The 576,716-nt window shown below is 40.7% G+C and overlaps 6 protein-coding genes and 1 non-coding gene across 8 annotated transcripts; 2 read left to right on the forward strand and 5 right to left on the reverse strand.

Annotated features, from left to right (window-relative positions):
- Window positions 1-22,804: 22,804 nt before the first annotated feature.
- On the forward strand, window positions 22,805-312,019 carry TNNI3K (TNNI3 interacting kinase). The gene is given in 26 exon segments (XM_055341198.1): window positions 22,805-22,913; window positions 23,476-23,584; window positions 35,183-35,268; window positions 38,490-38,569; window positions 38,571-38,588; window positions 55,862-55,972; window positions 109,679-109,777; window positions 114,545-114,683; window positions 120,524-120,668; window positions 120,755-120,859; window positions 124,334-124,428; window positions 125,048-125,197; window positions 141,777-141,863; window positions 142,444-142,500; window positions 143,476-143,568; window positions 143,648-143,705; window positions 143,833-144,027; window positions 144,771-144,875; window positions 212,107-212,159; window positions 212,486-212,538; window positions 216,719-216,851; window positions 229,887-229,996; window positions 257,089-257,148; window positions 260,258-260,427; window positions 307,850-307,929; window positions 311,540-312,019. Coding segments are annotated over 26 exon segments (2,508 nt in total). The 5' UTR covers window positions 22,805-22,873; the 3' UTR covers window positions 311,617-312,019.
- Window positions 81,161-81,262, reverse strand: LOC129520397 (U6 spliceosomal RNA). Its single transcript, XR_008666611.1, has one exon. It is a non-coding gene; the product is annotated as a U6 spliceosomal RNA (small nuclear RNA).
- LRRC53 (leucine rich repeat containing 53) lies at window positions 235,174-249,169 on the reverse strand. The gene is given in 6 exon segments (XM_055341196.1): window positions 235,174-235,245; window positions 235,248-235,925; window positions 235,927-237,530; window positions 240,218-240,730; window positions 245,966-246,595; window positions 248,902-249,169. Coding segments are annotated over 6 exon segments (3,765 nt in total).
- A 10,657-nt stretch (window positions 312,020-322,676) lies between the features above and the next one.
- Window positions 322,677-408,232, reverse strand: ERICH3 (glutamate rich 3). Its single transcript, XM_055339752.1, has 17 exons — window positions 408,102-408,232; window positions 407,580-407,673; window positions 404,747-404,872; window positions 399,877-399,948; window positions 397,955-398,083; window positions 393,202-393,360; window positions 388,672-388,890; window positions 376,250-376,430; window positions 368,748-368,934; window positions 364,634-364,932; window positions 359,527-359,763; window positions 349,255-349,707; window positions 339,499-339,621; window positions 335,520-335,881; window positions 334,525-335,404; window positions 332,657-332,873; window positions 322,677-322,860 (listed from the first exon to the last, which is right to left on the reverse strand). Exons 1-17 carry the CDS (start codon window positions 408,230-408,232, stop codon window positions 322,677-322,679), a joined length of 4,053 nt encoding a protein of 1,350 aa, XP_055195727.1.
- A 54,850-nt stretch (window positions 408,233-463,082) lies between these two features.
- Window positions 463,083-490,207, reverse strand: CRYZ (crystallin zeta). Its single transcript, XM_055340236.1, has 9 exons — window positions 490,099-490,207; window positions 483,104-483,220; window positions 481,576-481,728; window positions 477,671-477,834; window positions 472,992-473,043; window positions 468,825-468,974; window positions 465,041-465,142; window positions 464,845-464,940; window positions 463,083-464,213 (listed from the first exon to the last, which is right to left on the reverse strand). The coding sequence occupies exons 2-9, from the start codon at window positions 483,212-483,214 to the stop codon at window positions 464,049-464,051; spliced, it is 993 nt and encodes a 330-aa protein (XP_055196211.1). The 5' UTR covers window positions 483,215-483,220; window positions 490,099-490,207; the 3' UTR covers window positions 463,083-464,048.
- On the reverse strand, window positions 488,027-490,258 carry LOC129519332 (basic proline-rich protein-like). The gene is made up of 2 exons (XM_055339753.1): window positions 490,150-490,258; window positions 488,027-490,065 (listed from the first exon to the last, which is right to left on the reverse strand). Exons 1-2 carry the CDS (start codon window positions 490,256-490,258, stop codon window positions 488,027-488,029), a joined length of 2,148 nt encoding a protein of 715 aa, XP_055195728.1.
- Window positions 490,226-507,064, forward strand: TYW3 (tRNA-yW synthesizing protein 3 homolog). 2 transcript variants are annotated; one of them, XM_055340237.1, is made up of 7 exons: window positions 490,226-490,493; window positions 491,586-491,687; window positions 493,529-493,609; window positions 495,047-495,145; window positions 495,364-495,435; window positions 497,711-497,844; window positions 506,611-507,064. In XM_055340237.1, the coding sequence occupies exons 1-7, from the start codon at window positions 490,257-490,259 to the stop codon at window positions 506,828-506,830; spliced, it is 945 nt and encodes a 314-aa protein (XP_055196212.1). In that variant the 5' UTR covers window positions 490,226-490,256; the 3' UTR covers window positions 506,831-507,064. The 2 variants fall into 2 exon arrangements, with proteins under 2 accessions (XP_055196212.1, XP_055196213.1); XM_055340238.1 differs by lacking the exon at window positions 491,586-491,687.
- Window positions 507,065-576,716: the final 69,652 nt, after the last annotated feature.

Here is a 576,716-nt window from a genome sequence, read left to right on the forward strand (position 1 = left end):
TCGACCAAATTGATAGTCTCATGCATACAAAAGTAAAAAAGTTTAACATTTCCTTTTGACTTATTTTTATTTTACAAAATCACAAGCTTTAAATTTCATATACTCTCAAGGTTTATAAAGGATGGCTGTTATTTATAACTAAATATAGTCCATAAACTTAATGGAGTTAATAATGAACAAAAAGATCAAGGAGGGCATGGGGGGGAAATATCCAACATTTGGAATCAACTTCAGTTATTTTTTTCTACAAACTAAGCAAAACAAAAATAAAGCGTCAGTGTATATGAAGTTGAAGTAAAGCTTCCAATATCCAAATGATATGCTGAAAATCACAAAAATTTGATAGTATTAATCCAGAATTAATTCCCATAACCTGTGATGATAAAAATGCCTGTTCCAGAATGGATGTAGGATTGTCACAGATAGCTAATAACTGGTTTACTATACAAAATCAGGGACCCCGTTTACATACACTGTGATGTCCTTTGGACTTGAGAAACTAGAAAGGCCCAGAGTTTAGGCATTTTGATGTACTCTAGCAGAATTAAGATGGAAAGAAAAAGGTTTAAAAATATTTTTAATTTGCTCAAAACTCTGTAAAGGATTTCAGATGCTTTCTTTGCTTTTTAAATATATAAAACAAGTTTTCAGCTATATCAAAAACTAAATTATTGAAGAAAAGACCTTTTTAAATTTACTTGAAAGATAAATTTTACTTTCCTAAATTCACTTGGTACAAAAGAAAAAATTGAATTAATTTAACTGATTAGTTAAACTTAAATCTTTTGAGTGTCTAAAATTTTGTTTGAACAATGATAATTTTTATTAATTTTGAACACAATTTTTATATGTTTATACTTAGTAAAATTGTATTCTTTCTTGTATTGAACGTTGTTAGAGGTTATTATGTATTATTCTTCCCTCCAATACCAATGAGCAATACACTATATAACATAGTTACATGCTCTTATTTGTTGAAATTTACAGAAATTTCTGACTTTGTTTTTAATGAGGGACAAAACATCAGTCTCATCTCAGAAAGAACCAGTTCCTGCCCTTAGCAGAGCTATCTACATGAGCCATAACAAGCCAAACTTGGCACATCATTCAACCTGCCAGTTGGCTACAGTCAGGTAGGTCAAAATTTTGAGTCAGGTTAAAAACTGAAGTAAAAAAATTGAAAACAGATGCCAGGATGGCTCAGTTGGTTGAACATCTGACTCTTGGTTTCAGCTCAGGTCATGCTCTGAGTCTTGAGATCAAGCCCTTCCTCATGCTCCATGCTCAACACAGAGTCTGCTTGAGATTTTCCCCCACCTCTCTCTCTGCTGCTCCCCTCTGCTTGTGCTCTCTCTCTCACGCTCAATTAATAAAATCCATTAAAAATGGCAAAGAGTCTGAGTAAACATATTTCTTTTCTTCTGGATCTTCAGTCTCAGAGGCAGGCTTCAAGTTTGGTACACATCTAGTGGCCCACCAACCTGCTCTCAAGGAAGTAAAGTATAGATGCCATCTTGACATTCCCTGCCTGCCTTGCTCCACCTCACCAATATCTCACAGAAAAGAGCTTATAAACTTGTCTGGAGTCCCAGTCTTGCAATTCATGCCCAAGGGACACCTCCAGATTTCCTGGCTCTGCTGGCCAGTGGGGTTTATGCTTGAGTCCAATAGGCCTATACATTTGCATACTATTAAGAGCTACAGCCTGACACTCTGGCTTCTAGTCAGCATGAATCCAGGCATTTAGATTCTCCCTTTTGGGACACTGACAGGATAGGCACATCCTTAACTACTAGGAGTTATGGAGTTATTAAAAATATAATAGGCTACTTGGACAAGCACAAAGGGTTGAGAAAAAACCAAGAGTTGAGGCACAGTTGAGAACAGCATGCTTCATATACTACATTAGGCCTCTTTTTTAAGACTAAAAGGTGTTTGTTTCATCTGTGCAAAAATCAACACAGTCAACAAAATGAAGAGATAGATCTGTTCCAAATGAAAGAACAATATAGAATTTTGGGGATGGGAATAATGAAACAGGTGAGTAATTTACTGGATAAAGAGTTCAAAATAATGGTCATAAAGATATCTTGCTCACTGAACTAGAGGGAAGAATGGGTGGACACAGTGGAAAGTTCAAAAAAGAGATGGAAAGTATAAGAAAGTATCAAACGGAAGTCAAAGAATTGAAGAAGAATAACTGAAAAATGCACCAGAAGGGTTCAACAGCAGACTAGATGAAGCAGGAGAAAGCACCAGTTAATGGAAAGACAGTGCAATGGAACACAATCAGAACAACAAAAAGAATAGGGAAAAATGAAGATAGATTAAGGGACTTACAGAACAGTACCAAATGGACTAACATTCACTTTATAGGGCTCTCAGAAGGAGAAGAGTAAGGGAAAGGGGCAGAAATGTTATTTGAAGAAATAATGGCTGAAAATTTTCCTAAGCTGGAGAAAAAACAGACATCCAGATCCAGGAAGCCTAGAGTGTTCCAAATAAGATGAACCAAAAGAGATCCATGCCAAGAGATAATTAAAATGTCAAAAGTTAAAAATAGGAGGAATTTGAAAAGTAGCAGGAAAAAAATAATTTGTTACATACAAGAGAACCCCCATAAGACTATAAGCATATTTTTCAACAGAACCTTTACATGCCAGAAGTCAGTGGCACAGTATATTTAAAGTACTAAAAGAAAAAAAATATCCAACCAAAAATGCCCAGCAAAGTTATCACTCAGAATTGAAGGAGAAAGAGTTTTCTAGATAAACAAAAACTAAAGGAGATCATCACCATTGAATTGGCCTTACAAGAAATGGTGAAGGGACTTCCTTAAACTGAAAAGGTCCTAATTAGTAACAAGAACACATGCAAGAATAAATTTCACTGGGATGGTAAATATATAGTAAAGATAGTGGACTAATCACTTATAAAGCTAGTTCGAAGCTTAATAGACAAAAGCAATAAAAGTAACTATGTAGTACATCATATTATCAAAATGAAGGATAAAAATCCTATGATTATCTCAGGAGCCATAGAAAATGTTTTTGACAAAATTCAGTATCACTTCATAATACAATCTCAGGATTTGTGGACAGTGATTGAGGTAGTGAGGGAATGTACCTTAACACATAATAAAGGCCATTTATGACCATAGCTAACATCATACTCAATGGTAAACAGCTGCAAGCTTTTCCTCTAAAATCAGGAACAGGAAAAGGATGTCCACTCTTGTCACTTTTATTTAACATAGTATTAGAGGTCCTGGACAGAGCAATTTGGAAAAAGAAAGAAGAAGAAGAAAGAAGAAAGAAAAAGAAAAGAGAAAAAGAAAGAAAAAGAAGGAAAGAAAGAAAGAAAAAGAAAAGAAAAAGAAAGAAAGAGAAAGAAAGAAGAAAGAAAGAAAGAAAGAAAGAAAGAAAGAAAGAAAGAAAGAAAGAAAGAAAGAAAGAAAGAAAGAAGAGAAAAGGGCTTACAAATTGGAATGGAAGAAATAAACCTGCCACTATTTGTAGAGGACACAATAATATCTATGGAAAATCCCAAAAGAAAAAAAAATGTTAGAACTAATAAATGAATTCAGTAAAGTTGCAGGATACAAGGTCAATATACAAAAAATCTTTTTAAGTTTCTATACATTGATAACAGATGATCAGAAAGGGTAATTAAGAAAGCAATCCCATTTAAAATTCCATCAAAAAGGATAAAATACCTAGGAATGAATTTAACCAAGGAGGTGAAAGACTTGTGTATTGAAAACTGTAAGACACTGGAAAAAAAAAAAATCTAAGAAGACATAAATAAATGGAAAGCTATCTTTGTGGATAGTAAGAATGAACATTGTTAAATGCCCATACTACCCAAAGCAATCTACATATTCAGTGCAATTCAAAATTCCAATGGCAGTTTTTACAGAAAAATGATAAATAATCCTAAAATTTGTGTAGAACTGCAGAGGACCCTGAATAACTAAAGCAATCTGGAGAAAGTAGAAAGTTGGAGGCATCATGTTCCTGATATCAAACTGTAGTAATCAAAACCATATGATATCGGTATAAGAGCAAACACATAGCCAATGCAACAGAATAGAGAGCCCCGAAATATAATCATGCATATTTGGTCAATTAATTTATGACAAAGGAGCCAAGAAGATACAATGGGGAAAGAATAGTCTCTTCAATAAAAGATGTTGGGAAAACTGGACCACTATCTTACATTAAAATTAACTCAAAATAGATTAAAGAATTGAACCTAAAATCTAAAACCATAAAAATCCTAGAAGAAAACATAGATAATAAATAGTAGTGATTTTTTAATCTGACACCTAAAGGAAAAGCAACAGAATAAAAAGTAGGACTACAATAAAATATAAAGCTTCTGCATAGTAAAGGAAACTCTTGACAACATGAAAAGACAGCCTACTAAATGAGAGAAAATACTTGCCAATCATATATTTAGTAAGACACTTATATACAAAATATATAACTTCCCTTCAGGTTTTTGAAGATTTTTAATTTTTTTAAGTAATCTCTACACCCAATGTGGGGCTCGAATTCACAACCCCAAGATAAAGAGTCACACGATCTACCGATTCAGCCAACCAGGTGCCCTATCCAAAATACATAGAGAACTCATACAAACCCAGAAAAACAATCCAATTTAAAAATGAGCAAAGAGGATTTGAATAGATATTTTTCCAAAGAAGACATGCTATGATCAACACATTCATTTAAAGATGCTCATCAGTAATTATCAATGAAATGCAAATCAAAACCACAAAACCCATTAGAATGGCTGTAATCAAAAAGAAAATAACAAGCATTAGCAAGGATGTAGAGAAAATACAGCCCTTGGCCATTGTTTGTGGAGATGTCAATTAGTGCAACCACATGGAAAACACTATGAAGTTTCCTGAAAAATTTATTAAAAAAAAAACCAAACTTATGATTCAGCAATTCTACTTTTAGGTATTTATCTAAAGAAAATGAAAACACTAACTCAAATATGTGTGTGTGTGTGTGTGTGTGTGTGTGTGTGTGTATGAGAAAGACTAAACTGTGATCTCACTTATGTATGGAATCTTAAAGACAAAACCAAAAAACCCCTCATAGATACAGAGAACAGGAACAAATTGGTAGTTGCCAGAGATGGGGGGTAGAGTGTGAGCCAAATGGATGAAGGGATTCAAAAAGCACAAGCTTCCTATTATAAAATATTTAAGTCATGGGTATGTAATGGGCAGCATGGCAACTCTAGTTAATAGTACTGTATTTGTATTTGAAAATTGGTAAGAGAGTAGATCTTTAAGTTCTCATTACACACAAATTCTGTAACTCTGTATGGTAACAGGTTAACTAGACTTATCATGGTGATATTTTGTAATATATACAAATCTAAAATTATCTTGTTGTATACCTGAAACTAATATGTCAGTGATGCCTCAGTACCAAAAATGCCCCCAAAATGGAGTAAGAGGATAATAAAACTTGCCAATTCCCAACCACACTGATATTTTCAAGAACAGGAGGTGAAGGGGAAAAATGCCTGTAAGTTAGTCACTGTTATCATCCCCCTATAAAGCAGCTTGATTATTGACTTTTGTGTCTAAAGATGTTCATCCCAAGGGCGTTATTGTCCATGCAAGTAAATGATTGATGCTAGCAGACTTAATGTTTCCTTCTGGGCTGGTTGGGTAAAATAGTCCATCTTTTGGAGCCTCTGGCTTGCAGGAACCTAGTAGGCTTCCAAAGTATAAAATTCAACTATTCAAACAGAGCAATTCATCTCTGATCACTGCAGATGGGTATAATCCATCTGCTACTAGCTCTCTGTGCCTAAATAATATTCCTTCAATTGTGCTTAAATGCACTGCTAAAACAATCTAATGTCTATATCTAGGCACTGTTTTATGGTGTGTTACTGATCTGCTTGTTGAATCTCCAACCTCCTTAAAGGCTCTTAAAATCTTTGCTCCAACCAACACTTTGTGGTAATATGAATGATTTTAAAAATCACTTTTTTTCTCACTAGTATCCTTTTCTCTCTCTCTCTCTGCAGAACATTCAGATGGTTCAAGTTAGTTTTCATTTACCACTTCACTGTAGGAGAGTATCACATTGCCCAGAAAAGAATTAAAGCATTTACATCTGGAGGCAAAAATCTTTTAAAACACAGCTCTGGAAATCAAGTAAGTGTTCATTTCATTTGCAGGTTGAGAAATGTTGTAACTACTCAATGAAGTTTTACATGATTGGTTTCTTTCCTATTATTTTTGGCCTTGGGGTTTGAGAAAGTAAATTATATCCACCAATATCCTGTTCTTCAGAAAAGTTTCAAACGTTTTTAATAAAATCTAGAACTGGAAAACTTCTACTATACAAAGAAATAATTATGATATAACAAGTGGTCCAAACGCACATTTCAAATGTGCAGGCACATTGACAAGGTCATAAATTAACGTATAAAATTCACTGCTTATATATATCACTTGAATCAATTTTTAATGAAATTTAATAAGAAAGATCATCACTCATTATAATTGGTTAAAGTTAATAGAGTTTCTAATTAACTATTATCCAGTCAAATCAAAAGCTTTCTACGGAAGCTATCCTATGAGAAGGTGGAAGAAAGTATAGAGTTTTAGAGAAATTCTCTTTTAGTTGTTACAACTGCTGATGTTTAAATACAATAAAAACATTTACCATGAGTTCAGTAGAGATGGAGCAATTTACAGAATTATCTGTGCTGCCTGTATCTGCCATCTATTTCTCTCCATATCTCTAGACTACAAACATATTGTAATTTCCCAAAACATAAATAAATAAGCAACAGCAAAATAAACTTATTTTAGCCATATCATTTTATCGGGATACAGTCTATTTTGTATGTTTGAATTTGTCTCTACTGGCCATGATAATACACCCAACACTGAGTTTTCTAGATTTGTATACATACCTGCCTCCTCCTCTCTTCTCCCTCACTGAAAACAATCCAATAGGCATCTCTGTTTAAAGAGTTGTCTTCCTCTGTCAATCCTGGTGGTCTTTCTGTTTAGATAAACGTTCTAGTCATCCACCAAATTGCTCAAGGCAAAAACCTAGAAGTCATCCATGACTCCTCACATACTTCCCTTCATCCTTTTCGAGTTCTTCATTACGTGAAGTCTACATATTGGAAGCATAACCAAAATGCATCCGCCTCTCCCAGCCCTTCTGCAGACCACCATCTCCTGTTAACCTAGGCTAATGCAGTACAACACCTTTCCATGTGCAATAATCAGAAACTATCATCTGACTTTTATAATTGTACATAAAGGTGAAGTGCAGAGAGACTAAAAAAAAGATTTTAAAAGATAAAGATTGGCATTCAGTTATACTGGGCATCGAGAGGAAAAGGAATACGATGACCATGTCCACGTTGCTTCACTGACATGATCTGTATTTACATCCCACCTTGCTTTCCTGAAGATTGCTGTTTAGGATGGCAAATCATGCTACTTCTTAACATTCTGCATTTCTTTTTCTGTGGAGTTTTGCAGAGTGATGTTCTGCAGGCACTTAACCACACACTTTTTTTTTTTTTACCATTTCCATATTTACTATATGTAATTAAGTATCAGCTGGAATTTCTACCCCATTAGAGATAGGCAACATTAACTCAACCTCCATTCTAAGCCCCATAGAAGTCTAAAAATCTCCCAAATATCTATGAATTCCTGGGGAGCGTATATTTTTCCAATCACTTTTGGCTTTAAGCTTCAACTTCTGGTGATTTAGTTGTTTCGGCTTGCATCTGATTTTCTCACAATTTGATCAGTTAACTGACTGTTTTTCACCATGGGAATCATTGTGAGCCTCAGACTTTTCATCTTTTCCTATACCAACCACTTCATAACACTCCAAGAAAAAAAAATCCCTTCTCACACAAATTTCTCTGAATAATTACAGTAATGGTAGTGAGAGGAAGAAAGATATATATTAAACCAATGAAAAGAACAAATTAAATAATAAGTACTCTTGTTCATAGACGTCCTTTAGCAACCTCATTACCAAGAATTTCTTCACTGGTTATGTTATTGAATCTAGAATTATGTCTGACAACCCTCCCTCCCCTATGTCCCTCACTATGTATATACCTAAGTCTCCTAGATTATCTCATTTTAAGAGCTTGCTCAGTTCTGCTAAATGATGGTGTTTTTTAAAACAAAACATATGCTCATTTGAGGGTAAGCAACTTCAGAAATAACATGGTTTAAAAACACCAGACCATATTTCCAACCCTAGGCTTATGTTTACATAGCCAGACACATCAAGAAACTCCACAGAACCTGAGGGCCTTTTGTAACCAAGATCCACTTTCATTAGACCTTTACAGATATAAATATACACTTCTCCCTGGTGTACAGATGCTTTCTTTAACTTTGAAATTTGGGCATAAAGGAAACTAGTACAACCAAAAGTATCCCTACCATTAGTGACTGGCCACATATCATTACTATAATCCTTTTCTCCGTAAGAGCCTCTGCTGAGTATTACTGGGTGACAATTCCTGTGGTATGGGAGGAGGCTGGACTTAACACTATGAATAGAGTCTGAAGAGTTTTTGTAGAAACTAAGGTGGCTTACTCTTATCAATGAGCTCATTGAAGCAGTTTTACTGCCTACTCATGATGCCAGCACGCTCCTCTGTAAGGCTCTGTAATCTTGTCTCTGTACTTGCTGCAGTACTCCGGGGAAGCTACAACCTTTGAAATGGGTTCTGTGAGTACACTGTGTTATTTCTAAAGTTTCCTACCCTCAGATGAGCATATATTTTGTTTCTAAAAACACCAGCATTTAGTTTAGCAAACCACACTGAAATGTGATGATTTCTTTGTAACCTTTCATTCTTATGAACAGTACACTACTCCAGTAATGATCTCTTCTCTCTCTAGTTTCAACAAGTTTCCTTCTCTTATGGATTATTTTCATCAGCAAACAAATATACTGTTATTTTTCTAATTAAAGATGTCTTTATCAGGATGCCTGGGTGGCTCAGTGGTTGAGCATCTGCCTTTGGCTCAGGTCGTGATCTCGGGGTTCAGGGATCGAGTCCCACATCGGGCTCCCTGCGAGGAGCCTGCCTCTCCCTCTGCCTAGGTCTCTGCCTCTCTGTGTGTCTCTCATGAATAGATGAATAAGACCTTTAAAAAAATTGTTTCTCAACTCTACTTCCTTCAGCTATTCATTTCTTCACTCCCCTATACAATAAAAATGTTACAAAAAAAAGTTACAATAAATTGTCCATTCTCTAATGTCTTTTCTCCCATTCAATCTTCAATTCAGTTCAGTTAGTCTTTATCCCCCTATTCCCACTTCACAGAACTTGTCCTTCTGAGAATTTGCAGTGCTCTCCATTTTTTTTGTTTTGTTTTTTTTTTTTTTTTAGTGCTCTCCATTTTGATAAATCCAGTACACCTCATAGTTCTCATCTTCTTTCCCCTTTAGCAACATTTGTCTCAATTGATCATTCCTTCTTTAAATGCATTCTTTGACTTCCAGGAACCCCACACTACTGTTTATTTTTCCTAACTTATTTGTCACTTTTCTTCAAATCTCCTTATGTCATTCTTTATCATCATTCTTACCTCATACAACTGAAAGGTCACAAGTCTTTGTGTTTAGTTTTCTCCATCCACATATACTCTTTTGGGATATCATCCATTCTTCTATCATCTATGTTCTATCAACTCTCAAATCTATATTTCTAATTATTGAAGTATAATTCCCAAAAATGTAAAAATACAATTCTATAAGTTGTGAACATATATCAGAATGTCATTTAATCTATTAATGATTAAATCAGCAGACTGATTAAGTAGATTTTATATTGTTCTAGATGTTACAGAGAAGAAAATGTTTATACAATGTTAGAAATAACTTTGTCCAATAATACAGTTGGTTGCCTTCTGAGAAAATAAGATGCCTGATACCAGAAGTGTTTAAGGAAAAGTGACTAGAAGACGATTTACCAAGAGTTTTTCCAAAAGTTTTGGTAAGGGTAAGGATAGGATTAAATAATGATAGCTGATCGAGTTTCTTGGAAAGCAGGATCTGAGATGGAATTTAGAGTGCAATATGTGTCTTAAGTGAGTTTGGGGCTAATAATTGTACAAAAACAGAGCACAATTGAGCAGAAGGGAGAAGTGAAGTTGTGATACAGGCTTAGTGACAGTCTTGACAGGCTGATCCCAAGAGGAGTTCTGGTGCTAGAATGACACTTTAGTGCTATCCTAATTTGGCCCTGAGTAGCCACAATTTATACTGCACATCAATCATGATTGGATATGGGCATCTTGGAAAGGAATATCTTGGGCAGGATAGCTCTCTGTGGCTGAGGCAATCTGTGAATGGTGCTGACAGCTGAAAGCTCTCTCCTGACAGCATTCCCAGTAGCTGGGGTAAAAAGCCCTTTATTGGAAAAAAATTTGGGTGTCACATCATAGTGTTCACTACAATAAACTATGAAGTCTAATCCAGTGCCAAGATTTGCTTTTTATATGCAACTATTTTAATAAAACATTTCATGTTCTAATTCAAGTTGAATTATGATGACTTCCAAACTTCCAAGCATGCAATATCATACATAGTTTGAGTGGACTCAATCCATGATGAAAGAAAGAAACTATGCTTTAGTAAATGTGTCAATCATTTATTTATAGAAGCAAATTTTTTTATAATATATGTCACAAATCTACATGATAATCCCAAGTGCCAGATTTTACTTTTGACTAGCTGAGCAAGCTAAAATATTCATAAATTCACATAGAGCCAGATGGCTTCCCACTGAATATGCATTTGAATGATTCCTGTACATTATTTATTCCAGAAGTATACAAAATACACCATCATCAGAGTAGGGATTCCTAATGTTTGTTTCAGAAAGGAATCAAGAAATAACAGGTGTCCAATGCTAACCATATTTTGCATTGAGCTTTGAGTCCATGTGTATTTGAAAATTACTAAGGCAAAATATAGTTCCTTCCCAATAGTCTCCAAAACATCAGGAATACGAAATAAAGAGTTTTAAACAATAATAGCTAGCATTGGTAAATAGGAGAGCTAAGCTTTGTGAATATTTTTTAAAAACTAATTTGCTAGGTCTCTAAAACTTCAAATGTATAGCACTTAACAAAATTGTTAGCCATTTATTATTAGGTTGATCAGTATTTTTCCAGGGTGCTCTTTTTGTTTTTCTATTTTGTTTTTCTTTCCAGGTTGGAGTTCCAGGTGTGAATTAAAAATGAAGACATAATTTAATCCTTGTTTCTTAAAAATATTTTGGGAAAGATGAAACGATAACTTTTTTTTCTTATTTTTCAATTTAGAGTATTCTTTTCATTGAAATCTTCTTTTCCCTTTTTAGAACTTCCTGTTCTCTACAAATATACATTTCATTGTTATCTCTCTCTCATTCTTGCTCCTTTTTTTCCCTTTAAATATGGTAAGTAAGCATGGTTATTTTATAAACTGTATCTGATAATTTTACTACGAGAAATCAGTGGGGATCTGCCTCTGATGCTTGTTTTTCAGCTCATGTTGCCATGCTTTCTTGTATGTCTTATTAACTTTGATTGTTTGCTGGTCATTGTCCTTGGTAAAATACCTGCAGGAGTTCTCCATGGCCTAAAATGAATGGACCTTCCTCCAGGGGCTTTGTTTGCATTTGCTTCTGTTGGGAGACTGGAGAGGCACTACCATTAGAGAACAGTTTTACACTAAGTTCAGCTAAGGTTCTGTAGCCTACCAGGTTTGCATAGGCAGAATGCAAATCTATAGTGAATACATTTATGGCCATAATATCTCAAGGAACTTATTTTACTTTCTTTTTAATTCCTTCTAATTTGCTGAATATCAAAGGAAACTGTTATTATACAATTCCTTTGGTCTGGAAAAAAGGATGACAGATTTACTTCTAGTTGATCCTTAATCTGAAGGAAAGGAATTTTTTGGGGAAGTTCCAGTTTAATATGTCCAAGATCCCCTCTAAGAATCTCCAATCTGTGGGGTCCTTGGGATACCCTCTGATTCTTTGAAACCTAAAAACTAATGTGTATTTTTCCAAATTCCTTAAGACATAAATTTATTCCACATTCCAGTTATATTTCTGAGTTCAAACATTTCCTAAAATGACTATCTGCTCTTTTATTATTTTTATTTCATCAATATTTTAAATATTTTATTTATCACTTAAATATCAATCCCCTAGGGCACCTGGGTGGCTCAGTGGTTGAGCATCTTCTTTTGGCTCATATTATGATCCTGGGGTCCTGGGATCAAGTCCCACATCAGGCTCCCTATAAGGTCCCTCTACCTGTGTCTCTGCCTCTGTCTGTGTCTCTCATGAATAAATAAAATAGTTTAAAAATAAATAAATATCAATGCTCTATTATCATTTATATGATGCATAAATTATAATCTATTCTACTGGCATATTATTAAACATTTTTGCTAGCAATGGTATATTTTTATCAGTAGAGGGCATGGTATGTTAGCAAAGGGGATGATACCAGTAGATGGTATATTTTTGTAATGAATGTCATTGTCATAGAATGCAATGAACACGGAAATGGTAAATTTAGGAAGAGAAAAAAAAATCAGGATAATGTAAACATTTAGACCCTTATCCCTTTTAGTCTGCTTTAAAGAATCCATATAGCAAGTTATATAATACAACACCTAGCATAATGCCCTGCTATAAAGATGAACCATTTGAAATCTGTTCCAGAGGAAGTCAGAGTATGAAGACAAAAGTTTTGCTCAATGTATGTGCTTTCAAATAGGAAATGAGTGTATATAATTTCTTCCAGGATAAGGTTATTGTTTATAAATAAGTAACTTAGACCACTGCTGTGCTCTCCCTGAACTGCAAATTATAAAACATATGTTGAATATTAATTATGTGTCAAGACCTTTTCTAGACAGTGGAGTTATTTTTCATTGCTCTCAGGGTTTTCCAGTCTAGCAAATGATAAGACGTGAAAAAAAAGTAATTGTAGTAACATTCTACGATAAACAAACTGTAAGGTGTCATGAGGAGAAGTCAGCATAAGGGACTAACAAAAGGTACATAATCAGGACAGGCCTTCAGGGGAAGTGAAATTTATACTAAGACCCAAAGGAATAATAAGAACTAACATGTTTATGGGTTTTTTGTTTTTGTTTTTGTTTTTGAGGTGGATAGAGGGAGAGAGAGTGAATAGTGGAAATAGCATTTGTGAAGATTGGTAGGAGAGAGTAGCTAGTACATTGGAGGCTCTAAAAGAATACCTGTCTGAAATGTAGTATGTGTAAGAAAGAGTTGATTGGGGAAATGTCTAAAGTTTAGATTAATTTATAGTCCTTTATAAAAATGTTCATGTACCTTCTTAGAAATTAAATAAGGTCAATTACTTCAGAGAATAGAGAAAGTAGTGTAGTTGTGCGTGTGTGTGTGATGAGGGTAATTGTTCCAGTATTTAGCTAACAAATGACAAAATTGAGTTTTTGACAGTTGGGAATAGGAAAGCAAAGAAAGAATTTTTAAATAAAAGTCCAATGTCTTCCCACAGGTCACTTCCTAGTAAAATACTGTAAATTAAGAGAAAGTGGTGATCCATGTGATAATTTTGCCTAAGCATAAGTAGTGCACATAGAACAACAATATAGAACTGAAACAAGAGAATGGGAAAAACAGAAGCTCACAAGCATATTAACATAGCACAAATATTTCACAGAAACTTATTTACTCTGAACTTGAAAAAAAATGATTTCAAAACTTTAGTATTTAATACTATATTTTGTATTCTCTTTAAACACATATTTCAGGGAAATGTTTTTGTTTAGACATGAATAGCTACCTTTTGTCTTCACAAGACTTTATCATCTGTGCTGAACTAAAAATTCAGTATGCAGGTGGCTTTTTTATTGATATAGAAATGATACCACATACAATATTATTATATCAATCTGATTTAAAGAGCAAAAAGAATGTGTTTATGTAGTTAGCTACACTGCATAAACCTTTTCTTTCATGGCTCTTGGTAGAAAAATAACATCAGTAACAACCAAAATACTTACATAAATGCATATTTTATAGCCCATAATCAGACATTAGCTAAAGCAATGAAATAATCTTCAAAGTTTTCCAGTAAATAAAAAAAGAACATAATTTTCTAGTTTAGCATAAAGCTCAACCAACATAGGGCAAAGTATAAAAATTGGACGATATTTTTTTTTTTTTTTGGTTCCTAGCTCCACTGTTAACTCACCGCAATCTGTACTAAGCCAAAAGTCAAGATACACAAACACTAGAGGCCACTGGTCCATGTGAGTCTGGAATGGTTTGATAAAACTTTACTAGGAAGCCTCTTCAAATCAAAACAAAAACACCTTCTAAATGGGTGAAAATATGCTGCCCGTTTAATTATGATATCTAGGAAAATTTAATGGATTAAAGGAGCACTTAGAAAATATGTTTATAATTACTCCCATTAGCTAGGATAAATATATTTCAGAATTCCTTCAAATCCAAGAAGAGCTTTCTTTATATGATCTTTCTTTTATGATACTATGGGTAGGTGTCCTGCGTTGAACACTACATTTCAAATGTAGTTTCAGTAGACTTACACGCAAAACTTTTATGATCCTCTTTGTAAAATGATGCTTCTATCTAAACCACTCTACTTTCCTCATTGTGCTTCTTGCTATTACATACCATGAACTCATATATAATTTGCATATTCCTCTCACTGATAGAATACTGGCTTATACTACACCCCATGTGCTTCTCTCCTCTGATAATTATGGTTTTAAGTTGTTTTTTTTTTCAAGCAATGTTGCTTTGCCTTTTATTTCCCTTTGAAACTCTTGTTTATCGCGCCTGCTCCTATTTCCCCGTTGCGGCCACTTGATGTAATTTGCTTGTCATTTGGTATTTATGACTTCATCTAACTTAAACTCATCAAATGTTTTTCTCAAAAAAAAAAATCCACGTTGAAGTCTAAATTACTTTGATTTCATCAGTTTTGTTTAATTTGTTTTACTGTGGAGAGCAATAAGAGAAATTTTAATGAACACTGTCTTAATAATTTCTCTAACTCTCTAAAGTGATATAATGATTTAAATTGTGTCCAAGCTCTCAATTTATTGTATGTCGAAGCTTAAAGAGTCATTTCTGCTCTAACATTTTTAAAACTCCTCAAGCAGCAAGACCTATTTCAAGTCATGCTATGCTCAAAAAACTTCTGTAGCCAGCCCAATGTAACCCTTTCCTCTTCTTAAGCTTTATAGTATGTGGAGGGTTTGTTTGCACTGTTCATTGGCTACTTTGTAGAGTAAGTTATATTTGCAAATATAAAATTAGGTTTAAAAAAATTAGGTTTTAAATTCTCTGCTCCACACACATATAGAAAACTGTGTCCAACACTTCAGGAGTTTTATTTTTTTCCTAATTCAAAGGACTAACCTCAGGAGATTCCAATTTAGTTGATCATGAATAGGTCCTGATAACTGAAGTGTTTAAAAACTCCCTGAAAATCTGATTTGTAAATTATTGTGAAAGCATCAAATACCTTGTATAAATGACAAATACTAATAACTCCAAGTAATTAAAAAAAAACTCTTAAGATACAGGTAAATATTTAAAAGGAAGATGATGAGAATAAAGAGACTAAAAATTGTTTGAATTATCCTTGCATAGAATTTCAAAATGATGCATGTTTTGTCTGCAGAATTGGCAATGGCTTCATTCAAATTCACTTTACTCTTTTCCAGACCTCAGCAATATTTCCCTTAATGAAAGGATTGATTCTGCTCAATTCAATTGGTTCATTCCAATTCATTTTGTTTCAATTGAATTCAATTCAATTCAGTCCAAAACAATTAAATTTGGGGCACCTGAGTGGCTCATTCGGTTAACTGTCTGACTTCAGCTCAGGTCATAATCCCAGCATCCTGGGATCGAGCCCCTTATCAGGCACCCCACTCAGAGGGGAGTCTTCTCCCTTTCCCTCTGGCACCCCCTCCCCTTCTCATGCTTATGCACTGGTTCACTCACTCTCTCTGACTCTCAAATGAATAAATCAAAACTCTTTAAAAAAAAACAATTAAATTTATATCTCTCAGACACTGTGCTGTGCTATTGCAAATGCAAAAATGAATAAACTACAATTCTTAAATTGCTTGCAGCCTAACAGGAGAGAGAAAGGCATTAATTCTATCTTCTATAATAAATGTTTTAATACAAGGGTGCCTGAGTGGCTCAGTATGTTAAGCATCTGGCCTTTGGCTCAGGGTCCTGGAATCAAGCCCTGCGGTGGGCTCTCTGCTCAGCAGGGAGTCTGCTTCTGGGCTCTGGGCTCTCTCTCTCTCAAGTAAATAAAATCTTTTAAAAAAAAGTGTTTTAATACAAATAGGTATTGCATTCCTACAAGCTTAACTTAGAGTAAGACTTAAGAGTGTTATCAGTTTGTTTTATTTTCTTGCTGCTTTTGGATTTTATATCTAAATGTGTATATGTACTATAGATATAATGTATATACATATATAGTGTACCTATGTATATAATGTATGCACATTTATATATATACTATTTACACACATAAAACATATATAATTGTGCATACTTGCCAAATAGAAGTATATTTGGCTGTCAGAAAGGAACAGGCATAACAGCCACCCTTAATAACATAAAAGGATGCAGCCCTGATATATCCTCTTCAAATGATTTTGTAAATTATTGCGATTCAATAAAAGAAATGCAAATTATAGAATAGTTCAAAGAGAGTGTGATCTTTAGAGGATCTGTAGATGACTATTGTGATTATTTAACAAATTAGCTATTATGTAGCTAAATGAGATGGATAGTTTTCAACATCATGGGAAATGAAAGTTTCAGAAAGATGATGATAAAATTAATTTGTTAAACCTCAGTTGATGGCATGAATTTATCTCTCATTTTGATATACCTAAGGCCCTCAAAAATTCCAAATGCTTTGTAGCCCTCCCCATGGGCTCCATCTCTCCTCTGGCTGCATATATGAAGTAGTGAAATATGGGGACAATTTTATATTACGATTTGTGTAATCAGATTCAGACCTCCACTTGGGCAACTCTGGGCAGCAGTTAGGAGATGGTATGATATAGTAAACCAGCTTAAACAATTAGACTCAAAATTTGGAATTTCGGTCCACTATATTGTGCCATGACTTAATAAATCTAGGCATCAGAGACACTCAAGTTAGTAGTGTCTGCAACATTTGTTTCAGTTTTCAAAAGGTGGTGATCCTAAATGGTAGAGTTTGTACTGTAGGAAAAACAGGGAATCCTTGGGCAGGATGGAAGTGCTTCTAACAATTTCTACCATTCTGTAATTCCAAACATGCATCTCTAGTATTGGGAACAATTTTAAAGGTTTTTAAACTGACCTAAATCTAATTCACATTTCTCCCATTAGTATAGACCTCAAGTGACCATAATTGTGGGGTCAAGAGGCAAAGCAGAGTGCCAGATACAGTGAGAACAACAAGGAGAAGGTGGTCTAAATAGTTTATGTAATTATAAAGTCTCCTCAGAGGTACTGAACACCTAAATTGAATTCTTAAGTAATAATATGATTTTTCAGGGGATGTATGGGCAAAAATAGTAGAGGCAATCATCCTCCATATTACCAGGCTGGCAAAGTATAATATACACTTATTTTAAATGCAGTGGTAACTTCTAAAAATGACTTTACATGAAAACAAATTATCTTGACATTCACAATTATAGTCTACTCTTGATATTCCATTTTAAGAAGGGGATAAAATTGTAAGGAAAACACTATGTAACTTGTTCACAAATTCTAATTGAAAACATTCTTTACACATTTCTTAAATATATACTCACACATATATGCTTAGATTATTTTTTAAGATTTTATTTAATAATTCATAAGAAACACACACACCCACGCACATACAGAGAGGCAGAGACATAGGCAGAGGGAGAAGCAGGCTCCATACAAAAAGCCTGATGTGTGTGGACTCTGGGATCACGCTCTGAGCCAAAGGCAGACAGATGCTCAACTGCTGAGCCACCCAGGCATCCCTAAATGCTTAGATATTAAACTTGAATATTGAGTGGGAAGGTTATATTATGTGGATACCAGTAAAGTAAGATACAAATCTATTAGGATATATGTTGACTATATAAAATTGGAAACTTGTGTTTATCATCAAAAGTATACTGGCATTAGGATATATTCAAACATTGCTTGCTATAACAAGTCTCATCATTATTATATTCTGAGACAATAGTCCCTACAACAAGAAATCAGAAAGCTGTGTGGTCCTATAAACTGTGACTTTCTGTTGATTCATCCAACCAAATGTACTGATCCATTAAGGGAGCTGTAAGTAAACATTGATCTTTTTGTACCCCCAGCAGTTTCATCGCGCTCCTTTTTAATCATAGCACTCATTTTTAATTTATCTTCAGGACATTCAAGATTATATGTATATGAAATTTCAGCTGTTAGGGGAGCCAGCCTAGTTCTACAGCTATAGTATAAAATGGATAGAAAATGTTGAGTCAGTGTCAGTTCTGATTGGTGGGATGCTGACCTGGGCTATGTGAACAGAAGAGGGATCGTGAACTTCTTTCTGAGTATGTGCCAAGGACTGATGCCATTTCTGGCACCGATATGATATAAGACTATAGGAGGATAGTATGAAAGTATATGGCATTATAACTATTATCACCATTCTTCCACTATGAACAGTAAAAGATGTAATAAGAAATAATGATTACCTATGCTCGGACAGACTACTTACTATGATTGTTTCTGCTTAGAGGGACTAAGCAAAGAAATGGTCATATAGAATCACTCAGCAGGCTCTCTAACAACCACATGTTATATAGATTCACTTTTTGAACCTTTAAGTAATTTGTCCAACCTACATCTCATTAGTTTTCTTTTCATTTTGAGGAATAGCCACAGTAGATAATTGGTAAGTGAAAAGAAATTTAACTCAATGTAAGTAGAACTATATTTGTTTTCCTCCTCCACTTTTTCTTTGATTTTTAAAAAAGATCAGGTGCATTCAGAGTGGTATGGCCATAGACTATTTGTTTGACTTTTAAATAACAAATCTCAGGCATAGAAATGTTATGCCTAAAGATAATAATTACTTATTAATTGAACTGTAATTATAACATAGTGTTATTTCCTTATCAGGACATCTGACTCAGGAAGGGAGAAAGAAGGATAAAAGGAGAGAAGTGGCCTGAGTCATGAAGTTTAAACTATTCTGATGGTTTTAATGCCTCAATAATATTTTTTTCGAAGTGGAATCTAGGCTTTATTATATGTACCTTCTCATTACCAATCATTTGTATCTCTATCATAGGATAAATATTTTATTGCAATTGTCTGTTTACTTATCTCTCCTTGGCCCCCATGAACTCTTTGGAGTGGTTGGTATATAGTACACGCTTATTGAATGAATAAATGGTTCAATCCACCAATAAAGAGCTGGACTGACAGTTGAAAGAAGCTCTATCAATTTGGAAAAGAAAGTTTTAGCCAATGACAGAGATGTGACTCATCATTGTTTAATTTAGATTCTTTAATAAACTTTACTTCATGCTTACCCAGTAACAAAGGAAGGCAAAGGAAAAATTAAGATATTTTCATTTTCAATTGTAGTATATTGGAAACAAAAATAGCAATATACTTTTTTTCTTTCTTTAATATATTCTCACAGTTTGAGATACTGAGAACACCTGTTTAAATTACTGTGTAATTTTTTACCTTTACTTTCATTATTATATATGCTCAAGGCCTATTCATTTTTGAGGATTAATCTAAATATTACCTCAACAATGTTTGTTCAGGTTCATAATGGTAATTTATAGCTCCATCTAACATACTTCATATATTCTAGTGGAAAAGAAAGGAAACTTGTTTGATAACTAAGAATCTCACAAGTTATTCTTCTTTAAATGCAGAAATTTGTGCTTAAAGGGAAATTAATCAAATAATTTTAGATGGGGCAGCCCCGGTGGCTCAGTGGTTTAGCGCCACCTGCAGCCCAGGGTGTGATCCTGGAGACCCGGGATCTAGTCCTACTTCGGGCTCCCTCTGCCTGTGTCTCTGCCTCTCTCTCTCTTTCTGTGTGTCCCTCTTGAATAAATAAATAAAATCTTAAAAAAAAAAATTAGATGAATAGTTTATTCATCTTAGACAATACACAAATTTTCTTTGAGAATTTTTGTTTTAATAAGGGGAATTTAATGTTTATTAAACACAAGGAAAAAACCTAAATATATACCGATTAGTAATTTGGGGTTATTGTGTTTAAAGCAATAATTCTCTTAATTGCTTGTCAACCAGATGTAACACATCAAAAATCTAAACTTCCCTAAAACTTTGGAACATATTAATAAGAACTCATATACAGTGAAAAAACAATTTAGGTTTTAGGTGTAAATTAACTCAGATTCCTAAATTTTATAAGAATTGCTCCAAGTGCATCAGTGTGATCTCCTGGGATACATGTTCTTTATAATTTATCTGTTGGAATCATAAAGGTAGAAGTGTCAAGGTCAATTTTTGTATTTTTCATCTTGAAAGCATCCTTTTAAATATTTATGAAGAGACTAGTATGAAATATAAATAGCAGATGCACAAGTGTAGATTGGGATAAATAAATAATATAAACCCAAAATAAAGGAATTCAGAAAGAATGTAAACAGGCTTATTGAAAGAGTATTAGAACATATCTATGTATGTGCTGAAGTGGTCTAATAAATCACTTGAAAAGTTGGAGACATTAACATTAGACTTAGGCACATCAGTAGAACTTGAAGGTTGATCAAAAAAGGAACAGTAGAAGAACTAAGGTATTTACTAAATCTACCCTGACATTTTGAATGAAAAAAAAAATGTGAAAGAAAAAAAAATACTTACTATGAGTTATATATTCCTTAGAGAGGGCTTTTCCCTATGTTATAAATATTCCTTGAAAGTTCAAATGGTCTTGTTAAGGAATTACAATGTTTGGTCTTATTTATTTTATATTTTTCTTTAGTTTTTAAAAATTAATAGACTTTCCTGTTAAAAGTTTTACATTGACAGAAAAATTGAGCAGAAAGTATAGAGAGTTCTCATAGACTCTTTATCCCCCCCCCATTTCCCCTATTATTAGCATCTTAAGTTATTGTGGTATTTCATTACCATTGATGAACCAAAAAATTGATATGATAATAACCAAAGTCCAGTTCAATAACATTTAATATTTTACCAATTGAGATAACCATTTCCTGAATTTTTATGCTGCTATCCTATCTTTTTTGTGGGGGGAAGGAGTTGGGGGGGTCTTATAAGTGCTAAGAGAAAGCAGGTGCAGCTGGTGATGTCTGGCCTTCAAACAAGGAAAATGCAAAATGCATGGACCAAGTAACCAGAGACACCCACAGAATGGCAGACAACAAAAGCCACATAGCATATACTGATGAGGAGAGATAAGAAGAGTTTAATCTAGGGGAGGACAGAGATGTCCAGGAAGTCAGTTTATCTACTTCTCTAGCTATATCTGATCAGTATGGAAATCCTCCCTCTGCAGCTGAGATTACCTTTGCTGAGAAAATGGTGTGGGGAGTCCTAAATCTGCCTTAGCATTTACTTCAAAAAGACAAAATTGGTTGAACATTCAACTATAATAAATGTGAAATTCATACCTATTACATTAAAACGATATCCTCTGGAAGGTGAATTTCAAGATTGAAATCTGTACCTTCTAGGTACAAAAAAAGAAATACATAGTTAAAAATCAGACACTCTTTCTTTCTATGTTCTCCAATTATTCTACATCCTATCTTGAGTTTATTTATATAAATAGAAATATGCACAAGCCAAGAGAAATATCTCCCATGAAGTAAATGGAAGGTGAAAGAAAGAGTAATTATGGGAGACTTAACAATAGTAATATCTAGTTTGAACTTCAGAAACATATTGACACAGAATTGATTCCAGACTCCTCCATCTACTAGCAAATCTAGATTTTCTTATACATAATATGGGAATAATGTATACCCTGCATAATCCTGCAAGATATGAGGTATCAATGACAAAATGTATATAAAGCACTCTGACTAGTATCTATCACACAGGAAGCATTCAATCTCATTATTCATAGTCTTGTTCTTGCATTATTTTATGAATTGCTGTTTATAAAACTCAGTGTCTTAGATTTTTATCTATGGTTCTTATGGCCAACATAATCAACACATGGTAAAATTTAATCATGGTCTATGTTGAGAATTTCTTTTTATAGTTTCATACGTCCAATATAGACAAAACCTATGTTTATTTCTATTACAGCATGTCATAGAATGTGGGTTCCCATTATTTATATAGAGAGATGAATTCTATCATCAGTCACTCTTTTCCAACTGGCATTACTTTAACTCAGGGAAAAATAATTAGAAAGAAGCTTTAGAGTTTTTAATAGCTGTTTGTGAACCTCAGATGTAACTAAACAATTTTCCAGATTTACCTATTAAAAAATGGCCCATGGATGTATTCGTGGATAGAGAAAATCAATTGATAAAGGTAAATAATCCTATTGAAACATTTACTATTTATTTTGGATACAACTGTTTTAAACAAACTGATTAGTTCCCTTTATGGTTTCATCCTTGAAAGCACAAACCATTTTGTTCTTTGTCATTGTTGCATGACATTCCATTTGACATTTGGCTTATTTTTAGCCAGACTATCAAAGTATTTTCAACTGGACTGTCATTGCACTTGAACTTGGAATCTTGTAACCTGAGGAACTGCACTCGGAAAAAGAAGAAACTTCTAACAAATGGGAAATTATAAATCTAGACCAACCCAAACTTGTACTGGTAATTATTCTTGTATCCTTAAATGTAGCATGGTTGAATAGTAGTTACAGATAATTAACATTTCATTGGACTGTTAATTTTTACATGGAGGATATGACTGTTGAGAAGATTATCTGAACTTAAATTATTTTTCTCTGAGGGATTTTTAGAGAAAATAGAAAATTTCTTACAAAAGCATATTAGTTGTTAGGTATAATGTTCCTAGGAATACTGATGAATAGAAATTTTAGAATTATATCTTAAATATCCGGCATTTGAAATCTAAAAACTTTTGTCTAGAATCTAGAGATTGCTATAATTAAAATGCAATAAAATCAAATGAAATAAGTAAAAAATATTCTGTGTAAATATATTATTCAATATCAAATGGGTTCTTAATTACTACAATTCAATATGATTGCATTTTAGTTATAAGCATCTGCATTTTAAGCTCACAATCAGTAATTTAAATATTGTAGAATTTAGAATAAGAGACTGAGTTTTAATTACTTGTATGTTATGATCTGTGTCTATATTTGTAAAACACAGCTATGACTCTGTCCCATTTGTTTTTCTTTACTAGATGAATGGAAGAAGAAAGTCAGTGAATCTTATGTTATTATAATAGAAAGATTAGAAGATGACCTGCAGATCGAAGAAAAAGAACTTGCAGAACTAAGGCACATATTTAGGTAAAGTTCTCAGAGTTATTATTTTTGGTATGAATATCTTTATTAATTATCTTGTTTTTAAATACATCTATATTTAAAAATGCAACCCATATAATCTCAGATATTTCTAGGCATGTTAAGTCCTAAAATATAAGGTTACCCCTTCTTGACCATTCATATAGCCCATAAAATGCAAATATTTTATCTCCTTAAAAAATGATTTGCATGCTCCCATTGCTAAAGTTAAAAAAATAAAAAAGAGAATCAAATAAGGGCTGACTTTTGAATACAAGCTGTTGCTGGTCTGAATAATCTTCCCTGGAATTAGATCTTTCTTGTAGGCCACGCCAGCAACAAAAAGCAAGGCTTCTCTTCCCAAATGGTGATAGAATATTGCCCATGTTGTTCTTTTTGAACTACTAGGGTAAGTCCAATTTTAACAAACCTTCTGGTCTCTCCACATTTAAAGGCTGCCCATTAATGGAACTGACTATCATTCTGCCCCTGAACAATCATATAACAATGTGTAATACTGGCTTCAAGCTTTCTGTGGGTTTTGTTCATGATATCAAGAGAAAAATAATCTAGCATAGTGTCACAACCTTGGAAGACACAAAATGTTCAGAAAAGAGAGGCAGGACCCTTATATACACAAACAGTGTTCTGGTGAAATGGAATCTGGCATTGAGAAACTAGTTGCATTTTAGAGGGTTGGCTTAAGTTAGCTGCCTGGCCAAGGAGAAGTTCCATGTAGGCCACTTAGCTATGTTGACTTTTACCTGAGTTATTCATCTAATGTAGTCATGACAAAGAACTCCCTCTATTTCACTTGGAAAACAAGTGTGAAGCAGTGGCCAAATGGCATATTTTCCATGAGAAATTTCAGCTACAGTAAATATGCAAAGTTCATGTAACTGGCAATTAAAGTTATTCATGTATAATACAGTTTACATGAAATTGTCAGTGGGTTTCAAGTGATTATAATTTGGGAAATAGTTAATTCCCTGTGTTAATTTGGCCCAAAATGATAAATCACCATTGATACTAGTGATGAGATACCCTGGGCTGACTTTGGCAAGTACTTGAACATGACCAGTTATGGGGAAAACATCTCAAACTCCAGGAAAGATTTGACTGGAACTGGTATAATAGATTTATACATACATATTTATTTTGCTGTAAAAGAGATAAAAATGCAGAACTTAATCATAAGTTGTCTAGCTCTTATTGACTCAGATAAATATGCTGCATGAAATGTGGTTAAACTGAAGATATTTTCTTCAACTTCATGAATTCAAAACTTCATTTATTAATTTATGTTTTTAATTTAAGACATACTGTGCAAGTATGTCAAGGCTAATTTAAATGGACATATCCCTTTTAAGGATTAAGCTTGACAATGGGGTTGAGATGTAAGTTTTTTCTTATACTCCCTCAACAACAGACCATTGTTTTAATAGGTCTTGCTATAGCTGACTTTTCCTACATTTCCACTGTCTCAAGAAATCTGACCTCTTTTTTACTAATTAATATTGGGATGAGAAGCAAGAAATAGTGTCAGGGAGACTATAGTTCAGAATGTATTGTGCCAACTATATTCAAGTTGTTATTCCAGACTCATCATATATAAGACATTGGGTAATTTTCACCGTGACTCTGTCTGGTAAATATGAATCCTGATGGATGATAAATTAAGGACTAAAGACGTTGTATCTTATCAAGATCATATGATCAGTAAGTGCTGGAACTCTGATTTATGGCAAGGTCAGCCTGACTCCATAGAGAGAAGTCTTCCTACACTTCCTACACACTGTTCGTGTTCCAGAAGTTTATAATCCAGTTTAGGGGAAAGACATATATAAATATCTCACAGAGGACAGTCTACAAGTGAGAAATGGAAAGAAAAATAAAATAGTTTCAAATAAAAAAAAGATTTGGAGGGCTTGATTTATTCATCAATTTTAAAAAGCATTCTACATAAAAGGCATACTTAAGTAAAGATATATAGGCAAGAATGGATGAGTACCATGGAAAGTCTGGAGGAGCCAAGAAAAACTAATGTCTTGATCATTTTATCTAAGTTGAGTAAGAAAGTAATACCAGTCAGTATAACGGTTTACAGTGATACAAGCATAGTTTTAAACCCAGTTTCTTTTATTTACAAACTATGTATCCTTGGATATATTATTTAATCTCTCCGAGGCTTGTTTGCATCTGTAAAATGAAATTAATAATAACAACCTCATGGGATATTTGCAAAATGATGTCAATTAAATGCTGACTAGAGGGCCTAACACACAGTAGGCATGGAATAATTGAAAGTTTCTATTATCGTGATTGGATAAATAAGGGCAGTTAGAAAGACTGAAGACTGTTACCTACTGGAAATAACAAATAGTTTATTAAAAATTAGGAAGCAAGAAAGCTAGGATTAAATGTTTTAATATGAACAGGATGTTTTCAAAAGTAAAAATATAAAATGTTAGAACAATTCAGGATGATGCCAAAATCTGAAATATATCTTTTAAAGATTGTGATCAAAAGGGATTTGGCTACAGTACTAGAAGGCTCATCAAAATGGATGTGAAATTCCCTAAGAATAATAGTAGGGCATTTTATGGGGAAGAAGACTGATAGCCTGGCATTGAAGCTGTTAAGGAAGTGACAGAAATGTCCCATTAGCCAAAAGCAATAATAATGAAGCTGAGGAGAGGATTACCGCTAGCCTAGACTCATGTTTCTCCAAGGGCTAGGAACCTTCCACAAGAGAGTAACCAGCAGTGCTTGCTAAAATTTTAGATTCCGTGATTCCAGCCCATATCAAATGAATCAGAATCTCTGGAGATGACTTCCAGAACCTGAATTTATAATAAGCTCCTTAGGTAATACTTTTGCATGCTAAAATGATACTTCTGTTAAAGTTTAAAAACTACTTCTAGAAAGATATTCAAGTTGCAGTGAAAACTCTGCCTCAGGTGATATTGGTAAAGGGATGAGAAACATGAGAACAGAAAGCAGGCAACTAGTATGGCCTACAGAGATTCAAGGAGGTAAGCAAACAAACAAACATAAATAGAGTACTCTGTCTCATTCCATCAAGACAGATTGCATCATTGGGAAAGAAAGTCAGTCATGCCTAGGGCAAAGGTCTGAGGGTTTTTCTTTTCTCTAGAATAAAATGATGGATGACAAGGAAAGAAAAGAATGGGGTGCTGAGAATATAAATTGTCTTACCCGTTGACTCATCAAAATTTTAAGGCATTTGGGAATATTAAACATAATGTTGTATGAGATCACATTTGAGAATCTAGAACATTTTGGATGTTAAATAAATGTTAGAATCTTTTTCTCTCTCATTTTTACCCATGCCTTATATAATGCAAGGAATACTTCCGTGATAAACAACTGTGTTATGCCTCATGACATCAGGCTTTCTCTAAACATGTAGACAAGAGGAAAATGATATAAGATGTCCAAAAAGAAGCATTTGACACCAGAGTCACAGGTGGAGGATCACTGGTATAAACATGGATTTAGCAGATATTTGGAGTTTTTATTTGTTTTTACTTGCCAATAAATTTCTTTTTTTTTAATTTTCTTTTATTTATTTATGATAGTCACAGAGAGAGAGAGAGAGAGAGAGAGAGAGAGAGGCAGAGACACAGGCAGAGGGAGAAGCAGGCTCCATGCACCGGGAGCCCGACATGGGATTCGATCCTGGGTCTCCAGGATTGTGCCCTGGGCCAAAGGCAGGCGCCAAACCGCTGCGCCCCCCAGGGATCCCGCCAATAAATTTCTTTATGGGATTCAAGGTAGATTCTAATTCCATTCATTAAAAGAGATTTTCACACCATTGTGCACGTAGGCTTCTGTTGGCTCACACAGATTATCTCCCAGTATAGGCTTCACCCAAATATGGTATACAGCAAGATAGTAATAAATTTTAAAATGATAAGAAGAACTAAACCATTATGTTTCCTAGGCCAATATATAGCAGCTTTGGGATGAAAGCTTGATAGGTAAAGAAGGAAGATGGAAATGGAGTATTCTCTCATCTTCCACAATAAAGTTGCATTCACTCATAATTTTGGATATGTGTTGAAACAGATGAAACATAGGAAGAGATGAAGAAAAAGAGAAAATGGAAGAAGGAGAACCAGAAGTGCTACATTGGAATGCCATTGTCTGTATTTCCTCCTTTGTGCTTTCCCTAATCTTTGTTTATCAGTATAATAGCTCTTACTATGAGGTGTTATTTAATCCATTTACAGGTCTGTTAAACCACTAGTATATGTGTTCACTAAAGGCAGCTTCTTTGTCTTATTTAGCTTTATTTATATTTGTGTTTATTTGTAATATTTATTTATATAGCACTGGAAAGGAAAACTAACAACTTAGTGTCTACCATATACAGCATACTACTAGGTATTTTAATACACATTAGCTTCTAGAATCCTAACTGTATATGCATAAAGTGCTTTAGCACAGTGATTGGCACATGGTAAACACACACAAAAGATGTTAGTAAAAACTAATCATCATTGTTTATGTTAACAACCTCTGGGGTAGGCATTCATTGCCCTTGCCATTTTATATCTAAAGAAAATGCAGCTAGTCAAATTAGTGAACATGGAACATTTCCCAGGATTGATCATATCCTGGGTCACAAATCAGGACTCAACCAGTACAAAAAGATTGAGATCATACCATGCATATTTTCAGACTACAATGCTATGAAACAAAGTCAACCATAAGAAATTTAGAAGGACCACAAATACATGGAGGTTAAAGAATGTCCTACTAAAGAATGAATGGGTCAACCAGGAAATTAAAGAAGAAGTTTAAAAATACATGGAAGCAAATGAAAATAAAAGCATCAGTTAAAAATCTTTGGGTTGCAGAAAAGGCAGTGCTAAGAAGGAAGTACATAGCAGTAACAGGCCTTCCTCAAGAATCAAGAAAATTCTCAAATACAAAATCTAACTGTACAAATTAAGGAGCTGAAAAAAGAACAAATGAAGACTAAATCTATCAGGAGAAAGGAAATAATAAAGATTAGGGCAGAAATCAATGATATAGAAATCACATAAACAGTAGAACAGATCAATGAATCTAGGAACTGGTTCATTGAAAGAATTAACAAGATTGACAATCCCTACCCAGGCTTACCAAAAGAAAAGAGAAAGGAACCAAATAAATAAAATCATTAATGAAAGAGAAGAGATCACAATCAACGCTGAAGAAATACAAATTATTATAAGAGAAAACTATATGCAAACAAATTAGGCAATCTGGAAGAAATGGATAAATTCCTAGAAACACATATACTACCAAAACAGAAACAGGAAGAAATAGAAAATCTGACCAGACCCACAACCACCAAAGAAATAGAATTGATAATAAAACATCTCCCAAAAAAACAAGAGTCCAGGGCCAGATGCCTTCCCAGAGGAATTCTAGACATTTAAAGAAGAATTAATACCTATTCTTCTGAAACTGTTCCACAGAATAGAAATGGAAATAAAACTTCCAAATTCATTCTATGAGGTCGACATTACCTTGATTCCAAAATCAGAAAAAGACTCTACTAACAAGGAGAATTATAGAACAATATCCCTGATGAACATAGGTGCAAAACTTCTCAACAAGATACTGCTAATTAGACCCAATAGTACATTAAAAGGATTATTCATCATGACCAAGTGGAATTTTTTCCTGGGCTGTGAGGGTGGTTCAACATCCATAAATCAATCAATGTGAAAAAGTACATTAGTAAAATAAAGGATAAGCTGTAAGCATCACAATTCTGGACTTCAGATGTATGACACAGTTATAATCATCAAGACAGCATGGTACTGGCACAAAAACAGGCATAGTGATCAATAGAACAGAAGAGAGAACCCAGAAATGGACCTTCAACTCTATGGTCAACTCATCTTTGACAAAACAGGAAAGAATATCTACTGGAAAAAGGACAGTCTCTTCAGTAAGTGGTGTTTCAGAAAACTGGAGAGCCACATGCAGAAGAATGAAACTGGACCAATCTCTTACACTATACACAAAGATAAATTCAAAATGGACGAAAAGACTTAAAGGTAAGGCAAGAATCCATCAAAATCCTAGAGGAGAACACGGGCAGCAACCTCTTTGACCTTGGCCACAAGAACTTCTTCTAGACACATCTGTGAAGGCAAGGGAAGCAAAAGCAAAAATGAACTATTGGGACTTCATCAAGATAAAAAAGCTTCTGCACAGCAAAGGAAACAATCAACAAAACTAAAAGGCAACCTACAGAATGGGAGAAGACATTTGCAAATGACATATTGGATAGAGGACTAGTATCTAAAATCTATAAAGAACTTTCAAACTTAACACCCAAAAAGTAAAAAATCTAGTCAGGAAATTGGCAGAAGACATGAACAGACATTTTTCCAAAGAAGACATACAAATGCCTAACAGACACATGAAAAAATGCTCAACATCACTTACCATTAGAAAATACAAATCAAAACCACTATAGGATACCACCTCACACATGTCAGAATGGCTAAAATTAACGTGGGAAAAAAAGGATGTTGGCAAGGATGCAGAGAAAGGGAAACCCTCTTCCACTGTTGGTGGGAATGCAAACTGGGCCAACTCTCTGGAAAACAGTATGAAGTTTCCTCAAAAAGTTAAAAATAGAGTTACCCTATGACACAGCAATTGCACTACTAGGTATTTACCCAAAGGATATAAAAATAGTGATTCAAAGGGGCACATGCACCCCAATGTTAATAGCAACACTATCCATAATAGCCAAAATGTGGAAAGAGCCCAGATGTCCACCACTGATGAATATATATTCATGGAATATATATGGAATATATATGGAATGTTGCTCAGCCATAAAAAAGAATAAAAAATTGCCATTTGCAATGATATGGATGGAACCAGAAGGTGTTATCTAAGTGAAATAAGTCAGTCAGAGACAAATGCCAAATGACTTCCCTCATTTGAGGAATTTAAGAAACAAAACAGATGAACATAGGGGAAGAGAAGGTAAATAAACTAAGATAAAAACAGAGAGGAAGACAAACAATAAGAGACTCTTAACTATAGAGAACAAACTGAGGATTGCTAGTGGGGATATAGGAAGGGGGATGGAGTAATTGGGTGATGGGCATTCAGGAGGGCACTTGATGTAATGAAAATGGGGTGTTTTATGCAACTGATGAATCACAAAATTGTACTCCTGAAATTAGTAATACACTATATGTTAACTAATTTGAAGTTCAATAAAACAAACAAAAACGAATTTATAATCAGCCATTTAAAAACCTAAATTATCAGTTTGGAAAAGTAGTTGATCTATAACAAATCCTTTTCTTCTTGCAACCTTCTTGGTCTTTCCCTAAATTTCAGCACAAGAATTAATCTATAAAATGCATCCACCTTTCAGAATATTTTGGACAGTAGTATGTTATTTTTGGCCAAATGTTCAAATGTTACATTTTAATTAGTTTCCAATTGTGATCATGTCAGATACTTTCTTGAAAGGGTGAGGTCATGAGAAAGAAGTTTAATTGGATCACAAAACTGCATACTTTCCTGAATAAAAGGTAAAGGCTAAGAAAAGAGTTCATTATGCTACAAGAAAGAAAGTAACCTTTGGGTACAGAACTACCATTTTTAATGATTAAGGACAGAATTTACTGTTAGAAATATATTCATAATAGTGACTTCATTTTAATTAGGAACTTCATCCATACCCTAGCAAGCACTATGAACTCATTAGGATATGTTAAGTTACAGTATGGCATGGCAGGTGATGAAAAATGTAAGGGAAAATTAAAAAATAAATTGAGCTTAGGGTATTAGAATACATAAGTGATGTTCAATTGACAGCGAATTTGACATACACAGTTCCTTTAGAAGAGGCAAAAGAAGAGAATATGAAATATCTCTCCTAGGAATGATTGCATTAAAACCTTGAATATTTTAATTACATGTTTCAAAACAGAAACATTTGACTAGAAGTTAATGGGAAGTGAGAATTAGGATTCAAATATAGCCCCAGAGTAACTCTCATTAAAAAAATTACATTCCAGTTATTAAAGTTAAGATAAAAATTGTACTATTAAAATTGCACTTGACTGCCAAATATTGTGGGAGCCTATTTTCAGTTGATTCATTTTGTTGGCATTAATAGAAGTTGCATGAGTTCAAGGAGGATATAATTCAAGAGAAGAACAAAAACAACAGGCAATAGTTTAGTTTTGAGCAAGGAGCTCTTTAGGACTCCATACTGAGTTACGTATGGATGGTCAAGTCTACTTTAAGATTCAGTGAGCTAAGAATTGATTATTGAACAGAAAGTCACTAATATAATTCATGCTTTCAATTTTACTTTAGTAAACAATAGGTATTCATTTAGGGTTGTTCTTATTTTAGATAAAGCAATACATTTTAGCACCTTGTATTTTCTGTTTATTCAGCGTTTACTCTCTTTGCAGAGCTGATTGGGGCATTAGAGACCAGGACCAGGACTAATGCTGAGATCAGTTGCAGAATTCTATCTAGCATGCATTTTCCCAGCACTGATGCACTTAAAGGATCCAGGAATAGTGAGTAGTTCATAGGAAGTAGATGTTGAGAACATGATTATTAAGAACAGAGGTGGAGCACACAGTTGGTGTTTAGTAGATGTGGTGCCAGACTGTTTGAACACATCATCAACGTTAGATCATGGAATAAGAAAGCAACTGAATATGTCTTCTCATAAAACTTTTCAGTGTAATTTTTTTGTTCCCGTTTGGATTTTCAAGATCTCCTGTTTTCTTCCTCTTTTTTTGTTTTAGTATCTCCAGTGTTGAAAATAGCCTTACCATTGACATGATGCTCTGGACTTATATTACAAGATTGTGATTCTAGTAGTTGTTCTGAATCACTGAGAGGTGCTAGGTGTCACAACAGCCAACTTGGTAATCATTTTTAAGAGTGTATGAAGACAAGGTCAGACATTTTCTAGGAGCCCGAATGAGAGTCACCATGAGCATTAAATACTTACATCTATAGAATTGTCAAAATCAGGAAATTTTACAGGTTGTCAAATGTGAGAGATTGAAGAAGGTCAAACTTAGTTTGAAAACTGTGCTAAAACTCTCCCAAGATTTAGACTGTGCAGGGGAAGTTGTACATTCAGTGATCTTGTTAATAATATAATAATAATAAAATAACCATTTATTGATAACATATGTGCTAGGTACTACAGGAAGCCCCAAACTCGTGTATTCTTCACAACAATATAATCTCTACGTATTATTTTAATCACTTTATAACTGAAGAAATTACAGCTTGAGGAGGTTTAACAACTTGTCCAAATTGGAGAGGAGGGGGAAAAAAGACTACTTAAAAGGTAGAAGCAGGATAGGATTTCAATCCTGGTGCAAATAGCTGCCAAGGATTACCTACACTGCTGAAATGATTCCACTTTTAAAACATCAAAAGATGGCAGATATTGCTATATAATATTAGAGATACACATTGAAAAACTAATTTTCTCAAGGGTTTTTTGCTACAGAGAAGCCCCCAAGCCTCCTCTTTCAGCGTTTGCCATTAAGTTCATTATAGTTAGCCCAAAAGGTACTTCTTTCCCTCTTCTTTTAGGCTGAAGGTTACATATTTCTTTACATTTAACAGAAGCTTCCCTTTCCTTCCCCATGCAATACTTTGTTTTCTGTCTTTTGATCTTATTGTGTGTTTTCACTGCTGGGTAATGGAAGGACCAAGAAAGAAAAGGCAATGCAGCTCACAGTTTCCAAATCATTGTCAATCAACATTTTCAAGTGCTAGTCACAATTTTCTTTCCTTTTTTTTATATTTTTTATTTATGGACACTGATTTCCTACAAACCTTAAGAGAAAAATCCCATCTGCCGAGCTTTAAAAGCAGAGTTCAGCTCTTCAGAAAACCTGTACTATTTGAAATCATAACCACAGAGAAGACCTCTGTGAATGCACTTGTAAGTCTGAGCTGCTGAGTGCACTTTGTTTAGTACTACCTATTAAGTTTAATTTCTCCAAGACATCTGTAATACAATTGGCTATAAGGGTTTAGAAGCCTGGCTCAGGCCAAGGCCACACATTTCCAAGAACCATGTTATTTTGTGAAGTTAATGCACATACCATAAAATAGGTATACCATTTACAATTAGGTTCATTTTCAATAGACGTTTAAAACAGTAGTATTTTCATCAGAATTTTTGTTTTTTGTTTTGTTTTGTTTTGTTTTTTTACATATTTCATTGAACTAGGGAAAAGTACAGAAAGGAGTGAATTAAACTCTTACCTATTTTTCCCAAATTCCTTGTCTCCTTGCTCTCTTATATTAACATGTGTAAAGATGACTGAGTTATTGTACTTCTACATATAGCATTCCAAAGCAAGTTGAGGTATATTTCTCAATATGAATAAGCATGTCTGTGGACTTTGCCGCTGAAAAGTTGAACAGGGAAAGCAAGAAGGTTATGAGGATAGGGAAGTTCTAGAATGTTCTCTGAAAACAAACCACTGGGCTTGCCCTTGCTACTGAAAGCTTTTCATTGAGATCCTTCAATGTCCCTAGATTTAGAGGTTTTCTCATTTTAGCAGCGCCCTGGCAATAGCACCTTTTCTTTTGTATTTTAAATATTCCAAGAGCTTTTGAAGTGCTTAACTGGGTGCCATGATGATAATGTCCTGAATTTTAGTACCTTTCAAGTGTAAGTACTTTACAAATGATATGGAAGGCTCACTCCCAAAGACTATGATATCTCACTAAAGCTGCTGGAGATTTAAATAGGCAGGAAGCAGCATGAAATTGACCTGGGAGGCCAAGGATATGATCTCATTTCTACTGAAAAATGCCCTGGGAGTACGAAGGACTTGAAGAGGTCAGGAATTTCAGTTTGACATTCCTTTTCCAAGGCTACCTGTGGCTCTCTGGGGCCCTCCTGGGGCAATGGTCTTTGTTCAGACAAAGTCAAGGATTTTACTAATTGAATCACTAACACTCCTCTCCTCCAGGGATTGTATCATAGTACCTGATCAGAGTTTAGACCTTCTTTATCTGTGAAATCTGACCCTGTCAGAGTACAAGGAAACTTTGCTTCAGGCAGAATTTGTAAAACATCGGGATTATATTCCTCTCTTCAATCTCTCATCAAATTCTACGTTTTGTTTTTGGTTTTTGTTTTTTTTCCTTTTTGGAGAGATTTCTTGAATTTCTCCATAAATGTGAGGTGAAATTCTGAATGTGAATGAGTTTACTTTCAAATGTCTGTTTTCTATAATGTTTCTATTATACATAAGTTTTATTTCATAAAGTTGCCTTGGAAAGTTTGAATTATACGTAGAACACAAAACTGCACACCAGTCATTAATTTAAACTTGGTCTCTCAAACTTTCAAATTACTTTCTCTGGACTTAAATTATTCTTCATATGGATACATTTTCAAAATTCTTTTTCTAGGTACATCAAAACCCTAGAAAAGATATATTTCTGAATTTATAATAACATGATTCCCTTTTATAGTTTTTGAAGTGAAAATTAATAAACTAAAAGGTGAAATTTTTGATCACATGAAAAAATTTTTTTCAGCTCTGATGATGCCTTCAGTAAAGTCAACTTAAATTACCGCACAGAAAATGGGCTGTCTCTACTTCATCTATGTTGCATATGTGGAGGTGAGTGCTTGAAACCCAATACTTCATAAACTAGTTATATGTCTATGTGATCAATTATTTTAGTTGCTGAATAGTCCAAAGGACAATTCTATTCATGCTCAATTTTCTTTTTTGCTTTATCCCTAAAACCCTGAAAACCTTCAGTTGAAGCAGTAACTACCAGGCAGATGTTCCAATTGATTTAGCTCTGACTTTAGGTTGCATTGTGTTCCTATGCTGAACCAAGTCACTTAATTTGCTTGGAAAAAAAAAAATCATTTTTCAGTATTGGCCATGCCAGTCAGAGACTAGGTTAAATTCAGAAGCACTTAAAGCATTCCCTAAAATAACACATTGCAATTGCTTTACAATCTGTAGTAAAATATGTGTAAGGTAAGATAAATGCCAAAGATGAAAATCTCAAAGTGAAGATTGATCAAAAGGAAGAGTTTGATTTGGCTCACATTCTGTTTTATTTTGTTCCTTAATGAATCCCAAGTACGGTCATATGGTAGATACTTAATCAATTTATTAAATAACGAATGATTAATATTAACTTTGTTAATACCAACTACTATTCATTGAACTCAGGTTTTTAAAGAAAACCCTAATGCAGAAATACTGACTCTAATCATATTTCTTAACCATTCCTCCCAAACTAAGCAGGATCTGCTTCACAGATCTTCCTCCCAAATTTAAACATGCTTTCTCAACCTTAGTCATTTCTTCCAGATTTCTTTAATCTAAATAAACTCTATTGCTAATAATGTTCTGAGACATCCTGTACAACTAGATTTCTATCTAAGCTTTTTCACTAATAGCTTTTTTTTTTTACTTTTTTAATTTAAATTCAATTTGCTAACATATAATACTCAGTGCTTATCCCATCAAGTACTCCCCAGTGCCCGTCACCCAGTCACCCCATCCTCCAACTCACCTCCCTTTCCACAATCCTTTGCTTGTTTCCCAGAGTTAGGAGTCTCTCATGGTTTATCTCCCTCTCTAATTTTTCCCACTCAGTTTCCCTCCTTTCCCTTATAATCCCTTTCACTATTTCTTATATTCCCCGTATGAATGAAACCATATGATGATTGTCCTTCTCTGATTGACTTACCTCACTCAGCATCATACCCTCCAGTTCCATCCATGTTGAAGCAAATGGTGGGTATTTGTCCTTTCTGATTCTGAGTAATATTCCAGTGCATATATAGACCACATCTTCGTTATCCAGTCATCTGTGGAAGGACATCATGGCTCCTTCCACAGTTTGGCTATTATAGACATTGCTGCTATGAACACTGGGGTGCAGATATCCTGGCGTTTCACTGCATCAATACCTTTGGGAGAAATACCCAGTAGTGCAATTGCTGGGTCATAGGGTATCTCTATTTTTAACTTCTTGAGGAACCCGCACACTGTTCTCCAGAGTGGCTGTATCAGTTCACATTCCCACCAACAGTGCAAGAGGTTCCCCTTTCTCCACATCCTCCCCAACATTTGTTGTTTCCTGTCTCGTTAATTTTCCCCATTCTCACTGATATGAGGTGGGATCTCATTGTGATTTTGATTTGTATTTCCCTGATGGCAAGTGATGTGGAGCATTTGGCCATGTCTATGTTTTCTTTGGAGAAATTTCTGTTCATGTCTCCTGCTCATTTCATGACTGGATTGTTTGTTTCTTGGGTGTTGAGTTTGATAAGTTCTTTATAGATCTTGGAAACTAGCCCTTTATCTGATACGTCATTTGCAATTATCTTCCCCCACTCTGTAGGTTGTCTTTTAGTTTTGTTGATTGTTTCCTTCACTGTGAAGAAGTTTTTATCTTAATGAAGTACCGATAGTTCATTTTTGCTTTTTTTTCTCTTGCCTTCATTGATGTATCTTGCAAGAAGTTGCTGTGGCCAAGTTCAAAGGGGTGTTGCCTGTGTTCTCCGCTAGGATTTTGATGGATTCTTGTCTCACGTTTAGATCTTTCAACCATTTTGAGTTTATCATTGTGCCTGGTGTAAGAGATTGGTCTAGTTTCATTCTTCTGCACATGGCTGTCCAATTTTCCCAGCACCACTTATCAAAGAGACTACCCTGTTTCCAGTGGATATTCTTTCCTTATTTGTCAAAGATGCATTGACCATAGAGTTGAGGGTCCATTTCTGGGTTCTCTCTTCTGTTCCATTGATCTATGTGTCTGTGTTTGTGCTAGTACAACATTGTCTTGATGATCACAGCTTTGTAGTACAGCTTGAAGTCAGTCATTGTGATGTCCCCGGCATTGTTTTTTTTTTTTTTTTTTCAACATTCCTCTAGCTATTTGGGGTCTTTTCTGATTCCACACAAATCTTAAGATGATTTGTTCCAACTCTCTAAAGAAAGTCCATGGTATTTTCATAGGGATTGCACTGAACGTGTAAATTGCCCTTATAGCATAGACATTATAGCATAGACATTTCACAATATTTATTCTTCCCAGGCTGCACGGCTCACCTCCCCATGGTTTCTTGGTTGCCCCACTTGCTGGGGCTCTCCTCCTCCATCTTTGTTCTCCTCTCTAACTCCACAGGAGTGATCACTTTTCTCTCTGTAGCCTTCCAGCCCTTCTCTCTTTACATCTCAGATCGAAGTCTTGGGTGTTGAGGGTGTTCTGAAAGCAATCTAGGTACGTCTGTGGGACCTGGTGAATTGAGGATCCCTGCTCTTCTGCCACCTTGCCTCCTCTCTTCACTAACAGCATATTAAAATGACTCTTTTTATATATTTTAAAATCAACTGATGATGAGAATACTACAGAAAAAATGTAACACAAGTGCATTAAAATAATGCAGCATTGATAGAAAGTTCTATAAGTGAAATAGAAATGTTCACGAACAAGGAAGGCTATCAGTTAATAGAAAACTTTAGAAATGGCCTGCAGACTAGCCGTCTGATATTTTTAAATATTTTATTTATTTGAGAGAGAGAGCATGAGCATGAGCGAGTTGAGGGGGGGCGGTCAGGAGAGGGACATACAGACTCCACCCTGAGCAGAGAGCCCAAGGCAGGCGATCCCAGAACCCTGAGAACATGACCTGAGCCAAAATCAAGAGTCAGACATTGAACCCAACCACTCAACCACCTGAACCAGCCAGTGCCACGGAGCTGACATTTTCATACATCAGTGTGAATTTATCATTAAGTCAAAGAAAGATTTCAAAGTCACTTGGTCTACCCCCACAACCATTCAGCCTTCTTTCACTTTTCTCTTTCAGGCAACAAGTCACATGTTAGAACCCTTATGTTAAAAGGACTTCGCCCATCTCGACTGACAAGAAATGGATTTACAGTCCTGGCACCTGGCAGTCTACAAGGTATGATATTTTTGTTCCCATAATATTGTATTACGACTAAGGATGATGTGTGTCTTTAGACTGCTGCTGCCCTTCTTCTTCTCTTGCTCCTCCTCCTCTTTTCTTTCTTTTCTTTTTTCATGGCAAATTGATAATCATGAAAAACATTCAGAGTGATCAGAGCATTATATTACTGGGTGAAGTCCTTTCTCTATATTGAGTTGGTTTCATCTATAAACCAGACACATGTTCTTTCTAATGCTTTCCATGTTTAACTCATTTAAGTCTCACAAGAAATCGGTAAATGAATATTGTTTTTATCCCTAAGATTACATAGTTAGTCAACAAGTTAGCCAGGATTTAAGACCTGGCCATCTGGTCCCCTTGCCAGAGCTTCTCACCAGGAAACCAAGCTGCCTCTGTAGAGAAGAGGATAACAGTGAAAGAAGGGCATTGAAGCTACATTTCTTTTTCTGCACATTTTTCTTAACTGACAGTCTTTCTAGAGGCACATAGGTGGCTCAATTGGTTAAGTATCTGACTCTTGGTTTTGGCTCAGGTCATAATCCCAGGATCAAGAGATCCAGCCCCATGTGGAACTCTGAACTGGGTGTGAAACCTGCTTAATATTCTCTCTCTCAATCTCTCTCTCTCTCTCTCTCTCTCTCTCTGCCCCTTCTGCCACCACCACCCAGATGTGAGCACTCATGTATCTCTCTCTCTCATAAATAAATAAATAAAATCTTTAAAAAAATCTGTAGAGTTCCCTATAGTATCCTTTTAGTTCTCCTACTTTTGCTTCAGCTTATTTCCTTGCAACAGTTCCTGTTTCCCAACTAATCTCAGTACCTCATCAGAAAGTAAATATAAAAGTGGATTGGAAAAACTGGGATACTCAGTATTGGGATAGATCCCTGAGATTGTCATAAATATAAGTTATAGAATACCATAAAATATAAATTGTTCATGCCCTGAGTATAATAAGTTTTTATTTACTCTGGACTTATTATGAGTTAAGTATTACACTAAATTTTGTATACATTATTTCTCCAACTATTAATGTAACTTGTTGAGATGCATAATAGGGTTTATTTTATAGAAAAGGAAACTGAAGATTAAAGTTAGAATCTAGTAAATGCCAAAATAATTATTGGAATCAAGTACAGTTGGCTCACACTCTCAGACTCTCATTGTTATATTGCACATTTTGTTCTTTCTCAATTTCATGTGAATCTGTAACAGGATTTTCTTTCAGTTTTGAATGTGCAGGTGTTGGAGGGGGCAGCTGTTACTCCTATCAGGATCACTTTGCACTACGTTCCCCCCCCCCACCTTTAGAGTTTATCACTGTGAGAGAAGACAGCCATGTTTTCCCCATGATCCAGCTTCACATATTCCTGTACTTCATTCATAGTGCAAATGCTCTAATACTCATCCTTTTTTGCACCCGTCAATGCCTAGTCAACTTTTTTTTTTTTTTCTGGAAGAAAGTGTCAGTTATGTGCTAAATTGCTTTTAATACCTCCTAATCATCCTGTGAAATTTGAATTGAGGCTGAGTTCAGCATGTGTTCTGATGCTGGCTTTCCTGTTGAATAGTAGGAGGTGAAAGTAGAAGAGCTCTCCAAGGAATAGGAAGCCAGTAATGCATCGTTAAGGCAGTATGCGAAACCATGAATTCTGAGTCTGTCTGGGAGATTCCTTTCTATATTAGTTTGTTTTCCTAACACTTAGTATGACACAACCACAGAAATGCATTCTGAATGATTTAGTGCTACAATCTTTACAGAATTTGTTACACTTCTGTTTATGAAAATTAAATTTCCGTGTTTAGAATTCCCTTTGCTCTATTTCTTCTGTTTTCATATATTTTACAGAAGGATATATGGACTAGCTTTTTTGTAGCAAGTTGAAACAAATTTAGAATCTTAGGACATAAAGTAGGCAAAAATTTTGAAAAGGCCATAATAGACGACATGATTACTTATTCCTTAACAAAGGCAAAAACAGATTAAATTGACAATTTCCTTTAAAACACAGAAACAATATAAAGCAGCCATTTCTACTACCATTGCATTAAATCTAGTTCTAATTATCCATTCCCTGACCTGCTTAAGAAAAAGAAAATTCACTTTACATAGTCACAATACATGATCAAAATCAGAAAATTTAAGACTGATGCAATACTAGTTTCTAAATCTTAGTCCAAATTCAAATTTGATTACTTATCATATTAGTGTCATTTATAAAAATCTGTTCATTTTTTTCTTGTTTAGGATTAATTCCAGGATCATTCATTTTTAGTTTTCTTATTTCTGAATCTCCTTTTATCTGAAAGAAATTTCCTTGCCTTTATTTCCTTTCCTTTCCTTTCCTTTCCTTTCCTTTCCTTTCCTTTCCTTTCCTTTCCTTTCCTTTCCTTTCCATTCCATTCCATTCCATTCCATTCCATTCCATTCCATTTTAATATTTTGGCACACACAGAACAGTTGCTTACATACATTTAGTTGGATTTTTATAAATATTGCAAGTGAAATTTATTTTTTCTTACCACTCACAAAATGAATAATTTGATTTTCACATCTTTTTACTGGTCACATCAGCAGCATTTTGAATGATATACCCTGGCATGCTGGGTCCACCTCAGGGCTGGGTAATTTTTACCAACAGGGCAACTCTGCTTTCATTATTAAATGGAACAGGTGTTTTGTTTTTTTTAATTCCATGTAGAAGATAGCACTCCTCTTATTTGTTTTGTTTGTTTTTGCTTTGTTTTTGTTTAGTTTTTTTTTATATATATAAAGGCTAGATTTATTGAGGTATAATTTAGGCACAGTAAAATTCACAATTTTAAGTGGACAATTTGAAGGCTTTTAAAAACATATACAGTCATGTACTAATCATCAGTCATGGTGTAGTACTTTTCTATCATATAAAAAAGTTCCCCCCGTACCCTTTACAGTCAGTTCCCTCCTCTATCCCCATGGCTTCTGGAAACCACCATGTGTTTTCTATCAGTATAATTTTTCCCTTTCTAGAATTTTACATAAATGCACTCCACTCAATATGTTTCCTTTGGGGTGTTCAGTAATTCATTTCTTTTATTGTAGAGCTGTATTTCTTTCTATGGCTATACTACCACTTGTTTAACAATTGACCTGTTATGGACGTTTTGGTTGTTTCCAGTTTTTGACTATTATAAATTAAGCTATTAACATACATGCAAAGATCTTTGTTTGAACATTTGTTTTTATTTCTCTTGGGCAATGCATAGGAATGGAATTGAAAGGCCATATCATAAAGTGTATATTTTATAAGATAATGCAAAATCCTTTACCAAATTGACTATGTCATCTTCCATTTCCATCAACAATGTCTGAGATTCTAGTGGTTATATTACACTCTTGCCAACACTTGTCAATATTTATTTTTTAGCCTTTCTGTAGGGTGTATATTAATATTTATGATAAATTTACGTTTCACTAGTAACTAATGAAGTTAAATAGATTTTCATGTGCTTATTTGTCACATTTTTCCCCTGTAATGTCTGTTTAAATCTTTATCCCATTTTTAAATTTTATTTATCATTTTCTTGAATTGTAAGAAGAGGAGATCTTTATATATTTTGGATATGGGTCCTTTTTGGATATATATTTTGCAAAATTTTCCCCAGTTTGTGGCTTGCCTTATCATTTTCTTGTAGCAAAAATTGTATGCATTATTTTTTAACTGATTACTCTAGTGATTACACTATAGATCTTCAATAAATGCATGTACTGTCTCTTAATATTGGCCTGCTTCACTTTAAATGTAAGAATCTTCCATAGTATAGTTCCACCATATTCATCCTTTATACTATTGTTGCCAAATACTATATATATATATATATATATATATATATATATATATATACATATATATATACACATATGTTATAAACTCCAATATATTGTTAGGATTTTTGTGATAAACCCTTCATGTCTTTTAAAGAAGATGAGAGAAAATATCTTTAGTTTTTAGCAGATTGGTTATAGCAGTCCCGTGTATGATTTTCTGTGTCAATGCTTTTTAGAGTTCATTGAGCTTAAGTCCATAAGTATATGCTTTCATCAAATTCAGAAATTTTGATCATTATTTTTTCAAATATGTATGTTAGAATGTTTGGTAATCTTCCACAGGTTACTGAGTCTCCATTTTATTTTATCTTCTTTCTCTCTGTTCTTAAAATTTAATTATTTCTAATGACTTGAATTCAAGTTCAAAAACTATTTCTCTGCCATATCCCATCTGATGCTAATCTGCTAAGAATTATTAATTTAAGATACTGTGCTTTTCAGTAAGATTTCCCTTGATGTTAAAATATAATTTCAATTTCTTTTAGAATTACTCATCTGTTCCTTTATTTTTCCATATTTTCCTGTAAATCTTGAAGCCATCATTAGTGACTGCTTCAAATAGCATACCCTCGAATGAGAGATTTTTAGAAATGCAGAACCTCACTCCCTATCCCACCCCTAATAAACCAGAATGTGGTTTTGGTTTTTGTTTTTTATTTTGTTTTGTTTTTAATCCCAGCTGACAGGTTTACAGACTAAAGTTTGAAAACACTCTTCTAGATTACTTCATTCTTTAGGACAAGCATTTTTTATATTCCAGTGTTTTTATTTTTATTATTTCTTCTGCTTAAATATATTTTTATTTATTTTCCTGATAGGAGATTATTACTTATGAAACAAAGATAAATTGATCTTGAGTTTTCTTGGACTCTCAAGCATATTTTATTGTACTCTCTTTTGTGTTTCAATTACAAATTCACATTGTTTTATATTATAGCACTTAGAAGTATTTATTTGGATATTTCAGATGTTGGTCTATGAACCATTAGCACTGAGAGTCTTTTTCTTTAATTCCTCAGTGTATAAGGACCTATAAAAGACCCTTGATAAATATTCTTGGTAAATTAATGAGTATCCAAACAGCACAAACAATATTTGATATTGATAGATATAATGTACCTCAATAAAAATTGTCAGCTTCGAAGCCAGACTATTTGTTTCCATATCTCAGTTCTGAGACTTCGCATCTGTAAACAAATTATTCAGTTTCTGAAATGGAGGAAATAGAATTACCTATTTCTTTGGATGGTTTATAGTTTTAAAAAGGACAAACCATGTGCAGCAGTTAGCTATTAGTAATTACTCAATAAAAGTAAACTATCATATTGAACTTTTATTTCAAACAAACATTTACTGAAGACCTAATGTTCAACCATTTTTTTTAAAAAATAGTATGAATGTTTGTGTGTATGCATGTATTTATTCATTTATTTACTTATTTATTTGAGAGAGAGAGAGAGAGAGTACAAGCATGTACCAGCCCACAAGCAGGGGAAGGGCCCCAGGGAAAGGGACAGGAAGAGAATCAGAATTCCAAGCTGACTCCTACCTGAGCACATATCCCAAAATGGGCTCATCCCACAATCCTAAGATCATGATCTGGGCCAAAACCAAGAGTCGGAAGCTTAACTGACTGAACCATCTAGGTGCTCCTCGTGTTTAGCCGTTTTATACAGAAAAACAGATAAAAAAGATTGTGTCTTCTGGATTATTACATTCTAAAGAAATGAGAATATGTAATCCTAACAACATCAAAGTAGTGAAGTCTCTTTATTCTTAGATTAATGGATTCCAATTTTTTATCATGTCATATAAAATTTGCATCCCAAATACATATATTTGTTCATAAATTATAATTATGAACACAATCATCAATAAATAGGTGTGGGCAAAAATATATTCTGGCAGACAGAGTTAAAATTTATGAGTATAGATCCATATTTCATATATCACTTTTGATAATATCAAAATATTTTAACACAAAATATTTTGATGAGTTTGTTTTCAATTATGATTAGATTGTCATTAATTTTACCTGAAAGGTTGACTTACCAAAAGCTCAGATTACTAGAAAGAAAATTGCCAGCATGACAACTCTGCTATTTTCCTTCTTCTTGTAATAAACATTTCCTCTGTGATTTTTTTTCCACAGGAATCTTTTAAAGATAATCTGGCAATTTTTTAAAGATAAATTCATTTTAAATTAGATATTAAAATCTATAAATCCACTAAGTATAGCTCACATTAGCTATAATGTGTCCTTATGCACTAAACGCTAAAAAAAAAAAGTGAGAAGCAAATCTCAACTTCTCTCCATTTGGAATTACAATATTTATTTGTTATACTTTGGTTATTAAATGTACACATAACTAACATTAACTGAGACCACCACTATAAATTTTCATGTTAAATCTTAGTAAAATTTAATTCTTTTTTAATAAATAAAGATAAATAGAATTTCTGATATTTCTGTTTTGCACCTTAACTAATTTTCTTACAAGACACCTGTCATATTTGCATTCCACTCTGAGGGATACTTCTTTAAATAGTATCTAAATTCTACTCTTAAATTGAAACATAAGACTCTGGGGGGAATATTGAAATTTCCAGGGTTTCAAAAATCTTAAATAAGAATGGTAATGAACAAAAACATATCTGACTGTCTAATTAACCTTACATATACTCTTCCTTCAATACATAAGCAACCACTTGAAAGTTCTCAGTGAATGACAAATAGCATTTGATTAGTTAACTTTTTTTAAGCAATTCATATGATAAAAGCATGTGTTGAATGGTGATTTATTCTATCCTACAGCCTTCTAGCAGGATCTCATTTCAGTCATTCATTCCTTTAAATATTTTTTAAAAAGGGGAAGGGCATGGAAGGCGGTAAAAATTTAATTTAACCTATATATTTTGGCTCAGTAGACCTAGGTTCTTATTACCACATGACCCTGCCTAACAAAAAGCTCTGTATTCTATTTAAGGTGATCCATAGCCTGGAAACTGTTATAGTTTTTTTTTTTTCCTCTGATTTTTTTTTCCTTTCTTAACACATGTATTTGATTGCAAAATTGGTACTTTTTTCAACCAACCTAAAAACCAGGTTACAAAGCATGTGTTTCATAGTTTCTGAATCCTTTTTTTTTTTTTTTTTTTTTTAGTTTCTGAATCCTTTACTTACATAGATTTTCTCTGTCTCAGCACTACTGATATTTTGAATTGGATTACCCCTTATTGTGGGAGCTGTCCTGTGCTTTGTAAAATATTTAGCAGCATTCCTGGCCTCTAGTCTCTAGATGCTGATAGCTACTTCCCCCATCCCCAGTGTGACACCAAAAATGTCTGCAAACATTGCCCCTTGGGGATAAAATCACCCTCCACTGAAAACCATTAATTTAGAGGGCAAAGTTAATTGATATTTTTAAAATCTAAGTTACCTTTTTTATTTGAATAAATAAAGTTTCCTGATTAATGAGAGCATTTTCTCCAAATGGATATTTGTCAAGATAATAATAACAAATGCTTAGAAAAAGAAACAAAATTCACACATGCAAAAAAAGAATCTTATTTTTTGCATACTTAACTAAATCTTCCAGTTAATTGCAACTTTTAAAGACTGCCTAAAGTTTTTAATTCAAGGACCCAGAAAACATTTATACCCACCAATTAGAACAAATATTAAGATTTCTTTTTTATACTTATATTTCTTCTTAGTAACCCAATATTTCATAATCTGTAAATTAACATGTTCTCAGTAAAAAGTTGATAAGATGTGAACTTAAGACACTAACTTATCCTTCAATTTTTATATTAGCACTGGTTTTTGGATAACACTCTCTGACCCCTCCCAAGTCTGGATTAGGTGCCCCTCCAATGTACTGTCATAAATACCTTGTACACTTGATCATACTATGCTTCTCTTTCATTACTTGGTTACTTCTCTACATCTTCCTCTAAATTAAGAATCACAATCCTACATACTTGGGTAGGGTAACAAATGAATCAAGGTGTTAGATAATATGGCAAAGTCAAATGGGAGCTAACACTTGGACTCCGTGTTTTTGAGATATAAGACGTGACGGAGACTGTCTAAAATTAGAGAATTTATGCTCCATGTAAAGGGAGCAGTCAGCATTCAGCTCCAGCTAATTATTGCCAAAAAGGAAGGTAAACCCAGTATTGCCCCAAATTTCAGGGAATCAGAAATTATGTGAAGTTTCCTAATATTTAATTTCTATTAATTCAAATTTTTAGTTGTAAATATTATGCATTCCAAACTATATACATAGTTTCCCCCTTGTGACCTGTTTATAATCTCTGATAGAATTATGACCACCACCAAAGCGGACTGGATCTAAATTGCTTATTATCTTAGTCTACGTACATAGAATAATTCCTGGTCTGTGTTCATGAATAAATACATGTTGCATAAATAAATGAATAAAGTTATAATTCTATGGTGAATAATTCTATTATTCAAAGGAGGAAGAATCATATTGACATTGGACAAAATATGGTTCTATTTTGGTCATTAGATGTGGAAATTAGAAAATTTTGAGATATTTCCTTAAGGGATATTTTAGTGAATTTCTGGGAATAGAAAGTGTAAAAATGGACGTAAAATAAATGGAGTTGGGAAAATGTAGGCAACGACTACTTTCTGCTTCAAAAGGTAAACTGCTGCTTTCAAAAGGTAAAAGTTTAGGTGATATCTTGAGGAGTGACAGGATCACAGAAAGATTTCTACAATAGTGCATTTCTTGATCTTTTTAAAATTTTGCTCCTTTGGATAAACATAAACATTAACTGTCAGTTTACATGTGTTTTTAAAAAATTTAATATAAGTCGAATATAAGTGAAAACACATTAAAGAAATTATAATACTAAATTTGCTTTTTCAAACAGCATGTATCTGCACATTCTCCCAAACTCCCAGAGATTCTGATTAGCTCTTCCCTACTAAATTGACACTATATTTTTGAAAGAGAGAACAAGTGTATTCAAAGACCAGTTGGAAGCAGCCCACAGGATGTTATTATTTAACACTAGGAACCAGAAGAGGAAGGTCAGCAGAGGTGATGAGAAAAAAAAGAGGTCAAAAGCAAATTTAGAGGCATTACCTTGAGTACAGGTACTTATCCTAAGAGTGTGTTCCTTCTCTTTTTTTCTTTTTTCAAAATTTCAAGCAAAGTCAAGTATTCCTGTCACACCAAAACCTTTAATAAGTGATATCTTTTGCGAAGATAAATTCAGAATTATTTCAACAAGAAGCATATAGGTGTGAACTTTGATGAGCAGTTATTTTTATACTGATTAATGGATCCTTTCATTGGAGATGTCTATGATGCATGAGGCAGCTCTAGTCCATTAAACTTTAATGCCTGGAACTAAATATGTTTCATACTAAAGCTCTGTGTAGTCCCTTGCCCTAAAAGAAACCTTAATATTCTTTGAAGAGTACAAAACTGCTTTTTTACTTTTCCTTACTAGCACAAACAGGCAATAATAATTACCAGGCTGGTAGAGAAAAGATACTTAAATAAACACATTATTAAAATGTTTATTTGTATATCCCTGTTTTCACACCCAGAAACCCTGTCTTCTTTCCAAACCACGTTCAGGTCTTTCTTGCAGCTTGATTTGACATTTCAGGGAATATTAGTATATTAGAGTTAGATAGGGTATTACAGAAAACAATTTAGCCCAACTCTGATATCTTGATGGATAAAGAAATTGAAGTAATTTACAATTAAACATATTTGGGGATAGAGTGGACTAAGATGTAAGGTGATATTCCCATAGGTTGATCTTGGAGATGGTACATTTAACATTAATATATGAACTTACGCTTGTAAAAATCTTGAGTTTATAAACATTCACACATACATTATGCGATTTGATCCCGTAACATCTCTATAAGATAGATAGAGTGGGTGTTAGATTACCTTTCTCACAGATGAAGAGCACATGGTTAGAGTTTACATGTGGAAGCCAAAAAACTGAGACTAGATTACTTGAGGGTGGAGGGTAACACATTGTATTGAGAAAAGCATAGGATTTAAAATCAGGAGACCCAAGTTCAAATCCCTTTAAATTTACATTAGAGAAACATACTTTATGATATGGTATGCCAGTTGAGTTATTGAAAAGTAGGGTCTGATAGGGATTTTGGAGCACAAGATATTTATCTGGAAGTGACACCTGTGAAAATCAAAGGAAGGTAGTAGAATTAGCCTGGGGAAGCTATCAGACCACAATACAGACTTACTAAAATTTTAGTCAGCCCAATGGGAGCTCCAGAGCAAAAACTGCCTATTAGAGGAGGAGTATCACTTGAGTCGCAATGACTATCTCCTTTTACCACCAGTTTTCTCAGGCAATGACTGGGGGCCACCATGAAAAGATCTCAGCTCTGTTGCTACAGTGGAATCTGAAAGAGCTAGCTAAGGGAGACTGCCAGCTAACCTCCTTCCCACAACACTCTTCATGAAGGGACATCTGAGTGGCATATCTCTGCATCTGCCACACAAGGGGAAATACTTTCATTTTAAATGAAAAAGGGAGATTATTTGTTTCTATATGTAGTATAGCTCAATTGTGTACATAATTAATGATAAAAATTATATGTCAAGCATTATGCAAAATGCATTAGTTATTTGATTTAATCCTCACAACAGCTCTATGAGATTGATACTATTATGATCTCCATTTTATAGGAAAAAAACCCCTAAAGCCTAAGAAGTTAGAAGACATGTGCCAAATGTAGGAAGTGGCCATTAATATGCAAACAGAAATTTACTTTGCCGTGCTAGTCTGTGCTCTATCTAGTTTCGTGAAGGGCCATACCTGGGAAAAAGAATGGAAGGAAATAAACACGTAAATGATAATAGTGATTATATGGTTATAATGTACAGGTTATAAAGTATTTATTCCTTCACTTTATTTTCTACACTTTCCACTATGACATGTTCTAGTTATCTGTTGAGGCATAATGTTACCCCAAACTTATACTCTACTATAATAATCATTTTATTATTCTTATGGATTCTCAGTTCAGAAATTCAGACAAGACACAGCAAGGATGGCTTGATTCTGCTCCATTATATTTAGGGCCCCAGAGGAGAAGACACAAATGACTGGGGTACTTCATCTAGCAGAGAACTGGAATCCCTTGGAGGCTTCACATATCTGATGTCTAGGCTGGGGTGACTATAGGTCTGGCTTTAGTGGGGTCATTTGAATGGAAAGCTTGTATGTGATATGTAGCTTCTCTTTGTGGTCTGGGATTCCTTAGAGCCTGGCTGTCTCAGGGTAGTCAGCTTTCTTACATGGTAGCTAATAGCTTCAAGAACAAGTTTTCCAGAAAATAGAGGAAGATAATTTGGCTTATTATGACCTAACCTTAGAGGAAATGTGGTTTACTTCTGCCACAGTCTTTTGATCAGAACCCAGCTGGATTCAAGGGGAAGGACCACAAATTTCATATCTGTTTAGGAAGATGACGAATGAATTAGTGCCATATTTTAAAACCTGCAGGGGACATTTCCATAATCAGAAGAAAGTAAATTTAGATATTAAAAATTCCCAGTTTAATTTTTATTCTGAAATAGAAGTAGCAAAAACAAACACCTACAGACGAATGTATGTGTGTGCATGTGTGTGTATTTAACTTATGTGATTTGGTGGTAGAGAAGCTGAGCTCTCTGACACTAATGGTTATTTATCTTGGCTTTATCTATAGTAACAATCACAGAGGTAACAACAGGCATGATATTAGATGCTGTTTTAGAGTTTTATACATAGCACAGAATTGAAGTTGCTAACATTACAAAAAGTTTTTATCCATTTATGTAAATCTTTAGAGGCCTCTATATCCCAAATCCTATTTTTTCAAGTATTTGCTGGACAGATTTTTTTTTTTTTGTTCATTCAAGCCTTACCCTACCACACGAGGATTTTCTTTTGTTTAAAAAAATATACAGCGGCTTCTGGTGGCACAGTTGGTTGAGCATCTGAGTCTTGGTTTTGACTCAGGTCATACCTCAGGGTCATGAGATGGAGCCCTACCTTGAGCTCTGCACTGGGCACAGAGTCTGCTCAAGACTCTTTCCTTCTCCCTCTGCTCCTCCCCCATACTCTCCTTCTCTCTAAATAAATAAATAAATAAATAATCAATCTATCTATCTTTATAATTAATTAATATTGTACACAATATATTACAGAGGCTTATTTACCTCATACTTGAGAACACTTCCGTGTTTCCCGTTGAATGCTTATAATGTAAATTTGGCTAGACGGCACATAATGGATAACCTGTCAGTTCTCCAAAAGACCAATCCCTATCCACATCTTAAGGTCATTCTTTTAAAAACTTTGCCCTTCAATACTTGTTATATATCACAGAGAACAAGCAATTAATATCAACTATATCAGATTTAAACTTCACCTATGTTATTCTTTTAGAGGAATTTTTTTCCCCCTTGGGAGGTGTGTACCATACTGATGACTTTTAAAATTATTCCATTAGAACAGAGCACTTCTGTAGAGGAGGGGAAAAGTATTTGGGACTCACCAGTTAAATGCAACAAAATACACCAAAAGTACATCCTCTTTTTCATATTGGAACTAAGGAAAGATCAGCTAAAGCACCATGAAATGTCAGACATGAAACATGGACTTTGGAATCAAACAGACCCGAATTTGTACCTAGCTCCAGCACTTAGAAACTACTTAAGGTTCTACAGGTAATTTAAATTCTTGGAGTCTGACTGCTATCAGCCATGATAGAGATATTAGTATTTTTCTCATAAGTAAGTTATGAAGCTTGAAGAGATGTCAATAAAACATTTTATATGATGCTTAGACCATAGTAAGCAATTTTTAAATAGCAATGATTGTTTTGTTACATTCTCCTTAGCATAGCTTCAGAAGATAAATGCTCTATCTTTGTAGTAGATCTAAAAAAAACAAATTTAGATCAGAGGTCAACTTGAGAAATCTAACCAAGGTAGGAAACCATGATTTAGTACTTCAAACTGACCTCAACATTTGACCATTCTGAAGAAATCATGACATGCTTTCCCTTACATTCCACAAATTTTGGCTAAGAAAAAAAGTATAAAGATAGTTGAGAAAAGGATGGATGTACATTTACTAGAATATGCCTGATAAATATTTCATATGTTCCATTATTTTACACGTAATTATTTTAATATAACCTAGTATAGTGCTTGTCATAAGGTAGACACTCATTAATAGATATTTGTCAAATTAAGGAGTATCCATCTTTCTACAGATTCGTACAAGTTCTTCATATATTAAATATATAAACCACTTGTCGGTTTTACATATTGTGAATATTTCTCCAATCTGTCATTTATCATATTGTATTTTTTAATACTTTTATTTGCTTAAACTTATCATGTTTCCTCTCTATTTTAAAAAATGATTTTGTGCTTAAAAAGACTTTCTTCATTTCCCTGCACTTAAATGCCCACCCATCTGCAGGGAAAAACCTTTCAAAGTGATGTCTTTTCATTTATCTCAGAGACTACTCATGTCTTTAGCCCTCTCTCACCTTTTAAAAATAAAAGTTACTGATGAGGTTGGAGTTAACTCCTGTGAATTACTTTTTTCTAGAAAAGCAAAACTCATAGACATTTCCTGTTTTCCTTTATTGCTTCAGAGTTTTCCTATATTATATTACTTTGATTAATTCAGTGGGTAACTGAAGCAGAAGAAGTGAAGTTGTGGGGAGGAAGTAAGGGCAAAAGAGAAATAGGAGTTCAATGATGAAGTCAATCATTTTCTTATTGGGAAGCTTTCGTTGAGGGCCAAACTAAGCCCCAGTTCTTCTATGTCCAACAGCAATGAGTTTAGTGAGTATTATTTTGCCAGGTAACTTTCCAGTACTTTAAATGCTTTACCACATTAGTTGTGAATGAACAGTTTGTATGTGTGTTACATCAGGACATACAATCACTGTCCCCTTTATTCATAACCAAGGAACTTAATATTAAGGGTTATATAACTTGTCCCCATTGACGTAGTCCTTAGCAGAACTGAGATTCTAAGAGGTAATTCTAGTACCTATAGCCTTAACCCAATGTATCTTGTGTAAGTATCTCAAACTTAACATATGAAAAATAAAACATTTTCTTTCTACCTCAAAAACTGCTTTTTCTTTGTTATTCTTCCCTAGCTCAGGATCATGTCATTCTCTTTTCAGCTATTGCACTTGGAAAAAATCCAAACATCAAATACCAGAGCCTACAAAGCCTGATAAGATCAGGTGTCTTAGACCTCATCTTGAACATTACTTTTCCTTTCTTCTTTTTTTTTTTTTCCTAACCTTCTACTTAACACTAGCCCTCAAACACACTAAGTTTACTTCCATTTTAGGAAATTACGTATTCCACTCTTAATTGCTCCCTGATTTCCAGTGACCATCCTTGAAATTGTCACTTGGATTTCTTCTTTTTGGTATTTATCATTTATCTCAAAGTGTACCTTCTCAGTGAAGCTTTCCCTGACTACTCAGTTGTAAGTAGCCACTCTATCATTTGTTAGTTTTCCTTCACAGTCGTTAGTACTTTATGATACTGTATGATATTCTCTTATTTGATTGTTTATTGTTTATTTATTTATTTGAAAGAGAGGGAGCATAAGCATGTGAGTAGGAGGAGAGGGGCAAAAGGAGAGGGAGAGAAGAAAAAGAATCTCAAGCAGACTCCCTGCTGAACATGGAACCTGATGCAGGGCCCAATCCTAGGACCCTGAGATCATGACCTGAGCCAAAATGAGCCAGACGCTCAACCAACTGAGCCACTCAGACACCCTGTCTTATTTGTTTATTTTATCTCTCTCTTCTTACATGTATATGGTAAAAATATAAGCTCCATGAAAGCAGAAATTTAACTGTCTTACTCAGTGTCGTGCCCCCTCTGCTCAGAACAGTGTTTCACATACCATATGTGCTTAATAACTATTTGTTAAGTACATGAAAGGTTTATTGAAAAAGGGAATATTGTCATCAAAACTATGCATAAGAATATTTATTGGGTAACAGTATGGAGGCTGGGCTGCAGGGAGAAAAGGCTTGATCATGGAGACTAGTTAGAAGACTGTAAAATGGAGGGTGATGTTAGAAGTAAGAAGAAATGTAGGAAGTACTAGTGAGTTAAAACCAGCAGAACCCTGAAACTGATTGAGTTGAAGGGTTTCAAAATCATTCGGAATAAGAAAATGCCATTAATATTAATAGGAAATACTAGGAGATGAGAGATAACACTGGGAAAATTATGAATGGTATTTAAAAGAGCAATTCTGAATTTTTAATTTGAGATGCCATTGATAGGCAGGATGTATGGATGGACTTGGAGGGATTTGGACTAAAGATAAAGTTATCTGATTGTATTAGAATTGCCAAAGGTGGGATCCCTGGGTGGCGCAGTGGTTTGGCGCCTGCCTTTGGCCCAGGGCGCGATCCTGGAGACCCGGGATCGAATCCCACGTCGGGCTCCCGGTGCATGGAGCCTGCTTCTCCCTCTGCCTGTGTCTCTGCCTCTCTCTCTCTCTCACTGTGTGCCTATCATAAATAAATAAAATTAAAAAAATTAAAAAAAAGAATTGCCAAAGGTGGCATTTGGAATGAAAAAGTGGCTTGGGGCTAAACTCACTTTTTGGAGGCAGATGGAAACAAAGAGGAGGCCAAGAAAAAAAAATCAGAAATATGTGGTTTTAAGACAGCAAAACAGATTAGGATTTCAAGAAGAAAGAGACCATCTGCCTATGAAGAAGAGGAGGATTGACATTGGATTTGGTAAATAAAGTTACTTTCTGAAACTGAGGAGGTGACTTCAGCACAATGGTGATTCCTTCTGTCTCAGGTAGAAGAAACTAGCATGCAATTTCTCTTGATATAAGGCAAGGACAAAGGGAGAAGAGATGATATAAGAAAGAGCAAATTTCAATGTGTAAGGAGCATAGTGAACTCAGTTGGGATTTATATAAGATTTGGGTATACACAGCTAGAAATCACTAAAGAAATGGGATCAGAGCTATCAGCAGTGAGTGTCAATAACTTTTTCCAGAAGCCTGGAAAATGAAGGCAAGGATAGAGATAAGATGTAAGTCTATAGTCTAAACAGAAAGAGCCAGTGGACTAGTAAAGGAACACAAAATCTTTAATTATTTGGTAGAATAGGTATGCAGAGTAGAAAATTTGGAAAGTATAACATTAATTTTGCTATTTAGAATTCTTTACCAGTTTTTTTTTTCATTTTTTATGACTTTTCCTTTTTTATAATCTCCAGTTACGTGTAACAGGATTAAGAAATCAAACTTTTTTTAAACGAGAGGATCTTCTAAACCAACAGTATGTGAAATAATATGTTTATGCATAAATGCAATGGCCTATCCCGTGAAGACTTTCGTGCCACAGAGTGTTTTTGAGATGGTGGGTCAAGTATTATAGAAGTTGTGGTTTGAGCTCTTACTCTGAGAGAGAAGGTTAAACATGAAGACCTTTCTTGCATTCCCTTCCAATGGTGGGGGTTTTATGAATATGACCTTCCATATCACGCTTTCAAATGTTTTGACTCATAAAGTATATAATAGTAATTTTTCATAGGATAATTTAGAAAAATACTGGTTTTTAATTTTTTATGAACCATTTTTGAAGTCTTACCATGTATTAGGTTTAAGTATGTTAATGCATATGAAAGGTTGATTACATAATAAAAATTCAATGAATGTAAGGTACTATTAATATTGTGAAAAGTTCCCTATCTCTCCAAAGACAGAAATGCAGTGCAAATAATAGTATGAAAGTAAGGATCACTTTAGCCATTGCATAAATTATTCTAACTCACAGGCCTAAATACTACTTCAAACATTTTCACTGTTAAAATGAGTCAAGTTAAGAAAGACACTACTGATTAATTATGTATAAGCCCATGACACTATATGTCATTAATTATGCAGAGGAGCCATGACACACATGTAGAGAAGAAGCAATTATGGAATTACCAGGGAATAGTCCACTGCAGTCACTCCAGTCATGCAGTTGCCAGGGAAAGCACATTTATCGGAGTGACCTACACACAAGATTGAGTTGAGTTTGCAAGAGCCTCACCATAGGTAATGTCCTTTCTATCTTTCATGGTCAAGTGGTAGAGGATTGATTGAAACTGAATAGCCCTGTCATTTGCTCCTACATTTCAACCATTTGAGAGTTGCTCTCTGCCGTCTCATGTGCTCTTATGCCAGAAATCACACGTAGGTTTTCTTTGAGCGCCTAAACTGCCTGACAGTCAGGGAATCAATATATCCTGTTGCACAGTGTCCAAACCTGCTATTAGTAGAAAAGTAACACTAAAGATGTGTTTCCTTACAGGACAGTGCGGAATTGATCACTTCTCTGCTTCACAGTGGAGCTGACATACAGCAGGTTGGGTATGGTGGCCTCACTGCCCTGCATATTGCTACAATCGCTGGTCACCTAGAGGTAAGTCTCACCTCATTCACCTGTGAAAGCAAACCTGGCTCTTTTGATTCTTCTTAACTTTTATCAAAGCCTGGCTTTTCAGATTCTAGGAATTGGTTTATTTTTTTAGCTACTGAACACATATATTTATTTTGAGGGTCAAGTTAAGCTATATAAATGTTCTTTTGATAGTGGGTTCAATCTGTTTTGTAACAATGTAATCAAACATCAATTAATATAAAGATGACTGGATACACACAGGCTTTACAGCAGTGATTAACAGCATAGATTTTGGAGTCAGGCTGATGGAGTGATGGAGTCATTTTTCATCTCTTGTTGTGTTTACCTTAAGCAAATTTCTGTACATCATGACCTCTGTTTTCTTAATTTATGAAAGAGAAACAGTAACAGGCCTATTATATTGATTAAACTAGATAATCCATATAAATCACTTTACAGATTGCTTCAAATAGATTAAGGACTCCATGAAAGATCATTCATTCATTCCCTTATGTATTATTTGATTTATTAAGTATCTATTGTGCAGTAGATATTGTTCTAGTTCTGAGGTGAGACTAGCAAAAAAGACAGGCAAAACTCCACTTTCTTCTTCTAATTTAGTTGTAGAGAATGAGAGTCAATAAAAAAAGTATAATGTCAGTAGTGAGTATTAGAAAAATAATAAAACAAGGTAGAATGAAGACAGAATGCCAAAGTGTGCACCATTTAAAATATACTATATAGCGAAACTGTATAGAAAATATATGTGATAGCACATGCAAAGACCCTGTGGCAGGAAAGAATTAGTTGTGTTTGAGGGAAATGCGTAAGCCAAAGTCATTAGTGTGGTATGAGCTAGAGATAGAGTGATGGAGACGAGATCAGGGGGATGTTGACAAAACAGATCACAAAATGTATTTAAAGACCATAGGAAGGACTCTGGATCTTGTCCTAGATGTAACTACTGAAATATTAATTTCATACATATAAAGCACTTTCATTTGTATTATTTGTTTAACTTAAAATTCCTCATGAAATAGTTTTTGGCATCACTGTCAACTGATAGATATAAAATCTTGTATCATCTGGCTTTACTTACTGCAAAGCCATTGAGAAAAAGAGCCACATCTGGAATCCTGGTCCGTTTAGTCAAAATTCCCATGATTTTCACACTGTATTATTTGTGGTAATCACAATATGTTTATTATAAAATTGTTATCTGTTTCTCCCTTTTAGTCATGTTACACGTTAAATTGTACTTTCTTTGCTAACAACTGTGAGCAAGTAGAGCTGCATATAAAATCATACATAAAACCTATAAAATAGATGCGATCCACCTCCCTTAACAGAATCACTTTAAAGGGCTCTTACATTCAATAAATATGGATACATCTCATTGAGAGAAAAATAATGTCCTGCGTGCTGACATTTCCACCCCTCACTATATTTTTTCCTCCCCCCCAAAAAATAAAACATTTTTGGTGAGATTCACTGTAAATATAAGCGAATCTGTTACTTATAAGAAGGGAAATTTCATTAGCATTAGCATCACCTATATATCAGTGTTTTCCAAAAAAGAAACCAACTGAGGCCAGTGATAAAGTATATGGAAGGTAAACATTAGGAAGTCTGGGTAGAGGAACTGATAAAGTAGACATGAAGTTCCAGTGAGATATATTCAACCTAGTAATGCCTGGAAAATGGGAGAATATGTTTTGCAAGACAAAATCCTTCTTGTCTAGTGCTGAGCTGATTACGTTTGTGAGGGATAGAATTACAACAGTTTCAAAAGCAAGATACTTAAGAGAATGGTCTCTTTATCTCCTATTCAAATAGCTATTTTCTTGCTTCATAAATTGTAGTGTAGAAGGAAATGTAGTTCTACCAACCTAGTGCAAACTTTACCAAAATCTTTCCAGGTAGGTCTCTACTCTTGTCTTGCATTGCTTCATGGATTCTCCAACTTCCTCTATTAGCTCTTGTGTAACATTTAATGACTTTTATTGTCAATCATTGCTGGTACATAAAGCAGGTGTATATACATTAACCTTTATTCTCTTCTTATCTAATGGACTAATTAAGTTACAAATCAGATAATAAAAGAAAATGGTATTCAAAAAGCCTACAAGCATCATACTCAAAATGCAAAATTCTTTTTCTTTGAATTATTTTCCAAAGCTATTAATGCAATAAATACTCACTTTTAATATATTTTCTTCCCCTCACATTCATTTATCCATTTAATAAATATTTTAAACCTCTACTTTGTCCATAGCCTAGTGCTAGAATGTGGGAATGATATAAGAGATAAGACATAATTTTTCCTTCTAAAGGCTTTATAGCATAGCTAGACACACAAAATTAATACACAGGAAAGATTATATAAACAATTCAAAACTAAAATAGTAAGGAAGGAAGTAAGGGGAAAGAGTCAAGGACCAAAGTGAGTTTGGTAATTAGGAACAATTAGAAATGTGATAATTACATGGCGTGGAATGACAATACAAAATGTGAAGTGTTAGGAGTTCACTGGGGAGAAAGATCAACTTGGACTGAAAGAGTTGGGGAAGGATTTATGAGAGGGGTTTTGAAGTTAGGCTAAACTTTAAAGAACAGTGAGAATTGGGCAGAGAAAAGAGGAATCATGTCCAGAAGTGGTAAGAAGAATGAGCTGAACACATCCATATTTAAGGGAGAGTGAATTTAATGCTAGATGAATACACTGTAAAGAGTCCCTATAAATCAATTTGGATGTTAGGAATGGATCAGACTAAGGAAACTTAGAATAAAAGTCCAAGGAGTTTAATTCAATTCAATAAGCAATTATTGTAGTGTATGATGTATAACACATATGCCTAAATGGTGCAATAGATAAAGAGACGAATAGAAGACGGAAATTCCTGCTCTTTAAAGACACAGCCAATAGGATTTTTTTCTCAACAGGAAATGACAAGCCATTGAGACTTTTTGAGCAAGGGAATGATTGGAGATTTTATAAATAATGTATTGAAGAAGACTTCTTTGAACAAAGTTTTCAGTATAGATTCCAGAGTGATGCTATGATGATTAAAGAAAGAGACAGGGAAAAAAAAAGAAGAAAGAAAGAAAGAAAGAAAGAAAGAAAGAAAGAAAGAAAGAAAGAAAGAAAGAAAGAAAGAAAGAAAGAAAGAAAGAAAGAAAGAAGAAAGAAAAAGAAACAGAGATAAAAGATTGGGTAAAGAAATCAATTGGGAAGAGAAATCAATTAGCTTCAATATGCTGATCTACTGATGACATCCAAGTTTTCAAGCAGAGATATTCATTAATCATTTAGAAATATACAACTGGCATTCAGTGGAGAAGTTGGGGTTTAGTATAAATTTTTGAAAATTATACATGAAGAGGTGATATTTGAAGCCGGAATAGCTGGAAGTTGTAAAGTGGGTCTAATAGATAGCCAGGGACTGAGCCTCTATTCACAAGGACTTGAGGAATTACTGAATAGCCTCTGAGGAACAAAGAAGGATTGGTCACAGTGTTGTAAGGAAAACAAGGAGATTGTGCTATCACAACAATGAGGAGTATGGAGACTTTCAGTAGATAAAGGATCCTGGCAATCAAATGGTATAGAAAGTACAATGAGTAGAATGGGATAAAATACATAAGGTTTTTACTTATCATACCAAACATTTAGGTGCTTATTTTCACTCCTGTTTTTCACTGTTGGTTAGCAGAGATGGCCGCAGTGAATCAGTGGGAGTTCCCTTTCATTAGTAGTCACTTTCTTTTATTGCCCACCTGTCCCTAGGCAACAATAACTGATGCTAAGTCTGACAGCCGTCTTTGTCTACACGTATCAAATTCAGAACCTCCATTAGTGTCTCAAGTGTGTTTGCTCTCCCATAATTGTGAATCCTATTAAATAATTTTACAATAAAATTTACATTGACTAGGCAGCTGTCTCCTTCAATAATAAAAGAGAACATGTGCTGTGGATTCCTAGACATGCTGATTGCAATTCAAGACTCAGATTTCAGCTTACTGTGCTTTGAAAAGGAGGCAAATAGTGCTTGTCCTGGGTCTCACTACCTCTCCCTGATTTATCCATCTATCAATACATGTGCATATGCTGCTATATACAAGGCCCAAGATCCTGTCAGCAAGCTACAAAAATGCATTAAACCTTCTTCTCCCCTTTGAATCCAGGAGGCTCATGAGTCATATGCTCTGTCAACCATGGAAAGTGAAAAATAGTTGCTAACGTTTGGTGGTGCTTTACTGCTCATGTGCATTTGTCATTTGGCTCCCTCGTTAGTTAGCTACCATTAGACTCAGTGTATCAATGAGGAAACTAAGGATTAGAAAAGTTAAATGTCTTCCATAGGGTCATTCGGGCAGTAAGTAAATGAGATGAGTAGGACTCAAATCTGGTTATCTACTTCAGATCTGTAGTCTTGTAAATAAAAGAGTACTCATTCCCTTTTGACTCTTGTATGTGTTGCTAAAACAGGCTTAGACCCATAAGACACAAAAAATGTATGCAGAAAACAAAACATAAACTGAATATCTTACTATCTAAAGCGAAGCACCATTGCTACATATACAAATTAAGCAACATTAATTGATTCAAGAATAACTTTTTATATGGGTATATGGGCACTGAACTCGTGGACGTATAATGTGTATGTGTGAGCATACAACACACACATCCCCGAAGTGTAAAACACTTTATACTTAGATAATTATTTTAAAAGCTGTTACACTTTGGTGTTTCATGCTGTAGTTTCTAAAGTTATCAGGAAACAAATCATTTATCTGTAGCTGTAGACAACTGTTTGAATAGCAAGCAGAAAAGCATGTCTGAGATGACACAATATGTAATATATAGGGGCTGTGGAGTGTTTTATTTCTCACAGAAAGGCACAGTTTCATATACACTTTGTGCAGGTGAGAGTATTATTTTTATAGTTGAATTTATTCTATCCTACCTTATCCTTTTTTTTTTTTTCAGATTGTAAACACTTATCCAAACACTGCTTCAGAAATGCTTCCCAGTTATTTGGGAATTTATTTCTGATTTCAAGGAAACGCAATTGATGTTGTTCCAGTTCATTCTTAACTAAATCATCTGAATGATTCAGGAGAGAGTTTTGTTTACCATGAAGCTCCTTACTCTAAGTTATTTCTTTTAAAATGCTTTAGTTTTCTCCCCAAAGGCACAAACAAGTGAATGGTTGGAATTATAAAATGTGGTTTCTCTCTCTCTCTCTCTTAAAGAGATAATGTGATAATGTGCTCAGGAGTTTTATAACTTAAGAGTATCGGATCTGCCTCCAGTCTTATGAATAGGCAGTAGTCCCTTATGAACTCCATTCCAAATTAGAGAAAGGAGGACCCCAGGCCATTTCACAGTGTGTGGTACGGTTGCCTTATCTCCGATGTCTCCCAAAATTTTGCAGGCAGAGAAACAAATCCTATCTGAACATCATGGGATACTGCAATTCAGGTACAAAAAGCTTAGCAAGTTGCAAATATGCCAGTTAATGCACATTATTGTCACCAGTTGTTCGAATGTCACTCTAGGGAATGCCATTAATGGTTGATAGGTATTCTAATTACCGTTCTTTGGCATGAACTTTAAACTTGGTCTAAATAGTCATTTGCAGTTCTGTGATGCCAGACTTTATTATACCTTCATGTCAAATGATGAAGTCTGAAACTAAACCTTTATTATGAACATAGTCTTTAAGAACTGAGACCTGATTTAGGAATGAATACCACATCTCCTGTGGCATTCAGAAGTGGTTTTTCTCAGAACTCAAAACCAAGAAGCTCTATATCCTAATTTCTGAATGTGCTTGGTGTTACAGAATCCTGTTTTGTAAGTGCAAGGAGACAGTGTCCTAATGTCTAGGCTTTTTGTCTAGAGAGTGAGACAAGATCATAGATTATACATCATAATCAGGAATTTTATGGTTTCTTTATTTTATTAAAGATTTTTATTTATTTATTCATGAGAGAGACAGAGACAGAGACACAGGCAGAGAGAGAGGCAGGCTCCCTGCAGGGAGCCTGACATGGGACTCGCTCCCAGGACTCCAGGATCATGCCCTGAGCCAAAGGCAGGCGCTTAACCACTGAGCCACCCAGAGATCCCATATGGTTTCAAAAGCGGTACCTTAACTGTGTATCAATTGTAAGATTGATACAAGAGGACATTACCTTGAATGTCACTTTTTTTTTTTTGTACTCAAGTCTTTGCTATAGGTTCTATCAGCTATTATTAAAGATTAAGTATTGCTTTTGGGGTGAGGCAAAAGAGCATAAGCAGGAAAAGCTTTATAGGCTAATAAAAATGTAAATGAAGTGTTCATCAGCTTGCTACTATGGCAAATGATGAAAGAAACATTACCTGAGACATTAGATTCAAAGATTATTGCTAATCAAATCAGCCTGAATGAGAAATCTCTTTGTAACCATTCGTTTGGTGTGAATTTGCCTCTCTATGCTAACACTCCTGTGTACTGAATTTGATTCCAATATCCTAGACACTCCATTCATTTTTTTTAAAAAATGAGATAGATATAAAAAAGAGAGAGAGAGTTAAGGATTCCTGGGTGGCTCAGCGGTTTAGCGCCTGCCTTTGGCCCAGGGGGTGATCCTGGAGTTCCGGGATGGAGTCCCACATCAGGCTCCTGCATGGAGCCTGCTTCTCCCTCTGCCTGTGTTTCTGCCTCTCTCTCTCTCTCTGTCTGTAATGAATAAATAAATAAAATCTGTAAAAAAAAGTGGGGGGATCATTTAAAAAAGATAGATATAGATAAGATATATATATATAAGGTGATTTATATATAAATGTGATATATTTATATATAAATCATGTTATGCCATGTATCAGCTAGGCAGAAATAATTTCTGTGCTAGATATGTGTGACATTTGATAAGAAACAGCTATAGATTTTGATGCATGTGCGCTTAACCTTCTTCTTCAATGCCACATTCCCTACCAGGAATTTGCAGGCTGAGATATGAATCAAAGTTTCTACAGCGTGTTTAAGTCACACCCCCAGAGTTTCAGAATGTCTAAGCCCCCGATGTCCCAGGATGGCCGGAAAATGCTAATCTTGTTCCCCTCGATTAGGAATACATGAGAAGACCGATATTTTCAACATTACTTTAAATACAGTAATAAAGTAGATGGTGAACACTACTTACTTTCTCTCAGGGATGCTCCATTGTGGGATGGTATTTAGGGAGTAGGACCCTTTATGTATTTTATCCTTTCTGAACCTTGCGTGAGCCATTCTCCCTGATGGCTTCCTTTGGTGGATCTCCAAAGAACTTTTAGAAACTTTCCGAGGTCGGGGTAGTGGGAGTGAGAGCCCAGGGCCCACACTAGTGGCTCCCAACAGCTGAGCTCTGTCACAAGCATCTCTTTTCTGAGGCGTCCCTCAAAGGCACTCAGCACCTCTGCTTCTTATCCCTTGTTCTTCCACAACTGAATATCAGACTAATATAGCCATTATAAAGCAGGGAACTGTTAAGGAAGTCACACAAAGGTTTCTAGAGTTACTCTGAAATACAATTCAAGTGTAAGTACTTGAAGTTACCTTTAACCTTCCTTCCTTTAACTTTCCTCTGTGCCCTGAAGCAGGCTACTAGCTCCCTCAGTTCTGGGCTGAGCTGTCTCATAATCACTGCACATTTCCACATCTGAGAAAGACCCTGCCAAGAGTTGAAGAATCATTTTCATAATTCTCTCCTGAAAGGTACACACTGAGCTATCCAGGAGACTTGGGGGGAGATTCCGAATTAAATAAGCCAAAGGGCAAAGGATTCAAATCTTTTGTCTAGAGCCATCAAAAGACCTTACTGGCAGTGGTGGGTATGCTGGTTCATTCACATCATTCATACCGTCAGTACCTTACCCTGTATTCACATCGTCATTATCTTACCGGACTTCCTGCAATAGTATTCTGACTTACAAGGTCTGTCTTCCAATCTTTTACAGGCTACTTAATCCTAAACACTCCTGAAATTTTGCCAGGTTCTCTAACACATGGCTTTGGTAAAGTCAGTCCTCAGACCAAAACACTCGATGACTCCAGAATACACCCAGCAGGGGATGAAGTGGCAGTGATCCAGTTCTCCTACCTTTTCGGCCATGAGTCTGCGTGCTTTCGTTTTACAACCTATGCTCTAAACCAGATTAATTGTCGTGCATTTATAGTCCCTGTGCTTTCTATCATACCATAGTCTCTTAATAGTTAGCCTCTCCCACCCATCCTCACAGTTCAGCTGAGAGGCTGCCTTCATAAAATTGCTGGATTCCTCTAGCTTGAGGTGTTTTCATGTTTCTAACATCCAATCGTACTTTATACCTTTCTTGTAGTATTTAACAATGCTTGTTTTACAAACGTGGTTTCATTTTGTTATTTTACTATATATCTGTCTTGAGCATAGGAATCGCATGTTAAAAATATTTATAGTTCCAGCATTGTGCTTTCACCTATAGTAGGTTTTTAATTAAAAAAACCTACTATATTTCTATGTTGAATGACTAAATTAATGATTTTTTTTAAAGATTTTATTTATTTATTCATGAGAAACACAGAGAGGAGAGAGAGAGGCAGAGACACAGGCAGAGGGAGAAGCAGGCTCCATGCAGGGAGCCCGATGTGGGACTCGATCCCAGGGCTCCAGGATCACGCCCTGGGCTGAAGGTGGCACTAAACCGCTGAGCCACCGGGACTGGCCAAAATTAATGATTATTCAAGTGGTCTTTTACAAATCACACAGAATGAGGAAAATGATTTCTCCTCTCCGTGCATGCACAAGAGATTTAATGATACCTATAAAAAGGAAAGTAGCTTACAAAATCACAAGCAATTTTCATGAATAGCTTAATACAAATTACTCTTATAAAAATCTATAAAATATAGAGTCTATACAAACAAAAATAGTAATTGTTTTTTTTAAACTTTGCCCAGTCAATATATCTTTTTTCAGTTTTAATTTATTTATTACATGTTAATAATATTTTTTTATTATTTTAGGCTAAAACAAATTTTAAAGATAATCAAATACAGTTCCATTTAAGCTAGCACTTTCATTTTCTTCTCCTAACATCTTCCAATTATTTGTGGAATTCTGTATGTCTTTATTTTTTTAAATTTTATTTATATTCCAGTTAATTAACATATAGTCTAACATTAGTTTTAGGTGTACAATTTAGTCATTCAACACTTCCATACAGCACCTGATGCACATCACAATAAGTGAACTCAGATTTAAAATATAAAGGAGGAATTTGGATTGGACTTAATCTAATGAAGTTTGACCCCACCAAAAGAGAGTAACAGAGTTTGAATTTAGTCCACTCCACAAAAAAGAAGTCCAACATACCCATAAGGGAGCACTGTCAGTCTTTCAGATCTGCATCTCTCTCTCTCTATGACGTGGCTGAATTTTCCTAATCTCCATTCTAATCAGTAATGTTGTCTCCAATCTCACATGCGAATTGTGTTCTCTGGCATAAAATCAGTTAGTCACAGTCTTGTGTTATTACGCAGCCTGAGCACTGATAGCTTGTGATCCATTTATGAACTGTCAAGATAAATAAAGATCTTCAGATTATTTATATCTGCTATTTCCCCAGTAAACTTATACTTTGAGAATTACTATATGTCTAATCCCTCTCCAACTTGGTTTTATATCTTTTAGCCTAATTGATTGCCAAACTGAATATACAACTTTCACATTGATGATACAACTTTCACATTGGTGGACATGTATTGTTTCAATAAGTAATGTGAACTGGTTTAGATTTTGGCACTCCCACCAGCAAGCATGATAACGTAAACTGTTGAACATCCAATCGATAAATTGTGGGATTATAGTATTTTATAGTAAAAGCCTTTGAATTTTTTAGTGATGTCTTACTGCTTCTATTAAGTAGCTGCTTCTAGCTTTTCTGGGTATCCCCACGAAAGGGAAAATCAGGCAAATTTAATAATTTTCAGCTAACCAAACACTCTTTAAGTACTCCCACATATGAGTATACTAGTATGGGGTTATAGAGACATATAGGATACATTTTTGAGTATCTTGAGATACTTTGCCATTCTACACTTCCTTCTTCTTGGCAAGAGACCAAGTCTGAGCCCTCACTGGAACTTCTGGAATTGTTGAGATTGTGTCTAATTTAGGTAACCAGATCTTTTAAGTGATAGTTTAAATAAAATTTGTAATTGAACAAATTCAGTATTAATATGTGAATACTTAACTTACCTTTGCTGAGGTGCCTGGGTAACTCAATTGGTTGAACATCCAGCGCTTGATTTCAGCCTCAGGTTATGGGATCAGCACTGTGTTGGGCCCCACGCTGTGGGGAGTCTTTCCCTCTGCCTCTGCTCCTCCCCCAGTGCATGTGCACACACACTCACTCTCTCATTAATTCATTAATTAATTTAGCTTCGGTATACTGCTATCAAAATTATGCTGGAAACTCTGTGTTTTAGACCTTAAAATTTTGCATATGTTATAACCCAGCAAATCAACTTCTAGAAATTTATTTATGGAAATAAGAAATTGGGTTGCAAGAACACTCATGTACAGTAAATAAGGAAAAAATCTAAATGCCCAGAAATAAATATTGATTAAATCAATCTGATACATGGGTACAGCAGGATACTATGCAGTCATTACACACGACATTGCAGAAGTTTACATAGTTGTGTGGAAGGAGGCTCACAAGGACTTATGAAATGCTGACATTATTTAAGCTTCATCTTACATTCAAGGTTCTTTTCTTTTTAGATTATCTTATTAGTAGGGTGAATACATTTTCTTAAAAATATAACTTTACAAAATTGGCTACACAATTAATGGCTATACACTTTACCCCACTCATTGCTACCCAAAGGTAACTGCTATTCACATTCTGATGGATATGCCTCCAGATTTTTCCATATATATTTACACAAAAATATACAAAAATATAATCACACTAAATGCTTCTAAAGACTTTTTCTTATTTAAAACATACTTGGGACAGCTTTCTGACTTAAAATTATTTTTACTGAAAAAATATGCATACAAATGGATATGTGTAAATAAACATATTTGAAATTCCTCATGAAAGCTTCATGTTACCTTTTTTTGTGACTCTCTCTCTCTTTCTCTCTTGATTTATAACTCCTCTCTTGCTCTCCTTGAAATTGTGTATATGTGTGTATATTTTTAACATCATGAATCATATTTTTTTGTTTTTAACATTTTTATGTTCTTGAGTATTATTATATGGAATTACATATTTGTTGTGACATGTTTATTTTGTTCAACGTTATATTTGTAAGATCCATGTTAGCTTGTGTAGCTGTGATCCATTTATTCTTCCACAAGTTATTCATCCAGTTTCTTCTTGATGAACATTTGAGTGGCTTTAAATATTTTGCTATTATTGACAATGTCGTATGATAATTTTTGTATGTATTTCCTGGACTTCACGAAGAACAAGGTCTTCTTTGGGGCATCTAGGATTAGAACTGCTAGGTTATAGAATATGTAAATAAATGTTTAAGGGCTTGAACTAGTTGACAGTCCTTCCCAGTGTATAATTGACTGTATGATTGTTTTCTTGATTCATATCCCCACCAACATTAGTACACTAGGCTTGTTTTTCCCTGAAGCTGGAAGATATGGAATAGTATCACGTTTCGGTTTCAATTTGAATTTTTGGTTTACTTATGAGATTGAACACTTCTCGGAGTTTCCTTTTTTATGAAGTTCCTTTGTGTATCTTTCTGTTGAATGGCTAGTCTATTTTTAATTGGCTCACAGAACTGTTTTCAATGTATTATGAATAATAACTTTTTTCAGAGGGGAGGAGAGAGAGAAAGAGAGGTGGGGAGAGGCAGACGGACAGGGAAAGAGACAATCTTAAGCAGGTTCCATATGTAGTGCAGAGTCCAAAGCAGGGCTCACTCTCACAACCTTGGGATCATGACCTGAGCAGAAATCAAGAGTCAGACACGTAACCAACTGAGCTACCAATGCGCACCATGAATAATAATTTAAAAAAAATTATTATACACTCATAAAAAGCTTATTATGTGCCAGGAATGTTCTGAGCACATTGTACAAATTATCTTTTCAGCTGCGGTATAGACATCATTATTATCTTTGTTTTACAAACTAGGAGACTGAAATACAGAAACATTAAATAACTTGGCAAAGGTTATTTAGTAGATCACAAAAAGTTGATGAGTAAGTGATACTCTATCCTAGGTTGTGTGACTTTACCATTATGATCTTAATCACCATTACTAAACTGTCTCCCCTTTCTCCTTTCTAGTTATATGTACTACAAATATCTGCTAAAATTTATTGTTTAAGAATCCCTGGGATTCTATGTGAACTTATTTTCTCATATTATCAGTTTAAAGTTTGGTGCTTTGTCTTTAATATTCAGTATTTTAACCATCTAAAATTGATTCCAGTTTATGGTGTGAAGTATGGGTCCAACCTAATTTTTTTCTATGTTCACTTGTCTTGGCAACTATTGGTGAAAAGCATATTTTTCCCTATTGATTTATAATACCAACTCTGTCATATATCAAGTACCTATTTCATTGAGAATCTGTTTCTAAATCTTTATTCTGTTCAGTTGATCTACTTGAATATTTATGGAACATTACCACAGTATCTCAATTACCAGCTATAGAAAAAGTCTTAGACACTCTATCTAAATATTCACTTATCACACAAAATTGCTCACAATATCCTCTTAATATTTTTTTAAATTTCCATAGCATCAATTTTGGTATGTTCTTTTCATTCGTGATGCTAGTTATTTTGGTCTCCTTTTACTTGTTAGTCTTATCAGAAGCTTAGTAATTTTATAACTCTTTCCAAGGAATCAACTTCTGGCTTTGTTGATTTTCTGTTTGTTTTCTTTTTCATTGATTTTTGCTCTTACCTTTTCCATTTTTTAATTTATATTTATTGGCACATACTTAACATACAATATCCTATTGGTATGACACTGGCACAGATCACTGTAATAAGAATGTATAAGAACTTACAAAAAAAAAGAACTTAACAATTATATATTTCGGGTGTTAACCCTTTATTGGATGTATAATTTGCATATATCTTCTCCCATTCAGTAGTTTGTCTTTTTATTTTTTGAAGGTTTCCTGCACTGTGCTTTAATAAGTTTTTAGTTTGATATAATTTTGTTTACTTTAGCTTTTATTCCACTTACCTTAGAAGACTGGTTCAAAGAAATATTGCTAAGACCAGTGTCACAGAGCTTATTGCCTATGTTTTCTTCTAGTAGTTTTATGGTTTCATATCTTACATTTAAGTCTAATCAATTTTGAATTTATTTTTATATATTGTGTAAGGCACAGATCCTGTTGTATTATTCTGCATGCAGCTGTCCAGTTTTTCCAGTACCATTCATTGAAGAGACTATCTTTTCCCCATTGTATATTCTTCCCTCCTTTGTCATAGATTAATTGACCATAAATTGGTAGGCTTTTTTCCTGGGTTCTCTATCTTATTCTAGAAATCTATATGTCTATTTTTGTGCCGATATCATACTGTTTTGATTACTTTAGCTTTGTAGGATGTTTTGTATTCAGAGAGCATGATACCTCCAGCTTCGTTCTTCTTTCTCAAGATTGCTTTGCTATTTGGGGTCTTTTGTGGTTCCATACAAATTTTAGAGTTCTTTGTTTCAGTTCTGTGAAAAATGTGGTTGATATTTTGATAAGAATTTCATTCAATCCATAGATCACTTTGGGTAGTATGGACATTTTAATAATATTAATTCTTCTTATCTGTGAACAAGGAATATCTTTTTATTTGTGCCATTTGCAGTTTCTTTCATCAGTGTCGTATAGTTTTCAGAATCCATGTCCTTTATTTCCTTGGTTAAATTTATTCCTAGATGTTTTATTTTTTATTTTTTTGATACAATTGTAAATGGGATTGTTTTCTTAATTTATTTTTTTTTTAAGGTTATCTTTTTAAAGAGAGAGCACATGAACATGCACAGGGAGGGGGGCAGAGGAAGAAGGAGAGAGAGAATCTTAAGCAGGTTTTATACCCTGTGCAGAGCTCATTGGGGGCTTGGTTTCACAATCCTGAAATTATGACCTGAGCCAAAATCAAGATTTGGACACTTAACTGACTGAGCCACCCAGGTGCTCCAATTTCTTTTCCTGATAGCTTGTTATTAGTGTATAGGAAAACAACTGATTTCTGTATGTTAATTTTGTGTATTGTGACTTTACTAAATTTGTTTATAAGTTATAACAGTTTTTTCTGGAGTCTTTACTGTTTTCTATATACAGTATCAAATCATCTGAGAGTAGTGAGTTTTACTTCTTCCTTTCCAGCTGGGATGCCTTTTATATATTTTTCTTGCCTAATTGTTCTGGGTAGGATTTCTTTCTTTCTTTTTTTTTTTTTTTAAATGATTCATGATGCTATCTTAACATTTTTTTTAAATTTTATTTATTTATGATAGTCACAGAGAGAGAGAGAGAGAGGCAGAGACATAGGCAGAGGGAAAAGCAGGCTCCATGCACCGGGAGCCTGACGTCGGATTCGATCCCGGGTCTCCAGGATCACGCCCTGGGCCAAAGGCAGGCGCCAAACCTCTGCGCCACCCAGGGATCCCTCTGGGTAGGATTTCTAATCCTATTTTGAAAAAAAAAAAGAAAGAAAGAAAGAAAGAAAAGTGGCAAAGGTAGGCATTCTTGTCTTGTTTCTGGTCTTAGAGGAAAAGTTTTCAGCTTTTCACCATTGACTAGATGCTAGGTGTGGGTTTGTCACATATGGCCTATATTATGTTGAAATATGTTCCCTGTATACTGCTTTCTTGCAAACTTTTATCATAAGTAGATGTTGAATTTTATCAGATGATTTTTCTGCACCTGTTAAAATGAGCATTTGATTTTTATCCTTCTTTTTGTTGATACAGTATATCACATTGATTGGTTGCAAATGTTGAACCATTTTTGCATTCTGGAATAAAACCCACTTAATTATGATATATTAGCCTTTTAATGTACTGTTGAATTTGGTTTGCTATTTTGTTGAGGATTATCATACCTATGTTCATCAGGGATATTGGTCCATAATTTTGTGGTGTCTCTGTATTGTTTGTTATCAAGATAATACTGACCTCATAAAACATTCCTCCCTCTTTAAGTGGAATAATTTAAGGATAGTTCTAACTGCTCTTATCTATCTTTTCTTATCTTCAAATTTATTTGAGTTACTTTTGTATCTTGGTCTAGTTTCTGAAGATGGATACATGGCTTAGCTCATTAATTTTTTTAGCTCATTAATTTTTACCTTTTTTTCTAATCACTTTTAAGTCTATATACTTCAAAGTTCTATTTTGACTATATTGTTCAAGTTTTTACATGTCATATTTTGTAAATACTCAGTTCAAACAATTTTCTTACTTCTATTCTGAATTATTTTTTGACCCACAAGTTATTTAGAAGTAGGCTTCCAACTTTATAAATTTAGTGTTTTTTATTTACCCTTTCCTTATTGATTTTTAAGTTAATTCACGCTGTTATTAGAAAATGTCATCATTGTTTCCCAGTATTTGAAATGTGTTGAGTGTTGCTATATTGGGCCAATATATTATCAATTTTGTGAAAGTTTTATATGTTCTTGAATTGAATATACATTCTGCTATTGTTAATGTTGCATGTGCCAAGTAGGTCAAGTGTTTGCATCCTTCATATCTTATATATACTTTTATGGGGACTTGGGGGCTTACGTTATCAACTATGTGGTAGAAATCTGTGATGATAGATGTTTCTTGTTTTAATTCTGTATATTTTTTCCTAATATATTTTGATACTGTGTTACTAAATATGAACAAATTTAACATGATTATAGTTTCCTGGGGAAATCTAGCCTTTCATTACAACAAATTAACCTTCTTTATCTCCAATAATGCTTTAGTTCACCCAAGAAGTCTAATTTCTCTCATATAAATACAGCAGTATCAACCTCTCTTGCTTAGAATTTATTGGGCTTATCTTTCTCTATTCTTTTATAAGCCTTTATAAATGTTTTACCCTAGAGATGTCTCTTATAAATAGCATATAATTGAATTTTATTTTATCCTATCCAGAAATTCATCATTTTAAAGATTAATCTATTTGCACTGTATATTTAGAGTTAAATCTACCAACATATTTTGAACTTCTATTTCTTCTATCTTGTTTTATGTCAAAAATTAATTGTCTGAATATGGATGGTCTATTTCTAGACACTTTACCCTATCCTAATGTTCTATTTGTTTGTTGTATGTTAAAAACGCTCCACTTTCATTGTTAAAGCTTTATAATGACTTGATATCAAGGGATATAAATGTGCTAATTTAAAAAAATCATTAAGTTTTTCTCTTTTTTTTTTAAAAGATTTTATTTATTTATTTATTCATGAGAGACACACACACATAGAGACAGGCAGAGGGAGAAGCAGGCTCCATGCAGGGAGCCTGATGTGGGATCGATCCCGGGACTCCAGGATCACGCCCTGGGCCGAAGGCAGGTGCTAAACCACTGAGCCACGTGGGAATCCCCCATCATTAAATTCTTCATTGCCATTTTTGACCTATTACATTCATTATAAACTTTAAAATCAGATTGTCCATTTCTGTGATATTACAAGTATGGGTCCTTTTTTGGTCATTTCCTTACTTTTATCCCGTATTCAAAATACATTTAACTCCAATTTCCCTCCAAAAGCCACATTTTATTCTGACATCATGCTCAAATTGCAGGATCTTATCAAATAAATCAGATTCAAGTGTGGATGAGAATTCTTCAGTCTGATACTTCTGCTATGGGTGATCTCAAATGGATTCCTGTGAAATAAAGAGATAAGTTGTCTGCCTCCTACACATCCAGCATGCAGTGGTGAAGTAGGCATAGATAACTACAATAGATGTACCTATTCAAAAAGTAGAAAATAGACACACACAGCAGACAGCCTCATACTGGTATCACAAAGACTCAAACACCAAAATATGTCAGATAGTACAAATAGTGATGCATGATTGTAAGTGTGTTGTGAGGTCATTTATGCAATTTTGAAAGTAAACATTTCCAAGTAATATGGCCATGTGTTGTATGTTGCATTTAAATATAAATGCACAAATTAAATATAATTTGTAGTTTGATTATTATAATTTTTATCCTATTGTATATTCTAACTTTTTGATCATTCAGCTTTTTTTTAATCATTTAAATTTTTAGAGGTACCACACATCTGGGAATAGATCAAGTCCTAGGTATTTGGCTAAAGCATCCTCAACTGTAGCTTTGTCTCCTTTAAAGTCTTCAAATCATATTATAGTTTTATGCCTATCAAGTTTGGGCTATGAAAACTGAGGCTCTTCTCCTGTACTTTGTATAGGGGACACATAAAGTAATAATACTAAGATCAGCAAAATAATAGACACATCCACATCATGGCTAATAAAATTCTATAAAATATTTTAGATGTTTTAATTTTAATTCTGAAGGTATCAGAAAGTGTCCATTTTGGCTTATAAAAGAACATCAGTATCTCTTCTAAAAGTGCCATAAATAAGACAGCAGCTGGCAGATTTATTGTTGATCTATGTTTAATTTAAACTTGTTTTTGGAATATAGGAAAAGTGGTGAAAGGAAACTGACAGCTTTGAAGAGATATATGATCTAAAACTCTGTACTACATCATTCATTTTAAATTAAGACTTGATATTATTCTTCCTGAAACATATCAGACGTGGAGAGAGACAGAGTGTGGTCCTGTTCTTTAGAGGGGCAAAACACAGACATAAAGAACCTCTTAAATTTTTGATTTTGTGAAACATATCAAATTACTTGTCACCATAAATGTAATAGCTTCTAACCTGAGGTGTGCTGACTAGTGATGACCTTATGTGTTTGGATGCTTACTGGTTTTTACACCTTTATGACAAAACATTGAGGTTTATTTTATGCTTAGATAATTTATCAATATATATGTGTGTAATCCTGTTTATCTTGCTATTTTGTCGGGTTGCTAGTGTGAACCCAATATTTTACAAAGTTATATATCAAATAAGTAGACTTTAGCAACTTCAAAAGACATTTTTTGATACAGTAGATTTCTGTACCAATAGTATGTCATTGGATAAACTCTTAGGAAGTCAAATATAACACAGATTAAGCTCTCTATCTGTGAAAACGTTTGTGGTTTTTTTTGAGTGTTTTTAATACACCAGTCATTTTCTAAGCACTTCACATTGATTATCTCTTTATATTCTCATAATAACCCCACAAAATAGGTGATATTATTATCCTCATTGTATAGATGAGAAACTGAGTCACTTTATTAGATATGGGAACTTTCAAGATGGGAGAAGTAGTTTAAAAAACATCATGATATATGTGTGGAAATACAAGCAATTCTGTCCAAACTTTGAAGTTTAAAATAAAGGGATTTTGAAAGATGCCAGTGGTTCTTTTATGGTGAAATTTATATGTCATGTATGGAGTGAAAATCCAATATTTTTTATATTGTATTAAGTTGAATTATTTACTGGCACCAACATATGTTAAGTTAAATATGTACCAAATGACATTAAAGAAAAATCTAGGGTGCTTGGGTGGCTCAGGGGGTAAGCAAGGCCTGGCTCCATGCTCAGCGGGGAGTCTGCTTCTTCCTCTCCCTCTGCCCTTCCCCCTGGTTCATGTGCATGCTCTCTCTCTCTCTCTCTCTCAAATTAAAAAAAAAAAAACTTCTTAAAGACCTAATTCTTTTTCTTCACACTCAAAAAGTATCCAAACTCTCTAATTTTATAACTTGCAATTCTGTTTCCATTTTGAATTCACTCTATGACTGCAGAACTATCTTCTTTGCCTTATCAATTCTGTGGACCGGATTAAATTGATCTGTCATAATGTACAAGAAACAGAAATCTGAACAACCCTTTGGACATCTAGGGATATGGTAAGAAAGAGAAACATCTCTGAAAAGACTACTTGGCCAGAGATGCATTAAATCTAGACTGTGTACCTAAAGACTTGTTTTTTTGTGTCTGTGAAAAAAATGACTTTTAAAAAACCTAACACATTCACAAAGCCATATATTTTACAGTGTATTTAAATAGCTATATCACATCTCAGCTTTATAAGGGTTTTCTTTAAACATAACTCATACCTGCCCTGCAGCCAATGTTTGTTACTGTTCCTCATAGAAACTCCATGAGTGGAATTACAGAATTATCATTCAGTATTAGAGGTGAAGATTGAAGTACATAAATGATTTGCCAGAGGGCAAAGTGAAAGTCGGGAGAGTGCCTAGAGAAGAATATAGAGCCCTGGAATCTTAAACTGAAAGCTTTGGTGTTCTAGGTTTAGTAAAGATCGTATTTCTACTAAGGTGCTGGAAGAGAATTGAGCATGATAATTCACTACTCGTGTTCCAGTTTCTAGCAGACATCTGTCATGAGCCAGTATACTTATTGATTAAAAGAGTAAGTATGCTCTGGAGTCAAGAAAATGTAGTTTTAAATCTCAATTTTATAAAAAGATTTTACTTATTTATTCATGAGAGACTCACCCTCAGAGAGAGCAGCAGAGACATAGGCAGAGGGAGAACCAGGCTCCATGCAGGGAGCCCGATGTGGGACTTGATCCCAGGACTCCAGGATCCTGCCCTGGGCTGAAGGCAGGCGTCCCGGTTTAAATCTCAATTTTGCTGTTCACTACGTAGTTGGCACTGCGGTGGGGTGGGGTGGCTATCTCTTACCCTAAATTTCTTTCTCTCTAACATAGTCATTATAACAGAATTTACTTTTTATGTTGTTGGGAGGGATAAATGTAGCTGAAGAGCCCAGTACCGAGACTCGTATTGATTTATGCAGGTTCTGTGTCCTTTATTCATCATAAATATGCTGATAATGTGTGATTGTACCTTTCTACAGAAATGTATACAGAATTCTGTTTAAGATAAGACTATCTATAAAATCCATACACGTTCTCTTTGTTTTGTCTTGTGTTTGGTAAGAACCTTTAACATGAAATCTATCCTCCTAACAAATTTTGAAGTATACAAAACTGTACTGTTAGCTATAGGCAGTATATTGTATAGCAGGCTTCTAGAATTTATTCAGCTAGCACAACTGAAACTTTATACCCACTGAACAACTCCCTATTTCCCCCACCTAACAGCCTCCAACAACCACTATTGTATTCCCTACCTAAAAAGGTTTGACTGTTTTAGTTACCTCACATAAAAGGAATCATGCAGTATTTGTCCTTCCGTGACACTTACTTCACATAGCATGATGTCCTCCACGTTCATGAATCCTGTTACAAATGGCAAAATTTTTTTTAAATTTTTTTAAGGCTAAATAAATTTTACCGTATTCATTACCACATTTTCTTTGTCTATTCATTTCTCACTGGACACTTGGGTTGTTTCCATGTGTTGGCTATTGTAAATAATGCTGCAATAAACATGGGAGTGCTAATATCTCTTTGAGATCATGATTTTAATTATTTTGAAATATCCAGAAGTGTTATTGCTGGATCATTTGGTATTTACCTTTTTAATATTTGTTTTGAGGAATGTCCATAATGTTTTGCGTAACTGCTATACCATTTTACATTTTTGCCAGCAGTGTATAGAGGTTCCTATTTTTTTCACAACCTCACCAACACCTTTTAAAATAAATAATAACTTATCCTAACAGGTGTGAGATAATATCTTATGATCTTGATTTGTATTTCCCTGATAATGATATTGTGCATATTTTCATATTCATGTTGGCTGTATATGTCTTCTTTGGAGAAATGTCTGTTCAAGTCCTTTGCCCATTTTTAATATAGATTGCTTGTTTTCTTTGTTGAGTTGGATGAGTTCCTTATATTTTGGAAATTAGTCCCTTATCAGACATATGGTTTGCAAATATTTTCTCCCATTCTATAGATTGTCTTTTCATTTTGTTGATTGTTTCTTTTGCCATGCAGAGACTTTTTAGTTTGATGTATGCCCACTTGTCTCTTTTTGCTATTGCTGCCTGTGCTTCTGGTGTCATATTCAGGAAACTCTGAGAGGTGTTGGATAAGTCCATTACCTTGATCATGGGGATGATATCACGTGTGTTTGCATATGGAACATTAAACATATACAGCTGTTTGTAAATTATAAGAACATAAAAATCAATGGCATCAGTCACATTAAATGTTCATTTACAGAGGGAGTCTAACAAAAGGAGAGTTCAAATTCATAGATCAGTTACAAGTCCCAGAAAAAGACTTGAGTGCAGAAAATTGACCCATCGTGTCCTAGGAGATGAAGCTTCTGGATGACCCTAGTGTGGCAGAGTTGCTCACCCAAATCTATGTACTCTTCTCCTTCCTGTTGCTCAGGAAGACTGCATTTCCCAGTGTTGCTTGCATTTTGGCTTGGCCTCACAACTGAACACTTAATGAAAGTGAGGGACACCATTTTCCAAGTGTGGCCTCCAAAACCCTCCACAGCTCCTCCTTCCTGTACTTTTCTTCTTTCTCATTGACTGAAATGAAGCCATTTCTCAGAGGAATCTTAGAAAACATTTGGTGAGAGTAGCAGAAATTTCTAAATAACTGTGTGGAAGAAGGCTCCATATCAACTTGTTTACTTAATGATGGCTAGTAAATGAGCAAGAAATGAACTTCTCCTGGGTCTGAAACATAAACTTCTGGGCCCATTTATTGCAGCAGTGACTATTACTGTATTATAGCTGTTAATTATAAGGATGTAGTATATTATATGAGATATATATGAGATATAATGAAAATTGTGGTGTATTGAAGTAGGCTATCAGGTATCCCTTTTTGTGTGCCTCCACAAGAGGAGGAGGTATGGAAAGAGGATTGGGAAGTGGGAAAGAGAAAGAAAGCAGGGACCCTATCTCTGAATTTTTTTTTAAGTCAAATCTTCAACTTTGACAATGATTCTCAGGCTGACTGCAAGTGGTTAGATGCTCTTTAAAACCAATTAAAATGGGGCGCCTGGGTGGCTCAGTTGGTTAAGCGTCTGCCTTCAGCTCGGGTCATGACCTCAGGGTTCTGGGATCGAGCCCCATGTTGGGCTCCCTGCTCAGTGGGGAGTCTGCTTCTTCCTCTCCTGCTGCTGCTCCCCCAGCTCCTGCTCTCTGTTGTTATGTCTCTCTCTCTCTCTCAAATAAATAAATTAAATCTTTTAAATAAATAAATAAATAAATAAATAAAACCAATTAAAGTGAAAGCCCTGTAGAAGCCTATTGCAGGACTCACAAGCAGCCGACTCACACTGACGTGAAGGATCAGCATGTTTATTGGACCATGCCTTCCAGATCAACACCAATAGGGAAGGGGAGGAAGCAGGACCCAGCTGGGGAGAAATTGGACTGTGATGTAGTCTCAATAAAAGCTCAGTCAATCCCACAGGGAGCTCCAAAACTGGGATTGACCTTGGAGAGCTTTCCAAGTTGGAATGAGGAGGTTGGGCTTTTATACTGGCAAAATAACTGGTCATTAGATTCTGGTGGCAGGGCCGCTCTTGTTAGCCAAGGGAAACCTCCAGAGAGGCAGATAGCTGAGGGCTGTGCTGTTAGCCTGGCAGTACTCTTGGCAGCTTAGGTAATGCATTGTTCAGACATTAGAAAGCCCTGTTATCTTAAGCAATCAGGACCCAGATTTAATTGGTTAATTGGAAAAACATTGGTAAAAGAGAGAACTCATATGAAAAATACACACCAAGTTGAATATTTTGTTTTAATCTGACATATAAATGCACATTTATTCATCACACTTTGAAAATGAGGCCAAAGTTTTTCTTTAAGTGAAAGTTGCCAGGTTGGCATTCAGAAACCAAGTTCTTGCTTACATAATACTTGTAATGAATCAGATACAACTTATTGCTTTAGTGTCTTTTGAATAAAGTAAGAATTTACAGACACATGCAAAGTAATCTGAATATAGAATATTGATACATTTTTACTACTTTTTTCTACTTTTATTTCATTAGTTTTTATTAACACTCATAAAAATTATTTACATAAAATAACAAGACAACTAACCTTATCAATTTGGGGGTGAAATATGAATGAATTTTGGACAGCATAGCGTTTAAATCGGAAGTGAAGTTCTGAAAAGATGCTTACCAGCTGCAGATGTTTGAGCAATATGTCACCAAGTCTCTGTTTTGCTACTTTGGAAGCAGTCATTTTGCTAGAGGCCAAGTGGGCTCCCACTGCAGGTCCTGCCATGCAGATTTTTTTTTCAGCTTTATTAAGGTATTATTGACAAACAAAAATTGTATATGTTTACATTGCACATGATGTTTTGAATGTACATATGCATTGTTTACATGATTACCACACTCAAGCTAATTAACACATTCATCACCTCACATAGTTAAAATTCTCTTCGTGGTGAAAATTACTTGAGATCTACACTTTTAGCACATTTCAAGTATTTAATACGTTATTTTTAACTATAGTCATCATGCTGCAACATTACGTGTCCAAAACGTATTCATCACCTCGCCAAGCCAAGAGTTTTCACTCGCTGAACAACATCTTCCCATTTCCCCCAATGCCTCAGCCCCGTAACCACCCCTCCACCCTTTGGTACTTTGGGTTCACTTTTTTTTAAGTTCATGTATAAGTGAGATCATGAAATATTTGTCTTTCTGTGCCTGGCCTAATTCACTTAGCAGAGTGTCTTCTAGGTGCACGCATGTTGTCACAAATGGAAGGATTTCCTTTTTTTTTTTTCTTTAAGGCTGAATAATATTTCATTACATATGTAAATATCATATTTCATATATCTGTTGATGAGCACTGTTGTCTCTGTATCTTAGCTACTGTGAATAACACTGCAGTGAACTGGGAGTGCAGATACCAGTTTGAGAGCGACTATTTCCTTTGGCTGGAAACCCATATGTGAGCTTGCTGGATCAACTGATAGTTACATTTTTAATTTTATGGGGAAACTCCATACTGTTTTCTATAATTGCTATTCCAGTTTACATTCTCACCAATAGTGTACAAGAACTCCCCTTTCTCTATATCCTTGCCAACACTTGCTTTTTTGACTTTTGGTAGTAGCCATACTAACAGGCATTAGGTAATATCTCACTGTAATTTTTATTTGAGTTTTTCTTACAATTAGTGATACCAAGCATCTTTTACGCACATGTTGGCTATTTGTGTGTCTTCTTTATAAAATTGTATGTTTAGGTCCTTTGCCTATTTTCGAATTGACTTATTTAAGGGCTCCAGGTAGCTAAGTGGTTGAGCATCTGCTTTTGAGCTCAGGTCCTGATCCTGGGGTCATGGCATTGAGTCCCCATTAGGCTCCCTGCATGGAGCCTGCTTCTCCCTCTGCCTATGTCTCTGCCTCTCTCTCTGTGTCTCTCATGAATAAATAAATAAAATAAAATAAATAATAAAACAGATTGACTTTTTAGATATTTTGCTATTTAGTTGTATGAGTTATGTATTTTAGATATTAATCTTTTATGAGATGTATGTTTTGATGATACTATCTCCCATTCCATAACTGCCTTTACATTTTGTTGTTTCTTTTGTTATGCAAAAACTTTTAAATTTCATATAACCCCCCTCTTTTATTTTTGCTTTTGTTCTTTATTGTTTTGGTGTCAAATCCAAAAAAGAAAAAGAAAAAAAAAATCATTGCCAAGAATATTGTCAAGGTGGTCTTCCCCTATGTTTTCTTCTAGGAATTTTATGGTTTTTAGGTCATATATTTAAGTCTTTAATCCGTTTTCAGTTGATTTTTGTGTGAAATATAAAGTAAATATCCAATTTTTTCCCTAGTTTTCCCAACATCATTTATTGAAGAAGCTATCCTTCTCACATTGTATATTCTTGGCAACTTTGTCAAAGATTAGTTGAATACATATGCATGGGTTTATTTCTGGGCTTTCTTCTGTTCCAATGGTCTAAATATCTGTTTTTAAACTAGTACCATATGTTTTGATTTTTATCACTTTGTAATATAATTTGAAATCAGTACATGTGATGCCTCCAACTTTATTCTTCTTGCTCACGATTACTTTAGGGACTGGGCTCTTTTTTTTATTTTTTTATTTTTTATTCCAGTATAATTAACATATAGTGTGATACTAGTTTCAGGTGTACGACATCGTGATTCAATATTTAAAAATCTGAATGGCTTCACAAATTTGCATGTCATCCTTGCACAGGGGCATGCTAATCTTCTCTGTATCATTCCAATTTTAGTATATTTGCTGCTGAAGTGAGTACTATCTGGGATCTTTTGTAGTTTCCATTTAAGCTGGGCTTTTTTCTATTTCTGTTGCTTGGAATTTTGATAGGGATTATATTGAATTTGTATACTTATTTGGGTAGTATGGACATTTTAAGAACTTCAATTCTTCTAATCCACGAACAGGAGATATCTTTGCATTCATTTGTATCTTCAGATTTTTGTACAACTGACTCCTGCATGTTAATTTTGTATCAAGCATCTCTATTGAATTATTTATTTTTTCTAACAGATTTTAGGATTTTCTAGATAAGATTATGTCATCTACAAGGAGAGACAATTTTACTTCTTTCTCTCTGATTTGGATGCCCTTTTTTAATTTATTTTTCTTGCTAAATTTCTCTGGTGGGACTTCCACTATTACATTGAACAGAAGTGGCCATAGTAGGCATCCTTGTCTTGTTGCTGATCATACATGAAAAACCTGGAGTCCTTCACCATTGAGTATGATGTTAGGTGTAAACGTCATATATGGCCTTTATTATGTTGAGATGCAGTCCCTCACTGTGTAAATACCGAGGGATTTATAAGGAAGGAACACTAGATTTTGTCAGATGTGTTTTCTACATGTACTGATAGGATCATTTGATTTTTGTATTATTTTGTTAATGTGGTGTATCATATTCATGGATTTGTGTATGTTGAACCATTCTTGCATCTAAGCCATAAATCCCACTACGATGATTTTAGCATGCTATTGAATCAGACTTTCAAGTGTTTTGCTGAGGACTTTTGCATGTATATTCATTTGGGATATTGGGCTATAATTTTCTTTTAATGTCCTTATCTGTTTTGGTATCAGGGTAATGTTTGCCTCATAATATTAGTTTATAAATCTTCCCTCTTTTGCTTTTTGGAAGAGTTTGAGAAGGGTTGGTATTAATTCTTTGAATATTCAATAGAAGTTCACCAGTGAAGCAATCTGATCCTGGACTTTCATTTATTGGGAGGCCTTATGATTCCATTCTTTTCATTATTGGTCCATTCTGATTTTCTATTTCTTCAATATTCAGTCTTGATACATTGCATATTCTTAGGAATTTATTTATTTATCCAATTTGTTGATATGATATATGATATGAAGCATCTTTTCATATTTTTTTTACATCTGTATATCTTCTTTGGTGAGGTGCTTATTAAGGTCTTCTGCCCATTTTTTTTCTTCTGCCCATTTTTAATTAATTAATTAAAATTTTGTTTTCCTAAGTTTAAATTCAGTCAGTCAACATATAGTACATAATTAGTTTCAGATGCTGAGTTCAGTTATTCATCAGTTGCGTATGATACCCAGTGCTCATCACATCATGTGCCCTCCTTAATGCCCATCACCCAGTTACCCCATCCACCCACCACCTCCCCTCCAACTGTCTTCAGTGACAGTGGCTGTTGGTTACCCTGGTGGCCAAAGCTGCTAATGTCCTTTGTGGTGCCAGCCACTGAAGTCCACACCAGCAAACACTATGGGGTCCCCCTCTCTGAAAGCCATGGGAGTCTATGGGGCCCTCAGCTTCAAAAGCTGTCGAGATTCTCAGAGCAAAGGCTGCTGGAGCCCTCTGCAGTGCAGAACACTGGAGACCGGATGATCCCAGGGTGGTTCAGTGGTTTAGCGCCTGCCTTAGGCCCAAGCTGTGGTCCTGGAGTCCCGGGATTAAGTACCGCATCGGGCTCCCTGCATGTAGCCTGCTTCTCTCTCTGCCTTTCTCTCTCTCTCTCTCTCTCTCTCTCTCTCTCTCTCTCTCTCTCTGTGTGTGTGTGTGTGTCTCTCATAAATAAATAAATAAAAATCTTAAAAAAAAAAAAAGCACTGGAGACCATGGTGGCATTCTCTGTAGGGCTGATACTGATAGCCTTTAACCTTCTTTGCTTCTAGGTTCTTAACTGAACTCTTGGGCCCTTCCAGGGCTATTTTCCTTCATGGATAGCTCTTTGGGCTTTGTGGGGTTTTCGTTGTTTTTTTTTTTTTTTATTGATTTTATTGATTTTATTAGGGGGGTTGGGGAAGCAGGAAGACAAAACTTGGTATCTCCTACTCTACCATCTTGCTGATACCATTCCCAGATGCTCCTTCCCTAAACTAATTCTGAGTAACTTCTAAGGAGATAGCTGACTCATGTAGCATCATGAAAAATCAACTCTCCTTTCTAGCCCATACATATCTGCCATACCTCCTATTTGAATTTTGTGACGTGATCCATCTTATTCCCTTAGCTTCAGGGATGGGGCATCTTCTTCTAGCTCAGAGAATAAAAGGTAGCCAAGTGTAGAGTCTCTACCACCTTCCTGTACTTTCTATTGTTACTTACAAACAAAACAGGTCTAACTTTTAGGACAACTTTGAATCACTTCATCCCCTGCTAAACATTGTATCTTTTCAGGATAGAGATTTCAAATTGTAGATTAGTTTATTGTTGGCTAAAGTCTTTTGTTTTTTCCTGTAATTAATCTCCAGGTGCAAGATTCATTGTCTTTGAACTATGCTATACAGTAATAAATTTAGAGCTATTTGATATTCAAAAACATAACTTTTAATCATTGTTCTTCTTTCACAAATGTGGAGCAATTTAGGAGTTATACTGAATTATTCTAATAAGTTTTCAGTTCTTATAACTAGATAAATTAATTCAGAAGTTGTAGGCTTCTAGCTGTCAGGAAAAAAAAATCTATCACACACACAGTGAAGGTTTCTTTTTTTTCCCCCTTTTTTAAAATTATTACTTAATTAGTTTCCTTCACAGTAAAAAAAATAAAATAAAAATAAAAAAGTCATTAGTCCAATTATAAGTCCCCTTGGTTCCAGTGAACTAGGAGTAGATATGTTATACTCCTTAGTTTTTCTACGAAAATAGCTAAAAATATATTAACATAGGATATAATACCTAACACATGACAAAAGTAGATGCAAGCCCTTCATTCCATAATAAGCTTCCAGGGGACATTTTATGAAGGTGTCAAGGGCAATAAATTGTTTTTAATATAATTAGGAAAATTCTGTTATCTGGATAAAATTGAGATTTCTTTATCCTATAAATGGGAGTGAGTCTTGCCACGTATGAAAATGAAATTTTGGTCTCTTTGTTTAAGCATCTCCTCTGAATAGTGAAATGTTGTGCACAGAAAATTCCCTGTTTCTTACATTAAGGTCTTTGCTAAATGACAAATGCAATATATATTGTGTAGGTGTGTGTTGTGAAGGAATTTACAAATTTCACAGCATTCTGACCTACTCATGAGTAATTGAAAGATAAACTATGAATCTTTGCCTCTCTAACTTTATAAAATTAACAGCCTTTGACAACCTCTGTGATTTCCATTTCATATTGTATGTATTAAGATTGTATGAGTTTTCTGTTCCCTTGTTCTCTTAAAAGATGAACAGCTTTTCTGGGGATACATGATTATTATACTTATTGTGTTGAGATTTACATATGTTTATTCATTCATTTATTATTATTATTTAATTTATGAAGCATATGGCCATAAAAAAGGAAGTCAGGAGGGAGATGTAAATACAGAGAGAACTTGTGGAACCTCTCTTTTACAGATTATTAAAAATAGGGTAAATTACCATCAATCCCACTTGTTTTGAGTAACCATCTGCCTAAGAGGCCAGAAGCTGGAGGTCCTTCTAGCTTCTCAGTGATCCCCTATCTTAAGATATACATGTCTTACAGTGTATCGCATTGACTGGTTTGGATCTAGGGAGACACGTTTATGTAAGATACAAGGCTGTCACAGAATTGGTTCATGGACTTGCAGTAGAGATGAGCTAAGAACAAATAAAACATAAGGAAAAAGAAACAGGGTGTCTCCTACTGAGGTTATTTATGACTGGTCTTCCTGCCATTGCAGGTTTACTGAAAGATGATGATGAGGTCTTATACATTTTCAATCCAAATAAACATAAGGAATTTAAATTATGTAAGGAGGACAGATTCAAATAACAGATCAATTTCTGAATATTCAAGACTCTTTTCTAATTGGCAGCATTCAAGCTAATCCTTATCAAATGGTCTTATCAGGCCACTTCTGTCTTCATTATCACCTAGATGGGAGGATTAGAAAAAGAAGAGACCAGGATATTTGGCCACTTCACTAGTTACTGATTAAAAATTTCTTTCAAATAGGAAAAATGGGGAATGGATGAATATGAGAGTCGGAGATTATTTATTTCCCAGCTTTGCTACTGTCTCCTCTATTATTGTTCCTATTCTCCTTGCCTGTTTCTTAGCTTCTGCCTTCCTAGCTTATCCCATTGAACCACCTGAGCTCTCTGGAGGAGAAGACTCAGTTCTACTTTAGGACTACCTAATCTGAATCTAAGCAGATAGTATTCAAATAGCCTCAGACACATTTCACCTGGTCTCTTCCTATGAAATTGAGAATTTGGACCCTAGAACCTGGTATTTCTATAGCCTTTATATGTTTGGAACTTTTTTTACGTTCCTCTTAGATAGCTCCTATACAGCCTTCTAAGCAATATTCAATACAGGCATTATCTCTTTGGAAAAGTCATTCCCCCAATTCAGTGCCTCATCTTTGCCCCGTAACACCAGGTTTGTCTCTAGCATGCTCCCTCACTGTGTTGATATCACATACTTATTTGTCTCTCACTTTAGACAACAAATTCATTACATCCAGGACCAGGCATCTGCATTTGTCTCCTAGGCTTGGTACAGAGTGGACATTAGGTACTTGCGGAGGAATAACTGCCTGACTCAGTCTGAAATTGCCCTGAAGTTCCAATTTCCTCCTACCAATTTTCAGGTCTCTCCTTTTTAGGCTCCTCCTTCCCTATCTCCATCTTGACAGACTTCTTTCTAAGCCTTCAATTCGTGCTTCTATAGCGTCATTAAGGTTAACTCTTTCCTTGAGGGATAATAATCTGCCTACTGGATTGTATTAGTGCATTAAGGACTCCCAACTACTGAGCTTTCTCCATAAATTCAGCCCCAATAAAAGAGTTGCCCATTGGAGCCAGACTTGCTTTGCCTTGAAATGTGGCAACAGGCATGATTCGGGTCCCCCGCCATCTCACTGCCCACACTATCTGGTAGGAAACTGCCCTCTCTACCCCACTGATAGAGTTGATGCTCTAACCTGAGAGCCAAGGAAATGAATATTTATGAGGGATTTTCTTTAATCAGGTCTTTTGATTATTTTATTATTATACCATTTACTTTAATGATCACATAACTTTATTGAAGAAACTGAGGCTCAAAGAGATGAGCCAATCTGCACCAAATCACACAGCTATTAAATATCAGAGTCTAAATTCTTACCCAAACTGGCTGACTTCAAAAACTGAGCTCTTAATCAATTTTCTGTATAGCCAGAGAGAGACCTATGGAACGCTTCCTCAGAGAAGCTGACAGAAGAAAGTCCATTGTTTCTCTATATTCTTTAGTATTTCCACTTCTACATTTGGCTTTGTTCTCATTTTTAAGGTTACGCCCAAGATTCCTCATCAATAAGACAATTTTTTTTTGAAATTATACTTTCTACTATCTGTTTTTCATCTGTCCTTGGTGAAAGGCTAGAATACTAAGTATCTATTACAGAAGAACTGGAAAAGCAAGAAAAATATTTTTTTTTAAACTTTTCAAGATAAATGTTTTCTTGATCAATTCTGATTAGGAGTTATTTTCTGTAGCACTGAAAAATTTGTTTTTAACTCAGTAACAAAAAAATTGTTAAAAATACAACAATGAAAGTATCACTTTTTTGTTTTTTGGTCATTTGTTTCTATCTTATTTGTTGCTGTATCATTTGCTTCAGCTACTGTCTTAGGATCTAAAGATTTTCAGTTCCACCTATTGCTTTCTTCCTTGTTCAGAAATTTCTATATTACTGCTTTACTTAAAGGTTGGAGCAGTCAATTTACTTGGACTAGCCATTTATTATATATATTTTTTCTTTTTTTTATGTGCCTTTTTTATTTTTTTAATTTATTTTTAATTGGAGTTCAATTTGCCAACATATAGCATAACACCCAGTGCTCATCCCATCAAGTGCCTCCCTCAGTGCTCGTCACTCAGTCACCCCCACCGCCCACCCACCTCCGTTTCCACCACCCCTTGTTCGTTTCCCAGAGTTAGGAGTCTCTCATGTTCTGTCTCCCTTTCTGATATTTCCCAAGATTGCTAGAATTCATAGAGCAATCTGGCAGTATGGCAGGATACAAAATCAATGCCCCGAAATCAGTGGCATTTCTATACACTAACAATGAGACTGAAGAAAGAGAAATCAAGGAGTCAATCCCATTTACAATTGCACCCAAAAGCATAAAATACCTAGGAATAAACCTAACCAAAGAGGTGAAGGATCTATACCCTAAAAACTACAGAACACTTCTGAAAGAAATTGAGGAAGACACAAAGAGATGGAAAATTATTCCATGCTCATGGATTGGAAGAATTAATATTATGAAAATGTCAGTGCTACCCAGGGTAATTTACACGTTTAATGCAATCCCTATCAAAGTACCATGGACTTTCTTTAGAGAGTTGGAACAAATCATCTTAAGATTTGAGTGGAATCAGAAAAGACCCCGAATAGCCAGGAGAATATTAAAAAATAAAACCATATCTGGGGGCATCACAATGCCAGATTTCAGGCTGTACTACAAAGCCGTGGTCATCAAGACAGTGTGGTCCCGGCACAAAAACAGACACACAGATCAATGGAACAGAATAGAGAATCCAGAAATGGACCCTCAACTTTATGGTCAACTAATATTCAACAAAGGAGGAAAGACTATCCACTGGAAGAAGGACAGTCTCTTCGATAAATGGTGCTGGGAAAATTGGACATCCACATGCAGAAGAATGAAATTGGACCATTCTTTTACACCATTTATTATATAATTTGCAGGTCTCAACAACAATAACAAAATACAGAGCCCTCTTTTTAAAAAAAATAGAGATAACTTCAAGATAGCAACAGTAGAGCATTAAAACAAGCATGGGGCTGTTCTAAGCATGGGATCTTGTGTGCCTGCATAGGTTGCACGTTGTGGTATTTGCCCTAGTTCTCATACAATTTCATAGATATTACTGAAAATATTCTTAGCAGGAAAATTATCAAAATCACAGTTAAATGCAAGATGGAAAGGGAAAAATTCATATATATTCATATATAGTCATATATGAATATTATACATTCATATGTATGTATAATATTTACTGTTTTTTTTTCTAATTTGATTAGAATTGAGGGTGGGGAAAGTGTGTTTAATTAAATGATAATAATGACATTCCACAGCCTCTTAAGCTATAGGTTATATGTTGCTAGAGCTTTGGAAAATTATTTGGGTTGTTCATGGTTTATACTTGAGAAATAGGTTAAAGGAAATGAAAACAATTTGGAATTTGTGTTTTAGGTCTCTACTTCATTGCTTGTCCAGTGATGAAAGAATCACAAAATGCCTTCTACTAAACCTGCACTAATTGTGACCAAAACATGGCATATTGAAGGATATTTCTGGAAAGGAGGCAAAGTCATTGGAATTTCTCTGTTATATGAATGCTGCATGTACTCCATGATTTGCATACAAATTGTTCATGGAAAGAAATTAGGTTCTGTTTTGATTTAGTAATGGGAATTTGACACATAGTGAAAGAGAGCTCATAACAGCAATTTTGCAAGTGAAGGTGTCTTTACAGAAGAAAAAGTAATCAGAGATAGTGAAGACTCCATTATTGGCCCAGTTTAAATACTATTTCTGAGTGTGGTATTTTAAAACATTATATACTTTCAGCCCAGCAAAGAACCACTAGAGAATGAATAATGTATTTATTGTGTATTTAAAATTTATCAAGTATTCCCAAGCAGACATGCAAAAATGTGTCATTATTGCATATTTCAGTCAGCCAATTAATGCTTACATTTATATATTACAGTGTTAGTAAACTGGACTGAGACTTGTGGTAAAGTCTGTAGCTTTGGTTCTCTCGGTATATTTTTGACAATATGACCGAGTTTTAGTTTAGTTTTTTTCTTATTTTAAATTGGATTTATAAGGAAACAAGATAACTTGCCCCATTATTATTGCTTTCCTAGAGGCAATTTTACAACTATGATTATAAATAAACTTCTATTATCAAGTCTTATTTCCCAAAAGACAAGAAAAAAAAAATCCATCGTTGGTTTTCCCTTGTGTGAGTTTCATAGTTTCTGGCAATATGTAAACCTTAAGAGTCCATGTTCCTTCTTTAGACTTTTTAAAGTTTATCTTGACTTTCAGAAGTTTTCTTTTGTTATTCTACAAGTTTTTCTTCAAGAATGTTATAGAAGACATAAGAGTTGACTAGGGAAGAGCAAATCAAGTTGGTAAATATTTATTGAGTACTTGTTGGCTAGTTGTGATAGAAACTGAAAAAGTATAAAATATAGCTTTAAATATCACCTGGAAGCTTGCAATCTGTTAAAGAAATTAAAAGTTGGAACATAATCCTATACGTTCATTCTTTTACTCAACTATTCAACAGTTATTGAGAAATGAATCTGTATTAAGATCTATGTTTGGCACTGGCGATTTAACGGTGAGTAGAATTATATACAGTCCTTAGCCTCACAGTTCATAGTCTAGTGGAAAAGACAGGAAATCAAATAATCATACAAACACACATAAAATTGTCACTGTGATAAGAGCTATGAAGATGGTGCCTTGCCTAAAAGGGGGTAATTTGGTCTTCCTTCTGCGGTTTTCCCCTCAGCCTATTCTAACAAGGCAGCCTGAGTGAATCTTTTAAAATGTGTATCAGATCCTGTCACCCCTCTGATCGGCCCCAAAGGCCTCCCGTATAAATCAGAACAAAAGTAACTCATTCCCTGCCTAACTACAACCCCCCTCTGTTCCTAGTTTCTCTTCATCAGCCTTAAGTTCCTTGAACATACCAGGAATTCTCCTGCCTTGGGACCTTTGCGCCGCTCTTCTCTCTGCTGCACTGCTCTTAGTGAAGCCGGAAGCTAGGTTCTTGTCTCATGGAGTCAAAGAATGAGTCTCGTGGACAAAGGAGAGTGAGTAAAGCAGTAGAAGCTCATTAAACATGGTTACAGGAGTGAGGGGGTCCCGACAGAGCTGCCCCTGGGCGCTTGTAGGGTTGGCCTTTTATTAAAAGCCAACCAAGGAACCCGAATCCTTTTAACACCTCTGTTGATATCACCACTGAGTAAGGACTAGTGCTAATACCTTCAATGGCTTACTTCCTTTTCAGGGTAAGGTAATTCTTTGTGGGTAACAAGTAGCTGTTATAACAAGACCCCACCTCTGGCACCTGGGACCCGATGGTCTGGTTTGCTTCTTTATCTCTGGTTTCCTTTCACCTCCACACTTGGGATTTTTGTGAGCCTGATTCCATTCCCTGGGCCCCTACCTCTCTCTCCCTCTAGCCCTGTGTGTCCCTTACTCATTAGGAACTTAGAGTATCTTACTTTCTCTTCTTCTTAAGATCCTGGTTCAAATGTAATTTTATCGGTAAGTTCTTCCCAGATCATCCTATTTTAAACTGAAACCTCAAATCTCTGGTATTCTAATCTCTTCCCTCCTTTATTTTTCTCTAGTACCGATCACTATATAACAGCCTATTATTTATCTACTGTCCGTCTCCTGTACTAAAATATCAGCTCAAAAAAGATAGATTTTGTTGTTGTTTTCTCTCCATCATCCTCAATTCCTAGCACGGGGCCTACCTGGCCCACAGAAGATACACGATTAATATTTGTTGAATGAATATGTCAATAGTCATGGAGGTCGGGAGAGACTCTGAGGAACTGATGATGTGGACCTAAGTAGATGTTAATCAAGTTAAGGAGCTAAGATGACAGCCAAGTAGGAGGTCCCCAGGCTGGTCTTGTCTGTGGAATACAATGAGAAAACTATTAAATCATCCTAAATACCCCAGAAATCTGCCTGGAGACTGACAACATAAACTCCACAACTAAAGGGAGAAAAGAAGCCTCACTGAACAGGGTAGGAAGGGCAGAGAGGTGGTGCAGGGGAGGAAGCAGCCAGGACTGCTGTGGAGGAGAGGGAACCAGGGTGGCGGGAGCAAGAGAGAGACACTGAGACACCGAGAGACACAGGGGAACCCACAAGGAGAACATTTCCTCAACGCCATCCGCTGGGAAAGAGACAGGCTGACTTTCGTGAGCTCTTGGAGCCAGAAGGGCTTGAAGCCTGGATTCGAAAGGTCAGTGGGCTTGGCTGCCCTGCTCCTGGAGACCCCAGGGGCACACGGCATGGAAACAGCCACCTGAAGAGTGCCTGTATGCAGCACACTGGGGAGAGGGTGTACCCCTCCGAGAGGCAGAGCTGCAGGAGCACACAGGCCTCCTGGTGCCCTGTCGCCCCACCGCTCAGCAGAAACACGGATGCATCAGCAGGAGGCAGCGCTGGACCACAGCAGGCCGCCACCGTGCTTCCAGCGAAGCCCATTCTGGGGAGACTGTCTTTGGAGGTGAAGCTGGCCTCAAGCTCAGCGCGTGAGACCCTCCCCCAGCGGACCGATCAGGCCCCTGCCCACATCATGTCCCTAAAGCCTGGAGGCTGAGAAGTCAGCCAGCTTGGCCGGGACAGACCCGCAGGGCACTGCCCTGCTCCTGGGAAGGAGAGGCCAGCTGGCCGGGGACAGGCGGCCTGGCAATGGCGACCTGGAAGAGGCCTGGGACACACCTGGGAGAGAGGATTTGTTCTTCTCAGAGAAGCAGAGGCTCTGGGAGACCGCTCTCCGGGGCAAAGGCAGTGGCTGGCGCTCTTTCCCCTCCTTGCCCTCAGCATCAGCACAGAGCCACCAGGGGCCGTGCCCCTTTCTCAGTCAGGCCTGCCTCAGTCCCAGTGGGACAAGGCCCTTGCCCGGAAGACCAGCCCAAACCCCAGCACAGACCGTGTCCCCGGACTAGAGAGTTCTGCAGGGCTGCAGCTGTGGTGCCAGGAGCATCAGGTCCCATTGCACAAGTAGGCCCCATCTCACAAGCAGCGTCAGGTCCCATCTAGTCCAAACTCACCACGTTGGGGCCAGGGACCAAAGGCTGTCCACGGCGGGCAGGGGAGCCTCTGCCCATGACCGGCCTGAGGGCTGGAGCAGCCAACCGCAGCAGCAGCAGCGTGCGGGTGGCACACACCAGGGATGCTTGCTCGGGTGCCAGGCCCCCAGCACTACATGCCTTCCTCTTCATAAAGCCATTTCTTGCAAAGTGGGAAACAAACAGACTTTTTTTCCTGCACCCAGAAGAAGGCAGAGACTTAGACAAAATGCCAAGACAGAGGAGCTCGTGCCAAATGAAAGAACAAAATCAAGTCATAGCCAGAGATCTAAGTGAGAGAGAGAGAGAGAAGCAACATGCCCGATGAAGCATTTAAAGCAACAATCCTAAGGATACTCTCTGGGATTAAGAAAAGAATGGAGGACTTCAGGGAAGCGCTTACCACAGAGATAAAAGAGTTAAAAAAAATCAGAAATGAAAAAATACAATAACTGAGATGGGAGATAGGGTTGATGTAATGAACATGAGGATGGAAGAAGCAGATCTCTCCGCAGACACTTGGCAAGCCAGAGGGAGTGCTGGGATCTGCTCAACGTGCTGAATGGGAAGGAAATTCTGATTGCAGGTGGTAAGATTTCATTGTTTTTGATGGTTGAGTAATATTCCATTGTCTGTGTATACCACATCTTCTGCATCCATTCATCTGCTGATGGACATCTGGGCTCTTCCGTGGCTTAGCTGTGGTGGACTTTGCTGCGGTGCAGCTGCCACTTCTGATCACTATGTTTGTATCCTTCGGGTGAACGTCTAGAGGTGCAGTTACTGGCTGGTACCGTAGCTCAATTTTTCACTTTCTGAGGAACCTCCGTACCGTTCTCCAGACCAATGTGGAAATTCAGAAAAAAACAGGACCATGGGGGTAGGGGTGGGGGGAAATAAAATAAGACAAAAACAGATAAGGAGACAAACCACAAGAGACTTCACCATAGGAAACAAACTGAAGGCTGCTGGAAGGGAGGTGGGTGGGCGATGGGATAATTGGCTGATGGGCATTAAAGACGGCACCTGACGGAACGAGCTCTAGGTGTTATATGCAACTGGTGAATCACTAAACTCTCCATCTAATAATAGCTATATGTTAATTAATTGAATTTAAATTAAAGAAAAAAAAATAATGGGAAAAACCTGCAACTCAGAAGACTCTATCCAGGAAGGGCACCATTCAGAATTGAAGGAGAGATCAAGAGTTTTCCAAACAAAGCACTAAAGGAGTCTGTGACTACTAAGCCAGATCTTATTAATTACTGTTGTCAAATGGTGTTCTTATGAGATGTTATTTCCCATTCTGTTCTTTTTTGGATGGTAATTATTACATAGAAGGCCATCTTTTTTTTTTCTGTTATCTAATTAAGTTTTTTTTCTCTATACACACACACACATACAAGTAAAGAGAGGAAGAAGTAATAATAGTAGCTGTGATAGTAATAACAATTACCTTTAGTGCTGTGAATGAAGTGGTTTACATATATTAACTCTGAATCCTTTTTTTTTTTAATTTATTTATGATAGTCACACAGAGAGAGAGAGAGAGGCAGAGACATAGGCAGAGGGAGAAGCAGGCTCCATGCACCGGGAGCCCGACGTGGGATTCGATCCCGGGTCTCCAGGATCGCGCCCTGGGCCAAAGGCAGGAACTAAACCGCTGCGCCACCCAGGGATCCCTAACTCTGAATCCTTAAAATAAACCTCCGAAATATCTAGTTCACGAATGAAAGGTTGAGACAGAGAGTTTTCTAGAGAAAGGAAATTGTATGTGTACAAGCTTCCTGACTATAGGAAATATACTGAGGAGACAGTAAAAGACTGTGTGTCTGGAACTAAGAGAGACCGAGGGGATGTGGTGGAAAAGGAAGAGACCAGAGAAAAAGATTAGGGGCCAGGTAACCAAAGGACTTATTTATCGTGTGACAGCATATTCCTGATGCCTCTGCAAAGTCCTGATCTATACCTGATGGCCTGGTGCAATTAAATGAACTTCTTTTTACTAAAAATTTCCCTAGGTTGGATGGTTAAACTGAGTAAGAAGTTCTGTCTCCTAAGAGTAATGAGAGGCCATTAAGAAGGGCTAATGTGACCCGATGTCCATTATGAGAAAATAACTTTGGTTGAAATGTGAAACAAACTAAAGTAGAAGACTTTATGCAGGGAGCCGTATTAGGAGGTAATAATCCGTAATGACTGCCTGATTGTGGGTGGTATTAGTAAAGATGGAGACGAAAACAGGGCTGCGAAATATTGAGAGAGTAAAATCAAGTGATTTGGATAATGGGTTAGATATGGGGGGGGGGATTTAGGAGGAGACGGTATGAGCAAAAACTTCTACATTTCTGGTGTCGACAACCTTCAGTTCATTATGATGTGGAACAATGGAAGACGATCGTGTGTAGATGCATGCAGAATGGAAAGTGAAAGGTTGAGGATCAATAAATGCCAAGTTTTAAAATGTTCATTTCAAAATAAATAAATAAATAATGAAATGTTTATTTCATGGTAAATTATCAAATACGGTCTTCAGTCCGTGAGTAGTAGTCTGTTTGGATCTGCCACGGTGTTTATCTCTCCACTCACCGATGGACATTGACATTTTTTTTCCAGGTTTTAGTGATTATAAGGAAAACTACAATGACATGATTGGACATATGCTTTCATTTATCTTGGGCAAATATCTAAGAGTTGAACGACCATATCATCTGATAGGTTAATGTATGACTTTTTAAGAAATTTAAAGAAATCTGTTTCAAAGCATTTAAACTTTGACAAACTGTTGAGCTAGTTTACATTCCTATCAGCAGCGTATGAGAGTTCCGATTTCCCCATATCCCCACCGACCCTTAGAATATTCAGTCTTTTTTTTTTTAATTTTAACCATTCTAGTAGGTGTGCAATGGTATTTTATTGTGCTTTTAATTTATATGCCCCTAGTGGCAAGTAAGTTAAGACTGTTTCCACTGCTTATCTGACACTTATTTTGGTGTAGTTTTCTTTTCTCTTATATTAAGGCTTTATTGAGTTTCTTGCATCTCTGGGTTTGTGGTTTTTCATTACCTTTGGAAGATTTTCTGCGATTATTTCTTTTTTTTTTTTCTGTCTCCCCTCCAGTCACATACACATTTAGTATGCTGTTTAGTGCTCTTCATAACCTCAGTGATACTCTTTTCATTTTTCTTACATTCTCTTTTTTCTTTGTATTTCATTTTATGCAGTTTCTATTGTGATATCTTCAAGTCTAGTAATCTTTTTCTCTGTAATGTCTTATATGCTTCTAAGCCCATCTAGTGCATTTTTATCTCACATATTATAATTTTCATCTCTAAGAAATTTAATTTTGGTCATTTTTATATCTTTCATGGCCTCTACTTAGCTTTATATGGAAGTTATATGGAATAGTTTCAATAACTATTTTATTGTTCTTGTTTGAACATTCTAACATTTTATCAATTTGGGGACAGTTTTGATTGATTATTGTTTCTTTTCATTATAAGTCATATTTTCCTGCCTCTTGACATTTCTGTTAATTTCTTTTTTTTAAAGATTTTTTAATTTATTCATTTGACAGAGAAACAAACAGAGAGAGTACAATCAGGGGTAGAGGCAGAGGGAGAAGCAGGATCCCTGATGAGCTGGGACCCTGATGTGGTGCTTAATCCCAGGACCCAATGATCATGACCTGAGCTCAAGAAAGAGGCTTAACCATCTGAGCCACCCAGGCACCCCTCCTGTTAATTTCTGAATGGATTCCAGGTATTATGAATTTTATGTTGTTAGGTGGCAGATATTTTTTTAACTTCTACATATAGTCATTAAGGCAACATTTCCAATTCTACTGGGACACAGTTTGGTTCTTTTAGGCCTCACTTTTAAAATTGTGGGACCAGAACAGTGCTCGATGTAAGGCTAATAACCAACTTCTGAGGGAAGTCTCAGAGTATTTTACCCAGCGTACTATGAATTATGAGGTTTTCTAGTGTGGGTGGTAGGAATAAGCATTATCCCTGGACTTGTGTGAACACAGAATTATTACCACTAATCTTTGTTAGTTCTTTCCTTGGTCAGTAGTAGTTTCCTCACGTGCACATACTGATCAAAGCTCAGCTTAATCCTCAAGGAGGATTCTCTGCATATCTTCGCAGCTCTCTTTGTGTAGCTCTCTTGTTTCAGGTACTCTGTTTTATGAAGTCTGGCCACCTTGGCTTCTCCAGACCAGTCTCTGTTATTCCATATTGGATGTAAGAAGAAGTCTCCAAGTAACTTTTTTTAAATGCAGATTTCTAGTAGCAGCAATTTGGGGGAGATTATCTGTAATAATTTTTTATGAGCCTCAATATGACTCTAAAGCTATCAGGATATTTAATGACTTGTCTTGATAATTAGTTCAATGAGCCTAGAGGTGTAAAGAGATTTCATGAAGCAAGTAAACTTTGATCTAGATTTTAAGAAATAGTAGAATCTGCAAGCATGTGTTCTGTGCTAGGTACTGTTAGATCATCAAATATGTTTGAAAGATGAATGAATGAATGGTTTCATATTCTCTTTTCTGCTTAGCAAACTTCTAGTTCAAGTCCCGAGTCTACATTTCTCCTCTATAACTTTCCCTCTTTCCCAGACTGAGGTTATAACTTGTACCTTCTTTTTTTTTTGTTATGATACCCCACACATTATCTCCACTAAATCCATAATAATCTTATATCATAATTACTTCATTTTGGTTCTTCTACTAACCTTTATATTGCTTTTGAGCAATTAATTCATCTTTGGCCCCCAGAACCCAGCACAGTGCCTAGAACACCTAGATATTTAAAAATATTTGTTGATTTGAACTGTTGCTCTTCTTTTAATACTCACAAGTAAACGGTAATGTAGAAGTCAGTTCTGACCTGGCTGTTTTCACTGATGAACAATTATATTAGCTAACTATCGTTATGCAAAAAGTCCCAGAGCTTTGTGGCTTAACACGATAAACATTTATTATTTTGCAGCTTCTGTTCAGGAATTTCAGGCCCCCTTAGCTGGGTCCCCTGATTTAGAGTCTTTCACAAGGTGTCAAGTGGGACTGTAGTTATCGCAAGGACCAAGGGAGAGAATCCCTCCCTTTCGTGCTCACTCATGTCGATGTTGGCAAGCTTAGATCCTCTCTGGCTGTTGGCCAGAGACATCAGTGTCTTGCCATGTGACCCCGTCCATAAGAAAGCTCGTAGTAAGACATCAATCTGACTGCCACCAGAGAGAGTGATGGAGAAATCTAGAGTAGGCAAATGAAATAAAGTCACAGTCTTTTTGTAACGTAATGTTGGACGTGACATTCCATAACTTTTGCTATAATCTTTTTATGAGAAATGAGTCATTAGGTCAAGCCTACACTCAAGGGAATTACTTAACATCATGTATAGCCAATGCCCCTTATATTTTCTCCAAAGTAATAACAAATATATACAGAAATGGATTCATAGAGGGATTATGTGTTCTGTATGAAAGATATGGATTCTATTAACCCAGGAAATTTGGCATGATGCCAAACTCATGTTCTTTTGCCCAGTTTTCTTCTGGAAGCACAGGATCTAGCAAGTAGATGCGATGGCAATTTTATTCTCCAAAAACTAGCAGCTCTCTTTTGTGGAACAATGACTTCCAGTATGCATTCTCTGGATGTCTAAGGTTACAGTAGTCGTATAGGGAGAGAAGGAAGAGTGCTAGGGTCATGCCCCTTACCACTAGGTGCCATCCAACCCAATTCTATCATGTTACTTATGCTGAATTCTGAGTTCATAAATAAACATTTAAAAAATACTGTTTGAAATGTCTGAAAAATTAATATCCTATAGCAATGGATTCTGGCTATAGCAGTATAGTATACTGTACTGGTTAGGCCTATTGACTCTGGAACCAGCTGCCCTGGGTCTGTTTTATCCAGGTCCTGCCATTAGTTACCCATGTGATGGGTTTTAGAAAAGTCTGGGTGTGAGTCACATCCAGGGTTATTTCTTGGCCCTTTCTGTATCTGAAGCCAAAACTACTTGGGCAAATTTGATACTGTGCTTCTTTTTATTTTCATTGTAGGTATCTATTATTAGCCACCCAGCATTTATCTTAGTTTAATATAACCAATGGAATGGTTGATGCATTTACCATCATTACACCTACTGTTTTTGTCCTGATAATAAGTCTTAGACTAGATGATGTGTGTTCTTTGTTTTAATAAACTCCTTCTCTAGAAGGAAAATTATCTATAATTGATTTCTATACCTGTCAATGCTTGGTGTTTCATAATCAGTTAAGATATTTTTACAACTGTGGGTTTACCTTTTTCATTGTGTCACTTATTCTAAGCTGTTGTAGACCAACATTTTCAATTCTATTGTTAAATAAAGACCCTATAGGTTGCAATTAATTACCCATATCTGCTGTTCTAATATGCATTAAGGTAGTGTCTTACAGTTTTCTAATAGTGAGTTTTCTGGATTAATTAATGAGGAAGCTCACAAAGAGTAGCACTAAATATTTTATGTATTGTGCTCATAACCGGGCTAACCCTTGAGCTTGAGACTTAACTGCTGATGTTGTCCTCTTTCTTTTTTTTTAATATTTTGTTTATTTATTCATCAGAGACACAGAGAGAGAAGCAGAGACACAGACAGAGGGAGAAGCAAGCTCCATGTAGGGGGCCCGACTGGGGACTTGATCCCGGGTCCCCAGGATCACGCCCTGGGCTGAAGGCGGCGCTAAACCACCTAGTCACCCAGGCTGCCCCGGTCCTCTTTGTTTTTAAATTTCAGCTGCTGGAAATTAATCATTGATATAATTTTTTAGGAGGATTCTTATTACTTAATCTTGTCTAAGGGCCAAAATCTTTATGTGTTTCTTCCTATATTCTATTAGTTGGCTACAATTCACCTTCAAAGTGTATTTAAGACATTGATTTTTCAAAGGGCACCTGGGTGGCACAGTTGGTTAAGCACTGGAACTCTTGGTTTAAGCTCATCATGATCTAGGGTCATGATCTCAAAGTTGTGATCTCAGTGTCATGATCTCAGGGTCATGAGATAGAGCCTCACCTCGGGCTCTGGACAGAGTCTGCTTAGAGATTCTCTCTCCCTCTGACCCTCCTCACCCCTCTCTCAAATAAATAAATAAATCTTAAGAAAAAAAAAAAGAAGTTGGTTTTCAAGTGGAGGAAAATCACTTGTTTTCAAAATGCATTGGCAGAGGAGCCAAAGGTGGAGGAATAGGTGACTTGGGCTGGAGAAGAAAAATCATGAGAAAACTGGTTGTCAGGTGCTACTTGCCCTCTGTGGTTCTGATGTCCAGGCTGTGTGCAGTGTGGGGAGGAATGTTAGTGAGAGGAAGCCTAACTGGTACTACAATTTTCAAGTCTCCACAATCAGAATATAGTGAAAAATGTTAGGCCTTTGGCAAGCTCCATAAGTAAATCTCATAAGAAAGAAAAAAAATGTGGCTTTTGAAATGCATGGAACATGATATATTCATAACATAGTAAATGTTGAAAAGCCTGTTTTCTCAGCCAGGGATTTTAAAATAAGACCCTCACATAAGGAAATGTTGCAAAAAAAAAGTATATCTATAAGGAGGAAAATAGCATAGCACAATGATGGTTAGCTGGAAGACTTAGAAAATGTTGTCCCGCTTTTCTTAAAACTATCTCTTCCACGGACTTCCTTAATAAGCATTCCTTTGTTATCTTTTTCTTTCTTAGATGACTTTTTCTTTTGCTGGCTCCCTTTCTTATCACTTTTTAGCAGTAAATATTCCATAAATATCTCCTCTTCTCTTACGGAAATGATGTTATCTCCTGGCTTCAATTATTACTTTCATAAAATGATACACACCACTTGTATCTCCAGCCTTGACCTGCTTTTCATTACTCTTCTTCATTCATCAGCTTTTCTTATGTTCTCATCATTTCCTGAGAAGTGATGCATTTATATAATTGATTAATTCTTTATACATATATAAATATATATGGTAATATATCCTTCAACTCTATTTCTGCAACTTAAGAATATGGAGCTTCCCTTTAATTTCTTTGATAATATTATCTTGTGGAATCATTTTCTAAGTAATTTTCAGACCAAATTTAATTTTAACCTGAGATAATAAGAGAAAGATCACATAAGAGAACCTCATTTCTGTGACAGCCTGAAGAAACTATTTTCCAATAAGTTTTTGTACTCAAATATTTAATTAGAGGTATGTCAGGTAAAAAAAAAAAGTCATTACAAAAATATTCAGTGAATGTTATAAGTGAAAAACTCTGTGACTACATGATAGAGAGTTCTCACCTAACATTTGTAGTGGATGTCAAGAAGTGAGTATATATTTAAAATTAGAAGATTTTACAGAAAATAGAGCATTAAGTCAAAAGAAGTACTTATTAAATCTAAAAAAATGCTACTCTCTGAAATGTTTTCTAAGCAAGACAAGCTTCAATTCAAATGGATAAGCAATTATTGGTATATTTAATTAGCATAGTTTTTGTAGTTGCTTCAAAATTTGAGAATTATGTTCACATATTGATTGAAGGATTGGCCTCAATCAAAACAGCTTGTGGTGTTGGATAAGAGCACAGTGAATTGCCAAGGGGAGTTGGAAGAAACTGGCTATTCCAAGTGATTAATCTGAGAGACAGAAACGGTAGGTAATGTTCTTACTTCCTAACTTCACAAAATAGACAAAAGTTTTATTTTCAAGTTCATCTCCCCTCAGAGGCTTCCTCTTTTAAAGTCATCCTTTTTTAAGAGTTTCCCATCATCTCTCACTGTGCTCAGTCCTCTCAATGCCAAGTTGTATGATTCTATCATCTTAATTATCTCTGAAACCCATTCTTCATTTCCAAGCCACTACTACCACCTCAGCTCATTTTATCCTTAGCTCTCTCTTTTTAAGTTATTGTAGGACCTTGGTAACTGATCACCCTGCTTGCAGTCTTGTTCCTTCTTCTTCTTCTTTTTTTTTTTTTTTTGTTCCTTCTTCAATCCATTTGCTATACTATTACTAGAAGGGTATTTTAAGATGGAAATCAGAATATACTTTACAACTATTTAAAATCTTTGGTGATTTCCTATAACGAAAAAAATTAAGAAAAATTCTAAACTTCCTTCCATAGTATATAACTCTTTAAGAACCCTAACAAACAACTCCTACTTAGAATAAATTTTACTTCATTTGTCTTCCAGTCAACTCCAAACAATTACATAGCCAGGATTATTCTTCCTGGTATACTGGATATATGACTATGTTTGGAAATCTTTGAAGAATAACATCTACTAAGAGCTATATCTTCTGCAAGCCTGTATAAAATGGCAAGGAATTGCTAACTGGCCACAAAAAAATAACACAAATAAGAAGAAAAACAGCATGGGAAAGTATGGTGCTTTGGACTTCCACAGATCTGAATTTAAACTTAGATGCTTTTCTTTACAAGCTGTATAATTAGGATCTCCAGTATTCTTATTTTTAAGATGAGGCTATTAATAAAATTCCATGAGATTGCTATAAAGCAATACCTGAAACAGATATTCTCATTTAGCTCATAGATATCCTCAAAGTACACATTAAAAAAATATTAGTTTCCAGGGCAGCCAGTTCCTGGCTCAGCAGTTTAGTGCCGCCTTCAGCCCAGGGTGTGATCCTAGAGACCTGGGATCGAGTCCCACATTGGGTTCCCAGCATGGACCCTGCTTCTCCTTCTGCCTGTGTCTCTCTGCCTCACTCTCTGTGCCTCTCATGAATAAATAAATGAAATCTTAAAAAAAATATATTAGTTCCCTTTGCTTTCTAATGCTTAATTGACATTAATAAAAATCAAAGTATAAATTTTAAAAAGATCAACGTGGAGGACTCTACCATCCCAGGGAAATAGAATAGAAATACATAACAGGATCAACAGTTGCCGAAGGAGGTAGATCTTGTGTTAGAGGAAGTCTGGGAAAAGCATATGCAACTGGAGAGACGTGGGGGTGTATGTGTGTGTGTGAGAGAGAGAGAGAGACAGAGAGAGAGAGAGAGAGAGAGAGAGAGAGAGAGAGAGAGAAGTAGTAGTAGTAGTAGTAGTTGTTGTAGTAGCAGCAGCAGCAATAGTAGTAGCAGTAGTAGATGGAATAAACCAGAGAATGTATACTACAAAATAGCAGATAGCTGCCATTTATTGAATACTTACTGTTTTGTACCAAGTATTGTGCTAAGTGCTTTGCATGTATTAATTTATTTTTTGCATGTATTAATTTAATACAAAGGAATTAGAGCAGACAAAGGAGATCAAGAAGAAACACAAGGAAATGCCTGTCAGTGAGGAAAAAAGCAACACTTAAGAAGCACTTAAGAGATGAACAGAAAAAAGAAAAAAAGAGAGATGAACAGAAAGAGTCACCTCCAGAGAGGAATAATAATAATAAGTTGGCAGAGAGGTTGGAAGCAAAAACAAAGGCTGCAACGTCAATCAGCCTAAGGGAGGATAGCATCTTAGGGAGCAGATAAATAGTAAAATAAGGAAAAAAACTAAAAAAAAAAAATCTGTTGGGATGGGCAGTCAGGAGGCGTTTGATGTCATTTTCCACAGAGAATTTACTAAAGTGTGGGACCTGAAGCCAGGGTGTAGTGGGCTGAAGAATGAATAAAAGGTGAGGTAATGTAGACAAAAGGTAAACTATTTTAAAGGAAGATTGTCCATCAAGTTTAGGAGAGAGGGCAGTGGTTTAAGGGGACACAATTAAGAACTGGTTTTTGAACGTTAGCAGTGGAAATAACTGGAAAATATCAAATCTAAATTAACTTGCATGTAACATGTTTGGGATCATTTTGAATTCACAAGGCATAAACTTCAACAATATTTTTCTCTATTGTAAAGAATGCTGCTATAAACATAGGGGTTCATGTGTCCTTTTGAATTAGTGTTCTTGCATTTTTGGGTAAATATTCAATAGTGTAATTACTAGATCGTAGGGTAGTTCTATTTTTAACTTTTTGAGGAAACTTCCTACTGTTTTCCACAGTGGCTGTACCAGTTTGCATTCCCACCAACAGTGCAGGACATGGATGGAGCTTGAGTGTTATGTTAAGCAAAATGAATCAGTCAGAGAAAGACAAATACCATATGATTTCTCTCATATGTGGAATTTAAGAAACAAAACAAATGAGCAAAGGGAAAGAGAGAGACAGAGAAACCAAGAAACAGTCTCTTCACTAAAGAGAACAAACTAATGGTTACCAAAGGGGAGGGTGGGTGGCTGGGTTAAGTAGGTGATGGGGATTAAGGAGTGCACTTGTGTGATGAGCACCAAGTAATGTACAGAATAGTGGAATCACTATATTGTACACCTGAAGCTAAGATAACACTGTACGTTAACTGAGATTAAAATAAAAACTTAAAAGCTTTTTAAGTAAGAAGAACCTAAAAATAAAAAATAAATTACTTTCCTCTAAAGTGTCACTACTATGGATTTTCCAATTAACAGAAGTGGGTGTTATCCTAGTCGTCTCAAGGTTCTGCTCTCTGTAAGTCTCAGTAACAAAGAGTAGAGAAAGGCATACTGCAGGGGAAAATTGTGGCTTTAAAGCATTAGTATAAGTAGATATTTGAGGAAGATGAACAAAGTCATAGAAAATGAGGTATCACTTAAAGCAAAGAAAATCTTAATTTAAAAGTGTAGGTATTTATTGAACATCTACTATGTGGAAGACACTATATCTAATTTTGACAATTTCAACTGATATTGATTGCCATTTTATTCCTTTTGGAATTTACTTTATTCTACTTGTCTCCCATGGGACATTTAGTTCCTCTTTATACAGCCTTTTATTTTTTTTCCTTCATTGCTATCAATAACTTTCATAAAACGAAGTATAGAAGGAATGCTAAATGGGACCAGGGCAGATAAGGTAAAGTCATACTGTAGGAGAAGCATTTGGGAAGGAAGAACAATAAGGGCCTTTGCTCTTATAGACACTACTTTTAGAATCTCTGGAATTTTAAATGATAAGTTCTGACTATTTTAATTATGATTAAATTCCAGTGAAAAATTATTTTCCCTGGACTTCGTACACCTCACTGAGACATGTTTAGAACATGAAGGAAAAAAAGTTAAAATTTTATATAACAGTAGTTTTACATAACAGTGATAATCAATGGAAAAATTAAGTTGTGAAAATACATACTGTAAGTATTCAGGGAAAGAAATTATCAATATGGTAAAGTATTTGTAGAAATTTCTTGTGAAGAACATAGGCTTGACCTTGAGACTTGGTTATATGACAGGTGGAGAAAGAAAAGGGACAGTTTCTAAGAAGAGAAGCAGAATATACAAATAAGTATTTAAATTACAACCTGAAAATTGAAGAGGCTCCACTTTGCCCTTTTGTGAGTCAATTGGTAAATAAAAATACCTGTATAGTGTAATATATGATAGTAATTTCTACTATCAAAATAAGGAACTCTGATCCATTTTCTGTGCTTATAAAACAACTACTTGGGAAGTGGGAAGCACTTTTTGGTGCTTATTCTTCAGTCAGTAAGAGGTACCTAGTTACCAGACCATATTTGAACATCATTCCTTCAATCATAATAATACTGACATATATGTCAGTTATATAAATCTAAGTATAATACAGTTTGCTTCCTTAAAAAGCTTAAAGATTATAAAGATATCCTTTCTGTGGTAACACTTTTTTCTACTTAACAATTTCACTAGTAGTTTTGTTATTGTTTTTGAGGAAAAATATAAAAACTATGTATTTCATCAAAAAACCTTATGACAACAGATTTTATGCCCTGCAAAAATCTTAATGAAATTTATATATATATATAAATATATATTTTATATATATATAAAACTCTAATCACAGTTCCTTACAGATGCTGGGGTTGCTAAAGGTTAATATAAAATAAGCAATCAATAAATGTTTGTTGAATTGAATTATTTAAAATTTCTGTCATATAATTGGGTCCTAATTGTTAATGTTTAAATTCCCTTATAACTGATGGTGTGTGTGTAATTTTTACTAGAAATACAGTCCGATTCAATTATCTGGATGCCTATCATATACTAAGCATAGTTTAGGCTGTGACTTTATGGGGCTTCATGTAGTAAAAAGAATGTAAAATTGCTTTACCAACTTTCTCAGGTTCTGGAGAAGGAAAGCATGGATAAAATGATCTGATAGATATATGTTCCAGCCTAAATGTTAATACAAGAGTATTTGTCTTAGCCATATGACCGTCATATTTTTACATTGCAATATGTTATATTCCCATAAGATTACTAAGAGATGGGATCCCTGGGTGGCGCAGCGGTTTGGCGCCTGCCTTTGGCCCAGGGCGCGATCCTGGAGACCCGGGATCGAATCCCACGTCGGGCTCCCGGTGCATGGAGCCTGCTTCTCCCTCTGCCTGTGTCTCTGCCTCTCTCTCTCTCTGTGTGACTATCATAAATAAATAAAAATTAAAAAAAAAAACATTGTTTAAAAAAAAAGATTACTAAGAGATATGCTCTCCATAATCTCTCCAAGTCATAAAAATCAGTAAATGCATTCTACTCATATGACATTATTCAGATAATTCCAACATGCATTGCTCTCAATGGTTAAATATTTCCTTGAATTTTAAAACAAACTAAATAAAGCTTACCATTCGATAATGACTCTGTGTGGTTTCATTAAGACTTACATTTTGACAGTTTCTCAGAAGGCCAACACTTCATAATTAACGAATGTTCATCCAAAAGATTGACCTTCTGAATGACTGGATAAGTGCAAATTTAGGAGGAAAAAGTTTGCTTTGAACCATTTATTGAAGCCTAAGGGCCGTTATCTTTTAGAATGAAAGTAAGTTCTGGAACCATGCCTAAGAAATTGGCTCTATATGTTAACATTTGAGAGTTTCTATTACAATAAAAATGCATGCTGTCTACTTTATTCTATGCTATATTTAAAATAAGAGAAACTGTAAAAAGCTTCATATACTTGATCGTTTGTGACCTTCTATAAAGGTTCCTAAGATTGAACTCCCAGGCATGTGAAGCTGAAGATACCAAGTGCTTTATATAAATGACTCTGGTATTCATGTCCAAGCTGAATCTACAGAGCTTCTACTGAGAGAATGTTTCCTCTTGTCTGCGCTTGAGTCATTTAGTTCATTTACTTAAAGGTTAGTGTTAATGAGATGAAGGTCACACAAGGGCCTAATGGAAAATGTTTGAAGTCAAAGGGATCTAGCTTTGAATTCCAGTTCTACCTTTACTAGCTATAGGACCTCAAAAAAGTTATCTAGACTTCCTGAGGCTCAGTTTCTTCACCTTTAAAATGGAAGAGTAGCACCAATCTTTCTGTGTTTTGGGATGAGACAGGACACTGCAGTTACCATTTATGCAGGGTCTGAGACATAAAATGCCCTCAATAAATGTTAATGGTATTTTTAAATTTTTATTAGGAAAACAGCTCACTGTATACATTATTTATTCTATGGATTGTTAATTAGCAATACCCAAATATCAGCAAAAGTATTGTTCTGGAAGTGTACAGAAGCGCCCCCCTCTCTCTCTCAATATATATATATATATATATATATACATATTATATATATATATAATATGTAAATATATACATACTTGTATATATTTATTTGTATTTATATTTAATATATTTTCTATATATTTTAATATATATATATTTTAAAGATTGATTGATTTGTGAGAAAGGGACAGAGAGCACGCACAGAGGGGAGAGGCAGAAGGAGAAGGACAGAGACGCTCTCAAGGAGACTCCCTGACTGTGGATCCCGACCTAGGGCTTGCTTGATCTCAGAACCCTGAGGTCATCACCTGAGCTGAAATCAAGAGTCAAACGCTTAACAGACTGAACCACCCAGGTGCCCCAACCTCTGTTTATATTTTTGAAACTGCCAGAAATTTTAGATATCCTAACAAGAATTCCTTATCTTTTTCAATCACTAGATTTTACTCCTGAAGCTAATATTACACTATTATGTTAACTAATTTGAATTTAAAGAAATTCTTGGAGAAAAATTTTTAAAAATTAAAAATAATTTTAAAGAACTTAAAAAAATCTAATGTGTATCTTTGACAGAAAGAACATATCCAGCTGCTTTTGATCAACCTGATGAAAATTCACATTCCTTTGATCTTATAAATGACCTTTTTGGGTAGCTAGAAAATGTAATTGAGCAAAGCAGTAGTTATGCCCAAATTAATTGAAAAGTCTATAATATTAAACTCAGTCATTCTGCTATCTATAGAATTAAGTCACTGATTGTATTTTATCTTCTGATTTTTGTTCAGTATTAATCATCAAAACCATCAAAAACATAATCTTGACTATTTTTCCCTGTTGTATGTAGAGTTTCTTTGGTAAGAATTTCAAATATCCTGGAACTATAGATGTTGCTTTGTTAGTAGAAGTTTTTTCTCAAAACCACCAAAACTCAGCTTTATTTTCATTCCAATATCAAAAGTGTCTTTAGCTTTAACTCAGAACTATATTCACAAGCTCTAAACAGCCCCCTATTTTACTTCTGCCCATGGATAATGCAAATATTTATTTAGAACAGTGATTTCATTGGGAAAACAGTAAAGAAAAAAATATGAGTCAAATGACTTTATCCAAAATACTAAAATTTGGTATTTCTTACTAATTTTTGTTTCAAAATGGAAGACATTTTCCTGGTAATACAAATCGTGCTAAAAAATATGAAACAGAAAAATGTGAAGTTCCCTTGAAACCTCATGTCATAAAGCTATTTCCTATTAATGTTTTAGTATATTTCATTCTATCCTTTAAGTCATAACTATACATAATATGTATGTAAGAATACATGTGATTATTTAACTTAAAGGTATTTAATGGACTCCTTTCCAAGTTAATACAAAAGTGATAGTTTTGAGAACTTATTTAATATTATTTCCACAAAGAACATTCCATTTTTTTCTTTACTATAATAATGTTTCAATAAACATTTGTACTTAAGAAAAAAGAAGCCCGTGTCTTTTTTGTCTGACAATCACTTCTAAGTTGATTGAATAAATTGAGAATAAGCATGTGAAACAACACAGTTTTAGCTCATACATACTCAATAAATTGTGTGTTGATGCATGAATAAATGGATGATTGAATGAATAAACTACTTAAAACCATGGAGCACTCAGAAACAAAGCTTGAGGCAAGAGATTAAAGATTCACTTCTGTGCTGACACTGACTTGCTCCAGGACTTTGAGACATTTCCTCTCATTTTCAATTTCTTTGTCTTTAATGGGGGTTTGATTTGTCATGTCTGTCCATGATCCCTCTCCAGTTCTGAAGGGCTATGATTCAAACAGGAAAGGAAACTTGACTGAGGAGGCAGTCTTTTTATTGGAATAGAAGAGGTGTTGGAATGTAAGTCCTTTGAGCTTTTGATCCCATCTTCTTGTTTTCTCTCCAAGCCTAACAGACTTTTGAAAATTTTCCTAAATGTATATTATTTGAGCACATGAAGAATAGACAGCACGTTAAAATCCACAATTAAAATGACCATATCTGAAGGAAATGTCTCCAATCAATTTTCCAGAGAAGTGAGACATATAAATAGGTCATTGGGAGGAGAAGAGATTTGAAGGTTAGCAGATTTGTGACCAATCTATAATTTTCAATGAAGACAGTTGGCCAACAGCTCCTTGTGTCTTTCACTTGCTCGTTCATTCACTCATCCATTCATTCATTCCAAATGCTTCTGGAATGAATACTATTTGCATAGCAACAGGTCAGGGCAGGATCATAAAGATGAACCTGATGTACTTTATCCTTCACGGATTGTGCTCTAGTACGGATGAAAAGGCATGTATATAATTCCTTAAATGTTCTATATGGCATGAAAGGAAGTTGTATGAGATTTAGGAGAAAGACAATTTCAGTAAGTGGGTTGGCCATATAGGGAGGAAAATCAAAGATAATCTTGGAGGAGAAGATATTCAGCTTGGCTGTAAATATCTGTAGATTGGGAAGAACATAATTCCTAGCTGAGGAAATGATGTGAACAAAGACTCAAATGAGCGGGAAATGGAGTGCAGTTTTACCAAATAATGGAGTTTACGAAAGAGAATAACGGAAAATGCATTCAAAAAGGATGCCTTCAAGTCAAGAAGACATTGGAAAGCCACACCAAGGGGTTCAGTCTTCATTTTCGAGACAAAACAAGCCATTAGAGGTTTCAGAGAGGGAGACAGAAGAAAACTTTTGTTTCAGGATGGCGACTTCTGAAGTAGCGCTGTGCATAGCGGGTGTAAAACGAATTTTGATGGGCAGATGCCCTAAGTCAAGGTCTTCACTGAGCTTTCTCCGTCTTTCCAGGCTGCTGATGTCCTGCTGCAACACGGAGCTAATGTCAATGTTCAGGATGCAGTTTTTTTCACTCCGCTGCACATTGCAGCATACTATGGACATGAACAGGTAAGCCTGATGGTAGGATCTCCAAAAGCTGGGGGACAGTTCCAGGCTTGCTGAGCTCTCTGTCCTAGCCTCAAAGACAGAATATTTAAGATACCCTTTGAATTATTTTTGCCATATTCTCATCAGCTCCACCCTTGAGGAATTTATAATTCATAGAAGTACTACATCTGCCAACTTACCCATTTTTACTATCTTAGGACCCAAGAGGGGCAGTAGAGTCACTGTACAATCCCAGGAATCTGTCAGTCTGAATTTTAAAAATTCCCGAATTTTTGACCATGTATAGGTTATATCATCTCCCCGATTTTCAGTTTCTTCATCTGCAAAATAGACAAAACAGTACCTACCTCATAGGGTTGCTGATATGATGAGATATTAATCTAAAAGTGTTTGGCAAATGCTGGATAATATCACTACAGTGATGCTGGCACAGTAACAATAAAACGAATTATAACCGCCATCCCAGCAGGTGAAACAATGTCTTTCAGAAACTTGGTTTCTTCTTTTTTTACTGTCTTGGGATGTAATAGGATGAAGGTATGTTTCATGTTTTATTTTTCGGAACCTGTGTATGCCCTAAAAGAGACTTTGCCGATGTGATCAAGTGAAGGATCTCGAGTTGGAGAGATTATCCTAGAATTATCTGGGGGGACCTGAGGTAATCACAGGGGTCCTTACAATAGGGAGCAGGAAACAGACGTGACAGGAGAGGCAAGAAGTTAAAGTGATACGAGAAGGGGTCATAAGCTAAGGAATGCCGGCAACCTAGGGAAGCTGAAAAAGCAAGGAAATAAAAGCTGCCAACAACCTTGATTTTAGATTTCTGACCTCCAGAACTTGAAGAGAATAGTCTGTGCGGTTTTAATCCAATAATCTTGTGGAAATTTGCAACCGTGGGAAACTAATATATGGACTAACCCAGATAATTAAAAAAAAAAATTATACGTGTTTTAAATATAATTTGCTTTGAATAAATAATTATATAACGGGTCGTTATTTATAAAATTTGACCTTCTGTAATAAGGTAATAATATACAGAGAATGTTTTAAAATCTACAGTGTGCCTTCACTCAATGAATAGTTTCATTTGACCTTCACGACAACCTGAGGAACTTGCCAAGAATTACCATATAAGCGATCTCATACTGTATCCACTTTGTGTGGATTTTTTTTTCCTTTTTTGTAATTTTGCCACAATCTGAAAATTAACTGTTGTCTGGCCTCTTGTTGTATGATCTACACGAGCTCTCTCAGGTCAGGTAACATGCCAGAGTCTCACAGCTGGTGAGAGGAGCCGAAGTATGTATCCAGGTCTGTCAAATCCCAAAGCCCAAGTTCTTCTGTTGTACCTCAGAGCCTCTTCTTCTATCAGAGACACAAATTAGAAAGTCCAGGAAATGTGCCTAAGTGGTGGGGCTCCATTATTCAAGGCCAGGGGCTCTCACTCCAAAGTCCATTGACTTTTTAAATTTGTAACAACTTTATTATTGAGATTTACCTCGTCAATGTAAATCGTACAACTCAGTGGTTTTTAGTATATTCGGAGTTTTGCAAACATCACCACAATTAATGGAAGGAAGTCATTACCCCCAAGAGTAACCCCGCATACATTAGCACTTCCGACTTCTCTCCAAACCTCTCCCTTCCAGCCTGAGGAGAATACTAATATACTTTCTGTTTCTACAGATTCACCTGTTCTGGAGACTCCCTACAAATGGAGTCATACAACATATGGTTTTTTGTGACTGATTCCTTCCACTTAGCACAGGGTTTTTAAGATTCATCAACTCTATAGCATGTATCTGCACCTCCTTGCCTCTTAGTGTGGAATACCACTTTGTTGTATGGATATGTTGGATTTTTTTATTCATTCATCAGTTAGTGGACGCTGGATTTTTATCCCCCCACTCTTTGGCTATTATGAATAATGCTGCTTAGAATATTCACTTTTTACACATTTCTTCTCCAAATGTGTGAGAAATATCAGAAAGGGAGACAGAACATAAAGACTTCTAACTCTGGGAAATGAACTAGGGGTGGTGGAGGGGGATGAGGGAGGGGGGTGGGGGCGAATGGGTGACGGGCACTGAGGGGTACACTTGACTGGATGAGCACTGGGTGTTATTCTGTATGTTGGTAAATTGAACACCAATAAAAATTAATTTATAAAATTAAAAAAAAAGAATATTCACTTTTTAAAAAAATTCAAGTATAGTGAACATACAGTGTTATATTACCTTCAGGTGTATAATGATTCAACAATTCTATACATTACTCACTGCTCATCAAGAGAAGTGTACTCTTAATCCTCTTATCTATTCCACTGATTCCCCACTTCCATTTCATGTACAAGTTTTGACGTAGACATCTGTTTGCATTTCTCTTGGGTACATCTCAGGGTGGAATTGGTGGTTCATGCGGTAACACTACGTTTAACATCTTATGGAATTGTCAAACTTTTCCAAAGAGGTAGATGCCTAATGAGTTAAAAGCCACATTGTCTATAGAAAAGAAAGCCTATATGACATACCTTCCAGGACGCAGTAAGTCTATTGATTTTTAACCTTAAAGTATTGAAAGATAAAATTTTTATTTGCTACTTTCAAACATTGCCATTGAGCTAGCCTTAAGAAGCTAAATGGAACCAAATAAAACAGAAGTACACATGTAATTGGGTAATCAAAGCTTAACTGTTCTTTTGACATCCCATTTTCACTCTCCCTTACTTTATATCTCTAGATCTCTAGGCTTACTCAATCATGGAGTAAAAATACACCTTTTTGCCTTTGCAGAGGTCAGACCACTGTACTGCCTGAGGATTCCAAGTTAAAAATCAAACTTACTTGTGTCTCTGTGCTCTTCTAGTCATTGTGCCTTTATTTCTTTGCTATCTGGCATATGCTTGGACACTCTCAGACCCGTGAAGCGTGACCTATAGCTAGGAAAGATTTCTCATTTCATTTGATGTGCTGCTCAGAGTGCACTGGAGTGTACTGGAGAGCTAGGCACTGAAAATGCTTCAGAAAGTACAGAGTCTAAAAGCCCAGATGATGAAAAAAATTCCATACTTTTCTGACTTTAGGCAGAGGCAGGATGTACACAATGCATGTTATTTGTAGAGTCATCCTCTTTGGTGATTAACCTCCTCACCCACAGAAACATAAAGAGCTTCTATGCAAGTTGGGTGGATAGCTAAATTTGTTTACTTTCCCTGAATATATAGTCACAGTCTTATAAAATTATGCTAAAATGTGGATGGCCTTTTTATGATAAGGGACTCACTTTCTGCGTGCGAAGACAGCAGATAAGTAATTTATGGATGCTATTGTCATTTGCTAAAATATGCTGACAGGAGAATGGTACATTCGATATATAAATGTGCCTAATGTTCCATGTTCTTTGCCATTTGTTTATTTACTTATTTTTAAGTGGAAGAGTAGATGTTTTGGACCAAGAGCAATATTTCCTAGCTATACAATAATAGTGCTTAATAGACAATCGATTTCAAAGATAGTTTAAAGCTGTCCATTTTAAAATCACATAATCAGAATTTATGGAGTCTTTGTAAGTGGAAATATCTGCTTAGGAACACACAGTTCTTGAGACTGACTTTTACTGCTCCAATTTCTTCTGAATTAAGTATTGGTCTGCCCATTAGCCAACAAATGGATAAAATACACATGTTCCACATGGTGCTACCACTTCTGCTAACATTTATTGAGTGGCAGGCACTTTTCTAAGTGCTTTACATGTGATAACTTATTTAATCCTGTAGCAACTCTATGAAGTGGAACGATTGTGATTCTCATCTTAATAATGAAGAAACTGAAGTTTCAAAAGGTCAAATAATTTATTAAAGGTGGTAAAGCCTAACTTCAGAACCCTTGTTCTTTACTCACTACACTCAATAGGAAGTTTCCCCCACATGCCACACTACTAATTTTTTTTTTTTTGCCTAGAATTTCTATCAAATACGTACCATATTCTTGAGAGGTTTCTGCCCAAGACACGTTTATTTGCTGCCGTGTAGAAAGTCAAACTATTTTTAGCATTTGAATTCACTTTTATGCTAACACCTCAGTGGTCAGGTGAGTTGAGATTTCCACCCTTAACTGTTACTTTAATGGCATAGATTCCTTCTAACTTACCTCTTGGGATCATTGTAATGACTTCTGAAATGCCCAGAGGAGACAATGTCAGAGTTAGAGAAATTACTTGGAATGTTCACAACTGGGTAGGTAAATAACTTAAAGAAATCCTATAAATTACCCGAAACAATCCCTGGAAGACTCCTAAGTTGTTTAATACTTCATTCTCTCTCTCCCTTTGGACGTGGATCTCAGCTAATTAAGGAAAATGCTGACAGCTAGTGCAGCTATCAGCATTTACTCACAAATCCAAAAAAAACCCAGAACTCTAGTAGCGAGATGATCACCAGTGACCTATGCATGGTGTTGCCGTGAAAATCGAGCATCAAATAAACACTGCTGGCTCTGGCCAGAAGACGACTTTGGAAAGGACGTTAGGGAGGATTATTTATGTACAATGAAGAACCAACCCTGAAATTGCTCTAGTTTTAGAATTCTTGTTAGGTGATATAATAATAAATTCCTTACTGTTTAGGCCAATCAAGTTAGGATTTTCTGTTATTTTCAGGTAAAAATAATTTAAGAGGAGGCTTTAATTATATGTCTTCTTCCATACTTTTGAAAGCTTTGCATTATTGTTTGACTTTTGATACTAATTTCAAATGAATGGATTCTTTAGGTAACCCGCCTTCTTTTGAAATTTGGTGCTGATGTAAATGTAAGCGGTGAGGTTGGAGATAGGCCTCTCCACCTAGCATCTGCAAAAGGATTCTTTAATATTGCAAAACTCTTGATGGAAGACGGCAGCAAAGCAGATGGTAAGATTATATGTTTAGAAGGCATTTGCTATTTTTTACTTTATCTGTATTTTTTTACTTGCACTTAGCTTATTTATTAGAGAAAAAAATTTGAGGCTGCTTAATTACATATGCAAATTTGTTCCACAAACCATAATTTATTATTTTTAATGTAATAATTAAATCTATATGTTAATCTTTTTGTATACATTTTCATTCAACTCCTAATATATTAGATGCTTCAATAAAACTAAAGAGTTTTCCTGGATAAATTATTCTCATTTTGTTATTTTTCACTAATCTTTTTTTTTTAATTGAGGTAAAATTTGCATATAGTAAAATTCTCAGAATTAAGTAAATGTTGACCTCAGTGAATATTTACTCTCCATGCAAAATGACCCAGATCAAGATGTAAAATATATTCATAGGGAAAGTAGAACTCTTCTCAGTAAATAGCTTTAACCACAAAAGGTAATTAATACTCTGGCTCCTATTGCCATAGGTTTAGTTTTTCTGTTCTTGAACTTCCTACAATTTGGGACTGCCTTCTTTTGATTGACAGTATGATTTTAACTTCTATACATGTTGTTGCATGGATCGTAGTTTGCTCTTTTTTATTGCTGAAGTTGTATGAATATTCCACAATTTGCTTATCCATCGTCCTCCTCAGGGATGCTTGAATGTTTCTAGAGTTTGGCTTTTATGAATGTAGATGCCAGAAACATTCTTATTCAATTCTTTTTTTGTGAACATGTATATTTATCTCCCTTGGGTTATATATATATACGTGTGTGTGTGTGTGTGTGTGTGTGTGTGGAATTGCTATGTATGCATATGTTTAACTTTTTAGGAAATCAGAAACAGTTTCCCTAAGTGTACAGTTTAAACCCCACAACAATATATGAGAGTGTCAGTGGCTGCCCGTATCCTCCTCAATATTTGATATTACTCTTATTTTTAGTGGAAACAGCATTATGGTATGATCAGGCTAGAAGAAATAAGCTTTAGAACATACAGAACGTTTTAGGTTATGGTTAAGGGATAGAATTTCCCACAACTCTTAATTTTCTTAATTATAAGATGAGTTTTAGAAAATTGATTAAAAGTAGAGTGTCGAGGGCAGCCCGGGTGGCTCAATGGTTTAGCTCCGCCTTCAGCCCAGAGTGTGATCCTGGAGTCCCAGGATCAAGTCCCATGTCTGGCTCCCTGCATGGAGCCTGCTTCTGCCTCTGCCTGTGTCTCTGTCTCTACCTCTCTCTCTCCCTGTGTCTCTCATGAGTAAATAAATAAAATCTTAAAAAAAAAAAAAAGTAAAGTGTTGTAAAAAGTTCTTTTTCTTTTTCTCTTCCTTACAAACTTTATTTTTTGACACAAATTCACTCAGAGTTACATCTTGTCATTAAATTCTCTCAGGCATATCCAACATTCTTCCATTGACCCCCAAGAGACCTAATTAAAAGCCCAGCTGTAAGAGCTGCTAGCCTTTGCAGCAGAAACCATGCACATTTACAAAAGGACAAGGTTGTCAGAGCTCTCGAACTGCCAGTGCCTTGGTCCAAAATTGAGATCAATATTCAGTTAATAAAGCTAATCAATGTTTTTACCCGCACATAAGGAAAACATAAAGGCTTCCAGAGAGAAGTATGGGAAGAGGCTAGGGCCGTTCCCAGTTTCTCTGCTGGAAAGAGGGCCATTTTATTTTGTGAAGTTTGAGAAACATAGCTGGTGTCATTTTCTATCAGCCAGGATGCAATAACTGAGGGATTTTTCTATAGGATTATCATAAATAACCTGTGTTGTCCGGATGCAGCAATGCTGTTCCTTAGACCTTTTTTAAGCATTCTCTTTGATTCTGTTGGTTTAGCATAGGCGGAGGTACACCTGTATGAACCTGTCTCACTCCTCCAAAGGGTCAGAAACAGCTCACTTTTTGCTTTTATTATCGATGCCAACCTCAGCTTTTTATTCCTGTGTGCAACTCCAAAGCTCAGTGGTGTCAAAATGAGTATCATTGATCAGCACGTCTCCGGGATCAAAGTTCTCTTCTACAAAAGGCATTGAAATGTATATTGCACCCATATTCCCCCTACATGCCAGCATCATATGATATAAATTTTGGCACTTTCTGATTCACACAAGCACTATATGCTTCCTACTCAATCATTTAAAGTATCAAGAGACAACATGACCCAGATTTTTATGTATTTTAATTTCCTTCTAATACACATTTGATATTTAAGTCCCTTTTGTACTTTAACTAGTCACAAAAAATAAACTAGAAGGTCTGTGGTGCTACTGGACACTGCACTGGTTTTAGTGTCAGCTGGTTCATTTATTCCAAAGTGTAGCTAAGCCTCCAGATAATTTATTTTAGATCTGGCCCTTGGCTGTGGTAAGTGGACATAAGAGCAAGAGTAAATTAATGACCCCAAAAGGGGCACGTTTCAAAATCTGGTATTTACAGTATGTTTCCATGGCAACAGAATGTCACAAATGAAAATAAATTCAGCTTACAAAATTAGCCAAAATGTAATTCTGAAAGCAACCTCTTCAGTTGGGCATGTTTGGGAGGCTGACCTATTCAGTCACATATGTTTCAAGTCTCTAGTCTTCTTTGTACCACTTAAGAAAATGAAAAAGGAGAAATGTAATACTTATTGAATGAGATTGAAAAGGTCAAAATATTACTGGACTCCATAAGAAGAAAGTAGTGATCGAGCCTTCACAACATATCATTTTAATAAGTTAAAAATGGAAAAATTTAAACCCGGAATTTATTAATTTTTTGTCATCTATTAAATGCCACAGTTCCTTTCACATGGAACTGGATATTATATAGAGTCACAAAAAATTTCTAAGGCTTGGCCAGTAAAAGGAAGGATTTTATTTCTAAAACTATATCTCGTCAGAGCTATTACACAGATTTGTTATTGAACGTGTATTTAAGACCCACTTGGGAGTTGTTTTAGAGAGCTAATGGGAAGTGCTTGCATTGCTGGATTACTATGGAAATTTTTACTTTATCTTTAAGATCAATAAGCAGAGATAAGCAAGAAAGAGTATCCATCCACCCACCCAGTCTCCCAATCTTTCTTTCAAAATACATTACTGAACACATGCACTCTTCAAAGTAGAGGACTAGACACTAAATACTTTCCTAATAATGATTTACATCAATTTCTTTGCTTGAAATTCTTTGTTTAACTCTCAATAAAATGTGAAATTAGAGCAAATAGAATACCATTCATGCATTCAGTTTCCCTCACGTAAGATATAATAATATACACCTTTTTTTTTTTTGTCACCACAAACTGATCCAAGACAAAGCTAGGTAGATCACAATGGCTGAAGCAGAAACATAGACGTGTATCTATAAACCCTGTGTCTGATCCAGATCTCTCCTGGCTTGACCCTTCAGTTGGTATTTATATCTTCTTTGCTGAAAAGAACATCTAGGCCACTGCACATAATTCACCAAGTAGTTAATCTACTTTGAAGTTTACTGACTCAACTAGAGAAGAATAATGTTGGGTGGGGTTGGGGATGGCCAAAGGCAAACTATGAATTAATGGAAGATTGTGCCGTATGCTGCTTTACAATGTCCCCTCTGGACCTCAGGGCCTCTTATGTGACCTCCAGTAGCCCTGGACTCCCTACCGTTCTAAAGCATTGACTTATGGTATTGACTTTCCTTGGCTTCCAACAGAATGTAAACAAAGGAGAGGTATCATAAAAAGAAAGATAATCAAAATAACCAGGGACATTCTTCTGAAGTAAGGATGTCCTTCTGAGCCACTCATTAATAAAAAAAGATTCAAAGATTTATTTTTCAATAACGGCCTTGGGAGGAGAAGTTCAGTGACTTTGTTAAAGATTTCCCTTTGGCTTAAGATCTTGCAGGACAATAACATAAGAATCATTGTCTACAAATATAGCAGCCACAGACCTGTGTTCATTAAATTTTAAATGATGATTGTAACAACAGTAGTAATAAGCTACCTGCACACTTTAAAAATTATTATCTTCCCTTCTTCTTCCTATCTATCCTTTATTTTTTTCTTCAATCCTTTTGTTTCTACAGATAATTTTTATTATAGATGCATAAAAGAATGATAATACATGGGTTTGCTAAAGACTGTATTTTCTATTTTGAATAAAACACCTTGTACAGATTAACAAAATAATCAAATACAATAAATGGTTATAGAGCAGATGATTCAGTTATTTTAGTTTTAAAAGTTGTGCTGAAGCGGATCCAGAATTTAGCTGGTGCTCAGTTATTATTTCTTCAGGCCTGAAATTATTGAATATTCAACTAGATTTCAGGTTATTTAAGGCTATAGATTCTATCTATTGGTAGCATATTGGCCTTAGCACTTAGCAGATTTCTAGGAGGGAAATTTATGAAAAAGGAGAATACATACTTTCATTGAAGGTCTAATATGTGGCAGGCATCATGCTAGATACTTTCTGGTAATGATCTTCTTTAATCTTTTCAGCATCCCTGCAACAATACTACTATTATATCCATCGTTATTGATAATAAATCAGTATCTCCAATACTCAGCACAGTGCTTGGCGCGCAGTGATCCTTTTATACTTGTTTGAGGAATGAGTATGTATCAATCAAGAGTTCTTATTTGCAAGCGTTGGAAAGTAACTCTTGCTAATTTAAGCATAAAAGGGATATATTAAAGAATATCAGAGCACAGAATCTTCCCCGGGACGGGTTAGAGGGCCATGTTTCGAACTGTCACAGTGAGGAACAGCATCCACAACCACAGCCCAAGAGTAGTCATTTGAAGACACGTTGCCACTGCTAGGTAGCTTGTGCTTCTGGCACCGACAGTGTAGGGCACTGAGTCCGACTGGAGTCACTACCACCGGAAACTGGGTGGAACTACTCTACTGTTGCTACATTGCCAAGATAGATCAGGTTCTGCTTTTTTTGAGTCATCAGCTCTCATGTCAGAGTCTGACATAGTGTGTTGATTGGAGCAGCCCATAGATAAGTGTCCAAACCAGGGCACTGCTGAGAGTGAAAGGGCCACTATTAAAAACTATGCTAGGATAGAGCCTAAACCAGGACATATGGCCACTCTCTGCTAATCCTGTGCCCTCCCTGCAAAGGAGGCTTGGAAAACATATTTTTAGCTCCTATAATTAAACATGGTCTTGGCCTCTAGTCAGGGAATTTTCCAAATGTCCAAAGGGTGATGAGGTCGGCTGGGCCAAAGAGAGGACAGATGCTCACTACTGAGTGAACAACTGGATTTCAAGAACTGTCTAAGGAAATATAATGAATGAGGTCGGCCTCACTCCAATGCCTGTCTTTGCGTTACACCACACTGTGTGTATGATAGTATGATAATTCTCAGTTAAGGGTACATGAGACCTTCCTACAGAGTGTTGTAAACACACACAGTGCTAGGCCCCACCCTAACCTATTGAACCAAAATCTCTGGCAATGGTGCTTTAGCCAAGATTTTGGTAAAATCTTTAGCATCTTACAAAAAGGGGGAAAAAATCAATTTGGAAGGAGATACTTGTGGAAATAAGACCATGAGGATCTTTTGGATGCTTATTAGTTCCCTGAACTATTCCATTGTGCAAGGTAGATTTGATGAGATGCATTCCATAGAATTTATGGAAGCTAGAAGAAAGCCTGTTTAATGTGGTAATGGGCAATAGAACAGAATTATAACTTTTTAAATTGGTTGCACTTAATTTCCTTTATTATTATCATTAATTGGCAATTTCCAGGAGTCTCTCAGGCACTTAGGAAAGTTCCTGACACCACACATGAGAAGGCTGAGACGCAGAAGATTCCAGATAACATACTTTTCCTTTCTTGATGACAGTGAATGCTCAGGACAATGAAGACCACGTTCCCCTCCATTTCTGCTCCCGCTTTGGACACCATGACATAGTGAAGTACCTGCTCCAGAGCGATAGTGAAGTTCAGCCACATGTTGTTAATATCTACGGAGATACCCCCTTGCACCTGTGAGTAGTACGTAGCATTCCATGTGTCCTCCAGCTATGCTCCATGCACCTTCTTACTATCATCAAAATGTTTTCTTGAACTCTAGGGCATGCTACAATGGCAAATTTGAAGTCGCCAAGGAAATCATCCAAATATCAGGAATAGAAAGTATGACTAAAGAAAACATCTTCAGTGAAACGGCTTTTCACAGGTAAAAGAATGTTTACATTGGACAGCCACTAAGGGTGGCCGACACCCTTCGGCACCTGCAGTTGTCTACCTACAGCAAGCGCGGATAGCGGCAGATGTTGCGATCAGAGAGCAAGAGCAGAGGGTGGGCAGAGGACAAGGAGCCCACGCTAGACACACAGAAGAAAAGGTAGAGGCAGATGCTGCAGTCAGTACAACAGATGGGGCCGGAGCCAGATGCTGCATTCCTGGCAGCGGCCACAAAGACAGGGGCTGATGTTGCCAAGGCAACAGGCATATCAACATCTGTAAGCATATTGCTTCTATTCCACTTCACTCTGCAGAAAGCTGCCAAAAGGGGCAGGGCCCATAATCCTCCTCCGACAAGAATCTCATTACCAGAATTCATCAGCATCAAACGTGACACTTTTTTTCCTCACCACTTAAACCTTATGTGCAAATGTATCTCCCTATCTGAGACACCCATCTGTCAGCCTGCAAAAGCCCAGTCAGGGTGGCCGCGCTGGTACCTAAGAAGGCATTAACTCCTTTCTAGGAATGCATGAGAGTCCTTTACCGTGTGCTCTAGAAGAGGAGGGGAAAGGTGGCTAAAAATTCAGAGCCATGGCTCCCCAAAATATCCCAAAGAAAGGCAAATGTTTTATAAAATTTGAAACCCTCGTATTTAAGGATGAGTTACTCTTTTGTTATAGAAATAAAAACACAGTACTTTCCACTTACTCAGCCTCGAGTATAAGATCATTTACCTACACACTACAGGTTTCTTGGCTGGTTTCCCAACCTCTACAAAATGTATCTGAGACTAATATGTAATTTACATAGTATTTGTGTTTCACTGGTGATTGATAGAAATGGGGAGACTTTTTTTTTTCCATACTGAATTAGTATTGAGCTTGAGCTTCCTGATAAGGCATCAATCTGTCCGATATTGCTTGGATGCCCAGATTTTTCCTATCAAACCAAGAGATCAGCCAAAAGGGAGTTGAAGGAAGCTACCATTTGTGGATTAGTGAATATATGCTAGATGATTTGCATCCATCATCCCATTTAATCCTTATAACCATTTTACGAATGAAGTAGGATTTATTATTCCTCTTTTACAGATGAGAAAATTGAGGCTCAGAGAACCTATATGACTCGGCAAAGAGTCTTAGGACTAGAAAGCCATGGATTAAATGCCTAGATTCCAAATTCTGTGCTTTTTATATATCATTATGTTCCAGTACTAAAATATTTCATCTGTGTTCTACACGTGCTGTAACAGAACAGATGTAAGAACTCTTTAGATCATACTTTCAGTCAAAATGGATCAGTGGAATTTCTCCCCGAAGGGATAATTGGCAGAACCGATATGTATGGTTGCTGGTGCCCTCGTTCCCCATTAGGTCATGCTTGTTAAGGCTGATACCTCAGGCTAGTTTTCAAGTCATTTTGCTACTCTATGTACATAAATTGGAGCCAACTATAATCAAAGGATGATTGTCACCTCCAAAAAAGCCTATGTGACAAGTTTAGTGAAGTGAGTTAAAAGTACGTATCCGATTGTTTTATTTTTTGTAAGCCTGTGGCCACTAGGAATAACATTATTTTTTTTGTAAATTTATTTTTTATAGGTGTTCAATTTGCCAACATATAGAATAACACCCAGTGCTCATCCCAATCAAGTGTCCCCCTCAGTGCCCGTCACCCAGTCACCCACACAGAATAACATTAATATTTTTTATATTAATATTTTTATTCATCTTAAGCATGTATTTATAAAAGGAACCCTCCTTTTACATAAGGAGTTCACTCTGGTTCTGAAATTTTTCTGTGTAAAAATCACAATGCCTTGCACTCAATAGGAAGCACTCAGTACATTTCGGTTATTGTTTTCACATGTATATACACATGTACACACATATGTACACCTGTGTATGTATATATTCAGAACTCATCAATTCCCGTAAAAGGTTACTTCGAAAAGAATCAATGAGGCAGTTCAGATAATGGAACATTATGAGTGTGGTTTTATGGGTCCTACTTCCAACGCAAATAATTAATGGTGATATGATCTATTGCACTGAGTGGTGGCTTTCTATTCACTCAATTATTCAAGAATGACTTATTAAGGATCTGCCTTGTGTTGGCACTGGTAGGAACATTAAGATGACTCCACTCCTTCCCTCCTTAAAGGAGCTCTGTTGTAAGGTCTCAAGGTAATCAGAGGTGTACCTATTACCATAACACAGTAGGATAAGTGTCGTGTAAGACTGAACTGACAAGGAAAGGGTAGAGATATCAACAAACTCAGTCTCTGGTTTATAAGACGTCATAGATGGGCCAGCAGTTCAGGTGGGTGAATAATGTATTTCTTTAAGGAAAATAATGACATTTCATGGAAGAAAAAGTATTGGGCAAGGTCATCCCAGGAAGTGGAAATACTAAGGCCTAGTAAACTGCCTCTCCTAGAACGAAATTTGGAAAGAAAAACACACTTTTTTTCTGTGTGGCTTTACAACATTCAATATTTCACTTCTGAAATAGATGACACCAGTCATGTGTGTTTTTCCCGCACCAAACAATTCTCCAAATTTCCGCAGACACCAAGCATACGTCCTACAATTCAATTCTGTTCCGATACCATCTACCTGGAGTTAGTGTTAGATCCCACAGGCTAAGGGCTCAGTCTCACGAGACCGCCCCCTGCCACTCCCAGATGCCAGTCAAAGTCCGGCTTGTCACCTAAGTCTCTCCGGACCCTTCTGGGTTCCCCATTCAGTTGTCTTGGAGAATACCTAGGTCCTATAGTTAAAACTGCATGAAACTCTTACAATATTTTTCCTTCTTTTATGAAAAAGAATATCATAGGACATATTTAATAATAAGGTTTGAGAAATTTTATATGACTTCTTATCTTGAAAGATTTGTGAATCTCAGGATTTTATTGCTGTATGTGCTTTTTTTTTTCTTTATCACTTCCTTCTCCTCTCTCATTTCCTCCTTCTCCCTTCTTTGCCTCTTTAGCACTCTTGTACACACACTAACATCTGGAATAGACTGGGTGAATCAGAGCTATATTCATTTTTTAGGGTTGACATAACAAAATACAACAGACTGAGTTGCTCTAATGCCAGAAATTTATTTTCTCACAGTTCCGGAGGCTGGAAGTCCAAGATTTTGAGGTCAGCAGATTTGGTTTCCTCTGAAGCCTCTCTCCTGGGCTTGTAGATAGCCACATTTTCCTTGTGTCTTTACATGATTGTCCTTCTGTTCATGTCATCTGTGTACTAAAGTTCTGTTTTTATAAGGACAACAGTCATATTGGATTAGGGCCCACCCTAATGATTCCATTTTGACTTAAATAGCTCCTTAAATTGTATCCCTTTAAATATAGTCAAACTGTGAAGTTATAAAAGGGCTTCAACATATTAATTTGTGGGGCATACAATTTAGCTCATAACAGAAGTCTTTTCCTTATGTTGTATTTTTGCAGTGCTTGTACCTATGGTAAGAGCATTGACCTGGTTAAATTCCTTCTTGATCAAAACGTCATAAGTATCAACCACCAAGGAAGGGATGGGCACACAGGTAAGACTTTGGTGAAACATCACCAGTTTTTGATGCATATGAATGCTCAAGAACAGTGGTGTGATTAACAGGGAAGAGGAAAGAGGAAGTGGTCAGTCTGATGAGGAAGGGTCAACCCTGATGAGGAAGGATGTTTTGTCTGATGACATCATTTAGAATTCATGGTGCATAGTGATAATAAAAAAAAACTGGACTGACTTTTGGTCAGTTTCATTATCATGCAAAATTATCTATGGTTGACACATCTATTATGGCCCATCCAAGGAACAATTGACCACACTGCCTTGCCCTTGGTTTGCTGCTCAAGAAATACATTTATCTGGGGCCTTTGTTCTCGTATAAAGATGCTAATATTTGTTCTTGGTAATTTCAGTGGATGTAGAAATACCAGAAATTGTGCTAAACATAAGGCAATCTATCTAGAAGATCAAGTAAATAGGATACTTATTTTTCTTAAAGTAGGGTGTGCTTGCTCAATAATAGAATTAATTCTTTATCAAAAAAATCCATCTTTGCTTTATATCTCTGGCAACAATGCTGTGATGTGGTAATTACTGTCTTTTGAAAATCGGGGTTCAGTTTTCCTCTTTTCTTCTTTCATACTTTCATTCTATTATAGGATTGCACTCTGCTTGCTACCATGGTCACATTCGCCTGGTTCAATTCTTACTGGATAATGGAGCTGATATGAATCTGGTAGCTTGTGATCCTAGCAGGTCTAGTGGTGAAAAAGATGAGCAGACATGTTTGATGTGGGCTTATGAAAAAGGTATAGTCTTCATCATTGCATCTCTGTAGTGATACCATTGAACTTTGTGCATAGATTATGTCGATGCATTAATAATTCCTTTGCTTGTATTACTTGTACACTCCCATTTCCTCTATAGGTTACATTTGAGTCTTTGGGAACTTGATCAGAGTCCAATAGACCTTCACTAGGGAAGGAGACTCTGGGGCTACAGATGAGCTGAAGGCATTCTTGGTACTGGCACTTTGAAAAGTGAATGAGCTATAACAATCCTAGATATTGGAGAAATAAAATTATGATATGTAATAATAGTTACTTTCCTAGAGTCGACATAGAGCTAGACTTTGTCTCTTATGTAGGGGAGTTTTTACATGGATTCAAATTGTTTTAGTGAAATAATTACAAAGAAAGGGAACATTTGTTACATCTAAACTTACTGACAATGCCTGGACTAGGAAAAAGAGACCAATGATTAGTGCGTACCTATAAACTTAACTTGAGCTTGAAGTGATGAAACTTTGAGCTTTGATGTGAGAACACCTGGGTTTAAATCAAGCTGTATTCTTTGATCTTAGACAAGTCATCTATCCTTGCTGAAATTCAGTTTCTTTTCTTTTTCTTTTTTTTTAAATAACAATGATTTATTGTTTCTAATGGTTCTTTGAGTTGACTGGGTGGTTTCTTTGCCTGTTTTGCCTGGACTTGCTCATGAGCTACATTTAGCAAGAGGGGTGGCTGTGCTGGAACACCCAAAATGGCCTTAGATGTCTAACAGTTGGTGCTGGTTGTTGCCTGGGGTATCCCTCTTCTCCTTTCAACCAGTGTCTTTCAGCAAGTGAGATTGACTTTTCAAGTGACAGTCTTGGTATAGTGTTGGGAGAGAGAACAGAATTTGCAAAGCCTTTTAAGGCTTTGACTTCTAAGTCACTTAATGTCCCTGTTGCCACATTTTATTGGTCAAAGTAAGTCCAAAGGCCAGTCCAGATTCAAGGAGTAAGGAAGTAGATGTTTCTTCATCTAAAAAAAAAAAAAAAACAATGAGAATAATAGCAGTGCCAACTTCACAAGATTGTAAAGATTAAATGAGATAATATGTGCAAATTGATTACTACACTGGCTGGCACATAGGAAGCACTAATAATTGGTAGTTCAGTACTGATAACAGTGGTAATAGTAGTAGTTCAGAAATAGAGTTGATCAATAATGAGCTGTACATTGTAAGGGAAAGGAAACTAGAAACAATCAAAGATGAAATGGCATCTTCATCATTGTTTTAAGATATATTGGACCTCATGAGCAAGCTCGAGATATATGTGTAAGCTGCTATGGAGTTTAAGTGTTCAGGTGAAATGGAACAGTATACATTGTCATTGAAATCAGAGGGTTACAATGAAATACTGTTAAATATAAAATACTGCCTATTTTTTGCTGTCTTATTAGGATGTTGAAAGTACATAAAGAAGTGTTGGATTTAAACGCTCGAATCTTAGAAGTCCGTACTAAAAAATCACAGCTACTACACTGGAAGATTTCTCAGGCTACCAATTTGATCTAAAAGGTTTTCACCCTAAAGTAGGACACGAAATTCTATCAATTAAAAGAGAGATGGAATCTGATAGCTAGGAATGGGGAGTTGTAAGTACATAAAGAGAAAGAAAAATATAGATCCGAAGACTGCCAGTGAAAAAAATGATTATAGGAGTTACTTTAATAGAGACAAGTGAGCAGACATGGTAAAGTAAGGGATGAGCTAGATGTGACCCTGTTATGTTTTATGTTTTTTATTTCAGCATTGGGTAAACACACACATGCGCATACATACGTCTGCACGTTATAGCTCGTTGAATTTTCACAAACTGAACTCACATCCAACATCCAGAATCCAGATGAAGCAACTGAAGATGGCCAACACAAAAGCCCTATTTACATTCTCTTCCAATCATTCCACAGAGAGGGTCCCGCTGCCTCTATGGAGCATAGATTAGCTTTGCCTTTCTCTGCCTTTTAGACAAGTGGAATGTAATGGCATATACATTTTTGAGTCTGGCATCTTTTGACCAAAAATTTGAGAGATTCACTCATGTTATTTCAGGTCATTGTATGTTGTTCATTCTTGTTATAGAGTATAAAGTTTTGTTACTATATCACTATTCATTCTTCTGTTTAGGAGCATTTTGATAATTTTTAATTGGGGGCTATTAAGAATACTTTTGCTATTAGCATTCACATACATGACTTCTGATGAATATTTGGATGCATTTCTGTGGTACAAGGACCTTCTAATTTGTATAAAATAAATTCCAGGGTGGGTGGGTGGCTCAGTCAGTTAAGGGTCTGCCTTTGGCTCAGATCATGATCCCAGGGTCCTGGGATTGAGCCCCAGGTCAGACTCTCTGCTCAGTGAGGAATCTGCTTCTCCAGCTCCCTCGGCCCCTCCCTCCTGCTTGTGCATGTGCATGTGCATTCTCTCTCTCTCTCTTTCTCAAATAAAGAAATACAATATTTAAATAAATAAATAAATTCCAGGTAGTTCTGTATTTGAGTATCAGTTGAAAATCTTACATATTCTGAAGCCTCGGGAGGGCTTGCTAAGTTCTACTTACTCAACACATTGCATTTATTCAAGTGATTCTCAGACAGTGTCTCTCAAGAAACTTGAGTTTCAGGGAAAGCTGTTTACAAAGCATTAGTCTTCTGGAAGACAGCTCAGATATAGCTGCTATAGCTAACTCTTCACAGGGGTTGGCTTTGTTTGTTTTTAGTTGACTGAGAGTGATAGTTGAAAACTGGTTTTAGTTTTATTTTTTTGTGGAATTCCACACTTTAAGAAACAATGAATCATTGTGTAAGTTCCCAAGATTTCCTTGCAAATGACAACAACAAAAATTTTTTAGCTTAGAGGATTTACCCACTGGTCTCTGCAACATATGCTATACTTGTCACCCTTATGTGTTCGACTAATGTGCTAGGCATCAGTGTTGTATTTCGTTATTACTATGAATTTTAACAAATTGAATGTTAGTACTCAAGAGACAGATGGATCTTTTGCATATGTTCTAGAACAGAACGAGTCAAAACCCACAAAATGAAATTGTTGCTATTTTCTCTTGCTAGAAAAATGTTGTATTGTTTTCATATGTTCAGGGGAGATTGACATGGCCTCATTAAAATATCATCACTATACTATACTATTTAGTCTACTCTCTTAATAGAAATCTGGAAGTTTTTCTCAAATACTACCCGTCTCAAAGCTTCTAGGACAAATTTTTCAACTGACACAAATTTTTTTTTAGCTTACCTTCTGCTGTTCTGATACAGCACATTCAGTGCAGGGGTGCTTTAGAGTTTTGTAAGAGTTATCAACTTTCTTTTATTTATTTATTTATTTATTTATTTATTTATTTATTTATTTATTTATTTATTTATGAGAGAGAGAGAGAGGCAGAGACACAGGCAGAGGGAGAAGCAGGCTCCATGCTAGGAGCCCGATGCGGGACTCGATCCCAGGACCCCAGGATCGTGCCCTGGGCCAAAGACAGGTGCCAAACCGCTAAGCCACCCAGGGATCCCCCTCAACTTTCTTTTAGAAACTCAGAAGAGGGATCCCTGGGTGGCGCAGCCTTTTAGCGCCTGCCTTTGGCCCAGGGCGCGATCCTGGAGACCCGGGATCGAATCCCACGTTGGGCTCCCGGTACATGGAGCCTGCTTCTCCCTCTGCCTATGTCTCTGCCTCTCTCTCTCTCTGTCTCTCTCTCTCTCTCTCTGTGACTATCATAAATAAATAAAAAAAATTAAAAAAAAAGAAACTCAGAAGAGAGTTTGCTCACCATGGCTCCCTGCGGGATCAGATATGAAGAACAGTTTCCATTTACATAGCCCTTTTAACCTAAAGATATCAAAATCAATCTTGGAAATGATTTTCCTGGTGACCTTGATTCCACACAGAAGCCTACTGATTAAGTTTCAATATTTTTCTGTGAGGCTACTCAAAGCTCTGATTTTACAATATTTAGAGTGTTTCCCCTCCTCTAGTCAGCTACCGGCACCCCTCCCCGTTGTTGGCTACTCTTCCATCTGAGAGTAGCCATAGCTGTCTCACTCACTTGGATCTGTTATGCCCTTTCCCTAGGGTACAAAGGACTTGTATGAATCAATTTAAATTGGCCAGAAGAAATCGCCAGCAGCCTGCTTATGTTTAAATCCTCTGCCCTAATCACCAGTATGGAAAACTCATTGAAAAGACCTACACATAATCTTACATCCATTGCATTAAAGATGAAACTGCCGAATTGAAAAGATCTCAGCCAATTAGAATTGAATACATAGCTCAATAGTGTGTCTGGCAGTTAGATCTGAAAAGGCTGCTTTTGACAAAGAAAAGCACTTCTTTATGTCAGGCTGTTTAGGGTCAGAAAATAACCCAAACCAGAAACAAAGCTAAAAACTTCTTATTTTGCTTCAGTACTGACACCAGTTAAAGTAATTTACAGAGGCTCCTCTCCCAATATCTAATTACGCAGAATACAATATTTGTAAACATCAGAACGACTGTAATTCACAGTGACAGGGAGCTGCAGTTGGAGAATTAGTGAGTAAGTGAGCAAAAACAATAAAAATCAAGACTCCTGTACCATGATATATACTTTGTTCATTCCTTTTGACAAGTGTAGTATGGTGTGAATTATTTATAGTAAACGTACTATAGTGTATTCTCTAAAAGTAATAAAGTCTTACAGTTGTGAGTTTCTACAGTCTTCAGCCAGTAAAAAATAACTAAAAGATAAGAGTGGGGGAAGAGTTGAAGGAAGAAGAGATGGATTTGTTAATTTTTTTGATAAATCTCCATCAATGGATTGTAAATTCCCAAACTTCTTCTATATTAAATTCTTACCAATTTGGGTTTAGTTACTCAGTTTAGTGAAGCTTAATTTAATATGCTAGAGTGAATTAGGGGTGAAGGAGAAGAAATAAATGAAAGATTTAGATGGTATTTCAAAATCTATGTGCAATTTTGTGTGTACTGGTTATTTTCTACATGATTAGCTACCCTCTTTTAAAAATAAAACAAATAGAATAATACCAACTCTCATTAGAATGTTCAGAACTCATTTTTGTGGGGGGGGTAGCACAATTTACACACAGTAGATATTTCTGAAACATAACTATGTAAAAAGCCACAAACACACTTAATTCTACTACTGAAATCAATATTGCACTGTATGTTAATTAATTTAATGTTAATTTAAGTAAAAATTTGAAAATAAAAAAAACAAAAGCCACATACATTAAAATGGATAGTAGAAGAATTTACATTCATTACATGCCTATTACACATGCATATACATGTATTTATAATTAAATTATCAAGTTAATGCTTTAAATTGCTATTACCTTCCTATTACAGATTAATAAAAGTTTGAGACTTCAATCTGTCAATTCACAATTGCCCAAACCACACAGCTCTTAAGTGAAGAGCTGGTACCAAACAGATTTCTGTCTTATTCCTTATTTCTGTTCAAGCTCTCATCACTCACTTGAGAATCAAATCCAAGTCCAAATTCCATCCTTACTATTTAATGACTTCGGACAAGTCATTTAACCCCTCTAAGACTTCATCTTCAGATTTAAAAGAATAAATTAATAAACACTTTACAGTATTCTAAAGGTTCGGGCTAAGATCTAAATGTCTGGAACATAACAGAGCTCAGTAAAAATAATGATATCTGCTATTATTAGGTGCATAGCAAAGATTCAGTCAAGCTTCACATAAGTCCCAAATCGCAGTCTTTCCTAATTTAAAACATGTTTTAGTGTCCAGTAGGAAATATGACATATTGACTCTCTAATGAAGAGTTTATATCCCTGCCAAACACCACCAGACAAAACTGGAATAAGTAAAACCATGCGTTGTTATGCGGCACCTCGGGGGCTCAGTCAGTTAAGCATCTGACTCTCAGTTTTGGCTCAGGTCCTGGTCTCATGGGTCGTGGCATCAAGCCCTATGTTAGGCCCCGCTCAGTCATCTGCTTAGATATTCTCTCCCTCAGCCCCTTCCCCTAGTCTGTTTCTCTCTCACTCTCTCTTTCAAATAAATAAATCTTTAAAACCAACCAAACAAACAAAAAAAAATGCATTGCGTGTTTTATTTATTTTTCTTATTTATGAATCATGTAACATCATTTATTTTAAAACCTCAGAACTGAAGCAAAATTAAGGAGGTTTTAAAAATCACTGATCAGAATATTTTAAAAAGTAATTTAAAAACCATTATTTTATTTGTATAGTTCGATGCAAACATGTAAAACAATAAAATTTAGCACAGATTTGCAAGTATCTTTACTATAGTAGGGTTTCCCCTTCAGTCGTGGACAAGTGTCAGAATTTGTGGCCATGTTTTCAAACCACCATACCAACTGACACACTGTATCTTTGTACTTGGATATCTGAGGAGTATGTAAAACTCAACAAGCCCAGAATTGAACTTAATATCTTTTTTGTCCTCATCGATCAGTTTCTCCTGCCATATCTCTTACTCATTCTGTCATTTAATGGCGTTACCATCCACTTAGTCGCCGAGTTCAGAAATCTGGATTGATGCTTGGTGACTTTTTCTCCCTCAATCTCTCTTTCCCCACATCCACTCAATCAAAAAGTCTCATCATTTTACTTCACAGGTACATTTTAATCCATCCTTTCTTCTTTATTCTTACTGTCACTGTTTTAGTTCATAACCTTATCATCTTTCTCCTGATCCACTTTAAAAGCTTCATAACTACTTTTTTTTTATTGTCTTCAGCTTCTCTGATTCCATTTTCTCACTGTAGTCTTGAAGAAGTGTAAACAGGGCCATAGCATTTCCCAGCTTAAAATCTTTCACTGACACACTACTAACTATAGAAAAAGTTGCAATGTATTGTCATAGCATCATACCCTGTGCCTTCCTACCTCTCAAACCTCATGTCCAGTCACTCCTGTCACACGAGCGACCCCACACGCCACAATCATCATTACATCCACTGCATCATTAACATTCACCAGGGGTTCACTCTGTGCCAGGCATATTCTAAATACTTCATATGCATTAACTTATCATATGGGCACAATTATCCTGAGACAGTGTCTTATTCACATGACAGTAATACAAAGATACTCGTTCTTCCCCGGGTATACCATGTTATTCCATGTTTCCTAAGCCTTTTCTCATACAATCCTCTCTATCTCTACACGCCCCATTCTCCCTATCCCACTCCACTTTTTCAATTTCTGATTTCTACTGAGCTTTCAAAACTCCATTTACAGATCCTCTCTTCCTGAAAACCTTTGCTGACGTTCCAGGCTAGCATGCATGTCCTTTCCTTATGTTTTATTACACCGTCCGTGCATCTCTGTCTCTGTATTTAGCATTTCACATTGAAGCACCCCTCCTCTTACCAGATTATAAACTTTTTGAGAGCAAACATTTGAGCTATTAATTTTTCTCTTCCAAAAGGCTAATTCAATGACTGATTCCTAATAGATGCTCATATACGTTTGTTGGAGTAAATTAGAGAATGAGCAGATATCTTCGTCAGTTCCACGTCTCGCTCATTAAATGGCATCTAGTTCATCATAATATAGTAGACGTTCTCAAGAATACCACTCACCACTACTCTGGTGTCTCCATAGATATTTCTTTAAATATTGTGGATTTCTTATTAACTGCACAATTCTAATACTTAAATTTTAGTAGGCAGACGATTTTAAAGTATTTTTTTTTAAAAAAGCTCCCCTTTCTATGCATTAGAACCGTGAAATATTCCCTTCTGCTTCTAATGCTATTCTCCTCCCTTTTTGCTTAATCAACTCATATCCATCTTTCAAGTTCAGCTTAAAAGTCCCTTAAGGGACTCTTCCGTGACCCCTCTAGCCTACTGCAAAATAGCACTGTTATGCACATTCATAGCATCCTCTACCTTTTCCTTCCTAAGAACTTGGCTAAATAATATTTGAACATTTATAATTTTTTTTCTTTTATTCTAGAAATTATTCGTTATAAGATTAAGGGCATTTATATCTCAATATTATATCTCTCATACCTGGTTCTATTCATTCAGTCATTAAAAAAAAATACTGCAAACCTAATATATGACAGACCCTGTGCTAGGAACTGAGGTAAAACAGTGAGATAGACAATATTTACCCTGTTCTTTGGAAGTTTGTATTTCTAACAGAAGAGACAGGTCATGGGCAAGAAAACAAATAGAGACTATCAGAAAATAAGTCCTATGACTAAAATAGAAAGGAAATACAACACTGAGTAAAAAGCTTAAGGACACTGTTTTTTTTTTTAAGATTTTATTTATTTATTCATGAGAGACACACAGAGAGAGGCAGAGACATAGGCAGAGAGAGAAGCAGGCTCCATGTAGGGAGCCAGATGTGGGACTTGATCCCAGGACTCCAGGATCAGGCCCTGAGCTGAAGGCAGACACTCAACTGCTGAGCCGCCCCAGGCATCCCAGAGACACTATTTAAAAATCAAGAAGTCACGGAGGCTTCCCTGGGACGATATTACTTGAGCTGATCTCTAGTGGGTGCTCAATAAATATTTGTAGAAGGAAAGAGAAGGGAAAAGAAACGCCAAATGAGAAGGAGAGAAGAGAAGGAAAGAAGAATGCTAAATGAGTTGGTTTGCATAGAGTTCTTGTGGCAAAAGCATTCATGATGGGGATTCTTAAGGTGAAGGACTGGTGGCATTCTTGTTTGGGCCTGGTGATTTGGTGATTAATGGACAACAATATTGGGGAGAAAGGATGTGTGTGTACCCTTTCTTGTGAAAGCATCTTTCAGATTTAAGAGATGAGAAGATGAAGCAAGTCTTGAATTTTTCTTGCCTCTGATAGTGTGTGGACCAGGAGGAAGAACAAACATCAGGAGCCATCCTTGATCCTACTTTTCAATGCTTTTGGAAAAATGAGGTTTTGACTTTATGGAAGGGGAGATAACAAAATATTGACCAAAATCTCATCTAGACCATTGCTGTGAAATTTTCCTCCTTCAGGCATGTACAAAGAAAGGCTGAGACTGCTCCTTAGATCACCTGGGCATTTTGAACATGGGAGGTCAATAGGAATTCCTTGGCTTATGTAATCAAGAACTAATCGCCATGTTCTCTATCTTAGACCCAGGGGGCCTTGGAGTCACAACGTCAAAGAGAAGGTCTTAGTACTTACTAGCATCACTGACCATTAATCTTCAGACCTAGTACTTAAAATGATTTTTATAACAATGTTTCTTCTATGTTATTAAAAATAATTTTTCATAGCAATAAACAGCACTCAGTGTTTCTAAGACAAAATGATAGGGTTGGAGAGACCTTATAGGGATATAGTAAAATGTGTCCTTTTCCTTCTTGAATAATTGTGAACCCTCTGCTGTACACATGGCCATGACATACATACTAAACTGTCTATGTGATAGTCCTCCGGAAGGGCTTATAGCCTTAAACAACAACCTAGCTTATAAAGTAAAGATATGCAGAAAGCCGAAAACAAAGAAGTTTGGGATTGGGAGGAATCACTCCACGTATAAGGAAAGGAACAGAAAAAGAAGACAAATTAAAGGGAAAACATGGAATTTGAGTTAATACAGACAGATTGGAAGAGTGGGATGCAGGAAACGAAAGACACTCCAAGCTGGCAAGAACCCTCATGGGCTCCAATCGGTAATCCTCTGACGGTGCAAAGCATTATTATAACTGCATTAGGCTAATAACATAGCAACCTCCTGTTTTGGGTAAAATACTTGGATGTAGATAGTAAATTCTTAGATATGGGAAAACATTTTATTCAATTAGCGAAAGTTTGATTATCTCTGGACGTGTTCCATTAGCTCGCCTGGGCTGTCTGGGTGCATCCATTATCAGGAGCGCCGTAGCAAGTCGGGTCCGTGAGTTCCACCGAGGCATTTCCCCGCTTAACTCCTTATGGCCAAGTGTCAGGGAGCTGGGCCCCGGCGGTTTCCAGGTTTCTTTGCATCCACTCGGGTAGTGTGTCAGAACAGTGACAGCAGCAGAGAATTTCCCATACATGTGGGCCTCAGCCCACAGTTAGCAGGAGGTGGGAAATCAGGCGGAGATGCCTTCCAGAGCCGAGGGGCCTCTTGGCATTTCCCTGGCAGCCTCATGCTTATCATCAGCCAGAACCCAGGCACTCATTAGGCTCTTGATGAAAAGCATCCCAAAGAAAATGCCAGCAAATTGTGCCACTGTGCTGGCAGGAAATTAAAACTGCTCAGAGCAAGCGGAGCCAAGAGAGCTGTTGAAATGAAAGGTAACATCAAGGGTGTGATCACTGACTCCCACCGGCTCCGGATTCAGGATGCGGCTCTCTGCTTCACGAGGGAAGGCGGGAGGCCTCTCTGCTGTCAGCCCCAGCCGCAGTCGGCCCCACAGAGAGGCTGAGACCGGCAGGGAGGTGGACTTTGTGATCTGAGTAAGCTTTGTTGTGCCTGGGTAAATGCTTGGGGCTCAGGTTGTTTAATTTTTTTTCCCAAAGGAGAAACAGAAATAAGAAAATTTGTTTTGTTTTGTTTTGCCTTTGTCCCAGACGCTTAAAGGCCACATTACGGAAAAGAACCACTGACTAAAAGCCCCACAGGTCCTGTTCAAGTGGGGGCAGACAATGCAGAGGGGAGCAGAGAAACCTCCAACCTGTGAATCTAGCAGCAGGACACACGCGGGGGTATTTCAATTTCAGAGAACTTTTTGTTGGTGGTGCTACTTTCATCCTGAGGCTAAAATGGCCGTCAGCACATGGGGGAGAAAGGGAGGCTCTCAACGGGAGGCAGCGGCAACACGCCAGCAGAGCGCCCCGAAATGTTCCTCACCCTGGGGTGTTAGGCAGAGTAATGCCCCCCCCCCAAAGATGTCCAGGGCCTATTCCCTGCAACTTGTGAGTACTCGGCCTTCCATGGGAACGGGGAATCAAGGCTGCTAATTAGATGACTCTCTGAGAAAGATTATCCTGGATTATCCCAGTAGGTCCAGTGTACTAGCAGGGTTCCTTAAATGTGGAAGAGGGAGGCAGAAGCAGAGGTCAGAGTGATAGGGAGGAAGGAGGACTCGGCCAGCCATTGATAGCTTTGATAACATGAAAAGGGGGGCACAGCCAAGGAATGTCAGTGGCCTTTCAAGGCTGGAAAAGGCAAGGAAACTGATGCTCCCCTGGAGCCTCTAGAAAGGAGCAGAGCCCTGTCCACACCTTGATTTTAGCCCATTGAGAACGACGTCAGACTTCTGACTTCCAGCGCTGCAAGATAATAAAGTTATATTGTTTAAGCCGTGAAGCTTGCAGTAGTTAACCGCAGCAGTGACAGAAATAGAGCATACTGGTGTTTAGAAAAGTTATCTGAAGTTCCATAAGAGAGTTCCCAAGTTCATTTACAATTGTGGGGGCAAAATAGTAAAGCAAGAAAGCAGTAAAAAGATCCGAAAGGCATATTTACATGTTAGGATTGTAGGCACATGTATTATCCCACTTAAATCTCTACAACAGCCTTAGGAGGATTATCATCACGCTAATCTGTGAATAAGGATCTTATAAAAAAGGGAAAAAAACTCATGTCTTCCAACTAATTAAAGTGGTCCCTCATCTCACCTACATTAAAATCCAAACCTCTTCCCTTAAACTCCAAAGCTCCACATCCATAGTATCAGAGAGTGGACTCCTAAATGGCATCACCTAAGGCTTAGGAATCTGTGGTTTAAAACGCACTCCCTCCATGAAACTAGGAGCTGGTACTTTGAAAGAATTAACAAAATTGATAAACCCCTAGCTAGATTTGTCAAAAATAGATACAGAGAGAGAGAGAGAGAGAGAGAGAGAGAGAGAGAGAGAGAAAGGACCCACAGAAATAAAATCAGGAATGAAAAGAGGAGAGATCACAACCAACACAGCAGAAGTACAATTATAAGAGAAAATTATGAGCAATTATATACCAACAAATCAGACAATCTGGAAGAAATGGATAAAGTCCTAGAAACACATAAACTACCAAAACAGAATCAGGAAGAAACAGAAAATCTGAACTGACTGTAACCAGCAAAGAAATTGAATCGGTGATCAAAAATCTCCCAACAAACAGGATTCCAGAGCTAGATGGCTCCCCAGGAGAATTCCATCAGACCTTTAAAGAAGAATTAATGCCTCTTCTTCTGAAACCGTTCAAATAAAAGTAGAAATGGAAGGAGAACTTCTAAATTCATTCTATGAGGCCAGCATTACCTTGATTCCAAAACCAGAAAAAGACTCCACTAAAAAATGAGAATTACAGGCCAATATGCGCCTCAAGGACATGGATGTAAAAATTCACAACAAGATACTAGCTAATAGAATCCAACAGTACAATGAAAGGATTACTTACCACAACCAAGTGGGATTTATTCCTGGGCGGCAGAGGTGATTCAACATCCACAAATCAATCAATGTGATATACACCACATTAATAAAAGAAAGGATAAGAACCATATGATCCTCTCAATAGATGCAGAAAAAACATTTGACAAAATACAGCATCCTTTCTTGATAAAAACCCTCAACAAAGTAGGGACAGAGGGAACATACTTCAACAGCATAAAGGCCATACACAAAAGACCCACAGCTAATATTCTCAAAGGGGGAAAACCTGAGAGCTTTTTCTCTACAGTCAGGAAAACAACAGGGATGTCCATTCTCACCACTGCTGTTCAACATAGTACTGGAAGGCCTGACTTCAGGAATCAGACAGCATAAAGAAATAAAAAGCATACAGATCAGCAAGGAAGAAGTCAAATTTTTACTTTTTGTAGATGACATGAAACTCTATGTAGAAAATCCAAAGACTCCACCCAAAAATGCCTGGAATTGATACAGGAATTCAGCAAAGTAGCAAGATATAAAATCAGCACACAGAAGTCTGTTGCATTTCTATACACCAGTAATAAAGCAGCAGAAAGAGAAGTCAAGGAATTAGTCCCATTTGTGGTTGCACCAAAAACCATAAGATACCTAGGAGTAAACCTAACCAAAAAGGTAAAAGATCTGTTCTCTGAAAACTATAGAATACTTATGAATTTGAGGAAGACACAAAGAAATGGAAAAAACATTCCATGCTCATGGGTTGGGAAAACAAATTTTGTTAAAATGTCCCTATGGCCCAAAACAATCTAGACATTTAATACAATCCCTATCAAGATAACATCAGCATTTTTCACAGAGCTAGAACAAATAATCCTAAAATTTGTATGGAACCAGAAAAGACCCAGAATAGCCAAAGTAATGTTGAAAAAGAAAACCAAAGCTGGAGGCATCACAGTCCCAGATTTCAGGCTGTATTACAAAGCTGTGACCATCAAGACGGTATGGTACTGGCATAAACGACACATAGTTCAGTGGAACAGAATAGAGAACCCAGTAATGCCCATATAACTATATGGTCAACTATCTTTGACAAAGCCAGAAAGAATATCCAATGGGAAAAAAAAAGACAGTGTCTTCAATAAATGGTGTTGGGAAAACTGGACAACCACACGCAGAAGGATGAAACTGGACTACTTGCTTACACCACCCACAAAAAGATAAGTTCCAAGTGGATGAAAGACCCAAGTGTAAGACAGGAATCCACTGAAATCCTGGAGGAGAACGTGGCTGCCTTTGAAGTGGCTGCAGCAGTTTCTCACTAGACACATCTCCGTAGGCAAGGAATCAAAAACAAAAATGAACTATTGGGACCTTATCAGGATAAAAGGCTTCTGTGCAGCAAAGGAAACAACAAAACTAAAAGACAGCCAGCGGAATGGGAGAAGGTATTTGGAAATGACATACATAAATGGTTGGTATCCAAAATCTATAAAAAAAAAAACTTATCAAACTCAATGCCCCCAAAATAAAAAATCCAGTCAAGAAATGGGCAGAAGACATGAACAGACGTTTCTCCAAAGAAGACATAAACGTGGCTAACAGACACATGAGAAAATGCTCAACATCACTCGTCATCAGGGAAATACAAATCAAAACCACAATGAGATACCACCTCACACCGGTCAGAATGGCTAAAACGAACAACTCAGGAAACAAAGGATGTTGATGACGATGAAGCGAAAGGGGAACCCTCCTGCACTGTTGGCGGGAATGCACACTGGTGCAGCCACTCTGGAAAATGGTATGAAGGTTCCTAAAAAAGTTAAAAATAGAGCTACCCTATATGACCCAGCAATTGCACGACTAGATATTTACCCCAAAGGATACAAAAATAGTGTCACAAAATAGTGATGAATGGATAAAGAAGAAGTGGTATACACACAGGTGCACACACACACACATGCACACACACCAGGATGCTACTCAGCTATCAAAAAGAATGAAGTCTTGCCATTTGCGATGATGTGAATGGAACTAGAGGGTATTATGCTGAGTGATGTAAGTCTGAGAAAGATAAATACCGTGATTTCACTTTCTTGTGGAATTTAAGAAATAAAACCGATGAACATAGGGGAAGGGGAAGGAAAAATAAAAGAAAATAAAACCAGAGAGGGAGGCACACCCTAAGACACTCTTAATTATAGGTGATGAACTGAGGGTTGCTGGAGGGGAAGTGGGTGGGGGACGGGGTAACTGGGTGATGGGCATTAAGGAGGGTGCTGGTTATATTGAGCACCGGGTGTTGTATTTAAGTGATAAATCACTAAATTCTACCTCTAAAACTAATACTACACTAAATATTAACTAGAAATTGAATAAAATTTTGAAAGAAAATAAATAAACAACATGTGTTTCAGGTGATTCCTATACACACTAAAAAGTTTGTGAAGCACTACCGCACATGATGTGAGCTCATCTATTTTTCTACCTGAGTCTGGAACCGCTCTCACCCTTGCTTGTGATGCTCCAGCCACACCGGCCTTTCATTTCTGAAGAAATCACATTTCTGCTCCCACCTTGTAACCTTTACATTGTCTGTTCCTTATTAGAGTCTTTGGAAATGTGCCTCTTGGCTAATGCCATTCAGGCCTTGAGGTTTCCCTAATTGTGAGCACAGGAGACTCCAAAGAAAAAGTGCTCATGGGACTGGCTCCTCATTATTTCATCATAACCTACATCTATCATTTGAGAAAATTACGAATCTGCCAGTCATGAATTGAAATCTATGGATAAGAAAATGGGCGCTCATTGTTCACTCTGTAGATTTAAGTTTTGCTACAGATTTTAGCAATTGTTATCACAGTGTGTTTTTTTTGTTGTTGTTTTTTTTCTTGAAGAAGCTGGTGTTGGGATATCACATTTGGAAAAGCTTTTAATGCTAGTTAGTGTCTTAATTACTTCATCTCATGATCTTGCATGCTCTATTAATTTTAATTCTCTTTTTTTGAAGGGGGGATTTGATAACCAAGCATAACTCTCAGCATGTTCTCTCTACATTAATCAGGTGTGTTCTGAACCAGCGTTAACCATGAACCATCCGTGATCGTTAAGCATGTGTGCTTTTTCAATTCCTAAAGTTTGCCATTTTCACAATGAATTCTGTTGCATTTCACAAGTCTCTTGGCAGGGTCTTTAAGGCTGACTTTGTTTTTCTCTTGTATAAATTAGCTTCAGTAGATTATTTTTATAATTGAAACATAAAATAGTATCAAAAAGTTTAGTTCTATTGAAAACCATGGATCTACTCAGAAGAGCATTTCACATTTTTTTCTCTTTCACAATATGTTTCCTACTGCAATTAATAAACCCCCTAATTTTGGTGGGTGTTATATAATAGGCATTTATTTATCAGTTATGTAGAAGTCCAATGTGGGCGTTTCTGGTCCAGTGGATGGCTTTCTCCCATCCCATAGGGCCTCAGAACCTTCTGCAGCCAGCCAGCAGAAGAGAAGTGTAGGAGAAGGCTCACCTTTTTTTTTTTTTTTTTTTTTTTTTAAGCCCAGAGTTGGGAGTGGCATCTCTTTTGCTCATGTTGCCTTGATGAGAATTTGTCACAAGGCCACAACTTGATGCAAGGGCGATAGGGCACTATTGTCCCTGGGTATACAGCTATTCTGAGTGACAAAAATCACTCCATGAATGGGGAGTACAAACACTGATAGGCAGACAGATAACTGCCTCTTGCCACAAAAACCTATGGAATTATCTCAGTGCCATGTTAGACGGCCACTGTCGACCCAAATGTAACATTCAACCAAAGCAAACACATCCCTCTCTCCCGGTTACCATATGTGCTCTTTACCCTTTTAATGGTGCCCTTAGTACTTCATATTTCCTCATTTAGAGATTCTCATTATTATTCAACCTACCTCATTATTATTCAAGCTTCTTATGGACAGGACCATAGTCACCTTGTTCTTTATATCCCTACCACCCAATAAAGTGCTTAACATAGTGCTTCAGATGTAGTAGAATCTCAATGAATCATTCTGAATGAATGAAGGAGTGGGTGAATGAATGAGTGAATGAAAGTACTACATTCCTATTGCGATATACTATCTCTTAAGATATATCCTATGTTTCAAGCTACCTCTAATCACTTTTGGGCTGAATAAATCACACAAAAATTAAGACCCTTTGACCTTTTTTGTCTTTTCACGAAGGACATGATGCAATCGTGACCCTCCTGAAGCATTATAAAAGACCGCAGGATGAATTGCCCTGTAATGAATATTCTCAACCTGGAGGAGGTATCCTTTTCTTACTAAGTTTTTGTCATTAGTATAATATTGTGCCAAAAGGTAAACCTTTATTTCTATTACTACTATTCTGGGGTTAGGGATGAGGGCATGTCAGATTGACTTTATTCTTGGAAAACTTATGTCTGGGTAAGGCTGAAAATAAAGAAGCATTCACTTAGGCTGTTTTCCGACTCACCAGTCTGCAGTTCCTTCAGGTTTAGCGTTCCCTCGACTGGATGTTTATGAGGCTTATGCATGACCGGGAAGGCCCTGGTGAGCTGAGATCAGTCGTTTTCCATTTCAGTAATCTATTAAGGCAGGCCAGAGAATACTCATACCCAGACACAAATTAAATCTGCCGGAGTCTACTAGACCTTGTTTTTTTTTTATTTTTAATCTTTTTATATACTCTCTAAATAAACACTTGCTATACAGTTTCAGTGTCTGGAAAAGGACCTGGGTTAAAGCTATATTCTCACTTGGTTTTCTTAGCAAATTTCTTTTGTCACCTGCTTCTTTGTATAATGTTTACTGTTTATGTAGAAAAAAAAATGCTACTTTAAACTCTGTAATATAATTTGATTTCTAGATGGCTCCTATGTGTCTCTTCCATCCCCCTTGGGGAAGATTAAAAGCATGACAAAAGGTATTTTAACATGGAACAATTGTTATATTTTATTACTAAGGATAACTATTGCCTCAAATGTGATAACCTTCTGTTTTGTTTTACATATTATAAATGATGACTATTTTGCATGCATAAATGATATTATCAACAAAGCATTCTGTCCATAATTAACCTTACCCTCTGTACTATTTTACATGTGCTATCTCGGTTCATGGAGGTACGGCAGTGAAAATATCCTGAGTATTAAAGGAAGATCAAATTCTCATAGACATTTGTATTTTTAATGAAGTCTAAATCACAAATATTAATGTCTTTAAGGAGAATTGGGAATAGGTTTGCCATAGGAAGATCAATTTGAAAAAATAGGTTATTTTCCAAAAGATCCCAAACAAGTAATACCTTGGGAAATTTTTGAGTGTATGCTGCACACAGAAATTAAAGCCATTGAATCAGGAATATTAAAAAATACCTTCATGATTCAACAACAAATTTATAGTTAACCATTTAGAATTTGAAGTTTTTAAAAATTATTTTTGGTTCGAGGTGTTTCTCTGAATGATTCATGGACTTATTTTTTGACATCTAATTGGCATCCCTTTGAGATTTAGCTTATGGGTATTTGGCTAAACCCATCATGACATGTTGAAGGGATCGGCCAGATGAGGCTCCTTGTCATGAGGTGATGTGAACAGTACTCCGGGGTTGCCATGTCATGCAGATGAGCTAGTTATTGATCAGATAAGAAATAAACCCTTAGCCCTGATAACAAAGGTCAGGGGACAGAGACGGGACTACTCACATGTTTTTAATGCAAAGGGACAAGTATCGTTTGTGATAAGGTTTCAGTATCTACAAGTAGTCAATTGTATCTGGAAAATTAAATGTTACCAGGGAACGACATTTTTGGCTAAGTAAGGTATGTACGTGCATCATGTGTACACATCCACGTGTGTGCTTTGTCTTAACAAATAAAATAACATTTCCTGTTTTCAGAAAAGGCAGATGTTCTCCTCCTAAGGGCTGGACTGCCCTCTCATTTCCATCTTCAGCTCTCAGAAATTGAGTTCCATGAAATCATTGGCTCAGGTAACCCAAGAAAATGCCCTTCTGCTTTAGTTTCATGAGCTCAAGACAACACGTGTTTATTCATTTCTCTTAATTTTAGGTTCTTTCGGGAAAGTGTATAAAGGACGATGCAGAAATAAAATAGTGGCTATAAAACGGTAAGAGAGCAGATGAGAAAAGTTAGCACCAGACTGGAATTGTGAACCTTAAGAAGCATATGCACAGCAAGCCCCCTTGTTTTGACCCTTCTGTTGACTGAGGATTTCCTGTTCCTGCCCTTTCCAGTTATCGGGCCAACACCTACTGCTCCAAATCCGATGTGGATATGTTCTGCCGAGAGGTGTCCATTCTCTGCCGCCTCAATCATCCCTGTATAATTCAGTTTGTGGGTGCCTGCTTGAATGACCCCAGCCAGTTTGCCATCGTCACTCAGTACATATCAGGGGGTTCCCTGTTCTCCCTCCTTCATGAGCAGAAGAGGTATGGTTCTCTTGTTCTGACTTCTCACTTCACATGTCCATGGAATTATCCTTGCATTACCTCCGAGGCTTTCCACTTGGATGAGCCTTTACCTTCTAACATCCCTGAGTGCTCGGAAGTGTGGCAGTTTGAAGATGGCTAATAACTTCTGCCCAATAATTATATTTTAGTGAATAGAAATACTTCTGTGCTTTCTTAACAGGAAGTCAGTTGGAGATAACAAATTCAAGGAATTTAAATTAGCAACTGAAGCTTATAATTAGGCCAAATATGCCATACTAATAACTTAGCTATATGTAAGCTGAGAATAAAATAATTACCAGGGGTCACAGTATTTATTTTTTAAAGTTTTAAAAGAGAATGGCCTTGCACAAATCTAATTTGAATTCAGTTCCTAGTACATGCATACAATAATTAGAGTGTGGTTTCACTCAGTTATTAAAGCAGAATCCATTTTCTGTTATCATAAAAAAATTAAGTATAGCATTATAAATATAAAATCAAGTGGAATATTTTGAATATGAGGGTTTGGTACCTGAAATGATTGATAATTAGGCATCATCTGATGTACAGAAGTTCTTTTTCCAGATTTTTTTTTGGATTTTTAGTCTAATCTTCAATAAAGCAAAAAGGGCTGAAAGATGTACAGAATAACAAATCATGTACGCCATTGATGTCTTTTAGAAGGATGTGTTATTGGCATTAACCATTCCATCCTCACTAAATCTATTTTTAAATTCCAGGATTCTTGATTTGCAGTCTAAATTAATTATTGCAGTAGACGTTGCCAAAGGTATGGAGTACCTTCACAACCTGACACAACCAATTATACACCGTGACTTAAACAGGTATTTTTCCCTCTAAATAATGAACATAGAATTGTTCAGGTGACTAGGAGTCTAAAGCAGATTTCAATATATCTAACTTCACTTAAGTATATTGCAAGTCAGGGTTTTCTATTCTGTGGGTTAGGTGACAGGCTACCTTACGGCTAAGGGATAGAAAGTTTTGTCATCGTCTTCTACGCAAATAGAAAGTCATATAACTGTCTCTCGGGGATCTTTCCAGAGAGTGTTATCTGTAAGATTCACCAGCCAGCTAGTTCTCAAGTCAAGAGAGTCAGAACAAGAATTTAGACTAATGACTATTATGGCATGTCAGGTCTCATACAAAGTCAGATATTATAAGAGGTTCTGATTTAAATTACCTGAAACACTATTTTTGTGCTGCCATTTTGGTATTTTTCTAATAAATATTTTTCTAAATAAATTCAGCCAAACCGCAGCAGCTCATTTACCTGTTTTTCACGTGAAAATGTTCTCCTGTGGGTTAGAGACTTGAAACAAACAAGGAATCGTAGTGTTCTAGGGGTGAAACCCCAAAGGATTAAAAAAAAAATTTTTAAACAGTGAAAGCTTTCTCTGAGCAAAGTCTTACAAGAAGGCCAGTATACAAAATGTAGCTCTTTCAGTTGAAGACAGAATGTAGGGTTTAGAAATCTGTTCACTTACCATTTTCTACTCCCAAGGAGGGGGATCCCTAGGCCACCTCTTTGGAATCCCAAAGTTGTTCTGGAGAATAGCTGGACAACCCCTGATCTAGTTTATGAAACAAGTCATATTATTGAACATAACTTTCATTTCACGATGATCAATAACATTCAGATCCCATATATAACCTTTTGTGTAGAGCCCACAAGAGACTACTAAAAAGTAACTACTCCATTCAGCCTTTTGTTCGACAACTATTTGGGTATCTACTATGTTTAAAGCCTTTATACTTGGCACATTAGAGCCTACAAGGTGAAGCTGCCATAGACTCCATTCCCAAGAAGCTTTCTAGTAGAGCTTTCTAGTAGTTCTAGTAGAGGAGGAAAAAAAATACTTTAGGTATAAAATAATAAGCTTTATAAGAGATATTAAAAATTCTACAAAATTTTTAGAAAGAAAAATTACTTCTGAGGAATTTAGAAATAACTTCATGGAAAAGGGGACATTTGAACTTGGCACCAAAGAATAAATAAACCCTGGAAGGGCATCATAGGTTTAGGGAAGACATTAAGAAAATAGAGATTAGAAGGTTAAAGGCATATATAGCAACAATGAATAGTTCCATGTTGGGGGATGAAGTGCATATGAATGTAGCTAGTATTCATAATGTATGAAACAGACAATTGGGAAAGAAATTTAGAAAAATAAATTGGAATAAGAGCACAGAAATCAGCGAACTCTAGATGTAAGGTAGTTTAGGCTTTGTAAGAAAGAAGTAGGCATTGAGGTGGTAGATCTAGGAATCAGAGATTTGGAACCGTGTCTTGGAATGATTCACCCAGTCTCTTCACTCAGTGGAGAAGTCAAGAAACTGGTGAAGAAGTTGTTGCCGTAATCTAAATGAGAAGTAATTTAAAAAAGCAGAACTTCACTCGTGACCTGACCCATGAAAATGAAAGAGAGACAGATAGGAAAGATAGGAGAGGTAAAATAAATTAGATAGGAGAGTGGTTGAGTCTTAGATATTAGAAGAAATATGTGTGGGATTCAATCCATTTAAAATTATTTATTAGTTTTCACACAAAAGCCATTTCTTTGCTGTTACCAGGTTTTTTCTTACCTCTCTTTCAAAAGCATGCATGTTAATAGACTTTTTTTTTTTTTTGCTTTGAGTTTCTGAACAATATTTAGGAAGTAGGTGATAAATTAGCATAACATAAACTGGTGACTTGTGAGTTGGAGGAGGGTTATCTTGTCATCCCAACCATTTTGCATGTAGTATTAAAACAAAATAGTGACCATTAAAAGTTTTGTCTAGTCGTAACTCTCCAATTATGGGACAATTGAGTGTATGTTCCTTTGCTCTGTAAGTGCAAGTTGTTACCACCAGGTTATAAAACAGGACCAAAAATATAAATTTTCATTGAAAGTGGAAATAGAACATTTACTGTATAATAGATATGTTTATATTTGCCATTTTTTCTGTTGCTTTTTTTTAATAATAAATTTATTTTTGGGATCCCTGGGTGGCGCAGCGGTTTGGCGCCTGCCTTTGGCCCAGGGCACGATCCTGGAGACCCGGGATCGAATCCCACGTCGGGCTCCCGGTGCATGGAGCCTGCTTCTCCCTCTGCCTGTGTCTCTGCCTCTCTCTCTCTCTCTCTCTCTGTGACTATCATAAATAAATAAAAATTAAAAATAAATTAAAAATAAATAAATAAATAAATAAATTTATTTTTATTGGTGTTCAATTTGCCAACACACAGATTAACACCCAGTGCTCATCCCGTCAAGTGCCCCCCTCAGTGCCCATCACCCATTCACCTCCACCCCCCACCCTCCTCCCCTTCCACCACCCCTAGTTTGTTTCCCAGAGTTAGGAGTCTTTATGTTCTGTGTCCCTTTCTGATATTTCCCATACATTTCTTCTCCCTTCCCTTATATTCCCTTTCACTATTATTCATATTCCCCAAATGAATGAGAACATACACTGTTTGTCCTTCTCTGATTGACTTACTTCACTCAGCATAATACCCTCCAGTTCCATCCATGTTGAAGCAAATGGTGGGTATTTGTCGTTTCTAATGGCTGAGTAATATTCCATTGTATACATAAACCACATCTTCTTTATCCATTCATCTTTCAATGGACACCGAGGCTCCTTCCACAGTTTGGCTACTGAGGACATTGCTGCTAGAAACATCGGGGTGCAGGTGTCCCGGTGTTTCATTGATTCTGAATCTTTGGGGTAAATCCCCAACAGTGCAATTGCTGGGTCTAGGGCAGGTCTATTTTTAACTCTTTGAGGAACCTCCACACGGTTTTCCAGAGTGGCTGCACCAGTTCACATTCCCACCAACAGTGCAGGAGGGTTCCCTTTTCTCCGCATCGTCTCCAACATTTGTGGTTTCCTGCCTTGTTAATTTTCCCCATTCTCACTGGTGTGAGGTGGTATCTCATTGTGGTTTTGATTTGTATTTCCCTGATGGCCAGTGATGCGGAGCATTTTCTCATGTGCGTGTTGGCCATGTCTATGTCTTCCTCTGTGAGATTTCTGTTCATGTATTTTGCCCCTTTCATGATTGGATTGTTTGTTTCTTTGGTGTTGAGTTTAAGAAGTTCTTTATAGATCTTGGAAACTAGCCCTTTATCTGATAGGTCATTTGCAAATATCTTCTCCCATTCTGTAGGTTGTGTTTGAGTTTTGTTGACTGTATCCTTTGCTGTGCAAAAGCTTCTTATACATTTTTTCTGTTTCTAATGTAACCCAAATTCTTTCAATTGTACCAAAAAGTCATCAAAGTTTACAAAACCTCGTTGCATAGGTGCCTGGAATATAATAGAGTCCCAAACTATTGCATTTATTATTTGTGAACTACTTTTTTACTAATCTTTAATCTGGCAACAATAGAAACATTGAGTTTTTCAGATTAATGGGGATATAGCATTGCACATTGCTCCAAAGAGTGTAAGTCCTTCCGGGTTTACTATGCTGTGGTTGGGTACGTAGAGCATATGCCCAGCAAACAATTTATTCCCCGTATGAGGTAGAAAGTGACTAAGGACCAAAATGATTAGGCAGCAATTTTCAAAGGATTTCATGTCAGTCAAAGATCAAAGTAGAGTGGAAAGCTTCATGGAGGATGTAGAGCTAAAGCTAGAATTTGGAGAACAGGTGCATGTCTTCCCTCTGGGTTCTCACAGCAGACTAACCCTTGCATGTCTACCATGCTGATGGAGCCCCACTGAAAGGGGAAGGGAAAGATGCACATCAGGGTGAGGAACTCAGACGTATTTGCACATTAGCATTGAAATAATCTGTTTACACTTTTCTTTCTCCCACTAATCTGGGCAGCTCAGTGCTCCAAGAACAGAGATCCTTTTCTCTTCATCTAGAGATGTTCACTCAATGCATTTTTAACTGAACCAAATTCCTGGGGGTGTTTCTGTGAATAACATTTCAGGAAGCAATGGCCTAGTTGGTATGAGTATGGCTGCTTTTAGGTAGAGCCTGATCAACTTGCCCAATACTTTTGGTAGTTTAAAGCAAAGGGGCTGTTAGAGCCTATTGATCAGCTTACACATGAGGGGGATGCTTCTATTTTTGGTTCTGTGGTTGTTGATTTATATGAGTGAAAGGAAAGAATTCTACCTTGCCCCTGGCAAGCTTCTTACCTCACAGGTCTGAAAATTAATTTTGATCTTTAAGTATATACTAAGGAGAAGTTGAAGGGCTGAGTAAGGAAGTGGTTCTTTCCAATGATGCTGATGAGAATGATGATAATACCTGCCCTTTATTTACCACTCACACGTGAAAGGCCTGCTAAGCCCTTTTCATGTATGCTCTTATTTCATCTCACATCAATCCTATAACATAGTTATTATTATTTCCATTTCACTGATTGGGAAACTGACTTAGTCTGAGGTCACATCCATAACTTATAGTGTTCTTAACATTGTATTATGCTGTCCCAACAACAACAACAAAACCAAGTCAGAACAGAGAGATAAAGGAGGCTAATGATACTGAATGAGCATCAGCCATTTACCAACTTTGCTCTTTGTGCTTCAGTCCTCAGGCTCAATTCCTGTGATTCAAATCATTTCTCATATCATCTTCTTGTGCTTCAGTGTTCCTGCTCTAGTGCTTCTTTTACAGCCCGTGTTCTGCTAGCGTGGAAAAGAAATTGCATTATGAGGCACACCGATATGTCTCCTTTGTCTATAGTGTTTAAATATTTCTTAAACATTTTTTTCAAAGACTTACTTATTCATTTTAGCAGGGGGAAGGATTCAGAGGGAGAGACAGTATCTCAAGCAGACTCCCCACTGAGCACAGAGCCCAACATAGGGCTCAATCCCAGGACCCTGAGATCATGACCTGAGCCAAAATCAAGAGTTGGCTGCTTAACCAATTGAGCCAATGAGACGACTCTAAATACTTCTTCAATGTATGTAGCTTTCTACAGGAATGCACCTTCCAATTTGTTGTAGACCTCACTACCTACCAACTTACCCTTGGCCCAATTTATACTTTCATTTTGCAGCACTGGAGCTTGCAAAGCATAGTCTACAGCTAAGGGCTTCAAAACTTGTTACTGAATGCAAGCAGCTCTCTGTGTTCCTTTGGAAAAGTACATTTTCCAAATTGTTTGACATTGAAACCAAAACATCACTGCAAACATATGTGGATCAAATGAATGACCTTATCCCCATATAAGGATATAGTATAAGAACACTGTATGCAATGAAATGGTGATACCTCCATCATGGAGTGGCCATTGCACTCCCATGAGATATGTATGAGAAAGCGTTTTCTAGACTGTGAAGCACTATACAAATGACATTTGTTATTACTATTAACCACTCTGTGTTCTCTTATACATCAAGGGTGGAAAAATACAATATTTTCATACATACCAATATTTCTTTTTATATAACTTTATGTGACTTTTTAAGTAATTAATTGGGAGTCTACATCTATATCTGAGAAAGATTACTGTTGGTTTTGAATGTTAGCTTATTTGGGTGACAATAAAGGAAAATAATTAGTGACAATTTAAAAACAGTCAAACTACTGATAACAAATAACAAATACTGTATAAACTGACAAAGTTGGTAAGGGCTAGAAGAATTTTAATTTTGAAGATGACATTTAATTAAATCTGAAGATTTCCAAAAGAGAAAAAATTATTCATAAAAATTTTTAATAATTGTTTTTAAGTTGATGTATGCATTTGTCTTTCAATTGAGTATAAATATAAAAGTCCCGCATTAAAAAAATCAAGTACAAATAAATTACTAAGTTTTTTCTAATTACTAAATTATAGGTACTGCTGTATTTCTCAGTTCTCATAGATTAAAGAGTCTGTTCTCAGCTATGCCTTTCACTTGTGACTTTTCCAATAAGTGGTTTTACAGATAGAGTTTAATATTCACTGGCAAATACCTCATTGCAAAGAATTCTGAATATCTTAATGCAAACCAGTCGATTACAATGCAGTAATTATTATAGGTCTTGAAAGAACCCACTGAAACTCATGAAATCCTTCACAACGCTACTTTTGTAATTCTCTAGTATTAAACTAGTCACACGTGGCATTTTAAGTTTTGTCAAATTTTTCTCATCCATTTCCACTTTAAAAGTAAATGAATTAATGAATTAATATAAATACTTGAGTGCATGATATGACCCAGTGTCTGTGCTATGCCTGGAAATGCAGCTGAGATTGATAGCCCCTAGCAACTTTTCTGGAAGAGCTTGGAGTCTAATGAACTATTTTCCCAAATTTCCCAATCATAAGCATCATCTCATTAAAAAAAATACAAAAACAAATTCAAAGATTCCCCCTTTAAAGGCACAGATTGAGAATGTCCTGAATTGGGCCTAAGAATCTATTCTTTTAAACAAGATTACCAGCTAATTCTTATGATCAAACAAGTATTATTCTAGCACAATTTTCTCAACACTGGCTGCACATTAGAAACTGTGGAAGAACTTAAAAAAAAAAAAAAAAAAACCACCCCGGTGCTACTTACCTCAGAATTTATAGGGGTGGGGCCCAGGTATCATATTTTTAGATAGTACTCCTGGTGATTCCAATATACAGATTGCACTTAGAATGACCTTTAAGTGTAATTTCAATTACTCTAGCCATGTGCCATACAATCTGATCCTTCTTTGCTGCCAGTGAGGAATGGGAATATTGATAAATTAAGTAATAGTATAATTCTAAATGTTTTGAGAATTATTGCCCAAAATTCAGTATAATCATTCATTCATTCACATATTCATTCATTCATCCATTCAATAATGAATGCAAAAGACTGAGATCCATAGGCCCATGATACCTACAGCATAGAGTAGGTCCCAAGGTCTAGTAGTTTCCATGGGAATTGTGCTATGTATACTTAAGGCACTCGGGAACATCTAATTTATAATTCATGATCGATACTATAAAGTTCCCAGGTGTGTAGAATCTTTATAGGCAGCCAAAACAGAAGTGCAAGTTTCAATACTGGGCAATAGCAGTACACACAGGTCATGTGGGTATTCAAGACTACACACTCTGGAAGAATACAGAACTATATATAACAAATCAATACACATATGGAGAAGGATAAAGATTCATATAAATGGTGTATGTGTATTATATAGCAATGCACACAGAAACCTACATATTTCCATTTTTTTTTGATGCTTCCAGCCTTTCTCAACTGGAGTTCTGAAGAAATTAAGTCCTTTTTTTTTTTTTAAGAAATTAAGTCCTATGGAAAATGATTTGAGAAAAGGTTTTCTTAATTCTCCCAAGGATGAGGCATAGCTATATCATTTGGGATGCATAGAAGAGAAGTTTATTTTTTACCTACAATGGATGCCTTAGGACTTGGGGCCTCCAAGTTTAAGGGGTGCTTGTAGTTCTGAAATGTTTTTGTCCAAAACTGTAATGGGAATTCAGATTTCCAAATTAATTTTTTAAAGCAATCTCTGTGAATTTTATCACTGCTTTGAGTAATGGGGTTTGGGGGGAGTTAAGCTGTTTAATTTTCCAAGAAGAAATTTGAATCTGTTAGGATAGGTTATCTGCTACAATAATGGACCCCAAAATAGATAACAGTCCAAAAACAATAGAAGTTTATGTCTTGATTATGTGAATAAACAGGTTGTTGGTGTGGCCCCTATTCATGAAGTCACTCAAGACTCATTTTAAACATGTGGCTTCCAGGGTCTCCTTAGGGGTCATCTCTATTCAAGTGAGCTTAAATGGGAGAAGAATATTATGTAAGATGTGCATGAAATGTTTTACAGAGCAGGTATTAGAGTGTCATGAATCACTTTGAATCCCATCTCATTGGCTAGAGCTCACTCCAATGGCCATGCTTCTTACTACAGCAGGTACTGTGTGATATAGTCTCGCTGTGTGCCCAGAAGATGAAATGGGTTTTCATGGGCAGCCAACAGTCGGCACGACATTCACTCTATTTGCATTAGTGACAACAGTTACTAGGGTTTAGGTAAAGATAACAATCAAGAAGGCTGGTCTACATTTGCATGAATCGACTGCACTAATACAGTGTTAACTGCCCACTAAATACTTTTTATAAATACATGTTCACAATTTATAAACTAATACCACTAATTGGGAAATGTAGTAGAAGCTATTTAATAAAGCGTATTATGTATGAATTAATTTTGAAACAGTTCTTTTCATTTGTGAATGTTGATTAGATTAAAGATACAAGAATAGCTTTGGGAGTGTGGAGACGTAGGAACATGGTTCAAGAGCAAAACATGAAATGAGATACAAGAGTATGACCCAGACTGTAAATCCAAAACAGAAGTCACCGTTCCATGTGCTCTATGTCAATTAAAACCCACATTTCCACACATTTTTCTTTAAGAGTGAAAATAAAAAACACAGAAGGACTGGGATCACTCTAGTCAGAGAACCTTGTTGTACCAATATCCAGCAGAAGGCATTCCTCAACCGTTTAGTTCTACACATTACTCTAATCATATTTACGAGCCTCATTCGGGTATTGGTGTTCAGTCATACTTTCCATTTCCATCTCTAATGTGCTCAGTGTCCATCTTAGGCCTGTCTGTCCTCCACTCCCTAAACTTCCAGATGAAAGCAGAGTGTTTCCTCTGAGTCTCAAGTTCCAACCTATTATTTAAATAGAAATTCACCATCCGGCTCATCCTCATCTTCTCTGAATGTAGCTGCATCCCTGCCTCTCCCCTTATTCTCATAGTTCCCAGAGGCAATGTCCCCAACATTCCCATCATATTTCATTCTGGTTTCGGAGGCTCATCCTGCATTAAACTAGCAGGTCCCCCCCTCCCCCTCCCCCTCTCCACTGCTCGAATGTCCTTTAGCTCTGAGTTGTCCTCTCTGTGTACTCCAGTGAAAATAGCTAAAGTTTCCTCCCAGGGCCACTTAAAATGTTCTTCCTTTCTCAGCTGCCTCCATTAGAACGTCTCATTTAATTTTGGCTGCATCCACGAATTCTAAAAATAGTGCTCTTACTTAACACCCCATTAAGTAAATTCCCTTAGACACATACTCCCTTTAAATTAAAACAGGTATATTTAAGTCAGAGGAAAGCTCATTCATGCTGCTCACACTATCATATTGTTCACGCAAACCTGCTCGAACCTGCCATCCTCACTCTCTTCAGAATCTTTACCTCGAAGGTCTCAGGCGGATAAATCCCCAAATCTCATATTTTAGAGATGGGTTCTAAGCCACCATATGCCACTGGAAACACTACACAAGGTTGTGTATGTGCGTGTAGACAATAAATGTATCTGCGTGTGCAACAGCACAGAATGTTGGGAGTCCATGGAAAACAGGAATTCTGTGATTCCGTAATTCCCTTTGAATCGACGTAAAATACTACTGCTCCGCCCTGGAACGTGGCCTCAGGATTTCTTATCCCAGAGCATTTTGTGATGACATCGTCCATTCCGTTGCCTCTTCCTGTGATACGACACCACCATACCCTGAGAATTCCCAAAACCAGGGAGACAGGTGTGCTTTTCCTTGTAACCATGTCACCTTCTCTCACCCCAGAGCTGAACTTGGAAGAGTAGAAGCGATGCCCCCTCTTGATCCTATGAAACCTTTCTAAAGCTTCCCTGTGACTGGCGATGAACTGACTGGCCTCCAGTTTTCTAGTGTTGCTGGTTCCTTACACTGCCATTTTCCATTCTTCAGGGATGCGGCCTGTATAAAGTCAGCTTTTGAAAATGTCAACAAAGGCTTTGCTCTGTTCAGCCTCGTTTCTTCTCTGCTCTCATTTCTTGGGAGGCACTGTGAGTGCCCTCTTGGCACCTTGTCGATTTTCCGGAGCAGCTAACCTTTCAATAATGATATTAATGCTGCCTCGTGCTTATCTGTGCATTTCTCAGTTCATCATTTTCAACCCTTGCTTGCTGAGATTCATTTACATTGTTGTGTTCTTAAAATCCTGGAATTTAATTGAGTGCAACCTGATGAGGGGCCCAGAGCCAGAATTTCTAGCTAATAAGGGAGAAACAATCTTAATAGGTGGGTATTTCTTTTGCCATTGATTGAATTTCCGATAGCTACACTGGCCTAGAAAAAGAGATACAGATAATTGTGGATATTCTTCTCTTGTGTAACATTTTTTTTATTTCAAAGTTCTCCCTATAACTCTTGGGAGGAAGTAGCTTCTCAGATAAGGTCAGTATTCTCCAGAGAGGGCAACATGGACAGCTCTGGGAGTCTGTGTTGGTGTGGTCTACCGTCCCACTGGAAGGCCGCAGGATGAACCAATTAAGAGCAGAAGGTATGGAGCCAGACCGTGCAAGTGCAAATACCATGTCTGTCCACACCTTACCTGTGTCCTTGGGCAATTTGTTTAAAAACAGGTTTTCCAATATAGAAGATGATTGTAGATGATTATAGTATTACCTAATTTGTTGGGTTTAAATGAGAAAAATACATGAACTATTATTGTCATTTTTCTTCTTTGTTTTGCTGAAAGCACATTTTCAACTACTTAATATTCTTAATGCTGAAGTTTTTTTTTAACTGAATTAAATGTTTCTAAGGGCCTGTCTCTCCTTTTGATTGTATTACTACGAACTTTGTGTATAATATCTCAGATGGCTCGTTTCTTCTTGTCCTAAAGATCTAGGAAATAAGGGGATCATTCACCCGTGTAACTCTCGCTATATATGGCGCAAGGCCAGGGAATTCTAATCATATATCTGCCATCATTGGGACCTCTCTATGACTTCACAATTCTGACTTGCAGCAGGGAATCTGTCTGGCACTTCTACTAGGTAGATACGGATCTGGAACGGAATATGGATAAAACCACAGTTGAGGGTTGGGCAGGGTTATTTAATTATCCAAGATCCTTCTGGTTGATTCTTCTTCCTAGAGCCCATTCACAAAGCTTAAGCATACAATTTAAACACAAGCCATCCAACCACTCAACAATGTATTTGTTGGTGGATATAATGGCAGAGAAGGGGAGGTCTCATCAGAGGCACATCCCAGAAATCATGCCAGACCAAAAAAAAAAAAAAAAAAAAAAAAGTCTAGTAGAGGAAATGCTGGACCTGTAGAGTGTTCATAGAACATCTATATAGTTTGGTAGCTTTTCCTCTCTATGCCCAGTGAGCTCAGTCAGCCACTCAATTCAGCAGTTATCCTTTTTTGCTATTTCACTATATAAAGAACAGGGGAGGATGTTTTCCAAATTGCAGTAAAAACTTGCCCCTGCCCCTCCTTCAATAGAGAAAAGGAAGGATTCATTCCATCACATCCTTTTTGCTTTCTTGATTCAATAAGACAATCATTTTTTCTCATTTCTATTCCTATCCTTTTTGTGACACTGTTGTGATGTCACTTGACTTCTCTCCGCCTCAGGTTTGTGGAGATAATGGTGTCTAACATCTACCCGTTCACAGAGATATCCTTGCTATTAATAGGGGTGTCAGGAGAACACCAGAGGAAGACTTTACAAGGGAAATCCATGTATCATTTTTATTAATCACATGAATATGAGGAGCCAGAAATCTTAGAACACGATTCATTTTGTATCCAGCTGCTGGATCTGTACTCTGTAGGGTGGTCTGGGTTATCTTCTTCCACCTGAAGTTGAGAAGTGTCCAGGTTCCTAAATGGCGTGCAGAACAACATCCCCCTTTTCCAAAAGGCTTGATCTTACCTTGACCAGCAAGAAGAAAAGAGCATGCACAGAATGATTAGAACTTTTTAATCCTGCAGGGACGGTCTTCGTATCAATTATATTTTAAGCCTCGTATGTGATGAACTGTATTCTTAGTCACTAAACCCTCATTTAATGGCTTTAACAACCCACAGAAAGTTAGTGAAAAGCAATGCCTGGTACCATAAATGAAATACTGTTAGAGCATTGATGATGTCTGGCTTCTTTTGTTTGGGGAGGGAAATCCCCTTCTAAATTCTTAAAATAGCAGTTGGCTTTCATTAAGTCTATTCACAGCTAAGGGTCTGAGGATCTTGAGTGACCCTTTCTTTGGAAATGGGGCACATTTTAATAGGCTTTTTCCTGTCTATGGTCCCTGAAAGATTTAGCCGCTGGCAGTCTCCTGAATTGCTGGGATTTGTAAAGGAAAGGATTGATTACATGCTTCTTCTAATTCTCTTTCTTTAATTTTCCCCCCATTTCATAAAAAAGAATGAGAAAGATGTTTTGAATCTTCTTCTATTGAGATATACTTGGCCTTAAGAGCAGATATTTTAGCATTGAACTTTTATTAACTTCTTAGGGGTTTGACAAAATTTCTTCTTCTTCTTCTTCTTCTTCTTCTTCTTCTTCTTCTTCTTCTTCTTCTTCTTCTTCTTCTTCTTCTTCTTCTTCTTTCTTCTCTCCTTCTTTTTGCTTCCTAAATATGAGGCTAAAGAGCTGTTATTTCCCAAACTTGTTCCCTAGCAATGTAAGCAGTAGACAGAAAACTCGGTTTGAACTTTTTTCTATTAATTAATTAATTAATTAATTAATTAATTACTTTTGTCTTTGTCAGTTGAATTGCATCTGTAGTCTCTATCTGAACAGGTAAATTTAATATAGGCCTCAACACATGCTGTTCACTGTGATGGAAACATCCACCCCTGCTTTACCTCCTTCTCTTCTTCCCCTCATTGTTCCTTCTGTCCCTCCTTCCAGTATCACTTTTCTCCTGGCTAATTTCTCTTCCTTCCTCCAGGAGGCCCTCTTATATAGTCCCACAGCGTACCCTTCTCTGGCTTATTTTGGGATTGAAGGCACTCTGTGAAAATTGGTCATGTTATTTGCATGTATTCCCTGCTACACATTAAGCTTAATGAGGACAGGGCCTGGTGGATTTTGTACTATTCCCAAATGCTTAGCACGGTGACCAGATCCTAATAAAAGTTCAATTAATATTTTTCAGATGCATGCATTAATGAATAGCACTTCAAGGAATATAAAAGTATCATTGATGTTTCTTTGTGCCAGGCATTGAGCTCAATGTTTCATAGGCATTAGCTTATTAAATACTCATGACTCTATGTGATGTCTTTTTAAACAGATAACGACAGAAAGGCTCAGATGCAGTTGGTTAGTGACAGACCAAGGATATTACCCCTCCTATATAGTTACCTATATCTATGGTTATCCAAAACATAGAGCTGTATCGTCATTTAGTCCCCTAGACAGGAGCAGCTCTGAATAAATAGCAAAGCAGTATTTGTTAGGTTGCCTTACCAAGGAAGGCAGAGATACAGAGTTCATAGCAGAAATTAAAAGGTAGTTTTCACTTAATATTGAACAATTCAGTGGCATTTAATAATACGGGAGCTATTTCTTTGTTCAATTAAGACTGCTGTTCCACAAACCACTTACCTAGCTGTTTTGTGCTATAATTATTTGTATGCTCATCACTGATGCCTGTCCAAAAACACAGTGAAGACAGTGAGAAAAAAAGATATGATCAGTTGTTTGACTGCTCTGATTTTCTAATTTACTCAGGTGAAAAGTTAGCCAAACAAACTGATTTTGCAATATAGACATAGCCCAAGACTATCTGATGATTCTTTAGAAAAAAAAATATAATCCTCCTGAAATTCTAGTGATTTCTAGTCACTACTGACTATGTAGATTCAAACCAATATCTGTTTTTTCTGAATTGATTGATTTTTTTCCTTCTCACAGGCAACATTTTTATTTTCTAACCTGCAGCATTTCTGTGCCTGACTAGAATATTTTTGCATTTGATTAATGTTTTCATTTGACTTTCAATGAGGTCTCAAAACAGTTTGGCTTGTCACAGTCAAATTATTTAAATATCCTCTGTAAAGAGTATGTGGGAACTAAACTCAGATTCACATGAACCTGAAAAACCAGTGGTGACATTTCCTGAACTTGTTATATTTTTATGTCTAAATTAATCATTTCACAATTTTGCTTTATGTGGATGCTCAGCTTCTTAAATACAGTGATTATTCAATGCCTTAATGGAAAAGTTTTAATTTTTAGCTGACCCAGAGATTACTGTCTGGCAAGGATTTATGTTTCTTCTTTTTTTTATAATATTCTTTGTGGTTTCAACAGCACAAATATATTATCATCTATATATGTATGTATGCATATACATGCATACATATATATATATATATTTAAGTTTCTTTAGTTTCTTCAACACAAATACCTAAGCCATCCTTTCCACTTCTCTGTTATTGTTCTCTCCTAATTGACTGGAATTATTCCAACCATGTTTTCAAATATGGCCAGTATTTTCTGTCTACATTCAGCTTATGCCATGTGAAAGATAGCACACGTAAATGAGTATATACCACAAGATCTCATATACAATTTTAGAAAATGGAGATTAATGTCTAGCAACAAAAAGCAGGTCAGGAGTTTCCTAGGGCTGGGCTAGGAGAGGAATGAACTTCAAGGAGAGTTAAGAATCCCATTGGAGGGATCCCTGGGTGGCGCAGTGGTTTGGCGCCTGCCTTTGGCCCAGGGCGCAATCCTGGAGACCCGGGATCGAATCCCACATCGGGCTTCCGGTGCATGGAGCCTGCTTCTCCCTCTGCCTGTGTCTCTGCCTCTCTCTCTCTCTCTCTCTCTCTCTCTGTGACTATCATAAATAAATAAAAAAAAATAAAAAAAAGAATCCCATTGGAGTGACAGAAATATTTTGTATCTTACTTAAGGCAATGGTTCCACAGGAGTATATGTTTGTTAAAACTCATTGAATTGTCATTTTTAAATAGATTACTTCTCTTCTAATGTGGATGCAAGTTAATTGTCTAATATAAGTGGTGAATATAAAAAGTGAAATCTTTAAAAAGAAATATGTAAAGTAATATGAATTGGCACCTTTCTAATCATAAATGGAAGGTATTATCCTTTTGAAAACCTTAAAAAGGAGAAATAATAATTTGATAATTAACCTCATTGAGGATATCAAAACCAACTCCAGCTAAAGGAGAAGAATCAACATAAGTAAATTGGAAGAAAAAAGGTTTACTCAGATGCCATCACTGAGTATGAATCTATATCATACTAAGGTCAAGTTAGCTCTTTGCAAATGTTAGTGTTTAGTCAAAAGACCCTAGACATTGATGGGAAAGGAGATGAGAAAGCATCTTTGAGACTCTGCACTTACCTTCTATTCACTCTTCCTGGTTCTGGCTCTGGGCTGATGCAAATGGTATTCAGTATTGGAATCTATTCCTCAGCCAAATGTGAAAGTGCATATGTTGAATGGCAAAGAAAAAGCCCAGATTTTTAATATACCATCCAAAAAACATTGGAGACATTAGATACCGAAAATTGCAAACTGGCAAATAACAACATCTAAAACAAAAAAGCTACCCTAATATCACTAAGTCGATTAAAAACAGTGTGCTGCTAGATATGCAGCATGAAACTGTGGATCACAGGATGCAGCTAGAATGGCTTTGTCCATCTTCCAAATGTCATTCACAAGAGATCTATGGAATCTAATGAACATTGATGTCGTGACTCAGAAAAGATACAAAGAATTAATTAATTTGCAATCAAGATCACAGAAGTGAGATAGGATAAACAACATAACTCATGTGCAAAAAATACAAAATTAGATTCCCTCTTCAAAATGAGACGTGTAGAGCATCTCTATATAAGCCTCAACAAATGAAAAAGTATATGTTAAATAACTAGTCTGTGGAAAATGTTCCCATTGCACTCTGATCTATGGTTAGTTTAGCCCAAATTCAGAAAATTGGTTTGGACAATCCAAATTCAGTTGGCAGAAGGAAATGAGCAACATTCAACCTTCAACAATAAACACAATGAAGGTATTTGTGATAAATTGAATTTTTTTTCTTGATGACTATATATGATTCAGAAAGGTATAGTTCAGATGGTTTTCATTTGAGCAGTAGATTATTTTTATAAATTTAGCTCTTTACTAATCATTTCGAATCATTGTCAGGGTGAGGCAGATTTCACCATTTCAGAGAGCCATTTGTTTCCCTGTAAATGTTAAAATTTCTATAGAAAAGCTACACAGTATGTGTCATCTGTATGTATTGTTTTAATTCAGCAGACACATTTAACAAATAGTTTTTGCTATGACAACAAATAAGCCCTGGAGGAAGCTGGACTCTCTGGGTCAATAATCTTACCTCCTTTGTTCAAATGTCTCAATAATTGGAGATTACAAATACTTTATAGATTTTTTTCTATTGTGTCTCTTATTTTTCAGAATAGTTTAAGGAAAAGTATGTTTGTTTGGTAAATAAAACCTACAGTAGTAAGAACTAAGAGTACATTCCAGGTGAAAGAAACAAAAAAAATCAAATTAATTAAATTTAAAATTTCATTTTGGGATGCCTGGGTGGCTCAGAGGTTGAGCGTCTGCCTTCAGCCCAGGGCCTGATCCTGGAGACCCGGGATTGAGTCCCCCATCGGGCTCCCTGCTTGGAGCCTGCTTCTCCCTCTGCCTGTGTCTCTGCCTCTCTCTCTCTCTCTCTCTCTCTCTCTCTCTCTCTCTCTCTGTCTCTCATGAATAAGTAAATAAAAACTTTTAAAAATTTTTCTATTTTGAGCATTTGATCAATGCAGTACTGTCAAAGTCATAGATTGATCAAATGCTTGTATAATCAGCAAAACTTGATTTTGCTTGCAAAACTTTATACACAAGAAATTTCCACTTTGGAGGTGAACCCTCAGAACTCGGATCTGTTACAAAAACAAAACAAAACAGCAAAACAAAACAAAAAAACATTGAGACTTCTAGAACTGAAGTTCTTCTCCCAAAAATTAGGCTCGGTTTGCCCACACTAGTTTTTGGTATCATTTCTTATAAAAAGAAGTTTCTATAGGCTTTGGCCAACAATAGAGCAACTAAGTATTGCTAGAGCAATTTTAAGAGCAGTAGTAGTATCAAAGAGAATACATTCAGGAGTAGCAGAAAGACTGCCTACTTTCAAATCAGAAATGCTAAGGCTTAATCCAAGCTTTGCCACTCCCTAATACTGTAAAGGTTGGCAAGTTATCTCTAAACATCATTTTCTTTATTTTTGAAATCAGGATGGTATCTACCTCATAGCAGTGTCTGGCACACAGTAGACATCGTTAGATAAATTAAAAACAAAACAAGCTCTGGCAATGTGATAGTGACTGAGAACAGGAGCCTTTGCCATAGGTTAGGAGAAAGAGTAGTCCAGGCCAGAAGTAGTAAGGGTGTGAACTGAGACAGTACCAGTGAGAAAGCAACAGAATGTAAGGATTACAGCCTACAAAATTGCCTGGATTTGGTAAGTGGTCCAAACTGAAGGTAAGGTGAAAAAAAAAGGATTGAAAACTATGAAGATTTCAGTCTGGGTGGCAGGGTAAGTGGTGATACACACAGCAAGATGGAAAGATTGAGACTGACATCAACCATTTGTGTTTGAGACACTAGTGAAGTAATCATCTTTACTTTATGGAAAATTGTGAGTAATACGGTATAGGGCATTTGGAAATTGCATGAATGTTACTTTCCTTTATTTATTTTTTATTATTTTATTTTTTAAGATTTTATTTATTTATTTATGAGAGACACAGAGAGAGGCAGAGACATAGGCAGAGGAAGAAGCAGGCTCCCTGCAGGGAGCTTGATATGGGACTCCATCCCAAGACCCCGGGATCACACCCTGAGCCAAAGGCAGACGCTCAACCACTGAGCAACCCAGGTGTCCCTGTTACTTTCCTTTAGATACCTTCTCTAATCCACCTCTCCTCTTAGATCAGGCTGGGTGCTTCCTTTCTGTTCTCTAAAGGCACTATTTCCTTCCTTACAGTTACTTCTCTTTAATTGGAATTGCCTTTTTCATTTTGTCACCTCAGACTGCAGGTTTAGTGAGGGCAGGGATTATGGCCATTCTGCTCAGCTTTGTACCATTAAACTAAGCATAGATCCTAATAAATAATAAATGCTTAAAAGCTGTTTTTTGAATGATAAGTAATGCTTCAGAATCTTTGGAAGTTGTGAAGTTGTAAAGAGGTGATAGCGATGGGTATGGGATTAATTGACTTTATGTAAAGAGTCCAAATAGAAACAGCAGTGGGAATAACAGCTGATGCAGGATGAGAGGATTTAGAGAAGGGAAAAAAGGAAAGTCATTGGGATAGTGGAAAAAGGGAGAAATTTTAGAAATAAGATGTCAGAAATGTTAGGTACCTCAAAAAGCCCATGATATCTAGGGAGAGAACAATGATACCAGAGACCTCTGGAAGGTGGTAGAGGAGAGCATTGGCAGAGCAAAAATACAGGATGTCCATTATTATTTCAAAACTAAAAAGAGCAAGTTTAAGAAGAATAAAGAGGGCATCTCAATGTGTAATCACTGAATTCTTTAATTCAGTGTTTTCCTAAGAGGATAGTTTTCAGAATTCTAGAGCTTCCCACTTATAAAGATGCAGAAAATGCATTAGAAGTTCTGTAATAATTGCTCAATTTCAACAAAGTATTTCACCACCGTCTTTGACAATTTACAACTTACTTATTAACATTCTAAGGGAAAAAATATTCCCCGGAATGCATTTTGAGATATGTCGCTTTGATTGTGTGACTACAAACACATTTATATTCTCTAATTTTAAGGGTATAATAGTGGGTACTGTCACTGTCAGAAATCCTCCCGATTCAGATGACTGTGGAAGTGATGTGTTCTCTGAGTTCCCCTGAAGTGCATCTTGTAAACAGTGATAACACTGTACATCGACATTCCTTTATTCAACTAACACACACGGACGGAATACCTCCTGGGTACCAAGTACTGTGCTCCGTGCTGAAGATACAAGATCAAACAAGATGGCAAAACTTCCCACTCTCATGAAGCATACAGATCAGATGTGGGTGAGGGGTGGGGGTGGGGGAGACAAGACAGTAAACAAGCAGAATAATTCTGGATAATTAAAAATGTGCCATACAGTGTGTAGATGTGATAGAAAGTTGTTAGGAGTGGAGGGACTCATTTTGATTGTTGGTTTTGGAAGACTTCCGTGAGAAAGTTATTCGTGGAGCTAAGATCTGAATACTACAAATGAGCTAGCCTAGTGAAGGTATGAATGGGATGTGATTCTAGAGAAATAGCAAGCGAGCAAGCGAAAAATCCCTAAAGTGGAATGAAGAAGACCAGAGGAGAGACTGAAGCATCCTGGACAGGGGAGTGATAGAAGATAGAAATCTCAGTTTAACAAGAACCAGTTCATATAAGGCACATGGACCATTTGGGAGTTTCACATCTTATTTTGAATGTGATAGTAACCCACTGAGATGTTCAAGCAGGAGAGAAACATCGGATTTCTACCTTCCTTCCTTCTTTCCTTTTCTTTTCTTTTCTTTTCTTTTTTTTCTTTTCTTTCTTTTTTCTTTTCTTTCTTTCCTCAGCAAATATTTATAGAGCATACACTATATGCCAGCTCTTAGGCATTGAGGATACTGCAGTTACCAAAACAGATCCTGCCATTATGAAGATTATGTCTTAGTAAGTTAATGCATTTAATCTAGACTATTCTAAATGTATTGTAGAGAATGGATTAACATGGGGCAAGAGTAGAAGCAGAGAGAGCACTTAGGAGTCTATGATGGGTTCCAGGAGAAGAATGAAAGTGAATCAGGTTAGAATGTCTATAGTGGAGATGGAGAGAAACCCATAGATTTATTTTGGTTTGTTTTTTACAGGTAGAGTCTGCTAGGTTGTTGCTGGGTGCATTCAGGTGGTGAGAGAATAAGAAAATCTTGATAGACACAGATGCCTTTTTTTTTTTTTTTTTTAGATATTTTTTAGGAAACAAATCAAGAGCTCTTTTGTGGCCATTTTAAATGTGAGGAGCCTATTTAAGAAAAGGCCTTAAGAAAAAAAAAAGAAAAGGCCTTAAGAAGTCAGTTGCAAATGTAAATCTAAAGCTCAGGAAGAGATCAGTACAGCTATGAATCAGATGCAGTATTTATTCCATTTTACTGTTTAAGGAAATTGAGGCACAGAGATATCAAATAATTAGCCTCCGAGGTACTGACAGTGCTGGAATTTGAACCCAGGCTGAGCCTAGGCGGACTCCAGCATTGAGTCTTTGTACTTCACTGTGCTACTTTTCTAAAACCTCACGGGGGGGATATGGAAGGCAGGGGAATGGAGATAAATTTTTCAAGAAGTTTTGAAGTGGGAAACCGAGAAATTGGATTGTAACTAGAGGGGTCTGTGGGCCAGGGAGGGTTTTTTACCAGAGCATGTGTGCATGCTGATGGAATAATCTGGTAAGAGGAAAAATTGATGTTGCAGGATAGAAGCATCTAATTGTGTGAACAAAGTCCTTGCACTTGGCTCAGGGCCTGGCAGCCGTCAGGACTCAGTATGAGTCTGCTGAATTACAATAAATTCCTTAAACCTGGCAAGTAACAGAAGTGGGATTTAACCCCAATCTCTGAATCCTCTGTACTTCTCAGGCCACTAGACCGTGCTGTCTCGTCGCCCTTAGTCTAGTCTACTTCTCATCTAAAAAGTCATTTCCCTCTGGTTCTATCACCAGCCCCACTGTTTTAGATGCAGAAGCCCCTGATTCAATTTCTTGCTGGAATGGATTCTCCACAAATAAGGATAATCCTCCATTTCATGTTTACTCACTTGGTTGACTTCCTCTATTCCACACTCTTTCCACAACAGGCTTTGCAGTTTCTGTTTTCTGAGACATTCAAATAAATATGAGTTGGTATTATGACCAAGTACTTCCTGAAATGCATAATTTCCCCCCCCCCCCTGTTTTCTCATTTTTTGAAACAAATGGATAAATTGCAAAGGAGCTACATTAATGAGATGTTTAATTCGAGGTTTTAATTTTGCAAATGTTGAGAAGCATAATTAAGATTCAGGAAGTACATAAGGGTCTTCAGGAATACAAAACTATATTTTGCATCTATAATTTTGTGAACATTTTCTGCTTAAACACAAACCTCTTATAGCTGTGTTCCTTTGTTCCACAAGCATATTCGGAACTGTGAAGAAACAGAACATGTAGTCCTCACAGAGATGGCCAACACATAATCAGCATGGCTGTTATTGTGACAATTAGCAGAAAACAATGTGCTGGGAAGGGGTGGAGGTGAAGGTGAAAGGGAGTGGGCACTGGCTTTATATTTCTTCTGTTCTCTGAATTGCAGGGCAAGTTTCACTTTCATTCCAGATGATATCTCAGATCATTAAAACAGTGAGGAGAAAAAGGAGTAACGAATTAGAAAGGGATACAGGTAGGATGGTAAGGGTTTCTGGAAAAAGGTAAGCAAGGAAAGGATTTGAAAGCTTAAGAAAAAGAATATAAGCATTTCCCTGGATTAGCATATCACATCAGTATTTAAAACACAAACAAAAACAAAAAACAAACCTTACGCAGCCATGGTACATCTGTCAAGAGGGAAGAAGAAAAGAAAGTGAGTTTAGATGTTAGAGAGCACGACTGGTTCTCAAATATCTGAAATGGCTGTTTCAGACCATTTCTAGAAATGGAAATTAATTTCCCAGACAGTTTCTGTCTCTTAGGCTATATCTAAATATGTAAGTCAGTTTGAACAAAAAAGTGAGGTGAGTCAGGGAATCAATACTCATAAAATTACTATTTCTACTTCTGTTGGAATAGTATTGTACAGGGTAAAAATATATGGATGGATTGATTTGTGAGTTCATTTAAATATTAGGTTGAACCATATGAAATTGTCCTCTTTTGGTCAAAACGGTTGCAAATCAACAATATCATGTGATTCAACGTAGTACTTATCATTAAGCTAATGGAGAAAATTTCTCTTATGTTTCAAATAAATCAATATATATTTACCAAACATGGGGTATAGATAGATTCAGGACTGGAGCAGATGCTGGAAATCAGTGATAACAAAGATACTGAATAGGACAGTTTTTTTTAGTAGTATTAAAAGTTAGGCAGACCTCAAGGGATGCTATTGTACCTTTAGAATCCATCAAGTGAGAGAATGCATAACCAAGCTGGCCTAATGTCAATAACGCTTTATGCACAATTTTTATGTATTTTATTATAGTACTATTGCATATATTTGAAAAATAATAGCATATATATATATATATAAATAGTATACAACGCATATATATACCCATACATATATACATACACTTCTATGTGTGGCGGACATATATATTTAATCTCCAGACAAAGCTTAGTGCAAATTTGGATTGTTAAGCTATATTAGGCTTTCTTAAGTTGCAAATGTCAGAAAAACCACTGAAACTGTTCCAAGCAAAACAGAAAATGATTTTCACTTACTTAACTGAAAAGTCCAGCAGATGTGTTTTTGAAACACAGCTAGACCTGGGATTCCAGATGATATCATCAAAACTTGTTCTTTCTCCACCTCTAGGCTTTTTCTCTTATTAATTTTATTATTGTTCACTTGATTTTTATTCTCCACCTGGTGGCCACTGTTGCAGTGTGAGGAGGTCTTCTAGTTCCTCATTACCAAAACATGTCCTAGAATTGTGTATCATGATTCCTGGGCTCATCACTACAGATAGGAGAAAGCGATGTTCTGACTGGCTAGATAATTCATAAACTACTCCCAGAATCAATATACATGAACCTCACGAACTAAAAGTGAGGAGGGGGACTCCACATAGAAAATAAAGAAATATGAATGCATGCTGAATGAACCAGCAAAAATAACAGTTTTCCAGTTGTGTAATCCCCATGAAATAACCATTGCCATCCTAGGGACCATGGCACATGGGTTGGATATCACTGTTGTAAATATTATACAATGAAAAATATGTATCCTTGCCTTGTTCCTACAGCTTATTTTTGGGGTTATTCACTTATTCAGCGAGAATTAAGAGCCTACTGTGCTTAATTTTTTTGTAGTAGAGGATTAAAATTTAACTAAGACGTAGTTAGTTAAATTTGCCCTCTAGGAGCTCAAACCTAGTGGAAAAACAAAATTGCTGAGTGATAAACCAAGTACTATGAAAGTACAGAGGGAAATGTAACCAACAATGTACAAAGAATGCTTAAAAGATCACAGGCACTTAAAAGATCAAGTAATACTTGAATAAGGACTTAAAGGAATAAAATTTTCAGCCAGAATGAAAAATAAAAATAAAAACAGCAATGACTAAAATTCCCAAATAATTACTGCCGTATGAGCTGATAGAAGAAGCTCATGAGGATCCAGAGGAAAAACTCTGAGTACTTACACATGCCACAGATATAAACACCGATGGGGTGAGGAAGGTCAGGACCAGTTGAAAGTATGGGGATTTAGAGAAAAATCCTGTCCAGCCTTTCAAGACACTCTTTGATAGTGCAACTTTTCTCAAGAGCTAGATAAGACAATTCTTAAAAAGCCAAAAATAAAAAAGAAATGTCCACCAGTGAGTGCCTTTTGGTGAGAGAGAGAGGAATGGGAAAAAATTCAGATGATTGTAAGTGATGTCTTTGGGAGCAGGGAACTGAGCCATTTCCATCTGTTGGTTTAGAAGGAAAGAAGACGACGTCAAAAAAGCTTTGTGTGATTCTTAAAATCTGAAAGAGACCTAACCTTAGTAGCACCTGGAAATAGGAGGTCAAGGATATTAAATTAGTTTTAAAGTCTTAAATTCAAGATTCACTTTCTTACTTTTTAGAATTAACAATGAGCCTTGTTCTACAAGGCAGTTTTTAAGTTGCTATTATGTACTGGCAAAGGGAACGAGTGAGCATAACCTCTGTGGGTTTTTTCTTCTATAAAGATAATAGCTTTGATAAAGACATAGATATATTTCTGTCTATAACTCATTCAAATCTATATGTCTACATACATATTGCACAACGAATGTCATATTTGGGTGATTTTCCAGGTCACAGCAATTTTAATACTTTATACGTTTCTTTGTGGTGAGTGAAAGAAAAGGTCTTTTTAATGCATTCACAGCAGGAAGAAAGATTTTTTTAAAAACTTTTTATTTATCAATTTTGGTACTTAACTATATAATTCAGCCCTTTGTTATTCACAAGTGGTATTGAATCTTTAATAACACTATCAATGAAAAGGCATGTACCTGTCTGCATTTTGTAACAAAAAGGAAAATATATAAATAGCTTGCCATTGTTTGTTAAATTCTACTGCTCAGTTATGGGGAAGCTAAATAATCCATAGTCCATGTGAACAAGTTTAGAAAAGAACATTTAATGAGCTACAGAGGGAAGTATTTTCAGAGTACTATACTCATTTTCATAAATGTTGCTGGAGAGGCAATTGCTCAAATATAATTCTCCCATTAGGAGGTTAAAAGAGATAATAACAGCTTAACACAGAAGGAAATAACAAAAGAAATAAGATGTCAAATATGATCAGATCTGTCTTTACCATATAAATTCAAGCATTAAAATTGCTATGTAATTATTTCAAAACTCTGCTTATTTTATTTTTCAATATTAAATTCTTCAAGCAAGGGTCCGCCAGTACATCTGGGCTTTGGATCACCCATAGTATTTGTATCAGGAGGGAAGCTCATTATTTTAAGAGGGAAAAAGGCAATTTCAGATCTATGCCTATTATTGCCATCCTGAATGACATTCATAGAAATGATACAGAGTTTAGCGTTGTGTAGGTGGAACATCAAATGAAAAACTCAAGTTGGAATAGTCTGAGTATTCTCATCTTTCATATTTTTAAAATTTCTTTGTTTCTTAATAGCTAACTTTTGTTCCATCATGAGGTTATCCAAATGTAGATAAATGAAAGTAGCCCTCAGTCAAACGATCTGACTGCTTATATTAACTCTTGACAGTAATTATGTGACTCTTGGAAGTGATGGAATGCTGCAGTAATAAGATGAGATTTCAGCAGGCAGCCCAGGACGCCTAAAGTCTTCCCTTGATGGTGATTATACTGCTCTTCCTTTAGAAGTCCCTGAGGAAAATTAATGCCCAGAGAACTATGACAAAGTAAGGAATTGTAAGGAATTATTGACTCAGAATCTGGCCTCAAAACCCACTGAAAAATTGGTTTTTGTTCTGTACCTTATAGAAAACTCGTTTTTTTTTCCCCTTATTCTAGAGATACACTAGAATCTTGACCGATGGCAGGTAAGATTCAAAGTCAGATCTCTAATCATTACCCCTTTCCTGCTTCTGATGTAGAACATCATGGATTAGCCTTGCCTGTTTTTAAATTTTATATATGTAGATTCATAGACAATGTTATATATCTGGCTTCCTTTTTGTGAATCCGTCTGCTTAAAATACTCTATAGTATTCCATTCAGCAAATATATTTATTTTTCCATTTTACTATTGATGGATATTTGGACTATTTCTATAATAAGAATATCCTTCTCTGAACATTCTTTACATGCCTTTTGGTGGCCAAATACATGCATGTCTATTGTTCATTTATTTAGAAATGGCATAGGAAGATCCCCAAAGGGGGAAATTGACTCCAATTTTGGGCTCATATTGGTGGGTTTTCTTCTCCTCGTGATTTCAGTCCCTTAATTCTGCACTGCTTTTTAGCTGTTTTGTGCCTTAAGATAGATTGTATTTTTTAACATTTTCTATATCTTCTCACAGAATGAGGTTCAACTTGTCATTATCAAAAATGGAACTCTCGAGGCGTATCCTCTTTAACTGATTTTAAGTTTCAGCATCAAGCTTCAGGTTCAATTCCACATAGCAAATAGGATTATATTTTGTTCCCAATTTTATTAGTTCACAAGTAACATTTATTTTTCTCCTCTTCTGTATTACTATCAAACTTTGGATACCATGTTGATAATTTAATTAGGCATCGCTGAACATACAGTGGAATTCAATAAACATTTGATCAATAGATTCAAACCAATGCCAAGCTACCAGAAGGAAGAAAGAACATATTACTGGCTATAGCTACCAAAACACCTACATGGAAAGTGAAAATAAATCAGTGGCTTTGTTTATACAATGCCAAATACTTAGATTTAGGGAGATTCCCAAACCATCTACTAGGTTTTCATTCTTATATGAGTCTTTGGCATCATGTACACAACCACATGGAAATTGTGTTCATTGTTAAAAATTTTTCTACGTAGTTAATGAGAAACATAGATGGAAGACTTGGCTGAAGTCCATGCTAATCACATTACCATGGAAAATGAAGAGCAAGCTGAGTGTTTGTTTTTAAAGTTCTACTTGTGCTTCATTTTGCCCACATCCTGTTCTCATTACCATCATTTGAGCAAGGAACTAAAACTTCTCAGTCTTCTTTATGTGTTATCTGATTAGAAATGCGTATTGGTTAAGAACCTACTCCCCACCCCAATAAACATACTATTTCAGCTGGGTTGGCTGCTTCCTACCTATGTTTAAACCTCAGTTCTAGCTTGAAATCAGAATATTTGGATAAGCATTATAATTAAATAATGCATCTCACTTAGGAACAAGAGGTAATACATATCAAAATCATCTGGAAAGACTTTATTAAATAAGAATTCTTACTCCCATTTCTTTTATCACTCCTAAGGGTGTATCAGAATCTACACCTCCCATTATCCACTAGCCTAGTTAGACTTATCACCTTAGGAAATATTGGTTCAATAGTACAGTCTTATTTGCTTTTGTTTCCTGTAACTACTGCTTTCTCTCTCTATGCCTGTTCAATTCCATCAGGATTCATAGCTTAACTTTTCATATCCAGTGTCTCTTAACTTTGTACCTACCTCCCAGCCGCTTGATCTCTTAGATATTTGACACTGCTTGCTAAAATCCAAGTTCCCCAACTAATTCACTTGGCCTATGCCAGTGGTTCTCAGACTACCATCTGGAGGGCTTAGTAAAGCATTGATTTCTGTACTCCATTTCCAGAGTTTATGATATAATAAGTCTGGGTTATGCTCAAAACTTTGTGTTTCTAACAAGTTCCTAGGTGAGACTGATGCTGCTGGTTTGGGAATCATACAGTGAAAACCACTAGCTGATGTTGATCCCTCAGACCTGGAACTCATTCTACATAAGTTCAAATCCCTATGGTTCATCCCTTATATGAATCTTCAATGTTAGTAGTTCTAATTCTTATCTATACTTATAGCCTACTCTTCCGCTAGTAACTAAATTCCTGATTCTCACTCTGTTTTTTTCAAACCCTGAAGAACAACCAGAGTTTTGTTAACTGATTTGATTGATTGAGTGAATGATTAATTGGTTCATTTATTCATTCCATCATCCATTACATATTTAATGCCTTGTATGTGATAGTCATTGTCTATACAAAGTGAAAAAAGTACATTCTATGTTATCAAGAAGCTCAGAGTTGGGCAGCCCAGGTGGCTCAGCAGTTTAGCGCCACCTTCAGCCCGGGGTGTGATCCTGGAGACCAGGGATCTTGTCCCGCATCAGGCTCCCTGTGTGGAGCCTGCTTCTCCCTCTGCCTGTGTCTCTGCCTCTCTCTCTCTCTTCCTGTGTCTCTCATGAATAAATAAATAAAATCTTAAAAAAAAGAAGCTCAGAGTTTAAGGAGAGATCATGAAGTCGATAATGCCAAGACAATAACACTAAGTTTTGTGATAGTGTTAAGCATTGAGTTCTATAAAAACTCAGATATGAGAGATATATCCCTGACTACATAGGAACAGAGAAGGCTTCAAGAAAGAGAAGGTGCCTAGATTGAGCCTTGAATTACCAGTTGGACTATCCAGCTGATGAATAAAGACCAGGCACTTGGAGAATATGGAACATATGCAAATAGGTATGAAAAACTTGAGAATCTCAGTGTGATTGACCAAAGGTGAAGAGGTACAAGTCTAAAAAGAAATATGAAGCTGAAGAATTAAGAAGGACCAAAATATACAGAATATACAGAATCATTTAGGCCAACCAAATGAGTATGGAGCTATGGGGAAGGATTTTAAGTAAATGATCTTATCCTCTCTATATTTTTAGAATTGGAAAGTGGTGAATAACACTACCCATAAGGAAACAGGCGAGGATCTAAGCTAACGATAATAAGATAATAAATCAATATATTGAAAACATATTGATGCAGAGAACTATAGACATTTTTTACAAACTGTTTATGAAATAGTATTTATACAACTTCACAGTATAGAAAAGTGCCTAGGATTAACTATCTTTTGGCAGATCCAACTGGCACACCAGGAAGAAAAATTGAAGAGGTTAGTTAGACAAAAGAATGAAGGATAAAGAAGAAATTTTCTGGGAATGGAAAGAAAAAAACATGATTTCTTATGATTAAATACTGAGTTCCCTGTAAACATCTTTGAGTAATATTAGAATAAGTCAACTGAGGTAATATTATTCCCTTGTGATTTTCAAAACATCAGATGAGTGTTGACCTGAAATTTTTACATCTGAACATCGACCTTTTACTTATATGAAGATCTTCATAGTTAGTTTTATTTGTATATTAGGTTTTGATAATTAGTTGCTGCTATATAAATTACTACAAAGTTAGCCACTTAAAACAATATAAAATTATTACCTATTCTAAAGATAAAAATTGGGTTGGCTTGACTGGCTTTCTTGGCAAATAACACCCCCTCGCCATACACACGCACCTACAAAATGAGGTGTTGCTCAGCCAGGCTCTTACTGGGAGTCTCTGAGAAGAACCCACATTCAAAGTCAGCAGATCCAGTTTTGTGGTTGTAGGACTGAAGTCCTTATTAACTTGCTGGCTGTCCGTTGGAACCTTCTCTTAGCCCCTACAGATGTCTCTCAAGTCCTTGCATGTTTGTCACTAAATCTCAGAGCCATCAAGTCACACTGAATCCTTCCCATGCTTGGAATCTCTCTGATTTCTTCCACCACATCTCTCCTGTCTCCAGATGAAGAAAGTTCTGTGTTTTTAAGCACTCAGATGATTCTTTGGTCTGTAACCTTAATTACATCTTCAAAGTCCTTCCTGTCACATATAACTAACATATTCACAGTAATGGAGACATCTTGGACTACAGTTCTGTGTACCACAATTCATATTCAGGTTTTCCATTTACTAAGATAAACAAAAATTATAGTCTAGTGTGAATGGCCTCTGCCATTTACCACTGTCATATGCAATGTTTCTGTTTCTCCCCTAATTAGCACAAAGAACCTTCATAAATCACCCACATCAGGTTAACTGCTAAAAGATTTGATCCTTGCTTCTTTCTTTCTCCTTCTCTTCCATCACTCCACTTGTCAAAGTTAGGGTCTCTAGTATGAGTTAAAATACATTTCTGTCAAAGCTATCCACAATTAAACAGGTGTTGATTGGAGCTCTTCTTGAGCTAATGAACGCACAAGATTAGCATGTGTATTTGAAGGCATAATGTACAGGGAACGCCAAAGTTAATAGAAGACTCGGTGAAGATTATTTCACTCACCGTTTTGCCATCCTCTCCCCATTGAAATTCAATATTGCATGAAAAATAATTCAACTATTGATGATGTGGTTAATAATATACACTAGAAAGTCTACCGGGGGGTCCAAATTTACATTAACTGAGAATTCCTTGGAAGATGTAATTGCATAATATCTTTTATTGCAGTTATGTTGCTTTGCCTTCTAATAGAGAGTTCCAATATATAAGATACATGGAAATGTGATTCTGATACCTAATGTGAAAAGGAAATGTGATGGCAGATATCAATAGGAAATTAAATTAGTATTAACTTTTACTAAAACTTTTTACTAAAATGTTCAGAGAACCATTTTTTTTTTAGGTCTTATGATTAAAGATATGCATTTCTGGCATCGTTGTGTTTTGTTGCTTTGTTTTTCTAAAACTACGTATTGGAGTGGAGTTTAGGCCTGGATCCTAATGTTTACTCCTCAAGACTTAACACAAATTCTTCATTTTGAAATACTTGAATTATCATGTGCTATTTTCTTTTAGTGTTATAGAAAAGATGAAAGCACAGCATATTAGAGATTTCAAAGAATTCAACCAGGCAAATAATTATCAGAGTATTTCTCCTATGTTTTTTTGGCCTTTTCCTAGTTCTTTTTGTTTTAATTTCTGGAAAAGAAGAAGAAATTCATTATCTGTAAGCCCAAACCTTGGGGTGTCAGAGACAGAGACATATGTAGGATGTCAAGGGGATGAGAAGTGCTAGACCCAAAATTTTAAAAATAATAATAATAATTTTAAAAATTTTAAAAATTGTGCTTTAAGTATAGAGAATATTACAATCCAAGTGGAGATGATGCCTTCTGATACCAGGCAGCCATCTAGTCTCTAACCTCCCTCCCTTCCTGTATTATGAATCGTACAGGAGGCACAAAATAAAACCTATCTTTAATCACAGCCACAGAAGATATTAGGGCTTTTGCTTCTCTAGATCTGCTATACGCTAATGTAAGGAGACACCATTTATGATGCCTAAACAAAACAAAAAGTAGACCTTAGTATTAAAGTAGGCACCCACTCCTTCTTTAGGCCTTACTAGGTAAGCTAGGCCTTACTAGGTAAGGTAGGTATATTCTCATGTGTTTCTCTCTAGTTTTATCACATCACTTAACCTCATAGATCACCCCTGAATGTGAACTATTTTGCTTTCTGTTTCAGTCAGTGCTTGCTTGTACCACAACTCCCAACTCAACTGCCAATGCAATAACCATTCTTCTCCAAGAAATATCCAGCTTCCTAGAAAACTCTCCTCCACCATTAAGAAGGACAAGATGTTTTTCTCTCAAGCTTACCACATATAGCTAGATTTGAGAAACTTAGACCTCATAACCACCAGTCAACCTTGCTTCCTACCACAAAGTTTTACAGATATAAGAAGTGGGGTTTTCAATGCCAAGTTGATGACAATTTTCAAGTGTGGCTAGTCTTTCTTATGAAGTACTGGCTTTAGAAAGGCTGTTAGTGATCACTGAAACTCATTCACCTCTCCCTCTTAGTACCTCATTGACTAGACCAAGTATTCCATCTTATTCAGTCTCACTTTCTTATTCCATAGAAACTGAAATTAATACTGCCATCTGCTTAGTGTTCCTATAAAAGACAAATGATGGTATGTTTCTAAAATACCCTCCATACTGCCAGGTATGTAGCAGATACACATCAAATATTAGTTTTCTTTCATCAATTCTCCCTCTGTTGTTCTTGTCAGGTTTGCATTCTTATCTTCTCAGTCATCCATTCTCTCTAGGCAATCTACATCCATGTGGCACATTTTATCCTCCCACAAATCAAGGTCAGAAAAGACAGACACCCTAATTTTGAATTCCCTATTAATCAAGTTAACTCAAGTTAGTCACAAGTCAGAGGCCAAGAATGTTAAATCTTTATTTAATGTGTCTTAATAAACAAATCAGAAGCCAGTAATTCAAATCCAAATGCTACATGGTGTTATGTTTTTGAAGTCCTTCAAGACTAAGGTATAGTTCGACATTTGACTTGACAGCTTCATAACCCAAGCCTGTAGAAGACATTTTGCAGTATTGTACTTTTTGTACAAAACTTGTTTCAATTCATCACATATACCCCTTAATTAAAAAATCTCTCTCTTCATCATATATAAATGTAAACGACTTCAAGAAAGATGACATTTACCTAATGCCCCCCTATAGCCAAAAGAACAAACTGTTTTAGTACCAGAATTAGCCACTGCTCCATCAAAGAAAATTACATTGGCATAGCACTTTGCAATTTATAAATACTCTTCCATCCATTACTCGTCTGATCTTCTCAATGGCTTATAAAACAGTCAGGAAAGACACATCTATCACCAACTTGCGTATGAGGAAGTTGAGGCTAAGAGAAGTTACGTTACTTGCCCAAGATCATGTAAGTAACCCAGGAGCCTGTGTTCAAGCCCAAGTCTGACTAAGAACAGAGCCCAAGCTCCTCACCATTATGACCAGGAGACACTGAAATCTCCTTATTCAAATCCAACGTAATTTGCTCTAGTCTGTGTTGCCACATTTTTTGGTCATTATTTTTAAGTATGAGGAAGAGTTCTATATTACTTTGGTTTTACTTGAGGTTCTATGTATAACACTTTGAACTATATATTCTGCAATATGTAAACTATTCCATTTCATGTTTCTGATTTCATTTGTACATGTCTTAAATTTGAATCCACATTCTTTAGGGATTTTGCAAATTTTTTTTTATTATTCGTTTGTTATTGGCACTTAGATAGATTAGTGACTTTATTGTGAAAGGCAGTGGATGAAGCCGTAACAACATTCCAAGTCAGTGATTCCTAGATACTCTAGGAAATGTTGTATGGAAAACCTCAACCCTGACTTCCACTTTAGATGCCTATGCAAAAAGGTAGTTGAGTAGGAGTAATTTGTTTTTATCTATGTTTACTTATTTGTGGTTTATTCCAAGTTTTTATTTAAATTCCAGTTAGTCAGGGACGTCTGAGTGGCTCAGTAGCTTAGGGGTCCGACTCTTGATTTCTGCTCAGGTCATGATGTCAGGGTCCTGAGATCAAGCCCCACATTTATATATATATATATATATATAAATTCCTACTAATTCCACTTTGTCAAAGAGGTTGCTGCCTGTATTCTCCTCTAGGATTTTGATAGTTTCCTGTCTCACATTTAGGTCTTTTATCCATTAAGGATTATTTTTATGTATGGTGTAAGAAAGTGGTCCAGTTTCATTCTCCTGTATGTTGCTGTCCAGTTTTCCCAACACCGTTTGTTGAAGACACTGTCTCTTGTGCATTGCATATTCTTTCTTGCTTTGTTGAAGATTAGTTGTCCGTATAATTGTGGGTCCATGTCTGGGTTTTCTATTCTGTTCCATTGATCTATGTATCTCTTTTTATGCCAGTACCATACTGTGTTGATCACTACAGCTTTGAAATATAACTTGAAGTCTGAAATTGTGATGCTTCCAGCTTTGGTTTTCTCTTTTCAAGATCGCTCTGGCTATTTGGATTCTTTTGTGGCTCCACCCACACTTTAGGATTGTTTGTTCTAGCTGTGTGAAAAAAAAATGCTAGCGTTATTTTGCTAGAGATGCATTAAATGTATAGATTGCTTTGGGTAGGATAGACATTTTAACCATATTTGTTCTTCCAATCCATCAGCATAAGATGTTTTTCCATTTCTTTGTGTCCTCTTCAGTTTCTTTCATAAGTTTTCTATAGTTTTCAGAGTACATATCTTTTACCTGGTTGGTTAGATTTATTCATAGGTATCTTATGGGTTTTGGTGCAATTGTAAATGGGATCAATTCCTTGATTTCTCTTTCTGCCGCTTCATTATTGGTATATTGGTAATTTAAAACTCAAATGAAAGAATTTTGTTTTAAAATAATTATTGATTGATGAAGACACTAATGTGATTTTACATGAATAATTAATTTAGATAAAATATGTTAGAGAACCACATCAATAAAGACTCTCTAATTTTCAGTTGTATATTTCTATTTATAGAAACTTACTTCAAAATATAAAATAAAACTGGCTATTAATTCCAATTTCTTATTTTAAAAATGTAGAAGTAAGACTTCTTTGAGGAAATATTAATTTCCCCCAAATCATATAGCTAGTTAATCGTAAAAGGATATTAGAACTCTGTCTGACTCTTAATCTAGTATTCTTTCCACTATTACCAACTTCCTTAATATTTGAATGTCTAATATTTCATGAGAAAATAAAAGTTGTGCCTCTTAAGTAATAGAAAAGTACATTTAGTTTCTAACAGAATGAGAAATTTGTATTTTTATCTGCATTTTACAATTTACGTCAGATTATACCAAAGTTCTTTCAAGAACCTGGTTTCAGGGATGCCTGGGTGGCTCAGTGGTTGAGAGTCTGCCTTCAGCCCAGGGCATGATCCTGAAGACCCGGGATCGAGTCCCACGTCGGGCTCCCTGCATGAAGCCTGCTTCTCCCTCTGCCTCTCTTTTTTTCTGTGTCTCTCAGAAATAAATAAGTAAAATCTTAAAAAAAAAAAAAAAGATCTTGGTTTCAGACCTTGTCCTGTATTCCTCTTAAGAGCTTACCAGTTATAAAATTAAGCCATGAAAGACCAGAAATAAACTTAACATCTAAGATGAAAATGGGGGGGAAAAAAAAACGCCTAGCATTCCTTCCAAAATACAGTAGTATAATAGCCAAGATGATGAGATAACTGTCAGAATCCAATAGGGATCTTAAATTGAGATTTATTCTTTGAAGGCATGACTATGCTTTTATGGTGCTCTCAAAATTAGTAGTGTCTTATGAGTTATCACAGCCTGAGACTTGCTTTGAATGCTCTCACCAAGACTTTCAAACAGACTGATTTTTTTCAGTGCTCACTCATGTCCTATGGCGATTAAGAGATTGTTGAAAAGAAAAGGTTTCTGTCCCTGACAAATGGTTGGTTATTGTGAAAGGAATTTTTTTTTTGTCTTTATGTAGTCATACCTTAGAGCATACATTGCATGCTAAGTTTCAGGGATGGAAAAGTGCTAATGATCTCCCACATTTCAATTTTATGCCATAAAATTGAAGTTGCTAACAAAATGCATAGCATCACTAACTCTATCAGCTCCTAGGCTTTTATGATATCTATATTCTGTAGGTTTTTATATTTGAAGATTTCTCAATGAAGGATAATAGTGTGACCGTTCCATTAAATAATATGCATGGCTGTAAGGCCCCTGAATAGGTAAGGTTCTATTTAAATGCTAATTATCATCATTATAAACCATTTGGGATGCAACTGAGTGTGGATACCCTGAGATAAAAATCTTTTTATCTAAAACAGAGGATAATAACCGTGGATAAAACTTACTGGTTCTTGTAGGTATCAACCCGCGACAACCCTCAATTAGAAATTCTCATCGTACAAATGCAGCAAAAAGGGGTATAATGAGCAGGTCAAACAGGTACAAACTGTGTGGGATGCACTGAAGAAGGATCTCCCCTCACCTCATCTACACACAGTCACACCTCTTGTCCGGAAATAATGGCTTTAAAGAACTGTGACTACTGCCTGACATTCTGCTGATGCATGAATTCACTAAACCTTTCTAGACTGCCTATTGTGTATCTTGAAGTGAAGAGATGGAAAGATAAGTAAAAAACAACCACTGCTCTCAAGAAGATAGGGTACATAAAAATAGAGATATTCAAAAGGAAGAAGAGAAGAACATAAGAGATACAGATAAAGTAGGGAGATAGTAACATCTAATTGTTGGAGGAGTGGACATGGGGAAAGAAGAATTGGAGAAAATGTATTTGAATCTCCCCTTAAATGATGGACAGTATTTGGACAAACAGAAACATGGAGAACAAGCGTTTCAGGCTCAAGAAATTAGGTAAATTAGAAAGTTGTTTCCTATTAATGTCCAAATACCTCTTGAATGTATACCTATTAATTGATGGCAGGTGACTAAGGTTAATTTACTAGAGTCAACAATAAGATAGGTAGATGAGTCAAGGAGGGCTGGTGCCTTCAGCAGGTATCACAGGTAAGCTTCTGGCAAAAGTTGGAGACACTGAGCTATCTATTTCTTCTTTGATTCTCTATGCTATACTCATCTGTCTGAATTTCTATCTTGATAATCCTGTTGTAATGGTTTTTTCAAGGTGATACCATGACTTGAATTATGATTTCAAATCTTTATCTTTGATACAGACCTCTCTTCTGTACTCTAGACTTAAATATCCAAATACCTATTTGGCTTTCTCACTTGAATAACTAAAGGAGTCTCCCACTCAAAATATCCAGCTCCAAATTTGCAATCATAGCATTGTTCTCATCCAATGTTTCTCTTCTCAGAAGTGGTACCACCATTTACCCAGGTTCACTTCTCAGAAGTGATGCCACCATTTGCCCAGGGTCACATTTTAGAGTCATCCTATGTAATTCCTAATCTCTCACTCTTATTATATCCAGTTATACCAAGTCTTTCTACTGTAACTCATAGATACCTTATTTACCCAATATTCTCTATCCCATTTCTATTATTTTTGTTTGAGCTACCAACTCTCCCTTAAGTTTGGGAATAGACTCTGAACAGGCCTCTCTGAATTTTGTTTTCATCACTTTGAATCAGTTCTCTGCTTTGCTCCTAGAGTAACTGTCCCAGAATATACAATCAATTATGTTACTCTTTTGGTGTATTTTTGTATTAACCTCACCCCACCCCATGAATCATACTTCTTGGGTATCCATAAACCTATGTAGTCTGCTCCTACCCCAGCTTGGGGTTTGACAGGTGACTTGGCCAAAGAAAAATCAACTAACATGACACAAACAGAGGTTTGGAAAGTACTTGTTCATTTAGACTTGCCCTTTAGAACACTGCCATGTGAAGAAGCCGGAGAAAGGAGTAGGGAGGAAGAGATAGATGCAGTCAGTGTATGTTGTTGAGTATTTGGGTTATTCAAGATCCCTACTAAACATTGCTTCACCTTGACTCAATAACAGCAGGCCACATAATTTTGTATTGTTTCTTGGTCATACTCAATCTCAATTCTCTGTTCTTCAAATATAGGTCATGGCTGTTGAGTGGGCCAGATAAGGGAATGTTGGTAATTCAGCAAAAGAAGGCCATTATGGCTAGGAAAACAATTCAATACAAGTACTATAACAGTCATGTGAGATTAATGATGCCACCTTTATTGATTGGCCAACTGATTCATTCATTTATTTGTTTATTCTTTGTTTCACAGAGGAACCATTTATTTAACCATTTATTAAAGGTTTACCGTGTGTCAAGCATTGAAGGAACAGAGCAAGAAATAAGACAGCCTCTTCTAAAGAGTATATAAGTAACAAGTAGATTAATTCCATTCATAATTCAGGAGTAACTTGAGGAATAACAGAGGAAAATCCTAGATCGTAATATAAAATAATCACTAGAAGATGTGATTTATTTAATTTTCCAGCTTTTTCCAAAAAGTAACACAATATATTTCACTATATAAAGTATACATCATACCTCTTCTTAAACGATTCCAAGCCATATTAAGAAAGTTATACTTTCTGAAATAGTGGTAATCAATTATAAGGGAGTGGTCATGGGAAAGCTATGTATTCTTCCTAAATTTCAAGAGTATTATAAAGTCTCATGTATTAATGTTCAAGAAATTAACTGATCTCTGATGAAATGTCTTTAGTGCAAACTACATGTGCCATTACTTTTACTGTAACTAAAAAAAAATAAAATCCAACTTCGACGGAAGTTAATTGCAGGCTCTTTAAGTTCTGTGTGAAGAACGTTGAGAGTTCTGCTTAATTTGAATGCAAGGAAGTACCAAAAAACGTATGTTTATAGTAGGGTACTATTTTACACTTGGGGTTTTAGTGTGTATCCAAATTATTATACATCTTAGTTTTATTTCCTAAAATTACTCAAGATGCCTTTATTTTGAAAAGAATGGGAAAGACATGTAAAATGAGAACAATATATAGGTTTCACTGAAATCAACTGCAGTCAGTTCTTTCAGCTGCGTGATGGTAGGGGATTTAAGGTTGGTATATTTTGCATTTAGGATTCTGTAAGATACAGATTGCGTGTTGGGTGTAACAGTGAGCACGTCCTTTTCAATGGCTATTGGCTGCGTGGTAGTAGTGTAGGAGTATTATAAAAGTGTTGGCTTCATCAAAACTTGCATAAAACATTTTGAATTAATGGACCACTGAGTGCATTGAGAGTAACAGTTTCAGAATTGGGCTGTCATGTTTATTGCTATCCCACTAATAGCATCTGAATTAACCACATATTAAAAAGCACCTTGAAGTTTTTCTTGAAAATGTCCCAGCCATGCATGATAATCTATGCTGGCTATTTTATAACAACTTTGATTATACAGTACCAAATGTATTATGCCGTTTTCCTAAAATTTATATTTTGACATTATGATGTAAGAATCTAGTAGCAGTTCGTTTTACAGAATAAAATATGCATGGAGTTTTGTATGAAAAAATTATAACAGTGAGAGAAATATATGCCCACTTGGTCTAGCGTATTAATCTTAACCTTTCTTCCAGTTGTACTTTAGATTGTTATTCTGCTCGTGGACTTACGTCGAGTAACAGGCAGATAAATTCTGAATGATGTTGAGGGCATTTTACATTATGCTGTGTCTATTACTATTCCACAGTGCCCGTTTTTAAATATCTGTATATAGAAATTAAATTTAGTTTAAAAATATTGATTGCTCGTTATAGCAGATGCTGTGTTAGTACAAAGGACATAAGCTGAATAATACATTTGTTCTGTCATTATGAAATTCTCAGCCTTATAAGGAAGTCAAACAAGCAAATCAACAGCTGCAAAAGGCATCTAACTAATCAGGAAATTCTGTCAACTCTCTCCCGAATATATGTTCAGAATTGGACCATTTCTCACTACACGCCCCACTACCATCCTGATCCCAATTACTCTTATCTCTCACCGGGACCATCACAATACATGTCTAATTCATCTTTCTCTTTCCATTCTTGCTCCCTTTAACCCTTCATTCTATTTTCAACAAAGCAACAAAAGTCATTAAAAAAAAAAAACTGATCGTGTTACTCCTATTCCCAAGTGTTACAGTGGTTCCCCAGGTCAATGCAATAAAAGTCAAAATACAAACACTTAAAGGGCCCTACTTCAGCTGACCCCTGCTAACACGCTGACATGAACTCCTGTTTGTTTTCTGGTTTGCTCCATTCCAGTCACAGTGGCCTCCTTGCTGTTCCTTTAACACTCCAAGGATGCTCCGCCTGAGACCTTTGCCCTCGCTGTTCCACCTGCCTGCAACATCCTTCCCCCACCTCTCCACCTGGCTGTCATCCCAACTCCTTCCATTCTCAAGCATCACCTCCTTAGTGAGGCCTTTCTTGGCCATCTTAGAACAAATAGCAACTCTTGCCTTTGCAGCTTTTCCTGTTTTTCCTGACTCTGCTGTATTTTCTACATTTTCCTTCTCACTCTTTGACAAACCATTTATTTAAATGGAGTTAATGTTAATTGTCTCGTCTTACTCTATGGATATTCATGAGTATATATTGCTTAATACAGTGTTTTGTTTTTTAAATTTTTACTATCCCTTCTTTCACTGTTTTGCTTATTTATTTGGTAAAATTTTCCTCTAAAAATATATATATATATATTTCCAGGGGCCTGGGTGGCTCAGTCAGTTAAGCATTTGCTTTTACTCAGGTCTCGATCCCAGGGTCCTGGCATGGGGCCCTGCGTCAGGCTCCCTGCTCAGTAGGAATCTGCTTCTTCCTCTCCCGCTGCCCCTCCCCCTTTTCATGGTCTCTCTCTCTCTCTCTCTCTCTCTCTCTCTCTCTCTCAAATAACTAAATAAAATCTTTTTTAAAATTTAAAAAATATTTCTGTAAAAATCATTCTTTTAATATTGGTCTTAACTACAGTCACATATGTTATTGTACTTAGGCTTTACTACCTTCTGGTTTCTATACTTCTACTGATTTTTTTTTCTATTCCCTTGTATCTTTTGTATAACAGACTAAACATTCCTTATTTTTCTTTTTTCTTCAGCGATTTGAGCACTATACATTCTATTCTTGATTCGGGGCTATGGTCATCTTTACATTTTTATCAACCATTACTGAACCTTTTTTCTCTGTTTATGATGAGGGAAGCAGGATTCCTAGCTTTGGCCAAGCTGTGACTACTGATGGGTAACCATCTCCAGTTTTCCCTTCAAGAGAAACTATGCTTTAGGTGGCTGACATAAGGACTGCTATGGACAGAGGAGCACAAAAAAATCATCCGTGTGGAAAGGTGAAAACTTTTAGCATAGCCCAGGCCCAGCCTGGCCCCAGACTCCTCCTAGGAGTCCTGAAATCTTTGGCCTAACTGGCTGCCTATTAGAGTCACGGTTTCTCTTTTCACAGCAGCATGTATGGTTCTCAAATGTTCAAAGATGTCACATAACTGGGGAGAGGGGCTTTCTCCTGCTTTAACACAAAGCAAAGCACAATACTGGAATTTAAAGACCAGAGGAAGGACACCCAGGTGGCTCAGCGGTTGAGCACCTACATTCGGCTCAGGGCCTGATCCTGGAGTCCCGGGATCAAGTCCCACATCGGGCTCCCTGCATGGAGCCTGCTTCTCCCTCTGCCTGTGTCTCTGTGTCTCTCATGAGTAAATGAAAATAAAGTATTTTTTAAATACATACATACATACATACGTACATACATACATACCAGAGGAATTCTCAGTTCCTGGACGTGCCATGACCTCTGGTGATCATCCCCTTGGATGTCATGGTGGGAACTACCAAAAGAGACTGTGGTGCGGTGTCTTACAAGGGCTGTGCTACGATGGCGGAGAGTAGTGAGTGGAACTGAGAAAGAGGCTGTTGAGCTGGCATAGAACTGAAAAGAAGCATTTGTTAGCACGCATGATATAGTAGTTGTGAGCATCCTAGAAAGTATTAGAGTGGGTTTTTCCAGGAGATAGAGGCCTTAAATTAGTAGGTATGGTTGTGGAAAGATAACTTATACAGTTAAATCCAAGAACCATATCAAAACTTTGAACTCCCCTGATTGAAAGCAAGGACTTTAATATGCTTTTATTTCCTGCTCCTTAATATTTTCTAATATGATCTGGAATTAGATACATGGATTTTTATTAATACATTTTTCTTTTTCTTATTAAAGATCTTGTCTTTCAAGAATAATTTTCACTCTTGCAATTTAATTTTGCTATATCACCACTCTCATTTGAAAGAAACCTACACATTTTGCTGGTAGCAATGTTCTCTGGAGTTCTATTATACTACAATTTCTTCATTTCTGTCTTTCTATTTTCCATCCATTTCTTCTAGAGTCCATCTTTGTGTAAGACCCCATGATATGTGTATAATTTGAGCCTTTGACTATCTTGATCATTTCCTCTCATCACTTTTAGATATTAATAAAAGTTTAGCTTGGCTGTCTCTAACTTTATTACTCTCCACTGAACTTCAGAGGCTTATAGCTAACTATCTACTGATTATCTCACCTGAATATTTTTTTTTAAGATTTTATTTATCTAGGGTCACCTGGGTGGCTCAGCAGTTGAGCATCTGTCTTTGGCTCAGGGCCTGATCCTGGGGTTCTGGATCAAGTCCTGCTTCGGGCTCCCTATGAGGAGCCTGCTTCTCCCTCTTCCTATATCTCTGCCTCTTTCTGTCTCTCATGAATAAATAAATAAGATATTTTTAAAAAGATTTTATTTATCTTTTTAAGAAAGAAAGAGAGCAAGAGCAGGGAGGAGCAGCAGAGGGAGAGGGAGAATCAGACTCCCCCCTGAGCAGAGATCCCAGGATCATGGCCCGAGCTGAAGGCAGATGCTTCACCGACTGAGCCGCCCAGGTGCCCCTCCACTTGAAGGTTTAAAATATATCCCAGGTTAGATCAGATAATGTAACTGTGTCAGTGTGAAATTTCAGGGCCATAATAATGGCACTTGCAATATGCAGGAGAACATTTTAGTTCTTGGGAGACACATAACTCTAGTCCTCAGGAGATACAAGAAAGACGGAGGGCCATCTTTCCTCTGTGGTATCAGATACAATACTAGACATCGTGGCAGTTCTGAAAATGTGCCCCCCAGATCTGCTGTGAGGAGCATAACTGACTGCTCCAGTTGCTGCTCTTTTTGATCCACCCCCATGTTCAAGACACAAACACATTGCCCGTAGGCTTCTCCCAGCCGTGACTCTGCACAGTCAGGCTATTAATATAAGCCCATTCCTACAAGCCCGTGAACTGGCTCAAGGGCATCCCACTGGTCAGCACTTTCTTTAACTATGTGGCCCTTATGCCTGGGTGGCTCAGTGGTTGAGCGTCCACCTTTGGCTCAGGACGTGATCCCGGAGTCCCTGGATCCAGTCCCACATCAGGCTCCCTGCGTGCAGTCTGCTTCTCCTCCCTCTGCCTACGTCTCTGCCTCTCTCTGTGTGTCTCTTGTAAATAAATAAATAAATAAATAAATAAATAAATAAATAAATAAATAAATCAAATCAAATCTTAAAAAAAAAAACCAACTATGTGGCCCTTTAGGCTCTTCCTCCACAATCCTCCATCCTTCTTCTCCTTTTCCTTCACAGAGACTCAGGCGCACCCTCCCTCCTCTTGCTTCTTGCTTCCTCCACTTTTATCTCTCAAAATTTTCCATTCTGGCTGAACCATGGGCAGTTGCTTTTCAAAGCCCCCCAAGCACACTCCTGCCTTAGAGCTGGGTACCTTGCAGCTCCTTCTCTCTGGGACACTGCCTCAGATTTCATCCTTGCTCACTCTTGGACTTTGTTCGAGCTTCTGCTCAAAGATTGTATTTTCAGAGAGGGCGTCCTGAGCCACTTATGGAAACTAGAGCCCCCGTCTCCATATTCCCTTTTCACTTTACTCTGTTTTGTGTCTTTTCCTGATATTTATCATTATATGATATATAGGTATTTGTTTGTTTGGTGTGTATCTTTTCCCCCCTGAATACAAGGTTTTTTCGGCTTTGCCTGCTGCTATATCCTCAGTGACTCTAACAGCACTTGACATAGAATACACCTCTCAATAAATAATCATTTAGTAAATGAGTGGGAGCACAATGGTTTAGTTAAAATCCTATTCCCCCAAAATGCTATAGACTGTTAGTCTATTGCCTTCTGTCATGCAAAGTCGCTAAGGAAAAATCTGGAGTAAACATGATTTTTATTCCTTTTGTTTAACTTAGTTTCTTTGTTGGATACTTCTAGGATATCTTCAATCATCAATTTTTTTTTTATAATTTCCCGAGGTATGTTTAGATGGGCTGAATGGCCCCATGTTATAAGGAGGTGATATTCATGAAGGAAAATTTTAGGGCCTTCTCCTAGTTCCTCATCGGTTTCTGGTGTTGCTCTCTTTCAGAGTTCAGTGCTTGAGTTAGCAGAGAATTATTTTCCTATCTAGTCCATCTATATCAGATCCTATGGCTGCCATGACAAATGATCGCAAATGTGGTGCCTTCACACAAGAGTTGATTCCCTCACAGTCTGGAGACTAGAAGGTGCCAGCAGAGTTTCATTCTCTCTGGAAGCTCTAGGGGAGATTCGATGCCTGGCTTCTACTTCTGGTGGTTCTCGGCCACATCATTTCAGTTTCTGCCTCTGTCTTTATGTCACCTTCTCCTGTGTATATCTCTGTCTCCTCCTCTTCCATTTCTTATAAAGGCACTTGCCATTGGATTAAGGGCCCACCTAGATCATCCAGAGTGATCTCATATCAAGATTCTTAATCACATCTACAAAACCCTTATTTTCCAAATAAGATAATATCTACAGGGTCTGGAGATTAGAAGATGAACATATCTTTTTGAAGGCATCATTCAAACCACCGTGTTATCCATGCTACAATTAAGATTTCCTTCAAAAGATTAGCAAATCACATACACACATACACACACAAAAATGATTAGTAAATCACTGATTTGTGCTGTTGCATATTGCGTATACCACAGTGCGCCTGTATATTTGTGAGTATATGTATTTGTGATATGTGAATGAACATATGTAGGGTGTCTGGGGGGTTTTGGGTTTTTTTTTTGATATTTCAAAAGGAAGCATAAGAGTACCCAATAACCTGGGTCTACAATTTGGATATTCAGGATTTGTATTAAATGATACAGTCAAGGAGGAGGAGGGGCAAGATGGCGGAAGAGCAGGGTCCCCAAATCACCTGTCCCCAACAAATTACCTAGATAACCTTCAAACCATCCTGAAAATCTACGAATTCGGCCTGAGATTTAAAGAGAGACCAGCTGGAATGCTACAGTGAGAGGAGTTCACGCTTCTATCAAGGTAGGAAGACGGGGAAAAAGAAATAAAGAAACAAAAGGCCTCCGAGGGGGAGGGGCCCCGGAGGAGCCGGGCTGAGGCCGGGGCGAGTGTCCCCAGGACAGGAGAGCCCCGTCCCGTCCCGGAGGAGCAGGAGCTGCACCAACCTTCCCGGGCGGGCGGAAAGGGGCTCGCAGGGAGTTGGAGCAGGACCCAGGAGGGCGGGGATGCCCTCGGGCTCCCGGGGACACTAACAGGCACCTGCAAGCGCAGGAGAGTGCACCGAGCTCCCTAAGGGCTGCAGCACGCACCGGAGCAGTTCGGAGGGGCTCGGGAGCGGCTCCAGGGAGGGAGCTGCGGGGCGGGAGCGCAAATCCAACAACACAGGCCCCGGAGCACAGGGCGCCGGGACACAGCCCAGGATCCGGCCTCCCCCCGGGACAGGCAGAGGCCGGGAGGGCCCAGGACAGCAAGGACGCTCCTGCCCCGAGCTGAGCAGATCAGCGGCCCCGCCCCGGAGCCTCCAGGCCCTGCGGACGGAGAACCCAGAGCCCCGAGCCCCGTAGTTCCTGCGGAGGCTGAATCCAGGCTTCCAGAGTTGCCATAGCAACTGCCGCTGATCCTCCTGGGACCTCACGGGGTAAACAACCCCCGCTGAGCCCTGCAGCAGGCAGGGGCAGAGCAGCTCCCCCAAGTGCTAACACCTGAAAATCAGCACAGCAGGCCCCTCCCCCAGAAGACCAGCTGGACGGACCAGTTCCAGGGGAAGTCAAGGGACTTAAACTCTACAGAAATACTCCCCCGTGTTTTTTTTTTCTTTTCTTTTTTCTTTTCTTTTTGATTTCTGATTGCTTCCCCCACCCTCTTTTTTTTTCACCTTTCTTTCTTTTTCTTTCCCTTTTTCTTCTCTTCTTTCCTTTTTCTTTTCTTTTTCTTTTTTCTTTTTCTCTTTTCTTTCCTTCTCTCTCTTTCTCTCATTCTCCCAATACAACTTGTTTTTGGCCACTCCGCACTGAGCAAAATGACTAGAAGGAAAACCTCACCTCAAAAGAAAGAATCAGAAACAGCCCTCTCTCCCACAGAGCTACAAAATCTGGATTACAATTCAATGTCAGAAAGCCAATTCAGAAGCACTATTATACAGCTACTGGTGGCTCTAGAAAAAAGCATTAAGGACTCACGAGACTTCATGACTGCAGAATTTAGATCCAATCAGGCAGAAATTAAAAATCAACTGAATGAGATGCAATCCAAACTAGAAGTCCTAACGACGAGGGTTAACGAGGTGGAAGAACGAGTGAGTGACATAGAAGACAAGTTAATGGCAAAGAGGGAAACTGAGGAAAAAAGAGATAAACAACTAAAGAACCATGAAGACAGATTAAGGGAAATAAATGACACTCTAAGGAAGAAAAATCTACGTTTAATTGGGGTTCCCGAGGGCGCCGAAAGGGACAGAGGGCCAGAATATGTATTTGAACAAATCCTAGCTGAAAACTTTCCCAATCTGGGAAGGGAAACAGGCATTCAGATCCAGGAAATAGAGAGATCCCCCCCTAAAATCAATAAAAACCGTTCAACACCTCGACATCTAATAGTGAAGCTTGCAAATTCCAAAGATAAAGAGAAGATCCTTAAAGCAGCAAGAGACAAGAAGTCCCTGACTTTCATGGGGAGGAATATTAGGGTAACAGCAGACCTCTCCACAGAGACCTGGCAGGCCAGAAAGGGCTGGCAGGATATATTCAGGGTCCTAAATGAGAAGAACATGCAACCAAGAATACTTTATCCAGCAAGGCTCTCATTCAAAATGGAAGGAGAGATAAAGAGCTTCCAAGACAGGCAGGAACTGAAAGAATATGTGACCTCCAAACCAGCTCTGCAAGAAATTTTAAGGGGGACTCTTAAAATTCCCCTTTAAGAAGAAGTTCAGTGGAACAATCCACAAAAACAAGGACTAAATAGATATCATGATGACACTAAACTCATATCTGTCAATAGTAACTCTGAACGTGAACGGGCTTAATGACCCCATCAAAAGGCGCAGGGTTTCAGACTGGATAAAAAAGCAGGACCCATCTATTTGCTGTCTACAAGAGACTCATTTTAGACAGAAGGACACCTACAACCTGAAAATAAAAGGTTGGAGAACCATTTACCATTCAAATGGTTCTCAAAAGAAAGCAGGGGTAGCCATCCTTATATCAGATAAACTAAAATTCACTCCGAAGACAGTAGTGAGAGACGAAGAGGGACACTATATCATACTTAAAGGATCTATCCAACAAGAGGACTTAACAATCCTCAATATATATGCCCCGAATGTGGGAGCTGCCAAATACTTAAACGAATTATTAACCAAAGTAAAGAAATACTTAGATAATAATACACTTATACTTGGTGACTTCAATCTAGCTCTCTCTACCCTTGATAGGTCTTCTAAACACAACATCTCCAAAGAAACGAGAGCTTTAAATGATACACTGGACCAGATAGATTTCACAGATATCTACAGAACTTTACATCCAAACTCAACTGAATACACATTCTTCTCAAGTGCACATGGAACTTTTTCCAGAATAGACCACATACTGGGTCACAAATCGGGTCTGAACCGATACCAAAAGATTGGGATCGTCCCCTGCATATTCTCAGACCATAACGCCTTGAAATTAGAACTCAATCACAAGAAGAAGTTTGGAAGGACCTCAAACACGTGGAGGTTAAGGACCATCCTGCTAAAAGATAAAAGGGTCAACCAGGAAATTAAGGAAGAATTAAAAAGATTCATGGAAACTAATGAGAATGAAGATACAACTGTTCAAAATCTTTGGGATGCAGCAAAAGCAGTCCTGAGGGGGAAATACATCGCAATACAAGCATCCATTCAAAAACTGGAAAGAACTCAAATACAAAAGCTAACCTTACACATAAAGGAGCTAGAGAAGAAGCAGCAAATCGACCCGACGCCCAGCAGAAGAAGAGAGTTAATTAAAATTCGAGCAGAACTCAACGAAATTGAGACCAGAAGAACTGTGGAACAGATCAATAGAACCAGGAGTTGGTTCTTTGAAAGAATTAATAAGATAGATAAACCATTAGCCAACCTTATTAAAAAGAAGAGAGAGAAGACTCAAATTAATAAAATCATGAATGAGAAAGGAGAGATCACTACCAACACCAAGGAAATACAAACGATTTTAAAAACATATTATGAACAGCTCTACGCCAATAAATTAGGCAATCTAGAAGAAATGGACGCATTCCTGGAAAGCCACAAACTACCAAAACTGGAGCAAGAAGAAATAGAAAACCTGAACAGGCCAATAACCAGGGAGGAAATTGAAGCAGTCATCAAAAACCTCCCAAGACACAAGAGTCCAGGGCCAGATGGCTTCCCAGGGGAATTCTATCAAACGTTTAAAGAAGAAATCATACCTATTCTACTAAAGCTGTTTGGAAAGATAGAAAGAGATGGAGTACTTCCAAACTCATTCTATGAGGCCAGCATCACCTTAATTCCAAAACCAGACAAAGACCCCACCAAAAGGGAGAATTACAGACCAATATCCCTGATGAACATGGATGCAAAAATTCTCAACAAGATACTAGCCAATAGGATCCAACAACACATTAAGAAAATTATTCACCATGACCAAGTAGGATTTATCCCCGGGATGCAAGGCTGGTTCAACACTCGTAAAACAATCAATGTGATTCATCATATCAGCAAGAGAAAAACCAAGAACCATATGATCCTCTCATTAGATGCAGAGAAAGCATTTGACAAAATACAGCATCCATTCCTGATTAAAACTCTTCAGAGTGTAGGGATAGAGGGAACTTTCCTCGATATCTTAAAAGCCATCTACGAAAAGCCCACAGCAAATATCATTCTCAATGGGGAAGCACTGGGAGCCTTTCCCCTAAGATCAGGAACCAGACAGGGATGTCCACTCTCACCACTGCTATTCAACATAGTATTGGAAGTCCTAGCCTCAGCAATCAGACAACAAAAAGACATTAAAGGCATTCAAATTGGCAAAGAAGAAGTCAAACTCTCCCTCTTCGCCGATGACATGATACTCTACATAGAAAACCCAAAAGCCTCCACCCCAAGATTGCTAGAACTCATACAGCAATTTGGTAGCGTGGCAGGATACAAAATCAATGCCCAGAAATCAATGGCATTCCTATACACTAACAATGAGACTGAAGAAAGAGAAATTAAGGAGTCAATCCCATTTACAATTGCACCCAAAAGCATAAGATACCTAGGAATAAACCTAACCAAAGAGGTAAAGGATCTATACCCTAAAAACTATAGAACACTTCTGAAAGAAATTGAGGAAGACACAAAGAGATGGAAAAATATTCCATGCTCATGGATTGGCAGAATTAATATTGTGAAAATGTCAATGCTACCCAGGGCAATTTACACGTTCAATGCAATCCCTATCAAAATACCATGGACTTTTTTCAGAGACTTAGAACAAATTATTTTAAGATTTGTGTGGAATCAGAAAAGACCCCGAATAGCCAGGGGAATTTTAAAAAAGAAAACCATAGCTGGGGGCATCACAATGCCAGATTTCAGGTTGTACTACAAAGCTGTGGTCATCAAGACAGTGTGGTACTGGCACAAAAACAGACACATAGACCAATGGAACAGAATAGAGAATCCAGAAATGGACCCTGAACTTTATGGTCAACTAATATTCGACAAAGGAGGAAAGACGATCCACTGGAAGAAAGACAGTCTCTTCAATAAATGGTGCTGGGAAAATTGGTCATCCACATGCAGAAGAATGAAACTAGACCACTCTCTTGCACCATACACAAAGATAAACTCAAAATGGATGAAAGATCTAAATGTGAGACAAGACTCCATCAAAATCCTAGAGGAGAACACAGGCAACACCCTTTTTGAACTTGGCCACAGTAACTTCTTGCAAGATACATCCACGAAAACAAAAGAAACAAAAGCAAAAATGAACTATTGGGACTTCATCAAGATAAGAAGCTTTTGCACAGCAAAGGATACAGTCAACAAAACTCAAAGACAACCTACAGAATGGGAGAAGATATTTGCAAATAACATATCAGATAAAGGGCTAGTTTCCAAAATCTATAAAGAACTTATTAAACTCAACACCAAAGAAACAAACAATCCAATCATGAAATGGGCAAAAGACATGAAGAGAAATCTCACAGAGGAAGACATAGACATGGCCAACATGCACATGAGAAAATGCTCTGCATCACTTGCCATCAGGGAAATACAAATCAAAACCACAATGAGATACCACCTCACACCAGTGAGAATGGGGAAAATTAACAAGGCAGGAAACAACAAATGTTGGAGAGGATGCGGAGAAAAGGGAACCCTCCTGCACTGTTGGTGGGAATGTGAACTGGTGCAGCCACTCTGGAAAACTGTGTGGAGGTTCCTCAAAGAATTAAAAATAGACCTGCCCTACGACCCAGCAATTGCACTGTTAGGGATTTACCCCGAAGATTCAGATGCAATGAAACGCCGGGACACCTGCACCCCGATGTTTCTAGCAGCCATGTCCACAATAGCCAAACTGTGGAAGGAGCCTCGGTGCCCATCGAAAGATGAATGGATAAAGAAGATGTGGTTTATGTATACAATGGAATATTACTCAGCCATTAGAAACAACAAATACCCACCATTTGCTTCAACGTGGATGGAACTGGAGGGTATTATGCTGAGTGAAGTAAGTCAATCGGAGAAGGACAAACAGTGTATGTTCTCACTTATTTGGGGAATATGAATAATAGTGAAGGGGAATATAAGGGAAGGGAGAAGAAATGTGTGGGAGATATCAGAAAGGGACACAGAACATAAAGACTTCTAACTCTGGGAAATGAACTAGGTGTGGTGGAAGGGGAGGAGGGCGGGGGGTGGGGGTGAATGGGTGACGGGCACGGAGGGGGACACTTGACGGGATGAGCACTGGGTGTTATTCTGTATGTTGGTAAATTGAACACCAATAAAAATTAATTTATAAAAATAAAAAAAAAATGATACAGTCAATTGTTTTTCAGGCAAAACTTCTCCCTAGTTTTCTGCTATCAGCTAGAAAATTTTGATATAGTAATTTTTATACATTTTAACATGCTGTATAAAATATTATCAAAGTTGCATAACAAAGTAGCATAAATGGATGACAAAAACTAAGTATCATTTCATTTATTCATTAAATACACATTTCTGGAATGATTGCTATATGCCAGGCACCATGCTAAGTGTAGAGATAAGTAAGACATACATTGCACTCAAAGATATTAAAATATTTTAGATGGGTATAACATAATGTAAATGGCTATACGTCAAAAGAGAAAATAATAGGTATCCAAAGAGAGAATGAAATCAGGTGGCATATGAGTCAGGAAGAAAGACAAAAGAAAAAAATTTTAGGAGAGATGTGCATTTAATAAAATTAATAGACTATTTTTAAGAGTGGTTTTAGGGTCAGAGGAAAAGATTGAGATGAGAGGAAGCTACAGACATTTCCCATATAACCCCTCTTTGCTGACACACGCTCCCCACCACACACGGATTGTCAACATTCCCCACCAGAGTGGAACATTTATAAAGTTGATGAACCTACTACACTGCACATCGTGCCACCCCCGTCCATAGTTTACATTATGGTTCATTCTTGGCGTTACACATTCTATGGGGTTGAACAAATTTATCATGACATGTGTCTATCAATATAGCATCATACAGAGTAGTTTTACTGCCCTAAAAATTCTCTAAGCTGTATGTATTGCTCCCTCTCTTCTCCCCACTAACCCTGGCAACCACTGATCTTTTTACATTTTCCATAGTTTTGCCTTTTCCAGAATGTCATATAGTTAGACTTATACAGTATGCAGTCTTTTCAGATTGGCTTCTTTCTCTTAGTAATATGCAATCAGTCTCCCCCATGTCTTTTCTCCCCCCATGTCTTTTTATGACTCGATAGCTCATTTCCTTTTGGCACTGAAATTACTCCATTGTCTGGTTGCACCAAAGTTCGTTTATCCATGCAACTACTGAAGACTATCTTGTTTTCTTCCAAGATTGAGAAATTGTGAACAAAGCTTCTTTAACTATCCATGCACAGACTTTTGTGTGGACATAATTTTCAGCTCTCTTGGGTAAATACTAAGGGGAATGATTTTTAGATCTTTTGGTAAGAGTTATGTTTCCTTTTGTAAGAAACTGCCAAACTGTTTTCCAAAGTGGCTGTCGCATTTTGCATTCTCACCAGCAATGAAGGAGACTTCCCATTTCTCCACATTCTTACCAGCATTTGGTGCTGCGATGTTCATTTTGATCCTTTACCACATATGTACGAAACGATTGAATAAGTAGACGTGCATGAATTTTCATGCATGTGTAACTACCAGAGGCAGAAATCTGTGTAAAGTATAGGCCAAAAATTATGTGGAAGAAATCCTAATATTTTTGGAGGAGTGAAACTGCAAATAAATATTTGCTAAGTGCTTCCTGTTTTTAAATTTATACGTTAAAAACTGCTCTTTGAAAAATAAGCATTTCAGATTTCACATTATCCATTCCATGCATCCAATTGCACAAACAAAAAGGAGAAAAGAACAAGAAAGAATTCTAGCAAGACGGCCAGAGGCAGGTGCTGGGATTTGCTTCCATGAAGTGTCTTTCTTGACTTTCACTTTGCTTTTGAGGATAGGCACAGGGCTTGAGAAATAACTTCAAAGAAGTTTTCTGGCCCGCTATGTTTTGCCAAGCTGTCGTAGCTTTCTCAAAGCTTTCAAAATTATCAAATACCAACATACATCTCCCACACTATTACTTTATCAGGAAAGGACACCACAAACAGCATCACAACTTTCAGAATTTTTTATCAGGTCATAAAGCAGCTGCAGTCAAACGGCAATGCCTCCACTCAAGCTGTAACAAGGCAATGTCAGCATTAAGATGCAACGTCCCACAGATGCCAGTTTTAGCAATAGCTGTAATAAGTGTCAGAGGAAACATTATCACATGGTACCTCTTTCAAGTTGGGAATGTGACTTTTATCAATCTTTGAAAGTAATGGTTTGACTTCGAACTTCATGCCACCATAAGAAAAAAAATGGCTTGTTCTTATTTGTACTGTCCTGAATTTTTAATTAGTTTTGCTCTTTTCTTTTGCATGTTTTACCTCCATCCATAGTCATCATCAGTTTTAGCTTCCAGATGGGGAGAAATTGCTGGGATTTTCTTAAGTTCCTATGACATTTAAATGGTCCTCCTGATATTTGACAAGCCCTACAGCACTGCCAGCGTGGATGATATCTATTGACTGTCCAGTATGTAAAACAAACAAACAAACAAACAAACATCAACTTCTAATACCCGAAGATTCAAAAATTTGAAAAGGATGGTTCATGTTTTTAAGGTGCTTGTAGCTACTGGAGGATAAAAGTACACACAAGTGATGAAGAGTTACACCTAATAGTGTTTTGCAAATCACCAAGGTCTTAAGATGTATTGTTTAATCCTTACAATAACCTGACAAGATTCTTTTTGTTTGTTTGTTTGCTTGCTACCTGACAAGATTTTTAAAGGTAAGAGAATTTAAGGTAACATATTAAGAAGTAACTAATTTGAGTGGTTTTCTTTAAAAGACTCTAGGCAAAGCTAGACTAGAGAGTCTAAGTTTTGTTTCTCTAAATCTATTCTTTCTATGACACGGTGGCTCTAAGAGTCTAAACTAGAAAGGAAGACAGTTTTAAAATGAAGAAATTGGTAGACTTCACAAGGAGAGGTGACTTAATCTGGTTGCTAAGGATAAGAGAGCCGACGTAGCCTGGAAAGCTGGCAAGAGCAAGGACATAGGTAGTGTCAAGGCCCTGGGCTTTTATTTTCTGGATCTGGTAAGGCCCACTGGGTAGATTACTACCGCAAGGACATTTTTTTCCGGTAAAAGATTTTATTTATTTATTCATGAGAGAGGCAGAGACACAGGCAGAGGGAGAAGTGGGCTCCCTGCAGGGAGCCCCACGTAGGACTCGATCCCAGGACCCCAGGGTGCGCCCTGAGCCAAGGCAGACGCTCAACCGCTGAGCCACCAGGCGCCCCACTACTGCAAGTACTCGTGATCACAGAACTCTATGGAGCAACCTTCTGAAAGCTTTCAGTTGGGCAAAATCTGAAAAACTAAGAGTAATGTGCCAGTCAGGGAAGAAAACGAAACAAGAGCATTGGATTGCTTTCCTTTTTAATTTTTTTCAGTGTAATGGCTTCTTCTTAGGAACCTACTCCTCCTAAGAAAGGGTTTTTAAATTTGAGGGCTGTCTTAACCATTCTGAGATTTATAATCATTTATACTCTTTGGAAACTAAAGGGTTAGCAAGTCTTCTAGAAGACCTAATGCCTTAAGGTGATTTCTACCAAAGGTTATTTGCTCAATATTTAAAATTATTCACACCTCCCCATATATGTGTCATAAAGTGAAGACATATATGTGTTTTTTTTCTTATTTACTATTATGAGGAATGTATCATTTGTTTGCGTAAGCTGTCATCCTCAATCTTTCTTTTGAGAAACCAACTAATTAATTCTCTGATGCTGGCATTTCCTTTTCTTTATTTATTTCTTTATTGAGAAAACACTCTATGTCAGGCTTATGCTGCATAAATTTTTTTCACAAGCATTATTTCACTTAATCTTTATTTTAAAAACTCAGAATCCTGAATAAAAGGGACTTACAGTTCAGTAAATTATTTTCTTCCCCCAAAGTCACCCAATAGGCCAAATGACAGAATTGATATCTGAACCTAAGCGCTCTGATGCCCAGTCCCTCATTCTTTCCACATTCCACTCACACTCTAACCAGCATTCATCACCTTCTAGAGACCAGACACTCAACCTGATGTTTGCGTTTGTATCTTTGACTGTACAGGGTGTGTGGGTAACATAATCTATGACTCGTTTCCATCGTGATGGAGTTAAATACAAGAACTACACACAAATCAAAACCAAAACAAAAAAAATTAAAAAATTAAAAAAAATTAAAATAAAATAAAGTCACAAAATTTTTTAGGAACAAAATGTTCTGCAGTACGGGGTAAATGCAGAATATAAAGTATTGACAACTTGCTGGAAAGCTTATAGACTGCTTTAGAATACTAATCATCTGTCATTTCCATGCTGCATGCAGTCTGGGTAGCTGTTGGTAAGCTTGAATAAAATCACCCAGTATCTTTTGGCTTTGTTTCAGCTGGTAGATTCCTGAGTAACCCAGTCACATAAAGCCAACATCATGAAATATGCATGTTGTTGAACTATTTAGTCCCATATCACACCTTCAATTAACACATTCTCATTAGATTTTCTAAACACCATGAAGGCAATTCATGCTTCGGCTTAGCCCCTCCTTCAGATCCCATAGATCCCCTCTACCATTGCCCCCACACCCCCACCCTTTCTGTCTCTTTCATTTGGTCCTGTTTTTCTTCCCTCTCTGTTTTTCTTCCCTCTCCTTAGTCATTATTTGTTGTTCTTTGCTGCACTTACTTTAACTTACAGACTTCACTATTTTAACATTTATCCTCTTTGCTTCCATTAAAAACAATATTCACAACAAATGTTCCCAAATTAATGTGACAGATGAGAAATTTAGTCTATACTTTCCAATTTAACTTTCCTTAAACCCCTCTGTGTGGTGACTGTCAAAGCATGTGTGGAGGACAGTAAATGAATTTGGAAGGCAACTGGATGTGGATTTTTTTAAAGATTTTATTTATTTATTCATTAGAGACACACAGAGAGAGAGAGAGAGAGAGAGAGAGGCAGAGACACAGGCAGAGGGAGAAACAGGCTCCTTTCAGGGAGCCCGATGCAGGACTCGATGCCAGAACCCTGGGATCATGACCTGAACCAAAGGCAGATGCTCAACCACTGAGCTACGCAGACACCCCAGATAAATTTTAATCATAATTTTGACTTCTACCAAATGGGTAGCCTTAGGAAAATTATTTTAAGCTTTTCAGTCTCAAAGCTATATAATACTTATACCTACCTCATGAGGCTGTGTGACACTGGTAACCATAAATTGGCTAACATACATTGCTTAGAACCATGCCAAGCACATAGTGATATATAAGTGCTAATTATTATTATTACCTAATTCCTAACACCAAGCCTAGCATTGAAAGAAGACCTATAGGTAGTACTTTTCTACAAATGGGATGGTAACAAACATGTTTTTGGATTACTGACTCGTCAAAAGGTTGGATACGGGCTCAATGCACAGAAAGTATAACTGGGCAGATGTAGAACATATTAGAAAAGCAGAATCAATAGGACATGGTGACTGATTTTATGAGGGGGTTAAAGGGACAGGGAGGAATCGAGAATGGTTCCATGGTTCTTATTTGGGTAACTTGATTCATGGTGATATCCTGCACTGAGAAGAGAAGCAAGCTTTGGTCAGAAAGAAGGAGGGCTTGGAATTAGAGGATTCAAGAACTAAAGAGTCCTTGGCTGGCTCAAGGACCAAAGAGACCATTTGATCAGTGTAGATGTTCGTGTTAGAAAAAAGGCTTATTTCAGTGGAAGGAAATAGATGAGACTAGTGGGATGAAGAGGGTCTGGTCAGTAAAGAAGTAGGTGTAAGAAAATCCTTCAAGAATGTTGACTGTAGGGCAGCCCGGGTGGCTCAGCGGTTTAGCGCCGCCTTCAGCTCAGGGCGTGATCCTGGAGACCCGGGATCGAGTCCCATGTCAGGCTCCCTGCATGGAGCCTGCTTCTCCCTCTGCCTGTGTCTCTGCCTCTCTCTCTCTCTCGCAATCTCTCTCTCTCTCTCTCGCAATCTCTCTCTCTCTCTCTCTCCCTCCCTCTAATAAATAAATAAAATTTTTAAAAAAAGAATGTGACTGTAAAGGGGAGGAGAACAATAGAATGTCCAGAGGATTACTGTGAAAAAATCAGTATGTTGTATCGGTAGCTATAGTGATAATTCATAACCAAATGCTATAATTTGCCAAGTTCTAGAGAGCAAAGGATAAAAAAAATCTGATTTAAGAATAGTTTTCCTCTATCTGGGGAAATAGGAGATATGAAGAAAAATTTAAAAAATATGAGAGTATATACTAAGTGCTAAATGTATGGAATTAAAAATTGTAAAATTGGCGTTCAGTCTCAGATATATTGGTGTGGGCTGGAATATTTGGGTATGATTTCAAAAAGGAGGTAAGATTTCAACTTGTTCTTGAAGCAGGGCCAGGATTTAGACAGTCAGGAAAGGCAAGGGGGAGATGGAGTGACTAGAGCTTCAGACTTCTGCATGGCAGTTGGTGATTAGAGGGGTAGACTGAGAAATGTTTATTCAGCTCATTTCCTTATCTTTACTGGAAAGGTGGATTTGTTCTAAAGCTTTTTCTGTGTCCTGCATAATATCTAGCAGTGTGGTAGATGCCAAATAAATATTAACTAAATATTTGTTGGGTAAATGCTGATTATATAGGTAGCTGACAGATAAGAATTTGCCTGGAGTAAGACTTAAATGGGAAAATTAAGGTATTAAACCCCAGAGAATCTATTCTGAGTCACAAATTTGGGCTTTTGTAGAAAATATGACACAATAATTTGGCCTGAGTAACTACAGAATTCATTCTGTGGACTTTAGGAAGAGTTATAGCTGAATATATTATCCCCATAAAATCCCCCACCCATCATTCCTAGTTTTTCCTGCCCTTTTTTCCTCCAGTATCAAGAAGAAATTTTAATTCAGTAAGAGTTTATTGATCACCAATAATTTCTCTGGTTCATGGGTCTTGGAATTTATAATCTTATTGGAGACAAGCCCCGCAAGAGCCGGGCTAAGACAAAATCACTGGACAGGGTGTGGATAAATGGGATATTTATTTAGAGGAAATTGGACGTGAATTCAAACTTGGAGTAGACAGCATGAACAAAGGGAAGGAGAAAGGGAGGAAGGAGCTGAGGGTATTGTGGGGACAGTCACACGGCGTTGACAAAGGGTTAGAACTAAAATAGCCCTAAACCGTCATGGTTGATGACTTATATTTCTGTGACTAATGCTTCTATCCCATGAGGAGAGACTATCTAGTGTCTTGAAAAAAAAAAAAAAAACCTACAGCTCCTCTTCTCAGCAACTGAAGAGATACTGAATGGTTCAGTGAGTTTTTAAAAAATAGACCCGTTCATTTCTTTTGAATTTTCAAAGTGTCCTTGATGGAAGGCATGTGGGACTAAGTACATTTTTAACCCAGCCTTTTGCACAGATATGGGCATTTAGTCTCCCTGTGCTAAGAAGAGATAGAGATGCCACAGTAAAAGCTGTAGCTTCAGATTAGTTCAGTAGGTAAACGGTTCCTTTTCTGAGTTACCTACAAATCCCTGCCGCCCAAAGGGCCGCAAACAAATTCCCCTGAAGCCGTACTTGTTAAACACTCATGTGTGGCTCAGGTTAGAAGGGGACACTCCTTTAGAGGTCAAGCTCTGCAGGAGCACAGCCTCTGCTGGTGAGAGTTAGAGCCCCCTTGCCTGCTCTCATGGAGTTGCCCAAGTCTGGGGCTGCTCTACTTAATTCAGGAAACCTTTGCTGATAAAGCCCAGCTCTCATCTCAGCTGTTATTTTAACCCTCCTCTGCTCAACACACGCACACCTACTTCAGGGTCTTGAAACAGGAAACTTGGTACACAGAATATCAATGGTGCCTGCCACGCCAGACTCGAAAGATTTTTCTTCTCTTACATGTCCTTATATATTTGTGTTTTCATTCTCTCCTCTCTCTGGCCTTATTTCTTTGTTCCCATTATCTCTGCAAGATAAAATTAAATCCTGGACATTGAGGGTCAAAATAGACCTGTGTGTTTGAGTGTTTATGCTCAGAAGGCATGTTGCCAAAGACCCCATCTGGGATCTGGTTTCTTAAACGTGGGTGGGAAGAGTCCTAGCACATTTTTTGGTACAAGCCGCTGGTGCCCTCCATATATCCACACCTAACAGAGGCTGGAGACATGCTTAGGTCCTCGGAGATCGGGGAAAGGGAAGTAGGAGAAGCAGGAAAAAGAACACTTATTAGTCAGTGGCTGAATCTGGTAACCTTGGCAAAAACAAACACACAAAAAACAAAAACCGAAACAAAAAAAAAAAGCCCTGCAAGTTCTTCCTTTATAGATTTCAGATTTTGCAGGTTGCATACCTAAGATGCCTCATCCTCATAAGATAATATTCCTCATGAAGAGGAATAAGCAAAACTGTAGCCACATCTAGAAACAGAGATTATGCTTGCTTCTTGATTCTAGGACACTAACTCGTAGAAATCTCACGATCAATTGCGTGAGGGTGTGTGTGTCAGTTGATTTATTCAGTTATTATCACTCTTCCACTTGCATTTCATGGTGTTGAGCAAATAGTAAGTGAAGAGTATGGAGGTTATTTTTTTCACATTACTCTCAATAAATGGGTTTAACCACAATACAAATCTTATAATCCACCTCTTCAATCCCGCTGGCAATGGGACAAATCCAGTAGCTTTAGAGGTAAGCCTTCAAATATACTTCTACTGACAGACTGAAGTTTGTTTTAGGAGAAGTCAAGGTTCTGCAATCCTTTGCATTCATTGGAGTGTTCTGTTTCCATGGTTTCCAAGAGTTCACTGAAATTAGGCTTTCAGTGTTTAGAAGTTAATGATATGGGGCTCTGGTAAATTCCTTCCCTCCTTTCTGTATTGTGCTCAAGATCTGTAGACTGCTGCTCCTGAATGTGTTTGAGGGTCTATTTTGTGGGCAACATGGGTGTTCCCCGGCGTGCCTTTTCTAAAGAACCAGTGGTAGATACAAGCTACCTTCAGTCAGTATGTATGAAGCCCAACTAGGGTTGCTTTTGGCAGCGTGAAAAATAAAATCACGGCTCTTATTTTTAGTGAAGAACTACCTTCGGAGAGATTAAGAAGGGGGCACCTAGGCTTGGGATTCTCTGCCCTTTGTCAGGGAGAGGTGCCCTGATGAAATAAAATCCAAAAAAAAATAGAGTTCCAGCGGCCTCATTTTTCTGGCAGAGAGAAACAGCAAAAAAACAATAACAAAATTTTCTGATTATGGTGGGAGCCCTGGAACAGTTTATGTCGGGCCCAGCAGTACAAAGATTTCCAGAATAGAGCTGGAGGCTTTATTAGTTTGTGAAGCAAAGTACATGATTTCTGACGTTACCGTGCAATCTGTTAACCGGGTTTCTGTGTGCATCCCTAATTCTGAGGGAACTTCAAGCGGTTGCTGAGGGTCTAATCACCCCCTAACATACAAAATAAGGAAATACCAACATGGTCTCTGAACCTGAATGTGCTGTCTCTATTGTCTGGGGCTCCCACTCAAAATCCGCAGCCATCACCCCTCATGAAGGTACTGAGTTGTTTTTTTTTTTTTTTGATTGGCTTTTGTTCCCTAATGATGTATGAAGCAGCAAAAGAAAAATGTCAAAGAGAGAGAAAAAGAGAGAGAGAGAGAGAGAGAGAGAGAGAGAGAGAATGCGAGAATACATCTGTGACTGCAAGGAACTGATCCACATGACTTGGAAGATTTTTTTTTTTCCTTAGGCCAGGGAACGAAGCTCCAAAGCGCATAGATGTGAGTTGTACTGCATTTCAGGGATCTAGGAAGCACCTCACCTTGTACTTGAAACAAATTGGAAGCAGCTCAGGGTATGGGGGTTACGTACCGAGAGGCACAGAGCCACATTTAGTTCAGTCGTGGCCACGGTTTGAGAAGGATTTTCAAGAGGAGCTTGATAGGAGGGAACAGTGTAGTTGACTCTGCTGAAAGTCAAGAAGGTGGGACTCCCCGGGGGTGGGAGGGGGGAGGTCTGGAGCAGGAGGAGAGTTCTGGGCCATCAAGTAGTACCACCAGCAAAATGTGGCAGCAGGCAGATCCAGGACTGCTCAGCATCAGGTCTGAATGATTGCTTGTCAGGCAGATGTGTTTGTAAACTAATGACTTTCACAGTGTGATGAGATTCGAAATGAAGCCTAATTGCTTCCACCGATTTAACCCTTGGAATGCTTCCAGGCATGCCGATAGCCATGTGTCTTTAATCATGTAAGCTAATCACCTTCAGGCATTTATCAGAAAACAGTGGCTTAGAGCAAGTCTGGGGAGCATTGCTGTTGCCTTATGAGGTTTACACTTCTGAGGCTGTCATCTCTTCAAATAAGGACACTGAGAGGTTGGCCATGGTGCCCTTAAACTAGTGTTTGTTAGTAGCAACTGACACAGGTAATTACATGGCTCTATAATTCAGAAAAAAATGAATTAATATTTATGGGGGTTTTTTTGTGGTTTATTTTTTTTTTATTTTTTTTTTTTTTTTAGTGACTTTAAAAAAAAACTCTTAATGGTAGCAGAGTGAAAGGAGCAAGTCACCTTGATCCTTCCAAAGCCATCATGAACTTCAGTCTGGCTCTGGAAGAAAGTCAGAATTAGAAAATGGCCTAATAATCAGGCCAGTCTGATTAATAGTGACAATTAGTATTGGACTATAGTGCATAACCAACTGATTATGAATCATTTGAGCACTTTAGGTAAATTTTCAATATAGGCAATTAAAATGAAAAGACTCATGATGCTTACATAATGACTTCATTAAATTAACTCAGTTCTGAGGTTGGAGGGAAAAAAAAATGTCAGAAAGAACCAGCAGAATTTAACTTCCATCCACTTTTGTTTGAGAGAAAACTGGAGAAAATACTTAAAAGATACAAATAAACACACAAACACACACACTGAAAACAGGTCATTCTTCTCGGAAAGTGAACTGTGTTGCTGAAGGTCGGAGAGAGCTTGTATTTGCACTGGACGAAGGAAACGTCGCCTTCGGTTATATTCTTCTGAATTGTGCATTGTTGAGGCTAAAAGAACTTTGTTGTGGAGTCGTCTGGAAGGGACGGACATTTCAAAGAGATAAATACTCAGTTCTGGTCCATAAACAATTGACCCAAATCATTAGCTTCATGATAAAAAGACAAAAGCTGGAAGCACCTCCGAATACTGCGGGGCCGCGGGTCAGGGGGGCCAAGCTGCCTGTAGGTGAAAGGCTCGTCCCCTCGCAGCCTCGACAGTTTTATAGGATCAGACGATGGGAGTGGGGGGACCAGGGTGGCTCTGGGGCAAGGGCGGGCTGAGACATCCCACAGCGAAGTCAGCTTCTCCGGGGGGTCTGGACTCAGAAAGTCACGTTGCTTCCAAGGCTCATCACCTGCTACCTGACAGGTGTGTGGCTTCGTAGTTGACAACAGGCCTTGTTGGGGAGTCGGACAGACCCCCGGGAGCCCGGCCGGCCGCGTGGTGACAATGGCCAGCACCTACTCGGCACCTCGGCATTTGTAAGACTCCGTGGGTGACCCCTTAGCATCCTCCATCCTTCTCACGAGCTTCAAAGATGAGAAAGGAAGACTCCAGGAGACAAAATTTTTATTCGTCCAAATTCACGAGACCGGTCATAGCAAAAACCAGGTGTCCTGGCTCCGGGTCTTTATCCTACATAGGACCTTCTGTTCATCCGTCCCTGTTTCTTAAAGACCTTCTCTTCCACCTTCTCTTCCACTAATGACCTTTTCCCGAAGGAACCCGCACAGTCCCTGTGTTCTTTTCTAGGCGCCGGGCAGTGGAAGCCGCTTTGCAGTCTAGCTTATGCACGACGGTGCTTCTTCCTTTCAGTCCACACTTCACTCGCAGGCAGACTGTGAGCTCCCTGACAGCGGGAACCGTGGTTTCTTCCGCAGAACGAGGCCCTCACAGCAGCAAGGGCAACCTGTGCGGGTGCCCAGGTCGCCGACTGCCCCTCCAGCTTGCCGGGTCCCCTGTAAGGCCCAGCGCCCTCGCCTCCACTCCCTGGAGCCCAATGACACCCCCCTTTTAATTTTTTTTTTTTACTTTATTTAATATGTAGTGATAGCCTCAAAGACGGCAAGGAAGCCTAAAGACAGCAATGAAGCCCTCTGAGCTGACGATGCTGGGAGGTCGACCTGGCACACTCACCAGCTAAGCAACGTACTTGCGAGCTTGAGCCTCGTTTGACACAATGAAATCACAAGTTCACAAACGGTGTGGACTCTTAGAGTCACGCTCATCTAGGTGAAACCAAAATGTTAAATCCAGAAAGGCCAAAAACTACGGTAGGAATGCAGGACTCGTTGACCTTTGTCTCTCACACTTACCTGTAGGGTTTTACCAAACCTGCTGCGATCTGGAGAGCCTTCCCCGGCAGCACGTGACCCTTCAAGGTGTTTCCAGAGAGTTTAGGGGGCAGGTGTGTGTGTGCACTGCTTATGTGTACATGTGTGCTTATTACAACATCCGTTCACCACCGTCCTCCCTCCTTCCAGTGTAACCCAGGTCTTCCCATCTCCTGCCCCTTATTTCTCAGTCCGTTTCCCCCCCCCATGGGTAGGACTTGGGCTAAAGTGCTGGTTCCATCCATTGCGGACAGGCTTGTCCATCTACCAAATCCAGATCAAAAGGGTCCGACTCACAGGGCTGTTTCTACCAGATGTTCTGCTCTGTAAAGCATCATGTTGCAGAAAACTGCCTCCCCTAGAATTTTATATAAAAGCAAACAGATCAAAATGAACCTCCCAGGTGGTCTCTTGGGGAAGAAGAAGTCTTAGAATTCCCATCACTTTGTTTTCTTGCACTCTTCTGATGCTGACGATGTTCTTTGTCTGCCTCGCTTGATTCCCAGGTCCGATGGCAGGTTTCCTGTTCTCAGGGACTGTGCTTCATTCCCCTACATGTGCCATGTTAGCCACACTCTAGAAGGGAAGATGGTTCTTCTTTGCCTGCTACGTCCTGGTGGGTCAGAGGCGTGTTAGGCTGATTTCCACGTAGCTTGTCGACTCCATCCTCACTACTTATAGTCATACATTGAGTGCGGGAATTTTTAGCACTAACCGGTAGGTCTTCCTTCATTCACTCCAGCAGACTTTTCTGGAATTTCTGTCTAGACATCCAACTGGAAGAGTCCTGGCTCCTCGGGGCCTACTTGGGTGACGTGGGAGTCAGCCTCTCCTAAAAAGGGCGAACTCTGGAACCTGAGAATCAAATGCTGCACCCCCCTCCCTTACTAGCTTGGAGACTGGCCATCTCATGCAACCCCTCTGATCCTCGGTTACCCAGCTATGACTAGACACGCTAATGCCAGCCACGGGATGGCTCCATGAGTAATGGAAAGATCACGAAAACACCAGGAGGCTCTCATGCAATATTTACTTCTTTTTTTCTTTACTGCTACCTTCCCTGTTACCGCCCCACAGTTTTTCACTATTTTTTGCTCCCCTCAAAACATGCCATTCAGGACCAATCTCAGTAATAAACTCTTGAAGCTTTCACTAATAATAACCACTTCTATTGCCTTATCTGGCTTCAGCTCTAAGCTCGTCCTCTCCCCTGGGTACCCACAGCTCCAATGCTGATGACTCTCAGACCCGCCACAAGGGCCACCACAAAGCCGTAGTGCTGTCACTGATTAGCACCGATGCTCCCAGCGTCACCCCTGCCTAGATAGGAACTATGGCTCCGCACTAACTAAAAATTGAATGTCTGAGTCTTAGAGGTAGTTCTAAAAGCTAGTTCCCATTGCTACTGAGTGACTAGAGAAGGAATGGACAAACCCAGAAAATGTCATTTTATTCCAGCACTGCCTGAAGTCCCGCAGTGTTATTTTCATAGCGTCCTTTTGACCTTTGGTCCCATGTGCTGCCATGAACTCAGGGAGCCCTGGGTTCCTAAACTGTCACTTCATCCTTTGTTTTGTTTAATTTGCTATTATTTGCTAAGAACCCAAGAGCTTGTGTTCGTTTCCATTTGATAAAAAACAATAGTTGTCTAGTGAGTCCAGTCTTGCCAAGCACAGCATTGACTTCAGTCGAGTTTCTCAGCCTCCCGAGTCAGCCACTACCCTTTCCATGAAAAAACATAGGACTTTTAAAAAGATGATCCTTTCTAATTGGATATATTATTGCTTCGTGCTTCAGAACTCCAAACTAGAAAATTTGAAGGATAGTGAAGGATGATCCTCAGTTTTCGGTTCCCCTTAGTCCTCCATATCTGAGCTATCCCAGCACCTAGGCACTTTTTTTTTTCAGATGTTTTCATGGATTCACGCTATCTTGTTTGTTTCCCACTCTTTTTACATTTGTACTTCTGTACCCAGGACCTATAATTATTCTTGAATACTAATCTCTCTGCTTTCAGAGCATTGCACCCTAGGCATAAAAATGTGCTGTCTCCTGGTATCAGACCTAGAATTCCCTTCCCAGCTTTCATTCCCTGTAATAACCCAACACCACCTCCACTCAATGTCCTTCCATTATTCTGCAGTGTGTACTCTCCAATTTAGTGAGTAAATTCTTCCTATAATTCTTGCTACAAACTATAGGCATCCCCAACTCTTGGCCTTTACTAAGATCATCCCCCAACTTAGACTTCTTTCCTCCTCTCATCTTCTGCCCCATTTCCTCCTCACCACAACATGAACTCATCAACTCATTGCTGTCTTGTCCACCACCACTATATCCCAGTATATAGAAAATTTCTTGCTACATGACCAGCATTCAGCCAATTTATATTTATAGACTTACAGACTTTCCCTCAAGGCCCACTTCAAAAATAATTTCCCTTTTTAAAACCTACACTATTTTCTTTGCATTCTTACATAATCCACATTCGTCTCTATTTTTATCAGCTGATTTTAAGTTCCTTGAAGATGGAATTCATAACTTGCCTCACTTTGCATCCCTCAAGAGTGTCCTGATAATGTGAGGAAAGTAAATGTCATGCTTGGGGGAAAGGTCCCTAACAACACAAGAATGACTCATAAAATGCATTTCTCTCCTACTGTTTGCCAGTCCCTGTTTTAGATCGGAGAGGGTGGCCTACATGAACTGGAGTCTATTTTTTCACTGTTACTGGTTATCCGTATTATCTCCTCATTGATACACTTAGGTTCTCTGAGCTTTAGACTCCTCCTCTAGGAACTAAGAGAGTTAAACTAAGTTCTAATGTCCCTTTCAATTGTAGAATTCTACGAAATCTAAATATTTATCAGTAGATTGATGAGTGATATTCTTTTTTTTTTAATTCATGAGAGACACAGAGAGAGAGGCAGAGACGTAGGCAGAGGCAGAAGCAGGCTTCCCACGTGGAGCCTGATGTGGGATTCAACCCCAGGACCCCAGGATCATGACCTGAGCCAAAGGCAGATGCTCAACCACTGAGTCACCCAGGCATCCCGATGAGTAATATTCAAAAAGTACTCATGACTGTCTGTTTTCAGTTTCTATTCATTTATTTGTTCAACAAATGTTTATTAATGTTCCCATGTAATTGTGTGCACTAAAAACACCAGAGGTACAGCAATGAGCATAACCCATGTGCCCTGAGATACCCTGCTTCTCATACCATGATGCACTGGGTGGCCCAGTAACCAAATTCCCTTAAATTTCTTTGAGAAGAGTAAAATTTTGCTAAACCTTCCACCCCAACTCCAGCTAGCTGGTATAATTATTCTCAATAACATAAAATATTGACTTTGGAAGAAATTGAGGCAAGCAAATAAATAAATATGCCATGCAGATGTAACTTACCTGGGGCTTCTCAAAATCTATGGTTTTAAGCTATTGCCCTGATGACTACTATTATGGAAAAAGTGAAAGTTCAACTAGTGGTTCTGAGAGCCTTTCCCTATATTTAACTAGAGCAGCAGCTCCATTTACAAATGTGTTTTGCATGTTGAAATTATACTGTTGTTTTAAATAACCATTGTTCTAGGGAACTAATTGGAATTAAAATAAAATAATAGGGAGGATGCTATACATATTAATGTGTTATGATTGGGGAATCCATGCTCCGTATGTGTTTTAACGATATCTCTAAAATGTAACACCCATTATCCTTTGATAGACGAAGGGATTGTGGTATTGAAACTTTCATAGATCCTTCAGAGCATCTAGTGGTACAACATTCGATGCATTTTTCTTGTTGTACTTGAACTTCCAGAGAGCTCCTAATGCCATTAAGTTCTTTATCATGACAGTCATCACATCACACATAGCAACTGATAAATTTGTAGTCAAAGAGAGAACATATTGGGTTTGGTTTTTGTTTTTGTTTGGTTTTTGGTTTTTTGTTTTTGTTTTTTTTTTTTTTTTTTTTTTTTTGACATCCATGTACTTCTACACTGGGTTTTTCTAAGCAAAGTGACTTTAAATATATTCTAGATTTTTGGTAGTTGAAAAGAGGATTAAGCCTATATCACAGAAATAAAACCCAGTAATGATACTATGGACGTTCAAAAGTAACTTTCTAATAAAGCTCCAATCGGCACCAAAAAGCATTTATGTAAAGGATTCAATATCTTATTCAGGACTTACTCAGGACTAGATAATAATAGTGCTTTCCTCATATGGATCACAAAGCAAAAACAATTAAGGATAGAGCAAATAAAATAAATATAGTGTAGTCTATGGACACTAAAAGAAATCCAGTGGAGGATCTCCTAATACTGAAATGACTCATTTACAAGCCAAATGCAACATGAGCATAAAGAAAGTCATTGAGCAAGAAGCACCCAGAGACAATCTTCCATCATGATATGCTTGTCCATAAGATATCCCACAACTCATTTCACCAATATGTGGGAGGAATGACCTCTTTTGGGCTTTCCCAGCCTTGATTTACTTTTTCAAAAGAAAGGATGTTCTTAATCTAGCTTGAATTCTGGGTTGAAAAAACTTTGGTGATCTCTATACCTTTTCCTCCCTAAGACCTTAAAAGTGGCTTAGCTGGTATCACACTTAAAAACACTCCTTCTTCCTGGAACTGTAGCTAGAACATATTAGCCAAGACATTTTCCACAAAGGAATGTGGAATGTCTTTCCTTTTACCGTGTTCATGTCAGGCCCTGACTGGAACTGTATGCCGAGGGTTCCAGCAAGCTGGTTCCCTTACTCTGACTCTCATTATGTTCACAGATGCCTTTGGCCTTACCTATTACAATTGTATTAGAAACTGAACCTCAAAGATTTGAAAAACTAATCTTCAGCTAATGGGACTTTTTGATAAGTTTAGAGGATTTATCCAAAGTTGGATACTTTGTATACTTTCAAAGTTAGATTTAAAAAAAATGATTTTGTAAATACACCTTTTGAATTAGCAAAATTAAGAAAATCAGAGTCACTAACCTAAGATTTCTGGTCATCTTTTGTGCTTCTTTAGTCTCTGGGTAAACAAATACCATCCTCTACCTTAAGGTGCCAGATTTAGAAATCGTAAGGTTTACTCAAAGCTGTTTTTTTGTTTTGTTTTGTTATAGTCACAATATTCTTCTCTGTGAGGATGGGCATGCTGTGGTGGCAGATTTTGGAGGTGAGATTTCTATGAATAATACCCCAAATGACATCAGTCCTCTTTCTTCATTCCTAGTTGGCGCCAAATATCGTTATAATGAATCTGAAAATGGATTTCACACTGACAGTTATACTTTTCTAAGTCATTCAAATTTCAGTGATCCTGAATCTTAAAAGTATATTGTTTATTTTCAGTTTTTCCTCTTTGATATTCCCAGATAAAAGAAAGGAAGTGAGCACTTAAATAAGGTGGAGATTTCTTGGGGTTTCAAAATTTTGGCTGTGATTTTGACTGTTTTTAAAGACCTTTCCTTTGACATGAATTCGTTTTTTTCTCTCCCTCAGAATCAAGATTTCTACAGTCTCTGGATGAAGACAACATGACAAAACAACCTGGGGTTTGTTGCTGCTTATGTTTCCCATAATTATGAAACAATTAAAATGTGTAAACTCAGCATGAGACGAAGTGAGATGAGAGCAGCGCTTAGCTAGAACCATTCTCATTGTCCCAGGGGCAGGATAATGTTTTATGTTTTTATTTTCAGTAAACCCTCAAAAGAACTCTTTCAAGGCTCTACCAGAAAAATAGATTAGATATATATTTGGAAAATGAGATGGATAAAATAATACAGAATCTGTTTCAAATTTAACTGAAAAAGTACATGGCAGGCATGGCTAATTGGCTTTCCTTTTTAGATCTTCTGATTAAGTAGTGAAGTTCACATTCACTCAGTAACTAACTGTAGAATTTGTAAATTCTATTAAAAGCATCTATTAACAACTTTTTTCTACTTTAGCATCATAAGGCAATATGTCCTATAACCAAGCATTAATGTTTAAGTAAAATATAAGTTATAACATCTGAAGCAAGCATAATTGTACTCAAAATGTCTGCAATTAAATTCATTACCTGCTGTCTCCTTTGCTCCCCACATACCTCCAGAAAGTAACTTCTTTTTCTAGACTGCCTGTGTTATTTAATTACCCAACTTTGAGGTAATTTTCCATTCCTTCCTTCCTTGCTTCCGCTAACTCTGTTCACTTTTTCTATCTACGTTTGTATGCTTGTTTTAATTTCAACCCAACCTCTTATCGTCCACTTCAGTTCAGGTCTTCATCATCTCTTTTCTGGATTAGAAGTAGGATTCTATGCCCAATACTCCCTTCCAATTCATTCTTGGCAGCATCAGCCAAGTGTTGGGTTCTGACAATTAACCTCCTTCTATAAGCCATCACAGATACCCACTACCAGGGGCACCTGAGTGGCTCAGCTGGTTAAGCATCCAACTCTTGATTTCCGCTCAGGTCATGATCTTGGGGTCCTGGGATCAAGCTCTTCATCAGGCTCTGCTCAGTGGGGAGTCTGCTTGAATTCCTTTTCTCTTTCTTCCTCTACCCTCCCCTCCATGTGCTCACACACACACACACTCTCTCTCTCTCTCAAATAAATAAATATTTAAAAAGAAAGAAAAAAAGGAAAGAAAGAAAGAAAGAAAGAAAGAAAGAAAGAAAGAAAGAAAGAAAGAAAGAAGAAAGAAAGAAAGAAGAAAGGAAAAGACACCTACTACCCATAGGCCAAAATCAAAATTCAGTACCTGACAGCCTCCTGTCCTCCCCAGTCTGGTTTAGGGCCCCTCTGTAATCTCTTCTCTCACAGCTAGTTCTCTCAAGGCCCCTCTACCCCAGCACACAAGCCTCCTAGCCATTCCCCAAACATGCCATTCACCTTCATATCCCTGTGACTCTGCTAGTATGCGTTTCTCTCCCTGGATAGCTCTCCTTTCCCCAACTAGAAGGAGTCTACTCATCTTGCGAGGCCCAGGAAATTTTATCCATTTTAAGTGCCTTCCTTTCCCTAACATGCCCCCCAACACCTGCTGTCTCTTCCCCATTTACTTTTCTGTTTGTGCTTTTGTGCATTTTGCACTGCTAATTTAAACTCTTATTCATTCACTCTACAAACTTTTACTGAAGACCTACCTTGTATCAGGCATTGTTTAAAGGACCAGAAATGCAACATTTGAAGAAAAGCTTAGTCCTTGATCTCAAGGAGCTCATTTTCTAATGGGGAAAACATGGTAATAAGCATATAGATTTAAAGCAGTATGGAAGTTCGGTGGTAAATAAGGTGTGACGAAGAGTCCTGGGAACTCAGGTGGGATGAATGGGAGTAAATTAGGTGTAGAGAAAACGGAAGGGAGTGGCAGATAGAATGAATAACAGTATGAGCAAAGACACAGGGGACAAAGAAATAGCAGACTTCCCAGGGGAACTTCAAATAGGTTGGCCTTGTTGGCATGCACTGTGTGAGGAAGAGAGTAAAAGATAAGCTAGGGAGGAAGGCAAGAGCCACATCATGGACATGTTGTATTGTGATGCATGCTCCCCCCAGTTAGATTTCACTCATTCATCCAACAAATATTTATGGACTACCTACTAGATGCCAGACATTCTTCTAGGCACTGGGAATATTGCAGTGAACAAATTAACTTTCATGTTCCTACGAAGCTAACATTCTATTAGAAGGAGTTAGACACTGAACAATTTAGCAAAATATATATTAGTAGTGATAAGTGCTATAAAGAAAAAACAAAGCACAGCATATGAATGTAGAGTGGCAGAGGTGCCATTTAGACAGAGCAAGAGGGAAAGATAGCATTTGATGAGAGATCTGACCAACAGTCATCCATGTGAGGCAGCGGGGAGGGGGGTGCAATATAGACGGAGGGAGCAGTAAGTGCAAAGGCCCTGAAGCAGGAAGTTCTCTGTGTGTCACGGACAGAATGACTGGAGCGCAGTGAGCAAGAGGAGAATGGTAAGATATGAAGTGTAAGGGAGGTAGGAAGAGGGTCCTCTTTCTGACAGGACACACAGTACCTGGGACATAGAGAGTGGTAAGTCAATGGTTCTCAACCCTGGCTGCACATTGGAACCACGTCAGAAACCTTTGAAAAAGCACGCCACTTACTTCCAACCCCCAGAAATTCTGATTTCATTGGTCTGCGGTTGATCTTGGGTACCTGCATCTTTTAAAAGTTCCCTCAGGTGACTCTAAAATACATCCAGACTGGCTAAATAAACTTTGGTTGAAAGAAAATTGAATCGAATGTCACCAACAGCAAGCATTTATTGTTTCTTTCCTAGCAGTGTAGCCTTTGAGCACAGCCCTACTCTAGATTTATTTTGAAGGCTATTTGGTTTCTTACTAGTCATGTGGCCTTGTGTAAGTTGGCTAATTACTCTATTACCCCCCGTGGGAAAATGGGCATATTGCATGCCCACTCCCACTTACGCGATGTTGCGACACAATGCATAATCTGCTACGTAAGTGGAGGCTACTTGGGATGTGAAAGCGCTTGAGGAAGAATTGCATATAAGCCCCATAATGGGAATATAGATATTCTTGGAATGCTGTAATTATGCATGATTTCAAAATAAGGTAGACCCCTCCAAATAATTATCAGCAGCCAGTCTCCATAGAACTTTGGGGACAGCAATAAAAGAATATCGGTTTCCTTCAGTGGAAGCACAAAGAAAGGAGGTGTTTGGCGAAGTTCACTGAGAAGCTATATAGAGCCACGGGATGTTAGAGCTGGAAGGGCTTGCCTCCTCTGTTTTGCCTTTGAGGAATCTGAGGTCCAGGAAGCACATGAGATTTTTCCAGAGCTGCCCAAGCAGGCAGTAGTAGAGCTAGAACTGGAATTTTCATCTTGTGACTCAAAACTTAGTGCTCTTTCCCCTAAACCACAAATAAACCAAAATTATGCATTTGCATCCCAGAATGGAAGCTTATATTTAAAACCAAAAAAAAAAAGCATAACTGCCAGTGAAAAAAGAATGTAAATAATGCCATCAAAACATGAATATAAAACTTTGTAGGAAGAAAATTATGACATTTTATAGCCTCTCTTCCTGGAATATTGCACACACGGCCTTCAGAAATAACGCAACTGGGCGAACAAAGGAGAATGGCACACATCATTCTGCCAGTAAGAGATCTGCTTCAGAGGAACATTCTGAGCACTCCCCCAAGATCCTTTCTCTCCTCAGTCATGAGGGCGCTATCGATGGGTTTAATTTGGTGACTTTCTGAAATTACAACCTGAAGATCTAAGGGAGGGAAGGTGCCTCCCACAGTGTGTGATTCACCCCCCGCCCCCCAGGGAGGCACAGAGCTCTTGGACGAATCGTGGTTGGCTTCTTGGAAGCTTGTAGGGCTTCTAGGGAAGAGATGCTCAGAAGTAAACAGAAAGTGCTGCTGCTGTGATCATTTTATAAGACGCGGGATTACTTGACGATTAATACTATCCCAGTATTTTTGGAAGAATTATGAACATCACGATCCTCCAGTGATTTTTTTAAAAAGTCTTTTGTAAAAAGGATCAACAATAGTAAACGTGCTATTTATGTATGAACACACCAGTGTGTTGCCCAGTACAGGACAATCTATGTTATTTTACATTTATATCTTTTGAGAACAAGGGGGCAACACTTAAATGCTTACTAAGAGGAAGACCGTTCCACAGTGGACTAAGTAAACACTTGGTAGGTGACTCTTGGATGTTTCCGAACCCGCAGAACCTCCGCTGGATGGCTCCCGAGGTGTTCACACAGTGCACACGCTACACCATCAAAGCTGACGTCTTCAGCTACGCCCTGTGTCTGTGGGAACTTCTCACCGGTGAGATTCCATTTGCTCATCTCAAGCCAGGTAAGACATCCTGCGAAGTGTTTCCGTTTTCCAGGATTCTATGCATTTTCATGACTTCAAGAAACATTTTTTTCTTCCTCAAAATCATCACTCTTGGTGGGTTGGCAAGGTGAGGATAAAGTAAACAACTTCGATTTGTTTTAAAGCATGTGCCAAATCCAGGAAACTTATTGTCCTAACTGTGTGATTCCTAGACCCAGGCACACACAAGCATGGCTATATTTTATTAAAGTGTAAGGCTTTGATTTATCTGTGGTTAATAAAACAAGCAAATGACTATGATCACATGGCAGGTGGTGCAAATAATGTGGACATTGTAATACTTATTTTTTGAGATTAGATTCTAGACGCTTTTCAGTGTGTATATAGGGGTGAGCTGAAAGTAGCAACACATAGCAATAACTTATCAGAACTGCTTTCTGTTTGTCTCACATTATGGAAAAGAGAATTGCTTTTCCTAATAATTTTGCATCCCATAAATGGATACCTTCTAAAAGTGGGACTTAGAGAGTAAGCCTAATTTTTGGTGAGAATATAGATTATCTACTCCGTGCACATGTAGACAGGAGAGGTAGGAAATCCAATCACGTGAAAGATATACAGATACTTGAGATTTAAGGTAAATTTTATCTGCATCTGTCTCTTCATTTTGTTTGAGTTGCCTTTATGTCTTGTTGCTCTATTTACTTACTTAGACTGGAAATTTGCCCCCAGCTATCACTCATCTGATTTATGTCTGTATAGGTTTGCCTTTTTGAGAATATCCTGTAAATGGAATCATGTTGTTGATTTTCAGTAATTCATTCTTTTTTGTTCTGAATAATATTCCATTGTGTGGATATATCACAATTTAATTGTTTGTGCATTGACCACTTGATGATTATTCTGACTTCAGAGCTGCTGTGAATATGATCGCTAAAACCATTCAGGTCTTTGTGTGGATGGTTTCATTAGTCTTGAATAAATATGTAAGAGATGATTACTAGATCTTATGATAAGAACTTTTCTACAGTATTTATATCATTATGGATTCCTACCAGCAGTGTATTAGAATGTCAGTTGCTACACATCCTTGCCAGGATTTTTTTTTTTGTTATCTGTTTAAAATAAAATATTAGCCATTTAGGTAGGTCTGAAATGGCATATCATTGTAGTATCATTTAATATTTCTCTAATAACTAGTGATGTTGATAATCTTTTCACATGTTTATGTGTGTTTGTACCTCTTTCTTTGGTGAAGTGTTTGTTCAGATTGCCTTATTGTTTACTTTGTAAGAGTTCTTAGATTCTAGGTAGAGGTCTTTCATCTGCTATGCATTTGGGAAGTATTTTTCTCTAGTCTGTGGCTTGCCTTTTCATGATTCTTAGTGATGTCTTCAAAGAAGTTTCTATTTTCAATGATGTCTACTTTATCAAACTTTTAAATCACTTTTTTTGTATCCTTTCTAAAATATGATTGCATCACTAAGGCAACAAAGATTTCCTCCTATGTTTTTAATAGAATTCTTAGAGGCTTAGGTTTTACATTTAGAAAAACTATCCATGTTCTTTTTTTCAATAGCACAGGTATGAGCTTTTGTTTTTCTTTTGTTGATTTGTTTTTTAATATGGATGTTTAATTTTCCAGCATGATTTGTTAAAAAAAAAAAACCAAACTTTCCTTTCTCCATTAAATTATTTTTGGTACTTTTATCAAAAATCAATTGACTGTATATATGTGTTTATTTTCGGACTCTGTTCCATCAATATATGTCTACCCTTACACCAATACCATATTATATTGAAAGGTTATAGTTAAGTCTTGAAATCAGGTTGTATGACTCCTCCAACTATGTTCTTCTTTAAAAGAATTACTTTGGCTGTTCTAGGATTTTTGCCTTTTTTTTAATTTTTAGATTTTATTTTATTTATTCATGACAGACACAGAGAAGAGAGGCAGAGACACAGGCAGAGGGAGAAGCAGGTTCCACGCAGGAAGCCCGATGTGGGACTCGATTCTGGTTCTCCAGGATCATAGCCCAGACTGAAGGTGGCGCCAAATCACTGGACCATAGGGGCTGCGCAGGAGTTTTGCTTTTTGATATAAATTTTAGAATTTGTTATCTCTATCAAAAAAAAAAAAAGCCCACTGGAATTTTAGGGATATTGGTAGATTCCATTGAATTTATAGATCAATTTGGGAGGAACAATTTAAGCATACTGAATCTTCTGATCAGTCCACATGGTATAACTCTCCCTTCAGTTAGGTCTTCTTTAGTTTCTGTCATGAGTATATTTGTAGCTTTTAACATACAAACCTCGAATATTTTTTTAGATTTATCTCTATGCATTTTGTGTTTTGATACTATTATAAATGTTATTTTTTTATTTCAATGGGTTCTTTGCTAAAAGGGAAATATAATTAATATTTGAATATCAACCTACTATTCTATAAATTTGCTAAATTTACTTATCCACTCGAGAAGCTTTTGTCTACATTCTTTGGGTTTCTCCACATAGATTATTTTGTACTCTGTAAATAAGGAAAACTTTCTTTCTTTTTAATCTGTATGTCTTTTTGTATCTTTTTCTTGCCTTCTTGCACAAGCAAAGACTGTGGTGAACAACAATGAACAAAAGCAAAAGTGATGAGCTATGTATCTCGAATCTATCCCTTTTCAAAATTTCACCCATCATCATGCTAGTCAAAGCTGCCATCTTTATCACTGTAACTACTGAGATAGTCATTTGACTTATTTCCCTTCATTCTGCTCCACTTCCTCTCCACTCCGTATATATCTACTGGAATAGTATCTTAACATAAAACCAATTATGTCACTATTGCTTAAAATCATCCAAAAGCTTCCTGTGTTCTTAGAATTAAATCTCAAAATTATTAATATGCCCTGAACAATTCTACATGATTCTGTATCTCTGACCTTGCCTAGATCATTTTCTGTCCTGTCCTCCAGCCACTGTAGCCATCTTTTACTTCCTTCCATGTGTCCTATTTTTTCTGGCCCCTTTACAAACTTTTCCCCTGGAAATGCAGTTGATGATGACTCCACAAAGGTTACTGTGAGGATCACATGAAATGATATTTTCAACTGACCTTCATAAACTGAAAACTGTCCGCAACTGTAAGATGAGAGATGAGGGCAAAGTGTAACACAAGGTCAGGACTTCCTAGGATTCTATACTTACGTGGCACTCATTCTGCAGAAAGCCCATATAAAAAGTCCAGTCATCTGTAACTCTTCTTATTCCTCCTTTTCTTCATTCCTCCTGTCCTTCCTCTCTTGTTTTCCTCACTCTTCTCCATATTTTCGGTCCTACTTTCTAAATATCTCCTGAATCTTTCCCCTTATCTCCCTCTCCCACTGCTACTTCCTTATTTTACATGTAGAACTCTGCACAGTATCTTAAATGGTGTCCTCATCTCTAGGTTTTCTTGTCAGATTCTTTTAACCAGTTGTCATACCATAGCTAGGCTTAGCTTTCTAAAAACTCAAGTTAGGTCATCTGGCCTTCCTTATTTAAAATTTCCAAGGTTTTCCCTTTGCTTTTAAGATAAAAACAAAATTTATTGAAATAATTTACAAAGCCTCACACCACTTTCAGTCTCTCATTTATGTTCCAGCCACAAGACACTATTTCTCTTCCCCAACGTGATGTGTTTCCTCTCACTTCTCTGTTTTTGTACACATTGGTCTCTTTGAGACATTCTTGCTCACTTTTCATCGTATGAACCCTAATTAATTTGAAGATCTTAGCTTAAATGTCACTTCTTCCCAAAACATCTTCCTTAATTCTCTAATATTGAGTTAGTGCAGTCTCCTCCATGCCCCAAGTCATCATTTATTATAGTATTTATCATATTTTACTCATACGGTTTTGGAATTTTCTCTACCGCATTATCCTTTGCTAGTTATACAGTGAATATTTCAAAGAGATAAAGATCCCTTCTGTCATGGACCCCCTGGAAATATTTACCCTTTTTAGACAGAGAATATTATATAATAAAACAGTTACAAGTCTTGCCTAAGAATAACTTGATTCCAATATCTCAGATATTAGAATTTACAGTACTTTATTGGAAAGAGAGTTTGTTTATGATAGATGTTGAATTTTTTAAAGTTGGACAGTGACCATGCATCAAGAAATGAGACTGTTTATATCATTGCAGTGGTTAGGCAATCTAGCATATGTTCAGCAATAAATTATGTGAAGCATCAGATTCAATATAAGCTACATATTAGCCATTTACAAAGAGGAACAAATCCATGACTACAATGTGTGACAGCATTATCAATTATGGTAGTAGCAACATTACACATGGCTCATCCTTCTGGATTTAGTAGTTCCCTATCTCCTGCGAGAAATACAAAAGTGGAACACAAATATTGGCATTGACTCCTATGCAAGTGATGGGTTTAAACTGAGAATAACTTGGAGTTAGAGTCTCTTTTGCATAGGGCATGTTCAAATTCACCCTATAATCTCAGGTGTAGAAAGGACCAAAAGCCATCACATCCAACATCCTATAGTCACCTGAGATCAAATGCCCAAAGGACCAGAGGAAATAGGCAAATGCTTGACACAGGACAGTGTAATGGACAGGAAATCACCTGCTCTGATTCAAGGGGAGAGCTGCTACCCAAATCTAGCCAAGCAATAGCATGAAGGAATGTAGGATCACTGCTCACTGTTACCATATACTCTAATTTCTGTGTATTTGTTTAGAAATCTAAATGTTTGGAGTGCTTGGGTGACTCAGTTGGTTAAGACTCTGACTTCTGATTTTGGCTCAGACCATGATCTCAGGGTTGTGAGATTGAGCCCTGTGTTGGGCTCTGCACTGCACACAGAGCCTGCTTAAGATTCTCTCTTTCTCCCTTTCCCTCATGCCTCCATGCTGGCTCTCTCAAAAGAGAAAGAAAGAAAGAAAGAAAGAAAGAAAGAAAGAAAGAAAGAAAGAAAGAAAGAAAGAAAGAAAGAAAGAAAGAAAGAAAGAAAGAAAGAAAGAAAGAAAGAAGAAAGAAAGATCAAAAGGTTTTTAAATGTCAGCAATTATTTCAATTTTTAAGAAAACATTTCTCACACTAACACTATATGGACTAAAGAGAATCAGCATACTGTGTAAGACACAGTAAAACTGTATGCAAGCTACTTAACCTAACTATGCTTCATTTTATTTTTATTTTTATTTTTTTTTAAGATTTATTTATTTATTTATTTATTTATTTATTTATTTATTTATGAGAGAGAGAGAAAGAGGCAGAGACACAGGAGGAGGGAGAAACAGGCTCCATGCCGGGAGCCCAACGTGGGACTCGATCCCGGGACTCCACGATCGTGCCCTGGGCCAAAGACAGGCACCAAACTGCTGAGCCACCCAGAGATCCCCCATATTATTTTTCAAATGAAGATATCAATAAGACTTACCTCAAAAAATGGTCACTGGAGATTGGTAGCACTCAATAAATCTTAGCTATTATTATTATCTTTAAGCTATCATTGAGTGCTCCTCTGACTGGGAACTGGATTTGAGTTAAGAGGAAAACAGAGAAGTATAGGGAATTGCTCAGGCCCTCGTAGTACAGAGCAGAGGTTAAGTGCCAAGCAGAGAGAAGCAGAGGGCTAAGGATGTTCCCTGGAGGAGTCTCCTTCCCAGACTGTGAAAAATGGGAAGATGGTATCAGAGAAGGAATCTGAGAAGAGACGAGAGCTGAACTGCCAAGTGAAAACTAATTAAATAGGTAAATAGTGGGAAAGTAGAGAAGGAGTCGCAACAGAAAGGAGGATGGGCAAGGTACAGAGTCATGAGAGATACACAAATAATTCAATAGGGATGAACCAGAGAACACAAGGGAATCCATCACAAGACACGTGCTGTACATGTGAAACTTAGGCTACATGGTGATGGGCCTTGTGTGTCCACAGTGAAAGTCACTGCAAGAGATTAAGCAGGGCAATAATACGATGCTATTACTATTTTAAAATGTTCCCTCTTGGGATCCCTGGGTGGCGCAGCGGTTTGGCGCCTGCCTTTGGCCCAGGGCGCGATCCTGGAGACCCGGGATCGAATCCCACGTCGGGCTCCCGGTGCATGGAGCCTGCTTCTCCCTCTGCCTCTCTCTCTCTCTCTCTCTCTCTCTCTCTCTCTCTCCCACTCTCTCTGTGTGACTATCATAAATTAAAAAAAAAAAAAATGTTCCCTCTTGCTACAAAGCAAAGTCTGGATTGAAGAGGCTTGAAACCAGGGGCAAGGAGATGAGGTGGTCTAGATAAGAATGTAATAAAAAACCTTAACTAGGGTAGTGGCTTTAGAAGAGAAAGGAGAGGCTGGTTGGGAAATTTGAATGGACTTGCCCATGAATTGAGGTGGGAGCACAAGAGGGAGGGAGGAGTCAGGGATAACTTCCAGGCTTCTGGCCCAGCCAGCAGGAGGATGATGAATCCAGGGAGAAAGCAGATTTGTGAGAGAAGTGACAAGATTAGGGAGAGAAGGAGCCAAGGTGTGAAACCAAGCAGAGAGAGAAGAACCAGGCAAGATGAAAAAGGCGCTGGTATGACCTGGCAAACAAGAGCTGTACTGGATACATTTCAGAGAAAGAAACCAACACCTGCTTCCCAGATTTTATATCTCTCCTGGGTCTGTCTCCTCTGATATATTATGAAAAACTAAAGAAGAAATCTAGGATAAATTAATCCATCGATATGTAGTTCATTCAATCTCATTCCCTCCTAACCAGATACCACATTTTGTGGATCACTTTCAGATTATAGTTTGAGGCCAAAGAAGAAAGCTTCTTGTTTTCCTTTTGTTTTCCTGTGTGATGCCAGCTGGTTCACAAGGAGACTCAACTCTGTCCTGGGATTCCTTCATGCCAAGCTGTATCTAAGTCTCAGATGTGGCAGCAAATTAAGAACATCTGCCAATTTATTCTAGCCAGATTTTGGTGAGACTTCATATTGACGTTTTAACTCAGAGTTGCAAAGTATAATACAGGAGCCAAATATGGCTTGCAAATTTTGGTCTCACATATAATTGTAAAAAAAAAAAAGAATTTAAGTACATTTAGAGACACAGTTGTATCACAGGATCTAATATTTGTAGCCATTTGTGTTTGCTCCCTCTGTTTAAATATTAGATGATTATGTTCTTCTCCACCTATGAGCAGGATCCTAGAGCACCCTAAATATAATAATCACAAAAGCCATAAGCACATTGATGATGTGGACTGTGCTTTGACAAGTGGTGGGAAAATAGGAGTGAGCTAAAGTTCCAAAATCCTGTATTTGCTGTGCTAATCTTTATCAGTTTATCACTGAGAAGACTAGAGCCAGCCAATCACGACACAGATCACTGGAAAGATCGAATCGGTCCAATGGATGGTGGTATTTCTATGAACATAGCTGATATTAACATTCCAATACTTCATTACACTGACAAAGATTGCAATGAGAATAGACACTGGTGCAAATTAATCTATTCTTCTGACAGTCTGTAATGAGAATGGGATGTGGTTTAAAAAATTAAGCCATTCTTAGTGCAATCTCAAGATTGCAATCTCATGGTCTCTCTCAGATGCTATATGCTCTGGTGATACATCATTGAAAAGTGTCAGTTTAACAAAGAATGTGTCTCCGCTCTTGCTGGGAGAGTAGTCCACACTTGCTTTGTTTCACCACAGCCCAACCCATAAAAACAATGAGGTAGAATCAATTGTGGTTTTTTTAGAACACACATACGTACAATCAAAAATGAAAAAAATATAGATATTCTAGCAGTTTTATCTTAGTCAAAGCTTACAAGTAAAATATTGTACTTTATTGCTCTCTTTTTTATATGAATGCCTAGATTTATTTTCATAAAACATAAGAGTGATAGTTTAATTTAGGAATTCAGAACCTAGCACCAATTTATCCATAAGCAATATAGCTAATTCAATTCACCATGAAGAGCTGCATAGTCATCCTCTCCACAGTGGCCATATTACATTATGAGCTGGGGCTGGTGACAGATGAAATGGTTTGTAGCCTTGCAATTTGCAGTAACTCAATGCAATCTTTTACTTTTTATTCATACTCCCAGGAAAAAACCTCAAAAGGAACTGTGATTTCTGATCCAAAGAGAAGAGAAGATATACAATGTCTTTGATATCTAGTTTTCTAGATTCAGGCTAAAAGGGATCAGTGAAACACTCAGCTCTGTAGATGATAATGATTACAGCAACAGCAACAGCTAACACTTTTTGAGAGCCAACAATGTACCAGATGCTCTCTGTATACTATCACCTTTAATTCTAATAACCTATGGTTTTGGTTCTATTAGGATAAGATATATATATATATATATATATATATATATATATATATATATAGTCAGGAACTGTGTCTTTCTGGAATATATATATATTCATTCAATATCACACACTAGTAAGAGGTATAGTCAAGACCTAAATGCATGGCTCCTTGACCCCAAAGCCCATGCTTATCACTATTACACTGTGTCCTCACTTCTTCATCTTACATGTACAAAAATTAATACTCACAGAGGCAAATTAGCTTAGTTAGGATCTCTCATAGAGTTAAAAGCAAGGCCAAACTGGAAATTGGGCCCCACATTTCCTTGTTAAGGGCATTTCTTTTTTTTTTAAATAATAAATTTATTTTTTATTGGTGTTCAATTTGCCAACATACAGAATAACACCCAGTGCTCATCCCGTCAAGTGCCTGGCACCCAGTCACCCCCACCCCCTGCCCTCCTCCCCTTCCACCACCCCTAGTTTGTTTCCCAGAGTTAGGAGTCTTCCATGTTCTGTCTCTCTTTCTGATATTTCCTTTTTTTTTTTCTTTCTGATATTTCCTACCCATTTCTTCTCCCTTCCCCTCTATTCCCTTTCACTATATTTATATTCCCCAAACGAATGAGACCATATAATGTTTGTGTTAAGGGAATTTCTTAATAGTTAAACTGTTTTAGTTTATAGAAGCCCTCACCCTAAATGTTCTGAACAAAAGATAAGATTATGAACTAAATATGCCACCAGATCTCAATAATTTATCTAATTGTGTCACAATGGAATATTAAACTAGACATTATATTCATTCTATAGTGTTTCTTGGTGACTAGGCATTGTGCTCTGTCCTAAAAACATAATAATGAGCAAGATATTAATTGGCATTGATCTAGCATCTTTATTCATTTGTACAACAAATGTTTACTGAATTCTCTGTACCATGACCTGTATTTTTTCCAGTGAAATCATATTTTAAACTCTCTCATTTATTGATTCATTTGAAGCACATCAGCTGATACCTACTAATTACCTGTCATCGTGCTAAACAGAGGAGATACAATGGTAGAAAGACACAGTTCCTGACCTCAAGGAGCTTATGATCTATTTACAGAGGCAAGGAAATAAATTAGCAATTAAGTATAATATAATATATACTATTGTAGTACCAGGCACTGTGGGAGTACATGGGAAGGGCACCCAGAGACACTTCATTAAGCCAAGACCTAAGTGACAGTAGACATAATGTAGGAAAAGAGGGTACGAAAGAACATTTCAGGAAAAAGGATCACTTTTCTGAATTTGTGACTGAGCCATAAAAAGCAATGAAAATCCAGTAAATCATGTCTTTAATAATTATTCATTCATTTGCCAAATATTTTGAGAAGCCCAGTACTTCTTTTTTCTTAGCTTGTTATCACTCACATGGAATGTTCAGTACATTCGGTCACATGAATAAAAGAATGAAGATTATCGCATATTACCCTGAATGCCTTTTGACAAGCTCTAGTCATATATTTTTTGGGTAAAGTATTAATAAACAATAAAGAACTTGAATCCACAAACCAACACCATGGTCATATAAACCTTTGAGGCTGACTCACAAAAATGTATTTAATAAGTCTCATTCAAGATAATGGAAGTGGGAAAAAGCTATGCGCTAGAATTGTGCAGTCCACTGTGGAAGCTAGTAGACACACGTGGCTATTTAAATTTAAATTTATATTAATTGAAACTGAAGTAAAAATTCAGTTATTCAGGCACACCTTTTTAGTGCTTAATAGCCACCTTTTAAGCACTTAATAGCCGTATGCTACCATATTGAACACCACAGGACATTTCCATCATTGTTAAAAGTTCTATTAGACAGTCCTACCCTAGAATCTAGATTACAAGTTTCACTAAATCATTGGTAATTATCACAGTGCTGGAGAAACGGTAGATGCTCAATAAATAGTTATTGATCCTTTTAAATTTAGCCTTATTTTCTTTTAATAGCAAAGTTTCAGTTGGAAAGGTAGAAACCAGCATGTACATAAATCATTTAACATATTTTATGTAGCAATCAAGGTAAAAATTTGATTAATGGGCTAACAGTCTCTTTCCTGAATCTGGAATACCAGAAAATTTCCCAGCTGTTAGTGTAGCATGGCCACTTAGGCAAGACTGACAAAGCAATCTCAAAGGTGACAAATCTCAATTCCACGACCCCTCATGTTGCATTGCCCACTTTCTGGCGGAGGTGCTAATGAGTAGTATCACTGCCAAGAGTGCGCAAAGCAAAAGGGAGAAGGAGATGCCAAGGCCTTGCAGAATCTACTTTGAATAATGAAGAATTAGATATCGTTCATCTTAAACTGATTTTCCAGACACCATGCCAAGAAGCAAACAAGTAACTTTATAGACTTGATATCAGAGTCTAAAAGGTCAGGAGACATTTGGCACCTGCATCTGAGTTTAACTCATTTTATGAATAGTCCCTCCCCGCCCATTAGGATATGTATAATTAGTTTAAATGTGTTCACTACACTGGCTTATGTGCTTATAGCTGCACCAGCTCAACAATATCCGAATGGTCATAAGGTGAAAGAGTAGAGTTTGAAGATCAAAGATCATTAAGCATTAGTTAATCCATTTGCTTATTTATTTACCTCATTCCAAAAAGAATTAAAAATAGTCAAGAATAGCCAATGGAAGAAACCTAACAAACCTAGTTTACTGTGACATGAAAGACACATTTTGTACATCATGTTAAGTTTGCTAAAAATGTTATGACCGGTCTTTTGTTTCTTTGTTTTCTTAGTGTCGGCAACTATAGCTATAGCTGAGGGTGGCTAGAAACGGTTGGCAAATGTGACAATGCAAATAGTCTACAAATGGCATTGAACACAAAAGCAGAAATGGAATTCCTGACTCTGCCCTCAGCCTGGAACCTTTGTACAATTACAACTGCTACGGCAAGGAAATATTAGAATACCAGGCAGCCAAGAAAACGAACTTAAAATTTTAAATACAAATAACCAATAAATATCTGGTAAAATACTAAGCCTCACTGCTCATCAAAGAACAAAATTTAAACAAGAAATGAGCTGATATATTTACCTCTCATGTTAGCAAAATCTTTCATAAGATGAGAAAACTTCAAAATATTGAAGAAATTACACTTTGAAGTATTTATGCCCAAATTTGAACAACCTAAAATTGAGGCATGATTAAGTAAATCATAGTGAATACAGACAGTCATTAGAAATACATTAGCCTGAAGTTTCTATAACTTGGAAAAATGTTGATATTTAGAGGAAAAAAACTTTTACATAATTGTATATTGGATTGGGCATGAGCTCAATGATACAAAAAATATATAAGAGGTACTCAAATATTTTAACAACTGTCCTCTCCGAATAAGATTTTATTCTATTATGTTTCTAAAATTCTAGAGAAAACAGGAATAAATGTTAACATTTGTCAAAATTAGATAGTAATTCTGACGGATCCATAAAGCAAAATGTTGATTAAGTTACATTACATATAATTTCACTAGATTAGTAGATCTATAAACAGAACTGAAGCTTTAGTGGAGGAGAGGTAGTAGTTGTAGGTCATGCCGCAAACGTTATTAAGGTACAGACAGGTGTTGATGACATCACAATCTAAAAGATAGGAGGTCAATGTCCTGGGACGTTAGCCTCCCACTGTTGCAGAGCAATTTTTGTGAGGAATAAAAAGAGCTTCATGTGTTGTTCACAAAGTATTTTCAATGTGAAGTGGTTGGAGAGGGCATGGAATCTGGAACAAGAGGCTACACAAACTACTAATTATTTTTAATTTTTTCACAAATTAAAAACTAGGTCACATACACACATAGAGTCATACCTTCTTTTTTTTTTTTTGAGTCATACCTACATTGCATAATTGTTAGGAGATTTGAAAAACCTTATGTGTGTACCTCCCATGAGGTCTTATACAAAATATGTTCAATGAAAGTAGCTATGAACTTAGTTTCCAGGGGAGTTATAGAAATCCCTGGCTGCAGAACAGGACAATGTGCAACAGTCAGGAATCTATAGTGAGGACCCAAGAATCACAACACTGTAATTTGGAGTTTGAGATGAGCAATATTCAGAAATTCCAGCAGGAAGGTAACTCTAGGGAGTTGAGTCAATAAGGGGTATCGGCTAAAATGATGCATTTGAAGTATCTAAGAAAGGTTAGCAAATAATAACTACTTTACAAATGTTAAATATTAAAATCCCAACATTCTTATAACCAGTAAGGGTAGTTAAGCTTAAAAAAGAATCTATATTGCCCAAGCGATATGGGTGCTTTCAGAATTGCAAAGTCCAGTGGCACCCCACATCTCGCCGCGTACAGTATGAGCTTTTTAGCCCGAGATTTACGACACCGTGCAATCTTTCACTCTTTACTTCCTGTAATGTCACGTATATACCCTATACTCCAGACACACGAAACCGCTTGCTATCGGTATGTTCTTTTGTATGTTTTTTTTTGATCCTGATAAATCCCCTCTGCTCACAATTTGTTGAATAAACAACTGAAAGAATGAACAATGATAAACTTACGGTATCAAATTATCCAACATTTTGTTTAAGCATTAAAAAAATATAGCATAGAGCTAGCTTTGAATCTCTGCTGATGTTTACAGATTGATTTTTGATGACTTTTTTTGTCTGTTCAGATGTTTCTTGAAGTAAATATGTGAATTTCAAAACTGACGTGATCCTTTGGTTTGCAGCGGCTGCTGCAGCAGACATGGCTTACCACCATCTCAGACCTCCCATTGGCTATTCCATTCCCAAGCCCATATCGTCTCTGCTGATGCGAGGGTGGAATGCATGTCCTGAAGTGAGTAATTTTTATTTCCTCTTAGAAAATGTGTTTATGGTCAAAATCTGTCACAAGTAGTGTAACTCCAAAGTCTACTTTCAGTGTGTATTTTAAGACTGTCAAGGCAGGAAGACTGATTTGCCTTCTGCTCTTTAGTCTCTAATTGCTTCAAGAAGTCTGAGTATCTCATATTTCTTTGCTGCTGCTCTCTGATTTCAACATGTTTCTCACAACTGATTAGCAAAAGAGAGACCAGGGGATGACAGATGACTCACAGTCTCATCTCAGCTGCAATTTTATTAACTACTACACTTGAACCACACTTAGTCATTTTCTGAAGAAAGAAGTTTGACACAAGATGGATCTGTGTGGCTTTTCACCAGGAGGCAGACCTTCAGGCAAAGACCCCATGACAAGTGGTCTTTAGTAGCACGGGCTCACACAGGAGGACAGGGGTCCTCCCCTAACTCTCTGAGTGGCTATGTGATAAGGTGGTGAGGAGCACAGATGGAAGAATAGATGCTGTGGAAGGAGTAAATAAAGTAGGATATGTAAACTGAAAAAAAAAAAAAGAAATACGATCATAGATCTAAGACTATTACACGTAGCACTCATATAATCCCAAAATGAAGACCCTCAGACCACGTGTCTACAGGAAGGGACTCTTCTTTAGGGTACCAGGCATTTTAGTGTCTACTTCGTTCTTAGAGAATGACAAAGAAGGAGACTCCACAACTGCTCTCCCGATAACACAGTTTAGTACCACGTCTAAGAATCTCCCTGCCAGCAGGTTTTGTCGTCTGTTGAAATCCTTGTGTTTTGACATCAGCCCGTGTTGATTCTTCTGCTCTGAGCAGAGGGAATTAGTTCACAATAGCTCATAAAAGTGTAGCTGTTGTTAACTCAGGAAGTACCTCACCAAAGGAGAAATAGGATGAGCCCCAGTCCAGATTTTGGAAAGAGAAAAAAAAAAATTAAAAAAACAAACAAACAGATTTTGGAAAGAGAAAGTGAAGTTCCCCAAAGGCAAAAATCAGGCCAAGTTATTACACAACCCTGCAAATGTACGTGGAGACTCTTAAGAAGAAAAATAAAGATTATTATGGCATGTGGGTTGAATAATCTCAAAAGAAATAACCTCTTCTCCTGAACATGCCATTTGACAGATTTTGTATTTATTGGTGTCGAATCTGCTCTTGCTACCAGAAGGCAGGGACTTTTTTGTTTCGTTTTGTTCGTTGCTGTAACCCCAGCACCTAGAACCACACCCAGTAGATGTTCAAAAAATTTTTTTAAGTAAATGAGTGAGTACAACTGTTGCTTATCAAAGCTTCCAATCCCCTCATCTGAATCTCAGTGTCCCAAAACTTTGTCTTGAAAATTATAAGACTTAAAATCGTTTGGGAAAAGCTTTCCTTATTTTTTCAATATGAATGTCAGGCATATTTTCTAGGAGTAAGCATGTCAAAAAAGCTAATTCAGAATTTCCTTCTCTCTTTGGTGTGTATAACGTAAAGTATAACTTAAAAACTAAACAACGAGGACATCCCCTTTTTCTTTTATTAATAGGTTCTTCATGATTATGATTATAAATAAGGGACATATGGAAGTTTTCATTTGGAGATAAAAGCAAGTTATTAGGAACTTCTAAAAGCATTTTAGGGGGGTTAGAATGGATGTCACAAATAACCGGTTAGGAAATAAGAGAACCAGATTAGGGCCAAAGGAGGGTACATTTAAGGTTTAAAAAAAAAAAATACTACAAGGCCAAAAATCAGTGCTTAGCTTACTGCTAAGCTGCAAAACCTATCAGTCTAGGGCCTGGGCTCTGGGAACGCAATTCAGAGAGAAGGATGAGGGAAGCAGTCTCTGACTGGCTATATCTGGGTTTACCAGTCAGGTGGGCCCTGGCTTGGCCGTGGTATCATCTCAGCATTATGAAGCCGAGCTGCTGGAAGTGATGTTCCTGAGAATTCATCACAGTGCCCAGTAAGATCATCACCGTGGGACTAGGCTCAGTGGTGAGGACAAGGAAACAATAGGCTACTTTTCATTCTTTCCTTCAGCAATTACTTATTGAGTCTCTACCATCCACAGCCCCAGGAACGAGCGCTGGGGATTCAATGGAGACGCGCTCTCCGTGGAGCCTAAGTGAGGCCTAGTAGCCAAATAGGGATTAACTGAATGAACACATTGATGATTTTATGATTTTATGGTTATAAGCCAAAATAAGGGAAATCAGATGAGATGAGAATGCACACTAAAGGAACTGACAGGTGAGGGACAAAGAGGTAGTGCTGGTCAGGAAAGGCTTCCTGGAAGGAGTGAGACTTGAGCTGAGACCAGCAGCATAAATAGAAGTTTGCTGAATGAAGAGGGTTGCGGAGAGAGAAAAACGGTCTAAGCAAAGAGAACATGGGCCAGTTCATTGAGAGAAAGGACACGAGGGAGAGACTGATCAGTTAGAACGTTGCAGCCGCTGTTCATCTTTAGCTCTAAGACCCTAACACCACGCTCTCCTGGGCCTTGCTTCTAGCTTACCAACTTCCCCACTCATTCTTTCTTTCATATTTGTCTTTGCCTCACTCCTTGAATTTGAAGCACATTACTATCTCCTATGTGTGTCTTTCTGGTCAAGACCTACAAAGAAGGAAGCGGACAGTGAGAACAGCAGCCTGTAGGGAATGGGAAATGCTGGTTGGAAAACTGTGAGAGGTGGAAAAAAAAAAAGAAAAAAGTCCTATTAGATCAGATATCGGAAAGCTTTGGAAACCAGAATAGGGAATTTGGTTATGAAATCCTAGGCAGTTATGCTCTTGTCTTTAAAGCGTGCAGAGATAGGATAAAACTATATACTTTTTGAAAATTCATCTGAATTTGGTATGACAAGGTTTGATAACTTACTCAAAGAATTTTATTTGGTTCCTATAGTGAGACAGGCACTGATTTATCTTCTAGTGTGATTGGGATATTTGGGCATTGTTTCTTAACGTGGGGGCTGCACATTACATGCTCCAGTTTACCTGGCAGTATTTGTTCAAACGAAGATTCTGGGGCCCTATTCTAAATCTACTGAATCAAAATGTCTGAGATGGAGCCTGGGACTTTGCATTTGACAAGCACCTCAGGCAATTTGTGCCCAGTAAAAGCAGAGAACTAGTGGGCTGAAACGGGAGCAACAGACACTGAAGTCAAAGCGTCCAGCTGGGCTGCTATTGCATTAATCCAGTTGATTACAACACAAAGACTACAATGGTTACCATGGGGATTCAGGAGCAAGGGTAAACTGGAGAACTACTTGAAAGGAAACAACATCCTAAGGAGGTGAAAGACTGGATTTAGGAAATGGAAAAGAGGAAGGGGCCCAGGAAAGCTGTCATCCCTGCCTCCTGAGAATCGGCTAGTGACCAGAGTAATCGTTAGGCCATTAGGTATCAGGATGCTGTTGGCAGTGACAGGAGAACAAAGCTGAGCGCTCTGCAGTAAAGTGAAGGTGCCTAAAATAAAAGAAAGAAAAATCAAAGCAAAGGGGAAAAGAAAGATAGCTACCAAGAGATAAAACAAAACAAAACAAAACAAAAACCCACCTAACCTGGTCTACAAAACTGAGGGAACTGTCAATTAGAATAAAGTTATTGCTCAAGAAGTTGGCAATAGATGCTCTTCTCACCTTAAAGGCGCTTAACCAAATGAAGTGGGATCAGGGGAGGCAGACAGATGGCACAGGAGCTAAGCTCAGGCAGAGAGGCTGAGCAAAAATAGAGGGGAGAGGAGTTGGAGTTAAAAGCAAGGAAATTTTGAATCCAGGGAGAAAACAGAAAGAAGAGAGGGAATAAGGTTAGGGAGTTTCAAAATAAGAAAGTTACATCATTTGCTGGCAATTCTCAACAGGAAAGAAAACAGAGGCTAGGTGGGGCGTGTAAGCAATATTTACGTTGTTCTCTAGCCTTTGAAGCTTGACGATATTGCCGAATGCAGATATAAAGATACTGATGTATAAAAATATATTAGAAACTATGTAAATGTATAGAATATGTAAAAATGGATATAGATAGAGGAAGAGAAAGTACTACCTTTTTTTCCCCTACCGGGAAACGTAAAATACTGTAATATCCTCTACCATGAAAGTATGCTTTCAAGGTGTTACTGGGTTATCAAAAACACAGTTGTGTGGGGTGTCCCTGTATCATTCCAATAAGCGTGGCTTTGAATGAGTGATGCTGGTTCTACTCTTGCTTTTAAATCTCGTATTTATAAGGACGTTTAATTCCTTGTTTAATACACAAGGAGGAGTACTCACACCAAACAATAGTGACAGGCTAAACTCAAGAGATCAAACCTTGAAAGCTAAACACACTAAAAGGTTATCCAGTTTTCAAAATCTTAAGTTAATAACGATTGTCAGTAAAGCTTGTTAAAATTCCCTTTGTTCGGGATCCATTGTGTGGATCTTGAAGCCCCATTTGTTCTTCTAAAATGATTGAAGCCGACATCCCCACCTAGTGGATTTAGAGGATTTAACAGGTTTCACAGAAATTGCCTACCACCCCTGGAAATCCTTAATTTTTTTTTCTCCTAGAGAAATAACAGGTTTAAAAAAAAAAAAAAAACTCTACTTAAGATCTAAGATAATTGTCAACAGAACAGTTGCAAATGGTTGAAATATACCAATATGCATATCAACTAGACGACAGTGAACAAACAAAGCTCAATTTTTATTTTCAAACCATAATTAGGAAAACAGATCAGGCACAAATATGAATATATAATCATCTGTGTAGAAAGCAATATTGTAACACCACTAATTGAGATGTGTGTAGTAATTTCCATAAAATAAACATCAAGTGCAAATCTGTTCAAGTACTTTTTTCTTATTTAATCTTTTATTTGCTTAAGGCTTTTTTTTTTTCCCCCGTTTTCTTTATTGTTTGCTTTCTTTTTCCAAGACCGGGCAAAACTTTACTTTCCTATTTTTTTTTTTCATTCCTTGGAGAAGCAAACTCAATTAATTGTGTCAAACACATCTTGCGGCTCCATCTTTGATTTTCCCATCGCATTCCATCATGCACTTTTATTGCATTGATAACAAAAAGCTACTGAGAAATGTGCCTCCAAAGTAATGCATTTGGGATGCCTGTAAAGACCAGAGGGTGCCCCTGTGTCCTTTCGAAGGAAGCTCCAGTAGAAAACGATTATTAGTTGAGTTCTGTCTCTAAAGGTGGTGGGTTAGCATCATCAGCAGATGGGGGCTACAGCGTAGGTGGGGGGGGGCAGCGTTTTCAGCTTCATCTAGTCTTCTAGGCATTAGAGGCCCCCTATTTTTTGTCACAAAACTAATGTCTTTTAACTCCAGTAAGGAGGAAAGCAGTTCACGCGTCTCCACTGTCCCTGCACCTTCTTTATGCGTACTGCCACTTTTATCTGGTTGCATATTGCGAAATTTGCCCAAAACTTGCATAGTACTGTTAAATCAAAGATCTGTTTCATCACAAGAAGGTCTATGTTCAGCCCCAGGGGAACGCGGGATACCCAAATCCTTAGCTGTAATAGTGGCCTCAGCAGAGCTTGAATCATACAACGTATGCTTTTCCCTTTGTCCATTTTCCCAAGTTTGCTGCATTTCTTTTGTGCTGCCTTTTAAGGTCACCTGTGCAGTTCTCATTACTGTACTAGAATCTGGCTTGTTTTCATCAAGGACTTTCTTCTCTTCTTTCCCTAATATTTTCCTCATACATGGTGTTTCACTGCCACCACCTCTGGGCAACGCATTCGAGCCCTCAGTTTCTTTTTTGCCACTATCGGTTAGATTCCAGATGGCTTGGGTCTTAGGAGAAGTACTCATTTCTTTGGGAATCTCTGTCCTATTTTGGAATGGAACAGCATTTGCCTTCATCAGTGGTAGGTCACGGTTGGCTTGTGCCTCAGAGCAAAGGAGAAGGGAATCGTTAAGTTTCTGCTTGAGGAAGTTTTGTTCCTACGTCATTTCCCTCATCCACGATACAACTCTCTACAATCTGACGTGATATTTTCCGTTTGGTCATTAGCGTTTCCTCCTCATTTCCAGATTGTTCATGCCTAGGATGTTGTTCTACATGTTTGAAGGTTTCGTTTTGATCTAAAGTGTGTTCCTTGTAGGTGTCAGTCTTGTGGCCAACTGCAAGCTGTGTTTGATTCCCCAGGGACAAAGAAAACTGATTTGGATCAATGGTTATTGGTTTGTCCTGCTCCATGGGCTTCATGGGCTTCATGGGCTTCGTGGGCTCTGTGGCCCCTTGGTCAGTAGCCCCCCTGGAACTGCTGGGTGGTAAAACATCACTGCCTCTATTTTCCCAAGTAGCTGGTAAACACCTAGGCACCTCCAATGCAAGGGAAGTTGCACCTTCCATTTGCTCAGTTGAAAACTGAGAGGCCGAATGTCCGTGTTCAGCTATGATGGGTGTGGGCAGAGGCAGTGTCGGTGCACTGCTACCAGGAATGAGGCCAGTCGGGTGACAGTTGCCTTCCCTGGAGCTCTGGTTGACTGCAGGTAAGCCATTAGCACAGAGCAGAGCAATGTTTTTAGTGTTTTCTTGGTAATATGAGGTCTGCTTTGGAGCACATCTGAGAGGCACACTCTTTGAAGTGAGTTTGACAGAGTTACCCTCTGGCCGTTGGGGAAAATCTGCAGAGGACACATGGTTTGTATTGGCTTCTCTCTGAGAAGCTTTAGATAATTTACTAGGCGGTAACAATACTTGTCTGCATTTCTTTTGGAGTCCTGGCAAGGATTTTTCTGGATGGACTTTGACTTTTCTAAAACCGTGTAGATTTAATTTTATCCTTGAATTTTGTTTTTTAATTTTCCCTTGGAGATCACGTTGATTGGTTCTCTTCTTTTTCAGAATCTGGGGATCAGTAAGCCATCTTCCTTCTTTGTCTCCCTCCTGAGGATCGCCACATTTTTTGAGATCCAAATTGGTCAGGTGGCTGCTTTGATTTTCCTGCTGTTTCCAACGGGTTGATGTTCTGGATGACATCACCAAGCTATTTTTTTCTACTAAATCAGGATCACAGAAGCTAACCCTCTTGGGGGAATATGTTCTCTTGATTTTTGTAGATAACCTTGATGGCTCCAAGTTGTCCTCACTCATAGGGAATTTTTCTATTGCACTGTTAATTTGGATTTTCTCTTTCTTGGCCTTTGAATGTTCTTGACGACTTGGCTTCTTTTCTTTCACATAATCTTGAAATTGATCACAGGGCACATATTTACAGATAAGAGAATTGTTTGGCTGAAAATAGCGAGGCCTGCTCCGATTTAACAGTCCACAAGGATCATCATATTTTGATCTATGTTTTTGTAAGATCTTTTGTACACAGCGTTCCTCAGGCTCACAAGGCTTGGATGATGAGCCTGTAATAAAATGTCTCAGGCTGTGAGGTTGTAAGCCATTGTCTTTTTTTTCTATTGGAGGCTGCCATGATTCATTTGTTAAATGCTTTTCAAGACTTTCTCTTGCCAACGCTGAAGCGGATGTTGCATATCTTCTACTAAATGTGTCACCGTTGATATCTGCTGAACAATAAATGTAGAAATTTAGTACTGAGCAGAGTTTTATTACCCAACCAAACAGATGCTTAAAAACCTTATGCAAGGTACAGAAATGAGTCCTCTGATTACGTCAGTTCTTGAGTACTTCCTAATTTTTAACCAAACCACCAAGGACTTGGCGCAGCTTAGTGTGTTTACAAAGCTACTCTTTACGGCCACATTCTAATTAGTTGTGGTGCTGACTTAAAAGTTACAGAATTGGAATTGGAATTAAAAACATTCATAGTTGTACATCTTTACATTAGTTGTTGGTTAGGTTAGCTTTAGATATGAATAATACCTAAACTCTCTTCGAATGGCCATCACAACTTTTTCTGCACGAATTTCCCAGTTGGAACTAAATATTAGGAAGAATATGATACTATATTGGTTAGCGTTTAGGTTTCAAACACAGGATAACCTCAGCAACAAATAAAAATCTCTGTGATACTATAGGCTTCATGAAAGCAGAAACTATACCTGTTTTATTTCCCATCATTTAATATAGTATTAATTAAATATCTGTTGAATGAATGATTATTTTGGAAAATGGCCTGGTCTGTATTGCAGGAATCTCTCTCTCTGTGAATGTTAAATGATACATGTTAATATGATATTAATGATACTTATTAAATAACACTAATAGCAAAAATAATAGTATTTTTTTACCATTAATTAAGCATCTACCAAGAGCCAGGCACTGTGTTAAGTGCTATACCTTCGTTATCTCATTTAATATTTACAAGAGATCTGACCACTGGACAAGGCCTGTTGTCCTATCACTTTTACAGATGAGGAAAGCCACTTAGGGAGGTGAAAAGCTTTCCCCCTATCACATGTCCTCTAATGATACGGGCAGACCTTGACTTGGGTCTTTCTGACTCTAAACCCTATCCTCTTAGGCACAATGCAAATTAGGTTTAAAATTACGTCTTATCAGTGTCCTTTCTCTTGTTTTCTGACACTGTTTGTTTTATCCAGAGGAAGAAATAAGTATTTCTGTTGACAGAAAGGAGTATTTCTGAGACAGAAAGGAAGAGCAAGCTCAGCTTCACACTACCATCTAATGCTAAGATTTGCCTTTAACTTTCTGGGGGACCTTGGAGAAGCTACTTACCCAATGGGTATCAAGAGATAAGACTTAGATGGGAATTTTATGCGGCTATTAAATTATTCTGGGGAAAGAATGTTAGCCTTTCTCAGATTCTAAGAGAGTTCTGTGACTCAAAGATAAATATTCAGAACTATTGAACTAGATTGTCTCTAAAGCCTCCCCTCCTCCTGAAATACTGGGATTCTGCATTTCCATGTTTGAAGACATAACCAGAGTAACAGTGCCTCTTAGTGTTCTAGAGCAGATGTGGCCTTATTGTTTTCTCCTCAAACACCTGTCCTCTTCATCTCCAGGACAAGGCCTGGCATGGAGCACAATTTCAAATCTTTCTGAAAAGTATATATATTGATTTGACAAACAAATGTATTCTCTGTGTGAATATGTAGAGACTGAGTTTTAAATCGTGAAAAGACAACATTCCCTTCAGTGTAAGAGTTTCCCACAGAAAAGTTAAGGCATTGGACAAAGGTAAACATCTGCCTGAGGTGTGGCTCCATTGGAAGGGTAAGTGCTTCTTCCTTTCTCAAATAAAGCCAGTCTGATCTGGTTTCTATGGTAGATTTTTTTATTTTCTTGGCTATTCCTCTCTTGAGTCAAATCATCAGTCCCCAGAAACTAGTAAGAACCAGAGTCTGTGGAATGCAATGGAATATATTCACATCCTGCCTTATGCCACATGTGACATAACACACAGTTTCATTCTTTTCCAATCATCCCCAAATCTATCTTAAGGGCCTTATCCCCATGGTGAGAATCTCTTGGCGTAGCACCTCCACCATCCGTATTCTAGGAGAAAGCTCTGCTTATTGTAAACCAATTTGAATAAATGTCAGGAACCTCTTTACAGAGAAGCTGTCAAAGTTTTCACTGCTGAGCCTGAAAGCATCACCTCACTATTCAGGAAGGAAAAGGAAGACATTTAATTCATTGCCTCCACCTAAATATTGACATTGCCCAGGTACAGTGGGTAGATGTCACGGCCAGATTCACTTGGCTCCCAACATGGGACGATGAATTAAGTCCTGACTTTCCTTGGACTGGGAAGTTATCATCCCTGACAGCTCAGCAAGCAAAGTGTGTGTCTTGACATCATTCCTGAAATGAATCACCAGCACTAGAAGGCCCATTCTTCTAACATGCCATGCTCTGAGAAGGTTGCTTACTGCAGAATTGGCATTAGAGCTCGAAGGATGTTGGAATAGAAGCTGATACTCAGCCTCCCATAAATCTTAACAGCTTAGTGCTATTTAAAAGTCTTCTTTTCAAAAAAAAAAAAAAACACCTGTTAGGCATTGGGTCACAAAGATTCACTTTCCAACAGGCATAAGATATACTTACCCTCAGCTCCTGAGGGTAGGGGGTGAGTCCTCATGGACGCCTTACCCCAAACACACACGCATATGCACACACACACCCGGGTCTAAAGTCCTTAGAAGGATAGACTGGGTGCTACCCAGTGATTTTTATAGCATGCCGCTGTTGGGAAAATTAAAGGAGATTACCTCTTTCAGAGGAATTTACACAGGGTGGGATTTTCTAAAACAAGACAACTCACCTATTGTTCTTGTTACATGCTGTGGCACAGTTGGCTGTTGGACTTCCCCAGGCTCATGATTCCTTAGCTTTTTAACTCTCTCTGGATACCTTGTAAGGAAGCCTGCTTCATTAAAAGCTGCCATATTCCCAGGAGGCTCTGAACGTCCTGACTGCAGCAGTCTGCCACCAAAGCAGAAGAAAGTGCTGTCCGCCCCATGGTCTTTCCCTTTCAGGTTTCTAAATGATCCGTCAAGGGCTGTGGACTCAGAGGCCAGGGCTGCTTGATGGCTGTTTTCCTGTAAGAGTGGCATTTCCTTTCTGGACCCCACAATGGACGTGACCTTTATCTCGTTTTCCTGAGCTAAGTGGCAGTTACAGTATCCCTTAGCGTGGTAATTTCTTGCCTCATGAGCACACAGGGATTCATCGAAGGTTCTGCAACAAAGGTTTTCTGATGTGTGTTCATTTGCTTTGCCTTGTTGGAGTTTCCAGTTAAATACAACTAAACCTAGGCAAGTGAGACCAACAGCTCCTGTGACAAATAGAGAGACCATTAAAAGATAACATCAGAGGAAGAAACCTATAAATCACCAAATGTGAAAACCACAAATATCAAGGTTAATGATTTAAAGGGCATCAGAATGGGTGGGAAGTCTATCACCATGTAGAAAACTTATCCGTCCGTCCAGAGGCTATTTAATCAACATTGTTCTGTTTGTTAATTTGGATCTGCCTTTGTAGCTATGAAAAATTTTAAGAAAAATACCATCTGGAATGCCTTTGGTGGAAAAAAAGGGTTTTTCTTTTTTCTGTTTGTGGACTGAGATTGATTCAAGACAAAATAATTCTTGCATTAAAATCATTGTTCTGCCATGAGAAACCAAATTTCCTCCTTCTTAATCCCATAATGAATAAAAACAGACTACCTTTAATACATGCCCTGAAATTCCCATATACCATAACCTCCTCCTATTGCCATATTTTCATCATCCCTAAAGATCCACCGCCTGTCTCAGAAAAAGTCGTTGACTTCCTATTAGCGTAAGGCCCAAACTCCTGCGCCTCCAAGATTCGGTGCAATCTGGCCCTGACCGCCCTCCTTTCCCTCATTTTTCATTTCTCATTATTTAAACACTGTGCTTCAAACTCTTCAGTTCATTATCCTTAAGTTATTCCTAAGCTTTCGTGCAGCCCCTCGTTATGCGTACGGTGCTTTCTCTAATTTCTGCTTGCTTGGAATTTATCTCTTTTGAAATTTATTTATTGTCTAAAAACTAAGGGCCTCTAAATTTCTTGATACTTTTGCTGTTTTGTTTTTTTTTTCCATCTTGCAAAGGTCGCTCCCTCCTATGAACTGCCACGAAATAATGACTGACACCTAAACTCGGACTGTCTGGTACCGTCCTTTCACGTTCTATGTATACACAGCTCATCCTCCAAATAAAACTATGAAGGGGAGTGTTGCTCAACCCCACACGCAGAGTCTAACCTGTGTCAGCATCACTGTGTCCCATGCTGACGAACGGCATGCTCACCTGCCACGATGCTCAAGCCAATGTCTCTTGAGTTTTACCCCAACTCCCTCTCTGTCACAGAGATTTCCTCTTTTCTTAGGACTTGTAACAGTATAGAATTACTGTGGTCACTTGCTCGCCTGCTTGCTCACTGTCCCCACCTGCTAGAACTAAGCACTGTGAGGAAATGGACCTTTGTGGTCTTGTTCGAAATTCTATCTCCCTCCCGTCCCCTCAGCTCTGGCACAGGCACTCCAGAAATGGTTTACTGCATGTTCTTAAACAGAAGAGATTCTGTTTATGAGTTCTAATAATGAAATGCACTCAGCAGCCGTCAAATCCTACAAATCCCCAAAATGGTGACGGGGAAGTCAGGGCATCAGGATCAACTGAATTAGGAGCCAAGTCTGCTAAGTCCAGCTCTGACCATAAATTGCTGCGTGACCTTAGGCAAGTCAGTTTCCTGACTCCAGAAACAAGGACAGCGAACGAGGAGGATGTCAGCATTTTAGACCTTTTGATGGACTGCTCCATGCCTGCTTCCCTCCTTTGCAGACAACTTTAATGAAAACGTGATATTATTTGAACGTGAAAGAAAAGAGAAAGTGTTCGGGCATGATTGCTGCATTTCTATGTTAGATGAAGACTAACCAAAGTGAATAGCTGTCTCTGGTTAAAAACCTTCAACCTTTGGGTAGTTTAAGAGGTCTCGAGGTCTTAGAATTTATCGACAACATATATTCCTTAGTGTTGTCACGTTTTGAAATAATTTCATCTCTACTAAAGACACAACATTTTTATAAAGTAGTAGCAAAAGTCAGATCCAACATTCAATTGCCTAGAGCTCGGGTAATTCCAAAGAAGACTTTTGGCTTTAAAATGTTAAAAACAGAGGAAAATAGTACAATTTTAGAAACACTCCGTATGTCTCACATGCAGTAGGAAAACTCGGGATTCAAAGCTTTGTTGTGCCACTTTTTGTGGGTATGTTTTCTAACCTCTCTGAGCCTTATTTTTCCTTCCTCGGTCAAACAGGGATGATTAATGCCACTCCGTAATTAAATAATAGATGTGACATATTTGATACAGCACTTTAGTAATAATAGTAAGGTTCAGTGGATCGTGATTATGGTTTATGGTTATGATTGCTGGTGCTGCTGCTGTTTCGGTTCAATATTGCCCTATTTAGGTCCTCGAAGACTCAGCTGTTTTTTTTTTGGGGGGGGGCGGCGGGTTGAAGGAAAAAGTCCAAAAAATAAAATCATTAAGAGAATACTTTGTATGACTGATGCAGTTACTAACCAAAATAATCAAGGAAAAGAATAAAGGAAAACAACGTCTCCAAAATAATAAAGGAAAGAAAGACCCACAGTTTCTTAAACACGTGCATCAGCCATTGAAATGAGAGTAAGCATAATATGATTATAGGGGAAAGTTTCCTAATTGTGTCCAAACGGCAAGGAACCACTCACTCTCCTGCTGTCGATGCCAGAGCTCTGTCTGCATCACATTACCACTCAGGTGTGGTCACTTCCTATTAGTGCAGAGAGCAAAAGGCAGCAAATGAAGCTTGTAGGCAGGCTGAACGTGCTATTAAGAAGACGGTTGAATTTTCGCTGCCATGGGCATTGTTGCTATTTTTAAAAAGTGTTCTAACCATCTTTCCGAGTTGGAAAAAACAACAACAGCAACAACCAAAAGCGAATTTAATGATAAGTCCTCATTGGAAATGTTACGGCGTCGTGAAATCTTTCTCCTTTCATCCATCCACCAATTCACAGAATAGGAGGCTTTAAGATGTCAGCGTCTGATGACAAATAACCACTTATTAGTTTTAAATTCCCTGAATAAGGTTATTTATAGTCCCTGAAATTGTGTGGTGATTCATCTATAGCCAAAGAAGGAAAGAAAATCAGGGGTCAAATTATCGTTCTAAGTCTTTCCCCCACCGTCTACAGGGAGAGATGATTGGCTACACTTCTACTTCAGGGGGGTAGTAGAATCATAATAGAATAAATTGTATAAAATCAGAGTTTTTCAAAGACAAATTCTTCCTAAAAACAGCATCCTTGACAATCACTCGATGAAAGATACATTATGATACTTTCACACATTATAACCTAACGTGTGTATAATCATACTTTTAACTTATCAGGATTTGTCCCCGCACAATAAGCTTCCTATTATCGACAAAACCTTCGAATCTTCCAGAATTTATGCTTATCTCTACACTAATGTAAGTTGGCAGTAATTTTTTTTTCTGAGAATAGATATTAAAAATACCCAGAAGATACTGAAAATTAGTCTATTGTAATATTTCCAAAATGATGCCCTACAAAAACGCAGATTTAACGAAATCCTCTGCGGAAAAAAAAAAAAAAACACAGCTAATGGTTAAATGGATTGGAGAAATGCTCCACATTGTATCTTCCTCGTAAGGATTCATAATGCTCATTAGAAACTGAAAGGCAGAGAGAAAAATGCTGTAGTAAAGAAGCCTATTTTGCTTTGTTCAATCCAGCGTTACCCAGATCTATTTGAACCCTGCAACATGTTGTTTACACGGGCGTCTGCGTGTGTTTCCATTGGACCCACCTATTAATTACTCCCCAGAACTAGTGTTGGAGTTCCCGTACCCCAGCACTTGGGAGGTAAAACTCCCTGCCCTACTGCTTTTGTCTTTGATGGTAAATTATTCCTTAACACATAAAATTCCTAAAACAAACAAACAAACAAAAAAAAAACATTCAATTCCTGACATGGTTACACAGGTTTGTTTTTTTTTGTTTGTTTGTTTTTTGTTTTTTTTAAAAAACAATTCATCTTTCTGGAAGGATTTAGATTCATTTCCAGCTGAATCTGATTACTGCCGGTGGTAGTTCCATTGTTTAGACCTGACGCCACTCTCCATCTATCCTGCTTAAAAGTGTTAAATGTCAGGAGTTAAAAATCTGATGTTCAGGTCTCACTGGAAACCTGCTAGGGAATAATTTCTTATAGCACATATTCAAAATACATCAGTTCAGTCCTGGATGTCATTTGCAAGCCTCTGGTCTTCCAGCTTTGGGGCACCCCCCCCCCACACACACACACACACACACACATACACACCTCTCATCACCATGGTTACCCACAAGCACAAAGGATTTCACCATGCACTGCAAGCATGACGGGAAAAACACACATCCAGGTAGATCACTCAAGAAATCTCTTGTATTTTTGGTCTTGACTAGTGATGCGAAGTGTCGCTCTACACCATTCATCCAGTGAGAGTTAACAATGACTAATGGGTAGTTAGAAATGTGCACACTACCTCAGGAAAACTAAAGACTGGAAGATTATCTTCCTCTTAGTCAGTCTAGGAGGTATGGGATTCAAACCGGGTAACCTGGGATCCCTGGGGGCTCAGCGGTTTAGCGCCTCCCTTTGGCCCAGGGCGTGATCCCAGAGTCCCACATCGGGCTCCTTGCATGGGGCCTGCTTCTCCCTCTGCCTGTGCCTCTGCCTCTCTCTCTCTCTCTGTGTCTCTCATGAGACAACAACAACAAAAAAACCCAACCTGGGTACCTGGTGGCGGGGCTCACGCACCTGACCAGTGTGCGGCACCAGCACCATAGCAGGTGGCCCGGCCTGGTGCGGCCCGCTGGTTCCTGGTGTCCTGCAGAGGGGCACACAGATGTGGGTACCCCGAGGAAGGACCCCAAGTCTTTCCATCACGTTCTAATCCCTATTTCTAGTGTTATGATGAAGGTCCCGGTTCTCCGTGGCGAATGGAGGCTTGGTAAAATGTAGGCAGCAGCCTGCATTCCGGGCAAGGAAACTGGAGACTAGGGCCGCCTGCGGGGCTCGGCGGTTGAACGTCTGCCTGCGGCCCAGGGCGTGATGCTGGGGTCCCGGGATCAAGTCCCGCCTCAGGCTCCCTGCCCCTCTCTCTCTCTCTCTGTGTCCCTTATGAATAAATAAATTAAATCTTAAAAAAAAAAAAAGAAAAAGAAAACTGGGGTCTAAGTAGCAAGGTAACAGAATTAGGAGTAGTGGTCACAGCCAGATAGAGGCCTGGGGTTCCCCCACCCCGCCCCACAGCCCCCCTGCACCAGGAAGCCCCTACCTAGCCCGCTGCTGGGCCAGCCCGTCCGCCCGCTCACACCACAGCCTGACCCCGGCCCTGGTGCTCCCCCAGCCGCCTGCCGGCCGAGGCTGCATCCCTGAATGTCCCACGTCGGAGGGGGCGGCCGCGCCGGGGCCCAGCGTACCTGCCAAGCCCAGGAGTGTCAGCAGGGCCACGTCCTGCCCCGCGACGCGGGGACTCGTGTCCCGCAGCAGCACGGTGAGGTTGGGAAGCGCGGGGTGGCACCTGGCCTGGGCCGGGGACCCGAGCACGGCGGCTGGGGCAGTGGCCAGGGTGGTGGCCAGGGCAGTGGCCTGGGCTGGGGACCTGAGTGGGGCGGCCGGGGCTGTGGCTGGGGTGGTGGCCAGGGTGGTGGCTGGGGTGGTGGCTGGGGTGGTGGCCTGGGTCGGAGACCCAAGTACAGCAGCTGGGGCGCTGACCGGGGTGGTGGCCTGGGCTGGGGACCCAAGCATGGTGGCCGGGGCGGTGGCCGGGATGGTGACCTGGGCCGGGGTGGTGGCCAGGGCAGTGGCCAGAGTGGTGGCTGGGGTGGTGGCCTGGGCCAGGGACCTGAGCATGGTGGCTGGGGCGGTGGCCAGGGCAGTGGCTGGGATGGTGACCTGGGCTGGGGTGGTGGCCAGGGTGGTGGCCAGGGCTGGGGTGGTGGCCAGGGTGGTGGCCAGGATGGTGACCGCCCAGGTCAGGGTGGTGGCCGGGGCGGCGGTGCAGGATGTCCTCCCAGCAGCCTCGGGGTGGGGTCGGGCCAGAGGGGCCGCTCGGTGTCCCCCGGGGAGGACGGGTCGCCGTCAGCGCCGCTCAAGCCCGGTGCTCGCGGGGCCGCTGTGGGGAAGAAAGGCACAGGCTGGAGTGGAGGTTAGGGACGCGGTGGGGGGGGGGCGGCGAGAGGCCCCGGGCACCTGCCGAGAGCAGAAAGCACGGCGGCAACGATGCCGGCGCCTCGGTTTCAGGAGGCCGGCTCTTTATCAGAATGATGGATTTCTGTGTTCTTGGTTTCCGTGACATGTTTATTTGAGAAACATAAACCCATCTGTTCCCTTCCATGTGACAGCGAATCCACGGTGGGGAACGATCGCTGCTGAGGTCTCCTCGCAGGTGGCTTCCCAGGCCTCCCGACCCCCGAGCCCTCTGGGCCAGGGCCAGGACTGACCCCCCCAGTCACCCCCACACCCCCTCCCCCCGGGCCTGTGTGTGAGCCTCCCGGCCAGGCTGCCACCAGCCAAGTCCAGGTACCCCGGGCGTCAGTCACCGCTTCCCTCACCTAGAGGCACGGGCGGGGGCAGTGAGAACGAGGCCCCGCTTCTGCTTCTTGGCTCCAGCCTAAAAGCTGGCGCCTTGGTAGGGACCTATATTCTCTCCAGCCGACCCGGGATCTGTCCAGGGCTCGCTCTGCAGTCCGGGCCGCCTTGGCCTCCCCTCTAGTCCCTGCTCCCTCCAGCGAAGTCCAGCCCCGGTGACAGGTGGCAGTCAGGGCGTCCCACTGTGAAAGCCCTTCGCCGTAATCACCTCGGAGCTATCACCGCTCTGTCATTAGAAATCAAAGCGTTTTAACTCAATAAAGATGTATTATAATCAGGAGTTATTGTAACACATCTTTATCATGCTAAACTTGTTTTGACGGCAAGTGACAGTGTCATGAAGACGGAAGAGTCCACTGTCCCTGGGAGGTCTGCGGCTGATATTAGAGCAATCAGCCTGGGGGGGGGGCGCTAAGCAAATCTCAGTCCCCTTATGAAAGTCAGACTACACCGCTCAAGCAAAGAGATTTTTAAAAATGTAAAAACAAAGGATTTTCACGGTGCCTTCTTCGGGAAGAATTGCCCCCCCCCCCGCCCCCCGACGGCTCGAGCAAGCTTAAGTCATGGTGGGGGTTTCCTGCACAGCATTTATCTCTGATTACTTGAATCCTGTTCATTCAGGCCGGTTGAGCATTTTGTTTCCCTCAATACTGTCTTCTTGATATGGGCTGAGGGAGTGGTGTTTCTAGGGGTCCCCCAGTTCTCCAGGGACCTGCCGGCCCCGAGGGAGCCTATCGATGCCGCCCATCTCGTCTAGGTCGGGACAGATCGTCACTCGCGAGTCATCCATGGGCTTCTCTGTGTGTCTGGATTCACTTCGCGAATGCGGCGTCGTGGAGAGGAGAGGGAGGAGAGGCCCAGCCGTGTGGGTGAGCGGGATTGTTTCTTAGAGACGTCGCTACCTCTGATCAGGAAAAGTAAGAAGGTGGTGAAGTCAGGACATCTAGTTGAGCGAGCCAGGAGGTTAGCGTTTAGGTGTCTTCGGTACTAATTGGAAACCGGGTACGACCAGCGAGCCTCGAAGCTGTCTCTCTCCTGGCGGGGATGACGATCACTCCCATCTCTTAATTTTCATAAAGTCATAGGATGTTAGAAATGAAGAGAATCACCTTCTTTCGCTCCATCTTAACTCCGACTTGTTTCTGAAAATTTTCCACTGGCAGAGCTTATAGCTTGTTTATCTCTCCTTGGATATCGGGATGTAAATCACATTCTCCTCAAATTTGTTAATAAGGTGTCTTATTAAATTGTTGACTTAAGCAAGCAATATGTAATGAATACAGGCAGTGGATCTTGTTAGCATTTCTACAGCTCATTTACCACCAATAAAAAAAGACTAGACTTTCAAAATTAGATGCACTTTGATAATCATCTGTTTTGCTGGTACATCACTTAATCTTACTAATGCTGAACAATTGCAGTTCAGGTTTCAGATTCATTGATATTTTTTTTTTCCAGCAAGTGGTCGGATTCAAAACTGCACAGAACTATGAATAAGAATTATAATGAAAGTGATCTGCTTTTTTTTTCTTTTATTAAAAAGAAACTTATTTTTATTTTATAAAATAAAACTGATTTTTATTAAGAAATTGTGTAGCTGCATAAAATGGTAGTGATCTTTCGTACTAGCAAAATATCTCAGTTGCCTCTGAAGGTCCTGACGTAGTTTTGGTTGAGACCACCATGACCAGGAGAATAAAATAATGGTGAACCAGGAGAATAAAATATCGAGTCGCCGGGAAAGGCTTGCTCTTTGAGAGCAAACCTCTATCAGGCTGAGCCCAGAAAGCACTCAGCACGACGAAAGCCATGGCAGCGAGTTTGCCAGATACACTTAACACTGCTTTTGTAGAGTTGTTGGTTTTATTACCTACTATATAGGTTAGCTGGTGACAGAGGGTTCCATCCCTGGTGCACACCGCGCATGTGGCAGGACAAGCTGAAGCCAAGCGCAGCACGAGGGCAGAGAGCAGGAGCCATCCACCTGAAAGGACAGGGCGAGGCACGTCGTGATGTTGGCATTTATTATCCATGATTTCAGTAGATTTGGCTCATGAGGCATTTGGGTGATGCCTGCTACTTGATGAGCACCTTGGGTTCTCACAGGATGCCAGATAAACAGCTAGAGTTCTTAATTTGTGTATGATTTAATCCAAACTTCCAAAGCACTTGACCATAGATTTAGACAGTGCGCGCATATCCAGCGCACACCCATTAGAATAGTTTATTTAAAAATCAGATTACTTTGTAAAATACTGTACAGCTTGCTGAACTTCTGCACATACATTATCTTATTTAATTCTTTTAATTCTGCCACTTATTTTGAGCCTGAAAGACTGAAGTTCGGAGTGGTTAATAAACCATCTAAAGTCACGTAACTATTTGGTATTTAACCTCCCATCTTTTAACTCTCTGTCCGGTGCTCTTTCTGGTACGCAGAAGTTAATCTCAGGCGCTGAGTTTTACATAAGTATAAGGGAATTATTCTTTCCAGATTTAGATGCCATACCTAGGAGGGAGTTGGAAGGAGCGCTACGATCATAAGGTCTACCTAGCTTTGAATTCAGCTCTGCTGTTTACTGACTATCGTATCTTAGTGTGAATTATTTATTAGGTGAATTATTTTTTCCCTCTTTTTGCCTTTTCGTGTTTAAAATGGAAGTAATAAACAGATGCCTGCGTTACAGAGTATATTATAAAAATTAAGTGGAATGCTCTAAGTGTTTAATAAATGTTAAATTTTACCGTTATTTTTATGATTTTTCAGCCCTCCAATGAAATGCTAACATCATTCGGATAGAAGATTCCAAAAAAGCCCACTTATTTATAATGTATTTATTCCCTGGTTGATTTTAGGGCGTCAGAATTCTTGAAGCACATTATAATAAAATGTTCTACCTATACAATAACAGTTTGAGAACTAAATAAAATGTAAATAAAACAGGGCAGCCCGGGTGGCTCCGTGGTTTAGCACCTGCCTTCAGCCCAGGGCCTGATCCTGGAGACGGGGGATCGAGTCCCACATTGGGCTCCCTGCATGGAGCCTGCTTCTCCCTCCTCCTGTGCTTCTGCCTCTCTCTCTCTCTCTTTCTGTGTGTCTCTCATGAATAAATAAATGAAATCTTTTTTAAAATGTAAATAAAATAAAAAACCATTAATTCTATCATCTGTTCAACAGTATGTACTGACTGCCTGCTATAGGCCGAAACACGGCTAACGGCACTCAACGATAGTGTAGGGACACTGATAAATCCCTGTCCTCATGGGCAACGAATAAATAAATATGGAAATATGTAGTGAGTCATCCGGTAATAAGTGCTACAGAATAAATAAAGCAAGAAAAGGAGCAGATAGCATGAGCTTGGGGGTTCTAAATAGGATGAACAAGGAAAATCTCTATGATAAACTAGCACTTGAACAAAGACCCAGAGAAGCTAAAGCACTGGCCAGTCCAGGTGGAGAGCATGGCAGGTGCAAAAGTCCCTCAGAGCATGATGTGCTTGGTCTGAGGAGGTCAGCGTGACCACGGACACCATAGGAAGGGAGAGTCAGGCAATAGCAAGGCAGGCTATGCGTGCCTTCCAAATGAATGGAAAGGTTTTGCTTTTCATACAAATCAGGTGAGCACAATTGGAGGCTTTTGTGAGTGGCATGACTCCATCTGTAGTATATCTTAAAATGATTATTTTGGGGGCTGCTGGGGGGCTCAGTCAGTTAAGTGTCTGCCTTTGGCTCAGGTCATGATACCAGTGTTCTGGGATTGAGCCCTGCATCAGGCTCCCAACCCCACCTTCACCCCCACCCCACTCCTGTGTTCTCTCTCTCTGTCAAATAAATAAATAAAATCATAAATAAATAAATAAATAAATAAATAAATAATAAATAAATAATAAAATGCTTATTTTGGCTACCATGTTGGTTATTATAATTGTGTAGTATAGTTTGAAATCGGAGAGCATGATGACTCCAGCTTTGTCCTTTTTCAAGATTGCTTTGGCTATTTGAAGTCTCTTGTGATTTCACACAAATTTTAGGATTGTTTTTTCTATTTTTTGTGGAAATACGCCTTTGGGATTTTGGTAGGGATTGCGCTGAGTCTGTGGATTGCTTTAGGTAGTGTGGACATTTTAATAATATTAATTCTTCCAGTCCATGAGCATGGAAAATCTTCCCATTTATTTGTGTATTTTTCAATTTCTTTCATCAACATCTTACAGTTTTCAGTGCACAGATCTTTCACCTGCTGAGTGAAATTTATTCCTAGAATTTTATTCTTTTTGAAGTAATTAAAAATAGTATTGTTTTCTTGATTTCTCTTTCTGATAGTCCACTATTAATCTATAGAAATGTAACAGATTCTCATATATTTGGTTTTATTTTGTGCAACCTCGCTAGATTTGCTTATCAGTTCTAACAGTTTTTGGTGGAGTCTCAAGTGTTTTCTGTGTATAATATCATGCCATCTCCAAAGAGTGACAGTTTTACTTCTTCCTTTCTAATTTGGATGCTTTTTTTTTTTTAATTTGGATGCTTTTTATTTCTTTTTCTTGCCTAATTACTCCAGCAAGGACTTCTAATAAATACTATGTTGAATAAAAGTGGCAAGAGTGGGCATTCTTGTCTTATTCCTGAACTTAGAGGGAAAAACATTGAGCTTTTCACCATAGAGTATATATGTTAGCAGTAGGTTGGCTACCATATTGGGAATACTTTTGATAGGCAAAGAATAGAAGCAGCAAAAGTAGCTAAAAGGCAATTATAATAATATAAAAAAGAGATAATGGTGGCTTAAACAAAAAATTGAGCTAGATTATGGATAATTTTTTTATCATGATGCAATTTATTTTTTTTCGCGATGCAATTTAATATAACAAATTTGAGCTCAAACAAGCTATCCCTTGCAATGAGACCTGCTAGGTATATAGGAGTAAATAAGCCATTGCTTACTCTCAAAGCACTTTCCAGTAGTGGCAAAACTATGTAAATACCTAGTTCTTTTATTTATTTATTTATTTATGATAGTCACAGAGAGAGAGAGAGGGAGAGAGAGAGAGAGGCAGAGACATAGGCAGAGGGAGAAGCAGGCTCCATGTACTGGGAGCCCGATGTGGGATTCGATCCCGGGTCTCCAGGATCGCGCCCTGGGCCAAAGGCAGGCGCCAAACCGCTGCACCACCCAGGAATCCCTAAATACCTAGTTCTAACACAAGGAAGAATGAAGTAAATCTAAACAAAGGTGCAACAAAATTATTTTGTGGAATCACTTAAAACACTTCAAGAAGCACGTATCTTGCGAGTTGGGACTTGAAGAGGGCAGAGGATTTCTACAGGCAGAGAGTAAGAGTTGGTTAATTCCAGTCTGAGAAAACAGTAAGAACAATGCCCCGCATCAGGCAAAAGATCTTATCTCAGTTCACTTCTTTAAACCTCTCTGTTCCCTGCATACGTGGTCCAGAGATCAGCCAGAGATTTAAACAGCGTTTACATGCAGATTCTGAGACTCCTTTCCTCAGACCATTTTCTTCCAGGATCTCACCTCATTTTCTAGTGCCTGTGGATGATAAGCAGGATTCTAGGATGGCCCCAAGATCCCAGTCCCCTGGTATCCATGCCAAGAAGGACCCTCTCCCCTTGAATATGGGCAGAACCTACAAATATGATTAAATATTGCTCCAATAATTATGTTTCCTCACATGGCAAAAGGAAAATTATCAGGATAGGCCTGATCCAACCAGATGAGCTCTTTAACAGCAGAGACTATTTCTCCAGTTGGTCACAGAGGAAGAAGAGAAACATGTCCTTGCTGGCTAGGAAGAAAGCAAATGGCCATGCTGTGAACTACTTAGAGGAACCATGTGGCAAGAAACTGTGGGTGTTCTCCAGAAGCTGAGAGTCATCCCTAAACAACTATTGGCAAGAAAACAGGGACCTGAGTCATACAACCACAAGGAAATGAATTCTTCCAATAACTGGTGGGCTTGGAAGAGAACTTGAGCCTCAGATGAGAATCGCAGTGTGAGCTGACACTTTGATTTTTTAGTCTGGTGAGACCTTGGGCAAAGGACCCAGTTAATTTGCACTCAACTCGTGACCCATGGGAACTGTGAGATAATATGTGGCTGTTGTTTTAAACCATTAAATTTGTGATAATTTGTTATAAAACCATAGTAATATACTCTGATTGCCCTGAATTTTGTCCTCGGGTTCTTTAACCAAGCAATCCTGCAGGCTTTCATAAGAATTCTAATTGTTACCTAAGATCTAGGTGGGGCCTCCCCTTAAGGTAAATTTTGTCTAAATAAATAAATAAGATGAAAAACTTACTCCATGCCCCCCTTTCTTCCAAGTGACTCCCCTCCAGAAGCTTTTGTTCCCTCTCTATTGCCTTTAGGTAGCTGTCTTTTACGTTTTGTCCAGAGCTTACAATTGTCTGCGGGAAGTTTGATCCACTACAAATGCTACCTGTCCATTCAGATTCTGGATACGTTTTGAAGGCATAATGAGTATGATTTGTTGGTGGATTAGAAGCAAGAGTATGACAAAGAGAGAAGTCAGAGATTATCCTTTGGTTTTTGGCCTCTGTAAGTGAAAAGATACAGTTGCCATTTACTGAAACAGGGAAGACTATAAATATAAGAAATTGCATATGTGAGTTTAGAGTTTAAGGGAGTGTTCTGGGCTAGATATAGATATTTAGGAGTTGTTTTTTAAAGCCATGAGACAGAATTAAACCCTCAACAAATTAACTCTAAAGAGAGATGAGAAGAGACCCAAACCCTGAGTCCTGATGCAATCCAGAACTTAAAGATGAAGAGGAAAAATGAAACTAATAGAGGAGACTGAGAAAGAACAAGTGAGAGAGGAGAAAAAACAGTGAGAAGCAGTGACCTCAAATCCAAGAATGTTTCAGGGATGCCTGGGTGGCTCAGCGGATGAGCATCTGCCTTGGCTCAGGACGTGATCCTGGAGTCCCGGGATGGAGTCCCTCGTCGGGCTTCCTGCATGGAGCCTGCTTCTGCCTCTCTCTGTGTGTCTTTGATAAATAAATAAAATCTTAAAAAAAATGTTTCAGGCACAAGTGAATGATTATTTACATTTAATGCAGTGCCAAGGAAGATGAGCTTTGAGATATAAACCTTTGAATTTAGCAATGAGGAGGTAGGCATCTGTATCCTCGAAGAGAGCAGGAGTAGGAGAGTCTTACAGGAGAAAGCCTGATTGGGGTGGAGGATACACGGAAGCAGAAAGTAAGAGACTGCAAATTTAAGCGGTTCTTTAGAGCAATTTTGGTGACTAGATAAAATGCAGCAATACCTTGAGGAAGAAGTGGAGTCGAGAGTTTCATTTTGTTGCTTGTTTTTAAGATGGAAGAATTTATAGCATGATTGTATGTTGACAGCATTAGACAATAGAAAGGGAACTTTGGTGATGCAAAAAGTAGAAGGGAGAATTATTGCTAGAGCAATGCCCTTGAGTACAGTAGCAAGGATAAGAGTTAGAACACTGTGAAGGAAGTGGCCTCAGAAAGAAAGGCAAAATTCATCCATAGAAATGCAGATGAGGGCAATTTTGTGGATTTAGACATTGGTGGGTGGTCAATGTAGTAGTGGGAATTAGACGTTTGAAGAAAGAGGAGAAGCTACAAAATAGGTACCTGGAGTGTGAGAGAGTGAGGGAGCCAGAGATGCGTAATAGGCTCTCTAGGCAGTAGTGAGGGTCCACCTGAGGTTAGAGGACCATGATTTTTAAGTACAGCCAGTCAGGGTGGATTTAATCAAGATTGGTATTTTTTTTTCCCCAATAGGGTATAAAATGCATGATAAGGCAAGGGAGCTGAGGCTGTATTGAATAGAGTGATAATGATTGCCCATGAAATCTGAACTAAGTAAGGGAGGAAACCAAGGTGAGTAAATAGCAGTGAAAAGATAGTAAGATGAACAGGTGAACCTGTTCTGCTTCCATGAGCTTTCTGCTTCCATGTATCCTCCACCCCAATCATCTCCTGAATAAGAGATTCAATTATAGAAGACAAACTGAGGCTTGCTGGAGGAGAGGTGAGTGGGGATGGGCTACGTGGGTGATGGGCATTAAGGAGGGCACGTGACATAATGAGCACTGGGTGTTATATGTAAGTGACGAATCACTAAATTCTACTCCCGAAACCAATTTTACACTATATGTTAACTAAGTAAAATTTAAATAAGAACTTTAAACAAAAGAAAGAAAAGAAAAGAAAGAAAAGAAAAGAAAAGAAAGAAAAGAAGAGAAAAGAAAGAAAAGAAAAGAAAAGAAAAGAAAAGAAAAGAAAAGAAAAGAAAAGAAAAAAAAAGAAAGGAAAAGAAAAGAAAAGAAAGAAAAAAAAGATGGTAAGACGAACAAAAAAATGAGGGATATAGATTAGACGATAGGTAGGTAAGTAGATGCAGACTTATGTACATCAATAGAACAATATTAGCATAAACATGGTTTTTAAGGCAGAGTGATAGATATGTGGAGATTCATTGAATTGTTCTCTAATACTTCAGGGTATATATGAAAATGTTCACAATAAAAAGGTAGCTTTTTTAAAGTGACAAGATGTTTTGTGTGTGACTAAGGGTCATTGGAGTCAGAAGAAGTAAGCTGGAAAGAAAGAAGATAAAGCCTGGATAGTGATCCGATGGAAACTGACAGGATGGAAACATGGAAAGTCTGCAGACCACGTTAGTAACGGGGCCTAGAGTAGGACCCAGGAGCCAAGTGACTACCAGGAAGGTGGAGTGTGGGATCAAGGCAGAAGAGACCAAGGAACCTGGAAGACAGGCCATTATAATGATTAGTTGCATGGATAATAAAAGCACTGAGTAGTGTTAGCATGACAGGGAGCCAAACACTCAGGCCTCCAAAGAATGAGGGACAGTGACTGGTGGGAAACCTTCACAAACTGGTGGTTTTTAGAGAAGCCATTTGGAAGTTGCAACAACAGCAAGGAAGACCCAGAGCTCCCGCTCACCCCATCGCCACCCCCCGCCGACCTAGAGGTACCAGGAATATGCAAGAAAAAACAGATTTCACTTGAGAGGGCTCTGAGGGAAGCAGTGTCCTCAGGGGAGGGCTAGATATTAAGGGAGAAATTGTTCTACTAAGAATCTAAATTAGTTGGTTACTGCACCTGAATGTTAAATTGGGCTCTCCACCTCCTGGCAGTAAAAGTTTCATAAAGGAGAAATGATAGGTTATATAGTCCCTAGGATCTGACAAAAGGGGGCATATAATTTCTTCCAAAGAGAACATTTTCTAAAATTCCCAGCATTTTTTCCATGGATCCGTAATCATCTTTATATCCCTAGCAACTAGAACAGTTTGGAATGTGATCAGAATACAACAAATGTTTGTTTAACCAAACTCATCTGACACACAAGTTCATAATGAACGATATCTTTAATGGCAGCTTTTGAATATAAAAAGCTTATCTTAACCCCTAAAAAAGGGCATAGTCATGAGGTTTCCATTGATCTTAGCTTTAAATCTAAGATGGCATTTTCAAAAATGAAGCTAATTATAAAATTTGCCCTAGCAGTTCTTTTCTACAGACACATTGTACAGTATATTATTATAAGGCACTGAGATAGTTAACAGTTTTTAGTATTCACTTTTATGCTTTCATTTTGAAGAGGAAAACCTGCCATTTAAAAGCATGCAAAGCTAATTAAAGCTTTTCCACTATTTCATTATCTGAATGTAGTTGCAAATTCTGACTTAAAACTCTTATCAGAAGGAGACTCAACATCCCTCCCTGAACAGCAAATGAACATTCAATTAACACTTCAATACAAGTGTATTTTAAATAAAAAATATACTTTATTGTTAATCTCATTCTTTACAAATGCAAATATCCAATTTTAAAATCCAAAGACAGTTGCCTCCCTTTTATTCTTTTGGGGAAAATAAAAGTCTTTTTCTTTATTTACAGGGAAGACCTGAATTTTCTGAAGTTGTTACCAAGTTAGAAGAGTGTCTCTGCAACATTGAGGTAAGAACTTCAGCTTCTGAAATAGGTCCATGAAAAAAAATCTTGAATATCCTAGGGTGTTGGGGAATAGATGAGGTGATTAAAGTAAGTCTGAAGGTCCATAACTTCATTCATTTATTTACCCTGTTCATTAAGTTTCTGGGGTGGACCGACTGAATCGACAGGGGCAAAAGCAAATTCAGCATGAACTCAGACCTCCCAACACATAATCATTAAGCATAGGCAAGCCCAGCTTTAAAAAATTAATATGTAAAAATTTGAAGATACAGTAAATATGTTAGAAAGTAGTTATTTAAATCAACTTTTCTCTATACAAAAGTTCCTACGGTGAGACATAAGTTAAAATATTAAGCCACTGTCTATGTTCAATAAGAAAGGGAAATTATCACTGAAATTAGTACATAAATTAATTGGGATGCATTGCTTTTATACCGCACATATGTTGCATAAGGTGATATATGTTGGTAATCAGCCTAATGGAATTTTCTTCCCTTAATATCAAGGAGTTGTTTGCTTTAATTTTCTCCCTAATTGCCTTAATTTTCTATACACCTGGTCAGGAGATAGCATTTGAAAATAAGCAAGGAACTAACACGGGAGTACTAATTCAAAAATAATAATATATCCCCAAAGCAAATGAGTGCTGCAAGAGATGGGGGTGGACGTCACACATCACAAATACAAGTGCGTATGATGGGAAGGGGCAAAATGGGAAACAGCATCAACCTGAGATTGCATAACTAAATCCCAGAGTGGAACCATCCCATTTTTTCCCTAAAAACAACAACAACAACCACAACAAAAAAATCTCAATTTAGAATCACTAGAACCCAGTTTATTGGGAAAGGGTTCCAGGTCTTCAATTGCAGCCTGCAGCGAATGGCTCTGTCTCATAACTCTTTACTGGAACTTCTAAAAAGGAAGCCTTTTATGTGGGAGGCAGCTTCAGTCTTTGGACATTAAATGTCCATTCACTTCTCTTCAGTCCTGAAACCCATAAAGCAGAGAGAAGTAGTAGTGTATTCAGTGGGGCTTTAGCAGCCCCTAATAACAAAAGCATCCGCCAGAGGCCTTGGATGTTGAGAGACCCTTTTAAGGCTTAAGTTCCAAGTGTCCTCTCACTTTGAACCTTTGTGTTTCTCAGGGCAAAACTTCTCCAAGCCTGGGGATATATCCAACTAGATGAGAGAGTGGATTCCAGAAACAGAGACAATGGTTGGATCTCCTAAACTAGTGTGGCTTCTTACATTGAGCAAGCCTCTTAGCACAGTCTCTCCCAGTAGAGAAGATGAAACACTCAATGCAAAGAGAACTTGCTGGACTGGGCTGCACTCGATAATGGCCCAGAATCAGCTTTAAGGGGCTTGATTTGTGGAATTCCGTACCTTGGAAGATAAAACGAGAGGACGTGTCTAACAAGAATAAATATAACATCACACACTAGAGGCAAAGAAACAATCGCAAAGATGTCAAATGGTGGAGATATGGTTTAGGAGCATCATGCATGTTGGTAGATAATAAGCTCTTTGGAGTTAGAATGTGAAGTAGCTGTCTTGCTACAAAATAAAAAATGAGTATCATTCCTCTCTATCCTGAGATGGCCAAACAAAATAGTTCCCAGGTATGTCCTTTTAAAGGGATAATTATAGGGGCGCCTGGGTGGCCCTGTGGTTGAGCATCTGCCTTTGGCTCAGGTAGGGATCCCAGGGTCCTGGGAATGAGTTCCATATGGGGCTCCCCGCGGAGAGAAGCCTACTTCTCCCTCTGCCTATGTCTCTGCATCTCTCATGAATACATAGATAAAATATTTTTTAAAAAATAAAATAAAGGGATAATTATAACTGAACACATTTTAGGGAAGAGAGACCAGAATGATGAATGGATTGAACATCACATATATGAGAACCAATTAAAGGAACCAGAGTTGCTTGTCCCAGAGAAGAGAAAATTAAGATAAGCCCAAAAGCTGTTTTTTAAACATCTGAAAAATGATCATATGGCAAAGGAATTGGTCTTGTCCTCTAAGGGTCAACAGATGGAAATGAAGTGTAATTATGGTTGTTGTTCTTTGTTTTTTTTTTGTTTTTTTGTTTTTTGTTTTTTGTTTTTTTTGTTGTTGTTGTTGTTGTTGTTTTTTAGGAGAGACAAATTTCTAATTGTCAGAGCTGTCCTAAGATAAATGAACAGGTCTGAAGGCAGTGAGGTCCCCATCCCTGGAGGCTCCCCATCGGCTTGCTTAGCTAACTTGAAAAGGAGGCACAGGAGAGATTCAGTCATGGAAGAGTTTGAAGGTTCATTTTGACACTAACATCACATGATTCTCCGAGCTTTACTTAGTAATGTCTTGGCTACTGTAAGGAGCCTAGAATTTGCATGGATTATACTTTTAAACCAAAATCTACTGTCTACCTGTGTTGTGGAATTATAATGTCAAAGCACTAGTGTTCTCAGTTGGGTTAGGTCAAGTTCGTGAACAGCAAGGTCGTCAGAAATTCAAGAAAACTACTCTCCTATTTTTTTTTCTTCTTTCTCATTTTCTTCCTTCGTACTCTTCTATTTTCTAACTACACTTAACTATTTGCAACTGTTTTTGAAAACTCTCTCCCAACCACTCTCTTTAGTCCTCATGCTTGCCAGACATTAAAGCATCCCTCATTTTGTAAAATGGATATATTCTTGGGAAAATGTGTAAATTCATTTTACAAAAAGGAAATAATTTCATATAATGGGGATAGTTTTAAGCTACAATTTAAAGGAACTCTGCCACGAATCTCATCGCCATAGTGAAAAATGTAATCTTTCAACCATTAAATAATCACCTTCTAAATACCTATTTTATGAATCTGATTTGAGCGCATCGTGTTTTCTGAAAAATGTGTATAAATTGAATGGGCCAGCTCTCGGCGTAGAACTGGGTCAAAAAAGTAAATTAAGCTAGCCATGTATTACCATCCAAGGCCGATAGGAAAAGCCAGAAGCGAGCTGAGATGAATAGAAATTAAAATAAGAGAAATCCTAGAATAGAAAGTTAAAATAAATCCATACTCTAGCCTATGCCTTAAGCCTGTCGGATTTCTGAAAGGACTGAAGCCACCCTTTCTTCCCTCAGCTGATGTCACCTGCATCAAGTAACAGCAGTGGGTCTCTCTCACCTTCCTCTTCTTCTGACTGCCTGGTGAGCCGGGGAGGGCCTGGCCGGAGCCACGTGGCCGCTTTAAGGAGTCGTTTTGAACTGGAATATGCTCTCAATGAGAGGTCCTGTGCCGCCTGGTCCCAAAGGTGAGTGGCAATCTTAGCAACGATCTCTTGGTCCAGTTAAATTCCAAAACCCCACCAAGATATTGGCCTGATTTGGTCAGTATCAGTGGGGGACTTACCACCCCCATGGCAAACTTCAAAGCACAAGTTTTTTGCTCATTTTTCCTTTAATATTATATTAATATTATGGGGCTAAAAAATAGAACTTTTTTATTTAAGATCTCTAAGTTTGAGTAACAGCAATTAACTCTAGCTTAAGTGAACACTGTCTAACCACAGCAACAAAAGGAATTTACTGAAAGTGTTTTGGAGCTATCTTATGGAACCCATGGTAGGATTATATAGAAACCAAGAAACAGCTTTGAGGATCTGAGCACCGAAAATTCAGCACACCGAGGATTACTCTATGACCCCGTAATTCCACTCCTAGGTAGATACCAAAAAAAAAAAAGTTGAAAACAGGTACTCAAACAAATACTTGTACACATATGTTTATGGCGGCCGTATTCGCAATAGCCAAAAGGTGGAACCAACCCAAATATCCATTAACAGATGAGCAGATAAACAAAATGTGGTATGCAGACAATAAAATCTTATCCAGTTGTAAAAAAGGAATGACACCCTGATGCACGCTACAACAGGGATGAACCTGGAGAAAATGCCTTCACTGGACAGAAGCCAGGCACAAAGATCACACGTTAACGGTCCTACTGATATAAATGTCCAGAATAAGTGTGTGGGGCCACTCAGGCGGCCATAACAAGATACCACAGACTGGATGGTTTAGACAGCAGAAATTCGTTTTCTCTCAGCGGAGGCTGAGGATCTGAGATCGGAGGGCCACATGCTCAGGCCCTGGGGGCACTTACAGATGCCATCTCTCTGGCTCACAGATGGCCGCCTTCTCACTGTACTCTCACATGGCAAAGATTCTGCAATCGTTTCACCTTTTTTGTAAAAGCACCAGTCCTGTCAGATCAGGGCTTCACTCTTCTGGCTTCGTTTAACCTTAATTGCCTCCCTAAAGGCCCCTGTCTCCAATACAGTCACATAAGGGCTCAGTGCTTCAACATATGGATTTGGTGGGAGGGGGCCACAACCCAGTCCATAATAGGCAATATGTAAATCCCTCTAAAAAATTTGTTTTTAATTTAAAAGTTAAAGCAGATTGGTAGTTGCCAGAGGCTGGGGAGAGAGAGAAATTAGGAGTAAAGGCTTAATGCATACAGGGTTTTATTTTGGGGTGATGAAAATATGTGGAAATAGGTAGAGGTGGTTGTAAAACACTGTGAATGTACTAAAGGCCACTGAATTGTTGTATGTTTTGTGAACTTTACCTCAAAACAAACAAACAACTTAAGCAGAGGAGTAGTCAGAAAAAGAAAAAAAAAAGTTCAACATTCTTCCATAGTGAGCTCTACCATTTACATGCCCCCGTTCCCAAAAGACAGTCCAAAGAGACAGTCTCTTTGTCTCTCCGCCTAATTCTAGAGTTTCAAGGAGAGATACGTCAGTTATGCGTTGCCATAGTAATTCTCCCTAAAATCCAAAGCAAAATTCAAGGATATGCTGTCATGAATATTTATCCCTTGCTCATGTGTCCGCGCGCTGGTTATAGGCGGCTTGACTGAGCACGGGATTTATCCAGGTCTGTCCCAGATGTCTCTCCCTGTCCTTGGGCTAGCAGCTACCTGAGACCTATTCTTCTCATGGACGAAGGCAAGGAGCTCAAGAGGACAGGCCCCAACTCCACATGCCCATTTAAAGCCTAGGTTCAAGCTGTGCCCCCTGACATTCCATGGCCAAGTCACATAGCTGGGTCCAATATCCAACAGGGAGATAAAATATATATCCTCAACCTCTGATGGAAGGACCACAAAGTTACTTGGCAAAGGGCATGGATACAGAAAGCATAATGAATTCGGAATCCATGCAGTCTGCCACGAGGGAGAATGTGGTTGGCCCTTTTTGGATCGAATGGCCACCACTGGTCTAAGCAAATGTGGGGGTCATGTTTCATTGATATAAACATAGCTGCCAGGTCCCCTACCCAGGATGGGGAACAGAAAAGGCAATCACTTATGAACTGGATGGATACCATAGAAAGTACTTACTGCAACTCATGGTAATCTGGAAGGAAAAAAAACTGGCTTAAAATCTCTATTCTTCCACATGAGCTCCCGAGCGTTTGCATATGAGCTGCTGTACACTCGTACACGCACGTAAATGCCCACACGCTCACTCACACATTCCATCATCACTGTTAAAACTTTTTATCCTGAAAGCAGAGAAAGATTACCTGGAATTAGCGAGATCTTACACCGCACTCAAGTTGCTAGTGTTGCTTTCTTCGTCGTAGTCCTTATATTCTCAGTCTAACAAAAGAGTTGCACCTGCAGCTACGAAGAAGAGATGCGAACCTGAATCATGAAGCCTTTAATCTACAGAATGTCATAAAATTAAGCATCAGCAGGTTTGATTGATAACCAGGCAAACTGGACACAATTCTTTATTGGATTCCAGTCTCTTATATAATTTCCTAAGAGGCCCAAAGGCCAAGGTTAGATGGTACAGTCACAGCATCCTCTCCTAGTTCCACCTGCGTGTCTTCTTCTTTACTTGTGGTTTTTAAAATCAATGCTCTGGCAAGTCAGATTTTGATATTTCCCAAGCACGCTCACCTGAAGTTTGCTTGGAAGCAGAGGTCAAGAGTGTGAGCTGTGGAATCACACCGACCTCAGGTTCAATCTCAGCTTTGCCCTTTACCAGCCCAATGACCTTGGACAAGTTACTTGTGTCTAACACCTAAAATAAAGATAATAATACCAGCTTTTAGGATCACCGTCGAGGGAAGCAGTATCGTCACAGGAGTGAGTGATTGATCAAAAGAGGCCAAGAGACCCCAGCAAAAACCCCAAGTTCCCGTAATGTAGTAGTCACACACCTTACCACGTAATCACAGCTACACTCAAAGCAGGGCCTTCAAGAACCCAGAAAAAGAGAAACCACGGCTCACGAAGCTGCCCGAGTGGGGTGGTCCTTCTGATAGCCTCATGACCCCTCACAACAGTCACGGACACCGCGAAGCCTTTGTCTCTCTACTTGGTTCAGGTTTCTCCCAACCATATAGCACATCCCAAGTGTTTGCCAGTTTGGTAGTCGTACCACCCCTCCAGCAAGTTCAGTCTCTGAGCTGCTTGAAATCAACTCCTATGTTGATCAATGAAGCATGTAGCTGAGCAGTAAGAGGCCCTAAGGGAGGGACCATGCGTGTTTTAGTCCTAACCCTACTCCTAGCATGTAGCAGGGCGGCTGGCATTAAGTCACCGTGTAATAAATATTTGTTTCACAGGCAAAGAATCGGATAAACGGGCTCCATAAATCATAATTATTACTAATTTGGGGCATAAATCGGTGAAAAAGCTTTAGCTGTCTTCGCTGTGCTCTCCATGCATGTGCCTCCGACTAGCGAGGGCCCCCGCGAGCTGGGCGCTATGTCCGACTCCGAGTAGTCAGCGCAGTAAGGCCCAGCAAGCAGGTGTTCCAATTTGTATAGATGAGGAAACCGAGCCTCAGCAGGAAGAAGCAGCTTTCCCAAGCGTGGGGAAGCAGAGCTGGACTTCTCACCCAAGACTCCTCCGTGCTTTCTGAATTTCTCTGGCACAGGAGGTGGCACTTTTCAGAGGCCTGGTATATTGTGCCAATACTTGTATTGGCTGGGCTTCTTCTGGAAGCCAGTCAGGGAAAGAATTCCGCTACTTCTCCTTCCACCTGCCTGTTCAGCTTTTAGATAGGAAAGACGGAGCCAGTGAGGCCAGAGAGCCACAGGTTCTCAAAGTCAGAGGGTCCAAGGATACAGGAACTGATGGAGCGACTGCAGCAGGGCCATGCGTCTCGCAGCCTGGAAGATGGGCTCACAACGTGCGCCGCACGAACTTTTGCGAGTACCAATGCCCAGGGCCGGTTACACCCGAACCCACGGGGGGGGGGGGGCAGCCAGACATCAGAAGCTTTTCAAAGTTTCCCAGATAGCTAGATAGTTAGATAGCTAGATGGCTAGCTAGCTAGCTAGATGATAGATAGATAGATAGATAGATAGATAGATAGATAGATAGATAGATATAGATAGATAGATAGAAATAGAAAGAATAATAGAAATAGAAATAGAAATATAGAAATAGAAATAGAATAGAAATAGAATAGAAATAGAAATAGAAATAGAAATAGAAATAGAAATAGAAATAAATAGAAATAGAGGGATCCCTGGGTGGTGCAGTGGTTTGGCGCCTGCCTTTGGCCCAGGGCGCGATCCTGGAGACCCGGGATCGAATCCCACATCGGGCTCCCGGTGCATGGAGCCTGCTTCTCCCTCTGCCTGTGTCTCTGCCTCTCTCTCTCTCTCTGTGACTATCATAAATAAATTAAAAAAATTAGAAATAGAAATAGAATAGAAATAGAAATAGAAATAGAAATAGAAATAGAAATAAAGTTTCCGGGATGATTCCAACACACCTCCAAGTCCGAGAAGCATGCTAGAAGGGAATGCTCCCGTGCTCACCTGCCCCTCACTTTGGGGGCCTGGGGTGCAACCGATGGCATACACGGAAGAGAAACGTGAGCCCACAGGTGACACAGCAGCTGTGACCAAAGGATACCATCCTGAAGGCTGATGACCTGTGTGGTGTCTCCCAGAAATCCTTAACAACATGCCAATAACTGCTCATCTGAGAGGCATTTGAACTCGTTAAAAAAATCACACAGGGTGTGACTTTTATTTTAGTCTGGCCTCATGCTTTTAAAAAGAAAAAACAGGAACAGGATTTGGCCTGTGCAAATCCTGCCTCATGTATCCTCCCAATTCTGGGCCTCTCAGCCCTCCCAGTGCCTTAAAAACGGTGCATTCATTTTTCAATTTTTGGTCCTGACCTTCGTAGCCTGTAGTCTCACAATGCATTATCTGATGGGGGTTTTGGCTGTTGTTGATTTGCACCTTTGTTCTCACGATTGCTGTTCTCCTTCATAAAGTCAATGTCAAGGTGGGGAGATGTCATGTCACTCTCTCCGCAAAGTGGTAGGGACCCACTAGTTCCTACCGAAACCACAGATTGTTGAAATGTGAGATTGAGGAAGGCGCTCCTGAAGTCTTGCCTCTTTTAAAATATTTTGTGTCTCTAGCTATATTTGGAAAGCTAAGCATGTGGCACTTGCTCCTCCCACCGGGTATGAAATCTCTCCCATCTTGTGCATGGATTACATCATGTAAATTTAGAAATGACAAAGTGATACACAACCTTTCAGATGCGACAACCAATTAGCGTCTGTGTGGGGCTGGGCTCTGAGAATAGAACGCTGTGACCCAGTTAGCTGTCCAGGAGAAGAAACCCAGCGATCCGGTGACTGCAACTGTAAAACAGACACGCTTGGAATTAATTTCTCACATTACGGGAAGGGTCCGTCAAAGGGTTCCTTTAAATAGAAAGCTTGCCTAGCGCATTTGGAACGCGATTCAACTTTTAGAAGTTGAATGTAAGTTAAAAAATTTTCATCTACACACAGTTTTTCCGGAATGCAGCAACTGTGTAAGACGATAGCACCCTGGAAACTGAGGTTCCCAGGAAGAATGGAAGAAGAAAAAAAAAAAAAGGAGAGCAGTTGGGGGGTGAGGATCGTAGCCATTTGCTGTCCTGGAGCAGAATGTTTATCAAGTAGCAGCGAGAGTGTCTCCCTGTCACCCAAGGTCAATACCCCCCGTACCCCCACTCCCAAGTGCTTCTTTGTACTGAAACTCCCTTAAATGTGCCCTTGTCTTGTGCTCCCTTCTTCATCCCCATTTATTTCTCTTGCCAGCTCCCTGCCATCAGCAGCTTCAACCCCGTGCTTGGGACCACTTTAGACTCCCCCTACCTTGCTTCTCTCGTCTTCATGGGTTTTGTTGTGATTTCACACAGCCCCTGGCTCCAGCCTCTCGTTCACACGCACGGCTGATCCCCAGTCCGCACGCCCCACCCTGACCTTGACCCTTGTGCTTCCTCTAATTTCTCCCCCATTCTACCTTCCTAATGGCCTTTATCCGCTTACCCCTCTACTGCCAGCAGATAACCCTCCTTCCGTAGAACTCCAATTCCATCCTTACCCTACTTTAAAACCACCAGTCATTTTCCATTACCTCTAAAATTAAGTGAAGTCATGTCATCCTGGAATCCCAAATGATCAACGGTACATTTTCCAGTTCCACCTCCCCCTGAGCGTCGTGGGTCCCAGCGGTTCTGAGCAGAGAGTGATACGGTCATTTCTTCTCTTCTCAAATGAGTGCTGAACTTCCTACAGGGTTTTGGACAATCCCACAAAATACAGAATCATCCTGCACAAGATGACAACAGCATCCCTGGTCGCTCACACTACAGACGAACTACAAGTTCCTCTCTATCCCATATCTACCTCGTGTTTAACTTACTGTTAACCTCTCCCCATATCCTATTTTTTTAGCCTTGACACCCTGCCCAATCTTGTCAAAATATTAACAAGCCTTCAGTATAGCTCCATCAGCTTAATCACTACATCGTGAGGGACATTTTCTGGGGCCACCCTATCCCCGTCTATACCTTACCAAGAGCCACGGTATTTTGTCCCACTTTATGCACTTATTTTGTCTAATTATTTTTTTAAAGATTTTATTTATTTATTTTTTTCATGAGAGACACAGAGTGAGAGGCCAGAGACACAGGCAGAGGGAGAAGCAGGCTCCATGCAGGGAACCCCATGCGGGGACTCGATCCCAGGACCCTGGGATCCCGCCCTGGACCGAAGGCAGACAGATGCTCAACCACTGAGCCACCCAGGTGTCCCATTATTTATCTTTTTATTTCTCCATTAGCTCAGAAGTGCTTCCAGGACAGAAATTGCCTTCTCTTTTGTATTTATGTAGGTGCCTACACTATCTCGTTTATAATTTAACTGTACGTGGTGAATACTAAAAATATTTATTTATAATAAATCAGAGGAATCATTAGTCGGGCTCTGAACGCTGTGATTTGCCTCTCTGCATTTTAAGTGAGTGAGACTCTGGCACTCAGAGTTTGCGACCCTACATTCCTATCAAGGTCAGATATGTTCTTACCCAAAAATAATGAACCACCAGATAATGTTGCCTCTCTGTCACATGTAGAGCATTAAAAGTCTACCTATTTCTTCTTTTTTTTTAATTGTTTTTAATTTTTTTATTTGTTTATGATAGTCACAGAGAGAGAGAGAGAGAGAGAAAGAGAGGCAGAGACACAGGCAGAGGGAGAAGCAGGCTCCATGCACCGGGAGCCCGATGTGGGATTCGATCCTGGGTCTCCAGGATCACGCCCTGAGCCAAAGGCAGGTGCTCATCCACTGAGACATCCAGGCCTCCACGCAGCTGCATTTTTAAAAAGATTTTATGTAGGTATCTGAGAGGGGGGGAGGGGCAGGGAAGAGTACAGAGGGAGAGTGGGAGGGGGAAGAAGGCTCCTGCCAACCAGGGAACCCCACATGGGGCTCAATCCCAGGACCCTGAAATCATAACCTGAGCCAAAGGCAGACACTTAACCGACTGAGCCCCCCGGGCGCCCCTACAATAGCATTTTCAAAGTCTTGATCTCTAGGAGGTGATGTCTCATCTTGGCTATTCTTGATTTTTCCTGGCTTTCACTCTTCCATATAGCTTTTATGATCAGCTTGCATTTTCTACACACACACGCACAAAGAAGATTTTAGATTACAGATTTTTTCAAGTTTATTTTTTATTTTTTTATAGTCTCTGCAAGCAATGGGAGGTTCAAACTCATAACCCTGAGATCAAGAGTCTCATGCTCTTCTAAATGAGCTAGCCAGGCACCCCAGATTATAGACATTTTAAACTTAAAGATCAATAAAGGAAGATCTGACATCCTTATGATACTGGGTCTCTCCTCTCATGAACTTAGTGCATTTATTTATTTATTTATTTATTTATTTGCATTTATTTAAATATTCTTTAATATCTTCTAGTTGGTTTTTATAATTTCTCTGTAAGGTTCTAATATACCTTTTGTCATATTGATTGCTGAAGTAATTTTAATTCATTGCTACTGTATTGTTTTATTCTCTGTAGATTTTTCTTTTTTTCTCAATGTACCTTTTTATTGTTGTTTTACTTTGGATTTTTTGAATATGCACTGTTTTTCTTTTTTTTATTTCAAAAACTTGAAATTGTTATTTAAATTCAATTTAATTAACATACAGTATTTATTAGTTTCAGAGGTAATTTAGTGATTCATCAGTTGCATACAATACCCAGTGCTCATCATATCAAGTACCCTCCTTAATGCCCATCATCCAGTTACCCCATCCCCCCACCCACCTCCCCTCCAGCAACCCTCAGTACGTTTCCTATAGTTAGGAGTTTCTAAAAAAAATAATAATAATAGGTCTCTCTAGCTAGTCTCCTTCTGTTTTGGTCTTATTTCTCCTTCCCTCCCCCCTTTGTTTATCTGCTTTGTTTCTTAAATTCTACATATGAGTGAAATCGTATGGTATTTGTCTTTCTCTGACTGACTTATTTCACTCAGCATCATACCCTCTGGTTCCACCCACGTCATTGCAAATGGCAAGATTTCATCCTTTCTTGATGGCTGAGTAATATTCCATCGTATATATAGACCACACCTTCTTTATCCGTTCATCTGCCAATGGACATCTGGGCTCCTTCCATAGCTTGGCTCTTGTGGACATTGCTGCTGTAAACATTGGGGTGCCTGTGCCCCTTCAAATTTCTATGTTTTTATCCTTTGGGTAAATACCCAGCAGTGCAATTGCTGGGTCATAGGGTGGCTCTATTTTTAACTTTTTGAGAAACCTCCATACTGTTCTCCAGAGTGGCTGCCCCAGTGAGCATTCCCATCAACAGTGGAAGAGAGTTCCCCTTTCTCCACATCCTCACCAGCATCTGTTTCCTGAGTTAATTCTAGCCTGAATTTACACTGTTTTTCTATTCTTGGTAGGTCCCCTAGAAACTTTAACACATTCAACTTAGCAGACTCTATATTTAATATATTTGTTATTAAAAAAGAATATCTCCCAAACAAAAGGTTTTAGAGCATTTTAGTTGCAAATCATTCTCTCCCAAATTACATGATATTTCTGTCCATTATTTTAGTTTCATTGTGATTTTTTCTAATTCTACACATAGATATTACTTTAATGATTTATCTAGCTATGGTTCATTTAGACTTAGCCAATTAACTGTTCCATTATTAATTGCACTTACATTTCACACCTTCCTCCTAGATCATTTTCCCTTTCTTCAAATACATCTTTAAAAATTCTTTTAACATGACTCTGTTAGAAGTAAGCATGTGAAAACACCCTTATTTTCCCTTTCTTGAAATATACTTTAGTGAATATAGGACTTGAGGTGTGTAATTATTTTTCCCCATACCTTTGAGATGCATTCAACATATTTCTGACTTTTCTTGCTGCTGTTAAGTTTTCATCTGTGGATCTAATTATTTATTTTTAGTTTCAATCTACCCTTTATAACTGCTGTCAGCACTTCTCTTTGTCTTTTGTATCCCACATTTAACTATGTGGTATATAGTTTTAACGGATTTAATTTATCTTACTTGGAATTTGTTGGGGGGGTCCAGCATCTGAGAATTGCCGTCTTTTCATTCTAGATAATCCCTCACCAGTACCTTTTCTAATATTTCTGTACCCCATCCTCTTTATTTTTCCTTTCTGGAATTCTAGAAGTATTTTAGATCTTCTCACTCTATTTTTCATATTCCTCAATCTCTTTATATATATATATATATATATATATATATATATATATATATATATATATAATTTCCCACCATTTACTTTTTCTATGATGCCTTCTGGTAATTTCTTCAAATCTATCTTCCAGTTCCCATATTCTCTTGTTAACTGAATCTAATATGTGGTCCTATTCATTCCATTTCTATTGCAACTTATTTCTAATTTCTATTCCATATCTACTAAATGTGTGTGTGACAGTTTTAAAAGTCTCATGTATCTTCCACTAACTTTTAGTTGATAATTTTTTTCTTCAAACACATTTATTTTATATTCTATACCTGAATGCCTGTTATTTCTAATCTCTGCAGTCTTTATATGTACAATTGTGTAGTTTGTTGTTTCTGCTAATTCATGCTCCTGATTTCATCACATTTAGAGATTTTTGTTTCTATTTTTGAGCTCATTTTTTTTAGCTCATTTTCTTTGGAACTTTATATCCAGCAAGTTTTTTGGCCTTTAATTGGTGTAGGTTACTTCACAGATACTTTGTGTTTGCTCTTGCTAATCATTATAGGTACACTAACTCTACAGGACCACTTCAAAACTTCCACTAGAAGTTTTTTATAAAATAAATGTAGTACTATTTCTATTTTAAAACTTGTATCTTTGTGGACCATGGATAGGAATTCTGAGGGAAAATACTTCATTTTTTTTTTTCATTTTAAACCTGGAACCAAGGACAAATGGACAGTTATCCTCTGCGTCTCTTTATGTAAAGTAGGTTTTATTTTTCCTGGTTCACCCTGGAGTTGTCCTTTGCAGATTTTAGCTTCATACCAGTGTTCCTTATCTGATTTCCCACCTTACTGGAACCAAGGCTGTATTTCCCCCTGTATGGTTCAACAAAATGCAAGGTTTAGACCAACAGGAATCTGTATCTTCACAGCATTTACATTGACCTGGAATTATAATTTTAACCAATCATTTACTTTTTCATTGGTATCTATACTAAGTACCATGAGAGCATAAACTTCTTTTCTTCTTTTTGATGCTGTCTCTCCAATACTTAAAACAATGTCAGGCAAATGGTAGGTGCTAAAAACCTATTTGTAGAATGAATGAGTATCATGATTGACCCTTACAAACATTAATGTTGTTTAATCTTCACAACAGTCTTGTGAGGTAGGCCCTGTGGTTTCCATTTTTCAGGTAAAACAGAGACTCAAATGATTTAATCAATTTGTATGAAACTATATAGTGGGAAAATGGTAGTTAATAGTTGAACCTGGGCCTGCTGGTAGAGCTTCCATTATACCATGCTGTCTCTGGAGAGTAGACTTGAGCAACATGTTTGAACCATCTATAGAAAAAACAGAAACTTGTATCCTCTGGTTTGGGCTTTGAGAATCAGCAGAGAGCTGCCTACTTCTAAAGTTCTAACAGCTCAAATGGAACATAGAGCACTCTCAGTCTACAGCCAATACAACCTTTGATTGCAGGGAAATTGTCCCTTCTCACTCCAGCTACCTCTGATACTAGCCAGTTTACCTCAGTTTATGCCTGCTTATGACAGACCCTTATAATCAGCTGCCTGCACTGATACAGACCTAACCTGAACTCAGCGATCTCCATATCTGCTGCATCATGCACCAGCTTGCCATGGCCTAACCCTGCCCTCTCTACCTTCTTTAACTGTGTCTCTGGAAACCAGCCTGACTCTCTGGCTACATTTCAAAAGCCACAAAAACCAATCAGAACATATAAAAAGATAAACTCTTCCCTTCTAGACACCATGGGACCAGTTTCGAGGATAATTCTACTTTAGTACGATTCCTTTATCGAATTAAATACATTACAAAACTAGGCCTTTTTTTTTCGTTTCTTCATTAAATATACTCTCTAGCACAGTAGTCAATTGCATTCACTATATTTTAAGGAATTTTTAGCTGACATTTTCAAGCAGCAAATAGCCTATCTAATGATGAAGGTTTCAAAATTTTTTTTAACCCAGGAAATGAAACATTCACTCATAAACACAGCCTTCTGGGTGCTTCCACATAGAAAGAATTGTAAGATTTATAAATGTAAGGAGACAATAGAAAGATAGCATCTTCGGCTTCTGAACTGTCTCTTTGCTTACTAAAGATCGTTAATTCAAATATGGCATATAAAGAATTTACAGAAGCCCTTGGTGTATATCAGGGCATCACAGTAGCAGGTGACTGTCACATCAGCAATGCCTTCTGAGCTTGGAGAAAGAGTTGCCTTTTACTAACTCATTTGATAAGTTCTATGGGCCTTGCTCTCATTGTTTGTGTAATGAGAGCAAAACGCCACTTGCCTAATGGAAGGACAAGAAAACTTTTTTCCCCCCCGCAGGATAGTTATCACGTCTAGGATGTGTAATTTTTGTGACATTCACTTGCTGAAGGTCAGTTATCAAGCTCATTAAGGGTCTGCCTTGAAAAAAACCTATAAAAGCCAAAGGAAGGCAGCTAGAACCCAAGCAAGTGTCATAACGCCTGTTGGTTGCCTTTGATCTCTGTCTGTCTAAGCTCAAATCCTTCTGAGGTGCCCATAAATCTTTCTCATTAACAAAAGCAGGTTTCTTAATGCCATAGGGTATGGGGTTGAGAGCGAAAGTATGCAGTTGTTCACGTTGGTAGGAGGGTGTCAAAGTACTTGGTACGCCTCCTCGTGATGTCCCCAGATGTCATCCAATAAGGAGGAAAGAGTAAAGAAAGGGGGAGAGCGGGACCCCTGGGGGGCTCAGCGGTTGAGCACCTGCCTTCAACCCAGGGCATGACCCTGGAGACCCAGGCTCGAGGCCCACACCTGGCTCCCTGCATGGGGCCTGCTTCTCCCTCTGCCTGTGTCTCTGCCTCTCTCTTTCTGTGTGTGTGTGTGTGTGTGTTTCTCATGAATAAATAAATAAAATCTTAAAAAAAGAAAGAAAGAATAGAAAGTGGAGAGGAGTCTTGGAGGAAGTCAAAACTCTCGCAGGAAGGGCCAATCACTAGGCACAGCCATACCTCGCCAGCAGCCCTAGGGCCCCAGAGAGCGCTACAGTGGGATGAGCAAACAGCTCCCATGTGCACACGCACACGCACACACACGCACACCAGCGGCAGGCGGAGTCGACACGGATTGCTCGTGCCCTCCGCCCCTCCGCGGGAGGCATCCTGCAAGTCTCCAGGCCCCCAGGTGGCCTGCGCCCAGGGCGTGCAGCTGGGGGGCCGCGGGGCTGCAGCCGCCCGGCCGCCTGCTCTCTGGCGCCACCTGGCGACCGGCTGGCGGAGCGCGCGGGGCCGCGGGGCCCTAGCGTTAGGGGCCTGCGCGCCCCTGCCCCGCCGCGGTCCCGCCCCGGCTTCCCAGGCCGCGGCTGCTGCAATACGTTTGCAGCAATAAGGGGGGGGGGGGGCGGTGCGGGCTGCTGGGGTCTCTAACAATTCAGAGACCAGAGCACTGATTTCTGAATAGATTCCTGAAGCAGCTCTTACAGTGGCTCTGCACAGCCTCACACACAGTCTAGTTCCTCATAGGTGGGTGGTTTTGGGTTTTTTTTTTTCCTCCTTTTCACTTTTTTTTGCACCTTCCACGCGGGCCAGTTCTAACCCTCACATCCTGCAAATATGGCAACGCACTTCCTTTGCCTTTGCTAGTATTTGAAACAGAAAGTTCCTCGTTAAAGAAGACATTTCCCAGGTTATTGTTTCTCATTTATCGCCTTGGCAACGGTGAGATGGGAGTTTTTCTTGGTGTGGAGGTAAGCCGCTGAAATAAACTGAAAAAAAAAAAAATATCGTGGATCCAGACAAGAGATGATTCCTCTATCAACCGAAGTGGAATGAAAAATCTCTACCGTTAATATTCGTGGTATTAGCTGAGCATTTTCTATTAATGAGCAGATGTTTTAAAGGCCTCAGCTGCAAAGAAGTACAGAAAAAAAAATTACTGATGGATTTGTTTACCTTCCTGAATCCTCTTCCAAAGAAACGGGGGGGGGGGGAGAGGGAAGGAAGGAAGGAAGGAAGGAAGGAAGGAAGGAAGGAAGGAAGGAAGGAAGGAGAAAGAGAAAAAGAAAGGAAAGAAAGAAAGAAAGAGAAAGAAAAGAAAGAAAGAAAAAAGGAAGAAAGAAGAAAGAAAAAGGAAAGAAAGAAAGAAAAAAGAAAGAAAGAAGAAAGAAAGAAAGAAAGAAAGAAAAGAAAGAAAGAAAGAAAGAAAGAAAGAAAGAAAGAAAGAAAGAAAGAAAGAAAGAAAGATGCATTTCTTGGCTTCAGTCAGGCACCACTTTGCCAGCGGGTGTTAAGTGCCCTCCTGCTTCTCCCTGGCTGCTAACACAGCCTGGCCCCTCGGGGAGATAATGACCTACACGAGGCCATGTTCATCGACAGCAATATTAACTTGGTCAAAAAAGGAAAATAGAAGACACATTATGTATTTTGATCACTTACTATGTTCCAGACACTATTGTGCTTTTTTTTTTTTCTCTGCCAGTCGTATCCCTGACTTCTCACAATTCTTCTACGAGGTAGGAATCACTTATCAGCATTCTACAGATGAGAAAACTGGAGACCCGAAAGGGTAGATAGCCTGCCTAAGGCTTTGCAACTAGTAAACAACGGGGCGGACAGTGAGCCTACGCGAGTCTGACCCCAAAGCACCCTGGCTGCACCCTGGCTGCACCCTGGCTGCAGCAGGGTGAAGCGGGGAGCCGCTCTCACACTAACCAGCTGTGTGGCGTGGACACATCCCCTCCTGACCTGGGTTCCAGGGTTCTCCTCTCTCTCAGGCATGTAAACTGGACCCTTGCGACTCCGGGTGTGGCCCACGTCCCAGCAGCAGGAGCTTGTTACAAGTCCAGACTCCCAGGCCCCACCGGGACCTACTGAATCACAATCTGCATTTTAACGCTGGTGAATGTACATTAAAATGTAAGCAGCACAGGACGTACCAATCTCTGCGAACCCTTCTAGCTCTAGTGTATTTAGAAGGCTCTCCCCCTTATCTCTCTGTTTCTAAACCCAACTCCTCAGGGTTGCATCATTTCTCCTTCCAAGCTTTCCCAATCCCATCTTTAGGCTCGATGAGAAGCTGTTTCTCTGTTCTAACCAAAGTCCCATTTACCCTATTACCATTTTCGACTTCGTATCATGTCTATGCTGTGTAAACTCCTCGAGGGACAGAACCACCCATATTAAATAATTTTATACCTGTAATACCAACTGGCCTAGTACATTACGCTAAACAAACATGCTGAAAGAAATGTTAAATAAATCATTATCTGAATTTAATTACGGATACCACAGAGTGCTCTGAGTGTAAGACCCCCATGTTGTCCATTGCGAGTATCTCGAAGCAAGCACACGTCAAGAGTTCTTTAAAAGTGGATCCAGGGGATCCCTGGGTGGCGCAGCGGTTTGGCGCCTGCCTTTGGCCCAGGGCGCGATCCTGGAGACCCGGGATCGAATCCCATGTCGGGCTCCCGGTGCATGGAGCCTGCTTCTCCCTCTGCCTGTGTCTCTGCCTCTCTCTCTCTTTCTCTCTGTGTGACTATCATAAATACATAAATAAAAAAATTTTTTAAAAAATGGATCCAAAGAAGCTTGCAAATTGCACACGTAAGAGCAGTTTTCAAACTTTCTCACCCCATTCCTACCTTTTTAGCACACATACGCATGAAAGATTTCATTAAGACCAAGCTCAACTCCAAAGTTTTCTCTCCCAGGAAGTCTCCCTGGATGTCCTCAGCTGGTTAAATGCCCATCATGTTTGTTGCCCTCTTATCCTGTGCGTACTTCATTAAAGCATACAAACTATTACAATCATTATAATTATGTCGGCCGCCCCCCTACACGCAGACACACATACTGTATACTCCTCAAGGTCAGGAATTGTGTCTTTCATTTTTACCTTCTTAATATTTATCACAATGCTTGACATATAGCAAGTGGTAGGTATTTGTATATTGAATCAATCAGTCAATCAATCAGTGCAAATGTTCTTATTCCAAAGTTTCTTTTTTTTTTTTTTTGCTCCACATGAGGGTTCATTGACCCCAAGAACATGGAGAAGCACTGCCTGTGGTGAGATTTAAGCCATGATGACGTCCCCTAACAGCATGGCACTTTGATTTAGTGTCACATGAGCTAGTCATCTAGGCATATAAGCCCTGAGACTTAGGAACTCAAGTGCCTTTGGGATACCCAAGATTGAAAATTTAATCAGTGTTGATTTCGTCTCTCAGTAAGTTAGTCATCCATTCATTCAATAAGCACAGAGTGCCTGCATTGTGCCAGGGGTTTGCTAGGGATTGGGGATGTCAAGAAGAGTGCACAGTACAATCTTTCCTTTCAGCAGTCTAGTCTTGGAAACAGACCCCAAATATAATAAAATGTGATACATACAGGAATAGGCAGGTGACTCCTGGGTCATGAGAACACAGAAGGAGGTATTACTGAGACTGAGGAGAAATAGGCCATTCATTGGCCTTAGAGGTATGTGCAACAGGTCCTCGCATTTGTCCTTTTCCGGAAAAGACACTGAATTTGGGGAAGAAGAACGCAACCAGGCAATGAATCTGTACTAAGGAAGAGAAACACTGAACACAGAACAGAAGATGAGGAAAGTTGGTGGCGAAGAGACTCACTAGCAGCACGGATATAAATCTAAACAGGGTTTATAGGAGAAAGAGAAATAAACAAGTGCAGATAATCTCTTGAGCTCATGTCATCCCTCAGGATGGTCTACTCTCTAAAAGGACCCTATGCTCTTCCTTTCTCAATATTTAAAAGGAAAACAGAACAGGGGGCATCACATCTGGGTGACTACTTAGTGGCTGATAGAATGGCCAACAGATGTTGGCGAGGATGTGGAGAAAGTGGGACTCTCGTGCACCGTCGGTGGGAATGCAAACTGGTGCATCCGCTGTAGAAGACAGTATGGAAGGTCTCAGAAAGTTAATAATAGAACTACCCTACAGTCCAGCAATCACATTACTGGATATTTACCCAAGGAATACAAAAACACTAATTCAAAGGGATACATGCACCCGATGTTTATAGCCGCATTATCTACAATAGCCACGATGTGGAAACAGTCCAAGTGTCCACTTGAACTGTTGATAGAATGGTACATGAATGGATAAAGAAGATGTAGCATATATACATATGGATAAATAATATAAATTATTGGAATATATATTGGAATATAAGTCATTGGAATATATATATCATTATATACATTTTTATAAAACATGAATAATATTCCATTATTTATGTACATCTATAATGGAATATTATTCGGCCACAAAAAAGACTGAACTCTTGCCATTTGCAGTGACACCAGTGGAGCTAGAGAGTATAATGCTAAGCAAAATAAGTTGGAGAAAGACAAATACCATATGATTGCACTCGTGTGGAATTTAAGAAACAGAACATACGAGCAAAGGGAAAAAGAGAGAGAGATACACCAAGAAACAGACTCTTAATTGTAGAGAACCAACTGACGGTTACCAGAGGCGGGGGGGGGGGGGGGGGCTGAGTGAAGTAAGTGAAGGGGGTTAAGGACGTCACTTACAATGAGCACCAGGTGTTGTATGCAAGTGTTGAATCACTGTATTTTATACCTGGAACTAACGTTGCACTCTATGTTAACTAACTGGAATTTAAATAAAAACTTAGAAAATAGATAAAGCAGGCATAGGGGGCCAGTGTGCACCAGCATGCTTTTCTGCTCTATAGCTTTACAGCAAGAAATCAAAAGCCTTCGGAGAACACCGACAGCGAGTTAAGGGAGAACCGGGCCCAGGACAGGTGTCCTGTAGAAGAGCAGCTCGGGAGAAAGGGGATGATGACCTGTTGCTAAACGGAGTGGAAGTTGGTGTGCTACGCTAGAAAATCGTGTGTACTTTAGGAGCCGAGGATATTTGCGTTCAAATCCCAGTTCTGCCTCCTAGGAGCAGTGCGGACTTGGGCCCGAGTTTGCTAAAGTAGGTATCATGATATTACTTTGGCTAGTTTCTGCAAGGATTTGGAGAACATACATATAAACCAGTTAATATTATCCCAGGGAAGCTTGTGTTGTTTTGTCTTAAACTAGACATAACTGTCTGCTCTTTGATCGTCCTACCCAGAGGTAGGTAAATACCTTTCTGAGGCTGAGAAAGTCTATGTCTGCCTGGAATTCAGAATCCTAATTCAGGCACTCTGTTCTCCTTTTTATCACTTATTCTCTTTGAGAGAGTAGGACATTCCTTTTTCTCATTAAATAGCAGCTTTACCCATAAATTTCTCATAGCTCTTCCCCACCTATCTACACTACTTGTTTGTCGAATTCAATAATGTTGGCCATTCCCTAGTCAAGTTGCCATTTGAATTAAAGTCAGGGTTTCTGGTTGTTGTCTATCTGGCCACTATTTCCATGAAAATGACAGAAATCAGGGGAAATTACTTTCAAGGATTTCAATTTTCCTTTTTTTTTTTTGTAAGCCCTGAGAAGAAAACTATAGGTAATTGTGAATATGCCTGATAAATGCTAGAGTACTACGTGAAAGTGGAAAAGATTTAAAATGCTTCAGAAACAACAAATCGAGATACACTGTTTTTATCCAAATAAACATTTCTGTACTATTAAAAAAAATCATCTTTTGTTGTTCAAGGAAAGATGAGGCTAACATTTCCTTCTATAATATTTTACCAAATCATCCAGAGAAGAAAAATAGAATCATCAAATAAATAAAATAAAAATTGATGACAAAACACCATATTAAGAGGCTGGTTGTTATTTTTGACATATGACATATGGTAAGGAATAGAGTATTTGACTATGAAAAGTACCTATGAACTACTTTCTGATATTAAGTGCTCTGAAGTTCATATTTTTTAAAGATTTTATTTATTTATTCATGAGAGACACAGAGAGAGAGAGGCAGAGACACAGGCAGAGGGAGAAGCAGGCTCCATGCAGGGAGCCCGATGTGGGACTTGATCCCAGGACCCTGGGATCACGACCTGAACCAAAGGCAGACACTCAACCACCGAGCCACCCAGGTGGCCCAGAAGCTCATATTTTTAAAATTAGTTTTCTGCCGCTTGTATATTCTTTGGCTATTTTTCTTTCTTTTTTGAAGCATGAACAATTCTGAGTTTAAAGACTACTTAGAAAAGTTAAACTACATTATTCGCCTGCAGATTTTTCCTGAGTTCTTTAGCACAAAGAACAATAAATTCCCATCCTTTTTCTTATATCTAAATGGAAGGGAGGAAAAAAGAGATAATTGAAATACTATCAAGATTCTTGTATTTTTTTTCAATTACTGCCCATTGAATGAGGCCCTTGCACTATAATTTGTCCCAAAGTACAAAGATCTATGTGCTACATTTATTTAAATAAATTCCTCTTTATCTTAGGGAAACATAGGAAGTTGAGCAGTATACAAAGTTTAATTGACTATGGCTAGAATTGGAAAGTTCATGGAATTAATCACCTCTCTCACAAATATGCATTGAGCTCCTACTGGGTACATAGAACTGTTGTCTAGCCCTATCCAGGGAGCACCCCATATTTGATAGCTAGTCCTCCATATACACTCTGGGCAAACTGAATACACTGCCTTTTGCTCTTTCCTCCCTCTTTATTCCCCACCCCCTTTTTTTTCTTTCCTTAAAAGATTACCAGTATTTTACGTATAGATGAGAAAAGCCTGATGCATGCATCATGCTCCCTCATTCATCTAGTCCTTTCAACTCTCCTATTCCTACTGCTGATTCTCTTGCTCTTTCTTTAGGTTGTTCCACTGGTGATATATTCATCTAACATTTATTAAGCATCTGCTATCTCCCAGATCCTGTAGTCAGTATTGCCAATACAAAGATGGATACCATCTCTTCTTAGCCCTGATAGAATGCAGTCTAGTGAGGAGGTCAGAGGAGCAAACCAGAAGCCGGGAGTAGGGTGCTCTGAAATCTGGGGAAGGTCCAAAGAAGCTTCCTGAAGACAATGCTACCCAACTTGAATCTGGGAGGATTAGCCAAGCAGAGAAGGGAAGGAAAGACATATCAGGGAAAGAAAGCAACAAGAACCAAGGTAAAGAGTTGGGAACCTGAGTGATACATCTGGGGATCAGCAAACAGTCGTGGGGACATAGTAGAAGAGATGAATAGAGATTTACAATGGGCAGAAGTAGAAATAAGAGAAGAGCATGGAGACAAGGGAGGCCCTATTCCTTTTCTTGATGAATAAATTCTTTTTATCCAGTGCACTAAGTGCTCTTAGGAGAGCGAGTCCTTGGAAAGGTGGAGACACAGGCGTACTGCTAGTTGAGAACCTGGTGGTGATCCTTTAGCAGGGTTCCCTCAAGAGGGAAGCTTTGTTCAGTAGACATATCCCTCCTCAATGGCCAAGAAATTTTGGAAGGAAGAGAGAGAAGTGTTTCTTTGTGCAGCTTCCTTTCCAGGCACTAAGACCTCAGACTCTTCATCCAGACAGGGGGCATGTGAGGCTCTCAGTGGGACTGGGTAAAGCAACCAGCAGTCTTTGCTGAAATCACACCGGGGCATGAGTCTAAATTTCCAGCGACTGAATGAACATGATTTCCGCAGCTGTGTTTAGAGCAGGTCATCAAAAAGACTCGAGTGAGAGAGAAGACGTAGTCATACAGATGAGGCATGAGTGACGTAGTCACCGTAGAGGTCCCCCTTGAACCCAGGAACAGCCTCTGGAACTGTGCCAACCAGGCCGCGCTGCAGGGGTGGCTCCTGACACTTAGCGAGTCTTGCACTGATGACACCGTGCGCACAATTACGCTTGTGAGGCTGTCTCTTTAAATGGTGGGGAAAGAGAAATAAAGATGTAAGAATTCGGGTGGAAGGAGAGAAGGGAGGAAGGAAGGAAAGAAGGGAGGGAGGGAGGGAGGGAGGGAGGGAGGGAGGGAGGGAGGGAGGGAGGAGGATGAAGGAAGGAGAGAAGGAAGGAAGGAAAAGGGAGGGAGGAAAGAAGGAAGGGAGGGAAGGAGGAAGGAAGGAAGGAAGGAAGGAAGGAAGGAAGGAAGGAAGGAAGGAAGGAAGGAAGGAAGGAAGGAAGGAGGAAGGAGAGAAGGAAGGAAGGAAGGAAAGAAGGACGGGAAGGAAGGAGGAAGGAGAGAAGGAAAGAAGGAAGGAAAGAAGGGGGAGAAGAGAAAGAAATTACCCAAAGGTTTCACAGCTTGTAGTTTGCTAATCTCTACGGTGAAGGGTGGATGATAAAACTGAGGCCTACTGAGGTGACCGGCCCGCGTCTCAGCCATGTGCCTCCTTCCTCTGTCTACGCGTCCCCCCCCCCCCCGGCACCGCTCCCATCTGCCTTCGTCCTTAGCGCCCAGGATACATCCAGCACATGGTAGTTCCTCATCAAAAGTTCATTGAAGACAGACCAACACCTACCCCTGGCAGGGGGCTATTTACGCTGTTCCGTCTTCCCTGCGGGAGCTTCAGACTATGTTTTTCAAATGAGCGCTGTGCTGCGGTGTGCCTCACCCCACATGGGGCACTTGTCTCCTACCCAGCAAAGGACGGGGCGGACCGTGCCAGCGCTCAAAGGTGGCCTTTCCTGCCTCTCACCTGGGGAAAATGGCTCACCATGGAGAACCCTGCATGACTTTTGCCATCTCATGAGCATTACTCATGATAAGACACCTAAGAAAGAGAACACTCTTGATGGTTTCAAGTTGGCGATGGTTCTGGATTGTCAACAGAGGCAACACGGGTTGCTCAGTAAGTGCTGTTTGGCTGGCCCAAATGTCACAGCAGAAGTGCCGGGGATGAGGAATTAGTTGTGGACAAAGAACTGGCATGAGCCAGAGAGCCATGCACGCTCTTCCAGCCTATTCACTCAGCGACATTTGTTGACCATTGATAGTGGGATTTGCAAATGCACTTGACTGAGCCTCCACCCCTTCCCTTAATGAACAAGTTCTTTTAACCCAGTGCTCTTATCAGAGCGAGTCCTTGGAAAGGTGGAGACACAGGGGTACTGCCAGGAGTTGAGAACCCGGTGCTGACTCCCTTGCAATGTCCCTGCAGAGGGAAGGTTTGCTCAGTTTGCTCATCCCTCTTCAGAAGCCTCCACATCTGCAGAGAATTTTGCACTCTCACTGCGAGAGTAATTCCTTTTCCGTCCTTCCTTCTTTCTTTTTCTTCTCTAAGCCAAACCTAAGCAAGTCTACATTATCCCAAAGCAGCTGGAGCTACAATGTGGGAGTGTTAAATGTTTAACATCTTGTCACTTGCGAAACTGATGGAGTCATCCTTTTTGTTTCAGAGTTCCGTGTTTAGGGGTTGAAAAGCTAGATTGATGAGCATTACCAGAGAGAAATATCTTTTGAGAAGTTAGTGGAGCTGATGACACGTTACTTTACAGTTTAGTGAAATTCAGCAAATCTAATTCTATTATCCTGTCAAAGTTTCACAAAAGGGAGACCTGAAAGCATATTTAAGATGAATCTTTAAAGATTTCAGAAACCACAACCACATCTGCAAAAATCAGATGCATCTGGTGCTGACAGACCTTTGTTTTTTTTATAGACTAAGGGGAGTAAATAATCTTCCAACAACTAATTAAGTTTAAATAAAGTTATCTTGGTGATTCAGTGCCTGCCTTTTCTCCCTTAAAAAGACTGTCAAGCAGTAAACCATAACCACGTTTTTTTAATTCAAAGGCTTCACAGAGTTTACATCGCCAGATTTACCCAGGCACACCAAAATGGAAGCTTCTTTTATGAATCATAGAGCAGAGTACTAAAATAGAGATTTTACAGAGCGTTTAAAGCCAGATCATCTAGGCTCTTGTTTATTTTCTCAATCAAGTATGAGATATGGTCTAATAAATGCATTCTTACCAAAATGGCAGGGGTCATTGTTTTAAAGCATTTACCCACAATTCTGTGTTCTTGTTAGAGGTTCACAGGCTGACGAGCTGAAAGGGCTTTATGATCCTTTCAGCAACTGGTGGGACTGTATGTGCACTTAGACTGAGATGTCCATTGTTGAGTCCGAGGGAAACATTGATGTAAAGGTTTGTTTAATAGAAAGCGCTTTTAAAAAAACTCTCTGCTATTTAATAATCATTCATTAAAGAAGGGAATCCTCGATGTAATTTATTGAGAATTTCCTATGTACCGTACTTGAATTATCTAATTTAATATTCCTGGCTACCTACGAGGTGGATATGTTTATTTTGAGGGTGGCAAAACTGGTCAAAACAGAAATGATGCCCTGAAAAAGTAAGCAGGGAAGCTGGGGTTGACCCCAGCCTGGCCAACCGCAAAGCCCACGTGTGCTCTTTCCAGGACAGCACAAGAAATGGTTTGGAATGCACGATGAGAACAAGGTCAAGGCTGTGGCCTCGGATATGAGGGGATGCCATGGATTGAATTGTGTCCCCCAGAAAGATACGTCAAAGTCCTAACCCCCAGTACTTCAAACCATGACCTTATTTGGAAATAGGGTTGTTACAGATGTAATAAGTGAACACGAGGTCATACTAGAGTAGGGTGGGCCCTTAGTCCATTAGGAGCCGTGTTCTTCTAAGAGGAGGAGAGAGAGAATGCTAAGGGAATACATGGAGGCGGAGGTGATAGCATCCACAAGCCAGGAACACGGAGAATTGCTAGCTGTCACCAGAAGCCAGACACAGGCATGGAATGGGTTCTCCCTCACAGCCTTCAGAAGGAACCAACCTTGATCTTGGACTTCTAGCCTCCAGAACTGGTGAGAAAATAAACTTCCATTGTTCTAAGGTGTCCAGTTGGTGGAGCTTTGTTACAGCAGCTCCAAGAAATGAACGCAGGGGATGAGAGGGATCTACTGAGCCCAGGATGAAAACAAGCCCAAGACTTGATGTTAGGCTGATGCCCTGTGTGAGGAATAGCAGTCACTTGTTATTTTCCCTTCATCATCTGTGGTTGAACAGAAAACCCACACCATCCCCAGACGAGATTTGAAAAAACCACGTTTCGGGGTGCCTTCTCAGAAAGAAACAAATACATGACTAACCAAAGTCATGGTTAAATTCTAATACTTTGTGATACCCACGTGTATCACAAGGACACCGGGAGACAACGTGCTCTCTGAGGTCTCAACTGAGGTCTCTTTGATGGTTGCTGTTGGCAACCAGTTCTACAAGAGGCACAAGCGAAGGCCTAATTAAGGCAGGAGTCAGGAAGAAATTGCAGGTAATTGAGGTCAAACACTACTGAGGTCGAGCAGGTGACTGACATCCGACGTCGTTAAACTAAGGAGATCAAGGTTTGACGCAGGCAGAGACAACAGGTGAGGCCTAAAGACTGATCACGGATGGAAATAATTCAAAGCGGGATCTGACAAGGACATCAAGCTAGGTCAAACAATAAGTGTGATGGAATCTAAGATGAGTCTGAGATTTTCATCTTCAGAAACCTAGTCTTCCTCAATTGGCCTTTACTTTTGGACGGGAGATCTTTAGTTGTTAACAGGACTGTAGTACCATGGGGCACCTGGGTGGCTCAGCTGGTCAAGCATCTGCCTTTGGCTCAGGGTCTTAGGACGGAGCCCCGCATCGGGGTTCCCCACTCAGCGGGGAGCCTGCTTCTCCCTTTCCTTGTCCCTCTGCCTGCCACTCACCCTGCTTGTTCTCACTCTTTCATTCTCTCTGTGTCAAATAAATAAATAAAATCTTTAAGAAAAGGGACTATAGATAGTACCCATGTCTGCCTAATGCCCCCAGAGCCAGTGTACCTCTCTTATTCTCTAAAAAATGCTGGTATCTGACTCAGTCAAGAAGAAGAAACTTGCTTTTTGTGGAGAATGTGAATAGAGAGTAGTATTTACTGTCTTAAGGGCCTCACTGGAGAGGATGGGGAGATCATCCACTTAACTGATGAGGTCTTCCCCTGGGGATCTTTGAGGGGGAACTACGGTGCGAGTGTGAATCTGAAGTGTAAATCGTTCATGTCTATAATTTTGTCGGTCGTAACTTAGGTATTCCAAGATTCTTAAAAACCTGGCCATTTCTTTTTGCTCTGAAACTTCCCATTGGCCAGGAAAACAATGAGCTAATGTTGAAGACTAGTCAATGAATGCGGCTATCCACTCATTTGTTCAAGTACTACTTACTAGAATAGGGACAGGGCTCCAAATTCCCAGATATTTTGCCAAATGCTAAAAATAAAGGAAAAATAAGAAGAGATTCTCGATCGAAGATGATAAAGGTCTAGTCAGGAAGGAATTATCAAATCCATGTGGTACAATGCAGTAACTTTCTGTAATTGAGACAGTGAGTCTCTCCACTGTAGAGCTCACGTGGAGGTACTGTGACCCAGAAATTCACTGGAGGTGGGGCCTACCCGGGTTAGGCAGGGAGCAACAGGTGATGAGGCTGGAGACCATCTGCTGCTAGGGACCTGTGCAATGGGACCTTAGCAGTAGGTGGCATGGTCACCTTTGCTTTATAGGACAGTCATTTCCACAACTTCCTTGTGTCCTGGGGAGGGGAAGGGGCCGCCTAGTGGCAGAGATCAGGCTTTAGTTAGAACCTTGCTAGGTTTAAAAGAGAAGTCACCGGACGTGCTGCAATTTGCAAGGAGTAACCTGTTACCTACTTCATGCATGAAGGTGGCGTTGCTCATCACTACTCAAACATTGTATTTCTGCCCTAGATGTGTTCTCATACATCCACACTTCTCCCAACCCTTATCATGACAGCCTAAGGCAGTTTATTTCTGGGATTTTCCAGTGTTTAAACGTTCCACATAGGTGATAGGCCCCTATTGGCTGTTCACGCAAACGATCTCAGTAATTGCTAACCACACAACAGACGATAATTTCTCTAGCATCCTCTACCCAAAGGTGACAGGAGTCTAAAAGAAATACTTATAGTTCAGGTTCCCATGAGCAGAATTGAGGAAACACTGATAACAATTCAGAATAAAACAGAAACATCCTTGTCCCCCGTCCCCAGACCTGTCGATGGGGATTATTGATAGCTTATCCCCATTTGGGCAAATGGGCTTCGTTACTATGTATCAGAGGAATCAATGTCAACACCTGTGAGAACTTTCTATGTGCAATGTATCTGTAGGGGTAATTCTTTTAAAGGAGGTTAATGACATTAATCCCATTTTACAGATGGGAATACAAGCAACGGGGTTTATCATCTTTTCTCAGGTCAAATAGTAAATCAATGCCTCATTAACATTCATTAGAATTTTCACTGCCTTCAGTTTCAAACTAAGCTCCTTCCCTAAGGCACCTAATTACTATCAAGAATTTTCTGGCATTCGCTCCTCACTGATTCCTACGACTAACAGTTGAGCCCACGTATGTGCCAGTGGTACAAGACCTGCCTGGAATGGTGAGTGGATCAACTGAGCCGGACTGCGGGAAGTAGTTCAGGATCCGTGCAGGGGTCGCCTTTAATGACGATACTCAGCAGCGCTGATGTCTATGGAGGGCTCCGTAGTGTAGACGCCGTGTTATGCATTATATATGAGCTGCTCTTTATAACTCATAGTGGCAATCTCAGGCTCCCATTTTTATTATGATTTTTTTTTTTTTTTACTTTTCCAAAGACCCAGGAAGGACCTGCTGGAATTCTTTTTTTTTTCTTATATTCCTGGAATTTATTGAAGTTCGATTTGCCAACATACAGAGACTCCCATTTTTAAAATGAGGAAACTGAGACCTAGGGAGCGACGTGCGTAAGGACGACAGCTAGTACGTAGAAAGAGGACAGGAGACTGAGCCCCCTGAAGCCAGAGTTCATGGTTCTCAGATTTACTATGTGTCAGAATCACCTGGAAGGCTTCTTAAACGGTAGATGGCTGGGGCCCCTCCCAGAGTTTTTGATTGGGTGGGTGTGGGGCAGGGTTAAAAATGTGCATTTCTAACCAGTTCCCAGGGGATGCTGGGGCTGAGGATGCAGATCCCTCGCCTGGAGAACCACCGCTCTACGCGATGCTGCCCGTGCCCTCCTCTCTGACTCTGCTCAGCACATACGGGGAAGCCATTCAACGCTTCTGAGCAAGTGGTGACCCAGGCAGAGTTCCTCTTGGAAAAGATGCATCTGGTGGCTCCGTGCAGGCTGCTAGAGGACGGGGACAGACCAAGAGCTTCCTAGTGAGAGCAAGGGGAGACAGAGAGACAGGGAGAAGGAGGGGCCGGGAAATATTGCCCTGGGGGAGTGGACACAGGGGGTTTGCTGATTGACTAGGGATGAAGGGGTCATCAGAGCCGACCCTCCACTCTTTGGTCAGGGGGGCTGCAGGAATCATTGAGCCCTCCCCTAAGAATTGAGAGGAAAGGAGGGAATTCCGCTTGTTCTGTACTGGATCTCCTGCTTCCACACAGCATCCTGCTGTTTGTTCCCTTTATTTATTCTTTTTGGTGTATGATAGTTACTTCTTCCTCTTTACCGACAGGACCAGCGTTGCCTAAGGGCAGCTACTGACTCTTGTTCTCCTCTCTTCCGAGAGCCAGTTCTTCCCCCCAGGGGGCCTCTGATTCTCTGGCTCCCGCATCAGCTCCTCCTTGTTAGCTCTGCACCGGGGTCTGAGTGGATTCTACTAGTCACGACTTGGGTTGGGTTTCCGTGTTTTACCAGGAGCCCGGCTGGGGAACTTGCTGTCAGCCATGGAGGCCTCATCACCCATCATAAATGGGGTTCAAAATAATATTGTTTTTTAAGTTCAAAATAATCGTATTGGTTTTCTGGTCTCACATTTTGCTTTTATGTAATTTCTTTTCCGTAAGTAAACGATGCATTTTTAAAACACCATTTACGAATATGCATCCTTGAGAAAGCATTTAGTCTTCAATTTAAGACAAATTGCCTTACCTTAAAAGTAAGAGGGCTCAGATTTAAAGGTCCTCAGATTGATTTTTATAAACTAAAATAATAGGGGAGCTACAGTAATAGAAAACTTCTGAGAGTCTCTTTATTAAGTAAATGGTTTTACAAAACAATCCCCCAGAATATGTGTTTAAAAGCTTCTTCTGTTTCATCCATGGCATTTTCCTAAAGTGAGGACAGGTACCCGTAATGAGGATACATTATGGCTGAGATAAACCAAAGGTTAACATTTATAACGTTCTTCGCCATTCTGTTGTAAAATATTTGTTATCTATGCCTTGATTATGAATGACAGTTCCTTTTTTTTAATTTTTTTTTCAAAAAAATTGAACCAGGTTCAGAATAGGTCTTTAGTATGAAGATGTAAATGCATGTCATTTAAATACACTCAAAAATTTCACGTGACCTTGCCTCCCACTTTTCATAAAGAGTTGAAGCCAGCTGTCATGATTGCCACCAACTTTCCCCTCAGTCCCTCTGAATTTATTTTAGAACTTCATGGATCTTCTGTTTCCCTTCAGATAGAGAAGTAGTGCATCTCCTCTCGGAGTCCAGCCTCTCCCTTGCTCCTAGGTCTTGCTCCATCAGTCCACGTGCAGATCACTTCCTCTGCCTCTGGCTCTTTCTTCCTCGGGCCCTGCTTGTCTCCTGCAACCTTCTCTCCCACTCCTGTCCTCTGGCGCCAAAATTTTTTGTCCTACAACTTAGAAAAGGAACAGCCTTATTGTTCTGCCTCCATTTTTAATATACTGATGGCAACAGAGAGGAAAGAAGGAGGGGAGCCCTGGATCATATTAAGAGGTGGGGTGGGTGGTCTCGGTCCATTTAGGGGTGACAAAGAAAGGAGTCCCCTTCTGAACTGTGACATATCTAAGAGGCTGGACTGGGGGGGGACTTGAAATCAAGCTGACAAAAACCAAGGCAGCCCCTCACTAAACTTACACCTGGAAGTTCCGTGTGGGGTTCATTCCTCCTGGGGGTACGTGTTTGAGGCTTTTTATGTTTATTTATTTACTCATGAGAGACAGACAGAGAGAGGCAGAGGGAGGGAGAAGCAGGTCCCCGCTGAGCAGGGAGGCCAGTGCGGGGCTCCCTCCCAGGACCCTGGGATCACGACCTGAGTGGAAGGCAGATCTTCACTGACTGAGCCCCCCAGGTGCCCCTGCTTGAGGCCTTAATCCGCTCAGTGAAGAGTGGTGACCTGGGAGCAGGGGTACAGAGGAGCTTGAATGGTCAGTCCCATGTTCCCTGCAGCATTGGGGTCCTACCTATGCACACAGATCCACTTTCTCTGGGCTCCGAGGACCCTGAATGGACAGTGTTCTTACAAGTATTTCTCCTTTGGGCAAGAGCTCAACAGCCAGCTTTGACCCCAGAACGTTTTTGGAAACTGTCCCGTCTCGGTCCCCATAGAGGTTTGCAGAGGGGGGATCATGATAGAGACGGGGGCTGTACACCGTAGCGGCGAGGAGCACATTCTCGCAGTCGCCCGGGCTGGGTTCACATCCTGGCAAAGCCATTTCCAAAACATAAGGTTGGCCCAAACTACTCAGCCTCCTTTTATTTGCTTCCTTATCTACAAAGCAAGGAAAATAGTAGTACTGACTTCATGATTATTGCGAAGAGGAAGTGAAACAATGACCGTAAACCGTAAAACAATACCTGGCGCATAGTTACTGCTCATTACACGTTACCTATATGTATGAAATATATATATATTTCATATATATACCTATATATATTGAAATATGAACATATATATTTCATATATATACCTATATATTACACGTTACCTATATATATATGAAATATATACTCCAGCACAATAAGTTGCTCCCTGGTCATCTACATGCACGCACACACATATTCTGTATTAAATGCTACTATTTTCATAAAGCCTTTTTCATGTCTTTCCTTTCTTCCTTCTTTTGTTTAGCGAATAACTGGGAAGGACCCCCTACATCCCAGGCATGGTGATGGGGGATCAACAAGGCGACCCCAAGCCCTGCCCTCCCAGAGTAGTCGAACAGGCCATTTTAGCAAAGCAGTCTAAATTTTATGATAAGAGGGGCATGGGGGCCTAGTATGAATGCATGCATGAGTGAATAAATTGTGGAATGGGTATTTCCAGTTATTTCTACATAAATATTAAGTGTTTTGATCCGGAAAATAAGCAGTGATTTCTTCCGCACCTGTGCTAGTCTACTTGAGGTGCCATTCCCGCTACGAATCATGACTACTCCAAAGCCCAGAATGATCGTGGGTCTGCATCCAACTGTTGCTAATCTTCTAAACAGGTAGCTGGGATCCAGGTAGAGCAAAAAAAAAAAAAAAAAAATCCAGATGAAGACGGTGTATCAATCTCCTTCCAAAGATAGATCACAGGAAGCAGTTACTATCTGCCTTCGTTCCCACCCTCCTCACTTTTCCACCTCTCTCTCGTGCTGAGATTCACTGGCCAGGGATTGTTCTTTTTAAGAATCTAGTTCAGGCTCTATTGGAAGCTTAACATAGCAGGTGAAGCATTCAGGCCCGTGATGAATAAGAGGCAGACACAAATAGAAGGCTGTGGACTCGAGGGCTTCAAAGAGACACATTTAGGGCAGTTCTGTGCCCGGAGCTGCTGCTCGCCCGCGCGGAGAGCCGCAATCCAGAGGAGGCAGCCGCTGCACGGGGCATAAAGGAAGGAAGCGTGTCCCCAGCGTTCCTGTGGGAACCTGGGGCAGCTCGGGTGGATTCCCCGCTCCCCAGACCCGGTCTCCTTTCAGCGGGGCGTCTTATATTGAAAGGGAGACCGAGGGCTCGCTTCCAGAGGGGTGCTTGGGGGACATTTGTCGTGGGCGTTGCATGACTAATTCTCCCAACCCAGCATGGAAGACTCACTCCCAAGGATATATTATATATTTTAAAAACAGCATGAAAAAGAGGCCATCTGACTTTCCTCCACATATTCCAAAAATGTAAAGCAGTTGTTAAGTCTCTAAAGCGTGTGCATGCGTGTGCGTGTGCGTGTGCAGGATCTAAGGCATCAATCCCAGCACAACATCCGCTGGCCCGTTGGCCTATTGATTGTGGACTCAAGTCTGGATTGAAAGTGGTGGGGGTTTTTCTCAGGTTCAAAACCTGTCTTCTTTCTGGGTCAGCCCCTGACGCTAGTGGCCACCTTGCCCGTGTGCCCGCCGGGGCACCAGGATGAGGCCGTGACCCCGTGAGGCTCGGGCTCGCGGGAGGCGCAGCATCCATAGGCCGCCCAGCAGACACCCGGATTCCTACACTAGCCCGGGCGCCCAGGGGCCGCCGAGAAGCCCGTGTGGCCGGGACAGGCCGCGGAGGCCAACCTGGCTGCCAGGCGGTGGCCCGGGGAGCAGGAGCCCGGGAGCCTCAGCATGTGCGCCCTGACCCTTCTCCTCACTCGGCGAAGCCCCCGGCCCTGCTGCTCTTTAGCTTCTTCACAAAAAAATAATAGTGGTGATAATAATAACCCCCATCCCCCACGGCTGCTGGGGAGGTTAAATGAGACTCTAAATGCATGTGTGAAATAGGGGCTCCAACCCTGGTGGTTTTACAAAGTGCCTTTAAATGAGAAACACCAGGGGACCCCTGGGTGGCTCAGCGGTTCGGCACCTGCCTTCAGCCCAGGGCCTGATCCTGGAGTCCTGGGATCGAGTCCCACATCGGGCTCCCGGCATGGGGCCTGCTTCTCCCTCTGCCTGTGTCTCTGCCTCTGTGTGTGTGTGTGTGTGTGTGTGTGTATCATGAATAAATGAATAGAATCTTTAAAAAAAAAATGAGAAACGCCATCCCAATTGATGACTCCTGGGAAACAGCTTCATGAAGTCCTGAATCACAGAGTTGTGAGCGTGACACTTGTGCTTTGCTGTCCCCCTGGGCCATACATCTAGTGAGAGGACGAGGCCATCCTCCGAGGCCGCAGGTCCGAGGGCCGGGGGAGTGTGGAGCCGTCGCTCTCACGGGACAAGGGCTCCTGCAAAACTTTGGCGCTTGGACGCCACCCACCCGCCACCGGCCACAAGCGCAGTTGATGTTTTTTTCTGCTACGATGTCCTCAAAGGACACCTCAAGGGACTCAGAGGCCGCGGTAACCACGCAAGGCCCCTCCAAACCCTTTCCTGTTTACAAGCCCTACAAGAAAGGGCATCAGCAAAAAGTCACATGAATGTCTCCAGAAGGAAACCCATAAATGATTTTCCATTTTTCTCGGCTCTGACAGCTGTGGACAGACTTTCATTCATTCATTCATTTAGCAAATATTTATTCAGAGCTTATCCTTAAAGGGTTCTCACTACAGCAGCAGAAAAAAAAAAAAGACAAATGAAAGAATCCCTTTCCCTCATGGTGCTTTTATTTTATTTTTTTTAAAGATTTACTTATTTATTTATTTATTCATGATAGACATACAGAGAGAAAGAGAGAGGCAGAGGCACAGGCAGAGGGAGAAGTGGGCTCCCTTTGGGGAGCCCAACACGGGACTCGATCTATCCCAGGACTCCAGGACTGTGCCCCGGGCCAAAGGCAGGTGCCAAACAGCTGAGCCACCCAGGGATCCCCTGGTGCTTTTATTCTAGTGGGGGAGGAAAGGGACAGACTTTTTTTAAAGAAAATGTTGGAGTATCTTAAAGCAGGGATGAGGGATATGGAGTGCACGAAGAGATGTGGTTTGCAATTTTGAACAGAAAGATCATGGAATGGGGGATCCCTGGGCCAGGGCGTGGTCCTGGGTTCCTGGGATCGAGTCCCATGTCGGGCTCCTGGCGTGGAGCCTGCTTCTCCCTCTGCCTGTGTCTCTATAAGCTCTGACTCTCTCTCTCTCTATTATGAATATATGAATTTAAAAATCTTAAAAAAAAAAGAAAGAAAGATCAGGGAAGACCTCCTCTCCAGATGATAACAAGCAAAGATGTGAACAGAGTGCATTAGAAAACCATAGGCCTCTAGGGAAGAGCATCCCAGGTTGTAGGAACAGTAAGTGCAAGTCCCCTGAGGTGAGGTCATGTCTGTGAAGTCAAGGGACAGCCCGGAGACCAGAAGGGGCAAAGGATCCTGGGGAAGAGTAATAGGAGACAAAGCAGAGAAGTGACAGGGGCCCAGATCATGAAGCAGGTGCAGGCCGCCGGGAGGACTGGGGCATTTACTGGGATTTGGACACACACCACCGCGGGGATGTGAGCAGAGAGGTCGCGTGATCGGGCTGCTTCTTAGAAGGATCACCCTACGTGAGCCGCTGTGTGGCACCAAGAGGAATGGTGGTCAATCCGTTTGCTCTTTTAAGCCTGCTCTCCTCTCACTCGATTATTTAATGACTATTTTCTTTAGCGCGGGCTGTGGGCGAGGCACCAGGGAGGACAGAGAAGTGAAGAAAAGCAACGATGAGCGATCTGATGAAGAATGCGCCACGGGGCAGCCCCCCAAGTGTCGGGGAGGAGGACGCCAAGAAGAGAAGTGAGGGGTGGGGGTCATGCAGGCCGGTGACCAGCTGCAGTGGGGGTGCGGGGACTGTAGACAGCCCGAGCTCCCGGCCAGCACCCCCCTCCCCCCTCACCGAGTGCTGGGCCAGGAGAACCGAGCTCGGGTCCAGTCCCTCAAGCTCCCTTGTTAAACAGAAGTGTTGAGAGCCTAGATGCCAGGCCCCAGGTGCCAGGGCCACGGAGTAAGCCACAGACCACGGCTCCCGCTCCGGAGGAGTGTGCGGTCTGGGGCACCCCATCTCGAGGGACAAGCACCGACAAATACCACCACGGAACATCCCACGGAGGCCTAGCTGTGGGGCCGGCCACGGAGCACGCCGTACAGAATTCCTCGGTCGTGTTCCTGCCCACACAGAAGGCAGGGGCGGTGGTGGGCTCAGCAGGCCATGCCAAACCCCGGGCTGCCCCAGGATTCAAAGAAGCTCCGCAGCACATCACAGCGGAGTAGGGCAAGAGCCCCCACGTCTCTGGCAGGAGAATAGCTTTGCAGGAAGAACCAGGCACCCTCGCCACATAATACCACTTTGTTATTCAGGGCCTGACAGCCAAGAACACACGGAGGAGGCAGGGAAAGCTTTGGTGTTGTATGATGAGCCAAAAGGTCCCAGAGGTTTAGTATACATTCACTTAAAACAAAACAAAACCCAAAAAAAACCCACAAAAAACACAAAAAATGAAACAAAACAACAATAACAACAACAAAAAAAAAAACCCATGGCTTGTAATTTTGTAACCTCCTTAGGGTGTTTCAAATGGTTTGTGAAGATCAATGTTCTCCATGTTCAAAGAGTTTAGGGAGTTTTCAAATCTTTCCATTCAGACCGGCCTGTCATAAAGAACAAAGGAACATGGAATTTCTTGCAGGGATCTGAATCCGCACAACAGAGCCTGGAGATGTTCAATCAACAAAGATGGCCTTTGAACTCTCCTTGATCCAAAAGGGGAGAGGACTGTGTGCTGCTCCGTGGGCGCCCACCTGGTTGTCGCTTTTATCTTCCATCAATAAAATTGGCTTTGTAATTTTTGCTTATGTAGCCACCCAGGGGCCATCCTTATAAAACAGTGGTTAAAAGCTTGGGCTCAGATGGGCCTGAGTTCAAATTCAAGTCCTACTGTGTATAAGCTGCGTGCCCCGAGGCCGCGTGGGTTGCGCGCTCCACGTCTCGAGTGGCTGAAGATAAGAGTATCATCGCCTTCCTAACGTTGCCGCGAGCTTCAAGTGAGAATGCAGTTTGTACGTGTCTGACGTGTGGTCAACACTGAATAAATGTAACCTGTGTTTCTTTTCTGTTTCGCTGTGAGCTCGTGCAGTTTAGTCTTAATTATTCGTCTTCTAAGAGAAACTACTAAAATGAGAGACGAGCGGAGAGCCCGCTGTCGTTGGGATTGCATTGTTTGGCCCAAAGGTCGAAGACACCTTAGAGAAGCACCACACACAGGGTTGTCTCTTGCTCTAAAGGCGAGGTTGATACACTATTTGCCCCACGGGCCGAGTCTAACACCCTGCCTGGTTTTGTCAAGTTTTTTTTTGTGACCGTGGCCACACTCGTTTACATACTGTCTATGTCTGCTTCTGTGCTGTAACAGCAAAGTTGAATGGTTGCCAACAGAGACCATATAGTCCGCAAATTCTAAAATATTTACTAACTGGCCCTGTATTTACAGGAAACATTTTCTGACCCCTGTTCTAGGAACTTAAAAAAAAAAAAACCTGATTATTTTTCAAGTCACGTAGTTCTGAAACTGCATACGTTGGAAACTTGTCTGCGTATGTTGGAAACTCGTCTCCCCGTGGGGGAAAAAAAAATAAGGCTACCTTCAAGACGTCAACACATTTCCTTCAACTGGCCAATGCCAGGTGCTATGTGAGGCCCCAGGCGACACACGCGTCCCTCTGGATGAAGAATCCACAGTCCGCGGCTGATGAGATGAATATGCAATATGAGGCGAGTTCTGCCGACGGCTAGAGCAAACGCCTAGGGCAGCGCTGAGGCCGCTGTGGCTCCTGCTGCCCTTCCATGTGGCCGTCACCTCTATCCCAGAAGAGCGACTCTACATGCTGTTCCATTTCCCTGTCATATCCATAAGACTGTACCGAAAGCCCCCGAATGGGTGAGGAAGCCCTAACGAAGACCCGTTCACAGCTTTCTCTGGCAACGATGTGCAGGGTGGGGTGGGCTGGGCAGGAAGCAGCAGTGGGGAGGCTTTTGCAGAGGTCACCTGTCAGGGGAATGCAGCTTGTTCTTGGGCAGTGGCTAAAGAAATGGAAGGAGGCTGAGCAACGAATCAGAGGGAGATAAGCAAAGATAAATATGAATGAAGTTGCAAGGGAGGAACCTGCATTCATCCGCTGAACACATCTCTATTGGGTGCATAGTCCAAGGCACTGGGGAGCGAGGCAAACAAGGCCCCGCTGTCAGGAAACTCCCCTTGTAGTCAGAGGAGGCAGGCCATGCTAAGTTGAGTTCCTCCAAAAAAAACAGACCACAAGACAAGGATCTGAGTGAAAATTATTTGGGGGGGGGGGAGGTTGGGGGGATGTGATCTCAAGCACAGGGAAGGAAAGAAAAGTAAATAAAGGGTCACGTTAATGAGTAAGTCACTGCTCTGGGCAACTAAGGCTTAGTGTCACGTTGTGACCTCTGGGGGCATAGACCACGCCTCAGAATTTTCCCAACGAGGAGCCAGGATGCCCGAGTATTTCTGTCCGCCGCCTCTTGTTCGTCACTGATGGAGGCTCGCTCACTGGGGTGGGTGGGAAGGAGGATTAGTTAGCGATCCTTTGAGGTCAGGCGCGGGAAGCCATGAGCGTGACCAGAAAGTTCTAAAGGTGACTTCCCAAGTAGATCGGGGCAGGGTACCGCATCGGGCTACGCAGGCGACAAACAATGAACAAATACCCAAGGAAACGAGCTGGTGGCCAAGTACCGTGCAGGCCGTTAGAACGAGCTGGAGGATGAAGAGTGACTGGGGGGCCAGTTAGGATGGGGCGCTTGCACTGGCGAAAACAAGGGGGGTCCTGAGACACAGCCGTGGGCAGGGTGGGAAAGCACGTGCAGAGTTCGTAGGGCAGGGGACAGAGACGCAGGCGGGCTGTGTGGAGGACTCGGTAAAGAGGCGGGCGAGAGTGCTAGCAGGTGGAGGCCGAACCCCAGAAGCTTTATCAGCCGGAACAGGGCGTTAGAACGTTGTCCTGCAGGTGCAGGACATCCCCGAGGGATTTTGAGCAGAGACGTCATCAGAGATGATCTGATTAACAGTCTGAACAGTTCGTCCTGGTTACTCCCCGTCCCTTCCCTTTTCCTTCTAAATGGTTTGGTCCGAAAGCCATCAGATAGGGCTGAGCAAGGCTGGGCGCTCCCGGGACGTGGAACAGGATGTCTGGGTCCGAGCAGGGCGCAGAGAGTGCCCACGTGGCCGGCACGGGCGGCAGCGCCTGGCCCGCAGTGTCCGAGCTGGGCCAGGCCGAAGGAAGGTGTGCGGCCGCCCAGCCGAGATTCTGGAGCCCGGGCACGGTGAGGAAGGCACCCACGTGGGAGACCCGGCACGAGGTCAGCGTCCAAGCCTGGCAGGGAGGGCATCCGTGAGAGGGGAAGCAGGGGACCCCCCCATGACGTGTCGGAGCCCTTGCGGGGGGGGTGTTCCTGTGGGGAGGTGGTGGTCCCCGCGGTTCCACGTGGGTTGAGAAGGCTACAGGGAGGGGCCTGGTGTGGGGAGGTTGAAGCATCAGGGTGGGGAGGAGGGTCCAAGCGTAGCCAGGCAGCCTGTGCTGGTGCCTGGGACCCGCACGGGGTGGGGAGGCCATCAGGTCGGGCACAGCTCAGCGCCGGAGCCCAAGGTGGGTGAGGAGGCACCTGTTGGGGCAAATGGGTGGGCAGTAGGCCGGGGCGCTGAGTCAGAGCACGAGCGGGTGGGGACAGCAGGGGAGCCCACGTCGGGCACAGGAGGACGTCCACATCCGTGTCGAGGGTCGGGCGTGTGACGGCACCCGGAGAGGGGCACGCTTGGGGGCATGGATCAAACGGGTAAATGTGCCAAGGACGACGGGGAGCAGGTTTCCCAACGTCAGGGAAGAGACGCGGAAAGGGAGACACGTAGAACGGACGCTGCGACGGGGGAATGGACTGGAGAGAGGGCACGGATTCGTGATGTGTGGGTGGAGGGGAGGTCTGAGCGTGCTCACGCGTGCACCTGTATACCTGCCCGCTCATCACCTTTGCCCGCTCCGCCAGAGGGCTGGCCGGGGCAGCGACACTTCCACAAGGAACGCGCCCAGCGCCCCGATCTTGGTTTGCAGGTACTGTCCTCCACCGTTCCGGAGCAGGGCAGGTGTCAAGGGGGGACAAGAAGCGTGCCAGAGAAGCCTGGCAAAGAGAAAAGTAAAGAGACCCCCAAAGAGGAGCACACAGCAGAGGGACAGCTTAAAGGGGCCCCCGCTTGCCAACCACGAGACGATTCCAGCTTCAAAATAATGACAGTAGCGTTATAATCCGTTGAGGAAAATAGTAACTTGAAATCCGTACGGATATAAATAGATGAAGATCTTGAGATTTGGTTGAGATGTGGGGTATTTATACAGTCTCGCAACAACTCCCCACAAAATACTTATTTATTACAAAGAGAGTAGTTCTGTGGTGGAGGGTCCCGCCAGACACCAGCTTGATCAAGTCATGAAAATGAGGAACGCAATTGCGGGGCAGATGACAATGTGATGGGCTACGACGGAGAGAACACGAAGCACAGGACGGGAATCTAGCCAGGGGTAAGCCTCAGGTAGAACCAAACCCAGGGGTATTCTGCAAAATTCCTGGCCTGTGCTCTTCAAAAATGTTCAGGGTCAAAAAAGACCGAGAAACTGTTTGCAATGGAAGGAAATTAAAGAAACAGAACAACTAAATGCAACGTGTGCTTCGGAATCCAACGCTTTTGCTGTAAAGAACGTTATTGAGACAAAGGGCAAAGCTGGAACAGAGTCTGGGAGTAGATGAAACCAAATGATTATATTAGGCTCTAGAGAAGGTCTTTATTTTAGGATTCTGCTAAGATACAAGTCTGCATTTCTGTTTACCCCAAAGGGTAGCGTCCACGTCCATCACACTCGTATCTGGGTTCCTAGCACTTAGCACGGCACCTGGCGTCGTGCTTGATAATCAACCAGGGAGAGAAGGAGAGAGACCAGGTCAGAGGTGTAAGTTTGGAATCTTCCCTAGAGCTAATTCAGTCAAGGAAAACAGCTGATTCGTGTGCTCTCCGGCCTGCGTTTGAATTACAGCCGCGTGATCCTGGACAAGACCCAGACTCCTTTTCCACACGCGTAAAACGGGTTGTTAGACGGAGCGAACGTAATGAGATCTGGGAGGTCTCTAGCAGAGTCCCTGACGCTTAGCAGGTATGCAACAAGTTTTTGTTTCCCTTTTCTCCTTAAAATAAAGAGAGAGAGAGAGAGAGAGAGAGAGAGAGAGAGAGAAATAAAAATTATCAAAGACTAGACTTTTCGACCTCCAGGGTAGCTCCTGGCTTCACTACACAACCTTGGTATATGAACTTGGGTAAGTCGTTTCACTTCACGAGGCCTCGACCTCCTTCTCGGTAAAATGGGAGCTTGAGTAAATGGAGGAGTCGGGGGTGAGCTTTATGACCGTCATGCTCCCAAGATCTCCTAGTTCTAATATTTGAAATACTTTCCCTTTTTTGGGGGGGGGAGGGGGAGGAATGATAGGTAAGTGCAAAAAGTGTAGGATAAGAAAGGTTTTTGGCCGTTAATATTTAAAGGATGTTCCTGAGTTTTAGCAGTCGAGGCGCGCAAAGTGCACCTCCTACCGGATTGCACAATTCCTCACTTACGCCTGCTTAGAGTACAGGTAACCTGAGAGGTGGTGGTATTTGTTAGGTTACTGTTGAGGACATTAAAAATGCATGAGCCATCAAGGAACTTTCAATTCTTGCTGCATTTTTCCTTATTCATAACTCTTTTCCTAATTGCTTTTTCTCTTAAAAATGGGGGAGCCCGAGACCTTGGATGTCTGCCTAATGGCTCCAGCGGAGCCGTGACCCATTGCCAAGTCTTCCGGGCCTTTTATAGCCCGGGGACATTTGCCATTGAAAGAAAGCAGATGGGTTTGATGTTCCTGAAAGGGCTGTTTTGCTCTGACCTCTAGCCCCACTAAATATTTTGGCCATTGCCCATTCACTGTAATGGGAGCAATAAATTTGTTTTAATTTAGGATGTTATCAAGTAGGGAATATCGACAAAGACAAAATGATGTTCTGAAAACAGCCAGGATGAAATCATGAATAAATAAATATGTTGAACTTAGCTGATAAATTAACAAATGCTAATTCCTAAGAGTCCGACTGGACTATTTCAAAGTTAGGCCAAAGGTGATCCCGTTTCTACTAGAAACGTCATCTTTCTCTCTCGGCCAGAGAAAAGGTGGGCTACCCAGACGCTGCAAAGCATAGAAAGGCCTTTATCCCCGGTGACAGATCTGTTTTAAACAGATCTATTTGTTTCCAGCTAAGTGCCAAAAGGAACAGCCAGCTGACTCCAGTAGCCTTTTCTATGGCAAAGCATTTATTTTCCTCGTGTAAACACCTCTATTAGGGATCAAGCAGGCTGTTTCTCTACCTTTTCTTGGTCTTAGTCCCCTAGATTAGTGTCAGAGGACTTAGGTTCTGGTTCGATGTTACCTGTCTGTGTTGCGTTTTGAGTGAAAGAAATGACTTTTAACTCGGATATGTTCCCCTTGAGGAAGGCGATGCAGGTGCATAGGCCATTGATCCCCCTGCTAATATTCTTTCATAAGTAACATCGTTATGACAGATGGCAAAAAAGAGAGAAAGAAAAGAAAAAGAAAGAAATCCTAACAAACCACAAAGCATCTTTGCGAAGCTGTGAGGCCTCGGGATGGTGTGGCCTTTGCAAAGTCCAGGTGGCTAAGCCTTCTAGGTTACCAGGACCCGAGGGCACCTTTAGCTGCGTAAAAGCTAATTGGACCAACTCTCGGATGGAAGAAGGTCTCTAACCACACCAGTAACCTAATGGTCTTCTGTGCAACATGTAGGAAGATGAATCCGTGCGGGCAGCTTAGAGAGCTGCGGCCGTTGGAAGCACCTGGCTTAGGACGCTGAGCATGTTCCGTCTCAGGTTTGGCCATCGCCGCCCGGGGACGCGCAAGCCCTTGGGGGAGAGGGGAAGGTAAGAATTGTCTAGAAGCTCTCACAAACCGAGGCGGGACAAAGCTGGTCCCGTCTGCACGACGGTGAAGGGCATTTCTCCACGAGGAGCGTCGCGACCGTCTTCACAGGCAGGGAACCCCGGCCTGGAGCTCGCGGCCACGTCAGGGAGAGACCAGTGGCTTGCCACGCGCTGCTCTTGAGGGCCGCGAGCCTGGGCAGAGGGAGCAGGGACTGCGAGGCCCCCGGGCCGCCGTCGGGCCTGCTTCCCCCAGCTCCGGAGGTCACGCAGGTCACTTCTCTGGGAGGCCAGATCCGTTCCGGGCCTGCCCCAGCACCTGCGGGCGGGCCTCAGAGGAAGTGTGCGGCGACAGAGCCCCCCACAGGCACGAGAAACCGCCTCCCATCATCGTGGGCCAGCCCCACGGCCTGGGTCTCTCTGATTCTGTCTGGGCACTGGCGAGAACGCTCCAGATGCAAGGCCCCGGTGCTGCAAACCCACCTGGGAGGGGTGAGGGGTGGGGGGTACACATGGTCTCTGTGGGGCTGGGCGCCCACCCGCTGCCTTCTTTGGGCTGTAATCCAGTCAGAAGCATTTGCGGCGCCAGCGGGCGTCCCGGGAAGGCATGAAGGCCCACAGCCGAGGCCCGGACTCGGGGCTGCAACCCCAGCAGGCCCGACGGCTGCAGGCCGGGCCCCGGCGGTGCTGAGGCTCCCCCGGGCCCCTGTGAACTTGTCCCGGGGCCTGGAGACACGGCACCGGCCTCCCTGCAGCCCCTTTGGACAGGACTCGTCCTGCTCCGCCTGGGCCTTGCTTGACGGTGTCCCTGCCTGGATTACGAGCTAAGTGTTGGTTTTTTTTTTTTTTTTTTAAGATTTTATTTATTTTTTCATGAGAGACACAGAAAGAGAGAGAGAGAGAGAGAGGCAGAGACACAGGCAGAGGGAGAAGCAGGCCCCACGCAGGGAGCCCGACAGGGGACTCGATCCCGGGTCTCCAGGACCAGGCCCTGGGCTGAAGGCGGGCGCCAAACCGCTGAGCCACCCGGGCTGCCCGACTGTGTGTTTTCCAGAGAGTTCTTTCTCTACCCCTCAGGCACTATGACAGGAATGTTCTACAAATTTATTATTCTATCAAGACTCCCGTGAAGCGGCCTCGGACTCCCCGGCACCGGCCTTGCACCGGCCTGTCACGCCAGGCCTTAAGCGATGGGCTCGCGTGGCAGGCCCTCGGCCCTGGCCCAACGGCCGACACCACAGAGAAGGAAGGTAAAGTCGGCCGCCTCGGCGAGAAATGTCACCTCCCCGCCTCGCCCACACGTGAAAACCAGCTTCACAGACCCGGGAACACTCCCCAGAGCGCCACCGAGCGTGGGGCATGGAAGGAGCTGGAATGTCCCGTCGCTCAAGTCCCCTACCCCAGGCCTGAGGCCCTCCAGCCATGCCTTGCAAACCTCCAGGGATGGGATGGGACAGTACCGCCTTCTGGAACAGTCCAGCCTATTTTAGGACAATTCTAGCTTCATTTTCTTCTAACCGTTCCCCGTATCTAAGGCTCGGCTCCCCCCTTTGAAGAATGTCACCTACCTGAAGTCTATGTCAGTTCTTCTCTGGTTCAGCCAGTGACAATTCAATCTAACCACGTGTCATTTGACACGAATCTCCTCCTCTTTCTTACGAGCAATCAGGAGAAACTCTGTCCAGGATCTGCGGGAATCCGGGCGTGTGTTCCCCCTGTGGATTTCCCATTTAAATTTATCCTCAACATGAAGAAATAAAGCAAACCTAACATCTTTTAAATTATTTTTTTATTTATTCATGAGACACAGAGAGAGAGAGAGAGAGAGACAGGCAGAGACACAGGCAGAGGGAGAAGCAGGCTCCATGCAGGGAGCCCGACGTGGGACTAGATCCCGGGACCCCGGGGTCATGACCTGAGCCCAAGGCAGACGCTCAACATTTTTTTTTTCTTATTGAACCCATGGTAGCTTCTAGTAATCTGTTCATTTGGTGTCTCTCTCTTTTTTTTTTTTTTTTGAGTGTACAAAAAACTCTGTTTTAATATTCCTTTCTGGAGCTGTGCCTAGAATGTACATGAACCCCCTAATTCAGTGTATAGACAGCCTGACTCCTGCTCTGAAGAACATTTGGGCGTATTCTATGATCTAGCACTTTCCCCACTTGTCACAGCTCTTCTGTAATCCTACATACATATTGATGTACTTCTCTTTGGATGATACTTTTTTGCTTATCGCGCTTGTCATGGGCACCGTTTTCTCTGCATTCCTTTCAGCCAACATAGCCTCCTGGTTTAGAACATTCTTGTCTTTGCTGAGGGTGTGGAAGTCCACTCACAGACCAGGTGACTGTTAACATGCTAACTGGTGCGACAAACCACGGTCTGGATGGCAGGCACACCCAAAAATGCAGACTATATACTTTGGAGTTGAGTATGGACTGACCTAAGTAGCCAACCATCTGCTAGGTAGTCTATACGCAGAGAGCTTGGTTTGAAAAGCAGAAAAAAGGGGAATCCCTGGGTGGCTCAGCGGTTTAGCATCTGCCTTGGGCCCAGGGCCTGATCCTGTAGACCCGGGATTGAGTCCCACGTCAGGCTCCCTGCATGGAGCCTGCTTCTCCCTCTGCCTGTGTCTCTGCCTCTCTCTTTCTCTGTGTCTTTCATGAACAAATAAATAAAATCTTAAAAAAAAAAAAGAAAAGCAGAAAATATGCTTCTAGTTCTGCTCTTGATTTTGGATAAATTATTCACCCACCAGGGCACCTCCGTAAGAGACAATGGCTGATGATTACGTCTGTCTTTATATTTACGCCACGGAGCTAATTTGAACTAGGTAGTCTAAAATGACTGAAGCCCTCTTTTAGTACGAAAATAAAATGTATCGCTACGATGGGGTCGTGTGTAAAAGCGAACATAAAGAGCCTGTTATTCTCTGTAAAGGAGAAAACGTCATTACATCCCCATTAAACAAATACATGATATTACCCGTACATTATCCTATAGCATTCATATATGTGCCTGTATATAATATGCAACACCCTTTTAGCATAAAGAAGGCCTCCTCGTTGACTAGAAATACCGAAACACTGCAAAACTGAGTGCTTTTCTTACCTGCCATTAGTTCACATTTACTTTCATTGAATTCGTGGGGCGGCGGCATCCCCGGAAATGCTTATCTTCACCCACCGCAACTTCAGCAAACGGAGGCCCTGCGGGTGTGTCTCCTGAACTCTGGGCTCCTGTGAAACTCCTGCTGAAGTCTGGACGCACATGGGTTGAGGACAACGAGTCCCATTGATCAGGGTCTGGTTTCTTCTGCTTTGTCTGCCCGGGGCGCGCTTAGCTTCCATCTGTCTGTCATCCTAGAACAGTGTCCGCAGCCGGCCCATGCGGGCTCTCTTGGGCAGGGAGGTTAAGGCCCCTGGCATGAATTGCATTCAGCAACTGAATAAATAAGACAGCTTGGAGACGGGCTTTTATTCATAGGAAACCAGATAGCCTTTTTGATGATAAAATATTTATTCCCTATAGTCTTGTTGCCAAGACTACTGTGTATAGCACATTTCCTAGAAAGCGAGACTGCTAAAGAGGTCTTAGTAGGTAAATTTTAGGGTATTGGAAGGGTAACTTTTATTCTAAAAAAATTACTCGAATGGCATTCTGTTGCCCAGAACTGAGTGTGGTTTGACGCTTAATGGTGGTTGAGATAATACCATGCCCCATGGTAAGTCAATATGTTTACTTCTTTTGAATCCTTGCTTTCCTCTAAGACACAACTTCACTTTATTCCTTAAGAAAGTGAGGCCAGAGGCACCTGAGTGGCTCAGTCAGTTAAGCATCTGCCCTCTGCTCGGGTCATGATCCTGGGGTCCTGGGATCGAGCCCCACCTCGGGCTCCCTGCTCAGCAGAGAGTCTGCTTCTCCATCTCCCTCTGCTGCTCCCCCTGCTTGTGCTCTCTCTCTGTGTCAAATAAATAAAATCTTAAAGAAAAAAAGGGGGGAGGCCAAACATGCATTTTAAGGCAGCTAAGTAAGTTAAGCAGTGTGGATTTATATTAGAATTAAGAAAAATCTGGGGATCCCTGGGTGGCTCAGTGGTTTAGCGTCTGCCTTTGGCCCAGGCCGTGATCCTGGAGTCCCAGGATCGAGTCCCACATCGGGCTCCCTGCATGGAGCCTGCTTCTCCCTCTGCCTATGTCTCTGCCTCTCTTTCTCTTTCTCTCTCTCTCTCTCTCTCTCTCTCTGTGTGTGTGTGTGTGTGTGTCTCTCTTATGAATAAATAAATAAAATATTAAAAAAAGAATTAAGAAAAATCTAACTTCTCCAAATGAACTTTTTGTAATGACTTTATTTTATGCACTTTAATTGTTTTAACTATTTACAAAGTACAGGCTAAGCCCAAAGATGTCAGACAGGGTCTCTGACCTCCAGGAATATTCTGTTTAGTGTGGTTTCCTAGTAAACAGAGACAGATCATGCTACACCAAGGCAGACTCCGATAAACACTGTATTTGAAGTACGGAGTACTAGGGGGTATGAAATTCCGAGTGCAGTTTCCAAGAAGACTCTGAGGAAATATTGCCTTTGAGTTGGACCTTGACTCATAATGAAAGTAGGTAAGATTTACTGAGGGCCAACACTTTTCAAAGTATTTTAAACTTAGTAAATTCTTTAGTTCCCCTGATTCACCTTATAAGCCAAGTTTGGTTATAATTCCTATTTTACAGTTGCATAAACAGAGGCAAAGAACAGTTAATTAATTTAGGCCCGGGGCCATCGCTAGTAAGTAATAGAGTCAGGATTCAAATTCAAGGACTCTGGCACCAGAATGTTCCTTCTTATTGCTTCCCCTCAGGGATAAAGATGTCCCCGAGTGGATTCAAGTAGTGGGAGCAGCTCAGTCACAACTACGGAGGAAGGAAAATTCGAGATATTTTGGAAAATCCAAAGTCTATTAGTGCGGCTTGAACTTGGGGGGAAACGATGCTGAGGAATTGTAGAACATAAGATACACACAGAACACAAGTAGGTGTGGACCCCAGAGAGTTTGGACCCTTGGCCTAAGGAACTGCAGTGGGGAACAGGGGAGTGTCCTGGCAGGATTTTTGTCACCAGAAGACCTTGTGGAGGGGAGAATTGAGTGACTTAAGAGACAGACATTTTTTAAGGACCTGTTAATTAATTAAATTGTTCAAACTATATATATTTTTTGAGCTTCTCCTATGTACCAGGCACCAGTGTTGAGTATATAGCAGGGAGTAAGGGAGATAAGATAGACAAGGTTTCCAACCTCATTGCATGAAGGCATATGTAAGTAAATAGATAAGCAAGGTGATTTTATGTAGTTCCTTTTTTTTTTAATTTTATGTAGTTCTAAAAGAAAGAAGTACATTGTTGTGATGAGCTACACAGTGATAATAAGCCAGGGAATGGTGGTGAGGGAAAGCCTCTCTGAGGAAGTGATGTTATAAGCGAGGTCTGAATGCCAGGGGGATCCAGGCTTGGGTGAAAGCAGGGCCAAGGGCTCAGAGAAACGGGATTCAATTTTATTAAGAAGTTTAGTCCAAGCCGAGTTAACAAATGCAAAAATCTCTGGATTAGGAAAGAGCTCGGAAGGCTCAAGGGACAGAAGGAAGTGCTTAGCAGAAGATGGGGACAGGGTACGAGTTGAGGTTGAGGTAGTCGGACCCAGGGCCTTGGAGGTGAGGGTAGAGCATTAGGGTACATTTTACTGTCGGTGAACTGGGAGGCCATGGGGAGGTTTTAAGTAGGCAAATGGCTAAATCGGCTTTCTACTGTGAAAAGATCTCTCTGGGTAATAGATGGAGAATGGATTATAAGGGGACGGGGGTGAAAGCAGGACGATGGGTGAGGAGGCAAGTCGCAGAGGCCCCAACAAGAAAGAGATTATATGGCCTAGATCTTGAAAGTCAAGAGGGGGTGAGCTGATTAGGGTTACGTTTTGGAGGCAGAGCTAAAGAGATTTGAATTGAGAGAACCAGACACCAAGGGTGACTCTAAAACTGTTGGCCGCAGTGACTAAATGCTGTGGTGCTGGCGACTGGGAAGGAGAGCACTGGCTTGGGACGGGGGAGGTAAGAGTTCTGCTGTGCGCACAGTGAGGCCGGTACCAGGGGTGACTAGGGCAGCCTCCTGGAGGATGCTCAGGTGCGGGTGAGAGACGGGGACATGAGAGAGGCCACACTTACATAATTAACTGACAGATGTGATTTGATATTGGGGTGAGGGTTTAGGTGGCTTCCGGTTTTGAGCCTGAAGAGGTAAAAAAGGAAGCAACCCCACTAACCAGGGTGGTAAAAGACTAGGAGAAGTTGGAAGAAGAGCGGGATTCATGAGGGTCGGGAACCAGGAAGGACTTCCCGCTTGAACGGTGGATAAGCACACTGGGTTTGGAACCTGAAAGCCTTGGGTCTGAACCATAGATGAGCCAACCACCTACGGTTGCATATGGTTTATGCAACTATAAACCTGTGTGACAAGCTACTTAATTGCTCCAGCCCCAGTCTTCTTACCTGTAAAATGACAGACATGATTTGGTAATGGTAACGATTAAGCGAGATGAGAGAGGGCAATGCTTGATACATAGGGATCACACGATAGATACTCTCATCACCATCTCTTCCATGTACCATCATGATAACACAGTGTGATATTAACAGCATCTCTTGGCGTGTGGTTTCTCGGTAGGGATTATTACCGAGATAATAGCGTTCTGGATGTGTTAGTTCCTTTTAAGTAAGGCCTACAATGGTATTAACTCAGGTTTTCGATTCAACGCTCCTTTTTGGTACATCTAATCATCATCAAAACAAACTGGAGATTACTGATGTACTTTACCCATTTTAGAGATGAATAAACTGAGGCTGAGAAAGGGGGCCAGGACTTTTGGAGCCTACCTGGAAGAGCCAGGACTCACACCTGGATCGGACTTACTCCAACTAATTGGGAGCTCTTTCCCAACTAGTCACGCGTAGCATAAAAACACCTTTGTATCACTTTGTCAGTTTTCTGGGACCTCTGCTGAGTGAATAGATGGTGTTTTATGAAAATGTGATTGGCAGACCGCCACTGTGCTTTTCCTAGTGTGAAATCATGTGTGTCGTGGATTTTGCAGCGCCGGACCGTGTTCCTCTCAAGGCCTGTCTTTGGAGGAGATGAAGAGAGGTCTCCAGTCCTCGCCCGTTGACAAATACGGTGAGAATATAGATTCTTCAGGTTGATTAAGGGAACTGCCCCTAGGAAGCTGACATTATGTATCTGATAACAGGGGAGAAAAGGTTTTGTTTCATATAATAACTAGAAATGACAGGTGCTTAAAAACTACTATATTATAAAAGTACGACCTTCGATCTTAAGTCTCACAAAACTCTGCATTTACCATTGAGTTTAATAACGCGTGTGCCTAAGGCTGTGCTCGTACAAGCGTAGCAGAGTGTGTGCACACGTGGAAAAAGGTACAACTCTCCTTCATGCAAACAATCGGCTGCACCTTGTGATGCTCCGAACCCCCTGTCGCCACCTTGCTGAGTTCATCGCAGGTACGTGGGGAGGAGAGAAACAGGAGATGAGTTTCTGCAATGACATCACCTGCCGGGGGGAGCTCTTCCCCTTTAGCCAGCACCCAAGGGTAAAACGTAAACCCAGCCCCCCCCTCAACAAGCTGCAGCAGAGGTGAAGGTACCATGGATGGCGTCCGTTTTGCACAGGACTACTTTAAAAGGAATTAAGAAAGCTCTTGGAAAGAGTTGACACAGTCCTATGCAGGCCCCTGGAAGCCAGAGGATGGGTAATCGCCCTTAGCACCAGCTGCCATATTAATGTGCTCGGCCTGTAATGTCCTTTTTCCAACCTCTAAGCCTGAGAGGCTCTATATTTAATTGGAATTTTAGCACAATGGGCTCATTTATTCATGAGAACTTGCCTTGACAATATGGAGAACTGAAAAAAGAAAAATGTATGTCAGTTGAAGAGATCAGATTTATTACAAGAACCGGGGTTTGGGGAAGAATAAATTGGATGATGGGTTTCCAGGTCTCTGATTCAGCTGGCAATAGACCCTGCAAGCCCTCAGCTTCGGGATCCCCACCAATGCCCCTCATTTTGCCGAGTGTTATTACCTAAGGCATTCGAGAGCCTTCAAGAAATGAAGAAAAAAAAATTGTTCTGGCTAAATGCAGGCAAACTACTTGGGGGACATTAAAGAAGGGAAACTTTGTGCTCTGACTCCCAGGACGTGTCTAGAATGCAGTCGAGAGCCTTTCATCAGCAGCTTAACAACATAATCTATGGCCAGTCCCGCAGCCCGGGTTGGGGGACATGTGCTCTGGGTGTCACAGCATCACATTTTTTTTTATAGAGACAATACCGTTTTTCCAGACCTTTGCAGATGATGCGACCATGTAGCCACGATATACAGGGCATCCTCTGAAACATGTGCTTTGACCAAAAGTCTCTCCTTTCATGGTGGACGGAGCATTGCAAGATGAAGCATTTCATTATCGATCTTGTTTCTTGGAGGACTAAGACCCGGAGCAGAACTCCTCAAGAGGGAGGAGACGGGGGTGATGCAGTGAAGCTGGGTTTCCCTCCGCTTGTACCCCTGGGTCCCAGAGGTGGAAGAGAACACTCGGGTGTTAGGATGCAGGGAGGGCCCGACAGGCAAAGGAGATACAGCTCCATCTCCCCCTAGGAACGTCCCAGGGGTTGGAAAAGACAGAACTTTCCATTGCTCTCCATTTTCATGGCATTAGCCAACTGGGGCAAAACAGCTCCTTGGGGAACTGCCCCCGCCCCCAGAGCAGGGCTAGAGGAGGAAGATGGAACTACATACACCCCGACTTTCTCTTTACCGCAGGCCTCTCACCCTCAAGTAACAAGGCGGGCGCCCATGGCTCAGGCTTTTCTGGAAGCCTGTGGTCCGATTTCTCTTGGGTCCCTCCTAAGTGGGGAGGCCACACAGGTGCCGGCCCTTCTGGCAACGACGCGCCAATAAAAAACATCACCCCCCTATGGGCCAGCCCCGAAGGTCAGCCACCCATGCTGGGGGACAAGGCCTCCCCGTGGGGACCCCCGATGCCCTGGGGACAGGCAGAGGGGCGCCGGGGCCCTGTACTGCCTGCTGCCCTAGCAGGTGGATGAGGAGCCTAAGCGCGGCGCCGAACACTTGCAGCCTGAGACCAGGTGCGGGGTCAGGCTGCAAGCCACGAAACACTGGGCCTGATCCCTAAGACTTCCATGGAAGCTCCCCCAGATTGGGATTCAGCGCTGTGTATCCTGCCACCCCTGGGCTCCCCACCCCCCCCCCGCAGCACCTGCTTCTATGTGCCCTGGGCCCGCCTCCCCTCCCCTCAGCCCCCCCCCGCCCCGCCACAGCACCTGCTCCTATGTGCCCTGGGCCCGCCTCCCCTCCCCTCAGCACCCCCCCCGTGGCACCTGCTCCCATGTGCCCTGGGCCCACCTCCCCTCCCCTCGGCTCCCCCCTCAGCTCCCCCCCCATGGCACCTGCTCCCATGTGCCCTGGGCCCACCTCCCCTCCCCTCGGCTCCCCCCTCAGCTCCCCCCCCCGTGGCACCTGCTCCCATGTGCCCTGGGCCCACCTCCCCTGCCCTCGGCTCCCCCCTCAGCTCCCCCCCCGTGGCACCTGCTCCCATGTGCCCTGGGCCCACCTCCCCTCCCCTCGGCTCCCCCCTCAGCTCCCCGCCCCCGTGGCACCTGCTCCCATGTGCCCTGGGCCCACCTCCCCTCCCCTCAGCACCCCCCCCCGTGGCACCTGCTCCCATGTGACCTGGGCCCACCTCCCCTCCCCTCGGCTCCCCCCTCAGCTCCCCGCCCCCGTGGCACCTGCTCCCATGTGACCTGGGCCCACCTCCCCTCCCCTCGGCTCCCCCCTCAGCTCCCCGCCCCCGTGGCACCTGCTCCCATGTGACCTGGGCCCACCTCCCCTCCTCTCGGCTCCCCCCCACAGCACCTGCTCCTATGTGCCCTGGGCCCGCCTCCCCTCCCCTCGGCGCCCCCCCCCCCGTGGCACCTGCTCCCATGTGACCTGGGCCCGCCTCCCCTCCCCTCGTTCTGAAAACGCAGCCAGCCATCAGAGGAACGGGTGGCGCCCGGCCCGCGGTCTCTAGGACAGCGGCCTGGGCCTGGGCCTGGGCCTCGGGCTGCCTTCTTGGGCTCAGCCGGGGCCGTGGCTTCAATGAGCATCGAATCCCGCTGGTATCGAGGCCTAAGCATGGAGGTGCACTCAAGACCCGGGTGCTCAGGGAGCAAAAACAAAACAAGACCTCACCAGAGGTCACCTGCCATAGAGAGCGGCTCTTTCCCTGTCCTCGATGCCAGCCCCCCTTCTCCGCTTCGCCCCGGCGGTGTCACGCACCCTAGGGATGGTCTGCCGCACGTTCCCAACCTTCTGGATCAGGTATCCTTTTTGTAGATGAAGACACTGAGGCCTAGAAAGGTTAAGTGGACACAAACCACAGAACCAGTAAGTAGAGGAGCCAGGGTTTAAACCCAGGGAAGCCCATGGTTCTCGCCACCGTGACCCACCACCTTCTCCAACCGTCCCCCTGCTATGGCCCAATGGCCCACTGCGGTGCACATCACACCCCCGCCCTCCGCGGTCCTCTGGTCTCAGCTCTCTGGTTTGCATGTTGCATTTTGCCTCCGTTCCACAGCTGCTGCCAGCAAGTCTTCCCAGAGTGTTCCGGGAGCCGGGAGAAGCTCCGTGGGGCACTGGGGGGGGGGGGGACAGAGAGGGGCAGGATGGACACGGGCCGGTAGGTGACAGCGGGCGTCTACTCTGATGCAGGCTACGTGTCCGACCCCATGAGCCCGATGCAGCTTCATTCCTGCCGGAGTAGAGGCCGCTGTGAGGACAGTGGCTGACCGCGTGGGGTGAGGACCTACGGACGCTCTCCCCGGGACCTACGGACGGCTCTCCCCGGGACCTACGGACGGCTCTCCCTCCCAACCGGGCAGGCTCGCGTCCCATTATAATATTTTACCCTCCAAGGTCTCCCCATTATTGTTCATTCTGGTCCTAATTCCCCACCGCAACTCGGGCTTTGGATTCGTGGCTACGGAATGACACGCAAGACCTGGAAGAACCAAGACCTGGAAGGTCCTTAAAGAATTGGTTTGGATTTTGTAACTGAAAGAACAAATCGGTATCGTTGCTTGGGGATGGGGCCCGAGTCCGTGGTGGGCGCTTGCCACGCTGCTCTGTGGACTTGTGTTTGAGAACTGTGGGTTTGATGTGCTTTTTTTTGGGGGGGGGGATATTATTCATTTTCCCATCTTATTATGTCACCTCCAGCACCCAGCTCTGTGATTAAAGGTTCTTTGTTGGTCCACAAAAGGGATCCAGAAGCGCCTGTCATTCCCACAAGCCGTCTTCTGCCTATACCTTCTTTATGACGTGTCGGTGATGACCTTCAGGTCAGGACGCTCGCAAAATGTTGGGCTCAGTCATTCAGCCTCCCTGTACATGACGCCGAGCGCCCTGTGCTTTGTTTAGGGGCCTCGTCGCTGTTAGCACCAAGGTGTCATAAATGCCATCGGTTCACGTAAGGACACGGGCCCACGAGTGCAAACCCGCTGTGCGAACCAGAGTCTGGCGCAGGGCGTGGGGAGGCTGTCCGAGGCACCAGTGGCCTCCGAAAAATGAGCAATCTGGGGGCGCCTGGCTGGCTCAGTCAGCAAATCCTGTGACCCTTGATCTCAGGGCTGTGAGTTCAAGCCGCATGTCGGGGGGGGGGGTAGCATTTACCTGCAGAGAGTTGGGGGGGGCGGGGATCTGCTCTCTACGCTCATTCCAACCAGGAAGACAGGATTACTTCCACCAAACAAAAGTTTTGCCATTGAAATGCAGACTTGGGGAAAAAAAAATAAAGACAGGCAGGAAACCACGAAAAATCAGGGTGATAATTACTGCTTTTCACCTCCTTAAGAGAAAAAAAAAATTAGTAAAGGAAAATGGGGTATGGGGTAGCCTGTAAGTCAGAGTTTCTAGATCTCAGCACTGCCGATGTGCTGGGGGTGGTGACCATCTTCATGGGCGCCGTCCTGGGCTCGGGGGGATGTTTACAGCATCCTGGCTTCTGCGCCCACATGCCAGTCACAGCCCCCCTGGAAAGTCTCCAGACATTTCTAAATGTGCCCGGGGCGGGGGGTGGGGGGGGGACAAAACTGCCCCCAGCTCAAGAACCACTGCTCTAAACCCTGAGAGGACAACTGAGGACTTGAAGAGCAATGATGGAATATTGAACCCGGCGTGGACTGGACTTAGGCAAATCTGCTTTCTCGTCCTGAGTGATACGGGCTCGTATGCAAGGGCAAGGGAATGGGCAAGTGCTGATTGCTCCATTCAGGCCTCTGGTGAGCTACCCCCGTGACCTCCATCCTCCCTTTTCCCCCCTACTGGTTAGAAATTAGGTTTCTTGAGGGCAATTTCTATCAGGACAAGCAGCCTCACTTCTAAAACGCTTCAAAAATATATATAAATAAATAAAAAATAAAAAATAAAAAATAAATAAAACGCTTCCGAGCCTTTTCTTAGGACTTGTGGTTCCAAAGTCGAAGGTCCTGTGATCAGCAGGGGGTAGCCCAGTGCCAGCCCAGCAGACCCAACATATGACACCTCCACTCAGCTTCACTCTTCTTCTCCCCCGGCCTCTCGCTTCCCCACCTCATTATTCTGGCGTCATAGGTGCTCTTTCCCACCTAGCAGGTTGCCAAGGGGCCTTCTAAGAAGCAGAAACAAGGAGCCTGCAGTGGCCGTGCAGGTATAAAGCCTTCTGGCAAGGGGCTGGCCAAAGAGCACCTGTCTCTAGGGCTCTCCCCCTCTCTCTAGGCCTCTGCTGGGGCTGCTTGAGGGAATGAGCCAGCACCCAGCCTGGGGTTCTTCAGGCCTTAATCCTTTTATGAGTTGAAAGGAATACATTAGAAAGTCAAAAAAATAAAAATAAGTGAATATCTACTTTTAACTAAACTAGTCATGGTAGGTAGGCGTGATGCTGATTGCGTGTGTGATCAGGCCCGGGCTGGGGTAAAGCTGGCATCCTCCCAGTTTCCCGTGGACCGGAGATCATATCCGGAGGAAGGACAGTTTCCTTTTGAAACACTCCTCGAGAGGGGGATTTTCTAGAAAAAATACGTGAGGCTCCCTCTCTTTGTTTCCTTTAATTAACGACCTTCGCTCTCCACCATGTATCTCCTTAGGTTACCGCTTCCCTCTGGCTCTTGTCCAGGATCTGCAAATAATGAGACTAATGTGTCTTGATTCCTGAGAAGGGGAACCTTTTCACAGATGCCAACCTGTAGCTCACAAACCCTTGGCGTTACTGCACCTCTAATGGGGCCTAAGGATCATCTTAGAGTTTGTCTTGAGATCAGGAGGTTTTCGTGTGCGCGCCTGTGTGTCTTTTCTCCTTGCTGAAAAATGTCTCGCTAATTGCTTTCTTTTTCTGCTGGTAAAAACGAACTTCTGTGATCATGTTTTTGCATGCTTAGCACATTACATTTTTTTCTGTGCGCGTGCAGCACTGAGCTCACTTCGAAGATGTTCAATTAGCTATAATTGTAAGCCAAATTACAGCAGCACCAGGAGAGAGTTATTCCAACAGAGTGATTATTTGGGTTAAATTATTTCCAAAGCTGACACTTCCCTGGGAAAGAGGGAAAAAAAAATGGGTGCTGGCGGTAGGAGAAAAGGCTAGTGCTAGATAATCCATCTGAAATGAAAGCCTTGACTTCTTTCTTTCCCTCTCTTCGTCCCTAACTTTCCTTCCTTCCTTCCCTCCCTCCTTCCTTCCTTCCTTCCTTCCTTCCTTCCTTCCTTCCTTCCTTCCTCCTTTCCTTCCTCTCTTCCTTCCTTCTTGCCCTAAAACAGTGACCACTGACTTTGGACTCACTCAGACCTCCTACAGGAACTGCGTGACCTTGGGCAAGTCACTTAACCTACCTGAGCTCCAGGTTATTTTCTGTAAGATGGTAGTAATAGCATTTCTCTTGTAGCGTTACTCTAAGAATTACAAATCCTATAAAGTTCATTGTAGAGTTCCTGGCACACAATAGCTGGTATTGTTGTAAATGTTGTTGTTTTGTTTTTGTTTTTTTAATGAGAAAGGTATGCCACTTTTTTTTTTAAGATTTTATTTATTTATTCATGAGAGACACACACACAGAGAGAGAGAGAGAGGCAGAGACACAGGCAGAGGGAGAAGCAGGCTCCATGCAGGGAGCCCGACGTGGGACTCAATCCCAGGACTCCAGGATCGCGCCCTGGACTGAAGGCAGGTGCTAAACCACTGAGCCACCCGGGCTCCCAAATGTTGTTCTTGATCATTACTGTTATATCGCCACGCAGCCAAAGAGCTGTAGTACAAGAGGGGGGCATAAGGAGGGTGGAGACGGTTTTCTCTCATGTGAAAATAACCATCAATGTCCCTAAAACCCCACCTTTGCAAACAGCCGTCTTCTGAGCTGACACTTCTAAGGCAGAGTGAGCCGAGATCCAGCGCCCTTAGGCTTGTCTTCCTTGGTGATGACTTATTTATACCCGAAATCAAATCAGAAGAGAAATCAAATCCTTTAAATCAAATACAAGAACCAAAAAGCATTCCCCCCACAAGAGGGATGCTAAGTAAAAATAGCAAGAAAACGTGTATCGAACACCCATTATGTGGCAGGAACTGTTTTAGGTGAATTTAAATGCAATTATGCCACTGAGTTCTCCAAATAATTCTGGAAAGGGAGAATTTTTTTTTTCTTGCTTGCTCAAGTGGGTAATGAATCTGAGCGAGCATAGAATGGAACCAAGTTTCAAAGCTAGGTTTGCCTCGCACTAGTATCCACGATTTGTTCACTACCCAGTACCTGCCTCCATTGTGTGGAGGAAAAGTAGCAAATGTCCACCAGCTAGGATCGTGGTAAAAGCACACAAATCTGCAGTCCTGCGGTCCTGGAGAAAATCTGGGAATTAGCCTGGGGAAAGTTAGTTTCAGGGGCCAGAAACACAAACCTTTTCTGATTGCTGTGGCTCATTACTGCAAAGTAAAACCAAAAATATAATCATCATCATTTTTTCCCTGTTTTAATTATGGAAAAGAAGGGGCTGGAATAATCTCAAGGCTCCAAAAAAATAAAAAAATAAAAAAAAACACATTGTTATTTTCTAGGCAGACTGAGCCAGAAATGATTGACAGGAGCAAGACTCTCCCCATGATAAGCAGGAACAAAAAAGTTAGGAGGGCAAAGCACGGCAATTAGGGAAGCCAAGGACTTTCACATTTTCCTCTCCTCATTAGCACCCTGGGCAGGGGAGGCAAGGAGAGAGAGCGCCGTCGCCAGCAGGATCTGAATGCCTTCCTCCTTCCTACTTGTGCATCCCGTGTGGTCACTGGAGCTTGCATCCTGGAGAGCTTCCCCTCATCGGTTCCCTTCCATATTTCAAGAGCCACCAGGGCAAAGAGGAGCCAGTGGACACTTGCAATCCCTTCCCCAGGATCCGCCGAACGCTCAGCCGCCGCAATAACAGACTGTGGTCCAGGACCTTCGGCTCAATTAGCACCGGATGCAAAACATGATGGAGAAGCAAAGTTCCTCTCCCTCCTTGGACACCCTACCTTTTATGAGGCTAACTAGAAATAAAAAGAGCAGGGGTTGCACATCTCTCCCCAGGCCAGAGGTCCAAGGCAGCACAGCAGCCGACCCAGTGGCAGGGCGCTAATTAAATTAGGCCTTCTTGAATTAAAACACTGCCACGGGGGCCAAGCCCCGCTGATGAGGACACACGTCTCCAAAGCACTTTCAGCCGAGCTTTATGTTTAATTAGTGAGATAAAAAGAATATTATCTCAAGTATCTGCCTCTTAAGCAATGGGCTCGCATGCAGAAGGAAGGTATCTTCACCACCTTTAAAAAAGGTTTCGAAAAAAAAAAAAAGGTTTCGAAGCTCACTAATTTCCACTAACCTCCATCTCCCCTTTTATCTCAACTAATCAGTAAAGGGTACGATTCCAGCAAGGCCATGAAATGCAATAAAAATAATTTGAATGTTGGTTTGTCCTTCGGTTTTCTACTCAGAATAATTGATGGTCTGCTTAACACCACTTCAAAAAGTAATCCGCAGTGAAGAACATCAGGTTCTTCTTTCAGCGTTTGGGTTTTTTTTTTTTTTTTTCCCTTTCCCGAAACTCAAATTAGTCTAAGGGAAAAAAAAAATCAATGTCAAGATTGAGGATAATTTGAAGTAATCAGAATAAAAATGAATGGGACACTGGATGATGTTTGTTTATCCTACACCAAGTATGAGACTGTAGGGAGCAGAGCAGCATAAAGCAGTTCTTTTTTTATATATAAATTTATGTTTTATTGGTGTTCAATTTGCCAACATATAGAATAACACCCAGTGCTCATCCCATCAAGTGCCCACCTCAGTGCCCGGCACCCAGTCACCCCCGCCCCCGGCCACCTCCCCTTCCACCACCCCTAGTTCGTTTCCCACAGTTAGGAGTCTCTCATGTCCTGTCTCCCTTTCTGATATTTCCCACCCATATTTTCTCCTTTCCCCTCATAAAGCAGTTCTTAAGCATCAGCCTATGTCAGGATTCTCAGAGAGTTTATTAAAATACGCGTCTCCGGGCCTCATCCCAGGTTTTAGAATCGGGAGCAGCAAGTTATCAGGAGGTGCGGGACCACGCGGAGAGGCCCTGGCGTAGTGGCTCAAGGTGTGAGCTCCAGAGCTTTAGGGTCAGACGTGGGTGATGTTCTGTTTCTTCCCCTCATTACGGGACCTTTCGTGGGCAAGTAACTTCATCTCTCTGATCCTCAGATTCCCTACCTGTAAAGCAGTTATAGGGATTCTTACCTCACAGGGAAGATTAAGTAAAATGATGCACAAAAAGCACATATCCCGGTGCCGGGCACAGGATAAATGTTCCGTAACGACCGACCAGGCTTGATAGAACATGACTGAGAGAGGACTCGAGCAAGCACCAGGGGCCGATCATTTATTTCCTGGATACTAAAGAGAGGATCTTAGCTGAGAAAATTTAAGTGTTTGTAAGACAAGCCCTAAGTTATGGTCCTGCGTGCAATTAAGGTTACGTAACAAAAAGAAAGTGAGGACACAAAAGGCACAAGGTGGATAAAACACTATAACCCGATTTGCAAATACAGTTACATTAGACATGAGCAGTGATGAGTGTCTCCAAGGACCAAGTATTAGACACCTTCAGATCTTCTTGGCCTCACCTATGCCATTGGCCAGTGAGTCACCCACCATCACGACAACCAAGTTTTGGGGGGCAACCTGACCACAGCGTGCCTCCTGTGGGGCCGGGAGGCTCCCCACTGCCCTGTACCTCCCAGATCACTGCTATGAAGCTACTTTATTGCTTGAGGAGAGATGCCTCAGGTTCCCCAGGCCTTTGCAAGTCCACCTGGCTATCTATTAACTAGCATCTGTGCACCTGTGAAGGAAACCTTTGGCCAACGGGAGACCAGAGCCAGGATCCAAATTCTCCTTTCTTCACCACAACCCCCTGTCCGGAGGCACAGCCATTCTTAGTGCTTCAGAAGACAGTTGGGTGAGACTGGCAATCAGTCACCCTTGGTACCAAACAGCATCCAGCTCACTACCACATTGTAGGGTTGGCACCTCCTCCTCCCCTCTGCACACCTACACGCCTCGTTCCTACTTCCAGGGATTGCATTCGTGCTGAAGAAGGAAGCAGCCTGTGAGCGTTTGCTCAGGGTCTGCTTTCTGATGAAACCAAACTACAGTAGACCTGTATGCAGATGATCGGGATTTTGACCACTCTTTCCTCCTTAGTGAGGCGTGGATTGTAGAATGAAGGAGTTGGCTGTTGAAGAAGAATGCAATTAGCCTAAGAATGAATCAGCAGATGAATGAGGGGCTCCAGAGCCTGCTGGAGCTCTGGGATCACAATTTCAATTTCTTTCTTTTGCCCCTTTTGAGTATCCTGTTGTCTCTGCTGCTAAAAGATCAAGTGAGGCATATTAAAAATGTTAAGTTTCTTTGAGTGAAAATCTATCCCAGGAGGGCAGCACCAAGCCAGAAGTGGTTAGGCCCCGGTCCACCGACAGGAGATGTAGAGCAAGACTTTTATGGGAGACGCAGGAGCAAAGCAAAGCAATTATTGATTGGCTACAGTTTAAGCAGTTGCCTTATTTGGAAAAGCTCACTTGGCTCTTCGTGACTGGTGGCTTTTAGGTTTTGACTTCCTAACCCTGAGACACTGATAGGCTTAGGCCTCGGTTTGCTTACGTGAGGTCATGAGGCCACGTCAGTCTCCTGGGCTCCTTTTCTAATTAATCTAACACCGTTTTTCACTCTGTTTCAGTTTGTTATGCTGAGCACGACTGGTTTGGTCACGCCCTTTCTAAGTACCCTGACCACCAGCAAAAGTAGTACAGATGCGGGGTTTGCTTTCCTTGCTCTACATTTCAATAGACTGATTTTTACCTCTTCCTTTCTGATTCTTGTTATTTCTCTCATCCCACCAATCTGCTAACTCATTTTCTTACTTATTCCTGTATTCCTATTTAGCCATCGTTGCTGGTCTTTATTTTCCTTGAAACCTTGTGTTCGGTGTGTTTCTGCAACTTGGAAATGACTTTTTGCCTGCCTTTCCAGGAAGGCCCATCATTTCTATAAAAATGACTGGCTTCTCGGCATTGCCAGGAGGGCACTGGCCACTGGACGTCCCACCCCCAACAAACTCCATCTCTGTGGTGCTTCTCATTGTTTTAGGTTAAGCATTCTTCACTCCTAGGGAGGTCTGATAAATCAAGTGCTTTTTTTATTGTTTTTGCCTTTAACTCTTCAATGCTCCTAAAATAGGAGCTTCACTACCTTTGAGTACCAGTCCCCGAAAGCATAAGGGAGCAAATCCCCAAGTTTTGTCATAATAGAGCCCGGCCTACTCCAGTATAACTCCTCCTTAGTTTCAGTAATTGCCTGCTCATCCTTCAAAGTCATGGTTCTTTACAAAGAGAACAAGGAAGCAGAATTAATTAATAGAGGACTGGCTGGATTGGAAAGGCACCAACTTAAAGGTCGAGAGAGGGATGAAAGGCGATAGAGTATTGACACAAGATTGTTAGTCTACTGCTCTGCAGAACCCCAAACCTCTCAAAGTTCTTTTTGGCATCCACATATTCACCAAAAACCTTCCACCTTCTACAGTACAAAGTCAGTGCATTTGGGGCCAAGTTCAACTGGTCAAACCTATGCAAAGCAAGCACATTTTAAAAAAATTCTAATAATTAAAATAATTGGCTAGCTAAGAAAAGACTGTCCCAGTTAATTGGTCTCCGCTGAAGAAACATTAGGCTTTGGGGAAAATACATGTTTAATAGAAGTAATAAGTTATTAATACAAATGGAAATTCTGCAAAATGTAAAATAGTGAGTAGTGGAGAATGTTCAAGTTGCTTGCTAAAGCTAAATTAATTTGTTCCCTTCTCCCTCCCTATCCATTAAGCTGTTAATTGACTTAAAATATTAATACAGCTCAAGAATCACAGAGAGGCACCTCCTTATTTGCAATTTTCCTGTCAAATGTCTTACTACTGTATCAAAAATGATTATTCATAATATAAGCATACATTGCAATTAATCAGAACCACAGCAATGGGAGTGTTTACGAATGTTGTTAGTGTTCTCAGCCTGGTTAAAAACAGATCCTCCTTTACCCCCTTCGAATTTTGAACAATCTCCTTTAAAAGGCATGTTTCCTCTTTTTTTTATGGAATCTATGGAGTTCATTTTTCCCCGTGGTGCTAATTTATGGTGTTTATTTGTAAACATGGTGGCATTAATAACTATCAACATAACATTTGAAGGGAGCCATTAGTCGGGTCTCCAAGGAGATGACTGGTTTCCTACAGTCGCATCCAGGGGCTTGTCCCCCAACATGGTCACTCAGGGATCTCACAGCAGGCAGATGATGTTTGTTAGGCCTAGTTAGGGCTCTGGCCCAGGTGCCTTTGGAGAACTAGGATAAACCATGAGTGTGCCACAGAGTCCCTCTTTCCCACTCTTTTAAGGCCTGGTCAAAGAGAGGCACAACATCTTCCTTCACACACCCTTGCCTCCTAGACCTTAGTCTAGTTTCCAGTCTGCTATATTTTTGTTTAACTTTTTATTTTAGATAACGATCAATTCACAAAAATTTGCAAAAATCGAGTACGGGGAGATCCTGTGCGTGTGGACGTAGCTTCCTCCAGTGGAACATCTTATGCTTCACTATAGGACAATATCAAACCCAGAAGTTGACATTGGCCTACTGCTTTTTTTGTTGTTGTTGTTGGGGCCTGTTACTCACTTTTAATTAGGAAGACGCTCTGAGCCCTTATTCTATCGTCCGCAGTGGACAAGTTACAAGAGAGTGAGAACAATTGAAAAATGAGGCACTCAGAAGATAGAATATGTAAACCCTTTGCTTTTCTAAGGTTTCATACAACCTAGTTGTCTCCATGACCCATAAATGAACTCTTCCTTGGAGATGAAACATGAGAAGAAATAGCACCAACAAGAGCATTACAATTTTAAATGCCACTAAAAAGAGCGCTGCAACGTTATATGCCAATAACAAGAGCACTGCGATTTTAAAATCTCTTCCCAACCATTTCAAGACAATTGTGTTAAACCATCATTTAAGAAGCTATCGTTGTTGAAAAAGCTGAGTCTCAACTGCTGGCATCTGCATAGTCAATCCAAACCTGATTTGGGGGAACTTGTGCCTATGAATATTAGAAAAAAATATATATTCTCTTGCTTTATGATTAAATGATGTAATTATCTTGAAGATTATGTGGAAAAGTGCCTTTTGCAACATAAAGACTCGATATCTCAAGAGTCTTCCCACTACCATACAAGTAGATCCTTTATAAAACTTTTTTTTTTTTCTGAACTTGCAAAGAATAAGGAAACTCTTTTTTAAAGAGTGAGCTAAGGACACCTGGGTGGCTCAGTGGTTAAGTGCCTGCCTTCATCTCAGGTCATGATCCCACAGTCCCAGGATCGAGTCCTGCACTGGGATCCCTGCAGGGAGCCTGCTTCTCCCTCTGCCTGTGTCTCTGCTTCTCTCATGAATAAATAAATAAAACCTTTAAGAAAATAAGAGTGAGCTAAAACCATCAGTGTTTGGGGTAAGCCCCAGGGAAGAACAAGGTTGCCCTGAGAGCAATGAAATATTAGAACAGAAATTGGAGATTGAAAAAAAAAAAAAAGAAATTGGAGATTGAGCCTTGAGCCTACGGAGGGGGGGGGGTGAAGATTTTTTATAAAGACCGATACCTTAAACTGGACCCTGAGAGAATTATTCACACACTAACTCAATATTCACAAACAAATGAGAAACAAACCGCAATGGATGGAACTCGGCAGAAGTAACCATCTATAGATGCAGACTGCTCGGGACGCTAGATGGTAGAAGGATCCCTTTCAGAAGAGAAAATAACTCCTTAGAAAATACTCTAATTTTAAAAACGAAACGATGCAAATTAGGAAGAACTTAGCAAACAGCATGGGATCATCGGAAACGAACAGATAGATTTAGGTTAAAGACCAAACACAACGTTAAGAAATGACAAAACTGTCGAAAGCACAGACTGCGTGGTGCATTAAGCAGAGGATTAGATGGATGGCTACATGAAAGAGAGAATTGGCAAATGGCTCTGAAGAAATGACACAGAATGCCACATGTAGGGACAGAAAGGTTGAAAAATTTCAGAGCCTTTTTACCCATCTGTAAAACATGAATTAAAATACCTGCCCTATTTTGTCCTGTTTGCCACCAGATTCTACTCCATGAGAACAGTGCACGCTCTGGGGGACAAGGACCCATCAGGACAAACGGCCGTCACACACCAACAGGGTACAATCTGGACGCCCTCTGCCCCCTTCAGTCCCTTTCCCTCAGGCGATCCCTTGGCTTGGGTGGCTCCGCTGCACAGCCAGCTCACACTGAGTCTTCGGAGATACCCGGACCAGAGATCGCCCCGGGCCCAGGCCCTCTGGGGTGGGGGAGCACGCCTCACGTGCGATGGCTGGCCAGGGGCCCACCGGGCCACACATCCGCCGGGACCCAGCTGCCCAGATCCTACAGTTTGAAAGTGGAGATTAAGATTTGGAAATGATAGCACGTAACTGAGGGAGAAGCATTCTCCTCTGGAAGAGGCCTCATCTTGGAGCCTAAGGGAGTAGGACTCACATATGGCCTCTCAGGTGACAGAGAAATGATCCCAGCGCTATTCTTGTTTTTTTTTTTTTTCTTTAATTTGTATTCTAATTGCAGTGAGTTAACCTACAGGGTTGCATTAGTTTCAGGGGTACGATCCGGTGATTTGACTCTTCCACACATCCCCCAGGCTCACCCCGACCAGCATTAACCTTGTGACTGTGGTATGCTGTGCTTCGGCAGCTCTCCTCCACGGGGAGGGCAGGATGCAGTGTTGTGCCTAAGACAGCGGGCCTCAAGCAGTGACTCTCTACCCTAGCTGCCCAGGGAGCTTTAAAAAAGGCTGGCGCTGGGTCCTACTCCCCAGAGATTCTCATGGGCTGGGGTACAGCCTGGCATCAGGGTTTTGGAAAGCTTCCCTGTAGATCCTAATGTGCCACTTGAGCTAAGAACCTTTGAGAACAGGGGGCTTCACACATCCGTGGGCATGTGTCACCTGGCAGGCTTTCCAACACAGGAGGAGCTCCACACCCTCAGTCTGGTCTCCAGCCCAGCAACAGCAGCAGCACTGGGGGCCTTGTTAGAAAGGTAAGCTCTTAGGGCTCCTGGAGGGCTCCGTGGGTTGCCGTCTGCCTTCAGCTCAGGTCATGGGTTCAGGGTCCTGGGATCGAGTCCCACATCGGGCTCCTTGCTCGCTTCTCCTCCTGCCTCTGCCTGCTGCTCTCCCTGCTTGTGCTCGCTCCTTCTATTAAGTAAATAACTAGAATCTTAAAAAAAAAAGTAGAAAGAAAAGAAAAGAAAAGAAAAGAAAGAAGAAAGAGAGAGAGAGAAAGAAAGAAAAGAAAAAAAAAGAAAAGAAAAGAGAAGAGAAGAAAAGAAAAGAAAAGAAAAGAAAGAGAAGAGAAGAGAAGAGAAGAGAAGAGAAGAGAAGAGAAGAGAAGAAAAGAAAAGAAAAGAAAAGAAAAGAAAAGAAAAGAAAAGAAAAGAAAAGAAAGAAAAGAAAAGAAAAGGAAAGAAAAGAAAAGCAACGCAAACTTTCAGGTGCCCTGCAACCCTGACGAATGGGAAACTCTAGCAAACTCTAATTTAATCAGCCCTCCAGGAGATTCTAATGCAAGATAAATGTTGAGAACAGTCCTACCACAGATGGACCCATTTTCTTCTGGGTTCAGTCCCCTCGGAGACACTTCCTAGCTCCGTGACCTGAATATGTCACCTCACCATGGGCTTGCGTCTCAGTCTCACCATCTGTGAAATGGGGCTAACGGTACCTTCCTCACAGCCTTGTGAGGCTTAATGAATAAAAGAATAAAGAGTAAAATAGTAAAAGCAAAATATGTTGAGCTGTAGGAAACCTGCCAGACCAGGATTCTGAAGCCACACTGACCATCTACTTTTTCAAAGCAGGGGTTGAAGTCTGTTACAAAACCTTGACTACGCGTATTAATCTCACCTGTGGAGATTTTTTTTTTAAAAGTCCTGATGCCTGACTCTCACCCCCCAGGGATTTAAAAAAAAATTTCCATGTGCAGCTAACATTGAGAACAGAGATTTAGATTCGAGTTTGTTAAGCCAATTTGTATCGGCTCAGATACGTTTATAATTTGTTGACTCCCGCTGCCGAGTTCTGGGCTAAGCAGGCGGCCACTAACCTGATGATTAGTTCAGTGGGGACAGTGTGCATTCTTAGAGATTTGCTTTCCTTTAAATTAATCCACGACGGCGGTGTGAGCGCGCCTGCGCTCCAGTGCACGCATCAAGGTAACTAGCATTTGGGATTTCTGCTGTCTCTGGCTGACACCCTTGGCCCAGCGGCGGAGGCTTGCCAACACCTGCCGGCAAACCCTACAATCCAGACTCGGCAAGCGCCTGTAATCCCGACTGCTGAAATGTCTCACCTACTCTGTCTCCGAAAACCTGCCTTTCAGTGTTTGCAAGGCAAGAATTAAGTTAACGATCCTAAAACCAAGACAAGCAAACAAAGAAACACAACCGACCAACATGTAGAGACTGAATGCAATTAGAAATTGGGGTTTTGCATCTCCAAAAAAGAAAATCTGATGACCACCAGCGCTGTGAAGCGAAACAGGCTCTAGACTAAAGGTGGGAGTTCTCATCCTGTTTTGTTCCCTAACCAATGCCCAGCCCGTTCCTCAGACCGTCCGGGCCCCTGCTTTCCCAACCTGGTATCTAAAAAGGGAAGTGTACAAATTGAACTTCAGTAAAAGATATATTTAAAAAAAAAGGGGGGGGTTGGGGAAGGGTACAGTCCTTGATCTCTAGTGTCCCTATTACCATTAAATGTTATGAAAATATCATTTCCCCTTGCAGTCAACAAATTCAGATGCTTCCTCCATCTTACCAACATCAATTAAATTTGGGCTTAAAAATTTTCAGGACAGCCCATAATAACATTATTTTGACCTGCATTTTAGTTCACGTTCATTTGCCAGGTCTTTATTGAGCATGTGCCACAGGCCAGCCCCGTGTTCTAGGCCCAGGGGATTGAACACGGGCCAGGCCGGAGCATGTTTCTTCTCTCATGGAGCTGCCATTCTACTGCAGAACAAGTCAGCCCGTGTCCCATGAAGTGTGATTGTCAGAACCCTCCAGCTGCTTTTTCCTTCTTTGCAGCAACTCGTGTTTGCACCGTAACAGAGGTACCAGAGAAGACGGGGAAGGAGGGCAAGGACCAACTGAAAACCTGGCTAAGACTTAAGAATAGTCTTTTTTTTTTTTTTTTTGATTTAGAATAGTCTTAAGGGCAGCCCTGGTGGCCCAGCGGTTTAGTGCCACCTTTGGCTGGTGTATGATCTTCGATACCCGGGATCAAGTCCCACGTTGGGCTCCCTGCATGGAGCCTGCTTCTCCCTCTGCCTGTGTCTCTGCCTCTCTCTGTGTCTCTCATGAATAAATAAATACAATCTTATTTAAAAAAAAAGAATAGTCTTAAAAAGAAAGATTCTTTAAAAAATCACCCATTCCACCAAGGGATTAAAGGGCGATTTGTTCTCACAGAGGTTGTTTCCACACTTTAAGGAGTACTTTTGAAAACTAAAATCTCTGTGGCATATGGCAAGTGAGGATTAGTCTGCACGGGTGCAGCACCACTCACCTGATTGCTTTTTCGGCAGGTTGGCAAAATACAGTCCTCAGGCCAAATCCGGCCCTCCATCTTTCTTTTGTAAATAAAGTTTTATTGGAACACAGCCACACTTGTTGAAGTATCATCTATGGCTCCTTTTGCCCTAACATGACAGGACTGATAGTTGTGCCTCTATGTCCCGTAAACCTCAAGTGGGTTTTGAGACGGCCGAGAGAGCTTTGAAAAGCTGTCCATGCCCCCTTACACATTTTCTCATTGACGTCTGCTAGTTTTTCATGTAGGGTTAAATAGTAAGAGATGTAATTTGTAGCACGTTATACAATGGGATGTTCTAAGATGAAACAGTTGACGTCTCTTTTCCTAAATGCGTCCAAAGAAGTCAAAAGGGATGCGATGGGGTGTCCACATGCTGCCCCCTTCGAGGTATTCATTCATTCTGGGGTGGGATCTGCCGCTGGCTCATATCTGAGTCTCTCCACAGGAAGTGCTTCTGAGGGAACGGAGCCACGTAGGCAACGGTTACGCTACCTCCTGAGGACACAGCTACCATCAGTGACTGGCCCTTTGTGGGGACTCAGAGACCTGGTCCCTTCTGCCTCATCCCGCCACCTGCCATGGGATCCGGGGTTCCCCATGCAGGCTGCAGCCTCCGGGGTATTGACATCAAATCCCATTCTGAGTCCCTGACTCTCCCACATTGTTATTCCAAATGCAACATCCCAGGAAACCTGCTGCACACAAACCTCCATCCTAGAGGGTTTCTTGGGGAACCTGACTGAAATACCCATTTTCAAAAGTACATAACTAACCTCTTCTTTAGCATTAGGAGAACTCCTCGTTTTTTCCCTTGCTTTCTGCTTTGCCCACAGATTTTTATCCTACTGTAGTGTATTTGTGTGGTTGAAAGTCCTTTGATTGCCCTCTTGTACTTCCCTGTCACTAAATTATTATATAAAGTAAAATTTAAAGGACATTTTTTAAAATGTTAGGTCCAGGATAACAAACATATTGTGTTCTATTAGTTCCAGGTGTACAATAGAGGGATGCAACAATTCTCTCCATCACTCAGTGCTCATCATGAGTGTACTCTTCGTCTTCATCACCTATTTCACCCATCTCCCATCCCACCTCCCTTCTGGTAACCATTACTGGACTCTCTATAGTGAAGAATCTGGGTGGTTTTTCTTCTTTTTTTTTTTTTTTGTCTCTTTTAAAAATTTTCTTATGGAGCAGCCCCGGTGGCTCAGTGGTTTAGCGCCGCCTTCGGCCCAGGGCGTGATCCCGGAGGCCCAGGATGAAGTCCCACATCAGGCTCCCTGCATGGAGCCTGCTTCTCCCTCTGCCTGTGTCTCTGCACCACCCCCTCTGTGTCTCTATGAATAAATAAGTAAAATCTTTAAAAAAAATTTCTTATGAACGTAGGTTTCCATGTGTTAAATCTCTTCTGGACTGAGCTATCATTGCAATAATGAGTAATACGTATTTGACCCAAACAACATAAACGTATTATAGGTTTGATAACCATTACCCACAAGAAAGTAAGAGTAGGAATGCATCTCTTAAGACGGTGACTTCTATTTTTAGTTTTGTGTATCAATGAACAAATATTATTTACCGCTAACGGAGACTGTTGAACATCAGTTCTATTCCATTTTGTTTTATTGGTCATGATGTACAAATGGGGTATCTGTGAGTGTCCCCCATGTAAATAGGTAGGAATGGAAGTGATGTGGCGTATTGTGCTGCAATGTCTTCTTTGACCTCCTTCGGAGTGATTCACCAAAAACCACCGACTGACGAAATGCCAAAACTTATTTTAATGCCTCATCAGCCGACAACTCAATTAAGACCTTCTTTAGTTTTCTTGAAAACAAAGAATTGAAAACCACTTGACTTGCAGAAGGACTTGTTAACCAGGCATTGAGGTCATTCCCATTATCAACACCTGGACCGTATTTCAAGTTGTTCATCATTTGTGACATCCCAGAGGCAACAGAGAAAGTTTGTGAACGGAGGAGGAGTTGACACCTCTTATGAAGAAAGAACGGGAGGCTGGCAAAAGGGAAGACCTGAGTGCAAGTAGTTTTCAGTTCCATTTCATGACAGAAGTGCATATGGAGGTTGAACACTTGCAAAGTAGCCTTGTCGGTGAATTCCTTGAAAAGCTTCATTTCAAAAAATAAATTAAAAAAAAAAAGAAGAAGAAGAAGAAGAAAAGCTTCATTTCCCCTCAGGGCTGCACCCACACCAGCTTGAAGGTCTCCGTGCCACATTAGTACCAAGCTCCTGAACAAGCAGAGGTTTTCTCCTATAATATTTTCTTTAGTTATAAGTAGATATTTAATAAGGACCAGGAAGGATTTGACAAAGGAGGTGGAGACGTAGTTCTTAAACAGGCTTTGGCACAAGCTTCTCTGGCCCTGAAATCTTCCGTGTACTCTGTTTTCCTTAATGAAAAATGGGGACATTGCATCACCGCAAAGCACTGTAAGGGCTACAGTGTGAGGGACACCTGGGTGGCTTTAGTCAGTTAAGTGCCTTCAGCTCAGGTCATGATCTCAGGGTCCTGAGACTGAGCCCCAGGTCGGGCTCCCTGCTTAGTGAGGAGTCTGCTTCTCCCTCTGCCCCTCTCCCTGCTCCTGCTCTCTCTCTCTCTGTGAAATAAAATCTTTAAAAAAAAAAACAGTCTGAGACTTCTGGAAGGAATCTCAAAAGGAATGTGTATTCTCAAATATCTAGCATTTTATCTGACAGATTTTATATTTTCTGTCATAGGACATGCATGGTATTAGGAGGAAGGAAAAACCAAAGAAAAAAACAAAAGAAGGGTGGGTTCGAGAGTGACTTTGAAAAAAATCTAGCTATATTTATCCCCTGTTCCCTTGTTCCTCTGACCAGGGTGACAGGGAGATTCTTTTAAATGACACAATCAGGTGGGTATAGAAGACAAGAAGGAAATATTGCCCAAGGTCAGAAGTGACCTTTACTGGGCTGTCCTTGAAGCTGTTAGAATATTTCACTTACTGGATGAATCTTTAAGGCTTTCTTTTCTTTTCTCACACATTTTCCAAGGGCAATAACTGTGGCAAAATTATTGACGTAGAAGTATTGAGGGGCTCAACTTTATATTTATAACAAGAATTGATAAAGCCACAGAAAAAGCTTAATTTAAAAAAATGTACATAGTCTAATTCTGCCTACATTTACTTTGGTTGTCTATTTTTCTCCTGAATTACTTAAATAATTTACCATATTCTTTGGTTGGAAATATAAATCCCTTCTTGCTGATACAGTTTATATTCGTGAGATTTGTTATTTCCCCTTCTAAACCACCCAAATGCATCCTGTAAAAGAAGTGCTGTGTCGCCGTGGCCAGCCATAGGAGATGCAAGAAAACAGGGAATAAACACAGCTAGAATTCTCTCGGAGTCACTCTCCAACTCACCCTTCCTTATTTCGTGTTTTCCTTCTACAAGTATCTTATACTTTAGATATTTAGTATCTTGGTATCTATTTGCTATGCCTCTTGCTAGAACAGAGCGTGTGAGAAGAAAAAATATCAAGAGTTTGAGATCAGAAGACCTGAGGCTGCCCATGATTGTGGACAGGCCACTTAACTTTATTGAGCTTTTATCTACTTATTTATGCAAGGGTGATAGTTTTCCTCTCTGGCGTTATCCCATGTATGGGAAAGGCACGTATGAATGCAGACGTGTTTGAGTGTCGACGGGCAACACAAACAGCCCAATGAAACAAACTTTTCCTGCTTTACAGAGTTTAAATTCATAAGAAAAAGACAAAGATGATTTTCAAAGTCTAGTGTTATCTATAAGGAATCATTCACGTCTTACCTGTAAACATGTAGTTTGTTTAGGCTTTTAATAAGGAAACAAGGGAGGGGGAAATCAGTTCGCCGCACATACAACTAGTTGTATCGACATAGTATTTGCAGAGAAAGAAATCCATTTAATCAAAATATCACAGCACTGGATTTCACACTTAAACCCACATGCAGATTGTAGGATTATGTTGCAGAATGTTTTGACGGAAAGTGTTAAATATAAAAATAATTCAATGCAATTTCCATTTAGCACATTTGTTACAAGACTCATTCTTCAATGGAATTAACAAGTTTGCAATCTTTCTCCTAAGGTGCTCTGTGTTCAACGTGCCCTGTAGCATTGAGGTGGAGATCGGGGAACCAACGCTGCAGAGCCCCACAGTGATGCGGCTCAGCAGTAAACGAAATTGGATCAAATGCAGATGAAACCCACTCACAAAACCTAAGACAGACAGTGGAGATCAGCGGTGTGCTGAGTGGTGCTCCTCCTCGGTTGGGGGTGGGGCTGGGACAGGTCATAAACACATCTTGACAGTCATAATGAAAATAAGCTTCACGTTGAATCCATCGCTTCTATAGTGAGTTCCCTTTCCCAGAGAGGGAGAAGAATAGAGACGCAGAGAAAGAAAGAGACAGAGAAGCTTCACAGCGCTTCCGCAACCCATGTTCCAACTGAGACTAGTCCTCAGTACAATCCACCGTCCACAAGAGCAGTTCCAGACTTTCGAGTACATCAGAATGACCCGGAGGGCTTGTTAAAACACCAACTGCGAGGCCCCCGCCACAGTTTCCAATTTAATAGGTGTGACATGAGGGCGGGGCTTTGTATTTGGAACAGTTCCAGGTGATGCGGATGTCCTGTCAAGGGACCACATTTTGAGAACCACGGGTCCATTATATCTTTGACCATTCAAGGGCTCCCTTATTAAAATGAAACATACTTACCACGGTCATACACCTGGTCCCTGGAGGGCACAGGGTATAGGACAGTCAGCATAGATTATATGATGATTTAGGGCAGTGGTCCTCAATTTTAGCTACATAATTTTAAAAACAAACAAAAATAACCCCAAAAACAAAACACTTGATGTCTACACTCATCTAAAGCTAATCAAATCCAAATCTCTGCGGGGGAGGGGGCCCGGGGTCCAGTCATTCATGCCATGCTCCTCCCAAGTCTAATGTGTAGCCCAGTTGGAGAGTCACTGCTTTAGGAAATCTTGTTTCACCTCCTCTTGGGAGAAAAAGATGGCCAAACGTATGCGCCCTCTAGGGTACTGGTCTAGGAACAAAGACATTTTCAAAAAAAAAAAAAAAAAAATCAGAATCCCCGGTGGGCGCACGCTGACGCACAACTACTTCTAATAATATCAACAGGTAATTTAGAAAGGGATTCTGAGTGTTGAGTTACAACGCCCTGCAAGGTTAGTTCACAAGTCTGAAATACCGGAACTTGGGAAGGTGAGCAGCACACTAACTTAATCCAAGCTGCTTTTCCATCAGGTGACATCAACCAAAGAATCCAGAGTCTAGAACGTCGGTGCCTGTGCCCACGTGCAAGGTTTACCTGCTATGATCACTGTGACTCATTTCAGTCAGCTAAGTTATTTACTACTTTGATTTACATTTGAAAGGACCTATAGTAAGGCCCTCAGGGACCAAGTGCCACAGACACTGATGTCCACCTCAGAGAGCAAAACTACAGAAACACAGACGGAGAAAACAAAGGCCATTTTGAAATAAGACTGCCACTTGACTCCTCTGGCATAAATAAGATGAATACATATTTCTAATATTTCTACATGCCATAGAATCCCTTTCTGGAACCATTTACAGGGTTGCAGCAATCTTTAGCATCGAGTGTACACGGAAGGACCTTTAGAACTCACTTTTATAAACCAGGTCATTAAACCCCCAAGCCACAGACTTTAAATAAAAGTCTAAACGTATGAAACCAGGCCTAATATTTGATTATAAATTAAAAAAAGAATTTAAACAAACCCCAGGTGTGAGGGCTGAGCCTCTCGGTGATCTTTGGTAAACGTCAAACGCTTGAAAACTATCAATTTGGTATGAATAGAGACAGGTTGGCTATGTTGACTAGCAACAGCCTCACAGCCCCCCATTGGGAGCCGCTGCCCCCAGAGGGTCCTACAGGTCCAGCCAGTTCACACAAGCACAGTGATAAAAAAAAAAAAAAAAAAAAGAGGAAATCTAAAGTTCTAGTGAGATGCTTGGTGACTCTTTCTCCAGTCTCTAAGTCTTCCAGAAGACATCTTTCAAATATCCTGAAAAATAATTTAAAAGAAAAAAGGATAGAACGATGAGTAAAATCACGCAAGATAGTAGAAATTGGGCACTAAGCCTATGAGGGTATCAGGGAAATGGCAGGAAAACAGGAAATGCTAAAAATAATGTTGGTCTCTAGTTACCCTCTGCAATATTTTACAGATATCTTTTATGTGTATGTATTTTTTTTACTATTTTAACATATTTTATCTCATGTTACGTATGAATATATGAGGCTTCACGGAAACTGCAGAAATGAGGGCAGAGAGCCCACTTCCAGGCAAACAGCCAGCGCCGTCCACTAAAAGGGAAATGACTTGGGCAGAGCCTGGGTGGCCCCTGTGGCCCGTCCTGGCCCGTGTCCCACCTCTGGAGGCCGCGAAGGGGACCTGGACTCCCCCTCTGCAGGGAGGAGCTGGGGGTCGGGGTGGGGGTGGGCAGGGGCAGGGGGCCCTGGAGCCCGGAGCCGGCCACCCACTCACCTGGGGCTCTGAGCCCCGCCCGGCGTCAGGGGCGCGCGCCCGGCTGCCTCGCGTCCTCCCTGCAGCCCGCGGACCTCGCCGCTCCCGGGCCCCGCGCTGCCGCTCTCCGCGGTCCTGACCCGCTCCCCCGGGCCGCCGCCCGGTCCAGGCCTTCGGGCGCGCCCGCCGCCGGCCCCCGGCTGCCCTCGTCGCCCCCGGCCGCTGCGCCCCCGGGGTCCTGCGCGCCCGGCTCCGGGGGGTCCGGGGGGTCCGGCGGGGGGGCCCCGCCCTCTGCGCCCGGAGCCCGCGTCCGCGCCCCCTCCGCCCCAAGGGACCCCCGCGCCCCCCGCCCCCTCCCCCTCCTCCCCGCCCGGCCCCCCCGCCCTCCGCCCCAAGGGGCGCTGCCCCCTCCACCCCTGCCCCCTCCGCCCCAAGGGGCACTGCGCCCTCCGCCCCCTCCCCCTCCTCCCCAAAGGGCGATGCGCCCCCCGCCCCCGCCCCCTTCTCCCCGCCGGGCCCCCCGCCCTCCGCCACGAGGGGCGCTGTCCCCTCCACCCCTGCCCTCTCCTCCCCAAGAGGCGATGCGCCCTCCGTCCCCTCCCCCTCCTCCCCACCGGGCCCCGCGCCCTCCGCCCCAAGGGGCGCTGTCCCCTCCACCCCTGCCCTCTCCTCCCCAAGAGGCGATGCGCCCTCCGCCCCCTCCCCCTCCTCCCCACCGGGCCCCGCGCCCTCCGCCCCAAGGGGCGCTGTCCCCTCCACCCCTGCCCTCCCCTCCTCAAGAGGCGCTACGCCCCCCGCCCCCGCCCCCGCGCCCTCCTCCTCCTCCTCCCCGCCGGGCCTCCCGCCCGCCACCCCAAGGGGTGCTGCCCCCTCCACCCCCGCCCCCTCCGCCCCAAGGGGCGCTGCGCCCTCCACCCCTGTCCCCTCCGCTGCAAGGGGCGCTGCGCCCTTTGCGTCCGGTGCCCGCACCCCCTCCCCCTCCTCCCCGCGGGGCCCCGCGCCCTCCGCCCCTGCCCCCTCCTCAAGGGGCGCTGAGTCCCCCGCCCCCTCCCCCTCCTCCCCGCCGGGTCCCCCGACCTCAGCCCCAAGGGGCGTTGTCCCCTCCACCCCTGCCCTCTCCTCCTCAAGAGGCGCTACGCCCCCCGCCCCCGCGCCCTCCTCCTCCTCCCCGCCGGGCGCCCTGCCCTCCGCCCCAAGGGGCGCTGCGCCCTCCACCCCTGTCCCCTCCGCTGCAAGGGGCGCTGCGCCCTCTGCGTCCGGTGCCCGCACCCCCGCCCCCTCCTCCCCAAGGGGCGCTGCGCCCTCCGCCCCCTCCCCCTCCTCCCCGCCGGGCCCCGCGCCCTCCGCCCCTGCCCCCTCCTCAAGGGGCGCTGCGCCCCCCGCCCCCTCCCCCTCTCCCTCCCCCCCGTCGGGCCCCGCGCCCTCCGTCCCTACTCCCTCCGCCCCAAGGGGCACTGCGCCCTCTGCATCCGGTGCCCGCGCCCCCGCCCCCTCCTCCCCTCCCGGCCCCGCGGCCCCCACCCGCAACTCCTCCTCCCCGTGGGGCTCTGAGCCTTTGGCGTCGGGTGTCCTCACCCCTGCCCCCTCCTCCCCGCGGTGCCCCGCGCTCCCCGCCCGCGCCCCCGCCCCCTCCTCCCCGCCAGGATCTGTGCCCTCCGCCCCTGCCCCCTCCTCCCCAAGGGGCGCTGCGCCCCCCGACCCCTGCCCCTCTTCCCCGCCGCTGGGCTCTGCGCCTTTGGCGTCAGGTGCCCCCGCCCCCGCCCCCTCCTCCCCAAGGGGCGCTGCGCCCTCCTCCGCCCCCCGCTCCCCGCCGGGCCCCTCCCCCTCCTCCCCCGCGCCCTCCGCCCGCCGCCCGGGCCGGTGCTCCCCTCCGTGCCAGGTGTCCGTGCCAGCCGCGCCCGGCGGGGAGGCGCCCTCCTTGGCCCCTGCCTGCCCCTCCGCGGGCCTCAAATCCGCCACCGCCTGCGTCTCGGGTGCGGCCAGGCCTGCCGCCCGCCCTCCGGCCTGGAGTCCTCCCCGGGGGCTCCCGCCGCGCCCCGGGCCCCCCGCGCCCAGCACGGTGTCCGCAGCGCGCCCTGCGTCCTGGCCCGGGGCCCCGGACTGAGCGCCTCCGCTCAGCCCGCCCCCCGCCGTAGGGCCCCCCGCCGAGACGCCCCGTGGGGCCCCCGCGCTGAGCCCCGCTCCTTGCGGCGGGTGCGAGGGGCCCGCCAGGCCTTCGGGCCCCGGGGCCTGTCCCGCTCCCGCCCGAGCTCCTGGCCCGCTCCGGGTCGGGGCGCGCTCCGGGTCGGCGTCCTGCCGCGGGTCGGCCTCGGGCCCCCCCGGGAGCAGCTCTGCTCTGCCTCCGCGCCGCGCGCCCCCGGCTTCGCTGGGCGTCTCCCCTCCGTCCCGCGGCCGCGCCCCTGCAGGCGCCCCTGCGCTCGCGGCCCCCGGCCCCCGCCTCCCCGCGCCGCCTCCCGGGGGCCCCGCGGGGGCTCGGCCCTCGCCGTCCCGCTCCGCGTCCCTCGGGGAGCCTGGCGCCTCTTCCCCAGCCCTCGCTTCCTCCCCGGAGCCCTGCTCCTCCCCGTCAAGCCCCTGCGCTCCCGGGAGGTCGCGGCCCCGGCCCCCGCGGGCAGCTGCCCTGGGGGCGCCTTGCGGGGCGGAGGTGCTGCTGGCCGGTCCCCCGCTCGCCCCCGGAGCCGCTGGCCGCCCAGCTCCCGCGCGCCCCGCCGCCCCCGGTTCCTCGGCGCCCGCGGTCCCAGCCCCCCGGGCCTCAGCCTCCCCCTCCTGCGTCTGCAGCTCCGGGGGCCGCAAGGCCGGCTCTTGGGGAGCCTCCCCTCCCCCCGCACCTCCGCGGGGCGCTTGGGCAGCCCCTTCTCCCCCGGGGCCTAGCTCCTCTGTAGCCGGCCTGGGATCCCCTGGTGCTCGGGCCGCAGGTGCTGGGCCCCGAGGGCTGGCCCTTCCCTCTGCCCGCTGTCCCCCCCGCAGCGGCCGGGGGCTTCTGCGCCCCCCGGGGGGCCTCCCCGACCCCTGCTCCCCCCCGCAGTGCTGCCTCCTCCTCCTCTTCCGTCGCGGTCCCATCAGCATCCCGGTGAGCATCCCGGTGAGCATCCCGGTGAGCATCCCGATGAGCATCCCTGCGCGGCGCCGGCGCCTCTTCCTCGGCCGCTGCTTCCTTCCCCAGTGGGGACGCGTCCCATGCGCCTGCCTCGGACCCCGTGCTTGAGTGCAGCGGCGCCCCGGCCTCCAACCCGAAAGTCCTGTCGGGTGCTACAAAATGAGGTCGGAAAGCGGGGTTACTTAGGCCAAAGCCCGCGGGGAGGGGAGGGGGGATGCTCTGTGTAACCCCCTATGGGGCACGTGCGCTATCAAGCTGCTGATGCTATGCACCCAGCAAGGCCTCGACTGACGCCATCGCCTCCAACAGCACCATGGTCCAATAATGGCCTTCGTGATGAAAAGAGGGGCCCTCAATTTAACGGACGCCTATTAAAGGAAAACTGAACATCAGAACCCTCAGAAACAAAATCTCCACATCTTACTTTCCCCCCCTTTCTCTCTCTCTCTCTCTCTCTCTCTCACACACACACACACACACACACACACTGCCTACTTTCATTTGAAATATTAGGACTTGCAGAAAAAAATTATATAATAAAAAGACCCAGTGTTTCATCTTCTTAGAAATCGCCGCGCCCTATAGCATCACAGTGCGTGCGGCCTCAGCCTGTGCTGCTCGCACCTGTGGGCACAGTCAGCCGCACACCCACAATGCGGTGGGAGCTGATTATTACCCGACCCATTACTCCCACATGGTAAAGCTGCTCTACCTAGATTTAGTCATCAAATAACTTCGTAGCTCAAGGTAAGACTTTTCACTAAAGACACCAATTTGTATCCCAGGTCAGGATACCTCCGGTCTGTGTTCAGAAACCGTTTTTGCCCTTGGCAAAACAGGATCACAGAACAAGACAGGACTTTGTAGTCTGGGACAAATTTCAACATAAATAACCTTCTTGAAGTATTTCCTAAGTTCTCATCTCTAATTCCCTGGCAAATCTGGGTGTCCTAGTCACCGTACTTTAATAAATCTAAGTTCAATATGTTTCTCAAGCCTCAAATGCATTTCTTATTATTTAACAAATACATGCATTTCCGGTGAAGTGACCTGTGCAAAATAAGTAAAAGGATGTCATGTCAAATACCCAAGCATTTAGATTTTCCAACTGGAGAATAATACTTAGGGAGATGGGAACTCCTAAACTGGCCGTCTTAATAATTCCCCTATCAAATGAATCTTTCTCACTTATCGAAGATGCTAGACGTTACCGTACCAGTGTGCCAACCTCCAAATTATGGAAATTTATCCAATAGGCAAATGTGTCTTCCTCGTATTTTTTATTGCCCATCTTTTTGGCCAGCCTCACCCTCTGCCTCATTACCAAGGACCTACCAGAAACCTAAAGCCCCGGTCCTACTCACGTCCCCCCTGTCCTGATACCCCATCCAGGACCGTCTCCTCACTGCATTTCCCCTCCTCCCACAAACCAGAGCTGCCCTTTGTTGCATCCCCTTGGTCTTTGCCAGCTATCACAATAAACCGTTTGTGAAGTAAGGCAGTAATAGCTGATATTCCATTTCCCCTAACAAATATACTTGGAAGGTAACTTTTGATGACTTCTTCCAAAGAGGTAACAGAAATTTCAGGCCTATCAATAAGGTGAGTGTTGACTTTTATATGTGGTCCTCTGCATATCACAGCAGTTATTTACTAAATTGTTCCTACAAGCTGCCAGAGGGAAAGGTAGAGCCAAATGTTCATTCAGGGAACATGTAGCCAATTCACCTGAAAGAATTTTATTTCATTATTCGTATTTCACTTCATCGGTCCACAGTATCTCATTACGGATTATTACTGGGTTTAAAACAAAATTAAATTACAGCAATGTCAAGTCTCTTTAATAGTATATGTGTTGCTATTCAAATTCCTGCATAAAAGTATATTAAAAAGTCAGTTATGAAAAACATTTAAATAAAGTCCTCTGTTTTGCTAAGCTGGCCCTTAAATTTATGGATTAATTAAAGAACATTAAGGAAAATGGAATAAAACTGCCTACCCACCATATAATATATACTGTGCCTAAATTCTAGGAGAGAAGGGGCCAATGGCGTCCAGCTGAGCTATTATAGGAACACACACGCCACGGGGGAGTCAGACGTTCCCGAAGTAAGGGGGAGGAGTAATGGAACCTTTCTCAGAAGTATGAGTATGAAACATGACATGTTTTTTTTTTTATCATAACTATGGGCTTTTGCAGGCAGGAAATGAATCTAAGACAGCAAGCGACGGGTGCCTGGGTGGCTCGGTCAGTTGAGCATCTGCCTTCCCTCAGGTCTTGATCTCAGGGTCGTGGGATCGAGTCCTGCAGCAGGCTCCCTGCTCAGTAGAGTCTGCTTCTCCCTCTCCCTCTGCCCCTACCCCTACTCATGCTCCCTCACTCTCTCTCTCTCTCAAATAAATAAATAAATAAATAAAAATTTAAAAAAGCAGCAAGTGGTATTCACAACTGGAGGCAATTTGGTTGGGTGAAGTGAGTGTGTACTTAGGGGTCAGACGGAGCTGGATGAACTTGGGAAACAACACCTCTCTGAGCCTTCATTCTTTTATCGGTAAAATGGGGACAGAAATGCTTGACTCACACAATCCTTGTGATAGTAAACCACAAAATGCTTCGCACAGTCCCTGGCACATAGAAGGCCCTGGCAAGTCTTTCTTCCATACCTCCCTTCTGCTGTTTACCATAAATGATATGTTCTTGATTGAATCAGATTTCGTCAGTAACAACTACTATGCGGGCATTGCAGAATGTTCGGGAGCTACACTGGAGCTCCTCCGGTGGAACGCTCACCACAGAAGATTTGGATTCCCTAAGCAGTCAGGCTCCCCCTCCCATAACTCGTCTGTCTACTTCACGTTCAAGTGCCACCGGGCCCTCTCCACACTGCCCAGGGGGAGCTCGAGCTCAGGGAGCCGGCCTAAGTACATAGATTCTGGCTCCTATTTGTTGTAACAACAAGTCCTTTTTCTCTGACCCAGGAGTCTTGTGTCTTCTGCTCAGACTATGAAACTGTGGATGGCAACCTTGTTTGCTTGAAAACAAGGTAAAATCTCAAATACCTCACAGCGTTTAATGACTGTCATTAAAAATTAGAGGTAGGGGTAATGCAACCATATGAAGAACAAAATGAATACCCCCCCCATATACACACACATATATTTAAATCAGGGCAGTTTTGAAAATCCCTCTACTAAATATGGGGAAACCTGATTTATAGAACACAGGGTGTTGGACCCGATGTGTATGAGTCATGGTCTGCTGAGTCACTCTAACTGGCAATCTTGCAGCTGGAATACTCATCACCAAGAGCCAGGTCATATGCTGATGGCAGTGAATTCTTCCCTAATTTTAAAAAATAATAATAATGAGTTCAAATAAACCATTGTGAAATATGCCTTGGCTCTCCCTGTCTCCAGGGGGTCAGTTAGGCAGATCCTCCCACATATTCAACTAACTGGGTGACCGCCGATGAGATGAGACTGATCTGAAAATCCCCATCAATATTTCTTTTATACTCTAAAGTCCCTTTTTTGCCTCCAATCTAGGCATTAATATATTCAAAAAAGAATAATAACATTCATATCTGATGTCAGCTTCAAAGCTCCCCATAAGGCCTCTCAAGCACCTCCTGCCATCAAAGTCATTAGCTGAAAAGAAAATAAAGGTGGAAGGAGGAGGAAACAAGGGTGGGAAGATGGAAGATGGAAACGGGGCTGTCTTTTGCAGAGGATTTCTAAAGGTCTTCCCGAGGTAGTGACGTGCCCTTACCTGCACCTGCGTCAATCTCCGGCTTCCCCGAGTGCTTCTCCTCTTCTGTGCTGCTAACACCAGACTCGGTGTCATAGTGGCAGCGGCAGCCAGGTTCCACAGCTCCAGCTGCAATCTGTCCAACTGATTGGAGATCATATAAAATATCAAAAGGCATAAAAACAGGTCATGGGAACATTGCTGAGCTATTTCACATCACGTCAGCAAGCGGGGTTAATTTTAAAGTATTCACATTAAGATGTGACCTTGTTTTTAAAATCGGTTAAGATTAAATCGCTTCCAAGCCGTGATTTCAAAAAGGCAGACACAATGGGAGATCATGAAGTAAAGAGATCCATGCAAAGAAATACTTTTAAAAGACAACAGCCAGAAGCAGTGACAGATTAGCCAAAGCACATGCAATGAAATGCCTGAAAACGAGGCTTAGTTGCCTTTTCCTTTCTAGAAACACGCGTTACAGCTTTCATGACGCCAGTCATCCCATCCCTGCTTTTTGAGATTGTTAAAACCACCAGAGCTGACTATACTATGAGCATTTCATCCATTAGTACATTTTGGTGATTCGAACCCACTACTCACGCCGAGTGGACGGAGGAAAAAAGTGAGTGCGCGGTTCCTATACATTGGACAGTGAAAGCGGTTGTAGAAATTCCTCTTATCTGCAGTTGACAATCAGCCATGGAACTTGAGAAACACAATGACCTAAGTTCAGGTCCCGTACTCCACACTAACTGTGTCACCTTCAGTAAGTTCTTTGACCTAAGCCTAAGCCTCTGTTTACCCATCTCTCTTAAAAAGCTATCTACTCCTTGTTAAAAAAAAAAAAAAAAAGCTATCTACTCAGTGGTTATTGGAAGGATTAAGTAATACGCGTACAACATGGTCATCTTTCACTTATTAGCAGATGCCTACGCACTTGATAAACAATAGCTGTGACGATGATGAGCATGTTGATTAGAAGTAGTATCACCCAGTCTGGTATGACTATAGGCAACACTGTAACATCAATTAAATTTGTCTTTAATTTCTGACATGTCCCGCCTACATCCCTTACCCACTGTCTGATGATCCATGTGCCTCAATCTCTGACACCCACCATTTTTGCCACCTTCTGGTTAATTAAAGCTCATTTGAATAATGTAGACCCAGATCTGCCCTCCCAGATAAGAGTAGCTACAATAAAATACCCTTTCTTTTCTTCCTTCCTTCCCTCTCTCTCTCTTTTTTTTTTTCCTCTTTCCTTTCACATATTCTGATTCAGTTGATCCAAAGACTGTACTTGGAGAGAAGCAGAACCAGAATGTGATCTCTCGCTCACTGTAAGGTGAGTTGCTAAGGGGTAATTAGTTACTTACTGATCCATCTGTGTTTGGAAGCAAATAGTGAAATGTCTGCTTCATGTGGCTTTTGGGGGAAAAAATGGAAATGACTTAACTTTATTAATCTTAAGAGAAAAAAACATGGAAATGAAAAGAGGTACGTCAAATTGTTCAAATGTATACTTTGTGAACATCAATTTTCCTCATTCATCCAATAACCAAATAAAAAAAAAGACTTTTACAATAATATAGTTTAGAGATGACATCAACTCATGATAACTAGATTATCTTTGGGTTTGCTATCAAGTAAGCCTTTATTTTAGGAACTTTATAAACATCGTACATATAAGTTAAATCTCATCTTCCCCGCTGTAATAATGTTGTCAATATATAACTAGTGAGTTTGAATAAGCAGTGTTTTGGGTCCTTGTGTATAAATCTGCTTGGCTGATTGAGCAATAGAAATCCCAAAGACAACAGGACAGGGGGATGGGAGCAAATCTGATTTCACAGCAATTATTTGAAGTTTTGTTTCATCCGAGCCAATGAAACATCTGGGTTTTTTTTTTCTGAGTAGCCCATAGACTATAAGTAAATATGGTTTATTATACAGATATTGAATCATTGTTATACACTTAAAAAAATATCATGTACATCAATTATACCGCAATAAACTTTTTTAAAGAACTATAGTTTGCAATAATAATAACAAACAATAATTAAAATAAACAGTTAGCAGCTATTGAACCAAAGACCATTCTAAGAAGCCAAATGGTACTAGCATAATTTGGAAATTACAACTCACTCGGAATGGACAGTGAAGCCTGTAGTCCCTCTGTCTCAGGACTGTCATCACCACCTGGCCACGTCTGCTGGCTTGCCCCTGGAGGGTTAGGCTTTGGAAGTAGATGAAAAGGCTTTTGGAAGTAGATATACAGTTAGGTGTTGCCTGCTTCAGATTCAGCCAGACTGGGGCCCTGGCCTGAGCATCAAGCACTTATTAGGTACGAGACCAGAAAAGGCCTCACTTGGTCATTATTTTTCTCAGATGTTCTGAAACTAAAACTTAAAAGCAAGAACTTGGCCAGGGTCTAACCTTGAGGGTTTCCACCTACAGGAGAGGAGGATGGTGCCCGCTGAGCCCGGCGCCAGCAATGTGATGTGTCACTTTGTGTCCTTAACTACTTAGCCCTTCACCCCCTGAGGCCGCGCTCCTTCCCTCTCTATAAAGATGACCATTAAAAGCAAAGGTGGTTGTCAGTTCTCACAGTCTTCAAAGCAAAACGGAAGAGCCTCGCACACAGAATGTCTTAGATTGGTACCTTTTCCACTCCAATGATATGGAATATTCTAAGATGGTTTTTAAATACCAAAATATTATTATCTGATAATGTTAGCTTTTTAATTATGAAAACAAACATTTTAAAGTAATATATATATATATAGTGCATTCCCTAAATAGGGAAATAGTACAGATTCTTACCTAAAGCTTTTGAAGATTATAAAGTGCAAAAAAGAAAACAAAAGCATCTTATTTTCACCACTCAGAACTTACTGGTTAACATTTGGGTGAATCTCTACGTATCTTTTTCACTCTCCTCTTAGTATACATAGCATTTTGTACCCCATTCTACTCATTTAGCAATATATTGTGACTACTTCCACATATCATTAAATAAAAAATGATTCTTCAGTAACTACATAGGCTGTTCTAATAAGTTTTTACTAAAATTTGGTCAGCCAATTGCCTGATGTTGAATATTGAGTTATTTCCATTTATGTGTGTGTGTGTGTGTGAGAGAGAGAGAGAGAGAGAGATTATACAGCTATTTTAAATACTACTTATAATCATTTTTGCATTTTGTATTTTTTTGTATTTTTTTTTGTATTTTGTATTTTTTCTGACTATTCCCTTAGGGCAAATTACTGGAGAATTGCAGGTTTAAGGAGCTTATTTTTAGAAGCTTTTGAGATATATATATATATATATATATATACATCATATATATATGATATATATAATATACAGGATAATGTACAATGTCTATGATATATATATATATCTTCTTCAGAAAAAAATATATATATTCTTCAGAAAAAGGACGTATCAACGATTTCACCCGTAATGATGGAAGACTGTATATCCCTGTGCTTTTCCCACAACATCACAACTTCCACCAATTCTTTCTATAGTTGATAATTTCATAATTGAAAACTGGTGGCAAGGATAGTTTTCAATATTAGTAGGCAAGCTTTCTAAATTCCTTCCCTTTTTCCATGCTTGTTTTGAAACAAGACAAACTGACCCCATCTCGAATCCTACTAACGATCCCAAGCAGTTCAGTATCAGGAGAAAGCTGTGCCAAGGACCTCTCTTCTGAATTTCAGGAATGTAGGGAGCCTGGAAGGGCAGAGGAAAGGTCTATCCCAAGTTCCCAGTGACCTTGAACACCATGCATTTGATCTGATCACTCTGCGTGGAGCCAATGACCTTCCCAGCAAGTCCCCGTGACAAACTTCACGAGGAACACCGTCTACCTAGGCGGTGCAGACGCTCCTGCGTTACCCCCGGCGTGGACTCATGGCCCACGCAAATCCGGGACTGATTACAAACTCCAGCTGCAGGGAGCTAAAGTCTACCCTCCACACAGCACAGAATAGTGGACAATCATCTTTCTAAAACTTTCAGGTCATGTCATTTGTAGGCTCAGACCTTTCCAGCAGTTTCCTAGCTCAGAATAAAATCCTCTCTGTGGCCTACAGGTTCTCTCCCTCGGCCTCATCTTCCACCACTTTCTGGTTCTGCTGCTCTTTGCTGCTCGCACTGGCCTCCCTTCCAGATCCTTCACTCAGCAACTAAGCATCCGGTGTAGAGTCCTTGCATTTGCTCTTTCTCCCGCTTCCTGCACTCTTCCTTCAGAAGGCAGTGGCTCTTGACCACAGGGGGCAAGTGGGCCCCACACTTCCTTCGGGTCTGTGCTCAAACGTCCCCTCATCCGACAGGCCATCCCTAAAATACCACCCCTGCCTCAAACCGTGACTCTGTCCTCTTACCCCGATTTATTTTTCTCCTACACTTAGTCTGGAATACCCCACCCCCTGTTTATTTTTCACTTGTTAGGCCCATCTCTCCCTAGAACGCAGACTCCCACACAGGCAGGGGCTTCATGATGTTCACCCTCAGAACCAGGTAGCATAAAGCAGATAACCAGAAACTATTTCTTGGCCGAAATCACTACGTGCTTTCACGATTCACCCAGAAATTATATTCGGACTGCCACTCACAACACGTGATGGTCTGGTTCTCCCATCAGGGCCATCTGACTTGCCTGCCTGACGATGAAACCGCATAGGACTTGAGCCGCTACGTCACTCAGGTTCCTATGACCTGGCCAAGCACTCTGACGTCTTCTCCTTCACATATACACGATGTCTGCTCTCATAGACATTGTACGCTAACCCGTATATTATAATACTCTGTTCTTAATGTTTTATTCATATTCATAATGCATAAATTACATTAACTTCACAAATTAGTCTCCCTAAATTGTTCCACTGTTAGAGCATAAAGCAAAGATCGTGTCACAGGGCGTTAAGACAGCTTAAACGGAAATTAACAGAGAAAAATAAACACATTACAATCACACCATGTATGCCCTATCATACTGAACTCCCTCCCAAGGACACGGTCCCACTGCAGCCGGCAATTATAATCTACTTTATCCACTTCACCGCGTGCATCACATCTTTTGTATCAATGCACCTGGTGTGTGTCGGTGGACTGGACAAAGCCCAATTAAGTGAGACTTATTATAAAATACAAGGAAGGTATCACTTTATCAATCTGAAAGGTACAAAGGTATTGAATACAGAACTTTACTCCTTTATCCACTGCTATGATCTCAAGTGAAAACAATTCAGATGAAGTTGCATTAGTTTGGACGCTACGAAACATCATTAACGAAGTGTAATTTTCCGGCCCACAGACCTATTCCTAGCATAATCACAGTTCAGAATTCAGCACCGGACAGATATGAGAGATAATCTTCTACACATTATCTCAGCCACATTTTGACCTACGATTCTATCAGAGATCTAAGTAAAATAATACACATTTCACTCTTTACCGTGCCTGCTGACCTAATTTACATAAGCTGTGTTTTGCAGCAGGGTCACCTACATGACCTTCACTTCACTTTGGTTCCATCCCTCTCTCCCTTTGAGCCACGTAGCTGAAGACTCAATTAAGAAAAAGGACCTAGCCATAACCTCTTTGCTTGGAATCAGACAAGTCAAGACCTGGTTTAATTGATCTAAAATTTTCTCAGAAACATTTATTCATATAAAGGCTTTGAGACTACTTATGACTTCTCTTAATCTGTTATTTTAAATATTTACAAATTTGTTATCAGTTCCTTGAATATACTTAAAAAATCAGCACTCAAGAGTTATAATCTGTGTGGCGTTAATCCTTCTACATCAATCTGAACATTTTACATGTTTTTTTTTAAAAATCTGTTGTTTTATTTTCCACTGTACTTTTTTTTTAAGATTTTATTTATTTATTCATCAGAGACACAGACAGAGAGGCAGAGACCCAGGCAGAGGGAGAAGCAGGCTCCATGCAAGGAGCCCGACGTGGGACTCGATCCTGGGTCTCCAGGATCACACCTGAGTCCAAGGCAGACGCTCAACCACTGAGCCCCCCGGGTGCCCCTCCACTGTACTTTATTCCCTCTGCCTCTGGGCCTCCATCCATAACCCAGAAGTTTTGTTCTTTTGTAGAAGAAGAGTCATAGAACAAATCTATGAGTTCTCGCACAGAGAGCAACATATTTTTAAGAAAATTTGCAAAGTTATAAAATAGAGCAATAGCAATACTAAAGCAATACAGTGGAATACTAAGTACAGTAAATGAGAATAGAGTACAGTTGACAGGAAAAGGTATTGGAAGCTACAGAAATAAGTGAAAGAAAGGCGAGTTGTAAAAAAATGTATCATGTTTCCATCTGTCTATAAAAATAATATATATGTATATGTAGTATAGGAATACATTTATACAAGTGTGCAGAGAGGTTTTTCTGGAATCGAGCCTAAAAAATATTCTCCTCAGTTGTGATGCTGTTGTGTGGGGAAGAGTAGAGGTGGGGCAAGGAAGACTAGCTTTCTTTTCATTCTCTCTGTTCTGTATTGTTTAAACTTTTCAACCAATCCTTCGTAAGAAAAAAAAAATTATCTTAAGCCTTAAAACGTGATCTAGAAATTATACTCTTTGGAACATAGCCTAAGAAAATAATTATAGATTTTAAATTACCTTAGGTAACAGGATAACAGAGTACTATTAGTATAGTAATAGGGGAAATATAAATATCAATAATAGGGGAATGGTTCCATTATAAGAAAACCACAGAATGCGAACAACACACAGACATCGAACTTATTTATAAAGAGTACATAAGAACATAAAAGTGCTTATGGTATAACAATGAGAATAAAAAGCAGGACACAACATTCTATAAAAAATAGGATAACCTAACTTTTGTAAACACTAAGTGTAGAAATAAAAAAACCTGACCAAATGTCGAAGGGGATTTTCGTGTGTGGGCTAAATCTGTGGGGAATTTTTTTAAAAATCTACTCTTCTTTAGTTTCTGACTCCTAGTTCATGTTATGTTATAAGCTGTTAAAGAAACATAAACACGGGCAGCCCGGGGGGCTCAGCGGTTCAGCACCGCCTTCAGCCCAGGGCCTGATCCTAGAGACCCGGGATTGAGTCCCACGTCGTGCTCCCTGCATGGAGCCTGCTTCTCCTTCTGCCTGTGTCTCTGCCCCTCTTTCTCTGTGCCTCTCACGAATAAATAAATAAAATCTTAAAAAAAAAAAGAAACACTCACTAAAGATCTGGTACATTTATTAAAGCTTAAGAAAGATTAAAAAGTCACAAACCTTGTCTTCTAGTGTTGAACTTGCCTTAACAAAAAGATAACAGAATGCTTTAGAATTATAGATGTTATCAAGTCAAGAACATAGACGTCCCGTAATATAGAAGAAAAATGATAAACTTACGCACTTTTTATTTCACACATCCAGAAAAAAACCACCTCACTGTCTCCCAAGCGGCGGGATCCTAGTCCAATGCTTCTACTATTCCATCCATCACCTAAATACAGCCTACGTCACATGGATCTTACTTCACAAAAAGATGTCTATGTACACAAGTCCAGGTAAACAATCTAGTTTTCTGATGTGGAAGTAAAAGAAATAATAATGTCACTGTTACAACTGAACTTTAACATCTCTGCCTTTTTTGAGCAGCAGCTTGCCAAATCATACAAATTTCCTATATTGTACATGACATGTTCCAGAACTGAACAATAAGACCCAGGATCAAAGATTTGAATTAGGGACGTCTGGGTGGCTCAGTGGTTGACCGTCTGCCCTTGGCTCAAGGCGTGACCCCGGGGTCCTGGGATCGAGTCTCGCATTTGGCTCCCCATGGGGAGCCTGCTTCTCCCTCTGCCTGTGTCTCTGCCTCTCTCTCTGTGTCTCTTATGAATAAATAAATCTTTAAAAAAAGACTTTATTTATTTTATAAATGGGTTTCTAATGTATTTTAACAAGAAACTTAACTCATGTATGGAAAAATCACTTGGACAAATCTCAGAGGTCTTTAATCCCAGAGCAGAAGTTGGCAAACTTTTTCTATTACGGGTCAGATAGTGAATTCTCAGGGCTTTGTGAGCTACAAGGTCTCTGCTGCAAACACTCAACTCTGCCCTTGCAAGACAAAAGCGATCATTAATATAATATGTAAACAAATGAGCATGGCTCCGTTCCAGTAAAACTTTATTTCCTGACACTGAAATTTGAATTTAATTTGTTCACATCACCACATATTATTCTTTTGATTTGAAGGAATTAATAATATAGATAAACCATTAGCCAGCCTTATTAAAAAGAAGAGAGAGAAGACTCAAACTGATTTTTCAAATCATTAAAAAAATTTGAAAAACAACAAATTTCAAAAACATTCTTAGCTCACAGGCAAGGAGGAAGGAGGAGAAGGAGAAGAAGGAAGAAGAAGAAAAGAAGAAGAAGAAGAAGAAGAAGAAGAAGAAGAAGAAGAAGAAGAAGGAAGAAGAAGAAGAAGAAGAAGAAGAAGAAGAAGAAGAAGAAGAAAAGAGAAAGAAAGGAAGGAAGGAAGGAAGGAAGGAAGGAAGGAAGGAAGGAAGGAAGGAAAGGAGGCAGGCCAGATTGTGCCAGTGGGTCAGAGTTTGTCAAAGTGTGCGTTCCATCTTTTAAGGTCCTAAAAAAAAAAATAAAGTTAGAGACATTAAAAGTATTCCTAAGTTTTAAAACAAATGATTTTAGAATATTAAATTGTGAAAACAGATTTTATCTTGGCATCAAGAATGCCCGCAGTATCGGCAGGGGAGACCGATGAGAGAGAACAGGGAAAGGACACGAGTTACAGGGTACAGGATGCTATGTGAGAGCCAAATGTCTGGCAGGCATGGCTGTCCACAGGGCACAACACGGTCCTTTAACCGTCCCCCTAAAGTTGAGAAACGCATCAGACCTTCCACTCGTCTAAGGTCCTGCAACCTTGCAGGACACTCTTCATCTGCCCGTGTCAAAAGGAACTGTCCTGCATACTCACCCAGGGACCACTGGGTCAGGAGGTCACTCAGTTTCAGAGAAGAACTCAAAGTCAAGTTGGGAGTTTTCTATGAAACTGTCATATTTTTATCTAAATTAAAATTCCCATTGCCCAGATACAATAGAAAATCTTTAAAGACTGGCGCCGCCCTGCTCGAACTCAAATCCTACGGATGCTTCTCATGAGCTATATAATCTAGACAACTTACGGAAACTCTCTGAGCCACAATTTTGTTGCCTGAGAAAAAAAGACATGATGATAATAGAGCCTAACTCAGGGGATTTGGGGCTCATGTAAGGAGTTGATGAGTTACTTATGCAAGTGTTTCAAACTGGCACATAGTAGGCAGCTACCCACGTTAGCTATGTAGGCAAGTGTGTGTGTGTGTGTGTGTGTGTGTACACAGAAGTGTGTATAAAGCTAAGAACAATTACTATTTCTAGTATCAATAACCTCTAAAAAGCCACACATACCCTTGCCTTCAGACACATATTGGGTTTTATTTGATTCTTGAGATAGAATGACCACAAGAAGGAATTTACAGAAAATAGGAAACCAGCTATGTAAGATTTATCAAGTAACTTTTAAAATGCAATAGAAGGAAAAACAGCAAGCTGAAAGTACATGTATGATTACGTGACGAAGAGAGAAATAAAAAATTTGAATGCCTCTGGCATTATCACAACAGTATTTCCCAAGCTTTGGCAGAAATGCAAGGACCAAAATCAGCTTCCATGCATGGGAACAATGGCAGGTCAACTCAATGGCCATACTTACCATCTTTTTCCACCCTATGGGGACCTGCCTTTTTGTCCTTCACCTCAGCAGTGCTTCCTTCCCAAAGCTTACTTTGATCCTTTTCTTTTTCTTCCTTGGAAACATGTTCCTTGGACTTCTCAGATAAGCCCTCTGCAATCCCTGGGGTCCCTTCCTCTGGTTCTGCTTCAGGAACATTCTCCAAGTGTTCCTCTATTGGCAAAGGCTTGGTGGCTACATCTGCTGTTATTATTTCTTGATCTTCAATTTCAACTTCTAAGTAATCCTCCGTTGGAAGGTGGGATTTTCCTGCCTCATCATTTTCACTCAACTCCTGAGAAGAGGAACTTCTGGCACTTTTGTCTGGGCTATTTTCAGAGTGGGCTTCCCCATCCCCAAGTGCAGATTCATCTTCACTGCAGCTAGAACATGGGTGACTTCTGGAGGAGGAGGAGGATGAAACAGTTTTTACATCTAAAAAACAAAACATGATGACATCATTGTTTTCCCATAAAGCAACTGGTTTGATTGTGGGAGGTATGTTAGCAATAATCACACTTAAAAGTTTTCGTATCGGTTAATAGGTTCGATGCCCTTTTCACATCCATTGCACATAACTGTCAAGATAAAGAAAACCCTATGTAATCTGTGAGTCTCTAGAAGTTTTCTTTTTTTTTTAATTTTTTATAGACTTTATTTATTTTTTTTTAATTTTTTATTTATTTATGATAGGCACACAGTGAGAGAGAGAGAGGCAGAGACACAGGCAGAGGGAGAAGCAGGCTCCATGCACCGGGAGCCCGACGTGGGATTCGATCCCGGGTCTCCAGGATCGTGCCCTGGGCCAAAGGCAGGCGCTAAACCGCTGCGCCACCCAGGGATCCCTCTAGAAGTTTTCAATAGGAAGTCACTTTTAACTAAAAACCAGCTGTATTTGTTTATTGATTTTTTAAAAGCCATTTTATTGGAAAACCTTCATCTCTTATTGTAGAAGAAACAGGATACTCTTACTTGTTCAGTGAGACTACTTATTTCATTTTCATCTTGGGTAGCCACAGTCTTCTCTGTGCATACAATTTAAATTTTTATCCACTGTAACACCAACCATACCCAGCTAGCAAGGTGTCCTAGAAAGATCGATGCACTTACATAACATCTTGACACTTTAAAGATATTTTTGAGGTGATGTTTGTTGAGCGTGTGTATGTGTGTGTGTGAAGGAGGACATGTTGTCTTATTTCGGGTTCCCCCAAAACAGACACGGAGGTCAGGATTCATGTGCAAGGAAGGTATTAAGGGTCTGCTCCAGGAGAAACTCTCACAGCTGTGGGGGAAGCAGGGCAGGGAGAGGAAGAAATCAGTGAAGGGAGCTCCTTCAAGCAACACCTCGACCTCAGTCTGATCCCACAGGGACCTCTGAGGTCTGAATGATAGTAGGGTTTTTCCTCCCTCGAGGAAGGAGTGGGGCTTTCATACTCTGCTCCAGTCAGACACAATGACCGCCTCCCCCCCCCAGGGTAGGCCAACACCTCTTGGTGCCTGGGGACGAAGCAGCTCTGTAGCCCAGGGCTGCCTTCAAGAAGGCAGGCGGAGCTGGAGCTGGGAGGTAGACACATGGCATCATACAAGGGCTTCTAGAAGACGGCGTGCCCCGCTGATGGGAGGCCACAGATCTGCAGACCAGAAGCCTAAGCCTACCCCAGCCCAAAATGGTTTGGTACTTACCACCCAAAAGCCCTTTCAAAAACCTCCAAGAGAGCAACATCCAGGCCGAATCTCTGGAAGGAAGATGCGTGGCCTGAAAACCACGGCGTAGATGTGACCCCGAGAGATACGAACCTGCTTTGGAGCTTTCTAACCAATACATAGTTTTTTTATGGAATATAGGTTCAGAGGAAACATCCCACACCTAAACGCTGCCTCGTTTTCTTGTTTTCTCTTCTCTGTGTGCCCCTTACTCTTTTCTCGGTTTCTTTGATTCCTTTTATTTCTGGCGGGAGCAGCTTGATACAGACTTTCAGGGAAGAAATACCTTTTCCTCTTATCCTTTTCCTTCATGCCCTCCAGCCCAAATGACTCTCCATGACAGGGCTTAGAATTTTAAGAAGAGTCACAGAGACTTATCAGAGTTTCCGCAAAGATTTGAGAGATGCTACACAGCAGTTAAACAAACAAACAAACAAACAAACAAACAAAAACCTCTAAAAGGCCTTTAAGCAACAGAACCCCTTAAGTGCAATTCCATTTGTTTTTATCTCCCAACTACCTTGGCAGGCACCAGATGACCACTGTTTCTAAAAGGAACACACACTTTAACTACTCATTCTTTATCTCCATTTTATAAAAACTCAATAGACTGTCTCTCACCGGGAACACAGCAGAGATCAAGGACAGTTGTTCTCTATCTTATTTGTGTCACTCCAGAAACTTTAGTGACTATGAGCTCACCCTGTCTTAAGCATCTCATAATCTTTTTAAAGAAAAACAACTCCTACTTGCTAGTTGTCCAAGCAATGGCTCTCATTAATTGCACAGTTAGCTAAAACGCATTATCATACTTGTTCTGCACTTCCAAAAATTTTTTTTTCCAAAAATTTTCATATCTACCATCTTTAATGTCGATATAATGACTCACTTTTGGCTCTGAGAGTTGTTCACACACTAAAAAAAAAAAATGAGTTTTCCTCTACCTTTCTTTCGTAGCGTCTATTAATTGCGTTATTTTATTTCAAAAGGCTGAAACACGCTCTGGTTCATTTTGATTCAGGCCCTTAGAGAAGAAAGATCAGAAGAATGAATGGCCTTCAAGAGGCAAGGGTACCTGACCTCCCATATAAACTCATTTCAGTTTTCCAATTTCTAACTTCGCTGTACAATTTAGTTTCCTTCTCATTTCTTTCTCTCATTTTCATGCAGACACTGGGGCAAGACTTTGCCTACAAATGAAAGCTCAAAATGTTCCAGGGCCATGGAATGGGATTTTCGACACTAATTTTATTTATTGTCTTAGAAACGAAGCAAGTTTTTAGATAGAAGTTTTGTCTAAAAGAGCATTTTATATAAAAGAAATTGGAGGGCACATATGTAATTTCTGTCTGTTTTTAGGAGGGAAAAAGCTATATTGAAGGCATTGTTGGTAGGCAACTCTGGCTCCCACCCAATTCTGTTTTTCTCTCCAGGGCTCCCTGCAGGTATCGAAGCTTAAGGAATCTGCTCTTGGTCTTTATGGTAAAGGAATGATGTGCACTCATCGGTGTGGTGCCACGATTCCATGCCCTAAGCGGGACCTCTGACTTTCCGCCCTGCACATTCAATCAGGCTCCAAACCCTTAACTGTCTTCTCTTTCCATGTCACCTCCTCCTTTTGCACGACTACTGTTTCACACAACAGGAGACTGAGAGAAAATAATATGTTCTCTGTAAGATAAAACTAGGTGTTTCAATCATGACTCAGCTACTTAATAGCTTTGACTTTGGCTATCCCGCTTAACCTCTCTAGCCTATTTTCTTGACTATAAAATGGGGCTGATTCTCTCTGTAAGTCATTGACACAAAATTAGCATAATCAAATCAAATAATGGTTTCTTTATGAATTCCAGTCTTTCCCCCTCTATGAAATCATACATGATAAGTGTGGTCTAATACATTTATTTCTTGTCATTTCCCCCTGCACACTATATGAAGAATCGTAATGCAGTGACATTTTGCTGAGGAAAAAAAGAAAAAGATAAAAATAAAAAGATGTTTCCGCATGTACCTACTTGTACCAAACAATGAGGTAAGCACTTTACAATCATCTCATTTAATCCCATGGAATAGCTATCTTCTTTTTCTAGGTCTAGTAAATAAGGGGGGACACCTGGGTGGCTCAGGTGACTGGTTTTTGGTTCCGGCCATGGCCATGATCTCAGGGTCGTGAGATTGAGCCCCGTGACAGGCTCATGGCAGAGTCGACTTGGAATTCTCTATCTCTCTCTCTCCATCTGCCCCTCCCCCTGCTCACATTTACTTGCATGCTCTCTCTAACATAAATTAATTAATTACCTTAAGTTTAAAAAGAAAGCTAAGTGCAGAGAAGTTAAATAATACCCAATGTCCATTAGCTATAAAGCACCAAGTTTTGTAAGACTTTTTTTTTTTTTTTTGGTAATGACCCATTATAGTAAAACCAAGACCACTCTACTTGCCAGAAGGCCTTCAAACAAGGAGCACCTGCTGTCATGGATTTACCATTGCTTCTCTTAACTAACTTTGTGCTGTTACCACCCCAAGGTGACAAATGGAAGATAGTTCTCTCAAAACACCAGAACTCATGGAATTCAGCCTCGCCCCCCTTTTATATCCCTAATGGTCATTCTCCATTTCAGCATCTATGTATATCTCTGGAATCTCTACTGCTTATACTACCTGCCTGGCTAAGTTGCTACACGCCTGGCCAAGGATGCCAACCGCTCACACATCCATAGCCAACACCACATTCAGGAGGAACTCTGCTCCTTTCTCTCATAACTGAGGTTCTAAGCTGTTTTCCACCTTTCTACCCACGTCCATAGGTCTGTTCATTAAATGCACACTGAGCACCTCCTCTCTGTGAGGCTATGTGCTAGGTTTTAAGGACACAGTAGAGGAAAAGGCAGGCCAGGCCCTGCTTCCACAGAGATGACACACTCTAGCCAGACACCCCCTCCTTCTGCATGAGCACAGTAGATCATCTGTACGTGTCCACTCAGATGTTTGTTCCCTCTCCTTCCAGTGACCAAGGAGAGCCCTCTCAGGAGCTGCTGTCATGCCCTTACTGCAATCAGTAGCTATATTGTCTGTTTTGAACCAATTATAAGTCCTGACCTTAGTTTTCTATCATTTCCTCACTCTCTAGCACAGAGTATGATTTTACTATAGTTTAAATTCTCCATTTTCTCCCTTAGGGTCCTGATTTTAGCTGCTTTGTTTTGGATTCACGACCTTGAAGCCTCATGGACACTTTAAGTGCACACACTCAGTACAAGTATGTAAATTCAGTGAAACATGACTAGCTTTCACCCCAATAACTACCACTCATCCCAACCCAGTGGATACAATACTCTTCTGAACTCTAACACAAACTGCTTCTCTCTCCCATTCTTTAGTCTCAGGGTTCACAGCAAAATCTGTGCGGATGCTGCTCCTATTGTCTTCGAATTGGCCATGACACATGAATTCACACATCCTACTGTTACTCATATTAACAGTTCTATCTTGATTATACTCGCAAACTCATCAAAATCTGTTTATACTTTATATTAGATACAGTGGCTTGGTCAATATTTTCATGTATGTCTAATAAATTTTCTAACAATATTTCATATATTGTCTAATGATGCCTAATTAGACAAGCACTTCATACTCATAAATATTATAGAATCAATGTATGCTTAATGAAAATAGAAGTAGAAATCATTAAATTCCAGCTATAAACAGTAACTAGTTTTTTGCCTTAAGGGGGAGCATATGTCCTCACACTGATAATTCATGACTCAATTCATCAATGAGACTAAGACGCATATCTTTTTGTAAGAATAAACATGTACAGGTAAATGCAGCTCTAGCGAGAAGAAACGAAAAAACTGAGAAAAGCTTAAAAATTCCTCCATATGTACCTTTAATTACACTTTTTTAAACATTAAAATGAATACTTAAAATTCCGGGAATATAACCAAATTCTGTGTCGTACTGTGCTGCCTAAGTCCTTTTACATTTATCCATTAAGATTAAGATTTTAGGGGTGCCTGGGTTGCTCAATGGGTTAAGCATCTGCCTTCAGCTCAGGTCCTGATTCCGGGGTCCTGAGATCGAGCCCCACATTGGGCTCTCTGCTCAGTGCAGAGCCTGCTTCTCCCTTTGCGTCTGCAGCAACCCCTGCTTGTGCTCTCTCTCTCTCTGTCAAATAAATAAATAAAATCTTTCAAAAAAACCTTAATCAAGATTTTATTGGGTGTCTCAATAATGCCTTTGTTGTGTACAAGGCAGATTCAAAACTGTACAGAAATACCTCATAGGAAGGTATTTTATTTGGACTAAAAGATGATCCTGTATTTAAATACTCACCTGAAAGCCATGATTTCCTACTTGCACAATCAAAATGTGAATATGGATTGAGGAATCCTTACCATTCAGAAAAATTAGTTTGACTAATCATGAAAAAAAAATCACACATACAGACTGACCTGAAGGCCATCTACACTCGTCCCCTAATCCTCTCTGTCCAAGCAGCAGTCAGGTTACACTCAAGTCCACACAGTGTGGCTTCACAGCATCTATAATTTCAGGACGGAAGGGGCAGCCTTCCTTCACAAGCTTCTCTTTGATAGGCCAAGAAATGAAGAGTGAGATTCTTGAAGTCAATAAGTCAAGTAAATAGAGTATTTTTTTGTGACTCTGGAATTTTAAGTCTTAAGGCCTATTCCTTCAACAGACTGGAAAATAGCACAAATGAAATATTATCTTTCTTCCTTGAAAAAGCATTTGCTTTCATTCTTCTATTCTATTCTTTGCAATTCTGGGAAGAGATTCTCTCTCTCTCAACTCTTTCTCATAAGAAGCTATTGATTCTTTATCTCTTACTCATAAGCATTATCATCCAAACTGTCCATAAAAGTATAAAAGTATATTCTCAGCGACATGACATTTTTCCCCTCAACCTTCTAACATTCATCTATGACAATATATTTTCAACTAGTGAATTAGCGCCTGGGGTTGCCAACACAAATGCAGAGAAAAGGAAGCTGTCATTCTTTTTAAACGATGGAAAGTCTCACGCATCATCCCTAAACCTGGATGCTCTCCTAGTGGCTCTTGGTCTCAAGCACTCATCACTCATGGGCTGCTCAGCACAGAGCATTCATCAAGGCGGGCCCACGCAATTGTTAGCTGGCAGTTTAAATGGGGCCGACTTGTCACCAGAGTGACAGCCTGGGCAATTGTTTGCCCTCTGGGAACAGGTGCAGGCAGGTTCAAATGAAACACATCCAAATACTAACAGCAAGATTCTTAATCATGTCAATAAAAAGGATGAACTGGTGTCTCAGATTCAGTGGTCACAATATGCCTCTTACACTTTTGAAGATGAAATGCAGTCTGGCTTTGTAATAGAGTGTTCCAAGGAATCTATTGTGTCATTATCATTTTTAATACATGCTACTTTGTTTGCTGGGTGCAATCTCTAATTCAGATACTCCACATGCTAAAAGGAATGTTTCTGAATAACACAGAGCCAGGTTATCAAAATCAAAGGATGGGAAATAAAAGAGCTGGGAGGTAGAGGAAAGAAACAGTAATATGCAATGAGATTTTATCTCAAAATAATGGCAAAGTTTTTAATGTAAATACCGAAAAAGGAAAAGAGCTCTTAAAAAGGATAGATTAATGATATCATTATTGAAACAACAAAATGAAAGTTGGCAAATTTAACTTTTGGCTCTAAAATTTCCCACTTGTGGGCTCGATTTTATATGTTCTGGTAGCTTTCATTACATATCTCTTCAAAAATATTAGGTATCCTGTGCCTAATAATGCAGGTGACTGTGTACAATATTTTCCAATAAAATTCCAAAAGCATAAATTGTAAATGTAACTAGATATCATGACTAACAAAAGCACCTTTGTATCCTTGGTGTTAAAAAAATCAAGTAATTGCATAATATTTACAAAATATCTTTTAGGAAATCACCTTTGTGAGGAATAACAAACACAACATACAGTCTTAGCTTTCATAGCGTAACAATTGCGTGTTATTAACTTGTGTGATTAATTTGAGGGGTAAAGTTTAACATATAAAACTCTAAGAGAATAATGAATTACTTAATGATAAGAGTTTCTTTAAATAAAGAGCTCAGTGAAAGCTGCCAAGGTAGGAGAGTCTTGGAAGAGGAGGGGCCTCAGCTGGAACGGAGCTAAAGGCCCCAGAGAGGACAGGGAGGTCCATCCGGGGAAGAGAAGGGTCAATATCAGTAAAGGAGAAAATGTCCATTTTAATCTCCGCTGCTCAAAAACAAAACAAAAAGCAGAGGCCAGACAAGAAGACGAGGAGGCTGAAGATAAGTGCCTCTAAAATGTATAGTCTTAAGGAAGCAGAATCCTTTTAGTGGGGGAATTTGTTTTACTTTTAGGTAAATAGGTATCTTCTCATTTGGAAAAATGTTCTAGAGTTTCTCCAAAATCCAGGCTCTGACGCTGGGTGATGTTTATGTCTTGGCTCCTCTGCTTTCTGGCTGCGTGCGTTACTTAATCCCACCATATCCAAGTTTATTCATTTGTAAAATGGAGATAAAAAGAAAAAGCACTTGCTTTTTAAGATTGTGTGAGAGAAATCAGGTAATTCATGTAAATATTTAGCACAGTGCTTAGTACAGAGTCTTCATAAGCAATACCCTTTGGATGCCTTTCCAAACATAGGATTCCAATTATTTATATGCAAGCAGTTTTCAGTGTTAAAGCTTACCTATCTCTGTTGGCTAGTCAATAATTACAGGTCTAAGTGATTAAAGCTTTCCCTCCAAGGAAGATCCAAGTACTGCCTACATCCCTTTCTGTTTGAACATAAAAAATTATTCTGTTTTAGAAAAAAATCCATCTGATCCCCAAAAAACACAATGATTATGCAGCACAAAACTAATCCCAGATGACCAAATAGTAAAAGAACGTACTACTGAATCTTCATGAAATCAACACTTGTTCATTCCCCACCATTTCTTTCATTAAAGAAATGAAAAATTGAGTTCCCTGTGTTTTGAGCCAGTTCTATTTACATGCAAACACATTTTCTATTCTTTTCCAGGTTCAAGTCACTCATATAATTTCTTTATAATTTGATTCATGTGCTGTCACTTTTCCATAGAATTCTTTAACTTTCTCTATGTCATATAGGAATATCAACTTCAATTCAATATTCACATTCAAATTGAGAAAAAAAAGCTTATATATTAGGCATGCCTGGAAATATAAAATGTAAGTGTTAAGAGAAATTACAGAAAGGACCTAGTTTAAGACTTTATTAAAAATATTTCAATGCCTAGTTATCAATCTTGAGTAGATCTCCCAACTATAATAAAAGTGACAGCAAATCTTATTTTCAAGTTTACTAATAGCAAGCATCACTCTAAATTTTCTCATTGTGCTTCACTCTTTGCTCTGCCTGTCAGGAAACTCAGGATTAAAGTTTTAGTTCAAGCTTAGTGATGGTCCCTAGTCAAATTATTTCCTCTTTTACTCTAATTTCTATATTTTATTGCCTTGTATATGTGTGCATCCAATTTTAAAATAGTTTCGCTTTAAATTCTTTCTTAAAGATTGGAACTAAAATATTTCCTCTTGTGATTATTTGGTTACTGAATTTACTCTTATTTTATATTATCCCAATATACCTCCTTGAATTCTAAATTTTGAAATTTTATAGAGAAAAAATTGTTGACAGGTGGAAAGACTGGAAGAAATGGATAGCAATTCAAAAAGCCATCATAATATAGCCTCCTTCTCTAGCCCAAATCAAACTACAAGGACATACATATACTTAAATATGACAGGATTATTGTTATAACTAGTAAATGCCCTCAACATACCAGGCACAATCTCTGTTTAATGAAGAATCGCATAGCCTTGGCCAAACCCTTTTGTGGGAAGAAATTGGTTCCTTTGACTGAACATTATTTCAGGGAACTAAGGTCTTTAACAAAGTCTTAAAATATCTGAGATATGCCTCAGATGATAAGGGTTTCTTTCTCTACCTGAAAACTTTTCTGTATTTTCCCCATGAACATTCAGAGTCCTCTTAGGCTCGAAGACTGTGAGGGGACCTCCTTTGCCAAGAGAGATAATCCACCCATGAAACTAAGACGCCAACATTCTGTATTCAAAGTGATCTTAGGGCAAGAATCTTCAACTTTCCTTTTAGCAGAATGGAGCTAGTTTTTGTTTTTCCAAAATGGTGCATGTGTGTGTGTGTGTGTGTAAGAGGGGATGATTTGGGATTTAACAAAAAGGAAGTAACTTTCTAAATAAACAGAAGACATGTCACTATAAGCTTTACCTGATCCTTGTTGAAAAAAAATCCCAGCAAACTAAGGAAAGAGGGGACTAAGGACTGACTCTCTAAATTGGGTATCTACGGAAGACTGACTGATCAGCATCCTCTGGTTAGAGAACGAGTCTCTAAACATTCCCTTTAAAGAGGATCATCTCATTAAATATAAAGAAAAGAAAAGTAGTGAGCACACTGGCTGGCTGAACAGCCCACGTCACATGATACGAGAAACAACCTGCCTTGTTTATCTTCCTCCAGGTCATTGTCAGAGCATCCGTCACCTTCATCTTTCACATTGTCATCGGCATCTGCTGCCTTCTGCAATGAGGTGTCACTCTCCTTTTCCGGGTCTAAATGATCTTTTTCATCGTCTGAGGGTGACTTTGAGATCCCATTCATTTGATCATCAGCCTGTCCTTCTTCATTAGCTTTCTCATCTAGTTTCTCCTCATCTACTTCAAAATCTTCTTCATATTCTGAAAGAAAAAAAAATCATGACTATGAAAAGGAAAATAGAATCCCTGATATTTAACCCATTTTACTTGAATGAGAACTTTGACTCCAATACCCTCTCTTCTCTGGGCCTTTCTTCGCTTCTTTTTCACACAATTAGTGAACATGGAAAACTAACAGCAAATGATCAAAGATTGCAATCAGTTACATACACAAGAGAAAAAAAAAGAAATAAAGCTCCAAATGGCAAGCCCTAAACCTAATGAAAGTTCACTTACGAATGGGCATCATCATCTACAATAACCAAAATGGACAAGAGAAGAACTTGATAGAAAACAATAAATTAGAAATAAATTAAAAATGAAGAGAACAGGATTATAATAATGAAAGTTAATTTGGAGACCCAGTGAGGTCATATTTCATATGAAGAATGTTCAAAATATTTGGATATCAAGTTAATGAATAGTGAAGTGGAAAAAATTCAATTAATCAAGTCCAAAGGCCCTGAGAAGTAACACTGTGAATAGCACATTCTTTGAGAACCAAATGGACATCAAGAAAAGGCATTATGAGGAATTCTATACCTAGACCAGAAGCCAAATCATATGCATTATTCATCCCTACAGTCAATGAAATAATTATGTTCCAAGATAAAATATTCTTATAAAATAGAACATTCCTGTCACAGCCACTAATTTGCTGCATTCCCTACAGAGGTGCAACAAATCTGTAGCAGAAAAAGGAAATTGTCACATCAGATAAACTCCAGCTGTCCCTTGTGGTTATAATTTTTCACCTTTCATATTTAATTGTTCCCCTTTTTCCTCCACCAAAACCTAAAAATCTTAAAATGACAACATGCCAAGGATAGAGAGCAAAAGGATTTCATGCAGAACCAATTAAGCAAATAAACAATTATCTTTAAAATAAAAATTACAGGGAAAATAAGGCTTTTCCAATTTTGTGTGTTTTAGTTATTAGATATTCTGGCTTCCTTTCCAGTGGTGGGGGCCTCTCAGGTAATTACTTGAGAGCTATCCATCCAGCTGCAATGAAAGAAACTTAATTTAGAAATGCATGCCCTGTGCATATGAAGAAAGCTCTGTTAATGCAGAGATTGTATGAGGGAGATGTAAGGGGGAAAGTGAAATCAGAAACTGTAACGAAGAAAGGCAAACAAAGAATTCATCACAAGAAGGTTTTCGTTAAAGAGATTTAATATGGGGAACATGAAATGCGAATTACTATCTGCAAAACAAAATCACAGATAAGAAAGAAGATGAAAAAGTTTGGCTTGTGTTGTATGAAACAAAAAGGAAATACTAATAAAAGCATATATTTCGATCCAAATAGTTCATGTCAAAAATAGGATAGTTCCTCACTTGGCCCAGTCAGCTGTCAATCAATGCCCTTTTTGAGAATCTTTAATGTGGAAGGGGGTAAAATTGCAAGATAAGAGACTCTTCAATAACACAAGCCTTGCCATCAAGGAATCTCCAATTTTTTTGTGGAGGAAATAAGATGCAAGTACACAAGAGATACTGCGCTTATCATAGTTTTAATACATGATCCTCAGTAATGCTAGTTTCATCACTACTGGGCTTGATTGCTATAGATTTTTATACAGGACTCATGATGAATTATGTGAAATAGTGTCAAGTGAGTGGAATGGAATAAAAAGAAAGGCAGAAAGTCATTTGGAGATTGTGGAAGACTTCCTAAAAGGAAGAGTTTAGGTTAGCCACAGAACACACGTGCACAACCCCCCCCCCGCCCCCCACACACACACCCATAAACACATGCATCTATCACTTTACAGATATTTGCTACTGGTCACAGGATAAGCAGGTGCCAAACAGAACATGAGGGAATTGCTATAATTCCATCAATAGTGTCACATAGTGGTGACATATGAGGGTTTTAGAGGCAGCCCATCACGTTTCCAAGTCCAAGGGAAAACATTAGTTAGCTCTGTGACCTTAGACAATTTGCTCGATGTCTTTATAGTTCAGTTTCTTCATCCGTGACATGGTAGTTCCTGCCTCACAAAGCAGCGGTGAGTAATAATAATCCACACAATAATCCCTGGAACACGCTTAGTACCGTGTCGTGGATGGTATGTGTCTAAGAATTATTAGGGATTAGTAGTAACACGGAGGTGGAAGGAGTTGGCCATCGACCAGGAGAAATACACTCTAATGGAGGTACCTGATTAAAAGTGGAGAAGTACAAGTGTCCGCAATGAGGACACGATTACAGTTATGTTCTCGAAGCAGAGCATAAAATTGAAGGAACATGTAGTGAGCCATAAGAACAGTTAGTTCCCACATCCCATTGTGCAGGAGCTTCTGTGTTTTCTCTCCACGTATGAGATTCAAGGCTGCCCTGGCTGTGCTCTACCCACCACTGTCATCACATCTAAGTATCATCCCTCCGTTAACCACGGGCGCTCAATTAGCATGAGAGCTCAGAGCCACCTCCTTTGTGTTCCCTACTCGTGTTCTCAAAATGAATGAATTGGCAGCCTGCTTTCTGGATTCCTTTTCATAATTTCTTCTGTTTCTCCCATCTCATCTTCCTCCTTCCAGAGAATTTAATTAGCTTGTTGTTTACCATCCCCATTAACGAGGAAGTGAGTCGACACGGGGTCAACATCAATCCAGCTGCAACCCTCTCCCACTGACTTCCACTCAAGTTTCCTGCTGCCCTTATCATCAATGGATGCTCTGCAGAGAGCCGAAGCCTTGCTGCTGCTGTGTCTTCTTCTTCTTCTTCTTCTTCTTCTTCTTCTTCTTCTTCTTCTTCTTCTTCTCTCTCTCTCTCTCTCTCTCTCTCTCTCTCTCTTTTTTTCTTTTTTATGGACAAATCCATTTAACTAGCCAACACAGAAGAAAGCTTTTAGGAAAAGCTATACTATATGCATAAAGTACACTACTCATAGCACTGGCTTTGTTGGTGTAAGAAAAAAAAATGAAAAATACAAAAGCTTCTCCTAAACGTGGCTTTAGTAAAGCTACACATCTTGAAGTTAACACACATTAGAACACATCCAATTTGTTGATCTCTGTGCTATTTGCTATTGCCATAGATAGTTTTAAATTCTTGGTCTAAGGTGATAAAGACCGGAAGGGATCACAAAGAGAGAGAAACAGGGTCAAAGTGTCACAAGTGAAATCTTTTTTTAAGAGGATCCCATTCTCTCAGTGATAAAGTCCAGTGCTATAAGAGCTCTGTAATTTTTCTCTTGGATTTTGGAAACCCTTGGGCAGCAGCAAGATGAGATGAGGAGGGACCTGGGGTATGCCCCTTTCTTGGGGCCAGTTTCTTCACAGGTCACCCCAACCCACAGCTATTCCTTCTCTAATCTCTACACTGTCTCCTTGCTGTAAGAGGGACACGAAGGCAGCCCCGCCTTTCTGACTTTGGACATACCCCCCACAACCAGGCAACATCAAGAGTATCTTGTACAGAGTGAGAGGTTGTAGAGTGTAGGAAAGTCTGGGTTTTAGAATTAGACAAGCCTGGGTACTGGAGTGGGGCTGAGTATGCTGGCCCCAAATACACCACTGTGGTATGAGGATTATTTCAAGCTGAAGGCAACTGAGTAGTAGAAGATACAAGACGAGCTCTCTGCCCTCCCCTATTTGCCTGAAAGCAGGCCATGAACTTGTAAAGGTGTCTCCCCTGCCCTCTCTACCAGGGTGGACAGAAGTTAACTGCAAGGGATAACTCTACACACTCACCAGCCCAGAAAAACACCATCGGAACCGGCATAATGAGCCTCTCTGAAACGAGCCCTCCTCCAGCGGGAGTTTCACCAGAGACCTGCCTTCCCCGAATGTGCTGCCCTGGAAGCTCAGAGCTTTTCCTTTGTCTTGCCACTTCCCTACAAGTGTGTTGTTCTTTGGTTAAGAGACCACATAAGCCCAAGTTCTAACCACCCCCTTGAGTTACTCAGTGCTCCTGCTGTGAATGCGTGATGCACGTGCTAATGCGGTTGTTTTTCCCCTGTTTTAATCTCTTTTGACAGTTTCATTACAAGACCAGCCAAGGAACCTAAATGAGCCAGGGAAAACGTTTCCCTCTCCCACGCTGGGAATCTTACTTCTGCCCCTTCCTATCTGGATGTCTGAGCCCCAGTTTCCTATCCCATATTATACACAGAGTATAACATCTACCACAGTGAATGTTATGGGTGAAATGAAATAGCGTGTGCGGGGCACCTGGTTGGCTCAGTCTGTTGAGCGTCTGACTCTTGGTTTTGGCTCAGGTCACGATCTCAGGGTGGTGGGATCGAACCCCGCGTGGGGCTTCCATTATTGTTATTATCACTATATATGTGTGTATGTGTGTGGAGACTGACAGGAAGGGAGGAAGGAAGGAAGGGAGGGAGGGAGGGAACAGGAAAGGAGAAAAGAATAACAAGGAAGGCAGACAGGCTCCAGGACCCCACACTACGTCCACTGTTTTCAGCTGTGGAATACTCATTGCTATATAAGCACATTGTGCCTACCTGATGTCAAAGCATCAATTTCACCAAAGTGAATACATTCAAATACTTAAAAAAAAAATTCTATTTAATCAAGCTGGTCTCCTCTGCAGAAGTGACTAGAGCTTCTGGCTCCCACAGACGTAAACTCCTCTTTCCCTCCTGCCCCTCCAAGCACCTGCACGTCTCCCGAGTTAGGCCTGCCCTCCTCTGAGACAGGGGACACAGGCCTCCTCGCGAAATAGTGGAAGAGGGCGGTCAGGGACTCCTCCCATGTGACAGAGCTGCCTGAAGCCCCGAACCGGGTGACGTCCAGTAGATGTTGCCCACGTTGATAAGGGCATTTCAAAGACCGAAGCAAAACCACACCAGCAACAACCAAAGGACTGCGTGCTATCCATTACCGTATTTAAATATATTTTCCTGGGCATCTTCCCAAACATCTTGTCCTGGTTTTCCATCAAGTTCCATTTCTTCCACAGCTGTTCTCACGTCTCTGATCGTTGGTTTTTCTTCTTGAGCTGAAAAAATGACTGAAGCCGTTTTGTTCCCTTCCACCTCATGCCTTCTCGGTATCATGTACCCTCTCTCCTTCCTCAGTTTCCCCTCACCCTTCTTCAGTTCTTCTCTTTTCTCAATACTCATTTCTTTCCTAGGTTTCGGTGAAGTTGTATTTTTGTCAAGACCCATGGCAATAATGCACCTATGAAAAATATAAACATAAGGTGCTTGTTAACCTTTATATATGACACAGTAGAACCTTAAAGCTTTTTAAATCACTTCTTATTCCAGTAAGGAACGTTATAAGAAATATTTTTATTATAATACACAGAGTTAATTAGAAAAAACTCTTTTCTCATTCGTACCAAAATCTTATAAATGAACACAAACAATTATTAACAATTTTACCCACGATAATAAACAAGAAAAGAACAACTAAGAACGGTTGTCTCAAACTAAAACTTGCGCCTTCAAAGCATGTTTTCGGCCTTATTACAGATTCCAATAAACATATCACTCAAGCCCTTAAATGAGAATTATGTGATAAAAGAACATTCAGGTATATAAACAGGGAAGCTGAGATCAAAATAATCAGAAGACGAGAGATGCCACTGAGTCTGTGATAATTTGTTATTCCAACAACACAACAACAGAAGACTTATATACAAGGTTGACTCTAAATAAACATGATTGATTTTTTAAGAAACATATACAGTCAAATGTTGCTGTGCCCTTTAAATAAACACCTCGGGAGCCTGCATGGGTATTTTAATAGAACTGTCATCATTGTTTTTAGAATGGCCTTTTGAAGCCTGTACAACAATCTTCTGGTGACTTTTCCTGGCAATAAGCTTTTGTTCTTTGGAGATGGCAATAATTTGTAGAGGTCATAAAGTCATTCAAAGTCAAATCTGGTGAAACAAGCAGCTGATCCGAATGTATCAAGACGTGAAAAAAAATTTTGAAAATCAGTTGGAACAAAAATAACATGAATAAATTCTTCTATAGCTTTTTTCCTATCTCTGAATATTGAAATAAGAGTTCCAATTATGATAATACAGACATTAGTAAAAATATGATTATGATAATAGTAAGATTATTGAGCGTTCCCTCTGTGCCAAGCTCTTTGCTGGCTACTCTATATACATTATCTTACAGGATTCATTACCCTACCCAGGACGAGAAATTAAGAGCTATCATCACAACTTGACAAATGAAGAAACTGAGGCTGACAGGCCTCCATGACTCGCCCAAGTTCACCAGGCAGGTCAGGGAGGGAGCTGGATCCTGGCTCAGGACTGCTAGACTCCATCACCTCACAATGAGGTACAAAGATACTGTTAGATTACAGGTGTAGCCCTCCTAGACGGACACCCCCACAGACAGACTTGACAGGGAAAGTGCTCACACTCTTCACCAGAAACTAACACAATATGGAGCAGTTTGCACCAACGCTTAGAGACAACACTCGACCTGAGAAAGGTGCCTGGCAATTGTCAGCGTCCACCAGCCTCCTCTTCTAGAGCTACCTGTGTCCCTTCCCTACAGGTCACAGGACTTAGTGGGAAATTGAATCAATAGAGCACACAGGTGAAGACGGATCCAAATGCAGTCAAGACATGTCAGTCCAGGAAGAAGAGAAATAATATGTAAAGTTTGAAAATCGCCTCAGCGTGAATCAGATTCAATGGCAATTTTTCAAACTATAGATTTCACTGAATTTCAGCCATCCTCAGTCTAGAAATAGCATAGGAATCAATTCTCCCAGCTTATGAGAACTTAGTTATATCACTTATCTTTTCAGTATGTCCCCATAAAATAAGGCTAAAAGGATTTGCACTCAACGTAACTATCAGGCTGTAAAAAATGAGATAATAAGAATACACTTACCTCCCCCATATTAAGAATGATAAATGTTTCTTGCCTGTAATGATGATGTACTTAGCACACTGCTTTCCTTGGAATAAAGGTGTCATGAATCTTCACAGAATGTGATTACTGGTATTGCCTTCTATTCAAGCTGCTCTTAGCTTATCAATGGCAACACCAAATGCAACGATCTGGGGCTTCTGATATGCTGTTACTTTGAGTTTATGTTGTGACTGTGGAGAGGCTTTGATGCCTCCCTACTGCATGCACAGACTTTTTATGGCCCATCTGCTTAAGGGAATTGGACGAACAAAGTGAGCAACATCTGTGCTCTCCTCGTCACTGACTACCTATTTGACTTCTGAGTATAATTCGAGGTGTTGATTCTGATTGCTAAGGCTTAACGCAGTCTGCGTTCTACTTGGTGAGGCAACTCTTTCTCCTTCCAACTGAAAAATAACTACCTTGTCTCTTCAGTTTCCACGACTGAGGGATGGGTACAACCGGGACCCTCCACACTTAGAAGTGACCACTGTTGAGTCTTTCTTGTCTTCCGAAGACCTTAAACAGGTAGTTCCTAATAATTTTTAAGACTAGAACTCCCGCTTGCTATTTTAAATAATTCCCTCCTCATAACAAAAGTTCCAGAGCCAGTATTTTGTGAATGAATTGATTTCTTTTTTAACAGATCAGGGCATTAATGGGCACCCCTTTAAATAATTAAATGTATTATTGTGGATGCGACCCCCTCTAAAGCGGTTATATAATATTATGAGTGAATTATATTATATTTTATAAATATTTATTTTATATTTATATTATATAAATAAAATCTTTGAAAAAGAGTAACAGGCCTAACGGGCTTTATTCTTTAATATGACAACTGTTTTGTTATTGTTATTTGAAAAGATCAAATAAAGAAGCCAGAGGGAATCGAGTGAAATCAGATAAAGAAAACTGTACATAGATTAATAAGTGTTAAATAGGAAAGGAGATGTCATCAATCAGATTTTACTACTGATTACTAAATCTCCACAGAAAGTGTTTACAACCAAACATTTACAGTGTGGATTTATAGAGCAACTCAAAGAATGCAATGTGTTTGTGCATGGATGATTGTATATAGGCTCATTAGCTTTCTTGGGAGTCAAACAGAAATGTCTAAAATTACTTGCCCACAAATATGGAGAAAGCATATTTGAGTTAGAACAGGACAGCAGCCTCCGGTGGGTCCTAAGTACACCTGGGCACTCCTCCTATATTCTAGACCATTCATTCACTGTCCATTCACTTGCTGGATGACTCTTTCACACCTTTTCTCTCCCCTAAAACCTCCAATCCCTTCTTCCGTAAGCCTTAACTTCAGCTGATAAATTCTTTTTTGACTGAAAATACAGAAAGCATCAGCGGAGAACTTCCAGTTGATACCAACACATCCATCTGACACTTATTAATTGGTTTACTTGTTATTTGCCTTTCCCCCATTAGAATGGGCTCCACAAAGGCAGGAACTTTGGTTGGTTGACTCCTCTATTTTCTAGCTTAGGCATTTATCAATTCTCCGTGAGTACTTTCAGAAAAAAAAAATTAAAGAAAGCCTGCAAGCAAGTGTCCTAATTTCAAACAGAATGGCCAATATGAAAGCTGATAAATGACAGTCAAAATTGACCCTTTATCATGCATTTCATTATGCCTGAGATTAAAACTAGGGGCATGAGAATGATAACTGGGCCACATCGTAGTGCAAACATGACCTGTAATGCACAACCATATAAGGCAGATGCTTGGCACATGCTTTGGGACTCCCCAAACCAGTTCCTAAAAAGAATGAGACTAAAACACCCCCTCTCCTTTACTTCAGAAACAGAACTGAAAGGAGTATGAGGAAAGGGGGAGAGAAGGAAGCAGAATCTGGCATAGCACTAGCTTTTATCCCCATTATATCCTATATCTGGAAATCGAATTTATATCTAATAATATCAAACACAACACACTGGGTTATAAGAAGCAACCTTTACCGTAGACATTTCAGGCTCATCTACACTGATAGCTCTGTTAACAAACTGTGCTGAGACATGCATCAGTAGAAGCAGAAAAAGAAAAACATAGCAAAAGTTGCCCTCTACCAAAGGACATTTGTTTCCATACTTGTAGCAAGGAGATGATCTCTCCACGCACACAAACCCAAAGTAGCCTCGTTTGCCTCCAAGTCTGGAACCTTTTCGGTGCTTATATTCACAGCAGGAGCTTAACCTGTTCACTTGCATCCCATTCAGGAAAAAGGTGAGACTGAAGGGGAAACCGTGGTGCCTTTTGGAAATAAACTGAAAGGTCTCTGGAATTAGAAAAGTAAATATATCAGTGAAAGCGAATCTCTTGGGACTAATGGGTTCAAAATCATATTTTTTTTCTATTAGATTAAGTAAAATACTATGCTCTAGATCAGCTTTTTAACTTGAGGACAATTTTAATCATAAAACACACACTAATACTTTTGTTTATAATAAACATTCCAAAGCATTTTAAAATTCTGATTTGAAATAAAATAATAATATTATACGAGCTCTTACTGTGGCCAGCCATTATGCCCTACAATCTTGGGTGTGTTATTTCTTAACAACCACACGAAGTGAGACTATTATCATCACTAGTTTCTATATGCAGAAATTAAAGTGTAGGGGAACTCAGTAATTTACCCAAGATCGTACAATAAGTAGGAGAGTTTGTGTTGTAGTCCAAATCTCTCTCTAGGGTCTATCTTGCTATTCATGTACAGATAAATTATATGACAAAAGCCTACTGTGAGCTCAGGAATGCTTTAAAATAAATTTGTATTTTTTGCTATGACTTCAAACAGCCTAACACATATATGGGTGAGGAAGAACTATCCCATCTCAAATCCATTCTCAAATCTGCCTGGATTTGGTTCCCCTTTTGGTTCCCCCAGCCACTTAAAAGTCCCACCAATAAATTAAGAACCACTGTTTATAATTAATAAGTTATAATCATTGCAGGTCTTTATAATGCTCTTTGAAAAGGTCTTACCCTAGAGATCCCAAATTCTAGATCTAAGGAAACCCTATTCTACAGAGCAACTCAGAAACCTGCTTTTCGTGACACTTGTAATGTTACTTCCTACAAAAGGCATCTCCCTGAACTCTTCGTTTTCACTGATGATGGAGTGGATAATTTCATCTCTCTGCTATGTACACCTTTCTTGTGGTTGCTGTTATTACCACAGTTTAAAAATATGGCTATACCAGTGCCTCTCAAACTTCAGTGGGTGTCAGAATACCCTGAAAGGCCAACACAGATTGCTGGGCTTCACTCCGGAGTTTCTAATTCAGTAGGGCCCAAGAATTTGCATTTCTATTAAGTTGTCAGGTGATGCTTGAGCTTCTGGTCCAGGGAGCACATTTTGAGAACCCTGTTATAGATGCCTGCTGCCCTGCATATTTGTGAAATTCGTGAGAACTGGAACTGTTTTACTTATCTTTGTTTCCCCAGATCCCAGGACAATGGCATAGGAAGCCCCCAATAAATAATTGAGAAATTATTATTTTAACCTGTTTCATAGTCACCTAGAATCTGCCCTTAAAAACTATGTAACTCAGTTGCAACTATGCTAAAGAATAGAATTACATAATTCCATCATTTATACCTTAGTATTTGTGACATAAAATTAAGCATACAAGGGAAGAGGAAATTGAAAAGTTAGCATCTGGGGAAACTAAGATACAACAGATTTAAAAATCTGCTTGCCTTAATGATATATGGACTCCTAAGTATTGATTTAGGAGTTTGCTTTCTTTTCAGAAACTTGAACGGGACATTTATGTCATAGGATCTATTCTGCTGCAACATCACGCCCTATAACTACCCAAGGTCCTGGCCCGGGAAGAGGGGACAGACAGGGAAACGCTGAAAACCTGCACAGGAGGTGAGCTTCTAGATGTGACTGCGCTTCCATCGTGTACCCATATGGCTAGAGAGCACAGCCACCATTATTCCACTTCTTTCTCTTTCTTTTAGGCCTCCTGAACAAGAATTAACACCCTCTGCTTTTAACCCCTTGTTATTTATTTTTTAATTTTATGTTTTAAAATTTAGTGACACTTTCCAACCCTGATTTAATGGTGTGTGTATGGAATAATGGAAAGAATACAGACCAGAAGTTAGAAGACTTGGGTCCCTGTCCTAGTTCTTCACTTATAAGTTGAGTGTCCTTGGTAGGTCATTGAACTACTGCATTTCAGAATTCTCATCTATAAAATGAGGATGGCCGTGGGAGTGGGTGAAGGAATTAGGTTGAGGGAGCGATCTGGTCTAGCCACTTCACAGAGTGGCTAGCCTTAAAGATTACATAATGTACAATGTTAGAAGGCATTCTATGCTATTTGCAAAACATAGTTGTTCATTGTTGACTGCCAGTGGCTCACACTGTTTTAGGCACTAAAGAGGAACTAAAACACTGAAAAAAAAAAAAAAACAAATACGGCCTACTGCTTCAAGAAGTTGTCATTTAGCAGGAGAGATAAAAATAATATGCCAGATTTCTGGAGTGAGGTCACCAGATCCTCTCCCCTTAAAATTCCGTCTCTAAAAATGGACCAAAGACTTAAAACAAACTGAGCAGCAGTTACTCATCAAAAATTACTGAACTTTTTATACAAACAGAGGGAATCTGAGGCAATCTTGCCTGGGGCTCTTCCCACGCCCTCCCCCCAGCCACCATCTCATCACCAGAATTCTAACAAGGTAGGGCAGGCCATAAATGACCAGCAGCTTCCCAGTCAGTGGGGGCTGACTTCATTTGGAGCAGGAAAACAAAAACAACAAAAATCTTGGCCAGTGGCATTACCAGTAATAAGTAGCAATCCTAGAGGCAGGCTAACATGGAAGGTCAGAGATTCTGCTTGCTGAGACTGTAGTTCTAATTAGGGCAAGCAGTAGGCTAGTGGACTAGTCAGAAATTTAACAGGGAGACACAGGCCAAAATGCAATTATAGACACATTCGATAAGCGCTCAACACACCCTTGGCTAATGGGAAAGGGCACAGATTGGAGTAGGCCCAACATATCCACACATCCCTGGCCGACCAGGAGCTTGCACCCACGAACAAAGAAAACACAAGAAAGTCTGGTGGAAAATAAAAGTTCAAGCCAACTTGAAAACTGCCTGAACTTTGAAACTCCTGAACCCATTTCAGTGGGTTGAATGTTGCCCTCTAAGAATCCAGGACCACTGGGCAGCCCCGGGTGGCTAAGCAGTTTAGCACCGCCTTCAGCCCAGGGCATGATCCTGGAGACCCAGGATCGAGTCCCACGTCGGGGTCCCTGCATGGAGCTTACTTCTCCCTCTGCCTGTGTCTCTTCCTCTCTCTCTCTCTGTCTCTATGTCTCTCATGAATAAATAAATAAAATCTTAAAAAAAAAAAAAAGAATCCATGACCACCCAGAATTTCAGAAGGTGACCTTATTTGGAAATAGGGTCTCTGCAGATATAAGTAGTGAAGGATGGAGATGAAGTCATCCTGGATTTGTTCTGTCAAACGAATTTAATGACTGACATCCTTATAAGAGGAGGACAGGACACACACAGAGACACAAGAGAAGAATGACCTGTGAGGATAGAGGACACAGAGATGGGACTGAGGGGTATAAGCCAGGGAATGACAAGGATTGCTGGGAATCACCAGAAGTTGATAGTGGCAAAGGAAGATGCTTCCGTTGAGCTATTAGATGGAGGATGGCCTTGCTAATACCTGATTTTAGACGTCTGGCCTCCACAGGTGTGGGAGCATTAAATTTCTGTTGTCTTAAGCCACCAGTTCTGGGGATTTGTTACATTCGCTCCAGGAAGCTAATATACCCACAAGCAGATCCACAGACACAAGGTAGAGGCTGTATTTTATTGAAAGCCTTTTGACTTTGCACTGGTTCAAAGTCTTTGAATACAACCTGTGACAAATCACCAGATAATCAATAAACTATGAAAACACAGAGACAACCCTAGGAGGCCAGTCTTCCAAATAAAAATAGATAAAATCTGAGCAGAGACATTATGCTGGCTGTCTGTCGGGGAGAGGGGGCATGGATTTCACAGATTTCAGAGACGTTACCAAACAAACATAACAAAAATAGTGAGAACATTAACCTTCAAGAGGGGAAAGTCAGAATCTAGAATCCACAGTTGCTGTAATACATGATCGAAAATGTCCACTTCCGAACGATAACAAAAAAAGTCAAAAGACGTGTATGTAAGAAGCAGAAAAGCTTCTTACATACTCAGGGGGAAAACAAAAGCCATCAAATCCACTCCTAGGAATCTGCTCAAGAGAAATGGCCAGCTGTCTCCACAAAAACTTGTATCTGTATATTCATATCAGCATGATGTATAGCAGTCCCAAATTAAAAATAGCACAAATGTGCATGTAGTAGGATATAGTCAGTGGCATAAGAAGAGAGCAACTATTGACAAATGCTATGAATAGATGACTCTCAGAAACATCAGGCTAAGTGAAAGAAGCAAGACACAAATGCTGCCTATTGTATGATTTCATTTATATGAAATGTCCAGAAAAGGCCTATCTGTAGAGACTGGAAGCAGATCAGTGGCTGCCTGAGGCTACAAAGAGGGAGGATTCTTTGCCAATGGGCACAAGGGAACGTTCTGAAGTGACAGAGATATTCTGAAACCGGTTTGTGATAATGCTGCACAACCCCACAAAATGCTTAAAAATCAGTGCATTGTACACTCACAATGGATGAACTTTATGGAATATGAGTTACACCTCAATGAGCTATTTCTAGAAACTAAAAACTCAATATATATAACAAGTGAAAGAAAAATAAAAAAAAAACAGTCACTCTAAGTCACAGTGTAATGAAATGCTTCAGTTTTCAGGGGAGACCAAGAGCCACCGCTAGGGAGAGAGGGATAAAACAGTAGACGTTGTCCTCGTCAGAGAAAGCTGCATAGCCTCAATCTCAATCTTAAAAGATGGATAAAATTTGAATTTAAAATCCTTTGTCCTACTGCAGACAAAGGAAGAGCGCTCCAAAAGACAAGATAATAGCACAGGGGTGGGAAACAGTGAGGCAGCTGGTTTGTGAGGGAGTAATGAGGAATGCACAAATTGGTACAAAGGATCAGGTTATGAAAATACCAGGAAATGGGGGAGAAAAGAAAGGGATTATTAGGAGGGTCAGGGGGAAAAAAAAGTTACTTTGCTCTCTGTATCCCTATGAACCCAGGAGGCCAAGGTTTGCCTTGTTGGGAAAGATGAACATGGTAAATAAAAACACCTTGAAGAACTGTACTCTTCACATGGAGCAGAAATACTCGGTGACTTCACAGGTGCGCATAATAAATAATCAATATGTGGCTTGAAGTCTAAAATCAAACTGTAAGACATCGATGAATCAGTATGGGAATAAAAGATGCACTTGCTACGTTCCTAAATAATTAATTTTATTGTTATTTCCCATCCAAAAGCAAGACAAATTAACGAACGCCACATTTTTAATTAGTTTACTGCTCCAGGCAGAAGGCTAAACGTCTTGTCTTTTTGTTTGGTTTTGTTTTGTTTTGTTTCGTTTTAGCAGAACTCTTCTAAAAACCTATTCACATTTCACTGAATCACGCACAACTCTGGTTTGTAAAATGGGCCGATTCTTCTCAGTCCCGCTAAATTGCCAAGATCGCTGAACCGCAAGTCAACTCTGAGTCACCCAACTTTTTAATTGTGAACAATTACTTTCCTGGCAATCGAAAGGCAAGCTGAGACAAAATTATTGCGTGGATAGGATGCAATTCTTAAAGCCCCCATTCCATCATGTTGGTCAAGCCCGTCCAGTGACATAACAAAAGTCAGTCCCAGGATCAATCCGTATGCAAGGCAACGCGTGGTAGCCAAGTAACACTCTCCCTTACTCTTGGGTTTTGCATTGTTAGCACAGGGTATGTGTGTCTCCCCGAAAACCTTTCAGCCGGCTAAGCCTTGTTCTTGGTTCCTTTGTATGCACCACGTTTGCCAGCAGGCACATGGAACAACTGCACTGTCTTGAATGAAGTGTGACCCAAGACCCAGGAAAAACGCTTCATGACATTCATTCCGATTGCCGACTATAGTAAGTTCACCAGTTCTTCTAAATCAATCGTTGAAAGTTACACTTTCAAAAATTAAATGTATCTACGCTACTATCATTAGGGGTCTCAGACCTCTCCTGGTTTGAGAAATGTAGCAAACCATTTGCCGCTAAGAAACGCTACCTGAGCCAAGGTCCTGCACCTGCTCAGAGGTCCAGGATCTGCTCTCGCCCCGGACCCGAGCTGCACATGCGACCTTAGGAAGCCACCCTACCTCCGGACTTTGCCTCATTTTCCTCGTCTATGTAAAGGAAGGAATGAACTCTCAAATGCTACGACAATAAATTACATTTTGGCCAGGTACGTAGAATGGGGAAAACCAGTTTCTGGCACTATTGAGCATTATTTTTTATGAATAAGTTTTATAAGTCTTTATAAAGTAAAAGTTAAAATGAACATTCAAGTGTTTACTCTTAAGTTGGAAAGGTTTAAATGTTTAATCCCTAAACCTGTCTAGTTTCTTTTAAAATTAAGTCACTGGGGATCCCTGGGTGGCGCAGCGGTTTGGCACCTGCCTTTGGCCCAGGGCGCGATCCTGGAGACCCGGGATCGAATCCCACATCAGGCTCCCGGTGCATGGAGCCTGCTTCTTCCTCTGCCTGTGTCTCTGCCTCTCTATCTCTCTCTGTGACTATCATAAATAAACAAAAATAAACAATAAAAAAATAACAATAAAATTAAGTCACTGTTTATGAGTGATGAGGGAACCTGAAAAGCCAAAACTAGCAATTCGATTCTTGCCCCCAACTCCTAAGACTCCCTAAACTTCTATCAAGCTTGCCCAAATGTAAGTATTTCTTTTACTTAGTGAAAATGCAATTACTTTCTAAACGGAGTTTCTTAAACAAGGAAATAACAGATATAATCCCATAACAACTTGTCCTTTCAATTGCTATTCCACACAACGAAATATTGATGAAAACCACTTCGGTACAATATGTGAAACCCTATATTGGATATAAAAATTATCTCACGCTAAGAAAACTGGATTTATGATCAAATGAAAGCAGAAATGCACTAAAATCCATCTAGCCAAATTCTACGCCAAGTTTATTTAGGTGTGATTCACCCTGAAGTTTATTGGATTTGTGATTTTATCTCAACATTTTTCTAAAGAACAAATTGCCAATCTGGTATTTTTCCCTTAGAATAATGTATGATATAATTCACTATGGCAGGCCAAATAGTTAACTTGTAATTTGGGGGACAGTTTATTCCTGCAACATTTTAATGATCATATATCTCTATCCCCAAATTAATCTGTTACCGGGTTAAATCACTCCAAATTCTTTCTTCCACAATCTGCAAGAGTAATTGCTGCTTCGGTTTCAATCATGGAGCAGTAAATCTAGATTTACTTTGAGGCAGCTGGTTTATAAGTCCCTGGATATGCATAATTTCATAGAGTTGATTGAAGTCATTTTGATATGATATCAACGACAGCTTATCTATAGCATCAACTGCAAGCAACTTAAAAAAAATCACATTTTATGTGTACCTTTTTCAAGTAGTTTGCCTTTGTAGACACAAAGGTTTTCCCCTCCACAGTGCTGTTGATAAACTTTTATTTCATCCCGGAAGTCGGGGTGATCATGAGACAGGTGCACATTTTTCCCCAGATAGATCATTGTAATAGCTGCATTACTATGCGGTGGTGTTTTATGAATCTTTCTTGATTCCTACAATAAACAAAAAGAAGCCAGCTTATTAATTAATCACCTTCTAATTGGAGGGTAATGATACTGTCATAGGAGGAGTGGAAAAGGCTCCTTTTAGGCACCTAGCAACAAAACCTTGATAAAACGTCAGTCTTTGCAGTGTACAGAAAGTCAAGCTCGTTACCAAATAAATCTCTAATAATGATGTTGCATTTTGCCTTTGTGTTTTTAATGTCACTGCCAGGGGTCTGGACAAAGGTTTTCACTTTTTATTTTACTCGGGTGTGTGTTTTACATACAACAAAACTATCAGTGGCACTAAGAAAACTGCTCTCGGTTCTTTTAGCTGGTTCTCAAATAAAAATTCAAATCGAATGAATTAAATGCTGGTGACATAATTTTGTTCTGATTTGATTTTGTGATTTAGCAATTGTTTTGGTAATTGAGGGCTTTATCCTCACGCTTGAGCACTGACGGTGTATCCTTCCCTAATCTTACTCTGCGTGGAAGGGGAATGGCCCGCGTTGGATTCCTTCTAGGGTCACTCTGAGGATTAGAGTTGGAGGTTAGATGCCTAAGATCTTCCGTTTTACAGGCAGCAGTCATTCAATGAAAAACCAACAATAATTATTATTTTCCTATCAAACGGTAAACCCAACAACAACAACAACACCCTGTACTCTGGTGTTCACAAACTTATTTGTACAATAAACAATACACGGATACGCCAGAGATGGACAGAAGTGTCCTAGGCCTCGCCTCCTTGTTTATAGTCTGAAGTCGTTTCCCAATAGTGAACGAGCAAAGTGTTTGTCTAACCTCTGAGAGGAAATTGAGGAGATAAGCAGGAAAAGGAAGGAGAGGAGGCAGAGAAATAGCGGGGGGGGGGGGGGCTGGCTGAGAGACTTCAGAGGGCCTAATAAGAATACTGTCAGCGCGAGAATTATACAGGGGCCAGGCAAGACTTTTAATCTACTTCACTTTTCTAAAAATCAATTTTCAGCTAAATGAAAAATGTGAAGAGACCAACTTTCGGTGAATTCAAAGCAATTATTTGAGTTGGATTTCATTGAATTACGGATGCCTTGGAAACATGCATTTTTTTTTTAAACTGCAACAAAAATTTCTGAAGGAACTACTAAAATATTCCCGTCTCCAAACCCATCCCCTTCCACTTCAGAGAACTTTTTTTTTCTCCTCATTGAATTCCATTTCTCTGTAGCAAAAACCAGAGGCAGTAAATCTGATTAAATGAAATCCCGCAAATGACAGTCTGAAAAGTGTAAACGGGGAAGGAAGTCCAAGATTTAAAATTTAAGTAAATTGTCCCGCCTCGGGCCAAGAGAGCTCCCAAACAGAGAGGCAATCAACAAAAAATATTTCAGGGACCTCAGTAGCCGTGAAGGTAAATGAGCAAACTGGGTAATTCTTTGCAGATTAGAGACCTCTCCCTGAGTCACAGGCCGGGCTCCAAGTTGCAAGGTCACATCTCGCTTGCAGGTGCCGGGTGGCCGGGGCGCTGTGACAGGCATCCGTGCAGCCCAGCCACAGCCACCAGCCTGCAGCAATCCGGCTCCACGCTCCCTCTAGAACATTTAATGATATGATGGATTAAAAAGTGCATCTCCCTTTGGCTGAGCAGTACTTTGCATGGAAAGTGGCCTGGATTCCGAGGTAGCCCCGGGAGCTTGTGGGAGGTAAGCCCTGCGTAAACCAAGGGAATCGTGCGATCGGGGTGGAGGAACGGCCTGCCTCATCCGTACAAGATGAGAAAGTAGAAGTGGAAATGCTTAAAAGTAAAAGAAAGGAAATGACAGCTCTTCATCTTTTCATTTACTCACCTTCTTTTTTTTTCTCTGCTAAAGTGTGTTCCTGACAGCAACATCTCTTTTTCTCCTGGGTCTAGTTACTTCATTCTCCTTAAAAATATTCCCCAATTATTGCCACCAGGTAACCTTTTCTGGATTCTAACAGGAGGCCCGAGTGACAGCTCGTGATTAAATACGTGCGCTAGGAGCTGAACAATTGTTTCTTTCAGTTGACTGAACCGCCTCTCTACTCACCAGCCTCCAAGGTTAGAAGGACCCAGACTGATGAAACTTCAGCAAGCCTTCTCGGCCCTCTCTGCCGGCCAACAGCGAGTACCAAACCCTTCCATGGAAACCCAGTTCCATTGCAGGACCCGGAGCAGGGCCGCATGCCCCTGCAAGACTAAGGCTTAGCTTTCTCACTTTCTGCACCACTGACCACTTTCCTTCTCATTTCTTTTCTGATACCTCAGGCAAGTTCCATCTGAGCCGACAACTAAATGGCAAGCTCGTTGAGGGGTTGACCAGTCAGCTCTCACATAGTGCAAACAAGTAGCATTCACTTAATACACTAGATTTTTGTTGGGATCTTTTATCTGCGCTCAGGCCTGAGTCAGGACGCAGATTTAGGAGACCCTGAAGGTGCCAAAGGGCCTGCTCTCGCTGATTAGTGTTGGGCGGCAAGTCCCCTTCGGCCACTTAGGCCAAGCCCTGATGAACTCCAGGCATCGTGGAGTCTTACCTAGGCCCCTGCAATAAGCCTCTACTTAAGTCGGGTGGCCACAGAATTTATCATCCAAACTGGGAGACATGGTGAAAGAGGTATTATTAATAATTATACTAGAAAAAAAAACACAAATTTCAACTCTTCCAGGCAAGCTGGGATGTATAGTCACCCTACTAGCTGGTCTCCCCACTTCCAGACTGGTGTCTCTCAAAATGTCTTGTGTCCTGCATATCAGTGAACTATTATTATCACTAAATAGATCATGTGACGCTTCTGCTCAGAGTCCTCCAACAATTCCCAGTATCCATGGGACAAGTTCAGACATTCCTCACATACCAAAAAAAAAAAAAAAGTCTCCTATTTTCAACTCCTCCTGTCTCTCAACTGTTTGCAATTTCTATTGACACATTTAAAGGTCCAGCAGCTGCCCTAGTTGTAGAGGCCCGAACACTACCCACGTGTGTCTAATCTCCAGGCCCCGAGGACTCTGTGAGTCACGTGGCCTTGACACTATGCCCTTGTGTTCCATTCTCAGTAGATAAGGACAGTATCTTACTGATCTTTGTGCCCCCGGTGTCTGGCCAGTGCTGACACCTAGCAAGGGCCTAATAAACATCGATCTGACGGGACGCAGACGTGGAACACTTAGGGATTCCACATCCTGTCCTTTGCTGAGACAAAAGCTACAGTAAGCCGACCCTGCCCTCAACCAGAAGCTTTCTGCATTTATAGGAACTTGACAGGTACCACAACATGGAAACCCACTCACAGTGTCTTGTGAAACACCTCTGACAAAGACTGATTAAAAGCAGGCAGTCCCCGAGTTGACTCTGATTCGGGCCTTTGGAGGAAAAGGTTCCAAAGTGAGCCAGAGGAAGAGTGCTCCCGGGTTCGCATCCTAAGGCTTCAGGAAGCAGCTGGTTGTAATAGAAACTTCTCACTACACTCGTTTGGTTCCTCTCTCTCTCTCTTATTTTTCATGCTAGTTTTTCCTTGTTCTCTCCTCCTCCCTCCTTTGCTTTTCCTATGCTTCCTGCTTTCACTCTCCTCTTGCCTATTCCTCTCACCACTGTGTAACTTGTGTCTCATGCGTATTCCTCACATGCCCCCAATGCCTCCACCCTCCTGGAGGTATCGGAGCTCCAGGCTGTGAGGATGCTGAATCGAGCCTTCCCTTCCTCATCTCCCTCAGTAGAATAAATGCAGCAAGTCTGCTGAGAGGCACTATCCAGCCTGTATCTAAAAAAATCCAGCTGCATCCTGCTCCTGGTAAGAAGGCCTGAAAAGCTTATGAGGTCTGCCCTTAAACCCCCAACGGCTGCAGACCCCCAGAAGCATCTTTGGTTTCTTCTCCCTTCTATTGTTTAATTCTGCAATGCCAGCTGCTAAGATATCTTGACTGTGGAATTGACTTCTAAACCGTTTTTAAAGTCCTTTCTAGTAATGTAATTGCCAAACTGCAATGTTAATTTTAAAGGAAAGTTCCCGAAATAAATCAAGCCTATATAAGATATGTTGAATTATCCTATATTAAAATCATGCTGATGCTTTCCGTTTTCATTCTCCAATCTGAGTCTACTGGTGAGGAAAACCAAGAGTAAGAAAAATACCAAGATAATGCATTGACTAAAATGGAACTTAAAAAAATATATATGGTTTTAAAATTAAGTCAAACAAAAGAAATGTGCAATCTCTCTAGCAAAGCTAATTTGTTGGCTTTATTTGTTGTGGAAGAAAAGGGATCTATGTCTGAAAGGTATAATTTATTTCCATTATGTTTACATAAGCTGAATAGTATAATTTAAAGTTTAGGGGTTTTTTTGTATGTCTAATAAAATAATACCTGTTTAGGAACACTGTACTAATAAATGCTTGATTAAGTATAAGTAAAATCAAATGCCTTCCCTCCACAAGCTTCATAATCTGAGAGTAGAAGGAACAAATAATAAAAATACAGGAGTATTGATACTAAGCAGAATATAGTAAGGGACCTAAGAGAAGTAACAAAATCCTTGTGAAGAGAGGAAGGGATGGGATCCTGTTACGATGTAGAGAAATCAGTACAGAAATCCCCTCTTATGGGGACTGGGAAATGTGGGTCCGATAACATCCTTCTTCTATTTCAGGCATTCACCGGCAATTCCTAGAAAAAGAACATCTCTGCATCGAGGAAACACCTGACCGATGGCAATTAATATCTTAGTCAAAGGTTGGAGAGAAAAAGGCTTGTAGATAAATTTCATGAACTTTGAGGATTATGAACGCTCTAAGCGTCAGTCTGCCAAGCGGGTGTACCGAGTCTGTCCCTAATGAGTTATGTGACCTTGGCCAGCTTATTGAATCTTATTTGACTCAGTTTCCTCATCTTTCATACGGAGAAATTATTTTATCTCTTTCTTGAGTTTACTTTGTGTATTAAATGAGAAAATGCACATAAAACACTGAGCAAAACTCCCAGCACATACTGAAGTTCCGTTACATAGAAGGTAGGATCATCGTTGTCGACGTCGAATATAAGCATTTTACCACAGTAAAAGCTAACAAAGGTCATGAAATAAGAGAAAAACCCATATGGATGACTTAAAAGCGAGTGAATATCCTGCCGAAAGTAATAACAGAAAAAAGCACGGATCAGAGGTGGGGCGGTGGTGGACCAAAGAGTCAGGGAGTCGTTCGGTTTGGCTTGGATGGGACTGGAAAGCTGGAGAGGAGTCAAAATCTGAAAGCCCTTGAATGCCGGTGTCAAAGCACGTCTCTTTATTCTGATGCTTTGACATCTGGGGCCTTACTGACCCTGGGGAGACTACGGCTCCCAAGACTAACCGATTCCTAGAGATGGTACATGACTTGCCTGGGAGAGTGCTTCTCGTGGACAAACTAACCAGCTGGGAGCTCACATCCACCCTCCCCCTACCTCAGCTATCTGGCTCTTAAACTCTGGGCCAATATTCCCCCAAAACCTGCCAAGGTTATTCATACTGTTGAATCCTGAGCCTGCTTACCCTGTGTTTCCTGTTCCTTCTCTCAGACACCACAACAAATACTCTTGCCCATGTTTCTCTCCTACTCCCCAAGTCTCCTGGCCAATCCTGGTGCTGCCTTGTGGTCCCGGGTGACACGTGTGATGGGTAATTTTACCTATTGACCTAGCTGGGCCACCAGGCCCAAATATGTGGTCAAACATTATTCTGGGTAGAACCCTGACTAATAAACATGGCATGGCCCCTCCTTTGGGGAACTGTAAGTGACTCGGTGTTAGTCATCTCTTGATGTATGGGTCTCAACATATCTGAATAATAATAATGAAACCTATACTTCAAAACAAACCAGTCAAGGGCATCTGGGAGACTCAGTTGGTTAAGTGGCTGCCTTCAGCTCAGGTCATGATCCCAGGGTCCTGGGATGGAGTCCCATGTCGGGCTCCCTGCTCAGTAGGGAGTCTGCTTCTCCCTCTGCCCCTCCTCCTCTCATGCTCACTCACTCTCTCTCTCTCTCTCTCCCCCCCTTCCTGTAAAATAACTAAATAAAATCTTTAAAAATAAAAGAAATTAAAAAAAAATAAAATAATTAGGCAGAAAAATAGAGCTACTTTCATTAGGAAAGAAGCTGGTGAAGGTCGTAAGCAGGGGAGGAGCTTGTTGGGAGCCATTCTTTCAAGTTTCATTTAATTTTATTATGTACAATCTGTCAACACTGAGATGGACTTTGTTTGCTCTTGTTTCCCCTTCCTGCCTTTGACCCTTGCTCCCTGATTCTGTCTGCTAACTTCCCACTCATCTCTCAAAGCCCATTTCAAAATGCCCCCTTCTCTCCGAAGGCCTCTTCAATCTCCTCAAAGCTAGCATCTCCTTCCTCTGCATTCTCCTCGTGCTTTATTTATACCTCTCTGATTGTACTCACCACAATGTGTCATGGCTAATTGTAGATATTTCTGTCTCCCCTGCTAAACTGCAATCCTTCTGCAAATAAGGATTTGGCTTTACTCGTCTTGGTAACCTCAGCACCTAGCACAGTGCTGGTCATAATCAATCAAAACTAAATTGAGCTATTTGTTGATTTAGAGGCAGAACATAAGCACGTAGATGAGTGCAACAGCCCTGTGAAGAGTTAGGCAGCCAGCCCCCGACCCAGGAAGCTAGCACTGAGAATGGAAAAGGATTATCAGACACATGAGCCACTGTCCAGGTGCTTGAGCTGTGCAGTCTGAGACAGCAGCCACTTCACCCACTTGGCTGTGAGGCATTTGAAAGGCTCATCTGAACGAGATGTTCCATAAACACAAAATGCTTACTGAATTTCAAAGATGTAGTATGAAAAAAAATTGTACAATTCTCGTTAAAACTCATACTGATTACATGTTGAGATAATAGGTTGAATATACTTGATTAAACAAAGTATGTTAATAAAATTACTTTCACATGTTTCTTTTAGCCTTTTGGAGACAAGTTATTAGAAAATTAAAATTGCCTATGTGACTTGCATTATATTTCTATTGGGCATCTCTGATCTGGAGGACTTAGCAATTAACTCATAATGCGGACAGAATAAGGAAGTCTGGATTTTGAGCCCAAATTATTGCGGAAAAGGTGGTGCTTCGTGAGATGGAAGGTAACTGAATGGAGAAGCTGGCTTAACCATGTCAAATTCGTAGGGCAATAGAACCTCCCAACCAGGCACCAGTGACTGCAGAGAGCTCACAGGAGGTCTAGGAGGTGAGGAGGGGGCCTTGATCGATATAGAGAAAGCCCAGACTGGTTCATGCCTGGAAAAGCTCTCTGCCCTTGATTTCACAAAACATATATTTAAAAAAAATACTTTGCTTTTTAAAATTAAAAACCATAATGATTGAGTAGGTTCTTATTTGAAAGGCTCTATTTTCACATTTATAAACGCTATTTATGGGACCATTCACATTTTAATAGGCTGCTGTGTAGAGTAGGTGGCCAGCAATACTGTGGGAGGACAGAAAAATCTGGAGATGTGTGAGGGACATCTCCGAGCACAATCTAACTAGTCTCATGGATTCCATAAAAGCTCTGCCATCCTGGAACAAAAGGAAACCAAGCAACAGGGCACAGTAGCAACTTGCTGGGCTGTAAGATCTACTACACCTGGTCATTTGGCACCATGGATCACCCTCTCGAGACACAGAACACAGAAGCCAGGTACTCTGTTCTACACATTCATAGAGGAACAGGCGGTGGGTCACCAGCAAGCCTTATCTCTTTGCCTTTTCCCTCTTCTTCTTTTTTTTCTTTACTTTTAAAAGTATTTAGAGGATGATTTGAGGGCAGCAGTCATAAAATGAGTCAATTTCATGTGTAATTTACTCATGATAGCCACCTGTCCTTAAATAAATCTTTTCTGGATTGAAATAAAATAAATCAAATTACTAAAGGAAAAGTGCAAGACCTGCCCCACTGTGCTAATTCTATTCTATACCTAAGGACCCAGGAGCTAGTGACAACTCCAAGAGACATCTAGAAAGCTACTGAAGTCATGCAGCAAGATGACTACATCCTGAATACAAAAGCAAGTGTCAAGGTCTAAGCCTATGGTGATGGCTAATAAAGATGAGGAAGGGTCAGAGAGGAGCAAGATGAGAAGTAAAGGGAGATGGCAAAGAAGCATGAAAGTTGAATGTTGTGGAAGGCAAGGAAGGGAATTTTCAAGGAAGAGGCAATAATAGCCTAAAATTCTACTATCAAAGAAAAATCATGGTAAGTAGAAAATACAAAGTAAGATGTAAGAAGTAGTCTAATACCAAACAAATAAGTCTAAATACACTACTAAATAAAATAAATGTAACTGGACTAAACATTCGTTAAAGAAATAGACAGTCTCAGGTCAAAATACTTGCAAAGCATCCATATGCCACATAACTACATTTAAAGGCTAAAGCTTAAAAAAAAATAAAAGTAAAAAAAATAAAGTCTAAAGCTTAAATTTTAAGATATTAAAAGGCTGGAAGTAACAGGAATATATATACACCGTATGTAATATATGTCATTAAATACCATATATTAAATACTAATCTAAACAAATAAATAGGGGATCCCTGGGTGGCTCAATGGTTTGGCGCCTGCCTTTGGCCCAGGGTGCGATCCTGGAGTCCCAGGATCAAGTCCTGTGTCGGGCTCCCGGCATGGAGCCTGCTTCTCCCTCCTCCTGTGTCTCTGCCCTGCCCCGCATGTCTATCATGAATGAATGAATGAATGAATGAATGAATAAATAAATAAATAAATAAATATTTTTAAAAATAAATAAATAAATAAATAAATACTGTGAGACAAAGGAGATTTTTAAAGCCAAAAGAAATATGATAAAGAGGATCATTTTCTTAATCATAATCACTTCACCAGTAAGATGGAGTAATTCTAAATCTGAGAGCTCATAACCAGGTAGTCTCAACACTTACAAAGCAGGATGTGACATAATTACAAGAAAAAAACGGACAGATCTACGGTTACAGAGAATGAATAATCCTTAGACCTCAGGAACTGAGCAAGGAGATAAACAAGAATGCTAAGCATGTGAAAACAGGAATGACATAATTAACATTTCTTATCTATTGGGCATTTATAGAACTCTACTCCCAACATTTAGAGACTCATTTTCTCTACAAAAACCTAACATATTATATTAGCCCACAAAGAAGTCTCCACAGATACCAAAGAACCAAAAATCTTAGAGAGCACGGCGCTTTGTTTTTAAAGTAACATTCGGTGAACAAAAAGGAACTTCTTGGAATTTAAAAAAGGCACCAGAGGAAAAAACTCAGCAGGATGTGCAGAAGATAAACCCCGAAGAAGCATCCAGCAAGTAGAACAAGAAAGACAAAGAAATAGAAAATAGGAGAGAAACGATAAGACTATGAGAGCATGAGGGTGGTAGCTCCATCAGTCTCCAAAAAAGGGGATTCCAAATAGAGAAAACACATGTTTGGAAACAAAACAAAACAAAACAAAACCAGAGACCAAGTCGAGCTGAAAGCCTGTGACTTGGCAGACAGCCGTGCTAAGGCCCCGGGGCCGCCGGGCTGCCTGCCCGCACAGGCCAAGCTGCAAACCTCTAGCTCGTGGGCTCTGGAAGCCCAGTCCCCGGACCACATCCCTGCTGGGCATCCTGGGGCCACCCTGGGCCACGCTGGGCCCCAACTGGGTGCCCCATGTCCCCAGGAAACCCTTGTGACCTGCCCTCTCTGACTTCTCAGTAGAGCCTCTTCAAACTGCCGAGGAACCAAACTCAGACTCTGACCCAAAGGGTCCATTCAGCTTCTTGGTCCAGCAGATCCTGTTCTTTCGTCACAGTGCCGGGGTCAAGCTGAATTTCTGAAGTTTTGGGGTACATAAATGATAGAGCTTCCCAGGAAACCAGGACTCGGTTAACAAAAGTCAGCAGGCTGGTCGCTCCGGGAAGAAGCGAGACATGTGATGGGGCAGGAAGCGAGGGTTCAGGGTGGCCAGCAGGGCTCTAGGGCCTTAGGGCATAGCCACGTGGATGTGGTGTCTTCTGGGTTATTGTTATTGAACTTGCACATGGAGATTTTTTTTTTTTACTATTTTTTTTTTTTTATTTGAGAGAGAGTGTGAGCAGTGGGGAGGGGCAGGGAGAGAGGGACAAGCAGACTCCCGGCTGAGCAGGGAGACCAACGTGGGGCTCCAACCCAGGACCCTGGGATCATGACCTGAGCCATAGGCAGATGCCTAACTGAGCCCCCCAGGTGCCCCCCCACCCCCGCACATATAGATTTAATAGGTTTTCATGGCTTAGGAGCTATCCAAACCTTAAAAAAAAAAAAAAAAAAAAAAAAAAAAAAAAAGCATGACTGGGTTGAGTTTATCCCAGTGTATATACTTGGACACCAGAAAATCCAGCGCGGCAAGCATGCGAGTATGATGAGCAACTCCCTGGTTTTGCTAAGGAGAGGTCACATCCTTCCAGGGCACTCCTATGGGGCAGTGGAGGGAGACCAGTGCCACGTCGAGCTCCGAGGCCAGTGAGCAGGTGCAGCAGGTCGGATCGTCCTCCCCACCTGGAGCACCCCTCCTTCTCCAGCGGTCACACCTGGGCAGCAGAATTCAAGGAGAACTGACCTGTCTGGGGGCTCAGTGGGCTCCTAGAAACATCCCACCGCTCTGTTGTCCCTGAAGGCAACCGACCCCAGGAAGGGGCCTCTCCTCCAGTCTGGGGGGCCCAGCACCAGGGGACGACGTGACCGAGAGGTCAACCTTGCTCCTCCCTTTTGCAGCCAGTGCCCCAGATGAGGCTCCATCCCTTTGGGACTTGCGGCCCAGCAAGCCCCCCAGGAGGCGTTTCAGTGCACACACACCCCCCCCCCCCCCCCCCGCGCACTCGCAGGAGGCCTGGGCCTTCCCCTCTCCCCAAGGGGCTGGGACAGAAGTGCGACATTTGGTCCGTGCCCATCTGAAAAGAGGATGATGTCCAGGTTGTGTGAGGCCACCGCCAAGGTCAGGAGCCTGGCACCGGGGTCCAGAGGGCACCACTGCCCCCCCACCCGGCCTTGCCAGGTGCGGGGCTGCGCTGAGGCTGGACAGACGCCGGGCGAGCCTTGGACAGCTCGCAGCAGGAGAGGAAAGGGGACAGGTGTAAGGGAGAAGTGGCTGAGAGGGAGGATGCAGGAGTACAGAAATCCCCTATACGATTTTAAATAAAAACTGCTAAAATGAAAGGAAGAAAAGGCAAGCAAGCGAGCAAGCGAGCTTCGCCACTGTAATCTGAATAGATTAAAGCGACAGTCAACCAGGCTTCAGGAGACCTGGAGGTAGGAGAAGGGACAGGAGAATCTTAACCAGAGAGGAGAATGACGGGCGGGGGGCGGGGGGGGGGGAATCAAGGACACAGGGCACAAGTGGGCCTTGGAAACCATAAGAAAGAAAGAAAACTGGTGGAAATGGAATTGAAAGGAGAGAGTTTGAGCACAACGAAGACAGGTCCAGTTTTTTGAGGTCCTTGATGAGGACAGCTGGGGGGCCCAGATCCAGATGGGAGTGAGGGGGGCTGAGAAGAGCCAGCAGGCAGCCTGCACCCCCGGTTCCCCGTCAGTGAAATGCAGACCTCGCCACCCACTAATAATCGCACAAGTTACACATAGTAACGCTTAGTTGTATATTTACACGATAAAAGTAAGAGACCTTTGCCTTCGTACTAGCCTGCATCTATATAAAGTCTAACTGGCCTTAGGACTATTTTTTTTTTTAATCAGTATTTTGAGAAAATAAGTACCACGAGCTACAATAGTCTCAAAAGAACACTGAGCGAAAATATCTTCTAAATATCATACCATAACTTTGCAAAAGTCGTTTTAAAAAGAAGCTTTGGTAAGATATTTCATATGGCATAGTGTGTACACTTATGTCCCTGAATTTTCACAAATTAAATGTTAAAGTACATGTGATTGGACGGGCAAATTGGAGGAAATAAATAATTTAGAAATGGGCCCAGTACAAACTAATTTTGACCACAAGATTTACTGGATTTTTTTTTAAATTAATTGTGCTAAATTAGTTACTGACCTGAGCTACTCAAATATTTGATTTCAGGTTCATCCAAGCTTACAATTACATTTATAAAATTATTAAATGTATTTTTACGAGGCATTTTGCATTTGGTTTCACTAGATTCGTTCGTACTGCACATCTAGAAATTTAATAGTTCAATGTAATCTATGCTAAATTAATAAAAGAAAACTTGATTCCACATTTACCCTGGTAAAGAGAGGATCTAAGCCATTTGGAGCAGTGGTTGGACGAAATCTTCTCCTTCTCCATGATTCAAGTCTATTTTCCCTTGTGATTTTTCCACTGGGGGGAGGAGGTGGAGGAGGAATAGGCATCATGTAATTGTTAATGTTTGGAAGTTGAGAGCGATTCACTCCCTGTGCATTGTCCATGGAGTTCTTGAACTTCATCGCTGCCTTCTTGCCCTGTAATCACATTTCAGGACATAACCACCAGTAAAACAGAAGCAGTGACCAAGGTGACCCGAGATTAAAGACAAGACGGTATGATTTACGTTGCACGTAAATACAACTGACATTGATAGGCAGACTCAAAACACTTCATTTGTTTTATCGAAAAATGCATTTTGTAATATCCATAGAAAGTTAAATTTCCATGACTCTCTAACGTCATTTAAGTATATTTTTAAGCCAAATATACAGTGATTGCATTTTTATAGTATTTTGGGATTTTTCCTCAATAATCCATCATATCTATGGAGCCTGGTACAATTAAACAATTTAAAATCGAGGAGTTGGCAAGTATCGTACTTTGAGGTTGGGTTGGATAGTCCATTTAACAATGGGGTGTTAATACTTTTTTTCGTATTGATTTCACCTATCCAGGGGTTATAATATTCCCTGATAATATAATATCAAAGAACCAAATGTAGACTCTGACCCAAAGACACTATTTAGCTTATTTTCTCCTAGAAATCCAACTTGTGGGAATAAATTCTACCAAAATAACTGCACAATACATTGATGTAAATGTGTAAAAGAATACACACACACACACACACACACACACAACGAATTTAGTTGAACCATCAAGTCCATCAATAAGAGAACACTTAACTAAAATTTTCTTTGTCTTTGTAACAGATTCTCACCAGGCTCCAACAAGAATTGTATGAATCTATTCATCCTGACATAAAAAGGTCTATGTAATGTGATCCCATATTTCTTTTAAATGCATTTTTATGTGGATTTTGATAAAATCAGGGAGGATAGGAAGACAGTAAATTTAGGACTTGGATTATTGGGAGATATCATTTTCTATCTCATATATCTTTGTATTATTTGGAAAAAAAATGTATCTTTGTATTAATCCGAAAGTAAAGATCACCAAGGGTGTAATCAATAATTATATCACATTTTTTTCAAATATATTTGAGTCTTTGAATTTTCATAAATTGGTCATTTTTGTGCATCTGAGGTAGTTTTCAAACTTGAAGGCATCTTTGATCACTATTACCCATTTTATACCAGTTTTTTTTTCCAGCCAATTTAGTCTTTGAGATACTTATATATAGTGAAATTTAGTGTTAAGAAAGGGGAGTCAGTGCTCGCTTCGGCAGCACATATACTAAAAAAAGAAAGGGGAGTCATTCTCCAAACATTTCTCACTACTAAATAAGTAAAAGCAGGATAAATAAAGGCATGTATAGTCCATATTTTGATGGAAAACACCACTTGTGAACAGAAAGGGATTTAAATAGATATTCACCAATGAATTTAGAATTGTTAAAATAGGTGATATTGAAGGTGCTATTTATGTTCTCATTTTTCTTTTCTTACATTTTCTATCTTTTTCTGTGATGATGTGCATTGATATTATAATAACAAATATAAATCAAGTGGAAATAATAAGGACAATAAATTCAATGAATCCAGAACTTTGGGGACTTGGTATTTTTTAAAATGATTATTTCTAAGTAGTAATTGGTCCATTGTATGCTTTATTTGGAAATGGTTTAATAAATTTTTTTTAAAATTAGCATGCCATTCCTTACCTTGCTTCTTTAGCCCACAGTGTCTTGGACATCTTTCCATGCTGGTAAAAATAAGTTTACCTTATTTTTTTTTGTTTAACATACTTTAATAAACTATAATGTTTTTAAACAACATCCTATTAAATTTTAGGTGTGTTCAAATTTAGGTGTGTTCACTATTACAAATATTATAATACAGAGTATTCTTGAATCTATTCCTTTTCACATATTTCTAAAATAAATTCCTATATATAAAAATGCTTGAGCATGGTCATTTAAAACATTGATAGATATTCCCACATTGCCTTCACAAATAGTTTTATCAGTTTCTATGCCATCAATAATGTGTGAGAAACTCTCCTTGTAAGGATAATCATTTTCAATCAAGTCATGATTTTTACTCAGTTGCATCTTAACCACCCTGTTTTTGACCCGATTGCTTTTGCCTAAATCGAAGACCCTCACTCCTGATACTTAGAAACTTGCTTATGTCTGTTGTCCCTTCAAACAATTCCCAGGTGTATAACTTTTACTGTTTTAAGAAAGCAGCAAGAATTTAGTGGGTACTCACTGCACACTCAGCAATCATGAAGACTACTAGTCTTTAGCAATTTCTTGTCTGATTTGATATTAAATCATCTTCATCATCGATGCCATGGAAAAAAATTACACATATTCTGGCAGTTTAGTTTGCCTATGTACATATAAGCTTCAATAAGTTAGAGACTTTTGTCTGCCTTGATCGTTGATAAATCACTAATGCCTAGAGCACTATCTTGTCCATACTAAGTGCCCAATAAATATTTACTGAATGAAAAGTGTAACTTTAACTAGTTTAAATTAACATGGAATTGATCTTGTCAGCCTGAGTAAGCTACTCTTAAGTGCCTATCCCTCAATCACTCATATCCCAAAACTTGAAAACAGGCAAATAAAAGACCCTATGCAGATTTAACTAATAAATCCATCCAATGGCTCAGAGCAGAATGGGAAAATCAGCTGAAGGAAAAAAAAAATCTCTCCCTAGCCTGCAGAACTTGAATATTACTTGATTGGTAGCATTTACAAATCTAATAGGAAAAAGCATCTATCAAAGCAGAGGAGCTTAGAAAAAATCTATAATCACCTTGGCAAATGTGCAAAGTACCCATCCAAGTACTGTCTAGGGGAGAGAAAATCCCACTCATTGGACTTCAAATATTTCCAGTCCTAATGGCAAAGTTATCCCTGGAAGATACATAGGGTTTTAGCCAAAGATCTTTGAGTTTTCTGGTACCTTTGGCAAGCCCATTCCCAAGATGAGATAGGTACATCAAGCCATTTTAACCTGATTCCATTCCCCTATATGCCCTCATTCTGATTCCATGCTCACTAGGCAACCTTCTCATTGTGATCTGGCTTCTCATGTAGGTCAGTCTACAGAGGGATAGTGTACTGCTTCTACAGCTTTGATTAGTTGATATCTGGTGAATTAATGGCCCCCTGATTATGAGTTGGCTGATGATTTTAGTTTACCATCTGGATCAAAACAAGCCGGTACCGTGTCATTTTCATTAACTTGAGACAATCTTTCAGGACCTGACTGTTCCTGTACACTGGGTGAAAGAGGAAATCTCTAGGCTTTCAGTGTGGACACCAGATCCTAGCGTGTCTGCCTAATTGACTTATGACCCCACAAGCTTCTTCCTGACCCTAAGCACATGTCCCTAAACAAAGCACTACGACTCTTGGCTTAATTTTTCCTGCTTTCTAGGAAGCTACTACTAAATTAAGGTTTGTGAAAAGTGCTTCATAAGCTGAAAAGCATATTAAGTGGATAAAATATTACTTTTAGGGTTATATTTATACTCTTATTATGAAACAATCATTTATTTGCCTGGATTAATTTCTTAGTATCGAGATTATCTATCCATCAGCTCTAGATAAAAAAAAATACCTTAATTTCAAAAACAAAGAAAAAAATATCAACTTCATATGTCTTACGTTTCCTAATAAGAAATGGAACTAAATTCACCCATGTGAATACAGTGACAATTATTCTCCTGACACGGGTTCTTTCTTATGCTGGCAAACATTTCTTCTTCATGTTTGAAATACAAACAATACCCTCCCTTATTACTTAATGTCCTAATTATTCCTGCCTGTTTAAGCAACTCCTATTTTATGTTTACCATGACCCCCTCTATTAAAATAAGTTAAAATTACCAGGGACACAACCTTGAAAAGGAAGCAACGTCAAGCTTCTATGTGTGATTGATTCACCATTTTTTAAAGACGGACGTTCTTTTTCTTCTATATCCAACCTTCTCCAGAGTCAAACTTGAAGCAATTTCATACACTGATGGTAAAGTAAGTCAGCATGCAAATGCAAGCCTATTCTTGGAAAGTTTCATTTTCTAGGTTTCATGCATTTAAAATTTAGAATCAGTCAACACTGGGTCTATTCTGATAGAAGTCATGTCTGGCTATAAAGAGTTTCTCTTTGTATGACCATTCAAATTAATGAAAGATAATCTATATTATTACAAATCTATTCCTTACTCATTCTGCTTAATTGCACAGAAATTATAGGCCTTCCAGTTTAAGGAAGATATAATTAAACAGAAGTACATAGTAAATGCTTAGTAAGTGCACAGTACAAATTTCACTGAGTAGATTAATTGAATCTTGCGTCTGAAAACCTGTGATAATCTAATATTCTAATAAAGAATAAAAAGATATTTCTTGAAAAAGTAACATTTACCCCAATGGGAAATGGAGCTTCATTTTCCAGCAATGAGGTTTTCGATCTGGTCCCCGGAGTTATCTTTGGAACAGTTCCTAGGGCAGGATTACTGGGAAGAGGCTTTAATCGAATTGGAAGCTGCATATTTCCTGGGGCAGTGTATGGTCGAGGGGCTGTCTAGACAATTAAGGAAAAAAATTCCATTTAAATTAGTATCTTGACATGTTTCCAGAACCAATTAATAACCCAACAAATTGCCTAGAGTAATTAATGGTGCCTTTTTACTGAACAGATTAAACTTTAATTATGTCCTTCCATTATACATAGCCTTATGACCCAAAGTATTTGTTAAAACATATGGCGTGGAAGTCCTCTACATAACTAAATGCCACAATTATAGAGTATTCTAGACAAAGATGTTCTCTGCTAGGTCCCTGCATTTTACCCACTTTGTAAACTTGCTGTCAATACCTAATATATTCAGTGCGTAAAATGGCTTTGCTCAATTAAATGGTACCTTGAATAATGTTTCTATTTTAGAGATCTAAAGGGATATGATTGGAATGGACTCATTTCCGTTTAAATGTTTTCAACACAAACTACTGCAAGTCCTTTACATCTCCAGAATGGTGCTGAAATAAAAGCAGACAATATGATTCAAAAAGAGGAAAGGCGGATGCTTAACTATAATGCATTATCATTTATTCGACTTCTCCCTTAAAACACCAGGAAAGTAAAAATTTAAAAACAGTCACTGGCAACTGGAAAACACTGTGTGAAAATGGAGATTTTTCCATTTGCTCCTCTTCTCTGCCTTCTCTGCCCTGCTCTGCCCTCCGGGGGTCATTGCTTTATGGAATCCAGAGATTCCAGTTGAATTTAGCCAATGAAAGGCCCTGGCAAGAGATCAGAAGATAAGAGGCAAGAGGCTGGGGTCTTCATTCTCCTGGACCCTTCCCACCCAGGTTGGGATGGGTCATCTGGGTCCCTCCCCCGAGTCCGCCGCTCCACTCAGGCAGTCATCTCCTTGCTTGTAAGCACTGCTGGTGCTGGTACCCAGTCCTTCCCTCTCCCTCTCCTCCCTCTGGGGCCTATGCACCATTTCCCAGGGTGCTGACCCCAACATGCTTGACATCCCCAGTTGGTTTTCCTTAACCCTGCTGGCATCTTTGTAAATAGTTTCTTTATTAAACTCTTCCTAATTACCCTATTTGTGTGAGCCATCTGTTTCCTGCTGAGACCCTGACTGATGCATTTTCTAATCAAGAATGTACTGCAGAGAATACCAAAAGTACCAGTATGGAGCATTAGGAATGCCGTTGGTGGCACGGATAGGACACTGTGAGTTTAGTATAAAGATCAGCGATGTCTCAAGAAGAAAAACCAACGCTTTTGGCCCTGTTGTTCGATCACAACAAAAAAAGTTGGAGACCTGTTAAGGATAATACATGTACAGTTGGGTAAGAGGGTGAGACGGACGGCATACAAACGACTCATGAATAAGGCTTAATGAACTGACTCAAGAACAGTGAAGAACAAATGTTCAACTCTGGAAAAGTAGTGTGCAAATCCATAAAAGAATGATAGGGCAGCTCCAACCACCAGAAACTGGGCTCGGTGCTAGCTTGCCAAGCACGTCATGTGCCGTTAAATGTCTGATTTTGTTACGTCAACATTCACTGGGTTCCAACTATAGGCACTGGGGACACTAAAAAGTAACTTTTAACTTAGTGGCAATGCAAGATGACTAGTGCCAGATACACCCCACAGATACGGTGACAGAGGCAACAGCAATAACAGAGTATCTGAGACCCAACAGAACTTAGAACTGAATGTTACTTGGAATAAACCAATGAGATGAGGAAAATTCAGGTTTCCACAGAAGCATTTTATCCAGATGTATAAGCAAGAGAAGAAAACGGACGAGCAGGGAAGAAGGATGATAAATCTGAACATCCAGGTAGGTAGAAAGCCAGGTGTGAGACAGACATGGGAAGGGTAGCAAAAATACTATCCCCCAATATCTGCTTTTCTTTCTTCACCAGTAGCAGAATTTTTATCAGGGAACAGGCCATCATAAATCAAGACTGTATTTCCCAGCGTCTCTTGCAACTCTGTATAATATATGCCTCCGTTTCGGCCAATAAGATGTGAGTGGAAGTGATGCATGAAACCTCCAGATCGTGGCTTTAGAAGACGTGTACCGCCACGTGCCCTTTACCCCCTTCCCTGAAATACCTGCATAGTGGACTGCCTGCCACCTTGGCTTACGTAAATGAAGACAACACGGCACGTTTGGCAGATCAAGGACACACCAGAAGTCTGAGCTTTTGATGACTGCATAGAGTAGAGATGAGCACACCTGCTTAGGTTCGCGTAACGCATTGGGGTGGGGAGAGCATCCTTTGGTTTAAGACACTGTCATTTTGGGTCTCTGCGCACAAGCCTATTTCATGCCCAACAGAGAAAGCCAAGTGGATTGAGCGAGGCTACTTTTGATTTAAAGAAACAGGACACAAGGCTCTATGAGCCCAAATGTCTTAAAACCCACAAAGATAACTCAAAGTGGGGGTTTCCGAACGAGGGACTCAGATCGCCCAAAAGAATTCTTTTGAACTCCATAAAACAAATATGCCTAAGACTCTCACCTGTCAAATAATTCAACGGAACACACATACATTGAAAATCTAATGAAGGAATTCAAGAAATCATGTTAGTAGAAACTAGAGTATGATCTATTGGCTTCTGTGCTCTAAATTTTATTTCCCACATTTGCATACAGATATCATTCAGTTAGATGAATGTGGCAGTCAAATGTTCAACTGATTACATTTATCTCTAAAAACAAATTTGCACCATTCAACTAACAGCTGTGAGCTACAAACTGTTGTAGTTCACATCAGAAGCCACCTTAAATTTGCTATATTTTAAACCGCTCGTAATAGATTTTCTTGGAATAAATACGGCACCGTAGCTTAGCATCTTCAAAACTGTGCCAGAATGAGAAGCGGAATCGACTACCTGGTGATTACCCAGCTTAGCTGAGCGTTTCTAATTCTTAGGAGACGATCTCTGGGGGTGAATTTTCCGAGCTTGTGCAGAATTGGTTGAATGGCTTTCCACCGTTTTAACGGGAATGGTGCAGCTAAATGCCTACATGCTACTCTGAAGGCTTAGGTTCAATTAGTGACCAAGTGCAATAACTATTCAATCCCGGATGCTCTCTTTCTATATTCAAGAAAGTTAAAAGAAAAATTGATGGCAATATCCCAAGAGGATTATCATCTCCCTCTCAGTGGCCCGTGGAGGTCAGGAGTCAAATTGAAAGGCTATGTATCCAGGTTGGGAGAACGAAGAGGAAGATTTGAATTTCTGTAAAATGGGAACTCCAATTCCAAGAGCATAATAGGCATCCCTTACGGTGCGGAAGCACCAGAGGGGGTGACCAAGTGAAGAATCGTGGCTTCCCAGATAGAAAGGCTTCTGAAGTGCTGGTGTCAGTGTTTCCTGTAATTTTTAAATTACTTTCTCGCTCCTGCCACATTAAGATCTCCTGGATGTATCATAAACTACTTATTGAGGGTGTTCAGCTGGAAAATTGAAAAGAAAGCCTTTCAAGGGTTTTTCCTCTCTGAAACAGGTGGGAAGATAGAAAACAGCACTTGATTGTTTCTTTTGTTTCAACCAGGTTAAGCTTCTGAGCGCCTAGTGAATTTGCCATCCAAGAAAAGAATTATTTGTGCACGTATACATTTAAACGAAGCTTGGAAATATGGTAACAACAAAGGGAAAAGCGTTGCTTTTTCAGAACTTGAGCTGTTCATCGGGAGATGTCAAAACATATTTACCTTTGAAAGATGTCAGAGCTTAACACTATACGAGATGAACCTACTTCAACAATCTGTGAAAGCTTTGTAATTTCTCTATAAATATTGTGCAAGCCCCAAAAATGTTCATGCTAACAAGGACACGTATTAGGCCACACAAAGCAAGAATAAAGATGTAATAATCAAGCAATCCATTTATGACTTAATAAACCATCAACCTCCGGCAAGTATCCTGCAAACCTTTTCCCGTAAGTCTATTGTTTCAAGCTGCCTCGCCTTCCTTCAAACAAATCCCATCTCTGGATGGTAAATGAATCGAACTGGAATGCGATGTCGCCGTGCGATTTCTTTAAACAGAATCTCTGTACTTTTAACTGTGTTTATGTTAGAGTATGCACACGTGCTTTCGATAAAAGAAACACAAATATAAGTGTCTGGCCCAATATGCTATACAGCGTGATTGAGTTTTCGTGACAGATAAGGTGAGAGGTGGGGGGGAGAGCCAGGTAAACTCCAGAGGTCAGAAAACATAAAACATTCATGGAACAACGAGTGATTCGATCTTGCGGAGTTGAGGGTGCTAAAGGGTGATCATGAGAGGAAATGCTGGGCTGGTTAAACTGACACCATGCGGCGTAGGGTCTTACAATGTCAGATGAAAGAGTCTAGGTCTTTCTAAAAATGTCACAGAGCCAGTTGGGGTAAGTGACAAGTAATCTGCACTTTAAGGAAACTCCTCTAGCAGGAGCAAGCAAAAGGGACTTGCCAGGGGCCACACTGATTGAAAGTGGAACGTTCAGTAACGACAGTTGACCAGGTCCAAGCCCACGTCGTCAGGATTCAGAATTACACGGACGAGGACTCAGAATTCTTTCTGGGAGGAATGAGAAATTACATACTGATTAGTGGGAATGTTACAGGACAGAGTGTTTAGTATGACTCACCAGTGTTACTGGACTGGAATGTCCTTCGTCAACCACAACACTGTGGCCACGGTTAGTCTTTGGGCCCGCCGGGGGGTGGGGAGACAGGACCGGCATGGTATCTTCTATAGCCCATCTTGCAGGCTCCCCCTGGAATCAGAAAGTGATTTAACCAATTGCTGCATAATCAGTCATCGAGGGTAGGTTCCTGCCTGGCAGGTCAGGAGATGCTCTATCGCTGGAGAAGTCCTCTCCGCTACCTTCAAGTGTTCCTCCCGAGGCCTAGCAGGACAGTCAGAAAAGGTTTGCAGCGCTGGGGCCCGGGTGTGGTATTGAGAGGAAGCAACCGCAGTCCGCGCCTTGGAAACAGAGCTGGACTCAGGCAGACACAGCTACAGGTGCACTGTATCCTGAGCGTCAGCCACCCTATCCGTTAACCGGCTTTAAGCAGGTCGCGACAAGAAGCACGATGCTCCTCCCAGCTCTGATCAGGAAAGGCTACCAGAAACTTACTCTTCTACCTTAAAAAAAAAATTAATAATTAAATCATGCCCCAAGCCAAAGGGTTGCCCATTTTATCAAAGGAACCTAAAATCATAGGCCTTTCAACCAAATGCTGCTCTAAAGCGAGAAGTGTTACAAACAAACATCCTGCAGGGAGTAACCGGGGCGCGTGTGGGGAACTCCTGCCGGTGCTGGCATCGGGGTGCAACCCCCCCGCCCCCCGCCCCCCGGGGTTGGCATCTGTTCCCCGCGCCTTCTTACCCAACACTTCAGCGGTAAGCTAATGAATCTGTGACTCGGTCCTTGATGTGGGACGACATGGGCAAAGTTGCATTAACCACAAATCCCTACACGCCAACTTTTCTGATCTGGAAAAACTGACCTCTCTGCTGATTTAACGACACTTTTGTCACAAGATTATCTTTGGGCCAGGATGAAACCGACGGATGTGAGGCCACCCGGCAAGAGGGAAAAAGTACCGCCTTCCATGGCAGGTGGTTCTCGGGGAGCTTAGCAAATATTCCTCAGTTTGTGCCATGTGTCGGGGGCCCCATATTTGTAATATGACGCGGAGGATGAAGAATAATCTCTGAATCTGAATGGCCGGAGAAAGTGAATACAACCGCCAGCCTGCAGGGGAACCTCTCAGACTTGCTTAATTGAGTCTCTCGTCTCCCGATGCAAATGTATAGGTTCCATAAGTTCACTTCAAAGGAGGGATATCGAATACAAAAATAAAAAAATTTTTTTTTAAACACCTTGCACAGAGTCTCTAAATCTTATGCTGCTGTTTGCCCAGGTAGATCTCTCCTACCATCTATTTCAAGGGTCGTGTTCGCATGGAAATGTGCCATTGGATAATTCTTATAATGCCATCTTCCATCCCACTGGCAACATCCCCATCTATCGTCAGCGTTTAAGACACAAAACAAAAATCCTTTGGCCTCTGTCACATCAATCGAGAAGAGACAAAAGCAAAATTGTAAACTTGAAAAGAATGGTCCCATGTCTCCGTTGATAGGTTTCTACCTTCTAAAATTTATTTTGCAGAACAAGCTCCTACTTTGCCGTGATCTTCTGAGTGATGGTGGCCGACGTACAGTCTTGGTGAGACCATTACCTGACTTCAGCTATGAGTTATTCAAAAGTAGAGCGCCTCGGAAAGCTTCAATGATAGTATCATTGACTTTTTTTTTAAGATTTTATTTATTTATTCATGAGAGACACGGAGAGAGAGGCAGAGACCCAGGCAGAGGGTGAAGCAGGCTCCCTGCAAGGAGCCCGATGCGGGACTCAAACCCGGGACCCCGGGGTCATGCCCTGAGCTGAACGCAGATGCTCCACCACTGAGCCGCACCCCCCCCCCAGGAGCCCCAGCACCACTGACTTTTAAAATCATAAAATATTATTAAGTAAAAGAGAATTACATAGCTCCTTACCTTAAATCTCTGAATTCGCTCCTTCCTAGCTAGGATCTCCAATTTCTTTTTGATCTCAAGCTGGTGGTGACGCTAAGCATACAGGAAAGAATGGAGGAAAAACTCACGTCAACCATAACAAAGATTTTTTTAGAGGGAAATAATCCCAGCAACTGACTATGTTCCCACTTACTCCCCCTTGTCACCGAGTGGAGGAGTCACCTGCCTAAGTGTGCAAGTGGGGATATAAATTGGTGCACCTCTTTGGAAAGCCGACTCCTAACCCAAACCGGTGAAAAGCGCCCCTACCCTTTGACCAGAACATTTCACTTCTGCACCTAGGAAGAAATCGGAATTAAAGGAAAACACATCTGCGTTATGCGCAGCGATGCTACCCGAGAGGACTGTGGCCTTCAAAGCGAAAATTCAGAAGTAATATAAACCTTGTCAAGAATAGTTAACTTTGGGGCACGGCCATATAGAGGAAATAGAATATAATCCTTCAAGTAAGATTCATAAAGATTTCGTTTTAAGGGGAAAAAATGGAAAATGCATGTAATACACGAAAAATGTAAAATTTGGAATTTGCACAGAAATACAAAAAAAATTGATCAACCTCCGTGCTGTGTGGCTGTCCCCGCGCCAGGAAGGCATGTCCTGTGGGTCATCTCTTCGTGAACAATGCTGACTGCTGAGAGGTCTCATTCTCCCAGTCGGGAAACTGAGGCAGAGGGCGATGAACTTGGGCCAGGTCACACATGTAGTCAGTGGTTGGAGCTGCCTTCTGAAGCTCACTCCGCTGCACCCCGACTTCCTGTTTGTCTGTTTGCTTTTTATTTATTTACTTACTTATTTTCACAAAACTGTGTCCTTTTCACAACACTGCATGTTTTTATTAACGTATAAATATGAACAGAGACTAAAGGGAAATGTGAGTATGACAACTCTGAGGAGAAAGGACTTATATGTGGTTCTGTTCTCCCCTTTTTGTTTTTTACTTTCTCCTGTTTGCCTAATCTTCTGTAATATCTTAATTATATAATTTAAAGGTAAACCTCATGTGAAAATAATGGACTTACAATCCTCTGAAACCATTCAGACACAGCCGGGGGCACTGTAAAGGGGTTTTTTTTATGTGTTCTTGGTCCCTTCCTGCTGCCTCTGGGACCTTGCCGACCCCATCTTTCTTGTCTTTTTGTTTGGTTGGTTTTTAAAGATTTTATTTATTTATTTATTTATTTATTTATTTATTTATTTATTTGAGAGAGAGAGAGACAGCAAGGGAGGGAGGGAGAGAGAGAGAGAGAGAGAGAGAGAGATTGAACAGAGAACATGACGCAGGGGAAGGAAGAGGCAGAGGCAGAGGAAGAAGCAGAGACCCCAGAGCAGGGAGCCTGACCTGGGCCCCATCCCAGGACCCAGGGGCTGTGACCTGAGCAAAGGCAGGGGCTTAACCCACTGAGACCCAAGGTGCCCCACAATATTGCAAACCTTCTACAGGCACCTACCTCTATTCTCTGCACCCTCCTTCCCTTACTCTAGGTCACCAGGGCTCTGTGCCCTCCTTCCGTTTCCCTAGGTCACCAGGACTCTGCACCCTCCTTCCCTTTCCCTAGGTCACCGGGCCTCTGCACCCTCCTTCCCTTTCCCTAGGTCACCAGGCCTTTGCACCCTCCTTCCCTTTCCCTAGGTCACCAGGCCTCTGCACCCTCCTTCCCTTTCCCTAGGTCACCAGGCCTCTGCACTCTCCTTCCCCTACCCTAGGTCACCAGGACTCTGTGCCCTCCTTCCCTTTCCCTAGGTCACCAGGTCTCTGCAACCTCCTTTCCTTTCCCTAGGTCACCAGGTCTCTGCAACCTCCTTTCCTTTCCCTAGGTCACCAGGCCTCTGCACCCTCCTTCCCTTTCTCTAGGTCACCAGGACTCTGCACCCTCCTTCCCTTTCTCTAGGTCACCAGGACTCTGCACCCTCCTTCCCTTTCTCTAGGTCACCGGACCTCTGCAACCTCATTCCCTCACCCTGGGTCACCAGGCCTCTGTGCCCTCCTTCCCTTTCCCTGGGTCACCAGGGCTCTGCACTCTCCTTCCCTTTCTCTAGGTCACCAGGCCTCTGCACCCTCCTTCCCTTTCTCTAGGTCACCAGGACTCTGCACCCTCCTTCCCTTTCTCTAGGTCACCGGGCCTCTGCAACCTCATTCCCTCACCCTGGGTCACCAGGCCTCTGTGCCCTCCTTCCCTTTCCCTTGGTCACCAGGGCTCTGCGCCCTCCTTCCCTTTCTCTAGGTCACCAGGCCTCTGCAACCTCATTCCCTTACCCTGGGTCACCAGGCCTCTGGCCTTCCTTCCCTTTCCCTGGGTCACCAGGGCTCTGTGCCCTCCTTCCCTTTCTCTAGGTCACCAGACCTCTGCAACCTCCTTCCTTTTCTCTAGGTCACCAGGCCTCTGAGCCCTCCTATGCTTTCCCTCGGTCACCAGGCCTCTGCACCCTCCTCCTCTTTCCCTAGGTCACCAGGCCTTTGCACCCTCCTTCCCTTACCCTGGGTCACCAGGCTCCTTGCCCTCCTTCCTTTTTCCTAGGTCACCAGGTTCCTCGCCCTCCTTCCCTTACCCTAAGTCACCAGGCTTCTATCTCCCCATTATTTCCCACTCCCCGGGCGTCCCTGTTCTCAAGCAACCCAGGACCTACCTGCATCTCCACTGCCCTGCACTGCTTTAGCCCCCACTTTGGCTCCCAGAAATATCTGGGAGGCGGCTGACATTTCCAGCATCCCTGGCCCACTGCTTACCCCCATCACCCTCCTTGGTTCCCCGTAGTGCCCCAGGATTGCCCCAACAGCCCCCCAGCAGTGCCCCCCACATCCCCCCAGCACTCCCCTTCTGGTCTATGGTGGCTCCTTCCACCCAGGCCCTGGTCACTGAGCCAGTGTCCCCCCCGTCCCCCCGGGATGCCCAGTGGTCCCCTCCCCCGGGCGGCCCTCCGTTGCTACCCTCCCACCTCCAGTCTCTCCAGCCCGTGGTCCAGGGCCCACACTGCCCCTGTGCGCTCCCAGCTCCCCACAGAGCAGAGCCAACCCGAGGGCCTCACAGCCCAGGTCCTGCCCGCTGGAACCACCCGCAAGCTCCAGCCTCAGTGGCTCCCCGCCAAGGGCATGTCCTTTCCTCTCTCACCTCGCCTGCCCCCCTCTTTCCAGCCCTTTCTCAGGCCTCCGGGTGACGCCTGGGCTCTCAGGCCCTGTGCACACAGCAGGACCTGGGCTCAGCCTCCCCATCTCAGCATCGCCTCCCTGCCCAGCTCAGTCTGCTTTTCCTCCCCTTGGAGCGTGTGATCGCTTTCCACGGTCGAGTTTTGCTTTGATTTTTGCTTTTTTGGGGGGCTTGGGGGTCTGACTTTCTGTTTCTGTATCTCACAGCTACAGCCCGGATCTTCATGCTGGTACCTGGTAAGCCCACAATTAAGGACAGATGTTTCTCATATGCACGAATGCGTGAATATTAATGTAACATTAGTAAGCAGCATGGGCAGGAGCCAAATGTGAGACAAATGTGACAATTTAGAGACAGCTGTTTCATTTGTTAATTATATTAATATATTACATATTACATTATATAAAATATTATATATTGCACATGAACACTTGCCCAAGGTATCTGCTCCAAACTTTAAGAACCCATGAAGACTCTTAAGTAACAACATACTTACTACTTATGATGTGTCAGTTGCAGGAAAGTCTGGAAAACCAGACTTCAGGGATCAAAGCTAATACAGAAACTTGGTTCCCGACCGGTTAAATTTGAAATTCGGTATGAATTAATCTGCTGCACTATTTTTTTAGCACCAGTCGCCAAATTCCAACTAAGACTTTTATAAGCAAGCGCACCGAGGCCCGTAACATAAACGATGATCCCACATAACTCACGCCCAAGATATAAAACATAAAATGAATTCCTAAAATTAACAGATCATATATGTCATATTGGAACGCAGGACTTGCTCAATATAAGGGTAGCATAATAAGATATATTTTCAGCGGCACTACCCTTAGTGGCGGTTTACTGGCGATTCCACAGTTGTTCATAAACGTTTACTGCACTCACAGGTCATTGGTTTTACCAGCCAAGTTTTCTGATTTACTGCTGTACGGCCAGGCCAAGAAGTGACATGCTTTTCCACGGAGATGAAAATGGTGTTGATGCTGGAAACGCTAAGTTCCATGGAGCAAGGCTAAAATAATTTATCGAGTTAGCTAGATATCCTACTAAAGATGCCATGTCAGACTTGGAAAAAAAAAAGTTGTTGATGCCTGGTTTATGAATCTATGCTGACCAACGCGGCCTAAAGTAGGAGGGACAGCAGATGTTTCGATGCCTCTTCCCTGAATTTTAGCATACGGCTCAGCTTCAGAGCCTTAAAAGAATAACAAATCTGAAATAATTCATGGCAGCGGAATTACTGATATTTAAACAGATGTCACTTTTTTTTTTTTAGCAAATGGAAATTGAGGTACAGATGGTGAGAGCTGGTATGTTTTAGAGTAGCCATTATGGATTAAAAATCTACATTTGTTAAATTAAATATCACAAAATATATAATGATGTCCATATTCCTCCCTAACTGAAATGGAGCAGAGCTTACTTCATTCGGTCCCCTGGCTCCCCGCTACCCAGAGGGATGTAGGGCATTTCTCAGGGCACCTGGTTCCATTCCTTTTTGACTAAATCCAGGAGGAATGCCTGTGCTTCTGGGTTCAGAAGCATGGTGAACTGTTGCATTAGAAAATACCCATCAAAAAGAAAGAAAGAAAGAAAGAAAGAAAGAAAGAAAGAAAGAAAGAAAGAAAGAAAGAAAGAAAGAAAGAAAAGTATCCATCATAAGGAGAATGTAGCTACTTTACCTCCATGTCCAGAACCTTATGGAAGATAGCCTGAGCTAGGCACTCCCGGATGTATTTCTGGTGATCCCTCTTCATGATATTGAGTCTGTATTCTTTTTCAGAAAGCACTCTCCCACTTCTCGTGATCTGTCAGGAATAAATGAAACACACATGGAAACACAAGGCAGAAAATGGGTTGTTTGTCACCAAAAAGGGAGAGACAATGAGCAAGAGCGACAGAGGTGGTGTCTTCTAAGCCTAAGAGATTACACCACGGTGGTTGGTCAACTTTCACGTTTAATGACTATTTCATAAGGAAGAAAATAATCGGTCTCCTACACCCATCAGCAAGAAAACACCCCCAGGTGGTCCCCTTGACATTTCAAACAAGGTTGTCATTAGAGTCACAACGTCTCCTTGATGGAACCCAGGTGTTCCTTTCTTTTCTTTTTCTGAACACGTTTGGGAAGAGGAGGTGGGGAGCTTCCTTGGAACAGTGAACCGCGGCCGTGATCGCAGGGCTGATGATCTCAGGGGAAATAACTTCGAAGGGCAAGACATGTAAGCTACGGAGAGGTTCTCCTCAGTTTAAGAATCATTGGTTTCAAAAGAAAAATAATAATTGGCTTCATTACTTGATCTTCACACTGCTGTCTCTCCTTCCACTCTCCAACCCAGAATGTAATTTGTCATGATTCAGATGTTTCTCAGATTACGCAGTGCTGCGGGTATCAGACCTTCCAGATGGATTTCAGTTGGCCTCACTGAAAATGCCAGGAATGGTAGTTTCTGTGTTTCTTTTTTTTTTTTCTTTAACTTACTTGTTTTTTTTTTTTTTTCTTTTCTTTTACTCCTTCTTCAGGGCATATTTGTTGTATTTTTTCTGTAGCTTCTATAAACAGAGGGTGTTATCCTTCCTGGATTGTTCATCTCCTTCCTTCCCACTTAATTATGCCCTGCTCTTTCAGGTCTAATCCAAGCCCCCATATTTCTTAATTTTGAGAACTTGTTGTATGACACTGTTGTGGCAACGTATCAGGAGAGTTATGTTGCAAGGGATTGGATACTGATGATCTTTTTTAAATCTTTTACATATCTTTTTTTTTTTTTTCCCAATGGAAGGAAAGGATATGGTTCCAGAAAGTGTTTCCAATCACAGATAACTCAGTTACAGTCTTTGGAATGTATTGTCCATGGGACATCGTGCCATTTGTTTCCAACTGAGAAAAAAAATGTTGAGAACATCTCGTATTGTGGCCCCCTCGCCAGTTAACAGGTATCATTGTCCTCACCCCTCTGGGAGATCTGCTCTCCCCAACTTAGTTCTTTTATTTTTTAAGATTTTATTTATTTATTCATGAGAGACACAGAGAGAGAGAGAGAGGCAGAGACACAGGCAGAGGGAGAAGCAGGCTCCACGCAGGGAGCCTCATGTGGGACTTGATCCCAGGTCTCCTGGATCACGCCCTGGGCCGAAGGCGGTGCTAAACTGCTGAGCCACCCGGGCTGCCCCCCAACTTAGTTCTTAAGTTCAAGTTCTTAAGCTTGAACTTGCATCAGACTCAGAAAACAAGTTGAAAAAGGGATTGGTGGGCCTCAACCCAGCAGCTTCTGACTCAGTAGCTCTGGGCTGGGGCTCTAAAATTTGCATTTTCTAACCAGTTCCCAAATGATGCTGAACGCTGCAGAGTCAGGGACTGTATCTGAACCACTGTTCTAGAGAAATCTTCCTTCTGTGAGTCGTCATGCACATAACCAACGTTCAAAAATGCTTGTTCATGATGTTGGTAAGTAAATACAAGGTCCTTCCCGTTTATGCACAAAGCTCGCAGATTGTTACCCAAAGAAATAATGTTAACAGTAACCACAAAAATTGCAATAAGCGTTAATAAACACATCTCTTATTGCCACGACGATCCTGAGGGCTGGGTGGCATTGTCTTCACTTAACAACTGAGGGCGCTGGAGCTGAGAAAGTGAAGTCCATGAATTGCTCAAGATTCTGTGACCTGTAAACTGGCAGAGCCAGGTTTCAGCCAGGTGTGTCTGAAAACCAAGCCCCAGGAGACAAAAAGCAAGCTCTCTGGAGATCCCCCAGCCAGAGGGCCCCCCACGTCAACAACCAACAACCCTTAGCAACGCAATGCATATCCTGTGGATGCCATGGCAACAATAGTTAAGGAAATCCACTGTGCTTTAAGAAGGTAAACAGCTAAAATCATTACTCACACTTTGTATAACCACACCCTTTTCTTTCAGTGGAAAACTATAGTCTTTTTTTAAGGGTTTTCACTTTAAATACATCTAGAGGCATGGAAATTCTGTGCAAATGATAGTTTTAGAGCTAAGGAAAGACACTAATGTTATCAATAAACTATCCAGGAAATTAAACAGGCTTTTAAAATTCAAGGGGGAAATTCTGAACTGTTCATGTCTTCCACACCATATTCTGTGATTATTAAAAATAATATATTTTTTCCCCCGAAGACAGTGAAGTCTTCTCTCTACGCTTAAATCCCTAACAGTTCCTGGCTCATACGATGTGTTCATTGACTATGTGTCGAATAAATGAATGAATAAACAAACAAGTAAAATATGCTTCTGGGAGCTCCTACGGTTTTTTTCTCAATAGTTTATAAGTAGCCTTAGCGGTCATTGTGACCTCTCTTCCTGTCTTTTGAGACAGAGCTTCAGAAAGATAAATCAGAGCTCTGGAAAAGAAGTAATTTTTCTAAAATGAGGGGGGCGGAGGGGGGATGTCGCTGATTAGCTCAAAAAGAAAAACCAGAAAAGGGAGAGAGGGCTAGAGGATTTAAGGAAACAAGAGGGCAGGTAGGAAATAAACCCAATCTTACCAGCCCCGATCTTAAGAGATGCCGCCTTATCCTTGTGTTGTTAAAATATCCAGTCAGGTGTTTATCGGTAAGACTATTATATGCTGCAAGTAATCTGGAAGAGAAAAGTGAAGCCATTAAGGTTTTATGAAGTGTCGCCTGATAGCCAGGGTGGCTCTAGATGTTCCCATCCCCAAACCACAGCTCAACCCAACCATTCACCCCTCGGGACACCCAGTCCTTCGCGTGCGTGTTCAATAAACAGGTATCGAGCACTTTTTGTTTTCCAGGTCTTGTGATAAGAACCGGGAGACAGTCCTGACGTGGTGTATTTTGCAGACAGGCATGGAAATCGGACACGAACAACTCGACTGGGGGTGAAAAATCCAACAAAGAAACATGCAAAACTCTTGGGGACACAGAGAAAGAGAGTACAAGCCCCGTGGTCAGGAAAGTCTTCAAAGAGGAAGCCTCGTGGAGAATGGGGAGCTCCTTCCGAGGACTCCTGCAGCCTCCTGCTTCACCCTAAATTCTTACACCCACTTCCTCCACAAACTCTTTCGCGTCTTCAGGACACGACGCACGGGCCCTCCACTGCCAAGGCCTCTCTCTGACCTGCTGGCTAGTGGATCTAAGACCCGAGATTCACAGTCATCTCGTCTCCCCGCAAACATTCCCCAGTGCCAACTGGGTGTGCTGTGTTCCCTTCCACTCCACCCCCTACAGCCTTCAGTCACATTACAGATCACACGAGACTGGAGGGCCAGGATCTTGGGTGACCCTCGGTATCCCCGTGCAGTTATTTACTGTAGACCCAAATACTGATGTGTTCAATAGGGGCACATGCAGTTTCGTCTGGGACTTACTCTTACGGGTATCAACTTCTAAGTTTAAGCTCGCAGCTTTGAAGTCTCCACGTCCACACACATCCGTATCTCCAGACAATTTCATAAATTCCACATCCAGAACTCCCCATCTTCCCTCCCCTCCAAAAATTCATAGATTACTTTTGATTTTTAGGGTCTTTTAAGAGTCAAAAGAAAACAAATTGGTTCTTGGATGGCAGGTTATCCTGTGGTAGGTGGTCCATCTGAGTCTATAGATCAAAGTTGGAAGCTATTTTTTTTAAAGTTTTAACTTGGCCTCTCCGCCGAGGGTATTACCTTACAAAGGCATATGCACATGCATTTACATGTATATATACATGTAGGCACATGTGTTCATCCATATACATAAATGTGAGTGTATTTACATACCTATGTATATACATAGAGAGGGAGAGGGAGAGATGAAGACAGAGAGACAGACAGGGAGAGAGAAGGACACAAAGAGGGAGGACACACAAGCCTAAACACAGCCCTAAAATAAGGCTGTCTCAAAAAAAAAAAAAAAGAAAGAAATGTATATACCATATTACTTGCAACAAAGATTTATACTCTGAAAAAAAAAACACAAAGATTTATAGTCTGTACATATTACGAGCAGTTGATCCTTAACTTATTTGGAGCCCAGAGCAGGGACTCATATTATACAGTCAAGTAAATGTCATTAGTGACAATTTTACGTGGCTGCCTTAATTACACGGAGATAGTACTGGTGACCTTTTCCTGTCTCTTTTCTCCTTAATGCCCATCTTTGGAAAGTTATATGCTGTCAAATGGTAAGGAAAGTTTAATTCTGGCCACAAAAGACACTGAAAGCAGTTACAAAGCCCAGAAGCGAAGATGCCACAGGAGGGTTGCCGACACATGAACAACTGTAGAAACCATTATTTCGCTGGGTTTATGTAAAAAGACAACCCGAGGGCTTCAGCAATGCACATACGGAACCAGCCCCAGATAATGCTTTGAAACCATCTTTTAAATGAACTGTCTTGGTGTCCTATAGTTCATCAAAGGTTTCCTGTCTCCAAAAGGTCAGCGCTGTATCCCTTACCCTTTCTGAATCTCAGAATATCTTTTCAGCAACTCATTTCAGAAAGGTGAGCAGGTGTCTCTCGGTCCTAACAATCATGATTCCACAGTTCACAGATTCTTAAGATAAATCATTAGACAGGTATCATATATAGTCTTTTGTCTGTTTTTCAGGCTCAGGTTTTTTAAAAAAAAAAAAAAAACCAATAGTTTCGGAATAGCTGTGAGGGCTAAAACCCTGATTAAATGAAATAGGGTCAAAAAGTTAGGATAACGTAAACTTTAACTTCCCCACTGACTGAAAATAATGTCCCTCTTTCAATTCAGAATTTGGAACTTTTTCAATATTTAGGTGCAGAGAATAAGGCTTAGGCAGCTTTGGCACCGGCTCGTCCGAATTCTGCTCTCTCAGGCTCCTACTAAGCGGGTGTGTCCCTGACCCCCTCCCGTCTTACCGAAAGGTCCAGGGGAGTTGAAACCTTTGACCACATCAGCTTTCTCACCTTTCCCCGTTTAGGAAAGGCCGAAAGTCCCTGGTGGGGATGCCATTTGTGAAGCAACTCTTTCCATGGCTACCATACACAACCGGCCTTGGAGGAGAAGCTGAAAAATAATAACTAGGGGGGGTCCACCTGGGGTCAGTCATTTCTTGCTCAGCAAGTGCCTATTTATTTATTTATTTATTTTAGTTGAAACTTTAACAGACTGATAATAAGAAATTGCACCCGAATAAATGATACACAGATTCAGTAAAACAGTTATTATGGCCTGAGTGTTCGTATGCCCCTAAAATCCGTGTGTTCACATCCTAACCCCTGGTGTGATGGCATTGGGGCTGGGGGGTCGGGAGGCGATCAGGTCGGGGTAGAGCCCTCAGGAACAGATCCGGGCCCTTGGGAAAGGAACCCCAGAGAGCTCCCTCGGCCCTTTCACCACTTTTCACTGCCCCCAACACACGCGCCCCTTTCCTGTCTTTCCTGCAGGCAGCAGAGCCCTGGGCCCGAGGGCGTCCACCCACCTGAGCGGGATGATTGTGTTGGCCACCGTGTTGCACCTGGAGCGCCCCACGCCCCCTGGGACTCACCGTCTGCTTCTCTGGTCAAAGCTGGACTTCGGCCCACTCTCATCCTGGCTCCTCCACCCTCCCTGGCTGCCGTCCAGAGGGCCACCGATTGCAATAGTCACAGCGATCACCAGGCCGCGGTGACCACAGCATTTGAAGGCCATGACGCTCGCACCAAGTCCCACCACCGAATGCCGAGACAGGCCTAACTCGGTGGCTTCTTTATCCGATGGACAAGACAGCTCACCTACCCCTGCTCTCTGGGTGGAGAACCACCCGCACTGTCTGGCTCAATGCACCGGAGAAGACAGTGCCCCAGGAAACAGGGCAACCCTGTCCCTAGATGGGCCCCGTTTCCTCCACTAAGATACACACATTCCCGCGGTGCGTAGGGATTAGAGGAGCAGGTTGTAGAGTCGCTGGGGGTGCTGCCTTCCCAGCTGCAGTCCTCAGCGCTCACCCCTCGAACCTGTGTAGGATGTGTAAATGGGGCCCTGAGGAGCAAAGTCGGTGATTCCTATCCATCCCTCCACCTGCCCCAAAGAGAATGTACCCCATAAAAACCCCATCTGGAAAGACAAGCACTCTAATATTATTAATTCCAACATTTATTGCACACTGACTATTTTCGGGGCATTCCGTTAGATCCTGGTGATCTAGAGATGGTGTGGACACCGCACCCACGGAGTTCCCAATCTAGTGGGGGAAGTATGCGTGGGTACACACAGTGTGCGTGCACGTGTGTGTGGGGTGGGGGGCATCCTTATTTCTTCCTGTGTCAGAGGCTGATTCCCTCACAAAGAAATAATGAGTGCTTAAGTGCCGCCAGGTCAGACAGTGAGCCCTAAGCTGGGCAAGGACTATAGTATCCCCATCCCATTAGCAGATTACACAGCCCCTCCTCACGCAGAGTCTCATTTGATTTCTTTTAGGCCCAGGAATGAAAGCTATTACAGATCTTCCATCTTCCTAAAATGGAAAAGCTCTAAAACAAGATTATCACTTACTGTGAGTCACTCATTGGAAAGCCTGACGTAGGAAACCCTTCTTCGTGATCACAGGGATAGAAGAATTCCCTCTGGCCTTAGCACTCTTGAACCTCACCCCCCTCCCAGCACTGCCTGTTCCCACACTGTCCCACTACCCTTAGTGGGAGAGACAGAGGGAGCGGTTAAGACCCCAGCTACACTTCAGTCCTGGCTTCACCGTTGCTGGCTCCATGCCTGGGAGCAAGTGACTGAACTGCCTCGAGTGTCCTCCGTTCCACAAAACACTAGAACATGAACACGACTCAGCCAAGTTCTTTGCCACTTTATAACGAAGGCAGCTTTTCCTCAAATTTCCAATAACATGTTTCTCATTTCTGTCTCGGACCTCATTGGAATGACCTTCACCAGCCACATTTCTAGCCAACAATAATACGTGATTATTTATGTGTTCTCTAAGAAGGAAGCCCTCTCTCCAGCTCCCTTTTCTTTTTGAGCTCTCACCAGAATCACAAGAAAATCCCTTCACAAGAAAATATTTGCAAGCCATATGTCTGATGGGGTTAATATCCAAAATATACAAGGAACTCATACAGCTCAATAGCAAACAATAATAATAATAACACTAATCTAATTAAAATGAGCAGAAGACCTAAATAGACATTTTTTTCCAAAAAAAAAATTATACAAATGGCCAACAGGTATGTGAAGGGATATTCAACTAATCATCAGGGTAATGGAAATCAAAACCACAATGAGGTATCACCTCACCTGTGTTAGGATGGTTATTCTCAAAAAGAGGGGCCCCTTGTGCACTCCTGGTGGTACGGTAAGTTGGTACAACCAGTATGGAAACAGTATGGGGGTTTCTCCAAAAATTAAAAATAGAATTCCCATAGGATCCAGCAATCTCACTTCTGGAAATATATCCAAAAGAAGTGAAATTCATGATCTTGAAGAGATATCTGCCCCCCCCCCATGTTCATTGCAACATTATTCATAATAGCCAAGCCCTGGAAGCCATCTGAGTGTCCATCAATGGATAAATGGATAAAGAAAATGTGGTGACTATACATACAATGGGATATTATTCAGCATTAAAAAAAGGGAAATCCTGCCATTTGCAATAACATGGATGGATCTTAGAGCATTCTACTAAGGTAATGAAATATGTCAGAGAAAGACAAATACTGTGCAATCTCACTTATATGGGAATTTTTATTTAAATGAACTAACAGAAATACTGAGTGATGGTTGCCAGGAGAGAAATGAAGAGATGTTGGTGAGAGGGTACAAATTTCCAGTTACAAGATGAGTTAGTTCCTGGGGATCTAATGTACAGCACGGTGACTGCAGTTAACAATGTATTGTATACTTGGAGGTTGCCAAGAAATTAGATCTTTAAAAAAGTAATTATGCGAGGTGATGAATGTGTTAAGGAGCCTTGTTGTGGCAATCATTTTGCAATAGAAACATACATCAAATCATCATGTGGTCCACCTTAACCTTTCACGATGTCATATATCAATGACAGCTCAGCAAAGCTGGAAAAAAAAAAAAGCTTTTGCATCACACAACTTTTCCAGTCACTACCCCATCACCAGTTCCAAACCTGCTTCCACATTTTCAGGTATTTGTCACAGCAGCATTCCACTTCTTGGTGCCCATTCCCATCTTAGTCTGTGCAGGCTCTGTAAAACGGACTGGGTGGCTTAAACATAGGGAATTGCTTCTCACAGTTCTGGGCCTGGAAGTCTGAGGTCAACGTGCCAGCAGGTCAGGCCCTGGGTGAGGCCCCCTTCCTGGTGACAAACAGCCACCTTCCCGGTATTCTTACGTGGCACAGAGCAAGCTCCCTTTCGTCTCTTCTTTTCCGGGCACTAATTCCATCATGAGGGCTTCACCCCCAATCCCCTCTCTCCCCAAAGCACCAGCTCCAAATATCATCTCACTGGGATATGATATGATATTCATATGTCTCAGCATATGAATTTGGGGAGGCCACGAGCATGCGGTCTATGACAGAAGGCATAATTGTCCTCATTTTGTGAATGAGAAAAAGCCTTAGTTTAAGTCACTAAAGATCACCTAACCTAAAACTGGTTCCTGATAATATGTGCCAAATCACAGTGAAACACCGCTCACCCGGGCTTGCAAAGGTGGGGACCAAGATGACAGAAAAATAACCGTGAAGTATTCACAGAAAAGTGTAATTCCATAAAACCTCCGGCACAGAAACAGAAAACTTTTAAAGGAAAATTCTTAGAGACAAAATTAACAAATATATGACTTTCATTTGTAATTAGCCATATCCTTAGCATAAAAAAATATTCTGAAATCTTTAAATTATCTTATTCTCCAATATAGATTTCTGCAACCCGCTATGTGATACAGATTTCCCTAGAAAACTTGTTCAGAAAGAACATAAAGAATAATTTTGATCCCGCCAGTTTTATTTAGATCACATTGTGACTTTGCCTATCTGAATTAATGAAGCTTGTACTCGTTTACTATTGCTGCTGTACCAAAGGGCCACACATTAGCAGCTTAAACAACACAGATTTGTTATCTTATGCTTCTGGAGGTCAGAAGTTCACAGTGGGTCTCATTAAACTAACTTCAAAGTGTCATCAGGGCTGTACTCCTTCTGGAGACTCTAAGGAAAGATCTTTTCCACATTCTAGAGGCTCTTCTCATTTTCTTTTAAGGTCAGCTGATTGGCAACCTTAATTCCATGCGCAAACTTAATTCCCTCTTGCTATTAAAATTAACTCATTCCCATGTTTTGAAGACCGAGACCTAGATGGACTTCTTTGAGGGGTCATCATTCTGCCCATCACGAGGCTCTTCCTATATGCCAGATGCCAAGGAGCAGAGACACTGGGTGCTGAATGTCATGGCAATAATATATATTGTCCAATGACCATGATCAATCATGCCAGTGATCCTCACTTTCAAAAAGGACACTTCCCAGATGGAGGGAGGCAGTTCTTGGTACCACACCAGGATGTACAAAATAAATTGGATGTGCCAAATGTGAGCACTAAGACAAAAGAACAAGAGGTCCAGGAAGGCACCAATATTCAAACAATAGATTTTTCTCATATGGATAACCATAGAGAGAAAACTTCTTTAGGTAAATACAACATGTAAAAAGACCGATTAGCCCATAGGATATAACTGGACTCATGTCAAACATCAATTAATGTCACTTAACGTATCTCATTAAATGCAAATAATGATTACATGAAACACTAAGAAAGAGGAAAATTTTGCCAATTGCACTCTAGCAAGCCACAGGTGTGGGCACAAATTATTTCGGCAATGTTAAAATGTGAAAAAAAAATCATCTTCATATTGATGTAATAGGTTACTATGCATGCTTAATTACCACACATATGTAGTTAAATCTGGGGAAGCGGAGAAAGAGGATATACACAAGAATATGGCAGGGTCCCCATCATTAAAACCCTCAACATGAGGTTAGAGAGAAGGATTTTACACATAAGACAATTAGAAAGCATATAAAACTACATTTTAAAAGTAATAACTGTGGAGTGCTGGAGTTGACTCATACTGGCCCTAATGAGATAAGTGTTGAAATTTTCAGGAGTTTTGCAAGCCATTGATAGCTGGAAATTGGCCATCGTGGGAGTATTTACACTATAGAAATTAACAAATACTATAAATCAGGGCTCTTTTTCTTTCTGAAAAGCCAGTTTACCAGCACACCACTAACTGAATTTCAAAAGTAAGTGCAAAAGATATATCACAGGAGCTATTAAATAAAATGATTGATTATAGGAGTCAACATATAGAAGTATGCTTTACACAGTTTTATCCAGAAATTCATCTTCCATATGCAGTATTTGACCAAAGGGGCTCATATACCCGTTCGACCATTTCCTATCCTCAACAAAAAGAACATGAGGACCCTAGCAAACACATTGACATTTTCGGCAGCATTTCAATCAAGAGATTTTATGCAAGATATCTCTTTACACTGCCACAAATGGAAAGGTTCAACTCACCTACCAATCTGAAAAAACTGATTACATCATTTTATGCTCAACAAAATCAAATGAGACTTAGGTGAATGAGCACAGTTTTATTACTAAAGATGAAGAGCCTAATCGAGAGGTGCTTTGCATTTCAGAGGTCACTAAATCTGTAATTTGCAGAGTTTGATAGTGTTCAAGGAGAGCCCACATCAAGCCTCCAGTGCCACGGCAGGCTTCTAGCAATGACAACCAGATAAAATGTTTCTGCAACTCACTTATCAAGTCCTTGTACTGGGAAAGCAAGTTAAATAAATAGTGTGGTATCGATATTGTGGTTTGACTGCCATTTTGTCAACAGTTCACAAGCAATGGAGCTCCACCTCCTGACCCAAATGCCTTTCCCCCTGCTCATCAACAGGGTCTGTAAAAATCCACAGAACTTCATCTCTATGAGGAAACTCATCACACTCAAGCCAAACCAACCAAGACTAAGATTTTGAATCTCAGCAAGATTCATAGCAAAGAGGTCAATACAATCTAAACGGGAACAACTTCCCCAAATAAAATAACTGAAAGTTAAAAAATTAATTAATTAATTAATTAAAAACCTGAAAGCAGCACCAGTAACCAGAAAAATAAAGAAGAAGAAGAAGAAAAAAAAACCTATGCGGCTTCCCATCATTGAAAACCGCATGTCTGTCATTTAAGCCTGAGAAAACTTAAGGAATACGTGACTAGACACCTTAACTCTTAACAGGTGCAATGATTTTCCTGCAGTTATTTAAGGCAAATAAATCTATATCAAATACTCCAGCCCAAAGTAAATTTGATGAGATTAAAAAAGGATGAGATTTGGGGCTAGAAGGCTTGAGGTCAAATTCTAATGCCACCCCTTACAAGATGCATGACCCTGGTGAATTCAATTTTCTCTTTGCAATTATCACCACGAAGCCAAGTGCTGTGACTGCTTCCTGAAGTGGATGATCTAAGTGTGCTGGTCTGGAAATGTATTTACCTGGAGCTACGGGATTATAGAAATGACCACATGAGGTCTAGTCAACTCTCTCATTTTATATTCAGGACACTGAGGTTATAAAAGTAGGCATAGCTCTTCAGTAAACTCAGATCAAAGGACTCACACAGAAGATGCCCGAATGTCACAGGAATCCCCATAGAATTGCACTTGTCCCTTTCCGAGGGCCCTTGTCTCCCTACCTTGCACCAGAATTTCCTTCATCATGTTTGACCACTCCCTCTTGATTCGTATAGGCTGCACCGGGGCGCCGTGTCTACAGTAAGCACCCCGCCAATAGTCGTCAAATGAATGAATAAATCAGTTATTGGAAACAAAATTTACGGGTCTAATTCTTTGAAAGATATCCTTAAAAAAAAAAATCCGTGTGTAAGGATCCTCACCTCTCCTTTGCTGGAGAATAATAACCGAAAGTAGTTTATGCCAAAAGAGGTTCAAAAGCATGTTTTACATATTTCGGCTTCTTTAAAATTCAGAAAGCTCAGTGTGGATGATCATGCTGACAATGTTAGTTTTGTTGTTTGGTTTTTGTCAAATAAATGTTTTTTGCAGCATGCTACAAAACTGCATTGAAAGAAAAATTCCTAGGGAGGAAGGGGAAAAAAAAAAAAAACCTTTTGAGGAAACTCGAAGAAAGGCCGACACAGAAGAGTAATTGACATAAGGGTCAATTATTTTCCAACCCTTTACAAGAAAATTCTTTGCCAACTAAAATTAGACCATGAGTCTCTGCCGCCTGCCACTTTATAGAGGGTGATTGAGCTAATATTATATAAATGATTTTATATTACATTCTTCATTCTTTTTATTTGTATCCAAACCTGCCAGATCTCAGCAATTATGCTAAATATTGATTTACAATTTCTCTCAGCTTATTCCAACGATGCAGACAGATGAAAACCATAATACTATTTTATTTATAGCCTTAATATGATGGTTTGAAGTGATGAGTAAAAACAAAACTAGTCTCCAACTGTGCCAACTGCTGGCGGGATAGTTTTGCAATGTTCATAGATGAGGCAATAGGAAAACAGCGTATGGGAAGTCAGTAGGCCTGGGACTTTCCGAGGGTGGACAGGTCCCAGAAGAAGAGGTTTGAGCCTCTAAGCTCTTCTCTGGACACTTCAAAATTTCAATTCTCTGAACAGAAAAAAAAAAGTTGTGGCCCCCCTTAAAGAAATATTCATTAATAGAAAAATAGTACGTAAACCAAGGGAGATAAGGGGGGCTATTTGGAGAAAAGGTGGCAGGAGGGAAAGTTCTAGAAACCAATAATTTTCATCACCAGTATTTATGGATCCCTTAATGTTTTTGTAGTGCACACAGAAAACACTCTATGCACTATAGATTTTAATTCTCAAAACACCCGACAAAGTACTATCATCCACCGTCTTCACAGAAGCGTAAACTAAGGTACGGAGTGCTTGGATAAGTGGTTCACGACCAGCCAAAGGCAGATCCGCAGTTCAAAACCGGGGACTGTTCTGTCCTAACCTCTAAGCTGAACTGTGTCCTACAAGGCACGCTCAACAGTCCCGAAGAGCTGGGCCTAGAGAAGAGAAAACATACGGGGATCAGAAGTGAACGGTTGACCTGTGAGCGTGGCTAAGCAGGGAGGATCATCTCAAATGATGAGTGAAAGTACAGGGAGGACAGTTTGGCTTAATAAAAGGCAAAACTGTCTACAAGTCAAAGGAGTGACGTGGGAGGTGGCAAGCCCCACGAGCCTGGGACTGGTCGGTTTTGTAACCACAGTGGAGGGTTTTAAGCAGGGAAACAGCAGGACTCAGATTAGCCTACCACCAGAATGCTCCTGCTGTGTCTCGAGGAGGCAGAGGAGGGTGGTTGAGAGTTTCACGTCTCAAGTAGAGTTTCCTGAGCTTGAATCCGAACTATTTAACTATCTCGGCTACTATCTGAACTATCTCCAGGAGAGTAGCAACAAGGGCCAAGGTACTTAAAGGGCCTTGAATCTTCCTCTGAACATGGGAATAAAAAGAATAGTGCTCCTTTAGAAAGTCACTTGGAGCATCACAGGAGTCAATACTAAAAAATTAGCCAATTACCTACCACATAGTAAACGCTCGATGAATTTGGAGGTTACCATTGAGTTGAGGTACTTTAAGAATTAGATGCGAAAAGACTGAAGGATGTGTTAACTAACCCATCATTTCAAAATTCATCCATCTATAAAACCATCCCGTTGTACACCTTACACTTACACTGTGTTATTTGTCAAGTACATCTTAACAAAGCTGGGAAAAACAGAAAACAAACAAACAAACCAAAAAGACTTAAGCAGCATATGCTTTGCCCAAAGATCAAAATGAACACACAATAGCTGCCGCTCACTGAGTCTCTAACATGTGCCAATATTCCTGCAAGGGCGGTATTTATTAGCCCCGATTTTTGAGAGAGGAAAAGTGAGACCCAGAGAAATCAACTCTCCTAAGCCTGCATAAGGCACAGCTGAGATTCAAACCTACGTCTCTCTGACCCCAAACCCATTCCTCTTTCTACTACCGCGTGCTTTCCTCATACTCTTTTTTAAATGAAACAGTGATTTTCTTTGCGGAATACCTTTTTTGTTTGCATGTGGAAGAACACAAAAAAATAAGATGATTTTCACGCAGCTCCAATCTCCCAGAGACTTCAAGCCCTTGTTTGTGCCCCCTTTGAAATTCTCTAGCCTTCTGTTGAGCTCCCCTGCTGCCTGACATAGGACTTCGGGATCTGGTTCTTGCCCCATGCCCCTCCATTTGCCCCTGAAACTTCAGGCTTTCCTTTTTTTTTTTGTTTTTTTTTTTGTTTTTTTTTTTGTGTGTGTTTTTTGATTCTGTGGGCCAATCTCCTCATGAGAGGAACCTCAATACTCCTCTACATAGACTGCAGCCTCAGGTCAGCCTCACTCACTCCCTAAGCCCACTTGCCATTCTGGAAGATTCCAGCCTAGGCCAAAGCTCTAAGTCTCAAGTTTGACTGAGAGGAAAGAAAAATTTATAGGAAAGAAGAATTTAACAGTGATAACCTTATGTAAATCCCTATGAATTATGGTGAAACTATCATTTGCTGGTAGTTTGAGAGATTCCAAAGTACTGATTTCAAGGGGAAGAAATATTCAGATTCGCTTTTAAAAGATGAACAGAAATAAATCTGAAATTAATTTGACTTAGTATAAAAGGCAAAGATCTCCCAATTAAAAAAAAAATAAAAGAACCAAAAAACCAAAATCAAAACCAAAAACCCTAGTATGTACATTTAGTTGTTGTACCTGAGGTTCCAAAAATGAGCAAGAGACAGTAAGTGGAACCTAAGAGCAGCACCAAATTTGAGGTATCGACTTCTCAGGCCAGGCCATGTTTCACTTGGTTTTATGGCATCCTTGCCTGCTCCTAAGAGTCAGCTAAACAGACAAGTGACGTCTCCTCTCACTTATTCGAAGTCATAGGGCTACGATTGCCCAAGCAATGACAACTACAACGATAATACGGGTTTCCCCGCTAACCGAAAGCAGACTATTCTATGAAATCTTTCATGAACCAAAATGCCATAAGGAAGCAATTACCATTGATTTACATGAAAACATTTCTGCAAATTCCCAGACCCTAGAAATAACCCCCCTTAAGCTTTTCTGATACCTTAGGACGCATCTTGCTAACAAATGAGCAAAATAAACCAATCTAAAGCACAGGTCCAAGCACAGTTCAAAGCCGTGGTGGCTGATATGTTGGGTGTAGCTCCCAGAGGAAGCGCTTGGCGCAGCCACTCTTGTGGCTCAGCATCTGCAGGGCCTCCCTAAAGGCTCTCCCCAAACACACGCTCCAGGCTGGTCTTGCTTTTTTTATAAAAGCAAAAATCTTCAGACTTCTTTCCACTGGCAAAACCAGGTCTTAGTAAAATAGGTCCTTAGTAAAAGCAAAGTGGCTTAATGCAAACTTGTGATAATCAGGGGATACGTGTACTATGTACTCACAGAGTACTTGTTACCCTCTTTAAATGTTTCCTGATATTTTATGCATCTCTGTGTATCTTTTATGCATGCATCCAAAACTCTTTCCCAAAACTGATCTCTCCAGAGTGCCTTGTCCAATTAGCCCAACTCTACATCTAGCTCAGGACTTGGGTGTGCAAGTTCTCCTACAGAAATTCAGGCTTATTCACGTACATTAGTACCGACCTCAGTGTTACCAGGCACTGAGTTAGCAGGTTTAACAGGCGGACCCTGTGCTAAATGTTTTAGAGGATTGCATTTAGTGCCCACAACAACAACCTACACAACAGACATATTTTGCACATGGATGAAAAATAAAAAAAAAACAGAATCAGAGAGATTATACAGAATTCGTGGAGGGCCTCACACCAGCTGGGTGGCAAATCTGAACTCAAACCATCTAAGTCTAAAGCTAGGCAGCTAACCACTGGAGCACCGTGCTGTAGGGCACTGAGGGGTGGTACCAGAAGCTATTCCCGAATGCTTCCTTCTCGCTTGTCTGTCTCCCACTGACATTGTGAAGGTCAACACACTCTTTCTCACACTCCCTTGCAGGTAGGCATGCCCATGGATCCAGTTCTGGCCAATGAGATATCGAAGGAAAGTGCTGGAATGTTCTTGATCTAAAAATCTTCTGAGCCATCTTTTTCCTTCCTGTTTTGGATGCTTTCATAAAAAAAAGATTTATAATGACTAGATCTAGTGTAATCACCTGGCTACCATTAAGGAAAAGACCAAGAAAATTGTACAGGCAAGGACCCAAGTCCTGATATTACAAAAAAAAAAAAAAAAAAAAAGAATCGTCTACCACCAGACTACTTGTGAAATAAGTAATAAATGTTGTTGTGGTTTAAGGCACTATTCACTCGGTTTTCTGTTACCTGCCGTATTCAACTGATAAGATACTGTATTCTTAACTGATAAAATTACCCTGCTGCCCTTGCAGAGCAAAACTCAGTGATGTTCAATGACTTCTGAAACCTTTAAAAAGAAAAACTGTTTAGGTTTTCTTCAAGAACTCAGATGAATTACTGGAACACAGTAAGTGCTTAATGCGATAGCTTAGTAACCAGTACTCCACACTCAGTACTGAGTACTCCACACTCAGTAAATATTAATTGAATGAATGAACAAATATGCTCTTGAAACTGATCATAAATGATCAATAACATACGAGACCTATGTCAGTAATTATGGAGCTAAGTGCAGGGCACAGTCCTGATGTACTTGGAGGACCAAAATACGTAGAGAGGTATGGTCTCTACCCTCAAAATGTTTGTAGTTACAAGAGAAATATGAAGACAACTGGAATGCTATGAGGGAATTGCCTTCTTAGTATGATTTTAAAAACAGTACTGTCTTAGAAACAGCCTTTCAAACAATATAGCTTTGCCAGCAGAGCTTTAAAAGTAGGATAATACATAGGAAAATGGAGAAAAAAGAAAATGACCAAAAATCTATGCTCATCAATGGAAGGATTTCAAGCAATCCGTGTTTTTTTCTTTCTTTTCTTTTTTGCTCAAAGCAGGAATTTTTCAAAATACAGATAAGGAAGAAAATTAAAAAACAACTTGGATCCCTAGTACCCAGAGATCTGAGATCCCAAGTCTATTAATCTAATTTACAGCAGATTATTTTTATTTGAATCTAAACAACAGAAACAATGTTATTATAAATATCTTGGAGCAAGCTATGAAGAGAAACAGCTTCTTAATATGAGAGCCACATAATATTCACAAATATAAAATATTACAATCCATGGCACATAGAGAATGTCAGATTAACTGCTACTATAAAACACTATGATTCAATTCAATTTAAAATCCTTAGTTTTTAATGCTGTTTCATAACTACTATGTGCAATTTATATTGTCTGTTTAGTTCCCTGCTGTTTTTTCCCTTGTTTCAATATTTTGCCCTAAGAATTTTCATTAATTTATAAATGTTTATTACTATTACACGAAAATAATAACAGTCACAGAAAAATGGATCACCAGCTTAAAATGTTCAATTTTCTATCCCATCCAGTGTAAGATGCTGAAAGGGAGGGAGTAATTTGATTACGAATCAGACTAAAAAGAAAAGTTCAATACTTATCAGTAGAAACCATTGACTTATTATCTTAATTACTTCTCCTCACTAGTGCTTTAATCATATTTTCTGTTTGCTTTGAGTTTTATCTTCCTTTTCAACTTTTGGCTTCCAATCTCCACTCTTCATGAGCCTCATATTGTTAAATCATTTCTTTTCAATAACTACATTTCTCACAGAGGCCATCTTTAGCTTTTGCAGGACCAAGTAATAAAGAACCTCAGCAGGGACAAACAGGTTGTATTAGTGTGGTGGGGCTGCCATAATGAAGTATCACAGAATGGGGGGTGGGGGGTAGGTGGGGCTTAAACAACAGAAATGTATTGTCTCATGGTTCTGGAGACTAGAAGTCCAAGATCAAGGTGTCAACAGAGTTGGCCTCTTCTGAAAGCCACGAGGGAAAGATCTGTTCCAGGCCTTCCTCTTTAGCTTACAGATGGCCATCTTTTCCCTCTCTCACATGGTCTTCTTTCTTTTTTTTTTTTTAATTTTATAAATTAATTTTTATTGGTGTTCAATTTACCAACATACAGAATAACACCCAGTGCTCATCCCGTCAAGTGTACCCCTCAGTGCCCGTCACCCATTCACCCCCACCCCCCGCCCTCCTCCCCCTCCACCACCCCTAGTTCATTTCCCAGAGTTAGAAGTCTTTATGTTCTGTGTCCCTTTCTGATATTTCTCACACATTTCTTCTCCCTTCCCTTATATTCCCTTTCACTATTATTCATATTCCCCAAATGAATGAGAACATACACTGTTTGTCCTTCTCCGGTTACTGTGGCCAAGTTCAAAAAGGGTGTTGCCTGAGTTCTCCTCTGGGATTTTGATGGAATCTTGTCTCACATTTAGATCTTTCATCTATTTTGAGTTTATCTTTGTGTCTGGTGCAAGAGAGTGGTCCAGTTTCATTCTTCTGCATGTGGATGTCCAATTTTCCCAGCACCATTTATTGAAGAGACTGTCTTTCTTCCAGTGGATCGTCTTTCCTCCTTTATCGTATATTAGTTGACCATAAAGTTCAGGGTCCACTTCTGGGTTCTCTGTTCTGTTCTATTGATCTATAAAAAACATGGTCTTCTTTCTGTGTGTGTGTCTGTGCCTGAAGCTCCTCTTCTTATAAGGACATCAGTCATCTTAGATTAATGACCCCACTGACCTCCATGAACCATAATTACCTCTTTAAGACCATATCTCAAAATACAGTCACAGCTGAGGCGCTGGGAGTTAGCACTTCAGCGCAGGAATTCGGGTGGAGGTGCAATTCAGCCCAAAACACAAGCATAGCCCAAAAGATGACCAACTGAAATATATGACATAGATTTAGATATGAACAAAAAAACCCACGCTTTGATTCCGATTATCTGTGTTGGCAAACAGAAAAGGATCATTGACGATCCATCCAAAAGGGGAACAGATACCTGCTGGATCCCACTGCATCCGTGTAGGTGGTTTGGATGGATGTGGAGAGGATAATGAAGCTCTCCAAAGAGAACCTCCAGAGCACTGGGCGGAAGAAATTTCACTTCACAGCGATCTGCCCATAGACCAAAAAAAGAGTTAACCATACGTAAAAGACCAGAAGACAAGAAGAGTGAAGGGCAGAGGGGAACCCTCAAGAGAATGGAAAGTTGTTAAGGAAGCCTGACCCATACATCTACACTTTGAAATGTTCTTCATTTTTAAAGTATGTGTCTTGAGGCTCACCATAAAAACCAATGCTTTGATAACAACTCTCAAAAAGCTTCTAATCCTAATATTGACAGAATTTCAGTAAGGCATGATTTTTCAGCCACATCTACTAAACTCGTAACATCTTTTCCTCTTTTCTCCGGAAAGACATTAATCCAGAAAGGCAAGCTCTCAGGTAAATTACTTTAATCCAAATATATTTTCGGATATAACAATCTGCAATGAACATGTCAGTGAAAGACGTGTTCCCCACTTGGAACTTCTGGAAGATAGAGAGTTATTTAGGGCTTCTAGTTAGTAAAAAAAAAAAAAAGCCCAAATAGCTTCTGATCAGTTGGAAACCAGAGGTATACTGGAATCCTATCTAACATTTGGGTTGACATTTTCAGTCAGCATAAGATGCAAATATATGGTCAAAAATATCCTTAAAAATCATGAGCTTAACCCACAAAGTACAATACTCATGGTTGTGTATATGCCGCACTACTCAGTAATTCTTTGTATGCATAAATTTCAGAACCATGGAGGTAGGCCAAAGCAAGGTACTAAGACAAAAATCAAAATGCAGTGTTTATACACTCAAATAAGTCGCCTTTGAGGGCATTGCCCAAGTCTTACTCAATGCAACCAGGAACAGTAGTTGATCACCCAAACCAAAAATTAATTTAATGAGGCAACTATATATAAATACATTTACTTTTAGTAGCTAATTGTAACCGAAAGCATAAATGTCTGTCAGTTCACAATATTTATTTTAGTTTGTAGTGCCAAGGGTTTTACTTTGACTATGGCTCCATTGATTGTCCCCTTTGCTTATCCTTTTGAAAAATATAAATCATATTCATAATAAATTATTTGGGATTTCAAGTTTAGGGAAAGGTGATAAAGATACTTACAGATCAATACAAATATTGAATCCTAGATTTTATTTTATTTTTTTAAAAATTTTACCCCCACCTAATTTAACCATTTATTTTAAACCCATGGACATTTATAAAATCATTCCAAAGCCTACACTATTTTCAACTATTTGTGAGGGAAATTGAGTAAGTCACTGGCAGGAAAGATCTAATAATTCAATCTGCATACTACTTCTCTTGGTCTGTAGCAAAATTATTAATTAAAGTCAAAAAGATGATTTCAGTACTATCTTCCAGAATCTAAAATTTTCATTGAAAATCGGCATCTCTGGAAACTTTAAGTCTTAAAAATACATAAACACCTAGGCCCAGATTATTTGAGGCCGATTTGAATTTTAAAAATTGGGTCACAGAAGTTCCATTTTCTCATCTCCCCGAAAAACTTTTTGTAGTTATTAATAATCAAAATAAGTTGGGGACGGCTCCATGGTCCCCAGCTGGAAATATCTTTCTTCAGTAGAAATTACGAGAGGAAATGGGATGCTTCAGTAGACTGCACCTGACAGTACCCTGTTCTCTACACCAGAAGTGTTCAAACTGGGATACGTGCATTTCTTGGATACCTAGAGACTTACAACCCGGGCAAGGATAGCTTCTATTCCCTGGGCAAGGGGAATCAATTTCTATACCCTATAGTTTCTTCTGTGCTCTCCTAACAAAAAAATGCACCTCCAAGTCATATTGATCCCCCCCCTCCTTTCCCTTTTATATTCATCTTTCTATTTTTACAAAAGAAAGGCATACCTCCCACCACCCGGTGTCTGATTAGGGTGCATTGAACTTAGAAAAATATCTGAAAAATAAAGGGACAATTTGAAGTATTGCAGGGTTGTTAATACAACTCAACTTTCTTGAGTGGGCAACTAATATGATTGCAAATAATGTCCAACCCTTTGCTTTCAACACAATTGAAGGACCACATTTGAAAGATCCTTGAAAACATTTTTCTGTCGATAGATCGCTATGTGATTTTGGCATATAATTCTGAAGGTATTCAAAGAAGTGAGTGATGTTGTATCAGCAAATCCCCACCCAATCCCATCTGTGTACGTGAACAGGTTTGTTAAGCAAAGGGATAAGGGAAGACATCCCATCTATAGCAAAAAGAGCAGACTCCATAACAGATGATCAGAGAAGAAGTCAAGATAAAGGGACATATTCAATTCACTCGTTTAACCAGAAATGACTTATTCTTGAAGTTAAATTGTTAATATGCAATTGAGGGGGGGTGAATAGAAACTACCCAATTTAAATTCAAATATTTAATGACGTCAAGTCTGATTTTCGGTGTGACACAGATAATTTCGGTGGTGGGAGTGAGGAGTAAGCAACGAATAGACTGGAATGTCACTACAACCACATGAAGCACTACACTTCGCTAGGAAGCCAGAGACACCACAATAAATCTAGTTAACATTCATCACCACACGTAGTTCCAGATTTTGTGTGAGTGCGTATAAGACCTTTGTAAGATCTACTTTTTTTTTTTTTTAGTTTATTTATGATAGTCACACAGAGAGAGAGAGAGAGGCAGAGACACAGGCAGAGGGAGAAGCAGGCTCCATGCACCGGGAGCCCGACGTGGGACTCGATCCCGGGTCTCCAGGATCGCGCCCTGGGCCAAAGGCAGGCGCCAAACCACTGCGCCACCCAGGGATCCCCCTAAGATCTACTCTTTAAGCAACTTCCAATTAAAAAAAAAATCAACAGTATTATTAGCTCTAGCCACCACACTGCATTACATCACCATGATTTATTTATCAACTGCAAGCTGGTACCTTTTGCCTCCCTTCACTCACTTCACCACCACCCTCCCCCGACCCCGGCCCCTGTCTCTGGCAGCCACCAATATGTTCAACAGAACATATCAACAACAGTTCATTTGTTGTTGTTGTTTTAGATTCCACATATGGGTGAAATCATACTGTATCTGTGTTGATCATTTAGCGGTAGGTACAAATATTGAATTATTACGTCGGACACCTGAAACTAATGTTATATGTTAATTATATCATAATCTTTAAAAACTCTGTGTTGGACCAAACAAACAAATAAAAGGGTGAAGAGCCACAGGCACTCCAGTTGTAAATGGCATGGTGGGTTTATGATTTTTTTTGTCACTTTTGGATATATATAAATTAACTATTCTAAAAATTAACAATTCTACTCATAGCAGTTTTCACCTTGCCTTTGATGAAGAAGAACTGAGTTACCAGGGAGTACTAGGGATGTGCTGATTCTTTCTAACCCACACTCCAGTATATAGACAGTCCCCAGCGTACAAGGGTTTGGCTTGTGATTTTTTTTTCACTTTATGAGGGTACGAAAGCAGTATGCACCCAGGAGAAAACTATTTTGAATTCTGGATTCTGATCCTGTCCCGGGCTAGTGATATGTGATATGATACCCTCTGGTGATGCTGAGCCTGGTAGCTCCCCGTCCGCCATACAGTCCCCAGGATGAACAACTGATACCCCTGAGCCATTCCGTATGTAGCCAGATAACCATTCTGGTTTTCCCTCTTGGTACAGCGTTCGGTGGATTACATGAGCTATTTGCCACTGTATGATACGACAGGCTCTGTGTGAGATGATTTTGCCCGAATATATGAGCTGATGTAGGTGCTCTGAGCACGTTTAAGGCAGGCAAGGCCAAGCTACGATGTTCAGTAGGTTAGGTGTGTTAAATGCATTCTGGCCTTGGGTTTGTTGGATCGTAACCCCGTCGTAAGTCGAGGTAGATCTGTGCCCTGTCACTACACAAACCCTCGTTCACATTAAAAAGATATACACTAGTAAGCCTACATTAAAAAAAAAAAAAGACAGAAAGCGTGCCTAAACCTTGGAACAATCTTTCCAAACACACATCTTCTGCATTTCTACCTCGTCGTAAGCCACACGGCTCCCCATTCTTCCAATTCCTCAAAGCAAATTCACAGATGAGTGTGACTATCTCTACTGAGAGCCACGCTTATCTTTCACGCAGGGAGTCAACTTCCCATGGATCCAGGGACGATCCTTTGAAGGAGTCAGAAGAGCCGAATCATCTTATCCTCATGCATGCATGACCGAGGGGTGTACAACTCCACCTCGGGGACCAGCGCGTGACCCACCAAAACCCACAGACGTGCACGCACACAAATAGCAACCCGCAGTGAGATGTAGCAAACCAGAGGGACTATCAGCCGAAATTTTCCACTCTAAAACAATTCCATTAGAGAGGGCAGTGCCAGCAGCGGTATTTTATAGTTGACTTCCCCCAAATCACAATGCAGCTCAGACTCAAAGACTTTATCATAACCTTTGGCAGAAGTTTTTAAGACCATTTTTATTTACTCCAAACTCTCTCCGAACTAAGTCAGCACAGGCCCTTTGCAAATTTTACATCAAGTGTTTCATGCTGTAATTAAGTGAGCGGCGCAACTCAAAGGAAGCACCAAGGGAAAGCATCGGGCCGTCACTTATTGATTGGTGGAATTTTAGGGATTTGGACTTTCTGTTTCATTGTACGACTACACTTCATTACCATTTATCCTTAAAATGTAATAAGTACAAGCCGCTTCAGCAATGATGGAAAAGCTCTCTCAGCTTTAATGAAACCTTTTATTTGCTACTGAAACTTTTATTATTTCCAAATGGTGGCATAGGCAAGAAAAATAATCACTACTTATGTTGACAAAAGAACTTGAGCAATTTGAATAATTTTGTTCTTGGGTGAATTCTAAGGCATTTAGAGCTGTTGTTTTTTGTGTTTATTGTTCTCATTTACTCCCGATGAACTAAAAACAAAACAAAGAAATGTACACATGAACACACTATTACAAAATAATTTTCTGGTGATATATCAAAATACTAGATAGTTAGGAATCACTGGTCAGATGTTGATCTGATCTAGATAAGAATTTCTATATATCTGGGCTGGGGTGGGGGTGACTGGGTGACAGGCACTGAGGGGGGCACTTGATGGGATGAGCACTGGGTATTAGGCTATATGTTGGCAAATTGAACTCCAATAAAAAAAATAATAAATAAATAATTAAATTAAATTTAAGAAAAAGAATTTCTATACATCTAGGGCTCCGATACACCTCAGCCATCGGCCATGAGAGGCAATGCAGAGGAATTGCTCAGTGCACAGGCTCTGAAACTGGACCGCCTGGTTTTGCTTTCCAGCCCTGACACTCCCCTTACTTAGAAATTTCCAGACCTCAGTTTCCTTCCCGGTGAAAATGAGGGGGACTAGAATCTGCCTCATGAAATGGGTGGGAAAACTCAATGAGGAACTTCATGTAAAACATTACTCTAAAGCCTGGTGCATGGTAAACACTTGTTCGGCTCATGGTAACAAATGTTCAGCTCTAAAACCGCTTCCCTATGTGAAAACATCCACCTCTAGACTGGATGCGGTGCCAGAAAACACCATCCATTCAGCAAACACTTACTGAGCTTTACTTTATGCAGAACATTGTCCCTGGGTAAAGGGGGCACAAAGATTAGTAAGACATGGGGCCTCCTCTCCAGGAGCTTACAATTTCAGTGCAACATTAGTGCTGCCACCTTAGTATCCTTTTTTTTTTTTCTTTTTTTAGTATCCTTCTTTTTTTATTTTTTTTTCCTTAGTATCTTTCTTGAAGAGTACCATGAAGCATACTTGCAAATTGAACACCAATAAAAAATAAATTTATTATTAAAAAAAGCATACTCTTTCCCTAGGTCATCAATGTTCCTTTTTTTTTTTTTTTTGCATGTGCTTGGAACTAATGGAGCTTTGGAAAAATTTCACTCCAGTTTCTGAAATCTTAATCATGCACAATTTAATAAGCAGCTACAGGTTTTCCACATTTTAAAACGGATGATTAAATGGTCTAATAAGATTCTAACTTAGCCAAAAACTTGAAAAACATAGGAAGACAACCATGACTGACGCATTCATTTTCCCGAATGTGGACACGCTGCAAAAACAGCAGCTGCAGGGCAATAGTGCCATTCACAACCCACAGGACCCAGGGCTAACTAAAACTGCACAGGAGTTGGGCATCAAAGCAGCAAAGTACCCGAGCCAAAGTCAATTTGGGATAAAATGAGAGGAAGCTTGTTGAGTCAGAGCTACATTGCTTTCCAGAAAAAAGAAAAAAAAAAAGAAAAAAAAAGTTGCAGAATGGACTTCCAACATGGCACCTTGCATACCTTTCGTTTTTCAAACATTTTGTTTATGTCACTACACTCAGAGAGAATTCATTAAAAAATAAAATCTTTAAGTTCGACCGTCAATCCCCAAACCCAGCGACTAATGTGGTATTTTTCAGACGTCACAGACTCCAAATGATCTTAAACATGTTGTCCTCGGCTAATTCGCCGCTCTTGAAAATGTGCAATAAATCCAATTAAAAAGGAAAACATTTTCAAATTAGTTGCAAGATCAACTAGGACATTATCTGCTTACTAGATGCATCATAATAATAAAAAAAAAACGTCTAATAAGCATCACGTTGATTAATTCGGGAGGAAATTGGATAGTCTCCGTTCCAACAAAAGGACCAAGGCCTTTTTTTTATTATTATTTTTATTTTTTTTTAACAGCATCCAATAATGACTGTGTTAACTTTCTAGAAGAGATTGTGTAATTGCCAAATACATCTTCTGGGGAGTCACCGTGCCCAGAGCAACCGGAGATCGTGCGTAAACACTGGAGGCCACAATTCCTTCCTTCGCTCCTTCCTCCCCAGCATCCTGCCGGGGGGAGGGGGGGGGACACGCTTGTAAAGATCCCCGCGACCCTGAACTAAGGGGCACCCGTCACAGTAGAAAGCTCCCCGGGCGTCCAGTCGACTCACACCTCGTTTCTATGCAAAAGGCCCCCGCGAGGATTTCGCCCTCAGCCCCCAGTCTGCAAAGGGATGCGCATTTGGGGCGACCCCTACTTCTGCAGCGCCCCGCCAACGTCCCGCCTGGTGCGCGCCTGGCTCCGCGGCCTTTGGTTTCAATCCTTCCAGCGGGGAGACGTCAGGAGGCGACCCGGAGCCGGGAGAGGGAGGGCGGAGGTAGGAGCCCGGGCTCGCCGCGCCCCGCTGCGCCCCGGAGCCGCCTTACGGGCCCCCCCGCCGCGCGCGCTCCCCCGGGCCCCCCCGGACCCCCCCCCCGGCGCCCCCTTCTCCGCAGGGCGAGGCAGGGCGGGGGGCGGGGGCGCAGCGGAGGCACTTACCCAGCGGGGGGAGGGTGGCTCATTTTCGCAGGATCCCTGCGGGCCCCGCGGCGGGCGCAGGTGCAGGTGCAGGTGCAGGTGCAGGTGCGCGGCCGGAGCGCGCTGGGGCGGCGGGGGTCGGAGCTAGTCCCGGGACCCCGGGACCCCCGCCCCGGCCCGCCCCGCCGCGACCCCGGCCCCGCCGCTGCCCGGGGAGGGAGGCGCCCAGGGAAGGCGGCGAGGCCCAAGCGCGGCGGCCGGCGGCGAGGCCGCTCCTTCCAGCCCCCCTGGGCCCTGAGGTGGGAGGAGACGCGCGCCCCGCTCGTTGCCCCGGGCGCGGGTTCCCAGGCACCTGTCAGCTGAAAACACCACGCGCGCGCACACACATGCACGCACACACGCGCGCACACAGACACACGTGCACACACGCGCAGACACATGCACACATGCACGCACACACGCGCGCACACAGACACACATGCACACACGCGCACATACATGCACACGCGCGCACACGCGCGCACACATGCACACACGCGCACACACGCGCAGACACATGCACACACGCGCACACACGCGCAGACACATGCACACACGCGCGCACAGATACACGTGCACACACGCACACGCGCACATACATGCACATGCGCGCACACGCGTGCACACATGCACACGCGCACACATGCACACACGCGCAGACACATGCATACATGCGCACGCACATGCACACACGCGCACACAGATACACATGCACACGCGCACGCGCACATACATGCACATGTGCGCACAGATACACGTGCACACACGCACACGTGCACACGCGCACACACATGCATACACGCGCACATGCACACGCGCACACACATGCACACACGCGCAGACACATGCACACACATGCCCGCACGCACACATGAGCGCACACGCGCGCACACACATACACATGCACGCGCGCGCACACACGTGCACACACACGTGCACACACACATGCACACACCCCCCGGGGAGGCTGGTGTGCCTCCCGCCAGGCCCTGGGGAAGGAAGGGCCGGGGCGGCTGGGGCAGGGTAAGAGGGTCCAGAGCTGCTCCGCTGCCAGGCGCGGTTTGCAGATAGAGAACGGCCCCCGGATGGCAAGGTCAAGGGAAAGAGACCGGGCTTTCTCAATCTTTTGGGGTTCGATTTGGATTCTGGTCTCGAGGCCTGGCCACCGGGTCATTTCCTCGGGGGAAAGTCTCCACCCTTGACCCCACGGAGGGCCCCAGCCCCCGCAGGCAGCGCCCAGAGCCCTGAGGTTCCCAGGGGGGGGGGGCTGCGCTCTCTCAGCGACTGCAAGCCTCGTGCTCGTGTTTAAATCCAAACCGTGTTTTTTGTTGTTGTTGTTTTGTTTTGTTTTTTAGCCAAGTTCCCCCTGACTACTGAGTCAGCCAGGAAGAACATAGAAGACAACAACACACTTGTGTTCATTGTGGATGTCAAGGCCAATCAGCACCAGACCAAAGAGGCTGTGGAGAAGCTCCGGGAGGTTGTGGCCAAGGTCTACACCTCGGTCAGGCCTGATGGAGAGAAGAAAGCGTATGTTCCACTGGCTCCTGACCATGATGCTTAGGATGTTGCCAACAAACTTGGGATCATCTAAACTGAGTCCAGCTGGCTATAAATCCAAATATAAATATTTTCACCATAAAAACAAAAATGAATCCAGCCTGTGGAAGGCAGGGCTTAGTAGGTGCAGCAGCCTGGATTCACATGAGAGGGCCTCGGTGTGGAGGAAGCTTAAGGCACTGGACTTAGATGACCTACCCCCAGTCCTGTTTTGCTTTGTCAGGCTCTTTGTTGCTTGACCTATCTCTGGCCTCAGGTTCGCCCTGTGCACATGGCAGGTTGGACACGGCCGTGGTGGCTGAGCCCTCCACGGATCTCCATTCTGGCTCCGACACTGACAGGTGGGGTGGGCTTCGCTCACTGGTGCATTCCGCTTTCCCACCATCATACAGACCCACCGAGCAAGTCAGAGTCCACTTTCCTTCACATGATGCTCAGGTTCCCTCATCACTGGACCCCTGAATCCTTCATGAGCCCCACTGTGACTGTTTTCTCCATGTGTGCTACCCTAAACTCCAGCAAAACCGAATCTCTCACTATCCCGTGGACGGGAACACACTTCTTTCCTTGACCACTTGACTGTTCGTCTTTCAACACGTAGCTTGCACACCACCTCCCCTGGTGTCCCCAGGTGTGTTGATGACTTCCACCTCTGCGGCCCGCTCTCCCTGGACTTACGGGTGGGTGGCTGTCTTTCCTACTTGAACGGGAGCTCCTCTGTTTCATGTGGTACGTGGATTTTATTTCTCTGTCTTCTCAGAAGCAAAGAGCCATTCCACAAACATTTGATGTATAAGTGAAGGAAACAGCCTCTTAAAATCTCTTCAAAAACCAGGATTCAAGTCCAAGTCTGATCCTAAAGCCCCCAAGTATTTTTTTTTTAACAGTGACAATATTCCTTCCCCCATGATTCCTGGGAGTTGTCGCAAGAGTCCTATTTCCTCCACTATCAGAGTTTTCTGACCTGAAAGATCAGAGCTATCCCAGCAGGGGGAAAATAGAGTTCTAGTTCAATAGCTTAGATCCTGAGACTGAGGACTCAAGGCTGCTTTGAGGACCAAGGCTAGAGCTAGAGAAAAGAAGAGGTTGTCAAAGAAAAGACATGTGCGATGTGAAAGTGGCATCTGATGCTTCAACAAGGAAGATCTAGAGATCTCCAATCACCGTGCAGCCACAAATGGGACTCGAGCCAGTTCGGCCCCACAGATGTCTACTCCCACCGCCTGTGGCCCCCATTTGATGACGTCCTGAAAGCTCCCTGCTACTACATTTCACCTGGATAAAAATTGGCCAGGAGGGACGGGGTGCTAGAGAAAGACATTAAAATTTGCCCAAGTGCTGCTAACCCCTACGGATGCTGTAAATAATATAATATTATACAGGTACTAGTTGTTACACATTAATTCACTTGTGCAAATAGAAAATGGAATCCGCTCACTGGTGGAATGAGAAAGGAAATTAAAATATACTATGTAGATACTCAGGATTCTGTAGAAAAGAATCCCTGGCACTCAGCAGACAGCAAGGTACCCTTGGCAGCATGTATTAATTCATAAATGGGGTTTGAGTTCTCCACCCCTGTGAGCTGCACAATTTCACATCCCTGATGAAAACTGCAAGGAAGCTACTAATTTTCACTTCAGAAAATGCTCACTGTGAAAATGTATTGGGAATTTAGCCAGAAAGAATTTTTATGTTAATTTCTAGTGTGGAGATAGGGAAAGGGGGGGAAAAAAAGGAAAGAAAAAAAAACACCCTAAATTAAACTGTTCCAGAGACCAAATAGTCACTGGAGTCATTTTCATTTTCTCGCAGGAAAACAAGTCCCCAGATGTTCCCGGTAGTACCGTAAATTTATAAAAAAGATTTTTGTTTTGTAGAAAGACCTATGGAGTTGGGGCTTGGGGCCAGGAGACAAGTGGATCTCCACTTTGGTTTAGCAGGAGTTAGGCTTAGGAATCACAGATTTAAACTCCCAGTGACCGTCTCCTGGGTGAGGGCTGGGAAATCTATGGCCCAAGGGCCAAGTCCAGCCCCCTGCCTGTTTCTGTACAAGCCACAAGCTACCAAGAGCTACTGCGTTTGCCAATGATTTGAAAAAAAATCAAAAGAATAATAATATTATATGATACATGAAGATTGCACAAAATTCACATTTCCATATCCTTAAATAAAGTCTTCTTGGAACACAGCCACATCCGTTTGTTTATGAATCATCTATGACCACTTTGTTGCCACGAGACAGGACTGAGTGGCTACAGCAGTGAACTCATGGCCCACAAAACTGAAAGTATTTACTATCTGGCCCATTACAGCAAAAGTATGCTGACCCCCGGCCTATATTATTACTGCAACCAGAAAGATAATTTACCTTCATGGACTTTGAGAGCAGATACCACATCTTTGACCATTTTATCCCGAGCACCTGTCACAGCGTAAATGCTCAATAAGCCAATGAAGGAATGAACAAATGGTTGGGAGGAACCCATCTTCCCACGGGTTTATCTTTCTCCCACAACTAAAGGTGAAGTCATCCAGGCTTCCTCCCAGATATGACAAACATGCATGGTGATCTGATGTCACCCAGGGCTACTCTCTTTTATCAACACCACATGGAACTGGAGTAAGCAATGCAAGCATTTCATCAGGGCGCAACTGTGCAGATGGCTAAGTTTATAAGCGAGCTCCCTGGTACCTTCCACCCTCCAGCGTTAGCTCAGGTCACTCAAAGCCATAGCACTGAGAAGCTGGAGAATGAAGAGCACGTGTATAAGGATTTAACATCAACCCCGAACCGTTTCTCAGCCTTCCCAAATAAGATTCCCTAATTAGCCTAAATCCAGTGAGACATTTAGTGAAGCTAGGTATAGGAAAGGCTGAGAGGGCGTGTACAACAAATAGAATGACAAACTCACAGGGATATCACTAATTCAGAGTTCTGAGTAACCCAGATAGGCAAGATGTTTCCAGATCCTTCTATCCCTATGTGTGAGTTGATTGAACCTGCAGACAGATCAATTGAATTGCAGTGAATGAACTTACTTGGTGGCCACGGGAAATCAATGGTATTTACTACACCCGAGGACTCAAGGATGACCCGAACTCCTCTCTGTCCTCAAGCTTGAAGGCTACTGGCTTGATAGCCTTGCAGACAAGGAATGATGAAGAGCTAAGTGCCGTGATGGAAGTCTGCAGAAGGTGCAATAATGGTGCCATATGACTAATGCCCCTGTCCTATCTTCATCCCCACCACTTCCAGCCACCTACCCATGCTTTGTGATGCTGACCATCACTTCTCAACAATCACTCTATTATTCTCTCTAGCCTTGACGTACTGATTCTTCTCACCACCCTCTCCCGGGTATTCAATACCAGGAGAAGGAAGAGATTGGCCATGATGGAGGGGAAGAGAAGGAAAAGAGAGAAACATAAAGGCTTTGGGGGAGGCATAACCACTAAGAAATCTGCAAGAAAAATAAAGGATATTCATTATTTCTATTGTTTTGAAGTAATTATATTGCTGATAAATACATTTTCCATCCCTACCCCAAAACGTTTATCTAAGGAAGTCAGAGAAACTCATGGAGGAGGCAGGTCTCACGATGAGCCTTAAAAGCTGTGTAGGAGTTGGCCAGGTGGATGGGGCCCGGGGAGAAGAGGCATGTCTTCCCCAAGCTAACATCTCCCCACCTAAGCTTCTCACGCCAACAGTAGACTCAATCAGCGTCTGTAGACCCTGTTCTCATTTCTGTAGCCCGAACATTAACGGAGGTTGTGATCTGGAGTAGAAAAAGGGAAGAGGAGAAAAAGGAGGAAAGGTAGGAAGGTAACGGCTTCATCAAGGAAACGGGATTTGAACAAGGATGGAGCATGTCAAGCCGCAGCTGCGGGGCCACCTCCCCTTCTAATGTGCGTTGTCTTTAGGGATCATGCCACATATGCAGATACACAGTAATGTCTGCATGCATGTCTTACTCTCCTCCACCCCCAAACTAAGTTCTGCTCTCTCCTTTGGTGCCCACCAAATTGCCATGAGTTTTGGAAACATTTAATACCCATCTTTTGAATTAATCATATGAAAAGTGTAATCCGTATTTTCCCAGACACTCCAGTTGGAGGAAAGGATGGGAAGAAGGTGACATAACAAGAGTCACAATGATTTCCCTGGCTCTGGCTCCACTCACGCATGAGTGAATTTGTCGGATATTAAGGAGCTCACCACGTCTCTGACTGTCCACCATTAGCCAAAAATGCATTTGAAACCACAAGCATGAAACTAGGGGAGAGGAACCGAGCAGAGCCATCACCATGGCCCGAAGCAATGGAAGACCAGGTTTGCTTACTTGATTCAATGCTTCCGAAGCAGCTACCGTGGCTGACACCACTGCTTGGAGGACGCAGACGCAGAACTCCATTTAGGCTCCACGTAGCCTAGGATCCCAGAATATCCACTGACTATTCTCATGCTTCACTCCTCGAATCCTCACAACAGTAAGGCAGGTGGCATTTTAATCCCTGTTTTACAGATGAGAAGGCTGAGGCTCAGAGAAGTTCAATACCAGCTGGTAAGTGTCCCAGCTGGGATTTAGATCCCATTCTCCGTGCCTCCAGAACCCGCACTCTTAAAACACTTTTCGCAATTCCTTCCCATGTCCCAGAGGCAAGGAAGCACGACCACACAACCGGGAGGGTAATAACCGTCAGGTCACTGATCCTGAAGGAAAACCATTCTCAGTTGCACCAACTGTTCTCTTCCCAACTTTCTCCAAGAGCAGTGACTCAATAAAGTGGTGCAAAGAAACTGAAGAGCAGGAATTTCGCTTATTACCGCACATCTGTTTTCTGACAGAGGGAAAAGAACATTCCACATCTTCCAGCCCTTCAGAGCATCCATCTCTAAAAAAACTTTACAGCCTCATTTGGTTTAAATGACAATGGACTTGGCTGTTCTGCCAAAGCGGAATAGCCCCGGTCTTCCAGGATGCAGGCATCACAAACTGCTGACTGAATGACCTTGTTCTCCTCTTCCCCACAGCTAGAGGGAGAGGGGGAACTATTTGCATTTGATCCTATAAACAAAACTGCACTTCTTAAACTCAGGTTAGTACATTCATGGCTTTGAGCAGAAGACTGGGATTGTTCACATGGGAGGTAGGTGCTGGTCGAGCTCATCGAACAAACCATCTGAACTACAGTAACTGTTTCAAAATCAAAATATCGCTTTATTACTTATAAATTCATACTGTACCTCAGATTAAGAAAGTGTTATCAGTAAGGGTCCTGAAGAAATATCAACTAGAGAAAGATTTTTTTGGTAATTAATGTATTAGTTTCATGTTAATAAGCACCCTAAAGGAGTATGAGCATGCTTCACTAATACTTGCTCAAGCCAACGCTTTCTCCCTAAAAACACACGAGTTAAAATAAGTTTGATCGTCATCAGAGTGATCACAAATTCTGAATCAATGAGGGTTTCCTATTGTGACAAAAGAAATGAAAATATGGATGATGCTTCAAAGAACATGCAAACAGGAAAACCATTTTGGGGTGGGAGTCAGAGACAGAGACTATCCACTGGTCACCTGCAGGAAAACGTGAGCCCAAGTTCCACCACACTGGAAACAGAAGCACAAAATGTCATGGCCTTGTCCCTCCGTTGTGTTCTAGTGTCACACCCAACAACTGAGCTATTCCCTCGGTCGTAGGGGAAGGGGAAGCAAAGTTATTAACTCTGGGGTCTTCTCCGATGTAGAGAAGCATTAGCAAGCAGGCACAGGAAGTCAAGAGGAGACTATGCAGCTTTCCTGACTTAAAGGTGAAAAAATTACAAAGCAAGAGGCGAAATCTTAAATGGAAAGTACTTACTCAGCTCCAGTTGTCTGTAATCACAAAAAGTAGAAAACCCATAAATCCCCTTCGGTTTGCTCGGCGATCATGCCCTTGCACTTGGACTTGAGTCATCACACCTAGGTGATATGGTAAATTGTGAGAATTTTCTTTAGATGTACGGGTATGGCCATGTTACACAGAACTGGTTGAAGAAGAGGTAAGAGGTTCTGGCTTCCCTGTTTTGTCCATATTTAAGTCGGGGATCCGGGTTTGAATTGGAACTCCGTCACCGTGGAAGGTGCTCCTATTCACCAATGTCCACGTCAGGAGACCGGGCAGGCTTGCATGTCTCCATCATCTTGAAGTTAGGCAGGGCCATCAGACTTGTGCTGGCGAATGAAACGTGAGTGAAGAACGGTGTGTCACCTCTGGGTAGAGCATTTTAAGCTCTCGTGATGGATTCTCGTCCTTCTTCCCCTGGGCCCAGCAATCAGCAACCTTCTAGATGACAGCACTTGCCTCAGCCTGTCTTCTAAAGTGAGGACAGCATGGAGCAGGGCTCCCCCACCCTCCCATCCCCACAGACAGGAACGCAGATGAGGAACAAAGCCACCAAGATCTGGGTTGTTGGTCATCCCAGCAAAGCCGGCCTATAAAGCTATACAGTAGTTAAGTGACTTTGGGAAAGCTACTGAGAGTTGCTCTCTCAGTTTTATCCTCAGAAAATGAGGGAGGCTTGGTATATAGTAAGCATTGAGAATATGGTAGCTTGTTCACCCTCATAATAATCTACGCTTCAATAACCACCTACACTGTGCCAGCCATTATCTTCTCTGTACATACATCCTTTCTCGCCCTCAAACCAATCCTATAAGTTAGGTGTTAGTGATCTTTATATAAATGGTGAAAAGAGGTTTACTAGCTCAATGAATGTCAACCAACCTGTAAGTGGAACCATATCTCTCTGATCCAGAGCTCTTGCTTCCTCCTCTAAAAGTAGTTATTTCACCTCAAAATAAGGGAAAACTTAGTTACAGCATATTAGTAATTAAGATAAACATCTTAGATTTAGAGAAACAATAAAGGATTAAATTATTTAGAGTTTAAAAATAATTTTGTTCAATATACATAACATCTTTCCTACTAAAGGATTTGGTTTTGGTGATCCCAGCTAAAGCCACCCCTGGCAATTCCTAATCTGGGGTTTCCAACTTCTAAGATTTTATTAAGGTAATAATATGGGTTTGTAAGCTAGTCTCAGGATTTCCATGGGTCAAGAAGAAACAACTGTACTATTAAAAAATTATTTTTTTTCCTTTTTTATCAGAATTTATAATGGGTCATCTCATTGTGGCACATCTGTATATTGGCACAATGTACAAGGTGCTTTGGTCCATTTATGATGATTTACAAGGGCCACTGAGGATGCTTATGAATTGATGAGAAAAAAAAAGCGGAGAGATCTAAAAAATGTTATGGTGCTAAAGCCATGAACTGAAATCTTGAGATAATTTGGGAAAATAATTCCAAATAAAATATTTTGTATCTATGACGTTAATAAACTGCATTTTATATAGATTTGCGAATCTGTCTCAATAAATATTTCTATCAGTATGAAGTTTTAAAAAAAATTGTACAAGGAACTCTTGGTTATATAAAAGTTGTTAAATGCTACTGTATCCTAAATCTTGAATTTTGGCCAGCACAAGCCTAAATGAAACTTTTCTCTCTCTGCAACGAAGCTCCTAATAACCCAGGTTATCCTCTACAGTCCAAAGAGGTAATGGGAAGCAGCGCAGCAGAATCACAATTGCCTCTTTAGTTAATTCAATAAAAGGAAGACTGATGAATGAAATGAAAGTGGCCAAATCAAAGCAATTTTGTCACTTTGGGGGACATAAGACACCTCGAATTTTGGGGAAGATATATGTCAGATTAATTAGCAAGAGATTTTAGTAGAAAATGTGAGTCAAAATGAATGAGAAGCCATCAAAAATGGCATTCTGTGGGCATTCCTCCCTCTACCTCCCTCTGCTGGAAATCAGCCGATCATTTTCAGACCAAGTTAAAGGCACTTAGTTTGTCCTCAGAGCAAGCACAGTGGTCAAGGGTGTTTCAAAGAGACCTTTTGTTCAGATTTCTGGAGGACAGTAACAGGCCTTGCCATGAAAGAAAATAAGAAACTCTTACAGCCGCAGCAATAATGACAATTTTATTTATTTATTTAGTTATTTATTTATTTATTTATTTATTTATTTATTTATTTATTTATTTATAAAATTTTACTTATTTATTCATGAGAGACCCAGAGAGAGAGGCAAAGACACAAGCAGAGGGAGAAGCAGGCTCCATGCAGGGAGCCCGATGTGGGACTCGATCCAGGACACTGGGATCACACCCTGAGCCAAAGGCAGACGCTCACCCACTGAGCCACACAGTGTCCTTTTTTTTTTTTTTTTAAGATTTTAAGTAATGACAATTTTAAAAGTTACTAGATGCATGCCATGAGCCAAGCTCTGCGCTAAAATACTTTGAGTGTCATGTCTCATACTCAAATACTATTATTTCCCCCTTTTTACAGAGAAAAATTTCTGAAAAGCAAAGAATTGAAGTAATTCGCCCAGAGTCACCTGCATGTTAAGTGGCGACACCTCAGCATTGGCTCTCAGCCCCTGTGTTACACTGTCCCCTGCAGGATGTCTGGAAATGACACAAACGGAGGGTGTCCTCATGAAGGCAGAGGGGAACCATTTATGGAGTACTTCCAACGTGCCAACAATACATGCACGTTGCTTCGTTAAATTCTCATAATTCTTTTTTTTTCCCAGTCAATGAAAGGGAAAAATTCTCATAATTCTGAGGGGAAGGTGAGGAGGTTCCGTTATCCTCATAGCAAAGATAGAAAATTGTGGCCCAAAGAGACCAATGGGTGGGCCAACAAAGAAGACAACAAGGCGTTCTAGACCCACGTTGAATGATCTGCCTCCGTAGCAAGCTGGTTCCGATTTAACCTCAAAAAATTATTTGCACATATAAAACGGCAGGATAGCCAACTGAATTACAGTCTGTGTGAGAAATACCCGGATGGTTGCATGGAAACTCAATATACGGCAATTTTGAGACCACTGTGATCTCAAAACTAAAACGATCAATGCGATACTGGTTGACTTTCTCAGATGTGCAAGTTCCTCTATATTTTGCATTGATGTGCTCACATCTGGAGCACTGAGCCTCCGTGAGTCATAGCTCAAGGGGTGTATATCATTCACTGTATTTTTCAAAATCAGAAGTGAGGTCAAAGCCCTCTGAGGCGCGCTCTGAAAGCCTTTCTCATTTGCGTTAAGGTACGGGGAGAGCATTGCCTCCTGTCGGTGACAGGTAGCTGTGGGCACGGGGAGAAATCAACACACTTACAGCTCTGTCCGATGAAATCCTCACCACCGGCTCCTTCCTTCTTGCAATGAATTTTCTTTCTTACACCCTGGTCATAAGTCACAGACTAACACATATGTGTGTGTCCAGCCCTTCCCTCTGGGAAGCGTCTAGGACTTCTGTGCGGAGTCACTCAGGGCCCCGCGGAACTCCAGGGTATAATGCTCACGTAGACCATGACATGAACGATGCCCCTTGGTCCCTACTAACACGTATTGTTTTATTCTCTGCCTGTGAAACCTCTACTGAAACTAAGATAGAAATAGCCTGTTTCACTCACTCCTGGGCATTACAGTCACATTGCAAAATAAAAGAGTTACATTTAAAAATGCAATGATCAGGAAACAACAGGTATTGGCGAGGATGTGGAGAAAGGGGAACCCTCCTACACGGTTGGGGGGAATGCACCCTGGGGCAGCCACTCTGGAGAACAGTATGGGGGTCCCTCAAAAAGTGAAAAATAAAACTACCCTACAACCCAGCAATTGAGCTCCCAAGTATTTACCCCAGGGATTAAAAAAAAAATACTGATTCAAAGGGGCGAAATGCACCCCAATGCTTATAGCAGCATTATCAACAACAGCCAAATTATGGAAAGAATCCAAGTGTGGCTCCCGGTGCATGGAGCCTGCTTCTCCCTCTGCCTGTGTCTCTGCCTCTCTCTCTCTCTCTCTCCATGACTATCATAAATAAATTAAAAAAAAATTAAAAAAAAAAAAAGAATCCAAGTGTCCATCAACTGATGAATGGGTAAAGAAGATGTGGTGTACGTACCCAATGGGATATCACTCAACAAAAAGATGGAATCTTGCCATTTGCAACAACATGGATGGAGCTACGGTGTATTATGTAAGCGAAATGAGTCTGTCTCAGAGAAAGACAAATACCATATGATTTCACTCATATGTGGGTTTTAAGAAACAAAACAGGTGAGCATAAGGGAAAGAAAAACAAGCAAGAGAGGGAGGCAAACCATAAGTCAGACATCTAACTATAGAGAACAAACTGAGGTTTACTGGAGGGTGGGGGGGGGCGGGCTAAATGGGTGATGGGTAGTAAGGAGAGCACTTGTGACGAGCATCAGGTATTGCGTGTAAGTGACGAATCACTACTCCTGAAATTAATATTATTACCCTGTATGTTAATTAACCAGAGTTTAGATAAAAACCTGAAACATTAAGAAAAATAAGAAAGCTCAAATATTTGCAGAAGGCAAGAGAAAAAAATAAAATAAAAATGCAATGATCAAGCATAAATTTATTTAAATGGGGGATACCCTCAGAGTCACTTTATTTTTTTTTTAATTTTTATTTATTTATTTATGATAGTCACAGAGAGAGAGGGGCAGAGACACAGGCAGAGGGAGAAACAGGCTCCATGCACCGGGAGCCCAATGTGGGACTCGATCCCGGGTCTCCAGGATCGCGCCCTGGGCCAAAGGCAGGCGCCAAACCGCTGCGCCACCCAGGGATCCCTCGGAGTCACTTTATAAGAGGAAACCATTGAAATAACTGGTGACATCTAAGTTAAGCATGACGGGGGGGGGGGGGTGGAAAGTATCAGCAACGTCAGACGTCTAAAAGAGCCTGAGAAATAAATAAAAATCTTAAAAAAAAAAAAAAAAGGGCAGCCCTTGTGGCGCAGCAGTTTGGCGCTTCCTGCAGCCTGGGGTGTGATCCTGGAGGCCCAGCCTTACCTTCTGGAAATGCCTTCTGGGACTTTTTTTTTTTTTTTCCAAAAAAGCTAAAAAGCCAGACTGTTTTGGGTGGAATTTTCTGAGTTTTTAGGACATTATCAGGCTGAACAAAAATTATCTGTGGTTGGAGATCTGCTCACTGGCTTCTAACTCGGGGCTGCAGGAAGGCCGGTCCTTCCCAGAGGGGTGCTGGGGGGCCTGTGCCCCCAAGTCCATGTCCGTGAGAGCCCGCAGACACCTGCAACTGGAGATGAAGGGGGTGCAGACCACTCTGGGGTGGGAAGGTCTGAGGGAGCCTGGAGGGCGGCCCCCCGACGTGGGATCGCTGGGCAGGGTCCCAAGGATGACCTGCTGCCCCTCGCCGTCCTGCTGGAGGCCCTGAGTGTTCCTTTGTCGACACCCTAACGGCCCGGGAAGGCCCCTGGGCCCGCAGGCAAGCCCGGTCCCTGTAGAAGGCACTAGAATTCTCCCAAAGGGTAGACCCAGATTCTCAAAGCCGAAGGGGAAGATCATTTGGAAAGGGAGAGCATTCATAGAAAGGGGTTCAGCAGAGCTGCAGCTGGAGAGAACGCGGGGGGACCCTCCTGAATGCTGTCCTGCCCTGGAGGCCACATCCCGTCACGTTGGCCCCGAAGGGTCTCGGCCTTTCCCTGACCAAGGTGCAGCCCGAGAGCAGCCCTGTGCTCAGAGGCAACCCCGAGCCCCCTCGCACGCCCGTCAGTTTTGGTAGAAGTTTGGTTTAGCCCAGCGCGCGGGGAGCCCCGAAACAAGGGACAGGCGCGGATCGACCGGCTGGCTGAGCGGGGAACGGTGTCCCCCAAGAGGAAAGGGACAAAGCGCAGCACTGGGGATGCGCGTGGGTTGTGGCGGTGACGGGGCTCGACAGCAGCGTGACCCACGACCGCGGCGCTTCCCACAGCGCAGGCCGAGCCCCGGGCAGGCCGCCCCGTCCGCCTCGGAGTCACAGACAGCGCCGGGGACACTGTCCTTACCTACTTAGCCAAAGCCCGACACCCTCTGCGCCTCAGAGATCCATGGACGGGAAGGCCGGCCCAGGCCAGGTGGCCCGGTGGGAGCAGCCACGCAGGTGGGTGTCGGGCAGGTCACCGGCAGGCCTCGCGCCACCTGGCTGTTGCCGAGCGAGGATGGTCAGTGACGCCCAAGGCCTATGGACACCTGGGTGAGGCCGTGTGGCCGGTCCTCCCCGGAGCGCGTTGGTGTCAGCAGACGGCAGGCCTCCACCCACCCTGGGGCAGGCCGGCCCTGACGGGTACCACTTGGGCCTCCACCCTCCCTGGGACAGGCAGGCCCCGACGGGTGCCACATGGGCCTCCACCCACCCGAGGGCAGGCCACCCCTGACAGGTGCCACGTGGGCCCACCCTGCGCTGGGAACAGGCCACCCCCGATTGTTGGTGCCACACAGGCCTCCACCCGCCCTGGGGCAGGCCACCCCCGAAGGGTGCCACACGGGCCTCCACCCGCCCTGGGGCAGGCCACCCCCGACGGGTGCCACCCGGGCCTCCACCCGCCCTGGGGCAGGCCACCCCCGACGGGTGCCACCTGGGCCTCCACCCCTCCCTGGGGCAGGCCGCCCTAACAGGTGCCACGCAGGGGCATGGGAGGGCACACACCGGAGGGCGTGCACCCAGTCGCCACGTCATTTCCCAGTCGGGCCCCTGTGCAGCCTGACAATGAGGCCGGGAGAAGCCGAGCTGACGGTGCCAGCTGCTCCAGGCAAACCGGGCAAGCGACCTCGGAGCTCCGCAGTGGCGCTCGGAGCCCGGCCCAGTGCCCGTGCAGTCCGCGACCCGGTGACAGGTCCTCCGCTTTGCTTCTCTGTGGTTCTCCGAGGCCCCCCACGCGGCTCAGTATCTGAACAAGAGGCAACAACCTGTATTAATAAATCCAGCTTATTTGGGGGAAGCTGACAGGCGGGATTTGGGGAGACAAAGCGTCCGGTTACAGATAAAGGCCCAAGTGCGGGAGGCCCGCGCGGCCCAGGCTCCTCCGTGGAACGCCAGGTGGTCAGCCCCACCGCCTCCCCGAACAGCGGTCACGTCGCTCCGCGGAAAACATCGAGCAGCAACACTGGCAAACGCGTCAAGGAGTGGAGCTACTGATCAGCCGGCGACACAAGATTTGCCCTGCCTTTTTAGTAACCGGCAATAGTTTCAGTTCAACAGCCGTGGAAATAATGAAATTTTGCAGAAGGGCGCAAGCAAATCCATGGGAGTTCTAATCCGTTGCACAGACTGCTAATATTCGAACAGCGTCTGTGTGATACTGATCCAAACTTCTACAATTTTTTTTTTTTTAGGATGAAAGTTGAATGTCCTGAATTATCTGGTTTCTTTTAGCAGCAAATGCCGCAAATACGACCTACAGAAAGATAAAGGACAAATAAAAGGATCAACCTGAGAACGTATCCTGCTGTTAGGGTTCGCTCTCTGTGCCTTTAGCTGAGTAAGATCTTGGAACTTCCTCACTCCTCCATTGTTGTATTTTATTTTATTTTATTTTATTTTATTTTATTTTATTTTATTTTGCTGTTTCTTTTTCACCCGGGGCCACATGACGTTCATGAGAATAATAACCCTCTTGACTCCAGTGGGTACATGCGAGAAAACATATCTTGCCTGTCCCAATCCAATTATTTCTGGAATGGAAATCACCAACTACTAAACGAGTTATAATCCTGTTCATGTGTTGAATCCGATAACCTCAGACAGAGAGATTGCTAATATCGTCAGGCATAAGGACTGACCTTAATTTATTTGGTAGACGGCTATTGAGAACTCAGCCAGGGCAAGGGGATTCCTGCCGTCTCAAAGTGGGGTCTTCCAAAACCGGTTTGACCCTTTTCAGGAAAAACAGCCTCATCTCTTCACCCCGTAAGGTCTCAAAGGCAGAGGTAGTCTTGTTCTGGTGGCAAATACTCTTCTACATCTTTTCCCTTCAAAAGGAAGCTTCACCCGGCGTCTACTGGTTGCCAAACACACCCAGAGCTCCCCTAGAAGAACTCATTCAACTCCGCGCCGTCCCAAGGCATCTAGAAGCTGAGACCCACCAGTTCTGAGGAAGCCCGCCCCTTGCGAAGATCCTTCAGGGTTAGGGACGGGTACCTACAGCCATGCTGCCCGCTCTCTAGGGCATGTTTACTGGAACGCGGTGGCAGGCCCACGAAAGAAAGGGGACACGGGTAGGCGGGGGCCGTGGCTGCAGTTCATTGACTGGGGGAGAGTCCGGCCCCACTGGATGGAATCCAAGGTGTGCTTTCATTTTTTTTTTTTTTTAAGATTTTATGTATTTGGGGATCCCTGGGTGGCTCGGTTTAGCGCCTGCCTTTGGCGCAGGGCCCAGGGTGTGATCCTGGAGTCCCGGGATCGGGTCCCACATCGGGCTCCCTGCATGGAGCCTGCATCTCCCTCCTCCTGTGTCTCTGCCTCTCTCTCTCTATGTCTATCATAAATAAATAAATAAATAAATAAATAAATAAATAAATAAATAAATAAATCTATCTTTTAAAAAAGATTTTATGTATTTATTCATGAGAGACACAGGCAGAGGGAGAAGCAGGCGGGGAACCCAGACATGGGACTCGATCCTGGGCCTCCAGGATCACGCCCTGAGCCGCCCAGGCGTCCCCAGAGGCGTGACTTGGTGTCGAGTCCCGCGCTCACCTGCCCCAGCGAGATGCTCAATGCTTGTCCCCCCCACTTCCCTCCTGCTTTATGTGAATGTAGCATTTTAATCGTGTTTACACGCGTCCTCTTATTTGGCGCTCACGACGCTGGAGATAAGCTCTACCTTCTGTTTGGCGACACAGATGGCCTGAGAGGTCAGGTCTACGCAGCCCTAGGTCCCACGGCCAGCGCGTTTTAGGATCCGTAACCTTCTGACTTGGAAGGCCTTCTCACCTTGGAGACCGTGTGACTCCAAGGACGCTCGCCCCCCGCTAGCGCTCTGAGCACGTGGCCACTCTCTGGCTTGAAGCTCTCTTCACTGTGTCCTCGCACCCTCAAGGCGCTGATCTTCCCTCTTCCACTTGCTTCCCCTTCGTGGCTGATGTTCACCGAGCCATGGGCAAGGGTTCCCCACGCAGCACTTCGAGCTCTTCCAAGTCAAAGAAACCCGGCAAACAAGGCGCTTTCCATTCCGGGCCTCAGTTTCTCTTTCAGCACTTCTGCTCAAATACCAAACACGATTTGCGTTTTGCTAGAGGTGGGAAGGATCCGTGGTGTAGCCGAAGCTGTGATGGGGCCATCACCGAGCCGGGGTGTGGACTTCGTGCTTCGCATTTTTCCTGTGTTCTTCACTTAATGCCCTAGCTTGAATTTTTACCTAGAATTTCATTCTAATCATTATATATATTATATAATATATATTATATAATATATATAATATACGTGGATTTACATATATATAAATATATTAGAAGACTTCCTTTTTTACTTTGGCAATTTCAGTCGGAACGCTGGGCTTGGAAAAAACATGTTCACGGAAAAACTGAAGGTTAAATCAGTTTTATTCTGTAAACAGTGCCTAAATTATCATCTCCTTCCCATAACAACCCAATTAATACGTTAGAGCGAAGCTGGAAAAGCCAAAACCGGTGCTGAAAACGTAGAGTTAGTGTGACACCGTCTGGTGAGGAACATACTGCATTTCATCAACAGCAGCAAAACCTGATTCAGACGAGGGTCCCCCAGAGAGCTTTTATTCCAACAAATCCACCTTTAGTGAGTACCTGGTGTTGTTTCAGGCCCTGGGGCGACGGACAGGGGACGGTACGAGTCATACACCCAACCATCTAACCACCTCTTGGGGAAGAAAGATCTCTTATCTACGCACCTATCCTTGATTACAGTCAAGGATGTCAGCTCTTACAGTTAGGCTGGGTGTTCCTAAGGTGCTATGGGGACAGGGTGCCTGGGGGGCCCAGGGGTTGAGCGTCTGCCTCTGGCTCAGGGTGGGACCCCGGGGTCCTGGGATTGAGTCCCCCGTCGGGCTCCCTGCAGGGAGCCTGCTTCTCCCTCTGCCTGTGTCTCTGCCTCTCTCTGTGTGTCTCTCGTGAATAAATAAATAAAATCTTTAAAACACACACACACACACACACACACAAGATGCTAGGGGGGCCCGCAGAGCCAGCCAGGCCTCATAGATCAAGGACAGCCTCACAGAGGCGTGACCCCGGTCTTGAAGGATGAGCCGTTTTCGTGAGGTGACACGGTAGGAGGTGGGCATGCAGTGGGGAAAGTGTCACCCAGGGGAACGGGGGCAGCACGCGGGCAAGGCTGAGAGGCTGGCAGTGTGTGTGCACCGACCAGAAGTTATTTCAGGCTCCCGGGGAAGACAGAGCATGGGCATGGGGAGAGCTGTGGCTAAGACCAGACAAGGGCCTCAACCCCAAAGGCTCTGGAAGCTTAGGTTAAGAAGTGTGGGTTCCACGATCCAGGCTGCGGGGACCCCCTGGAGATGTCAGCATGACAGGGAGAGGATCAGATTTTCCCACTAGAGCAGTCAGCCTGGCTCCAGGGAGGAGGGTGGGGGGATGACTAGTTCCCATGCTGGCCAGGTAGGAAGCTATTAACATTGAAGAGAGGCTGACCCGGGCCGGGAAGGCGGGTGGGGGGGTGGTGCACAGTGCTTTAGGAAGGAGCATCGCTGTGTGAGAGCAGGCTCTGAGAAAAAAAGAAGGATTATGGGTTTATGCTTATATAGCCCCAAATGAAAGGGATATTTCTTTTCCTTAAACAAAGAGAGAAAGCCCCACCTTTTAATGCAGATGTCTTCCTTCTCTTTGTGTGTGGTCTTTGGAAAGAGTTAAAATATTTCTCATCATATGAGAGGATAATTGCTCCACAATCCAAGCATGCAATTTTACAAACTAAATTTGGAGACTTTCAAAAAAATATTGATCGCACCTGAAAACATTTAATGAATGCAATTCGGAAACAAGGGCCCAGAGACACCAATTTGAATCAACAGTGCTTAAATACTCCCATAAAAAACAAAACAAAACAAAACAAAAAAAAACAAAAACAAAAACAAAAAACAAACAAACAAAAAAAAACACCCAGGGCCTTGGGAAATTTGGAAAAAACTATAATGTGTTTTCAAAGGAAGGTTTGAAATTTTTAGGTGAACAGCTATAATTATAAATTGAAATTAAATATAATGCAAAGGAGGCCACGACTTCCCTTGCTGTCAGAACAAATCTAAGGAATACATTGTGTCCTGGGATGCCTGGGTGGCTTCCTTGTTAGGTGTCAGCCTTCAGCTCAGGTCATGATCCCCAGGTCCCGGGATCCAGCCCCATGTGAGGCTCGCTGCTCACGGGGAGCCTGCTTCTCCCTCTCCTCCCGGCTCATGCTCTCTCACTCTTTCTCCCTCAAATAAATAAATAAAATCTTTTTTTTTTTATTATAAAAAAGCATCCCTTGTGTCCACCGAGTATCAGACAAGGGCATACTCTTATTCCCTACATAAACAACTTTCTGCTTACGTAGCAGAGGTTTTTACCTCCGTATCCAAATGCTAATGGATACATTTTTTTTTCATCTAACTCAGATTTCAAATCTAAACATTTCCACTGATCTGAAAGGCTCCCTGTGACCCTGCTGGTGTTATCTTCTGTTACCCTCCAACCCCCTCACTCCACCCTGGTTGGAGCACCTTGGCCCTCCCGAAAGGCACCACAGATGTTCCTCAGGGCTTTTGCACCTGCTATTCCTTCTCCCTGAAAAGCTCTGTGTCCAGCTATCTATCTGCACAGCTGACCTCCTCCTTTCCTTTAGGTCCCTCATGAGAACATCACCTTCATCGGAAGGTTCCCCTGACCACACCACCTAAAGCAGCCCCTGCTCTCAACATTCTCTTGCCCTTTACTCCTCATGACTTCTCCGTGTGGCTCTTACCATCCCTCGACACCCCATGTACTTCACCTGTTGGTTTATCATTGCCTCTCTCCACCCAAATCCAAATGCTACGAAGCCACAGCCGCTGATGTATAACTCAGGGTAGAGAGCAGTGTCTGGTTCAGAGGAGGGGCTTAAGAAATATGTTAAATGAATGATGTTTATTTGAAGAATTTATTAAGCTTTTAGTCCCATGGGCGAGCTAGAGGTTTTCCATCAATTTACCAACCACCTGCTATGCGGCAGGTACTGTTCTCTACCTTTCATGAGACAAAAGACCACCCGTGGATCCCTGGATAAACAGAGCCGTGGGAGTCAGACAAGTCGGTTGATAAATATTGTCAATTATACTACGAAAAAGCCGGAAAAAAAAAAAACCAACCAGATAACTGCAATCCATGTGCTCAGCGTATATTTACTGAGTGCCTAATGGAAGAGAGCTAAGTTTCTTTGCAGGCTTTTTTGGTGCCAACATTGTACGAAGGCATAGAAAGGTGCATCTAATAGATTTTTTATAGAACAACCAATAAGATAACTAGTATCCCTGACTGAGAACCATGAAACTTGAAACTCCTAAAGGCCCAAGGTTGCCACACTGGGGAAAGACGAAGGCTAGACCAGGTCTGGGTTTGTCTCACTCCGTTGTGGTTGTTCTGCTAAAGGAACCAAGAGAAAAACATCTAACCTATTAGTGGGGTCAGAAGAGCCTTCCAAGGTACTTGCATCCAAGCAATGTAATAGAATTGGGCAAGAGGGCAGGGGAGGCGTGCTGAGCTGGGTGGACAGCACGTGTGGAGGATCGCGACATCGCACTTCCCATAGAGAAAGAGACTTCTGGGCCTTTGTTTTCACTAATAAAGTAGGTTAAAATTTTGGCTTTCCGAATTACCGAAATATAACAATACAACACACGCACGCTCCCCATTATACACAATAGCAAAATCAATTTAATATGTGATGTAACTCAATCCTGCAATGCAAATAATCAGCATGAAGGAATAATATCAACACAAGATTGAGGGAGATCTAGTATTCCAGATTTTAACAAAAGGGATGTGATTGCCTATAAACAACATTTTCCATTTATAGCATATAATTAAATAACTTATGTGGCAATTAAATTACATGCCAATTAAATAGAATTGCAAGCTTTAATAAAACAAGTTAAAAACAAGTGGAAGTTATTACTGAAGCACATCAATTGCCTTTTTCCTACGAAGTTGAATTGACATTTAAAAATTAATACTTACCTGTGTTAGGCACCTTGTATATTTAGAATATAAGTTTAAGAATTAGGCTGTCCAAGGTTTTCAAGCTAAAATTAAATAAGGTTAAGAGGTCTCGATGCTTGTTTCATTCAAATAAAATAATAAAGTAAAGTAAATGTTTTAATGGATCGATTTTACTTTTATTTTCTTAAAAAAAATCACTTTTCTTTTTTTTCCCTCTCTTCATCATCCAAAGTGAGATTTTCTTTGAAGCAAGATGGCAAGTACCCAGAGCTGAGCTTTGACAGTATATAAAGCCAGTTTTTTTGTACTTGATCCAAATGTTAAATCTGCAATTTACAGTTAATGTACCAATATGTTTACATATCTCTGTGGGTTCTTCTGCAATACAGTTTAAACTTCATATATATACATATACATACATAATATGCACTATATATACGTGCGTGTGTGTGTGTGTAATACTCGGGATACAGCATTATTTGTAATGACACTTGATAAACAAGTATTATTTCCAGGAGATGTGCTTCCCCCTTGTCTGTGGTTGCCCAGGGTTGTGTTGCGTACCTGGGACTTCATATGCTTCAAAGCGTTTAGATAAACACTGGCCAGGATGACTGGGAGCTAAATACACACCCACACACACACACGTAGGCACATATAAATATATATATATATATGTATATAAATATATATACATATATATAGATAAATATATATAAATATATATATCTATATATCTATCTATCTATATATATATATGATCTCAAGGATGGAAAAGCCTGCACACAGAGCACTTGAACCTCCTTTGTACCTATCCGGAGCAAAAAATATCAATAGTGTACTAAACCTAACTGAGGCTATTACTTTTTTTTAAATATATTTTATTTATTTATTCATGAGAGACTCAGAGAGAGAGGCAGAGCCACAGGCAGAGGGAGAAGCAGGCTCCCTGCAGGGAGCCCGACGCGAGACTGGATCCCAGGACCCTGTGTTCACGCCCTGAGCTGAACACAGATGCTTAACCACTGGGCCCTCAGGCATCCCCTACCTCAGGCTATCACAGTTGGTTGTTTGAAGCACCCTTTTCCCCTCCTCCTGTCTTTTTTCCCCCACTTTCCAATCTACTCAGGAAAATGGGAAAATTGCCATGGATCAATTTAAAATATCTTATTTCCTAAAAGCCCTTTTCTTTCGGGCCTGTGGTAGGGTGCAGAGTGCTTCCCCTTTGACAAGGGACAGGCAATTCTCCGGATGCCATCGAAAAAGTCGTGTAAAAGAGAAATTGTCATAAAAGGGATGCTCTGCTTTCCAGCTCCTTGCTGTGTCTTCATGTAGGCGAGGCAGAGCCAAAGTAGACAGTTAAAGAACAGGAAAAAAAAAAAGTTGTCTTTATGGGAAAAATTGAAAAAGCTTAAAAAATACATATCTATATATTCACAACAAATGTAAATGGTGCGACAGGGAGACAAAGGCAGAGCCGCTGACCCGCTGTCGCTCCCCAGAGGCTTCGACCGGGCCTGGGCCGCCCGCTGGCAGCTTTGGATTCCTCACCTCCAGCAGCTTAAATTCTATTTAGGGCAAAAAGGGTCCGATCAGGTGGTGCGACTGCTCAGTGCCCGCGGGCGGCAGTGTCCCCCGAGCTCGGCCACCCCGTCGCGGCATCGCGGCCACCTGCTCTCATCACCGGCCCGGCGGCCCCCACGTACCTTGCGGGGGGAGAGGCCTCGCCCGCCTCCTGGTGCTTCCCACGGGGACACGGAAGCAGCGTGGTGTCTTCCACCAGCCCCTCGGCCTCTCGGCGTGTCCGGAGCAGGGACGACAGGCCAGGCGGCCGTGGCTCGCAGGACCGCGGGCAGAAGGTTCTGGGCTCGGAGGGCAAGCGACAGGAGGCGCTCAGCAGCAGGTGCCACACCTGACCGGCCACACGGGGGAAGGAGTGAGGAGGCGACAGTGAGCTGGGGGGCGGGAGGCTCGGGGAGCGACTCGGGCCAGGAAAGCAGATGGGGCCACGCGACAGCAAGGACAGACCTTCGGCTAGTTGGGTGGGACCAGTGTCCGGGCCCCGATGTCGCGGGCCATGTGCCTGGGGCCTGGGTGCAGCAGCCGGCCTCACGGTGCTGAGACAGTAAGGTGGCACACACGGGCGCGGGACACAGTCGTCACCGCCAGCCTGGTCCCCTCAGGGCGGGGAGGCTACTCTGGCAGGTGTGACTGCAGAGCTTGGAGGGCGCCTTCGTCTCCAGTAGGCGCCGAGCCGGGCTCTGCACCCACGTTTCCTGTCCCCGCCTGCCCGCTCCTGCCCCCCAGCTCCTGCCCCCCTGCTCCTGCCCCCCGGCTCCTGCCCCCCAGTTCCTGCACTCCAGCCCCTGCCCCCCTGGCTCCTGACCCCCGGCTCCTGTCCTCAGCTCCTGCCCTCGGCTCCTGCCTCCTGGCTCCTGCCCCCCCAGCTCCTGCCCCCTGGTTCCTGCCCCCCGGCTCCTGCCCCCTGGCCCCGGCCCCCCCAGCTCCTGCTCCCCAGCTCCTGCCCCCAGCTCCTACCTCCCCTGGCTCCTGCCCCCTCCCTGCTCCTGCGCCGTGGCCCCTGCCCCCCTGGCTCCTGACCCCTGGCTCCTGACCCCCGGCTCCTGTCCTCGGCTCCTGCCCCCCGGCTCCTGCCCCCCAGTTCCTGCACCCCAGCCCCTGCCCCCCTGGCTCCTGACCCCTGGCTCCTGTCCTCAGCTCTTGCCCTCGGCTCCTGCCTCCTGGCTCCTGCCACCTCCAGCTCCTGCCCCCTGGCTCCTGCCTCCCCCCGGCTCCTGCCCCCCCCCCGGCTCCTGCGCCCCCCCCCCCCGGCTCCTGCCCCGGGCCTGGGCTCCATCCTGGCCCCGCACCCCCAGCCCACGGCCACCTCCCAGCGGCCTGCAGCTGACCCGGGGCACAGCGCTGGCCAAGGCCCGGGGGTCGGGCCAGAGCCGCACACATCCTCGGCAGAAGGCAAGGTCCATTCCAGAAGTCAGTGCGTAGTACAGGTTCATTAGCCGAGTCGCTAACTGTCTGCCGAGTCCCTCCCACCCTGTGGCACCGAGACAGCCCTAGGACACGGGACAGTCCCCACGGAGAACCGCGCAGGCCAGGGACGTGCGGCAGTGCCAGGTGGCCGGTGCGCCCCGCGTACCCGTGCTCTTCTAAAGGGACGGCAGTGGCCCTGAGCAGGTGGCAAGTGTTCACATCCGTCCTAGGAGCCGGGAGGAGGGGAGCCTCCTGCCCCCCGGGGGCCGAGCGGAGCGGCTCTCAGTGCCCAGCGGCCTCCAAGCCTGAAGGCTCAGCTGCGGGCCCCCTGTCCCCACGCCCTCACCCGGTGCCAAAGGCTCCCCGGCCGCCCAGCAGGCTCCTCTGTCCCCACCCGATGGCTTGTCCCTCTCCGCCAGCCTGTGAGGCTTTTCAAACCAATCGCATTCCCCGGGGGCACTGGGGGCTCCCCTGCCGGCCTGTTACTGCAGGGCCTGACCCCCCAAAGCCCCCTTGGGTCGACTGGGCTCCCAGGTGCAGCCCCCCCCCCCCGTGCGGCCCTGCACGGCTCTCAGCGCCCTCCTCCCTGGGCCCTGGGGGGTGACTAAGAACTCCTGCCCCCTCCTGTGATGAGCTTGGGGGCTGCATGTTTGGCATCTCACACTATTTGGAGTGGGGGATCCCCTTTCATCAACGAGGTGCAAAGTGGGGGAGCTGCACAGTCGTGGTCATCGAGTCCTGAAGGACGAGCATGTGGGTGGGGGGGCCGTGGAGAGAAGCCCGGTGCAGGACAGAAGGGCCGGGTGGGTTCAAGGAAGGCCCAGCGGGCCGGCAGGATGGAGGTGCGGGGGGGGGGGGCAGGGAGGCAGGGCCCTGGGGAAAAGCTGGGCAGTTCGTGGGGGTTCTGATTTTGTTTCCTGAGCACACAGTTACGGGATTTTAATCCGAGATTTCACAAAGGTCGCTCTGGCACTTTGTGGCCACTGGACCCCGGGACAGCAAGAGGAGCCTGAGCCACCGCCAGGCCCTGGGCCCGAGGCGGGGTGTGTGGGCGCCGAGGCCAGAAGGCAGAGGGCAGAGGGGGGCGCGGGAGGGCCTGCTGGGCCCGGGCAGCCGGGAACAAGCTGTCCCCAGGCACCCAGCGGGGGCAGGGGTCGACTCCGGACATGCTGACGGACATGCTGATTCCGACCGGTTTGTGCAACACCCGAGCCCCGTGCCCACAGGGGCCTCAGAGCAGGTTGGGGGGCAGGGGGGGGCGCACGGGGGGACAGTGATGCCAGTCGGGGGTAGTGTATAGAGGGAAGGCCGCAAAGCAAGGCGAGCCAGCGTGTACAACGGTGAGTGAAGGAGAGAGGTCTACGCGGGCAGCTGAGACGGGAGCGGGGGTATTAGGAGGACGGTGGTCTAGAAGTCAGGATAGGAAGGAGTGTGAGGTGTTCATGCGTCCGGGGACATGACGAAGCCCCAGGGTTTGGGGAAGACTTGAGAGGGCGAAGTCCCTGAAGAGGCCAGAGCAATGGGATTCAGGGAAACGAATGCTTCGTAAGCGGGGTGGGCACCTGAACCAGGGATGGAGACAAAAGAGGCAAAGACATTTCCAAGTGTAAATAGCTTAGTGCTTTCTTCATTGTGAAATAAAAATTCCAGAGAAATAAGTCAGTCGGAGAAAGACAAACATTATATGGTCTCATTCATTTGGGGAATATAAAACATAGTGAAAGGGAATAAAGGGGAAAGGAGAAGAAATGTGTGGGAAATACCAGAAAGGGAGACAGACCATGAGAGACTCCTAACTCTGGGAAACGAACTAGGGGTGGGGGAAAGGGAGGTAGGTGGGGGGTGGGGGTGACTGGGTGGCGGGCACCAAGGGGGGCACTTGACGGGATGAGCACTGGGTGTTATTCTGTATGTTGGCAAATTGAACACCAATAAAAAATAAATTTATTATAGAAATCTAAAAAATTTAAAAACTAAATTAAAAAAAATTCCAGAGAAATTGCCTACTGCTGGGGGGAGCAAAACGGGAAAACAGCACCCCTCACTTAGCTCCCCAGCGGGCTGCCCATAAGCAGGCAAAGGGTTCTTCATTTGCGTGGAAATGTAGTTTGATAGACATAAAAAAAGGAACATAATCTGAGAAGCACTTAGAAGCTACAGCGATAGGTCTATAAACAAGACTATGTGAAACCAGCTAATAAACTCAAACCTACTTTAGGATAAAAGAAACTGCAAGACACGTAAAAAACCCAAATTACATGGATACACTGAGAAAGAGAATGACTGTTAATTCCTAAGCAAAATAGTATTTCACCAAATAATACGTGGCTACAATTTTGCTAAAATGCATCTGTCACACCTCCTACAAGTGCCTTTGACTACAAGTGATGCTTACAGTTGGATTTCAAACGTGATGCTGCAACCAAAATAAATATCCAAGACACAACCGATAAGCCCAAGTTCATCCAGGGTTTTTTATTAACCGTAAGTTAAATCTGAAAGTTCAAGTGTACACACAAAGTTCTTCCAAGAACAGATTATTTCTCACCATCTGAAGAGTCTACATTTTTAAGACAAAAATGGGAGTATTTTCTGAGGACAATTTTATGATTTCAAAAACAAGCATGAGACTAATCATTACAATCCACTTAATACAAATTGAACACACGCCCACGCCCTGCAATAATGTTTTACAGAGCATGTCATAAGAATAAATCATAAATCACCAACACAGATAACATTAATTCTGAATATGCCGACATACAGCTCCGGAAGATTCAAAATAAGACATATATGTGTACTCTGAAACTTCATAAGTCATTTAATTTGATGTTTGATATTAAACTCTTTTCATCCTAATATTTATTATTTAGGGAAGCAGTTCTTTTAAATAGAATTTTGTGGGGAGCCTGGGTGGCTCAGTGGTTGAGAGTCTGCCTTCAGCCCAGGGCGTGATCCCGGGGTCCTGGGATCGAGTCCTTCATCGGGCTCCCCGCAGGGAGCCTGCTTCTCCCTCTGCCTGGGTCTCTGCCTCTCTCTCTGAGTCTCTCATGAATAAATTTTAAAAATCCTTTAAAAAAATAGAATTTTGCTGCTGATTTGTTAGAAATAACTTTGGCTAAAAAAAATTTGAAAATGTTGAAAAAATGAAAGTATGAGGAGGGAATCTTGATGACTCTACTACTACATCAAAACCTTCTGCTAGGGATCCCTGGGTGGCTCAGTGGTTTAGCGTCTGCCTGTGGCCCAGGGCGTGATCCTGGAGACCCGGGATGGAGTTCCACGTCGGGCTCCCTGCACGGAGCCTGCTTCTCCTTCTGCCTGTGTCTCTGCCTCTCTCTCTCTCTGTGTGTCTCTCATGAATAAATAAATAAAATCTTAAAAAAAAAACACCTTCTGCTAAGTAGCTAAGGGCATCTCTTGAAATGCATAGGTAAACCCAATGAAATAGAACCGTAATTATACATATTTTGTATCTTCTTTTTAAACTTAATATTTTTAATTCTGTGCCCTGCACATCTTCCCATGTTAGCAGCTACATATCTCCACAATCGTTCTAACAGCTACATCATACTGCACTGTACAAATATATCAGCCTTTTAATCTCTTAATCGATGAAAATCTGGGTCGTTTCCAGTATTTTACTATGACGAGCTAGGCCGCAGTGAACACGATCTCGACACACGCCTCTACAGACACGTCCAACTTGTTAGGATAAATTCCTGTAGTGGGATTTGTGAGTCAAAGGAGAGCCATATTTTAAACTTAAAGACACTGTCTATTCTCCAGAACAGAAGCAACTGTATGCTCCCAACAATAGTCTCCGAGTGCCCATTTCCTGTATCACTAATGAGGTGAACGACCCTTTCCCCGAGTTTGCCTGCCATCTGCATCTATTCTTGTATGGATTATCAATTCATTTCCATGTCTCTTGTGGGGGGTGTTCCCCATTTACTAGTTAGTTTGAAGAACATTCTTTTTTAAAGAAACTTGATTTTTGTTACCACAGATCTTTCTCTACTTTTTCTATTTTGCTCTTTCTTTGATAGTTTGGGTTTCTGAGCAATGATATAAGGGGCTACTCACCTCTCAAGACTATCAAAAGGTATTCATACATCAGATTTTTGTTTTATACAATTTTGTTATTTTTAAAATTTTGAACTATCTCAAAGTCTATTGATGTTATATGTGAAGGAAGATGCTACTTTTTATTATTTTTTCCCAAATGGGTAGCCAGGTCTCTCTCTCTCTCTTTCTCTCTTTTTAAGATTTTATTTATTTATTCATGAGACACAGAGAGAGAGAGGCAGAGACACCGGCAGAGGCAGAAGCAGGCCCCATGCAGGGAACCCGATGTGGGACTCGATCCCGGGACCCCGAGGTCACGCCCTGGGCTGAAGGCAGACGCTCAACCCCTGAGCCACCCAGGCGCCCAGTAGCCAGGTCTCTTAATAACTTTCTCCCCACTCAAAAGCCATATTTATCACCCCCCCCAAAGTGAGAAACATTTCTAGACTGTCTTGTTCCACTGAGCTTGGACTAATATTTTAGCAATTCTACCTTGGGAAAAAAATTTTCATAACTGTTGAGACTTCTTCCCACCTTTTCTTTTTTTTCCCTTTCTGAATTGTCTGGCTATTTGCCCACTTTTTTTTTTTTTCCACAAAAGAAGCTTTAGAAACATTTTTTCAAGTTTCTAAAAAGCCCTATTGAGATTTTGATATGAATTACTTTTTGAATTTCCAGAGTATGAGGGGAAAATCTGTACGTGAACCTGACCAAGCTATCTTTGAGTATTACATCCCCCGGGAGTTCTGCAATTCTTTTTGAGGATCCTATATGTTTCCTGTAAATTTGGTCACTTATATTTCACTACTTTTTAAATTGGTAATAGTACTTCTATTGTGAATAGATCATTCTTCCATTTTATTTTCTAACTGATCAACAGGTTTATATTAATCTTTGTATATTTGTTGTCCAATTAGCTACCTTTCTGAACTTAGTAGTCTTTCCATTTGTTCTCTTGCATTCTCTGGGTCTTGCACTGGAGATGATTCTTGTGTACGCTCCCTTCCAAGATCTGTGTGACTTTAAAATTTTTTTAAAGGATATGTCTTATTACTAGTAGTTTCCATTAATTTAGTACAGACCCAATAAAAACTATCAGTAAATAAACTCAGCTCTTTGGGTTAGTTCAGGAAATCTTCTCAAGTCTTCTTTTTCTGTTTTCTTTGGGATGGCACATGTATAATTCAATTTTTTTTCTTTTTCTTTCGTTTGCTATATCTTGATTTTTTCTCATCTTTTTCTTTTCTTTCTTTCTTTCTTTCTTTCTCTCTCTCTTTCTTTCTTTTTCTTTCTTTCTTTCTTTTCTTTCTTCTTTCTTTTTTTTTGTGATCAAATTTATCCATATGACCTATCAAGTTTTCAGTCGTGTCACTTGCGCTGACTCGTTCCTCCTACAGGAATTTTATTTTGGGGTTTCCTTTTATTTTTTTTCGTATTTCAGGATACTCCTTTTGATTTCTTCTCTTTTTCTCAATTTATTCCTTCTTTAGGGCTAATTAAGATGAAAGTAATAATTTAAACACTTGTTTGTGCAAGCCAGAGCACTACATACTCCACAGACTTTAACTCGCTTACTTCCTACAAATGCTTGAGGTAGATACCAGTTCCATGTTATGTGTGAGGAAATGGAAACTCCAGATGACTAGGTAATTTGCCCAGGACTCTACTCTGGTCAGGAGGAGAGCCAGGACTTAAAGCCAGGTCTTCTTATCCCTTAACTCATTCTTTTACCAACCCTACGAGAGGGTTTCACATGCCCTCGGGCCTCCTCCCTGTTCAAAGAGGAGTCCAGTTCCTTTCGAATCTGTATCTGGAATGAGGTGGCCTCCTCAGTGCCTGTGTCCATTCCAGTGCCTGCTGGACTAAGGTGGGAGCACCTTCTGCTCCAGGTCTCAGGTGATCTACCATTGCTACAGTCGGACCAATGATCCTTGTACAAGTGCTATACACTCTCCAGTATTTGCTACAATCTAGGGATCCCCCACTCTCCATCCAACCATCCATCCTCTATCTATTTGCAAAACTTCTTTGTGGTGACTGGTATATCCAGGGATGCAAAGTCCCCCTCACTCCTGAATCTGTAGTTGTGCCAAAAATTCAAATTTGTAGTTTCTAGAATGCCTTGTGTAGAGAAAGGGGCTGAGGAATGCTGTTAGGGGGGGGGGGGGTTGGGCACAGATCTCAATTCTAGCTGCAGCTCCAATGATGTCCGGGCAACAGGGACTTGGTTTTCCAGGTGTTGTAGCTTCTGTGCCCTGAGTTGGGGATTGAGTTGGCTTTTTCGTAACTTCTATCCAGCTAGTTTAGATCAGTGAACAAAAGGATGGACTCTAGAACTAATGTAAATTCCCGGAGGATTTCGGCACCGGGTTTCCTATTTGGTTTGTAGTACTGTTACAATCTTCGTGGGTGTTTATGCATGAAGCTCAGGAAGGATAAGCAGGGATTGCCAACCTCTGGCATGTGTAACACATTTAACAAGGATTTGTATCACACAGTAGGTTTGGAATTTAGAGTCACTTTTTTTTTTTTTAATATTTTACTTGAGAGACAGAGTGAGCGAGTGAGAGAAAAATAAGAGACAGCACAAGCCAGAAGAGGGAGACAGAGAGGGAGTAGACTTCACACTGAGCAGGGAGCCTGATGTGGGGCTCTACCCCAGGACCCTGGGATCATGACCTGAGCCAAAGGCAGACATTTAACTGACTAAGCCCCCAGGTTCCCCCTGGACTCATTCTTTAAAGAGCACATATGGGCTGTCACCATCAATGCCTCAGTCTGACTCTAGACCAAAGTGTATCTGGATTCCTTTTTTAAAATTTTTTTAACATTGTCTTTTTATTTATTCATGAGAGACACACACACACACAGAGAGAGAGGCAGAGACGCAGGCAGAGGGAGAAGCAGGCTCCATGCAGGGAGCCCGACGTGGGACTCGATCCCGGGACTCCAGGATCACACTCTGGGGCAAAGGCAGACACTCAACATCTGAGTCACCCAGGCGCCCCTAGATTCCTTTTCATGATATAACATTTCTGGGCTCTTTTCATGGATGTAGGAAGTTCCCAAAATATGAGCTATTCCTAAAGCCCTATGGTTTAGTCCAATTAGCCTAAGACAATTTTCAAATGATTTATTTTTTAAAAATTCATTATACTAAAAAAATGGTACTGTTGCAAAAGAATTAAGGTTTCAGCTGAGGTGTTTTCCTGTCTGTGAGATGTGGCTGAGGAGGCAGAGAGAGCCAGGTCAAAGCGACCCAGTAGGTTTTGCTATTCTTGAGCAATATCTTGGACAGAAAAAAAGCTCTTGACACTGAGAATTGTGGAAGCCCCTTGGCACACGCAGAATTTCTCACTTCAGTAAAGCTAAGGACATTATAAAATGTTACCCACCCCTCCATTTTTTTTTTCCCCTTTTCAGAAGCACGCAAGTTATTTTGTACTTCCATAGCCAAAGCTACTCTGGATGGAGACAGCTAACAAATGCATCAAAAATATTAAATGTGTAATTGGAAATCCCAAGCTACAGTAAGGGCCCCTCATCCGTGTTCCTATGTCACCTTCTTGTGATGATTGGTTTTATGTATCAGCATAACGTCACCACATTTTGTTTACGTGTTTACAAAAAAACACTGGGTGATTTTAGGTACATTATCCTCAGTAATGCAAGTGGGCCTCAATCAGTGGGTTGAAAGCCTTCAGAATGGAAACTGAGGTTTCCTAGAGAAAGAATTCTGCAATATAAAAACCCTGCTGGCCCACCCTATAGATCTAGGCTTATCAGCCCCCATAACTGTATAAGAAAATGCCTTAAATCTCTTTATACATATGTGTGTGTGTTTGTACATATATGAGGCTATGCTCATATAAAGAAAAACAAGAACAAAAATAACAATCAAACTTTATTTCCTTGTACATAACATTGATTGACAGCAAGATTTCTAAATAATCATCCCTTTATTTAGTTTAGATAAAGACTTCCTGCACAGAACTCTGTTAGAACTTAACCATTAGGAACCATGTAAAAGAGATGTAAGGCACGTACCATATAATGACCAAATAGCAGCTTTAATTTTTCTACAGAATTTACTGCAAGTTACCACATAATGAAAACAAAAGCAGGTTACTCTAAATGTGTTGAATTTGTTTAGTAATTTAAATAAAAACATATGACTCCCATTATACAGATAATTTTAAATCTACTCTGAAAAACAAATCAAGAAATATCTATCGGGAGATGACATACCTATCCTAGCATACCAAAAATTAGGCTGTTCTCTTCACAGAATATATGGAGAATGAGTAACTATCAACATAGTGAATGTTTTAATATTTGGGGAAATATTGGAAACCTATTTGTTAAAAAACAAATTTCTCTGGATATTGTTTATCTCGTCCTTGTAGATCCAGATGAGATTAGTTTAGAAAAGCAGTCTTCTTGAGTCTAGAAAATCTTCAGTCCAGGACAGTTCTGGGCTAATCAAAGAATCTTTACAAACAGGCTTGGAAATCGCATAGTCTTATTTTAAATTCGCTTGCTTAGCCAAAGGTATGGAATTAATGATCAAGTACCAGGATTTTCTGTTAAAGCACCCAATGCCAAATCACTACTGACTGACATTCTACTTCCTACCATGATGAGTCTGATTAGAGGTAGATGGGAGGCATAAAGAATATGGTGAACTATAAAATACATTGTGCTCCAATGCCCAGATCTCTAAAGATAAATCTTGTTTTTTTTTTTTAATATAAGAAATTCACTAAATCAAATGAATGCTGATTACAGCAAAGGTAGTGTAAGTAAAACTGGGGGCAGGAGACCTCTAATTGCATTGGAAGTATATGAAAGAATGAATCATTCTAAGAGAAGAATCATTTTCCCAATAGCCCCACTGCTGTGGATGATATTTTCGTGAGCCTGGACCACCTTCTCCAGTGAATACTGAGGACCTATCACAGGTTTCAACCAACCGATTTCCATTCCAGCTTGAAGGGCCATTGCAAATTTCCTAAATTCCTCCTAAGTGGAAGAAAAAGGTCTTTTTGTTGAACATGTAAATTAATTTTCAGAAACATTAAAATTTTCAGATTCTAAGAGTTAGAACATAAACAGTTCCTTGCAAATACGTGGCTTTCGTCACTTATCCAGAACTACAGAAAAAGTGGTTTTCTACAGAGTAACCATAAGTCCAATTTGTGTGAGGCAGTGTCTGTTTACAAAAAAAGTACTGTCCTGAAATAACTTGTAATACTATCTCCTTTCTCTCTCAAGAGTGTCTTGACTCGAAAACAAAACAAAACAAAAGGGACACCCGGGTGGCTCAGTGGTTGAGCGTCTGCCTTCGGCTTAAGGCCTGATCCTGGATTCCCAGGATCGAGTCCCGCATCGGGCTCCCCGCATGAAGCCTGCTTCTCCCTCTGCCTGTGTCTCTCATGAATAAATAAATATATTCTTAAAAAAAAAAAAAAAAAAGAGTGGCTTGACTTGGAAAATAAATTACATCCTCACCCTCGTTATCGTGTAGTGACTAATCCTTAACGTACCCATCCACTCAGATACCTTATGTTTAACATCTACTTAAACTTTCCATCTGCCCGACTAGGCAAATTGTCTCCATGTTTCAGTTACCAAAATCAGACTCACTTCCTACCTTAGTTGATGAATAAAGAGCAGTTCCAATTATACTGGTTTCCTTTGGGATGGTGTCCCGTGGGTTTATTTCAATAGGACCTCTGCTGCCAACAACCTATTACGAAAAACAACTTGTCTATGGTGAAAGATTACTGCAAAATAGTGTTAAATTATGGTAAAGCCTCAAAGTGGTAGAAAGAAACCAAAATACTTACTATTACTCGTCCTCCATATGACAGAAGATCCAAATCATTACTAAGATTTACATTAGCTAGCATTTCAATGATCACATCAATGCCTTTTTCACCAACAGATTTCTATGTAATAAAAAAAAATGCAGAGTGAAGTAAGAAAACAAGGAAGAATCTGGTAAATAGTTATCATGGTCCCATATATTACAGAAACGTGTTTCAAGAGACATAAAATGCTACATTTTTAAGACGAATCATACACATTTTTAAGTGATCTAATTATATAGTGATGATGTAATTCCAAGGTACCAGTCACAACACCTAAAGTGTGATGAAGATTCATACTAAACAAATTTCAAGTGCTTCGACTCAATTTGACTATAAAATATTTTTTCCTTGGTTGAAATTTTTCTGTCTTCAGAATGTATTTTCGCAGAGAAACCAACAACAAATCCCAAATCCCAAAAAGGCTTCTACTTTTGTTAAGACTCAAAAAACAAAGAAGAAAATCATTGGCTGCTTGGTGTTGCAGCATTTTTTGGTGCACACTCAGTTTCGTCCCAAGGGGTTCCCACTCAGCGTGGTGTACTACTTCTGGGTTTTCAGAGACGTTGGTTTGCAACATCCAAAACTGGCTCTTAAATAAGGCACACATATCTACCTGCTACCTGTTATATTTTATGACAAAATGAATACCCGGGTCAGGCATTGTGAAGTACCGGGAATTCACAGGTGGACACGGGGACTCCAAACAAAACTAGGGAGGAGGAGGAGGGGAACAGCGCAGTCACAGCTGCGGGATGGGCTAATGTGGCGGTTAGAGGTCAGAGGAATTAGACTATAGGTTATAGGGAAAGATGGGGCTCTAACTCTGATCACCTGTAAGGAGCAGAGGAAGCTCCAGAGAGATGAGGACCTGGGCTCTGAGGAATGAACGGGAGATCCTTAAGCAAAAAGGAAGGAGGAGAAACAACCAGAAGTTACCCTGGAGGTGGAGTCCCTAAGGCAGAAGAAACAGAAAAGGGAAGAGTGAGGGGCTGGGAGTCCAAGTGGAGATTGGGGCTGAGGCTCCGTCTGGGAAGGGGGGGTGGGGAAGAAGAAGAGGAAGAGCGGTGAGGCAGCTGGTGTGGCCTGGGAGCGTGCAGCCAACGCTCTGCTAAAGGACAGACTTCTGGGGGGCAGGTGCTCGTTAATTAATTTTTGATGCTTTAGATGCGGGAGGTGCAGCAGGGAACAGGAGACAAAAATTCCTATCCTCATGCAGCTCCCATTTTAGTTATTGCTGAAGGCTTTTTTTTTTCTTCTTTTAAAGGAAACCCGGGAACTCTGGGGACTGAGGATAGAAGGGGTGTCATGTAGGTTATAAAGGGCAGCCAAAGCTGGAGAAGACGACGATTAAATAAGCCACAGCAGGGAAGGGAGCAAAAAGGGAGATGTATGTGAACGGCATGTCAGAGAGGACAGTGACACAGGGAGGTGTCCTAACGGGAAGGAGGAGAATGGGGGTTTAAGGGCAGGAGTAAAAAAAAAAAAACCGCAGGGGGGTCTCGGTGAGCAGATGCGACATCTGCAGGCTGATGGCATGAAGGAGGGGAACTCGGGCCACAGACGGTGCTGGGAACCAGCAGGATGTGGGCACGGACGGAGTCATGGGCATAGAGGAGACCCATCAGGAGGGCGGTCCAGCACCGGGGAAGGTTTGAGACTAAGGGGGAAAGGCTAAGGGATGGCAACATCCAAGTAACACCAGGAGGAAGGGGACTGAAAATGCAGTGAGGGAGGTAGGAAGAGAACCAGCTTCCAGGAGATGTGGTCAGGGTCAGTGGCTGCCAAGAAATCACCCGGGCTGAAGGCTAAGCCCAAAGCAGCAGATGGGCCCCTAGGGGCTCACGGGTGGCCGCTGACGAGCAAGATGCAGTGGGAGGCGGTGGGAGGCGAGGAGGTAAGAGTAGGTACTACTGCTTTTTCAACAAGCGTGGTGGCAGAGGGGGTGGAGGGTTTGACAAAAGGGGAAGGGAAAGATCTGGGGAAATGAGAGAGACGGAAGCAGGAGGAGCCAGTAGGAGAGAAAAAAGCCACAAGACCTCAGGGTCTCAGAGTGAGATTTCTGCAAAACAAAAACATATTTTTTTAAAAAGATTTTATTTATTTATTCATGAAAGACACAGAGAAAGAGAGAGGCAGAGACACAGGCAGAGGGAGAAGCAGGCTCCCTGCAGGGAGGCCGACGTGGGACTGGATCCCGGGTCTCCAGGATCAGGCCCTGGGCTGAAGGCGGCGCTAAACCACTGAGCCACCCGGGCTGCCCCAGAAACATATTCTTAAAATAAGTGGCCATTTCTGATCGTGGTAAATAAATACTCTTGGAGATGGCCTCAGGAGAGAATATTCGATGGATTTTAGGTTTCCTAGGCCTGTACAGAGTAGCTTTACTCAGTTTTTTGACAAGATGGTTTAGTGGTAATAAACTCTCACTCGCATTTTCCTCGATTTGTAATGATCAGTACCTGGAAAATTCTAAGTCTTTCTCAACATAAGCAAGTAAGGTTTAGCAAAGTAATCAGAGTTTGGTGAATTGTTACTACAGTAGAAACGGAGAACTTCAGAACCTGCTCGAATTTGTTTGACGATGGAATATATGCAACAACTAACTAAAGCCGACCCCACCCTCCCGGTAAGGTAATGATTATCTCTCCAAGGCATCCAATTAACAAATAAACTTTGTTCCCTACACCAGACAGATCCAGTCTGTAATCTGTAGATACCTCAACCTTCGATCTGAAAGGTTACACCAACAGAAATTATATTAAGAAAACCTCATGGTTGGGGCCCCTGGGTGGATGGCTCAGTGGATGAGCATCTGCCTTGGGCTCAGGGCATGATCCCAGGGTCCCGGGATCGAGTCCCACATCGGACTCCCCGCAGGGAGCCTGCTTCTCCTCTGCCTGTGTCTCTGCTTCTCTTTGTGTCTCATGAACAAATGAAACCTTAAAAAAAAAAAAAAAAAGGAAAGAAAGAAAACCTCATGGTTGCCAGAGGCAGGGAGTGGGAAACGGGTAAAATGGGTCAGTGTGGTCAAAATGTACAAATTTCCAGTTATAAAAAAAAAAAAAAAAAAAGTCACAGGGATGTAAAGTACAGCAGGGCAGCCACAGTTAATAATACTGTGTCACAGATCTAAAAGGTGCTAAGAGTAGATCTTGAAAGTTCTCATAAGAAGAAGAAAAAGGTTTTGCAACTATGTATGGTGACGGATGTTGAGGAGACTCACTGTGCGGATCATTTCACAATATCTACAAATATCAAAAAGGAAGGGGTGTCTGGCTGGTGCAGTTAAGTGTCTGACTCTTGATTGCAGCTCAAGTCATGATCCCAGGGTCATGAGATCAACCCCCTTGTGAGTGTCCCTGTCCCTCTCCCTCTGCTCCTCCCCCCATCACCTCTGCCACACTCACTCTGTCCCTAAAATAAATAAATAGGTCTTGAATATTAAAAAAAAAAAAAAAAAACAGAACACCCCCAGGGCTCTAAATACAAATCTGTGACTTTACTTAAAATGTGACTACATTAAAAAGTACCAATTGTTATAGGCTAGCTTCTATGTGATAAGACAAATCAGAGTGAAGGCTCGGAAATTAGGCATCTCTTTTTTTTTAATCTGTTGAAACTGTAAAACACACATAGGCATAAAAAAAAAAGAAGCAAACAACGTTAAGAGAGTGGTTGGTAAGAAAAAAAGAATTTACCAAAAAAAGTAAGTCTCCCAAGAAATAAAATCTACTTCTATAAAATTGTGGAATAATTTTACCTTGATTTTATCAATATAATTAAGTTCTCTGTGATTAAACACTTCATGGGCTCCATTCTGCAAGACAAGGTTTTGTCCTTCTTCGGTACCAGCCGTACCCAAAACTTTTAGGCCGTAAGCCCTGGCAATCTGGCACGCTGCTATTCCAACCTGAAAACCAAAATATAAAACCATAGTTTTAGATTCTTTGCATCCTTCCAAGTATTTATTAAATATAGGTAATACACTTAAGGTTCTCCTGGGTCCTACCCTATCCTTAAGGAATTTCAAGTCTAAATCAAGAAATAAGAACAACAATAGCTAACTTTTATTGAGCATTTATAATGTACCAGGTGCCACACCAAATACTTTCTATGCATTGCTTTATTTTATCCTCACAGTAAGCCTATAACATAGATATTATTATTGTCCATATTCCAGAGATGAGAAAACTGAGGCTGATAAAAATATAAGCTGCCGAGGTCAGAGAGATGGGAACGGGGCCAGATCACACAGGGCTGGATCAATTCGGTCTGTAGAGCTTGAGCTTTTAACCACTGTATCAAAATGTTTACTTAGCATCGGCTTTGTGCAGAAGGTGAGGGGTTTAAGGATAATCAAAACTCACTGAGTTCATACTTCAACTGTACACATAAAATACTAAATAACAAATGTGACAGCGTTTAAGTGGGAGAGATAGGTATACGAGCAAATCAATTTATCCATCCATATGATGACCATTTATTGAGTGTTTATTATGTGCTAGACACGGTACTTCACATAAGAAAATGCTACTCTAAGAGAAAAATAATAAACCCACAAACAAATAAATGAGTAAAGTAAATTCAGAAAATAAAAAGTGCTAGGAACAAACCCAGCCTATTGGGTTACAAGGAGACAGGGTTTGGTGACCGGGAAAGGCCACAGAGGAGACCGCGTGAAGAGAGGGACAAGTCACGCGAAGATCTCGACAGCCTGGTGGAGAACGTTGTAGGCAGAATGGTCAGGGCTCACCTGGTGACGTGGGAATGACCCTGGGGCATTAAAAGACAGAAAGACGGTCACCGTGGCTCTCGGCAGGGCTCTCGGCAGACGGTGCCAGATGCAGGCAGAGGGGCACCCAGGGCCTTGCAGGTAAAGGCTTTGGATTGTATTTAAGAGCTCTTCAGAACGGTGAGAGAGCTTCAGCAGGAGAGTCATACGATCCAATTTAGGCTTTAAGAAGGACACTAATTAGATGGGGGACAAAAATGGGAGGCAATGGGAGTAGGAGGGGCCTTCAACATAGACTGAATGTGAGAGGCGAGCAGAGAAAAATCAAGGATGTCTCCTGGGTCTCTGGCCAGGGTAACTGGGTAGATGAACAGGGCTGCAGATTAGAGGGTCAAGCTTGTGAGAGTACCAAGGATTTACTTTGAACGGGCTGGGCTGTATTTGCTCACTTAGGATGTGCGGTGATTAGGCGACTCTGCATATGGCCTGGGGAGAGTCCAGGGTTGGAAATATAAATTTGAGACTCGTCAGTTCATAGATGGCATTTAAAGCCCCGGACTGGATGAGGTCACTACATGAACGTGCTTAGGATCAGGGAGAAAGAAAAGCATATGAGGAATATAGAGAGGAGCGCGTGTTTGCATCGCCGACACCAGGGAGACACCAGGGAGTCGGTGTTCTGTGAACGGCCCCGGCAAGTGGCACGCGCAGGGCAGGGCTCCCCTCAAACTCGGCACTACCGACATCTGGGGCGGGACAACGCTGTTGTGGGGCTGCCCTGTGCTTTGGAGGATGCTCGGCGGCATGTCTGCTACCTACCCCTCACCCAGGGCAAGCAAAAACGTCCCCAGACGCTGCCCCAAGTGTCACGGGGAGAGGAGGGACGCCAGACCCCCCCTCACTGACAACCAATGATTCAGAAGAAGGGAAACTCGGTGCGGATCGGGCATGAGAGAAAAGAACCGAAGCGAAAACTATGATGAAAAACGGACTAAAACTGCAACAGCATCACAGACTCCCAGGCCTGAAATAGACTTTAAAGACTGTTCGGCATATGGGAGCCACGAGCCTGAACTCCGTTGGGTTTTGGCAGGGATTTGGTGGATTTAACCAAAACAACAAACAGACGCACGGAGCTCACGGTCTCATGACTCAGAGAGACGTTCAATTCCGTGGAAGGCAATATACTGGGGACGTCCTGATTTTTGCTACTTTAAATTTAAAAAAAAAAAAAAAAAAACTAAAACTAAAAACAGGCCTCTAATAAAACAATACCTGAAGACTTAGTGTAAATATACCTCCTTCTAAAAAAATAAAAATAAAATAAAATAAAATAAAATAAAATAAAAATAAATAAATATATCTCCTTCTGCTCCACTTTAAAGAGGCATTTAATAGCTATTTTGAAGGTGCTGTTTATGCTGTTCTTGTCAACAATTACACCAGCCACAGTACTTCGGATTATATATCATTACGCGTCAATCGTTTCTCTTCTATTGACTCTGCCGATACTAAAATGGGGCGCTCCCCACCAGCATATCTGGGTAACAGCTGTGTTCATAAATTCCACCCCATTTCAAATACACAACATAATCCCAAAGGAACTTGAATTAAATGAGGACAGAAAGTACAAAGAGAAGCAAGACAAAACCCAGTACTATTTCCCTCTGGTAGGGCAGGGAGGATCAGAAGCGCTGCTCACACCAGGCTGCCAGCCTATCCCTGCCAGCCAAGGATTTAACAAACTCAGCCAGCTCAGAGAACAGTGTGGATTTTGCCTTAAATAAAAAAAAAAAAAAAAAAAAAAAAATCATGGTGAAGTGACTGGGCTTTTTACGAGAGGGTAAATGGAATAAAAGGAGATTTTCTTTAGATTCTTCTCTCCCCTTCCTACTGAAACCTCTCCGTTTTATACAGAGCACCAGGTTAGCTCTCTGGAAGCCAAAACAATTTAAATAAATGCATGTTGGACAGATCCTCCTGTAGTTCTGGGTTACACTTAATTTAACCCCAAAATAGCCTCTTTGGTGAAGCTAAGCAATGGGAGTTTTGGATGAGGTATATCTGGATGCTTTCTCAAGCCCCCCAAAAGACAATCTTAGGCTTTTTAGTAAAAACTCTGATTCGTGAGATGGAGGCTAAGCGTGGAAGCTTGTGCTTCATCTAGTTCACGTAACAGAAACACAATGGGCTGAACGCTCTGTGTTACCTGGCCACCGTTAGAGGTAAATTTGCATTTTCAGGGTGACACTCCTCATTCCAGGAACAATGTGCCCTTTAACAGGTGACTTCTTTCAACGACTGTGGCATCACGATGCTCTGCGAGGGTTAACCGGCTCCCTCAAGGTGAGCCACCTCGCCCCAGGGCCTGTATTTTAAGAATGTTGAAATCTCATCTCCAAAATTTCTAAAGCCTCTACACGCAGGATAGAGGTCATGTGGATTTCTTGTTAAATTCCAACCTCAGAGCTCTGACTTTTCCTCTAAGCTCCTCGGAGGCAGAGTGACAGCCGGTTTCTTGAAGAAGCTTCTGACAGCCCTGGGTTGGGTTATTTCACTGAAGGGCTTATTTTAAAGTTCCTGGTCCTCTCCCACCCCAGCCCCCACGCCTCACATTAGCATTTTAAGCCATGGGTTGTGGCGTTAAGGACACAGCTGTACACTGTGCATTCCACGAATGTCATCAAAGCGCAGCAGGCCAGCCGTGGAAGGGGGTAGAAGGGGCTGAGAATTCACAGTGTGGCTTTGCAGTGCTGTCTGGGGCAACACAGGTAAAGCTTTAATGAGCCTTAGTTTCCTTATCTGAGGGAATATGGAATCATGTTAACTTTAAGAAACTGTTTAAAATTCCGAATAAATATTCTAACAACATATGCTACTTGAAGGCGAAAACAAAGCCAGTTTATTTTGGTCCACACCCAACACAGGTGGAAAACGTAATACATACATTTTTAATGGGGTCATCTGTTGAATCTATTAACCAAAAAATGCTAGACTAATGACAAGGAATTAGCTTCAGGACACAGCATTTAAAGAAGCTTTACTACAGAAGGGAATATATGTACCGACTACGAATATTGACTGTATTTCTTCATTTGGCTTTTAAAAATAACTTAAATATAACGTGAAACCCACAAACACAAGCTCATTTAAACGTGCCCTTAAAAACGACAACGACAAAAAAAAAATACTTACTCCTCCACTAGCCCCATGAACCAGAACACTTTCTCCGGCTTTCGCGCGGGCACTGCAAAAGAAGGCAGGGTTCATCGCCTTACTTTGAAGCTAATGAAGCTCAGGTGTTTTGTCATTCTCGAGGAAACTTCTACCCCCCTGGTTCGGCCATCACGTCCCCAAACAGGAAATGCACTCTGCTTTACAGCCCAAAATACTCTCCAAGATTCACAGGGTCAAACGAGGGTTCTTCGAAGCCACAGGCAGCAGAAGAAAACATTAAATTCGCTTGTTCACTCAACAAATGTTTAACAGGAACCTACTGGGTGTCGGGCACCGTGAGGGCTGCTGGTGGCCCATCATGGTGCTACCTTCCTTCTGGAAGGCTACAGTCTTTGGAGGGAAATAGGGTGAGAGAGCTCAAGCTAGAGGACCGGAGTCTCATGCATTCCCACAGAAAGGGTCTCAAAACAGGCTTATTGTCACCCCGTCTTTATTCTGTGACCCAGGGTGTTAGATGACGGAAGAAAACCTTTTTCCTTGGAACATGAGGCCGCGCAGCCTCTAAGCCCACATTTCAGAGAGCAAAGCTAAATCAGCAAGTGGTAAGAAATACGATAAGTCCTGTCACAGAGGTTTGCATGTCACACCAAGAAATGTCTAGATCCTCTGGAGAAACGACATCTTCTTTTGGCTTCTGGCTCATCCCACTACTTGTCCGTTATACCGAAAATAAGGCACGTGCAGCAAGACAGACGGGAGATGCCTTCTGAGTCCAGACGGACAAGTGCTAACGTCACAGGCCGGCAGGTGTCCTGTGATCCAGAGCTGACTCTCAGGGAGGATCTCTCGCTCCCCAGAACAATAGGGGAGGCCACGCTGCACAGACATTATGTTCAACCTGGGAGTAAGCACCCAATGTGACCCAGAGTCCTGCTCAAGGCGGTGCGCCGCCGACAGCTGACAAATGGCAATTACGAGCAGTAAACGGAGCTCTTGGCTACATTCTTGCTTAGAGATAAGGGGACTGAGGGCAGGGAGTTAAATGGAGGGTCTGAAATGGTAGACTAAGGTAACTATTACCAAAACTCTTTGGTGTTTTAAACAGTAAAATATAAATGTGAGGGAACAGGATTACTAACATCATTCTATGGGATTTGACCTACTTTCCCCAATGATGTTGCTTTTAAAAATCTTACCAACGACCCCTCCAACGCAAAGAGTGCCTTCTCCTAAACCACTGGGCCGGGGGTGGGTGGGGCGTAAACAAGCGAGCTAACCCTCCCCCGGATCCCACTGCTATGATCCTTCTACTCTTGCACAGTCATCGTGACACTTCATTTTATGTGTCAACTTGGGCATGGGGCCAGACAGCTGGTTAAACATTATTCTGGATGAATCTGGGAAGGGCCTTATCCAATTGGCTGGAGGCCTTAAAAGAACCAAAACTGACTTTTGGAATAAGAACGGATTCAGCTAGATGACCTTTGAACTTGAACTGCAACCCTTTCCTGACCTACAACAGCCAGCTTACCCTCTCAGGCTTTAAACTCCCCAAGCCTCCACATCCAGTAAGTCTCTCTCTCTCTCTCTCTCTCTCTCTCTCTCTCTCTGTGTGTGTGTCTATGTAAATAATACGTACATATGCACGCACACATTCTGCTGTTCTGTTCCCCTGGGCGGCCCCAATTAATACAGCCACGTCCCCCGGGGGCTCGCGGCAGGGGCTCAAGCCTTGGCCTGGCCTTCCGCGCTGCTGTGGCTGAAGCCACTGAGGGTTTTCTCTCCCACCCGAAGGCCAGCCCTAATCTAAAAGATTTCAATACTCCCTGGGACGGAAACCTTGAGCCCGATTCCTAAACTCTCCACTGTAGCCACTCTCTCCCAAGGCTGAACCTGGTAACCAGCCCCAACCACCCTACTTGAGAAGTATCGGACCCTAATACCTCCTGCTATGGCAGAGATCTCCCGTCCCAATCCTGTAAACCTACATTCTCTCAAAATCTCTTCTTCAACCTCCCAGAGATTGCGGCCTCTGGATGACTCAGATTCTGCCCACGTGTTGCTCCTGGCCCTGTTGCATCACTAGCCAGGGGGACCCTGCGGAGGTTGCCCCAACTCCTCTCTCTTCCTCTCTTGTGCTCTCATTTCCTTCTAGTCCATTCTGCTGCTAATTCTCCAGCCCTGGATTAATGTTAAAAACTAACTTCCTTGATAATCTATCCAAATGGCTAAGTACTAAAAAAAAGAAAAAAACTAAAAACTATAAAAAAGGAAAAAAAAAATCAAGTCACCAAGCATCTTGGTGCCACTTCAGTTCTGATTCTCAGATCACTTGGCCTCCTATTTAATTATGAAAAGTGAGGCGATCCCACGAGTTCCCTCAGCAGTCCACCTCCCTACCCACAAACCCTTCCACGATTATACCACCTTTACCTCTCCTAGGATTAGCAGACGAGCTGGCCCTTTGATACCAGAGGCCAATCTCTCCACACATGTCCTCAGTCCTTTCCATCCAGCCACCTGACACTCCACCATCTCTCCCAAACCTTCCATCGCTTCCTCTCTGCTGGATCTTTTCTCAGCCATAAACATGTTCAACTCCCGTCCAGCCTTCTGTCCCCACACTCTCAGGTACCCTTCTCCTCTCCCCTCCCTGACCACCTCCATTCCAGGAACCAAATTCTACCTCCTTGCTCAGTGGCTCAATCAAGCTTCTGTCCCACCACGCTACTGAAAGTGACCTGACTCAAGTCACCAGTCACCTATCAACGGCTAGGCCCGACTGTTTGTTTGTTTGTTTGTTTGTTTGTTTTTCCCAAACGCACCACATTGCTGCATCTGACAGCTAGCTTCCTCTCTTGGTAGCAACACCAACTACCACCCCTAACACTACCCACACCGCCGGAGTACTGACTCCGCGCCAGACTCTGTACTAAGCTTCACAGGTATTACCTCCCTGAGTCCTCACCACACCCCTAGGAGGTAGGTGCTACTAGTATTCACGTTTTTCTAACCAGTAAACTGCCGCTGAGACAGGGAAGTAACTGGACCACAGCCGTACAGCTGGTAGAAGAGAGCAGTGTAAGCCGAGTCTTCCTGTCTTCAAAGACCATGAACTTAACAGGTGTTTAACAGACACCGTGACCTCTCGACTCCCTTGGCCTTAACATGTGGCCTCTTAGCACTCTGTGCCCACCCTGACTATACCCTACATGCTGATGTTCTCTAGAGTTCTATCCTCGCTCCACTGTCTTCACTCCCTGGAGACTTCCAGTCACTTCCATCTTGTCAACTCCCACCCACAGGCTGATAGCCCCGTGTTGACATCTTTAGCCTCCAGGCTTCAGATTCATTCACCCAACAGGTTGCTGGTCTTCTCTGTCACGATGCCTATCTTGCTTTCCATGCCTAAACTGGACTAAGTTTCCCTGTGAAACTTCTTCCTTCTTCTTTGTCACAGTTAAACATAATCCAAACAAAAGAGCTAAAAGTATCCCTAAGTTCGTCTGCTCTCTCATTCTCCACATGCAGTCACCAAATAGACCTGATTTTACCCTCTAAGAGTTGTCTTTTTCCTTCCATCTTTTCTACCGTGACCCTTGCTCTGGCCCCTAAGTATTCTGCCTAAAGGATACTCGTATAAGACCCTCCCATCTCTTTCTCCATTCCTGTCATCAAATCCATCCTTCACACAGCTGGTAGGTGATCTTAATGAAACACCCATATAACAGTATCACTCTTCTGAATAAAACATTTCACGACCCCTAATCCCTGAAGGAACAGTGTGCGAGCTCTATCATCTTGCTTTTTACAACCTGAAACCTACTACCTATTTCGTGTGACAGCTAACGGTTGTTAAAAGATTACTATACTCCAACCTGATTCTGTGCCACTCTTTGCCTTGAAATCTTCTATCCAACAAAACCAGATTGCTATAATTCTCCTTAAATATCATGATTTTTTCCCCCTGACACCAGGATATTCCCATTGCCTAGAATTTCCTCTCCCCTCCAACGTATCCTTCCTTAAGATAACTCCCTGACTGAAATATAGATTCTCAGAGGGGCACCTGGCTGGCTCAGTTGGTGGAGCATGTGACTTTTGATTTTGGAGTTGTGAAGGAGCCCCACGTTGGGTGTAGAGATTACTTAAAAATAAAATGTCAAAAAAATACATATATATAGAGATAGATAAATAGATAGATAGATACAGATATATGGATCCTCAGATCCCAGCCGTGGTAGCTGACCAGTGGGTCTAAGGTAGGGCCCTACACTGTATTTCTAAATTGCCGCAATTAGTTTCTAGGGCTGGGTAATAAGATTTCTGAACCATGGCTTTAAAATAATCCAAGCTTTACATCTTGGCAGGAAGCCCTATCCCATCACCAGTTACCTCCCTTATGATCCCATAAACCCCTATGCGCATCCATACCACTGCACTTTCCATGTTATACATCAATATTATTACTCTTATGTCTCTCTTTTACTAGACTGTCAGCATCTTAAAGACAAAGACGGTGTTTTGCTCTTCTTTGTAGCCCCAGTGATTAAAATAATTTCCCAAATTAGCACAGTTTCTACTCCATAAATGCTTAATGGTAACTAAATGGTAACCAAATATGAGAGATGGATACGTGGACGAGAGGCAGGAAGGCACGTAATACTGGCTGTGTACCCGACCGTGTCTGTCATTACCTGTGGAGCAGAGCTCGGTACGCAGTAAAATACGGGATGCCGATGGCAGCTCCTTGTTTCAAGTCCAGTTTCTCCGGCAGTATGTACACAGTGTGATCTGAAGCAAGGGCATACTCAGCATAGCCCCCAGAGATGGTGGCGGTAGTGAAAACTCTGTCACCTTTCTGGGGAAAGCAATAAATTAATAAAATACCAGGGATTAAAAAGGATGTCAAATGGGTATAATCCTTTTATAATGCAACTTTTATAACAACAAATAAGTATGTATTATTTACTAGGTTGGAGGGTCTTATCGAAATAACTTCAGAATACTGAACATTTTTAAATGTTTTAGTAAGGGAAACCAAAAAGAAAACTTTAAGGAAATAGGGGAGAGAAAAAAGGAAAGAGAACCTCCAGAATGGTATAATGAGGAAACCATGGGGAGCTCACTGCACAAGACACTGTATCAGGTGTCTGACAAGTACTACCTAATTTGATCTTCTCCAGAGCCGATGAGATAAGTACTTCTCTTATCACCACTTTGGATTAATTCCACTATACACATGAGGAGATTGGGGGACAAAGAAGTTCAATAATTTGCTCAGATGAAGCAGTTAGTAAGCAGCAGTTAATACAATCATTTTTTTTTCTTCGAAATACTAGGAAAAAGAAACAAGTAAGATGTAAGGTTTCCTCCAAACACCAAATACCTGTCCTAAGTCCTTTCCATAGGTGCTTCACCCCTGCATTTGTTCCCTCATTTTTTATGCATACACCAAGAGCAGGAAACTATGCCCAGGTCCTGACAGCAAGATGAGCCAGGACAGGCTTCCTCCCTTGTTACAGTATGAGAAACACAGTAAACTCTCAGCAAACTCTGCTGGGCCCTTGCTATTGAAAAGGCAAGTGAAAGTGAAGGTGAGGTAAGGTGCTACACAAGCGTTCACACCTGCCCAGTATGACCTGCACACTAGGGATGTCAGACCATTTACTACAAACACCTGCCCGAGCATTTAAAAAAAAAAAAAGTAAACATTCTTTGGAATAAGCACAACACTAAGGCAGTAACTCTCAATCTACTTAAATTTGTCCTATAAAAAAAAGAAACAAAGAAAAAAGATTCAAAAGGCACCCAAGCAGTCAAAGACAAGCATCACTGCTTACCAGTGCCACTTGCAAATGGTCAAATATGACCATGTTATGATTAGTCCTGTTTTTAGGGCTTAAAAAGATGTCGCACAGATTGCAATATAATTCAAACGTGTTCTAAGAATTCACTATGGAAAGCAGTACTTGGGAGTTCTGGGATAGATAATAACAAAACATCTTCCGCCATCAAAACAACCTTAAAGTCTAGGAAGAGAGAAAAGGACAGGAATAACTACAATGCAAGCAAACATGATGAACCCACAAAGGCAAGTGCCAAAAAGAGAAAGGAATTGTTTCTAAGTTGAAGGAATCATAGCTTCGTTGAGGTGCTAAAATTTAAGGAAGGTCTTGGAGAATCCAACAAGATTTTGAAAACTAGGACTGAGATGAGTCTTGATGAGTGAGGAACACTCAAAACAAGTAAAGGGACAGTGGCAGGAATAAATGCTGAGAAAGTGCTAGCACTTGTGCCCAATGAGCAAGTAGTCCAATGCATGGAAGGTAATTGTTACAGAGGTACGAAGAAAAGGAACCAAGGCCGGGGATCCCTGGGTGGCTCAGTGGTTGAGCATCTGCCTTGGGCCCAGGGCATGATCCTGGAGACCCGGGATCAAGTCCCACGTCGGGCTCCCTGCATGGAGCCTGCTTCTCCCTCTGCCTGTGTCTCTGCCTCTCTCTCTGTGTGTGTCTCTCATAAAGAAAATCTTAAAAAAAAAAAAAAGAAAAAAGGAACCAAGGCCAGAGGGTAAAAGTCCCCGCACCTATGTTCATAAATTTCATTTTAATTCTGCCAAGCAGAAGAACCAATGTGAGCAAAGACAGAGAAGAGGAAGCAAGCATGTGGCGCGCGGGAAAGGACAGCTTTACCAACATACCGACCAAAAAGCGAGGGATGGAGCCGAGAATGGAAGGATGGCGGGAAGAGCAGGAAGGGAAGCACTCGGCGACCCTGACATCTACAAGGAACTAAGGCAGGCATTAGACTGTAGGACCACCACGACATTTTAGAAAACACCCCTTGTCGACCCAGGATAGATTCGGGGAGGAAGGAGGGCAGGTGTTAAGGATCCGCTACAGACCTCCAGGTAAGGACCTCATGGAGTAACCTGCCCTGGGCACAGACCGAGGAGAGGGAAACCCGTTCTCGCTAGGGAAAGCTGCAGGTGGGGGGGACTGAAGCCACAGGAGTCCCAGGGACAGTCGCACCAGGGAGGAGCAGATCTGATGTGACAAGAGATGAGCTCGGTTTTAGACGCACTGAGTAAGAGGGGACTGGGGTTGGCTGGGTGGCTCCAGGGCTCTCCCCGGCGACTTTCGCTGATGATGCCAATGATGCACAGCAGCACGGTCCAGGAGGGTGGCTGCGGAAACGGGCCTACTCGGCCTCTGAAGGGTCACTGGCATGACTGGGGAACCAACTTTCTTTATTTTGCTTTAGGTTCATGTGAATCTTAAATCGGCACATGTGGCAAGTGGCTACCTTGCTAGACAGCACAGGTCCACGGCCTCATAGAAAACTCTAAGCTAACGCCATCACGGGCGATCACGGAAACCTTGGGCAGGCATGAGCTCGTGGGGAAGAAGGTAGAGAACACAAAGAGCGAGGTCAAAGGAGGGACGGAGAACCGGAGAACAGTGGGCAACACTAGAACCTGAGGAGCCTCCCAAGAAGAAGATGCTTGAGAAACAACACCCGGGAGGAAGTGGGGAAGAGGATGGGAGAAAATGATGTCATAGAACCCGAAGGAAAAAAAAAAATCAAGAAAAAGTAAGTGGCTGAAAGTGTCAAATGTCACCAAGAAGTCAAGAGAGATAATGACATAAAAGGGCCCATTAACTCCAGCAATAGAGGCCATTAGTGACATGAGCAAGCAGCGCTTCAGGGGGGCGCTGGGGGCAGAAGCCAGGCGCCTGCGAGCAGTGTGAAGCTGCAGGAATCTGCCTCCTGGGCAGAGGCCATGGTAATCTTCTCTGTCTCAGTCCAATTTTGGTAAATGTGCTGCCAAAGTTGAGCAGGTCAAGGAATTAGGAGGAAAGATGCGAGAACATGAATATACTATCTATGTTTTAGATTTCTTTTGGTGTACAAAGAACAAAAGCCCCGATTAGAACACGTGCGTGGACTCAGTCACCTCGATCTGAGTCAGGGCTCTAAAAACGTACAGTTGACCTTGCATTTTTTTCATCTTCTACTTATTATTCAAAAGAATCGGCCCTCCCTCTATCTTGTGAAACTAGATTAATTAAAAACTAGATAATTATAAACAAGGAATTTATAGAAGGAATGAAACATTATGTTGGCTTGTGTATTACTGAGGGTCAGGAAACAGTATAACTTCCTTATTTTCTTTTCTTACGTTTTTCTGCTACATCGAAAGGACCCCACTTGAATTTCCGTGAGGATGTGAAGATACAGAATTTACACAGCGCTTGTCCCCAGCAAGGCAAACAAGGAAGACCTCTAGATAAAAGGCAATCTCTTTTTTGAATAGAGGAGTCCCCCAAGTGGCAGAAATTGTGTAACGGGGCCTTCCACTTTTTTTAAGTCTTTATTTAAATTCCAGTTAGTTAACACGCAGTACAGTATCGGTTCCAGGTGTACAATGCAGTGATTCGACACTTCTATGCAACACCCGGTGTGCATCCCAACGCGGGCACTCCTTCATCTGTAAGGGGGCCTTTTGAAGACTTACATACAGACACGTTTTAAAGCTACGTTAAAATATTTTAAGGAAAATATTAAGGCAAAATAGAAACAACTCAAAACGGAATACCTTGAAAGTAGATACATTCTCTCCAATAGCTTCTATTATCCCAGCCACGTCTGAACCCGGCGTGTAGGGTAAGAGTGGTTTTCTTCTGTAAGTACCAGACCGAATATATGTTTCCACGGGGTTTACACCACATGCGTGGACTTTGATCAGAACCTGCAAGGCCAATGTGCTTTTAGTTCACACAGAACACTCAGGCGTTCATCCAGCGTTAGGCCAGGGCTGTACTGATGATGGGAACTGTAAACCCGGAGGGGAAACCCTCACCTTCAAGGGACTCACATCACAGTTTTGCAAACCAACACAGACATAAAAAAGGTCAGACACAAAGGCCTACGGGCAACATAAAACATATTTTGGGAAAACAGTAGCAGAAATACTCGAGGGGACGCGTGGCACAACCTCTCCGTGCTCATCAAACCCTCTTCCTCCCGGGTACGCAGGAAGAACAGGATTTCTTGGCGCCCGCAGTTATGAGCAGCCAAATGACTGAGTTCTGGGCAATGGGATGTGAACAAAAGTGATCAGAGCCACTTTCAGGACTGGCCCATAAAGACGTCCTGGGCAATCCACACTGGGCCTCCCTCCCTTTCATAGGAGTGACGTCAGAAGACAGGCATCGAAGGTGGCAGAGCCACATGATGGAGGAAGGCTGGGTCCACAAATCACCCTGAGAATTTACGGAATGAGACATACTTTGCTATTGCCGAACCCTTGAGATTTTGAGGTTACATCTACCATAGCTGCTAATTTTACCGTAATTAACACATAATGACTGCTTCTGTTGCAGGAGTAAGAGAAGGCCTTGCAAGGGAAGTGGTATTTGAGGTAGGCACTAAGAGTAGACGTTCTTTCAGAATGGGAGGAAAGGGTATTTCAGGTAGAAGGAATAGCAGGTGCAAAGACAGAAGAAATAAAAGGGCCTCTTGGGGAAGCCAGATAATGCTGCTTGTTACAGCCCAGTCTACTGAGAAGCAGCAGTAAGAAATGAATCTCTCAAGCTAGGCTATGGCCAAATTGTAAAAACTCTCATAAGGTTCAAGGTTCGCTAAGGAAATGAGACTTGGGAGTCATGGAAGGCACAGTAATAAAAATACATAATTCTTAATGAGAAAGCATATTGTTAAAGTCACCGGAAATGATTAAACTCTTCATTTGAATTCTCTTAAGTCATACGTGGAAGGGCATGTATGCAGAAGAGAACGATTTTCCTACTGTGCACAAAATAGAAATCATGAAGTTTGTAATAGGATGACTTGTTCAAAACTACTTATGACCCCATGCAGAAAAATTCAATTACTGCACTGCACAGATGGTCCTCAACCTCGAAAATTTCCTTACAGCAAGATATTTTTTCCTTTTCATAGATCCACCTCACCGTTATAATTATGCTGTCTTTGTCAGAGCTTGCACGTATCATCAGTGTAAACTTTGTCCTAATTCAGTGTCTCTACGAATTACTGTGAGCCTGCTTCTTTTTTGAACATTAACCCGATATAATTATTGCCTGTTTTTATGTAATTATTTCCACCTGATGGTCTTTTGGAATTGGTACTGCAACATCCGACCGGAGTTTCAGCACTTCTGGTCCACCAAATTCAAAAACTCGAATCGCTCTCATCAACTTCCCTGCAGTCGCCATGGTGACCTAGACACCAAGAAAAAAAGAAAAAAAAGAAAAAGAAAAAAAGATTGGACTGTCATATGGTATCTAGCCTATTATCACTCTGTTTTTTTTTTTTTTATTTTCCCCTGGAGGGGGCAGATCAAAACAATTTTTCAAACAACAATTTAAATCATGAGCTTACACAGATCTCATTTCATGTTTAAGGACCTTTCATCTCACAAATCCTTCGGCTACAAAGCAAAATACTTCGTATTGCTTCCTGTAGGGATTCGGTGCCTTCCACAAGAGAATCAAACATGCAAACAAAAACATCTGGCTAGACATAGCATGATACGGTATCTTAGGCTCCTTTTTTGTGTAAGCTGGTGCTGCCGCAGAGCTTACAAATTTTAGGAGATCATGTTAAGTTTTATTAACATTAGATAAATAGACCTTCTGTTGGGTTACGAAATATTTCAAATATATAGAGAAATATAAATATAAATGAACACATTTACCTGCTTCCCTGCTTTAACAAATCTTAACATTTTGAAAACCTAGAATATTACAGACATAACTGAAGCCTTCTGTACCCATCGCCAAGCCCACTTCTGGCCCACCCTTTTAAGAGGTGGTTTTTACCATGAACCCAGTGCTCAACACCCCCAGGCATGATGTCGTATCACTACTCCAGGTATACACACACGACGTCAACAACATGCCCTATGGTGTTGCATGTTCTCAAACTTCATTTAGATTGGATCGTACTGTTCTTAATTCTGCAACACGCTTTTTCCTCTCTACATTAAATTTCTGAGATTGATCAATGGCGAAACACTTAGCTTTATGACGTTCGTTCATTTTAACAAAGGAGGAAACCATTAAGGACTAATGCTTTGGACACAATGTAAGGACACTGCTTTGTATGTGACCTTTTATAAATTATAAGGGTCATTTACAGCTAACCTTTTTGCCCTACCGCTGTTGTTATTATTTTTTCTATCACTGTTACTATTGACCTGAACACTTAGAAAAGGTAAAGAACATCTGAATATAAAAATAGCCAATTACGGAAACCTACCATACCTGCAGGGATATAATGAAAGGGTTTTGACTCTATCTCCACTATTTTGCATGCGTGTTATCACGATTTCTTGAAATTAGCCACATCAAATATTTAGTTGGGCTCTGTCACCACTCAGAACATCATTGTTAACTTCTGGAATAATAATAATTATTATTTTAAATATCTTATGTATTCATGAGACACACACACACAGAGAGAGAGAGAGAGAGAGAGAGAGAGAGAGGCAGAGACACAGGCAGAGGGAGACGCAGGCTCCATGCAGGAAGCCTGACATGGGACTCGATCCCGGGGTCTCCAGGATCAGGCCCCTGGGAAGAAGGCAGGCGCTAAACCGCTGAGCCACCGAGGTGTCCCAACTTCTGGAATAATTATATTCATCAAGCATGAGTTGGTGAAAGATGAAAAAGAGTCGCAGAAACTAGGACTTGAAAGAATTCAGACTTTTACTATACGGAAGCTCAACACAGGCTGCTCAGAACAGAGCTCGTGCCAACTATCAATGTCAATCCATGTACACGGGGTAATCGAAAGCATTTTGACGGTGTCACTAGTGGAAAGTTCTTGACAGAATGAATCGAGAGTTGCATCATTTTAAAACCCTTTAATTTTAAGAGCTGCCGTGTAGTACCTAGCCCAGAGGAGACCGCGAACTGTCCGTCGCTAGCAGGCCGTCTGGCAATGCTGTGTTCTGAACGGCAGACCCCAAACACGAGGGGGCAGAAACAGGTGGAGACCTAAACCTAAGGTCGCCTAGAGCGGCGGGGCGGTCCCTGAGGGGGACACCCGTGCAGCGCGAGGACCCCCAGGAAGCAGCTGGCTCCTGCCTCCGTGCCTCCCAGCCGTCTCGCCACCAGATTTCCATCTGGGTCTTCACTCGCGCTGGGTATTTCTCAAGACGAGAAAGTGCAAAGACAAAGAAACCCAAAACAAAAACAAAAAACCCACCACCAAGAACAACAAAACAAGGTTGCCCAGCTCAGAGTTTTCCCCTCTGGAAAAACAAGGACCTTGGGGGGGGGGGCAACCTCGATGAGCTTCTTCACCTGAAAATGGCTCGCACCCCGGTGGCTGAGCTAGAGACGCAGCAAGCACTGAGCCCAGCCAACGGGCTTGGAGCTCCTACGTATAGCACAGACCACTCCCCCTCGCCCATCTCTTTTCTCCTTTCCAATCTCTTATCCGTTAAAAGTACTCGATTCCATAATTCCATAATCACTTTTGATTTTAAATAACAATACTTACAGGACTCGGATTATAAACACAAGACCTTGGCCTTAAAGAAGTCAGTACGGAGAATCATCTAAACAAAGTGTTACTATCAAATGCTGGTTTTTATTCATTCAACGTGTTGGTTTTTGAACCTTAACTGTAAGCGAGGCACTGTGCTAACCCCAGAGAACACAAAGGGCAAACAGAAAATGTCCCAGCCCTCTCCCAGCTCCTGTTCACTGTGCTCTCATTCTTGCACCCAGCTACACAAGATCTGACGCTCCTGTTCCACTTCCCGACTATTTATTTCTTCCTACCATTTCTTTCTTTCATTTCTTGCATCTACCTTTTTACCAACAGACATGATTATTATCCCCAAAGAACTGCAGCAGTAGTAAAAGCAAAACTACCGTGAAATAGGATGTGTCAAAATTATCTAACACATACATTTCCCGCCCCCCACCCCTACATTTTGACATCTGCTAAGCTTCGAGAAAAGAACAAAGGAAGGAGGAAATTCTTCCTTAATACTGGATTTAGAAACCCTGCTGCCTTGCCTAGGAGTACCATCCTGTCCTACTGAGCTTGTAAGGACATTAGGCACACCCTTGACAGCGCTGCCTCCTACTTTGTCCGTATTATTTCCCATTGAGCCTTTGCCACTATGATCGATCAGGCTCCAATCTGCACAAGCTGCCTTTGAAAACCCCCTCCACTACCCACAGGATCATTACCTGCTTCGTAATACATAAGGTGATATGTCAAAGGGGATAATAAAAAGATTAAAATAATACAACACACTAATTATCATCCTTAAACCCCTAATACCCGGTTTCTTCTAAAAAGCACGTTTTTGGATTTTTATTTTTTAAAGATTTTACTTATTTATTCATGAGACACACACAGAGAGGCAGAGCCACAGGCAGAGGGAGAAGTAGGCTCCCTGCAGGGGGAGCCTGATGCGGGACTCGATCCCAGGACCCCCCCCCCCCAATCACGCCCTGAACCGAAGGCAGACGCTCAACCGCTGAGCCACCCAGGTGCTCTAAAAAGCACACTTTTATCTCCACTGGCATAATTATTTTCACGACAGGTAGAAAAGCAGCCATTTAATTGTATGTAGAAATGGAAATAAAATCACCATCCATTTTATGGATGAGAAAACATTCCAAGAGGTTAAGAGAATCACCGGGTGGCACAGAAGCAGAACTAGAACCCAAGCCCTCTATCTTAAATGCTGGTAGGAGATTTTTTTTTTCCCCTTAGCGTACAATCCTTTTCATGTCACCCTTTGAAATGTTGGCATAAAGGACCCTTCGCTTCTTAAAAATATACTTTCTAATGATGGTAGTGAGGCAGGCTGTGCTAGAAATACGAAATTCAACTAACCTGCAGGTAGGATCACCTATTATATGATTAAGGTATCTGCTCAGAGTGTGAGATTTTTCACATGCCTCTAAGTTAGGAGGATCCACTAGTGATACCCAGGACATGATCCTATTCGGAAAACTAATCATTTCCTGATCTGTAAAATGGGGCCAGTACTCCCTAGCATAGGATTCTTGTGAAGATGAACTGCAACAGCACAGGGGGGAGCTTCACAGCACGCCCAGCAGGCTATAAGCTCCATTATTCAGACTAAACCATTTGCATGTCAGCAGGCCCCTCACCTTGCAACTAGTGTTTTTAAATAGATTTTTTTGTATTTGTCAGACATGAACTTTAAATTAGAGGACCTGGTTTTTAAGTTTTGGTTGTACTTTTGACCTATAAAAAGTTGCCAAGCATACTTTGGAAATCTGGGAAACACAGGACTTAAGAATTCCTCCTTAAACTGTGATTGTTTCTAGGTTCTGTTTCAATCTGTTCGGTTTAAATAAAAACTAAGGGGATAAGGAAAATGTCGGAAATTGTACTTTAGCACAGAATGAAAAAAATCAAGTCACAAAGCCAGAGCAGGGCACTTAGGAGAGAAGAATGTTAAGTAAAATTAAATAAGAATTTCTGGCAAGACATGAAAAAATAAGAACTTGGAAAGAGAATCATCGTTACCAAATGTGCTGCTGTTGCTGAATGCCTCACTGTTAACCTTTTTTGTTGTTGTTTTTATTAGCCTTAAGCCAGAAATGCAAAACAACAGCAAAAAACAAAACTTAAAAGTAGTCTAAGAAAAGTGTTCCCGGCTGTGCGGCTGGTGAGGTCACTTGTCTGGGCTGGATCTCGGGGCCCACCCGAGAGGGGGTGGCGGGTGGCCGAGGAAGGGCTGGGCCGGTGGTTCTAGAGCCCTCCGGGGTCCTGGATGGACGGCGGGGGGGGAGGGGGGGGGAGGGGGGCTGGGCCTGCAGCGCCCCAGGAGCCCGGGGGGGGGGGGGGGGGGCTGGGCGCTGAGCACGCTCGGGGCGCCGGGGCCGCAGAGGGACCCGCACAGTCCGAGGTCCCTGCTCACCGGGGGCTCCGCGAACGCCCAGTGAACACCCAGCTATACCTTTACGCCCTGTTTTGTGATTTTTTTTTTCTTTGTAAATTATTCGGGGCGGGGGGGGGTAAGGGAGTCAAAGAAACTTTCTCTCCAAAATTAGGACCGCAGCTCGGAAGGCAGGGGAGCTCGGGAGCCCCGCGGACGCAGGAGCCCTAGAGGGGAACCCGGGGGAGGGAGACGGGGCTGGGCGCCAGGGGGGCGGGGTGCGCTCCGAGCTGGGCACTGGGGGGGGCGGGGCTGGGCGCCAGGGGGAGCGGGGTGCGCTCCGAGCTGGGCACGGGGGGGGGGGGCGCGGGGCTGGGCGCCAGGGGGAGCGGGGTGCGCTCCGAGCTGGGCACTGGGGGGGGGGCGCGGGGCTGGGCGCCAGGGGGAGCGGGGTGCGCTCCGAGCTGGGCACTGGGGGGGGGGGCGCGGGGCTGGGCGCCAGGGGGAGCGGGGTGCGCTCCGAGCTGGGCACTGGGGGGGGGCGCGGGGCTGGGCGCCAGGGGGGCGGGGTGCGCTCCGAGCTGGGCACTGGGGGGGGGGGGGCGCGGGGCTGGGCGCCAGGGGGAGCGGGGTGCGCTCCGAGCTGGGCACTGGGGGGCGCGAGGCTGGGCGCCAGGGGGAGCGGGGTGCGCTCCGAGCTGGGCACTGGGAGGGGGCGCGGGGCTGGGCGCCAGGGGGAGCGGGGTGCGCTCCGAGCTGGGCACTGGGGGGGGGGGCGCGGGGCTGGGCGCCAGGGGGAGCGGGGTGCGCTCCGAGCTGGGCACTGGGGGGGGGGGCGCGGGGCTGGGCGCCAGGGGGAGCGGGGTGCGCTCCGAGCTGGGCACTGGGGGGGGGCGCGGGGCTGGGCGCCAGGGGGGCGGGGTGCGCTCCGAGCTGGGCACTGGGGGGGGGGGGCGCGGGGCTGGGCGCCAGGGGGAGCGGGGTGCGCTCCGAGCTGGGCACTGGGGGGCGCGAGGCTGGGCGCCAGGGGGAGCGGGGTGCGCTCCGAGCTGGGCACTGGGAGGGGGCGCGGGGCTGGGCGCCAGGGGGAGCGGGGTGCGCTCCGAGCTGGGCACTGGGGGGGGGGCGCGGGGCTGGGCGCCAGGGGGAGCGGGGTGCGCTCCGAGCTGGGCACTGGGGGGGGGGGCGCGGGGCTGGGCGCCAGGGGGAGCGGGGTGCGCTCCGAGCTGGGCACTGGGGGGGGGCGCGGGGCTGGGCGCCAGGGGGGCGGGGTGCGCTCCGAGCTGGGCACTGGGGGGGGCGCGGGGCTGGGCGCCAGGGGGATCGGGGTGCGCTCCGAGCTGGGCACGGGGGTGAGGACGGGCGCCAGGAGGGGGAGCGGGAGCCTGGGGTGCGGGGTGCGCTCGGAGCGGGGCACTGGGGGAGGGCACCGGGCCATGTGCCAGGAGGAGGCGCGGGCGCCTGGGGGGGGCGAGGTGCGCTCGGACCTGAACACTGGGGTGGGGGAGCTGGAGGGGTCGCGGGGGCGGGCGCCTGGGGGGGTCGGGGTGCGCTCGGAGCTGAGCACGGGGGTGAGGACGGGCGCCAGGAGGGGGAGCGGGAGCCTGGGGTGCGGGGTGCGCTCGGAGCGGGGCACTGGGGGAGGGCACCGGGCCGTGTGCCAGGAGGAGGCGCGGGCGCCTGGGGGGGGCGAGGTGCGCTCGGACCTGAACACTGGGGTGGGGGAGCTGGAGGGGTCGCGGGGGCGGGCGCCTGGGGGGATCGGGGTGCGCTCGGAGCTGAGCACGGGGGTGAGGACGGGCGTCAGGAGGGGGAGCGGGAGCCTGGGGGGCGGGGTGCGCTCGGAGCTGGGCACTGCGGGGGGGGACCTGGATGGGTCGCGGGGGGCGGGCGTCTGGGGGTAGCAGGGGGCGCTCGGAGCCGGGCATTGGGGGCGGGCGCCCGGGGGTGGGGGTCCGGGCGGGTGCGCTGCCGAGGAGACGGCCGAGCCCGGGGCCCGGCGGCGGGAGCAGGGCGCCTCCCGGTGGAGGCCGGGCTGGGAGGGCCTGGCGGCCGAGCAGCCTGCAGCCCCGCGGGGGCGCCCCCGGCCGGCAGCTGTCGCGGGCTCCGCGGGACACACGCGGGGCGGGCGCGTGACCGCAGCCGCGCTCGGCTGCTCCGGGGACGCGCGCAGGGCGCCCCCGCGGCCTCCACGGACGGGGACGTCCGCGCGGCACTTACCGGCTCCGGGGCGAGCTCCCGCCGGAGGGGGGACGGGCCTGGGTACTTAACCGGCCGGCCCCGCCTCGCCCGCGCCTGCCCCGCCCCCGGGGGCCCGGCGCCGCCCGGGGCGCGCGCCGACGAGGAGGTTTGGCCTTCCCGGCCGCCGCCGCCGCAACATGGCGGCCCCCAGGGAGCGGCCAGGGCCGCGGTCCGCGCCGAGCCTCCGAGGCCTCCCCGGCACGGACCGCGCTGCAGAATTCGGGAGATGGAAGGCGCAGTGTCTGGGCCGAGCGGACCTCAGCCGGAAGGGCAGCGTGGACGAGGGTGCGGCGGGACTCGTGCAGCTGCTGAACGGGCGCGAGCAGTACTTCACCACCAGCTCCTGCGCCGGGCGCATCGTCCTCCTGGACGGGGTGAGGCCCTGCGTCCCGGCGGCGGCCCCGGGCTGTGCTCCGCGGGGTGCTCCGGGCGCCTAGGGTGCAGCCCAGAGGTGGAGCCGGGCCGGTGCCCTGGGGACCGAACGTGCCCGCCAACCCCGGTGCTGGCTCATAAGCCGGGGTGAGGCGGCCCCTGCGCCCGACCAGCCCCCGGGGGGCGGCGACGCCGCATGCCCGGGGCTTTGGGGGCTGCCCCGCGAGGCGAGGCGCCTTCCTCCGCCGTGGCGCCGCGACCCCCGAACGGCTGCCCCCGGGAGCCGGCTGGAGGCGGGGCTGCGGCCTGGGGCTTGGGGGCGGGGCCTGGGCTTGGTGGGGGCGGAGCCTGGGAGCTGGAGGCGGGGCTGCGGCCTGGGCCTTGGGGGCGGGGCCTGGGGTTGGGGGCGGAGCCGGGGGCTGGAGGCGGGGCTGCGGCCTGGGACTTGGGGGGCGGGGCCTGGGGTTGGGGGCGGAGCCTGGGGGCTGGAGGCGGGACTGCGGCCTGGGGCGGGGGCCTGGGCGTGGCCGGGGGCCGGGGGCGGGGCTGGGTGCTGGGCGGGGTCGGGGGCCGGGGTCGGGGCCGCGCTGCCCCCAGCGGCCGGCTCCGTTAGTGCGGCGCCGGTCACTTACCTGCGGCCGCTGGGCGCTGGGGTGGGTCTGAGCCGGCGGCCGGGCCCCCAGGCTTTGCAGGGACGCTGCTTGGACTCCAGGCTAACTGTGGGACTTCCTGGCTCTGTGGCTTCGGGAGGGTCACCTGAACTCGGCCCCCTCCCTGTTGCGTGGACTGGGATCGTAGACCATCAGCTTCCTCGGGATTGCCGGGTACCTGGAGGCGCTTGGCGTCCCCCGGCCGTGTCCAGTGCGCTGCGGAAGTCACCTGCGTGTCAGCGTTAGGTCAGATTCAGCGCAGAGCATGAAAACACAGCACGCTCATAAACTCGCGTTCAGATTTAGATCATTTGCTGCCCCCCCCCAGCTTAGCAGGGCCTGTGTATATATATTTATTTATTTATTTATTTATTTATTTATTTTGAATATATATTATTTTTTAAAATATATATATATTTTTAAGATTTATTTATTTATTCGTAGAGACACAGAGAGAGGGAGAGAGAGGCAGAGACACAGGCAGAGGGAGAAGCAAGCTCCATGCAGAGAGCCCGACGTGGGACTCTATCAGGCCCCGGGCTGCAGGCCTGTATATTTTTATATGGCCCCCGCTGCATCCTAAGCCGTGGCACTAGCTGGGCTTGCTCTCTGCCTCCCCCTATTTCTACTGCCTTATTTTACCTGGATTTCTGTAGTGTTTTCCTAAGGCCACTCACCTACCTTCTCTGCCCCAAACCATGCTACATGCTGTTAACAGATTCACCTCCTTAAAGACAACTCTGTGCATGTCACTTACCTGTGCTGAAATCCTTTATTACATCAGAAAATCCAAACCCCTACTCTGATAGACCTTCCAACCCTTCTGCTGCTCTCTTATTTCCTACTTCTCCATGTTTATCCAATTACCCACATATTACTTTTTCCTCTTGTATTTAACCTGCCTTTGCCCTTATTCATATTTACTTTTCCTGAAATGTTCCCTGCCCCCCATCTCTGTGTATTTGATGTGACTCCCAAAACTCTCTCATGGAAACACAGGCAGACAGGCCCACTTGTCACGACTGCTTCTTCTGAACTGCCTTAGGATTTTTTGAGAACCTCCTTTCATGTTATGTATATTATTTGTCTTCACTTAGCCTTATTTCAGAAAGGATTTGCATCAACTTACAGAAAAGCAATACAAGAAGAAAAATTGAAAGTGGGAGAATCTGGATGAAGGAAGTATGGATAAGATGAAGCTATAGACAGCATTAGTTCCCAGACAGGCCCTCTAGGTTCTATAAATTTGCTAGAGGTGGGTTAGCATCAGATCAGAACAGATCAGTGCTCTAACATTTAGAGCAGCCAGCATAAGGTCCAATAAACGTCACAGAGGTCATTCAATGAAAGCAAACCAGTTATTTAGGACCAGCACAGCTCTTCCCCTTTCCAGAGCTAGACAGCCAAATCTCCTGTGAACTCATTGTAAAAAATAGTTACTTTGTAAAAATATAGGGATTTAAGAATAAGTGTGCTCTCCTACATCCTGTTTCCAGCCTCCCTGAGGGTAGGATCTGTTTATCCCCAGAGTCTAATAGAACTTTACAAATAAACTTTTTTTTCCAGTTAATAAACAAAAGATATGATGTGAAGGTAATTGGCTTCTTGAAGCTTTGACTTTGCAGCCCTAGCTCTGCCCTTTGGGACTCTATATAGTCTGGCCCAGATATTACAAATGTATGCCTTTAGAGACTAGAGACATAGGGTGTGAACAGCTCACTTGTCAGTAAAAAGTAATAGGTCCTCTGTGGGATTGGGACAATGCCTTCTTACAAAGGGAATTCCATGGTTTTTTGTTTTTAAATATTGTACAAGCCAAGGGGCGCCTGGGTGGCTCATTCAGTGGAGCATGTGACTTGATTTTGGATGAGGTCATGATCTTAGGGTCGTGGAGCCTGCCTAAGATTCTCTTTCCATCTCCCTCTGCCCTGTCCACCTCCCTACCCAGCTCTCGTGCTCTCTCCTCTCTCAATCTCTCTCTCTCTCTCTCTCTCTCTCTCTCACACACACACACACACACACACACACAAATATATATATATGTATACATATACATATATATAATGCAAGCCAAATAAAACAGAGTGCAACTCAGGGCCGCTAGCATACAACCCCTTACAAGAATCCCTTTTCTCCTGACAAAATCACAACCATATTTCAGAAAATACTAAGTTCTCATACCTTAAACTATTTTCTTTCTATCTCAAGTAATATGGTTCATTTTTGTTTTGGGTTAACTTTACCCAAAGCCTAGTGAATTGTTCTCAGTAATACTTAAAATTACCACTAATTAATTTAAGAAAGCTTACAATCATGCCAAACATTGTATTTATTATTTGTATAAATATTACATGATTAAATTACATTTTTTTTTTTTTATATTTCAGGGTATAAATGGTTTTGAAGTTCAAAAGCAAAACTGTTGCTGGCTACTGGTTACACACAAACCTTGCGTAAAGGATGACGTGGTAAGTTTTTATGTGTAAACTTAGAAATAAACTTGTAACTCATAATCACATTAAATACATTTGAAAAGACTAAGACATTCAAGGTGGATTTATGTGCATGATTACAATGACTGAAGATTAGAAAGCCTGAAGAGAATTATTACAGTGTTTTTTTTTATTTATAGGAGATAAAATATAAATATGTATATAAGCATTACTTATTGCTTAAGAAAACACATCCTCTTGGACATAGGGAGTGCATGGATGTTGGACACATATATAGATGGAAGATTTGACTTTCATTTCGACCATTCGATAACTCTGTAACCTGGAACAAATTATACAAGGAGAAAGGAGTTAGGAGAAAGGGATTAGTATATCTATATATTGCCAGCATACTCATAGAAATAAATTATGCATTACTTACCTGGATTGCTTCTTGTAAATCTTCCTATCTGTCCTGGGTTATTTAGTTTCAGAAATTAAAATCTTGAAATGAGTTCATGTAAGTCTGTATCATTCAGGCACTTTACCTGTTCAGGTGCTCAAATGTCTTAGGGTACTCACTCACTCTTCATCTCCTTCTGTGGGGACTGGTTCTTTCTGTGTAGTTGCCCTTGTCCTCTTCTGCTGCAGACAGTCTTTGTGGCAGGAAAGATAGCTGCCAGCAGCCCCAGCAGAAAAAGACTTCTTGCTGATAGTCAGATATCATTCCCAGAGGAGGCTGAGTCATCCTGCGTGGGTGAGATGTCTTCCCCCTGAGATCAGTAATTTTTGCCAGTAGAGTGGAATACTGTCCTTCCTCAGACCCAGGCACTTGGCATGTCTGCTATTATGATAGCAGGAGTCATGAGTGATAGGGTCACGATTGGCAGTCCCACCGGAATCAAATGGTATGAAGAAGAGAGAGGATACTGCCCAAGGATACGAGGTGGACAGAAATAACAACCGCCTCGTATAAATTCTAACTCAGACATACATGTGTCTCAAACTTCAATCTAGTAACAGAGCATTTAAACAGAACTTTCATATCATATTCCTTTATTTATTTTTTTAAGTAGGCTTTATGCCCCACATGGGGCTTGAACTCACGACCTCAGGATCGAGAGTCACGTCCTCTAGAGAATGAGCGAGCCCGACGCCCTCAGACCGTATTCCTTAATGAAAATCTGTTATGGAGTTACATAGAGCAGTAGTTTACTTTTCAAGGTATGGCTGGAAAGAAAGACACAAGAGGTTTATGGGAGAACGAGAAATCAGGTCTTTGAAAAGAATAAGCAGATTAATCAGTTTTTGGAGAACGAGGACTGAGAAAGCAGAACGAAAAGTTATTGCAGAAGAAGGATGCTGGATGATTCTGAGTGTTTCTGGGAAAAACTGAAGTTGCATATGGTAAAGGGTCACCAATGAAAAGGATCGTATATTGGTGTCTGATACCAATATTTTTCATTTGTTTAGATTGCGGCTCTGAAGAAAGCAAATGGAGATGCCATTTTGAAATTTGAACCACTTGTTCTTCATGTGCAGTGTCGACAGTTGCAGGATGCACAGATTCTGGTAAAATTGTATGATTATACTTGAATTTAGTATGTGGGTAGACTTGATTCTAAGCTTTAAATCTACCAAAAAAAATAATGTGATATTAGTTTTTTAGTTGACTATTTTTTTAATTTAATTATAGGTTTGGGGTGACATATGTTTCTGCAATTTGTAGAGCTAACCAGTTTATCTGATTAGCCAGATTATCAGAATTTAACCAGTTCATTTTCTTACAGCATTCAGTGGCAGTAGATTCTGGTTTCAGGAACTCTGGCATAACCGTGGGAAAGAGAGGAAAGACTATGTTGGTAAGATAACTTTTGACAAAAAACAATTCTTTGGGCATGAAGTGATTCATACTATTGAATAACTTCATTAGACTCCTCTGCTTCTAATCTCTCCCTCCTCAAATCTTCTTGCCATTCCCTTGCTCAGAAATCTTCAGTACCTTACTCTTTGCTACAGACAAGAATACGGAGTTCTTAGATTTGCATTTGAGCTCTTATTTTATAGAATCCTCCTCTGCTTACTTTCAGCCTGATTCCTAAATAGTCAAGACTCCATTTAATAAGCACCATGATATAGTGGAAAGAATCATAGGCAGGGGGTCTAAAGTCCTCTACACGGATACTGGCTGCACCACAGCCATGCTGTATGAACTTGGGGAAGCTCCTTAGCCCCTCAGGTCTGACTTTTCTTGGCCATATCAGGAGTCTGGCAAACTACTGCGCGGGGGCCAAGTCCACCACGGAAGGTCAAATCCCACTACTCTCACTTGGTAAATTACTATCACAGGTTGCTTTTGTGCTACGGTGGTAAAACCGAGCAGTTGTGACAGATAACATATGGCCGCAAAGTCAGAAACATTTACTATCTATCCTTTTACAAAAAAAGTTTGCCAGCCCTGGACTAGATGATCTTTAAAGCCCTTTCTAAGCCTCCAGCTGAGTCCTTTCCTGGCCAAGTCAGCGCCTAGTGATTTTGCCCTGTTCTGATCCGTGGTATTTACTATTTGTAATGGTATATGTTCTTTGCTTTTGACCTATTTCAGGTTTTCGCTGATGCTAGCTCCCTCGACTTTTCCTATTTTCTATTTGTTTTTTAACAAATCGCTCATTCCCCGTATAGAGATGGCTTACAAAAGGAGACACCTACAAAAAAGCGTACCTAAATAGAAAGTCAAAGCACACAGTACTGGTTTGTGTCCATCTCCTTCCCCTACACTCCATCTGGTTGCCCAAGCAAGAAAGAACCGTTCGTTCGCTTTCCATTCCTTTGCCTTCTACATTCAGTTAGTTACACGTCCTGTCACATCTGCCTCTAACTTCCTAACGCCCAGCTCCACCTTTCCTCTCCCTCTGTCCCTGCCTCTACTTAAGCCATCATGGTCCCTCCCCTCGGTCTTTACAGTGGTCTCCGACTGGTCTTCGGGCTACCCATCCTCTCCTTAGGTGCCCCTAAGCCAACACTATCCGAATCCCCCTTTTAGAAAAGTCAGGGTCTCCCTTTATTTCCCCTGGTATTCAAGGCCTTACCCAAACTATTTTCCATTTACCTTATTCATGCTCATCTCCTGCTAGCATACTTATGCTCCAGCCAGAGAGGAAACTATTAGTTATTTCCCAAATGTATCATGTTCTTTCATGTCTCCGTGACTATAGGTAAGTCATTTTCTGGCTGGAATGTCCCCTGACCCCATTCTTACATCGCACTTAAAAAAATCCTAACTCAAATGCTATCTTTCCCATAAAGCCGAGGCAAGAGTCCCAACTAGTTGTTCCTCTTCCACAGTTCCTTAGCCCGGCATCGGTGTATATATGTACATGTACGTGTCTATCTCTTTCCTGGCGTAGGACCTATGTTGTGATTCTTTGTTCACTTGTTTATTTCCTGTTTTAAAATGTTGGCTCTTAAAGGCAGGGATCATATTATATCTATCTTGTGTCTTCCCACCTCTCATAGGGCCTAGAACCCTGTAGATGCTCAGTAAAAGTCCACTGAAAGAAGTTGTATCTCTCCTAATAGTTTTCATTGCTGGTTCTCAACCTGTTTGCACTGATTGGATTTACTTGGAACACATTGACTGTTTCAGGAACAGGTTCACTAAGATGAGCGACCCTAAAGCATGGAGAAAGCAGCCACGTCGTGAGATAGAACAGGCACGGCTTATTCTTACAGCCACACACTCTGCTCAGGCAGCAGTGAGTGGCTCTTCCGCAGCCAGTCCCCTTCGATTTTCCCTTGAAGCTTTTGTTGAGCTTGCATTTATTTCTTCTCTTTAACTAGTGTATTGAAGCTTTCTAGGCTTTAGTGAGACTGAAACTCAAACAGTGATGGGATTTTTGGATATTATCTGCTTCTCTGAAAGACAATGTGTAGAACGACTTTCTTAAGAAATAACTTCATGTGATGGGAAACCCTAATCTTCAGTTCCGCTGTGTCTAGCTAAAGGATATTAAAGCGTCAAATCCTGTAATAGAACCAAACTATGTTTAAACACAGCCCTGACTGGGACTTGTCTGTAGTTATCTTCAGTGCCTCTAGTACATAAGTGATCATATCTAAGTTGTTTGTTCCCTGTAGGCTGTCCGGAGCACCCATGGCTTAGAAGTTCCATTAAGCCATAAGGGAAAACTGATGGTGACCGAGGAATATATCGACTTCCTGTTAAAGGTAGCAAATCAAAAGATGGAGGAAAACAAGAAGAGGATTGAAAGGTATATTAATTGGATATTTCTTCTTACTCTTATCTCTCTAGGTCATCTTTGAAAATATCGATACACGCCGTCTTCAGCTTATACTCCCAACTGCTTTTGTATTTGTAGTCTTATCACAGATAATAAAAAAAAATGATCAAAGTAATAGATGAGAGTAGCCCAGACTGTAACGGGTACTACATGGCGTGTAAAGGGGAAGCGCCGTGGAGGATAGCGGGGACAGGACTGCCGGCAGCCGGCCTAAAGGGGAGAAACCTAATCCCTCCGGTAAGAGAGCCCAACGGCGGTGACAGGGACCGTAACCGATCAAGTTGAAGGCAGCCAGGAAGCGGTGCAGTCCCCCCTGGATGTGATCTACCGGGCAGTATCAAGGATCTCCTTTTGGGGAGAGCAACCTGGTTAATTTTAGCGTAATCAATATTTTACATATGCGGCTGGCTCGTACGGACTGGATCTAGAATTGCCGTAATTGTCCCAGGAGGAAGGATCGTGGCTCTCAATTCACATCTCTCTACTTCTCTTCTTCTTTAATTTTACCTCCTCTCACATTACTTTCTTTTCAACTTTTTCATAAAAATAAGAGTTTTTGACATAAAGAAGTGACTGTAGTGTTGCCTTTCTTATATGAAAGCGAGGCCAGCAATCTACCATCAGCAAGACGTGTGCCCCCGAGTTCTTCAAGGAGTAACGGCCGACGTGTTGTCATTTCCCCTTCTCCCCATCCCCTTGCCTACCTCACAACCAGTCAGTCACTGCCCAAGTAATTCTTAAATCGTTCTCTTCCCATCCGTACTTGTCACACTCTTTATTCCACACCTGCAATAGCCTTGTTACCTGTCTCATAATAGAAGGTTTCTAGCGTGTCTCTGCCACGCCATACTCTGTATCACCATCCGAATCCTGTCTGTAAAGTGCGGAGAAATCCTATTATTTAACTTGCCTGCTTAAAATCCTTTAATACCTACTTTTTTTTTTTTTTTTTTTTTTTTTTTTTTTTTTGAGGTAGCTAAGGCTATCAGCGCCAGTGGTAGCAGTATACGATGGTGGGAAGAGGTATACCACTTGGTGAATCAGGAAGCTGGTGACTGTAGGAGAAGCTTGTGTTGGGACGGCTCCCGTAGCTCTGTCTAGAACCCAGGGAGAAAGTGGTCTAAATGTGGTGTGTCTCACTCACACTGGAAAGGCAGGAATGGGAGACCCAAAGGTCTGATGTGACACTGTTGGTCCAAACACATTTAAAATCAATAGGCCTGGGAGTGTGTGGCCTTAGCTAGCTGGCTGTATATCTTTCCCTAATTCAGTCCATTACCACATAGTGGTTTTAGTTTTAGTTATTTAGAATAAATAATATTAAAGTGTTTACTGTGTGCAAGGGTGTTGAAGTTCATACGACTACAGGTCATCAGTACTGTTGTCTTCTGTAACACTAAAACTGAAATGGTCTGTTTGAATTGTTAATTGAACGAGTGTTGTTATGTAGGAAACTACATTGTTCATGATGAGTGCCAAAAACTGTCCTGAAGGCAGCTAAACTTTGACGTGGTCTTTGAATACTTTTAATAAATTTATTTTGATAAATTTAAAAAAAAAAAAAAAACTCAGTCAAACTCAGTTCTGCTCCACATTCAGGAGCAGAACTGAGTTTGACTCCAGCTTCCACCACAACTTACTCAACTCTCTTGATGGCACTTTTCTTCTCTTTAACTTGGGAGATGTACATATCTTAAATAACAACTTTAGTATACATTAAACAGCATCTACCTAATGACTGGCCCTATCCCTGTCACGTCATGGATTCTCAGGGTATTCTCAGGGTAGGGTAGCTCTTTTCCTCCTCTGTCGGCACATACAGAAAATAAACCTGTGATCACGTCGGTACCACCGTCCGGGCTCTCTTAACGGGGACCTCTCATTTCAACCACAGAATTCACAAAATTATTCAAGTGACTGTTTCTCAGTTCTTTCAACAATGGTACACATCTTCCATTCTAGATACATGGGAGAGACGTTAACTCATTATATACATTGGATTTCTTAGGGCATGAGAGCTTAATTTTCCAGTAGGAAGGACCCTGGTTGAAAACCGTTGTGGTGGGATCCCTGGGTGGCGCAGCGATTTGGCGCCTGCCTTTGGCCCGGGGCGCGATCCTGGAGACGCGGGATCGAATCCCACGTCGGGCTCCCGGTGCATGGAGCCTGCTTCTCCCTCTGCCTATGTCTCTGCCTCTCTCTCTCTCTCTCTCTGTGACTATCATAAATAAATAAAAATTAAAAAATAAATAAATAAATAAATAAACTAAATAAAATAAATAAAATAAATAAAATAAAATAAATAAAATAAATAAAATAAAATAAAATGAAAACCGCTGTGGGGTGACCTGGCTACAAGGTGCTTTGAGCAAACATTCTGAATGAAGTGACTATATCCAGTAAGTGCTGAGGAGCACCCAGCCGCTTCACCAGACTACAGAGTCTGAACTACATGTAGGTACTTACAGTAACATTCCACAAGTTGACTACATTTCTTAGACTGTATTCCAGTGAGGCTCTTAGACTGTATTCCAGTGAGGCTAAAATATAGGAAGTAACAAATCAGTTTCTCTGTTTCCTTACTTGAATTTCAACAAGATTATAAATATAGCCGAAGAGCAACTAACTATACACCTGGTGAAGTTAATTGAGCCACGTTCACTAACTATAAAATCAAATTATACTTTAAATCCATTGACTCAAAAATATGTTTTGAGATTATAGTGTGCATGCTGCTATCAAGAGAGCCATGCTCATCATATAAAATCAGGGAAAAATTAAAGAAGGGTAAAAAGTGTCTTAAGATACTGATTAGAAGATTACATGTGAATTCAGAAAGGGGGAACAAATTAGAAAGCTCCCCTGGGAACAGCTGTACTTTCAACCAAATGCAGAAAAAAAGTTACCCTTCTGATGTGGAAAAGTGAAAAAATAAACATTGGAGGTGATAAGTTCTGCAGTCAGACCTTGAGTACTAAAAATGGGTTCGTCATAGGACCAAAGTTTCACAATTCAAATAACTATGGTAGAATTTTTAACATTTTTTTTAATGATAGTCACAGAGAGAGAGAGAGAGAGAGAGAGGGGCAGAGACATAGGCAGAGGGAGAAGCAGACTCCATGCACCGGGAGCCCGACGTGGGATTCGATCCCAGGTCTCCAGGATCGTGCCCTGGGCCAAAGGCAGGCGCTAAACCGCTGCACCACCCAGGGATCCCCTATGGTAGAATTTTTAAAAGTCAAATCCTAATGAGTCACATTTCAGCAATAAGAAATGATCTAGGGGCAGCCTGGGTGGCTCAGGGGTTTAGCACCACCTTCAGCCCAGGGCATGATCCTGGAGACCCGGGATCAAGTCCCACGTCGGGCTCCCTGCATGGAGCCTGCTTCTCCCTGCCTGTGTCTCTGCCTCTCTCTCTCTCTCTCTCTCTCTCTCTCTCTCTCTCTCTCTCTCTCTTTGTCTCTCATGAATAAATAAATAAAATCTTTAAAAAAAATGAAATGATCTAGAAACATAAAAACCAGAGTTAAATGGTAAAATGTTCTTAATATAAAAAAGGTCTTGTTTCTGTAAAACAATTCCCAAAGCCACTTGTTAGTGGGAAGAGTAAAATAAATTTATATATAATGATTTCCAGGTAAAAAATACGAAAGTTTGGAGATCTATTTACCAATTATAAGAAGGAGGCTATCTTTGGACCTGTTAATAAGAGATCAGGACTGACTTGGGTCAGATGAAACCACACATTTGACTATGAGCAAAATGAAATTAGCCATGTTCTGTGGTTCTGTGTTCCTCTCTTCACTAACTTGTAGTAAGAAAATGCTAAGAGTAAAGGGGCTGAATCAACTGGCATATAATACTGTTGGTAAAGCAAATTGGACAGAAGAAGTAAATGAACCTGTTTCCAATGGTTGGTTGGTTTTTATTAAACTCTTCTTATTTTTTATGGTAAAATATATATGACATAAAATTGGCCATTTTAACCATATATTTCAATAGCATTATGTACACTCACATGTAATGCAGCCCCCACCATCGCCACTGTCCATCTTGAGAACCTTTTTGTCATCCAGACTCCCAGCCTCTGGCAACCACTATTCTATCTTCTGCTACTATGAAGTGGTCTGCTCTAGGTCCCTCAGGTAAGTGCAATCATACCATACTTGCCCTTTCGTGTCGGCGTATTTCACTTGTGTACCATCTTCAGAGTGTATCCATGCTGTAGCAAGTGTCACAATTCTTTTTAAGGCTAAATAATACTCCATTGTATTTATATACCACATTTTATTTATCTATTCACTCATCAATGGACATTTGGGATTTCTCCATCTTTAAGTCATTGTGACTAATGCTGCCATGAACATATGTGTACAAATGTCTGAGTCCTGCTTTCCATTCTTTTGGGCATATACCCAGAAGTGGAATTGCCAGGTCGTATGGTAGCTCTGTGTTTAATTCTTTGAAGGACTGCCATGTGGTTTTATATTCCCACCAGCAACGCACATGGGTCCCCTTTTCTCAGCACCTTTGCCAACGCTTGTTTCTTGGGTTTTTTTTGTTTTTTTTTTTTTTTTTTTTTTTTGAGGATTGCTATCCTGACAGGTGTGAGATGGTACCTCTGTGGTTCTGATTTGTGTTTCCTTGATGGTTCATGACATGGAGCATTTTTTCATACACCTGTGGGGAGGTATATGAAACTCTATCACTTTGCTGCTTTCCTTCCTGCTTGTGGTAGCTTCCTCCTTAGCTTCCTTCTGGATTCTCCTTATGATTCTGTCTCTTGGTTAATTATTGTTCTCTAAGGTACCGTTCCTTGGCCCATTGCTTCAGCTACCTCCCCACATAGCAATAGGTCTTCCAAATCTCTCTCAAGTCCTGAGCCTACATATCCAATAACTTTTTGAACATATCTAATTAGAATACTCATCAGCCTTTCCTGATTAGCTTTCTTGTCCTAGTCTCAACCCTATCTCCATTTCCTTGGTTCAGATTCTTATTGTCAGTATCGTTACAGTTTATATTCCTCAGTGCAAAACAGAAATATGAACCACATTGAATTACATTAATTGTATGTATATCCTTTTTATTCCTACTGCAGTGTGCTCACATTGAAAATAGGACTGACTTCTCCCTGCCACCAACCATACACATTCACGCTTTAAGTGTTTCTTGTCCCAAAACCTAACCTAGTGTCCAGCTCATAGTAGAGAACTAGTACTTGTTTATTGAATTAATAATAAACCATAAAGGGACTTAGAAGCTAACCCATTGAGTTGAGTTCCCCAAAGTCAATGACACTTTCTTATTTATCATTTTCTGAGTGGCTAGCATGAGAATAGTGCTTAATAAATAAATGTTCGCTACATTTGGTAACTGGCTTTTTCCATCAATAGTGCTACTTGCAAGGCTTCAAAGTAGATTATTCCGGAGGACGTGTAAGACGACTTTGAGATAAGAGCGAATGGGTGTAGGCTTTTGCGCCATAGTCCAGGTGAGAAGGAACAGGAACTTGAATAGCAAGATGAATGGGACTGATAGTGCAGAATGTAAACCGGACATGGGGACAGCCTGGAAATGGAGGTAGAAAGTAGGAGGGGGCAAGGATAACAGATGTCTTAGACTCCTCGTAGTCACTAGTCTTATTTTTAACAACGGAACTAAAGCAGGTAAATAATAAGTCACACATTTCCCTATGTATTTAAGATCAAAGAAATAAATAATATAAAGTGAAAACGCATACTTTATTTTTGTACAGTTCCCCTTGGATATTTAGTCCCCTCATTTTTTTCCTCTCCCCTACCTTGCCAGCTTCCGCCCATCATTGCAATTCAGCCCCAGCATTGGGTTGTTTTCCAAGGAGCATTTCATGATCTCACTGGAAGCAGGGTTCCCCCAGGGGGCGGGCCCCAACTTTGTCTGGTCTTTCTCAGGGCATGCTGAATGTGTCTTTACAGTTCTGCAGCTCCCATTAAATACTGAGCCTGAGGTCACGACCAGGTCTTTTACCTCTCTTTCCACCGCCTGGCACAGGCTCTGTCACATACCTGTTTTTTAATAAAAATGCTAGAGTTTAGTCAAGGTAAAATCTAAATACGTATATATGAAAATAGCCTTATTTGTTATTTGTGAATAATGGAAGCCTAAAAGGGTATTTAATTGTGCCTAGATCTCATTATTTTTATGTTCCTATTTCAGAAATCAGAGAAATATCATATATTATTGCAAGTGGTCCTCTAACTGACCTGAAAAACAAGAATTCATTTTCCTAGGGCTGCTCTAAAAAGTTCTGTCTGGAAGAGAATGAAGTACAAGTTGCCCTGGGGCATGATGCTCTTGACTGCAGAAGTAGAGAAACTGAAGACAATTTGATTTTCTTTGGGGTTGGGGAAGACCATTGCCTGTGCATACCTTTCTTTTTATATTCTGAGTTCTTTTTGTTGCCTGTGAGAGCTGAGAAAATCGCACTTTAAGAATTGGGCTTTAGAATTCATGGAGAGCATGTAATTGCAAAACAAATGTCTGACTTCTTGAGAAAGATAGTTTTGCAAAGAACCTTTTAAAAATTCCCTTTAAAAAGGACAAGGAAAAAGTATTTGAAGGAATTATTCTTGGCCTTCAGACAACAGGGTCTTTGTTCCATTTTACCAGTTGTTTTTGGGTACCCCAAAGATGTAGCTTTGAACTCTTAGGTTCTTTAGTGGAAGATTAAAGTAAGGCACCTATTCCTCTTTAATTACTTTTTTAATGTGATTGACAAAATACTTTACATGAGCTATTAATTCTCTGTGGTCATAAAAGAGCAATTTAATCTTTAATTTCCTAGGAATAAAGTATAATCCAGAAAAAAGACTTGGTTATCTGAGTCTAAAGTTCAGGGTTGGGAGGGGGACGGTAGGAAATGAAGTTGCACATCACAGATGGCCTCTTATGAGGTCAAATAGGGGCGCTTCACAGCATTTGATGGCATGAATTTTTGGACTTAGCTGTTTTACGTAAGTCATGCTACTGGGTCATTTTGTTGATACTCCAAACAGGCAGTGTGCAAGATGAAAGAAAGCCAGTCATTGACATCACCTGGGATGATGGTAGGATGATCTTTCTCTGGAGAGAAAGATCATGCCAAGTGTAGGGGTTTCCATGAATGTACGAGAATGAACAAAATATTGGTAGATGGCATGAGGGGCAGCTAAAGGAGTTCGGTCTGGCGAAGCCTTGGTGAGCCAGCTAAATTCTGACATCTCAACTCTGCATCAAGTGGGATACAGAAAAATAAGCATCTCCACTTGAGAGGAATGCAGAGCAGATGGTGTCTCTGTGGGGGAACCAGGTTTCAGTTAAGTGAGGATGGGGCGGTGTGCATTAAATTAAAAGGTTGTTACCACAGAACAGGATCTAAGAAGTCACCAATCAGTATTTTTCAAAGCCTTTTGCTGTGCCTCCTACTATTATGTTTATCCTCATATTGTTACTTCCCCCTTGAGATTCATTTATTCACCGAGAAAATGTCTGTTGAGCACCTAGTATGTGCCAAGCACGGTGCTGGGTATCAAGGTATACATGAGTGGTGAGTCCTTGAAATATGGACAGGATATGTTGTGATCAGGTCAGGTGTGCATTAGAATTGTGTGGAATATTTGGAAGCAGATGAATATCTTGGGGTTTTTTTTAGGGGAGTTTCAGAGTCTTTACAAGTAGAACTTAGCCTGGTTATTGAATTAAAGAAGAAAATTGGTCCAAACAGCAACCTATTCAGTAGGTGTCAAAAATTCTGTGACACTTTGCCATTATAATAGAATATACGGGCATGATGAGATCCTCACAGTGGCAAGGGAGGTCTCAGTGTCTGGATGACTAGGGGATCTAGGATATGATATCCATACTCACCTTTTTGTTCAGTGGTTATTTATTCACTTTTACCGAGTGTGTCAGCATTGTACTACTTGCTAAGGATATCTTTTTTTTTAAGTTTATTTTATGATAAAAGATGTTTTCAATAAATACTAAATTTGATAAAACAATGTATAAGTATAATAATTCTGTAAAAGTAAGTATGTGAGTACATGTATAAATACATTAATTCAGAATACATTGATAAATTAGAAAGAATAAAAATACTGAGAGGTTATTTCTCGGTAGTTCTGTAGAGGTAGTCCGTATTTGTAACCTCATATTTTTGCTGAATTCTCTAAAGTGAGATTTTATTACGTTTATGATTTTTTTTTTTATTTATGATAGTCACAGAGAGAGAGAGAGAGAGAGAGAGAGAGAGAGAGAGGCAGAGACACAGGCAGAGGGAGAAGCAGGCTCCATGCACCGGGAGCCCGACGTGGGATTCGATCCCAGGTCTCCAGGATCGCGCCCTGGGCCAAAGGCAGGCGCCAAACCGCTGCGCCACCCAGGGATCCCACGTTTATGATTTTTTATAAAGAAAAATAATTTCTCTATTTTTACCGTTTTGTTTGACTCCTACATCTGGAATAGAATTTGAGAGATAGATTACAGATTGTCAAGAGATGTTTCCAACCCAATTTTCATCAGTGTTCTCGAAGAACTGAAAACACATTTCCTTAAATGATCATATAAAAGCAAGAAGCATATTATTTCTCCAATTCAGTTGATATTTTAAGATTTATATGAAACACTATCAAATTTATATAATTTATAACCTCTGGATGTATTTCAGTCCTTCTGTTTGAAAACACAGATATGACAGTAGTACTTATCTCTCTGCAGGTTTTACAACTGCCTACAACATGCTTTGGAAAAAGAAACTATTACTAACTCACATGCAAACGAGAAAATCAAAGATAAAAATAATTCATCATATACTCATAAGAAGAAGAGAAACACAGAAGCAGCATGTGGCAAATGTATTACTGAAGAAAACGCTAAAGAATGTGAAAATGATGATGACCCAGGAATGAGTGTTACCATCTTCCCTGAAGATTACTAAGATTCGGTCTTGGTAGAATAATGTGTCTAATAGACATTACAGAGCTGCTCTTTATAAGAGTACTTTAGTTTCTTGAGTGTATGAGCCACTCAGAAAACCAAGATTTCTTCTCTCTGTATATTTTAGAGAAATCCTGAACTTTTAAAAGTGACTGTATAATATTTGCTCATTAGATACCATCTGTTTTAGTCACATAGAGATTCATTGCAAAAATAAAATGGACTTCTTAATGCCTCTCTCTTTTCAGTTTCAACTTCTACTTCTGCAAAACAAAATTGTAATACTCTTTCAAGGGAACCTTGACATTGGAAATGTTTGAGTAAAAATCATCACAACACTTAATTTCGTTTTTCACTTTGAAATCTCCAGCCTTTAAAAGGGGATGAGTTTGCTTTTTGTTGCCGTGACGTTCGGTAAGAAGACCTTCCCTTTTTTTTGACCTTGTGGAGAAAACAACTGATAACGCTTTTTGTTCAGGACAAAATACGTGAACCTTCTTTTCTCGTTATTTCTCACAAACCAGAGCTTGCCACTGGCACAGTCCCTGCCACACAGGTAGGCCTGGTATTTCACTAAGCCTGGTCAGAAATGGTGACTTAAGACCTGGGAATCTTTATAGCCTCCTTATATACTTTTTTGCAAAATTTCAAGGACTTGAGTTCTTAACAGCTGCATAGAAATTGGGAGGCAGGGGTGGTCCTTGAACAAATCACAGAATTTTCAAGGCCTTCCATTTCCTCTTCAGCATAATAGTTCTGATACCTGCTGTGTTGACATAACAGGAGTGCTGACAGCATCACGTTAAATAAAAATGAGAAAGTTACTAATAGACTTTTGCATATGTGTTACTGTTTCTCATTTTCATTATAAAATGATGCTTTCATACTGTGTTTTCAGAAAATATCAAATAAAAGAGAAATCACTAGTTGATCTCAGAACTAATAAATGCTAGGATAATATTACCAGAATGTCAGGACGCCTGGGTGGTTCAGTGGTTGAGCATCTGCCTTTGGCCCAGGGCGTGATCCTGGAGTCCTGGGATCGAATCCCACATCGGGCTCCTGGTGCATGGAGCCTGCTTCTCCCTCTGCCTGTGCCTCTGCCTCTCTCTCTCTCTCTCTCTCTCTCATGAACAAATAAATAAAATCTTAAAAAAAAATTACCAGAATGTCAAGAAAAAAATTACATAAGATAGTAAACATTGAGTTGTGATTTTGGCATTTCCTAATATTTTCACAATTTATCCAAGTTTTTATGTAGATCATGTTTAGATTGGCATTGCAGATGCTTGCCCTCTGACACACCATTTCACACTCCCATTTTTCAAATAGACGGACTTCAAAAATATCTTATCTCTAAATAAATTAATCCGGATGATGTCCAAGGAGTTTTAAAGTTACTGAGAGATTTTTCTTCCCTCCCTTTTTCTATCGCATCTCTGAACCGCTCTCTTTTAGGCCTTTATACTAAGATGCTGCTACTTTTCTAATCTCTATTAGCATCCCCACAACATTTAGGAAGCGTTCCAACACAACCTTCTCTTCCACATTCCAGAAAGAAGGTCCTTTGAGTTCTCAATCCCCTTGCTGCCCTGCAGCATTGGATGCTGTTAATCACCTTGCGCCCAGGGGCCTCCCAAATGATTTCTTCTAAATCATTTCCCTGATTATGGCAAATCCTTCTCAGTTCTTTTTCTCTCCAACCTTTTAACAGTTTTCAACATTTGTGCTTTAGAATCATCTTTAGAACTTTGGAAAAATACAGAAAGCATCTGAGACTCTCCGGAGAGGGACGGTAAGCATGTGTATTTTCTTTTTTTAAGCTACCAAGTTGTTCTCTCCTCGTAAACCAAAGGGCAACAACATGTGGGCACTCCCTTATTTCTGTCTTTGGTTTTCTTGCTTTCTCTCTTCGCCCCAGCCACCTCACCCATTGCAGCAGCTCTGGCCTCTGAGAACAAGAACTCCCACCTCCCGCCCAGCCCTGCCCGTCTGCTAAGTTCCAGCTACTACAGGGCTTCTGCAGTTCAGCTGTTACTCTCTAAATTTTCTCTGGTTACATGGTTTCCTGGTTTCTGGGCTAAAGAGGGCTTTTACCAGGACTAGTTTTGGGGGTTGGGTTTTGTTGTTTTGGTTTTGGTTTTTTTTGTTGTTGTTGTTTTTGTTTTAAAGTCTGAGCCCACTGGGATTTCTGGGTCCTGGCTTTTCCAGTCACCAATCAGGGGTATGTGAGGGCTGAAGAAACCCCAGAGAACTTACCACTGTGCTGTTCTTTAGGTCCCGGCATGCCTAGCAGGTCCACCTTCCCCTCTTCACCTTTCAGTCTTCTTATGTTTCTGTTATATATAATGTCCAGAGTTTTCAGTTACTCTTAGTAGACGGAATGGGAAAAAGTGTATCTACTCCATCTTCCGGGATTATTAAATCGTTGGTAATATCATCTTGTTGGGATATTATTGGCACCTTTGGAATTTATCCAGACAGCCACCCCTTTATTTAGTGCTGTGCCCCATCTCCCAGCTCATATGCTTTGCTGCTCTTGCTCTAGGTTTCTGGAGCCTCTCTATGAGAAAGAAAAAGCCTGGAAGTCTGTTTGCTATCCACCTCCCACCCTGCCACATACACACCCATTGTCTCATGGCCAATAATGACAAGTGCAGAGCTTCAAAAGGCAACTCTGTTGCCCAGACATGGGATAAACCTGGAGATGCAATTGCCTTTTAAGCTCCCAGCAGTGTCAGGCTGAGGCTGGGACTGCACCTGAATCCTATCATGTTTTTCCCATTTCCTAACCCGTTTCCCCTGGGAGCACCTGCTTGATAAATCCCTTGCACTAGAACGGTGTCTTCTGCAAGAACCTAACCTAAGACGGGTATTGCAATGACTTTGGATCTATTTTTTTTTTAAGTGATGGCATATTGTTTATTGTAAAGAGTTGATGTCTTACTATGTTAGAAATTATGTCATTGGTAGTGATTAAAGTTATATAATGTAAACAGGATGCAAATGTATGTTAAGCACATAGTTTTGAAAATTATTTTGGGGGGAGTATCTGACCAACAATTTTTGAAGATCACTTTTTCAAAAAAAAAATATTTACTTGAGAGAGAGAGCAAGAGGAGAGGCAGAAGGGGAGGAAGAAGAAAAGAATCTTAGACTCTGCGCTCAGTGCCGAGCCCGACACAGGGCAGGACTCCGTCTCACCACCCTGAGGCTGACCTGAGCTGAAACTAAGAGTCACACGCTTAACCGACTGGGCCACCCAGGCGCCCCAAGGATCGCCTCTATAATACATACTGTTGTAAGATCCTAGAGGCAGGAATAATTGATCCTAGGTGAGAGAGTACTAGAAATCCAATTCAAGAGGATGCCATTTTGCTTAGGTCTTAAATGTCAAGAATCGAGTTCAGCTGACTGAAAAAAAAAATCCAAGAAAAACTCTTGCAGACAGAAAGAAGGTGCAACGTAAGTGAGGCACCAAAGAGCATGGTATATTCAGTGATGGTGAATATTCCAGAAAAGCTGAAAGGCAATAATATATGGCATGAAACAAGTCAAGTTGGTTAAAGCCCAAATGTGAAGGGCCTTGCCATGGACATAGACCCGTGTCGCCTAACGCTACTGTGCGTTAGAAATGCCCAGACTAGCAGTGGCTGGGGGGCCGCTTTTTAGAACCCTGACTCCTAGACTTTGCTCGAGATCTTTCAAGCCAGAATCTTCAACATGGAGTCCAGGAATCTATTTTTTAAGCTCCTCCAAGTGATCATGACAAAATCAGCCCAAATCAGCCCAACGCTTTTTTGAATCCACTGGTAACAGACTTAATCCTGAAGGCACTAGAGAGAAATTAAAGGTTTTTTTAAGGAAAAAAAAATAACATGATCAGACGTTGCAATGTACCTATGTCACAGATTTTGTGTACATACATTACAGGAGGGTAAGCGGGAGGTTCCAATATATTGATTAAGTCACCGTCCTTATCCTTAGGTCTAGAGCCAGGAGGGATGACAACATGTACAGCTGTGCCATTGGAACTCTGTTCAGCTCCAGGCGGGGACATTCCCCACGGATGACAATATGAATGGCACCCCTTAAAGGTATGCAGTGCACATTCTTATGTACTAACATACACAGCAGTCCTGCCAAAAGGGAATTTGGACAGGAAAGAAGTCTTATGGTCTCAGAATGCCTGGAACATTTCTTCTAATCTAATGAATAAAATGTGGAAATACCTGCCAGTGGGTAGATGGAAAGAGAAGAGAAACAATAAAAAAATAAGCCCTAAAATAAGAACTGTAGGAAAAGGCGGCGGTGGGTGGGGTGGGGGGGTGGGGGGAGCGATGTGGAATGGGGAGGGGATCCCATGGTGCCTATGCATTCTGTTGTTTAAAAGTATTTCTGAAGAACCTATAATCCATTTGGTTTTCATAATCCTTCACTCATTTGAACTGAGCCCGTAGGGACTTATGTGTCCAAAACTTTTTATAAACTGAGTATATGCATGAGAATCAGGAAGAGAGGTGCTGCCTCCTAATCCCTTTATCTAAGGTAACAGAACTTGCCTGCACCTCTTAGATGAGTAGCGGAGGGAACCTGGGTGCCGGCCAATCAGCCCAAAAAAGACATCAAATCCCACTCGCTCCTTAGCATAGTGTATTGTTTTATATCCAACTCACAGGCCCGATCAAGAATATGAAGAACCACAGCAGGGAAATTAGTAAAAATTTAACATGCAAGATAACCTCTTGAGAATCACCCTGTGGTGTGACTTCCTTGTTGTTGATCCAAAGGAAATGAAGAGAATGCTTCTCTTCCTCCAGGATGGAGGCAGGCATTTTATTCCTAAGGCCTGGATTCATTTCTCCACGTCGTCTACACGTTGCCTAACTTTTTTGTTCTAAGAGAGAGAGAGAGAGAAAAAAAAAAGATTAAGTTTACTGAGAAACAGGAAGGGAAATTTATCTTATTTATTTATTTATTTATTTATTTATTTATTTATTTATTTATTTATTTATGGAAGGGAAATTTATTTTATTTTTCATTTTTTAACCCTTTATTTTATAATTTTTTAAAATAAATTTATTTTTTATTGGCGTTCAATTTACCAACATACAGAATAACACCCAGTGCTTTTGTTTTTGAAATTCTAGGCCAGAGGTCATAAATTAGTGATGTAGATATGGCCAAACAGAGGTGTTTTGGCCTACACAGAATATATTTTTTCCTGATTGAGCCAAGATTGTACAACAGGATGAGGTTTTTTTAAGTACATCTCTAGTTTTTCTTTAAAAATTGGAAGATCTGACTCTCCTGGGCCAGTGACAACACTGAGCAGAGGCAAGTGCTGGCTGCGGTGAGGCTTTCTGCTCTCTGGCTCTCTGACTCCCGGCTGCAATCTTCCCCACTTCAGGGCTTGTCCCTGTGGGCACCAGCACTGGCAGCTCCTGGTTAGAACTTCGGGGGAGAACTAACCTCTACGTGATGTTAGTTAACAATATCACACAATAAGTGACACATCAGAGCAGGACTGGCGATAGAATTGGCAGAGGATAGTGCAAACATGAAGACCGGGAGAGGGGACCCTGTTGAACGTTCAATTATAAAATGGCAACGATAGGGGATCCCCGGGTGGCTCAGTGGTTTGGAGTCTGCCTTCAGCCCAGGGCGTGATCCTGGAGACCCGGGATCAAATCCCACATCAGGCCCCCTGCATGGAGCCTGCTTCTCCCTCTGCCTGTGTCTCTGCCTCTCTCTCTCTCTCTCTCTCTCTCTGTGTGTGTGTCTCATGAATAAATAAATAAAATCTTTTTAAAAATAAATAAAATAAAATAATAAAATGGCAATGATAGAGCATAAAGTGCAGGATGCTTCCAAACACAGGGCCCTGTGCAGCTGCGCAGGTTGTACACCATGAGGCTGGCCCTGGGTTGGAGGCCAGTGCCCCACGTTCCCCCCCCCCCCCCGGCGACAGGGTCTTGGGCAGCCGTTTGGGCACATGCATACCATGACTGAATACCCATCATGGATGTTTTGAAAGGCAAGCAAAGGCCTCAGGGGCTAAACTCAGGCCAAGGGAAATGGAGCCTTTTTCAGTGCCCCCTGATTCCAGAGGCAAAGGTGGCAAGGAGCACCATGTTCTGAAAACAGGCTTTCCCCATTTTGATGGGAGTTGTGCAAGCTCATAGGTGAGGTGTTGAAGAACCCTGAGAAATGGCACCCATCGTCCTTCTGTGGGTGGCCCCTGAACTGCTTGAACTTGGTTGGGTGGTGGCGGGGGTGCAGGAAGTAAATCTAACCCTGCCATATAGGGTGTATATAAGGAATATTTGGCTAGGATTTTTGGATTTTAAAAATGGGCTTTGACCCTCAAGCCTTTCCTTTCCCTTATCTTCCATGCTGCTCTCAACAGGCAGGTTTCTCTTAGTGCAAAAGAATTACAACAGTCTTAAATGCCTATGTCTTTAACCCCAACAGTTTAATGTATTGGATTTTTATGCATTCAGTTTTTACGGATAATTTAGCTCTCATCCCTTTTTGTTTTTGCCTTTAAAATGCTTCAGCTTAAACTTTAATTTTAACTCATTGCACATGTTTTATTTTATTTTATTTTATTTTATTTATTTTATTTTATTTTTTAATTTATGATAGTCACACACACACACACACACAGAGGCAGAGACACAGGCAGAGGGAGAAGCAGGCTCCATGTACCGGGAGCCCAACGTGGGATTCGATCCCAGGTCTCTAGGATCCCGCCCTGGGCCAAAGGCAGGCGCTAAACTGCTGCACCACCCAGGGATCCCGTATTTACTTATTTTAATTATTACTTTTAGTTTATTTATTTTTGTAAATTTTATTTCTTTGGAGCAGTTTTAGATTTCTAGAAAAATTAAGAAGAGGGCAGCCCAAGTGGCTCGGCGGTTTAGCTGTGCCTTCAGCCCAGGGCGTGATCCTGGAGACCCAGGATCGAGTCCCACATAAGGCTCCCTGCATGGAGCCTGCTGCTTCCTCTGCCTGTGTCTCTGTCTCTCTCTCTGTCTCTCTCTCTCTCTTTTATGAATAAATAAATAAAATATTTTTTAAAAAATTAAGAAGAAAATACAGGGGCGCCTGGGGGGCTCAGTTGGTTAAATGTGTGGCGCTTGGTTTTGGATCAGGTGATGATCTCAGGGTCATGAGATCAAGCCCCTCATCAGGCTCTGAGCTCAGTGTGGATTCTGCTTGGATGTTGTTTCCCTCTGGCCCTTCCTTCACTCATTCCCCTCTCTCTTTCAAATAAATAAATAAATTGTTAAAAAAATAAAAAAGAGGGAAGTACAGAGAGTTCTCCTGCACTTCCCTCACCCTCTGTTCCCCCACCTCGGTTTCTATTTGTAACATCTTACATTAGTGAGGTGCTTTTGTTACAGGGGATGCACCAATTCGGATGCACTATTATTAACTAAGATCTGTCACGGACTCCTCCCCTCATCTCTAGCCTCTCCTTTTGAACTATTAGTCGTATACTGGTCCTTCTTTATCTATCTCTGCTCCATCTCTTTCCAGCCACCCCTCCCCTCCATCTCTTTATGTTCATGCACTGTCTTCTGGGTCTGTGTCATTTACTCAGATTACCTTTCAGCAAACCCATTCACAGACACTCAGCTGTGTCTCATCTGTCGAGTTGGCCTGCTGAGTCTCACATTTCAAAGACGATGTTTTATCTCTGAAAATTCTGTTTGGTTCATCTTCACATCAGTAGCAGATTATTTCAAGGTTCCAGAAGTTGAAGTCCCTTTCCCTAACACCCTTTTCCAGATATTTCTGTCAAATTTGCCAACACAAACATTTCATAACATCTGTATGTCATAGAAATGACCTACTTTCTTTAGCTTTTGCCACAAATGCCCACGATGACAAAAAAGAAACTCCTTCTTCCAAATAGGAGTCTCAGAAGAGGAAAGTGAAATCTTTCTCAATGACCAAATGCTTCTGCCATCCACATGTTACACCAATTGCACAATGGTTACTTAACAAACAGGTGAGGAGAGGCTGACTATGTGTTAGTCATGTAGAGAGGAGACAAAGCCCTGCTTGGGCAGATCTTTCCGTCCCGTAATGCTATAAGTCTGTTTGGATTGTGGACAGCATCACATAGGTGCCTGGGGTCTCCCACACTCCTGAGGTTCCACTCATCAATTCGAGCCCAGCTCAAATGTTGCCTCTTCCCAGAAGCCTTCCTGACGGCCTGTTTCAGAAGCAGCACCTTCCACTTCTGGCTTCTTAGCACTTCCCCACGGTGCTTCAGTACGTCTCTGGAATCACACAAAGCATCCATATCAGACAAACTTGGATGACATAAGTGGAAAAGGTGCGTCTCTAAGATGTTTGTATCTCCGAGGCCTTGCCCATTGTGCATTTCTAACAAGCGCTTTCTAACCTATTTCAGTGTATAAACACGCTGTTATGTGTGAGAGTCCAGAGCATTACCTAATTTATTACTTTACAGACAAATGACAAGTTCCTAAGCAGACCCTATTCCTGTTTGTTTCTTGGAAAAATATTTATATGATTGATAAAAATCAAGGGATGGGGTGACAAGATAAGCTGAGGGGACACTGTGCATAACATCGTGCTTTATATCTGACAAGATATCCACATTTCCAGATCCAGCATTCCAAGATTCCAAGATATGGCTCGTGACTGAAGGTCAGAGGTCCTGTCTGTGTTTATAGAAAGCCTTTTGGAAGCTTTTTATTGTGAAATAATTTCAAATATACAGAGAAGCTATGCCAGTATAAAGAACTTCTGGATACACGTTACCCACGTTGACTACTCCATCTCCCTCTGGCTCTCTCTCTTTTTATGCATATGGGTATATACATACGTACCCATAAATATAAAGTTTTTTTCTGAACCATTCAAGGGTAAGTTGAAGATACCCAGCTTCATTGTCCTTAAATACTTCAATGCATATTTCCTTAGGACAAGGACAGTCTCATGTAATCTCAACACAAATATAAAAATCAGGAAATTTGAAACTTATATGACTTAATTATATAATCTACAAGTCTCATTCAAATTTTATCAGTTGTCTCAGTGATATGCTTTTTAGTAATTTGTTTTTCTCACCCAGGAGTCAATTTAGGGACCTAAACTGCATTTAGTTTCTATGTTTCTTTAGACTTTTTTTAAAAATTTTTTTAAAGATTTTTATTTACTTATTCATGAGACACAGAGAGAGAGAGAGAGAGAGAGAGAGAGAGAGAGAGGCAGAGACACAGACAGAGGGAGGGGTAGGCTCCCTGTGGGGAGCCGGACACGGGACTGGATCCCAGGACCCTGGGGTCACACCCTGAGCCAAAAGCAGACGCTCAACCACTGAGCCACCCTGTGGCTGACTTCTGTGCTCTTTTGACAGGTTCCCATCAAGTTTTAAGCATTTCCTTATTATTTTTCATAAGATGTTCCAGATTTTTCCTGTACCACTGCCAGCCATAGAATCAGCTGAAGAGCCCAGTTCCTTGACATTTAGAAATTACTTTCTGAACGTTAGTGTGCTCATGACAGCAAGTTAAAAAAAAAAAAACGCATATAATTATGGAATGATTCATCAGTGTATAATAATCAGTAAGTGATCATTATTCAAAGGCTGAATCTCAGTTTACATCATCCGTGAGATGTATTGACAGAAATGACACCTCCAAGTGTCTCCTAGGTTTATCTCCCTGTAACGTAGCAGCAGGAATGCTCATATTAATACACAGAAATGCTGTCTCATATTCTTTTCAATGAACTCCTTTGTTCCTCACTTTTTCGTAACTTAATATCTTCCTCTATTTCCTAGGGTCTGTTAAGACTTAAACAAATGATTTTTAATTCCTTGGGTAAAAAAGCACTGTGCAGAAATCAAGAAGTTCTGGCTAATTTCGTTCGACTTAGTGATTGCCAATAAGTCACTCAAACCTCCTGTTCACCTTGGGGCCCACGGGTCCTGATGCTGTGAAATGAGGCAAAAGAGACCTCGTGAGGCGTGTGGGCCAGCCAATGTTTCCCACAGCAACAGGCCTATTGTCGAACTGAAGTTTAATTCATTAGTTCCATGAAGGGGAGGGGAAAGAGAAAGAAACAGGACGCCCAGGAGGCTTGGGGTTGAGCATCTATCTGCCTTGGGCCCAGGGCATGACCCCGGGGTCCTGGGATCAAGTCCCAAATGGGGCTCTCTGCAGGGAGCCTGCTTCTCCCTCTGCCTGTGTCTCTGCCTCTCTCTGTGTGTCTCCAATGGATAAATAAATAAATAAAATCTTTTACAAAAAAAAAAAAAGAAAGAAAGAAAGAAGGAAAGAAAGAACGAAAAGGAAGAAACCGAACGCCCGAACACGTTGTCTAGAGCTTTTACAAGCAGCCACCAGATGGCAGGACCTACACACAGTGGACTTGGTGGAGCAGTTCGAGCATCATTTAAAACAAATGGTGAGTGTGGGCTTTGGTTTGTTTTCTTCTCTTTATAAAACCAATCCCAGAATATTTTGGTGTTTTTATTTCTAAGGGAAAAAATGACATAGGAACAAATAACTCTGCGGCTTACTCATCTAATAATGAAATCATGTAACTCCAAATGACATCTGGCTTTTTAATACTCAGAAGTTTTTCACCTTTGTTGATTCAATATGCCATTAAATTATATCGTGTGTACGGCATAAAAAGAGAGAGACATTGGGATCAAATTTTACTTCAAAGTTTTAGTCTGCTTGAATCTAAAATCTACATAGAACGGTAAGATCCTCTTCATGACTTTATTTTTCAAACACATGTAAGTAAAATGTATGTGTAAAGAACAATCAACATAATTTTGTACAAATTCAAAAAATGAATCTATATTTTTGTATAGGACTCTATACAGGCCTCAAAAAAAAATTCCTGTGTCTCTCTGTATATTTGCATTAAGTCTACCCATATCCTACAGAAAAAGGGAATAATCATAATTGCATTTATTTGAATTACAGATTCCCGCGTCAAATATATTTCTTTAGCCTTTTTAATCTTATTATTCCTCATGCGATCGTGTCTATTCTTTATGTGAAATATAAGTTCGACACTAAGCAATTAGTTACAAAATTTAAGTAGACAATCACCAAGTCTATAAATAATCCATCGCTATTGGTTTTAAAAGAATCATTCTAAGATGGAGGTTCGTTGATTCCTGATGACTTAGACAAGATAGTCTAGATCTTGTACAACTGCTTACAAGTTTTTTTGGTCCCTTTTGTTTTGAGGGGCTTTTGTGACACTGGGTTCTCTTTGTGAGTGCATAGGTAAAATGTCAAACAGTACACTTTCAATTTAGAGTGCAGTAGAGAGGGTTTCAAAATACAGCACAGCTAGGTATTTGGAACTACAGCTGTGGTTTGGTGGTCAAAAGTAGAAATAAGAGAATCTGAAGGTAAAGCCCAGCGAGGAAGAGTGTTCTTAAGTCAAAGGTGAAGATAATCCAATGCTGAGAGATCTCTAGCGACTGGTCTCCTTCCTCCTGCTATTGTGTGTTACAGATGTGGTCTCAGTAACGTCTGCTTTAGCCTTGGAATCTCTAGTTTACACTCCGTATTTGAAAAAGCAGAGGAGCATTTTTTCTTAAATATTGCATTTGCGTTTTCACTTAAAAACTTCTGGAGGTACTTGGCATGTGTTCCTCTGCGAACTTACGTTTTTGCTTTCTTGCCTGGATCTCTTTTTTGGATGCTAAACTTAACTATTTCCCCAGACTTCTCTATGCTGCTCTCTAAGCAAATCAATCCTCTAAGTGGGAAAATACTATCTGAGGGGACACTCTTTCACTCAAGGAATGAAGAATTGTTCTTTAAAAGGGTTGCATTTCATCAGCCATTTCTACAATCCCTCCTTTTTTTCTGTCCTTCCATAATTTTAAAATTGAGAAGCTACCTAAGATGCCTTAAGTCTTGGTTGGTCGGTCAGTGCCCCGTTGACGTCGAGCAGCCTAAATATAGAAATGAGCATATAGCTTGCATCAGTTCCAGTATCATGCCTTGTTTCTATGGAAAATACACGATTCAACTTAATTACATAATCTGTCGTTCTCTAAGACAGGGCTTCCAACAGGGCCAAACAATTCTAAAGCGAGTTCGTCTCTTTTTTAAAGAGGGCTAATCAGAAGGGATTTGTGATATTGAAATCACTAAGAGGTAATTATAAATGATTTTGTGCAATTCAGAAATGAAAAATTCCTCCCCAAAGCCCCAAATCTTTGAGTCGATTTTGTTTTGAAATAATGGAAGTTTGTTTCTTCACTTACCTATCACGCTTGCGTTGTGCATGGATTTCTTAAATGCCAAAAATGAAAATATGTTCCTATAAAGAAAGATGAATGGATTCCAAGGGACAATAGGAAATGACATGTAATATACTTCTGGAAGCTGACATTTTTACAATGACGAAAGACAAGGGGATTTATTCCATGAAAATAATATTAATGATGGGTTTCAACACTGATATTTTTCATTGTTTCTTTACAATCAGGGAAGAAAAACATTTTCCAGAAAACTTTCCATAGTCTGTTGACATGCACATCAATTTTTGCTATTAAAGTAGAAACTAGTAATTACATTTTTAAAAATGACACTCTGGTAATTATATATTTTAAATATGAATCTCGATGTTTAATTAGGTCATATGACTGTAATATCAGCTTGCGTTAGCAGCAGATTATCAAATCCTAGCAATTCATCCCATAGGGAAATACAAGAAGAAAAGGCTGCTATAATTGTGAGATTTAAATAGAATAAACCATAATGCGTACAATATTCTTTAAATATTTTAGTGTTTACTAATGTTATTGAGTAATGAAGTTTATCATCATGGCATATTCTTTGTAGATAATTACTGTGGTAGCAATAAGCACATAGGAAGAAGCTTCGTGTTTGTTTTTTTTTTTTTCTCTCTCTTTCCAGGAAAGCTTTCAAATTAAGCTCTCAATAGAATACAAAACATATATTTGAAAATGGTTTTGTTTATTTTTAATGTGCATATGTATGTGGCATTATTTTTTTTCTGAAATTGATTACATTGTGCTTGGATGTTAGCTTAAAAATTTTTATTTTTTAACCTATATCATAAATCTGTATTTTATCTGCTCCTACTTTCACTTTTTTTTCCTAATTACCATTGATAAATTATGCAGTGCAGATAAAACCCATTTTTACCAGAAGTATCTATTATTCGCAATCAATATATAGTTTCTAAAATGCTTAACCATATGCCTATATTTTAGACAATGTCTTATTTTGCATTTATTACAGTAAATGCAGAATTTTTGTTGATTTTTGTTCTAATCCCTGCTTGCTTCTCTAAAACACACTGACTGGTTTTTAATTGTTTCATTTCTTTGCCACAAATGCACAAACATCTTCATAGAGGTTAGTTATTCATTATTGAATCTTAACACAACCCTCCTTCAGTTGTGTTTTTTTAGGGAAGAGATACCTATGCAATGTACACGTTGCACTTCTTTGATGACTGGTGGGAACTGTATTCCTTATTGTTACATTTTCCCTCCAAAGTTCACTCTTTAAGATATAAAAATAAACTGTTAAGTGGCTACCACAAAATTCATTTGCTCAAGTTTAATGAAACAAGTGTTCTTAAATGCTTAGACATTTTAGAGTCTCCTTATAATGTGTCTAATGATTTACACAGCTAAAACAAACTTGAGTACTTTTCCATTTAGCCCATAAAAGCTAGGATTTCCCATATATATAGGTAACTTTACTACTCAAGAAGCCTGCCTTGAAATTGTTCCACATATTGTCCTGGATGATGCTACCAGAATTTTTATTAAAAAGTCTTGCCTTTTTTTTTTTTCTCCTTGTAGGTACATCTGCTATAATTCGTAGCCATAAACCTTTTTCCTAATGAGAGAAAATATCTTTTCTGAATGACAAAAATCTAAAACTGCTTAAATGGATCTGAGGATAAGATACTCTTTCGTTTTATGGGTAAGAGAAAAAAGATTGCCTTTATCGCACACTTTGTGTCTTTCTGTGTTGACTAAAGCAACACAATTGTTGCTAATTGTATTACAGGCAGTGACAAAATGTGGGTGCTAACATTACCATATTCATAATATTTGGTGCTTATAATTCACCCTACAGAATCTATTTCCTAACACTAGGGGTCATTTTAGCTTGTGTTAATATGCTAAAATATTTAGTTTTAATAAAACAGAAGGTTAGGAATATGACACTTCCTAGAAGAGTGCTATCCTTGAAAAACATTTTCCTGGGCTCAGATCCCTACATTTTTCGCCTAGTTGGACCATGAATAGATTGTTACTTTATCTAACTTTAAAACTATAAAATAAAAGTATGCTTTGAGTTTCTCATCTAAAGTTCATTTTTGTTAATTCTTCTAAAATACTCAGGCTACTTCGAGGGCATGGTGCTTCATCTTGTGGTTTTGTCTATGGTCATTAAATTTTGTCAATTTTGGGGTTTGCTAGTCCTTTTCTTTCAGCTTTTACATTCTGATCCTCCTTAGCCACAGTGAAATCTTACTTATTTTTCGCTAATTTTCAAACATCTGTGAAGTATAGCAAATGCATCCGTTAGAACAGGGCTTTTCCTTCCTATAACAAAATGAATACCTCCCATTACAATATCTGATTTCCCACTCTTAAAAGTTCTTAAATTCCAAGTTCCTTCCTAAAAATACTTTGTTTTTTGTCTCTGGGACTTAATAATATCAATTCTTTATTTGTTTAAAAAAATCACTTTCAGGTCATGGTGGTGGACATGAGAGATGACATAAGGGAATTTTTTTTTTCAGAGTAGCATTATATACTTTAGAACGTGCTATAGATTATGTAATATGAATTACGATCCTGTTTATATTGAATGGAGTGGGTAATTGCAAGCTATAAATCATTTCTGGGTATCTGAAAAATTTAGCCTTCTTACTCTAGTTACACACACAAATAAAGATAGTTATATTTGTTTTTCTAAATCCAATTTTTAGATCTGCTTAAAATCTGTTGTGCTTCAGAAAGCAGTGTATTATGTTCGACTTTTTCATTTTAAAATCGACATATTTCCTTTGATTCAAAAACTAGGTACATTTTCTATATCTATTATTTGCTAGACATGAAAAATACCAAAAGAAACTTATTTTTCCATTAAAAATGAGTATATAATAAAAAAATGTTCATTATGCTTACATTGATTCAAATGACAGGGAGTGCTACTTTTTTTCTAACTTAGATTCAGAATTACCACCTGATTTTCCAGGCACGTCGGTTGCCTTGTGTACAGATACAACTGTAGAGACCCGAAGTCCACCCACAGAATTCCGTCGGTTGCCTACCTGAAAAGAAAAATGAAAGAACAATATTGTGTTTTGGTTCTGCTACTCATTGTCTATTTTACTGTGGGCAACTGGTCTTATTTTGGAAAATAAAAGAGAAGAAAATATGTTTTCCATAGGTGACATGTTAATCGTTTCATACCTAAGGACAAAAGTGTTCTAAGCTACAGAGAAGTTTTATTACAAGGTTAACGGAAAGTGGTCAAACATCCAGAAACAGTGGTATTGCTCACAAAAGCATATTCTCTTACAAAAATCACCGATGTCTATACTAGATGAGGCTAACATGTCACATTCCTAAAAAATAAGAAAAATAAAACCCTGCATAATTTAAAGTCACTTGGAAGAATGGATATAGTGTAAAAGGTGTGATGATGGGAGTAAGGATACCCAGGTTTTAATTTGATCTGTCATTTACTAGCTGCATAACCTTTAGGAAGTCACTACTCTTACCAGCCTGTGTTTCCTCATTTGAATAATAATTAAGAGGCTGAATAGGGTGGTCTCCACTCTCTTTTCTACCTCTGTGATTCAATATACTCTCTCTGCTAACTCTTATCAATGAATTTTCTTTTGCAGAAAGCGGCATGGTCCTGACCGCTTTCATACAATATTACATTAGACATGTATGATACATATGCTCAGCTGCTTTGTGAAGAGAATATTATCTATGCACACATATGTGTGTGGGTGTTTTGCGCAGTAGAAAATAATTACATTAATCTCCAAACTAGTACCTATGCCATATATATATTTCATTCTCATGTAAAAGTATACAAATTAGAGTGTAGAAGGTGACTATACATATATTACTATATTTCTAGTAACAGAAACCTTCCCTGAACCAAGTCCACCAACACTGTAATACTGAAGGAAAAACCCAGTGGAGCATTTAACAGTATTGTTTTTTTTTCTTTAATGAAGTCAAATTCTCCAGAAGGTCAAAATCCCTTCTAAAACAGTGATACTCAAGGACACTCACTCAAACATATTTGGGGATATTGTAGGTAAATGTGTGCAGAAGAAGTGACACCTCCACTTCCTCCCTTTTCCTTTGGAGACCCATAATGTTGACCACATTAAAATACATACTGTGGCATGAAAATACCACCATTAAAAAAAACATATTTCCAATATATATTAGTTGCTATTCTAGCATGGAAGCAATGGGATTTGATGTCATGAAAATGGTAGCCCACAAGAGAAATATGTTACAAAAGCAACTCCTTTCTACCCGCCTCCCCTCCCCCTGAAATAATAACAATTTGCTAAATTGTTGGGAAGTTGTTATAATTCCTTTTCCAAATTATTACTCGCCCTTTAGATTAGAAATGAGGCCAGGGTTAGCAATCAGCTATAAATGGTAGGATTTTTCAAGTAAGAAGCACTTGTCTGATTGTGAAGTGGAGGCCATTACTGCCTTGATTGGGCCTTTTTTTTTTTTTTTCATTTCAGTTCCCTTGATTTGTGGTTGAGAGCGCATATTCACTCCTGTACTGTGAGCAATCAGAACCTCTCCTCTCTCATTTTTGCTCAGCGATTTAGGGTCCACTACTTTGGCACAGCTGCCACCTTTTAGCCTCCATCACTCAGAATATATCCTTTAAAAAAAAAGAGAGGGGGGGGAGTGGAGGATGGGAGGAGGTAACTAATGTACATTCGACTTCTTAATGTGCCTATTTTATATTTTCAGAGAAAACTTTTTCACTCAAAATAACAATCGTGTTGGAAGTTGGACCTCTACACTTCATAAATAAGTTTGGACAGAGACTTGAAGGTTGTTAGAGCATACTTTTCATTTCTTTCTTTATCCCATCAGGAAAAAAAAAAAAACGGTGTAGGGGTACAAGCTGACACTAAGGCATTCAGCTTTTTTGAGCACTAGCATAGTCTTTGTATCTGGGAAATGAGATAGAAACAGGAGCTTTCTTCCTTGTTTTTTGTTCTGGAAGGCACTTCACCAGTTTTTCACCAAATTTAAGGTCTATAGGAAGATGCTAATAAAAAAGCTCTTGAAATTCAAGTCCTACTTTGGTTTAAAATTACTTAGTACATCCTCTAATGTAAGACAATCTATTCTTGTTGTCAACGGTCGGGAAATATTTTTGTCAGGAGTCAAGTTCAGTGCATCTTTCTCCTTGGAACTCATTAAAGAATCCCTGGAAGAAACTGGAGTTTCAAAGTTGGAATTAGCTGATCACCTGGGGCATCTTCCTGGATCCTGTCAGTCATCATCAAATAACAAGGCCATGCAACAGCATGCGTCCTTTCACCCCAGTTCTGCTCCTGTTTCCTCAACCAAATGCCCAGGTAACTTCCTTAAGATAAATAGCAAACTTGCATTTTTCTAAACACACTGACCAAGTCTGGGCCCTAATAAACCTATAAAATAAAATGAAGCCCACCTGGTAAGTGGTAGCTTCCCTCAAGTTCTGGGTTAGAACTCATGATAATTTTTTTTTCATCAGCTTTATTGAGATATAGTTTATCAACCAGAAAATTCACTCACTGTAATGTACAATTCAATGAATTTTTGTGAATTCACAGAATCTGATTTTAGAATGTGGTCATCATCCTCAAAGGAAACATTGTGCCTGGCTACAATCACCTTCACTCTCACACTCAGTCCTATGCACCAATAATTTACTTTTCACCTTTAAATATTTGCCTTTTTTTTGACACTTCATATAGAAAAATATGTGTTCTTTTATGTCAGGCTTCTTCACTGAGATGTTTTTGAGATTTAAAGGTTCATCCATGTTGTAGGATGTTATCCATTCTTTGATGAATAGTATTCTGTTGTGTGGATACACTACATTTTACCTACACTACATTTTGTCTCTCATGAGAGATACTTGAGTTGTTTTGACTTTTTGGATGTTGTTATCGATGCTGCTACAAACATTTGTGTACAAGTTTGTGTACAGATATGTTTTTAATTTTTGTAAGGAGGAGTAGAATTACTGATCCATATGGTAAATCTATGATTAACTTAAGAAACTGCCAAACTGTTTTTGCAAAATGGCTCTGTCAGTTCACATTCCCACCAGCAATGCATGAGTTCCAATTTCACCACATTCTTGCCAACACTTGTTACTGTCTGTCTTTTTTGTTATAGCCATTCTACTGGGTGAAAAATTGGTCTCACTGTGGTTTTTATTTGTATTTACCTACTGACCAATGATGATGACAATCTTTTTATGTGCTTATTAGCAATTTGCATATCTTTTTGAGGAAATGTCTACTCAAATCCTTTGCCCATTTTTAAAATCAGGTTGTTTTCTATTAAGCGACCCATAAGAGTTGTTTATGTATTCTGGATACAAATCCCTTATTGGATATATGACTTGTGAATATTTTCTTCTGTTCTGTGGGTTGACTTTTCATTTTCTTTACTTTTTTTAAAAAAAAAAGATTTTATTTATTTATTCATGAGAGACACACAGAGAGAGGCAGAGACACAGGCAGAGGGAGAAGCAGGCTCCATGCAGGGAGCCTGACGAGGGACTCATCCCAGGACCCTGGGATCAAGACCTGAGCCAAAGGCAGATGCTCAACCACTGAGCCACGCAGGCATCCCTGAAAACTACTTTTTAAAAAAGGTAATACAAGCATTTGTAATAAATCCAGTGGAGTTGAAATGTAGTGCTAATAAGTAATTTATTAAGGTAGAAAAGGTCTATTAAGTATAGGCAAGTTTCACCAGAAATAAAAACAGGTGAGCTGAGTGAGAATAAGACATGGTCTAGATAAATGTCAGGTGACTAAAAAAAGCTCCTAGTAACTTTTATAAAATGAAAATAGAAAAGGCCTAGCCTCACAGAACAAGCGCTGCTCTGGATAAAAGGAACACCCAACAAAAAGAGAGAAAGACTGTGGATTTCTTCCGAGAACAATTGGAAACATTAGTAGGACACCTGTGGTTTAGATCAATAGGACCCACACTAAAACAAGGTGAATATTCTTTGAACTCTTAAGTGAATGTGTCATATCCATTGAGCAACTTTATACACAGAAGGAAATAAGCCACTTGCCCTGCTATGAAAGTTCTGGAAGAAAGGAAATTGGTTTGTTATAATCTATGAAAACCTGAGCTCAAGCAGTCCTCATCAACCTGTTTTATGGCTGGTGTAATCTTAACAGTAATAATCCAGGTATCATGGCTTTGTGTCTCCCTGTGTTCTGCAGGAGCTCAGAGACCTGCAAAGTCCTTATGCAGGCCCTTGGGAGTCCCCAGAATGTATTTTCACGAATAAAGTGAGTGAGTGATCTTGAGGTATTTGCTGTTCTGTTCCCGTGTGGGGTTAGCACATTCACTGACTTTCACTTCCTGCTTCCTCTTCCTTCTTCTTTCTACCTTACAGCCTCCTCTGCATTGGGATTGTTGGGGCGGAGCTCTAGGTGCCAAGCACCATACATACGGTCCTCATATTTGCTCCTCTATCCCAGTTGTGGCTCTATTTTATGGTTTCTGTGTTTGTGCTTACAATTCTCATCTCTTCGTGCATGTCCTTCACCTTTGCCATTGGATCCTTTAGTATCTGTATCATTGTTATGTAAAGTTCTGGTCTGGTAATTCCAACAACTGGCTCATCTCCGAGTCTGCTTTTACTGACTGCTTCCTCTCTTATGTACATTTTCTTGCTTCTGTGTGTGTCTTGTAAAATTCCGTTGTATTCCAGATACTTTTTACTAAAAGAATGAAGGAAATAATATTTGCCTCCAGAAAAGAGCACACACCCCTTTTCCTGCCAAAATGCTTGAGGAGGGGGTGCGGAGTGATTCTGGGTTGTAGTCAAGGAGGATCTGGTCTTTGCAGCATTAGTTTGATTCAATTCACAAGTGGCTTTAAAAGTTTTGATAATGGGATTGATATTTTTCCTGCAGTAGGAGACAGGCTCTGAGCACAGATGAGACTCCTGAGACCTCTTGGTGCCCTACAGCAATGCCTTCAGCTTTCTGAACTATGGGAGCTCTCTCTCTGCTTATAGTGAGGATGTCAGATTTTGGAATTGCTAGGAAGTCCTCTTTGCTCTCTCGTCCTGCTTCAGGATTTATGCACTTGAAATCTCTCTCCTCCCTGTTGCCCTGTTGCCAACTTCAAAACTGCTTATACTCTCTGATGTTCTAGAAGGCCCTGGAAGGCTTTCTCTTAATTCTCCTGCCTCATTCAAACATCCATCCTGAAACTGCAGAATGCCTTCAGTGGGTTTCTTCAGCATTCCTGTCCTATCCTTTGCGCTTTCCCTGCTCTCCTGCTCTGCCATCAGGCTCTATACGGGACCCCAAGCATCGCCTGAAGACCTCAGAGAAGAGGGGGTGGGTGGATGCCCATTTGTTTACAGCTATGGTTCCATAGAATTCTAATCTGTGATTCCTGCCCATTTGTAGCCACTAAAAATTCTTTAAAAGTTTGGTTGTCTTCTCCTTATCATTATCTCTGGTAAATTCTTCCTCCCCCTGCTTTCCAAAAGGCATGAGAATAGCCATGTGTCTCTTCTCTTCTAGGAAGGCATGTCATTTTCTGGAATATGGTTAATTTAGGCTTCTTTGTGTTCTCAGCTCTACAGTGGTTTCTAAATCTTATCCAGCTTGTTTTTGGTAATTAGGTAGAGAGCAATGGTTTCTTACAACCTTTTATATCCAAACCAGAGATCTCCCCACCTTGGTTTTCAGAGGGAAAAAAATGCTCCTTTACTTTCATACTTTGTAGGTTTATGTAATAGTCAATTAAGTTAGATGATTGCTGTAACTGTATAGTTGTCATGATCGGTTTGGAGACAAAACTAAATCGGAGTAAACACGATAGTTAACTGGTAGAAAAAGAAATGCAAGAGCACTATTAGCTTCAAGTATTTATGTGAGCATGTGCAAAAAGGTTTTAAATAGGGTTATGGAGAACTCTCAAATAGCCAAAACGAAACAAAAAGAACACGCACTAGATTCTTCTGTATTACCTATAATACAGAAAATACTGGTTTCTACTTTCGATTTTGCTCATTCTATTGGGGTCCTCTACTGTTAGGAAATTGATTATCCATATGTTGGATTATCTTTCTCTGTCTTGCATACTTAGTAATTGGCCCCTCCTAATTGCTTTAATCTTTTTTATTTGTATTTTCTTACTCATCTTAAACAATTATGTTAGCAACTTAATTTTCAGCAATTATCATTCTGTTCATTGTCCTTTATAATTATCCATTGATTTCACAATGACATTTTAATTATCAATTTGTTTCTTTGGGTACTAAGTAACTCCCTTTTTGCTCTCATTCTTTGAGTTCATGACAAACTCACTCTCATGACACACACACATTCATGTATATAAACACACACACGTGTATATTCTGATGCTTATCAAAATTTATATCTCTAGCCCAGACCACTTACAAATCCAACTGCTTACTTGACTTAACAACTCAACTTAAATATCTAATAGGGGTCTCAAGCATAACATGTCCAAAGCTCAGCTGCTTATCTCTCCCAAACACCTACCTAAACCTGCTCTCCTATAACCCTCCCTAACTCAACTGTGGCAATTCCGTATTTTCAGTTCTTCACACCAAAAGAAATTGGGATTATCCTTAACTGCATTGCTTCTCTCATACATCCAATTTTGTAGGCTCTACCTTCAAATTATATCCAAAATTTAATCATCACTGCTACCATCCATCATGTTGACCCTGATTGATTGATCTATCTATCTATCTCCCCTGTTATATTTGACCATTAGCTCTTTTCTGGTATCTTATCAAATGCCTTCCAAAGGGTTTGCAAAACTACTTGGAATGGTGGTGGTGGGATTTGCTATTCAGGTGTGAGAGATACCCTCAGGCTTTGGCTAATTTTAATTTAGTTACCTAACTGGTCTTTAAACAGGGTGGGAGGGTGGTTGTTTGGGAGCCAAGGCTTTTCAGAATTCAGTTCCTATACATAGTTGCTAGTTGTTTTTTTATTATTATTTTAAAGACTTTATTTATCTATTTATGAGAGACACAGAGAGAGGCAGAGACACAGGAAGAGGGAGAAACAGACTCCCTGCAGGGATCCTGATGCCCACATCGATCCCAAGATTCTGGGATCACGCCCTGAGCCAAAGGTAGACACTCAAACACTGAGCCACTCAGGTGCCCCCACAGTTACTAGATTTTGAAGTTTACTGACCATTTTGTTATTTGGTTGTTGTGGTGGATTTTTTTTTTCCATAAAGGACACATTTCTCTGGTCCAGTTTTAATCTGCCCTCCTAGACTTGTAATCTACCTTTGCCACACACTTTGTATGTACTATCCTTTGAAACTTCACAGCAACCTTATGAAATAAATAGTATTATTTTCCTTTGTGAATGAAAAATTAGGTTCAGAGAAGACCCAGTTAGCTCTTCGGACCCCGAACAAGAGGATTTTTTTTTTTTTTTTTTTTGCTTTTGCCATTTCTCCATACTGCACGCATATCTAAACCCTCCTTTAAAGGACCAGCTGTCTTCAGTGTCGTAAGATACCTGATACACAAGCTGTAGATCCCAATAAGTCTTTGTTGGTCATAAGGGAAGAATATGTTCCTCAGTATGGGGGTGGGTCCGAGAAAGATGACTCTTTTGAACATGTTAGAAGTTTGGTTCAGACAGAAGGTGAGGTGGGGAGGGGAATGATATCCCAATGTAACATCTTGTCATTCCTAGAGGAAAAAGGAGAATGAAGTTGTCAGAAATATGGTAGATCATAAAACTCGATACTGTATGAAGTCAATAATATAAATTGAGAACCATCACTTCAGGTGAATAATGGTAAATTTAATATACACAGTTGCATTCAATTCTTCCCTGAAACCTATTGAGTTGTTTGTTTTTAAATAGACAAATTACAAAGACAGAGAGAACGGGAAAGAAAGTAAGTGAAGGCAGTTAGTTAGATTAGATCCCCAAATGTTAACAACGGAAGAAGGGGCATGAAAGGGCCCAATGAGATCACCTTGCAGGGAAGGATCCAGTAGGCAATCACAATCACAGAGCTGCCAATCACAATCACAGAGCTGCCACTCTGCTTTTTAATTCATACTTTTAAATATAAGTCAGTAGTTAACAATCACTACTGAGGCAAGACCTAATATGGAAGATTGAGACCCCCCCCCAAAAAAAAAAACAGATAAAAGAAACTTAGAAAAACCAAAAGCTATGCAGGCAGGAGAAACATTGAAAAATACAACAAATGCTAAAATGCTTTGAGATAGAAGGAGATAATATATCCATAATACATGCACAGAATTCTATTAAAAAGGAGAAGGAATATTTAATGAAAAAAGGCCCTTGGATATTAAAAATAAGATGGAAACATTCTGCAATCATATTTTAATTAAAAATTTTAAAAATTCTTTTAACATTTAATTAGAAATTAGTGTAACTTAATTTTTAAAAGCTTCAATCATATGCTTAATATCCAAGGCCCCCTTTTATTCTTTGAATGTCTTTTCCCTTTTTATAAAGTTCTGTACATATATTATTTGGAAAACATCATGGATATTTTCTATTTTTCCTTTCATTTCCATTTTCTCTTGCCATCCCATAGTGAGCAGATGCTAGGTTGACCACCCTCAGTGCTTCGCACCCTATATGACCCCCCTCTTTGAGTGTGAGTGGGATGTTGACCTGCTTCTTAACAAACAGAATATGGCAAAGGTGATGGGAAATTACTCCTATGATTAGAATACATCATGCGGCAAGGATGATGGGCTGACACTTCCAGAAGTAAGTTAAGTAATATGGTAAAGGTGAGAAGAAGTCACTTCTACGTTACCTTGATAATTTGACGTTACATTATGATATGCAATCACGTATCTGTCTTAATCTTGCCAGCATGCACTAGAGACACTCTTCCTGCTTACCTTGAAGAAATAAGCTTCCATGTTATGAATTGCCTATGGAAAGGCTGACATGACAAGGAATTGCAGCTAGTACCCCTTGGACCAGAGAGGCTTACACCAGCCAGAAGCCAGATCCTTCTGTCATATGGTTGTAAAGAAACTCAGCCAACATACCTGAAAGCCTAGAAGTGAATTCTTCCCTAGTCCAGCCTCCACGCCACCGGCCTTTATTGTAGCCTGCTGAGACCCTGAGAATCCAGCCAAGGACCAGCATGACCCCTGATCCACAGAAACCCTGAGATAATAAGATAGTTGTTGTTTTAATCCTTGACGTTTTGGTAATTTGTCCTGCAGCAATATAAAACTAAGGAAGCTTTTTACAGACCTGCCTCAGTGGTTAAGATGCTAGTCTCTGGGAAGAACTGCCTGGGTTCAAAATTCAGTTTTACCACTCCTTTGAAACAAGTTACTCAACCTCCTTGTTCCTCAGTTTCATCATGTGTAAAATAGGGATAATAATAATACTTATCTCTTTGAATAACTTTAAACATTAAATGAAGAGATATATGTAAAGCTCTAGAATAGTGCCTGGCACATAATAAGATGTTTGCTATTATAATAATTATAAACTAATAAATAAGCAATATAAATTAACGTAAAATAATAAAATGAAAGTAAATAAACATAATTAAATAGTTGATAAATAATACAAAATAAAAAACAATGAATTACTATCATTATATCAATTAGGATGGATGAGGTGACATTGCAAAAACAAAAATCTCAACATCTCAGTGACTATAAACACAAATATTTATTTCTTGCTTATATTAAATGTCCACTGCTGACAGCGCAGTCTTTTTTTTTTAATTTTTTTTTTTTTGGTTTATTCTAATCTGCACACTGAAAAACATTGAATGCCTAGGGTTTTTTTGTATTTGTTTTTGCTTTTATTTTATTTTTTTATAAATTTATTTTTTATTGGTGTTCAATTTGTCAACATATAGAATAACAGCCAGTGCTCATCCCGTCAAGGGCCCACCCGACAGCGCAGTCTTTGTTGTATTCTCATGGAGCAGCTACCATATTAAATGTTGCCAGGCACTGTGTCATAGTGAATAAAGCTCTGGAGAGCCTCAGTTTCATAATTAAATGCTCCAGCCTGCAAGGAACACACCTCATTTCTGCTTACAACTCATTGGTTCCACCTGACTTTTAAGGGAAGCCAAAGCATGCAATCCTGTCATGCACTTGAAAGTGGGGAGAACCAGAAACGTTTGGCAAAAGGACTACCACTTTCGTTATTGTCGGTGTTTGACCCTTTATTTGATGAACGTGTTTTGAGAAATATAAAAACTAAAATTAAGAAAGAACATAATGTGCCATCTAGACTCAAAAAGGGTTCATCTTAATTATTGTCGTCCAAAGTTGTTTCAGAAATCGGACTCCTCTAGGCCTCATTTGGATGTAAGTTATTGGAAATCATATCACTGATTTTCAACATACTTCACATAAAGACACTTCTGCCTCTTAATACTACAAACATTTTATTGAATAGATGTATCCTTAAAAAAAATAAACCATTGCAATTCTATTTGTTCTGCTGCACTCTAAAAAAAAAAAAAAAAGCAGAGATTTTTATTTCTTCAAGATAGAAACAACAAACATAAAAAACTACAAGGCCATCATGTGGAAATCTTCATTGTCCCTGACTGCGCCTCCCAAACCGTATAGTCACACTCTATTTCTGGAGCTTGACAATCGCTCCTCCTCCTGCTCCAAGAAATGAGGCCTATGAGCAAGGCATATATTGGTTTGAGAGAGATCCCCAGAGGCCAGGAGTGGACCAAAGTAAGCAGACTTCATTGCAGTTTCATGGTCTTCTGTGATTGACACTGGATCTTCACAATGCTATTGTTTAAGAAAAAGTTATGTCCCTACTTGATACTGGATACATAAATAATTCCAGACTAAGTAACTTTTTAAATATATATATAAATAGATGAATATATATATATATATATATATATATATATATAAATAGATGATGGTAAATGCTTTTCTAAACTTAACTCTAAATAAAATAAACTCATTTGGGGATCCCTGGGTGGCTCAGTGGTTTAGCGTCTGCCTTCAGCCCAGGGCGTGATCCTGTAGTCACAGGATCGACTCCCAAATCGGGCTCCCTGTGTGGAGCCGCAAAGAAAAGGAAAATTTCCAAAAGAAGAAATACAAATGACTAATATAATGTATAATCTACTTAAAATTGAAATGAAAATTAAAATGATATTTTGTTTTGACTCTTTGCTAAAAGATAAAATGGTTCATTATAGTCATCATCTGTGAGCTTGTGAAAAAAGGAACACTAACGCTTTTGGTAAGAGTAATGTAACTTGGTTCAACTTTTCTGGAAGGTAATTTTCGATCTGCATCAAAACCCCTAAAATTATGCATATTCTTCAGCTTGGCAATTGTATTTCTATAAATTTCCATATGGAAATGACCACAAGTGAATTGAAAACAACCTAGAAGGTTCTGTGTGGGAAGGCTAACCTCACTTAGAGTGCAGAGCTGAGAGTCCAGCAGTAGTCCCTTGGTGGTCTTCAATCCTTCGGTCTTTCTTTTAGTCAAGATGAATGATAAGCCAGACTTGTCTGAAGTAGAGAAGTCTGACAGGTCCAAAGTGAAGAGACTAAAACTGAGGGAAAACAAAACAAAACAAAACAAAACCCCTTCCCTTCAAAGGAAACTATCCAGCAGGGGAAAGTGTGGTCAAGCACTACAAAATGGGAATCTTCCCCCAAGAGCAAATTTCAGCGTTGCCTGAGTATTTTGGTTTTGGTTTTGTTCTTGGTTGGTTTTTTTTTTTTTTTTTTTTTTTTTTTTTTTTGTAAACCCTTGTATTTGTAGAGATTTCAGGCATCTTCTGTTGTCTTCTCACTCATACTACCTGGATAAGAGGTCAGAAGTAGCTAATGTTATCTTACGTTCATTTTTAAACTTTCCTTTGGTGCATAAACTCCACCTGGCAAATGCTGTCAATAATGTCACCATTGAAAACCTTTGTGTGAGAAGTCCTTTCACCCCCTACAGAATAAGCCACTTTTTTTTTTCTTTTTCTTTTTCTTTTTTTTAAGTAACCTCTACACCCATCATGGAGCTTGAACTCATGAACCGGAGATCAACAGACCCATTGAGCCAGCCAGGCAGGCGCTCCTAGATAACATAAGCCACCTTTAACCTTCCGCAGTTGCTCCCTAATCTTTATGAAGTGGCTTGTGTTTGCACCTTCTTACAGTTTATTTTCATTTCTAATGCAGCAATAAAATAATAAATATATTTTTTTTACAAAAAAAGAAAACAACCTAAATGTTCTCAAGTAAGAGATTGGTTAAATAAATTGTTATAATTCAAATAAACACTAGCAGACATTTTACATTATTTAGTAATAAAAACATTAAATGAAATGAAAAAATGAGTATGCTTTTTTATTTTTAAAGATTTATTTGTTCATGAGAGACACAGAGAGAAGGAGCAGAGACACAGGCAGAGGGAGAAGCAGGCTCCTTGAAGGGAGCCCATTGTGGGACTTGATCCCGGATCCCAGGATCACGCTCTGAACCAAAGGCAGACGCTTAACTGCTTAGCCACCCAGGCGTCCCAAATTATCATGCTTATTGAACGATGAAAAAAACCCAAAACTACAAAATATTAAGAATAGTAGGATCAGATTCACTAAAATAATAAATAATACAATAATAGTTAAATATACATATTTAAATATATTATATATATATATATCTCAAAGCTGGAAAGCTATAAATCAAGGTTAGCAGTGGTGACATATCTCTAGATGAACTCACAAATGACTTTTGTTCTTTTCTTTTAACTTACAAAAATTGTATTAATTTTGAAACAGTCTCAGATTTACAGAAAAGGTATAGGTGCTGTTCAAAAAAATATTTATTTCCTGGATCATTTAAGAGTCACTTGCCAATATGTTGCCCCAACAGCCAAGAATACTTTAGGGTGTATTTCCTACAAATGAGAATATTCTTATACGTGGCTACAATAAAACTATCAAAATCATAAGAATAACATTGATACTGCCATCTAATCCTCAACCCCATTCAATTTCCACTAAATATCCCCAAAATGCACAGTATAGTAAAATAAATCTAGTTCAGAATCACATGTCGCATTTAATTCGCATGTCCCTTTAGTCTCCTTTGTTCTGGAATAGTTCTTTACTCCTTCCTTAACTTTCAAGATCTTGACACTCTTGTAATTTATAAGTCAAGTTTATAAGCCAAGCCAACTTGAAGTTTATGAGTTTACAAGATTTTTGCAGTGTCCTTCTATTAGTGATTGTCTGGTATTCCCTCACCATCACATTCTGACTAAGCATCAGTGGCAGGAATATCTAAGAGTGGTCGTGTGTTCTTCTTATTGCCTCATACCAGGTAGCTGATCATTTTGGTTTGCCAGCATTACAATGAAGCTCATTCTAATCATTTCATTCAAGTTTGGTCCAGTGTAAAGTTACTCTTTTCTCATTTGTGAACAAGAAGTATTTTAGAAAATGCTCCGCATCACTTGCCATCAGGGAAATACAAATCAAAACCACAATGAGATACCACCTCACACCAGTGAGAATGGGGAAAATTAATAAGGCAGGAAACAACAAATGTTGGAGAGGATGCGGAGAAAAGGGAACCCTCTTACACTGTTGGTGGGAATGTGAACTGGTGCAGCCACTCTGGAAAACTGTGTGGAGGTTCCTCAAAGAATTAAAAATAGACCTGCCCTACGACCCAGCAATTGCACTGTTAGGGATTTACCCCGAAGATTCAGATGCAATGAAACGCCGGGGCACCTGCACCCCGATGTTTCTAGCAGCCATGTCCACAATAGCCAAACTGTGGAAGGAGCCTCGGTGTCCATCGAAAGATGAATGGATAAAGAAGATGTGGTCTATGTATACAATGGAATATTACTCAGCCATTAGAAACAACAAATACCCACCATTTGCTTCAACGTGGATGGAACTGGAGGGTATTATGCTGAGTGAAGTAAGTCAATCGGAGAAGGACAAACAGTGTATGTTCTCACTCATTTGGGGAATATGAATAATAGTGAAGGGGAATATAAGGGAAGGGAGAAGAAATGTGTGGGAGATATCAGAAAGGGACACAGAACATAAAGACTTCTAACTCTGGGAAATGAACTAGGGGTGGTGGAAGGGGAGGAGGGCGGGGGGTGGGGGTGAATGGGTGACGGGCACGGAGGGGGACACTTGACGGGATGAGCACTGGGTGTTATTCTGTATGTTGGTAAATTGAACACCAATAAAAATTAATAAAAAAAAAAAGAAGTATTTTTGTAAAAAAAAAAAAAGTATTTTTGTAGGGAGATATTTTGGGGGCTACGTATATGTATAGCCTTCATTTTTTAAAATTTATATCACTAAGGACTCATAGTTTCCTATTTTATTTTATTATAATTCATTAATAATATTATTTATTTGGATGCTTAGTTTGTCTCCTATTTGAGCAGTAGAAGCATATTAAAAATGGTTTCTGTGTGTGTTACGGCACGCTCCCATAATTCACAGAGTACTTCTTCTATTTCTGGCACAATGTGCTCTGGGCTCACTTTTGCTTTCTTTGCCTCAGTTCTAGGATCAGACATTTCTCCAAGAAGGCCTGGTTCCTTTTCGTGGAGAACAGTGTGCAAAGCCAAGATAGGCTCATTGTTGTTGGTGTGTCACGGGTCTCAGGCTCTCTCAGAGCTGCGGAACACATGCATTTGCATCTCTATCTACTTGTATATCTAATCCATAGTTATGGAGATCTATGAGCCTTAGGCGGTATGTATCTAGAAATAAATTCTGAGAGGGTGAGATGATGGAGAACTTTGTAAAGATACAGCAAAAGTTTGGATTTTATGACAGCTATTGGATATCTACTAATTTAAAAATGGGAGGTGAGGAAGACTAACATGGCAGTGATTCAGGGGGTGAACAAATGAACTTAAAGCTAAGAGCTAGGAAAAAAAAAAAAGCTAAGCCCTAAGAAGTGTTTGCTAGGGCCTAGCTATGGTACTAGAAGCAATTGGGTCCGATACAGATGAAGGAGGAAGAGTCAGTGGATCTGTATAAGCAACACATGAAGGAAGACATACAGTGGGGAGAAGAAAAAGGAGTAGGAGGAAGGGAAAGGTGGTAAGGATTTTGCTAGATTCATTTACATTACAAATTGCCAAAAATATTGTCAACAGGCTGTAACCACTCACACTGAAATTTTAAAAATAACCAAGTGTAAACTGAACATCAACGCTTTTTGCATCAAGGAAATGAAGCGGGAAAGATTTGCCTATGACAAATTAGTTTACTACATCAATTTAAAAGCCTCAAAGGCCAATGAAGGAAACACCTGAAGGTTTTGGCCAAGAAATGTATTTAATATGGTATCAACGTCATAATGAAGAGTTTGCATCTGTCTCTTGCTACCTTACTTCCCGGGGATCTAGGAGTGTTGGCCAGTCTTCACAACATCTTGATACTTTCCCCGTTGTTTTTCCAGCTTCGTATGTTCGTGAACTTCAAAGCTCCTTGGCATCACTGGTCCATGACTGTAGCTTGTTGGTGAGAAATTGTTCAAGATAAAAAGTTTGTTATTTACCTTTTCAGAAAGATTCTGAAGACTGTCACAGAAGTCTCAATGAGCCTAAAACTGGGTGAGGAACTTTTGGTTCATCCAAAGAAATCTGTTGTAACCATGGCATGAGCTGGTTTTTAATGTCCCCAAAAACATTAGTTGTGGATCCCAGGCAAACATAACTGTCATAATGTAGTGACATAACACTTTGAAAAAATAAATTGTGCGTTCTTTCTTCTCTCTGGCTTTCTTGGAGAAGCATGGCTCTATCATGGAATCTATACTATGGAATTAATTGTCAAAATAGGACCATAACATGACAGATACTTTCTTTTATACTTAAAGACAGAGTCTAGGTGTGAGGAAGAAAGTGTCAGAAGTAGAAGCAGAAGTGGTTTTTTTCCTGCTCCTAAGTCTCTAGTATTGGCTCCTCTATTTTATTTATTTTTTATTTTTTATTATTTTTTATTTTTTTATTTTTTATTTTATTATTATTTTTTTTAGAACAAGACATTGTTTCTTATTCCTGCTGTATTACAGGCATGGACCACAGTGCCCAGCAATGGTAGCTGCTAAACAAATGAAGAAGTCATTTACCCTACCTGGATCCATTCTCAAGTTTCTAACTAACATCCTCATTTTAATTTGATGGACTTATAAAATGGGTTTGAGAGTGTTCCCTCCTTTTTAATTTTTTGGAGGAGTTTGAGAAGGATTGGTGTTAATTCTTTTTTAAACGTTTGGTAAAATTCACCAGTGAACTTGTCTGGTCGTGGGCTTTTCTTCATTGAAGGATTTTTAATTACTGTTTTAAAATCCTTACTACTATAGTAACTAGTTTATTCAGATTTTCTATTTCTTCCTTATTCAGTATTGACAAGTTGTCCATTTCTAAGAATTTTTCCATTTCTCCTGTGTTGTCCAGTTTGTTAGCCTAGAGTTATTCATAACAGTTTACAATCTTTTGAATTTCTGTTGTAATGCCTCTTTTTTCATTTATAATTTTGTTGACTTGGGTCCTGTCTCTCTTTTTTTCCTGGTTAGTCTAGCTAAACATTTGTCAATTTTGTTGATCTTTTCAAGGAACTCTTAGTTTGGTTACTCCTATTGTTTTTCTCTTCTTTATTTCATTTGTATCTGTTCTGATCCTATTTCTTTTTCTTCACCAACTTTGGGTTCAGTTTGTTTTTTTCTCTTCCTAGTTCCTTAAGGCATTGGAGTTAGATTGTTTATTTGAGATCTCTCTGCTCCCTAAGGTAGATGTTTATTGCTACGAACTTCCTCTTTTGTTGTATCCCACAAGTTCTAGTATATTGTTTCCATTTTTGTTAATCTCAAGAAACTTTTATTTCCCCTCTAATTTGCTCTTTGATCCATTAGTTGTTCAGAAGAGTGTTGTTTAGTTTCCATGTTTTTATGAATTTTCCAGTTTTCCTCTTTTGTTATTGGTTTCTAGTTTCATGCCATTGTGTTCAGAGAAGATATTTGGTGTGATTTTCAATCTTCTTGAATTTGCTAAGACTTGTTTTGTGACCTATCATGCTCTATCCCAGAAAATGGTCCATGAGCATTTGAGAAGAAAGTGTATTTTGCTGTTACTGGATAGAATCTTCGTCATTTATCTGTTAAATACATCTGATCTATAGCATTATTCAAATCCACTGTTTTCTTCTGATTCTCTGTCTGGATGATCCATCTGTTGTTGAGAATGGGTATTATAGTCCTCAACTATTATTGTATTACTATTTATTTATCCTTTTAGTTCTGTTAGGTTTTGCTCTTTAGATTTAGGTGCTCCAAAGCTGGGTACAAAAATATTCACAATGTTATATCTTCTTGATGTATTGAGCTCTTTATTATTATATAATGATCTTTTACTGTGTCTTTTTATTATTTTTAGTTTAAAGTCTATGTTTTCTGATGTAAGTGTAGCTACCTCTGCTATTTTGGCCGGGGGGGGAGGGTGCGGTACCATTTCCAGCCCCTCATGCACAATCTATGTGTGATGTTAAGGCTAAAGTGAGTCTCTTACAGACACCATATGATTGGATCTTGTTTGTTATCCATTCAACCATTCTATGTCTTTAAATTGGAGAATTAATTGGAGAATTTAATGTTTATGTTTAATTATTGAGGGGAAGATTTACTATGACTATTTTTGTTTTTTAAATATTTTATTTATTTATTCATGAGAGACACACAGAAAAAGGCAGAAACACAGGCAGAGGAAGAAGCGGACTTCCTGCAGGGAGCCCGATACGGGACTCGATCCTAGGATCCTGGTATCATGGCCTGAGCCAAAAGCAGAGGTTCAATCACTGAGCCACCCAGGTGTCCCTACTATTACCATTTTATTAACTGTTTTCTTCTCTGTTCTGTCAATCTACGTTCCTTGTTTCTTATCCTGCTTTTTTGCATTTTGATGTCTTAGTATCAGTATGCTTTGATTTCTTTATTGTGTTCTCTTGTGTAATTACTACAGGATTGTCCCTCATGGTTACCATTGAGGCTTACATAAAATATCTTAAACTTAGAATTCCTTGTTTTAAACTAGTAACAACATAACTTCAATAAATTCATAAACATTACACTTTTACCTTTCTTCCCTCTCACATTTTAGGCTATTTCTATTACAGTTTACACATTTTGAAAAATATTGTGTAACTAATAACAGATTATTGTAGTCATGGCTATTTTCACTATCTTTTTTAAATTTTTTCAAACTAGAGCTATGTACCACATTACCATATTACAGAATCTAATGTATACTTATCATTATCAGTGAGATTTATGTTTTATGTTTTTATCATATTCATGTTCTTTAATTTCTACTAAAAAAACCTCTTTGTAGCATTTCTTATAAGGCAGGTCTGGTAGCCATGAACTCACTCAGCGTTTTTTTTTTTTTTTTTCTGTTTTTTTTTTTTTTTTTGTTGTTGTTGTTGTTGTTTTGCATGGGGGGGGATCTTCATCTCTCTTTCGTTTCTAAAGGACAGCTTCATTGGATATAATATTTTTGGTTGACATTTGTTTTCCTTCAAAACTTTGAATATACATCCCATTCTCTCCTGATCTGAAAAGTTTCTGTTGAGAAATCTGTAATTGCCTTATGGTGGTTCCCTGGTACATAACCTCTCTTTTCTCTTGATGCTCTTAAAATTCTTTGTCTTTGACTTTTGACAGTTTAATTATAAAGTATCTTGCTGTAGCTCTACTTGGGTTCAACCTATTTGGGATCCTCTGGGACGTATGGATCTGGATGCCCATTTTTAGGTTCAGGAAGTTTTCAGCCATTATATTTTAAAATATACTTTGTCCCTTTCCATTTCTCTTTTGCTTCTGGAATCTTTGTAACATGAATATTATTGTGTCATACTTCCCATAGGCTTTCTCCATTCTTTACCTTTTTTCTTTTTATTTGCCCGACTGGGTAATTTCTAATGTCTTATCCTCCAGGTCACTTATTATTTCTTCTACATGGTTAAGTCTACATTTGAAACTATTTATTGAATTCTTCAGTTCATTTGTTTTATTTTTCAACTTTCACGGTTTTTTGTTTTGTTTTGTTTTTTGATGGTTACTATTTCCTTGCCAAATTTCTCACTTTGTTCACACATCATTTTCCTAATTTTGTTTAGTTGTCTATCTGTGTTTTCTTGTAGTTCACTAAACTTCTTTAAGACAGTTATTCTGAATTCCTTGTCAGTTCATAGATCTCCATTTCTTTAGCAGCAATTATTGGAGCTTTATTATTTTCCTTTGGTGGTGTCATATTTACCTGATTTTTCATGATCCTTGATTCCTTACATTGATACCTGCACATTTGAGTAATTGGGCTCCTGTTTCAGACTTTACAGATTTGCTTTGGCAGAGACAGTTCTTCAGTCAGCTCAGTTTGGTCTCTGGATATATCAGCTGGTAATGTCCTTAGGCAAGTGGAGCCTAATGTTTCCTTTGGGGTGAGGCAACTGGTCAAGCTCTGAGAACAGGGATGCAAATGGCGGTGCCACTGGCTGAGAGTAGTTGGATAGGACTGCTAGCTTTCTTCTCTACCAAAAAGTGAGGATGTATGATGGGTCTGCAGTTGCCTGGATTCTGAGGTCTTACTAGATGATGAGGACTGGGTATTACATTCAGTAGCAGATGTAGCTATGAATTAGCTTCACTGTCAACCAGGGCAGCAGGATGGGACTCAGAACCTGCAGAGTTCATTGTTTGGGGAGCAAATCAGGCCACAGTGTGCACTGAAGTCCCTGGATAGGTAAGACGACCAATTTTGCTCCACAGATGGGGAAAGCTACAGGCTGTGCTTTCTCTTTAAGTGCTACTTTATGTAGAGCTTTTGACTGGTCTATGTGGCTTTCCATGTATTCTAGTTAGGTTCCCTGGTCAGACAGGCTGAAGGCTGTATTCAACAATGAGCAAGGCTATGAATTATGTTCCCTGTCTGAGTGCAGTTGGAGAAGCAACTCTAAAGTCAGTCAGCTCTTTGTTGTCTTCACTTAAGTCAACCTGCACCTCAAGTTTCCAAACTGAACAGGGCCACTAACTGCTCTGCAAAGCATCAGCTCTGCCCACCTACCTCATGGCTCAAGTGTCACTGAGCCACACTGCTTCTATGAGTTGTTGCCAGTCCTTCTGGACAGATAGGGCTTGGAGACACTTTCCACAGTGGGTGGGGCTGCGATTCTGCTTCTTGCCTGGGTGTGGGCAAACTGGGCTCTTAAGTTGGCAAACTCCTCATTTGAGGATCCAAATCAGGTAGATCTGCACCCTGCTGAATTTCCTGGTCCGAATGCATTCCCAACTTGGTTCTGCAGATGAACAGAACCACTGATTGGGATTACTACTTGGGGTCTTGCAGGTATGAACTCAATCTGCCAAGATCTGTGTGTGTGGTTTTCGTAAGTCCTTCCTCTCCTCTCTGCCAAAGTCAGATTCCCAGTGTTTGACCGAGAAGATTCCCCTGCAACCTCTGTGGTTGGAGAATGGAATAGGGGCTCTTAGAAAGTGACCCACAATGCTGGGGGAGGGGGCGTGGTGCCGGTTGTCCTCTCTGGGTTCTTTGTCCCCACTGAAGGAGCCAGAGGCTCAGGGGAGACTTGTCTACGAGTCGCTGCACTGGCCTTGGTGAGGGGCAATGTAGTCAACATTAGCTGCTTCTCTTACCCTTCTGCTACTGCAGTCTCTCTTGGTCTCTGAAGCAGGATGGTTCTTCAGCCTCATCCCTGTGTTCTAGAATTCTCTCAGTGGTCTCTTGTCTTTGAATAGTTGTTAGCTGTTCTTCCCGTGAAGGGGAGTGAAGTCAGGAACAACCTATGTTGCCATCTATGAAGAGATAAAATGTGCTCGATCAATATTAAGTCAAGAGTGATGTTGACTTAATGTGATGAATAGAAAATGGTACTGTGATATCCCCAGAATTCTCTGCACATTGCTTCTTTTACTCAGAAAAAATCTGGACCCTTGACAATCTGGAGGAAACAGAATCAGAATGTACAAAATTCTGGAAGCAAATCTTTTTCTATTTCTCTGATTTAGAGAAAGAATGATGTTCAGGTCCCAAGATAGCCCCAGACCCAAAGTTCTTCTGGATGGAAGAAAGATGAAGGACACAAAAGGAGAAGGGTTGAAGCATTCAGTTTTCTGTGACAGAAGAGGCCATTAAAATTCTTCAGGAAAGGTAGGGGGAAGAATGCTAATGGACTGGCTCAGGCGCTTGCTTTGATGCTTAAATATAACAAGGAAGAGAGCCCGATTCCCAGCCCTATACTACAACTCCTTGTCGCTTATTATACATACTTCCTCTTTAATAAAGTTCTAATTCAAGTGTCTATGTCAGATGGGGATGATTTGGAAACATTTTAGGGACCTGAGGCTTATCAAAGTACTTAAATGGCCATGGAATGATTAAAAGGAATGTGTGTGTTCAAATACAAATGAAGAGTGATTTGAAGGTTGGGCACAGGGATAGCAGATGGTAACTATTAATTATTAGCCGATTACCAAGGCTTCAGTCTAGTAAGAAAGAAGGTATTCTATGTCTGACTCATCATCATCTAACCCTTGTAATGCTTTGATTTCTTGTAAGAACAGTAAAGGAAGACATTTCCTCCCTCTGTTGATACCAAGAAATCTCTCTGATGTTCAAACGAGTACAATTGCGTGGTCATTGATAGAATAATATCACATTAAATTCCTGAACATATGTATCAAGGGCTCAATAGACCAAAAAAAAAAAAAGTCAGAAACATTATTACCAATGCATCAGTTCTTGAGAAATTATTTGGCATTTCTTGTTCTTAATTAATGCAGTTCTACAAGACTAAGCTGGGCACACGGGGATTTAAGAACCCCCCCACTCTCAGCCTTGAATGCATTTAGGTAGCACATAATAAGCATGTAGTCAGTTTGTGCCCTAGTCAAGAGGTTTTAATAAATCCCTACAAGCATTTCAGATCCGAAGCCAGCAAGGGTGTGCGCGGGGTAAGGCTAGACGCGAGTTGAGCCCAACTTTATGAATGAAGTGCCTACATGTCATTAATGTTTCAATAGGTCCCTTAACAGGAGTAATTGGGCCTCCAGGGAGCTTCTCTAAGTCTCCAGGTTCAATCTGCCAATGATGAGGATGCTCAAGCCTTGAAGGTAAGCGGAACCATTCCTGTTTTACCCTGAACTCAAGGGTCAAACAGGCCTAAGGGAAATAGTTTGCAACTGTCATCTAACATTATCACCGACATACACTGTGTTTCCAAGCAGCCTGCAAAAAAGGGAGCCAGCCAGCGGCATGCGTGCCTGCCCCGAGCTGCAGGGTGGTAGCATGTCACATGTCTGCTAACAGAAGGGGATAACCATCCCAGTACAAACTTGACATATATAAATTGATTACATAAGTGGGCAGTGGTGGTCCTTTCAAGTACACTCCTTTTGTTTGAGCTTTACAGTAAAATTACCAGCAGCAGTTTACAATTAAGGGGAATAATAATAACTGAATATGCTTTCATCTGCACATACAATTACAATGAACTGCATGCCTTAATAGGATTGTGAAAAATCTGCGTTTGACCCATACAAAAAAGTAAACATTCTTGTTCTGGATACTATATCATTATCACAACAAAGAGAAACTCCTGAAATCTGATGATTTAAACATCTGGAGAATGTTAATCACTTCAAAATGACGGATGTTTTTTATTTCAGCTTTTGACAGACACACTCCTTTCATAGATAGATGATTATTTACATAAATTACATCATCAATGTGAAAAAAATCAGAATAACTTCAAAGGACAAAATGCTTAATTAAAAAGAGACTTGTATTTCTATTTTTCTCCCTTTCTCTGCTTTTCCTTTAAAGGAGGAGTAAAATGCCCCCACTGACTTGGAAAAGCCACCAGACCCTTTGTAGGTAAATAAGAAGGAAATTGTCTTTTTGAATTGCTTCGTGGAGAAGGCAATCACCTTTAAGAATAAATCGCTCTGTTTTTAGTGCCCTGAAACCTATTAATTGCTTTGAGTTCCACTTCGAACGTTTAGTTTCCCCTTTGGTAAAAATGACAATTGGGTGTTTACTCCACTATGCCAGGGGATGAAACCGAACAGATTCAAGCTCAAGTTGAGTCTGAGACTCACCCTCATTTCCCATTCAGACTCCCCAATTAGCCTGAGACAACGGAGGGGGATAAAGTGCTTGCAAAACAACTCAGCTCTGAACCATTTTATTGCTGACTCGGGGTGGGGTGAGGGTGGGGGTGGGAGATAAGATTCAAGAGGAGCCCGGAGAGGCCAGTTTGCAAGGCTGCTCTTGAGGGAGCAGCGGGGCTGCAAGGCCTGCAAGGACTGTGGTCCCCCAGGGCGGCCTCTGACTTGCGGCGTGCTGCCTGGGGCTGGTGGGTAGGCCCGTGCAATTTGGCTGATCCACTACAATTTCCTCCTACACTCGGAGCTGCTCTGCAGGCTGACCTTAGACAATTTGTCTTCTTTCAGGGAGAAATGTCACCCGAAAGGAAGCTATTAAGTCAAGAAGGTAATTCTCTCAGAACGGTCCACTGTATAAACAGAACTTGACCTCAGGTAATTTATTGCTGGTCCCTAACAAAGAGACTTAAGATATAGGCCTGATATAGTGGAGATCTGAATCTGTCAATAAAAAGGGCAAACCAGAACCTAAGAAGGTTTCTTTTGAGCGGCCGTATTTAGAGTAGAAGCCACATTAATAAATTCTTCAAATAAAGAAGAGTGGCATTTGGTCTTTTGGAATGAAAAGTTTGTTTTGTCAACAAATCGGAAGTGTGTGCTTGCACTGTGAAGCCTCTGTTTGTCTTGTTCTTTGACATATTTTCACTCATTTGATTGTGAGGCTAACATCTAAATGTGATAGAGAGGTTACATTTTTCCTAAAAACAGTGAGTTGGATTCGGTGCTCAAGATCCAGGTATGCCCCACATTGCCCCAGATTTCCTGTTTTCACAGAACCTAAGTGGAATGAATGGTGCTCCTTGGGGTCTGAGGGAACCATGGGCGACAGACAGCATCTCATGGGCTGCGAACTCAGAAGGTGAGGCTACTGTGCTGTCTCTAGACAATGTGTCCTGGACCGTCTTGAATGGAGAGTAGAGAGGCTTCTGCAAAAAAGAGGAGAGGAAGGAAGAGGAGAAGCAGCCAGGGAAGGGGGGGAGGAACAAAAATATCAGGAGAGCAGGTAACTCACTTTGAAACTCCTTGCTTTGTGGTTACTAAGGTGAAAACTTCCATTTCCAGTGCCCCAAGGAGATTTCCTGCGTGTTCTATTACAACAGTAAATACCAGTGTCTTAAGTGGGTGTTGCAGGAGTACAATTGTGTTAATCCGTTTGTCAGGTGTCATATTAATTGAGAACATTGCTCAGGCTCTTCTGGAACCTCCAGTTACATCTCCTTGTCAGTTACATCCTGGTAAATTTTCTCTTTCAATTTCATTTTTATGATTTCAGTTTTTAATAGTTTGTTTTACGCCTTCTGCTCTAGGGCCCAGATTTTCCACTCCGACATCAAGCTGCATCAGGGAAAACCTTCCCTACCTCCAGCCCACAGCCCACAGCCCTTTCTTCCCCGGCCTGTCCCCTTCTGCGGTCCCATCCCATCCACCAGCCAGCTCCACTAGGGTCTGCAGCCTGGAGACCACCCACAGCCTACATACAAGTGGAGACCTGCTAAAAACCTGTCAACCACAGCTGACACCGAACCCATCAGGTTAAGATTCTAATGGTGTGAAAAGGTCTATGAAATTTTTCCACAGAGCACTGCTTGGTGTGGACATTCTAGGCCCGAGAGTAGCAACTTAGCCTTTGCTTCTTGGCTGGCACTGACCTTCAAAATGATGGGTGTACAGAATTCTGAAACCTTCTGGAATCTCCATTTGTCCAGTCTATAAAATGGAGCTGATGCCACGACTGGATTCCCTGGACAAATTGCAACGCTTCCCTTGAACGCACAAAGTGCTTTGGGATCCTCATGGGAAAATCCTAAAGGAGGAATTGGAAAGCATAATGATGTTTTTTTAAATTGAAAGTGACAACCAGCATTTAGTGGGGGAATCAGAAGATAGAACTGAGAGCAGGAAGCCTTACATTCATTACAACAGATGGTTTAGTTTTCACTGAATGATGAGGATGGAGCTGAGCGAACGAACAGCGCTATGTCCTTAAAAGATTCAGCAGCCACCCAATTACCCAGGAACAATCTAGCAGTTACTCAAGATGTGGACTGGTCTGTATTATGCTCAGCAAAGCATCCCTACTGGGTTTGACTTCAGCTGGTGGGAGTCATAGGCACGGTGTTCCGCTATTAAATAACACTGGCATAATTACCCCTGGCATGGCTTTAAAAAAGAAGATTTCATTCAAATTCCTAGCACAGAAAGAAGTCACATAGCAATCCGCAGTAAAGGCCTGTTGAAAAAAAAATAGCGAATGATTTTCAGTTCAAAGAATTGCTTTTTTTTCCACTGCCTGGTCTTTCTCTTAACTCTTGCCCACTTCTGTCTCCCCCCGCTCCTTATAAATAATAATAAAAAATTATCAAACATTTCATATGAAATACAACGCAAGAAAGTACAGACCCCTTTTCCACCACCAAGATTGAGCGGACGTTACCATTTTTAAATACGTGTTTTGATCTCTCTCTCTTTTGTCGACAAACAATGGTATATAAATATTTCTTCATGGGGATTCCCGGGTGGCTCAGCGGTTCAGTGCCTGCCTTTGGCGTGATCCTGGGGTCCCGGAGTTAAGTCCCACGTCAGGCTCCCGGCATGGAGCCTGCTTCTCCCTCTGCCTGGGTCTCTCACTCTCTCTCTCTATCATGAATAAATAAATAAATAAATCTTTAAAAATAAACAAATAAATAAATATTAAAAAAATATTTTGTAACCCCTTATCTGCACATTTCCTCAGAGGTAAAAACTTATCTGAAATTGTTTTCTGTCGCTTTTGGACCTATGTTTGTACTTTTGCTACAGGAGTATGTGTTCCTGAACAGTATGAACCATCATTTCATCGAACTATTTTCATACACGTCATTATGCTGTATTTATCCTTTTGCAGTTTTCTAATTAACATGTTTTTAAGACTTCTTCATATTGATACATGTAGATTTAGCCATGCGTGCAGCACTTAATAGAACATTCCTTCATGTGTACCTAACCCATTCCGCTGCTCAGGGACTAGTTCCAGTCCTCAGCAACTGTTGGCTGGCCCCGTTTGATAGGCTGGCAGGTGGTTGTTTTTTTTCTAATCCAACATTTTTAATAGCATACATGATATGTATGAGAGTTCACCGAAAAATGTGACTCCTGATGGCAGGTTTTTGCTTCTTTGTTTTTTACTATTACAAACAATACTGAAATGAACTCTTGGTACGCGCAGCCTTGACGGGAAATCTAGGAGTCAAATTGCCAGATCCTATAGAATGATCATCTTTGCTTTCTCTGGTATGGCCAAATTGTTCTCTAAAAATGGTTGTGACAGTTTACATTGCCATCAGCAATAAATAAGAATTGCTATTTCTTAACATTATCATTAACCTTTGGTGTCATCCTGCTAATAACTTTCTGTCAGTTTAATGGTCGTGAATTTATATCTCATTGAGATTTTAATTATTTCCCCTTTTACTAATGATATCGAGAATATTTTTTATCAACTGTTTGCACTCCTTCTGTGAGTTGTCTGTTTATATCATTTACCCATTTCCTTTTGGCTTACATGTCTTTTTCTTATTACTGATTTTTAAGATACAGCTTGAAAAACAACAATGTCATGTCAGTTTTTTTGCTTTATTTGTGATGTCTTTTTCATGAAAATTGCTTTCATGTTTGTGGTGTTCAGACTTACCGATCTTTGCTTTTATGGTTTTTGTTTTTTGTATTCTGTTAAAGAAATGCTTTAAAATGCCATAAAAGTATTCTCTAATATATTCTTCGAAAAGATTTAGCTTCTCCTTTCATAATATTTGAAAAGCTTATTTGTGCATAAAATCTAATATGGGAATCTGTTTACAGCTTGCCCCTTTGCCAAGTATCAAATAATTGATCCCATCCCCTATTATTTGTAAGTCTTCTTTCTGATAGAAGGCCTAAAGCTTCCAGGAAAAGCTAAAGACCTAAGCTTCTAAATATACATGATTTTTTTTCTAGATCTCTATCCTTATAGACCTATACCAATACCACGCTGTCTGATATAACATAACTTAAAGTTTGATACGTGGTTTTTTGGAAGGCAGAAAGATGCCTCCCCAAAGGCATTTTTGTTCATATCCTAATCCCTGGAACCTGAGAACGTGTTACATTGCATGGCAAAGGAACTTGGCAGATGTGATTAAATTAAAGCCCTTGATATGGAGAGATTATTCTGGATTATCCAGATGGGCCCAATCTAATGTCCAGTCCTTGAAAGGGGAGAAACCTTCCCAGCTGAGACCAGAGTGAGAAAAAGATCTGGCAACAGGAGACTGGGAAGATACAGGTAACATTCTTGATTTGAAGATGGAGGAAGAAGGCCATGAGCCAGGGATGCCAGCAGTCTTTAGAAGCGGGCAAAAGTAAGGAAATTACTCCTCTAGAGCCCTCCAGACATGAAGACAGCTCTGCTGACACATTGATTTCGGTCTAGTGAGACCTGTGTTGGTTCTAACCTATAGAAATGTAAGAAAATAAATGCATACACATAATATACAACATTTTATATCTGTCTATATTTATATCCATATATATATCTATAGATATCCTATTGGCACTATTTCTTTGGAGAACTTAACACACATGCCGTATTTCCGTAATTGTTTGGGTCATCTTTTCTAACGTTTCTCCATATAAATCTTTCTTTTACAATTTTGATTAGATTTAGTCTTGATTGCCACATAAACAGTATCTTTTAGATTTCGTTTTATGGTTTGATGCTTGAGTGTAGACATTACCAAAATGGATGTTTTGAACACTGATCTCACTTTCAGCGATTTAATTGAGTTCTGCTATGGCTTGGAATACTTTGTCCATTCTCTTGGATGTTCCATATAGACCACCAGGTCAGCAAAAATTAACCCCTTTGTTTCACTTTCTTATCCCTATGCTCCATTCTCAATGTTATAAAGTGTCGGTAGTGTGTATTTGTGAAAGTAGGCTCAATGATATAATAAATGGACCATTTCAGTGGCTACGTAGAGAAAGAGAGGGCCCTACAGGGTTATATGGAAGGTTTCCTTATAGCTCAGGTCCTCAGGTGGTGAACATCACTTATTCCCACATTCCATTACCCAGAATCCAGTCACATGAGTCTACTTAACCACAAGGGAGATTTGAACATGACCAAAGTGCGTGTTACCAAACAGGACAATGATCTATAGCCTCTAGCTCAATTTTTTTCCAGTCTCCCCTGCTATTGGAGCTCTGTGGGTTAGTCAGATTAGGAAATCTATGAAAGTGGGGATCCCTGGGTGGCTCACCAGTTTGGCACCTGCCTTCATGCCAGGGTGTGATCCTGGGGTCCTGGGATCGAGTCCCACATTGGGCTCCCTGCATGGAGTCTGCTTCTCCTTCTGCCTGTGTCTCTGCCTCTCTCTCTCTCTCTCTCTCTCTCTCTCTCTCTCTGTCTCTTATGAATAAATAAATAAAACCTTTTTTTTTAAAAAAGGAAAGCTATGAAAGCATCAGAAAAGGGTAATTTTGCCATCCTATGGCAAAACGCACTGTAGAAAAACATCTTCCTTCTGAGAAACACGGTGGTTTAGCCAACACATTGCTAGCTGAAATTCTTACCTGTGAGAAGGGGTAGCAAATTTGCTAACCAGAATTGCAAAGAAGGTAGAAACAAAGCGGTAACTGATTCTGAAAGGCTAATTTAAAAAGTTGGCTCTGGGGGGGCCTGGGTGGCTCAGTCAGTTAAGCGGCCAGCTCTTGATATCAGCTTGGTCATGATCTCAGTGTCCTGGGATTGAGCCCCGTATCAGGGTCCACACTCAGCAGGGAGTCCACTTGAGAGTCTCTCTCCCTCTGCCCCTCTACTCACCCATGCTCTCTCCCTAAAATAGATAAGTCTTTAAGAAAAATTATAAATAAAAATAAGTAAATAAGTAAATAAATACTAAAATAAAAGCAGGCTATGCTAATACCCTAAAAATCTGCTTAGGCTTTCCTCACATTTTTTATTTCTCCCTGTGTGACAATTACCTCTTTTCCCTTTTTGCTTTCAATTCTGCTTCTGTCTTATAGTCTTGTATTTCTCTCATTTTCCCCAGTATTTACCTTCTGTCCTCTTTTTTCTTCTTCTCCCACTTTTTCTTCAACTTATTTACCTTCTTTTCTCTTCTCTCACCTCCCACCTTTTTGTTACCACCTAAGTAAATGACTTTAATAAGCGGGCCTTTATCACAGGAGTAAATGTATTTTTATTATTGGCCATTAATATTGAAGACAGCTTTTGTTTCTTATTTCTTGGTCTCCATGCAACATTCTAGTTAACTGAATGTTCCATATACAAGTTTGAGTTACCTGACATCATCTGAACACTCAGTTTAGAGAGGGACTGGGGCCTCTCCATCCTTACCAAAGAGCCACAGGTGATTTTGCCGTGAGCGTGGTGCAAGGTCACACTTCGTGAAATCCTGCTTTCACTCATCTTTCCCTGCTCTCAATACTACCTCCATGCTGCCCGTTGGAGAACCTCTTCTTTTCTTCTTAAATTCCAATGTCCACTATTTACAGATGACTTTGCATATTACTTTGCAGAGAACAAGGCAATAAGGTGAATTTCTTCACTTTTAATTTTTAAACAACCACCAAGAATATGTCTTTTTTTGTCCTGAATTCATCCATTCATCCTTGCAATCCTTCTTCTACCAAGGCTGACAGTGTGCCCCACAACTGCATCTTTCAGAAGACAAGTCCCTTTCCTCCAACCCCCACTATTCTTTCTTTTTACCTTTCTCTCTCTCTCTCTCTTTCTCCCTTTTGTCCTCTCCCTTCTTCCTCCCACCCCTCTCTCGGCCCTAATAATTCCTTAACTTTTTTGTTGTCATTGTTGTTATTGTAACTATTATGGATCTGAGGATTTATCTCTTTCACAAACTTCTTGAGGTCAGGGTCCCTTCAGATCATCATTTTTGCATACCTACAAAGGTATGCACCTAGTTCTACCCTTTAATAAATATTTGTTGAACAAATGATTACTTGTTCTTTTCCCTAATACAAAACAAAATTGAATCAGTCACTTTGTCCTCATGCATATTCCTCAACTAAGTGTTTTTATGAAACATAGAGGTGTCAGTTCCCAGCCCTGGACTAAGGAATAGCTGTTCAGAAACCAGGAATGTTCAGAAAATATAATAAACTTTTTATTCAGAATGGCAATTAAATCTGAAAATATTTAGAAATAATTTTCTCAAGTGTGATATTTATAGGTAAGAAACCACATTTACTAAAACAAAAAGAAACTGAATAAATGGAAAGGGATATTTATCTCTCTGGCAACTGAAGAATGGATTTTGTAACAATGTCACCTCTTCTGAAATTGCTTTCTATTTTTCCAGGCCATTAAATACCCAACACACAATATGATCTCTTGGCCATGGGATGGGGACAGTTTCGGAAGCTGTCATGTGGCATCTGTCACAGTGCTATCCCCTATCCCACAGGCCAAAGAACCAGGGAATCCATGGGGGGGTTCTGCTAATTGCTAAGTATGTACATTTTAATTATACACTTGAGACCTGGGGAGCTGGCCATTGGGTTTGTGAGCACAGTGGAACCACGGTAAGCAAGATGGAGATTAGGATTAGGATTCTTTTTAATACCTGATCCCCATTGGCTCTAGTGGGAGGGGCTGTGACTACCCTTCCTGTATGTCACCTTGTACAATTGTGTCCAACAGTCTCTAAATTCAGTATTCCCCTCTCTGCAGTGTGTAGTCACCTAAGTAAAGAATCTGAGTCCCTTTGGAGAGGCTAGAGGAAATCATTACCATAAAGAGTTGCTGTTTTAGGATCCTTCCTCATGGGGACGGAGTCTCTTTCTTAGGCAAATCTGAAAATTGCCTAGTTCAGGTCCAAATCATGAATCATCACGAGTCATGAATCGGGCTTGGGTCCTCAGCCTTCTGATCATCCATCCTCATTTCTTTTGGTTAAAAAATCAAGCATGCCTTTATTGGCTGCCCATTATCTGGCCCTTAAGGACACTGTGTTTTTTTAACCATCATCACAGTTCCATTCAGGTCAGGCCTCTTGACTGGCACTTCCAACTTGCTACACATTATGCTAATTCTACCCATTTTGCTTCTGATGGTTGCATGCTGCCATTTTGCCTATATGGCCTCAGAATCCCTCCATCCCCATTGCCATTAAGGAGCCTAATTCTGGAACAGCCCTGGACTACAGAGGAAGCCACCATTGATTTTCTTGATGATCTTAATGCCTCCTTCAGCACATTCCTCAACTGCTTCAACAGTGTCTTCTGGATAAACATACTTGGCTGGTCCTCTAGCTGCTCACCTCTTTGAGCCTTTTAATCCCTTCTTCCACAATCTTCCATGGCAATTCTGAGAATTTCTCCTTCCTTTGCTGTGGACTATCACTCCCCCACCGCCCAAGTTTTCAATAGCCATTCTAGAAGCATAGTAGTGCTGTCTTCTGGGGTCTCTGCCAGGGCATTAAATCCTGTGTTCTAGGAAAATGCTCTTCTGTAGGTAAACTCTTTTTTTCGCCAATTTTATATTCTATCTCCTTCATTCAGCATCCACAGGATCTAGTCCCATATATACTCTCTTGGCTTTTGTATAAAGACTGTCCTCTCAGAGAGGGTTACCTTGAACAAAGCAGCTCTCTTTGGAAGAGGGCAATTTTAGCATCCATGGATGATTCTTGACAGAAACAATTGGAATTATGCTTACTGAAAGGAGGTTTTCCCCTTCCTTCATTCCTTTAGTTTATATCTCTAACACCCCAATATAACAAAACAGGGAAAATAATGACTAATACCATTTGAAAGAGAAAATATAAATGAACCTCCAAATGAAAAACATAATTACCTTTCTCATGATCAAACAAATGCTAATTATGATAAAATACTATGTTGCAAAGTTGTTTTGTTTTGTTTTGTTTTTAGTACCATACTCATTTTCTCATTTTTAGCAAGGATGCACTAAAATATGAAATATTTCCTTGTAACAAAGGAATGTAAACTTGCACAATTTAACTCTATGTATCAAGAAACAGGTAATTTCTTCTTTTGGAACACTCATGCAACCATCGTGATCCTGGGGTCCTGGGATCAAGTCCCACATCAGGGTCCCCACAGATAGCCTGCTCCTTCCTCTGCCTGTGTTTCTGCCTCTCTCTGTGTGTCATAAATAAATAAATAAATAAATAAATAAATAAATCATACATATATACATACATATCTTTTAAAAAAATCATAGACTAAGGTGCTTAACCAGTAATTATTTTTCCTCACAGTTGTGGAGTCTGGGAAGTCTAAAGTCAGGATTCCAGCATGGTTGCTCTCTGATGAGGGTTCTCTTCTGGGCTTACAGATGGCTGCCTCCTTTCTGTATCTTTACATGGAAGGGATGGGGAAGTGAAGGGGGTGGAGGGAATGGTAGAAGGAAGGGGATGGAAGAGAAGGATGGAAGAGAGAGAGAGAAAGATCTTTCCCTTCTGATAAGGCTACAGTCCTATCAGATTAGAGTTATACCCTTATGACCTCATTTAACCTCAAGTAACTTCTAAAGATCCTACCCCAGATCCAGTCACATTGGAGATCAAGATTGTCTATTGCATCATCTCTTAAAATAATTGACTTTAAATATCTACTATTGATATATTTGCAAAAAGTCATCAGGACTTGTATTTCTATAGTGCTAACTTCGGTAATTTCTGAATAGTAAGAATTTTTGTTTTGGGTTTTCCTCTTTGCACTTTTCTACATATAGCTTCAATGTTTTCATAAAGCTACTTTTTAAAATTATAAATTGAAAAGATCATGTCTTTTCAACAGTACCCTAATTTATTGGCTATCATGTTGGATTGAGAGCGAGGAAACTTTTTCATTGTCAGGAAGACTGACTCTCACTTAGTGCTTCTCAAATTTTCTCACCAAACACTCCTTTGAATACAAGAGATGAGGAAGAACTAAGCAGTGGGAGGAATTTCTGAAGGTATAACTATCCTATCTCAAGTATGAAATGTCTTTAAAATCTTATAGACTTTAGACTGATATAATATTTAATCTTTAGACTGATTTGATTTTCTCCATTTTATCCTGTAATAGCTGTTTGTTTCTATATAAAACTAACACTTAAAATTACTTACCCTTGAGGAGAATTCATGTTGAAGGAAAATATACCATCATCTATCCTAAGGCAATAAGTGTCCCTTGATCCAACCAGCTTACATCTGGAGGCACTAATATCCCCATTTGAGAGGTGTAAACTTAATTTAACTATAAAACTATGATTTGCCTGGATCCTACAAATTGTAAACTATTTTCTGCATAAATTATGTCACCAGGCCTTTCAGCATCCTCTTTTCTAGGCTTGGCCTACTTCACCTAATCTTTCAATACCAGAATCCCTCCAGACTCAGTCCTAGGTCCCTTTCCCTTCTAGCTTTATATTTCCTCCCTAGATCTTTTTTTTAAAAAAAGATTTTATTTATTTATTCACGAGAGACACACATAGAAAGAGAGGCAGAGACACAGGCAGAGGGAGAAGCAGTCTCCATGTAAGGAGCCTGATGTGGGACTCGATTCTGGGTCTCCAGGATCATGCCCTGGGCTGAAGGCAGTGCTAAACTGCTGAGTTGCCCAGGCTGCCTGATAATCTTTTTTTTAAGATAATTTTTTAACCATGGTTTCAATTACCTTGTACATTTCAGTGATGCTCAAATTTAAATCCTTAGAACCATCTAAGGACTGCCTGATTGACACCACATCTTGAGTGTCTCCCAAGCATTTTAGACTTCCTTCAAATCTTGGCTTACTTCATTCAAAAGTACCACCATCCATCTAGCTATGCAAGCTAGAAACTGGTATCATCTATGACATTTTAGCATCCTTCACATCAACGTCCAATATATTACCAATGTTTACCAACTTCTTTTTTTTAATTTTTATTTATTTATGATAGTCACAGAGAGAGAGAGAGGCAGGGACACAGGCAGATGGAGAAGCAGGCTCCATGCACCGGGAGCCCGATGTGGGACTCGATCCCAGGTCTCCAGGATCGCGCCCTGGGCCAAAGGCAGGCGCCAAACCACTGCGCCACCCAGGGATCCCCTGTTTACCAACTTCTAAAAATGTCTCCAGCTTGTCTATTTCTCACAAGTTCACCATCACCATCCCAGTTCAAGCTACCATAATTTTTTTCCTACTAAAATAGACCTTTATATTTATATTCTGATATTGGGTAGGGATCTCATAATTAAGATGTCCTAACAGAACACTTGACTGTTGATTCTAACCTGTCCTTTGCCCATCTTCTTTATGGGAAATGACACCATGATATACCCAGTTTCTCAGGTGAAAATTAAGAGATATTTATAGATTCCTCACCTTCTCTCATATCCTATACTCAATTTCCATTGTGTTCTGCCTATATCTTCAAAACACGCCAGTTTCATCTCTTATCTTCATTTCCTCTGTCAATGTCCTATTCTAAACCACCATCATCTATCAACTGGATTCCTACAAAAACTTCCTAACAGACCTTTCTCTTTCTACTCTAGTCTCCCAGCATTCTGCTCCCACTGAAATTCTTTTTAATACTGTAAGATAATGGTGCATAAGTGAGTAAAAAAATACATGAACAACCTTATCAGTTATATAGGACTGACATTAATGTATACCTATTTGACAAATAAGTAAAGACTTATTTGACAAGTAAGTAAACCAATGTTCACCGCAGGTTTTATACAGCATTGACTCATTCCAAAGAAAATAGAAACAGCTTACGTGACTGAGCTCTTACTAAATGCTAAGAATCCTTCTAAGCACTAGGCACGTATTGTGTCATTAATCCTCCCAACACTCTTACGAGGTAGGTACTATTATTATCGTCATTTACTGATGAGAGATCTGTACAACTGAGTAATTAGGAAACTAACCCAAACTTACCAAGCTAGTAAAGAATGGATCAAAATGTGAACCTATGATCCAATTTAAGCATATGCACTTAAATACTACATTAAATCTATTAAGTTAATTAATAAAGGTAAACCATTAGATAGTGTCTAGCACATAAGTGTTATGTTAACTAGATATTATATTATTATGTTGCTTTGTTGGTGAATATTTAAATTGGTGAATATTGTTGGTGCTTGTTTAAATATTTGCTCATGTTTTATTAGTTCTACCAGTTTGTGGTTTGCCTTTTAGTTGCTTAGTGATTTTCAAAGAGCAAATGACAAAGTACAATTTATCACATATTTTCTTTTATATTTTGTATTTCTTTGTCTTATCTAATAAACCTTGCAATACCGTAGCACAAAGATTTTCTGTTTTTTTTCCTAGAAATTCTAGAGATTTAAATCAATGCTCATTTTTTCCTTTGAAGTTATTGAGTCAACCCAGTACCATTTATCGAAAAGGTTTTCCATTCCTCCATTGAATTACCTTGGCTCCTTTCTGGAAAATCAGTTGACCAAATATACATCAATCTATTTCTAGACTTCTATGTATCCTGTTGATATATAAGCCTTTCTTTCTGATAATAGCAAACTGTCCTGATTAATATAGCCTCTTACAGTATATCTGTATTATTCAAAATAGCAGTCACTAATCTAGGTATTTAAATTTAAATTGATTAAAATAGAATTAAATTAAAATTTCAGTTCTGTAGGTGGAGTTATATTTAAAATGCTTAACAGCCACATGTAACCAGTGAGTACTACATAGTTGGCAGAACCTGCCAACTATCACTGAAAATTTTATTAAACAGTGCTGTAGGAAGTCTTGAAATTGGATAGAAGTTTGTTCTTTTAAAAATTGCTTTGGTTAACAGTTTTATATACCTATAAAATTATAAATATCTATGCATCAAAAATGGAAGTACCTAAATACATAAAGTAACTATTAACAAACATAAAGGAAGAAATTGGCAGTAATACAATAACAGTAGGGGATTTAACACCCTACCTACATCAATGAATAGATCATGCAGAGAGAAAAGGCAACAAGGAAATAGTGGCTTTGAAAGACACATTAGACCAGATTGCCCAACAGATATGTTTAGAACACCCCATCCCAAAACAGCAGATTACACATTATTTTCAAGTGCACACGGGAATAGATTTCATGTTAGGCCACAAAATAAGTCAATAAATTAAAAAAGACTGAACTCATATCATGCATCTTTTCGAGTTACAACATTATAAAACCATAAATCAATCATAGGAAAAAATATTGAAAGAACACAACTATATGGAGGCTAAATAACATGCTACTGAACAATGAATGACTCAACCAAGAAATCAAAAAAGAGATTAAAAAATGTGTAGAGACAAATGAAAATGAAAACACAATGGTCCAAAATCTTTGGAATGCAGCGAAAGCTGTTCTACAGGGAAGTGTATAGCAATACAGGCCTACCTCAAGAGGCAAGAAAAATCTGAAACAACCTAACCTTATACCTATAGACCTAGAAAAAGAATAACAAAGCCTGAAACCAGTAGAAGGGAATAATAAGGAATAGAGTAGAAATAAACAAAATAGAAACAAACAAAAAACACAATAGGACAGATCAATGAAACCAGGAACTGGCTCTTTGAACAGCTCAACAAAATTGATAAACCGTTAGATTCATCAAGAAAAAAGAGAGGGGACTCAAAATCAGAAATGAAGGAGGAGAAATAACAACCAACACAACAGAAATACAAAGAATTATAAGCAAATATCATTAACAATTATATGCCAACAAACTGAACAACATAGAAGAAATGGATCGATTTCTAGAAACATATAACCTTCCAGAACTGAAGCAGGAATAATAAAATTTGAACAGACCAATTATTAGCAGAATTGAATCAGTAATGAAAAAGCAACCTACAAACAAAAAATTCAGAGGTGAATTTACCAAAAATTTAAAGAAGAGTTAATAACTATTTTTCTCAAACTATTCCAAAAAATAGAAGAGAAAGGAAAGCTTCCAAATTCATTCCACAAGGCCAGAATTGCCCTGATACCAAAAACAGATAAGGAAAAATACTACAAAAAAAGAAAACTACAGGCCAATACCTCTGATGAACACACATGCAAAAATCCTCCACAAAGTGGGGCCCCTGGGTAGCTCAGTGGGTTAAGTGGCTGGCTCTTGATTTCTGCTCAGGTCATGATTTCAGGGTCCTGGGATGGAGACCTGTGTTGGGCTCTGCACTCAGGAGGGAGTCTGTTTATAGATTCTTTCTCCTTTTCCCTCTCCTTCCTCCGCTTGTGCTCTCTCTCTCTTAAATAAATAAATAAATAAATAAATAAATAAATAAGTAAATAATAAATAAATAAATAAATAAATAAGACTATTTATTTATTTGAAAGAGACACAGGGAGAGCCTGAGTGGGAGGAGAGGCAAAGAGAGAGGGAGAGGGACAAGCAGACTCCCCGCTGAGCAGGGAACCCATCCCCACTGCAGGACTCAATCCCAGGACCTCGAGATCATGACCTGAGCTTAAGTTAGATGCATCACTGCCTGAGCCCACCAAGGGACCTCATATAAATACATCTTCTAAAAAAAAAAATCCTCAGCAAAGTATTAGCAAACTGAATCCAACAGCACATTAAAAATGTCATTCAACATGATTAAGTGGAATTTATTCCAGGGATGCAGAGGTAGTTCAATATTCACAAATCAATCAACATTCACAGTAACAAGAGAAAAGATAAAAAATCATATGACTAGCTCAAAAAAATGCTTTCATTATTCTGGGCTCTTTGTACTTCCATATGAATTTTGGAATCAATTGCTACAACAAAGCTACTAGAATTTTGTTTGGGATTGCCTTGAACCTATCGATCAATTTTGGCAGATATGCAATGTTACTGAGTCTTCCAATTCACAAATACATCTCCCCATTTATAGAGGTCTTCTTTAACTTCTCTCAGCAGTGTGTTGTTGGTTTTAGTATATAGGACTGGAACATCTTTTGTTAGATTTACTACTGGATATATTGTTTTTTGGCATGATTGTAAATAAAAGCTTTAATATTTTATTTCCAATTGTTTGCTGTTCACATATAAGAATTCATTTTTTAAAGTAATTAATTGTATCTAAATGAGATGATGGATATTAACTAAACTTATTGTGGTAACCAGTTTCCAATATATGTAAGCCAAGTTAACATGCTGTACACTGTACATTTAAACAGTGCCACATGTCAATTATATCTCAATAAAGCTGAAAGGAAAGACTTTGTTGTTGTTTTGAAGTATAACTGACAATGTTACCGTAGTTTCAGGTGTGTGACAGTGATTTGACAACTCTATCCATATGCTATGCTCACCACAAGTGTAGCCACCATCTGTTACCTTACAATGCTATTACAATACCGCTGACAATGTCCGTCATTTGTACCTTTCATCCTCATGACTTATTATATATATATTTATATAGTTATTTTATATAATGTTTATTTTTGTATGTTAATACATTATCCTTTGAACTTGTTAAATTCATTTATTAGTTCTACTAACTGTTCTATAGATTTCCTAGTATCTTCTACATAAATAACATGTCATCTGTAAATAAGGAGGGTTTTGTGGCTTCCTTCCTTCCTATGCTTTATGTTTTTTAAATCTTTTCCTTGCCTTATTATTACAAAGCTGATGCCTCCAGTACAATGTGCGATAGAGGTAAGCAAGTGGGCCTCCTTGTTTGTTCTCAGTTTCAGGGGGAAATGCCCTTTCAGGTAGTTTAAGGGAAGTTTCCTTACTTTTCCTATTTTGCTAAGGCTTTTTACAATGAACAAGTGTTGATGCTTTTTCTGAAAATCTTGAAGTAAGCATGTGGGCTTTTTCTCCTCTATTTTGTTAAATGATTAATTACACTGATTTTTACACATAAAAGCAACCTTGAATTCCTTCTGGGATAGCCCTACTTGATCACATGTCTTATCTTTTTAATATATTGCTGAATTTGCTAATATTTTGTTAAAATTGTTTACATCTGTATTATTGAGAAATATTAGCCTATAACATCCAGCTTTTTGTAATATCTTGTCAAGTTTTGGTATTATGCTGGCCTCATAAATGAGTTAGGTTGTGATCCTCCATCTTCTCTTTCCTGTTAAGACTGGACTTCTTACTCCCTTAAATGTTTGATAGAATTCACCAGTGAAACAATCTTAGGCCAGAATTTTCTTTTAGGGAAGGGTTTTGATAATAAATTCAATTGATTTAATAAATAAAAGCCCATTCAAATTTCTCTATATTTCCCTTGTGTCAATATTAGTAAGTTGATTATTCAGGAAAATATTTTATAACTTATCAAATTTGTTGCAATGAAGTTATTCAGAGCATTCACTTATTAATCCTTCTAATGTCTTCAGGATCTATGGTAATAATTCCTTTATCATTCCCGATATTGGTAAATTATGTTCTCTTTTATCTTGCTCATTCTAGGTAGAGAGTTGTCAATTTTGTTGATCTTCACAAAGAATCATCTTTTGACTCTGTTAATGTTTTCTATGCTCTATTCTCATTTTGTTGATTATTTTTATTACTCCCTTCACTCTTCTCTTGAAATAACTCTGTTGACTCTCATCTGGCTTCTAATAGGGAACTTTAGGCCATCAACTTTAAATCTTCTTTTTAAGTATATGCATTTAAAGTGATGTTTTCTTCTAAATACTGCTTTAGCTATATCAAACGAATTTTAATATGCTGTATTTTTGGTTGTCATTCAGTACAAAGCATATTGTAATTCCCTTTATGATTTTCTCCTTGACTCATGAATTATTGAGAAATGTGTGATGTATTTTCAATATATTTGGTGTTTTCCTGGATACTTCTTATTATTTATAAATACCTGATTTATTGTCAGAGAATACAGTCTACATAACTTTGATCCCTAAATATTACTGACACCTGTTTATGGCACAACACCTGGTTTATCTTGCAATTATCACAGGCCCTAGAGAAGACTGTGTATTCTTTAGTTGTTGGATATAGTATTCCATAAATGTCTATTAGTTTGCTTCTGATTGTGTGGTTCACATCTTCTATGTCTTTACTGATATTTCTTCTTTGTGGTTTGCATTTTCCTGATGACTAAAGACATTAATTCTTTTCATGTACTTACTGGTTATATATAATTTTTAAATGTATTATATGCAGTAAGGATTGAGGTTCTATTGTTTTCCCATATGCCTATTAAACTTCTCCAGCATAACTTGTTGAAAAGACTTTCATTTCTTCATTGAATTACACTGGCAACATGTAGAACATCAACTGATAAAAAAAAAAAAAGAACATCAACTGATTTTATGTGGGGTTTAGTTCTGGATTATCCATTCTGTGCTATTGACCTGTATTTTTGTCCATATGCCAATACCACACTGTGTTGACTGCTGTAGCTTTACAGTATGTCTTGAGATCAGATAATGTATGTGTACCTAACTATATTCTTATTCTTATTTTAGATATTCTAAGTTGCTTGCATTCCCATATCAATTTAAAAGAAATTTCTCAACTTCTATCAAAAACACTTGCTAGGATTTTGACTGAGATTGTGTTAAATCTATAGATAAATCTGGGGGGAAGTGACACCAATACTGAGTTCTTTAATTCACAAACAAGGTACATCTTTAAATTGGTTTAGGTCTTCTATTTCATTCATGTTTGTTAATTTTCAGTTTATGAGATTTGTACTATTTTATTAGATATAGCTCTATTATTCCTTATTGTTATGGTATTGTAAATGGTACTTTTCCATGTTTAAATTTTAATTTCCAGTTTTTTTTAATGCTTGTATACAGGAATCCAATTGGTTTCTGTATACTGACTTTGTATCCCATGGCCTTGCTAAACTCATTAATAAGTTATAGTAGCTTTTCTTTAGGTTTCTTCGAATTTTCTGTGTACTCAATCATGGTGTCTACAATAGATAGCTTTATTTCTTTCCAATCTGCATGCCTTTCCTTTCTTTTACTTGTCTTAGAATATTAAGTAGGAACTCTAGTACTATGCTGAACAGAACCCTGGAGGAAAACATTCAGTCTTTCACTCTTAAGTATGATATTACCTATAAGTTCTCTATAAGTACACTTTGTCAAATCAGGGACTTCCTAGTTTGAGGAGACATGCATTTGTTTTGTTTTGTTTTGTTTTTTTAGACTTTATTTATTTGAGAGAGAACAAAAGCAGAAAGGGAAGGGGCAGAGGGAGAGTGAGAAGCAGACTCCCCGTTGAGCAGGGAGCCTGATGTGGGGCTTGAACCCAGGACCCTGAGATCATGACCTGAGCCAAAGGCATGTGCTTAACTGACTAAGCCCCCCAGGCATCCCCTGTACTTGTTTTTAAATCAGTCATGGAAACAGGATTTTGTCAAATGCTTTTTCTGTATTTATTAAAACTATGTTTTCTCCTTTTAAAATTCAGCTAATAAGATGAATTATATGGATTGATTTTCAAATGTTAAGCCAACTTTCCATAATTATAATAAAACCAACCCAATCATGATATAGTTTTTTTTATGTATAAGTTTTTAATTTGCTAATATTTGTTAAGGTCTTTTTGAGTCTTTGTTCACAAGAGATATTGCTTTATACTGTTCGGATCTTTGCCTCATTTCAGATTCAAGAAAATATGGGCTTCCAAAACTGAGCTAGGAAATATTCACTCCTCTTTGATTTTCTAAGAGTTTGTGTAAGATTGGTATTATTTTTTCCTTAAATATTTGATACTGGGGTATTGTTTTAACAGATGTCAGAAACCAATATAATGAAATACATTCTATATAAACATTTAGGTGAAAAACAATGTTCCAATTATACCATATAAAGTGTATGGGGAACCTGAGTGGCTCAGTTGGTTCAGTGTCTGCCTTTAGCTCAGGTCTTGATCTCAGAGTCCTGGGATGGAGCCCGCATCAAGCTCCCTGTTCTGAGGGGAGCCTGCTTCTCCCATTCCCTCTGCCTGCTGCTCCCTCTGCTTATGCTCTTTCTCTCTCTGTCAAATAAATAAATAAAATCTTTAAAAATAATAGTAATAAAGTATAGATCTTATATCTCTTAATATATTAAAATAATTTATATTATTATCAGATATTTTCTTAGATCATAATACAACTTGTTCCAATTTCTCCTATAATTGGAGGAGGCTGCTCCACTAATACCAAGTTCAAGTCTGGTGAAGGTGTCCTAACTCTAGCTCCTCATCATGCCTCCTATTTTAAATATATCAAACCTATATAAACTGAAAGATCAGTATTTGTCAACATTAATAATGAAGGCAGAACCAGGGATACAAAAAAGGATGAACATATGATCAATATTTGTTATAGGTGATTCTTTTTATATCTTATGCAGAAAATGAAGGAGTGTATAGAGAAATTACATAGGCTATATATTTGGGGTCATCATTCAAAGAAAGAAATATTTATTATTATGGTTTATTATAATAGTTTCTATTTCATAGTTTAATACTTTTGCTAATATTTTTTTAGTTAAGTATTGAATATCTAGCAAATTATGTCCATATAATCAAGGCTGCCATCAATAGAGAATGGTATTGGGGATAATGTGTTCTTGAATAATATTTTAAAATTCTGAACAAAAAGAACATTGGCTATTATTATCAGTTTTATTTTCTTCCTTTCCTAGTATCTACAACTAAAAATTTCTTACAGTTTTTTTTTTGGGGGGGGTGGAGGGGGAATAGTGAGATAGTGATGTAACTTTTATTAAAAAGAGATCGTGAACAATAAACCCAACTTCAAAGCTTCCTGTCAATGCTGAGGCCTCCAGTAGGCTTCAGCTTCATACGGTTTGCTTGAAAGAAACTGACGTGCCAGTTTTCAGAGTTTTAGAGTTGGCAAAGTGCTCAAATGGCAAATTTCATGTAGAAAACTTACATCTGATTTCTGCCTGGTGTCTTGTCCTTTACAATACATTAAAACACAAAAGTCAGGGGGATCCCTGGGTGGCTCAGTTGTTTAGCGCCTACCTTCAGCCCAGGGCGTGATCCTGGAGTCCTGGGATCAAGTCCTACATCAGGCTCCCTGCATGGAGCCTGCTTCTCCCTCTGCCTCTCTCTGTCTCTGTCTCTGTCTCTCTCTGTGTCTCTCACGAATAAATAAATAAAATCTTAAAAAAAAAAAAGAAAGAAAACACAAAAGTCATGCAACTAGTTGGGCCAGCAGCTCTGGAAAACAAATACTGTCTTATAAAACAGTACGCCCTGTATGCTTTGATTGTCATCCTTTAATATGGTTTCCAGTCAGAGTGACATTTCCATCTGATGCAGAGCTGAAAGCAGATCCTACATGAATCCCTTTCCCATTCTGCACCTGGTTTCCCCTCCCCCTTCCCTGCCAGCCCCTCCACAGTGAAGGGCGGCCCAGGCCTGGTTCCTGTCACTAGCCAGGCTACAGCCTCAAATCCCAAGTCTGTGTTCTGGTTTCCCTCTGGGTCTTACTAGAAGTTTATCGACAAAACACAGGCTCCTCATAATCTGTTTGAAAAGCCCACTGCGCTCAACAGGAAGATATGATCATCCTTTAGCGGTGAACACCATTCTGTGTGTTGTCATTGTGGAGAAAATGTTCCACAAGTGTGTGTATGGAGAGAAGTGGAATTGGGGAGGTGGGATGTTTTCACTCTACCAGTGAAACAACCTCATCTCTGCCAAAAACCTAAGATCCGGTCCCCTTTGGGGAACTCTCTCTCTAGGTTTTACTTTGGAAACCATCTGCTCTCTCCGTGAGTATTGGCTCCCCGGGGAAATCCAGGCCTCTCAAAATTTTGGCCTCATGTCTGGGGGAATTCCATACCCAAGCCAGCCACGACTTGGCTTGTCCTTCTTGGAGAGAAAATTCTGTGGATCTAGCATTTGCATGTGCTTATCCTTTGGACCAAAAATTATCCAGAGATGTTACTGAGCTTTCTAATTATGCAAATAAATACCAAATATTCTCTTTCTCTCTCATGCACTCTCTTTTTATTCAAAGAAAGTCATTATCATAGAGGGTAAACAGTACCCGAGTTTGTTTCAGTTCTGCTAATTACCACATAACTTGGGACAAGTTGTAGATGAAATCTAAATACTGAATGGGCCAAATTCAATAGGATATGAGCAAAAACAACAACAACAAATCAAACAAAATGAGTTATTCTTGTTCACTACTGTCTCTTTAAACTTATTCTTGGGCTGTATCCTCCTGACTGCAACAATAAAACCTTTCCAGTATACTCAGATAATGCAAGTCATTTTAACGTATAATCAGAGTCTCATCACAGGCCTAAAAATGTCATAGTCACTGCTCCTTATTCTTATTACTACAACCAGACTTTATCCTACTCTGCTACTCTGGCTTGCTATTGCTCTAAGCCTGGAAGTCTAGAATGGTGGGAGAGAACTCGTGGCTTTTCACTTTACCTTATTTTTCTCCTCCCTTCACTATTTTTAGGCCTTCTCTGGGTCCATCAGGGTTGAAGGTGGAGAGTAAGGAGAGCAGGTAAGTGACAGTAAAGATCTTACTTCATTGGCATGGATATAATCTGTGATGAAACCCTCTGAGTGTGGCAGTGTTCCAAAGCTGATTCTTCCTCTAATGGGATGTTTCTGTGTGTTCTTCAGTGATACCCCACTGGATCTCTCCAATTGCAACTTCCTCGATGCTTACTTGTTGCTTGCTGGCTGCTTAAAATTTTTCTCTCAGCCCCTGAAGCATGTAACAGTCTTCTCTTCATTGGGCTCACACCTCCATCCATGCAGTTTCTTCTGGGTGGAGGGTAAAATTCAAAGTAGCTTCATATTGCCTCTCTCCCTTGTGGCCCATATCTGATCTACAAGAAAAACTTATCCAATCTTGTCCTGTCATGCTGTTGGTGGAAGAGCTTTTTGTTCTCAAGGTAGTCCTCTTTCACTCTGCTCTACTGTATTGGGCCAATCTATCTCCAGTTTCTCTTGCCATCCTTATGTCTCCAGTCTGCAGAATATTAGATCAAACCCACCAAATAATTCCCCTGAAGCCCTCTTTCTTATTTAGATTAATAGGGAGGAGAAAGCACCCTTTATACCCTCTAGAGGTGGAATTCCAAAACATACCAACAACTATCTCCAGAATAATCCTCTTTCCCAGCCATTTCAGCTTTGACTCTTTGTATCTTTAAGGTGAATGATGACTCAAGATCTGAAAATCAGGTCCATGAAACTCCAAGTCCTGTGCTCTGAATAAGTAGGTAATATATATTACATCATTAAAGATTAATAGAACTCATAGCTCTCAAAAGGGAAATTACAATTGATGGGGAACAAAGCCTTATGAATAGATTCCGGTTAGGTGTTTTTGGCAGGTAGACCACAGGGGCAATATTGTAGCCTTTTCATTGCATCATATCAATGCAAATAGGCAAATGATATCTATTTTCTCTACTATTAGGGAGGTTAACTTTAAGTGCTAAGTAATGTGGCCGGGTTTCTTCACTATAAAATTACTATTTCTACCTTATAATTAATGCATCTCATGTGAAAGATATTTTGAAACTATGTAAATATTCAATTTTTTGTCAAACTTTGACTCACTAATTTCAGAATCTACTAATGATTCTTGCCTAAAACAATTATTTCTATATTAGTTGCCAAATAATAGTGAATTCATATGTTTTTAATAAAATTAGCATATAAAGTAAAGAAGTGACAACATCTTTACTCTTTTTCAAGAGAAACTGAAAAAAAAAAATACCAGGAAGATTTTAAAAAGAATCAAAGAGAATGACCAGAAATTAAAGACAGCATCATTAAAATTAACAAATCAATGGATGAATTACATACAAATTAAACACAGCTGAAAAGGGAGAATTAACATGGACCTATAAATTTATCCAGAATCCACTCTACTGAGTTAAAGAGATGGAAAATTTAACAGCAGATTAAGGAGACATGGAGGGTAGAGTAAGAAGCTACAACCTAAGTTTAGTAGATGTTTCAGAAGGAAATAAGGAAAGAGATAGAATTTTCACACAGACAATGGCTAAGAATTTTCCAAAATGATGTGAATCCTTAGACTCAGGAAAATATAAGAAGCAAAATAAATAAAATTAAACCCACACTAGATAGACCTTAGATAAGTTGCAGGATATCAAAAACTAAAACTAAATTTAAAGGAGAAAAAACTACTAAAGTTTGGCTATAAATACTGAAAATTCAACTGACAGCAGACTTACAGGCAACCACAGAAATCAGAAGTCAATAGAATAATATTTTCCACCTGACAGAAAATCACTGCCAACACAGAACTCTATATCCAGCTAAACAACAACAAAGTAAGAAGTTATGTTATATAAAGTATTTAAGGAAGAAGTGAAGTTATATGAAGTCTTTAAGACAAAAAATATTACAGATTTTACTATTTATAATTTCTCCTTTAAAAAACCTTTAAAAGTCCATGGAAAGCAGAATTGTAAAGATGGTCCCCTGACACTCACCCCTGTTGTAAACATACCTTCTGTGTAAACATAGTTATTCAATCAAATAATAATCTAGGTACTGCTGTGAAAAGATTTTGCTGATACAGTGACCTTTCAAAATCAGTTCATCTTAAAATAGGGTGATTATCACATGAGTAGTTTAAATCTGGGCCTAGCGGCCAGAGATGGTGGAAGTCAGACAGAGTCAAAGTATGTGAAAGTATGTAGAGAAGGCCACATGGCAAGCGATGGTAGACAGCTTCAAGGTGCTGAGGGTGACCCCCATCAACATCTACCAATGGAATTGGAATCTAAGACCTATAACCAAAAGAACTGGATTCTTACTAATATAGTGAATGACCTTAGAAGCAGATTCTTTCATAGAGCCTGCAGAAAATAGTGCAGCCCTGATTTCAAACTTGTGAGAAACTGAATGGAGGCCCAAGCTTTGACCTATATTTGGATTCCTAATCTACTGAAACAGATAACAGAGATATGTTGTTTTAAATAACTAAGTTTATAGTGATCTGTTACACTGCTATGAAATAACAATCAGTGTACTTTAAAAAGATGGAAACTCAAGATATAAATAGAAAGCAGTGAGTGACTCTACACAAGCACTGTAGAGTGCTTAATTAAGAACTATAATAACAGTGCACAAAGACATTGGAAACAAAATATTAGCAAAAATTATATTTGAAATGAAAAGATGGATCAGAGTCAAAAGTTGGAACTTGTTTTGGGAGAGGCTAAGGTTTAACTTCAGATTATGTAAAATCAGGTATTTGTGTCAAAAATATAAGGTAGCCACTAAAAATAATGAATGGAATATGTAACTTTTCTTTCTGCTGCATTCTAGGTAATTTCTTAGACTTATTTTTCATACTACACAGTCTTTCTTTAGCAGAGTCTAATCTGCTTCTTATCCTTATCGAGGTTTATTTTATCTTGTTCACATTTTTTTCTTTGCATCATCTTATGTATTTACCAAAAGAAAGATGTAGAGTGTGTTTATTATTGCTCTACTATGATGTTTAATGTAGAAAATTATGGATCAGAGAAAATCACAAATGATTATTACAATTTCATCACTATTAGCATTATCCTGTGTTGGCATACATATACATATATATCATATATAAGCACATATCCTTATAATAGTTATAGAAGTCATACTTTTGTTAGGTAGTATAATGTAATAGGTAAAAACATAAACTTTGAAGTCAGAGAGACTTGAGTTCAAGTCTACTTCACCATTTATAAGCTGGGTGTACTTGGGTGAATTATTTAGCCTTCTGAGCCTTAATTTCTTTATCTGTTATATGAACAGGATGATGACAGTACTTTCCCCATAGAATGGTCATTAGCTATTAAATTTCAGTGACTATTTTTAATTCCTAAAGTGTCTTTTTTCCAAATAATTTTGTTCTTATTATATAGTGCCTTGTAATTTCATAAAAATCCCCATTTCCTTATTTTGTTTCTTTAATCATTTTAACTATACTTAGTTTATAGGGTCTTTTGGGTAGTTCTGACTTCTCAGGTTCTTGGGCTGCAGATTCTTCTTGTGTTATTTCTCGACCCTCTGATGCATAGTTTCTTTGTGTAGTCTGCTTTTTTTTTCCATGAGTCGATTTTAGGTTCCTTATCTAAGTGCTAAATCCTGCTGATCCACAGCTTCATGGGCTCACATGAGTATCATTATGGCTACTGTTCACTCCTAATTCTAGCATAATTAGGTTTCTTTTCTTGCTTGCTTGGCTGTATATTTATTTTATCCTCATCTCTATGTATTTGTGTTATCAAAACAATAGGAAGTCATCTCTATTAGTAAAATTTTAGACACAGTTTCCAAAATTGGGAAAAAAGTTAGACACTTAACCTTGAAGCACTCTCAGATGATATCATGTAAGCACCAATTGTTTCTATCAAAGCGAAAGGCTGGCCTTGATTCACAAACATGCTAAATCATCAGCTCCCTTTCCTGAATGAAAGCATACATGTCACTCTGTTAGTTAGGCGATGCATTCTCATTTATTATATGAGCTGCAGGGAATAATAAGGAAGGGATTCAAGATGTTTGTGGAGCACAGGAGAGAAAGTATAGAGCACAAGCCGGCTATTGTTATAGAGTTCTGAGTAAATCAAGAACTTGTGGGTAAATGTGCCTTTGAGCTTTAACATATGACATATTTCCCCTGACTTTTCCCCAGAGAGCAATATTTAGTGAGTTGCTAAGAGAAATGATCAAAAGTATTAGAATCACTTTGTGACAACATGCAACTTTACAAGATATTTTTGTGCTAGAAATGTGTACAAGTGTAATAATGTGTGTATTACATTATGTGCTAAAAAGAACAACCCAACTGTTGACCAATAACAAATCTTTCTGTGATCTAAAAACAAAAAAAGTAACACAACCCACATGCACTAGATAGTTGTGACATTACAATAAAGACAAATTGCTAAAAAATCATAAATCATGAATCTGAAAATTATAGTGCAAATTGAACCGACATATCGGGCTTACCCTGAGCCTGAGATAGTCCCTAAAGGTGGTATTTTGTTCTTCAGTTTGCAAACACATCTCATCGCATCATTGACGCATGCACGTTTCAAGTGAGAAGCCCTTATCTGGAACACAAAAATTACACTGATGACTTTAGACAATGAATCCCAGACATCCCATAAAGGCCTTTTCTTAGGCAACATTAACATTAGATGCAATTACATAGAATCTAATTTACTTTCTAGTAAGACTGGGAAATGAGCTGCCTTGGTGGAAAACTTGGCTGTTAACGGGCATACTACACTTAGCTGTATTCCCTAAAGGGCCTTACAGGGAGGTCACACAGGAATGAGACACATATTTTACCACCATGCTAAGAGATCACTCCTTCCTCCCCTCCTGGTCTGCCAAGATTCAAACCCTAACTAATACTGGCACATTACTCCATGCCTGTTTCCTCATCTAAAAATGTGAATATTACCCTATGTCATGGGATAACTGTGAGGAATCTCTGAGCTAAACTATAGTTTGTTATTATTAGTATATACTCTGATATTATCACTTTTATCATTTTAGATCCTCTGGAAAAAAAATTGAAATGATAGTGATGATAATGAAAAATTATAAGAGACTTTCTATGAGCTGCATCTATTGGGTACGTAGGTTGTGCCAGGAAATTTATACTCGTTGTATCTTGTTTTCCTAACAACATTCGAGGGGAAGCACTTTGATCCCCATTTTATGCATGATGAAGATGTAGTTCAGAGAACTGAATAACTGAACTCTGAGCACACAGCCAGCATGTTGACGTGAAACGAAATTCTTCTGTTGCCCAAAGGCCAAACTGCTTTGTACTGTTTCTACGAATCCAAGGACAAGACAAACTGAATGTGGAAGGGATCCTGGCCACTTCTGTTTCCCTGAATGGAAAGCAAGTCCCGTTGGTGGGGAGCAGGGCGCCTACATACAGCTATTTTTTGGAAAGGGGACTAGAAGGATCTCAGCTCCTCCCCTGACAGGCTGTGTGGTTTTTATGCTATTTCACCTCTCTGATCCTCACTTCCTTCTTGGTGGAAAGAGGAGCTTGGGCTAGACTAGTGCACCTATCCATTTAATTGCTCTGCTTCTCAGTTTCCTTGTCTATGAGACAGGACTATAACCTTGGCTGCCCAGGGACGTTTGGGAGGTAAAAGTGATTTTTAAACTGTGTTCTAGTTACCTAGTGCTGCAGAAAAACACACAAAAATAATGACTTCAACCAATAACTGCTAATTATTTTGATAATGAATTTGGGCTTTGATAAGACCCAGTTAGACCATTTTTCCTCAGGGTCTGTCTTGGAGTTGAAGTCAGACAGTGACCAGGGCTGCGCTCACCTCTGAAGCCTCTTCACTCACAGTGCCTGGGCTGGAATGAGTCAAACATCTGGTGAGTGGAGGCCACGGGGCTGTTTCTTTCTTTCCATATGTCATCACTCCATGTAGATGCTCCACAAGGCAGCCTTGGGATAGCCAGGCTTTCTACGTGGGAGCTTAAGCTCCAATAGTTAGTTAGTATCCTAAGAAAAATTATCAGAAGAGGCACAGCCGTTTCTAACCTAAATCCCAAAGTCACACAGCATCAGTTCCGCTGCACTGTGTTCATTAAAGCAGTTACCAAGTCCTCCCCGGGTTCCTAGCAAGGGACGTGGACTCCATCTCTTCATGGAAGGGGTGTCAAAGAATTGCAGACATCCTTTAAAACCACCACAAATTGCTATAAAGCATAGGTATTGTTATTACTAATTTTATCCAGCTGCAGCTCATTCTCTCGGGGGATTATTAACAGCAAATGTAAAACATTTCATATCAAGTGCATTCTAAAGCTGCCTTTTCCAAATGTGAAATTTTGTGTTCTCAGGAAACCTCCACCAACTTTTATATTAGCCAGAGTAAAACACAACCTGGAAAGAAAATTCTCATAAAAATGCTACTAAGTGTGATGCTATTTCAAGCCAAGTATATTTTTTAAAGCCCATCTGCTTAAAAAAGATTATTCTCTATTTTTTTTTCCTGTCTGTTAACATGGATAATAAAGAAGTTACCATAATAAGCATATTGGGGCATTTGGTTACTTTTGCAAATGTTAGCAGTACTTTGGTCTATGCTCAGTGACGTAGGACTTTTTATCTAGAAGGTATGCATCCTGTGGAGCAAGAAGGTGGGATGTCTGATTTCTTGGAGGCTAACAGCGTCTTAGAAGAATAGTAATCCCACCAGGCATTAAAGATGAAGTCCTGCTTAGAAGTCTAAATGACTGGCTCAGGCTTTCAGGGAGTTATCCGCTTATCCAATAATAAAATCCAGGTCTTTTAACTCATTTCAGGTATTTCAGGTATATTCATTCTGGCATCATACAGTTTCTCAAGATCGCTGTGAAACTTGTGTGGTTTTTCTACTTGGGTATAAAACGCATTGAGAAGTTGAATAATTCTGGATTTCGATTATATAATAAGTGCTATGCTGGTTAAGCCCATTCTTATCAAACTGACATACCATTTCAATAGTGGTAAGTTCTTTTATCTTAGAAGTAAATAAATCAGTAAATAAATAAATAAATAAATATCCCCCAATTCCCTTCATTCACTGCTATAATTTCCTTTATCCACAATTCATAATTTTTTTAAAGATTTAATTTATTTATTCATGAGAGACACAGAGAGAGAAGCAGAGACACAGGCAGAGGGAGAAGCAGGCCCCCCAACGTGGGACTCAATCTGATCCCAGAAATTCCAGGATCCCTCCCTGAACGAAAGGCAGGTGCTCAACCACTGAGCCACCCAGGCATCCCCGCAATTCGTAAATTCATCTAAACCCTTCTTGAATCTACAGTTGACTCTTAAAAACATGGGAGTTAGGGGCCTCAACTGCCCACATGGTTGAAAATCTGCATATAACTTTTGGCAGGGGGGGAGTTTCCCCCACAAGTGAATTACTAAAAGCCTAAAAGCTACTGTTGACTGGAAACACTGCCAATAACATAAGCTGCCAATTAACACATATTCTGTATGTTATATGTAGTATATATTATACTTTACAGTAAAGTGAGCTAGAGAAAAGGAAATGTTAAGAAAATCATAAGAGAAAATACAGTATTGTATGTATTGAAAAGAATTCACACATAAGTGAACTCGTGTAGTTCATATCCACGTTGTTCAGGGGTCAACTGTATGTATTTTTATTTTTATTTTTTTGAAAAAATATTTTATTTATTATAAGAGACACAGAGAGAGAGAGAGAGAGAGGCAGAGACACAGGCAGAGAGAGAAGTGGCTCCCTGCAGGGAGCCCGACATGGGACTCGACTTCGGGACCCCAGGATCACGCCCCGAGCCAGAAGGCAGACGCCCAACCGCTGAGCCACCCAGGTGTCCCTGTATTTATTTTTTAAATGTGTATATAAATTCTGGGGACAATTACCAATTGTAAAACTCCATGTTCTTTAACCTGAAATGAACTACTTAAAGCTACAAGTTACCTATGAATTTTTGATGGCTCACTCAGATTTTCCTTTTCTATAACATAGAGATAATACAAAAAGGTATAAATTTTTAAATTAGAGATTCTGTGTCCTTGGATATTTTTGCAATCCATTCCAGCTATAAGTTTCCTTTTTACATACATCCTGTGCAGAAATGTATTTTCATGTTCTACTTTCATTTATATTGTGATGCATATAGAGACAGCTCTACCTTGCACAGGTATCACTCCCCTCCCTTTCTCTGCTCCATCATGTAGCCCAAACATTGCCTCACAATGCTTCTCAACATGGTGCCCTAGGTATCCACTACTAGGTGACTAGCATAGGCCGATAATATGAAGCCCCTTTGAGACCTCTGTAGCAATTCTATACAGTAGTAACATGTTAATATCCATGGTCTTTGAGACCCTGAGCAAATAACAATAAAGTAATTTTTTTTAAAAAATACAACAGAATGATACTACAAGGATAGAAGAATGGTACAAAAGCCACGGGTAGCTGAAACTTGCCAATAAAGTTTTTGGAAAACAGAAAATAGAGAAGTGGTATCTGAGTAAGCAGAGTAGGTGAAGTGATAGCCTAGAGTACACAGAGACAGATGGACAATGAGAAAGCAAGTCCATCTTCCCCCAGAACTCTGGAGAGACTCATGACCTGGATAAAGGTACTGATTTAAATTCTGTGTATGGTGTCTTTAACCTTCTATACCCCCATGGCATAGAACTCCTAGAAGCTAACCACTGCTTTCTCATTCCTTTATGTTCATTTTGTGAAATTCAGAGCACCAAGAATAAAGAACCTGAAAATTTCCAGAGATAAGCAAAAGAAAACTACAAACAATATGGAAAGAGACTGGCATCAGAATTCTCATCAGAAGCAACAGATACAGAATATATTGGAGAAGGCCTTTAAAAATATATTTCCAGATACAATTCGGGTCCAAAAGAACCAACACAACAAGGGGCGCCTGGGTGGTTCAGTCAGTTAAGTCAGTCGGCTCAGGTCATGATCTTGGGGTCCTAGGATGGAGTCCCGCATCAGGCTCTTCCATCAGGGCAGAGTCCGTTTCTCCCTCTCTTTCTCTACTCCTCCCCCTGTTTGTGCTCTCTCTCTTTCAATTAAATAAATAAAATCTAAAAAAAAATAAATAAACCAACACAACAAAATCATAAAACAACAGAAGAAAAATTACTCTCAACCTAGAATTCTTTGACTACATCAAGTGCTAGATTTGAATAAAACAGTTAAAATTAAAATTTCAAAATATCTACTTACCAATTACCTTATCTTAAAAAGATATCATGTTCAGTTAAATTGCAGGATACAAAACCAATAAACAAAACTCAGTTGTGTTTCTATATGCTAACGATAAACTACTGGGGGAATTTAAAAATACCATTTACAATTGCATCAAAAAGAATTAAATACCTAGGAACAAATTTAGCCAAGGAGGTGCACGGTGTACTGAAAACTATGACATTTATAAAAGAAATTGAGTATACAAATAAATGGAAAAATACTGTGTGCTCATGGACTGGAAGAACTGATCTTGTTAAAATGTCCCTAACCACCCAGAGCAACCACAATGCAATGCAATCCCTATCAAAATTCCAGTGGCTTTTTTCACAGAAATTTAAAAATTCCTGAAATGTGTATGGAATCACAAAAGACCTTGAATAGCCAAATTAATCCTTGGAAGAACAAAGCTGGAAGCATAACACTTTCTGATTTTAGACTGTATTACAAAACTATAGTAAATAAAGCAGTATGGTATTGGTAGGAAAACGGACATATACATCAGTGGGATGGAATAGAAAGACTATAAATAAACCCCAACATATATTATGGTCAATTA

Source organism: Nyctereutes procyonoides, unplaced genomic scaffold, assembly GCF_905146905.1.
Source record: "Nyctereutes procyonoides isolate TBG_1078 unplaced genomic scaffold, NYPRO_anot_genome, whole genome shotgun sequence".
NCBI classification, from domain to species: Eukaryota; Metazoa; Chordata; class Mammalia; order Carnivora; family Canidae; genus Nyctereutes; species Nyctereutes procyonoides.

Coding starts and splice junctions, on each gene's coding strand:
- TYW3 (XM_055340237.1), top strand. CDS start 490,257: ATGGCGGCCCCCAGGGAGCGGCCAGGGCCGCGGTCCGCGCCGAGCCTC. Junction 491,688..493,528: donor TATCAGGCCCCGGGCTGCAG/GCCTGTATATTT, acceptor TTTATATTTCAG/GGTATAAATGGTTTTGAAGT. Junction 497,845..506,610: donor AACAAGAAGAGGATTGAAAG/GTATATTAATTG, acceptor ATCTCTCTGCAG/GTTTTACAACTGCCTACAAC.
- ERICH3 (XM_055339752.1), bottom strand. CDS start 408,232: ATGTTTGCGGGGAGACGAGATGACTGTGAATCTCGGGTCTTAGATCCA. Junction 388,891..393,201: donor AAGCTCCATTTCCCATTGGG/GTAAATGTTACT, acceptor ATGTGATTACAG/GGCAAGAAGGCAGCGATGAA. Junction 364,933..368,747: donor AGATCATCTCCTTGCTACAA/GTATGGAAACAA, acceptor TATTTTTCATAG/GTGCATTATTGCCATGGGTC.
- CRYZ (XM_055340236.1), bottom strand. CDS start 483,214: ATGGCGACTGCAGGGAAGTTGATGAGAGCGATTCGAGTTTTTGAATTT. Junction 481,729..483,103: donor CAATTCCAAAAGACCATCAG/GTGGAAATAATT, acceptor TTGGCCTTGCAG/GTTCTGATCAAAGTCCACGC. Junction 477,835..481,575: donor AGAATGTATCTACTTTCAAG/GTATTCCGTTTT, acceptor TGCTTTCCCCAG/AAAGGTGACAGAGTTTTCAC.
- LOC129519332 (XM_055339753.1), bottom strand. CDS start 490,258: ATGTTGCGGCGGCGGCGGCCGGGAAGGCCAAACCTCCTCGTCGGCGCG. Junction 490,066..490,149: donor GGGCGAGGCGGGGCCGGCCG/GTTAAGTACCCA, acceptor CCGTCCGTGGAG/GCCGCGGGGGCGCCCTGCGC.